Source organism: Mugil cephalus, chromosome 13 (assembly GCF_022458985.1).
Source record: "Mugil cephalus isolate CIBA_MC_2020 chromosome 13, CIBA_Mcephalus_1.1, whole genome shotgun sequence".
Taxonomy (NCBI): Eukaryota; Metazoa; Chordata; class Actinopteri; order Mugiliformes; family Mugilidae; genus Mugil; species Mugil cephalus.
Window position 1 is genome coordinate 21303325 of NC_061782.1, and position 519177 is coordinate 21822501.

The 519177-nt window shown below is 41.1% G+C and overlaps 13 protein-coding genes across 27 annotated transcripts; 5 read left to right on the plus strand and 8 right to left on the minus strand.

Annotated features, from left to right (window-relative positions):
* Positions 1-462: 462 nt before the first annotated feature.
* LOC125018806 (sprouty-related, EVH1 domain-containing protein 2-like) lies at positions 463-24924 on the plus strand. The gene is made up of 6 exons (XM_047603172.1): positions 463-1062; positions 13176-13356; positions 13433-13601; positions 14188-14252; positions 20506-20664; positions 20889-24924. Exons 1-6 carry the CDS (start codon positions 1037-1039, stop codon positions 21678-21680), a joined length of 1392 nt encoding a protein of 463 aa, XP_047459128.1. The 5' UTR covers positions 463-1036; the 3' UTR covers positions 21681-24924.
* A 2409-nt stretch (positions 24925-27333) lies between these two features.
* Positions 27334-41564, minus strand: LOC125018671 (actin-related protein 2). 2 transcript variants are annotated; one of them, XM_047602735.1, is made up of 10 exons: positions 41406-41564; positions 39217-39327; positions 38695-38709; positions 37205-37420; positions 36855-36927; positions 36079-36215; positions 35499-35648; positions 32654-32799; positions 32120-32252; positions 27334-28923 (listed from the first exon to the last, which is right to left on the minus strand). In XM_047602735.1, exons 1-10 carry the CDS (start codon positions 41451-41453, stop codon positions 28753-28755), a joined length of 1200 nt encoding a protein of 399 aa, XP_047458691.1. In that variant the 5' UTR covers positions 41454-41564; the 3' UTR covers positions 27334-28752. The 2 variants fall into 2 exon arrangements, with proteins under 2 accessions (XP_047458691.1, XP_047458692.1); XM_047602736.1 differs by lacking the exon at positions 38695-38709.
* A 3132-nt stretch (positions 41565-44696) lies between these two features.
* On the minus strand, positions 44697-51108 carry aftphb (aftiphilin b). The gene is made up of 7 exons (XM_047604050.1): positions 50969-51108; positions 48335-49704; positions 48008-48174; positions 47726-47852; positions 47065-47121; positions 46737-46859; positions 44697-46664 (listed from the first exon to the last, which is right to left on the minus strand). Exons 2-7 carry the CDS (start codon positions 49667-49669, stop codon positions 46560-46562), a joined length of 1914 nt encoding a protein of 637 aa, XP_047460006.1. The 5' UTR covers positions 49670-49704; positions 50969-51108; the 3' UTR covers positions 44697-46559.
* Positions 51109-57552: 6444 nt separating this feature from the next.
* LOC125018845 (galectin-related protein-like) lies at positions 57553-65474 on the minus strand. 2 transcript variants are annotated; one of them, XM_047603238.1, is made up of 5 exons: positions 64902-65474; positions 64285-64368; positions 64118-64206; positions 63182-63368; positions 57553-59246 (listed from the first exon to the last, which is right to left on the minus strand). In XM_047603238.1, exons 1-5 carry the CDS (start codon positions 64932-64934, stop codon positions 59103-59105), a joined length of 537 nt encoding a protein of 178 aa, XP_047459194.1. In that variant the 5' UTR covers positions 64935-65474; the 3' UTR covers positions 57553-59102. The 2 variants fall into 2 exon arrangements, with proteins under 2 accessions (XP_047459194.1, XP_047459193.1); XM_047603237.1 differs by having other exon boundaries at positions 64285-64377; positions 64902-65473.
* Positions 65475-67624: 2150 nt separating this feature from the next.
* abch1 (ATP-binding cassette, sub-family H, member 1) lies at positions 67625-95488 on the plus strand. 3 transcript variants are annotated; one of them, XM_047603861.1, is made up of 21 exons: positions 67625-67715; positions 68252-68371; positions 71360-71508; positions 73199-73358; positions 74463-74617; positions 76207-76314; positions 76874-76967; positions 80265-80339; positions 80546-80726; positions 81548-81644; positions 81733-81901; positions 82682-82782; positions 84792-84862; positions 85207-85256; positions 85373-85429; positions 85582-85652; positions 86493-86581; positions 87639-87742; positions 89565-89724; positions 90753-90857; positions 92628-95488. In XM_047603861.1, exons 2-21 carry the CDS (start codon positions 68300-68302, stop codon positions 92732-92734), a joined length of 2175 nt encoding a protein of 724 aa, XP_047459817.1. In that variant the 5' UTR covers positions 67625-67715; positions 68252-68299; the 3' UTR covers positions 92735-95488. The 3 variants fall into 3 exon arrangements, with proteins under 3 accessions (XP_047459817.1, XP_047459818.1, XP_047459819.1); XM_047603862.1 differs by lacking the exons at positions 67625-67715; positions 68252-68371 and adding an exon at positions 68492-68909; XM_047603863.1 differs by lacking the exons at positions 67625-67715; positions 68252-68371 and adding an exon at positions 69343-69483.
* Positions 95489-107239: 11751 nt separating this feature from the next.
* Positions 107240-143140, plus strand: peli1b (pellino E3 ubiquitin protein ligase 1b). Its single transcript, XM_047603269.1, has 7 exons — positions 107240-107624; positions 125975-126273; positions 132957-133086; positions 134196-134297; positions 135612-135809; positions 135897-136085; positions 140003-143140. Exons 2-7 carry the CDS (start codon positions 126191-126193, stop codon positions 140579-140581), a joined length of 1281 nt encoding a protein of 426 aa, XP_047459225.1. The 5' UTR covers positions 107240-107624; positions 125975-126190; the 3' UTR covers positions 140582-143140.
* A 2905-nt stretch (positions 143141-146045) lies between these two features.
* ugp2b (UDP-glucose pyrophosphorylase 2b) lies at positions 146046-174836 on the minus strand. Of its 3 annotated transcripts, none has more exons than XM_047604075.1 (10): positions 174113-174836; positions 170402-170529; positions 168622-168729; positions 158546-158731; positions 156000-156133; positions 151911-152208; positions 151601-151798; positions 148830-149072; positions 148636-148740; positions 146046-147883 (listed from the first exon to the last, which is right to left on the minus strand). In XM_047604075.1, exons 2-10 carry the CDS (start codon positions 170498-170500, stop codon positions 147776-147778), a joined length of 1479 nt encoding a protein of 492 aa, XP_047460031.1. In that variant the 5' UTR covers positions 170501-170529; positions 174113-174836; the 3' UTR covers positions 146046-147775. The 3 variants fall into 3 exon arrangements, with proteins under 3 accessions (XP_047460031.1, XP_047460032.1, XP_047460030.1); XM_047604076.1 differs by lacking the exon at positions 174113-174836 and adding an exon at positions 173745-174094; XM_047604074.1 differs by lacking the exon at positions 174113-174836 and adding an exon at positions 173287-173692.
* A 159-nt stretch (positions 174837-174995) lies between these two features.
* On the minus strand, positions 174996-180684 carry mdh1ab (malate dehydrogenase 1Ab, NAD (soluble)). Its single transcript, XM_047604077.1, has 9 exons — positions 180594-180684; positions 180025-180123; positions 179567-179663; positions 177878-178053; positions 177358-177480; positions 177075-177251; positions 176220-176333; positions 175649-175738; positions 174996-175502 (listed from the first exon to the last, which is right to left on the minus strand). The coding sequence occupies exons 1-9, from the start codon at positions 180594-180596 to the stop codon at positions 175380-175382; spliced, it is 1002 nt and encodes a 333-aa protein (XP_047460033.1). The 5' UTR covers positions 180597-180684; the 3' UTR covers positions 174996-175379.
* An 8-nt stretch (positions 180685-180692) lies between these two features.
* On the plus strand, positions 180693-252582 carry LOC125019337 (WD repeat containing planar cell polarity effector). 3 transcript variants are annotated; one of them, XM_047604072.1, is made up of 19 exons: positions 180693-180718; positions 181206-181323; positions 200717-200801; positions 203038-203082; positions 205751-205801; positions 207149-207219; positions 208104-208163; positions 208953-209067; positions 215271-215407; positions 218499-218690; positions 226437-227040; positions 230201-230389; positions 231053-231176; positions 232200-232263; positions 240040-240133; positions 246158-246263; positions 250014-250105; positions 251181-251212; positions 252103-252580. In XM_047604072.1, the coding sequence occupies exons 3-19, from the start codon at positions 200741-200743 to the stop codon at positions 252151-252153; spliced, it is 2088 nt and encodes a 695-aa protein (XP_047460028.1). In that variant the 5' UTR covers positions 180693-180718; positions 181206-181323; positions 200717-200740; the 3' UTR covers positions 252154-252580. The 3 variants fall into 3 exon arrangements, with proteins under 3 accessions (XP_047460028.1, XP_047460029.1, XP_047460027.1); XM_047604073.1 differs by lacking the exon at positions 180693-180718 and having other exon boundaries at positions 180758-181323; positions 246161-246263; positions 252103-252582; XM_047604071.1 differs by lacking the exon at positions 180693-180718 and having other exon boundaries at positions 180761-181323.
* Positions 252583-259997: 7415 nt separating this feature from the next.
* On the minus strand, positions 259998-266174 carry otx1 (orthodenticle homeobox 1). Its single transcript, XM_047602414.1, has 4 exons — positions 265704-266174; positions 263609-263798; positions 263175-263326; positions 259998-261824 (listed from the first exon to the last, which is right to left on the minus strand). The coding sequence occupies exons 2-4, from the start codon at positions 263703-263705 to the stop codon at positions 261078-261080; spliced, it is 996 nt and encodes a 331-aa protein (XP_047458370.1). The 5' UTR covers positions 263706-263798; positions 265704-266174; the 3' UTR covers positions 259998-261077.
* A 3234-nt stretch (positions 266175-269408) lies between these two features.
* ehbp1 (EH domain binding protein 1) lies at positions 269409-395280 on the minus strand. 6 transcript variants are annotated; one of them, XM_047602409.1, is made up of 26 exons: positions 394864-395280; positions 393821-394273; positions 379488-379545; positions 379295-379390; positions 375585-375638; positions 359186-359367; positions 358014-358153; positions 356582-356701; positions 355149-355286; positions 354131-354398; positions 352027-352270; positions 337659-337837; positions 337020-337068; positions 330389-331195; positions 328779-328820; positions 328460-328606; positions 311860-312010; positions 308550-308801; positions 306119-306273; positions 301758-301896; positions 301190-301266; positions 299102-299225; positions 278307-278406; positions 277238-277311; positions 270723-270837; positions 269409-270437 (listed from the first exon to the last, which is right to left on the minus strand). In XM_047602409.1, exons 2-26 carry the CDS (start codon positions 393922-393924, stop codon positions 270347-270349), a joined length of 3906 nt encoding a protein of 1301 aa, XP_047458365.1. In that variant the 5' UTR covers positions 393925-394273; positions 394864-395280; the 3' UTR covers positions 269409-270346. The 6 variants fall into 6 exon arrangements, with proteins under 6 accessions (XP_047458365.1, XP_047458366.1, XP_047458364.1 ...); XM_047602410.1 differs by having other exon boundaries at positions 299102-299222; positions 354131-354401; XM_047602408.1 differs by having other exon boundaries at positions 354131-354401.
* Positions 395281-417474: 22194 nt separating this feature from the next.
* Positions 417475-437296, minus strand: b3gnt2b (UDP-GlcNAc:betaGal beta-1,3-N-acetylglucosaminyltransferase 2b). 2 transcript variants are annotated; one of them, XM_047603225.1, is made up of 3 exons: positions 437045-437296; positions 425763-425917; positions 417475-421300 (listed from the first exon to the last, which is right to left on the minus strand). In XM_047603225.1, the coding sequence occupies exon 3, from the start codon at positions 421273-421275 to the stop codon at positions 420082-420084; it is 1194 nt and encodes a 397-aa protein (XP_047459181.1). In that variant the 5' UTR covers positions 421276-421300; positions 425763-425917; positions 437045-437296; the 3' UTR covers positions 417475-420081. The 2 variants fall into 2 exon arrangements, with proteins under 2 accessions (XP_047459181.1, XP_047459180.1); XM_047603224.1 differs by having other exon boundaries at positions 437040-437294.
* Positions 437297-463681: 26385 nt separating this feature from the next.
* LOC125018962 (protein FAM161A-like) lies at positions 463682-468163 on the plus strand. Its single transcript, XM_047603429.1, has 4 exons — positions 463682-463897; positions 465185-465453; positions 466950-467099; positions 467188-468163. Exons 1-4 carry the CDS (start codon positions 463799-463801, stop codon positions 467777-467779), a joined length of 1110 nt encoding a protein of 369 aa, XP_047459385.1. The 5' UTR covers positions 463682-463798; the 3' UTR covers positions 467780-468163.
* Positions 468164-519177: the final 51014 nt, after the last annotated feature.

Consider the following 519177-nt stretch of genomic DNA (forward strand, 5'->3'; position numbering starts at 1 on the left):
GCAGTTGGAGTTTATGTGGATCGAATGTTGCTTTTTTGTTGCTCTTCAATCCTAAATTACTGGTCAATTTTTTCAAATGGGTAAAAAAAAAAAAAAAAAAGTCCTGGCCACAAACTTTATATCTGTGCATGCCACAGGCTGTAGAAACCGGATAAATAGTCTATAATGCTTTTATAGAGGCACGTTAGGCGACATCACACTCTTGTTATTCATTCCCTATGGAATATCGTTAATGCCCCAATAGAAACGTGTAGGATTTCCACATGAGAACAAAGGTGACATATCCGGATTTGAAATCAAGGATCCGGGGAAAGGAAAGGTGGGGGGTTGCATTTATCAAGGGCCCCTACGCCATCGTGGGCCCTCCACCAAAATGTAGACCGACGTCACCGCTTCCGCCCTGCACCCCCCCCCTCTCCCTCCCTCCTTCTCTCTTGCTCGCTCTCTCTCTCTCTCCCTCCACCCTCCCTCCCCCGGCGTCGTTGGAACAGTTCGGCCGCCTGCAATCCAACATGGAGTAGATAGAGATGGGGCTCTAGCGGGGCCACCCCTCGGTAACAACAGCGACGACGCGCTTTTTACGCACAACTGGAACCGGAGTCGTCGGTGAAAACATGCGCCTTAGGACTTAAAAACGGAGCGTGTGCGTTGTGTGTCCGTGTGTGTGCGTGAGTGAGTGTGTGTGTTTGGGGAGGAGGGGGGGTGAGAGAGAGAGAAGATTCGGCTACTAAATTGTCCGTGTAGGCTACGTTATCTTCTGAAGGTGATGGGGGTATTGTAGTTATAGAAAAGGGAGACGTCCGCGATCCAGAAGAAAAATATTGGCTCCTTCGGGTGGGAGAGGAAGAGGGAAAATTGAGGAAAAAGAAGACGGAGGCGCAGCCAGTCGAAGGCAAGCCAAAGAGCCGACACTCGCACAAAGGCGCAGGGGGGATTTATGCGGAATTGGAGACGGAATCGGAGGAGCCGCGGTGAAAGAATGACGAGCGAAAAGTATGCAACCGCCGCGGTCCATTACCTGAGGTGAAACGAGAAAATGATAGAAGAAACACACCCAAACGAGTGAGTACTATGCCTTAAAGATTTCTCTGTCCGCCTGTCTCATTTTTCGCTTTCCCCTGTGCCTACAAGTTGGAGGTGATTGGGGCAACTTGGTGGAATGTGCAGCCTTAAACTCTCCCTGCAAAGCTGCTCTTCGCGTAGCCTGTGTTTGGGATTATTTTAATGTTATCCACTTGATTAGATTTGGTGTTTGATGCTGCTGTGAAGCGATGCATTGACAGTGCTGTAGAAGAGGGGCTTTTTCGGGCCCCCACCTTGGTGTAGACTTGAGAAGGCAAGAGAGAGAAAGACGAGGAGTGGGAGGAGGAGGAGGGGAATAAGCGTGGGTGGATCGGAAACATTTTCTGAAAGGATCTGAAGCGAGAGAGCAGGCCCTGTTGCAGCGTAACTTAGAAACTCAAACACGCCCAGAAGTTACACCTTTTATAAATACACAAACAGCAGCAGCGAGCGCACGCACCTTTTGTTGCCGACAAAAGCGAGAAGAAAAAAGAAACCCGAAGGCGTTCGCGGAGGCATTTTCGCCTCGTTATTCGGTCACGTCTGTGTGTTTGCTTCCAACCGAAGGGGGAAGTCTCACAGGATATGAGATATCCGATATGCCTCATCCGCCATCTCTTTCTCAATCGCCCTCATTTGCATAGCCTACCGCGCTCCATTCATAAAAAAAAAGAAATACCGATCGTAAACGACGGCTTGCCCTGAGAAAAATACGCGTCTGTTTCTCAGCGACTCGTTTCTCGTATGATCGCGTCTACGCGTCTCTGTCTGACCGGGGGCCGTGGATCGAGTTTTTGCGTCTGTAGCTTGTACGAAGCGGCTCGGCGTGTAGGCCCACAGACCTGTTTATATGGCACCCGTGGGCCTGTGTGGAAGCGCTCGAAGCTTCTAATTTGTCTTATCGTGAGGACGGATCTGAAATGGTTTAACATCAGTAAGACAGAGGAGCGCAAACATGAGTAGACTTGTAAAAGAAACACGTGAGGTTATAATGTTATTTGGTGGTTTCAGGACGAGCCGTTGCCACTACGTGCACGCCATTTAAATGTCTGGCTCCCCGTTTGTATTTTTATAACTCCATTACAGCAGTCGGCTCCTCTGGTCTCTGTCAGTCTACAGGGGGCTGTGCTCGGTGGGAATGCCTGCCTTGCAGATCTGTCCGCGGAGGTGGAAGGGCGAAGGGCACCGGAGGGGATGTTTGCGCTGCGGTGGCGTGACGCCGGCTCATTCATAAAAGCCCTCTAACCTTCAGCGCGTCCCCATTCATGCCTGCTGGCCGCACTCTGCTCTCAGAAGCCATGCGTCGGTCCCACTGTTGTTTAAACAGAGCCGGTACACGGCGACTGGAGCTACCCCCGGTCTGGTCGACCAGAATCACTCCTACTAAAGCCACAGGAGCGGTTCCCACATTCACCCCTGCTCCTACTTGCGTCTTTATCTTTATGGCCTTCTTCTGAGTCATGTTTCTGATAAACCGTTTTCTTTTCTAATGGCGTGATGTGCACACTCTGGACCCCGCCCACGAAGCTCTCAAAAGACCCACGGTTGATTGACTTTCACTTAGCAAAAGAAGCCTCACCTTGTGTTCTGATCAAATATTTGGCAGGATATTTGTGAAAAATAAGTTGATAAATAAGTTTGGTAACCATCAAACAGCCGCACTCGAAAACATACGTAGGAGGATAAAGGTGAATTTTGTAGCATGTGTAAAAGCTTAATAGGAAAATGTGTTGCATCTTTTGTGTTGATTACCACCCATATTAAGTTTAGTCATTTTCCACAAACCTTTGGTTAATATAATGCTAAAAGACACTTTTAAGACTCAAAAGCATTCATTTGGTCTGTTACATCCTGTCTCCGTTACACTTGGCTAGTCCTGACGGGTTTTGCATTGACCTGCATTACTGTTGAAGTCTCTTTAACTGCAGTGAAGTAGTCGTTCAGTTTACAACATTTTTTTTGCACACTAGAGCCCGTTTTTGATACCACGCATGCAGAAGAGTTCATCGGCCTTATTACTGGAAGGAAATACCCTGTGTGCCGTTATCAGACAGTCCTTATCAAGAATAAAACCAGCTCTAGGATTAAGGCAGGGCGAGGAAATAAAAGGCACACCTTTATACCTTTTGTGCCATGTTCGGTGGCAGTGTAGTACTAACCCTCTGACTTCTTCGTACGTTCACTGCATGTCTTAGAGTTTGGATTTCTTGGATTGAGTCACACGCCCACGTTTAAGACCTCATCTGTTCTGTGGAAGGCTGATTTGATTCCACCATCGGGGTGCGACGTGCTTATGCCTGTTTTGTTGGCTACGTGTCCCGAACTAGGACGCAGCTAGCCACTGGACGATGTGCTTTTCCACTCTTGTCACTTATCCCTTCCACAAAAGCCCCCCCCCCCCCCCCCTCCTCCTCCTCCACGGAGCGCTGCAGCACGGGGAAAGGATGTATCGATCTGGTGTGAGCTGTTGCAGGGTCAACGCGTGCTCGGTCGGTATCGGGCAGGAGAGATGCCCGGTGACATTCAGCTAAGGTCAACGTAGCATCGAAATATAATCCATCCCCCGGATAAAAAAGCGCTCATCGACTGGCAAACGCAGCAGCGAGGAGTTAGCAGGTCTGCATGTTCCCTCGGCAGGACTGTTCTGTTCCTCACACATGCATCATTATACGTTAGCAGCATTTGATATTGAGGCCGTAATGAACCTGACGGCTGCGAAATTTCAAGGCAGTGACAAAACTCGTCCCCGAAATGATGCTGAGCTAGCATAATGACCAGGAGCCTCTTATGTATGTTTATGTAGAAAGTCAATCTAATCTGTACCTTTACTGTTGTGTAAGCACACTGAAAGAAGTGGGGGAAAAATGACTGTGTCCGTTTAAAAGAGATGAATAAACCTGCCTAAAAATTACAGGAGACAGTCATACCAGTGTTTCCACATGGTTGACTGATATCTCACATCACATATATATAAATAATATATAAGTATTTCTCTACCAACAGTTGCCTGTAGTATGGATTCAGAACCATCCATTCACAAAATGACACAGCATTCCTTCTGACAGTGTTAGAGATGTACATATTAGTTGAGGCTGCTCTTTTTTCCTCTCATCTGGTCTCCCATTTTGCGATTTACTCCATTTCCCACAATGCAGCACACAGCCGGAGGCCCTCAGTGTGCTGTACTCAAGGGTTAGTTGCGCGTTTATGTGGGAAGATTGATCCCTGGAAAAGTAAAACCGTGTCTGAGCCGTGTCTGGTGCCTGAGATCGGACGCTCCACTGTAATCGCACCGAAAGACAGATGGCTCCCGTTCATAAACGCAACAACGTATGGGAAGATGGAGGCATGGGGGCCATATTTAGCAGCGTAGCGTATCTTTTTGTGCTGCGTTTTAGGTCAAACGATCACATGTCAAACAGAAAAAGGCCCAAACATGTCGGTGACCACAAATAAGAAAGAAGTACAACATTGCCGGTATTGTTGTAATCACAGCAGCTGTCTTTCAGAGCGTATATAGCATCTAGAGAAATATAAATAGATGTGGATGCACAGTCAATTAGCGCTACATGATTTTAGAAGCATGTCCACAGATGAACTTCCTTTGCAGACCCTTGGCATTTTTCCCCCTCTCTCTGTCTCTGTACTCCCCCTCTCCACTCACAAACAGGCACATCATGTGGAACAGATCCTTTTTCACAGTGTTTCCTGTGTTTTACAGAGCAGCTCATCACTGGTTGCTATCCGGAGCCTTTATATAATGGCCTGGGCTGTTTATATCGGGAGACCAAACAATGGGCCCGGATTGTTTGCCTGTTTTTTTACTAATCTCTGCTCATCAGCTGACTGGATGACCAAGATTATAATAGCTTGAGTTTTCATTCACTTCACTGTGTGTGTTTTTCCCTCGTCACACCATGCATACAACGATCGGCTCGGGCTGGATACTGAAAACTCGTCGACGAACGAACTCTGTGAACTTTGATTTCTTCAGTAACCACATAATGATTTAGCTTAAATCAATACATGTGTTTTGCATACAAGAAGTGCACGCGCATCGGTACACTAATAATACCATGCTGTGTTATTACAGGTGGTTATTCTTTTAGATCCGTCTGAAAAGAAATGAGGAGTTATCAAGCAGGTAGATTTTATAATTTAGATTTTCTTCCATATTGTCAGCTTTCACATATTGGAATTAAGGAGGACGCAATTGAAAGTTCATGGAGTTTGTTTTTTATATACCCGCTTAACACCGTCATAAACAAGTGTAGCCAAACACTGCCAGAGCGTAGGCTAACTGTAGCATCAACTCACGTTGTCTGTGTTTGGACCACAACGTTGCACCTGAATACCTAAGTACAAAAACTACAGCCAACGTCAGCACCTGCGTGGGAGGACACAATTTTCCATACCAGCATATGGCAGTCGTCTGTACACGTCATTCAAAATTTAAATCTGTAAATGGCAGGAATAGACGGGACTTCATTAATTTCAGCATGAATATCTTTCACACCAGCTCAGCTGGTCACCCGATAAAGTCCGCACAAATTATTTCCCACTGGAAGGGTTTCAGACCAACTTTCTTCTTCAAAAAAGGCAGGGGAGTTGGTTTGACTTCTGGGTTAGGGTCACGAATGAGTGGCCATCAGTTTGGTGCCTCCTCCTGTCCTGGTTTATCAGGTTCATTTAATTATATGCAACTTCAAATCATGAAGAATTATCACAAATGCATTTAGTCGAAACATAGATTCTCAATAATTTGTGTTAATGTTAATGTAGTAGTGTTCCCACAAACACATTACAGAAAGACTGCGGGCTGTTTAAAAGTAGCCACGTGTAGCATCTTGAAACACTGCAGTCCATCATGTGTAGCGGTGAAATGTATCAACATATTTAGACAAGGAAAGCCCTGAGAGAACAGGCTTCCTAGTGTTCAATATGCAAATAATTTTCAGTTGGTTTGGTGCCCTGAAGCTGGACCACAGGCCGCCCAATTACAAGATAAACCATTAACATTTGACAGTTCATGTAAACGAAGGCTACCTGATCACATATGACATGTTTGACACGCGGCCATCGTAGATGGAGAGGGGGATTAGAAAGCCCTCCCTCCGTCACTTCCAGTTGATCCAGAGCTGTAAGTCTATCAAAGCATAAGAGGATGTGAGGCATTATAGAGGGTCTTGATTGGTTTTTCATTCGCCTCGAAGAGGTTTAGTACCAATCAGCTTAATTTCAGCAAAGTTCACGTTTCGGTGAAGGGGCTGCGAAGTTACTTTGGCTTCTTGAGTAACATTGCACTATTCCAGTTTTGTTGTCCATGTGTGAGCCTTCACTTTATTTATAGCATTCGCCTTTGATTGATGGACATTTTCCTCTACGGTGTAATCTTGAGGACGCTTCCAAGCCACATTTGTTTTCCTGCCCCCGAAGCATTTAATAATCATCCATAGGTCTGACCTCACATTCTGATTGGTTACTGGAGTGTGGGATGTTATGCGTTAACACACCTCTGCGCGTTAGTGACCTCTCTCATGTCAACTGACACACTTGCAGTCTTTCACACCAGCAGCAGCAGCACGAGTCTGCTGCCCAAACATGTGAGCGTTCCACATAACTACAGCTGATTGACAGAAAGCCGATCGAACTTCCCCTCAGGAGCCTCCACCGTCAATAGTTGTGAATGAACTCTCTTCACCCCGCCTCTCCCTCGCTCCCCCCCTCCTGGTCTTTAAACGAGCTGGAAAGAACAACATTGTTGGTTAATTCTCACCACAGTATGCACTGCACCAGCTTACGTTTGTATGTTTTATGTGTTTGTTTTCAGCTTCACAATCGGGAGCGACTTTTTTTTTATATACTTTTTTGCCCTCTCTTTTTTGTCAGCTCCTCCTTCTCGTTCCTCCTCTACAACCGATTCAAAGCGGACGTTAACAAGATCTCCATAAAAGCTTCTAAGATCATAACACACATGGAATATTAAATGCCTCTCCTCCTCAAATCCAAAGGTTTTGCTCTTCTCTTTCAACTGCGTTTAAAAGAAGGAAGTTATTTCTTACTATTTAACCATCAATAAAAGTGCAGACTGACGGCAGACGCCCTTCCAAACGCGGCCTGCCCTAAACCGAGGCATTGCATGTGCTTACTAAGAGCAACAGTGAAAGAACACAGCGGTGTCAAATTAACTGTGATGCGGAATAGAGAGAATCAGCAAATGCTCAATCTTTTAATCAACCGCTTGTTCCCTGCACAGAGAGTGTCGGCTCATGCTGCGAAACTCTGTCAGCGTTCGGCGCATCAGAAACCAATAATGAAATGATCGTGGTTGTGGAGGGTCCCTCAGTCACTTCCTGGTTGCGGGGCAGACAGAGCATGTGCCGTGTGTTGAGACATACAGTATATAGAAGTGGGTGTGCGTCTTTTGTCGACGAGGCCAAGGTGTGGCCAGCCATTCCTTATCAGAGGAAGTATGGCCAGCCTTATCGTGTATGGCTGGGCTGCCCTCGCTGGCCCTTTTATCTGTCACACATGAGCTGGATTCCAGACCTGATAGTCAGCCCGCTTCCCAGCGCTCTTTACTGTTTTATTGCAATATTATTCCGCACAGACTACCTCTGTGTACAGCTTAACAGTGCAAGCTCTGAAAGTATGCATTTAAAAAGTCCACTTATAATTTACTGGGGGGTTGACAGTAAATACAGGCAGGATGTGGAATAAATCCAAAAAAGGACAAATAACAATGACTGTGCACTAGCACGAGCACAGGTGTGTCCTCCACCCACAGCTCATTTCCTCATTATGATCACTTGTTTACAAGGTGTGGACCGGGCATAGAAATAAAAAGTATAGAATGAGCACACAAAACAAGACGACCTGCATGACAGAATGATTTGTTCCTCATTTTCAAAGCGGAGGATTTGAGCTAATGCAGCAAACGAACGTTTAATTCCTCTCCAATTTTCTTGGATTTCTTTGACATTACAGCCAAGATAAATAAATATTCCACATGGTCCTTTTGCCTTATACTTAGAACTTTGTCCATGGGATATTCAGCTTTATCCTGCCTTATCTGAACCACATGGACACAATGCCACTGGATAATTGCGAGGTATCTGGAGGCGTGTGATAGGGCTTTATGTCATAGTTTTTTTTATGACAATGCCACAAACAACTATGAAGCCCTACTATATTGTTGTGTTTTACTTAACTACTCTTCCACTCTAGTTTTGTTTGAAACAAAGCACTAAAACCGTCTGTGCTGTGCCCGAGAGGAGCCAACAATAAAATGGACCATGGTCATTGATGTTAAGATGAATGAATCACCCTTAGGATTCCTGAAGAGCAGCATGGGTGTCATCCGCCGCCACCTTACTCCGTGCCAGTTAAGAATGGGCAAAGAGGTGGCGCGTGACTGGAGCGGAAACAGAAAATTGAGGCTAAGGCTAAGTCTTGAATTAGCCACGGAGACCAAAACCAGGCCCCGGACATGTTTATTTCCTGCCGTAAAGTTGGGCATTTCAATATGGAGTCATTGAGGATCAACTCAGGAGCCAGCACCACAACGGCATGTTAGGAACTGTAATTTTTGTCACTGGGTTTTTTTTTTTGTTTTTGTTTTTTTAAATCTGCTACTGATCATAGTGATAGGTATTTTTCTCTGGGCCTTGGTGGAGCCCAAAAGAGAGCTAATACTCAGTTTTCTGTTTATAGCATATTTTCCACTAATTCAAATGGCAAAAGAAAGTCAGATTCAACTAGCATAAGATGTTCATGCACACTTTCCTCCCGTGGAAAATGTACACCGGTGTTCTGTATGTGAACATGGCCTTAGAGCACCCGCGTTCCAGCTACTCTCTTTTATGTCTGTGGGTTAAAGAGAAGCTAACGGCTGCTGCAGTCTTAGTGAAACTGTTGGCATGTTTGCATACAAGCTTGTTGAAAGTGTTGCCGTGAATGATTGGCACGATACGCGCTGTACTTGCAAGTCAAACAAAAGCGACCGGCCCACAGCTGCAGTATACTGCCACCCTTACGAAGCAGAAGTCAGACACGCCCTGCACCTTTGACCCGACGGCTCGTATTAAATGAGACGAGGCACGAATCGCCTGCCCTCTGCTTATCGGCGAGGTGTTGATTTCACCCCCATCTCCCTCCTAAGCCGAGTCATGACTCAGCTCTCTGACCCAGCCCCGGGCATCCCTTTCCCACCTAAAAGAGACGTTGGAAAGTGCGTGCAGCAGGCGATGTCATGGAGTCTGAGCAAATGATCACGGTAAACAACTTGGAGCTCTTTACCTTCAAACGAAACAATAGGGTTGTCTAATATTTGACTAAAAAGTGTGTGTGAGGTGAAGATTGTGTACAGTATGTGAGGTTGACGTCACAGTCCCTTTTTCAGCAACCGTACCTCGTGCAACATTCGTGTGGTCAAAATTAGATTCACAGTTCCCAAATGTGTGTGTGTGTGTGTATTTGCGCATGAATGTGTGGTCACTCCCGAGTGTATTAAAGTAGCACATTGCTATTGGTTGTGGCCGTCTGTGTGTTCCAACCACAGATTACAGGGCCTGTCGGCAGACGGGGCTCTAAACATGGGTCAGAAGACAGCCCAAAATGTGACAAGTTCATCCCAGAGAGCTGATAGCTGGTATCGTGTGTCTTAAAGCACATGTGCTTATTTAGCACAGAATCTGGTGTTATTTCTGTATGTGGGTGGCCTGGATGTGTGGTTCTGTATGTGAATGTGTCATACATGTGCTTGAGTCATTCTGAACCGCTGTGGTACTTTTAAAATAAAACTTTCAGAGCTGCTGGGAAGGCAGAAATAATCCAACTGGACTGAAATAACACAGAAACTGTAATAAATATGCCGGAGCATCTAGCCTTCATTTAAGATATTATCTTGTGTTTAAGCTAGCGCGATTGCTGTGTCATTCAAAGAACTCCATATTCACCAGTACAAAGCGTTAGCTGGTCTACAACCCTGCTCAGAATCAATATTTATTCAGTTGTTTCAATCACACAAAGACATTTGAAGCAAAGAGAAACTACAACCATAGTGGAAACAAACTGTAGCGAAAGTGAAATTAAGAGGCCTGCGCCCCATATTCTCCCCAGAAATGTTACTACACATCGTGACCGTTGACACCCAACTGCGATGGGACATAAATACATGTCCCCAGACAAGCACAGAACTGTGTCCCTCCCTGTGCCTCCTGTGTCTACTCTGACATCTTTTCTGCGCCGCCGTATTCCATTCAAAGCAACTTGTTCAACACGTATTGGCTCCGACTCCGACAGGAGCAGCCAGTGCAAGTGCTGCTTAATTACAGAGAGATGCCGACTCGACAGCAACGGGCCGCTCGTGACGGCTGCAACGTGAGCTCTGCGTGGATTGGACCCTCACGTAAAAAAACAAAACAAACTTAAGCCGGAAAAGCTAGCAACTGCACAGAACATCATTGGAATTAACTAGTAATTTTAAACAATCAAAACGCACTGACTTTTAGGAGTAAGGATACTGAATCCTTAGTGTCTCAATTTAGTGTCCAAACCTTTAATCTCTGAATGGAAAAGTCTGATTAGATAGTGAAGTGTGCTTTCCGCAAAAGCAGAACCCATTGTGGGTGAATCTGTGGTTGCTTTTTCTGTTTGGACTGTTTGTCTGCTGTCACCCAGTACGTCGATCTGTCATTCAGTCGCTTTTATGAATGTGTGTGGGTGGGAGCTGGTGAACCAGTTTTGCCACCTGTGTGTGTGTGTGTGTGTACGTGTGTGTGTGCGCCTGTGTGTGTGTGTGTGTACATCAAATCCTTGGGACTGTCTGTAAACTAATTATATAACAACACCTCTCTCATTCACTCCCACACAACCTCCCTCCCTCCACCTCTCTCTATTTCATGTTTCTCTCTCTCTCTCTCTCTCTCTCTCCCCCTCACACACACAAACATGGCAGCGTCGATGGAATACACAGAAGTACATCCTGTTATTGTCAGATCATTCATGTGGATTGCGACCGTGCTCATTGTGTCCCTGTGAGGGTGGTGGCTGTCACGCTAATGCTTGAGAATGCCTTGTATTTTACCATTCAGCCTCCAGCGCATTGTCCCCTTTTTGTCGTGTATTGTTTGGTGCTGCTATATAGACTAAACTGTAGCTGTATTATCTGTCAGCTTGCGTGATGCGTGTCTGACCACGGCTCCAATGCACAGTCGTCTCGTCTGAACGACGTGCAGATGAGCCTCTGCTCACCAGTTAATGTAGTGCTGCGTCATACATGAGTAACTCCTTGAACCCGAGCAGGGCAGAATATTTAGGATGACACTGCAATTGTTACATGAGAATTTGAATATTTTTAAATAATATTTTCCTAGGATTGTTTTTTTTGTCCGTGACGCCGATGTATCGGCTTAATGAGCCCGGAAAGTGTGATTTAATATGAAAGCGGTCAGAATTAGTTTGAAAAAAGCCAAGTTAGGTTCCATCAACAATCCAAAATCTACATTGTAAGATTCAAAAATGTCTAAATTAGTCCTTATAGTCATTGATCTCAGTTCCTTATTTCTGTCATTTATTCATAGCTTATTTGATTTTTTTTAAAATGACTAATTTCCCCATTCATGTGGTCACGATAAGGGTCTTCTAAGATTAGAGCAACTGTGGCGACGCATACAGGAAGAGAGAAATGTTCTTTAAAATGATGTTGTCAAAACAAAATGGTCTCTTTCTTTTTTCCTACAAGTAATCTTCAGGACCCATTGAGGAAAATACATACAGTCCATAAAGTTGGAATAAAATAGTTTGTGAAATGACTGCGGCGATGTGATTTATTCTTGATCGATAAAACTTTATTGATCCGTCTCTTCCAAACATAACTGATGTGTGATATAAGAACAAAAAGAGGGATGTGTCTGAAAATAAATTCATTCCAACCTTCATTAATAGTGTATTTATTATAGGCTGTAATAGTGAATTGTGTCTTGTCTTGATTAGTTAAATTAGAAGATCAGAGCCCTGTCATTAACTACACACACTGTCCCTGATGGTTAATATTTGTAATAAATTCTCATATTAACAGATATTAACGCTTTAAAACTCTAGAGCGAGAGTAGCCTGGCCTTTCTGCTCATGTAATGGTCGCCTCGTCTCGAGGAAGTTTTTAGAAGAATGTAACGGCGAGCTTCATATACATGAGAGTTTGTGTGTTTTCATGCTGACTTATCCCGGTGCAACACCTCCCACTTCAGCACAGTGAGGACCAGGCAAAGTCGTGACTTGCGACGCCCTCAGACAGTCTGCCAGAGTGTGAATCCAGCTCTATAATAAACTGCTGTGGCATTAACTCACACTGAAGTTTAGAGGATGCTCAGTTTTAACATGTAGAAGTTGCGCAGAACGTTAGCCCCTGCCTGAGGAAGTTTTTTTTTTAAATGTCTGAATAGTTTTTACGTTGTTGAGATTATCACCGTTATTGCATTGCATGAATTTCACACAAGTTAACATTCTTTTCAGTTTGCACACCTGATATCATCTTATCATGTCTTTGGTTTTACTACAGAAGGAAGTGGTTGTTCCCCCGAGACGTTCTGATGATGACTTCCGATAGATTTGTTTTAAGATCAAGTCAAAAAAAATGTTCAATTCATGAAGTGTAAGCCACCTTCAGGTTAGAATGCACTCGAGGTGAAGAGATGAAAGACTATTGATATAAAGTATGTTGAAGTTGTGTTACTTGGAAAACCAGGTGCAACATTTACGCATTCTAGTGACTCATTCTAAAACACAACAACACTTTTGTTACACTTACAACACTTACGAGATTTTATTGCTGGTTCTAATAGACGTGGTACAATGATGTGATTTTATATACATAAATTTGCACAAATGGTATCTTTAGCTTTTAAAAAAATAAGTTTTTACATCTTTTTACACATTGAGAGCTTTATATTCTAAAACATGCGGCTCTCCATCAATTGGAGATTGCCTAAAATATTTAAATGGTACATTTTGGAGTTTTATTGTTGGTCTTCTCACACACGCGGTTTGAAACTGTTCCGACTCTTTATTGCAGCCGTCGTTCTAATAACTCCCCTGTCTTCCTTCCCGTCCAGTGACAGCTACATCGTGCGTGTGAAAGCGGTGGTGATGACGCGGGACGACTCGAGCGGTGGCTGGTTGGCTCAGGATGGGGGAGCTCTGAGCAGGGTGGGGGTGTGCCGCCTCGTGCCAACGGAGTTGGCGCCCAGCAACTCGCAGTTCCTCATCCGTGGCGAGCGGCTTCGGGACAAACAGGTAAAGCACAAACATTAGGAAAAGCATGAAGAAAAAAAAAACGGGGATCAAAAATGACAGTCGTTGTTTTACTCAGGTGATCCTGGATTGTCCGCTGAGGAAGAATCTGGTGTACACCATAGCGACGCCCACGTTTCACCATTGGAAAGTGGAGGACAGGAGGTGCGGCCTGTCCTTTCAGAGTCCAGCAGACGCCAGAGCTTTCGACAGGGGGGTACGGAAAGCGATAGAGGACCTGGCTGAAGGTGTGTCATTATTATTCCTGCGCCACTGTTCATGTCTTTCCATGTGTTGTTGGAGGGGTTATAGAAATGTCACACATAAACGCAAGGGCGTCCAATTAATTCATGAATGAGATACTCGGTAGTAGGTGCTGAGGAGTCTGGAACGTAACCCAATCCACGGGTATAACCGGTTAGTCCTGGTTTGCGGATTCTTGAAGTAGATTTTCAAATAGTATAAAGTTTTGATAGGGAACAGGATAGGACCTTGAAGTAAGATATTGTTAGCCCAATAGCATAACTGACCGTAACAGTATCAATATCACTAAAAATGTGCTTGCTAGAAATTGTGTTTTTCTGCTTTTCCAAAAAACACAATTGACTTGGGCACTTGTGTTATTAGGCCAACGACACGTATAGTGCCTTATAGTTCTAAAGGGTTGCACAGTTGCTGTGCGGGTACAACTTGAAAAACGACACCTGTCACATGTAAAGTGATGATTTCTACACCAACTGCACCAGAAAGGATGACTTGAGGTGTGCTTGACCGGGAGCGGTGATTACAGGTGGTTCAGAGAGCTAAATGTGACTCCCGTTTCCCCCTCTACAGGCTCCACAACGTCCTCTACAGCACTCCAGAATGAGGGCGAGCTGGGTGACGACGACGTCTTCACTGTAAGCTCCCTACATTCATTCACTGTGAAACTACGTCTTGTTTGTTTACATCAACAGTGGCTTCCTCCCCATTCAGTGTGATTGAGGAAAACATCTACTGACGAGATAACACTGGGTTTTTTGACAGTGCACGTAATTGATCAGGATTTTTTTTAAGCTCCTCCTCCTGTGACATCCAGGTAGATCATTAAAGTTTTATCGTAAAAAAAAAAGTGGCAAACTCTCGATTATAAATTTTACATGGTTGCGACACAGTGGAAAGCAAAAAGCAGAACCAACTTCCTTCCACGTCCCCAGCTCACACCTAGGGATGACTGTTTCATATCAACTCTCGATGGGCTCCATTGGGATGTTATTTGAAGGCTCAGTTAATAGGTGATGACTATGAAACGCCTTCGCGCAGCAAAAACAGCCGTGCCTTAAAAAAAAACACAAGGGGCCATAACGAGTGATTCATGAGTATTAAGGCTTTCCAGTAGTTCATATCTCTGTGAGTTACGATTGAACTGTTTTAGAGACTTTGTCACAATCACGATTAGCTAAACTGTAGAAAATCTGAGTGCAGCAGCAAAGTGTGCATTTCTGCTAGATTACTTAACAAAGTGCATGCCGTATTTCTGAGCATTACAAAAAAGATAAAATACTTGCTGCTGCAGTGATAACTTTCTGGAGTTGTGAAGTCCTGTCTGTGTGCTGTAAACTGTTGTGCAGTGTTTTGGTATCTGATAAGCCTTTAAACACACTCAAACTGGACTTCCTGGATCCGATTTCATGTCTATCCAGTACTTTAAACAACACGCCCCTTCTGCCGCAGCCTCCAGCGTAGTTTTAACGCGGGCCTTCGTTTTTGCTCTCAATGTTTTGTTGACTGCTGCAGCCCTGTCCTGGCAGTCAAACTGCATCTAAACACCCTCAGGATTCATCATTGAAATGGAATTGCCCTGGAGCGACATTGATCTACTTTCCTGCTATTCCATCTGTGTCCAAAACAGACTTACAAAAAGTATCAGCTCGGGACTGCTCCTAGGACGCCTGCCGTTGCGTATACCTGCCGCAGTACATGAAATGCACGTCTCTACCTCGCGTTAGCATAGAGAACCCCCTCCTCCCCCCTGCTCTGTAATCTGACACCAAGACCAGCAGGCAGGGTCACCAGGTCACTTCCTGTATCCCACCAGCTCCCTCTCTCCTGGTGACCCCCACTCAACACACACTCCCCCACCTTCTTTTGGTTGAAAAGGAGAGCAGCCACCAAACTAGCAGCTAGCAGCTGTTTCCCAGCTTAGTGCAGGGCCGGTGATTTACGAGAGGAAGTGCCTCGTGGTTCATCTTTGACTCGAGCTGTCTGTAAGGGCCAAGACTAATAGGTTCTCTGCTGGGAGTGTACAGCCACCACAGAGACGCATACAAACACATGAGGGGGAGCAGAGGAGAGGGAGGGGGGCCCACGGCACAGCACTGTCAGAGGGTGGAGCAATCCCTGAAATAGAGCAGCGGGTTTTCAGGAACATAGAGGCTTTCAGGACAACAAATCCAAACCAATTTCTGGCTATTGTTGCTTAAAAAAATTCACATGCCGTTCAGTTAAAACTCCTCAAAGCATCAAAACAAAATAGCCTCGGTATTTCCATTTCCCTTGCAGCCCAATATAAACTTTTTCAAGCACAACGCTCACCCTGTTCGCGCTGTGAGTCCTTCTCACACCAACAAAGACAGACTGAGGACAGATTGGGCATTGCCTCATGTCTGCCTTTTGAAATTTGCACTTCAACACGCCACAAGATTACAGCTAACAGCCAGCGGACATATGCGTACAGAGCAGTTACCAGCGCGTTGTCTGCGCCTGTGCACTGTTTAAATGTATACAGAACTTAATTAATATAGCCCACCAAAACAGCTCTGACGTTAATGACCGCGCCACTTTGATGGTTACAATGTGTAACTGTTTGGACAATTGATTCAGTTGTAGTTTCAATTGTGATTGGAGGCTGCAATTTGTGGTTAGTTGACTTCAGTACCATTGTGGGTAGGCTAAATAACAGAATTCACTCTGTGTGCGATGCGTCGCAGCAAATAGCCCGTCACAGACCTCTCTCAGATAGATCCCCTGTATAAGAGGAAGCCGGTTCCAACAAAGGAGCAAATCTGGTTTTGAGTTTTATATTTTTAAATGGCATTTATTTAAAAAAGCCCAGTACAATCTGTGCATGAGCTCAGCGAGCGGTCCGTAACGAGGTAAACGGAGGAAAAGCCGGGTCTTTCAACCTCAGATCGATATCGGGTTCAGTCGGACGTCATCATCATTAAACAACTGCCGTCACAGCATCTCAGTTTGCTTATATCTGGGCCATAAATTTGCACTTGAACACACCACCAGGCCACCTGGTCGTATGTTCTGCCCCTTGGAAATTAGTCATGTTACCAGCAGGAGGCTGGAGCCTGTGTTCTGGGAGGCTCGGACGCTAGGAAGAGCTACAAACTGTAGCGCAGTAGCAATGCCGGCCTCTCCCGAATCACGCTGATCACTTGGTCTACGCCTTATTCATTCTAGATGATCATGTTGTTGTGAAAATATTTGTGGATTTGAATTTTCAGATGAGAACAGAACTTCTGTCACTTCGTTTCTCTTCTCGTGCGCTGGTTCTCTAAGCTGATCCACCAATCACAGTGGTCTGTCCGACCGCCTCGTTCCTCTGCCAGTGCTGAATCAGCTGACAAGCTGTTGACAGAAGTCCGTCTGGTACCGGCGATGCAGGACACGCCGCAAAAAATAAGGCCTCAGACACCCATCTATGGCCCGACACGTGTAAACCGCCGACTGTGGACTCGGCGTGTCTTTAAAGATACAGACACTGTAAAGGTCAGCCGTGGTATTTTAAACTGTCAGCTTCAGCATCCTCCTTGATTTATGACTGAATACAGGTCTGAATTTACACTTTCCTTGACAACCTCTGCTTCGTCTGGGGTCCTGCTTTGGCATCGCTGCTTTCTTTTACCTGGCTATCCTAATTTCTCATCCACACGGTTTTGTGTAACCGTTTGGGGGGGAAAAAAATGCCACCCTTATTTTTAGCGTATGATGTCTTGAAAACAAACAGAGTGGCACAAGACTCTCAACAAGTCCCCCACCTTTCCTACTGAGACCTTTGAATAACCACCAGACAGAAAAATTTAACAGCTGTGACTCTAAAATTATAGGTTAATAGCGGCGTGATACATTGATGGGTTCAGCACCGCTTGTGTTCCTCTCAGCCTGTGTTAATGACCTTTCCTAAAGTTAGCGGCGGTGGCGGCAGAGTTTGCGAGGCAGGCAGTCGTGGACAGGGGGAAATGCTGCAGCAGATTTACAGCCTTTGGAGGGGACAGGGGAGGATGGCTGGAGGGGCTGGTGAAGGGGGGCAGAGAGACATCCAGGATGGACATACTTCCCTAAATTATTCCTCGTACACCAAACCTAAATTAACCCAACCCTTCCTCTGTCCCTCCCTTCAGCACGTCTCCGTTCTCCGTCTTTATTTTGGTTCATTCACAACAGGAGGGAGTGAACGCTATTGAGGCAATTCTGGGCTCATCCCAGGAGAGCGAGACAGGCCCGTTGAAGGATGAATCCTCCCGGGCTTTGACTTGGGACATGTTTTGTGTCAGAAAATAACTTGAAATGCCCTCTGTCCAGCCTTGGGCCGGAATATATAGAGAGAGGATGTCCCGAAATATAACCTCTCCCCCTCAACTCCTCCTTTGTCTCCCCGTCCTCTTGTGCAGTTTCGGCTCACTGCAGAAAGTCTGGTCTGTGTTTTGAATTAGTTGCAGCCATGGAGGCCAGAGTCGGACTGGTTTTAAAACCGTATTGGCTCCTCCCCTCCAATAATGGCTTCTCCAGGGGGGCGGGACCCGGAGTGGAGGCAGCATGTTATGTTATTTTTGGCCGGCTGCTCTGAGGGCTTTGTAAGAAAGCTGGGGGAAATTCTCAGCATGGCGGTATCCATGTGGGGAGCAGGATATAACGGGGAGAACTTCAGCAGACAGACAGACAGACACCAGATGTGGGTCATATAACTCTGGCAAATAAACTTTTGCATTGGTTTTAGGTTTGTTGGAGAGCCAGATGTTGGCTGAATTTTTAGAAACTTTTGGAAGGAGATCGGTAGAAATCCTGGGGCTGATACGTTACCTGCAAATGAACCATACTGCAACAAAAAAAATGCTGTGCTTAGACTGATTGTAGGTTGGACCGTGCTCAACATCTGGTTGATTGGCATTAGATTGCGAAAAGACATTTAAAGAAAACTCCTAATGACTTTGGTGATCCTCGGATTTTCCTTCGGAGTCGCCATGAGGTCGATGTTTGTGGTTTGGAGTGAAATGCCTAAACGTCTGCTGGATGGACACGAAATTTCATCTCAGAGCAATGACGTGAGTGATGCGAAGATGGATGAACCCTCTGTGACGTCACCTGTAGGATTCCTGCAGAGTTGTTTTGAAGCTCAGTGTGGCGTCTTGGAACTTCCATACGAGCTCTGGACGCCTCTGAACTCCTGGTGGATTCCAAAACATTCAAAGACGTGGAGTCGAGGCAGACAGCTAGGGCATCCATCTGTCACTTTAAGCACCATTGCTCTTCATTATGCGTAACGCATGCATTATGCTGTTGTCAGGAATGGAGAAATAAGCTTTAGAGATTAAACTGGTTTTATGTAACTGGCTTGTAAAGATGGACTCTCCTTCTGGAGTCGGCCTCAAGTGGCCATTCCAGGAACTACAAGTTGAGGTCCATGTTCCTCTTTAATTTACAAAAAACAAAGAAAGACCAACTTGACCCCCCCACAAAATGATTGGTTACTGATCGTGCTCCACTACAACAAGTGTCCAGGAGGTGCCACCATTTATAGCCAACCCCTCTAATCCACTCGTACAGCCACCCACCTCTGAGTGTCTCCAACAAGCACCGAAGAGAACTGGGAGCATTTGAGTAGCTGGATTCCAACTCATCTCATCTGTTTTGTGCTTGTCCAGTGTTTTTTTTTTTTTTTTTTTTTTCGCGATATGAAATCACATCAGCACAATGGGGGAAAAGGGAAGCGCAGAGATCTCACAGCTGTTGCAGACTGTTGGCAGAAGATGATCAAGGGGGAAAAAAATCTGCAATGGCTAAACAAGCTGTTGGGACAAACAATATAGTACTGAAAGATGAAAATGCAGAGAGCAAGCTTGTGCTCAGACACCCAATTAGAATTTTCTACTTATTAATAAAGTGTTCTCACAGAAAAACACCTGCACTCTAATCACTGTGCCGAGCACATCTAGACTGTATCCTCCATATCCATTCATATTACCATGATGACTTGATGAGACAAGAGGGGTCCTGGCCTGCCTGTCAGCTGACGTCCACCAGGGCTGACCCCCAGGTGTGCCTGTCTAAAATCCGTCTCTGCTGAGCGCTGCACGGCAGCGGCCTGACCGTCTTGTGTCTGGCCAAGGTTTGAGTTGGATTGGAGCCCTGACAGCCTTTAGCGGAAAGGGGACAGGATACTGTTCACACACACGCAGGGAGAAGGGAGAAGGAAAGGTGGAATGTGGAGAAAGTGCGATTGAGGGGAGGAAGACAGGTTGGGGAGAGGCCAAAGAAGGTGATGGTTTGGACGCTGTCTGCGCAGGAAAATAGAGGCCTCGTATCGAGCTGCGCCGCAGACTTTATCTCGAGCGAGAAAAATCCTTCCTATTACTGTGAAAGGATGTTTCCACTTTACAACCGACGGGTCATGTTTTGGGTTAAGTGTTCACAGGAAAGGTAAAGATGTCACTTTGGCGCTATAAAGAGGCCCAGTTAATACAGCCGAATGCTGAAACCATTTGACTATGTTTTGGGGGGTGGCGTTAAATTAAATTCTAATGTCATATACGGAGGTGCTCCCAATGTTTTGTCCATCACGCGTCGATGGGGCAGATGAAGACCGTAACAGTATCAATTCTCGAAAATGGAAGCTAGCAACGTAAGTGGCTAGTTCATTTCTAAATGTAGGTTCCTGCAGCGCCGATGTCCCAAAAAGTCACCCTCGCCCGTGGCCATCCAGACGTGCATCAAGAGGCTTGAAAAACATCGCTCGCGTTTCCTGTTTTTCCAATCAGTGCTTTTCCGACGCATCCTGTTTTTGTTTGTCCAATCATGGTGTCCTCTCGGCCTAGCTATTTGTTTGGCATGTCCAATCAGAAAGCAGCCTTTCAGTCCGCATCCTGTGTTTGTTTGTCCCCTCAGAACACCACAGACAGCTCATCCAACTCCTCCCAGAAACTGGAGAGCTCTCTGCAGCCGCTCGACTCCTCGCCCCTTCCGCAGAGACACAAGGGCATGCTGGGACATCGCCTCGACCTCCACGACCCCTACCGGCTCTCAGACCACTACTACTTGGACCAGGTGAGACGGGCACATCTGGTTGTACCACGCAGCCATGTCAAAAGAGTGAAGGATGAGGTTTACATATTTCCCCTGTTGATTACACTGAACATTTTTCTGGAGAGGTTTTTAAATTCGTTTTAAATGAAGCGTTTATTGTTCACCTGGAACATATGCGTTGATTGCTGCCAGCGGTGTTTGAGTTTCATTCTGTTTTTTTTGTTGTTTTTTTTTCTCCTCCTCAGCCGTTGTCTCGGATTCCCCGCCACGTCACCTTCGAGGATGAGGAAATCGTCCGCATCAACCCCCGGGAGCGCAGCTGGGAGCGAACCACAGAGCGCCACTATGGACGCCATTCGGACCGGCCCTGGCTCACCGGCTACGAGGACTACCGCCACGCCACCGTGCGGGACAAATTCATCCAAATGGACGAGTCCGAGTCCTACGTCCACTTCTCCAAGACGGAGGCGCAGAAGCACGACTACACCTACCCGCTGGCACCGCCCCTGTCGCCCTCAAACTCTGACCCCGCCCTCGGACCCTTGACCAGTAAGGGCCACGGCGGCGGCTCCTCCTTTCGCCACGGCTTCTCCCCCGTGGTCTCGTCCCAGCCCCGCTCCTTTCTCCCGAGCTCCTCCCCGTCCACCAACGGTGGGAAGGGGAGGAAGGACGACGGGATGGAGCGCGCACAGTGCGAGCACTGCGGCGAGGCCTTTTACGTCTCAGACAACCGGAGAGGGCGGTGCCAGGATGCTCCAGACCCCGTGCGGGCGTGCATCCGGCGGGTCAGCTGCATGTGGCTGGCAGACACCATGCTCTACCACTGCATGTCCGACCCCGAGGGGGACTACTCAGACCCCTGCTCCTGTGACGGGGGAGAGGGCAGCGGGGGAGGCCGGTGCGGCACGCGCTGGTTAGCTCTAATCGGCTTGTCTCTGGTGGCGCCCTGCCTCTGCCTCTACCCGCCTCTCCACACTTGCCACCGGGCGGGGCTGACATGCGGCTGCTGCGGAGGCCGACACAAGGCCCTGAGCTGAGCAGCTGTGCTTGGAGGCCTCTCAGAGGAACAAACCTATACCCAACGCAAGCACAGGGAAAGGGAAGGATGGGGAAACACACAGAAGGGACAAGTGGTCATGGCTGCTCACTCTCTTGCCTTGGTTTCTCTGGGTTTCTCTACAAATTCCAGACACTGAAATAAGCCAAAAAAAAAAAAGCTGTTGCATTTTCTGAACGGCCTGGGAAGATAAGCTCCCCCTTATGGCAGACAGTTCTCTCAGCTCTCCACGTGGCCATTTCATGCTCTGTTTCTAGTGAGAGAGCACTCTTTTTCAGGGGGCCTTTTTTTATAACTGACCTATATGTCATGTATCACATATGCAGGTACTTTATATTGTTATATTTGTACACTGACTCGGCGTCAAAGAACTTGAATTGTTTCTTGGTTCTGTTTTTTTTTTTCCTTCCTTCGATGTTAGCGTGGCCATTTTGTTTATATTCTATTCCAATATCAGGCCCGCTCAACTCCAGCTACAAGAGAAATCAGACACTACACATCTTTGCGCGTGTGTGCGAGTGTGCGTGCGTGGATGGTGTTTGTGCATGCTTACGATGCGCGCCGAGGCCTTCGTGTTGTCCGTGCTGCGGCTCATAGTAAAGCTCGTGTATATAGTCCACATAGCTCTCCGACTCCAACATCTTGTTTGTTCGCCGAAACAAACGCGGTACTCATCTTAATCTTTTTTTTTTTTTTTTCCCTGATATCCCAAAGATTCATGTTTTTATCCTATTTATTTTCTCACTGAATTGATCTACCAGCAGCAAAACGGGGTGCTGGGTCGTGATTCGCTCACAGAACGAGACGGTGCCTCAAGTCTCAAGCATCCGTCTCCCCGCTCCTTTCACGTGATTTCAAACAGTGCCTAGAAAAAAAAAAATTCAAAAATCACCTAAACCAGGAACCCTTCGAGTCTTAGAATCCCAGTCAGATTATTGGCTCCTTTTACGTCACATACACTTGAAGCAGCGTGAGATTTTAAGGCTCCGATCTTTGCGGAAACCTCTGCCAACATTCTGCGTCCCGCCGAGGACCGAAAAGCCTGACGGACACAGTTGAAATTGGTGCCTGCATTGCCTTAAAATATGGAGTCCTGCTCCCGACTTGACCCGTCCCCCTGAAGATGTCTGCTATAGTTAAAAGCGTGGTTACGGCTTCCCAAGCAATCAGCCCTCACCGTGTACTCTTTTAAACTATTTTTGTAATAAAAATGAAAAAGAACTCTTAAAAAGGTTCTGGTTAAGCGTAGTTCGCCTGCGACGTACAATCACCTCCCCCTCTTTGAGCTATCGCAGTTCTCCAGGACACACCGGTCACGTATGTGCGACAGTAAAAGCCCGACTAATGCTTTAATTCATCAGATTAGTTGAGATCTGTGTTCGGAATCATTTCAAACCTCCTCCTTAGAAGACTCATCGCATGGCCACAATGACACTGGACGTGTCAAAAATCATTTCTAAATGATAAATAAAATCAATCAAATCACAGCTAAGTCATCTTTTTTTCTACCAACATTCTAAATTATTTTTAATTTTAAGAAAATCCACCTAGTTAGATTTGAAACTTAACACTGCTGCACATGAAACTAGCGCAGATGGGGTTAGCTTAGCCTAGCATAAACACTGGAGACGCATTGGAGACAGCAAATCTGGCTCTGTCAAAATTTAATAAAACCCGCCCTTCAGCGGCTCTGAAGCTCGCTAGCAAAAATGTTCATATATTCCAGGTTTAAATTGTGCAAAAACCAAAGTGTAAAATGAAGAAGTTTTACTGAAGGTTGTGCGAGTCTCCGCTCATTATCCAAATGAGATGTAATCTTTAAATTATTGAAGCCGTTTCATTTTGAACAGACCCAGGCTTGCCTTTACCCCCTGTCTGCGCTTGTTACGTGGAGCTGAATTTACCGAGAGCACCCCTCCAAACGTTTCCAAGTGCTCCTTTAAGGCCACACTATGTTGCTGAAGATCAACATGAGAGACGGCTCGCTGAAGCCACATGTGACCGGCGTGCGCTCCCCTCCTCAGTCCTACAGCATTTTTCTCCCTCCATGCCAGATTTGGTACATCATCACACGCACAAAGAGCAGAGTCAGATGCTTGACAACGGCGCGACTGAATAAAGAAACAGTTAAAGCCTGTTCATTCATGGTCGTGGTGGGCGTGCTGATGTGCAAACTCGGGCGGTGGAGTAAAAACACACTGTCCTACCTGCCTGCCTGCCTGCCTGCCTGCCTGCCTGCCCGCGTCTGCTGCTTTCAGGTGAGAAACGGCAGGCGGGTGGCCGGTCACACTCTCACAGTTGACAGCACAACACTAAAACTGCTTAGGTGCTTTAAGCTTAGGTAATGGCGGCGTCGGGGATGTGACCAGGAACAAGCTTTTTTAAAAATAAAACAAAGCAGGACGTCAGAAGGATCCCACTGGAAAAGATCGGGAGTGTGAAAAACATCTGAAATCCTGGAGACAAACAAACCATCCCTGATTGTTCTGCCAAGGAAATGTCACTTACTGTAGTTGAACTACAGAATGCCTGAGGATGTCCTTTTTCCTTCCCTGGTTGTATCTGTTTCATACATCCTGTCCTGTGTACCAGTTTGTACGTCCTTGGTGTGTGTGTGTGTGTGTTTATGACCACATCCCTTCCACATGCCCTCTCCTGCTCCTTGATCCAAAGCTACTGGGATCATCTGAATATGCCATCACATATTGACACCTTTCCAGTAGAATCGGATCCTTTTGACGATCTATCAGGGACGGGGCCAATCAGATCGGAAAGAGAGTGTGTTTGTACATGTGTGTGTGTGAGCGTGGCGTTTAATCTTCTATCTCCGTCTCGTCCGGTGTTTGTCTTCTCACATGTCAGAGCCATTAACAAGTGCCTGAACGCATCCTCTTTATCTCCTCGTGTATTTAAATTGAAAGATTAAAGACTCCCTGTATTGAATTAGACCCAATTTTTTTTTTAATGCTTAGTATTTTTACCTCTGTAAAAAAAGAGCAAAAATTATATTATATATATCAAGTGTATGTTGTACATTTTTATTTCTATTTTGTTTTTTAAAATAACTGTTTCTAACATGTACGATGGATGTAGCTCTTGCTTTCGAGAAGGAACAGGAAGTACTTTGTAGATACCGAAGGGGTGGCCAGGTCTGTGAGAAAACTAAAGTGAAATGTGTGTCTTACCTTCCGCCTCCAATAAAATGAAAGAAAACAGTGAAACCACACGCCAGTCCGCTGTTTAATTTTAGTCTCGCTTTGAACGCACTTCCCCATATCTACAGTCGAGAGAGAGAGAGAAAAAAAAGAGAGGCCCATGTGTTGTTTTATGTGTGTGTAATTAACTACAGCTTTTCTTCCCGCACGCTTTATCGCTCGCCTCCATGTTCCTCCCCGTTTTGGTACCGGTGTATGAAATCAAAGATCAGCTCATTAAAGGAACGGCACACGAATTAAAGTAGAATCATTCACAACAAATTAATATGCAGGAGAAAAATTAAGTAAAAATGTGTGTCTCTGTGAACTAAAGGCCAGAGGCCTTCGTCGGACACGCTAGCATGTTTGTGTCCAGCAAGAGTTATATTAGCTTCGGTTGCAGTAGTTTTACTCGAAGTTCAAGTGGATACAATGCCAGTAAGGCTCATCATCCGAGGAACATCCAACTTTTGAACTTTTGCTTGACTATACAACAATATAGGCAGAAGGATTCTGAAAAGATTTAATTTTGGGACCAGCACGTCCCGATTCCAGTGATTTCGCTAGACGCCGGCCTTTAACACGTAGTTTAAAGTGGCTGCACAGTTGGTTGCAGAGTTTTGCGTGCAGAAACCGGAGTAAGACAAAGAAAAATGGCTTCGCGAGGTCTTTCCTTTGTCACAGTGCTTCACCAAAAACCCAGCACACCCCGTCTTATTCTCTTCAAGATGTCTTTTTTTTTCCCCGGCCGCCTCCCTCCTCAGCGGGAACATGTGATAGCCATCGAGGACGTCGAGCTGTTTCACTCAGGATGTCTCTGGAAAAGCATGTGGGCGATAATGATGGAGCGCGAGAGAGGGGAGGGTGGGGGGGGGTGGGGGGGGGGAGAGGAGAAGAGAAGGAAGGTCCCCGAGGGCTTTTGGGGGCCTGCTAAGCAGCTCAACTGCTGCAAACAGCATCGCAGTCCACATGTGCAAACATTTAAGATATCTGCTCGTGTAATGGGGTCAGAGTGGCCCCTCTCTGGGTGCACGGAGCGCCAGCGCTCACTTCCCACTGCAGTTTACAGGAATGGGTGGCCCGGCCTCATGTCCAAAGATAGGCAGGAGTTTGACTTTTTCCTCCTAATGAAGATGGATTTTACTCTACGTTTTATCCAGCGGGCTTTACTTTCACAACGTTTCAACGTGCCGCGTTTGTCCCATCAGGTCTAAACTGACCCGCGCTGAACTTAGAAGTTTGCAAGGAAGGGGGATAATTGCTTCAGCATACTTTTTAAGTTGACTCGAGTTTAAAACCCTGCACCTGAAGCAAACCACATAAGTCCAGCGAGGGGGAAACATCTCTCTACTCCCACCCTGTGGAAAATGTTTTATCGAGTCAGACTTTGTTCAAAAGCAACCACGAACTAGGCTATTCTGTTACAACTAAAGGCTTTTTTTATGTCATACAAGTCCTTCAAACATCAAGTTGAATGTACTGAAGCACCCAAGGTGAGTACTGAAAGCAAAGAATGGCTCCTATTAGTATTGAATTCCTGGATTCCGCTGTTAGAGGAATAAAAGCAAAGTAAATTGCAAATGAAAGGGGTTTATAACTTTACAGAGTAAGAAACTATATTGAAAATCTTATAAATAACTATAAGTCTGAATAATCGCTCCACAAGTTAAGTGTGTGCTATTGCACTAATGGTTAATTTGTTGCTGTGCCACATGGAACTCTAAGAGCTTTTATATTGGCAGACTTGCAATAAAAGTGGAGATGTTCAAATTTTCTCCGCAGAAATGAATCTTGAGAAAGCAGTTCTTTGATGAGATGGTAGATATACCATGACTTGGGTGACTGAGAGACCTCACAGGCAGTTCTTTCATGACTTAAGAGCTCAAGATAAAATATGTGAAATTCTCACACTCTACTCTGAATATATAATCTGAATCCGTTGCACAGCTAAATACAGTTGTGTTTGCTGGAAAAGGCATTAAAGAAAGAACGACAACCTAGCAGTCCGTCAAAACTGCCCTGAACGTCTTTACGCGACGCCTCAAATCGTGCTCTGGTCGAGAGGAAACTTCAAACGATGCTTCGGAGGTAACAGTTCAGGGCTGAGAGGGAAGTGGCGAGAGTCGAGGGATTAAAATGGAACCAGGCCGGAAGAGTCTGGGTGAGGATCTTTATTTCAGGCACGGAAAGAGAGCCTCTTCCTCTGGTGGCGCCAGACCTCTGCTGCCACTGTTCCATTTCCTCTTCCCCCTTCTGGCCTGTGTGCAGACTCCTCAGCCACCTACACTACGTGTCTCCATCTCCTATCATCCCATCTAACCTGACCTCCAGCTGCAGCCAGTCATTCTGCAACTAGGAGTTTGTTCAAGTCACCAAGTGTTGAGCAGAAAAAGTGAAAAAAGAAAATAATAATAAAATGAAGCTGCTGGACAAACATCCTTATAAATCACTTTTTCTTTATTTAAATCAGCGTTAGGCAGTTATGCTATGAACAACACAGGAAATTAAAACAAAACAGTGACAAAAAAAGAAAGACGTTAAAACATGAGATCCAGTTAACGTTAACTGCACTTGGCACTGGATAGACGTTCATGGAAAAGAGGAAAAAAATATACACATTTATCATTACTCAAAATAGAAGTGCCTCCAGTAATCGTTAAGGTCGATCGTTGGGAGTTCAAGACTGGAGTACTTAAACATGATCCTGACAGCATGTCAACTTTGATAAGATTTTATTAACCCGGTTTTAGCGACGCTCTGATTCAAATAGAACTCATCCAGAACCTGCGACTGCCTCCGTGCTTTGGAGGATCTGAAGGAACGTGACACGCGAGGTACTTACAGCGCCGCCGCAGTTTGAAATACTGCCACAGCTGCTCCCACCCATTCATTCAGCTTGAGATTTACATCCAGAGAGGAGGCAGAGGCAAGGCTGTTTGATGAGGAACAAATAGTTACCCCCCCCCCACTCCAACAAAGAAAATCACGGCCTCACCACCCACTAACCCCAAAGTACCGTCACACACCCGATGTCAAGCTCAGGGGCTTTATTTTGTGTATTTGTCCCTTTATAAATCAACCGTTAATTCTTCATAACAAAAAGAGAATGGAGGAAGTTCTGTTACAACAATACACTCCATTTACAATAGTAATAGTGCACAGCAACAAAAAGGGAAAGGAAAAAAAAAAACTAAAGATATAAACTCAAAAAAGCAAGAAGTAATCCCTCTCCCAGAAAAGAAAAGTCATGATATTGTTTATAAAAACCGACATAAAAATGTGATCAGTTCTCGCTCGCCTGGAACAGATGCTGAAAGCGGCCCGAGGCTGTTTGTGGTGGACCCTGATTGTGACATTTCAGACGCTAAGTTTCTTATTTGCATCATATTATCGCCTCTAGAGGTTTAACAAGGGAGAAAAACTAGACTTTCCACCTCAGCTTTGGGTTTTACCTGTCAAATTTACTTGAAACCCATTTGCAGATTGTGAGGCTTTAACCTGCTCCACTAGTGAAAACTCCTAATAGTGTGGCAGCATTAACCCTTCAAGCCGTAGTAAAAGCCAAGTAGAGATTTTGGTGGAAATCTACAAGTGGTTCTAAGGGCTAGCGAGGAACAAGTGTGAGCCAATCCCAAACCAGGAGAGAAGAGAGAGGCAGAGAGGAAAAGGAGAGGAGAAGAGCGGGGAGGTGACGGCTCGATTCTCGGATGTTAGAGCAGAATCAAGAGCCGAAACAGAGAAGAAGAAGGATAAATAGATATATACTCTGCGATGTGGGCGAGAATGTTAAGTGTGTGTTGTGTATATGCGTGTGTGTGTGTGTGTGTGTGTGTGTTGTGTTCTTGTCCGTCCAGTGCTTTATCTGACGGTGACTCCGAGTTTTTCCAGCACGCGGACTCCTTTCTCCTGGTACTCCTCCCGGGTCAGCCAGAAGTTGTCCTTGTCCTTCATGATGTCGGCCAGCACGGCTCCACCCAGGAACACCATGTGCTTTCGCCTGGGAGGATCCTCAATCCGGATCTTAAATTTCTGCAGGACAAAGGAGAGAAGTACAATAAGTTGGCGATGCTTCTAAAAAAGGAGATTTGCATCCACATTCAACCCAAAGGCCTAAAAGAGATTTGAGACTGGTTCACATCAAGTTAAATGAAAGGTGATTAACAGTTCCCATTAATGAGTTAGCACAGAGATATTTGCATGTTTCCTGTAAAAACAGGAAGCTAAGGAAGCCACACTTGTCTCAAAAAGAATACACTCTGCTCTGATTGGTCCGTTCCACCTATCTGAGCAGGCACTGCCCACCGCTCCTCTCCAGCTCTACAAGGGAGTTAATCAACATACGTTCTTGTCTGTGCTTTTGTTGTTGTCAAACGTCATCAGTCGCTGTACAAGTACTGTTCTGACTCAAAGTACGCATCCGACCAAGTCATAGACCGGAAAACAAAGAGTGGACACCCAGTCAGCTCCTCAAAAGTGAAGCCAAAGCATGCGGCCCTCCCCCTGGTGGCTGGCAGCCGTATAGGTTATAAGCTCCACCCTGGGCCAAACTGAAACATCGCAAATACATTTTTATTTCAACAACACGTTTAGTCATTTTAAGTGGTTAATACAATGCTGTGGTCAAGCTGCCATTTTGATACATGGATCAAATGAGTCCAAATGCCTGGACTCTACTCGGAAGTTTGGACCCAGAATGCATTTCACGGGGGTCATCAAGTATGTTGCTGTTCCAGTTGCAGAATGACCCAAGTGGAAGTGATGGCATTGATAAACTCCATCTGTCATAAGATCGGCCATCGAAACCTCAGGAAGCATCTCATTTCAAAAGTGCAAGATGAGTCATGAATATTTTTTTCAAAATGTTATCTATGAAATGACAAACACTTAAATGCCATTTAACATGCAGAACTAGGTTTTCATTGACATGTAGAAATACATTAAGCATTTAATTTGATATCATATAGAAACATATCGAAACCCAATGAGACCAATGAACTAGAAGCATCATGCCATCATGTCAATATTTTCAGCTGTTCCTGCAATATAAATTGATTTTTCCTAAACACTTTACCATAATGAGACAAAGCAGTTCATAGCTTAAGTAGGTAGCAGTAGTGACAACGTTTATCGACGATAGCTCAGATCCCACTGACTGAAAGATCAAAAACGACACAGAATGTCTATATCTACGCTCGCTTGCTTGTTCTTAGCTTCATGATCGTTAAGGTGTTCAAATAACAGATGTTGATTCAACTGTGTTTTCATTTTGGAGGCTTTTAACTGTGGCTCAGTTGATTAATGAGCACTGTCCTCATCCAATAAAAAATAGAATGTAATGCGTTTTAATAAAACATTTTGCCGGAAGAACCAAATTAAACTCGTGCTTTTCAACATCTGCAGATATGCCGCTAATGTTGGTACATTCAAATCCAAATTAGTTCATTCCTGCCAAAGCAAACTGCCATACTTTCAGCGCCTGAAGCAGTGTGGCTGATGTAGCCTTATCAAGAACACATCACAAAAGAAGCTGTGAACACAATAATGACAAACTATTATTATGTTATAAAACTGGTATAGTTGCAATTTTTAAAATCCAGCAGATAGTAACAGTGTTAACATATATTAAGAGTCATTTTTTAACAAAATTTTTAAACGAATTTAAACGCAATATTTTAATTTCCTGTGATCTGTTTTGGTCTGTGCAGATTGGGGAAATGTGTGTAGAAACTGTCTGCTACGTCTGGAATCGACACCAATGAGAGCTGTGAGACTGAACTCAGACAATAAACTTTGTCATAAGACAAAAACAATCAGCTGAAAGACACCACAACTCTCGAGAGCCAGGGGCAAACTGCAGAGTCAGGTGATTATTCTCTGCGGGTTTGTCACAACGGGCAACACATTACATAGTCATCTGACCCTCTGTTAATCTACAACACTGATTAATGCAACTTTAAAGAGTGTCTCAACGGGAGCCGTGGTCATGTCAGATACACTACTCTGTCCAGTGATGACACATTTTTAAGACGGAAAAACTACAAAACAAACCACTCCTTCAGCCGAGTCTGTGTCCAAACACTCATATTTTCACCAAATAGGGTGAAGGATGCAGTACGTTGCTCACGTGACTAAACCTCTAAATGTAGTAACAAACAAACAAATGAAGGTGCTGGCGATAAATTTTGTGTGTGTGTGTGTGTGTTGTGGAGGGGGTTATTTAGCCACATTTCTGCAGAAAATTGTTAGTGAGTGTTTTAAGAGTTTTAATGTATTTTTTGATGCTTCTGCAAACATCCTGTCAGCTACTTCTCCACTTAACATCAACTCAAAAGCCTAGAGAGTGGAGTTCTTGGTATAAACCTATCTGGAGTCTTGCACACGTTTGTGTAACTTTTCATTAAGGATATTGGAGGATGCACTATACTAAAGATGTTTCCATTCCAAAGCAATATAAACCATTTGAGAGAACGGAGGCCGGCTGCAGTTGCGGGCAGAAACGCACATAATGACTTAGAATTAAACCTATGAGTCATCTACGGGGCTTTGTTTACAAGATGGCTCGGTGGAATATGTGTCTATGGGATGCTGACGTGAAAGCATACCATAGTAATATTTTTACAGAAAAAATATTTATGGCTTTGAACACAACTCTGCTTTTTTTGTCTTTTTTTTCTAATTTAAACGTTACCTTTAACTCAAATCAATGTCTGTAGGCCTCTGGCACTACCTGGTGGTGGGTTGCGTGCACTGCAGCCGAGTGACCAGTAAACTCAGAAGTGGCTGAACAGTAGCTGCGTGCAATTCAAGGTCTTAATTTATTTTACCTTGGCCTCCAAGTGTAAGGAGACACTGTCAGATGTTGCAGTTTACTCACTAAAGGTAGTTCACTGCTTTCTCGCATGTGGGGAAAACCACACTCAGACAAACTTAAACAAACCCAGAGGATCAGCTGGAAATATTAATTCACACAAACTGAGAGGCTGGGCGCAACAGAGCCAGACCTCAGCTAATCTGAATGCACCAGCAGCCTCCTACAACAACAGCCCCCTTTTTTAGATCACACTGGCTGCAGAGCAAACAAGTTCTAAATTAGGCTAAAATTAATGGCCTGGTTTTTCACAGTCACACTGTCAACCACATCTGAGCAGTTTTAGCTTGGAGTCAATAACACTCGCCACATTATAGTCAGTTATAGAAGGGGCAATAAGGGTTTGAGTTTTCTCACCGAAAGCTTCTCCACATCTCCCTTGAGCACACGCTCCAGGTACAGCTGCTTGAGTTCCCTCTCTAGTCGAGACGGCAGGCCTGGATACATGGTGGACCCTCCTGACAACACGATGTGTTTGTAGAACTCAGGCCTGAGGACAGGGACACAGAAAAGGGGTTAGCAGGAAGAGACCAACCACTGGTGGAAAGAGAAGCCTCCTAAAATAATACACGTAATGACCATGTCAGGTCAGAAAAGTTGAAAATTCACTTCCAAGGTGTGCTTTTATTCTGTATTAGCAGCTGAAGATTTGTAATGACTTACTACACTAACATTTTTAAACTTTCCATACATAATAAAACATTAAGCTTAAACTCCTCTGTTGCTTCACTGTTCAGCCGACACCACAAAAATACTAAAATGTCTGCATGTGTATTCATGCTGTTAATGCTACAGCGGAAATACTGAGTCACTCTGGGAAGTATTTAATGATGTGTCTGGCGATCTTTATTGACAGTGCAGTGTATATGTGTGCAGTTTTGTTGGCCTCACCTGGTGTCTATGTCAGCCGCTTGGATGGTGTTGAAGAGAAGCTCGGCCACTCCGACGCCCTCCACGTTGATGAGGTGGGGTTGGAACAGAGCCTCGGGGGCCTCAAACCGCTCTCCGCCCACCTTGATCACACGACCATCTGGCAGCTGGAGATGAAAAGAGAAAGGAAACAAGAAAGTATGACACCACTGTAGAGGATTTAATATTAGAGGGCACTCCGGGGTGTAAATCCTGACTGTAAGGATCAAGAATGATGACTGAAAATTATAACTTTTAAATATAGCTTTATGAAGAACAATTTCGTTTAATGCTGTGGGGTATAAAGATCATCCACCACTCATGATCCAGCATAGCAGGTTAAAGCACAGAGAGCGTAGCCTCCAAACTGAAAGTGTGTGACTATAAAAGGGCTTCATTCAGCAGAGGGCAGTGGGAGGAAGCTGAGCCCAGCCACCGCCGCAAAGTGGCTGCACAGGAAATGATGTAACGCACAGTTCAGGGCCCTTCGGCCACAGTTACATTGCCCTCCTTGTTTCAGCACACTTGTGCACACAAAACGATACTTACACATACATGTTCACGCATCTATACACCTACACGCACACTTGCCTACACTAACCCAAACACACATGGTCACAGTGAGCTCTGAGACACAACATGTGCTCGGCAGGGCGTGCAGTTACACAGACTGCAGGGCCGACGTTTAGATTCTGTGGTTCCCTCTGCGGGGAAAAGGACCTCGGAAAGAAAAGCAAGTCTGGTGGAGGAGCACTGCACCCCCATATGTTGGAGTCCCAGTGAAAACAGTTAGTCAGCAGCACAGCCCTGTCCTGTCCTGTCCTAAAAGAGGCAAACACAGCCACTGACAGACATGTGATAGTCTACTTGGCTCAGTGCTGAAACAGATTTAGTTACCCCATAATTTTGGTTACTTTACAATAATGCCACCTTTGAATAACAAATCTGTTGGGAGGTATCCATACTACAATGATGCCATTTTTAAGATGAAATATGAAACATGGGCACGTGTGGCATGCATGAACCCTATTTACAAATAAAAAAATTTGACTCAAAAATGACTCATAATCACTCAACATTATGACAGGATAAGTGAATAACGTTGACTGTCTTGTTGCAGTTCAATGTTATGCTGGAAAACCTCTGGACCTGATTCATGTGGATGTTACTTAGACATGTATGACCTACCTAGGCCAGACTAAGCACCCCCACCCCCATAACAATGATACTGCTTGATGGCAGCAGCCATCCCCAGCAGGATACAGCCTGACACAGACACATACGCAAGAACAGTTCAGGAACAAACCAAAAAATCACGAAGAACAACACAAGGCGTTGACCTGGCCTCCAAATAGAGGGTATGCATGTCTCGTCACAGCCAGCGAAGTCTCCGTGGTTACGGCCGATGAGTGGCAAAAACTGACAGTTAAGCATGGCATTAGTTTATATCATAGACTTTAATAGTCTATGATATTGTAAACTGTAAAATTAATTTAAAAAAAAAGGTGAAAAGCTGTTGTGCAATTGACTGCACCAACAGATTTGAAAAGCAGTCAGATATATTTTTACAGATTCTCCGACTCCCAAAGAAAAGACAAGTAAATGGATCATTGCATTAGAAGAAACAACTGGAATCCAGGCACAGAAGCCTAGTGTTGAGGTTTTCTATTAGTGGCAGGTAATATTAATTTATGCCGTATTTTTTGAAGAAGTTATACCTTATTTGTTAAGTTTCATTCTGGAGGGCTGTCAGAATATTTGTGATCACTCCTCATCATCCTTTTAATGCTACAGTATTGTCTGGCTAACGTTACTTCTCAGTAAAGCTCTTAGCGGTAGCATCTTTTATTTAGCTACATTTATCATACTAAATAAACTAACTGAAACTGAGGCTAATCCACTTTTCCAAACCCATACTAGTTTGTATGGATCATCGAGTCCAATTGTCCTTAATTTGATCTGACAATCCACATTTTTCCTGGTCAAGCTGCATTTACTGATACATTTCACCATGTTTTTGCCAGAGAGTCTATTCTCTATATTTCAAAACAATTAGGTATCTGTGGGATGATCCACAGATACCCCTCAACCCATGGGACCCAAAGACCTCCAAAACAACATTCTGTGCCCAGACTTCACAGGACACCCACAGAAGGCCCACATCCATTCTCTGATGAGTCATAACTGTTCTGGGGGGACCTACACAATATTAGGAAGGTAGTCATAATGTTATGCCTGATCGGTGTAATATGGCTACTGCGTTTTGTTTTGAAAATCATTAATGCACATTTGTTTTTCAAAGACTACAACATCCTCTTCATATTCAGCCTGTGTCCTGACTAGTTTGTCTCTAATATATTCTGATTATTTTTGGATTAAAGCATATTTAGTAAATAGGTCAAATGAGAACAGTAAAAAGGTAGACACCATATGCCCCAGGAAAAACATGACTGACCAGTGCAAAAATTATTATATGTTGTTATATCTTGATGCCACCAGAGTGAACAGTACACACACTGTCCAGATGAGGGCAGCAGCTCAATCTTAAGGTCATCTCTATGTTGGTTACCACATTAACTACCACTAACTAACACCAGGTTGTAGACTTGTAGAATTTCTTGAAGACATTTTGCAACTCATCCGAGTAGCTTCTTCAGTCCCAGAACTGAAGAAGCTACTCGGATGAGTTGCCTTTATTCAGCGCCTTTTGGATTACCATGACCTGGATGACTGAGAACCTTCACAGACACACCAGCAGATGATCAACTGTCTGGCTCGATTCTTTCATTTTCCACTTTAAAAATGGTAGAAATGCACATGTGCCTACCGTATATGATTCCACCAGCACGGTGGTCTCCAGCGCCAGCTTCTGCTCCTGCTCGATGTTGTAGCCCACGTAGCATAGCTTCTCCTTCATCATACGTACCGTCTCAAAGTCTGCAGAGTGGTTGAAGGCGTAACCCCTCAACAACAACAACTGCAGGAGATGGAAATAGGGACAAGACATCAGAAATCACGGTTTGGTTGGACAACATTTTACTTATTGTGAAGAACTATCTGTACTTCCAGTGGCATTAAGACCCAGTGACATTCAAAGAAGATGTCAATTTTTACTTCCTAACAAGATCGAACTCCAACAAATTTCTGTTATCAAATGAAATAATGCATTTAATGCCATATTTTGGAAGTAGGATGGTATGTCATTGCAGCATGGAATCACGGTAATAATGTTAGATTTGTACGGCTTAGACTGTCTATATGTAAATGCATCTGAGCTTGGATGACACGTTGTTATTCTCCTATACTCTTTTCGTTGTACGGACCGAACGACAATAACGTTCTCTTGAATATCAAAATCCTGAATCTTCACAAATATCTCTCTGATACTGCTTTGAGAGACTGAATACCTTGATGAGGTAGCGGGTGATGTCCCTTCCTGCTATGTCCAGGCGTCTCGTCAGATGGGGCAGGCTGAAGCCCTCGTACACTGGACAAATGTGTGTCACACCATCACCTGAGTCCACCACCACACCAGTGAGGAGGCCTGAAACAAAAAAACACACACACAAAGCAGTTAATTATCTACAATTATATCAAGCCAGGTGCGTTTGTGTCTGATAGCTTTGTAGCCTAGGTAAACACACCAAACCCGGAAAGAAAACACATCTAGTGTAAGAGCTAACTACTAATAACTGCTCACTGGATGAGAATGAACCCGAGGACAAAATGGTAGAGCTCGTGTACTGCTGTGTGTTCATCTGATCCTGCTTGAAGCACCGCACATTAGAGGGGTCTAACACATCAGCTGATGTCAGGATGTGATATGTCTGCTACCAGGATAACGTGACCGTCTAGACACTGTGGCACAAATATTATGATGTCTGGTATTTAAATCTTTGACAAACGATTTGACGAAGGTGTGGTGGTTAAATACTGCCACACAAGTTTATTTCAACTATTAAAATGAACCCGCCATCTTTTTTTAGAGCTACAGGGCCGTGACTGAGGTGTTGGGTGACGACTGAAACAGTAATAAAGCAACCACTAATAAGAGACCACTTTGAAACTTTTTAGCGTTCTATCAGAGCAAAGTTATTCGTGGTTGAGTGGTCTGAGGAAAGACCTAAAATAAATAATCTGGTGTGAAAACTGTGGAACTCCATAGCTGCGGTGCTGCTCTTACCTTGGGCATACAGTGTCAGCACAGCCTGAATGGCAATGTAGACTCCTCCAAACTGGTAGTTCTCAAACATAACCTATAGCAGAAGTCAGGAAGTACAATGTTTTTCAGGGTGGCTGGCAACACATGTATAAAATTATCTTTTTAACATAAAGCAGAAGTAAAACAATGAAATAATTTCACAGAGGATGAAACACAGTGGCACTTCTGCTATGATTCAAATACATTTCTACGAATGGCAGCTTGATTCTAGTTCCAAAAAAATAATACTTCATCCATTATCTCTTCATAGATCAAATGAGAATAGCGTACTAATAGTTTAACCTTCCAAAAAGTGACGGCAAAAAGTGTACCTCGATAATTTTCTCACGGTTCTTGGTGGGGTTCATGGGGGGCTCGGTGAGCAGGATCTTGCAGTTGCGGGAGTCGATGTTGAGCTTCTCTGGGCCGAAGGTGTAGTCCCACAGGTGCTTCATGTCGTCCCAGTTCCTGACGATGCCATTCTCCATGGGGTAGTTGACCTCCAGCATGGAGCGCAGCTCGCTGGCCTCGTCCCCCACCATCAAGTCCTAGAAGAAGGGGTCAAGTGTCAACAAAGATAAATATTCAGAAGCAGGACAGCATAGCCCTCCATTTTGTGAAGCCCAGTTGGATGATTCAGTCTCACTGGTGGTAAGGATGAGTAGCAGTGTTGGTTTGGGTAATGAATTCTGTCATTCAAGTTATATCAACTGGCCTCTGTGGCCCACCTATCAACTCAAATAAATCTCATCTTCAACATGAACCATCTGTCAGATAACAGATGCATTCACGTTCTACAGTTTAAAACTCAGTTACCCAGCATGCAAAACAAGACATTATTTTCCATGCATCTACACCTGGAAACACTTCCCTTAAGCTACAGTAAACCACTTGTTTTAGTCCCATTCAACTATCTGCGTGCAAGGCAGCCTGGCAATGTAAACAACTGCTGGGTTAGAGCTCAGTGTTAGGCACACAGTCAAGCATCTCATGTTCCACTTGGAGACATCAAAAGCCTACTGAAGGCTGCCATTTTATGGGTTCATCCTGTGCGCTTTGGCATTAACAAAGTACCAGTCACAGGCATCGCCTCCATGTGGTCTCAATGAAAAAAAAAAAAAAGAAAACAGAAAAACAGATGTGCTTCCGTCCAACTCACAGCTGTCTGCCATGCATCCTAGAGTACAGATACTTCTTCTGCACTTGGAAATAGGTGAAACACTTGCTGATTAGTGAAGAAAATGCACTTAACTGGACATTACGTAATTAAATTTTTCCGTTTCCTGCTTCACAATGGCAGGGTGGATAGAGCTGTAATGCATACAGATGCTTAAAATTTGTCATTTGACCTGAGGCGTTCCAGCTGCAGCTGACATTTTAAGTTCTTTTTAGTTGAAAACTGCAGCAAGATTGGTGGGAGTGTAGCTGACAGGATGCACCGACGAGATCAGAGACTCTGAAAATGGAACCGTTCCAAAATCTCTTTTAGCACTCCATCGATAACAGCTGGCCTATGATTCATCGCCGCTATTTCTGTTCACACTTATAGTCTGCAAAGAGGAGTGCATTAACACAAGGTGCTATCTATCTTATTCCCTGGCACTCATTTGGTCAACAACACTTAAAATCGACACCAAAAACAAAAACCAGCCAACAAGTTCAGATGTAGAAGAATGGGATCGGAGTGAGTAAAAAAACGGAGATATTGCGCAAAAAAAAAAAAATGTTAAACAAAGAAAGCTTAATTTTCTGTTGAGATCATAACATAACACAACTCTCCGGAGCAGGCAAGAACAGGAGGCACACACCAACCTGAACTTACCATTTTCTGTGCATTCTACTTCACCGTGAGGGAACAAAACATGGAGGAAGAGGAAGGCAGATACAAAACAAGATGAATAAGCAAAAAAATTGTAAAGGACAGGAGAGAGAGAGAGACTGGTGTCATGCTAAAATAATGTGAAACGATAAGACGTTTAGACCTGATGTTTACCTAAATTATAGGATCAAGTCAATATTTCCAGGATTAAATTTATATGTATATGTTAAATATATTAAACATAATACGTTAATATTTACTAAATATAGATCAATATATTCAGATTTAAATTTATATGTAATTTATTTTACAGTGAATTTAAACCATTTGAGAAATAGATTTTTTTTGCTTACATGAGAACTGTTTTGTTGTTTAGTCATATGAAATTTCATATCTTGATTTTGCGCTCTTGATTGAAGCTTTTATTTTTTTCTTATCACCGGCTTCCTGACCAGACACGCCCTTGGAACCGAGATTTTCTGGTCAAACAAAAACAATAATTTCAGGACTACCGTGTATCCGTACCTTAATCTCAATGTTCCCCACTTTGGCAGTTGAGCGAATGATGGGCCTCCCAACAAGTGCAGGGAAGATGTGCTCGGGGAAGTTGGAGCCTGCATAGCCGCACTTGACAAACTACGAGAGAGAGAGATGAGAAAAGCAGAGGAAGTGATTAAGAAATACGGTTAAGTGCTAATGACATAAAAGTACACCACACAGCAAGACACAATCTGTCAACAGTGCACTGAACTGAACTGACGACCACATCTATTTATAAAACATTCATGGAGAAAATTATATATATATATTAAAAAAATCATAATATGGTACCTCACTGCTTTTCACATTTTCAAACATGACATCAATAATACCAGCAATACTTTTGAATTAAAGCATTGGAGGACACTTATTACCATTAGCTAGCTATGTATTTAGATTCAGGCCAAGCATACAGCTAAACTCTGATATCTGCAGAACTAGAAAAATAGTACCTGAGCTGCATCGTTTGATTTAAAAAAAAAAAATAAATAAAATGAAACAGGTTATTTTAAAATACCTTTAAAGCCACAATTTCAAAGCTGCAATTATCACCTTTTACATTTCCCTGTTGCAACACACATCTTTATAGATGTGACGCAAAGAGATGTACATCTGCATGCACATTTTTGTGCAAACAATGTTTGCAGGACTTTTACAAAAAGGATAAACATCATAGATAAGTTAACTTTTTGAACTGGTATGGACGGATCCGAATTGAACTGAAAATCCGACATGTAACAAGGATTAGGCCCAATTTTGAGAGTAAAACCACAACTGGAGAAGGTGCTCCTTGATTAATGTTGTTGCAGAACCAGTTAGCTTTTTTTCAAAAACAAACATTTCATGGCCGTCTTTTTTTTCTGGTTTCGCAGGTTTATGTGCTTGCAGATACTCAAAGCCAAAAAGTCCTGATTTTAAAAATGACTGTGGTGTGAAACAGCATGCATCAGAGCTCTGAAAATATGTTGCTGAAATATATATATATGTGTCTGTGGTTGAGACTTCTCTCACTTCCTCTTGACTTTGCAGTTCAACCATAGCACAAAGCAGTTTTTTTTCTGCCTTCACTCAGAGCTCAAAAAAAGCCTTATTAGTCAGTGACGCGCTGAGACAACATCCTCCTTAACTGCTGAACTTAACTGTCCAGATAAGGAAGTCCCTTCATTTTAAGAGTTACCCGTGTGTGTAATGAGAAAATTAGCGCATCAACAAAGACCAGTTTAAAGCATTTTTTTTAATGGACCGCACATTAATTGCTTGTTAGTGTCGGAAAACGCCATATTATACTTAAATTAAGCAGCCAGAGAACGAAAAATCACAACAATGTTTTATTATTTGTGCAGATTTTGTTTTTTGGCTGCTGGTTATTTCCCAGTCTGTTTAAGGGTCCGTTTCTTAAAGTATCTCATTACACACCTACCTACGACTTCCTAGTGATACTTCCTGGGTGTTTAGCAACCCATTAAAACCCCATATTCAATCGGTTATTATAAAGGCAAGTTAAGCGTTAACACGTGCGGGAAAATATATCTAGTGTAGCCTTGCAAGTTCCTTTCTAATCCCTGATTATGTACATTTTATGAACGAAGTTTATTCTAGGTGCTAAACGAGAAAACATAAAGGTGGTTCCTCTATTCACCTGGCACGGCCTGGCTCGCTTAGCGGACAACCAATGCTAGAGTCTGGCTAAGGCCTTGAACTGCAAGCCAGTTGAACAGCAGAAATAACGAATCTGCAAATTCCGTGTGGTTTCCTGAACAGTTCGCTGAAATGACTGACGCAGCCTCCAGACAGTGGAAACCAGACAGCCAGCTGTTACATGCTAACTGGAAAGCTAGCTAGCAGCGTTAGCTTACTAACCGTTGGTTGCAAATGAGACGTTATTAATTTGCTTTAATTTGAGGGCCTGGGCGGACAAGAGAGTCTTAGCTATACATTCAGCTTTTATCTTGACACCCACAACAAGTTTTCGTGCTGTTTCCGTGTCGGGTCTGGATGAATGAAAATTAGCCTGCTAAGTAGCTAGCAGGCTACACACCCAGTTATCGCTAGCTAGCTCGCGAGCCTGGACGCTGACAGCACCACTTCCTGTTTCAGCAAATCGTTCGACATAACGGCACAGTTTAAAACACTCCACGACCTCCGAGCATTCAGAGCCAAGACGGTAACCTTACCCCGGTCCCATTGTCACAGACCACCACTTTCCTTCCCTGGCTGTCCATTATGTAAAAAGCCCAGTTGCCGCTGAACCTCCCTCAACTTTCTTCGGCGAGCCGGAAGGAAGACACACCAACCCGGTGGAGAGGAGGAAGGGAAGGGTGCTCATCCGGTGTGTAGCAGAGCTGCTCAAATGACAGTCACTCCCTCCTACATGCACACATCTCCCACATAAAGCACCTTTGCATTTTATATAATTACATCGATTGTTGCATTTGTAGACTTTTCAGATCACAGGCCTGTGTGCATGAAACATTTAGGCTAAATTAAGCTATCGGTGTCAAAGGAAATGAACGAGCAGTCTGATATATAATTTCATATTTGCATGTATCTCTTCTCTCTAACATGTAATAAATCATGGATGACTCAGCCACTGACTCAGGATGGACAAATAAATTAATGAAGCCTAACTCATTAGGCATTCAATAGGAGACAGGTTAAAAAGTAAGTATTTCAGCGTCACTGCGAATGAAATAAAAAATCTTTACTGTTGTCACTATTATCGTTCAAATACACAAAATGATTTGAATTTCAAATGAAGAATAACAAGGCAGAAGAGGAAGAGGACAAAGAAAGGACAGTGAGAATGTAGAAGATGGAGAGGAGGAATAGAAATAGAAAGAGGAAGAGGAGGGGAATGAAGAAAATGAAGAAGAAAAGTGTGTGTGAGGACAACAATGAGAAGAAGTGAAGTAAGGGGAAGATTAGGAAAGAAGAAGGAGAGAAAGACAACAAGGATGGGGTAATTAAGAAAGAGCAGGAAGAAGAGGACACAGAGGAGGAAGAAGAACATGACAACGAAGAAGAAAAGGGGTAGAGGAGGAAGAAGAAGACAAGAAGGAAGGAAGCAAAGATGGAGGATGACGAGTAGGAGGAAGAAGAAGAGGATGAGGAAACAGAAGAGGGGAGGAGGAGGAAGAAGAATAGCAGATGACAAGGAAGAAAACAAAAGGAAGAGGATGAGGAGATCTTTCTCTTCCTCCTCTCCTTTGTCCTCCGCTTGGATGGAGATGAGGGGGCAAGGAGATGAAAAGGAGGAGAAAGAAAAAGAAGAGGATGTGGGATGTGAAAGAGGAAGATTAGAAAGATTAGAAAAAAAGATAAAGAAAAGCATTTTAAATCCCAAAATTAATACTCAAATAGGAATCTTCAGTGGCTGACGGGCTATCAGATAAAAAGAGATCTGACTTTATTTTTATAAAATGTCATATGTCGTACATCCTCTAGAGGTCAGACAAACGTGTACAGGCCTTATCAGACCAGTCAGGAAGTAGTCTACCTTCCCTCCATCTATCAATTACATCAAAGATAAACGGACGGTTTTTATGATAAAAATAAATACATCAGCGTTTGCTGTAATAGTTTCTACAGCGAATAAAGGTGTAAAGTTTCAGTTTAAAACAGGTTCAATGACAGCACTGCAATTCAATAATAATTCAGGTTAAGGCAGACAATAGCCAGCAGGTGGGGTAGTTATACCAAAGGATTGATGATCAACCTCTTGTATCCTTGAGGCCTTTTAAACCTGTGTACATTCTCAGTCAGTGTCTATTATGTCTTGTAGTTTTTACTTCACTAACAAATTCAAACAGCCCAGATTATTCTGGAAAAAAAATGATTGTCATCTGCACGGACTGGAAGGAAAAACGATCGACTCCAGGTGCTATGTAAGTGTCAGATTAAGCCTTCAGTTTAAATGTGCGTTGCGATCACACATCAGTGGAGATCTGCATGCTGTTTGGGTACGAGGACACTTCGAAACATGAGGACCTTGGCCTGCATGAAGGACAGGTTAGGAAGTCCAGCGATCACACTGTCAGCCTCTGCACTCAGCTCTTCGTCCTGATGAGGCCTCCTGTTGGACGTCAAACACAAAGCAAGTTTTTAAAAATAAGACAAACAAGGCAATAAAATAAGATGGAGGTGAAGCTGACCTCACTGAAAGGCTTGTCTTCTCTACAGTGGACATCAATCGATTCAAGGTGTCCTCTAGGCTGCTGCTGTTCATGCTGCTTTCCAGTTTGCTGACAGTCAACTCATACAGCTCACGGTCAACACCTTTTCATGAGATTAGGTATAGTAGAAAAGACAATGAAGGGAACAGCGCTTCAAGAGGAGCTCTGTCACAGCAAACCTAAAGAAGAAGTTCAGTTCTGTGGTCTCACATGCTGACCTGGTGGAGGACTATCACATCGGCTGCTGCTGCTGCTGCTCGATGTGCTCTCATCCACAGGACCAAAATAATCCAGGTTGAGAGCAGAGCAGCCTGGCAGGGGGAGAGAAGGGATGAGCCATTTCTTATTTGTCATCTACTTGTGTTTGCTGAGAGGAAGGGTTCGAAATTTCATGTTCACATTCACAGGCCACTCAATCATGAACTAGCTCTTAGCATACAGTCAGTAACAGCACTTTTTTTCTACACTGACCTGACACAAATATATAAAAAGTCCTGATGAGGAACTTCTTCCCGAACATTTACTGCCCTCTCTTAAGCACAACAGACATTTATCACAGGGGGCATTTTGGTTCAGAGCTGTCAAAATCTGAGTGTGATATCGACAGTGGTTTTTAGTTGGATGGACAGATTGATTCAAGGTGGAGTCCTGTTTCTTCCAGTTAAAAGTCTTATCAAAGTCTAGTCTTTGAAGATGTGTTTATGTTGTCTCATCTTGACCACTGTAATGCCCTGCATGCTGATGTTAGCCAGGCTTCTCTCTATCACACTATGCACAATACCAGGAGCTTGTAAAGGGTTAACAGATGGTAGCCATTATTACTTCCTGCGTTTTCTGTTGTGGAAAAAAATATCTACATATGTATATACAATGCTAATAATTTAACAGAATTCCTTTTGAATGAGCACAAGACAGTGTAAACTACTTGAATTACTTAAAGAATATCAAACAAAATAATTGGCATTCAAGTGGTAACACAAGCTGTAAGTCATAAGAGATCATCGCTGCTAGGCAACACTTGTTGCCTAGGAGCCACTGAGGCTAACATTTAGCAAGATAACAAGTGGGGAAACTAAGACACAAGCAAGACATAGATGTTCTTCTTTTTCTTTTAACCTTTTTCAAACCTGTGAGCTTTTAGGCCAATTAATTCATGCAGCTCACGCTGGAACAACAAAAGACTTGAGGAATATCCAAGCAGGCGCTGGAGTTGTTTGAATATTCCATCTCTGCATTGAACCACAGCAGAGCAGAGTGATGAAAACACGAGGGAAGAGAAGCCAAACCAAGAAGAAAGGATCGACCCATTTATTTCAGTATTTACAAGGAGTCCTTAATGCAGTGCACCGATTCTCAATTTGAGCAGTAGATCGGAAGAAATAAATAAAAACAGTCTTTTGCTTGACAAATTATAGATCCAAATATAATTTCACCATTTGAAACAAACAAACAAACAAACAAAAATATTAGAAAATGATTGCTAGCAAAAAGGCACAACTCATTATGAACAGTTGTATCTGGATTTACAGAAATGCTGTAGAAACACCTGGAAAATGGTGATTATTTTCTGAAAATTAGGTGCTTTGGATCAAACACTCAGTCCTAACAAGTCTGCTCATATTTTATAGGATGAGAGAACATGAGGTTGATAATAAAAACAAATGAAAAGGAAGAGCAAACACAACTGCAAAACGTTAATTTAGATGCGGAAGAAAATAATAATGCAAAGAAATGGAGCAAACAATAAGCATCTATCTATAAATATATAAAGTACTCATGTACTAGTGGCTGATTGGGCAGTTAAATTGAACATTGAACATTTTTTTTCTCATTTTATCACTATACCTTTGTCTTGGGTTGTGGATGTGAATATATGAAGAGTAAAACTAAGAATATAAACCAGGGTAAAAGGGCTTCTTAACCAAGGAGTGTGGCTGTGCTCAATTTTATCATTGTTCATTTTGCCTACACCAGCGGACTCAACTCAGCAAAAGTTTTATTTAGATATTAGAGCAGATATTTAGAAATCAAGTTTCTCAGCTGCCATGTCCATTCTTAGATACATACATGTGTATATATCTGCTAGCTCAAGAGCAAAGTTTAATCTTGCATGCTTCACAATCATTTCTGGGAATTTCACGCAATGTTTTTTCTCTTTTCGCATTTTCCTTATATGGAAAAAACTTGCGTTTGTTAGCATAACTTAGTGCTACCTTCTTTAAATGCATGCAGCAGCAAACGACTGCCCTTAAACGCAAACTGGTGCAGATTGTTTTGTGATTTGGTTTAGATTCCCTCTCTAAATAAACTTATATTACCACACACGCAATAACCCTGTTATAAGTGGTGTTCACCATACCACACACTTGCTCACTCAGTCTATTCTGCTTCTTGTCAAATTAAAATTGCGAAATTTCCAGAGCAAAGAATTACACTTTTCAAATATATATGAACAAATAAATATATTTGTCAAAGAGTTAAAGACAAATAAAGTCAGAAAATGTGGCATATTATCAGATTTAGTGTGTAATAAAGTCAAAAGTCACAGAAGAGTGTTCAACCTCTGCAGAGGCCACAAAAAATGAAAATAAAAATAATCCCTGAATAAACATATCCATCAAAACTCTGCGCACACGTTAGAGCCTTGCTCACCAACGTGTTTGATAGAGTAGGACAAACAAGGGAAGTGTTTAGTGTGGTGTTAATTTAGCATTTAAGTTCTTGTAATGTAGTTTAAAAAAATAACTTCAGGACCATTAAGCAGCATTTCTAGATGAACATCCTGAACTTTCGTCATCTCAAATGGGATCGATAAATACTGAGATAAATTCCTTCTGGTAAAGATGAGGTAAAGACACCACAGAAGGCGAAAAAGAGGGAAAGGGGGGCAACACAGTGCTTCCCGTGTGATGGTTTTGAAACAATTCAGAGAAATTCATATTTTTACTGTTTGTATGACCATCTGTATTACTTTGAAACTCCAGTTTTGAGACTGTTGACAACAACAGAACGTTGTGGTCATCGTTAGCAAAAGAGGGGAAACACAGGGAGGATTCAAAGAAGCAGCACATGGCCTGGAGGAGGCAAAGGGTCCAGAGGAAACTCTCAAAAGTTTTTGGCTTATTAACAGAAGCCATGAATGGGATGGTTGGTAGTCTACTTCCATCCCCAGAAGTGGGGGGCTCGGCGAGGGGACGTACCGTCCTGAGAGCTGCTAAGGCCACGGCTGACCCACCCCAGCTGGCTGGAAGGTAGCTCCTCCTTCAAAGAACACAAATAGCGTTAGATGTGCCCTGCTATTGCTTAAATGGGTCATCAACCAGTCTGGTGTACCTGCGCTGAAAGTGTTGAGGGATCAGGTGTGTCCAGAGGCGTTGCAGGTGCTTGTGTTGTGACCGCTGAATGTCTTGGAGAACACACAGCTGGCACAGAGTCTTTGGTGGGCTCAAGCATTCCCTGGAAAAGATATGAATGTAAAGTTGCGTGCAAGCAGTGGAAAGACTGAATAAAGATTTTACAGAGCAACAGTGCTTCGTATAGAGGTGATAAAATGTAGCACGTCTTTAAGCTACATTCATGCAATCAAGACAGGTTGTCTGGTCATCGATCACACACCACTAAGTGTCATTGATTTACTTCACATTTCCTACAGGTAGCTCACCAGGTCGGATGCAAAAGCAGGCACGGTCACAGGCTGCTTCTTCTTGCCTACAAACACCTTCAGAAGGAAAGAAAGTAAACACTAATTAATTGTATATTTGCAGGATGGTGAAGTTTCAGTTACAGTGAATACAACAGTATTGTTGTATTGGCGTGCTATGTTTACATGGACACTTGGAAAAGTCTCATGTAACCACCTCAATCAGAACAGACTGGTGCAATTGGAGGGAATTGTCAACACTTGATCTGATCGTTTCCCTCCAGTTCTTTATGCTTATGTTTGCACCACGTGGGGTAAACACCAGGTGATGTGACGAGTTCCCGAGAGGGACAGACATATTGAGGTAGCAGAAATACCAGTTGTTCAAACAAGTGCTTTAAAAGATGAACAGATACGGACCTGCCGACACATTTTACCCTGGGCATGCAGATAAAAGTTCCATTGTGCTTTATGTTTTGGGGTATGCAAACACAAACTGTACATCTTGAGTGTCCATGATGTTTGAGTGTCCATATAAACGGCTGTAATCTCAACTTGGGTTGTAAAATTTGTAATCTAAGAATCATTTCAGTCGGGTTGAAGAAACACCGTCTGTGTAAACAGTTCAGTTTCACCTTGGCAAACCAGTTACTGGTATAAATGACACTGAGGCCCAACTCACAATGTTCCTTGTGTTTACGCCAAGGCACCTGAGCAGAGTCCTGTTAGTATAAGATCCCCCCCACTGAAACTGGAGCCCAACTGCACTGTGAATGTCCTGCTGTGGCCAGAACAACCCCTGCTGAATCCTGGGAGAGGGTTAGAACATTAAAAAGCAGAGTAATGATATATTTAGATGTGCTATACAGACAGGTTAAATCACAATTTGTGGTATAAAATCAATTTATGTCTCAATAATAGTTTAGGGAAAATGCTAACTCCTAATTCGGGAGCGTATCCTCACCACTGAGCACCGTTGGGTCCTGGTATCGCCTCTTTGGTCTCAGGGAGATGGCAGGGCTGAAGCAAAGCACAGAGACTGAGCAGCTCCTCCTCACCTTCCACAGCTGGGACCTCCACCTCTGGGAATGTGGCCAACAGGAGCTGCTGGACACGGCAGGACAGGGAAGCCTGGGTAGAAAACAGAGATAGATGTTTATGTTCAGAATGAAAACCTTTCGACAGACTTATAGCTTTTGCTGTAGTTTAACTGCCAGGGAACATCTTAAAATGTATTTGGGAAAAGTATAAAAATAAAAATTGCCGTCAACAGCAATAGCAACACTCCTACCTGACAGCTGTTCTTCCTGCTACCTCCATTTTCATATTCCTCCTCCTCCGTACCCCCATCACGCTGCAGGCTGCTGACTGGCTCTCTGAACTGTGTCCAAGTTCTTCCTTCCTCATGTGCACTCTGGTCCTTGAACTCCGCCCATGATCCTTCTCCATCCTCCTGGGTGGGTGCTGAGCAGAAGTCTGCGAAGCTGTCGCTCGGTGGGAGGTTTCCTAGACTCTGCACGGCTGCATCAGCTGTTTGTTCTTGGTCCCTGCGACGCTCAGGAGAACTGTCAGCGAAGTCAGCAAACCTGTCTTCAGTCGGGTTGGAGGTAGAGGAGGTTCCCTGAGTCGCATATTGGTTACAATGAACGCTCTTCTCTGGCTCAGACTGGCTGGGGTTTACCATACTGCTGTTAACACATGAGTCAGAATATCTGTAGGGTCCCACTTTCTCATCCTCATCATCAGTCCGGTCCCATTCGCTCTCATTGTCTTGAGAAGCAAGGGATGAAACATTTGGCTCCAGGTCTGCAGAGACACCCTCAAATGACAAATCATCACAGAGAGATGCCAGGTCCTCTGAAGCGAGCTCATACGTACTTCTATCTCGATCTTCTGTCTCATCATCCTTAGAGGTTTGCAGAGGATTAAAACTCCATTCCCTCCGAGCATCTTTGCCTCGCTCCTCCTCACCAGATGGAAAATCCAAAGCTGCTGCAGCTTCCTGAGTCTCATAGTTGTCCTGATGTGGTTGCACAAGTGCTGCATCTCGTTTCTCACAGTGCTTGACCTTAGTGTGGACATTTTCACAACGGGGTCTGGGCTCAGATTCCATAATAACTTCCTGTCCGGAATCACAGATTTGTTCATTCAAGCTGGTGTTTGTCCCTCTAGCGTTTCCGCCCCACTGCTCTGTGTTGCCCATGGGAGACAAACCACAGCACCAGGGGTGTGCTGTCTGCTCGGTGAACACAGTGAAATCAGCAAACCCCGTTTCCTCCTGCGGAGAGGAAGCCCCCACTATAGAAGCACTATGTGCTTGAGTGTCATGGCCTCTTTCAGCATATCCATTTGTGAGGCGCGAACAAGGTTCTGCATCACAGTCCTGGCCTTCCTGAACCTTTCTCGACTCCAACTTCAAAGTGGATGTAGGTTGGGCTCGTTCAACCGGGTCTTTTACGCGACATGGCTCAGTAGCATCAGCAAAGCCGAGAGGGGAGCAAGGCTTCTCAACAGAAAATCCCCCGAAATCTCCAAACTCGTCGTCCTCCAATCCCACTTCCCCATCGGTGTCATCGTCCAGTGGAGGTGGGGAGGAGGAGTGCAAGGGAATGATGTCTGGCTCCATGGCTTCTCCTAGCAGCACCTGAAGGCCTCATGTACCTGGTGGACAAACATTAAAAGAATGAGATGAGGACGACTGTAAACAACAACGTTCTGGGGCTCATTTTGGTGCAGTAAAGATGATAATCACAAGGTTGTCGGCCTTTTCTAGAAACAGCAGGATGAATTTAGTTTCTAGTCTGTCACAGGAGATATATGTATGTGCGTACATACATTTCATACATTACTTTAAATGTTCTGGCACTGGATTTACTCTCTTAACAATCTGCATGCAGTTTTAAGGCCTCAGTGATGAAATAGATTGAAGGCCAATGGCCAAACTTGTGTGTAGTACTGAAGATGAACTAAGGAGATAGAAACTTCGATACGATACATATAAGTGAAATAATTAATCAGTAAACAATTGTTGGACAAATAACTTGTAAATAACTAGATGTCCTAACTGATTAACCTTTACTCCAAAACTATAGTTTGTTCTGCACAATGGATAAAAGAAAAAAAAAATAAATCCGTATTTAATGACTTCAATATGTTAAAGCCCATGCAACTACCCTCCAGTACCTTGGTTTTATTTTCATGTTTAACAGGTTAAATTCCCCTGAAATTAAAGCATGGCAGATGATTTCCTCTTTGCAGACTGTGCTAAAAATGAGGAACTTACACAGTGACCATCTTTATTCATCTACAACACAGCCTCATTATTTTACATACCCTATGTTTTGTGTGTCCCAATGATATTTAGCAGATGTGTCAACACTTTAATGAATACTCTGACAGTCCTGCTGTTCTTGAAGTGGAAAAAAGTGGCCCCCAGTCAGTAAACCGATACAGGAAACATTATCCGCAGCTCTGTGCTACTTAGATAAGCAGTTCAAGTCCGGATCGCGGATTAGCGTCTGAATTAACACAAACACACACACCCGAACTGCTCTGACCGCCATATCTCTACACAGCAGGTACATTTCACTTCATTTTTTTTGGTAAATTTGTAGTCCGTTAAGAGAAAACGACGACACACATCCTGCCATTTCCCCCCAGCCTCTTCATCCCGGACGGACAGGTGTCATGAGCAGCTGAAGTAAACAGAAGCTAATTATTGTGAGGAGCTTCAAATACACACATGAAGAGAAGCTACAGCAAATTAACAAACACCGGTATGTTGTTACCAACACAACAACTGATTAGCTTATAACAGCTAGCTAGAGTAGCTGCAGTCTAACGCTACCCGTCCGCCACAAGCAACCAAAACACCGCTATGCTACTTAAATGTAGCTAACTAACAACAATAAGCCTATTTATTTACCAACGGGGGATCACTTGGCTCGTCTGTCAGCCTTCTTCTCCATCACCTCCGCCCCGCACCATTCTTCCATAGGTATTTACAAAGGCAGCTCGAAAAGTGATGACCTCTCACTGTGCTCCCACAAAACGGTGTAGGAAATACACAAAGTCCGTGGTGCAAAAAAATATATCTGTAACGCAACGCCACTTTATAATAGACGATCTTCGTTCACGTCCAACATGTTTGAGATTATTATCACCCCCTGTTGGTGAGATTCGGCCTTACACTTGATATTGTTTGAGATTATGAACAAATGACTACATTTATTTAGGATTAAACAACCATTAATGATATTGATAATAATATAGTAATAATAATAATATTGAAACACACGTAGGCATTAATTAGTCAAAAAAGTGAAATGAAACTATGATTCTATTTGAATTAATTCTAAAAGTGAAGACGTAAATATACACATAAATATGTAAATAAATGCAATGTATAATGAGCTAACTAATTAATACACAGAAAAAATGAAAGGTAAACAAACCAGTTAAGGAGAAGTATAGAATAAAAACAGGAATATTTATTTGTCAAATGCTTTAACTTCAAAACGCACAGCGCCCTCTGCTGTGCCAGATGGCCCTGGTTGTTGCAGAAACACTAAAATGAACTGAGGTCAAGTTTTGAATAAATACAAGTGATTTATTTTAATATTCACTATATATTATTCGATATGTTTTTATACCGATTATGGAAACATTAGTTGCCAGCAATCACGACAAATATCAGTGTTAAGAAATCATTTTACAAAATAGTTTTTTTTTTGGTAGTTTCAGTGCTTGTTTCTTTAAGTGAAGGAAGAACTGATAAACTGTATGACAGAAAACATAAAAAATTAAAAGCTAAACAGAAACTTTACCTTGGAATAACAGCCATGTGCCAGTTACAAGTAGGATCGCTGAAAGTTTTACAAACTATTTTATGTTAAGTTTATTATGCTTGTCTAGCGCAAGAAAAAAACTTCAGGCATGGTTTCACATATTTTTGGCAGTCTAAAAACTTCTTGTCTGCCTGTTAAAATAAATCGTCAGTTTCATCCTGGCTGAAATGTTCCTTCCCATGTCATACAGTAAGACAGACTATAAATAGTGTGTATCTTCTACATTCACTTGCCAATTTACTAGTGAAAACTAATGTATTCAAATATCCTGGTGGAAAAGCATCAGAAAGGTGGAGGAGGTGGAAACACTGTGGAGGGTAAAGTACAACTTCTGCTTGGACACCCCTGAAACACAAGTATTATTGCGTTAGCTCAAATTGTCCATCCAGTGAGTGATGGACGATTTGACAGGACTGCACACCAGGCAATGGGCAGACATTGACATGGAGCGTCTAGCATCTGCCAACATGTGCAAATGTCCATTCGAACACAGAGGTGCTGTCTTTATTCATTAAAGCCTCTCCTACAAAGATATTACAAGAAGTAAGTGGAACCGCTGTGGAGGGTAACGTAGTAAATGCAACTCCTGCTTGGACACCCCTGAAACACAAATAACATTGTGTTATCTAGCAGTTAGCATTAGCATTAACATGTAACAATAATCCCCTAAATAATGATTAACTGAACTGAACGTAATTTCAGTCACGTTTATTCTAACACATAATGTTTTCTAGGCTGACACTGATGATGCAATACATATTAATCTGACCTGATAAGTGTGCGCGTTGTTGTTAGTGCTTTTCATTTTTCAATATTGGGGCCACAAAATACAGCAGGACGACATTTTCATGGTTGAAAGTGACAGTGTTCGCCTCAAGCTTCCCTCTGTTTGGCCTCCAGCTAACGCCACAGTGACGTAGGCCATGAAGGGGTCTATTCTGCTGCCGAAAGAAATGCAAATGCAGAACCAATATAGTTTTACAGGCAAAGTGTTGGATTGAACTCCTGTAAGGCTTCTTCCTGGTGTGAGTGTGCAGGCGCTCTGCTTGGTCTCCTTTATTTACATGTGCAGCAGCAGGCTCTGACAGATGGCAGTTCCTTCTGTTTCATCATGGAGTTGTTTCTCACAGCTGGGACAAGTGGACTCCAGTGTTTCATGTGCAGGAAATTGAAACAGCTAATGAGTCTCCATGCTGGGACACATCAGCTGCATCTCTTAAACATGAGAACATTTACCCAAGATGTGGAAGGATAGAAATATGTCAGGCGTTTCCTCTTCGATTCATCTTTCATTCTTCTTCTTTTTTTTTTTTTTTTTTTTTTACACTATTATATACATTGTGTAGTAATACTGTAGTTGTCAGTTGTTAGATACAAAAACATTGATTAAATACCTCAAATCTTGAATGTAAAATTTCTAGTTATTTTCTTCTACTCTGCTCTTTAGATTTTCTTACTTGAATTGTATTTTTCTTTGGAAACTCTCTCCATGTGTGAATGTTTGCCTTTGATAAGCATTTGACTGAGTGTTGCAACTAAAAATTCTTATTGTGAATTTGAAGCCTTACGAACTCTCAGTGAATCGGACTCGATACAGGCTGTGGACAAAACTGCATCAAAATACGTTATACGCTGATCCGCCACAACATTAAAACCACCGATAAGAGAAGTAAATGACACCGACTGTCTTGTGACTGAGAAACCTTTGGACCTGACATTTGTGTGGGTGTTACTTAGACGTGTAGCACCCACCCAGTGACACTCCTTGATCACAGCAGCCAGCCCTGGTAGGATGCAGCTTGACACAGACACACACATTTAGAACAACTCAACAAAACATGAAGAACAGCACAAGGATGGCCTCCAAATTCACTAGATCCTGATCAAGTATCTGTGGGATGATCCCCAGAGGCCCCTCCCCTCAACCCATAGGACCCAAAGGCCCCCACTAACAAGACACCCTCAGAACACCCATGTCCATTCTCTGCCTACACAATATTAGGAAGGTGGTCATAATCTTATGCCTGATTGGTGTAAAGTTAACCTCCCGCCTTGTGTAGAACAAAACACGACAGACAACCCACGTTTTTGGGTCCAACTCTGAGCGCCTTCCATTTCTTCAGCCAATTCCCCAAATAATATTTCTAATATCAGTCATCTTTGTAGCCACTCGGTGTTTAGAGACAGTCACACTGAACACGAGGAGGTTCCAAGATGAGAAGTTTATTGGTTTGCAAAGTAGCTGTTTTTACAAAAGCACAATGAAAAAAAAAAAAAAAAAAAAAAAAGCTGGGGGAATGTACCGTGGTTCCTGTGCACATTCTCTTCTCAAAGGGTCAGCTTTGATTCATTTGTGAATTCGTCATCCCGTAGGTACACTGCTCCACTGAGAAACAGCAGATCAAACAGCCAACATGAAGCTTGGCGAGATGAAAAGTACTCAGCATTCGTAACTCCCTGGAAACAGTCGTATGACAATGAGGGTTCACCTTGTTTTGCAGTTAAAAGAATCAGTTCGAGCCAGTACGTCTTTTTATAAACTTCCTCAAATCGTACAGTAAATTCTGTAATATCTGTACACCTCAGAAACCTCACGTTCGTCACTGTAAACTTTTCATATGCCTCATTTAAACAGCAGAAATGTTAGCAATACAGTACTTATCCTCACCACGTACAACCCTGCTGGTTACACTGTAATAAATAGAAACGTTAACCACACAACACGTCAGCAACAGATCAGCGTAGCTCTACTCTTTAATAATAGAGGCGCTCTCAACAGCCGTATAGCACTTTTTAGAAAGTTCATCTTGAAAGGTGGGGGTGGATTAGATTGAGTAGATATGTTACATCACACATTCTTGCTTTGTGTCTCATAAATGTTCAAATCCTGTGCTTCATCATCGATTTAAGGACTTAAATTCAATTCTTAGACAAAGTAAGAGTAGACAGGATTAAAGAAAAACTTGTTGGAATGATGAAGAAAAGGAGAAATCAACATGCTTGACTGAAACGAAAATTGGCAACATACCTGTAGTCTGTCACAAACATAGCCGGGTGCTGGCTTACATGCTCAATGAAAAGCTTTCTGCTTGGTAATGTAAAAAAAAAGCCCCCCGAAGGCCGCGTTCACAAATATGTACATCCAAAGTCCAGAATCAGGGTAACATACAGACCCAGGTAAAACAATAAGGTTTCAATTATGTAAAGGAAGGAAGGGTCCGAACGTAGATCCTTAATGAGTGGGGCAAACATGAACAAACATTTCCACCTGGGTTTTTATGATCACATTACAATCAAGAAGAGAAGGACATTCAATCTTATTTTTAAAGGGTTGCAGAACAGTTGATGTTCTTTAAATTACATGGGATCATCAGGAGATTAGGAGCTGGGACGTGTTGCTTACGTCAGAAAGAATACAATTTACACGATCAGCCATAACATTATGACTTCTGTAGTGAATAACACCGACTATCCTATGATGGAGCCTTTGGATGGGATAAATGGGACTGCAATACATTGGCAAATATGACTGGCATGTGGAAGGATTTCAACTTTGACAAGGGCCAAACTGTGATGACTAGACAATGTCTCCAAAAGTGCAGCTCTTGTGGGGCGTAGCGGTCAGAATCTACCATAAGTGGTCAGACGAGGGACAAGTGCGGTCAATCAGTGCTGGCCCGTCAGTGCATCACTGCCACAGTAGAAACGTGAGCAAGGCAGCCTGGTCTGATGAATCGCATTTTCTTTTACATCACATGAATGGCCAAGCTGGGGTCTCTCATCTGGGGAAAATATGGCACTTGGACGCAAGACCCACTTGCAGTTTCCAATGTTCAGATGGTGGTACTCTCAAAGTAACATCCACATAAATCCCACTAAATCCCAGGGTACATCGTAATGAGATCATCCGTGTTAGTCACGTCACAGGGAGGATGTTTTGTGGCTGATCGTGGGTATGTTGTACCAAAAATGCTTTTTAAACTGTAATACTGGTAGCTGGACACCATTTTTAAGTGTAAGTGAACCAAACAGGTAAGATCAAGTACCTCCACGGTCCCAAAAACTCAGAGCTTAACACACCTGGTCACGCATCCACACAAATAGCCCCCTTTAGTTGCAGCCCTTTAATTCAGGAAGCCTTGTACTTGTTGGTCTCCCTCCCCCGTGATTCCCGCTGAGGAACCAAAAACACGAACCCGTATCCCACTTTAACGCACATCTACAGCCCGACATGGATTATATTAACATGTTGTAACAAATGCTCACCTGTTAATAGAAAGAACACAAGAGATAAAACAGTATCCAACAACACACCCGTCAACACAGTTACACATTGTTTGTACATTTTTTTTTTCTGCTGTAATACTGGAGTAATGATGCATCACACTGGCTTGTGTCCCTGGAAATGCAGTTCTCAGTGCTGTATCTGTCCAAAATAAACAAGGAAGACCCGACTGACCGACCAGGAAAAAACAAGTTCTGCTCCAGAGCAGTCTTTCACAGATCAGCGATGTTATTGCTTCGTGAAAGGAACTAATAAAAAGTAGTGCATGCAGGTAAAGAAAGCATCCTGTCTGCACTTTGACAGATGATGCATACTGAGCTCAGAGAGAAAGCCTCATTAACAATATGTGAGTGGAGGAAGGAATGCTTCAATTACCAAGTGCCCTGAAGTTAAGACGTTGCTGCACAGACGGCGTTTTACTCCACAGCAGCAGGACAGGGAAACTGGGAAAACTCCTCATCAGCTTTTAAACACGGAATACTTAAGTGCAAAAGATTTAATGCTAATTCTGTGCAGCTTTATGCAAGAGCTACCCTCACTTCTTCATTTGCCTTCATTTTCACTGACGCAGCATTAAGAGAACGCGCGGTTCTGCAGAAATAAACATAACCTGCCGAAATCAGCTGCTTTCCCGTTTGTTACACTTTATTATGGTTGTGAAAATTGATCATGGTGACAATTTATACTTAGTTTACTAAGTGAATTGCTACAGTAAGCAAATGAAACTGCAACTTTTAGAAACGATAAACTAGCAAGTATAACTGCAAGATAATGCATTAATGTAGAAATTTATGAAAACACGAAATGGATTTTTCACAACCTGGCAACCAAAAAAGTTGCTCCATATTAACCGGTGTATAAAGTATGAGCAAATGACTTATTACCAGAGAGTAGTACCCTGAACTGTATGCAACTTTTTTTTTTTCTTTTTTAAACTTGAACCTTGCAGAAACACCCTCAATGCCGATACTGGAAGAAGAGGACGTGAAGAGGAGTAACCAGAGCACTTTGAGACATAATACTTATAGTGTGTATTATTGTAACTTGCTTTCTGGCTCAGTGAAGGAACAGACTTCCTGTGGTGAGTGCAATGGTCATAAAGACAAAACCATGCAATTCATAAAAACCTGCGAACTAACTGCTCCGTAATGTAAATCTGCCTCCGGGTAGACGAGATGCAGATGTGGAATGATTAAAATATCTTTAAAAAAAAAAAAAAAGCTACATGTAAGACGTATAACAGCACCAGCCATACCAGCTAAAAACATTAAGAAAATTATTCTGTGCATCACTATATCTCCTATGCTACTATAGAAACTTGAACACTATACATTCAAAATACCACCAGGATGGTGCTTCCACGATGACAGTCTAATGTGAAGGTGATAAAGGTTGTGGATTTTAATGTAATCACAAGACTTTCTTCTAAATATGAGCTGAAGAGTGTTTTTTCTCAAGAGTACAACTTGCATATTGTGTCAGCGTACATTACTAATGAGGTTTGCATGAACTAAAAAAAAGTGGATTAAAAGCCATTTCTCAACTGTGTTCTCCCCCTCCAGGAGAACGGCTGCAGAGAACACGCTAGAAACAAGTGCCAACTACCGACACACACAGTCTGCACCGCGGCACGCTGCATCTCGTCAGGATTTAATCCTCGTTTCTGGGTATTTAGGTCGGTGAGGTTGCAGCACGTAACCATGACAACTGGAGCAAACCCAAGGGAGAGGACGGGGAGCGCCGCTGGAGTTGGAGGTACCTCAGTACAAAAAAATATTCCAGTAATCTGCGTTAAGTACTGAGTAAAAGCTAATGACATATCACTGTAACAGATAGAAGACTTGGTCTGAATCCTATTAGGTTTTTGCAATGAACTCTTCTGGTCCACAACATTTGTGTTGCAGGATTTTCTCCACAAGAAATGAGAGGCCGCAAGTAGAGTTGAGAAGCATTTTGATTTAGATGGTGTACAGTGTCACCTGCGTGTGAGTGTAGTGAGTATTGTCTAAACTTCTCCAGAAAGAACGTTTAGCTTGAATAAAGTTGCAAAGATTTGTGGATGAGAATAAAAGGTCACTGAAAATAGTATTCCCTAATATAATATATAGTAGAGGAAGGGGTGACACTTTTCTTTGTCAGATAGATCTGGGACAAGGTCCGCACATAATAGATGTGTACGTCGTGGGCTGAGCTGTTTAATTAAAATGCGTGAAGAACAAGCAGTGTTTTGTATGCGAATTGATAAAGGCTCAAACACTGCTCGGTTCAGCTGGAGAATTCTACGGCACATTTGTCACAGTTGTCAGGTGAAAAGCCTCTTTTAGCCCAATTGAGATGAATTTTCCAGTTTATCCAAACTATTTAACAACATCTTTACACGCTTAACAATGCACTGTACTGACCGTTTAGTTTCACTTAAAGAACTGAATCGGTCAATGATTTTTTTTATTTCTCCAATCATTAGCGACAGTTTGTTTTCATATCAGCCATTATATTATTTTGCCTGACTAACTATTATTAGTTTCTTGACTTAACAGAACCAGAAACACCTGCTTCTCTGCATCTGGGTCCCCACAGAACTCAACATAAAGAAATAATGATCCCTGATCTGACAAAAGTGGGGCTACAGTGAAAAAAAAAAAAAAATGGAGCACATTCACCCACAAACAAACATCATATCAGATCCTGGTCAAACAATAGGAAGAGGAAATAAGTGAAGCGGAGATACTCTAACATGTCACTGACGGACTCTCTTTTCTTTTTCCAGTTGCTATGTTTCAGCAGTGTTGATGGGTCATGGATGTTGACGTAACAAGTGCACGTTTGTGTGTGTATGCGTGTGTGTGTGTGTCTGTGTGTGTGTGTGGTCATCTGTCATCAAGTCCTTGCTTCACACACGACTTGCAGAAGGGGAAGATTCGGGGAGGTTAACCTAGCTTGGTGATCTGTAGGTCTCCTTCTATCCGTACTGTGTCGATAGAGGGCAAAGATTTTACTTTGTGATAAAAGTCAAAGAGCTGGTGTCCGTCCACGAATATCCGGAACCTCTGATGCTCGCAGTGGATCTCAATCTGAGGAGAGAAACGGAGAAAAAGACAGGGAGGAAGAACAGAAAGAGGAATCATCAATGATGTAAGTTGAGGAATAGGTTTCAAGGCTTCAGGCTACCCCCCTTTACCTAAACTAGACTTATCCGGATTGTGGTTTGTGTCCATCTCATAACTGGATGTCCAATATTCACTTTACTTTAGGCTCAATTTTGGTCTCCAACAAATCCTCAGGAAAAATTATCTTTATTCGCTAAAGGTTCAGGTACTTTCTAACTTTTCTCCAGCATTTATCAGGTATTTTCTGAAAGCAGCTACATCTGGAATGCTTACAGTGAGAATATGCATTAAAGCTGCGTGATGTTTCACCAAAACAAGGAGCAACAAAATTTTCTCTAAATAGGTCCAAACTACTGTCTGGACTAGGGGTTTTAGGTCTGACATAAACCAAATGGAAAATTAGGTTAAAACTGTGGTAGTAACAAATCACCATTCAACACTTCCAAAAAAAATATAGCACAAACCAGACTACATTGAGTACACTCTGGAAAAGGCTGCAACAACAATAAACACTGGATGGATGACCAGATCTTTTCTGTAGTAGAGAACACAGAAGATATAAAGTACCCTCTTGACACAATCCTATGCATACTAACGCAAAGCACAAGTGATCTAGAAAAATACAAGAGAAGAAAAGTCTAAATGAAGTTTTGTTAATTCAACATCAAATGGGGACTCGGATCAGCTGACACAACCAAAAACCTTCATCTGGATATATCCCTAGTCTTGGCCTTAGTATACACATGTGTTCACGTCTTCTTTGCATCAGCACACAGGCCCTCGGCAAACCCTTGGTCCAAATAAAACAAACTTGTAGGTGTGATCAGCAGCAAGTAGCAGAAATGAGGCGTCCCGCTCTGAAACCACAGCACATCATGTGTCTGTCCACATGCCTCCGAATTCATGAGGCGTCTTGAAACAATCAGCATGACGGCCTTAATCTCCAGCCCCCAGCTTTTCAAAGTCATGACTGCTCGGTCACACTTTGACCACAAACAATGGCACTTTATCAGACAGCCGACATTTAAACGCTACGAACAGGAAACACCTCCAAAAATAAATTACATTAATTTCAGTTTCGGATCAATTAAGGATTGCCTCTCTTGGTCCATGTTTCCTTTTGGAATGAAACGTATATTTTTAGTTCAATGCCATGTGTTTTATTCATGACCACATTAAAAATTATTAGAGCGGAATATGACATTAGAGAGCCAACAGCTCCTCGGGTCTTATGACAATTACTCATCATACATATGTTCTGCTGCTCAATCCCCCCCCTACGCCCCGCCTCATCCAGTACATAAACAGCTGATGCAGCCCATCATGCAGTAAATAGGCCACTACGCACGCACACACACGCACACACTACGGGATGTATTTACATTGGACAGATATGATGAAGCATGGGAGGCATTTCCTGTTTGTTTCCAGTTTTTACTCTGGGCGGATATTTGCAACACTATTATTGGGAAGTGTGATCCACTCATTCAGACTGCTTGTTGTGTTATTGTCACAAATTGAAAGGGACAATGCCACACACCAAAATAAATACTCCAAAGTTTTAGCTGATAGCCGACGTCCCAAATGTTGCATTACTGCTTGGAGTGGCAAGTGTTCGAGCTTGCACATTTTCTATTTGTTTCTGAAGAACATGCATGCAAGCAGAAAAAGAAACTCTGCCCACTCTGCAAGCAAGGCGCAGTCCCCCCATACCTGGCAGAACCGGGCCTCATAGCTTTCCTCCAGTCGGGTGCAAGAAGGGTTGTGAGAGTAGGGACAAACACAGTCCCCTGAAAGACCCCTGACCTGAAAATGCTAGGTGCAGAAGGAGCCAGTAATATTATGCTTCCGTCATCACCGGGACAGGGCAACTATGGCAACTATGGGAATTGAATTTACTCTTGTTACAGTACTGTCGTCTGTAGAGTCAAATCAGGACATTGCGCCTGATGAGTAAAATGCTATCACATCCAATAGGAATAGTAATCAATAAAGAGGCACAGAAAACACAGTTCAAGCTGGTAAACGATACATTTTCAGATAATTAGATTCCGCTATTGCGTCTGTTGTAAAGGATATTGAATTAAATAACTTTGAAAGGACAGACATTAAGGTTTATGTTGGTATTTGTGGAGAAGCACACATTACACAATTTGTTGCACTATCAAATTGCATGCAGCAGTATTTTTCCTCATTGCATCAGTTGAAACATGTCCCATAAGCCATATGCCATGCCTGGATACACCGGGCTAACGCTAAATAAAACGGACGGTTCTGCCAGCTCTAGAGCTTCAAATCTGCCAGTAATTTCACAGAACACGTTTTTTTCAACCTCTGCTTCATTGACAACACTGAATCCATTCAATAGAAGATGACCGAGACAGACTCACATTTACCTCCATGTTTTGCTTCTAAATCAAACAGATTAAGTGCCTATGATACACTGCCAACAAAAAAAAAAAAAAAAAGTTGTCGCATGGATTTAACTAAGCAAATAGGTACGAGCCTCCTATTGCATAATTACTGCATGGGAGATTATCTTTTATTACTATTTAACCCCAACGGATGCAACGAGTAGCTTCTCATTTCTTAAACAACAACGTAGAAAGGCACACCCCATGGTCGTGGAAAAGCCGTTAGCTTGTCTGAGAAGGGTCAAATCATTGGCTACATCAAGCAGAGAAAACATCTAAGAAGATCAAAGCAGAAACTACTAAAATCAGGATAAGAACTGTCCAACGCAACATTATAAACTGTACCATCGTGATAGGTGTATCAGGGTAAGAAGAGAGGCCGATCATAGACAGTGTCTACTGTATACAGCCTGTGGGGGCAGTGCTATGATTTGGGGTTGCTGCAGTTGCTCAGGTCCAGGTTCAGCAACATTATGCCCAAAGAAAGAGGTCAGCGGACTACCTGAATATACTGAACGACCAGGTCATTACATCAATGGATTTTTTCTTCCCCGATGGCACGGCCATTTTCCAAGATAACAATGTCAGGATTCATGGGGCTCAAACTGTGAAAGCCTAGTTCAGGGAGAATAAGATGTCATTTTCACACATGGATTGTCCACCACAGAGTCCAGACCTGACCCCAATGAGAATCTTTGGAATGTGCTTGAGATGGCTTTGATCAGTGGTCAGAATCTTCCATCATCAAGATCTCGGTGAAACATGAATGCAACACTGGATGGAAATAAATCTTGTGACCCTTTTGTTTTGTGGCGACATTTTTTTTTTTTTTTGGCCAGACAGTGTATTTCCCTATTGAACGGGTGATCAAAAGATTACAACACCCCTCTCAATCTGATTGTAAATTTCTCCAGGCTAGGCCAGGATCGCTGCGTCCATCTCATGACTGCAGCTCCAATATTCCCTCTTATTTTTGCTGTTTTGGCCTCCACAAAATCCACAGGAAAATATCTTGCTAGCTGGTAAATGTTCACCAGTTGCCAGAGTTGCTACTAGGGTGGAAATGCATTAAAGCTGCATCATCAAAAACAATGAGCTGCAAGACGCAAAAGCTCCATAGACCCGAAGGAACATTTTTAACTTTACAAACCAACTCCTACAACAAGATTAGATTAGAATCAGTCTAAGCTACAGACTCGGTATCTGCTGTGTACGTTTTATCTTTTGGAAGTTTTAACATGCTTGCGTGTTGTCAATAAAGTAGAGGAAAGAAAACGTTCCGGTCTGCTCCGATTGAGGTCACATGAGGCGTTTTTGTGCAATAATTCTAACTATGAGTGGAATACTGGTGCCCGTGTGAACAGAACAAGTGGAACTATGAAAACAATGTTTTTCATTAGGAGCCAAAAGAAACTGTCACTGACAGGAAGGCAGCCAGCCTCAGCAGATATGTGAATAGATTATGAAAGCAAAATGTGTCTTTACCCTAAAAGGCTGGTCGGGGATGAAGGGGAAGTAGGCGGTGGATGCCTCCTCCTCTGTCCACTTGCCAGAGATGCGGGCATTGCGCAGAAACTGGCGGTCGTTGAAGCGAGCGGTGAGCTTCAGGGCCACGTCATACGGAAGCTCCTCCTTCTCCGAATCGCGGCCGCAGGTCAGGCTGACGTCAAAACTGAGCGAGGGGGGGGGGGGAAACACGAAGGGTCAGGGGGGCAGCATGGGGTGACATCAGATATACGAGTTCAGCTGCTAATCTGGGGATAAATCAGATTCTTAATTCTGCTGCTGCTGTGTAATGAGCAAACCAATTGTGTGTTAATTATGCATAATCCCTGCTGCTGGTTTTGTTTGCCCACCCTCCCCTGCAGCTGTGCAGCTCATACACAAGCATCTTTGTGCAAGGCCGAAGCCATCGTTACAGTAACACATTTCCGGAGATGCAACAAAGGAAAGCAGTTGTGTGTGTTTTTGAGCCTCGGAGCAGATCTGTCAGCCGGGACACTCGCTTGAACTTTGCCATTATTACTCTGCCAGCAGCAGCTTCTGAACAAGATGAGGTCACGGAGAGTTTTCTTCCAAGTTTTGACACAAGTTTCCATGCAGGGGAAGGACACACCCAAACAAATCTGCTTCACTGGGTTCTCTTTTATGTATTCCCCCTTTTTTTCCTCTCCCAGCTGGTGAGGGGAACGCCCTGTCTCTGCATACATAAGGAGTCACCATTCTCCCTGGCTGCCCACGCATTACTCTGTGCATCCTGGAGTGGCTGTGCAAGTCTGACAGGCCCCTAAACAACAAAAGCCTATCTCTAAAGTCTCTTATCATGCATGTGGCTAAATTGAGTTTTAAATGTGCTAAGATAAAGCCCGGCCCTAGATAAGGAGTGTGTGTGTTTGCGTGCTTCGTAAGGTGTTATCTTACCTTTCCGGCTCCAGATCGACAATGCCCATCACTATGATCTTCTTCCCTGGCCGCATGCCGCCCCGGATGCGCCCGCTGAACGGCACAGTCTATGCAAAACACAATGAATATATTACGCGCAGCTCGGAGCGAGTCTCAAACGGGGAGATCATAAAGGCATGTCGTACCAGGAGACGTGATAGATCCTCCTTGTCAGGTGAGATGAGGCCGGGGTTCCCCAGCGAGTCGTTCAGGTTGTCATCTTCTACGGTCTTCAACACCAGTGACAAAAGACACAGGAAGCAAACTATAATGTATCGCTCTGTCAGGTAGGATATAAATGAACCTGGAGGAGGTTTAACGTGGCCAGTGTGAGTCGGGCCTTTCATTTAACACATACAGTGTGGCCTTACATGCGACTTGAAACAATGACGAGGTGGCAGACCTGTCATGTTACCATTGACCCGGTCTGTGGGCGGTGTAAATCAGCCTTTAAATTTGCTCCATCTTACACTGCGATACAAATACGCACATACAGAGCACCGGCTGCGCGGCCTAGGTGAGCACACGCCGCCGAAACATCTCAGTGTATTGGATTTCCTATTTCCTTCCCGGCCAACAGATGAAAGAGGAGTCGTCTTGCGCTCTGAAGGCGCTGCGCAGGGCGCTCCGTATTTACAATAAGTGGCGGATAATCGACATAACGGTGCAGTTAAATCAAGCCCACACACCGTTACGCACGGACGGTAAACGCCAAAACATCTGAAACCCGCCACGTTCTCCAACCTGATTCAAAAATACTCACTATTCCGTCCTTCTCCGCTGCCTGCACCGCCATCTTGAGCAGAATAGCATAGGATGCTTATTATCGGAGCAGAGGCAGCCCAGCCGGGGAGCGTGGTGTGTGTCAGCGTCGTGGCACTGACTCAGGAGGATATTCCTGTTCCTGCTCCTATTCCTGGGTCCCCGCGACTGACCTGGCCTCGCAGAGAGCAGAGTCATCTAGCAGGACATCCCTCCGCTCCACTGTCCGTGTGAAATGGGTGGATATCTGCTGACGTATGCTTCATAATAATTACAACCTAAAAGCTTAATCCCCGTCTGTTGGAGAGGGCTAATCAGACAGATTTTCCGCAACCCTTCACCCAATTAGGCAACGCGGCCTTTAGGGCTGTTTGGGGGTTTTATTTCTAAACGGGAACGACATTCCTGGTTGGTTTAAGAGAGCCAGACTATTGCAGTCGTGTGTCCTTTAATCAGTTTGACTGTGGCACGGAGAGGCTCTGGTCTCATTGATCAGAGCGCGCACACTCCAATACTTTTAAATGATTTGACAATACTGCGGGGCGACTGTGAGATAAAAATAGACCAGGTATTTGCAGGACTGCATCGTTAGTAGCTTTTCGCTGAATGGGCTGGACAATTTCACTACCTCCCTTTCACTGACGTTTGCACGCCCTCTCTGTCTGTGTTCATTCCTGTGCATGGAAGCCTCCCCCATCCTTCTCTCTCCCTTCCTCCCCCACGCGCCTCGCTCTCTTTCTGGTCGTTTCTGGTTGAGTTTAACTGGTCCATTCTGCCCCTTTGTGGATTTTTACGCACATTACAAGCCTAGGAAACCTAATCAAAATGCATGTTTTTGTTTTGTTTTTAATAAGCTGATGCATAATTAAAATCGAAAGCTCTCTGACTCTCTTTAATTCTCCAAGTGACATTAAGGCGTCATGTGCCTTTTGAAAAATCTTGACTTAATTTGTGTCATTTGTGTCCTTTCATTACCAAAGAAAACAATACAGTACAATAGTTTCTTATATCAATACTTTTGCCCTGTTCATGACCCAATGAGACTCTCATCATAATAACAGCACGCACAACCAATTGAATAGCAAAGTGTTATGCCTACATTTGAAAATGTTGTGCTGTATAGAGGTCACGTCTAAATTAGTTTTGAAGAGGGCAAAAAGGACAAAAACTCCGAAACACCCAGGTGTGTCATGCAGCAATCAAAGATCCACTGAAAAGCTATTAAAATAAAGAAAGAATAGTTGGGTTCTGCAGTCACAGTCAAATATCTGAAGACACTGTAGTGGACATCACTAGTGTCTGCTTTTTAATGTTGATTGTGTTATACATGCAAAAGCAGCACCTCTCTTCTACCCTCGTCTCTCTCACTATGTTTCTCTATGGTCATGAACTCAGTATCTCTCTATATTTTGCTGTGTATAGTTGGAGCTGCACTTTTAGTATCTGTGTGCTAGTCATAGAGTAGAGCTGTGTGTTTCTGATTTGTGGATCATGGATCTTTGTGTTTCTCACCTGACGTCCTGTCCCCAGTAACGTGCCTGGTGTCCTTTGCTTAGTTGTTATCACAGACAACAGACCTGCTTAAGGTACCTTATATATTTAGACATGGTGGTCAAGACTAATGCAACTATCATCACTGACATAGCTTCATGTCTCTATGCTCCTGTTTATTCTTTGGAAGCACACATCACTTAGCATAAGAGAGCTAGCTCCAAACTTGACACTCACTGACCCCTGGTCAACCCAGCTAACATGTCAGTCATGGGAGAATAATAGAATACCCAATCTAGACAAAATTCAATTCTTAAATACAATTCGAGTATTATTTACATTTAGATTTTCTCTAAAGCAAATACAGTGCAAAGATATTTACCTTTGGTTTCCAGCTTTGAAGACACCAGCTAGTGGCCGTTAGTGTTTGTTATAAAAATTAGACTCACATTGTGTGATCACTAAGCTGCTCTGTAATTAATTGATGCTAGTTCTGTCCATCCTCTCTATCCATCATCAGTCTCATGTGTATCATACATCACAATTTTGTAATTTAATTATGAATTATTACAAGTATCTGGTCCACCTCTGGGAACATCATTCTTCTCCACGGCTCCAGTCACAGCCCCAGCCACCGGATTTGCACTTTATAACTCTTTTAAATTGTGCATATTGTTCTTGGCTTCAGGACTAAAACAAGAACTGATTACTCTCTGTTTGTTATATTGCACTAATCAGCTCTCCGTGACTGGTCTGAATTTCTCTGGATCTTATCTGTGCATAGTCTCTTACGCATCTCAAGGCAGCAGACGCTGAAAGAATTTTAGAGAGGCTGGCCAAAATGTTTTTTTTTTTTAATTATTGTTTGTTAATTTGCAGGGCTGTGCTTATCTGTTTTTCTGATTATATGTAGAGGGGCAAAGAAGATTTAAGCTTGATCTGTTCATTGATTAAGGCACTCCACAAAAAAGATTAGAAAGAGCATAAACTCATAAACAGGAGACTTAATATGACAGATGTACAATAAGAAAAAAAAACGACACTGATTGGGCCTTAGGGACACTTTTACCCAGTACGTTTTGTACTGCTGTAGTTTCAACTCAAGGAAATAAGTGTTCTGTTTTGTCTTTGTCTTGTACTTCATCTTGTGGTGATTTTGGGAACTGCATCATCATCACAAATGAAAATTTGTTTTTTACATGGAGCTATATGTATATATTGTTTTATTTGCAGAGTCAGAGAACCAGTGTCATATACGCCTGGGAGGGAAGGCTGAGCTGGTTTTCTCAGGATGAACCTTCATTTCCATCGGTGACTGAGAAAGGTAAGGGAACAAGACCCCTGTCAACAGACACACAATACACAATACTTAAGGCCCTTTGCTAAATGAGATGGCTGCAGGGTATCAGTCACTCCTCCAAACAGGTTGTTTACAAGTAGGAACACAGACTATACACTGGACCACGTTATTTTGAATCACAGAAACATTTACGGGGAATTACAATACTATAAGGATAACTCCTCCTGTATCCAAACATTGTACATCCCGTTACTTTGCAGTTTCTGCAAAATCAAGATGCATGAGATCACGCGGTAAACTGATATTTTGCAGAGGACAATCAGTGTTGCAGCTACAAGTCGTATTTGTAGCACCTTCACTCAGCCGCTGCTTACAGTGGCAATAATCTGGCAATAATTTGTGGATGAAGGGATCATTAAATACTATATTCTCTAAACGCAGTCGTTGCACTGGTTGATCATTACTAAAACAGAGCAAACAGATCGCCCCACTTTGGGTATAAAAAAGTCCCACAGCGCATCCTTCCCTTCCTCCCTCTCTCCCCTCTCTCTATCCTGCAGAGACCCAGCCGGCTGCGTGGTCCGCCCTCCTCCTCCTCCTCTGCTGCCATGGCCGCTGAGGCTGCCAGTCGAAATGATGCTACCACCGGACCAACAGACTGCACCGAGATGGAGGAGCGGGTAAGAGGATTTTTGGTAGTTTGTGACGCTATCTTTGTCGATGGGGGGAGGGGTGGGGGGCGTACCAGAGCCGAGGCAGTACCCGGGCAGCAGGCCTTGGCACGCTGCTGCAGCGAGATGGAGAGAAACTCTGGTGCATGCACGTTTTTTTTTTATACCGGCAGAGGGGTTTCATTTTAGTTTTCATGACGCACCACGGAGCTAGGTTTTTATGTTAATATTGGGAGGGAGGTATAGGGGAGGAGAGAGGTTGCGCCGCGCACAGTAGGTAAACCGTATTCCTGCTGCAGCGCGCACATCCTGCGCTGATGCGAAAGGGAGAAGTGAAAGTGCAGCAGCTGGTCGCACGGTGGAAGTAGGCTGCTGAGGCTCAGCTTATAAATAGCCCGACATCGGCCTCTCTTTAAACAATTTGCGCTCGACAAATGAGCCTCGCCGGCCTGCTCGCCGCTGACTCCGGAGAGATTTGAGCGCGCCTGTCGAGCCCGTTTTCTTCCACTTGGTGGTGACGCAAGCTGGCAACAACTTGGCAGGCAAGGTAGGAATTATTTCTGTTCAACAGAGCAGAACAGAGCAGGGCTGAATATAAGAAAAAAAAAATCGAGGTCGTTATCGGAGTGAAGTGTCCATCCAGAAGAGAATGCTCAGCCCCAGCATTGTGGCGTTTTCTCTAATTGTAAGCCTGCCCATCAATCCAGCTGGTGTGAAGAGTAGCACTGCAACAGGAATAAAACTTTATTTGGATGTAGGAATCAGGCATTTAAAAGATCAGACATCACAATGGTGAGACATCAACTCTGTGCACTTATGCTACAGGGTTTCATTTTAGGACTTAAAACAGCGTTTATTTGCAGTAACTACAGACCTCCAGAATATGAAACCTGTCGTAGTTTTTGAAGGAGAGAGAGAGAATGTGATAGGTGGATATTATCCTGAGGAAAAGCTGCCTACTGGCTGGTGAACTCAACCAGTTCTTCCACTTTGCATTTACGTGGCTGAGATGTTTTTGTCAGCTGAGGTTCACATGCTCTTTAGCCGTTGTCATTAGTTTGTCAACTCATCCATCAGGTGTCCTTCATCCTCGCCACTTCTGAGCTTTGTCGTCTCTCAGGGTGAGTTCTTTTTCACTATAATGCTGCCTTATCCTCCATCAGTGCCATCCATGAGTGCTGAAGTAGCTCTATCTATTTCGTGCATTATCTCAGATGTGGGCGATAAATGTTATCTGGGTTTAAAAGGTCAGATTTTAAAGTGGTCAAAACCTCCAGTCACCGCAGCGCAGTAGTTCATATACACTAGAAGATGTCTGCAGATGTAGGTTATACGGCCAAAGGTGAGGCCGACCAAATGCACCAGATTACACAACTGCAGCCCCCTTAATCTCTTTTCTGGAAAACGAGAGATTCTGGATTAAAGGAGTTGGAAAGCCGTGAAAGAAGGCTGTTATTGGAGATTATCGGCCTCGGTTGGATTGTTTTACACACACGCTTTGTCTGCTGGAGCTGGCCCACGATGCAAAGAAACCAGGAATATCAGTGTGTTTTCTCTGTGGGTCGTTCTGTCAGATTCTTCTCTGAGTTTTGGGCTAGAGGGCAAAGTAGTTTCTCTCCCTGCTCGCATACTTTAAATAAAGACTGATCCGGTCGCCTCCTTGAGCTGTCTGGTGACTGACTTAGTAAGAAGAATGGTTTGCATTTTCTTTCAGCCACTTCAAATAAAGCCCTTTTATATCAGCGCCACTCCCGTTCAAAGAAATACAAACTTCAGCAGGAGAGGAAAGTCAGCTGTTATTATTCTAGTCATGTGATTCCTCCCTGTTTAGGTGTGTTTAATTCTAAGATACTAGAATAAACTGAAATATACTTCGTGATATTTTTCCTGATATTTCTGAGGATAACATCAATGAGGAAACCCCAAAAGTCTAATTTTTTAATAAACAATACATCATAAACCATCAAGATGTGAAGCACCTAAACTCAAGAAACAAGAGCAGATAGTGTTGAGTCTTGAATCATAGAATCCATTTGGTGGTGGGTCCCACAAGCATTGATAAAAAAAGAAGCTAAGAAGGCACATTCTTAACTAAAAGTTAAATTTTGGGATCATTTTCAGTCTTTCTTAGTAAATCTAATGTATATGTTGTTTCTGTTTATTCTACACTCGGACCAGTAAATCATATTATTGATGTAAAATGTTTAATTAGAAACAGTAGCTGTCACTAATGTTGACCACAGTAAAAAGCAAAACATTTCAACAATACATGCATTAAAATAAAATCGCTCCGGCAACAAAAACAAACACACACTAAAAGATGTCAATAATGTGCATTTCAGGAAAGCCTTTTTTTTCCCTTCTTTTTACAACTGGCTGAAACATTTGCATATGTGTGGCTTTGCTGAGTAAGAAAAAGCCAAAAAAAGAAAGAGGAAGTCTTTTTTTTTCTAATGATGAAACTACTTGAGGGACAGAAACAAACATCAGCAAGTTCAGCACAGTAGTTTAAGTTTATTTTAAGATCAGCACAATGAAAATCATATCCTCACACTACTGGCATCAAATGATAGAAACTCTGATTCACTACTTAAAAAGTGAAAAAAAAAGAAAAGAAAGTCATGAATGAATATCTTTAATTGCATTACTGACAATTTTGTCATTAAATAACTGATGTTTCCTCATAGAAAATCCGTAGGAAGAGGAAGAGTGTGTCATTGCGTCACAGAATTTATATAGAAATTTGAGTAGAAGAAATCATCTTTACTTTTGCCCGAGACTTGCAAAAGAGGAAAACGTCAGACCTTAAAAGCAGAAAAAAATCTAATATTTATAGTGATGGGATATGGCCCCTTCTTAATGCACCTGCCCATGTCACGATATGTGAAATATATTAAATAATGGAGGGCCTAATCTCATGAGCTCTTCCGTCCTCCTATGTCGGGAATAAGACACTCACCGGCACTTATATTTGATGAAGTGTCTTTTCTCTTCCAGCTGAAGGAGGGGAACATGAAGGCAGATTTGGAGGCAACTCTGCCTGCTGGACAGGAGGACTCCGCCATCCAGTGCCGTGATGTATGCCGGTCATACGGCAAACTGAAGGTCCTCAGCAACCTGAACCTGACTGTACCACAGGGACACATGTGAGTGGATCGACAATGGCTTAATTCTGACTGTTGGTGTTTGACATTTTGGCCTTCAGCAGTAATTTTTAACCAACTTAATGTAGAAAAAGACAAATTCAAGGTAATGTAGGGATGTTATAACATAAAACATCCAGAAAAGACATTTTAAAGCGTCCCACCCCATGTACCATTAACAGATACAAGGACTAGGCTTGTCCAATAAATCCACTTTGTTTGGCCTCTAAATGCTGAAACAGGAAAGAGCATCTTAAAGAGGCATTGCAAAGAAATCTATGGAGTCTGAGTCTGTCAGTGCCTAGAAGAACTTATGTCCCTAATGACCGCCTAATGTTTTGCATGTAAATGTCTGTCTTCTGTCATTTCTCCGCCTGTAGGTGATTCATAGTATGCCAATTTTCTCACACATACCTAAATTCCTTTAGTGTCACATGAGACGAGAAAGACTGGGACCAATAAACAAACAAAAACCTAGGACCTTGAATCAGAACCACATTTCTGCTCGTATTACAGTTCATCCTAGTGCACAGAAACTACACTGAAAGAATAAATGAATAAATACAGGCACGCTGTCAAAGTCAACAGGCTTTCTCAGTCTTGTAGCAGGCAGTGAAGGTGCTAAATGACGTCCTTATGTCTGCAGACATAATGGCGGTGTTACTAAAACATGGTAACGCATGCCACAGAATAAAAAATACAAAGGAAAAGACTACATTCCTTGTAATTACAAAGGGGTGAGAGCTTACAGGCAAGGCTTCATCACACTCCTTTTTGAATGTGTCATTCATATCTTTTTTTTCTGTGTTTTGTTGTTTACTTTCTCAGGTTTTCATTTATGTATTGTGCGCAAAATTCTTGGTTAGTAATTGAGAAGTCTTGTATTGATTCTATATTTGGAATGAAAAAAAAATAACCCTCTCAATTTTATAGTGTGGACGCTTTGGAAGAAATATTTCTAACTTGCTAAAGTATCTTCTTCTGCTATTCATGTATTTCTTGGAAGTGGAATTTGAGTAATTTAGCTTAGCTCCCCCTTCTTCCAGTCTTTTTGCTAAACTAAGCTAATCTAAGCTATGCTAATTGTTTACAGGTTGTTACAGGTTTCTAACCCCTGTAACAGATGTTTGGCTTTGTAAACTTATATCATTCAAAAACATACTAGATACTACATACCTATTCAAATACATTAGCAAACAGTTGCTTTGTGCACAATTAGCTTACTCCTTTCAGCTGTGTTTTTGTTCTCAGCAAACTCCCGAACAAAATATTTGTTTCTGCAGCAGCTAATTGCACCACTGTAATTACTAGCGAGACTTTAGGTGGTGCACTTTTTTTTAAAAAAACAAATATTTTAAGAAAGAAAAATGATTGTTTTTCCACAGCTTCTCGAATGTAGCACTGTAAGGTGTGTTATGATTTTTTTTTTGCTTGACAATAATTTGCACAGATGAACAGCAAGTCAATTTTAAAGTCATTGTTGGGTTTCTTCTCCTCTGGTTGTCTTAGTTAATTCTGAAGATGGCCTTTAGCTCCTTCTATGGTTCACAGCATGTCAAACATAATCAGCTAGTTTACTTTCTGTTGACTTACAATGATGCATTTTTGTGGCTGGAATTGTACATCCAGAAACCTGACTGACAAACCCTGTAATTGCCAGATTACGTGAAATATTTTTGATTGTGTGTTGCAGTTATGGCCTTTTGGGCCCCAGTGGATGTGGGAAGACCACACTTCTGAAATGCATCGTGGGAACCCTGAAAATTTCTCGGGGGCGCATCACCGTGTTGGGGAAACCACCAGCGTTTCCTGGTCACAACGTCCCTGGAAGGATGGTCGGATACATGCCACAGGTAAAAAAAAACAAAAAAAACACACTCACTTTAAAAGGTGTGCGCTGCACTTATTTATACCTAAGTATTTCATCTTAATGGTAGCTTTTCAAAACCCCGTACATTCCCACTCGGAGTCTTTGGAACGACTCGTCCTATGGGTCTGCATGTTCTCGTACACATCAGGGAGCTACTCCTCAAAGGCAGAAACATTATAATAAGTGCCTTCCTCTGGGGCTTCTGTAATTTAGCCTCTGTTGTACTGAACGACCTGTAACTGCGCTTGGCTCATTACTGTCACACATGATATCTGATGAGGTTGATAACACACATGGCATGTGTCCTCCCACGTGCTACCCTGAGCATCACATTGCGCCCCTGCAGGAAGTGATCTGTGACCCTGAGACAAAGGCCCAGGACACCTTAGATGTGCTGCTGCTGTCTGAGACATGCATTCTCCCAGGACTCAAGCAAAATAGCTATCAGTATACAGTATGCCTTGGGTTATTAGTTGTGCAGAAAATCTATCTATAAACCATTATTTAATCTCTTTATCCCTCAAGATTAAAGGTTTTCTGAAATAATCCAGACTTCAGTCCGTCTAGTATTGTGCTAAGGAAATCAGTGGTATTTGTATTGAAGCGTTTCAGTGGGTGACAGTGCTGTTTGGCTGATTAGACATTATCAGGCAGTATGCTTTTGTGTATTTAATTGATTTTATAGCAAGATATTAATGAGAGAGATGTGATAAGAAAATAGCTGGGTATAGGACCAAATACTGTTTGCACCAATTAAAGGATTTGCATGATTGTAATGTGTGTTTGGGGCGAGTTATCAGATTAATTCATCTATACAGTTATGCTGTTATTAGGTTGTTTGTGATTACTGTTCCAGATTTAGGGTTTATTTTAATTCCTTCATCCGCTAGAGACACCGAGGTCCTATGAATCTGATATCTTATGTTACTGAAGTATCATGAGTTTGTGAGAATGAATATATCAAAATCATACAGAGACTATAGTGTGCTGGAGCAGATGCTCTTAAAGTCTTTGAAGGGAAAAATGTTGTGTCTCTAAACAATTGAACTACAACCATTTAACAGAACGTTGTTCGTGTGTTTCACAGGAACTGGCACTTTACAATGAGTTCACCATCAGTGACACCTTGACTTTCTTTGGCCGAATCCATGGCCTGACATCGAAGGAAACCCTGGCTCGTATGGACTTCCTCGTTGACTTCCTGGATCTACCTCAGAAACACAGTCTGGTCCGAAACCTTAGGTAAAAACCACCAATAGTACTAAAAGCAAGATTAAAAAATGGAGCTGGCTTTACCCAGAAACAGTTCAAGAACATGATACTGTGAGCATGACTGTAAACCTAGAGTGGCATGCTTCAAAGATATTAGATCCGGGCACGTTGACCTGATGTTTTATATCTCTAGATACAGCCAGTTTATGGAGTCAGGTTAATGTGTATTTACAGCCATCTACGGCTCGACTTTGATCCCTCAATTCTGCGCACATACAGAGGACATCTCTGTCTCCATTATGTCATAAACTCAGTGTCCATTTGATAATGAGACAAACAAACGTCACATAAAGATAGCTCAGTTATTGTTATGTCTCTATCAGTTGCCAGATTGGACAACAAAAAGCCTCATTGAAATTTTCTAGGGAATTTCTACTTTTTCAATGCAATAGGAAAACTAAAGGTTTGCTCCTCCACTATTTTGGAGTGATGAACTTGAATAGAAGTTACAAATTCAATGTTGCATTTGGCCAAACTGTAGTAAAAGTATCTCCAAATTTTATGAGCTCCCAAAAAGAAGTGGTCAATCAGGCAACAGTGGTCAGTAAGTCATTGAAAATATCCATAACCACTTAATTTAAGGGAACATGTATAGTTGTATGGTTTGCAGTTCATAGGCTGTTAAGATGCTTCTCTTATCTTATGCCAACGAGATGTATACTCAAGTAAATTAAAAGTTAACAAGTAAGAATTTCAGTTTTATCAGAGTCTGTCATTCTACATTCAGCCTCCCCTCAAAGTCCGAGCCTGAACCTGAACGGAAGCTCGGCCTCCAACATGTCTTTTTTTGTGTGTTTGTCCAGCTGAACATGTGTTATCATCTATGGAGCCTTGTTTGCTGCCAGCTCTCTATCACTGGGATTCAAAAACTCTAACCATAGAAGGAAACAAGTATTTCTGTAGAAGTTATTTAAAAAAAATAAAAGTAAACATAACGCCATTCTTTTAATATCAACTGTAATATGAGACGTTGTCGCAATCTCTCAGCCACAGACTGAGGCTGATTACTGTACTTGATGGCCCTCTCTCATATCCTACAGTTATTTCATTAGGAGTAAAAATCGTCTCTTGTTGCGGCTCCCAACTCTTTACACAGACCCTTCTATTCTCTCTCTAGAATAGAAAAGAATGTCTTCATTGAAACTCCCTTGAATCTCAAACCAGCATTTATTAGCAGTATATATGCTGGTCTTCATATTCATAACTCAACACAACACACAACATGAAAACTATTTCTGGAACTAACAAACTAACAATGTTTACTCCTGATTTCTCATATCATTCTTTCCTTCCTCTGTAATACAGAGAAGAAAATCATTTTGCCTCCAACCTGCTTCAGGCACTGTTGTTTACCTTTGTGTTGTCGGGCAGGTTAGTCTTGCAGGTTTTGTCTTTGCAGCTTTTGGCTCCCACCTCCTCCCTCTGGAAGGACTGGCATGCATGCATGGTGGATTACTAGTAAAAAAAAAAAAAGATTAGGAATTCAGAAGTTGCAGAAGGTTCACCCTTTGTCACACTTTTTTTTTGTTTATTTTGTTTTTTAACTGTGTGTGTTACAGTGGAGGTCAGAGGCGCAGGGTGTCTCTCGGAGCGGCTCTGCTGCAGAATCCGGAGCTGCTCATCCTAGACGAACCGACAGTCGGTGTGGACCCTGTGCTCAGGGCTAAGTATGAAACACTCATCAAAATCCAATCAGTATCTGTCAAAATCTGTGTTTCTGTTGAATAATCTAAAAAATAGCAAACCAAGTTCAACACGTAAGCTGTAAACATCTTACTAAATAATCTAAAACTCTTTCATAAAATAATATGGATATATAAATTATTTATATTTCCTGACTGTAGTAGCCATAAAAATCACATTAGCTGCTTTTCACAGTCATTCAAGTATATTTTATGTAGCAGTTTTGTATTCGGGCACTGGACTGTAATCCTTTCTTTAACCAGTTAAATTGATCAATCAACAAGCAAATCTCCAGAAGAACTATTTTAAGTCCTAATATATTTATATTACATCTATATATTTCTGACTGTAGTCTTATCCTGATATGTAATTTAGTTATCATAAAGCCTCTTCAGATTAGACGAATGGCAGCAAAACCACTGCTGGTGAAGCTGTGAGTTGCAAATTGAGGAAAACTCAAATCAGTGAGCAGGTCAAGTATTGTATGTATGTATGTATGTATGTATGTATGTATGTAATTAGTTTCTTCTGTCATCCTTCCAGGATCTGGCAGCATCTAGTGGAGATCGTGAAGACGGGAAAAGTGTCAGTCATCATCACTACACACTACATAGAGGAGGCCAGGCAAGCCAATGTGGTGAGATCATGTATATGTGAACACAGGACCCACATACATGTCCATAAACATCAAATTAAGCAACACATGCATGCACAGCATTCATGAATACGGTCAGGACAAAGCACCACATTCACTCTCCTCACATAAAAACAATGAGTCTATTGATACTTACTCTGTTAGCATCTTTGATGAACTTTTGTCTTAATAAGCTTTGACAGGACGATCAAATTTAGTTAGGCACAGAGTTAGTACAGAAAATTGCACAGGCCCTTCTTTCCACTAATGTCTACATTTTTTTTACATAAACGGGTGCCCTCATCTAATAAATCTAATAAAAAGATCACATTAATCTGCCTGTGAATATGGTCAAATGCAAATACAATGCAGCTAAAACTTCTTGCACATTTGTTCATCACCACTAACATTAGCCGCATAGTGCAAGGTCCGGGTGTCAGCCTCAGCCATATGCCAGCCTTGTATTCTTAAGTCTATGTAACATGATATACACTATGCAAATATATTCTGTTGTGGGCGGCCTTGTAGTTTATGTACATAGTCTGAGCTTCGCCCTGCTAGTATACAAATCTGTGTACTGCTAAGATAAACTGAAAAGAAGAAGGAGGACACATAAATTATGTAATCCAAAAGAACAAAACCCTTTAGCCCCATTTGTGTTACTTTCTGAACTTGTTGGACTCAGTGTAAATCCACTCATTTGGTGGGTTCATTCACTGTTTAACTAATAATCTTCTTTGCATATAAAGTCCATAAATCTGTATTAGAGTCCGAAGTTTGTACTGTAAATTAGCCACATCCGTTTTCCCTTGGTTTAAAGGGATACTCATGTGGGAGTAAGATGAGAATTTACTTCACATAAAGACAGGAAGATAGCATGATGATATCAATTCACACAAAAACAAATAAAATAAACACAGCAATATTAAACTAAACATGAAGCTGACGGTGAACTACAGTATGCTAACTGACTGTTAGCTCCCACTAAATTAAGCACTAAGCGTACATTAACCAAGGCTAACTGACCATTAGCTTGCACCGAGTTTAGCTCCAGAATAACACCAAGCTAAGTTAACTGACCATTAGGTTACGTGAAGCTAAGCACATGTACACAAAACTAATTTAATTTACTATTAACTTACACTAAACATTAAGTTTAGGGTTAGCTTCAGCAACCCTTAGCTTAGCCTAGGGTAAGCAGTAACCACAGCTAATGTTGCTGAAAACTGACTTTTAGGGTGAAGATAACTAGTCCTTAAAGCATGTTCTCTTGTAACTCATGGTTTTAAAGTATATTTAAAATTATTGTTTGCCACAATATTAAATGTAGTCTATAGCAATAAGCTGCATATTAAAAGAGGTGTCAAGTATACTTCCTTTGTAGTAGAGTTGTAGTATGGGTTTCATAGTCTCTGTGTTTGTAATTCATCTCAGGAAATATGCAGAAGTGGAACAAATCATTATCTAATTGTATCTGAAGCTCCTCCTTTCCCATCTCATTGGTCAGTGAAGTAAACACACCTACTTGTTTCTTTAAGAAACGCTAGTGTTTATTGTGTAGCTGGTCTTACAGCTACCTCTAAACTACATCCACCTACTTTGTATTTGTTAATCCGTGTATATCAGAGACTCTACACCTGAAATTAGTTCATAAAAACTATGGAAACTGTGCAGATATCAATATTTCCGGGGTATTAAATAGACATTTTAGACCTTGTATTGTATTGATAAGTTTTAGAGAGCTACCTGCTGAAAGAATTTCATAATAAGTCTAGGTTTCAGTGGAAAACTTATTGTCACATGATGTCTAAGAAGGTTTTTCATCCTGCTAAGAGTCCAGAAAATACTTACTACTACAGACTACTAACTTTGAATGTCCCACAATGCTTAAACCTCTATGTGAACCTGTTAATCAGATCCCTAATGTCAGCAAGTCAATAGTAATCAGTTTGCACGTGCGTGCATGTGTGTGTGCTTTAACGCTGGAATCGTAGCTTGTGAAACTGCATAACTTAAGCTTTTTTTCAAGCTATGCAAAACAAGACCCGAGGTCATTCCAGTCTGCGTGCAGACCCAAAAATCTAGAGAGTCTTAGCTACATCTGGTCATACAGATTAAGGAGAAGGAGGCACATTTGTTGATTTATTTTGGTTTCTTTGTGTGTGTTGCACTGTGACAGAAGTACTGTATGTCCGATGAAGTAGCACGCAGTACAACACAGTGCATTAACAAACTGCTAAGGAATGAGCTTTGCTCGGCCATGTCAACACACCGCCGCAGTTTTATCAGTCTTGCACCGTCTGGTACAATATGCAGACTTTGATTACATAGCAACATAGCTTTCGTTTATGCTGTGTAGCATCAACAAAAGCAGGCCAAGAAGAAGTCACTATTTCATGTTGTGTAGCTAGCTTAAACCTGTGGAGTCCTCATATGATAAACTGAGGTTCAGACCAACAGCAAGAAACATTTACAACTGATATGTAATACTGTCCACGTATTCAGGATGTTTACAATTACATAAATTAACTTTAGAGAAGCAAAATCAGAAGCCTGTATTATGATCCATTTAATACTTGGAAATACTTGAAAATATTTAGAGCAAGAAATGCAGAATTGAAAATGTCTGACTTCCTGCTTTGGGAATCTGAATTTAAGCTGCGGTAAACATTTCAGGAACCTTTTGGTAATATCAGTTGTATACATTACAGGCCAAAAGTTTGGAAGCAACTTCAAATCTGTACATCAAAGATCATAGTTTCATTGGTATAATTTGCATCAAAATAAAACACGATTATTATATAAAGAGTAATTTATCAGAAGACATTTTTGCTATAATTATCAGGTATTTGAGTTTTTCTTTCTTCGTAGTAAACTCCTTTGGCTTTAACAACAGCATGACATCTATGAGGTATTCATTTACCGAGGGATATTTGTATGCAGACTCTCAAAAGCCAAAGAGTTAAAATGAATAATGCTGTGATTGAGAACCGCAACTGGGATTTTTTTTTTTTTTGCACTGACGTTGTGACTCTTGCAAATCCTCTCGACCCTAAAACTAAGCCCTTCTTTTCTTTTGCTGACATTTATCCAGAAATGTTCTGGTAACATTAATATACATCCCAAAATACATAGAACTCATGCTGGTTTTTAAGAAAGTTATTGTGAACAGAAACCTGAAGTTGCTTCCAAACATTTGGCCTGTAGTGTATATGTGTTTAGGTGTCTGTGTGTCTCAAACGTGAGAACTGTGATGTTTTTCAAAATACAATCTCGAATGAATAACATTTGTTTCTTAAGGTCGGTCTCATGCGAAATGGCCGTTTGCTGGCTGAAGGTCCTCCAGAGGCAGTCATGAAGCAACACAGTGCAACGGTGAGTATTGTTTAAACTCCCAGTGGGCTCTGTGGGAACCTTCAGAGCCTGAATGTTATTAAGCGAGACCAAGTGGTGTTCCTTATTTAGCAGCTAAATGCTATGAATTACTATGTCAAACTGTAGTTGCAGTGTTATAAATGTGTACTACATATTGTGTAAACTAAAATGGTGTGCATCTTCTGATTTTACGTTATCTTTTGCAGACGCTGGAGCACGCCTTCTTGCAGCTGTGTGAGACGTCAGATCAGATCGGCTCTAAACGGGGGTCCAGTCCGCAGGGTGGACCGTTAGAGAACAGCCAGTCATTTGAGAGTGGGCGGGATGAGAGTCAGCCCATTCTTGCGGTTGGACCAGCAGCTGCAGATGAAGCCCCCAAATACACAGGTAGTATCATGACTTTGAAACGACTGCTTTGAAATCTGTGTGAGTTTTCATAGGGGTGTAGCTGTCCTCAGCTTGGATTTTGCCAAGGACCGTTATTGATGCAATCGGCACATTTCTTTAAAATGAACTTAGAAAAGGATGTGTGAAGGTAGCATTTAAATTGATGACAATGGCACCTCATTCTGTGCTATACTGTGTACTGCATGTAAGTGTCTTTGGCTGCTCAGGCGCTGATAAAGATTAAAGGAGCGTTTGAAGCGTCACTCGCGCAGCTGGAGCTTCCTCCAACTGACATTCACACCCACATCACTCTGCAGCTGTGCGGAAGAGACGTGATTCTTATCTCTCAAGCCTTCTTGTTTTATCGTGCACCCATCAAGTTCCGCCTTTTACACTGTAAAGCCTCAAATCTCTTGTGGCCGACTGGAGGCGTTTTACTCCACTCTCAAGTGTGTGTTGTTGAGTGCAGGTAGGGTAAAACAGGATTTTGAGAGCAGAGTGAAAATGGCTTTGTAGATATTAGTAGTCATGGATGGTAACAGGGTCACTGGAGCCTTTTTACTCCTCGTGTCCACAACCAGTTCCTTTGTTTGTGGTTCCTACTTCAGCAGAGTCATCAGAAAACTTCTGAAGGTGGCAGTTGGTGTAGATGGTGATACACGGTTAGGTTTGCAATGAGAGCCAGATAGATAGTGAGCTGAATCACACTACAGAGCTCGTGAAGTGTAGAGGAGAGTCGATAATTTACCCTGTCATGTTGTCAATATAATTTGGTACAGTTTAATGAGTATATTAATTGTGTGTTTGTGTGTTGTGTTCAGCGGACTGGAAGGTGCGAGCCCGACACATTCTGCCTAAGTGGAGAAACATCGCCGCCTTGATGATCAAGACACTGGTGCGGATGAAGAGGATGCCCGGGTGCGTTGTAGTTTAACAGTGTTTAACATCTACCAAATAACATCAGCGTCTGTGTTTGTGACTGTTACCGTCTCCTCTTTGTTCGCAGCTCACTGTGTTTCCAGTTCTTGCTGCCCGTCATCCAGGTCTCTCTGATCTGTTTGTGCGTCGGTGGAGACCCGAAGGGGATCCAGGTTGCTGTGGTGAACAACGAGACGTCCCCCTCCTCTTACAGCCAAGCGCTGCTGTCCTTCCTGGATAACTCCAGTGTAAACCAGGTATTAATTTGGCCCAGAGAGACATTCATGTAGTTAACGCTCACATGTTCACATGTTTACCGCAGCTCTCAGAGTCAATGAGGATCTGAAAATGTTCACGTTGTGTGCGTCTGTTGGCAGATTCAGATTTATTTCCTGTTGCTGTTTTATTATTTGTATGTGATTCCTCGTGTTTGTATTGTTTGTGCATTTTCCCTCACCGCTCAGAGTGATTGTTGCAGCAAATGTTTCAGTCTAGAAAAGAAGTGACAGGCTTTTCTCTCGGTTGTTAAAAATTAGCCCGGCCAAATTAGAACAACTTCTGTTCCGCTACGGTTCACAGCAGAACAAACATTGAGACTTCCTTTTTCTAGTAAACCAGCAAAAGCAAATGCACATTCAACATAACTGTACTGTGAGAAAAATTATCTGAGGTATTTGGTAGACTACCAACTGCTGCAGCACTCATTCTCATTCTCATCGTCTATAACTGCTTGTCCTCTGGACAGGTCTCCAGTCTATCACAGGGCTAACACAGAGAGACAGACAACCATTCACACTCACACCTACGGCCAATTTAAGACCACCAATGAACCTAACAAGCATGTCTTTGGATGTTTTGTTGTCATGCTGTTGAATAAACTGATGATGGATAAGACTCTGATCTATGCCATACAGTAAGGTTCTGTAATCTCAGGTGTCTTGAGCAAAGGATCACTGAGCTCTGGCGCAGAATATGGTCAGCCAGCTTTCAGTTAGCACAATAAAATCTAAATATATTGTGTTCTTCATTTTCCACAGGTGCCCCTGTCCCATGCGGAGGCTTTTGAGGGGATCTATAATGGAGAGTACTGGGGGGTCATCGGCTTTGGCAAGAACTTCACCAGCTACCTGACTAAACGGTGAGAGAAACACCACCATAAATGATCAGACACGATGGACCCGCATCGGTTAGCACAAAATAAGATAAGGCAAGATGATCCATTATTTATTCCACAGTGAGGAAATTTGCAGCATTGCAACAGCAGACCGTTTAAGGACGGTGCACACGGGAGATAAAAAAGAAATAAGAAGGCATTAATGTGGTGCTAGATAAAGTGGTGCAGCCAGCAAGATGAGTTCAGAATGTCCCTAGCCGCACTGGAATGAGACATGTGGCTGTATACATGAACTGTAAATAAGTCTCACTTCTCTTTGTGTATTTGGAGCCTGACACGTCTCAACTAGTCTGAATATTTGACCTTTACCGCACGTTTCCCCCTCCCCACCCAGGGCTTACTCTTCCTTCCTCATTCGGCTCGCTGTAATACCTCTAATACTCTCTTTTTAATCATGTCACTGCACGGATTGATGCTCGCAATGTTTGTGAACCTGTAGCCCTGTCCTGTTTACAGAAAGGTTCGCAAACAAGTGCGTCAAAGGGATTTTCAGTGCAGCCACAGTAAAGCAGGCTGGCACTGTTAGTAAAAAAAAACAAAAAACAAAACACCATGTGACGCATAGGCAGCGTTTCAGCTGCAGAGACAAACACATCACACAAAGAGACATGGTGAACACTTGTAACCTCACTGCGCCCACACACACTAACGACTTCTTTTAAACCATATATTATACAATACTTGTATCAGAAATGTTTTCCAGTATATCTGCTTGCAGCAACATTTCTCCGTCCTGTATAACATGTATTACGTGATTTACCGCTTAGGAATTATACGTGGATGCTATATCACTGAAGCATTGTCTAGTTGTCTGAGGCTGAAATGTAAAACTTGTTTCTTTCTCCATCTTGGATCAGTTATTTTCAGTCCCTTTTGTTCTCCCTCTCTGCGTCTTTGACGCACAAACAATGGCTCAGAATTCATACCGCGCCAGACTCACACCTGAGAGCTGCCATCATGTGAGCGTGAGTCAGTCCTGTTAGGTATAGGCAATGAGCTGTTTTTTTTTAGGTGTGAATCACGGCATGTGTGCGATTCCTGGCTCGACCGTCCTGTCATTCCTGTCCCTAACACACTTGGACAGGTTGTGTCTTAGCTCCGACCAATCAAGCGCTCCCCAGTCTCACTGAATCATGTGCTGCTCATGTGACAGACCTGCTGGAGATAAACAAAAGGTGTCTTCTTTTACCTGTTACCGGTCATGTGAAAATAATCTGAACTGCTCAATCATGGTATTATTTTTGGAAAATTACTGTCTGGAATAGGCGCGATGGACAAGGGGCTAACTATCAGATATGTCAAGTAGAATCATAACAGAAAGAAATGACAAAATAGAGTAATAGAAATGATGAGAAAAGTCAAGTGATTAACATGCAAATGACCAGCATTTATGATAATTAGAGAACTCCAAAAAGAGTTCATATCTTTGAAAAATGAGCGCACACGTCAAACCGGTTAGTGCGGTTAAAGCTCCTTTAGAAATTAGAGAACTAAGGGCACAAATACTTGCAAAAGGACAATTTGACACTAATGTACACACAGAAATAAAAACAGTAGAAGTTGTAAAGAACTGTTCTGAAAGAGGCCACATTCTCAGTGGTTAACGGAACTGAGAATGAGAACCGCAACTTCTACAATAACACTGGCCTTCAAGTGAATGCTGCAAAGACAAAACTTAGGGGAGCAAGAAAAGAAACACTCAAAAGTTTGTCCTCTTGACAAAGGTGCATGCCTAATAACGCCTTCAACAACACTGTGGGTGGTGCTGTACTTGTGTCCGAGGAATAATTAGCCTGAGTGACATTCCATGTTTTAACTGGTGGAACCAGACTGTGGTCAAAGACGTTGCATAACTGCGTTCCCTGAGGTCAAACGCTTGTGAAATGATTCATATCTTTTAATCAAGGTATTGTCATGTAAAATATTTGTGTTTTTAGTCAAGAAAACTGACTTAATTAGAGGAATTTTTACAGGATGCTGCAGCGGCAGGTTCCCAAAGATGTGATCGATGGAGGATCGATGCACGTCTGGCTGGACCTGACGAGTAAGATCTGCACTCACTGTTTTTGATAATTACTGTCGATTAATTGACATTATATTATAAACATGTTTTGGATGTGCCTTATATTATTTCTGTTTCATTATATATATTTTATTTATATATATTTAATCTTATTTTATTTTATCTTTCTTGTGGTTTTTAAGAGTGTTACTTGTATTTGCAACAAAGCTACTGTGACCAAGTAATTTCCCTCGTGGATCATTTAAGTCTGTCTAAGTCTAAGTAAGATACATGTAACATGAACTAAAGTATAAAAAGGGAATCAGATATCTTAAAGGTAAAATAGTCATTGACAATGTTATTTATTTTTTGTTTTTTTTCCCTAGATCGACAAATAGCTATAATGCTCCAGAAGAAACTACACGAGGCCTTTCAGGTAAAAATGTCATTACAGAGAACATATACACTGTGTACATCTTCTAATATACATTACACAACACAAAACACTCTGAACTAAATAGTAATAACTATGTGTGGTCCTCTGTCCTGCAGGCTTTTGTGGATTATAAAATGGGTAGTATGTCGTACCTCGTGGCCTTTCCAATAAAGGTAGGAAACCAAAGAAAAAATATTGTTGTTTTGTGGACATGTTTGCTAATCTTAAAGAAGACACAGTTTTATAACCCATGAATACTTTATATGCAGCTGTCTTGTAAACCGTTTAATAAAATGTGGATAAATCTGTTATGGTCATCTTCCAGTTTGAGGAGCCGATCTATGGCAGCCAGAACACAGACTTCACTACATTTGTGACACCTGGAGCTGTGCTCAGGTCAGTACAACGTGACTGTGTCTGTGCTGGTTTAAAGAATGGTTTCAATGCTTTGTGTTCACTTAGAGTGCTGCCCAAATGTTTTTGCACCCTTAAGAATTTTCTGCATAGAAATGACTCAGAGCATCAGTGGATTTTCACATCAGTCTTAAAGTAATATTACAAGTTAGCTTTTATGGAGTTTCATCTTTCATGAAGTTTTCAGTCAATCAGTGCGTTTACATGCAGAGGTTAATCGAGCTATGAGCTATGTGGTTTTGTTCACTGCCCCAATTTGCTAAAAAAAAAAAAAAAGGAATTTGTTACAGTCTGATCGTCACAAAACATTTGTGTCCTATTGCACGACTAAAGGAGCCTCAAATGAGTTGTTCTGGCTCATAACACTGGAAACTGTTACAAAACCATCTCTGAAGACTTGTGAGTCTACAAATCTAGGCAGATTGAGAAGATGGCTGTTAAGTGACTGTCCGTGTTTGGCCCTGTTTTTGCTGCATCTGAGCCAGGACAGCTTGGCATCACTGATGGACCAATAAATTCTGAATTATACGAGCAAATTCTAAAACAAAATATGAGGCCATCTGTCCGTGAGCTGAATTTCAAGGGAAACTATGTTGTGTAGCAAGTCAAGGAGCCCAAGCACACAAGTCGTTCTACAAAAGAACGGTCAACGAACAGAACAAAAAAAATGAATGTTTTGCAATGGCCTGGTATAAGTCCTGATCACAATCCAATAGAAATATTGTGTAAGGACCTTAAAGTAGTTCATGTGAGGAAACCCACCAACATGTCAGAACTCTGTGGCTCTGTACTGAGGATGTTAACCTGCCATTTATCCTTCAGTATCACCTTCTACCTGGCAGTGGGTCTGACGGCGCTCTCCTTTGTCCTGGAGAGGAAAGAGGGACTTTTGGACAGATGCTGGGTCGCAGGTGAGAGGTCAAAGCTGTCTCACAGTTCCATGAAATGCACTGCACAAAGAAAGTTAGGAGGCGGCTAACTATAATTTAATATAATATAATATAATACAATATAATATAATATAATATAATATAATATAATATAATATAATATAATATAATATAATATAATATAATATAATACTTTTTTAAATTTAATTTAGATTTTAATCCTGACTAAATCATTAAGTGTAATTTGAGACATGGCCAGCAGAGGGAGGAACACTATCACTGCTGAAAGTGAAGATGATGTTTATCAGGTATCAAAGTCCAGATAAACGTGCATTGTTTTTATTTTTACCCCTGTAAGTGATTGAGAACTTAAAAGCTCTCTGTAAATTTCAATTAATTATTAATGATGTATTAAAATATGTTATAGACTGAGTTTATTTTAGAAGGAGCAGGAAGGTGATTAATGATTTAAACCGTACGTTAAAATTCTGTCATCATTAGGAGTTGATGTACATCGTCCTTTCATGTGCTGAACCCATGAGTGCAAAGTGACCTTTGTTAAAAGAAATTCTTGTGTCTGAAATAGAAAGGAAATGACCCAAATGTGGTCTAATGCTGCTGTATTGCTAATGGCATGGAGCCCATCCTGAATCAGTTCTAACAAAATATATATACTTTTAAGGCACAAAACTCTGTTACCACAGCAACAACATGAAAATGATAGTCTCTTACTTTCCAATCATCTGTAGTTGCACACACTTGTAGAACCCTCTGTGCTGCACACCATGTTAACCACAAACCAACAAATTCTTGGTTTTCATTAGACAGAAAAGTTGGTAAGTCATAACATTTAAACAGTGAAAAATAGAACGTGTTGAATGGTGTTTCTATGATGTATAAGATCACCAGTTGTAAGAAAAACATAAAAAAACACTTAGAAACTAAAACCCATCAAATTTCCTTTGGCAAACTATGCAAACAACTATGCTAGCGCTAAAAGCACAAGTATAAATGTGATTTCTGTGCACGTTTCCTTGTGAAAAATGCAACTTAAGCTGACAGTGTTCCCCGTGACCAGGTGTGAGCTCTCTGGAGACGATGCTGGCTCACCTCTTCTCTCAGCTGTTCGTCATCAGCGTTCAGATCATCTTGTTGCTCCTCTTCATACTGCTCGTCTTCAAGGTTGGTGCTGCACTGGCAAACTCGCTGCAGATGCGCAAACACACACGCACACAGATGAAACTGTTAATTGCAGAAAATTGGATCCACTGGGTAGAAAGGAACAGCAGGGGGAAATATAGAACAAATAATTAAACAACCACTTGGGGACGGGAGAATAGTTTCCTATAAAAAGGACTGTTGATTGTTTCCTGTAATATTTATAAGATTGTTCTAAACTGAAAACTGCCTCTGAAAGGTCGCTTCTTTCCTAGTAGAGTTTCCTGTTGCAGTTGAAGGTTAATGTTTCACCAACCAAGCAGGCCTTTTACCCAGTTAATTAACATTTTTACCTCATCATCAAACGTCTGTACTTGCTTGCAGCAGATTAGAAATGCACAGCTTTCATTAACCCTTATTCTCCAAGATCGACACATTTATATCCATAAAAAAATTAATGCAAAGCCCCCCCCTCAGAGACAATGGTGTGAATCCTCTCATGTGACTCCACCAGACTGCGAAGGTCAAGCAGGTCAGATTTGCTGTGAGAACAACAAACCACGCACATGTCTGTTGATTTCCATAGATAATCAATACAAGGCGAAGGCCCCGCAGACATAAGCAGACAGATATTGTGTGCGTCCGTGCAGGCACATGCTTTCATGGGTGTGTGCTCTCGTCTCTGTGTGTCGGTGTTAATTAAGGTGCCGAAGTCCAAAGAGACCACCACTCCATAAATCACTTCCCGCGTTGGCAGTATCCAGGGATCACTGTGGGATCGCCACGACAACAGCCCTTGATTGCTGTGGCAACCGAGTGGTCATGTGGCCTCTGGGTGCAGGTCTATTTTTGCACGTTGTCAGGGGAGACGGATAGTGTCTGAACACACCAAGGAGTGCGCCCACACACACACACACACACACACACACACACACAGACACGTCCCAGTCAAGTTCAGAGAGTTATCACCTTAAATCATCTGAGCTTGCACACTTTTCTCTGTTTTTATAAGATGTTGAATAGCTTCTGCTCTCTGCGTTTATTCTGTTTTCACAAACTTTATCGCTAGTGACGTTTCTTTCCATTTCATGTGGTGTTCGTGTGGTGCAGATCAATGCAGCGCATCAGAGAGTGGCTGTGCCTCTGCTGGTCTTTACCTCTTTATCTCTTTCTCCACTTTGCGTGATCTCGTCTTCTCGTCACGCTCCTTATATTAGTTCTCTGGTGATTTAGTGGCGCTGTCAGACTCAGCGCAACTTGTTCAGTAAACATTTCTGAGCCTCAACTAATGGCTTAAATTTAATGCTCACATTTAATTAAACATTTCATGGACATTGTTTAATTAAACATTTCATTGGAATGACAGTGACAAAGTAAAGTAAAATAAATTATACATGGATACAGTGTGAAGAGTATTTTTAGGTTCATTTCAACATAAAGTGAAATGAGCTGAGGTCTCGTATGAGCCACATAAGACAAACACAACTTTTCACTTATGCATTTGAAGGCTCAAAGGCCTGTGCTCATTTGAATTAACAACCGTGCAGATTCATATCAGGTCAAACTAACATGCCACACAACTATTTTCTTTTATTTGTCAGCCTTTAGGGAAATATCTGAACTAGATTCAATACATAAATCACGAGGGGGAGTGTTCAAAGTGACCATTTATTTTAAGATACTGTACTTGCACTGGATCCACATTTACAAATTTTTAACATTTTACATGCATATTTTTTTATTTCTGATGATATATAGATCACTTTGTTCTCCGCTGCAGCCGTGTGTCTTTCTCTAGGTCGTTATCGTACCTCACCCCTTTGTCTTTCTCTCCCTCTCTCTGCAGATGCCTAATGAAGGCTCCTTGGTGCTGGTCATAATCCTGATCGTGCTGCAGGGCGTCACCGGCATCTCGTTCGGCCTCGTCATCTCCTCCGCAATCGACGACGAGCAGAGCGCCAACCAGGCCGCCCTGGGCATCTTCTACCCCAACCTCATCATCAGTGGTAAGCAGCGGGTGAAAAAAGAAACCTGTGTGAGTGTAAACTGTCTTGAAAAGCGCAGTAGGTGTCTGATTACTGGACCATTATTGAACCGGTAAAAGCTGGTTAGAAACTCTTTGATGCCGCAAACTGTGTAAGCCTAATTTAAAACTGAGAATTGGGTAGTTAGTGTTGTCACCGTTGAGTGGGTGGTCTTGGTGTTTGTTAATCCTCTGATACACCACGTTATCATACGTAAAGAGTCAAAAAGAAGACAGTGAAATCACTTCCTTCCTCTCTAGCTCTCTCTCATGTTTTATGCTTCTTTAACCGTAAAGGTTTCTAGTTCTACAGTTCACATAAACAAACAAATAATAAAGGTTACACAACATCAATAAAACAACACAAGACATGACAAGTTAAATATTAATGACAGATCATAAAATAATAAAAGTAAATACATTTCAATAAACATCCCAGACAGGGAGGAGGAGAGTCAAAGGGAAGGGGTGAAGGGGAGAGGTGAGAGATGCGAGGAGTAGAAGGAAATGGATGAGAGGGGTACCCATGCAAAGTCAGGATGGGGTCATGTCTCAGAAACCATCAGTTCCTTGTTGTTTCCTGTAATGAGGGAAGATAAAGAGGAAGCACAGAACACAGAAGGATGCAGAGGGTTGATTGAGAACAGAGAGATAATGGTTAGGTGGTTAGATACCTTTATATTATAATAAACTTAATTTAGTTTCCTGGTAATTTTCTTGAAAATCTTGGAAACTGCAGCAAAGCAAGTCTTGCCACAAGGTCTGTTGATCAACTATTTTGTCTGGAGCGTAAATCATGTCACACAGTCTTCTACAAACTTGAACTTTTAAGCCAAAAGCTGAAATCTGAATCTGTGACGTGCTGATGACGACCATGCGAACGCTCCACAACGGCTAATAAATGAACCACGAAGTGACCCTATTTTCTCATGTGCTGCAAAAAATAAACAAGAGAATAACAGCAGGCGTATGCGACATCTGACACTGTGTCTTCTCTGTCCTGGGATGCAGGTATCATCTGGCCCGTGGAGTGTATCCCGTATCCTCTCCGCTACCTTAGCCTGGCTCTTCCTCAGACCTACGCCTCAGAAGCCCTTCGCTGTATCATGTATAGAGGTACGTTGTGCCGCAGTTTCAAAATGTCACAAGCTGCTGCGTGAGGGTCAAATGGTTACGTTATACACAGCACAGCCAGCCGTCTAAATCATTAATCAGTTCTGGCTCCTGTGCAACTCGTCTTCTTGGAATGTAAGGTGTAGTGGTTTCGCTCGGTCTCCCGATCTTTTCTCCTTATTTTGACCTTATTGCCTCTGAACAATAAGACGTGACGGCAGCCTGAGCTCCCTCCGTGTTACATGATACGGCTCAGGAAGTCAGGCAGGCCATTTCCTGTTAGAGGACCTTAATGGAAGACGAGACGATTTGGAGGATTAACTGAAACTTTTCTTTTTCTTCTTTTTTTGTTATCCTAATACATTATTCAGTGCATTTATATGCACAGCTTAATTGAGTTATGCTCAAAATTCCTGACTACAGTCCTTGTCCCACTTTACATGCAGCAGACAAAAATCAAATAACTGACGGGAACATGTCCTCCTCCTACACACTAGGTGGCGATATATGTCTTGTCAGCGGGTTAATACAGCTCCCTTTCCAGTTGACCTATTACATCATATAATAAACAAGAGTCGTTCATGCGGCAGATCGGCTTTTCAAACAACAACAAGATGTATAATAGTACCACTTTTTAATGGGCACACTAATCAGGTGCAGATGAGATACTCGCTATTTGTTTATCCTATCTTCTGCGATTTGCTTTCTTGGATATTTTTCCAAGAAAAAGCGATTGTCCAGTTAAAAATGTGATTAAGCATACACATGCCCCAGAAAATTTCCAATCACATTATCTGGGGGCCTTAATCAGATAAGGAGAACTCCAAGTCTATAGCGCTTAATTTGTCCAGTTAAAGTCGGATTGAGGCAGTAATTAGTTTTTTTTTTTTGTAAATGTAAACATAACTGAATGATTGGCAAATTTTCGTTCAACTTCTTGCAAACAGTTGGATTCATGTACAACTGAAGTCAGACTTTTAGCCAAATTAATTTGTATGAAATGTCATGAGTAGAGAGCAAGACTTATTTCATCTTTTAATTCTGTTGTAACATCTCTGAGTCAGGTTTGCAGACCATCTTTTTCAGTTCCACCCAGTCGATCCATATAATCTTTCTTCTTCATGATGCTCTCTATTTTCTGTGTGCACCAGTCCCTCCTGCAGCGCAAACATGCTGCCACCCCCGTGCTTCATGGCTGGGATGATTTTTCCTCCATTGTCATCATGGTCAATGGTTGTTTCATCAGACCAAAGGGCATTCCTCCAGAAAGAAGGATCTTTTAGCCCACGTGTTGCCTCAAACCGTATTCTGTCTTTTTTTATGGCTGTTTTGAAGCTGGTGCTTCTTCCCTGCTGAGCAGCCATTTAGGTTATGTTTCTTCAAATGTCTTCACAAGGTCCATCGGGGACTGGGATCAGTCTGGGATTGATTTGTACATTTCGTTATCTTTTCCATTCTGAGCGGTATGTTGGTTTGTTAACAGTCTTAAAGTGCACATTGGTCGCTTTAATTTGAACATATTCACAGTCAAATTGTAGGGAAGGTGTAGGAGTTACAACCATTTTTAAACAGTTTCCTATCGTAACAGTGGACAAATGAATCTTTTTAATTATTTGTCCAGAATTCTTTGCAGATGATGACTCCCTGAAGTCTGAACCCCATGTACATTCACCAATTAATGAGTTTCCTCCTTTGTTTTGTTACTTTTCCAGACCCTAACTGCAGCTGTATCAGTTCTTCCTGTGTCTAAGTAACTTTAAATCTTCCCACCAGGCTGGGGTCTTTCTCGGATGATGGTGTGGCGAGGCTTTGCCGTCACCCTCGGCTGGAACACTTTCTTCCTCATCCTTGCGACGGTCATCTTAAAGCTGAGGACGTGACCGACGTGACGGAGCTGTGAAGCCTAGAAGCTATCGACTCGACCAGGCCTTCTGTCTGTGGACAGGGGCAAGAGGAAAAAAAGAAGGGCAGCCCTGTGGTTTAAGGACTGAAATAAGTCTCCCTTCTTCAAATGATCTCACACACATTTACAAATACCCAGATCTACAGTTCCCAGCAGCTGCCTGATCCTGCGACAGTTGCTTTGGTCTGTTCAAGCTGCTGCACATAGAAATACACACAACATGCACAACAGTAGATTAATTGTTATTGTCTTAAAGTTTGTTCCACTTCTATCTGCAGCTTCTTGAATCTCTCTGAATGGCCATGTACCAACTCAGGGTCATTTTTTAACATTTCCATTTTCCCTAAGTCTAATTCTAATTGAGAAGGTTTTTGTTTTACTTTTATTTGGGAGAAAAATAATAGGAATCACAGTGAAAATACTCACTGTAAGTGTAGGACATTTGTTTATGTCCGCATAGTATTTTCATTATAGATGAAGTGTACACTGAAAAAGAAAAGCACAAGGAAGGATTTTGAAAGAAATGTGAAAAGGAGGAGATAGATTATTGTGTAACGTCGTGGGAACGTAGATTTAAAGCGCTGATTTCTTCATGTTCCCAGGAAACTCACAGATTCAGACGACGCTGTCTTCTACAGGCGGCCGAGTTGTAACAGGAAGTGGTGTCTGTGGTCTGTGTTTCATCTGTGTTACCGGGTGCTCAAAAGCAAACCACCATGTCAGCGTTGATGCATTGTTTTCAGTTCAAGCCTCTAAATGAATCTGTAAATTATTTTGTTTTGTGCCTACACTCCTGTGGGAGGAGATTGGTGAAGGGAAAGGCAAATTTTGGTACTGTTCTATCTTTTTTTTTATTATTATTATTATTAAACTCTACTTTGCTGGACAGAGTGGAGGCTGTTGGACAGATTTCTCCTCACAGGTCAGGTGTGGTGTGTTCTTCAAGCTGTCTGCATCCATGCAATTATATTTTTGAAACTGCTCCAACTTTATACTTTGTTTTTGAGTCTTCTTTCAACAGTAATACAGAATAAAATGAGTAATACCATTTTGGCCTCAACATGTCGTCTGTAATTTAAAATTTAAAACAACTCTTTAATATGCTTTTTTATTATTATTTTTAATTTTAAAAACTGTTAAAAATAAAGGACGGCATGATGGAAAAAATAACATATCCAGGACCACGTACATTCTGCCTTTAAAGGAACAGTTGGATCTGTTAATAAAACTAAATATGGAGCAACAGGCAGCAGTTAGCTTAGCTTAGCATAAATACTGAAAATGGGCAGAGAAGTATTTAGATTTAACAAATTTTCGCTTCATATTCATTAGTTTTAAATCACGAGAGTGCTACTTAAAGATAATTTGTTAAACTATTTCTTTAAAAGTGAAAAACACTGACAGATCTACAGTGAAAAAGCACCAGACCAGCATCACATATTGTGCCAATCCAAGATTTCGAAATGTTTACATCTATCGATCAGTCACAATATAATTTATATCTAAACACCAGCATGAGTTGTGTCCAGATGTGTTGTGAATGTCTCCTCTCTTGTATCCGTGATGCTGCTTATAACTGGTAATGCAAGTTCAGTTGTTAATACGAGAGGATAAACATTTAATCTAAATGACTCTGATTGGTTTGTGTTGGATTATGCTCTAATGCTATGAATATATGTAAAGATAGCTGTGTGTAGAGTTTATTGCAATGTAAATCTGCTCGTCAGCTCTGCTGTATGTACATCACATTTTAAGGGACATTGATGTTCTTGTCAGAAAAAGGGGGAGAGTAGGCATCTTTATCTTATAGAAACAGCTTTCAGATGACACAAACATGCTTGTACATGGGACTTTATTTTGCCAAATTTGAGGATACTCAAACTCTGTATTAGTTCGTATTTTGTCAGAAAGCTGAAGATGAATCCCACATCTTGGTGGGATTACCTCTGTGCCTCACTTGACAGATATAGCTTCACAAAATAACTTTAAAGAGATGGACCGTGCTGAGGATGCTATGAGGATGTTATTAGAAAATTTCGTGAGGATGCAATATATATTTTTTTGTGTAAGATTGGTGATTTTTTTTTGTTCAGACTTGCTCTGTAACCTTACGTGTGGTCTTCACATACCCAGATTCCAACTGGAAAAACTGAACAACTAAATGCGTGTATTTTTATTTTGGAAGATTTACATGAACTGCAAGTATCCAGCTGATGATTTTTTGGGTTCTTATTAAACAACCGCCCTTGCGTTTTATGCTAATTAGCGTATATTAGCATGCTAACACCTAACCTGCTAACCTCACAGAGGTGCTAGCGTACTACAAAGGTTTGTTGCCAATTTTTTAATAAATGCTTATATTGCTAGTGGGAGGCTATCGCTTCCATGTCACAAAATTCCTTGATATAAAATTGCATGTTTTGTTAATTAATCTTAATCAACTTTGGTTATTTCTCAGCATGTCCATGATTTTTTGTTTGCATTAAAATTTTGCAACATTTGAATAGGTTTTTGAGTATTGCAGTTCATGTAAACAGTGTTGTGAAAGTTTGTGCGGCCAGTCTGGTTCTCTCCGGTCCATACTCAAGTCGACTACCTCTGCTGTCTCTCCCCAAAGAGCATGTAAAGAATTTACTCTCCGGTGTTGTGACATGTGGACACTGTGATCGCACACATGCCTCGATGAAGTTCTCTTCATTTACTCTGAAACAATAAACTTGGCTGAAAAATCCTCCCTTTGTCTCGTCTTCTGAATTTCGGAGCCGTGCCAGATTTCTCTCAATGCCAAAAGTGTATAGGGTGGTTACAAAAACACCCGAGGCCATGCTTGACTGATTTATTCACTTACATCATGCATGCTTGCGTCACTGTGTTGCCCGTTACCATGGCGATGATTATATGACCCCACCCCCCGCTGCCAACTGTTAGAACGAGGATCCTCACCTGGCTGCTTAACTGTTTGAACATGTGCTTTTATAATGCTCAGGAAATCAGGATCGTAGATGTGTTTAAACAGTCACATTGTGTTGAGTCACTTATTTTTTGCAGAACTTGTTCAAGGAAACGAATCCCAGTCAGTGTGAATTCTCAGCTGGGTGTGGCTCATGGGGTATTTTTCAGGTTTCCTAAAAATAATGATTCTGCACGCGCATGCATGTGTGGGTTTTCAAACTGACTACACACATAACCTCAGACGAGCAGCTTTGGAGGGTTAAGTTCCTTCTTCAAGAAAAAGTCTACTATGGAGGTGATATGAACTGCCGCTGCTCTAGCCACTAGCCCTTAAGCAAAGTGATGCAAGGAAGTATCTGAAAAAGAACAACTGGACTTTTGGGGTTTCTGGGAGATGTTTCATCTAAGTATCTTCTTCAGTTGTACCCACTGCATTTGGGTCTTTGCCTGAGTATGTTTCAATAAATGAATAAATCTCCCTTATTTGATACCACAGTGGGGTTTGTGCATTTGTTCATTTGCTTTCCTCAGGGACACTTGAGGCACACGACCATGGATGCTGGGGAACTTGAACCAGTACTGAGGCGGGGTAACATTGAGTATGTTTCATGGGTAACACTAACGATTAGCCTGCGTGTGCTTTTGTGGGTTTACAATCCGGATGCATCCTGTTCTTAATTGAATCATTTAAATGTAAATTAAATTATGTGTGTTTTATGTGCAACGGGTTGAAGCCTTTACTTGGGAGTAAAATGTCATGGAATCTGTTATTTCTGGTCAAGTGGCTGAATTGCAACCAAAAAAAAACAAACAAAAAAAAAAACACGTGAACAAAAAGTTTTGTCCAATTTTTCTACATCTGCATTACATTGCAACTGAAGTTGTACATTTCAGTTTCAACATGAGCGGCAAACGTTAACTTACTGATGGCTAAAGCACATTCAAACTAAGCTATATGTATTAACACAAAATAAAGCTTTTGCATCACAAACTAAAACATTTACTGTATGTTACACAACTGACCAACTTAAAGGTCCTTAAATCAGGGGCCTACAATGTTTTTCAAGCCAAATACCTTAAAACTGATGGAGAGATTAAGTAGGGAACCCATACCTACTATATGTTTTATATACTCCGCCTAGTGCTATTTATAAATTATCACTTTGCATTCAGTATCAAGCTATCCCTTAACCCTTTGCTAAAATATGTTGGATTAATGCGTATTTAAAGAAATTTAAATTTGTGGGAGAAAATTCATAAAAATGTCTAATCATCCAAAGATTTTGCGCGGACCTCTTATGGGTCACGGACCAACCGTTGAAACTGGTGTCTTAAACTCCTCAGAGAAAAGTGAATTTTCCATTTTTCAAGATTGTATGATACAGTCAAAAATGAACATTCAGCAGTTTGTTTTTCTTTTGCTCGCACTTTCCCAATTTTTGCAGTCAAATGTTAAATGATAAGACTGCACTTTAACACGGACAGGCTGTCATGGTGTTCAAAACACAAAAATCCAGAGTGCATTAGTCCATCTCTCAACACTTTCCAACTTGTCTGTCCTGTCTGTTGCTTAATACGACCACAGTAAACATTCCTCAAACTGGAGTAAGAGTTACATTTGTGTGAGATTTAATTTGAATTTCAGAAAGTTTGTATCAATTTGACTCCATTTAAATGTTTTTAAATGGGATTGTAATGTTAAAGCCCCTGAACACATTACTTTAAATTAGAAAAAAAAAAAAAAAAATAGAACCCTAACCCTAATGAAGGAACCTGATCTCTGGCTCAGAGGTTAAAAGTTTTGCAGAATTTCAGATTTTGTGGACTTTAAAGTAAAAAGTACTGTTGTTTCATACTACTCATACATTTCTTTGTGCATTCTAATAGCAGGTGTCTCAAATTACTTTTCCTATGTGGACAGTAAAGAGTGAAGAGATTACAGATGGCTGCAAGTGAGTTATCAACCTTAATCTAAACTCCTTTGAGACCTATGTTAGCTCACAAACTTCTCATATCCCCACCATTAGCATTTCAGACAGGACTCCCAGCAGCACAACCCGAGCTGAAAACACTCTATGAGAAGCAACATATTTCCCTCAAGAAATGCCTCTGGTTATCTATAAAATGTGCCTGTGTGTTCATGGGAGTGTACTGAGTGTCAAAAGTCCCTGGGCAGTTTTCTTTTGTTGTGTGTGATCATCTTCTGTGACTCAGAGTCTAAAGTTTCAGCAAGGCCACGCACCTCATAATCCGACCACTGGAGAACAGATAACGACCTTTATGACAGGCCTCTATTAAAACGCTCCTTTGGTTCAGTTTGAAATTGGAGCCTGGTTGTCTGTTCACAGCCAATTACACTAGTGGTGTACTCTGTGACAACACTACACCTAATTACGGTCAATGACTTTGTAATTACACGCAGTGACACCCAAAGTTCTGCGGGACTACTGCACATTCACACTACCTGCAGCTCAGCCACAGTACGCGCACAGCACATATATGATGCAATATGGACAGAATGTGCAGAGAGCGCTGATGAAACTGATCCAGATGCTGCAGTGTTTAATTAAAGGAGAATCCTGGGGTTAAACCCAATTTACAGCCGTCCACATCTGGTTCGCATCACCCCTAATCATTTCGAAGGACGTCATGTGATTATATTTACAAAAATGTTCCGTTCTTTATTCTTCTCGAAAGAATTATGAAGTCGTTTACCTCAGCTTGAAATTAAGGTTCGCTCCAAATTGACTGCTGTCCCGGCTACCAAGAAAGAAACTTCACATGCTAGTGGTACATGTGGCAGTAAAAGTTATGATGTACAGTTTCTTCAGAGGGATGATTTCATCCACTAAACTGGGACATGACCAACACACCCTGAGCAGATGAAGCCAAAAGAAAGCTTTTATCGCATAAAACTGACATTTTTAGCACTGAAGAGATACTATTTAAGGCAGCCTCTTCCTCTGTGTGGATGCATTATCTACATACAGATACCAAGTAGATACAGTACATGTATTATCAATGTACTGTGCAGTATTACAGTGACTATAAAACAGTGGATTAAGGGCATCATCTGGAGATCTAAACAGTCTGTCCTTTATATTTTAAACAGATGTAAAGTAGATGAAAATCTTTTAAACAGAAGCAAAGATTTCAGAATGACAACCAGCATTTTGTTCACTGTATCTGTTTGCTATGATCTTGAAATGCTATATTTCTATCATCATCGCTGAGACTGCTCTCTGAAGGTTCGACTGGCAGCGTTTGATCTCTGCTGGACCAGCAGGAGGCCAGATCTGAAATGTCATTATCATACTGTAGGGGTCCCTAGGCAGCTCAAGTTTAGACTGAAGTGCACATCTGGTTTCACAAATGTACATTGTGATGCAGGGACTGCACCGTTAGGACTGGACAAGAACTTGTGCAAAGTAAAATAAATTTCAAATCTCATCTGAGTGTTCAGTTAATATATCTCACAACAACATGATCATCTGGAATGAATGAACTGCAGACCAGTTGATCAGTGTTGTCTGGTCTGACAAGTCTCGATTTCACCTGAGACATCTGGATGACAGGGTCAGAATTTGCTGTAAACTACATGAAAGCATGGATCCATCCTGCCTTGTATCAACGGTTCAGGCTGGTGGTGGTGGTGTAATGGTGTGGGGGATATTTTGTTTGGACCCCTTAGTACAAACTGAGCATGGTTTAAATGCCCCAGCCTACCTGAGTATTGTTGCTGACCATGTCCATCCCTTTATGACCACAATGGACCATCTTCTGACGGCTACTTCCAGCAGGATAATGCACCATGTCACAAAGCTCATATCATCTCAAACTGGTTTCTGGAACATGACAATGAGTTGGCTGGACTCCAATGGCCTCCACAGTCACCAGATCTAAAAACAAGGTCAACTAGCCTTGTAGATTTATTTGAAAACATTGCACCATTCATCCAAGTAGTTTCTTCAGTTCATCAGAAGCCTACAGGTCATTAGTGGACACTAGTCATACCAGTTTCCTAATGGGCAACACCCACAGTTGTTCCTACTTAAATCCCTAAGTACCCGCCAGTCGTTTAGAACTGCAGAAGCTACTTGGATTAAACAAGATACTCCAACTGCCCTTGTTTCAGCTTTTCTTGGATATACATTGTCCTGGATGACTGAGAAGCTTCTCATACTTTTTGTTTTTGCTAGTTCCTTAGTGACCGCTTAGTGTGGTCACATCGTCATGGTCGCCAGTTTTTGCAGACGGTTTCACATCCAGTTGACCGATTTTGAATTTTATTTTGCATGTAAATATACAGCTGGGTGGGTGAACAAACTTTTGGCTGGTATGGAATCATTTTGGAGTTGTTTCTAAAATCTTTTTAAAGTTGGTTTCTAAAGAGCACAGAATCTCCACAGGCCTCTCAGTTGACAACATGATTTCCTGAAATGGCTTCGTAGTAGCTAGATATGGTTGAACGCAGTAGTTGCTGGATGATTGATATGCTTAGACTGCGTTGTCTGAGTGGTTGTCTTAGTACTTATCAAAATATTTATCTAATATTTTATGTGAGCTTGGGCTTTATTTTTAACAGCTTTTGGGCTGGTGACCATTGACAGTATTTGGCAACGCTGATGGTCATTTTAAGATTTATGGAACAATGCGGAGCTATGGTCACCAGCCCTGTTAATTACTGTAACTCTAATACGCTATAGCTTGTTATTAATTCGTTAATCGTGATGTGCCCTTGTGTGGCTACATAACTGTGGCGTTTGAAGCTAAAAGCCAACAGCCTTATAAAGACTTTGTCGTGTGAAAGCAGAGCTTTTGACCCGCTGCTGGCATGACATGAATAATTCGGGGGATCTTCAAATGAGCAGGCTGCACACTGTGAGAAACATTTAAAGGAATGTTCTTATTCAGATAGTGTCAAAACACAAACCTGTGATTGAAGAGCCAGAGAGGTCGACTTAAAAGTGTTGCACTTGTTACTGAAAATGTTTGATCTGCTGTCGGCATTAAAGTAACTCAAATGTCCTCAAAGTCAGGAGGAATCATCCTCAGGGCACCATGACTATGGACACAGGCAAGTTGTCTACTAAAAAACTGCCATGATTAAAAAATATATTGAATAAGTTAGAGTCACTTCAGTAATTTCTTGTACATACTGTCTCATCTCAACATCACAAACTGCTGAGGAGGAAAAACGCCTTGCTTAGCTATCCGTCTCTTGTCTTGGCAGGCTTATCTCTTAAAACTGCTCATACCCAGTTTACAATTCCCCGTCGATGCACTCGACGGCAAGATGCCGTACGTGGCCTGTATCTGCACGATGGGTGCAGGCGGGTTCTGGCATTTTGAAATCTTATCAGGAAAGAGGCCATCTCTGCTCCACTTGTTTGCAGCGTGATTAAGCTACAACCGTTACCAAGCGAGGGGTTAGCTTCATTTACTGCAAAACAACATCTGGAGTGAATTAGAGAACATACAGCAACATATGTCAGGGAGACGTAATACAGAGCTCGATCACACTCACAAATGTTGCTGTGTAGTTATAATATTTGGGTCTTCAGTGGGACAAAAGTGCGTGTGCCAAATCCACAGTGCATCCTTTCACAATATGAGCATTAGTTTGAACAGTTCATCAAATATACTCACACAAAACAATTTCGCAGCCTGCCAGTTAAAATGTACTTGAAATGCCTGCGCACACACTCACACACAAGTTTGATTCATTTGGTCCAGTCATCCAGTGTGGCTGGTTTGTGATATGCTAAACATTCTGTAAACATTATCCTGTGCATGGTTACCGTCGCCATGGCAGCATGACAACAGTGCTTAGCTCGGCCCCTCAAACACGGGACAGTAGTGTTATTTAATATTTGGCTACGCATGAGCACAGCATGTTTCTATCACATAATCCTGTCACACAAGCGAAGACTTCTCTGTGCGCAGACGTCCTGAATCCCTCGTGCGAGTGAATGCAGCCCAGCTGTTGCTATGTTTTGGTCTTATCGCACAACAACAACAAAGCATAAAATGCTCCCTGAGAACAGGCTGCCCTCAGTAAAATCACACACACACACACACACACACACACACACACACACACACACACACACACACACGCACACACACACACACACACACACACACACACACACTTTTTGTCCGCTGTCAGCATCACATGAGCAGATGGTTTAGCTCAGATTTAGGACACATACATCATATTAAGGAAACATATCAGGTTAAGTAAATCACTGCAAAAACGGATCTGTTTTGTGTGGCTGTAACTGAGGAGATGGATGCAGGAATTAATTACATTAATTATTTTGAGCTTAATGTTTTTCAGAAAAGGGAGCAGTTCAGAGGCTGAGGAGCAGGGTCAGCGTTCAATCTCTTTCAAAACACAGGAACTGCAGTAACCCGGTCACTTAAAAATGATTATCTTTTATTAATCTCTCATGGATGTTGAACCTGCACTGGAGGCAAAAAGCTCAAAATCAGTTTTAACACTGGGATAGCAAATTGTTGCTAATGCTAACTTTTAATGTTAACTTTTTGCATCCGCTGCAGGCAAAATTCAAGTTTAGGAAACATTCGATACTATTAATTTTCATTTATCTTAAAGCCTAAATTTGTCACTTTTGTAATTTAATTGTGTGGTTAAGACTTCTTTTAAACTGTTTTACTTATTTGCCATGTCTTGCAATGTGGCACCGTACAACATTTCACAAAAATTAAAATAAACTAAAACAAATATATAATAACAGTTAATGCATGGTATTGTGATTGGTTTTACGTGTATATGAAACAAAGGTTGACACTTTAGCTGCATGTTTTCCAAGTGGACATGAATACTTTGGGATTAAAAGTGCATGCAAATTGTAAAGAAGTGCACATTAGGAAATTTAAACTTCTGTATTCATTAAATGCATTCCTGACAATGCATTTAAAAATGGCTCCTGTTTTCATGCTTGCATTAATTGTAAATGCTTTTTTATTCTCAATTTAATTTGCATGACAGTATTTTCTACCTCTATGTCTTCTAACAGCACATGTTTTATGAATGCTCATATAAAGACATATAAATATAACATAAAGATTGTGGAGTTATTTCAAGATAGCATGATATAAACGTTGCAGATAACATCAAGAGTATTGGTGTGGTGTGAAAACACACATAGTGGCAGGATCCACCGTGTACCTGAGAATTGTGATCAGACCACATGTGTCTCGACATTTTTCATGATTTCCTGAAGCTTCACATAGACATGCAGTCCATTGGCTCTTGGAAAGAGAAGCACTTGTCAAAACATCCATCAGGAGCGAAGCACGCTGGCTGCAGCGCATTCACCAGTGGAATCAAAGGAAGGTGTGTCTGCTGCTTCCAACCCTGGAAACGTCCAGGAGATGTGTTGGCGTTGTAACCGTGGCAACGTAAACAGGAGGGCTCAAACACAGATTAAAAAGTGCGCAAAGATTATGCAAGGTGTGTGCATAGGGGAGAGTGTGTGTGTGTGTGTGTGTGTGTGTGTGTGTGTGTGTGTGCATGTTTTCAGGGACACACACAGTTACTTATGTTTCTTATGTCATAAAGGCAAAGTCTTCTTTCAGTCTCTGCCTTGAAAACCACTTCAACCTGCAACGCCCACAGCTTACTTCTGGCATCCAGTGCAGCAGCAGGCGTGTATTTTATTAACAAACGTAAGTGTGTGTGTTTTACGGCGTCTCAGCAAAGTAAAAATAAGCATGCTTGTGTGTGAGAGTTGTGTGATTACCACGAGAGAAGCTCTGTTTAATCTGTCCTTGGCCTCCCCTGATTTTTCCACTCAGGTCGTCTTTCTCTTAAGCCAAGCGTTTTTGTGTATACATACACATAAATGCAATGTCAAAAACTGTCATCTGGTAAAACTGAATGTCAAGGAGACATATATATATACACACAGCTGGATGTGAATGTTCGTTCAACATCTGGGACATATTGAAGTCTTTAAAGAAAAACAATCTGTTTCATGTGTATTTTTCCAACAGGTGTCCATTTTTAAGTTTTCCACTTCTTGTTCTAGCATCGTAATTACAACATGCAACACTTATTGTTGGTCTTTTATTAGATATTGACTGACTGTATTAAATTCTGGATTTATTATTATTATTATTATTATTTTTTCAAATTGAATTGCTCTGTGAGCTGCTGTACAACATCAGAGTCATGCCTGCATGTGTGATGTGTTTCCCTTACTACTATTGTTGGTCGTATATCAGTCCGAACTGTATTTAGCATTGACCAAAAGCACTGAAGTATTTGTGTTGTTTGTTTATTGCATGTTTTTAATTTGAAAGTGACTATGTGAGCGACATGAAGTAAACATGGGACATGCAGCAGACGTGTCTGTCTGTATTTAAACACTTGGTTAGAATATAGATATGTTGAAAATAATAATAATAATAATTATAATAAGCTCAATGACATGTGAGCCACGATCATAATTGATTAAATTTATGTCTTAATGCAGATCAACTCATTCTAGACCATTTCTGTTACTAGACTGAGTATATTAAATCTACTTATTAGATTCAACTCGTGTTGCCATGTGATGTCTTTGTAATTTTCAATTAAATTTCATATACAGTATATAGCAATTACAATTGTGTCTCTTTGCACAACCCTGAGCTGGAAGTCCTCAGAGCAAGCACGAAGTTGATGGTGGTGAAAAAAAAAAAAAAAACCTTGACGGACAGAAAAAAGAGGGAGGTGGTAGAAGAGACGGGAGGGCAGTTAAGTTTCAAGGTGGAGCACGTACGCGTAATACAAACAAAGGTGCATGATACTCATAGGAGATGCACAAAGAACCAGCATTTTAAGTATTAATTCTAGAAAAAACTTAGTGGGTACATTCTGTGTTCATAAAGCTTCCGATATAAGAATAAACAAGAGCACACAAACATAAAACTATTTCTATGATGATAGTTATTACTACAGATGAGTTACCTGGATGATTCACATGAATATATGAATGCAGTATTGGGTAGTTGGGGAGGAATGCAGTGTGCAGTAACTTGCAGCTTAGCAGCTTAACTTGCAGCTTAGCAAATCAGTTGTATTTCTTCTTAAATCATATGAATGTATGTACTGTATATTTTATCAAACTTCCTGCCGTTAGCACGAATGCTGCTTCTTTCTCTAAACGCTGCCATATCTACAGAGACTTTATCATAAAATATCCATACATTTCATCTGGATCTGTAGTTTTATCTAGATATGTATGTTGTATAATTGTATTTATTATACAGTTACTGTTTGCACTGTTTGGAATTTTCTATTAGTTAAGGTGTGCAACAGAACATTTCAGTAATTTCATTATTTGTACCGAAAACAAATTAAATGATGTCACACAAACAGTTCTGCAAACTATCTTAGATTTCATTCCCCTGAGTTGGTCAGACATTGTATGTTTTATTCTGTTTTGTTGGTTTCTAAAACAAAAGCTTAATTTCTAGAAAACGCCCACACACCTGCATATTGACGCATGAAGAGACAGGGGTGGAGGAAGAGGAGAAATAGGGCATGAAGCATTCTGGAGATATAGATAAACATGGAAATGGGAGTAACACAGACAGTTGGTTATACAAGTATCATTTCATTCCACCCAGGCCGAACCTTTAAACACTTGTATTATGAGTCTTATCAAAAGGTATTTTTACATTATAATATTCTACTTTGCAAAAGGAAAGGGTGTAAAAGATATTCGCGATATAGTGACAGCTGAATTGAGATGCAAACTGCAACACTGATTAGATGTAACTAACAAAAGTATGCAAAGACATCTCTCGATTTACCCTATTTTTCCTTCTTTATCTCATCTACATTATATTAGATATACGATATACTTGTATTTTTGCATTATTTTAATATATATACGTATAGTACTGTGCAAACAATTTAGTTAGGTGTGGATAAAATGCTGTAGACTAAGAATGCTTTTGAAAATATAAATAAAGATTGTTTCTTTTTCTCAATTTCCAAAATGTAAAGTGAGCAAACAAAAGAAAACTCTAAGTGCCATCAATAGTTGGTGTTACTACCCTTTGCCTTCAAACCAGCATCAGTCCTTATAGTTACACTAGCACAAAGTCAGGGATTTTGTGGGATCGTAGACGCAGTGGTTGGCTAAGGAAACTTGATGAAAAACACTTATTTCCCTTCAAAACTGGATGAAGTCCAGCAGTGCCATCAGCTCAGAACTGGCAGAAACTTGTGGGACCCAGGTACTCCCATCTACTGGCTGAAGAAGTCTGGCCAGAAATGGTCTTCATGGAAGAGTTAGAGCCAAAATTCCATCCCTCCGACACGGAAACAAGGCCAAGAGACTCAACTGTGCACAAACACTGGAACTGGGGTGCAGAAAAATGGCAGCAGATGCTCTGGATTGATGAGTCAAAATCTGAAATATTTGGCTGTAGCAAGCGCTGCAATAATGAGTGTCTGCAGTCTACAGTGAAGCATGGTGGAGGTTCCTCACAAGTTTGTGGCTGCATTTCTACAAATAGAGTTGGGATTTAGTCAGGATCAATGGTGTCCTAAATGCTGAGAAATACACGCAGATACTTTTCCACCATGCAATTCCATCAGGGAGGTGTATGATTGATTAAATTTATTTGCGGCATGATGAAGACCCCAATCATACAGCCAAGGCCATTAAGTTACTGAATAAAGAAGAACATGATCTCAACATCATGGAGTGTGTCTGGGATTGCATGAAGAGACATAAGGATTTGAGGGAGCCTACATCCACAGAAGATCTGTGGTTGGTTCTCCAAGATGTTTGGAACAACCTACCAGCTGAGTTCCTTCAAAAACTGTGTGCAAGTAGAAGAACTGATGCTGTCTGGAAGGCAAAGATTGGTCACACCAAATTTCTCTTCTGTTCATTCACTGCATTTTGTTAATTAATGAAAATAAATTATTCCATTTTACTTCCATTTTTTAAAAGCATTTTTAGTTTACACCATTTTTTTCACTTGCCTAAAACTTTTGCACAGTACTGTATATTCTCAAACATCTGTATCATCATCATTCTACATGTTTGCTGTAGTCAGATGTATTTATCTTTGATAGATTCTGCTCAAGGTTTCTTCATGTTAAAGGAGAGTTTTTCCTTGCCACTTTTGTCATCTTCGCTGCTCTGGAGGGTTTCAGGACAAATTTTGTAAAGTGTCTTGGAACAATTGTTATTCACGCTATATAAATACAATTCAAATTTAACTGAATTTTAACCTCTTTATTTAATTATGTATTATATGTATTGTTGAATTTTATTTTTGTATTTGTTGTCATTATTATCATTAATTGACTTCTATTAAAAATGTATGCAAGTAAGATAAATAGTGGTAGTAGTAGTACTACTATTACTCCGAGCACGCTAGTTTCGTTTTGGCTTGGGAAAAACACCAGGTCCCAGAATCCTTTGCGGTGACGTCGCCGTGTTTTCAGTCCCCTCCTACGGCGCATGCTCAGACTCAGACTCAGAGAGCGAAGGGCTGAGTGGCGCTAGTGTGTTTACGTTGAGATGCTCACAACAAAGGACAGCGCACCGCGGAGAGGCTGTCATCTAAAATAAAACACCGTGGCTGTTTTCTCATACGGCAAGCAGTTGTAAAGTCCAGCAGGGTTGAGAACACATAACACAAACCCTTCGCTGGCTTCCATTTTATTTTTACGTGGTACGGTTTAATCATGTTTTGCGGGGTAAACCATCGGAGAAATTAAGAATTCCGTTTTTTTTCCTTTTTCTTTTCTTCTTTTTTTTGCCGGTTGGACGTTAGCTAGTCTGCTAGCCCCAGCAAGTTGGAGTGAAAAAGCTAAGCAGCTCACATCGTCCGCAGGTTTGGGACAATAACAGGATTTCATAATTTATATCGCAGTGAGTACACGTTTACTAGCCACCTGACTTTGCTTTGAAATGAAAATAGTGGCAGCAACATTTACTGTTATTAGGCTAACTGCTCTAACTGTCACCTGCTTTGTCCTGGCTCTGAGACAATGGACATTTAGTAACGCGACTTTACCCCATTTAATTTTTGTCAGTCAGCAGGTAAGTCACGATGAGTGCTGCAGCAGCAAAGATCTTTGTCAAGGGTTTTTCCTTCTCTTTTCGCACACATACTCACGCACCTGTTTTGGTTGTGTTTATCTGAGTAGAAATCAGCAGCTCTGCAAAGATAAAGCTTGGTGGCTTGTCTGTATCTTTGTGTCACAGACGCAGGTATTAGTTTACATCGCATCCCGTCTGCATGCTGACCTGTCACATGCAGGAAGGGGGGCTCGGGAGTGGGAAAGGGAACATTGCCTGATAAGGAATTAAGCAAATGCACGGACAATAGCCATTAGTGAAGCTTTGATTGCAAGTTAATGTGTTCCACCACCACCTCCTCCCCCTCTTCCTTTCTCTTTCTCCCGTCTAATTTCTCCTCTTCCTTTCTTATCCTCTTGCTGTCTTAGTTAATAAGAGATGATGTGATAAATTCTCCATGTTGGAAGAGACAAACATCGTTTCCCGCCTCGTTTCCACTGTCTCTGTGGCCACTTTATTTACCAGCTTAACTGCTGCCGTTTGTATTAAAACACAAATGACAGTCAGATATTAATAATACTACTGCACATCAACTTTTTAAACTTTTCTCTGCTATTTTGTGTCTGTTCTGTAGGTTACACACATAACAAAACAGTCAAGGATGCAGTTGTCATTTGACAATGACTATACTTTTCAGCACAGTGACACAGTTTCCAGCATTTGCCAGGACTCCAGTTTTTTTTTTCATTTTATTTAAAAAAAAAAGCAGAGTAACAAGATAGTAGCACAATAGTTGCATAAACAAAACTTATAGAGAACATACTGTATATATGGTGTTCTGTTGCAATCAGTGTTCTGCAATATTGTGTAGGGGACTTCCTTTAATAGTCAGATCAATAACAGTGATCAAATAAATCTGTATTTGGTGTAGAGAACTTTTCTTGTGCAGATTATTGCACTATCTGCATCCTCACCGTCCTATTAATGGCAGAAACTGTTAATGTCGAGCCCTCGGGTGCCGGTGTTGGTCGTGTAGGGTGTGTTGCCTACATGCTTGTGTGTGAATGCTCTCCGGTGTGGTGTGGTTTAGAGTCTCAATTTCAGGGAGGAAATCCAAGCCGATGGTGTCAGACGGGAGCGCGGAGAGAGCTCTGATGTCTTAATGGAAGCTCAGTGCTGCCTGTATCCTTAGTAACTCAGTCTATGGGGACACAGAGAGGCCTCCCAGTCTCGGGTCTGGTTTGGACCGGACAGAAAAATAAATCAATTAGCATTGGATATTTTTATTTCAATTACAGATTAAGTGCGCTCTTGTTTAGTGTCAGCAAGAATTATTATCCAGCGGGGCCATGAAAATATTTTAACAGAATTACAAATGTGCTTACTATCAGTTAAATAAATGCGGCTTTGCAAGTTTTGGGATGAACGTATGCTTAATCGATGTTGTAGCTGTTGCAATGTTGATTTGTTTTAATCGAGCTACCCTTCATAAATTGCACAAACTGGTGAGACTATTTACAACTTCTGAAGCCCCTGTCATGGTCAAAATAATTTGTGTTAAAATGTTAACATTACAGAACAAATTATACAAAGTTTTGTTTGTGTAATAACTTTTAAAAGTTAAAAAGTGCTGTTTTTTTTTAAGTGACGTTGTAAAGAACTTTTAGTAAGTTGAAGCAAATTTTACATTTTCTATTTTGTGAATCAGTGTGTTCAGCTTTTCATCGTGGCGTTACATTACATTGTTGTATTTGTGCATTTAGCAGCCAAAGTGTGAAGAGGGATGACAGGACTATAGCCTTGAGTCAAGCTGAGAAAGTAAAAGTAAATCAAATAATGCGTTAAATGCCAGTGAACATTTAGTGGTTCATTTCTTGATGTTCATTCAATATGTTGAGACGTTTAGAGACCCCTTTAAACCTCAGTGATACAGTGAATTGATCAAGAGAGAAGCCTTTTGTGTTGGCAGTTATCGCTCCATGTGCACGTGCCTGCGGTGTGCAGCTTGACTGGGGAGGGCCGACGAGCTCCGAGAGTGTAATTGTCAGTGCAGCTGAGCAGCAGCTTTCCTCCCTGCTGTGTGTGAGAAGCTTGGCACACTCCTCTCGGCCCGGCTTACTCTCCACTGGGCTGGTAAACAGGCTGAAGTTTGTGCAGGCAGATTATGTCTGTCATGGAAAGTGGGTCAGACAGTGGGCATGATTTTATGGCCTTGTTTCTGCAAGGTAGGGAATTAAAGAGGAGGGGGTGCATTAAACCAACAGTGTATTTTCCATAGTGTTGCTTTAGGCAGTCTGCAGTTCCCATGGACAGGACAGTTCCCATGCTCTGGATTTTGTCAGTCATTGTTAGGTCCTTGTAGATTTGCAGGCACAGGCACCGTATAAGATATGCCCACTTTGTTGTTCAGTATATGCTTACCTGTTTATTAGGTACACTAGTGAAAATGAATGCATTTTAATATAACAGTCGTGCACTACATCTTAGCTTCATGAATAACAGAAAGAGCTGCTGATTTAACTGTGTTTTCAATTTGGAGGCTGTGGTTTGCAGAGCTTTTAAATTGCATTGTGTTGTAGCGACACATGATTCTATTATTTTGACAACCCCATTTTAGTCAGTGGGCTAGGGCAACAGAAACACGTTAGTGTTTAATTCAATCCGGTTTAAAAGCAGCACAAACTACATCCTCCGGAATGATCATCCAGTAAAATTACCCCATTTATGACGCTGTTTTTCGACAACAGGACTGTTATATTAGAATGCATTTGTTCTTACCAGTGTAGCTAATGCTTTGGCATTGGCAAGAGTATGTAGATCAATGATTTAGTCTATAAAAATCTTAGGAAAAACATTCGAGGGCAAATCTCAAAAACAGCTTTAACTTTGCAAAAGATAGACAGACAGACAGACAGACAGACAGATAGATGGCACGAGCCACGGAAGCCACAAAGCTTGAATTTATCTGTTATCCACCATGTTGAAATAAACAGGTATTGTTCCTTAGGGATAGGATTTGTTGGTCCAGTTATATTTTTAGCTGGTTCAGCCTCGTCTTTCCCACGTTTTTTACTACTGAGACAAACACGCCTGTTTTCTACACTTTGCATTGACTTTGGATGTGACCAGGCTGCCGAAGGTTTATCTTGTTCTTTCTGAACTCACCACAAATCAATCAAATTCACAGTAAGCATTTTGACATGTGCAAGTGCAAGTTTAACCTGGAGAACCTGCACTGTCTTACGGCCGTTGTGTTTCAAGGTATTATGGCTTGTTAGTATTTCAATACAAACAATGCTTTTTGTTTATAGTCTAAAAAACGTTCACCATCCCTGACATGAATCAGTCTTAAGCACACAATTTTAAAATAACCTTCACACCTTAGTGCAAGTTTAGATTCTGCCTTATTTATTGGCTAAAATGCTATACAGGTTGGCTTTGTTCATTTACATAGCAATAGAGATTACCCATATAATATGCTTTTGGGAGCTTATTAGGTTTTTGATCATATCGTCTAAGAATAATAAAATTATTCCTGTAGGTCACCACACATGTTACCATATAAATTATGTAAAATCAGGTTGCGGGGAAAACAGTTTATTGTAAATCCCATGAATTATGGATGATTACGGTTCCTAGAGCTTAATAGCTGTAACACATATTGTGAAAGGATTGTATTATGGACAGGTAGTGTACCAGTAGAGTGTCTACCTTCTTCAAAACACCACCTGCCTTAAACAGAAAAGGTATTTTCCTTAATTAATGGAGCTATTTAATTTTTTTTTTTTTTAGTAATTTTGCATAAGGGTGGAATATGGTCAAAAGTCACTCAGTTTGTCTTTCACACTTTGTTTATATGAAAGTACCTGAGTCAGAAGAGCGAGACAACAGTGTAACATAGTCAGGCTGTCCAGCTCCTTTCAAAAAGCCGTTGAGCCTTTTTTTTTTTTTTTTTTTTTTTTTTTTTTAACTTTTAACGGCGCAACGGCTGAATTCATGAATAGAATAATTATTTGTAAACTTGGGTGGAGTTCAGGGAAAAAAAAAACTGGTACATGCTGACTCAAAGAGTGCTGAAAGGTGTTGGTGAAAGACCTTTTCATAAAAAATAATTTTAATTAAATGTAGAAATAAAAAAATATAAATTTTAACCTCTCTGTCTGCACTGGTAAAAATAGAAAGAAGACCAATGTGGCTTGATGAAAAAGAAGAAAGATGACTACTTTGGGCAAATATAGCCACACATTCCCCTGAATAGATTTATAGTAGAACAGGACCTCTTGGCAGTAATTTCTTTAAAGATACGTCCCAGCTCCTCCAAATGTAGACCAAATCTATTAAATGGAAGATGCTGTCCTTTTCCTACTTTGAACGCAGCCTGTTTGTCACCTCAGAATATTATCTTACCCTTTTCACCTCTTTGTTTCAACTGTATGTTTGATGAAGTGCACAACACCTCTCTGCCCAGACACAAACCTCAGCCAGTAGCTAAACTGCACCACTTTCCGTTTATATCATCAGAATTCTTCACTTTCATGAGCAGAAAATAAAAGTACTCTTGAGGTTTTGCATAAAACATGAAAGAAGGTTTGTGAGTGTCAAGATACAATCTCTGTGGTTTCCTTTCTGTGTAGCTTGTTCGAACAGGCGACTGTAGCTGAAAATACTGATATAATATGGAACCTTATACATACACACACACACACATGAGATGTGATGATTTCAAATGTACATGGGAGCCATACACGAGAACCCTGTAATTATCAACCCCCCTCTGATCATGCTTGATCACCATTTCCTGCTTCACTTTCCAACCTTCCTGTCTCAAATGGGCTTGTGTACATCATTACCACACACATAGACGCACACAAACGGATCAGTGTGTTACTTGTGGATGTTGTAGCCTCCCCAGGGAGCACTGCTGTTTCTGTAAATGCAGAGAAAGCCTGGACAATAATTGTTGAAAGTCCATTGAACAATCAGTCTCTCAGTCTTTGTACTTGACAAAGCAAATGCTACTTAGATATGAAGCACAGATGGTAATTCTGAGAGTAAATTAAATGCATAATTTATAAAACTGAAGCAAGCAGAAGTCTGGGGTGGACGTAATGTCAAAACCCCAAGCTAACTCCACTGAAGCTTGAATGTTAGCCACACTATGCACTAGCTCGTTTCATTTGGCTGGACAAGAGGCTAATGATTACAAACTATGACCAGGTGCAGCACAATTAGGCCTACATTTACCCCCTGGAGCAAGGCAATGTTCACCAGTTCCCCAAAAAAAACTTTCCCACTCATTTTGTCTTCCGTAGTAGTGACTGTTAGTAGAGAAATATTGACATCTCACTGCTCCGAGAACTAAGGCCTTTACATGGAAATATTCTGATGTAAGAGTCCTGCGTCTTAAAAGTAAACTTGAAATACCTAAACATGCACAGACAGTTGAGGTCCACACTAAAAACAAATGCATTCCCATATAACAATCCTGCACTAAATCTTAGCTTCATGAACGTTCTGGTATTCAGCATTTGTTTAAAATAACTGAGAGAGCTGTTGATTTAACTGTTCGTTTTGGAAGCTGTGGTTTGTACTACAATTGAATTGTTGTACTGTACCAACACACCAACACTTGCTATGCAAATAACAGAAACATTGTAGTGTTTAATTCAATACAGAAAACTAGATCCTCCACAATGATTATACAGTTGAATCACAACCTTTCTGTCGCTCTTTCAACTTAAACTGAACATTATAACAGTCATGAAGGAGAATAAGTGCAGTACTGTTATATTAGAATGCATTAGTTATCACTAGTGTACCTAATGTTATGGAAAATGAGTGTGTATCTAAAAGGTTTCAGAATTCCATGCAAAGACAGTACATACTCCAAAGTTTAGAGTCGCCTGCAATGCTGTTGTTAAACCATTCAAGGCAATAAAAGTGAGTTAATGCTAATTTTTAGCAGCTCACACCTGAAATTGAAATTCTCTCCTCAACAATAAGCAAACTTTAACAGTAAACACAAAATAAAGAAAATAGTGCTAAAAAATAAATTCTCATATCAGTAAATAATATTAATTATTGATCAAACAGCTGGAATCAGACCATTTTTAACATGTATACATCTCTGGATTACTAAAGATTTTAGTTTGACAGTGTTTTACATACAGCATTATAAACTAGTTTCCGAATGTCCTAAATACTAGTTGTGTCATTTTCCACTGAGCGCTCATGAATCGTTTAAGTCAGTTCTGCTGTTGCACGCTCCTAAGAAGGTCACATTGTGTGCTTTGTAGATGACACTTGGCTCTCTGTGTTACTGATGTTGTGGGACATAAATCTGTTTACACATCCTAGGGACTGATATTCCTTTTTTCAGGCAAAAGCCAAGAAGACATAACACCCTCGAATTGGACGAGTAAACCCCCCCCCACCCCCAAAAAAAGTGAACACAAAGAAATGTCAAGAAAACCAACCAAGTGTATCCTCTTTGGCACGCACAAGAATGGAAATAAAAAGTGAAATAAAGACTGAATAGCAGATACACAATGATTGCACATAAATATGAGATAATTATAAACAAAAAGGACAAGCAGCAACTTAGCTGAGTCACTGACTAGATAGGGGCAAATTCAGTTCTGTTAAATTTATATGTTGATACCAAAAACAACAAGTACTGTCACAGTATGCTTCACTGTGGACTCAAAGGACATCATAAAGCACACCTTTCACACAAATAAGGGGAAGGAACAAACTCAGAGTAGCCATAAGGTCAATAATTAAATGTTATGCTGAAGACGTAAGTCAGTGTAATTTAACAGTGTGTTTACATGTCTAGTCTACATACATCATGTCTCTTGCACCACTGCACACTGTTTGGATCAGTGTCTGATTGTCTGTTTCGCACAGTCACTTAGGTGCTTATATTGTGTGTCTGCATCTGTTATTGTGTCATTTTTGTGCTAGGGTTTGTACATTGTAGCACGTCCACCAACAAGGCTGTTTGTTGTCTCGGTTTATACACCGGTCTGCCCTCTACCCACTGAATCATTAATGAGGCCGTAATTCGAACACCAGCCCTCCTATTTCTCCCCACTGCCTCCTGTCATCGGTAAACCTCCTCCCAGGAAAACAAGTAGGCCTCTCTGTTAAAGCATAGACCTGCACTGGAAACTGAAACCATTACCCAATGGATCCTTCTGTCCCAGTCACCATGTGGTTGTTGGGACAAAACTAAATACTGAATGAAACATATGACAGAAAAATATCTTCTTATCAAATAGGATTTGTTTTCGGACTGTTGGTGGGAGGACCAGTAACATGGACTGCAGAGGAGAGAAATTGGACGTGCATTCTGTGCCTGCAGGAACAGAAATAACTCTTCAGAGCTACAGAGAAGAGCTACTATTAGATCATAGAGCTGGTTTCTTCTGAATTATACTGATCAGTTGTCTCCAGTTCATGTTGTCATGAAAATATTTGCGCATTTGAATGTTCAGATTAGATGAAGATGTAAAACGAGAAGAGCCTTCAATCTGTGCTTTGAATAACGTTGTTTTGTTTACTGTTGTCTCTTCTGGTTCTTGTTTCATGCTCTGGTCCTCTGAACTGAACATCCAATTGTTCTGCTGCCGATTCAAAACGCTGAAGTGGCTGAAAAGACAGCTTTAGTGGTCCGACTAGTTAGAACAGTGCAGGAAAGCAAAAAAACATCTGACCACAGATTTGGTGTGTCTCAGCCCAAAGGGAGAAAATAAGGAAGAGTTAAAGACATTGAACACACCTAAATGATAACAATGGTTAAAGTACAGTGGTCATCACAGTGCTCATCAGTCTTACCCTGAATAGAGACTTTCTGGAAATGTCTCATGAATAGTTTAGTGTCTACAAATTGGAGGCACTCATGGAAAGTTAATTCCTTCCGCGCACCAGACACAATAGGGTTTACTGTTTAATTTAATGCAGCCCAAGTTAGATTTTGGGGAGTCTGATTCATACGGATATTACAAACAGAAAAAAAAATAAAATCAGGAACCACTGCTGTTTTTAATTAGTCTTCCTAAGCTGCTTTTTATTTATATACTGTATTGTGGAAAGAGGGAAACATTTGGATGACATGACAGTTTAGTATGACTCAGATTCACCTCTTCGCAGAGAAGTGGCCACTTGGCATGGTTTCTAGTCGACCCAAGCTGTCTGATCCTTGGACAGTTCATCAGTCCAGTGGCCTCAGCATCATAGATTCAGGCAGTAGACTCCCTCGGAGGCTCCAGAGCAACTGGTAGTTTGTTATGATGAGTTAATTTAATTCTCTGCAGGAATTTGCCGCCAAAGGGTCTAATTCCAGTCTGCTTTTTTTTTGAGAGGCGGGAGGGGGTGTGAGTAGCTCTGTCATGCACCAGAAAAGTCTTGTCCTGGGAAAAGAATCTTGTCTTGGGTGCACTAAGCATACTTTTGAAATTAGAAATGTGTATTTTTCTTAATTGTATTGGAACCTCGGTTGACGTGTAATGTTCACAGTTCAAATTGGACCAGGGTTGTGGTGTATGTTGACTTTTCAGCAGCACGTCTTCATGAGTTGGTTTTGGCTTTTGATGCCATCTTCACTAGCCTCACATCTGCTTTCAACAACACGGCCCGGGTTTACATTCCTCACCTTGTTTCTAATGTTCAAGTCCTTTTCCTGACCCCCACCACATATTTCATGCCTGGCTGTTCATAGCTGATGAGTGTGAGTATTGTTGTGGCAACGCTTCCTCTGGTCAAGTGCTTGGCATCCGACCCAAGTGGATTATCTTAATCGGCCTTGTTGCAGACTACTCCATTTTTCCATTATTGTCACAGCTATGGAAGATCCTCTTAAAAGTAGCTCAGTGTGGCTTAATATTGGCTCACTCTGGTGTCTGTGTAGACTCACTGTGTTAGAGGTTTATAAGGTCTCTGGTGTAAGCTAATGGTTACTTCGAAGATCCCAGTACCACATAGTGTGGATAGCTCCTAATATGTTTCCATAAAAAGGGAGGTAATTTGACCTACCTCACATAAAAATGACACATGGGCTGAAGGTAATTATTTTTTTATTTGCAATGTTAGAAAGCATGTGCTCTCTTTTCATTTTGGGAAAGGACAGTTTTCATTATCCATTATTGTAAGTCTATTGTCCAATCACATCTTCATTTGTGATTTGTGGCAGACTGTCTTGTTGAAAGTTCTGCTTAAATTACACAATTCGGGCAAATGAAATCAGATCCAGTGATGACAGATACATATTTAGATGTAATCAAGTCATGTAGGCACAATTAGATGCTGTAGAAGTAAATATGATGACTATTTATGAGAGAAATGTTGTACTTTATGCTTGTTACTTAATAGATTCAAAAGAATGATTCAAAATATATTCAGTAACTTCAGAAATACCTTTAAAGGTAATCTATTTATCTATTGATCATTTATGGAAAATTGATTGCTATTTTTAAATGAAACATCTGAGTACTTCTACCACCACTGGATTGACTACTGCAAATTTGAACCTTTCTTTTGTCTTGCAGAGGAGGTTTATGTGAGTGAATTTCTTGTGAAGTGCATTACTCAGGTTGAATCTCCAGCGGTGTGTGCTGTCTTGAACATGGGTCTCCTGTGATTGTGTTGGAGTTCAGTGGGGTTTCATCCATCATGGTGCAAATACTGGACCACACACATGCACACAGAGACACACAAGAGAGAGCCTCCAGGGACCAGTGAACACGAGACTTGTGTGTCTGTTGGTGAGTGGGCAGGGAATTGGGACTTCCTGTGTGCATCGACACACTGACTCTGTAAATCACTTTGGAGCAGGTTGAGATGAAGGCATGCCTATGGTCAGACAAACACGTTTCCCTACTCTTGTGCAGTCTATTGTGTGGGTTTAGCTTTAGAATGATCAGTGAATGTATATTTAAATGACGCATGCATTCACACATTATATATTACACTCAGCAGCACATGTGAGAGGCTGACACTGTGTTATCTGTGTCCATACATCCAGCTGAGCTTCTGGGGGCGTAATTCACGCTACATTAATTTACTGTAACGCTACTTTTCCTGTCATAAGGTCTTCTGCTGGCTTATAGTCTCTTCAGGATGGAAATTATTTTTATGTGCCAGGGTTTATTTTGAGACAGAAGAGGTGGTGTTGTTGGAAGAGAGTTTGATCATTTCCTGTTGAAGTCAGGATGGACAGTTACCATTTACAAAAAAAAAAAAAGACGATTATGCTGGTTGCATATCTTTACATTCAGTAGAAGAAGAAACAATAGATGAACCCCGATTGTGTAATGTAGACCATGGAAAGTGAGGCATGAATGAGACCTAAAATTAGAGCCTCAACATTCCTGATTTTGTCAATGTCCCAGGTGACTGGGATAGACTTCTCTCGCTCCTTCCTCTCTTTTCATGTTCTGGACGTTGCTGCCAGCTGTTCATGTCCAGTGGTCGGTCGAGTCCAAACAACAACTAGCTAGAATGAAACACTCAAAAGCTGGAAAATAAATAAATATATATATATATATATATATTAATCTGCCGTCAGGTTTGCCAGCTCTCCCCCTCATTCTCCTCCTCCTCCTCTTCACAGATCAGTTTCCGAGTCATCCAGCGTCTAATCTTCTCTGTGTGGAAACCAATCCATCTCCACTGACCCAAACGTGCAATTGTGCACACTGGACACCAGACAGAGGGTGTCTGAAAACGACTTCATATCCGTACAACACACATAAATTCATTTTAATTTGCAGTGTATTAAAATCCCTGTTGGTGGACGCACACCGTCTCCAATGCTCAAACGGAAATCTCCAAAATGCTTAACCATAATTTGTGGGGTTAACACACAATTTGACTTGTTATTCAGTGTTGTTAGGGTAAAACAGTTTTTAAGACCAACACCGCTAACAAGGATGAGGTTTATGGTCAGAGCCTGCAGTCTTCTTTTTTTCCTATAATCGTTAAATCCTCGAGCATGATGTGCTGCATAATGCTCCAGTTTAGTCACCATTTGGAAAAACAATGAAAGACATTCCAAGAAGCTGTAGGAAACCTTTCATCTTATGCCTTTTTACTTCTATCAAGCCCATAAACAGATGACTAATATCCAAGTCCATATGGCTTTTTTTATTTTGTACGATTTCTCTGTTTTTACCCTGCAGGCTCCACCAAACCTTACTTTACATTTGGTTGTGATCTGTTGTGTGGTTTAGTGTCATGCTAAACAACGCTTTGACCTGATGCTGCAGGGATTAAGAAGCTAACAGTTCATTTGGACTGAAGTGGTATATAACAATAACACTCATATACTGGTTGAAAGTTAGAACATTCAGATCTGGAATGATCTGGGATCCTCATCTTCAAGAAACCATATTCCAGCTACCAATTTGAGTTTTTGTCTATGAGCTGGCTAACTAGTTGGCTCTTCCACCGAGCAGCTGATTTTTGTCACAGGAAGTTGAGGTTTCTGATTTTAGACATTGACGTGGCTTTGGCCTCACCCCTATGGAGAAAAGTAGTTGTTATCAAACAGAATGCTATTTTCTTTTGCCACACTTAATGGGAGAATATGGGCTAATTGTAGGCGTATAACTCCACCCTCTAAGTTCATTTTGGAGCCTCTAACTGAGGTTACTTTGTAGTAGTTCAGGAGTCTTATGTTATGATGCTAAAATAACCCGTCGCTCATAGAGGGCTATACCGTCACCCCTCACTGATTGAAGGTCTCAATAGATGGAGTTTGGCTCTAAAATGTAGACAAACGTTAATTTTACACTATAAAGCACTGAGTTACTTTGTAATTTTTTCATGTATTGTCATGTGTTTCTCATTATTTGGACATCATATGGAACACGTATGCATTTCTGTAGATGTTTTTCTACGTACTCCTGAGCAACAGCAGGGTTTGATCTTTCCAGCAATCACCTCTTGTCCTTGAAGGCTCATTCCTCAAGGCCGTGAACACATGGATATGGCTTTTCTCTTCCTCTGAGCAGAAAGACTCACCCTGCTTTCCAAACAGGACGCGGGTTAAGTGGGCTGGAGTTCCTCTCGCAGTGGGAATTTGACAAAGAAAGCTTTTGTTAGAGGAGGCGAGGTCAGTCAGATTCTTAGCAGCATGAGGTAGATCAGCTGAGCACGCTTTCTCTTATACCATCTTTTGTTTTCTCTGAACTTTGCGTTGGACCTCTTAAACACCTACCCATGGATTTGTAGAGGATGTGAAGACTCCTATTTTGAGAAACATTGCCACTGCTTCTAAAAATGTTTGTGTTTGGTATCAGTAAGTGTTTAAGTGTTATTAAACTTTTGCTATAGTGTTACTTTTTTTTACTGTAGCTTTGGTTAACAACCTAGAAATAGAAACCTGACCTCAGAGTCAGAAAAAGGTGGTGTGGGTGGGAACTGGTGTGTTATGACATTTCCATAAACCTCTACCTTTACCACCAAAGCATTCAATTCTACTGGAAAAGGAGGCAGTTTTGTTTGTTATTTCCTGCTCATTTTATACCATATTTTTACCAGTATTTATACTGGTAAAAATACCAGTTTAATTACTTTTGTTCACCATCATCCAGAGTGTGGTCAGACATAAAAAGTCACTGTCGCTGTTAGCATTCAGCATTGCTCTACAGGTTACTTTTAGCCACAGCAGGTGGATGAAGGTTGAAAAATAGTGTAGCGTAAAGGGAGATTCAGTACACATCTTGTTTTTTGGTCAGAGTTTTTGCTTTGCTTCTGTTGTCTATTTTTTGACCTTCCACAGAAGGTGGGACACTGACATATAGTAAACCATGACTGTGAGGTAACTCCTTTTCCCGCAGAGTCCAACTATCTGCAGTGAGAGCGAATATTTTCATGAAATGACAAACCCCCACACCTCGGACCACTGAAACACCTGCAGATTATTTGCAACTCCTTCTCTACCCTTGTTGTTTTTTGTATCTCTCTAAACCAGTGGTAAGATGGAAAGTGTCAGCGAGGGATTGTTGCTCTTGGATGGATGCCTGATTTGCCTGCTCAGCTATCCTACTTTAAGACAGTGCTCCAAATTATTATATACTATATAGTAACATGGGATGATAATATTTAGCAACAAACATGATCCAAAGCTTAAACAAAGGCAGCTTTTAACAAAAGAAGCTACTTGGATGAAGTTAGTAGTCTAGTTGACTTTGTTTCAGATTTATTTTTTAAACAGTTTTCACAGAGACAAGATTAACTTGTATTTTGTCCTCTACTCACATTTGTTAGTTAAGCCAGCATCATCTCACAGGTGTGCTACATGTACAGTGTTAATGCTAGTGGGCAGCATGAAATCCTGTTTTGCTCATTATTGTTTAAGACAAAATGGCATGAATGACATTCACACTACTACAGTACAATATAACAGGTGATCGCGTATGCACGCAATGGTAAGATGTTGAAGCTGCCCTCATCTAGTCAGCCATTTATTATAAAGGGAACAAAATGTCAGGGGACGCACAGATGAAAAGACTGAAGAGGAGGTATGGGTGCAGAGAGACTTTCTGTTTTTGGAAAATTGTTGTGTTTGAAGAACACGTGATGCTGCTGCTCAGCATGAAACAGCTGGGGAGCTCAAAGCCTCTCACTTGAACGTCACTCAAAGGTGTGAGATGCCTGAAAGCCTCGGCGTTGGAGGATGTGGGGAGAGGAAGTAATGCTAGGATGATGAGGTGTGTGATGACCTTCTTCATGAAGGGCTCTGACAAAGATCACAGCGGCCACAAAGTTGTGAGATGATGCTTATTGCGTCCTCCTTTAGATTTCTCACTTGTACACACATGCACGCATTAACACAACAGTTCATCCACTTTCAGCCCACATCGTATTGATGTCTAGTTTTTAGCCCAGCAGGGAGAATATCAGCAGCTCTTTAAGCGTCATACTGAAACACAGAATTTAGTTAATACATGTCACCCGCAGGTTTCTAAACACTTTCTGGAGGCAGCTCGTTAATGTAATGTGCTGACTTGTGATTTAACGGCCTTTCGTGAAGAGAGATATGACACAACTCATGCAACATCGATGCCTTTTTTTTTTTTTTTTTTTTTTTTGAGTTCCATTAAATTTTGCAGGAAATAGAAGGCGTGTTTTGGAATGAAATGGAAGGAATTTGGTGACTTGAAACCAGATTAAAAAATTGGTCTGGCGATCAGAGGCCAGATCCAGTGTTGTCTTTTCACATAACAAGACCACTTTACCATAAAGAAAGACACCTATCATCTCTATCATCTTATCACAGCCTCTACCAGGCATCTGTGATTATTTATGGTAAGCTGAAGGGTGACACACTTTCAGAATCAACAGGCATGGCAAAGTGAAAACATTGTGAAAACAAAAGTGTGTGTTTCTCGACTGGTAGGTCAGGAACCAGAAATGGGTCAGAAGATACTCTTAACAGGGTCACGGACAAAGAGGAACTCAGAGGGGGAACTATGGTGTTAACTAATCTGCCAAGTCTAGGGCACCGCGGGTCCTGATACACAATAACCACTGGCCTTAAGCTATTGGTTCGTGTGACAAGAGATCGCACACCTGACACCTATATAACATCTGTAAACAGCCAACACAAGAATGGTCAGGGAAACAGATATACAGAGTAAAAACAGAGTAACTGGAAGCCAAAAGTGGTACGTGCTCACTTCAACATTGTGGCAGCTAAATTTGTGTACGAACTGGTCACAATATCCACACGGGGACAGAAAACAAGGACCTCCTACATGGTGAAACATCGTCATGTCTTCCTGGTAAAGTGAGTTATCAGATGAATCAACAGTGGCCTTTTCAAGCACTGCACAACTTTTAGGTCAACACGAAAGCCCGTGCATGTGAGATGAATGTGACATTGCGGAATGATGCAGGCTCTGTTTGTCTGATAATGGCTGTTTGGACTCTTTGACACGTTGCACCGTGGCTAAGTTGGTGATGCATTCAAAAGAGGAAGTGCAGCTGTTGCCCTGCTTCCGTGCTAACATCGAGAAGCGTGTGTGCGTACAGTTGTTTGTCATGTGTCGAGCTCAGTGGGAATGGCAGGTGTCATGCGTGCCTGCTTGCAGTAAAGTTTTATGAAGGCTTTTGTAAGTGTGAGGTTGCTGTTGTTGCTGTCAGCAGCACGCTGTTGAAATTCGTGACCTCGGCCAGTAAAGTCAGGCTCACCAAGCCCTGGCCCTTTTGTTGTAGCGCTGTGTGTCTCGGTAGCTAAGCAGCAGTTGGCACCCGGCCACACCGAGCTCTGTGTCATGCAGGGCTGCTGAGGCTAAGAACAAAGTCAGACACACGCTTACAAAATTAAACACACACCCATACAACACATGTGTACAAGGGGTTAAACAGTTTCCTCCTTTTTCTGGTCGTCAGGCAGACATGTAGATCATGGCCTGTTTCCCAATCTCATCCAAATGCGTGAACTATCTACAGAGTTAAAACCAAAAATAAAAAATAAAATAAATGAGCAACAATCTTAATAGTTGATTAAGTCTTTCAAGTTAAAACATTTGGTATTATAAGGTTGCTGTTTTCCCTTTTTCTGTTTCATGTCATTGTTGAGCACAAAAATGCACTTTTTTGCACCTTTTTCATTTTCCCTTCATGGCTGTTTTAATGTTTCTGACGCTGTGGAAATAGCGTCAGAAACATAGTAATTCAACTGTACGATCATTAGCCCACTGACTGTTTAATGTCCAGATAATAAAAATAACACATCACCTCGGTACATAATTATTTTAAACTCATACTGAATACCCTGAAGTCAATATTTTTGTAGAGGACTGTTACATCAGAATGTGTTTTTTTCACTAGTGTCCCCAATGAACTAGTAAGTGTGTGTATTTGCCAAAATTTGGTAGTTCAACTGATAATGATAATATTTGTTGGGTGTAGCCAACATTTCCCACAGTCACGACTATAAAATTGCGATTAGGGAAAATAGAAATTTTTAGACAAATGTTGTTGATTTAAAGTTTGAAGTCTAAATCATTCAGAGTATATCTAGTGTTCCAGCATGAACATTACATGTTGTGTGACTGAGCGGGGTACAAAGAAGGTGTGAGACGTGTTTGTGGAGACTGAGCGATATATCTGAATTCTGGACGCGTGTTCAATAACCAGATGTGTTTTTCTTTGGTCTTTAGTGTCTGGATCTGTTAGTAAAAATCAATTCTTGGCAAATCTTAGACAACAGTTCCCTCAACACTACTGACCCCGCGTTCATCTGAGCATGTGTGCGTACAGCGAGGATTTTACATGTTGGAGGACATTCTCTGAGTGCTCTGATAATGCTGCAAGTGTGCCTGAGTAGGGTTAGTGGGATTAACCCCCTCTATCAGGGGAGCAGGTGGGGCTCAGGCTTACATTGAGATTCACAGTAGTATCTCCTGTCAGAAGGAGCAGGAAAGATTCACAGCCTCCTTAAGACGCCTGAATGAGCTGCCAAGCTCCTGTGTTAACTTAAATGTGTTGAACCCTGGTGTGATTTCTGTAAGTGCTACCTCCACCCTCCCTGGATTTTGAATCTGATAGTAGTTCACAACTGCAGTAATTCTTCAGCTGGTGATACACTGAAAGTAGCTCTATTTTTATCAGTTTGTTAACAGCACATCACACTTGGGAGCAAAAAGTGTGAGTCTGTGAAACAGTTTGTATGAGCTGGAAGTGCTCTTGGCGACTTTAAGACGGGCCTAAATAACTTGTTCGGATTAGAGCCCTCCAAAAAGGAAATTTGTTACAGGTGTCACAAGTGTCATACAAGTGCCAATAATTATCCATCTCCTGTCCAACTTCCTCTCCTGGGGATTCATAAATGCCTTTCTTATCGCACTTGTATTTTCCTAGATAACATATGCAATGTGCAACTGTATTGAGTCCAATAAAAAGAGCTGTCAAAGTTCTCTTTGTGCCAAGCCACATCCATGCAGTTACTGATACACAGAGTGTCTTGTCCAGTTCAGATCCATCTTAGACATCTGACATTTTATCTGAAATTTTTACATGAAAGACCTCCACATGAACGTCACACCTTCGATCTGGTGGGAGCCTCCTGCTGTCCCTAAGAGTGCTGAGGAACAACACCAGCCCCTTCATCCTCACTCATCATCAAAACACTTAACATCCTATACTTTATTCATGTGTGGTTCAGCGTTCCCGTAGCAGAGTGGTTTCCGGGGAATTGTATGAGAAATATTCTGCTTCACATGAGGAGGTTTTCCTGGAAGAGAACTGGTGAAGTTGATGTGTGGAAAGATAGCTTAATTAGCTTTCTTCTCTTCAAGAATGGTCATGACTTAAACGTTTACCCACGATGATCTGTTTGGGGTTTCTCAAACAGGAAGTTCGTCCTCTCCTTTCATCCCACGCATTCTTTTTCTCAGACATGTTCTCTTTCTGTTCTCCTTTTATGTAATTATCTGTGCATTTGGTAGGCTGTGTTTAAAGGATGACTTCAAGGGATGAGTATTAATTCTTATTTAAAGCCCATGAGGCTTATAGAGATAATATTGTGTCTTCATTTTTTGTTCTCACTATTACTAAGTGTCCTAGGTCCTATCCCTCCCCATCTAGGCCCCTGACCCACTAGTAACTTCCATGAATAACATTTCCACGCTTTTAGGAAAGGTTTGTTTTTTGGTACAGGATGAAAATAAATCTGGAGGTTTGAATGCTTATCACAGACCAGTACTGTCTACAGTCATCAAGAAGGCAATTATTTCCTGTTTTTGTGATATTACAACACTGTGGTATATAGTAGAAATGCCGCATTTGTGTTACCTTTGATTTGAACAACATAAAAGCATTCTGGACGACGTTTAATTTTGTTGAGCTTCTGTTCTTCGGTCATCACACCTGAGTTAAAGCACCCAGTCATTCTTAAGATTAAGATTGGCTGTATTTTTCCATGCAGCACTGTTGTCTGACCTTTATCATAAAATGTCTACTGCCTGGACTAAAACTGGGCTAATGCGGCCTGACATTAGGTCACATCTAGAATTCAGTGGAGCAACATCAAGAGATGGTTCCACCCGAAAATAGCATGATTTCTGTTGTCATTGGTCATGTCATGAAATTTAATTATCAACTTGAGTTTAATGTTAATGAAGAAATTACATGTGCATCCTTTAAGGCTAGCTTGAGTAAACACACTCATTTTTGTCTTGCTTTGTCAGGACAAGTGGAGCTGCGAGAGACGGGCACATGAAGCATGAAAGGGTGGAGCTGAGGCTCAGCTGACCCTACCCCTTCCTTCTCCTCCTTTCCCCCGTGCACCATTCGATCAGCACCGCCCCCTCCCTTCCCCTCTTTCCCCTTCCTGCCTCCCGTCACCTCGTTGGATTTCATCCGTCGTTCGTCCCCCCTCCTCAGACCTCCATCAGCCGTGCCCAATGTATTCCCCGGAGCAGGAAAACATCTCCACCACCTCCTCCACCAAAGTGCCAGTGAAGTATGGAGAGCTCATTGTGTTGGGGTAAGCAAAAACAAATAAGAGATGCCCACCATTACACCCATTCACACGCCTATGCGTTTGATTTACTGTTTCATATCTGCATCAGTAAATATCCTGAATTACAAGTATATGAAAAACATACATAAAGTGTGAGATAGTCACTTGAAGGGTTTGTAGGCTGAGGTGGTCAAATTCAAATAATACTTACTGTTACGGATGTTTAAACTGATAAACCAAGCAAACCCAGATTAAATCAGCTGTGCAGAATTTTTATCTCCCCCTTCTGGCATTAAAGCAATTACAAAATCACTGTTGACACAAGTGTCTTTCAGCACTTTCCAGTGAGGAAAAGCAATGCTGGCTGTAGAGTGTGTTTATTAATTGTTTTCTTACTTGTCGTATTCAAATTTATGTTCGATATTGATTCATGAAATCTCATCATTGATATCCTGTTCCCTCGTTAGATATCTCAAAACTGGTTTTGCACACCACATCTTGTGAAACCCACTGACTGTTTACTATGGACCAACCTATCACGATGTCACCCATTGGATTCTGAACCTCGAAAATGGAGCCCAAAGTGGGCAGAGCCTGCTGTTGCCATGTTGAATAAGCTTTACTCTGCCCACACTCGGATACTCCAAATATGGGCATTGAGGCTAAAGCAGCCTGGACGTTGAGATCCACCCACCCGACTCTCCGCTACCTGTTAGCTCAGGCTACTGCCTATCACTCAAAGCAGGAATGCCCTTAATTATGCAGAACTTTAAACCTTAATAAAAAATAAACTTACCTCCTTGTACAGTTGAATAGTCAAACTATTGAGACCAAAATCACTTTTTGTCCCGGGCTGTAAACATAAATAATGTAATAATGCTGTAAAGTTGGGCTTTTTAACATGGGGGGCGATGGGGATTTACTCCCTTTTGGAGACAGCTTCAAGAGGAGGTTTAGTCCATGTGTGATGGAGATTCAAAACATGACAGAAGTAAAATTGTTTTAAAACTGAAATATCTCTAAATGAACTGATCTTGAATCAAATCAGAATTGAAACGATTCAGGTAATAGGTGGCGTTTCACCAATTCGGAGCAGCTTATACAGTTGTTTGACATGTGACCTCAGATTTACGTTTACGTCACTGTCAGCAACTCTGGGCCCTTCCACTAAGGTCACCATGCTGATAGTGGCCACTAAGCATGGGGAGAACCCAGATTGAGCAACAGTGTGGTGAAACAACTGTTCTGTTGTTTGCTAAGGTTGATGCACATTAAAGGCAGGAAACACAAATGCTAGCAAGTACATGTAGATGTAACATTTTAAATTAACAATAAAATAGTTTGCTATATATTTGATATATAATGAAGGTAGGGTGTTTGTTGGTTGGACCTTTGATGGCTACACACAAATATGTAATTTATGGTTGTTTACAAGAGAGCTCTGACAAACAGTGAAACCTAAATAACACAGATACAGAAACAGACCGAACACAAAAGTGCACACAATTTTGTGTTGTTTTTTAACCATAGCTTAAGAACAATGGAATTCTACAGTGAGCGTTTAAAAGGTCCTTCGAATTGTGGACCTGTACCTTTTGTAACATCTTCTAACAATCTTGGTGGACAAAAGCCTGTGGACGATTCAGTTGAAAAGCTGATAAAAAGAACTAAAACCGTTTGGGAAAGCACTATAAACAGTAGGGATATTTTTGTCCAGCTGTACGGGGTCATGCACTGACAATACACAGAGCTAGAACTGAGCATTTTTGGAAGATGAGATTAACCCCATTGCTTGATTCATCATAAGACGAGATCCGTTTTGGACGACAGCAGCAGCAGCAGCAGCAGCAGCAGCAGCAGCGGATACTCATCTTAAACACCTCCTCTTTCCGCTGACGATGTGTTAGATGATGTGTTTAGAACCAAGTCCACATAGTCAGCTGTAGGAAAAACCCTCCACTCCACCCTGCATCTCCAACATAGAAGACATATAAGTACACACAAATGTTCTCCAATAACAACTAAGAGTCAAGGACCTCTTCTATTTTTCTGTCTCCTGTTTATTCCCCAAAGGGCTATTTTGCGTCCCAGCCCGCTCCACAGAGGAATGCAGATGCTGGAAAGACTTGTTACATGCTCGCATATACACAGTTGTGCACATACACGTTTGTCATGTCTCACATAGACACACTCAGATGGTTTCACAGCTGACTCACAGTTTGTTGTTGTGGGTTGTGCTAGAGCGATATTGTCAGGGAGATGACCGTGGAAATTTTCCTTAGTGGAAAAAAAAGCCAGTGAGCAGTAAACGCTGTTCCATGCCTTTACAAGGGAGAACCTCAGTTTTCCGTTTTGCTCTGCTTTTTCCACTCCTAGTTTCTGATTCTAGGTCAGGCCACCCCATTTTAATAAGTCAACACGGGGAACTCTTTGTTCCATGATATGAGTAGTCACGCCCTGCAAAGTGAGGCTGCTCTTTAAACTTTTGAAGTCACTAAAACTAGATGTTTTGATAGTGGCCACCTAACCTTGATATCAGCACCCCAGTCTATCCTTTTGACCCCTCTCAGGGAAGTGAATACATCACCTGGACAGCCTGTTTGCTTCCATTAACCTCTACTGCTTGCTATATAAACACTTCAAGGCAGTGAAACCACAGGATGCTCCTTTTTTCCAACACAGCCTCTCTGTAAGGACAGACACTGATAGGTGGTTTAGACTTCTGCATTAAGTTGACACAGAAGCTACAGCAACAGCACAGAGCATACGCAGACCCTAGCGCTGTATCTGATGTGCACCTCCCCAGAAATATAACTACGCGTCATGGCAACGCAGACCACAAGAGCTGTGATTTGTTTGCTAGGTGGTAGCATGTTTCAGCTTTAGCTTTTCCAGCTGCTTCTCCATCTCTGCAGTCTAAGAATTGATAGTTTTGGATCAATGGAGATCGAGGAAAGGTTAAATGTGGAGGTTCAGCGATACAGACATTTGCGTTTGGTGAGGTTTCAGTCATCATTGTTGAACGCGAAGCAAGACGTGGAAACAAAAATTAAACTGACTGGCAGAAAAGACACAACGGTGACTAGTGTTTGGTTAGCATTGTTATAGAGCGAGCCAGATTAGCGCACATGTATAAATTGCTCGCACCAGTGAGTTTCGGTGTCTAGGTCTTGCAGTACTCTAAAGAGCCTTGAGAACACAGTCTTGAAGGGCGCAGGCATTGATATTTGTTGTTACTACTTCCCCTGGAGATTCATAAAGGCCTATCTTATATATTCGTATTCTCCTTGATCAAGTGTGCATGGTGCATCTGTATTATGTCCAGCCAATGACACCAATTTTGACACCAATTAAAGACCCTCTATGGGGACCATGTATGCCTTCTATTTTTTCATCTGCATGTCAGCAAAGAAAAGTGAGACAAGTGGCAGTGGAAGAAATTTGTGTCATTTGGCTCGCATGTTGCATGCATCTTTGTGCACAGACACTTATTAAAACATTTCTTCGAAGAGAAGCAAGACTCAAATAGTTGGAAACAAGTGAAGAAGAAGAAAAGCACAAATTGGTTAAAAAATGCATCGCTTTCAATGCCATATCAAACTGTTGAATTCTAAGCACTGCAACCAACACTTCTATGCTCATGTTAACCATGACTTGTGATGGTAAATTACTCTCGATGCATAAATTAGCACGATGGATCAACACTTATTGTCTTATCATGACACTTAAATTTGCCAAATTCAGATCTTAGTATTTCTTATGGTAGGTTTTATTTAGCTAGGTGGTTGTTTGCAATTAAAAAATTAATAAATAAATAAAATGCAGAAAATACTGTGACAGTCAGTACAAAATATTTTTATGGTTTCTGCTTGGAAATACCCAAAAGGCCTTACTGGAATCCTAGTCCGTTTGTGACTCCTTTGTAACCAAGAACAGACTCACATGCCCAAATACCAATGGATGAACCCGTCATCCTGTAGCATCGTGTCGTGTCTGACATCCTCACTAACCCCAGTCCAACATTACCATGTTTGAAGCCCTGTAATGCTAATGGCCTAATCCAGAGGAATGCAGTAGCGTCTCCGGGGACAGTCTGTTTACCGATGCTGGACATCCATGTGGAGTTTTTTAAACAGCAGTGACGTCACTGGATGCACTGCAGTCCCTCCATATTCACCTCTATCTGTGCATGCAGTAGGTCTTCAAACTTGCTTTGAGTATAGTTATTGTGTCCGAAGACATGAATTTTATGTGTGGGTTGAATCCTCACATATGCCATTAACTTTAACTGCAAATGATCATTTCTCTGGCAGATTTCTAATCACAGAGGTTATTCAGTTTGACACGATATGTTTTACCCTTTATAGGGCACTATAAATACTTGAAATTCCAACCCCAGCGTTTTATTGTTGGGCCTCACAAGACTTTCTTACTTTTGTTTCAAAACTTCTAATTTTCATGGAGAAAATCATGATGAATGAATTTACCATATATGGTTTCTAGCTGATTTAGGCACTTGTCAATGTAGCTACACATTGTCACAATAGACAACATTAGGCCACTTCTTCATGCAACATAGTGAAGCAGTTAAGCTCAGTGTTCATGCAAAGGTGGACCTTGAAGAGAATGTTTCCTTGATCTCATCTGATTGGCTGAATGAAAACCACATGCTTCTAGACCTCACTGAGAGGAACAAGGATGCAATTTAAAATGTGTACTGAAGTTACCATATATGGTTCCTTGCCCCATAAAGGGTTAAGCAGCATCTGACTCTTGTAATGTTAACACATGTAAACAGAGACGCAGAGTGACTCAGCCTTTAGCAATAATTATTCACGCAGCCCGCCCTTGTGCCTTCATAGGTTTACCGTATACGTCGTAACTGTATACTAATCTTTAGTTTACTTGCATTTGGAGGGAGCACACACACATACAAGCCCCATACTCATACCCCATACATAATCCTAACTATGTCAACTTAGACTACCAGTCACTTTCTCATTGAATGAGAAGGTGTGTCCAAACCTTTGACAATGTAGGTGTAACCTTTCCTCTTAAACCAAGTCTTAACTGGTTTTAACCCTAGAGATTTTGTGAGGCCCTGAAAAATGGCCCCGCAAGTTCAACATGTCCTCATAACGCTAGTATCCCACAGGAGTTTGACCCAACAGCTTAATAAAAACAAGAACACACACACTTTGCTGGTTGATAGTTGTTGAAAATGAAGAATACTGTTTATGTCATTTGCTTTTTCCTAACTCTGCTTTTTCCTGTCTCACTGTTTGAACAACCTGTTTATGCACCCACTCATGGACCCACACTAGCTTGTTGCTAACCTGCTGACCTTTGGCCTTTTGTTTTGAGAGTATTTAGATGTATGTATGTGCACGCACAGCGAGCACCGCTACCCTGAGAACCTGGTTTTGAACTTGCAGCAACACTTTGGTCTTTCTCCAGCAGACTGCCCTTCCCTCTCTGGATACGGGCTAAACTTCACCATGGTTACGCTCTTGCCATGGTTACCCTTCCCAAACGTTGCTGTGACTCTGTTCCCTCTCCATGGTTACTCATAAACCCTCCCAGCGTTGATCTGCTCTCTCTGGGAAACATTGCGCTGCAGGCTGGGCGTCCTTACAACCTGTCTGTGCTGTCTTTACTGAACTCAGTACAGTGGGTGGGTTTGTTTCAGGAGTCTGATTGGTCAAACACACGGTCCAAACGTGCATAAAGAACATGAGTACTCTGCTGTACCACTTATAGACATTACACATGTCTGCAGTTAAAATTGACCCCTTATTCCCTTGTGTCTTTTTTGGTATTATTATTAAGTTTGTCATCGTGGAAATCTTCTCTAGGTTCTTGGAGGAGTCAAGCAGTGTTGTTCTTTTTTATTTTATCTGTTTTACTTCTTTTTTTTAAAGAACAAGACCAGAAACTTTAACGATTAAAAATAACTGTGCAGAGAGTTATCACACTGCGTACAGTTACAGTATACCTGCGAGGGGTTCATAACTTCTGTGGCTTCTGACTGTCATAACAATGTTGAAGTAGCAAGCGGTGTTTATAAAGCTGCAGCACTGCTTGCAGGAATAACACTTCTGCGCTGCTGACAGCTTATCTGAAACATGTGTGCGCAACACAGAACGAAACATCTGTATATTCAGAGAAAGACACACCCAGCGAGCCTCTACCTGGAAACTCAAAGAGCAGCTACGGTCTCACAAACACACCGTTGATAACTGGGAAGAGATGATGAATGTCTTCTAAATGCTTTCTCACTTTAGTTTATTAAGCGGAGACACGCACACACACTCTCAGAGACACAACACAAGCACAGTCACAGCGCTGCTGAGAGCCACAGAGACTCCATTCTGTCGCAGGCAACGCCTCTGTTTATTCTCCTTTCCTCGGCCATGTATCAGGCTAAATGAGTCTCTGTGTGTTTATTTTCTCAGCCTTTCTGGGGTTATGTTTGGAGGGCTTTGTTGTTTCTGAGGACATGATGTGCTTTTGTAAAACTGCATGTATAAAAAGTATAGGCTGCTGTTTGTGCATATGTGTCGTCTCAGGGGCCTGGAGGGACAGCCTTTTCCACTGTGACAGTTTTTCCAGTGTACTATAGAGCGGGCCTCACAATAATACCCAATTGTTTTGTGTGCGCATGAATGTGGTTGTTTATGTTTGTGTTTTTGTGTGTTTATGTGCAGGTACAATGGCTCTCTGCCCAACGGGGACCGAGGCCGGCGTAAAAGCCGCTTTGCACTTTGTAAGAGACCGAAAGCAAACGGAGTGAAACCCAGCACAGTTCACATAGCCTGCTCTCCACAAGCAGCCAAGGTAACACGCACACTCACACTCACACTCACACACACACACACACACACACACATAATCATACGCATACAGAAACATAAAAAACATGCAGCGTCTTACAGACAGCTGAGTAATCATCAAATCTTACACAGGTTCAGGCCTTTTTATTTCTCGTGGTGATCTATCCTTCAAGTTTCTTCTAGCTTGATGGAATAATGGTGTTACATACACCCATGAAACGTTGAGTAATAGAAAATAAGCTACATTTTTCTTAAGAATGTCTCTTTGTAGGTGTGTGATTGTGTTGTCTGACAACATCAAATAAAACACACCCAGATCAGTGGTTTTGCCCGTCTCTGCCCCGCCAAGGCCTTTGTTAAGCACAGCTTTGTTGTTGTGTGATACGCAGTATAACACCACGAGCAAGACAGAAAAAGGAAAACGCTCACTAAATCCTCCCGAGTTAGCAAAAGCAGAAAGACCAGCAGGTACAAAGCTTTGTCGAGGTTTTAAAAGGCATTTGAACGTTGTGTTTTTTTGTTTTTTTCGTTTTGTTTTACACCAAATTTAACTGGAACACTCAGTTTTTATATGAGAAACAACCATGAACGGACCAGTTGAAAGTAACTGAGCGTTCTCTCGCAAAATCCCCGGAAGCCCGTGTTCATGTGTTTCCATCATCAGTTACAGCACTGCCCAGAAATCCTCTAAAACCTGTTAAATGATCAGGAAATTGTAAGGTGTGCTTTTTTGGTTTCACATCTGTTCCTAATGCACTCTCTGCAGACACACACTTTTACTTTCTCTCACTCTGTCACACACACACACAGACTGAGACTTTATGTGTGGTAATTTGAAAAGTCTGGAAGAGTGATTGTATTCTTCTGTCTTGTGGGTGGTCCTGACTGACCGAAGAGATGTTAGGTCCAGTTAGTGAGTACATAGCTGGAGTCTTCACCCACCCACCCTCCGTGTGTTCTTTAAGGAGCACTGAGCAGATGTCAGGTGTTTTTGCTATAAAACATGTCTGGGCTCAATCTACTTGTGAATTTAAAAGGTTTGCTCTCTCTCTCTCTCTCTCTCTCTGTACCTTCTCTGTCACCACCTGTCCCCTATTCCTTCTGTCTCAACAGGCCATAAGCAACAAAGACCAGCACAGCATCTCTTACACTCTGTCTCGAGCCCAGACGGTGGTGGTGGAGTACACCCATGACAGCAATACAGACATGTTCCAGGTAACTAGCCCAGACCTTTAGAATCAATTTACAGTCCTTAGTTTTTCCACTTCATTGCTCTGCTTACACGTAGATCTTAAATAGAGATTGGTAAAGACCTTTAATAAGGGCAGAGGTTTTTAAATTGTAAGGGCTGTGACGCACCAACCCAGATGTTTTCTGAGGTCGTGCTGTGGTTTAATATCCGTGGCTCTAGCTCTGGTGTTTCCCGCAACATTGGCACTTGTCGGACTTCTGACAAGAACAAGTCGGTGAGACAGTTTACTCTGATTGGCTGTTAAGCTAAGGGACTAAAACAAGAGAAGAAAATAACAACGAACAAACAATGAAGTTCAAAGGTCACAAAATAAGTCTTCTCATTTTCCATCATCATCTCAACTGAACGCAAACACGTATTGACAACAACATGATATGGGTTTGTAGCCTCTCAGCTAATAGTAGTTCTTCCCTTTTAAATGACGAATACAGACTATTGCCACCTGCTGGTATAAAGAGTTATTTCCTTCCATTGTGGTACAGAACTTGCCAGCTGGGCACTGGCTGCAGTCTTTGCAGATCGTTCACAGTTTGGTCCAGACACAGGTGACGTGGGGTGGTGTCACAGTTTTGTTGCTGGTTGTGCTTTCATGTCGGTTTGGTTTGAATAAAAAATAAATAAATAAATTAATAATCTATTTAGAAAGGAGAAAAAAGTATGTGACTGTCATCAATTTTTCCTCTGCGTTAAAATATTCCAGTGACGTAAGCATGTTATACACATATTATATAGTAAGAGAATAGTTCAGCCCACGGCAGCGTCATATTTCCAGTGTACATCCTTAAAGCACACAGATTATGGCAGCAGTTCTACCCAACCTTAGTTACATCACATCATTACATGATCATCATCCTCTTTTGGGATTGTGAAATCTCTGTTTCTTTCAGATCAATTTAAAACCCACGACGCTGGTTATTACTAAACTTGGAAAGTCCAGTTACATACTGTTCCTAAATTATAACTCACGGTACTTGTCATCAAATGTAAAGACATCATTAACTATTGAAATGGACTGATTTTACTGAACACCAAGTCATAAAACAAATGCACATGTAATGTCAAAAATGTAATATCAGCGATGAATCATTCATTTGAGTCAGACGGGGATAAAAAGCTTTGATTCACACAGACTTGTTTGTCAGGGTATGTTACGGTAGTGATGGTGCCACTAATTCCACTACTTACATGTTCTCGAACATTTCTTGTTGTACCAGCTTGTTAAGAAGCTGTTTCCATAATCAATACATTTTTTTACTACATTTTTCTCTTTTCACCAGATTGGTCGGTCCACAGAGAGTCCGATAGACTTCGTAGTGACAGACACGGTGGCTGGTAGCCAGAGTAATGCCGACACACAGTCGGTTCAGAGCACCATCTCTCGCTTCGCCTGCCGCATCATGTGCCAGCGCACGCCACCTTACACTGCTCGCATCTATGCCGCAGGCTTCGACTCCTCCAAGAACATCTTCCTTGGGGTGAGTAGTGCTTCATCCCTGGCTTCAGGCACACATTTGAATTATTTTTGTCTGTATCACATCTTTTCATATTTATGTTTACCTCAGGAGAAAGCTGCTAAGTGGAAGACGTCTGATGGACAAATGGACGGGCTAACCACTAACGGCGTGCTGGTGATGCACCCGCGCAATGGCTTCACCCAGGACTCCAAACCGGGAGTCTGGAGGGAGATCTCTGTCTGTGGCAATGTCTTCACGTTGCGGGAAACCCGCTCGGCGCAGCAGCGAGGAAAGATGGTGAGAAAACGTGGTCTTTAGCTCTTTTGATTTGGGCTCTTTTGCCTCTTTGACTTTTTTAGTTGCTCAGTGCTCCATCAGCTAGTCATCATCTCTCTTGCTGCTGAAAAGGGAATATGCATCAGCAATCATGTTCAGAAAGCAGCGAGAGCATTGACTGAATATAAGGATGGACAAACCCTCTGTGATGTCAACAGATTCCTGAGAAATTAATTTCAAACTCAATATAGTGATTCCAGTGGTCGCCATCTTGCTGAGGACTGGAGCTGGGCCTGACAGGTGGCGACTAAAAGTGGCCCTGTTCTTTTTTATGCATAATTTAAAGTGTTGATATAATTTAAACAATATGTATAGTAACCACTTTAAAATGTTAGTATAAGAGCGTGTTGGTTCGCTAGCCTCCTGATTTCTGTCTGCTGCAGTTTTCAATTAAAGTGAAAATTTGCAAATCATTTTTTTTCTTCAATATTTCTCTCTCATCCATTCCGTCACACCTTTTCACACTACTACACCACAACTTTGGCCTTTAGGCAGCAGGAGTCCAGTCTGAGCTTAATGCCAGCAGGAGGTTACTGTGGTGCCATCTTCATGGCAACAGGTCCGTCTGTCAAAGCTGTTTGTAACCAGACCGTGTAAGAGATCCTCCAGCTGACGTCACAGTCTCTCAGCCAATCAGAGACCTCCTGTTGTCTCATCGACCCCCTGAAGCTTTTATCTGATTGGATTTAGGATGCCGGTTTAATTAGGTCTTTGTTTTTTTTTCTCCCTCTCTCGCTCCATGTTTCTGTACACAACGCACACATCATCAACTGTGAGCACACAGTCAGCAGTTGCGATATTATTATCTGCTGTCCCACCTGTTCTCAAGTCTCTCCACTACAGCACAAATTAACCGTCTTTTCCTTATCTCCAAGCGCCCTGTGCATCATCCACTTCTATAAACCACTCATTATTTCATAGCTGATTGACTGTGTAGATTGTCAGCCGTGGGAAAGCACATATTTCTATTAGGTATGGTGAGAGAACATTGTAGGGTTTCATTTTCAGTCAGGAGTGGGTACCACTGTGATAATATTTGAGGTTTTTGACTACAATTTAAAGGATCTCTAGTCAGTCAAGCAAATCTTTTTAAAGTTTACAGTTAAAGTAGATTCAGTTTACCAGTTAATTAGATACACTAGTAAAAACAAATGCATTCAGATAAAGCTGATCGTTTCCTGCCCAAAAGCTGTTTGAAAATACCCAAAATATTAGCTTGATATTGTGATTAGTACTTTGACCACCCAGACTGCTTGCAGTAGGTTAGTCTACTGTAATAAAACAGTGCAGTTTCACAGAAATCATTCAGCAACTGCAACAGCCAACAACCAGAAGTACGCACATCTGGCTACTACAAAGCCATTTGATGAGGTCACGTAGTCCCCTGATAGAAGATAAAAAACAAAAAGCTCAAGCAATGTACATTCAGTGCCTGTGAACCAGCATTAAAAAAAGTTTTCCCCAAATTTAATTCACCTTTCCAGCTGTATTTTTTAACTGTACAATAAAATACTGAACTACCTGATCACGTAACACTGAATTCAAATATAACAGTCTAAATCTAAATTTTATCTTTGTGAAAGTTAGTATTCAGCATTTGTTTCAAATGCAGGACAATAAATAGAAATAGTAATGTTTAGTTTAATAAGGATTTACGATGAAGGTAACAAAAGGAAACACGAAGAAAATCAAACAGGATTACAGAACAGAAAATGTGTAAAAGTTGATCTCAGAAAGACAGAAAATGCTCCTAAGTCAACACCACGACAGCCACTGACCCTAAAACACCTGGAGGCGCTGCGGCAAGAGATCAGCGCGGGCCGCCCACAGTGTTTTCTTTTTGGAAAATGATCCAAAATGATCATATAGTTCAGTTGCCACCTTTAAACTGAACATTAGGACAGTGACTGTCTATATACGTTCCATCTGATATTTGTCCTGGATTGAGAAAACGTTTTTAGTTACTGATCCATTCGTTTTAAAAATGCCTGGTTCATGCTGCTCACATTCTACAGTATATATAACGGGGCCATTAATGTGGATAAATCTTAATTCACGAAAAGAGATAAAAAGTTTTTTCAAGTTGTTTTGTTGAAACTGTTGAAGGTGTTTAATAAACACATTAAGTGCATCTTTTTTCAGTCTGTTTGCTCACGCAAAAGGAAACAAGATTAATATAGATTAAAAATGAATGATATTTAATCGTGATTAATCGAAATTAATTTACAGCAACCCAGTGATTAATTGATTAAAATTAATCGTTTGACAACACTACTTAAAATATTTCACAAATGTAAGATTTTTGTTTCAGAGGATTTGCGCTTTCAAATATAAAACTGTAATCACCGGTTATTGTGCAGTAATGACATGTCGGACACCTTGCCAGCGGGGCAGCTGATTGCCCATTTTCAGATCGACACAAGGTTTAAACCAACATAATTTCAATTATCTTACAGTCACTCTCTCTCTCTCTCTCTCTCTCTCTGGCACACACACAGTGGCATTCAGTGAACCTGCTGTGGAGCCTTTTGTGAAGGATAATGAAAAGAGTGCAGTTTCTGAGCTCCTGCCGCGTTTAATACAAGCTTTTGTGCTGATAAATAATCTGCTTCAGTGTAATTAAATAAAACGTTGTGGTGAGAGCTTGTCAGTGTTTACATGGACTGAATCCAACCGGAGGACTCAGATCTTTAAGTCTCATATGAGTGTGAAAACATATCAAGTGACATCTCAAGCGAGCTGCCAAGCTCTTACCCGGTTTGGCTGAGCATCTTTTTGACCAACAACAGAAAAACTGGGGTGAATGTGTGTGATGCTGCCTCACTGACAAATAGATACTAGGAAGTTACAAAAGAGTGAAATGTCAGCCAGAAATGAGTTCACCGCAAAACGCTGGGGAGCTGCCCCTGACCTCACCTCTTTTATTAAAAATAGTCTGTTGTATGTTTTAGATCTTTCCCTAAATTTCCTCTGTGTTTTCCCCACCCTGTTGTCCTTGGGTTATCTAAACACGGAGTTTCCCACCAACTCGACCCAAGTGCTTCCTCAAGCGGTTTACTAAAATTTCCAGCAACTTCCTGTCTCACCCCTCCACACACACACACACACACACACACACACACTTTCCTCGTGTCGTCTTGCTTCCAGCTGTCAGTCTGTTTGTGTTACACTGCCACCTGCTGTGCCCAGACCAGAAGTGCAAACCTCAAAGTTATTTCTGTCTATCATGGAGTCTGCCCCAGCATGCACATGGTGAGACATATAATCATTTAGTAATAATATTTAGTATCATTAGACTTGGGCATTCACTGTCTCCAGAGGCCAGACCCTAACAACTTGGTCATCATCTAATTCCTTATTAGCTTTGATTCTGTAACTTCCAATTCATTTAGAGATATTCCAACAGCTTTGCTTCAAGGTAAATCTGATGTTGTCATTGGTTGTAGAGATTAGTGGCATATCCAGTCAACTTTCAGGCCTGACAGTGTTCTCAGTGTTGCAGCTTGTGTTTTTGATCTCCCTCACACGTGGACTAATCTCTGCGATAGGTCACGTTTTTGTTTAGATTTCTAATGAGAGGATGCAAGGAATAGCGGTTATTTAAAAAAAATCAATGCAAGCATTTAATGAATCAGTATCGCATCTGTCAAATCATGATCGGTTTGAATCGGAAAATTGTCACAAATAAATTAGTTAACACTAAGATTGAAAAACTTTAGCAGTTCATTCAAAGCCATTTGTTTTGAGTCTCATAAAAACTGATGAGCTCAATGTTTGTGAAGATCCAGCCTCTGATTGTGACTGTGATATCGTCTGGATCTTACTTGCTGTTTTATTATTTCGAGGTATGACGTGCTGTCTCTTTGTCTTTGCTCCAGGTGGAGACTGAGTCTCAGGAGCTCGTCGACGGCTCTCTCATTGACCTGTGCGGCGCGACCCTGTTGTGGCGCACTGCTGAAGGCCTGGCCCGCACTCCCACCCTCAAGCACCTGGAGGCGCTGCGGCAGGAGATCAACGCGGCCCGCCCGCAGTGCCCCGTGGGCTTCAACACGCTGGCCTTCCCCTCCATGCGTCGCAAGGACACGCCGGACGAAAAGCAGCCGTGGGTTTACCTCCAGTGCGGCCACGTGCACGGGTACCACAACTGGGGCAACCACCGCGAGGAGAGGGAAGGCCGGGAGGGCCGCAGCAGGGAGTGCCCCATGTGCCGGGCTAAGGGGCCGTACGTGCCCCTGTGGCTGGGCTGCGAGTCGGGCTTTTACGTGGATGCGGCGCCGCCCACTCATGCCTTTAACCCCTGCGGCCACGTTTGCTCAGAGAAGACAGCGGCGTTCTGGAGTCAGATCCCGCTGCCGCACGGCACACACACCTTCCACGCCGCCTGTCCCTTCTGTGCTCACCAGCTGACTGGGGAGCACGGCTACGTCAGACTCATCTTCCAGGGACCCCTTGACTAGCAGGAGAAACCCCCCCCCCAGCATCCTTTTGGAGGAGGCGGGGCGAGGAGGTTTCATCTGGACGCTGACTCAAAACAGGGACCTGCTCAGATTTATTTTCCTCCCCCCTGCGGTTAAGATATGAACTTTTTCTCCTTCTCATTTTTAAGTGACCTTTGTATTGCTTTTTCATGAATGACGACAAAGATTTCTATATTTTCATGTGAAACCAGAGAAATGAAAACCAAACTAAGAACACTGCTGGGTAAACTTTTCTGCGTTTCCCGAAAAAGAACTTTCACAACAGTATTTATCTAAATTACTAACATGCCGCAGCGCAAACCTACGGTTTTTATTCATGTTTATTGTTGCAATATACATCTGTGTACATCTCTTAGAGCTAATTTAAACAAAGATGTTTATTTATGTCCCAGAACCCACTGCTCCATACTATATATGTCAGCTATGCCTGAAACTATTTAGCATCTTAATTTGAAAGTTCAGTATATTGTTAATCAGATGTAATGTCTTCTGAGGGTTTTCTTTCTCTTTATCCTCGTTCGCCCTCTCAGATCTGTTTGTTGTATTTATACACCCCGTCCCGACGTGTGCGCTCACATTGTGTGTTGACCCTTGAGTTATTCTTCCCTCTCATTACTCACATTCAAAGCAATAGATTTGGAACAGAAACCTCCTGAAGCATTATGGGAGTCTTTGCTGAGACAGCCTGAACGACTGCTCCCTCCCTTTAACGTCAGAGTGAAGCGTCTCTGTTAGCCACGACAATGCAGCCATGTAGCTAATGTCACACATCATGCAGACACACACACACTAACCAGACCTGATCAAACTCTTGAACTCATTTTTTGGTACAGTTATCAGTCACTTATTGGTTAATTCTGCTTTATCACTGTGATGCACAGTCACAGACAGACTGATACGGTAACAGTATTGTGATCAGCAGTGATCTATTTACAAATCCTTTTGTTGTGTGCCCCCTATATTAGGCTGATGCACGATGGGTTTTTATTTGAAAATCACAAATTCAGACAATAATTTAAAAGGATTGAAAGTGTTCAGATCAATTCAGGAAGTCCCGTTCACCTGATACAAGACAAGCAAGCGACAAAACACACACACACACACACAAATCTGTAGCTGTTTGACTCAGGTTTGACTCACACAGACACACTGACCACTTTAAATTATCTTTATGGATGTGTGTGTGTGTGTGTGCGTGTGTGTGCTCTCACCAGGGCTTCACATTGGCCAGTTCATTTCGTACACTAGTGAATTCAATAGAAATCTTATTGCGTTTTGTTTGTCAGCATTAGTTTCAAGTGACTTTGACAGCTGTGTTTTTATTTCAGAGGCTGTGGTTTGTAGTACTGTTGAATTCTGTTGTACCAGCGCATGTTTCTATTATTTTTGGCAAACCCATTTTATTGAGTGGGTTTGGCTAAATATCAGAAACTACATCCTGCAAAAATGGTCATCCCATTGAATTACACGTTTCTGATGCTGAAGATTTAATGTAGGACTGTTACATCAGAATGTGTTCTCGCTAGTGTACCTAATGTTTTGGCAAGTGCGTGTTGATGTCTTGGCTGTTTAGGGCCAACAAGCTCAAAATATCAAGGCTGTCCTCATTTTAGTTTCTGAAGCAAAATTTACAAGATTAGATTATTTACAATTACCATTTTAGTAGATTAATTATTCAATATTTACAATTCGAACCTTCCTGTATTGTTCACTTGGAGTTTAGTCTGTGAACATGACACCGTTTGAAGGTGGTCCCAGCTAACGACACGTTACTCTAGATTAAAAGATTAGGTTTAGAGTTACTAAAGAAGCTAGAATTTACTAAGAATTTAGGAGTAAATGGTGACACTTAGTCAGTCTGCGGAGGAAAACCATGCCATTTGATCAGTCTGATACTTTGAGCTTTGAAAGCACAGATCCTCCCGCTGCATACACAACACATTCGACACTACTAACGAGACTCGAACTGTAGAAACCTGTGAAGCAGCTTTACTGACCAGAGTCTCAGGTCTGCATGAGCTCTGAACGCGGTCCTATCTGCAGGTATAAGTTGTGTGTGTTTGTGTGTGATTGTAATTTATGCATCACGATGATTGTATGTTTGTGTGTGTGTTCATCTGTCCACGTAGTAGCTTTCCTCCAGACTGCAACACACTAACTCACCTCAGGGAGAAAACATTGACCTGTGTCTCGTCTACACAAACACCAACAACTCACAATAAAAAAAGAGAAGAAATATCTTCTGGACTTTTGGGTATTTGCCTCAACTACACCCAGTCTTGTGTTGGTTTCATTTCATGGACTCTGTGGATAAAGTGTGCGATTAAGGGCTTCCCTCTGTGTCCACCCCAATTTTTACGCGATCACACACACACACACGCATACAAGTCTGTCTGTCCGTCCGTCCATCCCACTGTCCTCTGCTCTCCACGCTCTCCTATCTCGAGAGTACTTGTGCTTGTAAAAGGCAAAGAGCAAAGAATGTTTCCAGCAAAACACTTTTTTGTAACAACTTTAAACAATAAAGTGTAAAAGTGACACGTTTTGTGGCGTGTTGAGTGTTACTCTTTTATTTACATCACCAACATCATGTTTACATTTAAAGAAGTGGATGTACCGCCTGGTTGCAGGTTTCTGTTAGTTACACTGAGATTATTTCTAGAAGTATTTCTATAGCTTCCCATCTGACGTATGCAGCACGACATTTAACTAGTCGAATAAATCTTTTTTGCGACATATGAAGCCGCAGACAGAAATGAAAACCTTCTGTGGAGAAGGTGAAGTCTGATTCACATACTGATGGTCAGTTTCTTGCTGTGACTCATAACCAACAACGCTCAGATGCTTTGAGCTCAAACGCAACATGTAAAACTGATAATAAATAATTAAAATAGACGCAGTTCACTCATGTCATTTAATATTTATTAGAGGCAGACAGTGAAGTATCATTAAGAGTCGGGAGAAGCAGTAGGGTAGAGGTAGGTGACTCTGGTACGTCCCGTCGATGTCAGGTTGCAGAGTGTGACCAGAGGAGGGAACATCAGGACAGTCTGTGACGTGGACGACTGCATCACCGGAGTCTGCAACGGTGCCACAATGCTTCCTGACCAGTGGTGTATCGTCCTTAAATTCAGAAAAAGAGACTCACCAGTCCACTTATATTTATCAAGCTTCTTTAATGTACACTCTTGAAAATGCATTTGGCTGGGGACAAAGCAGGTATTATGTTCGGTTATTCTTTTGTCTTTCAATCTATGAAATTTGGTGGAATGAGCAATTTGCACATTTACCCACAGAAATATTCTCTCACCACCAGCACCAGGTCAAATCTTCCCCCTCGTTTCCTTCTCTTTTTGCCCTGTAAAGAACAAACAGCTGACTTTTTCTTTGTTTTCACCATGAGGTAAACGTGTTAGTTCTCCTAAATGTATTTGAAGATTTGAAGATGTGAACTTTGGTTCACGTACCCATGGTTCCATCGACCATGTTTACACATTGTGTAAAATCTAGAACCAATGAAAAGACACAACTCAGTCACATCCCACAGACGCAAAAAGTCAGAGCTTATGCAGGACTTTAATCCGGTGTATGATCAACTATCTTTAGCGTAAAGAACAACAGTGAGTCCTGGAAGTGATGGCACGGCCCCCACAGAGCTCTGATCTCAACATCAAGTGTGTCTGGGATCACATGAAGAGACACAAGTCTGTACACTGAAGATTAATGACCTTTGCTGTGTGTTTGGGCTCTTTGTCATGCTGCAGAATAAATTTGGGGCCAATCATACATCTCCGTCTCTGACGATGGACAAGTATCTGCGTGTATTTCTCAGCATTGAGGGCACCATTAATCCTGACCAAATCCACAACTGTTTGCAGAAATGCAGCCCCAAACCTCCAGCATGCGTCACAGTTGCCTGCAGACACTCATTGTTGTACCTCTCTCCAGCCCATCAGTGAACAAACCGCCTTCTGCTACAGCAAAATATTTACAAGTTTGACTCAGTCCAGAGCACCTGCTGCCATGTTTCTTCTCTCCAGTTCCCAGGTTTTCGTGCAGAGCTCTGGGTTCTTGGCTTTGTTTCCATGTCAGAGGGATGATCCACTTCTGGCCAGACTTCTCCAGAGAGTAGATGGGTGTACCAGCTCACTGTGAGCTGATGGCACTGCTGGACATCTTTTATATGTTTTTCATCTGCTGCACTAAGTTTCCTTAGTTGACCACTGCATCTACGATCCTCACTGTTGCCTGTTTCTTATGCTTTTTCAAAAGAGCTTGAAAGGCACATCTTGAAACATCTGTCTGCTTTGAAATATTTGTCTGGCAGAGACCTTACTGCTTTAATACCTTGTGCCTTGTTGCTGTGCTCATTGACATGAAACTGTCTTCCAAAACCTCACCTTGGTGGCAGAGTTTTTAATGTTCCTCACCCAGCTTTAAGGCCCCTACACAGCTGTTTTTTTTTGTTTCAGTTAGTGACTGTGTTTCAACCTACATGAGACACTGATGAGCGTTAGCACCTGTTTGGTATAACTGGTTGATCATACACCAGACTACAAACCTGCTAAGTCCCTGACTTTGTATAAGTGCACCTATAAGAATTGATGCTGGTCTGATGGCAAAGGGTAATAACACCAAATATTGATGTGATTGAGATTTGTCTTTTGTCCACTCAATTTGCATTTTATAAACTGATAGAAACACATAAAAGTTATTTCTATTTCTGAAGGCATCCTTAGTTAACAGCATTTGTTTTTAAGGTGTGACTACCAGGTGGGTGGCTCTCTTTCAGGTAGTAGACCTGTCTAACACACTGTCTCTCATCAGCCACATCCTGAGTATACCACGAGCTCATGAGGAGTGAGCTCCTGAACAGTCCTTCAGAGTTTTACCTCTGCACTTTGAAAGCCAAAGATTCCCTCAGTGCTGCAAGGAGTAACACGAAGGACACCTGAAAAAACAAGTAACGCAGGGAGGTAGAGTTTATGAGAAATTCAAAACTGCTTATTTGAATAATCAAAGTTCACAAGTGTTTTTTTAATATTCATTTCTTTTTTCTATTTTCTATTTCTATGGTTCACACAGCAAGAACAGTTATGCACTTCAAAATTTACATTAAGACGGCCCACCCCACGGATCCTCGAGCCTGCGGGGGTCATGGCTCAGCTATATTCTTTTTCCATGTTGCTTCCATGTTGCTTTTGCAAACTAGCAGTTATTGGCCTGCTAACACTTGAAGGTGACATTTTAGCACTGGTACTGTGAAGTAATTAGCTCAAATTTTCTTCCTATTATGTGAATTAATAAAATAGAAATCTTTTAAAATACAGATTATGTGTTACAGCTAAATCTACCTGTCACAATAGTCATCTTTTTTTTCAGATTCCCATTATGACACTGACACTGATGATATGGGTGAATAATAACAACAGACGACACAAGCTCAGTATTTCATATTGCACTTTATTCAGCTCTGAGGATTCAGAACTGGGCCGAGACCTCATAACCATCACAGATCAACACTTATTGCTTTCAGGCTCACGGCCCGCACGAGTCGGACCCATCTCAAGCATTCTCACACCGAAGCATCGCGCGCATCTTTTCAAGAATGACCGTGTGTTTGTGTGTAAACAGGAAATACTGCACGTCCTGTCTGGCTTAATGTGGGGGGGACAGCTCTGGGTGACGGACATGAGGAGGCAACAGGAGACGTGGGACACTTTCAGGTGTGAGCAAACATACTGGATTCGAACAAATGTAATGCACAGCTTTTTTGTTTTTTCCCCATTTCATCGACGCCACACAGACAAATAAAGGTCTTCACTTGTGAATGATATAGTAACATATAATTCATAATGGTCGCACCTGGATATGAATCCTTACAGTTATCACCCGGTAAAAGCACAAAAAAAAGTCACAAGGACAAGATTTGGGTAACATGTTGTCTTCTATGGCACAAGGCTGGTTACTCTGGACGCTGGAGGTGCGAATACACAGGAAGTATGTTCTCTCACAGTTTTAAACATTTATCACCAGTGACATCAATTCAGGCTCCATTTTCCACTTAATATTTTAGAATTTTTTAACATAGTTTAGCAAAAAGGAAGGAAAGTCAGATTTCCCACTAAATACAGAACAATGTGTGCTTCTGTCCACTACCATTAACACCAATACTGAGATTATGCTAATTCTCTAGCTGGGTGCCACCAAAGGCCATCTGGAAATACGGCCTCTGTGTTTCTTTGAATCCGTTTTGTCAGCTGCAGTGAAGTGGAGCTGAAGCTTAAGCTTCTGTTCACTTAGCCTGGAGACTGGGCGTTTACTGTGGACGTTCTCCCTTCAGTGCTGATGTTGCTCTGTGTCTGTGGTAGCTGTTAAATCTGGAAAGGTGATACTGCGTCAGGTTTTTTTTTTTCCTGTTTTTTTTTTTTTTGCTTTTTCTGCTGCTGCCGTCTATGTGATCAAAATCAAAGCAATCAAGAAGGTTTTGCTCAGGTACTCTCATAAATGTGGGGCAGGGAGGACATATCTCATATACCCCCACTAATAAATGAGTGACCTGTGCATGGATATATTCAATAACTATGATATAGCGCAACATATCTCAGTTTGTGGAATGTGGAATCATGTTAAGTCCTGAAGCGACGTCTTAACAAGCTTAAAATAAACTTCTCCTTAACTTCCAGGACTTTACATTTCTGTTTATATTCTATGTGATTGCATTAGCAGTGCTGAAAGTGCACAAAAACTGAATCGTTCTTGACGTGTGGCCCCATTTAGTCCCTACTGTTAATATGATTATTATTGTTATTGTCTCCCATCTATTTAAGAGTCTAATTTGGTTTTAGTTTCTGGACAAACTCACTACATAAAATTTATAAAAATCAGATTATTTGTTTTCCTCTTAGCAATGACAAACTATCAATACTTTAAAAGGTTATATGATGAACTGCCTGCAGGGGGCAGTGTATGTCAGCTACATTGACCAAGTAAACTACTGTATGCCATGACAGCTAGACTGCAGAATAGCACTGCACATAATGCAATCACACACAGCCTTCGGGGGGAAATCTACTTCCTGTCACAATCTGTTGGTGTCGGGTAAACGTGCCAAATGGGTCACATGACTGGGATAGAGCCAACTTGGTCACATGACAAGGGTGGAAAAAGGCCTCAGTGGTCCAGGATCCGGAGGTTGCCGGATACGATTTTGTTCTCCAGCATGGATCCTGCCGGGATGTCAATCCGATCTCCGTGGTTGGCGATGATGATGACGGTGCCCTGGAAGGAGAAAGAATATTTATTGTTAGATTATCAAAGACAGGAACGTGACTAGAAAACCTTTAATTTCTGAGAGCTGGCAGCCACCAGAAACAGATACTTTTAAAGGTTGTATAAAAGTACATGCCTGTCACGTTAAGGAATAAGGACACGTCATGCATACAGTGCGTTTACAGTCTTTTTAACATCCTCAATGTATTTCGAACATCTTAAAGCATCGCTGTGGGCAACACAATAAATAACGTAGTGGTTGTTCTGGTTTACCAATAGAAGAGATGCAGGGAGCAATTCCTAATTTATTTTTTCAGTGTCCTTTTTAGGCCATGAATGGGCCTACCGCTTTATCAGAACCATGAACAGCTGTTTGTCGTGTGTGTGTTACGACTTGGGGAACTGATACACATTTTGGAACAAGCTGTGAAGTCTTCTTAACTAAAACAGGCGTCACAACACACGTCACATGGACAGTGACAGAAAGATCTCCAGTAGACATTGGTCAACGCTGAAGATAGAGCTAACTGAACTCCCTCATGTGGTTCCTTTTTCATTAGCATGATTGCCTCAATAATTAACCATAATGCTGCTTAATGCTTTTTTTTTTTTTAAATGATAGAATCACACACAATGTACTTATATTAAAAATAATAATGTTTTTCTGTGTGAATTTGAGGCCATAAATTAATGGAAAATAGAATTTAGTTTAACAATGGTTTTAGGAAACCATCCTCAAAAATGTAAGCGCGGCTGTTTACCTTGAGCGACACATTTTTCCCAAAGGTGACGTCTCCGGACACCGTCAGGTGGTCGAGCTCCAACATGTCGGGGATGCTCTCGAAACGGGTCAGGTACTCCTGCACCTGGACACGGACGGACATAAGAGGAAATGAGTGAACAACCCACAACCTTCGGGTTCTATTTCAGGATCCTTGAGATGTATTCTAATTACCTTGGTGAAGGAGCTGCCCAGTTTGACGTGTGGCGTTGTCGGGAACTCTCTCTTGGGGCTCATGGTGAGAGAGCCGGCATCCAGGCTGTACAGGTTGGACATGACCAGCAGCAGGTCCGACGTGGTCTTGACGGGCAGGAAGCGGCTGCGAGGGACATTGATTCCCAAGGCGTTGTCGAAGCACTTGATAGCCGCGCCGACCGCCGTCTCTAGCTGGATGACGTTCTGCCCGCCGTCAAGCGTCTGGTAAAAAAGGAACAGACAGTGTTGTTTTCAGCCACACAGAGAAGAACATTAATACTCTGATTCAGGTCATCAACAGGAAGTTACTGCCATCTCCTTATCTCTCTTAAACCAGTAATGAGCCACAAGCCAATGCTTGAGATCTCTGTATCCAAATAAACACTTGCTGCTACCAAAAGAATAAGGTCAAATGGGACCCTGGAACCTCCAAATGTGGTCAGACATCAGTTCAGGCAAAAGCCGTCCACTTGTGATCGGATCACCCAGGACGGACGTTAATGCAAGGTGTGAACGGGACCAAAAACGCTGTTACAAAGTCATGTGTATTACGCAGCAGTTTCCAGTACACAAGCTATATTAACAAAAACATCTGTTGATGCCAATACTTTCGTTGTGGGTCTGTTAACACTGCCTCTAGTCACGCCTGGAGAGAGTTTTATCGTTCATTAAACTCGCTTCATACTTCATCAGCGGATCTGATGGATAAGAGCAAGAGCTAGGTGCAACACAAAAATGAGGATCATTTCTGAACATGGTAGCATTTATGTCACATTTCTGAAAGAGTTCAATATAAAATTAGACTCTGAAAGGTTTTGGTGATGCAACATGTACTGATATAACCACCTCAGCGATGTATCTAACAGAAGATCTTGTGTAACTTTCTCTGCTTCACTTATCTTAAGTGCCTCTCCGAGTGCACAGTTTAACATGTATGAGGCTGTGAGAGCGGCCGACCCCTTTAAAAGTGAACTCTTACTGCTGCTCTTTCACCGTGGAGGCACCACGCAGCTCTGCACAGTTATAGCCAGTTATGTAACACTCGGTTCTGCCACAGCGGATGGAAAATTACCTCTATATGTAAGGGAGCAATAATCTGAATGGGATTCGGCAGTGAATTTGTTACCCTGGCTGCAGATTCGTGCACGCTGAGGAGGTGTTTCTCCTCTCTGTGCACAACCAAAACAAACTGGAGCCCACGCAGGACAGGCCAGCCACCACAGACAAACTGCATCGGTTTATTCAGATGCTGAAAGTCGATGGAGGGAACGCGGAGGAGAGCAAATATGTCTTGTTTTTTTTTTTCTGATATGATTTATTCAGGAATGATGGTCTCTGTGGGGGAGAGCAGCACCGATCTCTCCCTGCTCCACTTTACGCTGCTAACGCAACAGCACGGGTGGGGCTACAGGAGTCAGATGATACCATTCTGCACACGGTCATCCTGGTGTGCAGTCAGCAGAATATCACAAGGACATCCATTAGTCATTTCCCTTTGTCGGCCTCCACAATTTATCTGAAGGGAAGGAAGGAAGGCTCGTTGTCTTGTGCTGACTGACATTGTCTTATACTTGGAACATAAAATTACACAGCTTCTAGGCTTTGAGGGATTTAAACAGGAAATGTAATGTTGCTACGGATCACATTTGTTTGCAAATGCAAATACTCTTTACTAGTGCAGGGAATTTGCAACTCTTGAGGTTTGTGGTTACAACATGGGAAGTGATGCACGCAAAATGCCTGGTGTACAAGTGGTTCCATTAGCCTTAAGAAGTAGACCAGAGTTACTGGTCTGGCAACTGATGGCAGAGAGAGGCTGTTAAAGTTATTAGGCCAATGACTGGTTAACTGAATGAAGGAAACACATGACAGGATGAGACCACTGGGAACATCAACAATTTCCTTAGACATAAAAAGTTGATATGAAAAAAATTACAATATAGTAACATAACGTCTATCTCCAACAAGAACCACAAGAGAGTATTGTTCATATGGAGTTGTAAATAAAATACCATAGCCAACTTCCCTGCCTACGATCTTTTCAGTTAAAAAGTCTGGAGTCTCTCTTTAAGGAAGTGATTATGTTCTGGCAAAGATCTGCCAGGTCAATTAAATCAAGTGGGTGGGCTTGAAAACTGTAACTAAATGACTCTTGGTTGTATGACTATCTATGTCTCTACATTAGTTGAAACGTACCCAATAGTGAAATACAGTGAAAACGTTGTGTTACGGGACTCATATTCTGATGAGTCAACCAAATATCCAGTCAGTAAAACGTGTGCACACACTTGATCTCTGCAAGGTTCAATCCCACTCTTCGATTGCTTGAACTCTTCTTCGTACATTAAGAATATGGTTTTAAATTTTTTTGGTTGATTTATGGATGTCTGCTTATTAACTAAATGTTATTATATGTCTGCATGAGGACACATTTTGTTGCAACTCCAGCCGTCGAACACTAGGGCTTTTCATTCACCGCCTCATTGGTGGGCTGCAGCTGCTGACTGTGTCTGTGAGCGGCTCGTTACCACTAATCCTTCACTAATCATCCTCGACTCATCTCAACCCGCAGCGATCGTTTACATTAACATTCGCCACACTTCTGAAACTTCATTTTTATTTCCATTATAAGGAGGGAAAAAACAATGCGAAGGAAAACCTTAGTTCTATTGTCCCCCACTGAAAAACAGCTGGATGGCTTGATTAATTCCCTGCATTTTAAGGGGACTCATTTTCTCCTGTTCACTCACCTTGGGGTTGACGATGATCTCCATGTCCATCGCCTTCTGCTCCTGCAGCCTCTTGATAGCAGCCAAGGAGATCCACAGGTTGTTGGTGTTGAAGATCTTGAACTTTGAGACCGATTTGAATTCGTCCACATGGGCTTTGGGGACCTGGGCGATCTCCAGCAGTCGCAACTTTCCTTCATATTGGATTAACGTGCCACCCTGGAAATCACAGTCATCGGCATGAAGATGTAAAGAACTGCGCAATGACTCACATGCATAAACAAACTCCTCCTCCTCCTCCTCCTCCTCCTCCTCCTCCCAGTCCTCCTACCTTGACGTCAGCGCGCGTCTTGTCTGTCACCTCCATGACAAACTCGCAGCGTTTGCCGTTGGGCTGGCTGACCAGGTGGTGCAGGATGTGCAGGTCGACCGTGGCGCCCAGATTGTCGATGTTGGACACAAAGATGTACTCCTTGCCCTGAGCGATCAGCTGGTCCAACAGGCCCGAGTTGTAGAAGCTGGCGTAGATGTCGCCGTGGCCGGGAGGGTACCAGCCTTCTGTGTTCTGCCCACTCATGCTCAGGATTGTGGACACGGGGAGCAGAGACTCTTTGTTGATGCGAGGATACCTGGACGGAGGGAAAAAAAGTCACAGTGAGATCTGCAACTGTGTTTTGATTATTACATTTAACATTCAGCTGAACTGTGACCTCTAGGGGTCCGTGGAGGTACTGCAGGGGGAAATCTTTGGTTGGTGAGACATTTTTTATACATATATATATTTTTTCCACCCAAAGTTTTCCCAGACGCATGCTACAATATCAGCAGATGAGAACAGGTGCAACAGAACAGTACAGCTCGCTCAAATCAGCCAACTACTGAGACCAAAATTGCTTGGTGATTCATTGTCCCCACTACTTTTAGGTATTTTCTTTACCTGTCAATACACCAGTTAGATATGTTTATGTTTACGGCAGCTGCACGGCCCCCCTACTGTTGCACATGTTGAAATAAGAAAATTAATATTTGAACCTGTGTATTATTTGAATAGCTCAATATCAAATGCAACATGATAATGTATATTTCTAAATAGCACTAGGTTGAGGTTAATATAGAACACATATAGTAGGTAGGGGGTCCCTACTTAATCTCTCCATCAGTTTGGGGTCCTTGACCTAAAAAACGTTAAAGGCCCATGCAGTAAAGGTCATCAGAGTTTAGCTTAATTTAATTTAAAAGGCTAAAATGTTTTAGTGACAGATCTTAAGACCGCGTCGTAAAGTGATGCCTAGTCATATCCTCGTCCACATCCCTTCTCAGAGAGGGTTTTTTCAATATGACATGGATGGCTTCCTTTAAAATGTTAACGTTGTTTCAAAGGAGTGTCTTTTGTGCTTCAATTGTGCTTTACAAAACAGCAAGTCCTCATGAGCTGTCATCTTTTGGCCACTGGGGAGCAGCACAACTAACTGAAATAAAGAGGACGTGACACCAAAACAATGAGCTGAAAGACACAAGACTTTCAACATAAACTTTTTTTTTAATTTTTTTTTTTACCTCCAATAACTGAATCTATTAGTTTGAGGAATGTTGCAGCTTTAAAGCACATTTCAAACTTGTTTAGTCTGGAATCTGATAAAAAAAATAATTGTAAGATGAATAAAAATGATTCATAGCTCATAGTTTGAAACTGCTAACACAATATGGTTTTAATGAGTTTCCGTATTTATTAACCTTTTATATAAATTCCGACATATCACATATTTCATTTTTGAAATGTCCACTTTGTTCATTAAGGACATATAAGGACATGTTTATGTACCTGCACTGTGACAGGAATAAGTAAACACAAAAAAACATACATACATACACATATATATATTTGTTTTTTCCAAAGCATCATGCAAACTGCCACGTCTATTTCCTCTTTTCATGTCACTGCCAAGTATTCAAACAACCTCTGGAAGTCCACTTTTTAGGCTTTTCCAGGAAGGCATTTGAGGGAAACGAGCCAGAGAGTCCAAGCCATCCACATCTGTGCACATCCGACTGATCAAAGAAGGATCTGCGTCAGGTCGAGTTAACAAACCTCACGGTGAGGAGCGGCTCTGAAGCGTGTGATGGCTGTGTTTTTGGCAGTTTGAGGATATTTCAGAGGGAGCAGATGAGCCGGTCAGGTGAGAGGAAGCTGCAGAGTGGAGGATTAAACCTAGCCGGCCGCTCTGGAAGACGTTTCTGGTGAGTTGCTTTGATATGAGCTCATAGACTTCAAACCTTTCACGCAACCTCAGACGCAAATCTGAGAACATTTTGTTACCTTAACAAGAATGTTCCTCCTCCCTCGCCTCCAAAGTATCCAAAGATTATAAAAGAATCTCTTGGACTGAGTGGTTAAAACATGCTGATAACATGTGCAGATTTTTATGTTCACCTTGTGTTCTCTCTCCTTTTGGAGCAGAAATTCAAGGAGATACTAATGAATTCAACTCAAAAGGTTAAAGGTCCACTGCCATTGTAGGATTTAGAGGAATCTAGAGGTGAGACAGCAAATTGGTTTCCCCTCACCTCATATTCGGTGTCCACTAAAAGCTTAAAAAACTTGAAAGATCCTCTCTAAAGTCGAGGTTCTGGGCTACTGTAGAAACGTGGAGGAGAAACATGGTGGATGATGTGTGAGGTACAGTTGTGAAGGGCTCATTCTAAGTTAACAAAAACACAGTGTTTCTTATTTTCAGGAGGTTACGCACAATTAAAGACGTAATTTTTTTTGCAAACAGATAAATCTCGTGGTCAGACCTTTATCTAGTGCGTTTACTTTTCTGTGCCTGTGGACAGTTTTTCCTTGCTGAGCTGCAGCAGAAGGACATGAACACAAAGAGAGAATTTAAAAAAAAGAAACAGCTGCAGTCCAGGTGTGGGTGTGGGAGTTGTTGCCTCAGTGTCTCAGAAAAAAATAAAATAAAATAAAACAAAACACAAAACCACTATTATAAATGGTCACTGTAATTAATTAATTAGTAATAAGAGTCCTTGTTATTATTTTGTCATTGTAGCTGTTAATTAAGTAAATAGTAAATACATCTTAGCATGAATTAACAATTCTCTGCGCGTGGATGAAAAAAAAAGGAACAATCAGCATGTGGTTAATTATTGATGCGATCATGCTGACGTAAGGAGCTGCTTGGTGTTAAGTGAGGTATTTTCTGAACGACAAGTATCTTTATTTACCTTTATTTACTTTTCTGTCACTCCTTCAAACAGCCTAGCAGCGAATTTCCATAGTGTCTGGAAGCTTCCAGGGTTCAATAATAGGAGCTTTGTCCAGGTCTCTAAAATAGCTAATGCTAGGGTGGAGATAGGTGACAGACAGATAAGTAATCAATAGGTTCAATAAGGCTGGTGACTTCAGAGTGAGTCATAAAACATGTTCTAAGACATTAATCTCCTGATGTAGCTGTGCGTGGTTCCTACGCGGTGGTTGGTAGAGACTTAGAGACTGTTCCCAATGACCACATCTTCACTGCTGCAATTTGATTGTTCAATTTAACTTCAAAGATCCAGCTAAATATTAACTATGCATTGTCAATACTCTTGCCTGTCAGCGACTTAGACCCTCAGTAATCATCCATTTAGCATATCAACAGGAAACAAAAGCACCTTCGTCCCTCACCTTACTGGCTTCACTGTTAATTACACAGAAGAGGTTGGCTAGTGGCAGGATTTACATTAACAATGAAGCTGACTTGATTGCCTCCTAGATAAGTTTAGAGGAATAATAATAATAACAACTACTCTGAATGCGTTTTATCTTCTCTGTGCTTTGGCACCTGACCAGAAAGTTCCATTTAGCTAAAAAATAATTAACCTGGCCGAAGAACAATGCGGATATGTCTGGTGCAAAATGCAAATAGTTTCAGATGAATTCAGTTAGCGTTTTATGAAGTGCTGTCACGACCTCGGGTCCTCTTTCTTCTCCTATTGATTGACGTTTAAATTATTCACCCGCTTCTCTCCGAGCAATAAATCCTCGACCCGCTGTCCCAGAATGCTTTGTGCTCCACTCTTCGAGGCGCACAGAACATACAGACGGTCTAAATAATTCAAGGGAATCACTGAAAAGCAAGTTTCACTTGAGTGACAAACTGCTGACACCGAGGCATTAAATATTAACATCTTTTCCGTACATTACATGACATTTCCTGTCTGGAAGCTGCTGGAGGAAGCTGCGTTCGTTCAGGAGGTTCAACGCTGCTAACTGGTGGTGGAAATGTCTGAGAATCTGCCTGGCCCGTTGCACATGTTCATTTCTTTCTTTTTTCCCTTATCTGACAGGTAAATGATCTCTGACAGGTTTATTTAACCATATCAGGAAGTACTGTTTGTACTTCTTGCTCAACAGGAACGTTGTGATATTTATTACCTGCTCTGGTTGAAGGTGTGTATCTTGACCCGGTGGTGTGTGTACTTCTGCAGGATTTTCTTTGTGTCTTCGTCAGTGTTGAAGGAGTTCATGAGGACCAGGGGCACGTCTGTGTTGTAAGTCTTGTTCAGGTGCTGTGGGGCGTTCGAAAACAGGGAGCAACATTTAGCATCATTGATCCAGCAGAGAGTGACTGAGCAGCAGCAACAGACAGACTTGGAAATGCGGTCGTTGAAGGAGTGTTGAAGACGTCCCTAATAAACTCCCCACCTGTCTTTTAAAAGCTGAAGATGTGGATGAAACAACTTCAAGTAAACTCAAACAAGTCTACCACTTTTTTGTAGGCGTAAGCACATGATTTAGACGACAGACAATATTCACATTCACATTTAAATGTAATTTTCCATCTTTGCCCTGAAGCAGAGTGGAAAACTTACAACAAATAACAGGTTCTTGTCGAGAACCATCTGGCAGAGCCATGAATCTGAACAATCTCATTCAAAAGATCATTTCCTTTATCCATTTCTGCTCAGAGACAATTTATTTCTGCATTGCTGTCAGATAGGGGCCCTGCAAGGAATGTTTCTTAATCGTGTTAACAATGACCAGGTAAATATAAAATAAAATACTACAACGCACTAAACAAGCTATAAAATTCTTTGAAAAGGGAATGACTTTACACTGCATGACCTGACCTCAGGATGAAATAATGATGACTAAGATGAGGCAAAATGAATGTGGGGAGAGGAGGAGGCGCAGTTATGAATCGCTGTCGAGAAGCCGTAAAGACATAAGGAAATTGTTAAAGACACGAATTTCCAGCCAGTGGCAGAAAGAAGCGAATGGTGGGACTTCTCTAAACTCAAATGGCCCTCAAGTCGCCCTTTTTACCATAAATGAGCGAGGATGGGTGTTGGCTGCCCATGAACGTTAAGCAATACTTTCCTCCACCTTTAAGATGTTCTCCTCCTCGGCCTCACTTACATCATAATCCACTGCACATAACTCCGTCACTAAATCAACTTTATAATACAAAGCTGTCTCCACTGTGTCATGATTAAGATTTAGCTGGAAAAATACAGAATCTTCCCTGTAATTCAAATATATTGAAGTGGCAGATTATTACCGCTGTAGTCGTTGACTGATTGCAGATTATTTTCTTATGTTCACACACAAAGAATTCCAACATATGTCTTGTTTTGTCTTTCAATCAGCTCTTCAAAAATCAGATATTAGTTTATTATTGCACAAGAAACACTGAAAATATTCACATCTATGTACCAAAAAAAACCAAAAAACACGGACAGCTTTTAACCTGCATATTAAACAGCCACATTTCAACTACACTCCTCCATGCTTTCTTAATTTAACCGACTTAGAGGAAAGCAGTAAATCTCCAGCAGCCAGGTGGCGCCCTTCCAGTGAGATTTTTGTTAAGCCCCTTCTGCTCTCAGCGAGAGTGTCTGGTCCAAAACAAACATGCGGCTGAGACAGGGGCGTTCTCACAGAGGAGACCTGTTTAAGGGGGTCGGCGTGTGTGTGGGATCCATTTTCCCTCTTTCAATAGGCCGATTCAGTCGGCAGGTAATCTGACCAGACCTGGGCAGGAAATGGGAGAGCAGTGACTCCGGCACAGAGACAGCAGTGTGCTGGGAGGAGAGAGGCGTCCCATGAGGCCATTACGAAACACACACACACACACACACATGTTACACAGACGCACGGCTCTCCATATAAACTCGGTTACAGAGTTTTATAAACGCCAACATCATTACTTGTGGTAGACGTCAGTTTGAGGCCTAAAACTATTCTCCCAAAAAGCTGCTTGATTACTGTTTATTCGCAGTGAACGCCATCGAGTCCAAGACAAACGTCTCTAAGGGGACAATAGAGTATATTTAAGTTATTTAACTATGGTTTAGCTGAACTACCACACTAGGAAGAGAGTATACGGAAGAGAATAAGTTACACCCACTGCTTGCCTCCAGCACATAGCCCTCTCTGTTTCTTTGCCAATCCCACAAACCTGCCCGCCCGCACTCCAACAGATCGTCTTTCACTATAGCTTCCCCCAGATATCACACGCCACTTCTTTTAAGACGATCAGCTCTTTAAATAAAAACTACAAGTCTACATAAAGTAACAGTGGCTTGTTACTGGTGGAGGAGAACGGCCTCGCGGCACTCCCCTCTTTTAAATTAGTGAAGATAAATATATCATGAATCAATGATATGCAGAGGGCATGGCTTTATTGCAAATACATCAGTTCCTGTTCTATTCTGAGATCATGCACACAATGCGTTCACTGGTGTGGCAGTTACGCACCGCTGAGTGAGGCAACACCTAACGCCTTGTTGCCGCATGTGATTCGAAAGAGTGTGATATATAAGGGATGGATCTACAGGCTAAGTGCTAAACCTTGTGTTCAAAAACAGCACAGAAAGTGTCACGGCTAACTAAACACACGTGTGTGTTTATTTATTTTATTTATTTATTATTTTTTTTGTTAAATGAAGCTGCAGCAGCGGGTGAAGTGGTTCTTATACCTCTATCTGCTGCACAGTGAGGTCCAGGAAGGTGTTCTCGTTGCGGACGCTGATCAGGCTCTTGGGGCCCTTACATCCCATGCTGGTGCCCAGGCCTCCATTCAGCTTCACCACCACCAGTTTGTTCAAGCTGTCGGCCACGTTGTCCGGCAGGCCGCGAGCAGCGATCTTATCGTAGGGCTGGATCTGTGGGAGAACAGAGACAGAGGGAGACAGCCGGGGGGGTCAGAGGAGCAGCAGGCGTACGTATGAAGGGTCTTTAAAAGCAGTGGGACTTTATTGCTCTAGTAAATGTTCACACTAATTTGTCTCAGGAGTAATGTGGCACGTTTGGTTTTCTCCTGCTTTTCTACATTCTTGCAGGTAAACTGGTATCGGTGTACGTTTAAGAGATGCAGAACAGGGACTATTTTGAGCGCGGGCTGATTAATTATCAACAGAGCGAGGCCGGTGATGCAGAAAAGTCATGAAACGTTCATTTGATCGTCAGCAAAGTGCTTCTGGTAAAACAAGAAAATACGCGAGACTCGCTTTTTGGCACGTTTTTACAAGATGGCAGTAATTATGACGGCTAAATAGTCAACAGCACTCAGCTCTTCTGTTGACTTATTGGAAAACAGTGTGTGTAACTCCGCATTACTGGATCAATACTGCAGCTCCCACATCAGCATATTCACACATCATGTATTGACTTCTTTCATTCTCTCCCAGGATGAAGCATGAACGGAGGATGTGGAAATCTATTAACGCTCTGCCAACCTGGTAAGACTGGTTTGGAGAAATTCACAGCAGTGACATGTAAAGACTGGGGGAGGGGGGAGGGGCTGTTTCTCCTCAGGTTCCAACCAGCTTGAATGAATTTCATTCTTCCACCCGGAATCTAAAATCAAGTTAGAAAGAAAAACTGGCTAGCGCGCGGAGGCATCCAGGGACACCAAATTCCAACCAGATGTTACGACAGATTTCTGAAATTTTGGATGCGCCAGTGTCTCTGCGCAGCCTTGAGACATTACAAATATGTTGGCTTTTTCATTTATATTCTCTCGCCAACCACTTACAACATATTTATAAATGGATTAATTACACAATACAGCCTCAGTCATGGACAGAACTAGAGCAAGCACAATGAACCCATCTTAATATCTGAACCCCATTTCTCACAAATATCAACCCAGCACCCAATTACACCAGATCAAAACTAATAGCCCTAACTAACTAAACATCCTCACAGAATACATTTCCTTGGAAAAACTCTCAGCCGCTCTCCAAGACCAAACTCATTATTTTGAAGCAACCTGGACCCCCCAGAGCCTTACATTTACTCTCCGTCACCCCATGCTCTCAACCTGACTAGTGTTGTCTTAAAAACAGTAACGTTCCTATTATCATTTATTTATTTTTTCTACGCTTCTTTTTCAATTGTATATTAGTTTTTTTTCCATTCTACAAAAGGTTTTGAGCATAAACCACACACTCAAGCAACAGTATTGTTTCTATCATACCAACCCCTACTCCTGTCTCATTTGTGTTTTATTACTGTGTTTTTTTTTTCCGCCTGTTTAGTTGTATTACTATCACTGTCTTGTTTCAACACATCCTAGACCTCAGCTTCAACACAACGAAATGTGTTGGCCTTCATCCTGAGACGCCAATCAGCGATCAGCAGACCTCCTGGTGGAAACAGACGGCCTCTCCTCTTGTGTTAATACCCCTGACTTGCCCCACATGGAGGGTGGGGTTACAAATACAACACTGCAACACCTCAACACTGCTGCTGTTCCCTCACTGCCCTTCGTGGTGGACAAATTTCTGGCTTCATTATGGAAAGCTGTAAAATGTGTTGTACACAACAGTGTCAACTGATCAAATCCCTGCTGGCGTTAAAACGGAAGGAAAAAGAGGAATCCGGCGTGAGATGAGTGAGATGTTGTTCAGTTGATATCCCCATCTTATCCCTGTACCCCCGCAAGGAAACAGCTTCCTCATCAAGATACTCATTTCCCTCCCTGGACAATACAAACCGGAACAGGTTTTCTCCTTGACTCTTGTTTGCATGCCAAACTAATTCTGTGTTTGTTCAGACACTTCTTTAGTTTGACTGGAGAGCTTCAGGACTCAACATGTGAAAGTAATCCACAGCTACACTTTAGGATGTTAAAAAAAAAAGATGTGTACCTCCTGGTTCTCACACACATCATAAACCACTGCAAAAAAACAGCAACAACAGTAAAGTAAACCGAAAATTTAAAGTTCACTATCTCATGACGAAGATTTAGACTTAGTAGAAGGATGAATCTTTATTTACTTATTTGTTTATTTCTTTATGTGATCACAGCACTGAAGTTCAAATACATTAGTGTGACTTAAGCACTTAAACACTTGCTTAATGGAGCTATGCTCGAAATTTGACTTTCTGAATGTGGTCCTTGTCCCAGTTTACATGCAACACAGAAAATTGAATAATTGACGGGAACATGTCCTCCTCCTCCCCACTAGGTGGCGATACGTGTCTTTTCAGCGGGTTAATACCATGTTAATACGGCCCGCTTTCCCGGTTGACCTATTACGTCATATAATAAACAAGAGTCGTTCATGTGGAAGACCGGCATTTCAAACATCAACGAGATCGATAATCTTGTGTGCGCGCTACTTATTGTATATGCTATCCCTCAGACGGCTCTTCTACCGGCTCTGTCTACCTTCTTCTTCTGTGCCCGGCTTTCTTGGATGTTTTTGTTCCGGGCTCATATGCCAGCACAGCGGTTGTAGAGCTTGCGCACAGGCGTTGTCCAGTTAAAGTCTGATTAAGGTGTATACATGCAGGGGAAAATCGATTTCCAATCACATCAGCTGGGTGTCTTAATCAGATAAGAACAACTACGACGTTAGTCGGAGTAATGCGTTTACATGCACGTAAATTGTCCTGTTAAAGTGAGATTAAGGCAATATTTAGTTTTTTCACACACATGTAAACATACTGACTGATTGAATCTTGATTCCTCATTTCATTAATGGCTCAAAATGGTCAGGAAACAAAAAGGATACTTAGTTACAATATAGTTTACTTTAGTTTGTATTGTAAAGACCTACTATTGTCTTCTCTGACTGAAGAGCTTTCGATTTTAACAATTGAAAGAAATCCACAGCAAACAAGAACCACCCTTGGATTACGGACGCTAACACAGATACACGTTAGCAGGCTTTGAAACATTTAACAACTAAATCACGGTTTGCACAACCTGTTAATCAGTATTGGGAGAGGAGGGAAAACATCTGGAAAGTACACTGTCATCGCTAAAGTGTATTGGGAGCACAAGATTCATGTTAGTATGCATAATGAAATATTTAATTTGCTGTCTTCTTGGCTACAGTGGCTAGAAAGACTGTATCCTGGATGTGTCACTGGTTGGAGGATTACGTGTCTTCTGACACAGAGTGCATACTGGATTTTCTCTAATACAGAGTTTTCCCACGGAGCCTGCCTCTTACAAAGACATGAGATACTCAAGAATTGAATAGTAAAATAAAATTTGAGGTAGTTCAGATAGGTAGTTTTCCTCAAGGTTCTATACTTGGCCCACTATTACTTTTTACATTAACAGTATTGTCACACCATTGCAGATAGATAATGTCCTTTTTTAAGTAGATGATACAATCTTCTCAAACTCTAATCTAGAGTTTGCCCTAAAGTTCTTTGGACATCTTTACTCTTCATGGGAAGCCACCAGCAAAGGATGTCTGTGAATTTTCTCGGTAGTCCATGTAATTGTATATCCAAAAAAACATGTTTCCTTACAGAAAAAAAATACTTGGATGAGTGGTGAAATGTCTTCAAGAAACTCTAAGTCCAGCTTCAAAATGTTTTTTGAAACAAGCGGAGCTGGAATCATCCAAATCCTCAAAAAAATATATATTTTTTATGTTTTTATATATGTATGAAAATAGCTCATGTAATAGTAGACTAGTTGTCACTGGGAAAGAACTGTTCATCTGATCCCAGGAGTGTTAAACCATTCAAAAACAGTAAGATTTGTGGATTTAATAAAATCACCAAAAGATTTTTGGTGTAATGTGAGCAATCATAATCAGAAAAATAATTTGAAAAACTGCCTTACTATCCTCTTAGGAGTCACACATACTACTGAATATTTCCATCAAATATTTTTGGTATTCATACTTTTTATGTCCTCTCCCACTGAGTTTCTTTTTCTATTAGAATAAAAACTAACCACTGCTGTTACTGTCCAGAACCACAAACCAAAGAAAAACGCAGTATCGCAACAATTCACAAAACTGTCCTCATATCACCTCTTACATACCACACACACGGTGTGACTTCTTCCAGCTGTCAGTGCTGCATGCCGTAAATCTTTCTGCAGGACCGGTCTGACATTCCAACATTGACATTTTTTTCTTTTTTCTTACGGCCCACAAACGATCTTGAAGACGAGTTTCAAATGCTCAGTACCATGGAGGAGAACAGCAGAATTGTTTTCTCATTGAGACCGAAAAGTTTCACACGTGTTTGTTGTGCACACAGACTGTCAAAACTAACACATATGACCATATGGTCTGTTTTAATAATCCAACAGGCATGACAATAAAAACTAACAAAACGCTATTTTGAGATTTTCTCTCTATAGGTGGAAAACAATTACATTAAGTAGGGACCCCCTACCTACTATATGTGTTTTATATTAAACTTGGCCTTACTGCTATTTATAATTATACATTATTATTGTCATTTTGCATTCAATGTTAAGCTATCGCTTATCCCTTTACTAAAATATGTTCGATTCGTTTTAATGTGTATTTAAAGAAATTTAAATCTGTGGGGGAAAATTAAAAAATAGATAAAAAATGTCAAATCATGGGGCAGTGTTTAGCTCACTGAGTAGAGCACCCGCCCCACGTGTTGGAGCTACAGTCCTTCCTTCAGGCCGCCCTGGTTTCCTGCATGTAGTTACCCCCTCTCTGTCTCCCATTTCCTGTCTATCTTCACTGCATTTTCCATTAAAGGTTAAAAAGCCCAAAAGATATGTATAAAAAAAATAAATAAAAAAGTCCAATCAACTGAAGATTTTGTGACCCCCCCTGCAGGACCTCCGCGGACCCCTTAGGGGTCATGGACCCTCTGTTGAAGACCTATGACTTAAAGGAGCAGTGGGTATAATTTAACAAATGACACTTCACCTTTTCCATACGTTTTAGGAAAGTGTTTGACCGACCATCACTGTGCGTTCTTGTGTTATTGCAGACTGCTGAAACAGCATCAGTTCCTGGCCAAGTACGGTTCCAACAAGTATGCATCTGACAAAGTTCAGTCCAAGGTAGCTTGTTATGTCCGAACTACTAAGTCACAAGTTTATGCACTTGTAGAAACATGCAATAACATGCCAGTGCACTTAAACACGAAGGACAATAATGTAAAAAATAAAATGAATAAAGTAAAAATTGTGATGGATATTTTTCAGTATTTTTCCATTCTGATTAATAAAGAAAGGACTAGCACATTTAGATTTAGGTCATTGTTGTCACAGCTAATCTTCACTACGTTGCAGTCTTACACATCTTAAGACAAACTGATCTCATGTTCTCTCATTTTCTTTACACTCACTCACTTCATCTCATATCTTCAGTTTCCCCCATCTCTCTCTGTTTCTACTCCACTCTGTTTGATACTTGCCTCTCTAGCTTTTCTCACCCTAACTCTAATCACCTCCCTGCCTCCGTCTCCTATTTTCAACAGAAAGTCTCTTCTTTTCACACGTCATTCATCTGTTCTTGATCTTCTCTCCATCTTTAATCTTCTCTATCTCTTTTTCCAGCAGTACAAAAATAGGGAAAGAGGAAATGACGGGCCGGTGTGCGTCAGTAATGTAGTAAGACAAATACCTAAGAACGAAATCTAAGACTAACGTCAAGAAACCATCTAGTTGAACCTGTGTGATCACTATATGCTAACAGGTAACACACAAGTACATATTTGGGCTGCAGAGTGTCCAATCAGGAAATGCAGGCTTGGAAAATATCCTTCATTCAGACACCGTATTCTGTTTTCTGTTTTCTGTATTCTTATTTTATTGTATCCAACATACTGAAGCAAAATAAATAAACTTCAATGCCAGTGGCCACAAGCATGCTGTACTCAAATCAACAGCATCTATAACACATATCTATAAATGTTGTTAACATAACTAATATAAGGACTGGTACACTAAAACCCCACTTTCTAATAAGGTCTCATATATACAGGCCTCATTAGTTGTAGCCACCTTGTTTATTAATATCTAATGAATCATTCATGAATTGCAATAAGTTTACATAGGAGTGTTTCCATTGACTAATATCAAAACAGATGGATCCAAATAGCAGAAATTATTTGAATTTCCATCAGTGGTCACTCTTGTGGCACTTCATTTTAAACACTGTGATGAATAAATGCAGCTGTTCAATATGGGTGAAAAACACTTAAAGAAATGTTGCAAAAGACCATTAAATCGTTTTCCTGATTTGTTTGTGTGACAGCTAATAGTCAATTAAGATACTTCTACCAATTCAGACCTCTATAAATCCTTAAAGTGACCCACAGTCAGCTCAAACACTACACGGGTAGAACAAACACAAATATCATCTCATACCGTCTGTTCAAAGAGACAATATATTTGATACAAGTGTTCAAACTAAAGCCGCAGGACACTGAGACAAATCAATGCCAGTTGGATAAAATGAAAACAACTGGCATCAAATCTCAAAGCTCTGACAGTGAAGAGACAAGAAACAAATCGTTTCCAACATCTTTTTAACACTTTCAGAAGAGCGGAGACCACAGAGGTTTAAATGTGCAATGACCCTGGTCTCCACATGTCCAGTGACAGGACAGCTGTGTGCTTTTGTCTCACAAAAAAACTGTTCATTTTTGTATACGTGTACACAAGCTATGCTACACTTTATATGGTCCAAAGTTTTGCCACTGCATTTTCGTGCAATCTTACCACTGCAGTGTTTCTGTTATTAGTCATACTTTCCACCATCCCAACGAATAAAAAATACATGAGAATAAACATCTCCCCTTTAAGAAGACAGGATTTACTTCACAGTGACTCAGCACGCCTGATTTGGACATGTTCTGACTCAATTAACGTGACAAATGCAAGTGCCTTCGCATTAAACACTCTAATTTGTTTCATATGGAGTCACCACAACGGAACAAGAAACAAAGTCTACAAACCAATGCTGTATTTCAGCTACTCTGGCTGTTCATCTTTACTGCTCTAAAGCGCTCAGCTACAGCTCTGACTGACACAAAACGCCATGTTCGGACTTCAAAGATATCTCTTGGGATCAGCTCGAACCGGAGAGGTTTGCACTCTTCAGACTCTGTCAAACCTTTGTCATTCCTTGCAGCTCACACAAAGCAGCGTCCGGGTGACTGGAAGAGTCCTGAGAGATGAGGAATGTGGTTTCAAAGGCAAACTGGCGACTCTACCCTGTGACTCACTTTATAAGGCGAGCGACACGCTGGAGGGGGTCTGCTAAGTAGTGACTGCTGAAGTGTTCGTATGGGGCATTTAAAGGCCATGTGATCACATTGCAATCAACTTCAAAAAGAGAAACTTAGCCCAGTTTTAACTGAAAGTACTCTGACTGGGTAGTATTTTAGATTATGCCTTCATGGGTCTGTTCACACCATAAGATCTGATCTGGGCAATCTGAATCTGAACACCCCACCCCGGACGTACTGAGATTGCATTTAATAACTCTGGCCACATTCAGAAGTGATATGGGTCGCATTTGTCTGCATTGCTCTGGTAGTGTGAATGCAGTGGGTCCCGAGTCACATTAAAGACCAATACTCAAGAGACGTGCTCCCGGAATTTGCCTCATTCATTCAGAAAAAAACACAAGATTGTTATAAATGATCGCCTGGACAAGGAAAAGCAGCGTAAGTGATGTTTGCTCATTAGTAATCAGAGCTTTTTAAAATAGTCCGTTCTTGTACCAAAAAGTAATTACATCTAAGTAAGAAGTTACCAATTAAAGAGTTTAATATGAGTAAATGAGTGTGATTCAGTTCATTCTTGATGCTGTCATGTTGCTGTATAAGTCACGTGTGTGGTTACATATTTCCTCAGTCACTGGAGTCTTTATTTGCCTTTATTACCAGTGAGTGTATGCCTCATGGCTGGTATGCATATGTGGATGTATAGGATTAGTTGTTTCTGACTGGCCTGAAGTCATGTGACCATACGTCTGTGCCAACTTTGTAGGAGCTCCACTGACCACATGCACAGCACGTGTTCATATATATGACGCAGTGTGTTTGAAGCCGAAATGTGTCAGTCTAATAAAATTGTTAAACATATACAGTAGGAGTATTAAACTGGGATCAGACATCACAAAATGCCTGCCTTGTTCACCGTAACTGTTATTTCATCTTGGTGTGATAAGTATTCTCTGAAGCATATCAGTTAGAGTCAGGTGTAATATTATTGTGTTCACGGTAGCAGAGATGAGAAGGAGATCGTGACAAACTGGAGCCTTATTAAAGGCCAGAGGGAGGACGTTCAAAGGCGTATTTAGGAGAAGAGTGACAGATACACGTGTGTGTGGAACTTCCCAGGAAGGACTTAAGATAATTACATAATTGTACAATACACAATGCACAAAGACCAGTTTGATGAGTTTTAAAACAATGATTTAAAGAAAGTATGTATCTGTCTGTGTATTACGAAACTATAAGTGTATACTTTTATGAGCGACAGAAGAAAATGTACAACTCAACTTTTTGCAAAACAAATAGTAAAAGCGTCTTGAATTACATGAAAGTAAAAGTGAAAGAATTAGAAAAATAAAAACCTGATGGATGAGTTTTGAGTTCCGTTTCGTTCAAGTAACACCTAAAAACAATAGCTAAGTAACTAATAAACCACCATAAGGCATCTGATCAGGGCATCTCCAGTTCAAACTGTAACCACATGCATCAACAGATATGAGTCAGAGTTTATGACATCCATCTCTTATCACTGTGACAGGTTGCACTGGAAGTTACACTTTGCATTTACACTGAAACCAGGACGGACGTCCTCCTGTGGAATCATGATGTAAGGTGTACTTCCAGTTTGCACAAGGTGTGAATTTAAGTCTTCCGACAAAGTTAATATTGTCTGTTCTGTCACAGGAGAGCGGCATGGGTTGTTCTCGCGTGATTTAAAACTAAGAGCGGCGAAGCACAGTGTTTCATGAGAGGTGCAGTTGAACATCACTGCATTTTTCAAACTGAACAAGACAGTTTGGTGTTGTCTTGTTTGATGCTCGCGGTGCCTCACCTTCAGCTGGAAGCCGGGTGCCGTTTCATGACTGACAGCTCCACATAATGATTGATAGGTGCTGGGACGTGGATGTGATCGTCTGAAACACACCACTGATTCAAGGTGACAAGCTGCATTTGGCTGCTTTCACGATCAATCTGTGGCCACTCACAACGGCGAATATGAAGTTATTCAAAGGTCAGATAGGACCTGCTCGTGATGAAAAACGTTTGTGTAACGCCTCTACATTTGTTGGGTAAAGTCTGAGCGGGTGAAGATTGTGATTGTTGGTATCTCAGTAACTAGGTTTATTACTTTCTGGGTTAGGCAGTGTTTATCATCGCGTGAAAAAAAATGTATGTGTGTTTTTAAACTTGCAAAACCTTTGCAATGGAACAGCAGACGTTTATCTCACAACCGCTGAGAAAAACAAAGTTAATCTCGCAGCAATAACTTAAAATCTAAGTAAAAAATCAACACCTACGCAGCATACGTGCAGTATTTTGCATCTGATAAGCCCCCGCGTTAATTACTCTAAACTGACCTCCTGGATCGTATTTTACGTACTCACCTGTACCCGTAGCAGCACAAACTATCTCAACTGGATGTTAAAAGCTTCCTGCTGTATTTGTCATTGCTTCTGTTGAGTATTTTAAACTGTAGCTGCTCATAGGGCCTGAGGTGCACGCAAAGCTAACACAGCGTCTTATTTCGCTGTTGTATCTCCTCAAACGGAAGCGCACACAGACACACGCACAAACTTACAGAGTCTTCTGGAGGTCTCTTTATCTTGATCCACTCCACTGACGGCCCCTTCACCTGCAGAAACCTATGGAAGAGATTCGTGAATCCCTCGAAGTCTTTCTTGGACACCTGAAAAAGAAAGAAAGAAAAATGAAAAAGAAAGAAATGATTTTAAATTACGCATACAGCTTTGCTAAACCACAATAGTTCACCTGATTTTTAATTGCTTCTCAAATTGCCTCAGTTATGTAGGAGGTTTCTGTGCAAATAATACCACAAAAGCTGGACCTTGACAAGTGGTTGCGTTTAAACTGGTTTCCTGGAAAGTCTTGAAAGACAGTTTTAAGCGTAAAAGTTGGATGTGGTCACCTGGAGTTTCTCTGAGAGATGAGAGGTGAAGATGAACTAGCCACTGAACTGATGCCTTCGACTAATGGCACCAACATATTTTAAATAGTAATACAAGGCGGTCAATGACAATTATTGTTCCATTGTTCTAACTGGTTATATGTGATATGATGATGAAGATGAGGCCGACGCCTAAGTAGCAGAAACTACAGTTCCAGAAATGGCCACTTGAGGGTCTTTACAGCTGATGTTTACGGTCTGGCAGAAAAAACTACTTTGTTCTCAATTCTCCATTCAAGATAACTGTACAGAGGCGAATTTTGAAATAACTCCCTTGTTTTAATCGTATTAAGCCTTAAAGTTATGCATAACGAAGGACGGACGCCTTTAAAGATCACACTAAAACTCCACCTTGTTCTAGATCTGGTAGAGTCAGGTAGTGTCAAGATAGCGATGGCCAGGGTTCAGCAAACTTATGACGACTTTATTGTATGTTACCAGTGATATATAGTGTAGGTGTGACGTTACTGGGCAGTACAATCATATAACAAAACCATATCTAGTTCACAGTGGCTCGTTACTTTTGATAGACTTTCGACATTATTTGTCCCAGAAGTTGATAAAAAAAAAAACATAGAAGACTATAAATAAGGTTTACAAAAAAGGCAAAACAGTTATGGTCATTTATGGTCTTGAAAATGTTAATAAATGATGAATAAGAATTGTGTAGCAACTTAGTCCTGGAAATATAAATAACCACGTCAGTGAATTTTCACTATTCTGAACATTGAGATTTGTTTAGTTTTTTTTTTTTTTGTTTCATTCTGTCTTTTCTGTCTGAAAGAGGCTACTACCAGGCCCTTCCAGCTTTGTGTCAAGGTTTAGGACTGCTTAACAACGAATGAAACTCAAAGACAAAATATCAGCTGAGTGTTATTGCTGCATTTCAGCGCAGTGGTTCTCAACCGGTCTGGCTTCGGGGTCCACCATCACCCCTTAATGACAAGCTGCGACCCAAATCAAAGAAAGCTGTTGAGAAGCTGAAAATGGGCTGCCACCCACCAGTTGAGAATCACGGTTTTAGGAGATAGTTTGGGTTTTACTCTTTAATAATTTGCTGCTGTGGGCTCAGAAGAGTCCACAGCTACCGTCAGAGATCGTTTTGAGCAACAAGGACAAATAAATGTTCTCAGCTGGGGCGGGACGTCTCCAATGACGCATATTATGATGATTAAAAACTGACATAATGGGCGAATGTTTGCTTAAAACACTTGTCTACTTTGTTATGCGTGTGTTTGCATGTAGGTGAAACCCTCTTTGGCACCGGCCTTCAGTATGTGTCACTTTTGTGTTTTCCCAGAACTGGTTGCGACCCCGTCACCCTCTAAATCACAACCAGATGGTCAGTGAGACACAGGGAAAGGGGGGTGGGGGGTGGGGGTGGTCAGAGTACCTCTCTCTCGGCCCCCGTGGAGGTGCTCAGCAGCTTCTCCAGCTCAGCGTGCATGGAGCTCTCCAGCTGTTGGCGCATCATTTCCTGGAACTGAGCCATCCCTTTGGCGGCCACTCCTTTACTCAGACCTGGACGGGAGAGATGGTGGAAGGTGGTTGGACATTGTTTTACATTGCTGCACACTTGAACTCTGACCTATTCTGGATCCTTGTCAGCCACTGAGCGAAACTATAAAGCTTTTTTTAATTTATTTATTAATTTCTAAAAATGATAGAAAATTTGTCCCAAAACATACACAATACAGTACAATTGGCAACAAATGATTGTGGGCCCTTAAATGTTAAGAATTAGTCTCAGTTTATTTAAAATGGAATGTTTTGTGGGTTTAATCAGTTGTTGAGGCAAAACAAGATGATGGATAATCTCACTTCACTGATTCCTGATAGTGATGAATCCATAACTAATGATCAAACTTTACCCTAACCCTGATCCTTTTCATGTGAAAATGAACATCTGTTACATTCAAACTCCTGTTAAATGGGTTTACTCAACAGCAGCCAGTGAATCTCTTTGCTCTTTGTGGTATACCAGAGTTTTAAATATGGTGTCTGTAGGGAAATTAGTGCACTGGTGCATTGGTTCCAATTTGTTTTACGTTAACCAACGACGACTGGTTGCAAGAGCAACTGGAGCAACTGTGTAAGCAGAGATTGAGTACGACAAAAAGGCACAAGTTACGAACGTAACCAAAGCCCTGTTCAGACATGTTATTAACATGTGTCCTGAGTGATCTGCTCATTAGTGGATGTCTCATAAAAAAACACCTGAGGTGCGTTGAGGACACATTTGAGATCTGACCACTCAGACCACATTTAACCACCTCCTCAACTGATGTCTTCTTGTGCAAGGGTCATTTTGGCTCATTCATACAGAACGAACACCCATCCACACAAGGAAAAGCATTGCAGGTTATGTCTATTCATTACTACCTCAACTATACATTTTAACAAGAATTATCAAATGAAAGTACTACATATATGTATACTAAATGTAATTCCATCAAAAAAAGTTAGCATGTTTCCTCAGTAATGACAGTATCTTCATTTACGTTTACTACTGGGGATTATATTTTGTCTGCTTCAAACTGTGCCGTGTTGAGATTACTGTGCGTGTGGAATATTCTTCCGGAGTTATAATCTGAGTTTTGGGCAGGTTTATGAAATAACTACAGCCGGGAAAAAGATAAATACATCTCTAATAATTTAACATTAGAGTGTACTTTTGGTGAGTAAGAGAGACTTTACCACTAGTTCCGAAATATGTATCTCTACTTCATGGTGCATACAAAACAAATAGTTGTTCATGGTTCTGAAACAGCGCCAGGTTGAGATCCATTATAGAGATATAGCACCTGTTATAGTATTGTACTGCGCCCCAGATGAGGTCAGTGTTGATTTACACAGAAATCAACAATGATATCAGATCTCAAGTGGCAGATTGCATGTGGAGAAGTGTTGCTAAGGTGCATATTATAGGTGCTATGAGGTAATAGTTCAGCAGTTGCACAGCTGAACTAACATCACCAAAAAAGACCAATTAGATGGCTATAAAGAACTGATTTACATATAATTACTGCTGTGAACACAGTATATTCTGATCCCAATTATGTTTTTATGGTCAACTAATGGAAGTGGTTTTGGCCAAGATCTGAAATCATCCTTTTCTCTCTGTGAACATTTAAAATGCCCATAAATAAAAAAAATGCTTTAATTGAAATGAATTTAAATATGAGAAACATCACATCTTTAAGATTCCTGACAGGTGCCATTCAGCATCTTTGGCTAAGGTGCTGTTCTAACCTTAGGGCATAATTATCCACAATCTCTGGCATCAAGTCGAGAGTGACAAGTAATCTTTCCTGTACGCTACGTAGAGATATGACTTCGATCGCAGTGGACTGGCCACAGCAGGAGAAGTGAGCAGTGTTTCCAAGGATTCCCATTCCCCGATCAGACTGGTTTATGTGGAAAAAGAAACTTTCACTTTTTGTCAGGAGCCAGGAAGGAGATAAATACCAGTTGCTTTGTGTAACTAAGGTGAGCTTGTAATAGAGCTGTAGTTCATGTGTCAACAAAGTAAAAGTACAAATGAACAAATGAACAGTTTAATTGATTAAGTAACTACTAAACTTAACTGCCATGTCTGTGTTTTGTTTAAAGGACCTAAATGCAACATGTGTACCAGAAAAATATGTCATCATCTGCAATCATCACATTGACTGGAACCATTCTAAAAATGAATAAACGCAGCTGGACTTGCTTGAGTTGTTCAGAAGATGTTTCATCACTTGGATGAGTAATGAACGTCTTCAAGGAAACTCAACAAACTTGCCCTTGTCTTAGTTTTGCTTTCAGAGATACCAACACCTGGATGACTGATAATCTTCACAGACAGGTACACCTCGGAAGGATGGGAAGTGAGGGGGCATGCAAGAGGAAATGTCCAGATAGAAAAATAAAAGTGCAGCTGAAGACTTGTGAAGAAGAGAATAAACTTTCAACAGAAGTCCAGCTGATTGATTGAGCAATTACTGCTACTGTGTGAAACATAACGATAAGAAAACCATTTCCATGAAGGCAGTGAATATGATAACACATGAGTGATAGTGACATTCACTTTGAGGGTTAAATTTTAAGTCTCTCCTTCTGGATTTATTGATAGAAAGCTTGGATTGCAGTTTTCATACATGAACGGAAAGGTGCGACAGATTGTTATATTAAATAAAAAATAATAACAATATGTGGTCCTTAAAACGCATCTAGAGTTCAAATTGGTATTAAAACATGCTTGAGTGATGGTAAAATGCCCTCCGCAACGTCACTTACCTTCAACATAAAGTGCCATGTTTAAAACAACGAGCAGTTCAGCAATAAATAACCAGACGAATCCAAAATCTGAGCTTCAACTGAAATAATCCAGACAGCAATCACCGTGAAAACCGAAATGTCACAAAAGTTTCCTTGAGATATCCTACTAGCCAGCTTCTCATTCATTCAGAGGTGTACATTCACGGACGAAGCTCTGGAGGGTTGTACATCCTGACAGCTCACAAATACAAATACAAGGAAACACATTCATTTACGATCACATCTATCTCTCTGGACAGCTGCCAACTGTCGTTCCTGAACATGGACTCGTTTTAGTAAAGATCTTCTAGTGCTCGCAGCGGCTGCCTCTCGTCTTTCCAGCCCCCAGTACTGTAAACCACGTCACAAATCCTGGCTCCCAACCTCTGGTCACACTTTTCCATCGCCTCGCCCCCTGCTTTCTTCATTTTTATTACCTTATTGCCACACAGTATGGGATTCTCGCCTCTTTTTCCCCCCTCCGAGACACCCCCTGAATCATTAAACGGAGAGATGATCACTGGTGACGGGGAACTTCAGCAGATGCGGAAATGAATGAAGGCTTTAGGCGCTGCCAAACATTAACGCTGCATTTTGGTGCAATGAAGGGACGGAAACTCAAATTAACGACGGTTCCTTGAACATGGCACTGAAGAAAACGACCCTTTTTCTCGGTAAATGTCAAAAACTGGAATCTAAAGATGCAGAGCCTCAACTGCAGCCGATAGGGGAGCGACTTCAGGATAATACAGATGCTTCGAATAATAGTAATAAAAATGCCGTAGATATGAAATAACTTTCTTACTGTGTGACTGTAGGATGCTCTCGGAAGAAAAGTCGATGGCCTGGACTTGCGGTCTGAAGGACCTCAGCGATCCCGCAGGAGAGACAAACGGGGTACACTAGTATAACGTTTTTTGTTTGTTTGATTTTTAACACGATGTCACATTTAAGCGGTCGCTCGTCTTTGCAGAACAAACAGTATAAATTGTTAAAAGAGAAGAACTTAAAAGGGTGATCGGGTAGTTTGAAGATATTTTACGCTACAATACCATTCCAGTCGGGGGGCGAATGGGAACGTTGCAAAGAGGGTCACAGCCAATGGGAGAGCGGTTTGCTCGTGACGTAGATTTCGGCGACCAATGGAAATTTGCCACGTACGGTATGCGCTTCTGACAGTTCCGGGTTGTAACAATGAAATGTTGTAAATAAAATAAAAACAAGTCATGCTTTATCACGGACCTTTGTACTTGTGAGTTACCTTCTAAGTACCGGTTAATATTTTAAAATGTCTTCACGTTATACAGCGTAAACGAGCTGGGCCGCTTTCAAGATTCCACTGGATACACCAGATTTTCCCCAATTAACGTTGGACCAGGGAATCATGTTTCGTGGATTTGGCTCCCTTAAACGTTTATCAACAATGGCATATTGTAAATTTAATTACTTGCAGATGTTACATAATTATTCCTGAAGCTATCAGAAAATGAGGAAATACTGCCCCCATCGGGTAACACTGTGCCAGTTCAAGTGTCTCACTCGGGGCTGGACACTGCAGGTAAATACATATTTCTGCAAGACATAATTGTATCATATTATTCTATCACAGGGTTGATACAAAAGAACATTCACACTCAAAGTCCCTTGACCTCAAATGCACATCAATTCACAGTAAAAGGAAACTTATTATTATTTTTATTTTATTGTTTCAGCTTTGACGCTATCCATCCAGTGTTTGAGGACTTGGTGCATCACTGACTATATGTAACAACCACCCATTCATCGACCCCCCCCACAGGAAATGATATTGGAAAATAGCTGGTAACAGAAGTGGTGGACTTTCAGTGTAAACTGTATACTTATGGGGGAGGTATGCTTGCAAGGTTCTGATCTGCGGCATTTCAATGCACAAGTTAAATTCCACCTTAACACTCATAAACACTGACTCAATTCTCTCTTACACATACAGTAATGCAGGGTAACTCAAGGGCTTTTGAAGTGCTTTATCACAGGCGTGCGTCTGGAGTTTTGGTGCTGTCTAAGTGCTGGTGTGGTGGCCCAGCAGAGTCTAGTCATTCTCCCAGGAACGACACAGCTGTGTCTCTTTCCTCTTTCAGCTCCGCAGCTGTGGCTTCCATCTTTGATCGGGAAAAGTCGTTGATGGCTAGACCGTCCACAATCTTCCAGGTCTTGTTCTGAGGGAAAAGTGCACCTTCCTCAGTTTTGTATTATGATGCATACAGTTACTAAAATACTTTCAAAAAATAAAAGTCTCCACTGCTATACTGACAATGTTGTGAATGCTGATGGAGGAGTGAAAGTGAGGTTAAATGAGTCTCACCTGAATCTGGACAGGGAATGAGTAGATGAGGTCTTCTGGGACTCCATAAGAGTTGCCAGAGGAGTAAACACCCATAGAGATGAACTCGCCCTAAAAAACACAGGACAAACTGGTCTAAATATATCTCATCAGGGTCGAGGTTAAAAATAAAAACTATTCATCAGAGATCAAAGTAAGATGAATTTCTTCTGCTACAATGAAGGTCAGAAATTATAAACAAGGACAAAATGTACCATTATGTTATTATCTCACTTGTAAGCCGCAAATTCCTGGGGTCATACAGAGAAGTATATTTAGATTCACGACTAAACCACAGGAATGTGTTTTATCACTCTGTAATTTTCTGAGTATTGCATTTAATTACTGAAAGATACAAAAAATAAGTTGACTTGAGGTCTCTGAACATTGAAAAATATGTTAAAATTCCTTGAATATTTTCAACAAGCCCCAGACATCTAATTTAAATTGCTTGGTGCAATGATAGCACAAAAATGTGTTTCAACGTGTTTTTAACATCAGCTTTAGGATATTGCATTTTCTTTACTGTAAAATAACTGTACATGGTGTTTACCTCTGGGGTGCCTGACCAGATGTCCCTCATGTGGTCACAGATGGCCTTGGCTGCTGACATGGCACTGGACAGCTTCCTGGCCTTGATGACGGCAGCGCCTCTCTGCTGCACTGTCTGCAGGATAAGAGCACGGGCCATTGAAAAGGCAGTCAATGTGATGAGAGGAACTGAGATTAACTGAGACACAGATTAAATGCATTGTACAGCTAGTTTTGGTTTTGCATGTTAAAATTGTAGGTTCAGTCGGGGATACTGAAAAAATTCTTAATCATTTTCTGAGGTCCATGACCATGAACAATGATATTATTCATTCATTAAAAAACAGCCTGAAATACTAATGCTGATAAACGCCGGTGTTTTTTGCGACTAATAAATGATTATTATGCACAGTTGGGACTAGTCAGAGCCAAACCAGTACGAATCAGAGCATGAGAAGAGAAATAAACACGACTAAAAAAAACAAAAAAAAAAACAGGGCAACAAAGTTCAGAGACACAGAAGGTTGTCCTCAATTTACCTCTCCACCTTATCAAAAAGATTTGCCTTCTTTGCCTTTCACCTAAAAGCAGCTGTTCTGGTACTGAGACTTATTTTCTTTCCTGGACGTCCAGACTGTCTGAAGCTAGTGGTTCATTGAAGTCTTTGTGTTGTGTTAAAGTGCGACTTTTTGGTCCAGACACAGACAATGTAAGGTGATGTCACACTCGGCCTCTCATACTCTGATGTCGGTAGTCCTTTGTTGCTAGTTTTTTGTGTTTCTTTCTTTACATTTCACTATTCAACTATGCATCCATTCCATTATACTCTACTATACTATAGCCACTTGCCACAATGTTTATCTTGCCTCAAACTTACAGAAATAAAATCGCCTTTGAGCCAAGCATCATCCTTGACTGCGTCAAAGCAGGCAAGCTCACTTCCAGACATGTTGACCATGCAGTGGTGCACATCTGGGTACTGGGTGGAGGAGTGGTTGCCCCAGATGATGACATTCTTCACATGAGTTGCAGGAACACTGCAGCGCATCGCCACCTACAGGACAGACAATACACTTAGGTTTCATAATTGGCTCAGAAGAAGAAATGAAAGTCTAATGATTTTGCTGCTGCAAATCTGAACACAACTTAAAGGAATTCACCTGGGAGCGAGCCCTGTTATGGTCCAGACGGGTGAGGCAGGAGAAGTTCTCTTTGGGGATGGAGGGAGCAGACTTGGCTGCAATCAGACAGTTGGTGTTGGCAGGGTTTCCCACGACCAGAACCTGAAAAATACGCCACACATTAAAACACATTCTCAGTGACTCATTAGTGGTAACCATGGGCAAACGATTTAATTTAACAGATTAATTACAACTCACCCCACCCAGTTTTTAAGCATATGACAGTATAGATTTTATATTTTATTCTCAGCAGACTGAAGCAATTCTGTTGTTAAAAATGCGAAATGAAGGAAAAAACATATCTGTAAACAGCTCCAAACAAGCCAGAGCAACTACAATAACTTTCTTTGAATATATACGGAATTTATTTAATAGCGGCAGTGATAATCCAAACTTACTTGCTATTACAAGGGATTTTTAACAGAAATCTCGAGCAGAAAATTACATAAAAAATTAAACAACCTATTGCATGTAGAAAATCTGATCTGCATGTCAATACCTTCACTGTCTTCTTGGCATACTTCTCCAGGGCGGTACCCTGGCTCTTGAAGATGGCCACGTTGGCCTTGAGCAGGTCCTTCCTCTCCATGCCCTCCTTCCTGGGCATAGATCCCACCAAGATGGCAGCATCCAGGTCCTTGAAGGCAACCTCTTCCTTGTCAGTGGGCACAATCTCTGCACAAAGGAGAAAACAAATTACTTTTGTGTTTTTATACCTTGTTCCGTCACAGTTTTCACCATTTACATCTTAACAATAAAAAGATAGTTTCCCTGTTATGGCTATAATTTTGCTTACTTTACCAGACTGATTTTGGTCTCAGATTTTTTGATTAATAACAACATCACTTACACAGATTAACACATTTGGTACGATCTCCGATTGGTCCCATTTTGACTATTTCACTCAAATCTAGTAGGCTGATAGTAGGTAGTAGGTTATGTGCTAGATGGTCATTAATGTACTCAGGTCAAAACTGGCTGATCATACAACATGTGCTCTCATGGAACAAAACTATTAATTCCCTAAAACGGCTCCAGTAAAATAGCATGCCTTTTACTATTTGAGTTGGCATCTTAAACATTTTGAAACCAAACTGTTTGTTTTGTCATTTCCAAATTATATACTGTTGCGAGAAAGCACACTACATGTATCCCCTATGTGCCCACTGCCCAGTATTGTACTTTGCCAGACACCTCTCAGTGCATGATGCGCTGTCTTCTACAGTCGGTTAATACAGGGGCCTCTCATAGCCCCCGTCAAAACAAAGCAAAGGACAACACCACGTCAAAGGAAAAATTCCAGGTCACAATGGAGATGGCGCATAATGGCGCCTCACGACTGATGTTGTAACTGGTCATGGCGGCAGTGACAATGGTGACACCCACAGAAAATAACTAGTAGAACCAGAGTCCATATTTATCAAGTGTCTCAGAAAAGAAAAACTAGCTCAAACTCACGATTTGCCAAAAAAAAGAAAAAAAAGAAAAAAAAGGCGTTTTTAAACTAACGAAAATGTATCTGTGTCCTCCACAGTTGCATAGTAGAGTTGCAAAGCTATCTAATGTTGTCTATAAACTCCAGGCAGCAGGTGAACACTAGTCTGGGAATATATAAAAAAGAAATAAAATAAATGAATTCAGTGTTGATTTTAAATAAAGATAATATTCTTCAGTGCTGGCACCAAATATTGTACTGTGATGTTGTGGCCATACAGTTCTATACCTGGTCATTTATGGTCATATTAAAGAAGACAACTGATAAAATAAACACAAATTAAATACTGCTGAATTAGGGTCTGAAAGTGCAGAAAGGGCATGCATATAGCCGGGAAAGTATATATGAAGCAGACTGTCTTTGACTTTAGAATTCAGAATTTAACAAAACTGAAGAGGCATTAATGTAGTTTGTAATTAATATTGTTTATCATAGTGCATTTGTAGACACTTTTATTAGCTTGCACACATATGCCATCATTAAAAAGAAATACAAAACACAGCTTTTATGAAGCAGCTTCAACAATAATGCTTCCATTTAATAGAAAATACAATTTTTATGTTTCAGTGTGTCCAACTAGGTTCTATATGAACATCCGATTTCAAAGTAAATGCTACATTTTCAACGAAAAATTATTATATTTGATACCAGTGTTATTATATCAATCACTTCATCACACAGTTCAGTGATTACCTCTCAGAAGCGGGAGAGCGCAATCCTGCAGCTCCATGACAACACCTTCCAGGACTGGCAACATGGGGGTGATGTCCAAAAGGATCAAGATGATTGGCTGCCAGAAGAACGAACGATAATGGTAAGACAAATGACAGACGTTGAGCTGAATTTGAAGTTGTCAGTGGAACAGGGTGTGAAGGCCTAAGCTGCACTGACTACGGCTTGTGCCAAATGGATCAAGTGGCTTTACAGTTGGCCTAAGACTCTTGGCACATTTCACTGACCTCAAGGACAACCCTGACTGCTCCAAGGCCACAGGGATGAGCAGCTGCAATCTGATCAATTCCCGCAGGGTCAACATCTGTTTTGTGTCACCCCACCCCTCAGATATCAGACTTGTGGCTCTCAGTATCCCACACATGTCTTGTGACTAAGCCTAATAAGAAAAGAAAGTTGAGACAAAGCCTTTCTTGTACCTGATCTTTGCCGAAGACATCTCCCTTGGCAATGCTGAACAACAAGGAATAGGCAATCTGCCCAGCAGCGCCGGTCACCAGAACTCTAATAGGCTCAGCCTGCAAGACACAAGGCAAAGGACTGTTAGAGCTAGAAGCACCGATTTCAAAGTGACACTTGAATTCTCCCAATACACGTGTGCTAGGTGTCAATTCTTGACAACAGGATTTACTAAAGCAGGAGGTCAGTTCAAAAATAGACCCCGTGCTTTCCATTACATAACAAAGCCAGGATATACTTAGATTATCAAGTTCATCGCCATCTTTACTCAACAGCATTTATTCAAGCTAGCTGAGTAAGATAGCTAAGTAGAAGTTAATTACTAAAGCGTTACACAAATAAAACAGTAGGAAGTAAATATAATAAACTTAAAAGTCGTCGCTTTGGCGGTTGTGCCGCGAGGCACACACAAAATGTCGTTAAAATTATTATCCGCTTAAGAAACTTCGCATAACTTTGTGGACTTAATATTATTATTTAGAAACTTACAATAACATGAATAATGGCTGTATTTGCACGCTCTACTCACCATTTTTACACGACAGTCAGGATCGCTCACTCTCCCACTTCTCGCTAAAGCCGGAGGTCACTCCTATTTAAGTCCTCAGCAGATCACGACACTTGTAACAGTCATACGGCACAACGAGCATGCAGGTAACTGTAGTTTAAAGCCATCATGTAGTACACTATTGAATCAAATTTCCACAATGTAGTCAAGTAATTATCGAACGAGACATCGTTGTCGGACAAACTACACTTAAGTATTCTGTAAAAACGTTTTTTATATACAAATTATCGCCTATTAATGAACTAGCTGGTTAGCACAGCGACGATAATGAGCTAACAGGTTAGCATAGTTTTAGTAGTCATAGTAACGCTTGTTGCTTAGCGACTTGGCTGCGGCAGTAGAGAGCGGTTAGCTAGCTAGTCACATACTTTGCCTTAGCTACTCGTTAGAAAGATACACAGAATTCGTTTTAAGTGAAATAAACCTGATTAAATAAAAACGTTTTCTTTCTGACAAATGTCTTGTTAAGTTCGGATAATGCTAGTTAATTACCTGGAGCGACCAACTTTAGCTGCGTTCACATGCCAACCTCAAACGGACTGAAGTAAACTTGTTAAATGTAATTATTTACAGGGTAACCCGTGTGCTGGGCTTGCAGTTTCTGCTAACGTTTCCCTGATGCACGCTGAAGAATCGCAGCTAAATCGGGAGCACGGAAACTTTTGCTGACTTCGACAGTGAGATAATCAAGGTAAGTTATAACATCTATCTATTTCCTCTGCTTCCTCCTCCCTGTCTCCCTCTGTGAATGTTGTAGTGCAAAACGGTATAATGTTTCTTCAAGTCTAGCAGTTGAACGCAAGCTTTATGCTTTTCTTGATTTTGACGTGGACCTCCCTCTGTTTCCCTCTAAAGTTCATAATTTTTTTCTTAATGTCAAAATACCACACAGTCCTTAAACTGGGTTTGCATGTGCCACAAAAAGATTTTGATGTGTCCTCAAAGCGGTCTCGTCTTGTGTTGTTCTTCAACAACTGAGCTGTAAAGTGTTTCCTTCTGCTATCATGTTTTCAGTTGAGAGGACCCCTGTAGTGGCCCAGTGCTAGATGAGCGTGGCCATCAATATTTCATAGCCTCATTACAGGCTCATTACTTGACTTGAACAAAAAGCACATGAGATGGTGTTACACCTGGCTGGCATCTGACCGTAATCTGTTTCACACCAGGTTAGCTTGGCTGCATCTCTGTGTGCTCTCTCTTGTGTGACAGGTTTTCATATTGCAGTTATTATTGTTTTATTTTTAGGATTGTATGAAGATGACTAACATTTTCCTCCTTCCTAATGATCCAGAGCTGTCCAAAACTGGCCTTGCTTTTTGTGTCTCCAGCTGCCAGTGACGGGCTTACACGTTCATGTCCTTTCTCAAAAGGCTCTGTGTTTGATGGCCTGATTCAGAGCTGTTTGAAGCAGCTGCTGCAGCCTGGCAGTGTTTCCCCCTGCTCCAGTTACGTTGTTTTACCCCTCTGCGTGGCATGTACTCGCCACGCAAGTACATGCCTCTCATGTCTGCCATAAGTGTTGGTGTGGGGCAAACAGGTGCTCACAGCTATCTATGGCATTATTATTTAGGCAGCAAGTGAACATTTTGTGCTCAAACTTAACGTGTTAGAAGCTGTAAAAATGGTTGACTTTGACAAAGGGGCAGATTTTGATGACTTGTAGGGTGGATCAGATCGACTTCAAAACTACAGCTGCTGTTGGGTGTCAGTGGTCTGCAGTAATCAGTAAAATCAGTGAACTGGCATGGGTCATGGGTGACCAAGGCTCATTGATTTATGTGGGGAGCACAGGCTGGTCCATGTGGTCTGATCTAACAGACAAGCTATCATGGTTTTGATAGAAACGTGTCGGAACACACCGTGCATCCCAGTTGTTTTTGTGTGGAGCTACCAGAAACTGGTCTACTAAAGAAAGCCACTACAATGAAAGAAAGTCTGATGCTCTGATGAATCACATATTCCTCAGAGCGGGGGGATGGGCGTGGGGCGTTCTGATGGTCCACTCTGTCGAATGGACCACTCTTTGTGTAGAAAGTCCTGCCTGGTGCAGTTCCCATCCAGGTGGTGATGTTCCCACTAAAGATGCTCACTATGGTGCAGGTGTAAAAGTTACTGAACGCCTTGAGAGGGAGCTTGAAATCTCTGAGTTCCTGTCATCATGTGTCCGTGATGACAGATCCTGTGAGTCATCCCAGTTATCTGAAAGTGTCCATTCTTTCCATCTCAGGGATTTTCTCGTAAGGGAATTTCCTTCACCAGTGTCCACATGGGAGAGGGTCTTGTGCTCTCCGTTTGAGAGCGCAGTGGGCAGTCGGTTTCACGACTCAAAGTGTGCAAAAAAGTTGTTCAGAGAAGCATCGGCACTCACCAGGTGTGTGTGTGTGTTGCTTTGTAGTACATGATGATGTGTAGTCCATGCCACAGTCCCCCTGGAATCAGACTATTTCTCAGCTATTTCTATAATGAATGGTTGAGAAAACAGTACAAAATGAGCGATAAGAGGAGTAAATGTTTGCATTACATTCATCGATTAGAGATACAGTATGCTTGAAAAAATAATGTCCTAGTTGTGTAAATGGTAAACTTTACTAACACATGTGCCACATACACGCATGAAAAAAATCTAGTGTTATTATGTAGCATCTTGCTGGGTTGACTCCAAATGGACAAAAATCTATTAATTATGCTCAAATTTAAATAATTAATTCCTGAAAATAAAATTTAAATGAGGTTCCATAATAACACGTAAGACTGGACAGGAATATAAAGAAAGCTGCCATAAGACCTGAACAAAGTGGAGTATTATTAGCTGTGCTGTTGTAAAATGGTAAGGCTCTGGGAAAAGTTTTTGAATTAAACACTAGAATTAATTTGCAAACCAAATGTTCTAACTCTTTGAGAGATTGGTCCCGTGTTCTGCCCCTAAACTCAGAAACAATGCCACAGTCTACCAGAAGTGAGATTATGAAAGAAATATCACAGACAGACAGCGAGACTCAGGGAAGATTAAAAGACCACACTGACCTTGAGCCTAATCTTTAATTCAGACCTTTTGAAATAAAGATCCAATATAAAAATATTGATTGATATAGCTTTTAAAATGGCCTGGAATTCAGTTTTATCTTCATTACTGTATTAATATTGGAATTATTATGTTTTATTCTGTCATGCAATGACATTACAACAAGTCTCGGTTATTTTTCTTATACTCTGTGTTTTGAGTGTCATTTTCCTAATGTTGTTTGAAGCTTCTCCAGTTATTTCTGTAGATATTTATTTTTACCTTTCTTCATTACATGTGAACATTTATACATATTTTCTATATTATAGTATTCTAAAAGTGACATGATAAATCTGTGTCTTTTTTCTCTCTCTGATTTTATCTCTTCTGCACCTGTCCCAGCATGGTTATATATCAATACACAGAAGTTTATATAGTAATAAAAACTTGATTATACACTGTTTAGCCATAATATTATGACCACCTGCCTGATCACCAATAGAACCCTGACGCTGTTGAGGCATGTACTCCACTAGACCTCTGTGTGTGTGCTGTGCAATCTGAAGCCAAGATATTAGGAGCAGACGCTTTAAGTCCTGCAAGTTGCGAGGTGGGGTGGAGACTCCATAGATCTGACTTGTTTGTCTAGCACATTCTACACTGAAGATTTGGAGGCCAAGTCAACACCTTTAATTTGTTACTGTCGTCCACCAATCATTACTGAACTATTGTTGCTTTGTGACAGGGTGATTTATCCCTCTGAAAGACTGAAAGAGAACACTGCCATCACAGAGTACCGTTTCCATGATAAGGTGAACATGGCAGACACAATGGTTAGATGGTGTGTCAAAGTAATATCTACATGAATGGCAAAGCCTCCCACTGCCTCTGCCTTATTGTCTTCTTCTGAGTGGTCCGCAGCTGTGCCGCCCCTTACCCAACACTTCTCCATCAGAACTTCATGCATGAACTTTTTCAGCATTTGAACTACAGCAGTGGGTCTTCAGATTTGGATTCAGAGAACTAGACATGTCCCCGGGGGACAATTTAAAGAACATGTGAGCAGCATGGTGTGTAGAAGTACACTTTTATGGAAAAAACTAAACAAAAAAACAATACAAAGTATATACAAAAAATATGCAAATGTAAACAAAAATGACAGTGAAAAAAAAAATTGTAGGAATTGTTGTATTGTTGGAATTATAGCCAGTCTTTGGTCCCTGTGCACATTACTGTGTCTTGGCCATCCTTGACTCCGTTGCCAGTTTGTCCTTGGACCGCTTTTGATAGGTAGTGACTACTGGAGACCGGGAGCACCTCACAAGAGCGGCAGATTTATAGCTCCGATCCAGTTGTCTAGACATGACAATTTGGCTTGTGTCAGAGTCACTCAAATCTTTCTACATTTTTCCTGCTTCTTCTAACACTTTGAGAATAAAATATTAACTTTCTTTGTAATATATCCCATCCTGTGGTGCCATATAACAAAATAACCACCGTTCACCTGTTCACCTGTCATAATGTTGTGAGTGGTGTAGTTTCATTTGTTTGTTTTTGCGCTGTGGTACGGTATCTGTTTACTTGGCCTTAAATGTCAAACGTTCTACATCTGGAAGTACGTACTAAAACCCAAAACAACGCAAAGTTTTTATGAGTTTCCACGAAAATGTGAAAAAAAGAGGGGTGTTGTTTTGCTGTCACTGTTATTTGACAATGCAGAGACTGCTGTTTATTTTCCTTGGCGTTAATCTCCACAGTCACGTTGACATGAGAGGATTAGACCTACTTTGTCTTCGTAAAAAAGAAATCAGAGTGAAACTAAAAACAGCAGTGCCACACGCACGATAATATCTGGTGCCAGTTTTCATGCTGGCCTGATCCTCTCTGTGTGTGTGCTGTGAAAACAATCAGCATTTTGGGTGTTTTGTCCTGCCCATCAGGTGAACCCCTGGACCCCACAGAAGCCACGGGAGTAAGCAAAGTTCATGTAAATGTGCTCAGCGATACTTGAATTTTATGCACATACATGTCCACAGTATATACACCATACACGCACTCTCTGAGCCATGAAAATCTTGATAAGTGCATGAGAGCATGTCCTTCGTCCACTCCATCTTCTCTTCTTTGTGTTCCCTCATCCTTTCACCTCCCTCATCTCCACCCTCTCTGGCCTCTCCTCGTTTATCTCCTCTTGTTCTGCCCCTGCACTTGTCCCTGCAGAGTGCACCTGAGTGACCCTGCTACGTTTGCAGCTGGGAGGCAGATAGCCAGCACACCCACTGGCCTCGATGTTGCCCTCTTATCTGTCTTGCTAGACCAAATAGCCCTCACAGTGTGCCAGCAGACACGGTGAGACAGATGGTAGGATGCATTCACACAGTTTGCACGTAAACGGCACACAAATGCAGCCGATGATTACATCATTGTCACTGTTATGTCTCATCATGTTCAACTTCTGTTTTCGTGCACCATCGCTGTGTGGCATGTCTTGGCAGTGTCATGCCCCTGTCTGGGATTAGTTGATGAAGCTTTAGATCAGATGGCACAGATGATTCTTGCTCATTTTTAATCTGCACTGTAATGCAGACAGTAGCTGCGTTATTTAAAATGAACCCACATTACCTGCTCATGCCATTTTCTATCATTTGCAGTAACAATAATTGTGCACTTGGTGTCAGTATATGGCTGTGTTTCAAGGGTGTTGCTGGATTTGTGTGTAAGACATCAAGATGCACTTGTTGCTGCAACAGTCATTACGTTTGTAATAATAACAGTATTAATTATTATTATTATTATAGACCACTTTTAGACCTTTTTTTAAAGATAAAGTTATTAAGTACTTAAACTATAAACTATACTACTACTACTATAAAAAAAGATGCAAAATAAAATATTTGAAGGTGAATAATGACATTGTTGAAATAGTTCCAATAAATATCCGTCTTTATGAATAAGCCAAACAATATGTGTGAGATTTAAAAGAGGATGATGAGTTTGTCCTACTCACCTTAAGTCCCCAGTTGAGCCTCAAGTGAAGTTAGTAAATCTGCTATATGACAGGAATCTTCCTATCCAGATCTTTTAAAAACAATACAACGTCAATTCCCAAACACATAGGTAATCAGCAAAGGCTTTCAGGAGGATAATGCCACAAAATAATTCAGGAATTGTTTGAGGAGCACCAACGTCCCCAGATTTTAACCCAGTTCAGCATTTGTGGGATGTACTGGTGGACAGACAAGTCCACCAAGTTCATGGAAGCCACCATACAGCTCACAGAACTTAAAGGATCTGCTATTAGTGTCTTGGTGCCGGGTACCGCAGTACACATTCAGGGCTCTAGTGGAGGCTTTTTTCATTGGCAAAAGTGGGACACACATTTGGCAGGTGGTCATAATGTTAGGGCTTATTGGTGTACATAGCACTTGTAAAGCAGAAAAATGAAAGAGAGTGAAGGGACTATATATAAAACTTTGTAAAACAAGTGTAGCAAAACTATTAAGACTAAGAATTAAAAAAAAAACACATTTGCCACATATAAATCATTTTATTCTCATTTAAAAGCATTTCTATGATGATCAGACTGATGGTGAAGAGACAAAAAAAGAGGGAATGGTGCAGAAAAGGAAAGGGGAAAAAAAGGTTAGAAACCTATTACCGCCATTTAAGGTCCAAATCCTTGCCCAAGTATAGTTGAGTGTTGTAGGTTTGTACTGTGCCTATTGTAGCATTAATAATTCTCTTTGTCCATTGAAGATATTTTAGTGTCATTCTTTGTTTTATGTTTAAAACCACAGAGCTTGTAAATAAACCGTAGCTGAGCTGAGACATTATGAATTGGTTGCTTCTGGAAATAGCTGTTATTGTGTGGCTTTGGCACTTTTAGGACATGGCCTGGAGGCGTACGGATGTCTCCAGTCTGCCTTTATGTGCCTAACTCTCTCGCCATCTGTCCGTGATAGAAACTGGAGAAGGACTTTGTATCTAGCTTAGTGTTGGTTTGTGCTGAGGGGAAAAAAAGTAAAACAGCCCTCAATCAGAAAGAAGGCAAACACACTAACTAACGTCTTGGCACCGATGCAGAACTATTCAATTAAATCTCCTAATGTACACACACTGAGCCATCCTCTGAGGTGTGTCTCTTTCTCTGAGCAAGCCTCAACCACACTCTGCCTCTCTATCTCCCGCTTTCTTCCAGAGGTGTTTGCATAGGGAAATGGTCCGTGAAATGGGTTTGATGGAATCAAACTCTATATTAAGACAAATACATATTTCATAGCAATTGATGGATTGATTGACAGGGCTTCATTTCCTCAGTGTGTCATCGCCCAAGAAGATCTTTATCAGAAAGTGTAATACGAAGGATCATGGCTCAGCTTGTTTAAGGGTTGTGTTTTGACACTGAATTGTTTTTGGTGTAAGTATCTGGCTGTTTTCATACCTCCTCCAACAACTCCTCTCTTGACCGTGAACACAAGGGGGCACCAAACTGCCACATATTGATATTCTGTCCGAACTAAAAGGTCCCTGCTGTTGACAGCAACCAGCACACTCAGAACTCACTGAAGTATGACCAAAAATGCAGCAGCAACATTGTCCTGGATCCAGAGCCAGTTGATGTGGCAGCAGTTCATGTAGGACAGGCTGGAATGTGGTTCTTGTTTTTATCAATGCAGTTGTTGTTTTAGCATAACAAGGTTGACTGACAAACTCCCCCTGACCCATCCCAGCTAGTCCACTTGCACCACCTTTCATTAACTTCAAAACCCCAAATCCATCCAACTGGACTGGGGATGGCAACTCACTGCCGATGCTGGCGGTCACACCCCTCTGCACAGCCATAATGGGCCATGGCACAATCGGTGTGGGTGAGGGGGCACGTAACCATCAACATTCCCGGTCCTTCCAAGAGGCCGGTTGCCTGCAGGTTACCAACAACACCGCTTGTCCCTGTTTGTCTGCGCTCTCTAAAAAGGAAAGAATGTTTTTCCCCCACAACATGGCAGTGCGGGGATTAAGGTCCATTCTGAGTGGCCCCGGGTCGTGCAGATGTTAGCCAGGATAGCGAGCGTTGCCGTGCCGACAGTGAGCCGACGGGAACGTCCCGCCCCAGACGATGTTAAGCCTATGTACATGTATGGGAGAGAAGGGCGGGGGAAGGCGTGGGCCTGCGAGAGTGGCGGTGGGAAATGTGTCACAGTGGACGCACACGAATGCATCGGCACTGTCTCTGATCGTCTTTACATACACGAGAAAAGCCAAAGAGCTGCCACCCTCTGACTCGCTCATATTTGAATGCTTTTAGGACATTTTTGGACAAATTGTGTGATTTTCATAAAGGACATAAAAATCCTTTAGTGTCTACACTTGTTCATGGACTGGACGTCATTATTAAATTATTAATACTGGTTTCTAGTGCAGTTGCATATCATCTGTGAAAAAAAACTTGGTCATGTTTAATATGTTGTTCTCACAGCTAATCTTTCGAGTGTTTCTCACACATAGCTTTTAATGAAGATAGTGTAAATGTACGGATTGAAGTTTTTTTCTTTTTAAAGAAAAAAATGGGGCACAAGAAAGGAAAATCCTAAGTGGGTTGTATCTCAGACTGTTATTCCTGACAGTCAGCTGTGACTATTTTGCTAAACACTCCGAACTTTATTTGAATTGCAGGCGTGGGTTAAAGTTGTACGGTGGTTTGATGTGAAAGACGAGCTTGTTCTCTTTACGTCAGCCTGGTCTAACTGCAGGGTGAATGTGTAAAACACGGGGGCCCAGTGAAAGCCTCTGTGGTACTCACAACCGTCAGGCTCAATGGAAAGAGGATACAGGGTCTGACAAGATATGACTTGACCCAGCAGCACAGGCAGAGGCCCACTATTGTCCCGCATACACAACAGAAATCAGTGCAGAAGAATTTCCCATTCTCTGTGTGCGTTTGTGAGAAACAGACAGATGTATGTGCAAACCAAACACAGACGTTAACAGGTTTTGTGTTAAAGTCAGTGGGCACTGAGTTTGTGTGTATGTGTCAAGGGGTGTGGACTGTCCTGTTCACTTCTATAACGGCTGAACTCTCTCAGGACGTGTGTCGGACGGGCCAGGGCTGGTCGTACGCACGGCTGGACGTTTTGGCGCTCTGACAGATGGTGAAGGGCCAGATGTGTGTGCCTTTGTGCATGTTCATGGCTACAGTGGTTTTATTTTGTACTCCCATTCTGTTCATTTCACCCCTCCGCAGCAGCTCGACTGACCTCCTTACTGATCAGACTCCATGTTGACAGGAAGAACTTTTCTCAAATGCACATAATATATAGGAAGCTGTAGAGGGGACAACTTTAGAACGCCAGTGCCATGTACCTGTTATGACTTTTCACTTTTGGTTTAGCTGGTAAACTGATTTAGCTGATGGACGGAGGTCAGAAGAAAGAAGGAAACTTTTCTGGTTTCTTAAGAACAGGTGGTATATTCATGGGAAACTTTGTTACTGCTCTCTTATTGTGCCTGACATGCCTGCATGTCTAGGCTATTGCATATAGGCTACTTGATCGTGAGGTGGAAATGAATAAAAGAATTGTTCTACAATGAAAATCTTTTGTTTTTTATCTGAACCAATCTTTATAAAAAAAAGTTCTCTTTAATTAAACGGTGCTACAAACTTTGTTGAACATGGTGAATTTGATGTATCGATGACTTGAGGTCTCCAACAGATTACAGCTAACTGGGGTTACCAGTGTGCAAAGTTTGCCTTGTGCAAATGGAAATTAATGATTCATCCAGAGAAGTGATTTTCATTTAATGTTCTATTGATCGTTTTCGAGTAAATTATCGAACATTTGACAGACATCAAGAAATCAGATCCAGGTTACTGTATAGAAAATTTAGATTATTACAGCTGCTGGCATAGATATGATTTTAATCAGTACGTTATATTCTTCTACCTGAAAAAGCAGATGGAAAACATCATGGCCTATTTCAAATATCGTTGTAAATGTTTCTCTGACCCTACAGCGATGATAGGCAACTGCCAGGTAAAGAGAAGAAGAGCTGAGAGTAGATGTTAGAAAGGATTTATTTCACCTTCTAGACAGGAGTGAACTGCAGCTCAGGGAGAACAGAGATATGACACCAACGTCCATCTCTTGAGGTCACAGCAAAGAGAACAAACATCTTGGTCCGAGTGCCATCGACGTTCAACCACTCTGTGCCATGTCATCCTGTCAGAGAGACAGATAGGCAGAGGGAGGCACTGCCCGCTGAGAGGTGTCCGAGGTGTCATGGCCTCGTCTCCGGGGTGACAGACAGCGCGTGTGTGAGTGTGTGACGGGAAAATAAGACCGCTGAGAAGTCTAGGGGACATTCGCAGTGACCTTTCGCTTGCCAGGGTCTGTCTCTCTCTGTGCATCTGACAACAACTTTAAAGGACGTTGTCTTCCTGAGCCCTTGACAGGCGTGTTTATGGTTGTGTGTACTTGAAAGTGCACGTGCGGTTGTGTGCGTCAGGAAAGCTTTAACTAAGCCTTAAGTTTCTGTATCTGTGTCCACACTAAAAATAAAGCTGCAGCCTATTTTTGTTCTAAAATGTTAACCTTTTAATTCACGGTCTGTCCTGTATCACGGCGGTATGTACAGGAGGTGCACGTGTTGGAAGCAGCAATGCACGTATCTGACTAAAACAATTTATCTTTCGCTATCTATCTTTCACCATCCATCTTTCAAAAGCTCTCTCTTCTCTCTTTCACTGTCTATCGCTATGGGAATCCCCAACCCCATGACATCACGACGCGACACGACACAACATGACCACAGCACGGCAAGATGGCAGCGCCCAGGCTAAAAAACGTATAACGGCCAAACACAGTCGAGTATTTAGTCACTATAGAGTCAGATATTGCCTAGTGCTAGTGGAGACCAAAATCTGAGCTAAAACAGATCAGGATTATAATCAGCCTCCATCTAGAAAATTAAGTGTTGTTTTTGCCAACTTTGTGCTTCACAAATTGTTTCGAATACATTTGGTTTTGAAGTAATTTAAAGTTTAGTGTTGACATTAATATTTTTTTCATCTTATACTTTTTACAGTCATCATGACTCATATTGACAGTTTTGTTCCTTAAATGTTCCATTGGTAACAGAAAACTGACTTCCAGGTGTAAAATTATAGAAGACATTTGTGCACATTTTTAAATTTCATGTTGTGGTTGTGAGTTCGTGTGTGTGTTTACTGTTTATACGTGTGTTTGTGGTCAGGAGGCGAGGGGAAAACAACGGGGCACCAAACGGCTTTAGAAGAAGAAAATCCACCAACATAAACAAAACTGCGACACGCGTCACCTTCGATGTGACAGGGGACTGACACCGGAGAGGCGCACGGTCCCAGAGAATCTCCTTGAAGTCGGCCAGTAATTGTGCCACTTGTTTGGAAGTATTGTCTTTCCTGGCCCTAGGCTTTGCTTTAGGTCAGATGCACTCGGCTTTTAGTGAAGCACTCGCTTGGATTAGACCTATTAGCTGAACGGCGGTGAAGGACAATCCTGAAGTCTTGAAATGTTAAAACATTTTAATCAAGACGGAGCTAGGCCTCTCTCTGTTGCTGTTCCTTTTCCAACACTTTTTCCTGCTTAATCAAGACCACATTGTGCATTTTCCACCACACATTTCTTTTTCTTTTTCAGGCTTTCCCTACCGCACTGTCTAAGTCATTACTGGTGCTGTGTTTGTGTTTCTGCTCCAGGCGTTGAGTAAATACCTCTGCTTTCCCTCCATTTCCCACCTTCCTCCCTCCATTACCTCCTCCTAATGACGTTTACACATCTGCTTAGAAGAGCCTCCACTCATCTTTCTGCCTGTCCGTCGTCTTCTTTTGTTGCGCAGGGATACACAGGCAGAAAAATTACTTTTAACAATTACTTTTTCTATTATGTGGTTTCTGACTTGATAATTTCAATTAGAATGATCTCCCTCACCAAGAAAGAAAAAAAGTCACAAATCTATATATCAAAGAAAGGAAAAAGGTTTAACTTGATTGTAAATGTCCTAGCATTAATGTCCAGCAGTAACATTGATGTTATTTGGCCCACAAATCGATTGACTGAAAAATAATTCATAAAGATACTATCTGTTCTCTATTACAGATTTCTAAATGAGATTTATTTGATTTCTTTAGGTTACTTGAAATAACAATAGAGATAGTGGAAAAAAACTGATTATTAGGATAAAGATTCCTCTCTTGTTAGTACAAAAAGTGTATTAGATCTTGGAGAATCAACAAAAGAGAATGTAGGACAAGATGACTATACAACCAGATTTCAAAATTGCATATTATTTGAGATGTTCTGCTTTAGATTTGGTGTTGTAACTTCTCCTGTAAGAGACATTAAGAGTAAGGGTAATTATAAATGACTGTAAAATAAAACATCTTGGACTTGTAGACTGATGTTTGGATAAAAAGGCACTAGGAACAAAAACTCTAGGAAGTTATAATTCGCATTTATCACAGTTAAACAAAACAATTCAACATTTAGTTGAGAAAAATATTTGCATATCCAAAGTAACTGTTGTAGCCCTGCAAACTTAACTAAAGTGGATCTTGTGTAGTAGATGCATTCTTGGCTGATGACTTGTATCTATGTTGTAATCAAACCCTTCTCATAATTTAGCAATTTGTTTTTGGTGTCACTTATGGTGGAAAAAAAAAAAAATCCTGAACTTTTCAACTCCTCACCTCCCCATGCCCTCCAAACCTGAACTGGCGCTTCAAGTAATCTCCTAGTTTCTTCAGCATGCACTAGTACGCATGCACACGCACACGCACACACACACACACACACACACACACACACACACAGACACAGACACACACAGACACACACAGACATGCACGACAATGTGATTGCCCAGAAGTCACGTCAATCCGGATTCATTTTCCTAATGATTGACATGTTCTGCAAAACACACACACACACACACACACACACACACACACACACGCAGAGTGACTCTACCTGTCACCTCTCATGAATAGTATTACCTTTACCTCATTTTGTTCTGCCTGTCCTTCACCTCTATTCTTCCTCTGCTGACAGCTCAATGGGCTCCTGTGGGACTTTGTATGTGTGTGTGAATGAAAGGTTTTTCGACCTGCTGCCTGGCGCCACTTTGCCCACCCTCTGCTCTCCTCCGCCCAGCCCTCTTTCTTGTAATGGGACAGTTGAGAAGATACAACTGTACTTGCTCGTGATCGTGTGTGTGTGCATGGATAAGTGTGTACACCGCCGAAAGGCTTCACAGCACTTCCAGTCTGAAGTCTTAACTTCGTCCTCTCTGTATTTTTTCCTCAATGTGTTGAGTTCTGTAGCGCCTTAGGTCCTTGACAAAACCGCTGAAGGAGAACGACTGAAAGACAGGCAGACAGATGAGGCGGAGTAGAATAGGGCTTGACAAGAACATGACTGGAGCTCTAAGGCCCCGTCGTGGACACCTAGAGGCTACAATGTTTATTACACTAACAATGTAAAACAGCCAAGTCTCAGACATGGTTAAGAATGGAGATGATTTTGGCTACCTAGCTCCTACATTCATAAAAAATATCAACAGAAAAATGTGTGGACACAGCTGTCCCATGTCAGTTATTTTTGTGTCCATGAACAGAAGTATCACAAACAGAAACTCACATAACTGGGGTCTGTTAATGGCTTAAGAAGCTACTTGGCTGAACATTTCTTCAAAGAAACTCTGCAAGTCCAGTTGTCCTTGTAACAGAAACGATTAATATTTTCTCTGAAATATTCTCGTTTCTGTATTAGCTTGAAAGTGCATTACAACTATTTCTGAATTACTGTCAAGCTAATACGTTTGCACAAATCTCAAATCAGCCATTTTACAGATGTTTTGAAGCGTCTTAAAAGCCTCTGTTTGCCGTTAGTCGAGGTCTCTGCTGCTATTAAACAGCCAAGCGTGGCGAGCTACATTGTAGGTGAGTCGTGGTTGAAGTGTTGCTCAAGTGCTCGTTGACGTTGTGATTGATTGGTTGCCGCTTCACAGAGTCACTGGAGCGCTGAGTAAAGTAGCGTAACATGTAGCGCCAACGCTATGTAGCCTCTATTGAATGTTACTGGTAGCCATTCGCTTTTTTGAGACACCCTGTAAACGACACTAAGTAGGAATTGATGGTCTTAATAACTAACTAACTCCTGAATGGAGGAACAAAAAGAATTAAAACTTTCAAAACTCTGTTGCAATTTTAATATACATTCTGCCAGGTAGGAAAATAGATGCCAAATTTTATTATTTGTTGACTTTTCGATGTGTTTTTTTTTTTTTCAATTTGTAGGCAGCAACAATGGTCTGGTATTAGATTGTAATGCAAGAGATCAAAACTGATCTATTTAAACCCGAACTCCTCACCAGTCTTTTAGAACTACAAGTCTACAAGTCCAGCTGCCCTTGTTTTAGTTATTTTGGATATACTATGACCTGGATGATGGATAAGCTTCACAGACACATCAACACAGTCACGACAATGATTATATTGAGAATAATATGAACTATCAATATTTTCTCTACAATATTATGGTTTCCTTATTATCTTTACAGTATATTAGCAGGAGAGTTTGCACAAATCTCTTATCTGTTCTCTAGTCACAGCAGTATCATCATATCCATCAGACATCAGTGCTTTGATTCTTTGTTTTTGGCTTCTTTTATTTCTCATGATGTCACTGTTTTTTTTTTTTTGTTTTTTTTTTAAGATGCATGCTGGTTTCAGATATCGTCCACCTTTCTTTGCTCTGGACCCTTGAAGACTTGTCCCTCAAGGATTTACTGATGATAAGAACTAGAGTCTGTGTGCGTGGTTTCATGTGTATGTAAATGTGTGCATGTGTACATTTCCTCAGGTATCAAAAGATAGGAGCGTGTGCGCCGTACTGTATACCTCTTTCCATATGTGTGTGCTTGTGTGCTGTCCACATATCAGACATTTGATAGATTGGAGTGTATGCAACTTAGGACTGATCTGAGTGTGTTTGCTGAATGCACGAGTGTTCATGCAGTCTGACTGGGATTTGGCAGAAACTCCAAGGCACCTCAGATTGGAAAATATGCACTCATAACTCACATTTATTCACCGTCACCCTACCTATCTCACTCTGTCGATGTACCTTCTGCTCTGTATGTTCTTCGTGTTTGCCAACTTTCTTTCTGAGAGCCTAAACAAGACCAGGCAGTAGCTAAGAGTGTCTGCGAGAGATAAAACTTGAGGAAAAAAATTGGAAAATTTGAAACACCATTATTTGAGAGAGAGATGAAACAGTAACGAGTAAATACTAAGAAAATCAGACACTTAAATATTGAAATTATTGAGGAGCTTTGGAAAAATGGAGGGAATGTTTGCAGACAAGGTCAGACAACTTAATGCATTTCTAATAGGAGGTATCTCAAAAAAAAACATGGGAGACAAGAAAAAGGGAAAATAAGCATAAAAGACAAGGCACACGAAGGTAGAGACAGGATAAGCCCAGGTTCGAGAGAAAAAAAAGGTATGGGGAAGGAAAATGTCTCAAAGAGACAGGGTCTTTATTGTGTTTTTTTGGGGTGGTGGGTAGAGTAGTGAGGCAAGACCATCAACTCTTTAACCCTGTAATTTATCACATCATTCTGCTTGCAGTGATGGAGCCATTGCTCCTGCTGTCAGGAAGAAACATTGGTTAAAAAACTGTTCATAAAGTGCCTGAAACAAACCAGAAAGAGAAAATAAATTACATTAATGTCTACACATTACTGTATGCAAAAAGAATTGCTAATGCTAGCATTCAAAATATTTATTGGCTATACGCTACAAGGCCGTAGTTTAGGTTTATGGCAGACCTAAAACAAACAAACAACAAAAGATCGGGCTTGGTTGAAACCTAATCAATTAAATGCCTGAATCAACCTTGATACTGATCCAGATATTGATCAGAACATCTGTATGTGTTCTAATGTCCAGTTTATGTTGAAACAGCATCGGAAATATTCAACTGTGTGATCATTTCAGAGGATGTAGTGCTGCTAAACTGTATTCAGATAAACCTCAAAGTGTTTCGATTTAGCCTAGCCCACTGACTAAAATTGGGTTGTCAAAATAATAGAAATGTGTCAGTACACAATACAATTCAGTACACAGATGAACTCTGACATCTTTCTCAGTTATATGAAACAACTGTTGAAAACCATAGCCATAGTGCAGAATTGTGCAGTTTACTGTACACCCATATACTCTATCTGAATAATGTCTCCCTGTGCATACACTGTGTTTGAATTGTGAGCAAGGAGTGAGATGTCACAGGTATACAGTCAAGGTATCTCAGAAAGGCTTACACCGCTTCGTTCTTCTTCTCTCACACCAAGAAAACCGGTCTCAAATAAATATTTACTCTAAGTTCCTACTTTCTATCGCTGTCTCATATATACACACACACACACAAACATGTCCAAGTGCACTCTTACAAAGGCACTTTCTGTTGCTCTTTACGAGCACACACACATTCAGTAACCACCCAGAGGGGACAGTGAAAGAAGAGCAGAGAAAGAGATGCAGAGAGCAGACAAGGTCGTAGTTCCTGTGGACTGTCTTTGAAAGGGGAGTCGCATGTTTTCCCTCCCCTCCTTTGATGTTAAACCAGTCTCTTTACCAGTGTAAAGACAGGATACAATAACCTAGACCCCCTCCCACCCCTAACCCAGCCCTCTGTACACTGACCGTACACCCCCACAAAGCTCTGCGGGGGGACAGGTAACCCACAGCAACCCCAGCCAGAAATCAGAATGAGTGTGGCAGCTGTCCAGGACCTGAGCAGCGTGCTGGGTGTGTGTTTGTATATCAGGGTTGTGTGTGTGTGTGTGTGTGTGTGTGTTCGTGTGTGTGTGTCTAATATTCACTTTAGGAAATATCTTCTCACATTTAGCCATCAGCATTTCAAAATATATAAATCAAATCAAAATCCAGTATAGACATAATATATATTTAATATTTTATGATCTCATTGTGTACATTGTTTGATGTGGTTATTTCAGTAAAGTGTCATTGAGGAGATTCTCCTGCTTGTTTAGTTGACACTAGTTTTGCCAAAAGTTTGTTGGATGAGAATATAATTCACAATCATCTATGCACAACATCAAAACCACCAACCTGTGAAGTGGAAAAACATTGATGATCTCATTCCGATAAGATGTTTTTCTGGGAAACTTGGGTCCTGGCATTTATGTGGATGTCACTTTGATATGTACCACCACCTGAACATTGTTCAACACCAAGCACAGCACTTTCAGACAGACAGAACTTTCTACATTTCTGCATAAAAATTACTCAAAACATCAGCAGATTTTCACATTCTTTCAAGTCTTGAAAGTAGACAAAATTCCAGACAAATTAAACTGAAATATTATGCTTGTATATTTGTTTATTCAAGAAAATTAATTATTTGTATAAATCTATGAGTTCTGTAAATATATGGTGGGATAACCATTGCAACTGCACTAGAATGTCAGCATGAATGCAGCATGAATAATCATCTATGCCAGACATAGCTAGAGCCATTTGTAGGGTTAGATGCAACTGATGGCATCAAGGCTGGACATAGTGGAACACGACATTGGGTTCAATCCCAGTTTTTTTATGCCCAGCTCATTGGGTCCGGTAGTAGTAGAAAAACTTGTTGTAACTTCAGGTGTTAGATATGAAAACTCAGTGGAAATGGAACTAGACCTAAAATCCTATTGAAATTTGTGAGATTATAGTTGTTCACTTTCACTTTTTATTCTATTTTTATTTGTCTTTGTTTGTAAGTTCAATGTGACTGTCCTGTCAGATTTTACTCTGATCTTTGTGAAGTCCTCCCTCAGAGGGGAAATTAACGCCATTCGACCGAACAACTGCTCAGTGTGCTGCTATGAGAACACACGTGCAGACCTTTCTATGTATTAAGATAGTACAGGTAGAAGAAAACCTTTAAATGCTCTAAATACGGGCTAATGGGCACATGATTCCTCTTTGCTGCCTGCTCAGACACATACATGGCCATAGTGCTCTCAGACACAGTCTCAGTCCGTCAACCTTCTTCTTTCTTGTATTGTTAAATAAATTCCCTGAGACCCTGACAGCTCCTCAGAACAACAACTTTTATGCTAACCAGATGTTCAATAACTAAAAGCAGGCTGGCCGAAATGAGGTTTTCTATCCCAGAGGGCCGAAAAAGCTGGTTAGAAGGGGATGAAAGAATCCTCTTATGTCAGTAAACTCTTTACTCACTCACTGCCATAGCATGCTTGCCCCACCGTTTCCATGGTGCCCAATGTTATCTAGGTTTATTTTTGTTTGGAGTTGTGGTTTTGGGGGTTGAGTGGCAAAATGAGTCCCCTCTCAGCATTAACAAGAGGATAGAGAGACTGCTACACCTTTCCTTGTACTGTACAGAGATCTATGTGCCTTGTTTGTTGGAATAGTAGTAGTAGTACCTCAATCAGCCATAACGTAATTTGCTTATTATGTATTAGGATTAGGTTTGTTCTCCAAACTCAGCAGATCAACCCAATTAAGCATCTGTGGGATGTTGTGAACAAACAAATTCCACGAAGGCCCCACTTAACACCACTTAAAAAGGCTGTTACAATTATCCTGGTGTGACAAAATCAAAGCATGTAAAATAGGTTAGCCAAAGGTAAGGCTTGCTCTGTCAACTGCTGTGGCCCGATCACGTTTTGTCGGAGTTCAGCTGCATCCAGTTTTTAATGTCACGGAGGCAATTTCTGAAACCACCTAGGTTTCCCACCTTTTATGAATTAACAGGCAGGTACATCTGAATATAATCAGCATAAAAATTGAACCACAATCTCTAATCTTAACTCAAGATAACCTAAAGAGAATGGTACACCAAGACTGAGCTACTTAAACTATTAAACAATTGAATGGAAGAGAACAGACTTTGACTTTATGTGGATTAGTAGCAATTATAGTGCCATTCGTATTGGTAACATTATTTGTAATAGCATCAATTTAGCTAAGCTGCAGTTTTTTTTTTCAGTAATAATGTACAGGACATTTAAAAAACTTTACTCTTAAAATTATAATAGGCTACAGATTTACACATTTTCTTTTGCACACAAAGATATTTGGGTTGTATTTTGTGTAACCTACAGAACTAACTGTGATATTGCTGGATTTTTCTTGTATTAGTAGTAACTGCTATTAGCAAGTGATGGTGATAGAAGCTGCTGATATATTTTATTCAGTCCACAGTGGAATTTTTTATTTTATCAAAGAAAACATCAATACGGAGTTCGACAATGCACAGTCGGGATGCCGTTCACAGAGAGGTAACATCTTAACCCTCCAGGAGTAGACGTTAACTGACTGGAGAATGAAATGTGTAATAAAGGAAGAAGAACAGCAGCATGTTGTGGGTTCATTCACTCATATGTGGAATGCAGCCTGTATTGTTTGAGCTGTCAGCTCCGGAGTGTGTGTCCATCACTCCTGACCTGTTATGTGTGAATGAAGGTGGAACATCTCTGGCCCTGACCTCTTCTCAGTGTCAGTCTAAGTTCATGTTTGTTGTGCGTGTTTTTTTTCTTTGGTGCATTTTTACCTGTCGAGTAACCACTTACTAGTAATACAGATGCTACAAAGAAGTATCACGTTGCAGCTCATTTGTCTTATTTGCTCTAAATACTGACCTTAATCAATATTACTACAGCTGAATCACCAAGGCAACATGATAAACAGGCTGAAAAAGCCAGCGACTAGGGTTTGATTAGTGCCAACGGTATATACATGCAGAACTAAGGGCCCCAGACTCACTTTGGCTTGATGAATCACAGCCTCAAGACATTTAACCCAAGAACCAAAACTTTTGCATCATAAATGTGCAGAATAAATCTGTTTCCACGTAGTCACTGACCGTCTTGTGCTTGACAGCGTGTTCCTACATGCGTGCTTTCCTTGACCCTTTAACATAAATATGTCTGTCAAGATATTTATCTGTGCTCGTACTTGGTCTGCCCTGTGCCTTCTTTCTCTCACCTACTTGCCCCCCCACCCCTGCAGACTTGGGTTACACTCCTCCGACTGATGGCGTTCTGCCTGGCTGAGCTGCACTTGTGGTCGACCAAGAGCTCACTCCAAGTTAAAGGTACCACTTATCACCATGTTCGATCTACCTCCCACTCACAAATTGTCTCCTCTCGCTCCATCTTTCTGTCACCACTCACTTTGTTTTCACACCTTCTGCAGGAATCCAAGCTTCTCAGCCGTCATCAGTTGTCACCTTGTCTGTTTTCACTTTCTCATGCTTTCTATGTCTGTTAATTTACTTGAGTTAATACTCGAGACTCCTCATTGTTTTTACCACTTCTACTTGTAATTTGGATTTTACATCATTTAAAGTGTAGAACCATAACATGAACACGTCAGTTTGCTTGTGAATGCACCACATTTAAGTTAAGGATAAACGAACTTAAGAAAGTTTAACTAAAACTAATCAAAGACCTGAAAGTGTTTTCAGCGTCATGAATGCTTTGATAGATGTTAACTACCAATCACTGTTTCCTGGTCTAACTTTTGTGGTACTTTTCTGTGTGGTTCCCCGTTCGCCACCTATCAGTCCATCTCTTCTGTCAGAGGGAAATGCTCTGTTTCTCCATTTTCTTGTTTTCTCCTCCCTTCTATTCTGTCTTGTCTTTCACAGTCTGCTGAGCTTCAGACAAAGATAGTGTCTCTCTGAGGTTGTCTGTGCGTGTGTGTATATGCATGTGGGCGTATGTGTGTACACAGAGGTAGAAGAGGGTGTATATCCTGGGTGACGGTGACATATCCTTATTTGTTTGTTTTTTTCTGTGTGTGCGTGAGTGTGTGTGTGTATGTCTTCTGCTATCTCAGTAAAAAGTGTATGGATACATCGGAGGGAAGAGACCTGGTCGCTGAGGTGTGACGTGCCCTATCACCACCTTCCTTATAATCATATACATCCACCTCAAAAACTAAAATATAGATCCATAAAATCAGCATCTGCAGTGCAACTACATGTCCTTCTACTGCTGCATAATGAGACATTCACAAAAATAATTTTGCTTAACAGAGTGATCTCGCTCACCATTGCACAATAATTGTATGAAAAGCCAGTGACAGGGTAAACACATTGTAAAAACTAGGGCCACAGCATGAAGTTGGTCTTAAGCATTTTTCATTGAGAACAAATTCTACGAAAGACCAAAAAAAAATCAATGATAACATATAACAAAGACCTGGGTACTGGAGTTCTAGCAAAGGTTACACAACACAAGCACATTGTGTATTTGTTAAAAACAGAAATGCCTCATTAGGGGTAAATTACTTTTTAATTGTTTTAGAGGACAGATCTATGGTGCAAAGACATAAAATACTGGGCCACATAAAAAAAAGTTGTTTGGAATTATTATTAGCTCAGAGGCTAGGAAGCTAGGAAGAGCTAGAAACCATAGCACAGAGTCAGCCTCTCTGGCTTCATGTGGATGAGTTAGTCTAGGATTTATAAGCAGCATTTCTAAACAAATACTTGTCAATAGGAATATAGCCTGTTGATTTTAAACTTTTAATAGGAATCTGTCCAAATATATTTTAGAACAGAATACTAATAATCTCTCTAAAAACACTGCTTGGTGTCGATCTAGTTTTATACAAATGGTTTAGGTTTTGTGTGAGTATTTCATTGCAGCCTGTTTATTACTTAATTTGTAGAGCAGTGCGTGCATCTATATCCCTGCAGAGTGTATGTGTGTTTGTGTCTGCCATCAGCTCTCCTGTTGAATTAGTGTGACCTGGCCTCAGCAGCAGCAGCAGCAGCAGCAGCAGCAGCAGAGGCAGCAACAGTAGCAGGGCGATAAAGAAACGATGTGTTGTGCGAATCCGAGACTGGCTGCTTATGGTTTTGGGCCTGCAGGAATAACACTCACAAAAAAAGTCTCAGCTCAGCAGTTTATGTGTGTGTTAGTATCCATGTGTATTTGTGCGCGTGTGTCCTCTTGCTGTGTGTATGTCGGTCATATGTTTCTGTAGCTGTCCACAGACTCTGTATCTGCTTTTAAATGTATATGTTGTAATCAGATTGGTCCCTCAGGTGGGATGGGTTAAGGCACACTCCTGTCTTTATTAATACCCCTCAGTTCCCCCTTCTATTCTGGCTCGGACTCCCCCTGCCCAGCCTTCCACTTCCTCCTCCTCTTCCCTCACAGGGTCTTATCTAAACTGTGGTGCTGGCAGACGGGACAGGCCACTGGCTGATAGCGATTGTTTATCCCACGGTGCGAAATTGCTGATCTGTCTTCTGCTTTTCCCTGACAGCTAGATGTTCATCTCTCTCTCTCTCTCTTTCTCCCTCTCTTGCCCCACAGATACAGATATTGGCACCTATCAGTACTACGATAAAGGAGAGCCAGGTAAATAGTGTTTATATTGGATGTCTGTTTGTGTTTAAGATAAGTTGTCTTGTTTTTTGAACGTATGTGATTTCCTTATATATGAAGAAGGGCTTTCTGCCGGCTCCTCACACACAGATTATTGGCCCAGCGTATTTCGTTGTTTTACACCCGTTGCCCACACAGAGGCTATTAGTATGAAGGATTTACACCCTAAAACCTTATATACACATGCACATACCGCACACACACATATACGTTATTAGGCCTCCGTGGTTCTATCTCTTACCCTCCCTGTGTTCCTGTTGACCTGGGGTCCTGCCACACAGCGATAGGAAAACTAAACTGTTGACTTTCTCCTAGATCACATAGCAAGAGGCCCCATGCAGTCCAGCCTCATATTGCCTAAGGCAAGGAGGCTTTCCTTACCATCAGGAAGTGCTTAAATCACTCCCCTAACTGTCCTAGCAGCCTAGGGATGGGATTCCTTATCCTTCACTTTTTCCCACTTTTTTTCCCCCTGTGTATTTATTTTTTTTAAAAGTAATCTTACTATCAGTTAAAATTTGCAGAGTGACCTGAGTGCAGCTTCTAATATTTGTTCTTTTTTAACCCTTGATATAATTTAAACAGTTGTGTAAAAGTTCTCCCCTGTACGTTGTCATAAATGACAAAAATATGCTATAGAGACAAAACAATTTTTGTTCAAGTCCTAATCATTATTTCTACTGTAAATATAACATGTTAACGTGGAGGTCTGTGGTAATTGAACCACATTTGAAACCAGCATCTACTGGCCATTCGAGGAACTGCAGTTTTAGACAACGTTAGGTCAAATTCTTTTTTTTATAGGGATATAACGATACACTCAACTCACGATTCGATACAATTTCCGATACTGGATTAACGATATGATTTTTTTTGTAACAGAATGAGCTTGTAGACAAATTATGATTGAAAAAGATTCCTTTAATTATTTCTCAGACAAAAAACACATGGAACTTCAAAACACAAACTATGCAATGACTGCATATTATAAAAACATATATATTTAGATACATAAAAACTACAAATTCGATTTTCTCTTTGACAAATTAAAGAGAATCCTTTTTTAATCTAGCGACGTATGACGCGATCAAGTGAACTCAACGCCCTCTGCTGTTTAAAAAAGGCATCACGATTCATTTTTCATCTCCGCTGATTTGAATCATCGCACATTTGTATTGATTTTTAACTGTCTTGTGATGCATTGTTACATCCATATTTTATGTTACCACTTCGTTACAAGTAGACTTAATGTCTGGATTCTATATCAATTGCAGTACATACCTCAAACAAATATGACCAAACTACACATGCAAACATTTTACAGCAGCTGCTTTTATTTTCTTTCAAAAATAAAAAAAGTTAATGTCTTGAGTAATTGACATTTAAACCTGTATTCACTTTATTTCCAACACAAATGAGACTATGCTCCAGCCCAGTGTTTTCTGTCATTTTGAATATGTCTTTGTTTCTTGTCCTGAGAAATATTTGGTTATTATGCAACCGTACACTCCTCCAGCTTCTCGACTCTGTCTGATAAATTCTGCCTCTTTTTCACCATCTGCATGTTTTCCTTTGTTCTGTGAAATATATTTCTGCCTTTCTGTCATGGATTTCCTTCTCTTTGTCTTATTTTTTTCTTTCACATGTATATTTAGTTCTTTCTCATTTTGTGTACAGTGAGTCCCCCTGTCTCGTCCCCTTCTCTCTCATCATGGGGTTCTCTCCCGTCTCTCATCTGAGAAGCTGCCTTCTTCTCTTCTTTCATTCCAATCTTCAGTGGAGAGACGATGCTCTTGCTGCAAATCCTTTCATTTGGAGGATTACTAAAGTGTGGCTTGATATCAGAGTGGAGGGAAGAGGGGGGGGTGAGGGGGAGGGGGAGACGGAGCAGGGGAGCAGAATCACAATCCAAAAGTATCACAACATTTTCACACAGCAGTGTAATGATAGCTCAGGTCATGATTCAATTACACGTACAACAGATTATTTATTAGATCGAGTGACTGAGTGTGAGAGTACATTTAAAAACGATATAGTACCTTAATATTTAACTTCTCATCATGGAAAGATCCATGATCCCTTCATCCGATATGTGTAGCTGTGTGTTGATCAGTTTTTACTAATTGATGTGGAAATCTTGGATGTTGTTAAACTCTGGAACAAAACCATGTGTTCATACATTACCCCATCAGTCATACTAGGAGTCTGTGAACATTTTCTACTACTGTTTGCTGAATGGTTGAATGTTACCTGCACCTGTCTCCACTAGAGGGAGACCCAGGCTCATTGGAGCGGCTCCGGGGGTCCACGGGAGCCAAAATCCTCCCAGCCCCTCTTCTTTCAGCCTCAGAGCAGGTGCCCATGTCTGGGCCTGTCTGGCCCTTCACCCCCTTATCTGATTAATACTACTAATCCTAGAGGCGTTCCTGCCTGCCAGAGAGGCCGGTCACCAGACTGGCCACTTTCTTGCTCAGGGCGGCCAGGCCATGAGACACGGTTATGGGTTGCACTTTGCCAACATGGCCCGCAGGAGCTAAGGGGATGTTTAAGCTCCAGATTAGTTCATACAGACAGACTAAACTCATATATGCTGTGATGTTTTCCAAACTGTCCCCTCATATGTCCTCTTTGTATATCCTAGCCATTTCCCTGGAGCATCACTACTACAACGAGAAACTCCACTTCTGTGAAGGTAAGTTTCCTACAGACAAAAAACGTATTCCTCATATCCACTCATTTGTGGGACCCTTATCATCTCAGCAGTGGACAACCATCTTCCAGGAATCAGCCACACCCCAGCCGGTCAATTGTCCCATTTCCTCCATTCGTTCCTTGCCTCCTTCTCTTCCCCTCACACTCCTCTTTGCTTTTCACCCAGTAGTGGAATACAAACACTCTTATCAGGAGACGAACACTCACCCCCCTGCCCTCCCCTCCCTCATCTTTCTCCTGACCCCCCCCCCCATCCACCCTCCACACCCTTATTTGCATGCATCTGTTTACCTCCTCTTCCCACTCGTTCTTAATAGAGACTCCTTAATGGATCGTTTCTGTAAAGATGAAAAGGGAGACTGCAAAATAAACAGATGAACAGTGATTGCACCGCACTGAACCCCCCTCCCCCCGTTTTTTTCTCCCACTGAACTTTATGTGTATGTGTGGGCAGAAGCAGACGCACAAAATCAATTAGCTGTTTTTTCCATATGCCTCCTTCCCTCTGTTTAACCACTAGAGATGGAGGGCTGGGAAATTAAAATGAAGGGGCCTCGGCGTGCTACGTGGCGAGATATGTGCTGCAAACTGTGAGGTTGCATTTGGGAGATAACTGAACGTGAGAGTGCCGAAAGTCCTCGCCGATTAAATATTTGCTTCTCCTCAAAGACCGGTTTGTGTGTTTTTGAAGGGACATTTTGCTTTCAGTAGAATATTTTGCTCTTAAAATAGAAATGTAAACAAGTTACATAGCTGCTGGGAATATGAGTTAGCAATTCTTGTTTCATGGAATATGGAGATATGAATGTCTGCATTTTTTCCGCGTTTAAGGTTTTGTGCTATCATTTCTCAAGATGATAAAATGCCATCAGTGTCCTATTCTTAAGAAATATGTTAAAGTTTGATCAGTTCTTTAAACTCTAAATAACCTGCTAATAAACTGCTCAGAAGGTTTATTTTATTTTCATGTGAACTGTATTGTGTCATTGTTTTCTTGTTTGCTATGCATTTTAAACTGAAAATGGAAGCTGTACAGTAGTGGTGGTTCATATTGTTTTGCCTATAGTATAAAATTATAATTAATCCTCATTTAATTTTGATCACCTGCCTCATCTACCCCGACCTCTGACCTTTAGTCCATCTGACCTTTATTCCTCATGTCATCTCTTTGTGATTCTCTCTCAACCAAGATATAAGGTTTAGGCCTTTCTGTTTATTGGTGCCACATTTTGCAAGTCCCCTGGGTCCCTTTCTAAAAAAAAATATATCTTTCTCCTATGTCAGTGTTTAAAAGTTCTCATTTTTCTTCTGTTTTTTTCTTCCGTAGCTCGAGGCTATTCATGGACCCCCAGGAACCGCCGTCCAGAGAAGCTACGTGATTCGCTGAAGGAATTAGAGGTGCCCGCCTCCTCCGTTTAGTCCCCCCACCACCACCATCATCCCTCCTGGCAGCCCCCCCTCCCCCCTTCCGCCTTCTTCCTCCCTCTAGGGATGTTTCTGAGTTTTCCCTTTCCGAAACGGCCGATTGATTAACAAATAGGGGCATTCTCTCTCCTTTCTCCCTCACCCTTCACTCTCCCCGTCCTTCCCGTTTGTTCTCCTCTCTCCCTCTCCCTCTCCCTCTCCTCTCTCATCACCTCTCTTTCGGCCGAGCTCTGTCATCGAGGGGGATATTTGAGGGGATCAGGGGGCTGCACGCTGCCCCCTCGTCCCTTCTCTTCCTCGCTCCCTCCTACTCTTCCTCCCTCCATTCCTCATTGACTCCCCCCTCTTCCCCTCCATACTTGTGGCAGTACAGACCTAGCTTTGTTTGCTGGAACCTGTCACACACACACACTCCCCACCCGATCCACCTCCCACCCTTCACCCGTAACCATTGTCTGAAACTAGAAACACCCCTCAGCAGCTCACCTCCACACCCCACCTTCCTCCTCCGTCTCCTCCTCCTCCTCCTCCTCCGTCCCTCTCTCCTCCCATCCAATCACCCCAGCTGGGTTAGGAATGTGGCAGGAATGACTGACACACACACACACACACACACACACACACTCAGTAGTTGTTACCTGCATCCTTTATTCCACCCCTCCATGAGCAGGAACCGTTGCCGTGACCACCTGTGGTTGCAAGTGTCTGGTACTGTGTGCTACCAAGATAATTCACGCGGCTACGAGTGCCGTTGGAAAGTTGAATTGTCACACCAATGTTCAGCAGATCCATTTTTCTGTCCGTGCCGAGTGGCTCACCTTTGTCTCTTTGTCTCTGTTTTTTCTCCACTCACTCAGGAACTGTTGCAGACCAACACCTGCATTCACACCAGATGGAGAAACAAGCACTGCTGCCAGGTACACACCCTCCTCAGCCTAACACCTACTGTGTTTAAGCAGACGGGCGCACACACACACACTTCTCAGACACTTTTTTTGTGGTGAACGTCCACTGGTCCGCTCAGGCCAGGCCTCAAATTGGAGAGCTTCACTGCACAATAGCAGGAAGCCGTTTTAAGCCAACATCTCAAATATATATACACTAATTATGAGCCTGCTGTTTTGAATGTGCTCTACTTTTGATGAATATTTTAATACAGAATATTGCTCCATAGCAACTTTTCTTTAACTATACAAGACCTCAGAGATAATTGAACAGGAGAAGTCTGATAATAATTTAGACGTTGAACTGTGTTTTCATGTCAAGGTCATGTTGGTTTAATCTGTAGGCCATTGTCATAAATCACAAAAGAATAATTGTATTCAGTCATTTTTTTGTAGATGTGACAATCTCAGTGTTTTGGTATGCTTTTTTTTTTTCTTTCTTTCTGAATTGTAGCTTTAAATATTATTTTTCCCTGCGGGCATGTTTGAAGATACATAAAAATACTCTCCTTTGAATAAAAGTTTCTGCCTGATGTGGGTTTTTCCATAAAAGGCTCAGTTACCTGCCTATAAATCCTTCAAACAACTTTCATGCTGCCTCTCACATTAAAACAAAATGAATCTCTGAAGATGAAAATGTTTAAAATTTCTAAATCTGGACTAGTGGACCAGTTCTGTTTATAAAACATTCAATAGAAACAACACATCACAGTGTAAGAGGACTTGAAATACTGTAAGAGTGCTGTTTTTTGTATCCTGCAGGTGATGCTGAGCAGTGGAGCACTGGTGACTTTGACCCTAAATGGACCTCAACTGGAAGACGTGTGTGTAGACCGTACGTTAGTGGGCCGAGTACCAGCCAGCACAGTTACTGATGGTTAGTTACACACATACTCATGTTTGTGCTTCTATCTGTGAGGACACACATTAACACCATTCGTTTTTGAACACTGACTTAACTCTTATTTCAGGTTCAGTTTAAGCTTCAAAATGATTTTCGCAAATTCTAAATGATAATGACCAAGTCTTTTTAGAATTCCTTTTAGATTATTATTAACTCTCAGGCAGGCACAAAATGTATGTACCAGCTTGACATTGGCTATTGTCAAGAGTGTGTTCAACTTTTTGCTCCAAACACAGACAACTTGAGGTGACGTCACAGTCAGTCTTTGTGATTGCTTGATGGTTTGTTGTGTCCATCACTTCTTTGTCTTCTCATATCTTCTCATAGATAGAATAGCAGCTCTTTCTGTTTCCTCTTTTGAATGACAATAGAGTTATTTATAATAATAATATAATACTGTAATACATTTTATTTATAAGCGCTTTTCATGCTACTCAAAGACACATATTTTACAAAAATCATAAAACAGAGCAAGTATTTCCTTTGAGGGAGGCAAAGAATGTTCTGCATGTGGCGTCTGACCATTAGCTGAAGTCTTTATGGTGTGTTCAAGTGTCACTCTGCCGTTCAGACACAGGTGATGCTGAAGTTAGCCTTTGTTGCTGGTAGTTCTTTGATGTGGTCCCATTCCTAAAGGCACATTCATGAAGGGGTTTATTTCATAGTATGCAGTGTATATTAGAGGCCATTCTATGCTGTAGTTTTTGTTACTTTGGTGGTGTTGGTGCTAATTAGTTCTGTTGCAACCACCACGCTCATTATTGCAGTGAAGAAAGCACTCCCCTGCATTGTTCTGGTTTTTGCATTCACTGAGAGAAATTATATTTCACGTTTGACTTAAATATTACACAGGTTTACTGTGCTTTAAGCACATTTAAGGCCTGGCCACCAATCTCTGCCCCTAGCAACAAACACACAAACAAATAAGACATATACATTCAGTTTTACTTAAAAGCTGTCGGCGCCGACTGTGTGCTTACACCTGCTGACCCCACATGCAGCCCGCTCTCCTCTCCACTTTGTCACGCAAACCTGCTCACTCACGCGCCGACTCACAAACATAACAGGTGCCACAGGTGAGAGAGGCGACTCTGCTAGCTAATTGCGGGCAAATCCTTTTGTGCTGTGTGTGTCCAGGGGCCTTCCCTTAAGAGCATCCATCAGTGTTTTTCCTCCATCGCGTGTTACTCCAGGGAGTACCGCCCCCCTCGCGCTGCGCTACCTCGCTCTGCAGACCTGGCAGGAGAGAATAAGAGGCTGTGGACACCGGCCCAAATCTGCTAATTATTTCTTTCTTTCTGTATCAATTATTTGTTCATAACACCGCCCTCCCCACTTCCGCCTGGGGTCTCCAGACACTTGATAAAGCCCCCATAGTGCACAGACTACACACATACAGTCAAATACACACTTGTACTCACACGTATACATATGTAATTGCAGATTTTTTTTTTTTTTTTATACAGACCAACAAACACGTACTGTATGTCCACTCACATTTACAGACTGCCTAGTACATAGTGAAGTACACACAGGTACACATAAACCCACTCACCTCCCGCTGTGCCCCATTCAAAGCCTCAGAGGCACTAATTATTAGAGTAATGGTTGTGAGAGGGTGGGTTCCGGGGATTGTGTGTGTGTGTGTTTAGGGGGGTGTAGCAGGTTAGAGGTTCTCACATCTGCCACTTGTTAAATTAGCCAGAGACAATTAGAGCACAGGGCCAGACCAGATCACCACATCTAACACATTTGCAACGTACAATTACTGAAACAGTTTACAATTACAGTCAAGTTGTGGCTGGTGTGTGTTGTGACATATGCTCTTCTTTATATGTGCTGCATATATTTTTAGATTTAAGTTACAATATCAAATCAGTCTAGAAAATATTTAATTTTTATTGTCACTTAATGTGTAGATTATTTTCTTACCCTTTCCTGTACCAAAGCCAACCCACATCTGTTATTGAAACACAACCAGTTCACTAAGGAGGCTGCTGAGTTACTACTATGGATTTGTTGGGTTCTATTTAGCATCAGATTTATCAGAGATGAGTTTGAGAATTTTAACGACGGGACCATTAACATCGGGGTCTATTGATTAATTGGTTGTATTCCAATTTACAGTTTTGGTGAGGAGGAGGGAAATCTGTGGGATAGAATAGAAGTCCACTGTGATACAGGCTTCAGCCCTGTTTGAATGTAAGTGGCCTGCTTCAAGTACATATATTCACATCTAGCATTCTCCACATACGTCTCAAACCACCACTTGAGTTCCAATCTCATTTTTGTGCTGCGTATGTGGATAAACACTGGCGTATGCCTGTCTCAATATGAGGATAGGATAGGATACTAATTTTGGAAAGAAATCAGCTGTTAAGTCTCAAGTCTCACTTGCTGAAAGTGCAAACGTCAATAATTTTTATCTCTGTCCCCAATAATAGATCTGCATGAAGCTCATATTATTACTATAACCCTGCAAATATCCAGAGTAATGTCATTGGTAAAGTGTTTGAAACAGTGAAAGAAAAAATCCCTGCTAATGAAGTTAAATAAAGATCCCAGTCATTATTCAAAAATGCATAACTTAACATGGCTACATTGTAATACATACTTGTTTATTTAGTTGATTAACAGCTACAAGGACAAAATATACTAAACTGCTCTCATTCTTCTTAGAGACTGCCTTTGTCTCTTCAGTAATTCAAAATGGCATTTTTTTTTTTTTTTTTTTCTGAATGAATGAGACAAAATTACTACTTACACAAGAGGATGTCAGTTGCGTAGTGGTCTGGATGACTTGCACTTTGAATTGGTCACTTGCAGTCAGACCACTCACAGATGTTTATAGAATATCTGAAAATATAAAAAAAATTCTTTGACAAAAGTGTCTGATCTATGGAGTCTGAAGTTGTTAATTCTGACTTACACCCTTCAAGCTGTCGTAAGGTTTTTTTTCACCTCCAGAGCCAAATGTGCTTGTTTTATCTAGCCAACCGTTCATACCAGCGTATTATCATATAATAGAAAGACTCTATAATAGAACATCCTCATGTTTGAAAAACCGCAACCATAAAATATTTTACTCATTTGCTTAAAAAATGACTGAAACGATTTCTCAATTATAAAGAAATGGTGGCTCATTCGCTTTCTTTCCTCAAGCAATTAATTTGCTAAACATTGCAGCTCTAGTCAAATCTTAAATTAAACTGTAAGCCACTGTGTAATGACAGCCAGTTCATTTTCATTGTCTGAATATGATTTGACAACTTTCTTAAGCAAAAATAAAAAAAAAAGTATCTGAATACAGAAGAGAATAATCCATTTTTTCTGATTCAACTGAATCTGTGTATGTTTTTGTGTGTTTGTGCCAAGAGGCTGCCAGGTCTGTGACAAAGCGAGGCTTACTGCTCCGTTTAAACTTTTCATCCTGAATACCAGGTGCCACAGTCTTTCTACCATGAGCTCTGATTGCATCACACAGAGCAGCAGATTACGAATGTTTTACACCATCAAAGTATTACCGGCTTCCTTTGGACGGTGGCGGGCCAAGCTGCACATATGCTCCACGATTAAGCATCCTTAAGTGATTTTTTTCATAGGCAGTTTCATTTACCCGTGTTTAAATGTGCTTTGGTTAAGCCCATTGGCCTCTTATGTCAACATGCTGCTGAGGAGATGGCATTAAATGGATTTAGAGGACTGTGTGTGTAGTTTTTTTTGTCTGTGTGTATGTGGCGAGACCATGTGTGCTCTTTAACATGCTGTAGCTTATGCATGTGGGTGTAAATGCATTTGTACATGTGTTGTAAATGTGGATGCCTATAACATGGTTGCAGGCTTGCATGTTTGAATTTACTGTACGTATGTGCCTAAGGGGAGTAGATATGAATGTGTACGTGTGCGTTGTGATTGTTTCGACTGTGTGCATGTGTGTCGGGGAGCGTTTAAGGATGGGTCATGAAGGTCTGGACCTTAATGCCAAATGAGCCACCTGCTCCCAGATTGGGCCTGGTTTCATATCCCCTCCTTCATTTGGAAATGAATAGGATTAATCTTAATCCCGTTTATAGACACCCATAGAGATCAATACTAAACTGCATTTAACTTGATTTGTCTGTAATCTATTACAAAGACGCTTACTATTGCATTAAATGTAGTTTCAGAAGGCATGGTTAATGGCTGCTTTTTTTTTTTTTGGTTTAAGCCTTGAACCAGTTTCCGATTGCTTTATAATTCTGACTTCAACGTAGGGACAGATTCAACTGACCTGATTTAAGATGTTACTTTTTCCTGTATTTTCCAAATGCTGTTGCTCTTGCTCTTCCCTCATGAAATATTTGCATATTAATTTAAAATTTTCACACAACAGGATGATTTGAAGTGTAATCATACCAGTACCCGCACAGTTATAAATACACACGCATGCCACGGTTAATTGCCAGTTAGATTTCTAAATCTCGGGGTGCAGCCTTACTCGTTCAACTCAAAGCAGCATATCTGAGAGACATGTGTAACAACGACCCCCCCACCCTCCTCCTTTCCATTTAATTGGTTTCATAAACAGATTAATTTGAAGGAGAGGGGGGCTTAATTGCTAATCAGCGTTTCCATGCAGCTCCTGAAGAGTTGAACAGGATCAAGTGTGTTCTTCTACCACAAAAAGGCCTCAGAGCTTTCAGTGCTCTGACAGGAGGGAAGGATATGGAAAGAATATTGAAGGCATGGGAGAGGAGGAGGAGGAGGAGGAGAAAAGGATGTAGGAAGGCGGAAAGAGGGAAGCAGTGAAGTAGGTGTGAAGGAAAGAGTGAGAAAGAAGTAGTGAGCGAGGAGAGTGGGAATAAAGACAGAATGCGAGATTAGGAATGTCCCCATTAGAGAGATCCAACCTCTGACCACATGTGGAGGTGGTCTGGAACGCACACATTAGTCCACCTTTTCAACAGGGGTGACTTTGGACAGATAGAGTTTTGCCTCATTTCATAAATGATCACCTGAAAAGGAAAAAGCCTCATAAGTGATGTCTGTTCATTAGTAATGAGAGCCTTTTAAAATAAGAAGAATTAGTTAATTATATTTTGTAATAGGAGTGATTCTGCCATTATGAAAAAACATATGTAGGCATTTTCTTCCATTTTTTCCCCTTTTCAGTCACAGCTACTTACAGCACAGCGGTTCTCTGTGTTCAAGTTCTAATCTGAGCTTTGTGCAGGATTGTAAATAATGTCATGTTGCACACACAACGAACAGCCGTTAGCGGTTCACAAAACTGAGATCAGATCTAAAGAGCTGGCTGGGGAAGCGTTTTCTAATAGCAGGTGTGAACACAAAGTGGCTTCTTCGCTCTTAAGTGACTGTCTATCTGCCTGTCTTTCTTGAAACTCACATGACTGGGGTCTAGAAGATACTCATCTGCAATCTTGTTTGTTTGTGGCCAATTAATGTTACTCTTATGAGTTATTAATCTCCAGAAACTCCAGATGAGTCGTAAAGACATGAAGGGAGGTAAAACCTTTTGGGGTCGAAAGTGGCTTGTGTTTCCGGTCACCTCCCCTGTTTAGAGATTTGTTTTTCAATTTGACATTGACGGCTTCCTTTACTCCTCTTTGAAACCATTAGCTAAAATGTGGAAGGTGTTGCTCAGTATTGCGTCCCTAGTCCTTCAGCTCTAGGTGGACTTAAGTCCTGACCTAAGGTATCGGCATACACTGGCAAACTCCAGCATCCATTTACATGGATATGAATCACCCTTGAGAGGTGTGTTCATGTAGACTCTTCTCGTGCACGCAAAAAGCAAGACACAACACCTTTTGAAGGCAGCAGGACTCATAAATGTCCAGCCTCCTATGGATGCAGCGATGCAACGATGGATCCAAAAAAAACTCTGACTTCAAATCCAGATTTAAACCTTAAAACTTCTGCTGTTTTCCTTTTATTTTTTCCATTATACTTTTATCACGTAGTTGTTTTGTGCATGGCTGTTTCTGTGTGGTCACTGTGGGTGCTTTGAAAGGCAACCACAAATAGTCCTATATCTTAATTTATATTTATAATATATTTTTAACTCAAAGTCAAGACTTTTAATCAGTGTATGATAATTGGCTTGGCAAGAAGATAGTGAACTCTTCTGAACTTGTTTTTCGATGGTGATGTTAAGTGCGGTTTGTCGTTCCCAGCGGTGCTGAGCGATAGGCTGATTCTGCTGTCCTTCCTGGAGCAGAGCCAAGTGGCTGCAGTCTACCTGAACAGGAAGAACCAGGGCTCCCCGGAGACTGGCAGGCGAACAGACAAACTCTCACCCTCTGAAATCAAGGTACAGCCGAGCGCATTGATAGAGTGCATGAGTAATATGTGTGTCTGTTTAGGCTGTTTGACAGTGAAGCTCAAAGAAGGAGGAAATTAAAAGAAAAATTGGGAACACACCCTTTGAGTATCACTGTCCAATTTCTGTCTTCAGCCAACGTGGTGGTCAACATTTTACAACAGTTTCACTTTTTTTTTTTCTTAAGCGAATCGACTCCTTGAAACCAGGAATACTGTAGGTGCTTTACAGAAACTGCATTTAAAAAAAAAAAATCTATGAACTATTATTGCAAAATACCTTTAAATGTCAGTTTAAGTCAGTACTTAGCAGCCTTCAATGTCCTTGCTATGTAATGGACCTTGTCCCTAAAAAACAAACAAAAAAAACCAAAACCAAAATACAAAACAAATCTAGTTTGAAAAGTGAAATCTAGAATTCTCTAGTGAGAATTACCTTTACATTACCTTTCTAATAAAATGCATCTTAGTGGCTAGCAGTCTTTTGTGTAATTATACAAGATGGCTTGATGTTACTGGTCGGCATTTAGCTTGTAAGCTACCTACTGCCAGAGATGTCTTCTGTCCATTTGTAAATATGAAGTGATTGGCTTTTATCCATGTCTCTGCATCTGACAGACCAGCACAACTTCCATATCCCTCTTCTTGCTGTTCTTACTGCTCTGTACTTCTAAAGAATACAGATGGCTCCACTCCATCCCAGTCACCCCACTAACAGGATGTGGTGGTTGATGCTGTTTCCTTACAGTTTGGGGAGCTCTGTGTTTGCCTCATGCAGTATCACAGTCAACTCCCATTCGCCTCAGACTTGACATTAGTTGAACTTTGAGCCACCAAAGTTTTCTTTTCCCCACAAATCATCACTTTAAGTCACTTAATGTTATTGAAATTTCCACATAGCTTCTAGTCTCTTCCTATATATATACACCTTCAGTCTGAACGTATGTAGGTTCATTTTAATTATCAGGTGAATACAGGCGTTTGGTTCCAGTGTTCCCACATTGCCTCTAACTTTCTATGTCGACTTCCTGTTCCTGTCTATTAATCTCTCATACATGTATGTATTGAGCTCAGTGTGATCTGGGGGTGTTTCCGTAGGTGTTGGTAATAGGTCTGATTCTGTGCGGCCCTGTTCTACCCACAAAACAAAACTACACTGTGTCCTCCTCCTCTAGCCGGCTAACCGCTAACCCTGGCATTATCACATTACTGCCAGACCCTTTTGTCAAGGTGTGTGTGGGTGTGTGTGCGCGCGTGCACGTCGGTGAGTGTAAAAGCAATCGTCCCTGCCTTGCGTCTGTCTCCAGAAGCAGAGTCCTGATAAGACACCCCCTCCTCCCCCCAATCGCAACCACCACTCCATATTGTACACCCCGCGTGCCTCTGTCAATGCATGTGCACACGCATGCATGCAACCAGCGACGTACACACATGTGCACACACTATCCTTCCCCCACAACAAACACGCACACACACACACACACACACACGCACACACACACACATTGCCCTGGTCCAGTGGGCTAAGCTGGAGAAGGGAGAGTAGGGGGCGTTGAGGGGGGGCTAAACTAATCCGGCCCACAGAAAGTGGTTTTTGATTATTGCTGACCAGCAAACGCCAGCAGAAAAAAAAACTAGAAGAGCGAAGAGATGGGTAGGGACGGAGGAGGGTGGGGGTGGTAGAGATAGAGTGTGTTATTAACCCAGTGATTTTCTGATTTTTTCTTCTTCTTCTTTTCCATTTCTAATCTGTCAGTGATCTCCCGTTCAGCTGTTCGAGGCATCTCTTTGTTCCCTCTATCGTCAGATGTACTTCCATCATTTTCAGGCGTATTTTGTGTCCAAAGCAAATTTCACCCCCAAGGGGGCAAGGAGGGCAGACATGGACCAGTGAATCTCAAATCTGCTCCACTTGTACAGTGCAGCTTGTCGATTTGCTCATGTCTGCATGTTCCTGAGCTTTTAAAAAAATGTTTTTTTGGAACTGAGACATGTTTTTATTAATTAATTTCTAAAGAGACATTCCTGCATTGCTGCTACTTTTTAATTTTATTATTTTGGTGTTACAACTGACTGCTTCTTTCCTCTTTATTTTGGCGCAACCTGTCATTGATCTATCACACAAAATCCAATTATTTCACCCTCGTTTTTTAATACATCCGTTTTGTCCTTCATTCATTCATTAATTCAGACATGTTTTATTCTTCTACTCCCATTTCCCTAAAGCTGTAGTGCATAAAAGCAGCCGTCACCTCTCTTCCCTTCTTTCCGAACCCAAACACTCAGCTTCTTCTTCATTATCGCCCTTTTATTCTTCTCTGTTTCCTCCGTCACCTCTATCCTCCCTCTATCTGTCAGGTCCTAGCCACTCTTCTACACCGGGACAGAGGTCATGGGTGTGTGTGGCGATGTGTGCGTGAGTGTGCCTGGAGATAAAGAGTGTGTGAAAGGCCTCTATGAATATTAGGCCGGTGTGTGTGTAGAGGGAATGAGCTGTAGTGTACATGAATGGCAGGGTCACAGTTTCCGACCTGCAATTTTACCTGTTTTCAAAGTGTATTGTATAGAGCACTGTTTGTTTAACGGTGTATGCGTGCTCCAGCGCGTGTATACACTTAATATAGCTGTGCCTTTTACATCCGTACACATGCACACGCATACATACATGCACATATTCATGTATGTGTGTGTCTGTGTGAGTGTGTAACCCCCCCAAGCGCCACGAGAGCTCATTACTGTGCGTCTCTTTGTTGTGGCCCATAGAGCGTGGCGGACCTTCCCAAAAATATGCACATCACTAAAACAACAAGCCCGACAGAACAAAACACACACAGACATTAATAATGGAAGATAAAAAAACAACCTTAGACATCAACAAAAACATGATTGTGAAGAGGGAAAGACGGGAGAGATCTGGGGCTACAGACTTGGAAGAGCCCTCCGGTGTCGACAAAGGTCAGGAAGGTGAATCCTAATAGGTGAATCACTAACATATGCCGAAAACTTCTCCATGAGATGCGTTTTAATTCTTCACTTTCACTGACCTTTTTCTCAGTGCATTTTCTGCCTCTTTCTGTGTCTAGGTGGTGTGCGTGGAGGTGAGTGGGCGGGGTCGCAGGCTGCAAAGACACGTGGGTCTCAACCGACTCCAGGATGTGGCGCTCTGCTGGTGGAACCTGGACGAGACCGAGGAAGAGCTTTGGCCCTGGACTCCGACAAACACCCAGAGAAACAACCTGGCCCTGATCAGCTGCTCTCCCACTGAAGGACTCAGGGTACAAACACACATATACACTGGTCAGCCATAACATTAAAACCACCAACTGGGAAAGGGAATAACATTTATGATCTTGTTACGATGTAAAGTTCTTCTGGGAAACCTTAGTCTTGGTGTTTATATGGATGCTATTTTTAGGGCTGCAACAAGTAATGTTTTCCTCAATTGATTAACCTGTCAATTATTTTTTTGATTAGTCGACTAATCTGCCAGCCACTATTTGCTGAATAGTCGATAAATCTTTTGTTAATGAGTAAACAAAACATTTCCTTATAAATTGTATAATGGTGAAATATTTGAACACTATATTTATGAATGAAGAACCTGTTTTAAACTTCAAATTAATTGTAATATTTATCAGTTAAGTTTTATAGGTCTGTATGTGCAGAAATAGTCTGCTTACAATTTGTGAATGCACTGGAAAGTAGCGCTGCCATGCTAACAATTAGCACTGCGCATCTGTTCTTGAGTCTCTAAGGACACAATAACAATTCCCTGGCTCTGACCAACAATCAACCATCACACTAATTTCCTCGTAATAATTCAGATATTTTGCAGCTCAACTACAGTTGGGAGTGGTTATAATTTTAGTAAGTGTGCAACCAATTTGTCGTCATACTATTGTCCTCTGCAGGATAAAAGAATTCAAAGACTGCGAGGGCCATCCATGGCCTTGCACCAGTTCACTGCTTTCTAGTTGATCTGTGGTATGTTGTTACATTCACCTGTAGCATGAGCTGATTATTGAGTTTAAGGATAAGACTTAGCTGCTCTGACAGTTCTTCAAAGTGAAAGTCATCTGATTGGAATCCCTCAAGGCCCAGACGTGAGAATCCAATGACAACGACTACTGATGTCACCTCACACTGCATGTGCCTGGGCCACAAAGTTGAACACACCACAAATTCTACGCAGACTTTAGACATGTAGCCGAAAGTTCTAACGTTTCAGAAGAGATTGCTTTTGTATCATGTTCCAAACTTCTTAAAATAAAATTAAAAATTTAAGAATTTTAAAACGATAAACAAATCAGTGATACAGTTTAAAATAGCACGTATCCATCAAAAGAGGCCTACTAGAGTGATGCCCATTGTATTTGGGCTTTCTCTGCCTTTCTAACATTTAGTAATTTAGTAGTGAACCATTTCTGGATAAATCTAACTTTCATGATAGATTTATGTAGATTTTTAGGAACTTATAAAGAATGGTCCTAAATGCACAAGGAAAGAAATCGCATGACTGGTTGTGCCATAAATGATTTACTTTAAAGGTGTTTTAATATTTGTTATTTGAAGCCTTGAAGTCTCCAACACAAATAACAACTCAACTATTTATTTCCTTATTTTTTACACACAGACACACACCAGACACATAGTGAAAAATGCCACAAAGCTGCTGATTTGAGTTGAGACCTGAGTTGTCATGGATGGGATTGGGGACGGTGTGTTAGTCACCTCAAGGGTGGTACCTCTATGTTGCACCTCCATGCATCACCATATGAAATAAGCGGGAGAGCTAAGCCGTGGTACAGCGTGAAGGAGAACGCCCACACATTCACACAGGCTGAAACACACATCTTCATGGCCTCTAGCAAAACCCTACCCATGACCCGATTCTGTGTCAAAGATTGGCCTTGTGCCGAAAGCAGATGAAAGATCCCAAATTACCGAACCGGGCTTAACTCTACTCCTTGTACCGTGCTCCACTCCTTGTGCTGAATGCTTTGCATACACTTACCAAGGTACTGAAAGCGTATGCAAAGCATTCAGCACACCAGAGGAGAAGGGAGAGTCTGCGACAGGAAGGAAAGAAGAGCGTTACCAATTGCATGCTAGGGAAACAAATTTACGCACGAAAGAATGAGGGAGGGATTGGAGGGGGGCATGAATATTGAAATAATCAAAGCAGATGCTGTTTGCTGCTTTTTCTGCTTCTTGTTTTTGGAACGCTCTCCACATTTATCACACTCCTTCACCTAGTTTATTCTGTCTTTCTGCTTCAACACCCCCACCCCTCCCTTCCCTCATCTCCTTCCTTCCTTCCTTCCTTCCTCCTCGCTTCAAGAACATTAAAGTCTCTTCGCGGGGCTGCGGCATTGCGCTCTAATGAAAGCGTTTGTTGTCATTTTTCAGATGCGCGGTGTGAAATTAAGCGAGCAGTTTATGTAAGAGCCGTAGCGGGAATCAAACACCGGGCACACATCGGGCGACGCCAGCTACTTCAATCACTTCAAGCTCATATATATGTTCCTTTTGTTCAGTTCGCTATCTGCCGCACTAAGCCAATTTTCTAGCCAGTCTCTCGGCATTTAAAAAAGTCTGATTTCTTTCCCTATGTGGTCTTAATTCGTACCCCCCCCTCTCCTTCTTCTCATGCTGATAAGTGGAGCCACCACACATAGTGGGGGGGTTGGATGGGAGAGGAAAACATACACAGTTCGTTTTATGCAGCCGGTTAACATTTTTAATGATGCTTCCTTCATGCTTCCCTCGTCAAACCCCCTCCTAAACAAACACATACACAAACCATTTCCTGGAATTTAATAATCTTAATGAAAGATTTTTTTTTTTTTCCATTTTAAGTCTTTTTTTTTGTGGTTGTTTTTGTCTGTTTACTTTTTTGTTTTTTAAACCCTATGACTATCCTGTTATCTGTCGCCAGGCAGTCTGTAGTTGTTTGATCTGCGTTTGAGTGATTTCTGCTGTCTTTTTAATTATTAGTAAGAATAGAATGAGAATATATAGTTGCACAGCAATTAAATAATCTGTAATCTGGTCTCTGTTTGTTCCTCTGGCACGCTGTGATTAAGAGTATTTGTGAAGCTGAATTAATGGTATGAAATGGCTAAATTTACTTCTAAAAACATATAAAAAGATGCAGAGAATTAAAGCAGCAGAAAACGACATTTCACTGGCACGAAATAATTCGGACCATGACCATAATTCGGGTCGGGTGCTGAATCCAAAGTGAAGAATTTCCACCGCGCTCCACCGCTTTGCTCGTACAGTTTTAGTCTAATGTCCCTTCTCTTCTGCGTTTATGTTCATCTTCGGCACTTAAAGGATATTTTGGTTTGTGATCCTGCCGGGTCTGTGCATATTCTCACATCAGTATTTCAGCTCTAACCCTAATTCACATACCTAAAACTTACTAGTCCCACTCAGTATCTCCCCTCCTCCCTCACCCCTCATCCCTCGACTCTCCCCCAAGTCCCTCCATCTCTCTCTATCCGTCTCTCTCCCTGTCTTTCTCTGCTCTGTGAGCTGGAAAATTGGCTTCAAAAGACCACTGCTGTGAACAAGGGCCAGCCACACAGTTGGGCCCGTCCGCTTTATCTTTCACGCCATGGAGGGGGAAAAAAGGTGCCGATGAGAGAGAGAGAGAGGAGAAGAATGGAGAAGAATAGTTTTGACCAGTCACTGAAACCAATAACCAGGAGAAAGCTACTTACTAGAGGTCTCTCTCTCTCTCTCTCTTTCTCTTTCTGTCTGTCTCCCTCCCTGTCTCCACTCTCTTTGCATCTCTCTCTCCATGTCTCCACTCCATTTCTGTCTCTTTATTCTTTTCCATTTCCACTCATTCTCATCATCTTTTGTGCATATTTTTGTCTGTCCTCGTCTCTTTCTCTCTCCTGCACATCCTTTCACTTACTTCTTCCTCTCTTGACCTTAATCATCATTTTCTGTTTTATATAGAATGCTATACGTTCCAACGCCACAATGTTCTCTGAAGAGGCAAAAATAATCTTTGCTTTTACAAATGTATTACATTCACTCACATACAGAAGTCCTTTCTTTACACTTCCTTTTAAAACTTGCTGTTGTGTTTCGCATTCGAATTGTATTGATTCATAAAGCATAAATATCCATTTGTGCGTCTGTGGTCAAACTAGTTAGTACTTCCTAAAAGTCAGGCAATTGTCAACTGAGAATGCAGTCAGTTTGTCAGCTGCAGGGAAACTGTCCAATTGTTTGTTCACACTCACAAACCTATTGTAATACAACAGTCCTGCACTAAATTCTAGCCTTATGAATGTTGTGTTGTTCAGCGTTTGTTTAAAATACCAGAGCGCTGTTGATTGATTTGTGTTTTCGTTTTGGAGCCTGTGGTTTGTAGTACTAATGAAATGTCTTGTGTTGTACCAACACATGCTGCTACCACAAACTGCATCCTCATCATCTGAATCATCCAAAACAATCATCCAGTTGAATTACCATCTTTGTGATTGTGTTTCAGCAGAAACTGCACATTACAACACATAAAGGCTATAATAATAATGCCAATAATTATTATTAGATGCACTGCAGATCACTCCTGTATCTCATTTCACTGGCAAGTGAGTGTTTAAAACCTTGCAGGTCTTGTATCTGCTTTAATCTCCTAATAGATTGTGTTGCCTTCAGGGGAACGACCTTAATGAAGTCAAAATGCCACTATGCTGTAAACTTTTGTATTTAAGTTGGGTGTTTTCTGCATTAAATGTCTATTATAGCAAAATGATGACACCCATTAATATGTTGTACTCAAAGTGGATGTGGGTGAGGTTGGTTGTGGGAAACAAGTTCATAGTTAACATCTTTGTCAAGTACAACCCTCCTGTCAGCTCGAGCTCCATGCACGCATGTCTAACTCAAGAGACAACTAAGACCTGCACGTAATCTTCAAAGTACTTCAAAGTCTTTTGTAAAGTAAAATAAAAGTGTTATATCGGATGGAGATGGTGATCAGTTTAAAATATTTTCAAGACTGGCTCATCTTATTATACTGGAGCTATGAACTGGATCTGGTGAATATTGGTCGTATGTTACATATAACAGAAATTTATGAACACATTTAAATGTTATTAAAAGATATTAAACGTACCTCAAAGTATCCTGGAAGCCAGCGAGTGCTGGTCAGAAATAATTATAACATTAATGTGTCAGTCTAGCTATACATCTGACAACAAATCAGTGCTCCGGTCAGTTGTGCTTTCCACCGAGTACATCCAGGATTTTATTTTTGCTTTAGTATGAAAAATCCACCTGTTTCTGTAAAATGAAGTGAAAACACAAGCTATAGCCTGATGTTACTGCCAAATAATCTTCAGTTGTGTACATGCATCAAATGTGCAGTCTGAATTCAAAGTTTTCGTGCATGTTGTGTCTACCCTCCTGGAAATATTGGCTGTTGCAGGTTGAACCTATCCATGCAGTATTTGCTCGTTTCTCTCAACTTTTGCTGAGTCTGCCCCCCTTTTCCTTTCTTTGGAGGGTTCACCTGTCAGAGGACACAGAGCTGAATCAGCTGCACCTCATCCCCCTGATGATGCCATGGTGGCATGCTGGCACAGCAGGCACTAGTAACCGGGCATGGGATGAAAAGCTGAGAGGATGAGTTGTGGTTGGGGTGGTCAGGGTTGGTGGTAGTGAAGTAGGTCTTGTGATTCTTGTGGCAGCTTTCTGCGCGATGGACTCGAGGCATCCTTGCCTGCTACATGTTGGTCTGCTGGTTTATTTAAATGCATGCGCCACCTTGTCCCCGTGGAAATGTTGCTTTCCAGAGAACTGCACCTTCCCAAGGATGCACCACCTTTCACATGAATCGAGCCCTCTTGCCTGCTGCCTCAAATAAACACACTCATTCACACACAGCACCCACCCCCTGGGGAGCCGCAGGAGCTAGCCCTGGGGGATTATAGAGAGGGAAAAAAGCTTTCAGGAGGACAGTCATCTGCTTCTCTCCTGCTGCAGACTATGGGCAGGCAAAAAAAAAAAAAAAGAAAAGAAAAAAAAAGAAAAAGAAAAACGCCTTCCTCCTGCTAAGTCCCTTTTTGGCAATGCCTGCCAAAAAACTGGGCCGAGCAGCTTTGCGAAAGGAAAGGAAGGCAGGCAGGCAGCCGATCCCTCTTTCTGTCTACATGGCGAAAAGAAATGGGCTCATTTAGCCAAAGCTGCCACGGTCAATGCGGGGCTCTGATAGAGGCTTTGGTAAGGTGAAATCCCTCCTAAAAAGCTCTGTTAGCTGCTGATGGACTGTTGTTTATTGCAGGCTGTTGTGTACTGTCATCCACCCACAGATCCTGGTACCTTGTGGGTGTTTTATCGACACTACCACCCGTGACACTGCCTGTCTCCTTCAATGTCAACGCTTGTTAGCTTAGCAGCACCATTGTGCCCACTCCCACCAACTGGTTGTGAGCCATGAGCACATAATAAACGTTCTGGATTTGACCATTGGTCAAATTATTCCGAGGTTCCTTTGTGTATCATAAAAAGGTTTCTTGTCTAGTGTTGAGCTGTTGGCTTCTCACACAGGTAAACAGAAGAGGTTGTTTATCACCAGGTGCATGCTCGGGGAGAAGACGTTGTTGACCTTGAGTTAAAATGGAGCCCTTATCATTAGCTGTCGTGATTGACAGCCGTGTGTTTATGAGCAACATGGAAGGCTCTATTTCTTTCATCTCCAGGGGGTTTGGGGCTGCTGCCATGGTATGACTCATTTCTCTGTCTATGTCTTTCCCTCACATGTTCTCGCTCGCTCGTTTCTTTGTCTCTGTCCTTATTCTTCTCTTCTTCAAAAACAGGTTTGTTCACTAATGGTATTGGCTCAAGTCGGCAAGTAACACTCCAAAACAAAATTACACGTCGACTGCTTAATGACACTTCACTTACTGAGTCTGTGAATCCACCTTTCTAAACACTCCAAAAGCAAGAAGAGGATTTGGTACACAAACACAACATATTCTATCAACAGACTTCCTTTAAACTAAAGAAATCATTTTTAATTCCTAGGTGCTATTTGCAGGAGACTAATTTTACTTGGGGACTTCTAGGAATAACTGTGACAAATCCGGCACAAATCTGCATCGTTATGATTTGGCCACGTGTTGAATTTTTTTTAAAGAGTTTGGTTTCTGTTTGCATTTTTTTCCCTGCCACTTTTCACCAAAGAATTAAGAAGGCTGTGTTACAAATCAAATTAAGGACAGCTGTTTCAGTGCAAAGTCAAGTCTTTGCTGCACAGCATGCAGACAAGGATATATTCACAGAAAAAAAAAAATATATATATATATCAAAAATATATTTGTCCTTCTCAAAACCATGAGAAGGACAAAATTGCAGAATATTGTGAGATGGATGACGTGCGTGGCAGCATATTAAGATGTGTTGGATTTTATTTAGTTATGCATTATTGTTTTCATCACATTGGTAAAAATTAAACAGGTTTAGATACTGTCAGTAAGGTTGTTATTTCTTCAGTCTCATCACATCATGTTTTATTTTTAAAAATGCATTTTTACCATTAATCGCAATCTGCAAAGTACTAAAGTTGTCAGAAAATATCAAAGACATACCAGCATATTTAAATAACAAGAAACGCAGAAGTAGGGGGTCATTTGTAAATCACATGATGTCCCGAGGTGATACTAATCCCATGTGAATATGGCTATAGAATGATATTTGTTAAGCAGGTATTCAGTCATAACCCAAAACATACTAATAAATGTTTTTTAAAATAAGTCAAGGAGATCAGAAAGGGGATTGCCAAAGTCGCTGAGTTCTCCTTTTTCCTCAGTGGTGGACCAACTTATCAACACTGCCGTTCTTAGAGCCACTTTAAACATCTGAGTTGTGGATCTTCTCCTTCTACCACAAGAAGAAGGAATAGTTTACACAGGATATTTCACTGTAGATCAAAGTCATAGGTGCTCATCAGCTAAACTAACTTCTCTGAACTTGTCCTCTCTTCTTTACTCCCCTAGGTCATTAGCTCTGTCCGGACTGAAAGCAACCTCCTGGACTGTCGCTTCAGCCAACTCCAGCCCTACCAGATCCTATCAGTGGAGTTACCTGCAGTACCCCAAGGATTCAGAGAGGGGTCCTGGGCTGAAACCTGCGCGTACGAATGTGCCCGAGGTCGCCTGCACCGCCTATCCGTTACCCGCATCCCGCTACCGTCACATCCCGTCTCCTGTGCTCGTCACCCCTCAGAGACCACACTTCTCCTGGGCTTAAATGACTCTTCTTTAGTCCTTTACGACCAGCGACGGGGGGTGTCTCTCTTGGCCCCCTGCCCCGTGCCACCCTCCCTCCTCTCTTGGCACCCTGCTGGGGCTGTTGTCATCGTAGGGGGAGGACAGGAGGAACTGATGTGCTTTGATGTGGGCTTGGCACCTGTACGATTGGCACTGGTAGCGGAGGAGGTTACTTCAGCTGCCACGTTACGACTAACTCAGCACCTGCGCTGCTCCGGAGGCCTGGAGGGGCTGCAATGGGCGAACGGCTTGGATGGAGGCCCAGAGGGGACTGATATGTTGACACTTGCCTTTCATGGGGGACCACTAGCAGCCTTAAGATTCAGACTAGGTAGGTAATGACATCAGTAATTTCAGTGGAAAGTACGGATGATGAAATATTTGTTGAATAGAAACAATCAAGTTGTTATTAATTGCAAATAAACAAAACATTTGATGAACTCAAATTTTCGGTTGGTGCGTCCAAACCGTCCCGACACTGACAAATAACTGGCACCAAAGGCTGGCTGTGCCTCATGTTCCCTGTGTCTGTGCCAAAAAGTTGCAAAAAGTTGTACACACTGCAAACACTATAAATAATGGCCAACTGATATATTTTCTGCACCTGTGTTCATACCAGCAGGTTGCAGTAGCCTGTATTCGTCGTTCATAATCGGTGGATTGTTTTCCATTTGTACCGCTACTAATTGCGTGTTTCAAAAAATAAAGGCCTCATCCTAATGAAAGCGCCCTCCTCCCCTCAGAGACTCTCCCTCTGGTTTGGATGTGACATCGCGTCTGAACCCAGCGGAGTAAATATGGCCGCCTAACGGGTCGTCCTAGTACCTCTTCACTGCTGAAGGAAGTTAATTTGTTGACGGGCGGGAAGGTTAGCTGGAGTCACGCTCTCAGAGGTCATTCAATAATTGCCCCGGGGCACGAGCCCCCCGGGTGCATTCTGGGATGCATTTTTCCGATAAATCGTTTACAGTGGCTGCGCTGTCCCTCGGGGCCTCCAGATAAAGTTTGCCAATCAAAATATTTTCTGAAGCAGCCGCCACCTTACCCTCTAACACACACACACATAAACACACATTCAGCATCTTTAATTGTGACTTTGGAAAGAAGATGTGACAGTGGCACGCAACTCTCTGCTGAAGTTTGAAAGCGGGGGTGTGGGGATGGAGGGAGGAAGGTAGAGGATGTGTGCGTGTGCGTTTGACTGTGTGTATTCAACTGTGTTTGTGTGCACAGGGAAAGGGGAGGGTGTCTTCCAACAATAGCTTCCCCTCCTCTGATCGTCTGCCAAGGTTTTGATGAAGAAAGTCACTGCACGTCTTTTCTCCATGATAATTCTCTCCCCCCCCCCCACACGTGTGTGTATTCTTCTATTTCTGTGCTTCTATGCACACACACACACTCACTCACACAAACTCACTCACACACACACACACACACACACTCTAACTCATTTGTTTGTTTGCTCGTGCTCCTTCTCTGTATTGACTTGTTTCATAAGGCCCACTACATGACAGAAGGAGTGAGTCGGGAGGCGGTGAGGAAGAAAGACTTGGCCCAACTCCAAGTCCTCTCTTTTCCATAGGAGGCAGCCCTCCCTGGTGCCCCCCCCCAACACCCACCCCCCTGCCTGCGCCGAGTTATCTCATCTGGGCACACGTTGGCCGTGGCTGGGTCTGCACTGGTACAGGCTGTAGAGGAACAGACCAGGGAATGTGCTGCACGGCACGCAAGGAAAATAGTCGTTTTTTTGTGGCGGTGGGAAATGTAGCGAAATATTATTCTGTCTTCTGGTGTCGTCTTCCAGACGAGGTATCATCTCAATTACCAGTCTTGAAAATTTGAAAATTATAATTCTATATTACATCTTCATTTATTGCTCAGACAGTGTCTTGAACACTATTTTTATGTTATGTTAAAAGAGTCCTCTTTCTTTGTTGGTGCTTCTTCATGCTGCTGTTGACAGTGTCCTGTTCAGTGTCGTCTAGTGTCTGACACAGTTGACGTTAAACTCAGCTGGTTAAATAACTTAGCGTAGACAGGTGCAGGGGAGAAGTGACGTTATCCTTAATACTACAATGACCAATTGTTTCTGCTCAGAGGAGACGCCCAACTTAAGGACCCCTACACATAGTTACACATACAGTACCTATAAAAACAAACGTAAGCCACTCAGCTGATGTATTAGCCACATTAGCGCGCTCTTTAGGGGATTTGGAGGTTTGCTAATTGTCAGCTTGTCATTTTAATTGCTCTAGCCCCCCTTACCACACACACACACTCACACACATATACCACAAACACACACACACAGATACACACAAGTTCTTCAGTTAATTAGAGTCAGTAGTGACTTTGCCTGCTTGTTGTAGCCTGTTCCAATGATGGCACCACTGTCAGTGTTCACCTGCTCTGTGCATAACTCTGACACTATCCAAGTCTACATTTTGTACAGTAGTCACAACTATTTGGCATCAGTATTGGCATTTTACTGTAAAATAAAGCAGTTCCAAATAAAAGAAACTTGTTTTAGTTAGGACAAATATGGCAAGAATTTTTTAAGCGTCTGGTTTGTCTCTGCTCTTCCGGTGCCAGTGACACACTCATCAGCTCTTTTAAGTTTAGATGGACAATATTTCTTCAACCTGGTTTAAGTCATTCTGATTAAACTTTATACCTACCCTGTTTCTTAGATGCTGAATAAATTGTTCCTATAAAATGTTTAAAAGCCCCAAAACATCAGTCAGAAAATAACTTATTTTGACATGTGCAAAGTGGTTCTTCCTATTGTTGAGATTCATGTTTGTTATTTCCACAATAAGTTAAAGGAAATATATTTTAACTCCATTACAACATATTATGACACAGACTACAAAGGGATTATGCCCTATTCCAGTCAGAACGGGACACCTCTACTACCAGTACAAAATATGACTGCTCACATGCAAAAACAAACAAAACCAAGCATCAACTACAGCAATTCTCAAAAAATCTCAAATTAAAGATACTGGAACAATAGGAGTTACAATGTGCAAGATGTTTTTGAATTCAAACACACACATTAGGAACATTAAAGATAAGAAGACACACTCTGCTCTGTATTTTCTTTGTATCTATGAATAGATCGTGATGAGGAGAAGCTTGTTTTTATTGTGCACTTGCACACACCGTCTGACACACACCAAGGATTGAACAGGTTTCCCAGACAATTGATTGTCAAGTCGGTGTCAGTCTAGTGCCGCCTCAGAGTTGAAACTAATCCACTGGGCACTCAATTAACTTAAGTAAGTGCTCCAGGTTATGCTTATGTTCAATAAAGCACCATGGCTCCTTACTGTATAAAGGCCTTGGGAGAATTTAAATTAATTTGATAACCTTGCTCTTCTACATCTCACCCAGTGTACAAAAATAAACAAAAAGAAATAAACCCTGGAATGACATATGATGATTTTGCGTGATTTTGCATTTAATATTGGACTGTGTTATTGTTTCAGGAGCTCTAACGGGGGGCCAGATGGGTCCAGTGGAGCTGCTGCAGCAGAGACTGCGTTGTGGTCAGGTCAAAGAGGCGCTGGGAATTCTGGAGGCCATGGACTGGAGGACCATGGGGGACGAGTGCTACCGAGGTCTGAGCTCGGTCGCCAACCACCTGCTGAGGCTGGAGCTGAACGCGGAGAGAGAGGGTGGGTGTCTGGGCACACACACTTTAGGGTTAAGAAGGTTTTTATTGGCAAATTAGGCGCTCACTGTCACTGTCACAGTTTTTCCAGTTCGGAATTAAAACATTATTTACTATCAGAATCCCATACAGTGTACTTATTTAATTTTATTTTATTTTTTCACTCATCTTATTTTTATTTGATGTGTTAATTCCTGTTTAGATTTATTTCTCTTTTGGCGAGTTTACCGCTACAAAACAGAATCTTTTAAAAGGCTACACATTACAGTGTTTCCTGTTTTCTTTTCAGGTGACCATTTATTTAGTGATTGTGTGTGTGTGTGTGTGTGTGTGTGTGTGTGTGTGTGTGTGTGTGTGTGTGTGTTTTTCCTGAAAAATTAGGCACAACTGTCCTGACACACATCATCCTGTTCAAAGAGTGGCCTTTAATGTGACCCAGGATGCATTGTTTGTTCACACTGAGTAATGAGGTCAATGGTCAGAGATCAATGAGTCAGATAATTAAGTAATTTAAATGACATTAATACAAGGTCTGAATTGGGCCTAATATGCAGAGGATCGACAGATTTAACAGAAAGTGCTGGTTCTTTCCACACATGCTGCTGCTAAAACCTTGTAATTGCTGTTTGTATTTATTAGTATTGTTGTGTTTCTGCTCTGTGTGCAGCCCAGCTAGAAGCAGTTTTAGGTGTGTTCTACGCCCCTCCCGCCCCTCTCTCCGATACAGTGATACTGGAGTACAGGGAGCCAATCAGCAAGTACGCCCGCCGCCTTTTTCACCACCTCCTCAGGTAACACCACCCTCTCCGTGTTACTGCCGTGGTCTTAATTTGATGCACTGAGAGAGAACATTGCTTTGTGTCCTCCAGAGGGTCAGGGTCAGTGAGGATTAAAAATATCTATACAAATCTGTAATATAAAGTATAAAATCAACAAAAACACCGCTTACGGTCATGTAGCTCATGGAACAGACTATTTTTAAGGCATTACCGTAACAATTTGTACAGATTTTCGACACAGGGTAGAGGATCCGAATAAGTAGCACTGTCCAAAAGGCATTTTCAGAAAATGACATCCATTGAATAAACAATTTACCACTGCTTACTATCGCTATTTTAGAAAATTCGAAAAAGGAAATGGCTTCTGAATGTCATCCCGCACATGCACACGCATATATACACACACACACACACACACACTGGTGCAGCTTTGAGTCATTCACGAGGCAAAGCACCACACATGCACCTGTTTAGACTGTTGTTTCATTTTCCCTTCTGCCATGAGAGCCTTTTGAAATGCCTGTTTGACTGAAATAGACCCTGTTGTTCCCACACACCGCTGCTCGCTGCTCTCCATCCTGCAATTACCTTCCCTTCCTTTCCCCTTTCTCTCTCCCTCTCTCTCTTTCTTTTTCCTCCTCTGTACCGGAGCTGGAGCGTTGTTTGGCATCCCTCCTCCTCTCCGCTCTTATCACCTACCTGCATTCTTTTTCTCTCCATCAACATCAAATGAAGGACTCCCTCCGCCCCCACGCCTCCTCTTTTCGCTCTTGTTTGTTTGTTTTATGTTGGCTGTAGACAGGGAAAGTTGAGGTGTTTTGCGTCGGGAGATACAGCTCTTTCTCTCCCGGCTTTAATTCTAGATAATAGGAAAAGAGCTTTCAGTTCAATTACTGTCAACTACTGTATGCGCAGGTGTACAGGCATGTCTACGGATTGAGGTGTGAGTCTGTGTTCAAACCAAGCAAGCCAGAAATGTGTCCACAAACTTCTATAAAATTTCATCTAAATCACGATCCTCTATTTTCTCTGTAGACATCAACGCTTCGAGAAGGCCTTCCTCCTCGCCGTAGATTTAGAAGCTAGAGATTTATTCATGGTAAGTAAAAAAATATATTTTCTCTCTTGTAACAAAAAACATCTTAGCGTTGCAGTAAAATTCTGGAAGGAGTGTTTTTAATTCTGTCCATCGTCTAAATAATCTAACCAGCTGCCATAATGAAGGAACCCTCCTTTAGGATTTAAATATAACGGGTCTGGAAAATACTTTATACTCTCTGTGTTTTAGATTCATTTTTATATGAATAAAAACACTTCTGCCCTTCATCATACACAGTGTCCCTTCTTCTTAGTTCATACAACGGTGCCTCACTTCTCCAGCACTCCCACTGACTGCATCAGTCACAGAACACTTTCCAAATCTTTAAGCTTTTATTTAACTTATTTCTTGTGCATCTTGTTTTTTAAATTTCATTCTTTTTAGGTATAACATTTCTTTTTATTAATTTATTGTTGAGACTTGAAAAGTAAGAATTTCTTTATGTGGGATAGCTGCTATTTTTACTGGTTGCTATGCTATGCTATGCTATGCTATGCTATTAGGCTTTTTTTAAATTTGGTTGATTTGTGAAAGAATAAATCTGCCAAGAATCCAAAATATATTAGGATAAAATGTTACAATACTCACAATGTACTCACAATGTTATAATAGAGTATTTGTATGCAGAAACACAACCTTAAAATGTTGGAAATACAACTACAACACAGTAAAGTTACTTGTAAATTAACGTCTTCTCTTCGCAAATTTTAAATGATCAACAGCCATTAACGAGAGGCTGGTTTCTCAGCATGTTGCAAAAAAAATTTAAACAAAGTTATGGTATTACAGGAAAATTGTTTAATTTGTCAGTCAATAAACTATAAGGCCTCCAGAGGTTTAAAAAATATAGCATTTTCTGTTCGGATTTAACCTATTTTAATTGTCCATTCACTGTTCCACTTTGATTTGCACATGACTTGTAACACGTACAAGTGTGTCTGTGTGTGCTGCATGTCAGAGAAGCAGGTGTGATCTCAGTGTGGGCCCCTATCTTTTCACAACCTCCATGGCCTCGGCTCGGCCTTTTCCTCTCATCTTCCCTCTAACTTGTTCTTTCTTTCAGTCCACGCTGAAATGCTCCTCCATGTGTTTGACCCCTTTTTCCATGGGGCCCCCCTTTTACTTTATGCTTCACCAACACCCTCGAGACACACACACACACACACACACACACACACGCACACACTCAATCACACTGATAGCACTGGTTCTAATTCCCTCCCCACTAAGTAGTGCTGCTGGGAAGCCGAATTGAAAGGTGGAGTCGAGCCTGTGAACCTTGAAAGAGTGGGAAGGAGAGAGGGGGCAGAGAGGACAGGAAGGTGGTGGTGTAGATGGAAAGCTAAATGACATATAAAAAAAATGTGTGATAGAAGAAAAAATGTCCTGCTTTGTTACTTTGGAAGTGATGAGTAAAGTTTTGTCTTGTGTAACCGACTTACGAAGAGGCTATACTCGAGCTAGTTTGTTGCCATCGTTCTGTAATTACGGCACCTCTACTCAGCCATGTTGTGTTACTCTGTGGACTTAGCGATTAGATTAGAACTGAGCGGTTCATGTTGGAGATGTAGCTAATGAATGTTACAGGAAACTATTACTTTTACTGAAATCACTGCAACACACAAACGAGAGAAGAAGTCTGAGCAGAGAGTGTGTAGGAAGCAGAAGGAGGGTGAATTTTCCGTGCTCGTCCGGCTGCTGAGAGACAAGGGGACGTATTTCAGACTACAACTAGAGATCTCCTGATTACATTTTTTTTGTCCCTGAGCTGATCCCAGAGATTTAATATTGAGTACTGGCCTATACCACTCCTATGGATTCTCTTGAATCATATGTGCAGCATGCGGCTTTATTAAGTACATTGAAAAGGCTGTCAAAGTTAATTCAGAGTGGAGATGGTAGCTCGTAGGTGGTGAATCAGGTTGGTAGTATTGAATGTCAGTGTCCTACTGCCACCTGAAATTGAAATATTAAATTCTTATTTTCCTTCTTCTTCTTCGTTGTTTGGCATTAAAACACCATTAAAACAGAAGAACATTTTTACACAACGGTGACTCGGTCTTGGTTTATGGCAGACCTAAATAAATAACTACAAAAGATACAACTTGGCTGAAGATTGATCTGATTGTTTTAAAAATGACTGGATCACCTTGATACAAATCGCCCGACTCCCAATACTAATAATCCAAAAGGCTTCTTGAGCTCTGAGTGTTTTCTTTTTTGGATATTTCAAGTCTAGTTTTCTGTCCACAAATCCTCTTCCAAGTAATGGGAACTGAAGAGCTTGCATGAGAGGCGAAACATCTTCGACAAACCTCAAAGCAATCCAGTTGCCTTTTTTATTTATTTATTTTTTATTTTTTTAGCTTTTTTAGCCAAATATCATGACTGACTTTAGGCTGCTCACTTTGCTGGATGTCATATCCAGTCTGTTCACTGTCACCTATTCAGTAAAGGCACAACTACAGTAGAAATCACCTAAAAGGTTGTCATAAATCTCTCTCCAGATAGGCAGCCAATTCACTCTTTCATTTGGTCCTAAAGCTACACCTGGCATCTTAGCAATTCAAACTGCAGTGTGGTTGCATATCTGCCCAAACTCTTTTCAGGCTTAAGTCTTTGTCTCTGTAGATGTACAACAAAGTAAATGCTCAGTCACAGTGAGCTTTTTCAAGCACTTTCTTGCCTCAGTGACCAAGAGAGCAGCAGCTCATCATCTGAAAAGAGCCGACGAGAGAAGAGCAAGAAAAAAGAGGACGCTGACATTTCACCCCTCACTCTGTCCTTGTGTCTAATTAGGTCGTGTTGTTGCTTTAACCTGCTGGTTGGCTGATTGAGTTGAGGTGGAGGGGGTTAATGAGGGCAACCCCCCACCTTCGCCGAACTCTTTCTAACTTGTAAACCTGATCAATAACGCACTGTCGACTTGTTAAAGTGCACACACTCGAACAACATGCACACACTTCTAGAAATGCTCAGCATGATGCACCCCCCTCCCTTAACTCCAGACCCCCACCCCTTTCCAGCTCCATTGTTTCCCAGCTAACAATAGAGGCCCTCCAGAAAAACCCTTTTGTTCAAATGAAACACTTTAGTGTTGGGCTAAATTGAGGAGGAGGAGGAAACGGTGGTAGGAGGGGGTTTGGTGGGGGTGGAGGTTGGAGGGATGTATGAAAAGTTAGTAGTAGGGGGTTACTGAGTCGTTTGCATTTTTTTTTCTCATAACTGGCGCTGTTCTGTAGCTCCCTAATTAGCCTTTGATAATGAGTTGATAATGTAACCAATTAGGTCATTCGTCAAGCCGACGACAAGTTTTTTTCATCCCTCCCCCTTCTTTTTCTTCTTCCTGGGTCTTTGGCTCTTGATGTAGCTTGTTAATTAAATCAAATTGTGTGATAGCCGAATCTGATGCCGGCTCTTTTGTTCCCCAATGAGGGGTTGTACTGTTTCTTGTTAGATACACTCGCAATAAGGCAAGCTGTTGGGTTCACCCCCTATCTGCTGCTCCTATCTGACGCCAGGCTTGGCAGTGCTGCAGTAAGCTCATTGTTGTCGCTGAGATGAGTAATTAGTGCTGTTAAAATGTTAAGTCCTTAACACCTTTCTGATAGAATTCAAACACAAGACTTCTGGATAACAGGTGTCAGAAGACTAGCATAAAACAAATGTGCTCATGTCCAAGCATTATTACAACTTGGATTTTTTTTTTTTTTCACGGTGTATTTGACACTCTACAACCTTTCAGTAAATAAAAAAAATCAAAATGCAGTTTCCTTATTAGTGTGGGAGGAATTTACTGCTGTATGTAATGAGACAAAAACAAAAGGCAGTGTCATACTCTACTCATTCATTAATTCTCGAATATTGATATTTCTTTTATAAGTGATAAATGATCTTTTTGAGCCATTGCACACAGGTATATGACATGTTCTTATTGTAACTATAATTCATGGCTTTCTGAGTCAAATAAACTGCACGGAGAATTTGACGTTTACTTTAGAGTTTGCAGTATGAACAAATGCAAAATGAATTATGTATAATACCATAAATATATGCAGGTTTAGGGCTGTTTGGTAGGTTCCTGAAATGAGGGATTGATAATATTTTTTCTAAAAACAAATCCATGTCGGCTGAAATTACATCCCTTAATGTATTATTTATTTCTTTATCTCCGCCCTGACGTTAGTTATTTTAGAGACCTGTACAAAGCTCAGATCATGACTCTGATGACGTTTGTACTCACCCTAACTTAATTCCAAGCGGCTCCTTACACATCAACATGATGGCATTAATATTTAAGCACACACCTATACATTTTTCAATAACAGAAAAACACACGGTTTAGTCCTATGACATCATTTCAATTGTTAATAGTTTAGATTTATTTATTATTTGGTTATTTGTCATTACTCACGGCCAGTCATGTACAATGCTTTTTTACTTTGCATGTGTATTTTTTAAGGAAAAACAACAACACCTGAATTGACTAAGTGGTTCAGTATGACTAAGGACACATTGGGTCTTCACACTATTAATAAGTACTACGGAATATGTGACTCAGACCACCTCCAAATGTGGTCAGAGATCTGATCAACTCTGTACATCTGGGTCTCTGTGTAAACGGTTCCCTATCTTTTTTTTTCTTTTTTTACAAATCTTTTTTTCTGAATGACTGGCACTGGGAGCCACCATGACTAAAGAGGAAACATTGTGACGCATGGTTGCATTCCATGCAAATCAACACATTTATTTACTCAACGTCACCGGAGTTATATTGCAAGTAGAACAAGAGATAAATCTCTACAGGCAGAATCAGACCTAATAGATATCTGTTTGCAGTGCACTCAGGTCATTTTTGTGTCATTACCTCTGTACCTCGTACAGTTGTTTCCTGTTGTGTGGAAAATATTGAAATGCATTGTTGAAAATGCACTGGTGGACATGGTCACCACAAATAATAAAAAAAAAAATAGCTAGAAAATGCATTGAAAATTGCAGAATAATTAAACTAAAATGTCCTTCAGTCTGTGTGCATGTAAATTTCTTTTATCACCTAAAATAAATGCAGTTCACACTGTATTCTCATATATGTGCCTCCCCTCACTCCTGTTTGACAGGAATCCACAGCCAACGCCATCAGACTGCAAACACACAGACATGAGCTGGTCTGTTAATGTGCTGTAAGCGCTGCAGTGTGCCAGTTAAACTAATCCCTCATTTATTTGGAGGTAACCCAAATATCAGTCAATATCGGGCTCTTAGTGTCCGCCACCTCCCTCCCCTCTACTCCCCAAAAATGGCCCACTAAAATGCCCCTCTTTATCAGAGCGGTTAGCTGGCTCACTGCAACCCCTAAAGCTCTTATATAAATAAGATTAGTGTCGCGTTTGAGCGTTGGGGAATAAGAGGTGTAATATCTGATGGTTTTATATGCAGTATTATTGTTATCCCTTCTTAGTCGGGTTGATACTCCTCTCTCTCTTTCTCTCTCTCCAGTCCTCTCTCACATTTGTTCAGTCTCATGTTCTTTCTCTGGGTCTCTTTCTCCACATTCAGACACTATTATGAGGAGCTAAGCTGGAATAAAGCGCCCCGGCATCAAATGTTCATATTGTTCTGTTCTGTCTGTCACACACAATCTCTCTCCTTGTTGTGAATTTGCCTTCCTCTCGTCTTTTATGTCTTGTTCCTCCTCTGTGTCTTTCTGTAGTCCCCTCTCTTCTTCTTTATCAATCACTCACTCGCCCTCTCCCGTATTTCACTGCACTCCACTCTTCTTCTCCTCCTCCTTACCGCTTTAATCTTCTGCTGCTCTGTTTGTTATCAATTAAGACACCTCACTCATATCTAATTGAGGGGCCGTGTTCTTGTTCACAGGGGCTGAATTAGCCACCTTGGTCCTGGGAGCCGATTTAAGGTCTTTTGAGGCCATTTTGTTGTCGGCCATTTTCACATTTTCTCCTAACTCTTCGCCACAGAGGGCAGGCACCACACTATAATTACCCAATCTGTTCCCATTCATACACTTCAATTTCAGCACCTCTCTCTCTCTCTCATTCTCTTTTACTCTCTCTCTCTCTCTGTCAGACTCAATCTCTCTCTGCCCCCCACCTCTTTTGGAGACGAGCACCCCCCCTGTTTTTTCCTCCGGGGGTACAAAAGCAGGGTTACAATATGGGGGTATTAGGGCCGGGTGCAGGCTCAGCTGGGGGCTGGCTTTAGCCAACTGAGGGTTATCCATGGCGAGCCCTGAGTCACGGCAGTGATGTCTTGTGATGTCGCTGAGGCGGAAGACTTTCCTTAACACGCTGTAGCCTTTGATGGGCCCTCAGGCCCTGCTCTCAGCCCAGGGAAACCCTGCGACCCTGAGTAACACCTCCTTGGGTGCCAGGATGAGGGTTTGATTTCCTCTTAGTTCAATTTGCACATTGGGCCCTTTCAGTACCGTCCTGCTTCCTAGTCGGAGCGACACATTCTCACTGAGCCGCCTTTACAGCCGTCACAGGTTGAGAAACGGGGCCGTCATCAAGACTGATGTTGGAGGATTCACACTACCAACCGTTTTACTCAAGTCCATTTTAAATTAGGGTGGAAGGGAACAAATCAGACTCTAAACATTTAACTTTCCATATTGAGTGTATGAAAGTGAAAATCTTTCGGTTTTAAATTTGAATTTAACTTCCCCCCAATTCTCTATTCACCAACTAACTACTGTGTATAGACTTTACAGAAAATGAACTCTTAGATGTTGCTTTTGTTGTCAGTGAACAGAAAAATCACACCAACTTTGTATCTCTGAAAGGCCAAGGAACTGTAGTTTAAGAGTTCACAACCACATCAACAAAACAACCAACCACAGAAAGAAAATAACCAAATGCAAGAAATCTCAGGGTCACCAAACACAGCCTGACGTCAGTCAAATAACTTTACAGTCACTCACTGTCAAACAACCAGAGACATTTTTACGAACCTATAATATGAATATATACCTGTTTCTCTCCGGTGGTAATCACACTTCCGTGTTGCATTGTGGGTGAATATCTCGGTCAACGGCACGCCAAAAATATCAAGCATTATTTCTTTTTTACTATTTTTAGTATTTTTCTTAAGCAAATTAAGTAGATGATGAATTAAGCTAAGCCTTGCTTGTGAGGAAGAGCATCTTAAAACGGGAACAAATGTCTGCTGCAGTGTGCTTATTAATGAATATATGGCATCCTCGAGCTTTAATTCAGCCACCCTCAGACATCATTTAGTCATATTATCTCTCCTTATGGCTGTGTGAGACTCAAACAGAGAGATACAGAGGATACACGCTGTTTCCAATATTGTCGCAGGCTGATAGAATAATATGCTCGGCTGGATATGTTTCTCTATAAAGAGAGAATACCAGGGCTTCTGAAAGGTGAACAGTCCCTCGCCTCCCCACTTTTGAAATGTGACAGATAACATCCTTCCTAGTTCAAAACCAGAAAGACGACGGTGTGTGTGTGTGTGTGTCTGAGTGTGTGTGTGGGTGTGGGTGTGGAGCGCAAGCAGGCTGATTTCAAAGTTTTTTGAGGAACCAGCATTTCATCCAAACCGGTGCTCTTTCTGATGTCAGGCTTCAAACGGCTCATTTTTTTCTGTCATTTCATCTGTTTCTTCCTTCTCCCGCCAAAATACCGCTCTCCCACCCCTCCAAAAAAAAAAAAAAAAAAAACCTATTGTCATCTGAGCCTAGATTCATTTTAGATTAACGTTCACGTTTCTTTCTCTCTTGCATTACCTTCAAAGGACCTCCATTATGTTGCCAGTGATAAGGGCGAGGTGGTGCTCGCGGACGTGGCCAAGAGGAAAGCTAATGAAATCGAGGCCCAGGCCGTCGCAGGTAAGAAAATAATCATTGCGTGTGTGCAACCAAAAAGACACCAAATGCAATTCGTTATTTTCCCCTCACATCTGAAACGGGAGGCCTGATAACCTCAGCAACTACCCACTTTTCTCACATCTAATGGTGGTATTTTCTCAGGCTCTAACCTTCGTTTAATAGCACTGAGGAGGATTAAATCAGATCATGTTTGACAGAAATATCCATGTAAAACTTGCATAACGTGTTGGTTTAACTATAGTATTGATTCAGAAAGCGAGATAATTCGACACATTTTCCTACAATTAAGCATGAAGTGACTTCAACCTTTTCATAATCTCAATATCTGTGCTTCCAGGAGGGAAAATTAAGGGTTCACCTCGCAATTTTTTGATTCAGATTCTTCAAGATTAACTGTGCTTTTCCCCAAAACTGAATAAATAATGTAAATTAAATTAAAGTAAAACGCTAATAAACTTCATCACATCAAAGTTGTTGTTTTTTATTTTGAGAAACCAGCGAAGGCCCATTTTTTTTCAGACTGTTCTGCTGCCCTTTGACAAACACTCCCGAAAGCACATACCAGAGGGGATCAAGCCGAGTTCCTGATTACACACACACCCACAAACACACACACACACACACGCACAGTCCTTACCAAGGCTTCAAGGGCCAACGGGTGAGCAGAAAACATTCACATCTGTGAGGGAACTAGATGAACATGTCGAATGAGTCCTTCATTGGTGCTTAAAACACACCAGAAGGCAGTTTATGCGTGTGAATATGTGTGTATTTGTAGGTGTGTGTGTGTGTGTACTCAAAGACAACCAAATGAAGCCAGAGAAGTATTTAACTCCACTGTATAAGGTCAAACCCCTGAGGCTGAAGCGTCTGTGTGTTTGTCTACGAATGAAAATGAGCGTTTGTGTAACTGCGTGCTGTATTTTTTTTTTTATTATCATTCCTAATGTGATGCACACTGCTCCTCATAAGCCTCTTAATTATGTCCTCGATGATTTACCTCCATCACCTGCAGCATGTCCTATCCTTGGACAACAGCTCTGCAGAGGAAGAAGGAGGTAAGGGACACAGGAGAGGAAGAAAAAAAGAGGAATGACAGCAGGGAAAGAGGGAAGGATGGGTGGAAAGAAGGTGTAAATGATTAAAGATTTTAAATAAGTGAACCAAACAAAGAAATATATTAAAATGAATCAATGCACCATTATTGAGCGCCCTTCTTTTAATTTCTTGGTCCCATCTCTTAACTTCTGCTCGCAGTTGAAGGCTATTGGAAACAAAGTCTGTTTATGCTCTATTGCAGACATTAGATTAAAAAAGACGATCTCTGGTGATATCTGACAACCTGTTCAATTAGACTATTATGTCCAACACTGTGAATATTTTCAGGAGCTCTGGTTCTTTATTTAATGTGTCATTAGATTATGAGAACAGACAAGAAGAAACTGATTCTCTCGCTCTCATGGCGCCTGGAGCCTGTGTAGGTGGGACATGTTAAATGTTCCTGGTCTGTAGCGATCGGTACCCGTTTAAAATTGAAAGTAAAAGAGGTGCATGGGCATGTGAGCATCAGAACAGAACCACAGAGCAGTGGAAGAAGCCTGGACCACGTGGATGGACGGGTCCACACAAACAGCTTAATGCCACCAGGATATTAGGGACACCCTTCTTGCCATTGCCATAGATGTGCATTTGTTCTGCAGCAATGTGCAGGTGGTGGTACGAATCAAAGTGTCCACATAAATGTCAGGACCCAGGTTTCTTAGGAGAACACTACGTGGTAATAAACATATCAGTGTTATTCACTTCACAGGTTGCTGGTTTTGGCTGATGTATTTTGTCTGGAAGCTAAGTTATAAGTACACCACTTACAAATATAATATACTGTCTTATAGTTATGCTGACTATATTGAAGTATTAAAACATAATTTGGACGTACTGATTAGCGCTGAGATATTTCAGTTTGAAAATAATTTTACAAAAATTTTTCTTGAAAACACTCTTATGAGACCACAGAAAGATTTCTAATGAAAGGCTGCAGGCAACCAGTCAGGAGATTTTATGAATCTTTCAAATCCAGATTGATTTGAATTGAACATTTTTAAAACTCTGCTCTAACGCTGATGGAGTTCTTTAATATTTTGATCCAATACTTAAATTCGCTGAAACACACACTGGAGGATACTTACGCCGTGTGTCGGTGTCTATGAGTACATTTGAGTGTGTACATCCATGTGTGCATTCTGCACATTTGTGTGTCAGTGTTCGGACAGAGCCTTTTAACAGGGCAGAAAAGCCAGGTCATGAATAATGTGCGGCTTGCTTCAAGCAGAGAGCTCTAGTGAACAAGTGTCTCGTTTTACAGACACACACACGCACCTACACAGCCTCTGGCATGGTCGTCACACACCCTCACATCAGCAGCACACACGTGTTCATGAAAAAGGGGCTGCGCCAATTTGAAGTTTAGTGTGGGGTGAGGTGCCAACACAAATAGTATTTGTTCTCTGATAAATATTTGTTCTTGGTCGATCATGTTGTGCCGATGCAAATGTGTAATGTTTAGAAGACAGAATTCAGTCCAAACCCGCAGCCGTTGCTGCATGCGCGCATAAAATTGGGAGTCCACGTGTGAGTCCCTCTGCAAACAAAGCCTTTCACATGCGTTGCAGACACATGTTCCCACGGTGCAGCTAATGTCCTGAACTGTCAGAAATTCAGGTTGAACACACACAAGGGGCTAAAATTAGTTTGTTCTCAGTTGTAGTCACACAGTGCAGATCAAGTTCAGCCTGGCCCTCTGAGACATACTGTACATGGTTGTGTAAATATGTGTACTGTTGGGCGTGAACCAAGGAGCAGTTCATGATAGACATTACACAAATGGTCCATTTTTGGTAAACAGCTGTTAAAGAGAAATTTGAAAGCACACGGTATTGGTCATTTAAAGCAGACAATGAAATCCGACCCCGAATTTGATGCAAAAGTATTTTTTTACCACGATACTGGGTTTGATTTTCCTGCAGTTTCATACTATTTCAAGTCCAGAATAATAGACTAATAACAACAGTACTGCTGATAGTTGACCTGCTTCTCTCTTGTCAACACTACCACTGAATAGCTGAATTATTCCTCATTTATCCCACATTACGACCATTCTACTTTACCCATGGTAATGCCTCTACTTTCTGCTTTTGCACTAGGTGCTACACTTATTAGCTGATGTTTGTATTGCAAAATGGCCCTGTTTAAAGGCTCATATAAGCTTCTCTGAGAGAGACTTTTGAGTCTCTTTTATGCTTTTACTCGTATATCATCTGCTTTTATTTCCTGTTCTGTTACAAACCCACCTCCAGACAAGAGTTGGCGTAAAACACAATTCACTTTACAGGCGTGCATGTTGGCTCCACTGTTAACCATAACACCCTTCCCTAAGAGTTACTTGCATTTTCTGTGAAGCCTAATTCCAGCTTAAATCAGAGGTGGAGGAGTTTAGATACACGTGGGAGCTCTGAGTAGAGACTCTGAAAAGAGCCTGTGGAGGCCAACTGTCCTAAGGAAAGAAGGAAAGCACCCTGGAGAGATTATGTATCCTGTTGCTGGTTCAACCTGCACATCCCTAATGTGTGTATATGGCAGAAGATGGACTGAAGAATGGGAAAAAAAAATGTCTTTTTGCCCTTACACAGAGATTTCCACACTTTTGCAACTGGACATTTCTACGGCGAAACACAAATTCATCTCATCACAGTTACTCTTTTGTCCATCGCTACATAAAGCCCAAACGATGTGATTGGCTCAGCAGATCTTTGCCGGACAATTATTTGTTTTCAGAGAGTCCAGACTTTCCAACCCTAATCACAAACATTTTGTAGCCGCGGGAAGTTGGTCTGTCTCTCTGGGTAACAAAGAACTCATCCACTGACCAGTTCTTTTGGAGGTGAAGGGAGTAAAAGCCTTGATCAAGAGACAAAAAAGCAGTGATCACACAGAAAATTTTCCTTTGTATTGGTACATGCAAACAGTATGAATTAAAATGTTCACTCAGGGCATTTACATATTCTTTAAGTGGATTTAGTTTGACAGATGAATAAAATTATCTTTGTGTTTGGCATTTAAACACACATAGAGAGACAAAAGATGTAGCTTAACTTGGGAAGAGAACATGAATAGACAAATTTGTTGTTATTATGGAATATTAAACTCGAGACTGTACTTCTGTTTATTTGTCTGTGAATGTGAGATCTCCCAACTATCATCTCTTGGCTGGATTTAGCCTTTAAACCGTTCCCGTGAGTTAAACCATAAATTAAACCACTTTTTTACTGCACTTACCTAACTGAAAAGACAGGAAATAAAAAGGCGGGAGTAAAAACCGCTCGTCTAGGCCTTTGCCACCCTGAGATATTTCATTTCATTTTAAAATAAAAAGTACAAAGGGGGTGATTTGCATTTGAAAGAATAAACACTGGAAAGACCGACACATCTCATGCTATTGTTTGGCTGATTTTTCACTTGTTTTCTTAAAATAAAAATGACTCAATACCGAAGCGAGTGGCTGTTTGAGGTGGATGTCAGTCTTAGGCTTGGAATCAAATTTCTATGCATTTCTCCTCATATTTCTGTGTAGCTGTTGTAAATCCAGATGAACAGAGATTCTGCTGTCGCTTGTACGCACAATAGAGAACACACATTTCAGCTTAGAAATGGTCCCTTTTATAACGGCATTGGAAATCGCTTATAGCTGTCTGGCTGACAAGTGTGCTGATTTGGATAGATACGGCATTGTGAGAGGCAGAGTAGCGAACAAGTGCGAGGGAAGCTCTCTTTCTCTTCCTCTCTATCTCTTTTCCCTTTGAGTAGCGTTTTGCCAAGAGGAGAAGCCAAGTTGGTTTTCCCGATCATTCTGTCTCCCCCTTACAAAGGCTGATGTGACTGTGGGGCCTTTCAATGGGAAGAGAGACAAGAGCTTTATCTGAAGATCCACTTCTCCTCCTCCTCTGCCTCTTTTCTTGGTCGTTTTGGTGAAAGCCTGTTAGCTCCGGTATGTGTTGGAACAGAACGTGGTGTTTGTTTGTTTCTGTTCTGCGCTCTGTTGGCTGCCTCGCTCACTCATCCTCCATTACTGTTTGACTTCTTGTCTCAATTCAGAAACTTTAGCAAAGGAAACAAGCAGGTCAAGGTGTGATGGAGGAGATTGTTCTTCAAGACTTTGAAATATATTAGAGATTAGACAAAATATCTGCACATTATTCTAAAAGGTGCCAATAATGCAATAGAGAAAAGTAACAGACTTAAGCTTGGAATACTCCACATCATCAAAGAATTTATGTGTGTGTGCTGGTGTGTCAGCATCAGTCTGTAATTATACTGCTAAAATGCTTATCGGCTGTGGTGGTTCTATGCTGCTATGTTGACTTTCTTTTTCTACTTCTAAATAATAGTGGCTTATATTTTAGTTGGAATGGCGTGTGCAGCCGCTGACCCAATTAAAGCAGAAGGGAGAACGGGGAATTCTCTTTGCTTGTCCGTCTGTTTTCAATTCAGTTTTATTAATGTAGCATTAATAACGGTACAAACCTTTACAGAACCCAGGATCTGAAACCTCCAGGGCAAGAACTAAGAAAGTGAGCAGAACTCGTCTCATATGGGGCGACACATCTGCATGAGGGCAACCAGGTGGAGACAGAAAAAATGAGGGAAGAGACGAGAGTAGGAGGAGAAAGGACCAGGAGGAACAAGATGTTGCATCTAATCATGATACAAACGAGTGAAAGATATATCTGATGTATGTTACATGATTATTGAATGTGAGAGGTTAGAGAGTTATGGATTCAGATGGAAATGGTTAAGTAATGAAGACTTTACTGCTAAAACTACTGCTTTACAGAGACCATAAGTAGAAACAGTGCCACCACGTCAGTCATTCTTTTTCTCCATTTTCCATTAAATAAATTAAAACTCTTTCTAATCCTTGTCTTCGTGTGTGTGTGTGTGTGTGTGTGTGTGTGTGTGTTTGTATCCTAGAAGATCTTCTCAGAGGCCGAAACAATGTGCACGGATCCAGCTTCAGCGACCAACGAACAGAGTGTAACCAAAGTGCCACTTCGCACCTGAACACCTGCACAAGACAGTGAGTCAACTGTACTGTGTGTGTGTGTGTGTGTGTGTGTGTGTGTGTGTGTGTGTGTGTGTGTGTGTGTGTGTTTTCACGTTACTGTACACTTTATACCTGCAGTAATAGAGTTATGGTAAAAGGTTGTGTGAACACGCCACTGACATTTTAAGTTTAAACATTTACTTATTTACATATCCGGCAGCTAAGGTTTGTTTGTCGTGAAGTAAGTTCAGTATCAGCTTTCTTCTACCTGTGTTTTTGCCAACTCCTGAAAAAGTATAGCACTTAGATTATAAATCCACTATGTTCCCTCACTATTTTGTAACCTTTTCTGTCCTTTTTGTCCCTGAGAAATGACACTTTTGTAACATTGCCACTAACATATAACAGGTTCTATTACTGTTTATGCTCCTCATTTGAAATCGTTTGGAGCATGAACCATGATAACATCAGTAGTCATGATCATATTTTAAAGGGTGTTGATTACAGTGGTTCTGCTCACACCTGATAGAAACCAGTTCTCGCAATAGCAGCAAGCTTTCAAGAATCCTGAAAGAAACAGGTTCAAGAACCAGAAAGGATTTGGTGGAAACGAGTTAATAGTCTTTTTATGTGACTTATTTTCCACATTGTGAGTCTCTGACCATTAATGATTAAGTCTGTGGAGGTTCCCTGTCATCCATGTTATCATTATAGAATATCCAAAAGAACAAAGCTGAAACTCGCATAATCAATGCAAAGACTTTCAGGCTATGGCTCAGTCATTTGGTCAAAGATCCTCTCTTACAGTTAACATAAAATAGTCTCTGCGGTAGAGGGCAGATGTGAGTATCACTGATGTCTCTGCACATTGACGTGTCTGCAGGTCTTATTGGTAGTGACGTGGCTGTAATCAGTGCTTTTATTGTAGTAACTTGGCAAATGACAACATATGAAGGGACATCAGTGGTCCAGTTTTAGATGTGCACCACCCATAAACACCTGAACGCCCCACCACTCATTTAGAACTGAAGAAACTTTTTAGATGATGGTGAAAAAAACTCAAAAACAAATTCAGTCGCCATTTTTTGAATTTACCAAAACCATACATTTGTGTATCCAACAGAAAAAACGCTACAGACGCTCCCACATGTTATCATTTGCCAAGTTTTTATTATGAAAGCATAGATTATAGCCACACTAAATAAAAAGTCATCTCACCACAAATAAGGGCTCCAGACACATTACTGTGCAGAGGCTTCAGTGGTACTGGTGCATGTCCTCTCCCGCAGCGACTCGCCATTGTTTTTATAAGAATTGAATGAGAGCATCTTTGGCCAAATGACCCAGCGACAGCCTGAAAGCCTTCGCATTGACATTTCAAATGTCAAAACCACATCAGTTCCGGGTCTTACGCTTCCAGCGATGTCGGGGTTGAACCCAGGGAGCAACGTTTAAAAACACCACTCGAGTCCGTTTTCACCACGGTTCAGTCTCCGACCAAACCCACTGTTTCAGAGTGATTGTTCAACACAATCGTCTACATGAATGACGTGTCGAAGGAGTGTGACTAAAGACACATTGAAAGCTCACACACACAAATATAGCCATCCACGTCTCTATTATTGTGGTTGGGGGGAAAGTGACGGTGGGGCATTGCTTGTCATACCCCAACTAACATATTGGAGTATTTATATGGGATTTGTGTGCATTAGATAAAAAGGCGCGCTTGTTCTTTTCATCCTCATAGGCTTTTCATGGCTGTTTGACTGTAACACTGATGACTCTCTGCACTCCCCCACCTCCAACCCCTCCACTCTGCGTTAAGCCCCCTCCATCCATCCCAAATCCCTTCCTATCGGCCAATTTAAACAAGCTGGGTCCAGAGAGAGAGAGAGAGAGGGTAAGAGACAGAGATGCTGTGTCCTAAGCTCTTTTTAAAAACAGTAAAAGGAACGAGAGGAGGGAAAAAAAGATTGCTAAAGAGGGTTAGGGCGATTTGGCAGCCAAAAGCCCGGTCGTACTACCTCAGGTCTTCTCCTGCACCGCTGACAAAGGCTAAGAAAGCAGATCCCCCAAACCTCCCCAAAGATAATGGCCGCAGAGAGGAAGAGACAAAGCCTCTGCCTTTTTTATTGCACAATTCCCCCCTCCTTTAGAACAATTTTTATATCGAACCCCCTCTTTGTAATCTGGTCTCCGATGAAGTTTCATTGTTTCTCATGTGAAGCCAATGCCAGCTTAGCCGAGATGGAGTAGGGGAGGCATTATAGCGCGGGCGTTTTCCCGTTTGGCTCGCTGAGAAAAGAGCAGAGGAAGAGAGGGAGGGCCAGGCACAATGGCAGTTTGGTGGCTCCTCGCAGATTCGCGCATTCCCCAAATCCGACTCTGTTCGACGAGAAGTGAGAGAGAGAACAAGACGGGAATCTGGGAAGCGTCCCAACGTTCCTTTGATGGCTGCTGGCCTCTCTCGCTCATCACGTAGTCCTCTGCTTGTGGACTACAGAGGATGGGGGCTGTTTTCTTTTTTCTCCAAGCCAAAGTTAATTTGATGCTAGTCAAGACAACAGGGCGCAACTATATATTTTAATTCAATTGTCTGTTATAATTTTTATTTAGTTTAAATTCACATCCAGAATCTTTTAGCAAAGGTAAAGACTACAGCAGCACTTGTAGTATTATTATTAGGCTTTCATCAGGGTCATGATTGTTTATTAAAACAACACAATGAACAACAATGAGGTTACCTATCTTTAAAAGTTTCCTACTAAATCAGTGTAATGACCACTGATTAGTAATCAGTTATTTGCATATACAAAACTATGCCACAGTTACCACAAAAGACAAAAATATTTGCAGCTCCTTGATGGGGATCGTGGAACGTAGACAAGTCATAAAAAAAATGAATTGAAACACCAGCAACTGTTAACATGGAGAGTTAAAGAGAGAAAGAGTATCGAATGCTGTAGTATTCTGGTTGTTGATTAAAGAGGAAACACTTTAGGTTTTGTTGCATAGAAAACTATCAAAGAAAGTGTACTTTATTTACTTGTAACCATTTGAGGTGGGAAATATACAGAAGTGTTGACAAACAGAGCCTGGGACGTCCCCCAGCACACGTCAGCTACAATGAGATGAACGACAGGTAAACCGGGATTTAGGCCAAAATCTCTGTTCACAATAACCCCAATACAACACAGAGTGGTGTATCATGTATGTGTGCCCACTATGTCCATGCGCTGTTAAAATGTACTCATGGTAAATGACATCTCTTAAAACCAAAGTAGAAACTAGATGCATCAGTTAGTTTTAATTTTAATGTACAATTGTTACACTTCAAATAATCTTATGAGCCAAGTCATTGCAGTGATATATGGGATTTACAGAACTAGATGTATAATATTAGCAGTTGGTTCTTGTGGTCATCATGTTAGAAGCTTTTGGTCAGTGAAGACCTGAGCAATTACTAGACAGGAGAGAAAAAGGCCCAGTTGGTGCTCCCAATCTGGCAGTGGTTTTAGGAAGGGACATCAAATGGTGACATGTGTAGAACAAATCTGATCGAACAACTTCACAAACTCTAAAGAAACAGTTTCTGGTGCTGGTTCTGTGGGGACGCTTCAGAGTCTGTTTCAGACAAAACAGAGTAAAAAGTGTTGGTGGTTACAGTGTTTTAGCTCACCTCATTATCATCTATTCTGTGCTGTGTTTTATGAACTGTCCTCACCTTTTATGTCTTATACAAATGTGTCATTCAGCTCTCTCTTTTCTCTTTTACTTGTTAAGTGCTGATGGAAGAGTCAATCAAATGAGACCACGAGGGGAGACCATAGAGGTGACCGTCAGCCCAGATGTGCTCAGGACTCTAAGGCAAACAGGTGTGTCAACAGAAGCTAAAGAATCACGTGATTATCAGAAAGCAACAGTTAACTTGGAGATTACTGACCAGTCTTTAAAGAAATGTGGCGGTGAAGACTTTTCATGTGTAGTTGAAGATATGTCTGTGAACTAAGCTGAAGGACAATTGGCCTTGTAGAGTCTGGGGTTTAAACTGAAACAACCTCAACTCCCCCCCTGTCTTTTAGAAAAACTACTTTATATCTATATCTTTGTTTAATTTAGTGTTTCTTGTCCACATTTCATGACAAAACACGGTGTCCAGTTTCAGAACAAACCATATGTTGTTTACTTTTTTCACTTTAAATAAACTCAGCCTCCATGTTACTGTTAATTCTCCAAAACTGCCTGCAAGGCAACAAATGTGTTCTCTGCTAAACAGCTGATAGAGAGAGTCAGCCCATTACAATAAGTCACAGCTAATAATGTTCAGCTTGTCAGTTTCATGGCTGCGTTTTAAGCCCTGCAGCAATTCTCCGGCGACATTCAGCCTGTTTTATTCTCTAAACGTAGCCTGAGTGCTCTGCTCTCTCTGTCTCAGATGTCTGAGATGACTAACTGGTCATTTAGGAAAAGCACCCATTAAGAAAACATCACTTCGTCTTTTTTTTTCTTTGCTTCCTCTTCTCCTCTTTCCTGCTCTCTCCATTTTAATAATTCCATTTTTCAGGTGATTAGCAATTGTCTTCTCACCAAATCGCTCTGTCATTTCATAATCCAGACTGTAGGCTATTGGAGGGAATTTGCATCCCCGTTTTAAATATCTGTATAAGCACGCCGGGGTTTTAATGTCAATCATAACCTTATTAACGCAAGGCTCAGAGTCACAGAGATCACCATGAGTGACAACGCTTTACATGTGTTAAAAACACAGACGTGTCCAACCTACTGAGTGAGCATGTAACCTGTTCACGCATTCAGCCGCGTGTGTTTATGAGCTGTAGGGCTGACGCTTGTGCGTGCGTGCGTGTGTGTGTGTGTGTGATTATGCACGTGTAAAGTTAGTGTCACGGCTGGTTTACATGATCGTCTAACCTCAAACATTTTGTTGTGCAGGAAGCAGAGGAGGCGACACAGATGGAGGGAATGTAAGTTGACTGACTCAAATGAAAAACAAATTTAGAACTGACTGTCAATAGTCTGTTAATGTAAATGCAATATTATAAAACTATACAACAAAATGCTTCACAAAATGTGTTTATTTGGATACAGTTTACTCTCCAATGTTTAACAATTAAAAAAATGATATATTTAAAAACATACTATACACACATTTAAGGCCAATACTTAGGCACTGAATTCTTCTTTTCTTTTAATGCATTCCATTAAAACTGATGATATATATATATATGTATACACACACACACGCCCTAGATACACACACACACCCTATGAAATAAACCCACAAAATAAACATTAGCAGCCTTTTAAATGTGTTTTAATGGTAGAGCAGTGGTTGAGTTAGTGAGAACAGTTAATAAAGACCTAATAAAGTGTTTATATAGTCAGTAGTTTCTGAATGTAATAACACGTCCGCTTGCAGCTACATAATAAAATGTTAAAATGTGGCTTATGAAAGAAAAGTGAGGTCAGAGTCTCACTGTTACCTCAGCTCTTTTTACACAAATGAACCACCTATAAACTGTGATGACAAGTCAGAAGTAAACTAAAGCTCCGTGTTGTATTATTGCATGCAGTGATTTATTGATTAGATAAGACATTTAATTTGCTGCTTCTCCAATATGAGGAATCACTGCTGTTTTTTCATTCATGTGATAACGGATGAAATATCTTTTTGTTTTGAACTGTTGATCTGTTGAGCAAAACAAGTAATTTAACAACATCACTTTGTTCTTTTCAGAACAGATGATTGATTAATTTAGAAATGAATCGTGGGATTAATTGACTCTAACTCCACGTGTTGTCTTTTATATTTTTATATTATTTAGGTTTATAAATGCTCTTTATTCTCTCACAGGATGATGAAGACCCCGGGACGCTTCGGGTGGTTCATTTAGGAATGGTTTGAAAGCACTAACGAACACGAGATAAGTCTTTATTAATCCCAACGGGAGACTGGAGAAAGGCATCTCACCAATAACAAGCTCACACAAAGTAGTACCTGAGATATTATCTGTAGGATCTGAAGGATCTAAGGATGTTATTGTACACACTCTGCTGAAAAGCACTGTTTTCTGAACCAAAAGCCTTTATTTTGTCAGACCTGTCATATTATATCTGTCAATTTAAACCAATTCAGGTTATTTTCTGTCTAAACCTGAAAAAGAAAACAGTTACACCAGGTTCATCCTTTAAAAACATGACAGAAAATGTTTTTAAACCGTGCCATTAATCAGCCTGAAAAAAATAAAGACTTCTATTATACTTCCATCATAGCTGATATTGGATGTTGCAGGCTTCCTCTGCATGTGTGAGTACTACGTGTGTGTGTGTGTGTGTGTGTGTGTGTGTGTGTGTGTGTGTGTGTGTGTGTGTGTGTGTGTGTGTGTGTGTGTGTGTGTGTGTTGGCTGAGATTACGGGCCACAGTTTTATTCATGAACAGGAGCCAACCAGCGACTTTAAAGCATCGCGCGGAGCCCCTTTCCTGAACAGCAGCCATAGTCGTGTCAGAGCTGTCGACGCGCTGCGCTCACCGACTAATCTGACAGCGCCGCGCGAGCCCTAATCCCTCACTGTATCGTAATCTATTTACTTTGCATTCTAAGAGGATTTCCACCAAAAAATATACAAGAAGCGATGTTGGAAATGGACAGAAGATCAGCGAGGATGCTTTTCTGCTCATTTTTTTGCCGTTGTTGTTGTTTTGTTAGCTTTTAAAAAAATATTATTGTATGTTTTTTGGGGAGTCAATCCCCTGCGAGAGGGATGGGTGAAAGGAATTACATTTCTGACTGATACTAATACTTCTCTTATGTAAACATCAAAATGTTATGTTTCCCTTCTGATGATACAGTCACACTGCAGAGGCTGCCGCAGATAAGTGGCATCTGTCGTTGCCTTTAGTGAATCTCTTGACACGTTCATAATTTACAAACCAAGGCTGCATTATCTCTCGATTGTTTGACTTGACAGCTCGAATAAAAGCTGCAAAATTGCTTAACAGGCGAGCACGAGTTCCTCCCATCCCTCGGATGGCCTACACAGTCGCCTATTTGACATGCAAACAGTGAAATCTCACAACACAAATGAAATTTCATAATACAGAAAACAAAGTAGGAGACCAAATGCTCTCCTCAGTTACCCTTTAAGCAATTATGTCAGCTTTGTGAAATCCTAAATAGTTATGCTTCATTTAAAATGTGGCCAGCAGCTTTATTGTAGAACACCGCCTCACACTCAAATCTTTGCCATCCAAGATGACTCGCAGAGATAGGCTTATTAGTGGTATTAACATACTGCGCGGCGCGCTGGAGCTGTGAAACGGCCTTGTTAACATTTGGAATTGAATCAAGCCTCCAGCACTTGCTATTATCCAGGTTATCTGCCTTTTTTTCTTTTTTCTTTTTCCCCCCCTCTCTCCTCTGTGCAACAGCTGTGCAGTGTTTCAGCCGAGGCCTTATCACATCTAATGATGGCTCTGATTGGACTGATCCCGTTCTCCCCTCAGGGCCGAGGTCGTATGATTTACAGTTTTGTTTCTGGCCTCCATGAGTCAAATCCCTAAAACATATTTGACGAATGTGTCTGGACCATTAAAGCCATCAAAGAGACAAATTTACTCACAAATGAGGGTTTTTTGTGGAAGGATTTAATTCCCCGGAAAAATTACAGAATAGTGTTTTGAGTCAGTGAATGAGATGTACTTTGCATAAGGAGCACACTGCGATAATTTCAACAAGGAACTGACTTAATTATAGTGTATAGCGCATCTGTATTTAACGTCTTAAAGACAAAATATATATATATTCTTCATCTTAAGCCTGATGTCCTCCTTCTTTAATAATGCTTCTTAACATTGATTTTTCAGACTGATACTTTCTAATTCTGACCAATTTGATGAGAATTTCTAATGGAGTTTGGTACCTACTACTAGAGACGCAAAACCTAATTAAATACTACATTTTAGCCGGCTGTTTATTATACTTGTACATACAGTCATCTATACATGGAAAAATGCTATTTTTTAAAAAATATAAATAACATAGAACAAACAAACTTCACATTTATTTTTCTCTATATTTGCTCCACATATTTAGAGATGTAACAAAGCTACATTTTGTTACTTTATGTCCATTTTATGGCAAATGTAAGTGGTAAAACTTCAATAATCTTTTGCAATATTGATCTTTGTTCTTACAGACACAGCAGTGAGCTCTGTGGAATCACAAATACATTTCGTGTACTCTGATTTATTGTGTTTATAAAAGGGAATTATTGTCCTTACTAAGGTAAACGTCTGTGATGATTTCTGTTTAAAGGTCAAAGGTCACACACAGGGTATAGAATTTCAATTATTTTCATTTGGTGTTTAGTACAAATTTGTCACTGAAGAATTTATTGAAAAAGGAAATGAGACGATAACTCGTCAGACAGCAATCTGTTGACACATGGAGACGACCTCCTTAGAGGGAAACACCGAAGTCTGCAGGCCAAAAGGCCTCCATTAAGCTGTCCCAGGTCTAGAGGGCTGCAGGGGAAAAGACAAGTTTTGACTTGGGACGAGGGTCTGCGGCATCCTTTCCAGATGAGATAATACTCTTCAAATACCTTTCTAATCCCTCCCTCTTTTCTGTGATGCAACTGGTTTGCGAGGAAGTTGGGTTCTGAAAAAGAAAAAAAAAAGCAACAATCATCTTCAAGTCAGAAATGAAGAGAGTAAACAGAGACAAAGTCAGCACTGGGCTGCTTCCACCAGTCTAATCTTGTCTGATTTCCCATCAGATACTTCAAAGACAGAAAGAAAGAAGGAAGGAAGTGTTTGACTGCACCACTGACCTCAGAGCAGCTGGAGGAAAAGCTCTGATCATTCAATTTACTACTGTTAAAGAACGACACCGAGGTTTGAGGGTGTTTGGATCGCAAACACCTGCAACATTTTAGCATGCAGTGTTAGTGATTTGCATTTAATGTTAGCTCTTTAGAATTATGTTTACAAATGCTAGCTACTACTACAGTTGTGGCAGTTGGGCCAAACACTAGATAAATAGCTAGTACATTTTGTAATGACTTTCCAGAATCAATGAGGTTGATTTTCAACCATTTTGACATTTTCAAGAATCCATGTTTTTATTCATTTATTCATTCATTCATTCATTCAATCATTTGTTCCTACCAGGATTAAATGGTTCCCTTATTTCTCTGATATTACATTTGTACATTACTTTGGTTTTAACAGGGACTAATGATATTCTTAGCCATAGACATGAATTGTGTTTAATGCTAAGGCATATTAGCATGCTAACAAGCTTAGCTAATGTAGTGAGTAGCCTATGGTAAAAACAATACATATTCAAGGTGGGTTCTTTGTGGTCACTATTATTGAGTCAAATCTGAGGCCGAACAAACAGGGCACCGTTTTAGCCTTTTTGTTGGGAGCATGTTAGCTACTAAGTGTAGCATTTAGCACAATGTCTTCTCTAGTTGCTAGCATAACTGTGGAGTTGTTTCATTTGAAAGTATAGAAATGAATGATTTCTTTTGTATACACAAACATCAACATCAGCCCTAAGTTGTAACACTGTTGCTAGGCTACTGTTGCCCTCTAGAGACAACAAGCTAACCAGCGGCTAACTTAGTGTAGGAAATGCAAAAGTGTAATATCTATATAAATAAATTACAGATCATTAACCCACCATCTACTGTGTTTCCAAAAACTAACTTTCCGAAAATTCCAAGTTCCGAGTTCCAAGGTTGTAAACACCACAAGAGGGGGCATGCGGTGTTTAGTTGTGAACAAGGTAAACGTAAAGACATTTGTGGGTAACACAAGTTCTTGATTTTGTTAAATGTCTTAATTTTAATTTCTTAATTTGTTAAATTATCCCAATGGCCTCATTTTTTCATTGTGCCTTACACTTTCACTACAGTAAGTGGACCGCTAACTTGCTAAACCGTTAGCCTTGAACGATAACAGCAGGGTCCTCATGATTTATGGCTGATGCTACCACTTGATCAACAAACATTTTGTGTACATGACTTCTCATGTTGTATGGTAGTTTGTGGGTAGCATAGCTAAACTTCAGCATTCACACACAGTAACTTCAGCTAACTTAGCTCAGTTTCTTTAAGTAGCTAAATATTCTTCCTTTCACGTTTTTAAATATTTCAGACAGTCAAACCTGGTGTAGGTGTTTAATACCCCACTCAGCTACGACTTTAAGCCAACAAAGTGACCAGAGCTGTCTACCTGGCATTAAGAGAGGTGACCAAATCCTCTCAACATGTATCGGGTAACTGGCATACTCCTTGTACACACTGTGTCCTCTGCTCATCTAAACCTGCAGCATCCAAACCTATGAGGAATTTCATGAATGCTCTCAGCGCCTTGTGCCATAGGGGTGACTAAGCTGCTTTCACTCCACCGGCTCGGCTGTCCTGGCCGCCTGGACTTAGCTGTGAAATCCCCGCATAGTAGGAACCACTGGAACTCTCACCTTGTTTGAGTTCAGATGACAAATTCAAGTTGTTGCTGTGGCTTCATTGGTTTTTCAGACCGGAAAACATTAGACAGAAAAAAAAAAAAAAACTGCCAGTGTTATGCGTCTAGACCTCAACTGAACAAGATGTAAGGGAAGGAAACCGAGGCCTTGCCTGACAAAGCGGAGAAACTGGAGACGGCGGCCTGGACTACACCCATGTCGGTGTACAGTTGACCTCAGATTAACCTCTCAGGTAAATATAATCCTCCTCTCACTCCTCATACCAGCCTATGAACACACCAGGATGCCAAGGTCTGGCGACAGTCGACAGCCAATGAAAGACAAGCGTGAGTGTTGTTTTTTTCCTGTCCTGCATGGAAATAGAAGACAAGAAAACAGGCCCAGCATGCAGGCTGCTATCAGCGCATCTCCTGGTCCTTCGAATCTCTCTCTCTCCCTCACACACGGCGACTTATCGAGGCCTGTGAGGTCTCACAAACCAAACACTGGAGGATCAGTCCGGTTTCTGTCTTTATCTTTTCTGTCTGTCTCTCTCTCTCTCTCTGTTTCTCTCACTTTCCTAGATACGAATCACAGCCACTCATGCAAAAGCGGTCCAGCGTGGTTCCAGTTCATTTCCTGGGCAAAGTGTGAGCTAAATGTCAACAGTTTCCAGTCCACCCACATTCAGACACGTTCGCCGCAGCCGTTGAGAGGCCAAAAGGTCAAAACGGTTGACAACAGGCGACGTGGTGCAATCGATCGACCCATTGAACAGAGTAGGAAGGCATCAGACCCTCAGCTCAGGTTTAAACACCACTGATCACACCCCGGTTCAATAATGCCCTGCTCTAAAGAATTAAGTATCACATATCACTCAATTAAGATGGACTGTACTCGGATTCTGCTGGACGACAAACTGCTGCAGATTTCACTGTAAAACCTTCAGATTCCTGAGTTGTCGCTGTCAACGTTTTTGGCGCCCGGTCACGTCCATTCAGTCATTTATTGTCCTCAAAATGTCTTCCATGCTTAAGTTCACCTCGAATCCTCCAAAGAAGGTGAAAACAATGGGAGGAATAAGACGATATGGACTGAATTACTCATCGAAGGTGATTTTGATTCCCGTAGCAGTGTTTAGAATATGATTATGTGGATTTTCTTCTTACGTCATTGATTTGAAACTACATATATATATATATATATATTTTTTTTTAATATTTTACCTTTTTGAAAAAGGATTGGTGACTGTTTCTACAAATACGATGTAGACGTGTTAGAACTGAATCAGAAGCCCACTTTGGTAAAAGTCAGTTTGACATGTCGTGGCAAAAATGCATAAAAGAAATCAACAAATTACAAAATACAGCCAAAGAGAATATTACATTTATTACTTTTCCCCTCGCCTGCCACAACATGTAATTCTTCATTGCAACGTTAATTTAGGCTCTTTTGTTCTGCTTAATATAGATTATACATTATAACATTTGAAAGCAGTTCTGTGGAAGTTTGGGGAAATATTCTCTAAATATTCAGATTTTATGTCAAAGTAACACCAAAACCAAGAATGAAATGATCAGAGTAGATACTGATATTTTTCCTGTTTCATCTCTATTTGAATATATTTTTAGTATTTTTTTACACTGGCAGTGTGAACAAGGCCATAACTTATCTGCTCCTATATTTGTTCCCGGTTATGTTCGTTCTCTAATGATAGAAACGTGTTTCTTTGAATTTCCCATACTTTCTTTTCCGCCTTGTTTTCTTATGCAGCTGTCTCATAATAGCAGATCTTTTGTCAGAAACGCGTACTTGTTGTTTGAAGGTGAGCAGCTGCCTCGTGAGAGACCTGTGGCTCCCTCCTCAAACAGTCGCCTAAGATTGGTCGCAAATGTTTGTTTGATGCAAATCCGAACAAATCCGCCGCTGTTGGTGGACACTCGCTGCGCTGTTTGCGCGTCGTGGCGCAAACATGTTTAATGTCCCGGTCGGCAGATATTTATTCAGCTGCTGCGAGATTCATTTACATAAAGAGAGAGCGGGACAAAAAACAGGGCGGCCGACTGCTGGAACAGACCGAGGAGATACTGAAATATGTATCGATCACATTAATCACATCCGTCCCCGCAGATTTAAAACTTGTTGCGCTTTGAAGTTTAGATAAACTTTCTCCTCAAATCGTTTTAGATTGAAGACGTACACAACATCTAATCTATCTAAATCTGTCTAAATAATCTTCTACATCAAACATTAATAATAACAATATGTGGTTTGTTGTCCTTTAAATCAAAGGACATTGGAGGTGTCAGAAATACGACAAATATATTTTATAAATGAGTTCTTGCAAATTTGTGATCAATTAAGTCAGGTTTGCTAGCTTCGAAAATCTTTGTTAAATAATATAAATTATGTCTTTTTGTTTTTTTCATTTTATAGGCAAAAGCCAAACAAATGAGACTGATTTCAAAACAGGCCACTAAGCTACAGTCAGACACATATCACGCAGTAATAACTTCTTAACATGCTCTTCCCTTTTTAAAGAAAAAAAAATCCCATTTGTCGTAATTAAAAACATTCAAAGAAGCCTGCACAACCTGCTACTTTCTTTGGCTGTTGTTTTATTGGGGCAAATCATTTACATGATTCCCGTTGTCGTGTCTTACGCAGTTGCGGCCTTCGCTCCTGAAACACACACACACATGGAAAAAAAAAACAACCTTGCCGAAGAACTAACGCGATATTTTTTCCTCTTCTTTTTTTGTAATGCGTTTGTGCCCGCAAGGATTTAACGCATTAAACACACACTTAACATGTGACCCCCTAACCTGGCCCCACCTACGCAATTACCGCATCAGAGGCAGAGAAATTCCTGCAGGTTATTTTTGGAGAAACCAACTCAGGGCGCAGGGAGTAATTATCACGCCATTACAGCGCTGCATTCAATTACGCCTCGATCAAATGTCTCCCGGCTTAATATTATTTATTTATTTATTTATTTATTTTAAGTTTTAAAAAGACACGCCGTCTCCCCAAAGCAGGGAGAAATGTTGGTATTTCAATTTGAGACAGAGACAGAGAGGATTAAACGCCGCAGCTCTCTAAAATGGGAACCTACATGCGTTCACGGCTTGTTTTTAATTATGGACTAATTTGCATTTACCCCCGTGATAATTAGAGGAAGAAGAAAACAAAAACAAGCTTTTAAATAAAAGTGTGACTAGTTCAAATGTCGGGAATCAAAACTTGAGACACGAATCCACTGAGGGAAATACATATGACTTAAACGGATCTTTATTGGATGAACATGTATGTGAGGGTGGGTCGCCTTTAAAAGATACATTCAACATCTCACTGTCATTTTTGGAGCCACATTTCCTCTCCCAAAAATTAAAATAATAATAATAATAAAAAAAAATAATAAAAAATGCTTTGACTCCAAATATCAAGCCAAGTGCTGCGGTTCAAACATGTCAAATATCACGACAACGCCCAAGAGAGGAGGTCTGCTTTGAAAATGTAGAGGCTACAGTAATAGGTTTAATAATAATCTGGAAAGGTTCTGCAGCTGCATTTGAGATTTAGAGCGTCCCAAATTGCCAAAACATTTATTTCATTTTTTTTTTCAATCTGAGTAAAACAATGGATATAAAAGCTGATGGCCAATTTTGTTCTCTTTGGAATATTTGGAAAGATTTACATACTATTTTTTTTTATTTCTTTTCATTTCTTTTCTCTTTTTACTCCCAAAGTGGTAATAAACAATTTCAATTTCAAAAAAAAAAGGAAAAAAAAGAGAGAACTAAACATGGTCACTGTAACTGACCCAAATACATATTTACATATTTCAGCTCCTTGGTGCAGCTGACTAAAAATCTCTGTCATCCTAAAATAACAAATTTCAAGAAATAAAAACTATACAGGATTTGATTGGGTCGGAGGTAAGAGGGCACTGCAGGCAGTTCCTGTTGGTGCACTAGAGGGGAAAGTATATTCCTCCCGTCCAGAGAGCTGGTGGTCAAAGGAGTTTGGTTGAAATGACTTTACTTTTTTTTTTCTTTTTTGAAAAACAGTTTTGTTATGCTCATCCAAAGAAGGGTGTGTCTTTAAAAACTCCTGACGTTCTCTCTTCAGGATAGTTTTTTTTTTCTTTTTTCTCTCATTTTTAAAGACATTTCAGGGGAGGAAGAAAGAGTTGCGGAGCATTCCTGCTGCTATCTTGTTATTATATGGTTCATAAACTCTTTGTGTCTTTAAAAAAACAAAACAAAAAAAAAAAACAATAAGCTAATCTGGAAATAAAAAGAAGAGGGAGCAGACGAGCAGGGAGGGAAAAGGGAGGAATAAAAAGCTTGATCACAAGACTTGGAACCTCCAGGAGGCCTGGTCTTTGTAGTCCAAGCAGTCCGTGGTGTTAAAGTTGAGCTTCCACGAGGAGGCTGCAGTCTGCTCTTTGTAATCCAGGCAGTCGGAGGAGTTGAAGGCCAGGCTGGAGCCGCCGTAGGCCTGGTGGTGGTGATGGTGGTGGTGGCCTGATGACTGGCTGATGTGGTGGTGTGGGTGGCCCGACATGGACGAGGCCGTCATGGGGCTGAGCTGGTGGGGGTGGTGGTGGGAGTGCATTGGGGCCAGGTAGGAGCCGCAATCCACGCCGCTGAAGTAGGAGCTGGAGGGGGCGGGGTAGCCCTGGCCGTAGCCGGGCGTCTGGTTATAGGACATGGGGTAGGAGGTGGCTGCAGCGGCGGAGCCTGACATTGAACGCTGCATGCAGGAGGCATTAGACGGGGGTCCAGGCTCTGGGAGCGGGGCCACGGCAGGAGCGGGGGCGTTTCCAGGGGAGATAGCTGGGCTCCAGATGGAGGAGACGGTGCTGATGGAGGTAGACGTGCTGCTGAGCGCGGCCGGGCCTGTGTGATTGGTGGACGAGGACGAAGAGGAGGAAGAGCCCGTGCTGGAGACGGCAGGAGGCGTGAACTGGCCGCTGCTCTCAGACCCGGTGCTCTCCCGGGCCGGAGAAGACTTCTTCTTGGGCGGCCTGGCTTTGGCACTGCTGCCGCTCTGCTGTTGCTGGCGACACTTGGCCCTCCGGTTCTTGAACCACACCTACAGCAGAAGACCAGGCAGGAGTTAGCAACACATCAACAGCCTTGGCACGTCAAGAAAAAAAAAAAAAAAAAAAGATAAATAAAACGCTCCTGAGCCGTGCTGAGGGGACATTATGGAGGAAAATTGGGGGTTATTAGCCATCAAGGTTCATTTCCACCCTGGCCTCTTGGCTGGGACCAGCCAAGGGTCTAATTTCATACCTGGTAGACGGCTCTAAGATAACAAGCTATTGGGTTTCACCACACAGTAGGGTAACTCTAGAGCACCGAGAGGGTAGAGCATTTTGTTTCACACACACATTCTGAAAATAACTCAAATCGTGTGAGAGAGGCCTGCCTTGGTTTCCCCTAATGCCTTTCAAGACCATTATTTGTACATCATTGTGGTTTAGCAGTAAAATGTTTGTAGAGTATTTGGCCTCCTCAGAATAGATCCTGTACACACTGTCTTTGAGATCAAATTACTTTCAGCTGGGCTGCATCTCATTGAAGAAAAGAATAATGTGAATCTGATGAAAAATAAGCCATCGGTCAGAAATTTAATTTGTTTACATCGATACAATGTTATTATGAAATAAAGTGGTGTAGGGGCGACTGAAGTGGATGTATTAGCCAGTGAACTGAGATAAACTGAAAACAATAAGGCATGCTAAAAGGAGATTGCAGAAAGAAAAAAAACACAAAAAAAAAACACATGACATTTGAACGCAACCATCCACTTAAAAATGCCACTTCTCAGCGGTTTAAATATTAGCAACATACAGCCTCCCATTAACTAATAAATTACTTTCCATTAACTAATAAATTAATCACTTAAATTGTAATTAGAAATAAAGTCTTTACCGTTATAAATTAGATTCTGGTCATGGTCCCTTTTAAATGGGCTCAAACGGGTCAAAAACTACACGAGTTTACGGTATTAATTGATCCAAGATTTGCTTAAATTTATTCACAGACCAATTATTCTAATCAATTTAATACTAACATATGTAAAGAAAAAACACATGAAACAAAATATACGTATTAAGCGTCAGATTAATTTATACCAGCTAACACTGACCGTTAATTAACGTAAAGCATGACGTCATTAGCAGTGGACGGGAAAATTTTATCCAAACAAAAATTATTTAAAAATAAAAATGCCTGCTCTCCAGATAATAGTCGTTAACCACACACACACACACACTTATATATTGATTAACTGAATAAATAAAGTCTTTTTTGTAGCAAATTTAATTAGCAAAGTTCAAACACGATAATGGCCTTTTGTAAACAAACGCGTCTATGACATACTTATTGACGGTCCCAAGTTAGCGCGTTTTTTGTTTTTTGTTTTTTGTTTTTTTACCTGGACCCTGGACTCGGGCAGGTTGATTTTCAGCGCCACCTCCTCTCGCATGAAGATGTCCGGGTACCGCGTCTTGGCGAACAGAGCCTCCAGGACGTCGAGCTGGGAGCGGGTGAAGGTGGTCCGCTCCCGGCGCTGCTTCCTGGGAGTCGCTGCGGAGACGAAGAGGAACCATAGAAAGAACAAAAGTCAATACAAAGACAGTCTAATAAAAAATACACATCGCCTTTGAACGTTTAGCTTGTTGAAAGTAGTTTTTATCGTAAATTAAAAACAAACTTTGTGCACCTGAACACAGATAATATTATTCATTTTGGGCCATTTCCTTCACTTTTTACTGCTGCTACTTTTCTGGTTCAGTCCGTGTGCAGGTGCCTCTATCCACGGCGTATTAATAGTTTTCCCAGGTGTGTGTGTGTGTGTGTGTCTCGTACCTGGGTAGCCCACTGAGGGGTGCAGCAGGTCCATGGCAGCGCCGCTCAGCCCCAGGCCGTTGACGCCATAGGGGGGCTGTTTGAGGTAGGACATCATGCTACAGGCGGTCACTGCTCCACCCAGCTCAGGCCAGTGGTTCGGTTTCCCCCGATGCTGCAGCTTGACGGGACCGGGGACCGATTTAAGTCACTGTACCCACAGAGAGAGAGAGAGAGAGAGAAAATATTAGAAATAACTCAAAAAGGATTTGTCTTGGAAAAGGGAAGAGGGGAATGTTTATTTCATTCAGTCGTATCATTGAAAATATAAGTAACAAACTCCTGCCTGTTCAACCCGCCACATTTCTATTTTTGACTATAATATATATATATATATATAGTAGTGAATTGCAATATTTTTTGTAAAGCTTAAAAGAAGATAGAAAAGTGTTAAATCATACATATTGTGAAGTGGTTCAGTACAAACGCACACAAAGTCCCTTCAGGGATAATAGCAGCATTTTGGAGAAAGTATAAATAAAACCAACTCATAGAGCCAATGAGGGGTTAATTAAACCTGCAAGATTTTCTTCTACAAAGTTCAATTTATCCACACATAAAACCTGGCAGCAAACAGCCGGGAAACTTGTTAAATATATTTAAACAAATCACAGATTGCCTGCGTTTATTTATAACCCCTGAACTTTTGACGTCTGTCTCAGAACTTGTTGCGAAATATTCAGCAAATATTATATGAACTCGGTGCAGTTTTTCTTTTTAAATTCATGTGCAAAGGCCAAAGTGGTTTGATGAATAAAGTCTAATTTACACCTCCTCCCCGCCTCTGTTGAGATTTTCCAAATGCAATAAAAGTCTCTAGATAAAACACTAGTGTGTGTTTGCACCTGGATACACACACACACACGCGCGCATATAAAGATGGATTATGGATCGTCTGTAAAAATAAATCACAGCTGAAGTCTTGGTTTGTTTCAACTCGTCACACTTACTGTGTTTTGACTGAAACCTGAATTAAGATCCACCACATATTCAAACAATGTGTCCGTTTGAGTTGTTCTTTTTTTAAGGTAGAAAAACATATTTATTTTAACAACTGTTCATATTCCCATCAGTATTCCACTTTCTTTTAAATCTGTAGAGGAAGCCAACCAAACTTAATAGAAAAAAATAATAATAATTAATTTTCATTTTTGAATTTAAACACTTTAAAGTAAAACACTTCATTGTAAAATTAGAATTTGTACGAAGCACAGCTGTGTTTTTATTTATATTTCGTCTTTTGGGAATGACTTTCCACTTTATTTAATCTACAGTTACAGTCTCTTTATTTAATCTCACCACGCACGGATGAATTCAACTGAACACTTGGAGGAAACGAAACACGTTTATCTAAATATTTAGCAGCTTCTTATTAAACCGAGTTTGAATTTCACTCCCCATGAGCCGAACCACCCAAACGCCCTGAAGTTTAAAGAGTGTGAATTAAATTAGCGAGATTATTTTAACAATGAGCTCCTAACTGACCAAACCAAACCCCGACCAAACCAAACGTGTATTCCAGCTGCGCTCTGAAAGCGCATTTCCAGCTCCGCCAGGCCGGAGTGAAAGGACGAGATCTCGGTGCAAATGAACTCAATTAGAATTTAGATTAGACCTCCGGGGAGAGAGCGTTTCAGAAGGGCTCTTATCAGCAAAATAAATTAACAAAAAAAAAAAAAAAAAAAAACCTCAAAACACGCCTCTCCAATTATCTACTAAGTGCTCCAAACGCTTTAATGGCCAATTGCTCTCGATAAAAACTCGCAAGAATGAAATGGAATAGAAATATGAAAATTATCTACTCTGGAGGAAGTTGGCTCAATTCATCCGGTTCAAGATGAAGTCCTCTGCGCTGCGGATTAATTGATATCCGCGCTAAAAGAAACCGCAAGAACCGGCAGAGGTGCAAATTGAAACCACGAACAATTTAAAGAAAAATGTTTGCAGCCGCTTGGGGAAAGTTTTTAGCATTTTAGCTGAAGCTCTGGAAATGCGCACAAACCTCGAGCGTTAAATAAGGAGACAGACCGGGAGGAACACAATCAAGAAACTTTACCTTGTTCTTCTCCTTCACTTCTCGTCCAGAGCTCTCGGGCCACAGCGGGAGAGTAAAAAAATATCCAGCAGTAGGGAAAGTCTGCGGGGCACAAAACTCGACGAGCGGCCGCAGACTTGCTCAAAAACAAACAAGAGTGCGTAAAGTGAGCGGCAGCATCACGGAGAGACGCGCAGGCAGGTCGGCAGCATACGGGCGTCACCGCGTCCTCGGTGCGGTTCCCGGCGTTTTTACAGCCAAATAAATCAAACTCATTTGCTTTCAAGGGGCTTGTCGTTGTCTGTCAGAGTGTTAAGGTGATTTCTAATGGAGACGGATGGAGATTGATCACCTTCTCTCCGCCCCGCGCCTCTATGAGCGGAGGATCACCTGCGGATCCGCCTCCTGCAGCCAATCGAGACGCAAACATCCGTCTGACGGACGGCACAGGCGACCTATAGGCGCACAGAGGCCCCTGGAAGAGCCCACTCCCACTCACCACCACAGCCACTACCGCCACCCCTTCCCCTCCTCCTCCCCATCCACCTCCTCCTCTCGCTCCCAGTCCCGAGACCAGAAGAGCCACAACAGAGGAGCGGTTTAAAAAGATGGAAATGTTTCACAGGCCTGCAGCAGAGAGAGCTGGAGAGGGCGCAGGCCCGCGCGCTGCTGTGAATTTACAGGATATTCACATGTTGTTGTTTTTTTTTTTTATTTATTTATCTGGAAAGAAGCTGGGAGCATGTTTGGAGGGAACAGACTCTTCCCCCATCTGAAAAATCTAATTTAAACTGCACAATCGTAGAAATGACACAGAAATAAAAATCAAGGAAGACAGAGAGCTGCAGGGAACCCGTTTATTTCACGAAAGGCCGAGAAGCCTCCGCAGCTTTTATTTCTGTTCTTTTGGATCCAAAACGTGGGAAATAAAACCGTGATAAAAGGGAGGAAGTTAAATTTATCCATTTTGATTTTTATTGTGATACACCCCTCCCTCCGCTTTTCTCTCGCTCCGCGCGCACACACACCCGTCTCATGAATATTAATGAGGTTTAATCCCCATTTAGAATTACATTTGAGGATGGTTGACGTAAAGTTTAATAGGGATAGACCTCCAACTCAGCGCGGAGCTAAAGAAGAAGAAGAAGAAAAATCAGCCGCGGTCACTGAATCAAATCCTGCACCAATCCAACACAAAACAAACTGAATATTTTTTCTTTTTAAATGTTTTTTTTTTCTTTTTTTTAGGGAGGGGCTCTCGGTATCAGTGAGGGTCGTGGATCTCTGCAAAGGCCTCAGTTGAAAGCGAGCTAATGTTCAGAGAAAGAGAGAGAGAAAGAGAGAGCGAGGGAGAGGAGGGATGGAAATTACATTTATATGTGTGAAGAGGAGGAGGGGAATCAAAGTGGAGGCCGATGGGACTTAAAAGTCATCGACGAGAGCACTTTGACAGAGAAACTTGGACATCAATAGAAATAAATAAAGAAGTAAAAAGGGAACAAAGTCACGTTGGAGGCCTGTAGAGATGCAACTCTGAGGCACCTGAACGCGTCTCACTGCACAAGGTTTTACGCACGAAATCAGACAAAAGTACGAGCGATTAAAACGAGAAGAGGCGTCTTAAGGTGTCGTTTATTTTTAAAGGAGGGAGGCTGGTTGATTTACGTTGTTATTCATTTTATTCCCACCACACATGAAGTCCGAGCAGTCTGACCGAAATAGCAGCAGCAGCAGCAGCATCAGACATCCTCTCCTCTGCACAAACACAGTCACACAGTCTGCGTTAAATTATGCAAAAAGGCCATTCAACAAATATGACCCTCAAACACAAAAGAGACGCGTTATTCTGACATGTCTCTGCATTTCTTGTTTTTTTTTTTAACTCCCTCCCTCCCTCTCTCTGTGCCGATGTAAGACCCCGAGATAAACCCCTGAACAAGTATCAAGTTATCAAGTTGCACCAACCTTTTGTAATAAGAGTATTTTGTCTAATCCCAAATTGCAGTTGAATTTTCTTAATGCTGAGCTGGTAAAGCCTGGGATTAGGCGGCGAGAAGAGGAGGGGGAAAAGTTTTGTCCCTTCAGCCGGCAGGATTGGAAGCGGGGATCTGCGGGGATGTTGTCGGTGCTTATTAAAACGATGATGCATAAAACACAGTGTTGCAGGAGCCCCGGCGCTGCACGCAGAGACCCGGGCTCCCTCAGGTGCGGGGCTTTTTTTTTTTTCCTGGACGGCGGCGGAGAGAAGGAAGTAACGCAGAGGCCGAGCAGCGCTCAGCACCTGTGAGGTGAGGCCAGGAGACTTCAAAGCTCAGGAGATAATCCATTCAGCTGAAGGATCCTCAGCGGCACAGCAGCGCCGAGGCACCGCCGCTTTTTACGCAGCGCGTTATTCGCAGGAAGAAAAAAAAAAAAAAAAACAAGAGGAGGAAACTGACTCTACAAATATTTTTCACTCCTTCTGCTTCAGCTGGAACATTAAAGAAAGATGCTGCAGAGGTAAGCCGGGACCGCTTCAGCCCTTTTACGCTTCCTGAATTCTGACAAACGCACAGACATAAACGTTAAAAATATTAAATGAAGAACCTGAAATGTTTTATTTAATTATCAGGCCTTCGGGTTGTTACTACAGCGGGACTCGTTAAGACGAATAATTTATCGGAGCTGATTTTTAAAAACTGATTTTAACAAGTATCAAAACTTTTGAACACATTCAGGAGTTAAAGTTCATTTTGGCTCATGATCAGTCCGGACAGAAAGAAACCAATTACAACACCAAAATATTTTAACTATTTATGTGGAGTTTTTATCAACATAAGCCATTTTATTTAAGTTTAACACACACTTATCTTCAGAGTCCTTTTGGCGCTTTGCTTTTTTTTTTTTTAAAATCCCAGATTTTATAAAAGGAAACTGAAGCAAAGCTCCATAGGGGACGTGAAGTGCGTAACGTGCACGTTCAGTCGGTCCCAAGCGGAGAAGAAACGAATCAGCAAATTAATTTGGAAAGTATCGGGGTATGAGGCCGGGGAGGACGTCCGCTGTCACAACCTATTTCACTGCTTTAATCGGGGATGGGAGGCACGGCCCGAGTGGAGGCTCCAGCCACGGACACTTGACCCGGTCTCATTTTTTTTAATATAAATAAGTCTGTGAATTAGTTTGTGACGAATTCAAGAATGGGAAATACACACACATATATATATCTATTTTTCGAGATTTGAGAATGAACAGTCGTCTTTCCCTCTCAACCCTCCTTGCTGCGGGTGACCGAGCCTCTCCAGATCTGCCCCCGCGTCACCGGAGCGCACGAAGCGGCCCAAATAGAGAGGGAGAGAGAAACATCTGCTCGGTACAAAGTGATTTCTCTAATCTTCCTCGGAGGAACCTGCTCGCACCGACCTCCAGCAACAACAAAAAAAAAAAAAACCCAGAAAAGCCAATTTTAATTTATAAACGCACTCAAGTCGCTGGGGAATTTGAACAGAGCGCCGAATAATAAGCGGCGCTGAACGCGTTGATAGGCGTGCATATATTTCAATAACTTTTATATGAGAAAAGAATTAATAAAAACAAAGAGTATGACTTAGATCGCGAGGTAAAATACATCAAGAAAATATTAAATCACATTAATAACAGATTAAAACTCATCGTTAAAATATAAAATTAATTCTAATATGATTTAAATTTCCACCCGTACGACAAGAACACGCCACACGCCGCCTGTGGAGTATGAAATCATAAGGACTTTATTACTGAAGACTTGGGTTATGACAGTGGAATAAATAATCAGATAAATGTTCACACGTTAAAGGAACAGCTGCACCAGATGTGGAGCTCTAAAAGAGATGCACTGGAAGCATATTTCTCTTAGACAATAAATAGAAATCAAAAGATGTGACGGGAGGTTCACTTCCAAGCAGCTTAAAGGACAAACGGCAATAAATAATATATATATTTGTTGTTTCTGACTGCATGAATCCTGACAAAAAGAAAAAAAATTGGGAGGGTGTTGGTCTGAAAATATACAACACAGTGTTTTTTTTTGTTGTCGTTGTTGTTTTTTTTCTTAAACGTGATCTTTTGGTAAACTGCTTTCAAGCCAAGACATTAAAAAAAGCAATAGGAAAGTTTATGAACGTTCCTCAGTTAAGATATTTTACAAGTAAAAAGTGAAATCATTAAAAGAAACAGAGTCAAGTAATGAAGTAGCTTGAAAAGACTGACATTATGACGACTCTTTAAACAGAAAACATCGGCCTCTTCTTCTCCTCAACTGATGAAAAGTAAAATCCCCCTTTGAACCCGTTGTGCCTCAGGCTGAATCCACGTCCAGAGAGGAGGCTGTGCTGCAGCTTCATTACATACAAATATTATCATCCCTCCTGGTTTTATTTTACATACAGGTACCGTTCTGGATATAAAGTAGAGTTTAAAATAAAAACAAAGTGGGACAGACTGAGTCAGCCCGTATAAAGTTGGTGAAAAGGTGTCATCTCTGTGGTTAATCTGAACAAAACAGAAACCACATCAGGATTCAAATAACCGGTGTCTAAAAACCACTATCAAATAATAATAATAATAATAATAATAATAATTATAATAATCGTTAGCATGATGCTGATACATTTCGTTTATCGGCTACATTTGTTGTTTCCTGACAATCATTGAAGGACACATTTCTCTTCTTTCTTGGCCATCTTGCCTTTGTTCTGCTCCAGAGTTCTCTCCAGGTGCTCGTCCTCCTCCTCGGCCCTGCACACAACAGAGGTCAAAAGGTCAGATGTGGGTTTTTTGTGTGTGTGTGTGTGTTTGTGAGTACAGACACAGGTAACGCAGCTGGTGCCATGACAACCATCACCGTGCCACCTGTAGAGTGGCATGGTGCCAGGGGCTGAGCTCTGACCTTTCACCTGCCTGGCACCCTGAGGACGGATGCTGCCGCCAATCTGGAAGAGACCCTGACCTGTGCAGGACGACTGTAACAGCGGCTGGGGATCTATTTCCACAGAGACTCAACCGCTACTGTAGGTGACTTACTGTTTCTCCTGAGCGTCCAGGTCTCTGACCAGAGCGTCTCTCTTGTTGACCAGTATGACCAGCTCATCCAGCAGCAGCTGCTCTCGTCTCTTCTGGGCTTCGGTCTTCTGCCAGTCTGAAACGACACCGGATCATCAGACACTTTTTATTTCATAGGAGGAAAAGTTTGACTTTGTTCCTGATGTGGCTTTTTGAAGAGGCTGATACCCTCCTGGAATAGGAACGGTTTTAAAAAGCTTTATGAGTATCTGGATGTGGCTTCACTTGTTAGCAGACCATCGTGTGTAACTGGTTCACATGAAGGACGACCAGGCTGTGGGTTTAATGCTTCAGCAGCTTCTCAAACAGCTTCAGATGATTCAGAGCTGGATGGAGACACTTGAGTTAAAGTTCATCTTGTCTTTAACCAGCTGGACTGTAACGAGGTGCAGAGCAGCTCCGTGTCTGCAGCGCTGTGGAAATGTGACGTGTAAACACTCTGTCAGGTTGTGTTTGCACAGTGATGATGCGTTGACCCGAGCAAACACCCTTGAAGTATAATGTCATGTTAATGGATGAATTGTCGTGATGCACACAGAGAGATATGAGGAAGAACCTTAATCCACAGGAGTCCCACTAGAATTAAGAAAAGCAACAGCCCTTTAAGGCTCAGAAGTTTGATTATGTTTATGTTCGCACTTTACTTAAGATTAAAATCACCTCCATTCAGTCGTCATTGTCTAAAACCTTTCATAGAAACTTCGGAATAAATACTAACACCTGAACATCACCTCAAACTGTTTCCTTAGCTCCGCCATGAACAAACAAACAAACAAGCAGGTGAGCCCCTGAGCCTCGTCTCTTGGTTCTCAGGGTCTTTGCAGGAAGGGGCCCCACAGGGCCCCACAGGGTCCAGGTGGGACCCTGATCCAAATCCCTCAGCCTCTCCCTGGATGAGGGGGGCTGCCCACAGGAGAGCACTCGCTCCCCCTGGGGCTCAAATATCCGCCTGGCGCCCTCGGCTCCACATTCACCCAACACCAGGGCAGCGCCCCCCCCTCCCTTCCGTCACCCCAAAACTCACCCCTATTAACAATAACATCATTACAACATTTGCGCAGAGTTTAAGCGACAACTCTGCGACGAGCAAAGTGCGCGTTAAACTAATGCGGTAATTATTAGAAAGTGCAGCTTCAATCTTAAAGTCGCCTCTGAAGGGAAACGCGTTCAGATACGCGGCTCAGTCCCGCTGTCCCACGGATTAAAGGAGGCAGGAAAACTGCAGCTACTCCTCGGCTCAGTGTGAGAACGGATCCCCTCTGAAAAACCCTCCACCGTTCTATATTAAAGAGGGGGAAAAAAAAAAACAGCGGAGCCACATGCAACTTCTGTGGCGCGTAGGCAACTTCACCCCTCTATCAATATTTAACTGGCTATTGATTGGAGAATAAAAGGAGTGTTGTAAAATGTCAGTCCCAAAATAAGTGTGGCTTTATTAAAAATAAATATTTCCCCCTCCTCATTGAGTCAAATTGCGGCGGTGAGGCTGTGTGTGTGAGTCACGCTGGGCTCAGTGTGTTTGTCCTGAAAGGTCTGTGCTCCGTTCATTGGCCCCGCTCGTCACTTTGAAGTCAACCACAGAGCGAAATGAACACAGTCCCAATATTTGGCTCTCTACGTTCCCTTCTTTCTCCCTTGTTCTTTCTCTCTCCCCCTCTCTCTCTTGGGGAAGCAAATTTACTCTCCTCTGGTTTTGTGTGGACTTGACAAATAGTTTTAAAAGTGCCAAATATGTCCAAACCTGCATCTGGAGAGTTTTTGTGTTTATTTTAAACTAACAATTTAAGAATCCGAGTCAGACTTCCAGGAGGAAAAGTGGATGAGTCATCAGCTTTAGGTAATTGTGAGACAGGAATGTGTGCAGCCATATCCGCCATAACTCCCACAATCCTCTGTGACAAGGCCGGCCCACAGGAGGAGGGCTCAGAGGAGGAGAGAGGGGGGGAAAAACTCCTCACAAAAACACAGAGGAATTAAAAAAAATCTTCAGAACACTTCTCGGCCAAAAAGCCAAAGTCCTGGTCAACCCTGGGAGGGGAGGGTGGGGGGCTGGCGGGTGAAGGGGGGGGGGGAGCACACTGCTGTCAATCACATGTCGCAGAGTCCCGCCCCCCTCATTAGGAAGGTAAACAATAAAAAGAGCCGATGAGAGACGTGACCAGGCAACACCAGAGCAGGCAGGCTGGGTAACCAGAGATGCAGGAACAAACAAAACACCCTGCAGCCACTCAGACCCCCCCCCCCCCCAACCCCACCCTCCACGTAAGCCCCGCCTCCCCCGAGAGAGAGAGACAGAGAGAGAGAGGTCAAAGACTTGAAGGAGTGTGTACAACTCACATGGTGGGTATTCAGATAGCCCTCACCATGCATGGTAACCATGTGAGTCTGCACAAGGCACACAAGAATGCGCTGGTTCAAATCCCCATGAACGCCCCCCCCACACACACACCCCCACCTCCACTCCCTCCTCTCTCTCCAACTCTAAATTTATTCAAGAGAGCAAACTGGTCCAAAGCCTCCTCCTCTGTGAGTGAGGGCCGACCGTCCCGCACGCATCTCTCATTTTGCATTTCACACAAAACACCGTGGTCACGTGTCAGAGGATCCAAACCACGGCTTCATCAGTTGGGAGAGAAATGTTCTCCCCAGACTCCAGACACCCACAAAACCGCAAAAATAAAAACTCGCTCTCCTTCATTTCTTTGTTGTTGTGTTTTTTTTTCCCTCGTCCCCTTCGCTCGGCTCGCTCCACCTCTTGTTCTTGTGCAAAAGGCCCCTGAAAGCTGGTTTTGGCCAAAGTCCAAGTGGAATCAAGAGACAAAAAAGTGTCAGCACGGGAGAGCGAAGTTGAAAGGAGGGGGAACAGACGACTGATAAATGGAAAAAATGAAAAATAAGACATCGATATTTTGTGAGATTACATGAAGGTTTTCAAAACTGGAAGACAGATACTGGCTAATAAACTTCTAGATTAAAGGAAAGAGCCCAAATGATTATTTTACCCAAATAAGATGAATTATAAGAGATGATTATAACAATAAATCAAACGTCTGACCACTATCAGTTTATCCTCCGTACACTGTCCTGAAGCTGAAAATACACCAACTACTATATTCAGCTATTTGAAGAAATTCCTTAGCATTTTTTTTGATATTGTGATCTGATGATTTAAATGTTCTGAGAAGTCAAGACCAATAGAAGAAAACATGTCTGACCTACAGCCTGAATCACATAGAGCATTACAGTTTGACTGATGGAAGCAGGCGTATGCAAGCAGGACTTTTCAGAATAAGAGTGGATCACTTCTGTTGATTTCAGCATCTGTTCTTCCAGATGTGACAATAAGCAGCATGTAACATCACGTTAGCTTCACCACAGGACGTACGTTTTCCTGGAGGATACACCAAGTTATAGCTGCCGGAGATGATGAGAATATGTGATGCACTTAAACTTTGTGTTACCACAATGAAGATCTGTCTAAAGACCACCCTCACTGTCGCAAATAATTAAATAACAACGCTAATTTCCTGAATTCTCTAAAACTCCCAACAACTTCTGGAACGCAGGTCCTCATTATTGGACGCTACAGTCAACTCGCCACCCTGAAAGAGTCGTCGACATCATCAAAAGTTGCTCATGTGATAGGATTGCATAGTGCACCTAATCAATCAGGGTCTGTAGCACGCCGCCCCGATGTGTTACAAAGCCCAAATAGATTTACAAATGATGTGTGCGTGCGTGTGTTTGTGTGTGTCGGGGGTGTGGAGAGGGATAAGCTCCTGCATAGGATTACATATTGATTTTAAACATATAAAAAAGCTTATCATATCAAACCGTAACAGGAAAAAACTCTGGGACCCGGCTATGCATAAATCCCTTTTAGATGGCGAGAGGGCGTCCACTTTAAAACATGCACGCACACACGCGCACGCACACAGCCTCTTGAAGGCAGCCAAGACACAGCTTTGTGTGTGTGCATACATAGGTGTGAATCGGTAAGCAGATAAAGAGGGCATAGTGGATCAATTTTGTGGCAGGGAGATGAGAGCGTGGCATACAGATGGCATTTTCCTGCCTGGCATCACACCAAGGCGCTACAAGGAGGTGGTTATCACCGAGCACGCTCATAAGCTACAGCAACACCGGCCGTAAAGTCTCAACCCTTCCCCGACTGTTTTATTTCACAACTGCTTATTTATGCATATATTGCATATTTAATCGTGAAGTCCAGAGGTTTAAAGTATGTAGGAAAAGAATCATAAATGCTCCCTAGAATTATTGTTGTAGTGGGATTATACTTGTTTGTTAATGTTGTTGAGGTGAAGCAAAAAATAACTCCAGCAATATAATCAGTGCTGAAAATCTGCCTCTTAGTTTCTTCTTGTTTTTATCCCTATAACAAAAATCTCAGCTCAAAAGTGGTGGTCAGGATCTTTTAACTCTTTGAAAATTCTAAGAGAAGTTTAGAAGGATTTTTCCTTTAGCAGAATATCAGCTTCAAAGTCCCCTGAATATAACGTCACTGCTCTCTCCTCTGGTCTGTAGCACTGATACAGACTGTGTGGAACAGATTAGTTTATAATCTCTTGCTTTTAACTTTCACCTCAATTTTATTTTTTTACATTTTTAGAGAAGGTATTTTTAAGATTTAGTAATTTGTAGATGTCTGCTGGAACTAGAGAGCACATCTGCACATATTTTAAGAACTTTTGACTCTCACTGGGACATAAATGAAGTGTTTTAGTCAGTCAGCTGTGCAGCACACTGATGTGGACCGTCTGTAAGGGCCGACAGAGGGGAAGAGAGGTGTGTTTGTGTCAGTGCAGGTATATATTTTTCTCAGCAGGGTGTGTGTGTGTGTCAAGTGTATCTTATAGTGATGTGTGTTTTTTTTTTCTTCTGCTCTGACTCTCGGTGCATCTCTCTCTCTCTGTGTCATCGACTGGCCAACCAAATCAGCAATTACTCGCACGCCCGACCATCGCTCAATGGACCTGCCCAAGCACCAAATAAGTGCTGCGGAGATGTGTGCCAAAGTCACACACATACACAGAGAAATGACAACACACCTGTGAGATGTAAACACACAGATGCAGGCAAACAGAGACCAACAGATCCCACAAACACACACAGCTCTCCTCCCAGCAGCTCAGAACTATCTGTGGCTGCTACAGAAAGGTAGAGCCTGTGAATGTTAAGTGCCTCCCTTAGGGAGGAAAATAAGGCCGGCTGATAAGTTAGTCAGCTGCAAATCCAACAAGTCCACATGAAGGCAGAGAGGACCACGGTGACATGACACACACCACCTCTCCACCTCAGCTCACACACTATCTCTGCTCCCTCACTTCCACACACAAGCACACACACACACACACACACAAGGGAGAAGGCAGACACATCATACAAACCTGATATATATAGAAATGTGCACACACAGTTACCGACAATGACACGCATGGACGCAAGCACACACTCAGGCACATGAACCAGAAAAAAAAGTGAAATCCTCCCGTTTGACACGAGCAGCAGACACAAGCAGCTCGATAAATATAAATAAAGAAAGTGTCCGGAGAAGACAGAGGAAATCAACGTGGATGCAGGCAGTGTGGCAATGGCTGCAGCTCCTGCTTGGATACGCATGTCTGCTCCCCCCTCATCCCCTCTCTGACGATTCCACCTCCTTTCCTGCTAATTACAATTGATTTATTATGGACCAGGTAGCTTATCAGGTGCCCGGCGAAATTACAATGGGTGTCCGAAGGCTGTGAGGAAAAGGAGGGGGGGAGGGTTTGGGGGACAGGGTGTGTGGTGGTCAATGTCGAATAGCAAAATCAATTAGCATTGATTGGCAAAAGGTTCATTTTGCCAGAGAGGACGCAGTCGAAGGGGATTAAACTTCCCTGGCCCTCTGACAACTTTGATACAACACAATGGCTGCTTTTCTGGCTGCGGTGTAGTTAATGAGCTTTCAATAATATAACTGCATTTTTTGATCCTGTCTCTATGCAGCTGCGGCTAGATTTCAAATCAGGGATCCGTTAGTCGGGTCTGGCTAGGAAACAGATAGCATTGATCAAGTATCAGGGAGTGAAATCCCTCACAAGCTCGCCTCTTAATCCTCATCAAGAAGCCGACGCAGAATTGAAATCATCCTGCTTCAGACTCTGGATGAACGCTGGTCAAAATACAACAACCAGACAAAATGTGTCTTATTAAAGCTACAGGTGATGGAAGATGAATCACTCAAACTTTTCCATAGCATTAGCTTTACCCTCTCTTTACAACCAGGAAACGGGAAATAAGCTCAGTGGATTGCAGTTTGTTTCTTCTAGCAGCCATTTTGGCAAAATAAATTTGGGAAGACTTTTCACTCCAACAAGAAGATGAAAAAGAGATTTTACGTCACTGTTGCAACTGTAAGGTCGTCTAAATGCGTCTAACAGATTCCTCGTGGTGTGTGTGTTTGTGTGTCGTACCCTCAATGGCCAGCATGGCTCTCAGCTCTCTGTTGAGCAGTTCGAAACGTCTCTCCAGATCATGCTCTTTCTCCCTGTGGCAAGACAGACAGAAAGAGAGAAAAAATACACACAGACAGACACAGACACACACACACAACAAAGTTCATCAATATGTTAATGACTAAATCATTAAGTACTTAAAGAAACCTGCAATAAACATCGATTCAGCTACTCGCCTGAACCTTCTCTGGCTTCGCATTAATCTACTGCACATAACTGATACTCATAGTGCACTCACACAGCCCTGGGTGAGTGTGTGTGTTTGCGTGAGGGGGTACAGAAAAAGGGAATATAAGGAAAGGTGCAGAGGATGAATTGAAAACAGAATGAAGGAGAAATATATAAAGAAATAAATGCCGTGTGTATGTGTGGCCCTGCATGTATGTAGCTTGTGTGTGCGTATGCAGCTCAAATTGAATTCTTTCCTCTTTCAGCCATATTAAAAAATGAGCTAATTCGGCCCCTAATAGAATTTGTCCTTCACAGGCGCCTTTTCTCTTTGCCTCCACAAAGGGAGAACAGAAAGGGCTAATAATCAGCCCTTCTGTCAATTGGCCACTTTAAAAGGCTCCCCTTTCCCACGATATAATGTGATTATGAATACTTCAATCTCTCCTCCACTTGCACACTTAGAAATCCGCAAGGAGAAGAAAGGCGGCGTGCATGTGTGTGTGTGTCTGTGTGTGTCTTCACCTGTCGCAGCTGACCACATACAAAGAGACAAGAGATAGAGTAACGATCGCCACATTTCTATTGATTTCATATCCCGTCTACATGTAAATCAATGAGCGGATAGACAGAGGGGGGTGAATGGAGTGGCAAGTATACTCCAGGCTTGTGCAGCTAGTTTGATGTTATGCATGAAAAGTGCTGTTTGCAGGTTTTTAACGTGGGAAAAATTTACAAAACCAAGCTGGTGTTAATGGAGATGTTTCCACTAATGTTAACTAGTTTAGTTTGACTGTAAAATGAAATCCTTATCTGCAAAGAAAGATGAAGAAAGATGCAGAGGCAAATGTGTACATACAGCAGAGAGAGCTGGTTCTGTCTTCTAATGAGGGCGTTCTTCTTGTTGACCAACATGAACCACTCCTGCATCATGGCCTCCTCCTCCTCCTTGTTGTTTCCTACATAAACACACAAATAAAAGAAAAGTTACAGAAGAAAAATATGCGACAGAAAACTGCAGACGCTAACTAAACCAGATATGCATGTGAATTTATACACTACTTGCTTAAGCATTCATATATTTCAGCCTATGCCTGAAATATACGATGTCAATATGGCTCCAACCAGGGCAGGATTAACTTGTCGATTACCAGTGAATGTCTTTATAGGGTGGAGCCTTTCACTGTAGGGCAATGTATATCCCACTAATCATTTAGTGGGCCTTCAGAAAGACAAAACAAACAAACACAGAAAAACAACCCGAGCCTCTGAGACTCTCTGCCGCTACCGTAACACCTAGACAAGAACGAGAGCAAGCGAGGTTCAGATGGACAGCTAATGTAAACTTTGCCCACGCCTAGGGCTACAGCTCTGTCCTCTAACTACAGGAGAAGATGGGTTACATATAGAAAGATTCAAATGTTCAGGTAACATCTAATATAACGAACTAGAACACGCGATCACTCCCAAATCTATTTTTATATATATTTATATGTATAAAAAATAAAGCTGTCTAAGCTTTCTGATCTTAAAACCATTTTTATAGCCTACGTGTGAATGGTTTGGTGAACAGCAGCAAAAACATTTAGATTATAACCTATTAAACACAACTGTAACAGGTTCGACAGTGGTTAAATTATTATCCTCACAATGTGCATGAACTGCTGTAAAATAACCGTAGAATATCATCAAAATCAAAAATCTGTCCCTGTTTCAGTGTTCACCTTTTAATTACCACCTCACATATCACAGAAAATTACACGCATTTTGTCCATTTGAAAAGAAAAAAAAAATCGCTTGGATATGAGCTTTGCCGCGCGGTGAGGTCAGCTCAAAAGCAATGACAGCATTAATCCGACACTCAAGAAGAAAGAATGATGAAAACAGAGGACGACAGATGAAACATCATCTTGGGGCTTATGTTATTATCACTTGCAGTTTTTTTTCCTTTCTTAAGAGGGAGCTGCATTAGCTGCGAGGTTACAAGTATCATAACAAAGGAGATTTATTATAACATCTATTAATTAAGACCTGGTTGAACTGAAAAATAGAAGAATTTATGATTTTTTTGTTATATTGAGATGTGGCTTTCACCTGTGCAGCATTTGTTTAGAAGGTTCTTGTGACTTAATTATTAACACCTTCAACGTAATACTGTGCACTGAGAACCATACGAGTCTGTTTCTCTCTTTGTCAGACACAGTGTTCATCACAGAGCAGAGGGAGTATTGGTCCACTGCGTCATTGATGACAAAAGGCAGACGTGTGTATGTGTGCACGGACACCGGTGAGTGTGTGGATATTTGTGATACTCTGAGCCAGCAGATGTATGTAATTTCATTTAGGAGGAGGTAGCGGGGAGGAAGGGAAGAGAAAAAAAAATACAAGCGAATGAAAGAAAGCTTTGGGATTTAGCGGAATCGGAGGCTCGTGGATTACTGTAGTCAACTTTGAAATGGACGACACTCGGAGGGGGATAAAGCCTGCGCTGACAGGTCATTGTGCTGCCTCGAAGTCAAATAAAACAAGCAAATAATAATGGCAAATATTAAGCTCCTGTGACATTGTGGCGAGGCGGCCTGGAAGACGAGGGGGGATTATAAAGCTATATCCCCCACCGCTAGCCAGCCAGCAGCTACCAGCCAACCACCAGCCGCATTTTATGAAAGAGGGAGGGGAGGTGAAGGGCGGAGAGAAAGGAAAGAAGGAGAGGGAGGTCAGAGGAAAGGTAGGATAAAGGAGAAGAGGGAGGGCAAAAAAAAGGAGGCAAGATAGGCAGAGATGATGGGGGCAGAGGGGAAAATGGTAAAAGTGAAAGCAAAATAGGATGACTGGAGGAGGGAGCAGGTGAGCGAGGGGATGGAGTGACAGAGGCGGCACAAGTGGTGCAGGACACTCGACAGCTGCTCAGCATCCACCTCCCTTCAGTCAACCTCTCCAGGGTTGAACTCTGACCTTCAGATGCTACCTGACTCTTAAAGAGACAGAGGAGCGCCTGACTGAACAGAGTTTATAGATTTTATTGAGCTCTTTGGGTAAAGTGTTTTCATTACTGCATATATTATAATAAACACATATAATATATATAATATATAAGTAACGTCTGTTTCACTTTTGTAGTACTGTGCCAAGTGCATAAATTAAAAATCTAATGCAGAGTTGGGGGTTTCACTCCTATTGGGACAAAGACAAAAAATGGGACCTTTTCTTAAACTGGATTCAGTAGCTGTACTGTAATGAGAGCCTTCCTAAAATGGCATATGTTACCAGTGACAACAACAGAGAAAACATTGTGTTGTGTGAAGACAAATGGTGTAAATATCCCTGGCAAGCAGCTCTGACACTGTGTCTGTGAATCCAGCCTTGGCTCTGAGATGCTGTGGATCCATGCTGGCTCTCAGGGGGCCATCTTGGATCAAAGCATCTGGCGGGTTTAGCAGGTTGCATTCTGGGTCTTGCTGCTTGCTTTACACGCCACTTCTCTGTGCTTCAACACAGAGCAGGGCAGAGCAGACACAGGCCACTGAGACTGAAGCGATAAATTTGGCATTGGTACAATGTTTGATCAAGACATCAAAGGGTAAGTGAAACATGTCTGATGGAGATACACTGGATTTCCCTACCTACAGGAAACTTTATCGTCATTAATACTGTTACCTCAGCTATCAACGTGGCTGTGCTGGTGAGAAACACAGAAGATACAATCATCTCAGACACACACACACACAGCTGAGATACAACTGATAGACATATCCCAACAACCCCTCTATCTGATTGCCTGTCTCGCTCTTCTCTTGTTTCACTCTCTGTCTCACAAACACAACCAGGATACAATGACACGAACTGAGAGGAGGGAGACTCTGTCCCTGGGGCATGAAGAAAAGACTGGTTAGCACAGGCCGCTGTTCGTTTGTGTGCTTAACATATGAGAGCAGGTATGCAAGAGAAATAAATGAATAAAATAAAGGAAATAGAAAAGCCTAAAAGACAGAGTGAGCCTCTATAGCCAAATAAGATTAAGATAGTCATCTTGGCCACTGTTCCATTCAGTGTAGATAGGAATAATGAAACCCACCCTGAGGTGGTCAAACTGCTGCTGCTGCTGCTGCAGTTTTGAATTAAATGTGTAACATGCTCAAGCTCAGCAAGGATTAGAGTTAGCCAGTGAATATTAATTGATTTGTCAACATTTTGGAATATACAGAACAGGTAAATATCCACCGCTTACAGATACAGTTTAATAGCTTCAAAGGTTGTATTCTCCTGTGCTCCACCAGTAAAGTCGATAACGTTATTAAATTCTGTTTATTTTAGTTCATGCTCTGTGTCCAAAGTAATATCTTCACATTGCTTTATTTGTCTGCTATTTTCAGGTTTTCAGTTTTAGGATTCATTCTTAAAATGCCTGAAATGATTAATTTCATGTAATTTAACTTTAAATTAAACTGACAAAATTGTAGAGGTCAACAGTTTGTCCTTCAAGTTGTAGTGCACCTGATGGCATCATTGATCTGTTTAAATCTTATGAAATAGAGCAGCAGAATAAGAAGGAAAGAAACTTAATTCACAGAAGAAGTGAGTTTGGATAAGAGAGAAAAAAATGAACAAGACAGAAAGAGAAACACATTAAACGCTATGATCACAGCACGTTCATCTCATTTCTTATTCCACCATTTTGTCATTTAATCCAATAGCTGTTAATCCAATTTGTCTATCGGACATGTAAAAAGGCGGCGAGGAGGAGGAGAAAGAAGAGGAGGAGGAGGAGGGAAAGGGAGGAGATAGAGCTGAACTTCTCTTCTGTGTTCCAAGTCACTTTCTCAATTGCAGTTTATTTAGGGCCGCGCTGCACTTGTGTGTCTCCCATCGCTCTCTCTGTCCGACCGTCAAGCCCGCCTGATAACAGCGGGGATCAGCAAAGATGAAAGCCAAAGACACATGAAAGGAAATGAGAAAAGAAGGAATAAAAAGAACAGGATGAACATTGTTTCCTGTGATTAGGTAAGAGCTCGTTAAAAGGCTGTCACTGCAGCGATGTGAATATGCATGACAGGGGCCGGACTAATCAGAGAGGTCTGTGGCGAGGACCGGGGGGTGGGAGGGTTGTGTGTAAGTAGGCAACTTAAGACTTGATTTAATTAATGTGAGTAGAGGAGGGTCTTGTTAGGAAGGAGACAGGGAGAGACGGAGAGCAAGCAAGAAAGGTTAAGGAGCTCTGAAACTCAGCTTTGCCCATAAAACATGATGTATAACATTTGGAGCTTGAGGAGATGTTTAATAACTTAACCCTCTTTCTTCCTTTTATTCTAAAATGCAGGATCACGTTTGAGTTAAGACTGTTTTTCAGTGTACATCAAGTGAAGCTGTTGCAACATTACAACACTTCATACGTGGAAGAATCAGGCTAGTCCTCTCTATGTTGAACATGTGATTTCTCCAGCGCTCTCTTATTCTATTCTGCTCTCTACTGGAGTGCTGCTGAGGGCTATTTTTCCAGGGGAGTCTTGTACGAGGCCTTTTTAGCTGTCCTCAATGGCACAATGGTCCTAGCGTATAGATGGATTCCTGCTTTATTGAACCTGTGTATAATGTCTGCTGAATGGGACACATTAACCGATTCACACTCACCTCTTCCCCTTCCTCCCCCCGGATGGAAAAAGGAGAAAAGTAAAATACAAAATAAAAGAAAAGGGGAGGAAAAAAAACTCCTCTCACACTGAGGCACAATAAGTGCCTTTTCCACTAGTGTCATTTGTCAACCACTGCTTGCTTTGCAACTTACAAAAGAGGTGGAGGTAGGGAAGAGAGCAGGGAAAGCAGGAGTGGGCTGTGACGGAGAGTTTTGGAGGCATAAATTTGATTTTTTCCATAATCATAAATGGGGCTCTATAATTATTTGTTTCTAGTTATGCCAACACTGTTGGTCGTGCTTTCTGTCAGAGGGCACACAAACTGCACAGACCTGTGAATTAAGCATGTAATCACATACTAAAATCATTTTTGTTTTGATCATAAACAACCACTATATGAATGATATAGAATAGTTGGGTAGAATAGGGTGCCAATTTAAAACACATATGTAATGGACCTCTATGTTTCTATCCGTCCAGGAAACTCATCGCCTAATATCTGTTGTACATGGGGAGACATACGTAGAAGGAATGGATGGAAACAATCAGATCAAATGTTTACACATTATTAGGTGCAAATATTTTTTCCAAGAAACTGATTGTTAAAGGTCAGCACCACTCCTCTCAATCGATCAATTTCTTCCGATCACGTCAGTCTGTTAACACGAGATGTCAACACCAAGCATTTTAATTCTGACTGAGTGATTATTCTGTTTACTAGAAGCAACAGGGTTTGAAAGAAATGAACACCTGCTGATGTGCAACCTATTAATTTAATAAAGGTAACGTTTGACAAAAAGGTTCACCTGCCACAGCGGCCAATCAAGAGGAATTGCTTGTGCTAAAATGTATTTATGCTGAACATGATAAGACTGATGGCAGGAATGGCTGGCACAAGGTCCCAGTCGATCAGTTTTAAAATAAAACTCTATATCCTATTCAGTTTAAAACTAATTGAAAATAAACTTTACAACGAACGTTTAAAAAAAGAATTGTCTGTTAAATGTAACTCTATAATAGTATCTAATAATATTATCTCAGAGCCAAAACTTTTAGCGGTTATTATAGAGTCCTGATAATGAGCGGAGTTTTACGGGATTGTCAAAGCCTTTTTTAATGAGCAGGACGGTGTACGTATTCAGTCTCTACAATGGCTCTGTGAAGGTTCAAACAAACGATAGGTTTGTCTTGCTAACACGTCCCCTCCTTGCATCCTTCTCTGTCTTAAACAAACCCTTGCTCTCGTCTGCTGACTCCTCTGCGTACACAGAAGCACACACACCACTGGGCAAACACATTTGACCTCAGAGCTTACAGTAGACCAACCTCCAGACACCCCTCATTCCTCCACCTCAGGGGTTAAGGAGGGGTAGGCGCTCAGGCAAACAACAGAGTTCACATAATGGATTGACTCTGGAGATCAAATGTTCATATTAAGAAGCTTCAGTTTGTACATATACACACATGCTGAGGCCCACAATTTCGACTGCTTATTCAAGGGATGAAGAGTGAATTTACACAAGAAAAGTAATTTAAGCAGTTTTCTCTCCCCGAGTTCTTCCTCTCTTTGATTTTAACACTATGGTTTTATTAAGTGTTTCGGGAAAACTAATATTATTTTAAATAGGAGCAAAGACGTTGTCAGATTAAAAGGAAAAACTAAACACCACTCCTAGGGCATTTTCCTATTTGTCTAGGTGAACCAGCAAAGCCATGACAATCACAGATACACTCCTCCTCCTGAACATTGCTTCCCCTTCCTCCCCCAGCTCCATCAAATTGTGTTTTTGCTACAAATCAATAAACATTATCAGAGAGTGGCAGACTATGGGCTGGTGGAGGCAGCCTCTGTCTGTTAAAGCCCAGACCGCCCTGTCTCTATCACAGCCTGGGTGAGAAGGCCAGGAGGAAACAGAAAGATTCACAAGAAAGAAAGGCGGACACACAACCACACAAATACAACCTACAGTCAACATAAGGTGGAGGCAGAATACACAAAACAGAGAAACAATCAAACAGAGTCACACACTAGACCAAGTATTTGTTGCAGAGTATAACCCTACTGAGAGTGAGTTCTCTCATTCATTCAGACGGAAACAGCAGCAGTAAAATTGTTTAACAATAATACAGCATAGGCTGTTTTGAGCATGACACTCAACGACAATAAAAAAAAATTAAAAGAAATTCAGAAAAAAAAGTCTTTAAGACTCCCTAACCCATTAGGTCGCTGTATCTCCGCTCTGCTTTGTCAGCTTTAGCTTTAGTGTCAGAAATCCCTGAACTCTGCGACGCTCCACACAAACCATTTAACTGAGCTCTAAATAAGATGATTTTCAACCTGTCCCCACTTAGCTTGGGGCTGGAAAAGGAAAATCAAGGGGCCTGCCATACACCATTTCTCAATTACCTTTCTCATCATTGTCACCCGTGTTCATTACTACTATTATCATCTTTCCCTTTCTGTTGCACCCCCACTTTAGGCTAGCTTAGGCCGCTGTGGCTGACGTGCTGGATGAAGAGAGCGTCAGAATGGAGAGCTTTTTACAAGGCCACACCACTTCAGGTAATTAATATAGCGAGAGGGGGCAGATGAGAGGAGACGGAGAATATGTGAGTGTATGTACGCCTGTGTGTGTTTTTGCTGAAATGCCTGATTGGGGAGCTCACCTGCCGATACCCCCTAAAAGGTATTTCATTAACGAGCCTTTTACCATACAAGCAGAGCAACAAAGCCCCAGTTACGCCTGTCTCCACTCCAGCTCGACAGGGCCCTCCAGGACGTCTGTAGCTGTGTGTGGGAAGAGTAAAGACGAGTGGAGGAGCAGAGAGGAGAGGCGAGGAGAGGCTATCCCCGTTCATAATCTCATGACAAAAGGCAAAAAGGCATCATCCTATTACCAGCGTGATCTTCACCAGCTCCTGCTAGCTCCTTTCCACAGGGGGCTCCCTTTTATTATTAAGGTGAGTGGGTGATAGGGAGCAGGAAAGGCGCCCGGCGCCTCCCTATTAGCCCTAGGACAAGGATAGGAATGAAGGGGGAGAGAAGAGAGGAGAGACCCCATGCTAGGGTTCTACTTGGAGTCTTTTTCTATTTTCAGAATGAGAACCTTTGCTTAGACCTTTGGGGGGTGGCTTCTATTAGGCGTCAGTGCTACAACACAAAGTGGGAGAGATTCTCAAATCAAGCACCTCAATAGAAGTGGTGATGATCAGTGGGAAAACATCCTCAGCTACACCTGTTGAAACTCATTTGTATTTGATTCACGGTACTCCTCAGCTCCACTATAACAGTTAACATGTCATGGATCAGTCATTAAAGGAATATGTAGTTTAAACATTGTGAAAACTGCACAACTAGCTCTTCATTCAACTTCTAATCAGACTGTGTCTTCAAAAAAGTCCTGGACATGACGAGCCAAAAGCATAAACATTACTTTATACATTTTCAGTCGTGCTGTTTTTAGTTTGAGCTCAGTTATAGAATTACAGTAATGCACTGTGGGTATCTACCAGAACTGTGAGTGAGGAAAAGGACTGAGCGAGAGAAAGAGATTAGTCTGTTTTTCTGCTCAAGTGTTTTGTCTTCTGCTCAGTGGGGGTGCTTGCTTCTAGCCTCAGGTTACACAGGGGAATTGTGGGAAATTAAAGTAGCCTGAGCAGTGTTTGACAATGACAATGATGCCAAGCTTGGTGTTAAAATGTGCTGAAGGAGAGGTGAAGAGGATTAATAAGACACCTTCATAAAAATATTTTTGAATGAAGTTCATCTTCTTTTGTTTGTGTACACGATCACTTTAAAGACCCTGGAAAGTTGGTGGGCTGGATCAACTTTTGACTGTCACACTGTTTGCTTGTACCTGATGTAGAAGTTTGAGATATTGGTAACAAAGATTGCAGCATTTGATGTTTAGATACCATTATTGAGTCTTTTGTAAAGGATACAATATAACTGTTAACATCCATTATGGCATTTGTTGAGAGGCATATGTTACATAATTTGTTGTTCTGATTGGTTGCAGGACTTTCCAACTGCTCAGATTTATTTTTGTCTTTGTATCGATTGAATCATGCCACGTAATAAAATTCCAAATGGCGTATTATCGGACTCATATTCTAATAAGAATTGAGTCTGGACAGCTGCAGCTATATTAGCCAACAAATTCATAGATGAGATATTTATGACCAAATTGTGTCCAAGTAAAAGCATAATTATGCCATATCTGGCTAAGATGGTACACTACCCAAGGCATTACAGTTATACTGTGTTAATTTGGAAAAACAGTCATAGTGAGCTATACATTAAATACAAATGCTCTTACATAATTATTATTATTATTTTTTAAATGAGATAATCATTCATCTTCTGTTTTTATTGTTGACATTTTTGTGTCTTAATGTAAACAGCGTTATCATGTGATCTTGTTGCTTCATGATGAGATGACACAAATAGCACCGATGAATCACTCATTCTCACATTTACATTCCCATCTGAAAAAGTTAAAAATAAATTGTATTAATTTAGAGACAAGTGCGAGGGACCTTTAGTCGACTCCATCGACTGAGATACGCACATGTGCGCGCGCACACTCTCATCATCATCGTCCTCCTTTCTCCTCTGTAGCCCAGTAAAAAGCCTGTGATGACCTGGGTGTGTAGCTTATTAACCTCTCCATCAGTTCTTATCAGCCACTGAATAGCCCAGTCATCTGCCTCTCCTCCTGAATCCTATGGTGGAAATATTTCTCCTCACGTCAGGGCTATAATTTGGTCCACACACAAATCATTTAAGGTACACACGCTGCACACACACGCGCGTACGCACACGGAGAACATAAAAGGGGATCAGTGGAAACATTTTGTCAACCTCGGTCCTGGTGAGCTTCCAAGACTGGCGTGGACCAGATGTTACTGAAATTATCAACAATTGGGGGAAACAACAGAAGGGGTGTACATGGTGTGTGTGTGCGTGTGTGTGTGTGTGCGTGCATTGGTCTGGTTGCATGCATGAATGTGTGCGTGTGTGTGTGAGGGCCCAGAATAAATTAATGGCTGATTTCTCCCCTTGCTTTGATGGCATTAAGAGCCCTCCTCTCCTCAATGTGCTGCGTTAAATGCTTTTCTCTCCTTCTCTCTTTCCGTCCGTCTCTCCCTTCTTTTTTTGACAAGCAGGGCCACCCAGCTGAAAGCAACTGATGCAAAACGCCGGAGTAATCTCCCCCTCCATCCACCACCACCACCCCTCCTGCTATCTTTAGTCTTTGACACAGTAGCCATTATCTGTGGGATTTAGTTAAACCAAACCTTCATGTATTTGTTAGGCCCCGGGTTCGTTTTCTCTTCTGACTGCTCTGCTTGAGAGTAGCCAGGAGTGGAGGTGGAGGTGGGGTTACGTCATCAGTCAGCTTGGTGGAGACTCGTGAAGAAGGGGCCTACAATGCCATCTAGCTGGTTCCAGCCCAGTAAGTGACATAAAAGCTAAAATTTATAACCTTATTTTAAACGCTTTAAAAACACTAAAGAGAGAGACGCGTTGTCAAGGAAATTAAGAGCCACAACACAATAATTTTACTTCGCTTTAGCTTATTTAACACTTCTTTGGTCTTTGGGCCTGTGGAATAGTGAATAGCGAATTTTCAAGTATAATAGGGCTGGGTAGAAATTAAAAGATAAAACACAACAATGTCACTTTACTTAAATTTGACAGTGGATGTAGTAAAATGCACCAACAAACCGAGAAAAACATGGCTTGTTTGTTGACTTTTATATTATATATTACATGCTGTATACTTGAAATCACCATAAAAAAAAGGCTGATAAATTAACAGTTTTTGTTTTCCTACGAACCTAAATCTAAATACTCTTGTCCCATTCATCAACGACAATTATTGCAATTAGATGTATGACCAAAAAAGTATTATATAAAAATAAATGTGATACATTTATCATAATATATTACAGAGCAAGCATATTACCGAGGTGACTTTCTTCTATCAATTCATTTCTGTGAAATGATGCTAAAACACAGACGTGTCCCTCCCTGCCACATGTAGCTGCAGAGCTAAAAATGCTGTAATGGAATCACTGTTGAAACTCGCCACATAAGCCACGGCTCGGTGGGGCTAAACTAAGGTTAAGCCAGGTGGTTTAGCTGCCTTAGTATGTGTTTACACACACACTGAGGTGTGAACCATTCAGGGAGCTTAGAGTGGGTGGAGAAACACGAGTTGATTTAGTGCTAGTGTAAACCTTGGTACCTGTTGGTGGTGTTAATTGGGACAGCTTAACACCAACAGCATAAATCTGTAGGGATTTGGATGTGGAATCGCCATGCTCTAGGAGAATGTACAATACAGCTGGATATCAAGGTTTTTGGGGGATGACTGAAATGAATTTAACAGCAGGTAATAAATGTCAGGTCAGACTCATAATGTTTATTCTCTTTAACCAGATGCAAATTTTATATTAGCTTGTGCTTCTTATGTGACAACAAAATTTGAAAAATGACATATTTTACAAATTGTATGTTATTTTAAGATAACGTACAGAAATGTGCAGTGTTACTGCAGCAGAGGGGATAGAATCATAACAGTGTCTGTACAAACAATTAAGCATGTACAAAAATATAAAGAGTACAATAGGTACCAGTAAGTATTAAGTAGGTTTAATAGTAGATAACAACAGAAACAGTTTAGTTTAATTAATACCACAAACCATTAGTGGTAACAACCTAAATAGGCAATGATTTACAAATAACAGACAGAAGTGCTGCCATTTACACTGAAAACGAATGCGTAAAAATGTAACAATGCTGTACTTAAGGTTATGGCATTTAGTGTTTGTCTGTTGTTGTTTTGTAGCATATTTTGGAGGTTGTGGCTTGTAGGACAAACTCATGTCAGTCAGTGGGCAAGGCCGGAAATAAAAAAAAACAAAAAAAAAACAGAACTAGTTTTCTATGAAATTAAATCCAGTTTAACGATGGGCTGGTTGAAGTACCACCTTTCTAACGCTGTTTCAACATGAATTAAATATTGTAACAATCTTGAACTGACTTTAGTGCAGGATTATTATAATAAAATAAATAGTTTTCACTCATGTAGACTATCTAACGAACTGACAAGTGAGGGTATGTTGAGCCAATCATAAGGCTGCTATGTTTAAATGTAAAGAGACGAGAAATTTCTGAATGAAAAAGTGTGATGGACAGAGTAGTGATAAACCCCAGAGGAGGACCCCTCCACCCCCGCCCAGTCTGCTGACAGACTGAAATCTTTTTAGCATAAGTGGCTCCGCCTGCCCTATTAGCAAAGAGAGCGAGGAGGGTGTGTGTGGGGTTGTGTGTGTGTGTGGTGGGGGGGCTCAACCCCCCCTGGGGTAGATGTTAGAACAAATTTGAGGGGTGTCATATTACACGCCTTGTGACAAGAGGCCGAGAGGAGGTGAACGATGAATTTACTTAATGAATTAATCTGCGGCCCAGTAATGGCTCTGCTAACAACATTAGTCATCCTTCTTACATCTCTGGGCTGCGATTTGTCTGCTTCCTCCCTCATCTCTTGCTGTTACACAATCATTTCATTTCACCCAGTCCTCCTTCATTTTTTACACCCTGCCCATATCATTCCTCTTTACCCTCTTTACTGCGCGATTAAATCGATTTATTTCATTTGAAAACATTCATCATAGCTTCAAACTCTTTCTACCGAAGAATGAGGTCTGTAGCCTGGTTGAATATACACAATTAATTTCCATTGTTCCTAATGCGTTTGTAAATGTGACAAATAAATCCCCAATGTGGAAAAGCATTACATCACAAGTGACACCAACACCAGGCTGCTCATGCCTCTGGCCCTGGCTTGAGCTTTGATTCAATACACAGATGCAAAATTGCAGTGTTTAAATAGATATTTAAATGGAAATGTATTGGGAAAGACAGCTGTTGGTATTTGTAGCCTGGAGTGCTCATTACAATGGGAAATGGGGAGGAGTGTGTGTGTGGAGGGGGTGATGACAACAGTAGCATGGCGAGCAGCTGTGTTAGCAAGTGAATGGTGTAATTACTGGCCAAACCTCTGTCATTAACCTGAATTGTTGAGTGCCACCACAGCCGTTATCATAAGAAAGCCTTGATTAATTGACTGCAGGTTGAAATTCAATTATGTGCCTGGGTTGCAGTTTGTAAATTAAAAAATAACTACCATGATGACAAGAAAAAAAATGCAAACATAAACAGTCAATCTCAGCTACTTAAAAATATTCCCTGTAGTTGAAAGAAAGTTGACATTATTACAGAAAAAAATACAAAAAAAAAAATTGTAGAAAAAAAGTGAAAGATGTTTTAAAAGCTATGGCAGAGAATAACTCAATAAATAAAAGTGATTTAACTGGTCGTGTGGATCGCTGTGCTGCTAAAAAGTGTGATTTGTGTTGTGTTAGTTCTCTGGGTGTGTGTATTCTAGATTCACTTGTCTGTGACGATGTGTTTGGCAGCGACCAGCGCGGGTTGGACTGGCTGCTGCATGGGGTCTCCGGCAGAGAGGCGGTTGATGAAAGCGTTGGCGGGATGCTCCAATAAAGAGCAGATTATCATAAGCGGCCATTGTCCACCTCCCGATTCTCTCCAACACCCTCCTCCCCTTCTTCCCCACTTACTCACCCCTCGGCTGAAAATGTTAATCGGCACTATCGTTCGCAGGCCGAAGAAAGCCGAGCATACCTTCTGTTTCAAAAGAGAACCGGTGCAAAAATAAACAAAGCAGCAGGAGAAGGTAGTGTAGAAAGAGGAGAAGCAGCAAACAATAATTCACAAATAAATCAACAACTTCTTTTGGCTGTGGCTAGCAGCTACACCCCTTCCCCTCCCTCCTAACTAACTCCCTCCCTCCCGTTGACTCCATCCACCCAGCTCGTTTTATCTGAAGATTCTCAGACAATGCCTAGAGGATCCCATTCCCTAATCTTCCTAAAAATCCCCCTTTCATCCCCACTGTTAAAGAATGTATGAAAGGCTGACACCGAGCAGGAGAAAAGGGGAAAAAAAAGGAAAAAGAAAAGAGGAGCGGTGCACATCTGGGAGTGAGGGTGGTGTCACTGTGCCGGACTATGAGGGTGGAAGGAGGGGGGAGGAAAAAGCACAGGGGAGGCAGGAGCTCCGCACTGGTCGCCTGTGCATAGTCCTTGCAAGTTGACTAATTAAATTGTTTTGCTGCTCAAACATTCAAATGGCCGAGGAGATTAAGGGCATGAGCGGGAATGGGACTGTGTGTGTGTGCGTGCGTGCAAGGGGGGTTAATCTGTGTTCTGACCCAGTTGAACCTTTGAGACACACACACACACACACACACACACACACACACACACACACACACACACACACACACACACACACACACACACACACACATTTTATCCCAAAAAAAGAGCTCAAATCCTTTGTTTTGTCCCCTCAAAGGCAAGAAAAAGGCAATGGGTTTTAAAGGAGTGATCCCCAGATTTCTTTTCTTCCCCATAGGGAGGAATGGTGCATTTGCTCCTGAAGTGAATCCAAGATGACCACAAACACATTCCACTGTGGTCTAATACAAAACCATTCGATTGAAAGTGAGTGCTCTTTTCGTAACCCTGACAACAACAACAGGAAAATGACCAAAGGCTTCAAAAAAGAAGTACATCTTCTCTTGGCTCTGTCTATCTCAGTAGCCATGAGCTTAGCTTACGAATTGGGTCTGTGATTATGGATAAACAATAGTCGCAATCTCTCTGCTCGACAGTTTCAATCAGAATTCACACAGTGGACAAGCCTGCAGCGTAGCCTGTGTTTATTTTGGGGGATTCAAAGGAGAGTCGTATGTGAAACGTAATGTTATTTGACTCACTTTTGAATTGAAGAACTTTTCCCCACAGAGCAAAAGCAAAAATGCCAACATCGAAACTGCTCTCCTGCCATCTTTCAGTCTGTGAACTGTGGAGCGTATTATAGTCACTATAGTCACAAACACTTTTTGTTCTCTCAGTGCAGAAAGATTAGACTGGTTATCCCATTAATGTTGTTAAAATGCCATTCTTGTGTCTTTAAGCTCTCGTATAGGAGGTCAAGATGAGTCGTCCTACTCTTACAAGGCAGGCATGGATGTAATCTGCCCAAAGTTTCAATAATTAATGTTAAGCTTCTTCAGCAATACGTTTGTTAAAGAACTGGCCCTGATAATATACTTAAAGCTGCACATGTTGTTTGTGTTGCAGCAACAAGGCAGAGCTTGACATGCAGTTGTGAGAGAGTGTGTATGTGTGAGAGAGAGAGTGAGTCCGTACGACACTCACCCAGCCAAATTTAATCTTTATCCAAACTATAAAATGATGCTGTCACAATGCTGGATTAGGATTAGGGACATGGGAAAAAGAGTGAGAGACTGACTCACTGGATGCTGAAGAAATATAAACATAACACACACTCGGTCGCAACTATGTCTGCACACCATCAGCATTAGCACTGGGCTCACTGCTTTCAAAGAAGGAAAAAAAAAAATCACCTCTACATATTACAAATATTTCCAAAATTGTGGAACACATTCAATGGAAAATTGATTTCGACTACACTGAAAACAAAACAATTAGAGGAACACAAATGATTCCTGCAGGCCATTGTTGGACCGATGGGATTTAGAGCCACAGGTTGACATTTAAACTGTTCACGTACCGCAATCCTCCACACAATCACAAATTGAAGCCCTTTCCAGTGTGAAGGCAGTGACAGTCCGTTCTGTCCCTCACTCAGATACTGAGGGGGATAGGCCGCATGTGTAAAGTACATTAAGCTTTCACTGGATTCCTCCTCGTGCCATTCTTCTCTCGTCGACTCGCAGACACAAAGGCAGATTAAAGGAGCGCACGCCATAAAAACCCTGTGTCAATCTTATCAGCTTCGAGTGCAATTTTTAAACATATGTTAATCTGGGAGAGCTAAAACTCATTCTCATCCTCTCCCTGCTTGTTTATCTCTTATCAAACGCGCAGTAGGTGAGGGGCAGCTTTGCAGTGCAGCTAAGTGCCATTATTTGGATAATTGCGTCCATTGTTGCAGGTTATATAGCTTTATGAAATGGGAGGTGTGAGTAAATAGGTGCAGGGGCCAGGTAGGGGGTGGCTGAGATATATTCAAACAGGGGCCGGGGGATTTTCTGCAAAGGCTACATGATGCATTTGAATACCTCTTCATGGCAAAAGCTGAATTTTCAATGAGTGTTTGATATGTTTTTCTGTGTAACAATGCCTTTAGAAAATTACAATGCCAAGGTCAGAAGCATTACAAGTGTCCACAGAAACACATGGTATCGTAATAGAAAATGAAACGCTAATAATGATTCCATTAAAAGTGAAAGCTTTCAAATCCGTCAAGGCTGTGTAGCATTTTTAGTGCATTGTCTAAAAAGGTTGTTGGATACTTCAACAGTAAAGACAGTGGATACCATATAATAATATTCCAATAAATAGGATCGATTCAAGTGGACTAATATTCTTCTCATATAATCAATAAACCATATAAATGTTTGGTCTGGTGGAGGAGGTGAAACACTCTCTTAATGTTACATGTGTGAAGGACAGTGCTCCCAGTGGTGCAAGAATAACAAGTTCATTAGTCGAGGGGGGGCGCCACAGGAATTCAAATTCCCCCCCGACCCAATCCTGACCTCTGATTGGCTGGCTGCTTCGACTTGGCGAGACTCATTAGAGGCCAGCAGTAATTAAGAGTTGTTAGAAAGTGAATTCTCCAACCGCAGATTAGAAAATTAAACTATTTACTGATTACATATTAATAGAAGACAACAATGGCGCTTGCCATAAGCTTGGAAGGCAACCAAGGAATAAATCTGTGTACTTAATTACCATAAACAATGGGGGCATAGAAATGGAGTTTTATGCACACTCCCTCCTGTAATGTGTCTGATATCAGAAGACACTTGACAATTCTTGTTCAATTATCTCTATTATTTAATGTGCTGTGAACTGCCTCTGAGTAAATAAATTAACCACCCCAATTACTTTGGATTCATCTGGGGAGGGCCGCTGCGTAATAGAAAATGCAGCAGAAAGCTGCATTGTGCCCAAACCAGGGGAGAGGAGGCGGGGAGAAGAGGAGATGTGTGGAAAAGGAGAGAGACAGGGAGAGAATGGATGAGAGGACGAATGGAGAAATTGAGATTCACAGGGATAAAAAGGAACTGAGAAAATAAGAAGTGATGCAGGGAGGTTTGTGAAGAAGAGAGAAAAAAGACAAAAAGAGAAAGGAGAGTACTGAAAGAAAAAAGCACAAAAAACTGACAAGATAAATTAGCACAAAAAGAGGGATAATTAAAAAATAAAGATTATTATAGACGTTATTCCTTGTGTCAAATGCTACATGTGATCTATGAGAACAAACTCTACAGAAAAAAGGGTGAAAAAAAATCAAAGGAAGAGTGAATGACAAAGCAAAAGCATGTGATATCAAAGAAAGCATATTGTGGACCAGCAGAGCACAGTGGATCTTCCCAGGCTTTCAGCTGGTGGAGCAGAGAGATGAACAATCAGTCATGGGTCAGTCGGCCTGTCTGTTCACATCTGCCCGTCAGTCGAGCTACACTGCGCGCTACCACAGCTCCACAGCACACTGAGCTCACCCAAACTTACCTCCAGAGGTCTGAATCATATGACCGTATGCAATGCTATGATTACTCTGCACATGTATCCTGCTTAGAAGTCTGGATATAAAACTACACTCACACACAGATGGATGACTAAAAGTCAACATTTATACAATAACTTACATTTCCTCTAATTCTAAACCACTGCAAACCTTAAAATAAAAATAAAAACTCATGAAGGGGTTTGAGAATTTTTCAATACATGAAGAGTAGATTTTATTGCCTCTCAGTATCTTTCTAATGTCCAGCCTTCAGAGAACCTCTATTTTGGGGTTCTGACCCACATTATCCAACTCAGTTGCTTATTATCTAATCTTTTTCTGAGATCACAATTGAACTCCCGAAAAAATTAAAATACTGAAATGTTGTGATAGTACTTATTTCCCAGAAACTTTCTTTACTAAAAGTTCAGGTTCGAGTCTGCAGATGTTTAGTGTGCCGTAAATGGTTTCAGTGTGGATATCTGACATCTGAAATTAACGCTGACGGTAGAGTGGTGAGAGAGGTTGTATTTAAGTGTTTCTGTTTTAACAAATGAGTTTTTAGAAGGTGATGACAGCCCAGCTTACAGAAATAAAAGCAGATTTCACAGGGGCTGGAAAGAAAAGTCGACCATAAAGGTGTCAAGGTGTTTTCACGGCGTCAAAGTTGTTCCTTCTAAGTCGTGATCCTTGTCATTTGATGAGAGGTGATCTAGTATTTATGCCAAAGTGGTGCCAGTACAAACAAGCATGGTAACAGACACTGTGTCCAGAGCTACGGTGTCTTAAGTTTGGAAAGTACATGTCTTTAAGCACTTGAGGATTGTGTCACTAGGATCCCAGGACCTGATATGGGTCATTTAGAGTTGGATTACATTGTGTAGAGATGGAACGGAGGGAACTGATAGACACTGGTGGCAGATATCAGGTATTGGGTCACACACGTGAATAATGAGTGAGTGCTAGGAGACAAAATGTATTGTGCACTTGGGTACCAACTGGTACAATGAGTAAAGCATTGAACTGTGCCTGAAAGTTGAAACAGTAAGCCGTTACATAAAGGTGATTATGTCTCATCTCTTACAAGGCTGACTTCCTCAGAAGTATTATCAATATCTGTGAAAATGCTCAGCAAGATTTGATATTCTCTGTGGTGTGTAATTGTGATTCAGTCAGAGCAAACAAGTAGACTGTGGAAGTAAAATAACTTCTGGACTATCTACCAAGCTGTATCCGCTGAATAAAAAATATCAACATTTGGCTGGCAGCTGCTGGTATATTCTTGGCAATGTTAAAAGTTGAGGCACCAGTGAGATGTGATGGATCAATAGTGGATACTTTGCTCACAGCCAATCAGCCACGACTTCAGTCTGAGTTCTGAGAAAAATATCTATCATCTATGACAGCATATAGAAAGGTGACCTGAGTTGCTGAGGTGATAAAGGTTACTTTAGTGACCACCTGTCACTGGTGCATCTCAGCCTGACGCCTCCAGACTCTGGCCTACAGGTACAATCCATAACCTATTGGTTGGGTCTTTGGGACAAGTGCTGCAAAACGAGATATGGAAAAAGGAATGCACTTTCAGGAAGTGAGCAAGGTGCTCATGATCATGTCGGAAGTTTTTCCTCCAATGCAATGTCAACCTTGGCTCCAATTTGAGGATTTTTAATGACCATGGCCTCACGTCTAAGCACCTTTTAAACGCTTGACAAATGCTGTCAATGTCAAGATGTCATATACAAATATATCCAAATATCTACTGTGGTTCAGTCTGTAGTGGGTGACTACTGAAAACCACCTCTTGATTTCATTCCTCACTTCTGTTATAAGGAGGCGAAAGCAACCACGATGAATTTCTCTTCCAGATATCAATTTATTATTTTGTCCTCGCTTGCCTGTTGTCACCCTCTTCCTTTTCTAGTGAATCATATTTTCAGGAGGGGACTGCAGGTGTGTGTATATATATTTATATACCGATATAAAGAGAAATCATTATGGCTGAAGGTGTTTGAAAGTAAATAACTCGGCGTCTTGCTGGCTAGGGCTGCTTTAACAGTGGGTGAAGGAGAAGAAGGAAAAACAGCCCTTCAGATTGACACAATGGCATGTGCTCCGACAGGGGGAGAGGGCACAGAGGCAGGAAGAGAGGCGAGAAAAGGAGGAAAGTGAACATAACAAACAGAGGAGAGATAGCCTCGATATCAGGACCCAAATGGGATGGGGAAGGTGAGCGCAAATCCCTGCGCCCCAGTTTCCTTTTCTAAAGCCCCCTTCTACTACCCTCCCCTGTGTTGGCTTTTTAGGATTTTGGGGTTTAAATCCGCCAAGTTAGGCGCTGATATATCAGAGAGAGCATGAGAGCTGCCGCTAAATAACTACAGCAAATACTGTACAGACACTTTCAGAACATTTGCAAACATCAAAATTTTACAGTTCCTGGAACCATGTTTTTTCCAGCAGCATTCTTGGGTGAGGAATGGGATGGTTTAGTATCATAAATGGGATGCTATTCTCCAATTTCAGTTAGGGACTTAACGGAGCCAAGGCCCCTCTTTTGGCTCGGCACACTGTCTCATGTCTTAACAAGGCTTTACCCCCGGCCAAATCTTAAATAAAAACCTTCCGAATCCGGATCTGTATGCCAAACCACATTGCACTTTGCATGCGCGGGTGTGTAAGCATTTGTGTGTGTCTGACGTGGATTTGTGAACTGTGTCAGTGCTCATGTTGTGTTGCCTTTTTTTTTCTTTGCCATTTCTTTGCCTCTCCCTCTCTCCTTCCTTTAACTCACCCCCGTCTTTCCTTATACAGCATATCAATGAAGGCCAGATATGTACTAGGGGATGGAGGGTGTGCGTGCGTGTGTGTAGCCGTGCATGGCTGAGCGCACTGTTCAATAGTGTGGATGCTGGCTGGCTGGGGCCGCGGCTGGCAAACGGCTGCAGCGGAGACTTCGGCTGGGGCTCCGCTATCGCACCCAGTTATCGTTTCCCCCATGAAGGGCTCCCTTATCACCCCAGCCCAGAGAGGTCTCCCTTCTTCTCCCATCCCCGACACCCCCCCTCCTCCTTTCCTCCACACCCACCCATCCCCTCCCTTCTCCACCTACTCCTCCTCCCTCACCCCCCATCCCCTCCTTTCATATCCACCCAGCGCTCCATCGCGCAACATTCAACCAAGAGGGAGGGAAAAGGGGGGAGGCTTCAAAGATTCTCTCTCTCTCTCACACACACACACACACACACAAACACACACATAAACACACACAAACTCCCCGAGTGTACGCTGATGTGTGTGTGCGTGCGTGCGTACGCTCAATTTGCCAAAACAGTTTTTCCAGTGTAATTGGGCTTGGGGTACCTGTGTCCATGAGATAGCGCAGCCTCTTCTCCACGCGAGCTGCTCGGGCGTCTATGTGCCTCTGCTCGCTCTCCAGTGCAGACAGCTCCCCAACCACATACTGACTGGTGTCTTTGAACGCCTTCTGTCAACAGAGAGAGAGCGAGAGAGAGAGAGGGAGAGAGAGAGAGAATAGTTATTGAGAGAAAAGGAGGAGTAGTGAGATATAGCATTAAACAGACAGAAAATAAAATTGACGGAGGGATAAGACAGAATGAGAGAGGTCAGAGAGATGAAGTAACGAGGGTGGTTAAAAATAAAACAGGTGACAGAAATGAAAAGAAGAAACAAAGTGGGAGTGAAAAATGTTTAAAAATGTACGTCCACAAATCGTCCTTATATAAAACAACAGACGACTTCACCAGAAAACAGCGACAACTGTTGCTGCCTCTTGTTTACTCTGAGCTCTCTTCTGAATTCCTCTCAGACATGTTGAAAGTCCCATCACAGCTTTCTCACAGTGAGGGTTTATTTGTACCAGACACTCGGTAATGCACATTTTAAGTAGTTTATAAATCAGTTCATATTAATGGTCAACAACCGATTAACCGCAAAAATAACAACTGATATCTGCTTTCTACAGCTCAGTCCAAGTAATTTAGGTATCCATAATCATTACCATAACCTTCCTAACAGTTTCACCCCAAACTATCCAATTTTAGCATTGAGTACTAAAATCAGAATCTACACTCAAGGTGATCTGAATAATCATTTGCTGGTATGTCCCATGATCATTTTGTTGATACCAAAACCATCATATATTATGAAATGTGGGACGTCAGAAAAAAATCTATGAAAAATATTAAGCCCCGTTTTCTTTAAATGTGTGGAGGAACAGGACTTATTAACAAACTTTCATTTTGTTTATTTGTAAAATGATATTACAGATGGATTTGTTACCGATACTGAAATTTTTGCAGTGTAGTCTTTACCCACCTGTAGGTTAAATATCTCGACAGTCGCTTAAAATAAACTACAATTCAGCTCAGCACACATACACCCACCACCCCATCAATGTACGTAGTCAGACACCCATCACTCTATAGCCATAGGCGCTTAATGCACACTCCATTTCTGACCCCTCTTCACCTCTGTCTCTTGGCTGTTTGCTATTCTTCAGAGAAACTCGTCTGAGTGAAGAAAATGTTTATTCAAATTCACCACTGAGGATGCATCCGAAGAAATATCTCCATTTTATTGCTGATGCACTTCATTTTTCTTAATGGGAAGGAGAACTAGTGAGCAGGAGAGAAAGTTTTTTTTTTTTTTTTCATTCCACCCAGGCCAGCACTTTTTTCTGTACTCTTTCCAGCATGTGTGCATCTGTGCGGCTCTGTGCACGTGTGATTTGTGCAAGAGCGTGTGTGTGTGTGTGTGTGTGTGTGTGCTGATTCCCTAGAGCCTCTGTTCCCTCCTCCTCCTTGCGTGCTCTTGCTCTATCACCATATTTTTCCTTGGCAAATCAATTTTACACATGATCAGCCCACTCCCCTTGCCGCGCTCAGCCCAGCCGTAATTAAGAGGAGGGAAATTACCATATATATTATATTAATGCAAACATCATTCAGCAGGTAATTCTTGGCTGATCGGGATAATGGAAAGGTTGAACGCCCATTAACCCTGGGGCCCAGGCACTGGGAGGAGGGTGGGGTGTGTGTGTGGATGGGACCGGGGTGGAGGGTGTAGGGTCGAGGGTAGGAGAGGGCTGCTTGGGAAGAGAGATTCACCCCATGGTCTCCAGTGGCACACGCGCTCACACACACACACAAGCTGAAATAATAGCATTCTTACACTCTTTGTATGCACAGGATGAAGAGACAGTGTGAAGTGTGTGTATGTGTGTGTACTCGCAGGCACACAACTTCTGTGCAAAGACACACCTCTAAATGGAGCAGCTGATATTCACCATTGTTTGAATTAAAATGGCAGGGCTGTTAGATCAGTACTTAGATGTTTCTATGGCAATGTGAGGACAGTCGAGGAAACATCAATGTGTTTGAGGCCAAGGACTTTAGGAGTACAACTTAAATTTTCTAAAAAGGCACAAACCTCCTCTTCGAATGGTCTGCGGATGTCGATCTCAGTTGGTGAACCTCTGTCGTCCTCAGCCTTCTGTCTTTTCACCTCTGGAGGAATGAACGTAAAGATGGGCAGACATTCACATAAGTTAAGGAACTTAGTTGATGTCTGAGCAAAAATTGTTCCGTAATAACAGATTTAAAACAAGTTTTATAGTCGCTCTTTTTACTCTTATAAAGAAACCCAACAATCCTCATTGTTAGTATACATTTGTTTGAGTTAAGCACAGTAGCTGCGCTTCAAAGTAAATATTTCTTACTTTCTTTATTACTTCACAGATGCCGGATTCAACTGTTATGATTGATTTGCATGTTACTCATATCCTGGATTATGTATTTACATTTAAATGTTAAATTTGTATTTCAATATCATAAATGAATGCAGGCTTTTATAGATCTGTGTTTGTGGACACCGTTGACAGTTAACTGCCTCTGTGTGAACTGGATGTAGTGCTGCAGGGGGAAAACACACCTGCCTGGGTAAATAAAGCCAAGTATGCATTGTACTGTAGGTGTGTGTGTGTTGTATTGTCACTGACCCGGTCTGTTCTCCACATACTGACTGAAGGACTTCAGCTGTGTTTTCCTGACCGCAGAATCCTTGTTGAAGATGACTGGGCTTCGCAACCTTTCCGTGGCTCTGCGCAGTCGCTCCGCTCGCAGCTCTTCAGCGTTATTCTGTCAGACACACAGAAAGTATTGTTTACCGTCAACACTAAGTGTCATAGTAGCTGGAAATGAAAGCTGATTCATTATATGTTGCTTAACCTGCTGTAAACAAATGTAACTGTAAAGTAAGAGGGAAAAAAGAAACTAATGACAGAATACAACTTCAAGAAGTAGAAGTAGAAAAACTAAAAAAAACAAAAACAAAAGTAGAGCAGTTTGTTAAACTTCAAATTATTTACTTAAAAACAACAATGTGATCAATTAGTCTGATCCCTCTCCACATATCGTCTATTATTCTGTCAGACTCCACCAGCCACTTAGAACTGCTCTCAAGCTTTTATTAGGCAGCCGCTTCAGGATTTCACAGCCACTGTGGCCACACTCAAAATTAGTGCACGTATAAGCCTGGTACGCAAACACACCTACTGACAGGCCATGAGATAAATCTGCTGGAAGTTGCTATGATAGCTACATTGTGATTTGTGTGTGTTAACCCCTCTCAAAACACACACGCAACCAAACACACACACTCATTCGTTCCCTCCCTCACTCATGAGAGAGACAAAAAGGAGGCAATTAACTTGACTTTCAACAAAACCTCGAGCCAGAAAATATATTCAGATTATGCAAAAACGCAAAAAAAAAACCCTATTGTTTTCAAAGTGAACATGTGTTAAAAAGCTACATGCTCACGTCTTTCACTATCAAAAACGGCATGCGGAAATGCTTTATTACCAAGCCTCCGAATATGCCAAGCCGAGTGGAAAAGAAACCGACTCGGGCTAAGATTGACGCTGTGGCAACGTTAATAAGATGGCGAAACGTGTAATAAAGTCGACAATTAGGGCAAACATGTTCCACTGCTTGAGACGGAGGGAGATAGTCAAGCAGTGTGTGCAGAGAGAGGGCAGCTAATAGAGACAGTGTGGGTGGGAAACAGGGTGTAGACGGGGAGTTGTTAGTTTAGCTTCAGATTATTGACTTTCAAAAACAATGTCAGCAATTAGTCTGCCCTCACTTTGTTTTGTCTATTAGTCTGTCAGCTTCCACCAGCCACTTAAAACCTTATGTCAAGTCAAATTTAGGCAAATTTATGTATGAAGTGCTATATACAAAAAGGCCAATTAAATGTTTTAAAATGGAAGGCCAGAGCTTGGATGTGTGAAAATGCCACTTGGATGTGTGTGTGTATTAAGGGGAAGCAACAATGCAATCCCGAAGAGCAAAGAGTACGCTTAAACTTATGATTGCTGGAAGAGTGAAGAAGAATAAACTGTTGTAAACACAATGTAAGTAACCTCTGACTTTCTATCTAAAACTCTCCATCTTGTAATAAAAAGAAACAACGTCAAAGTTGTATCTGGATTAAACCAACATCCTTCACACTAACTTTAAGATGGTAACTTTGAATCTGTCATGTCAATTGCATGGATTTGTATTTTTACACATAATAAAAATACAAAGTGAAAAATACAAGAAAAGGGAGGAAAAAAAAGCTAAATAATACTGTTAATGGTGACACAACATCTGATTATATGGTTTGTTTGTGAGGCTACTTTCCTTTTTTCAATAATTTACCCAACATCCTTTAAGGCATACTGTAACACTTTCCATAACTGTATACTACCATTTTCATCCTATCAATAGGAAGTAGAAAGGCTGATGGAAACTCTGTTCCTTGTAAATTCATGATGTGTTTACCAAACAGATATGAAGTAATGTACAAAATACAGACAGACAGAATTTCTCCCCTTGTTTTTCTAAAGATAACTTAATTTGATCTAATTCCAAGTATTTCTATGTCCAATTCATTGGGTTTGTGTGTGTGTGTGTAGTGGTTTAACCATATGATCTAAAAGGGTGCAGAAACATTTTAGTGCAACTAAAAGCTTAAGCCACCCACTCATAGTTTCATGAGTATTTGCTTAAAGAAACATGAAACAATCACTGACAATTGGATGTCAACATGATTCCTATCCTTGTCATATTTTTTACCCCAAAAATATTTTTAAGAAGACCAAATACTATATATAGATATTGATAGAAAATTGTTTATTTGGTTTATTGTTAAACTCCACAACAGAGCCACTCTTTAAAAGTTCAACCGAACTGTTTAAACAAATTAACCTTTGTTCATCTCTAACCACATAACCTCACCCTCTCTCAATCACTCAGTCATACATAGTGGGCAAGGTAATTATTTAATCTGATTTTGTTTGCTTCTATTCAAACCTCTCCACCACCATGGGCAAAAGCTGTCAAAGGACATCAGAGACAAAATTGTAGCCTGCACAAGACTGGAATGGGCTGCAAGACCGTAAGCAAGAAGCTTGGTGAGAAAGTGACCACTGTTGGTGGGATAATCCGAAAATGGAAGAAACATATTTTGCCTCGTGGGATAAGGATGATTATAAGGAAGGTGAAGGATCAGCTTAGAACTACATGGGAGGAGCTTGTAAATGATGTCAAGGCAGCTGGGACCACAGTTTCCAGAAGGACCATCAGTAACACAGTTCACTGTAATGGATTTCAGATCCTGCAGCGACTGCAAGGTCCCCCTGCTCAAGAAGGTCCATGTACGGGCCCATCTGAAGTTTACAAATGAACATCTGAATGACTCAGAGAAGGCCTGGGAGAAGATGATGTGGTCAGACGAGACCAAAATTTAAACTTACAAACTTCACCAGGGGATCAAATAATTATTTCCCCAGTGTATACACAAACACACAGAGCACACCGGCCCACTTGGCAACCCCTCTGCCCCCTCTTTACGCTCTGGGACAAGCAGATATTGAGGTACACCCTCCCTGCCTCCTCCTTACTTTCGCTCCCTCTCCCTCTGTATCTCTTATCGCTGCCATCATCACGGTGGTAGTGGTGATTCAGTGCTTTCGTTGCATGGGAGTCTGTAAATGTGCAATGCAGGGGGCTGCGTGACTAATGTTGCAGTCTGCTGAGCGTCGCATGCCCTTATCGTGGGCTACCGAGACTGCGCATACACACAATCACTAATGAGAGGGAGAGTGTGTGTGAGTGCGTGTGATGTTCCTGCAGGTCGTTCCACCCGCCTGAAGGACTTTTTGAGGCTCAATCCTCTTGGGACAAGACAACTGATCAGTTTTTTTTTTTAAAAGACAGAAGAGAGACGGAGAAGGTTATATGGAGAAGGACGCGTTTTTGGCACAAAGCGATAATAAAAATGTAACTTTTAGTAATGTTGTGTTGTATAGACTTACACTTGTTGCAAACTCACATTTATGCTTACAAAGAACACAAATAACAACACAATTACAAATTAATAACATATGTTCCAGCTAGCCATTGGCTGTAGTCTTTGTGGTGTGTTCAACTTTCAGTCCAGACACACGCAATGTGAGGCGATGTCACGGTTGATCTTCATGAATTGGTTTGACTTTATCTTTACAAACTGATTAAGATGCATTTCTAATATTAAGATGCTAAAGTTCACTTTAGTAAGCAAAAACAACAGGCGTAACACAAGCAGAGCTAAATGTTTCCACTGGGTAAAGTGTTCAGGTTTGGTTTAGGTGTCAACCAAATGTTGATTCTACTTCAGCGAGGGTCAAGTGGGAAAACGCACACATACACGCTTCTTTGGCCATAAAGGACTAAGCCTTTTAGGCTTTGAACACAAGAGGGTGTTTATGTGAATCAATGATCAAAGACACCCTGTGTCGCCATAAGCACACAGGGTTTCACTTGTACTGACAGCTACACACGCGCACACATACACTCACACTCACCTTATCCCACTTGACATTCAAAATCAATTAAACAGATGTTCAGACTGGCCAACTGCGTTGTTGACTCAATATTCACATCAGAAGATATAGACACAAGCAGCAGTAACAACCCCTCCTTCCCCACCTATCCACACACAACTGTCTGAAAAGGTCATGGTCAATAGATGAGACCGCTGCATGTTATGTAGAGCATTGTGATGTCTGAGAGCACGTTTGTGTGAGGCATGTCTTTCTAAGGGATAAACTTTAGTCTTACATGAAGTGCTCTAACTGACTGACGTGTACAAAGGGTCAGTCGGCCGACAATAAGGGTCAATCGGACCTAATTGATTGAACTCTTCGATGGCGTGCCGAGAAAGGGAGGAGAGACAGAAAAAAGAGAGAGAGGGAGACACACAGAGATGAAAGTAAGGAAAGGTGAGAATAAAAAGATACACAGTGGGTGTTTTTGGCGAGTATGCACGCACCTCCAGTCCTTCTGCAGGGCTGAGCGGGGAGGTAGAGGAAGCAGTCGGTGAGGATGAGGAGGAGGTGGAGGATGGGGATGAAGGTGAAGTCACTCCTCTTGGACTGACCTCCACCAGCTTCTTCAGCTTCAGATCCACATGCTTACTGTTTGTACCTGAAGAGAGGAAGAGACACAAAATGAATACAAGGGAAAAGGGAACTTGCAGCATACACTACCACAACAACACTTACAAATTAAAAATAAATAAATAAAGAGAAAAAGTGAGACAACTTAGTTTGCATTAAGGTTTGCACACACCTGAGCAAAGCCACTGATAAAGAACATATACACACAAACAGTCGAGTGGGAAGATACATACAGCTCATATACTGTATATGATGTGTGAGAAAGATAAAAATCTGGACAGAGGCAGTCCTGTTTGTATTACAGAGTGCTGTTGAGGTAGTGTGTACATTACTGGGGCTATCACCATGGTAACCACGGGGCAAGATGGAGGTATAGACGTGCAGAGGAAGCGTGTCTCATTTCTTGTCCGTAAGAGTTCATAGTATTCAGTCTCTCCCTACTGATATCGGCAATGCTAAAATAATGTCTGTTCTTCTTCTTTTCGTCAGTTCTGATTTCTTTTGTCTGCCCGAATTTGGTTTCTTTTCTTCCTCCTTTCCATCCTTCCTTCTTTCTCTCTCTCTTTCACTGTCTACGAGCCTGCCAGTAGCTGTGTACAGCTTTATTTTCCAGGGACTGGTAACCACAGCTCCCCTGCCAGGCCAGACCACTGCACTGAAGAAGATGAAAGAACAGGAGGGCAACCGTTTCATGTGTCACCTCCCCGCTTGACACGCGCACACACACACACACACACACACACACACACACACACACACACACACACACACACACACACACAATGATGCATGTAGACATACGCCAAACACAGACACATGCTCTCTGTCACATATGTGCCATATACTGTGCAGAGCAGATAATACTGGGTGGATGACAAGAGCTGCCAGAAAATTATGACAGAACCTAATATTTATGGGAAAATATTAACAATCAGCTAGTTCAGTTTTACAATCACCACCACAGAATCATTCTACATAGAAATTACCACTAACAAAGAAAAACACCTATAAAAAAAATAAATAAATAGTGCTGCGATACCATGCTTCAAAGCTGGAGGAAGCGTTTGTCTGTTTTCATGTTTGTTTCTTCTACTTTCTCGCCTATCTCACATCGACAGGAAATTAAAGAAGAAAATAAATTAAATAGAAAATAAACTAATTAGTTTTCCTCTGAAGATTTGGACGAATGCTTTACTGAAGTTTGTACTTTTGTCTGAGGAGCACTTTTGAGAGTTTATTTATCTACTACTACTTAGTTACTTATGAAAAATACAGAAAAGTTGTTCCAACGTGAAAAGTCCATTGGCGTTAATTCATGAAAACACAAGGAAAGATGAAGAGCAGGTGTTTGTGTGAGTGACTGGATGGCACAAGAGTGTATAAGTAAATGAATAAGTGAATAAGCTTTGATGATTATAGCACTCGGTTCAAATTTTGATGAGGGCAGTTTGGACAAGATTTACACAAGTCACAGATAAATCACAGACTTGTGTAAATGCTTGCACTGCACCGAAAAGGTCTGCTTAATAGGTGGAGCAGAAACATTCACAAACACACAACAAAAACACTCCTAAAAGCATCAGTAGCATGTTTAGCTCCACCTAGCCAGGAGAAAAGGTTGTTCTTGTTTGCAAAATCTCAGTTTACGTGTCCGTGTAAGTTTAAACTTTTGTAGGTTTCTTGGAGATCTCCCTTCAGGATTTTTGTTTTTATATATCCATCAGTCATTTGGCCAAATGGACAATTCAAAGACTATGATATGTAGAATCAATCAATCAATCAGACAAAATCTGTGCAATATTGGACAATCCCTCTCACCCTCTGCCCGATGAGCTGTGGCTGATGGGCAGCTCATTCAGCCAGAGGATCATCCCACCCTGGAGCAGAACTGAACACTTCAGACGCTCCTTTGTGCCCAGTGCCATCAGACTGTACAACAACACACAGCTCTGACCTCACTGAGCCCATGTGTAGCATACTTACACTGTCACTTTATCCACAACTGCTGTCACTTTGTGTTCTGTACTTTTTGTTGCTTGTTACCTGTTGTCCTGTTTAATGTTGTTGTCCTATTTAATTTCTTTAATTCCTTCATTTCTTTCTGGTCACTGTTGTACTGCTGTAACATTTGAATTTCCCCAATGGGGATCAATAAAGTTCTATCTTATCTTCTCTTAATTTAGAGAAATGCGATGAAGGAATATGCAGGGAACACGTAAAAGAAAGCCCAGGCAGGTTAAGGAGTTAATGACAAAAAGCACAGTGAAACATGCACGAGCACACAGCGTCAGACAGATTTTTTACCCTGAGAGGTTAATTCAGAGCTGGGGTTAGTAAACTCCATGAGTCCCTGGGTGCTGAAGGTGGAAGTGGTTGGAAGAGCGTCCAGTGGCTGTGGGTTAGTAACCAGCGCAGATGCGGCTGCACCAATAGCATCATCTTCTCCACCATCAAAATGAAACTGTTCTTTCTCAACCCTGCCTTCTTCCTCATCTTCAGCCCTGTCACCATCAAAACCATCCTCCCCGTGATGAGTTCTCACTCTGTCCGAAAAATCTGCAGGTTTGAAGTTAGATAGAAGGAAAATGGACAGAAGGAAAACATATGAGAAAAGAAGCCAGAAAGAATTAGAAGAAAAGGAATAGTGAGGTGAGCATGCAAAGAAAGGATTTGAGCAGTAGAAACAGGAAAAGGTTTGATTAGTTTGTCACTGTAAGAGTAGTTTGTGGTAAAAAAATAAAAAATAAAAAAATGTTCCCATAATCCCCCATAATACAACTCTCATCCTTTCCAGCCATCTCTCAGGTAGTACAACAGTAAACTCATTACAATTATCTGTTTGCAATTACATTTTGTATGTTGACAACTTTTACACTGTGTCTTTGTGTTTCTGCTGTATGTGTAACTAATTAAGAAATCTTGCCAACAGTACAAACACAAACACAGATAAAACAGAGATAATCACTGTACCATCTAACTAAACCGATGGTAAGAAAAGGCAGCAAAATCCAACTGGCTGACACGCAGTGACTTTGATTGCATCTGTCTGTGTAGTGTAATGTGCAGGGGCACTAAAATATCCAACACACAGAGTGAAAATGAGATCTCTGTTTAATTTCCCTCATTCAAAGATCTGTTGCATGCTTTTCTTGTTCCAAATAAAAGACGCAGGGCATACAAAACCCACAAAAACATGAAAGCACATATTCCATTAAATCTCCTGAGGGCTGCAATAGAAACAACAGTGTCTGCACATTAGGAACAAAACAGCAAAAAAAAAAAAAGAGGAAACTCAAATGGAGACCTAGCAGCTCAAGCTGCATGGATAACCCACCACGGATTAAAAGAAAGTAATCATAAACAATGTCAGACATTGCAAGCTCCCTCCTCTGCTATTTACTACTTGGTGGGGAGAGAGACGAAGAACAAAGAGAGAAGGAGAGGGAGTCAAAATAACAGTACTGCCTGTTATATTTTCTTCTTTTTTTTTCTAATTTGCTAGCTGCGATGTGGAGCGTGCTAGCAAGCGCCATTGCTGCGTGGCTGGCAGAGGCCTAATTAATGGGAGGCCATGGTGATGGAGTTTGGAAAGTTTCTTTGCGGGCAGACTCTTGGAGGGGGCGGCCTGGGCTGCATTTAAAGGACTGTGAATGGTGCTAAGGGGGTAGGGAGAGGGAGAGAGAGGCAGAGAGGGAGAGAGGGAGAGTGAGGGGGCTAGGATTAGCCGTTCTGCTCGGCAGGCCTTGTGTATCACAGCCCACAGCATTTCTTTTCCTCACCTCCTCCTCCCTTGTTCCGTTCTTTCCTTCAACTCCATTTTTAATGAGATCAACAATTAGTCCAATTCAGGAAAGCTGAAAGCGCAAATAAATCAAGTGCTCCCTTTCCTCTGCTTCGATGTCTTTCTCCCGTTGTTCGACACAACATGTCGCTGAACGCCCTTCTTCTTGTCTAGGGCTTATTAGTTTGTGAAATCTTTGCTCTTTTTTTTTTTTTTTTTTCATCTTAAAGTTACAAATCATTTCCTGGCTTCAGGTTACAGAGTTTCAATAATCAGTTGATGGACAGAAAAAGTGTTTCATAGTGTGATAATCAGTAAATAATTTGGGGAATTTTCCATTTATTCATCTGTGCTTCACACCAAGAAGCTTATTTTTCACAGTTACACAATCTATTTGATTAATTGCTCTGTTTCACTCTTCGTCTTCACTCTTCCTCTTTTTATTTGCATGCAATGCACCTGATACCCCGAAGAGAACAACTAAAAGAGAGGTGTAATGTAGAGGAATTTGAAAAGGATGACAAGAGAGGTCTAATAATGGTCATTATGGTAATAACGCCAATTTCGGGGAAATGGAAAGCAGTGGGAAATGCGCACAGGGAGTGTTTGCTGCCTCTGCAAGATGTTATTAGAAGTGTTCTGAGCATAATTTGGCCGCACAATGTGTTGTGTTGATTAACAATTACTAGGCGAACAAGACAATGTAGGAGTCACAGGGTAAACTACTTTTCTGAATGTAAGGGTAGTGCTTTTTAGACCCGCGGCTGTTGTCAAATGACATTTTGTTTTTCTCTGAGGATTAGGCAGAACCCCTTTAGAGAGCATAATGGAAATGTTGGCATGCGTGGGGGAGGAAAGTGAGCGTATGGCAAAAACGTGCTACTGTGACTTTTCCTTTGTGTTAGAGTCCATGAGCATTAATGTGCGTGTGTGTTTTAATATGAAGACCGTTAACGCAGATAAATGAAATGTATTGTAGCACTATATGTTTATATTTGTTGTTGCTCTCTTGTGCGCCTAAGTCAGATTAAAGTTCTGCACCAGGTCTAAAGCTTGATGTGCACAAGATCAACCATAGACCACAGACCATGACAGTTGTGATTTGTTTGTATCATTTCTTCATCCATGTCTGTCAGCACAGAAAATTCTGCTTCCTTCTGCAGCAACTTTGGCATATTCAATCAATTTTAGTAAAATAGTTCAACATCTATCAGTTTCAACTCTAACACAATCAGCTCAGTTTCACACAACTTCATTGTTGTTATGTGCTGCCAATTGTCACAAGTGGCGTAATAACAGAATGATTCAATCAGTGCGTTTACATGCACGTGAAAAAAACAAATTATTGCCTTAATCGGACTATAACAGGAGAACTTAAGTGCAGTCCGATTAAAATCAGAGTTCTCATTGTCAGATAGACACACCCAGATAATGCGATTGAATCAGAGTTTTTTTAATTGGATAATGCTTGTGCGCATGCCCCGCCACCACTGTGCTGGCGTGTGACCCCGGAACAAAAACGTCCAAGAAAGCCGATCACAGAAGAAGAGGAATGGAGCCGTCTGAGGGATAGCGCGGATCGTACCTGCATCAGAAGTAGCGTGAACATTACGTACAAAATTAAAAATGTACTATTATCCGTCTGGTTGTTGTGTAGTGCTGCATATAAACTGGGACAAGGACTGTAGTGAGAAAGTGGAATTTTGAGCACAGCTCGATTAAGTATGTAAACGCACTGAATCACAACTGCACACAAGTATAAATGGTTACAACACTGTGTAGATTGTTGAGGGAGTAAAAAGTAAGTGTGACAGTGTTCAGGGGTGTACTGACCTCCAGCAGAACCCGCCTTGCTGCTCTTGCCTCTCTCAGTGGTAGATGTGTCCAGGAGGCTCATGTCAGACATCTTGACTCCAGACCGAGCCTCCGCTATCAGCTGTCTGGCTCGCTCCCTCAGTTGTCTCCGTCGCTCTGCATCTTGCTCCTGTACACAGGAATAAAAGAATTTGAGTGACTCCCATGCAGATAAAAGTGAAACATGTGGAAGAATAAAATCCCAAATCTTACATAAAGTGCTAAAACACCAGTTTGTTTTTCTCATTGATTAAATTCATCTTATTACATTACAGCAACTGTATAAAAAAAGTTCACATGATGTATCCACTCATAAAACATAATAAATATAAGTTTTGTTATCTGAATGGATGTTTGTGTGTCACTGCATCAGGGAGTTAGGAGCATACAGACAGGCACACACACATCATCTTGGCACTGAACAGATTCAGTATTGAGCCGTCACCATCAGAGCAATGGCAGAAATGCCATTTTCAGGTCGATCCAATCTGATCATGCCGATAGCACAGGCCACCACACACACTCGCAGGGCAAACCGCGAAAAAACTTGATGAAGTCAATTGACAAGCACTTAACTGATGACGACCCCAGCAAGCGCACACACTCACTGCACAGGCCCCGACAACACAGAACAGACAGGAAGAAATAAACAGATATCCAGGACAGGTCATTTAAAATGAAGACTGTCACATGTGATTTCCAGAAAGAGAAACACAGAGAGAATAAAAAGAACAAACAGTTCAAAGCTGCTCATGAGAGAATGCTGATTCAGAAGGACTTGGTATTTTTTATTTTAAGGCTTTTTTTTTTTTTTGAAGAAGTACTCAATCAATTCTAGTTTCAACAAAGGTGAAACAAACGCCTGTATGATTTAATCCTCTTCGGCTACACCCACAGAAGTTATAAGACATAAACAAAACCGAATGTTGCATGCACAAACTCGTCTTACACGACTCAACACACACAAACGCATGAGCACTGTAAACCTGCACCCCCTCTCCGAAAACATACACAACCACAGCGGCCCAAGGGAGAGTGAAGCTGCATTTCTCTGTCACTGCTCTCCCTCCCTGTGGTTTCCTGTTAATCAGGCTTCTCCATATTGAGGCAGGGGTTTTAGGGCTGGCCTATTGAAGCCGCCCATTTATCCATTAACAAAACAAGCAGCGCCCGCTAATGAGCTACATCTCTCCATTTCCATGTCAATTGTTTGTTTGTAGCTATTGTTTGGTCAGGACAATGGGGCTGTATTGTAAATGACAGCAACCCTAATGCACTCTGTGTATTTGTGTGTGGGAGAGAGGGAGAGCCCAGGGGGACGCCCAAGGGGAGATGGGAACACACCTTAGAGAGAAACTGATTAAAAAAAAAAGGGAGAGAGAGAGAGAGAGAGAGAGAGGGGGCAAGAACGAGACAGAAAGAGAGATAAAGAGTGAGGACGAGAGAGGAGGAATGAGTGTTGATACTTCCAGCAGAAGAGAATGTCAACAAAAGGATAATTTAAGAATTATAACTTGAAAGACAAATAGAAAATGAAGATGTAATTACAGTTAAAAGGTGTTAAAACAAAAAACTAAATACAGAAGCTACTGGACACCGAATTTCCCTTGAGATAAATAAAGTGTCCATCCATCTTCCTAAAACAACAATGTCTCTCCATGGCTGAAAACACACGGACTAAGTTAACGTCAAGGATCACATGACATGTACCAAGACTCGGTTTCAGGTGACTTTTACTGTGAGTAAAAAGAAAATCGGATAATAGAAGAGATGGAAAACTGTTGATATACAGAACTCTACACACTAAGTACAAGATTTAGAATTCATAAAAGAAATGCAGACACATTTAGTTGTTCTACAATTTAAAATGCATCTGAAGCTTTGTTATTTCAGTATAATCGGTGAGTAAATTTGTGTTTAAATTATGTAAATAGGAAACCAGAGAGGAAAAGTTGTTTCAGACCAACACTGAGCTGCACGTTGGTACCAGAGTCAGGGTTCTGGGCTCTGGGATTTGTTTCAGTTTCAAAACTATTTTAAGTAGTTATGAAAGATTTTCACAAGATTAATGTTGTCATTGGTTCTAGAGATTTGTGGCATTTCCACAATGTTTTACATCCAGTTGGAACATCTTGTATATGACTTTGCTTGTGTCCAGCTCTTCTCTGTCATCGTACATTTTAACAGCAACCAGCTTTCAGGCTTGACTGTGGGCTGTAACGTCTTTTGTACATTCCTCACATGTGGACTACTCTGGTTGCTCACATGTGGACTACTCTTGTCGTGTGGGACTGCAGCAAGATTTCTAATGGAAGAATGGTGTGAATTTTAAAAGAAACTGATCAGAGGATTTTATGAATTGATGCTTGATCTTTTAAATCAAGATCAATTTGAAACGGAAAAATGATTTTTAAAACCCAGCAGTAGTTTGTACTAGTTTGGACAACCCACATCCCCCTACCCCTAGACCAAACTTGGACGCTGCCCGTTTTTATGACACATTTTGGACTTCCTGCTCGCCACCTGAACGCTGTGTACGAGCAGCAGGCTAGCAGCCTGAATTCTCAAGGACTTAACTCACGCGCTGTTCCCGGCATTTGAGCAGCTGCCATCTGGTCACAGGTTCCGCTGTCCGGCCTGTAAGACCCAGAGGAGGAGAGCAACCTTTGTTCCCAGTGTTATTCTCCCCCTGAACTCTAAGAAGTCTAAGACAGTTACAATAACTAAAGTCTTCTTGTACAATATTCTAGTGCAATATCACATGTCCTAATGTGCAATATTACAATATTACAATGTCACTTTAACTACAATGTCACTTCAATCACATCGTCACTTTTAATTTTATCCTTGCCTCACTTTATTTATTTGCCATACTTTATCAGTTTGTTTGTTATTTTTTTTTTTACTTATTGCCCTTTATATTATTTTCCTCAATTCATGTCACTCTTCTGTTACTGGCAGCCGCCCTGCCATTGTACATAATACGCTGTTTTTTGCCCACCCACTTTTGTGATTTTATTCTTTTTGTGATTTTATTCTCTTGCTCTTATTTTAATGTACTTATTTTAATGTAGCTTTTGGTTTTAATAATTAGTGGACACAATTATCAGGTTAATCTGTGACTTCTTGGTAACTACACTGCAGACTGGAGTCGCTATTAAAGCAGAGCAACAGTCGTCTCATGGATGGGTCTGTTACATGTTAAGTTGATGTGTGCGGTATGCATGTCTAGTGTCTGAAAGTGGGATAACTTATTTAAAAAAGAGAACAGTAAAAAATAAAAAAGATCAGAGTTGGTTTGGGTTATAAAATAGACGAAGAAACTTATGGGAATGATCCTTATTGAATGGATGATATTTTAGTTTGGATAACAAGTGCAGGACAATCTTACAGTGGCTTAGGAGGTTGGTCGGTGTTACACTGAATGGTTGCCAAGATCTTGTCTCTTTTGATGTAAGAAATGTTTGTGAAACGTTCGGCAAATTGTCTTGAGGTTTACTAATCATAGACTGAAATTCCTAAAAAAAAGGCACGAAGAGAAATAAATGTGTATTGCCTCCATACTAATACTTGCTACATTTTGTTCCACTATTTTTTTCTTTCCATCCTTATTTGCTTCCTTTTTACAATGTTTCAGAAGCAGGCATCCCTCTGCTTTAATAAATGTAATATGATAAACAGTAATGTCACTGAAGGCCCTCTGGCCATGGACCAGTTCTGATACCCAATCTGGCCTTTACAGATATGGCTACAACTACCAGTTTAAGTGTGCATGTGTGTGTTGTATATACTTATAGCTCAGGCCCCAGCACACTCCCAAAATGCCCACTGCATTATTATTGTTAGCCATTTTGGGGGCAGGAAATGAGAAATTGGTTTCGCCTAACCAGAGGCTGGGATTAACACTATAGAAAAATGCATCTTACTACTGCCTAGCTCCGCCAGCTACAGGACCACCATTCAAATATACTGTATTAGGATGTGTTACAAGGAGGGGAAGATAGTCTTTTTACTGTGTAAAGGACAATGCGCTATAAAATCGATTTTGTGGTTAACTTTGCTTGGGTGCATATGTCGTTTTTAAAATGTTTGCATTGGTAACTGTAAAGAATTAGAGAACCAACAAAGGTAACTGAATGGACAGCTTGAGCATAAACAAAGGTTTATGTCATTGTATAAACCAAAACAAAAAACGTCTAATGTACTTTGCAAGTGCACAAAAATGAAGAAAATCATGTACACAAGCAGTTGGACAATGCAAAGAATGTCCTTTAATATGATCTGAAAAAGAAAGTTTAGTCACCGTACTGATTCATTTTTTTTTTTACATCATGAAAACCTCAAAGTCAGTCGTTTTCAACCAGAACCATAAGACCTGTTTTGGTTCACTTTAAAATCTAGCTGGCTAATTCGTAGGGCTGGGTATTGGGAAATGACTCATTTCAATAGCGATATATTTGTGTCCAAACTATTTTACTAAAACTGTCATTGCTGGTTCGAGAGATTTATGAAATTTCCACAATATTTTACCTCTAGTTTTACATCATGGTTATGGCTGTGTTTTTGCGAGGCTCTTCACTGTCATCACACTTTTTAAATCCAATCAGTTTAGAGGCCTGAAGGTGCTCTCACAGTAGTAGCTTCTGTCATGTCTTGGATCTCGTTGTCGTCTTGTGAGATTTGATGCGTAGAACCAGTCTCACAAAACCACAGTGACATTTCAAGATGAAAATGAAGTGTATTATATATATATATATATAAAAATCTAAGGATTTTATGAATCGATATTGAATCATTAAAATCAAGATCGATTTTAATCCGAAAATGGACCCATGCCGCTTCGTAAACCATACCTCTTTGAGAGTTTGCCAGGTTGTTAACTGACAAACCCATTTGAGAAATGCTGAAGAGTGTATTATTCATCAGTAACAAACAAAAAAGCAAGGTCTGTATTTCAAAGGTTATATTAATGATTTTATTTAAGGAAAAGACTAGAATTCACCAGAATGTGACATAGGAGGTGAGCAGTGAGCTAATGCAAGTTCTGGATCAAACTGTTGAATCAAACATCGTAACATTGACTAGATCCTCTTGATGGTTTTGTGAAGTTCAAATGTGTGTGTGCGTATAAATGCAGGCTAAAGAGGCTTTTCTGAGATGGAAGTATGGAAGGTCAAGGAAACATGGTTGCGAACCAGTGCTCTAAATGATGCAGAAGCGGGTGGGCCATTTTTGGGTACTTCGAAATTCCAACTGGCATACCGACACACCGAGACAGACGTCTGTCACTCAGGTGTTACCAGCGCTTTCATTCCGATTACATGTCATTGTTCTCAAGAAACGCGATATACCACAACGTTTTTTAATTCATAGAGTGGTTGACCAAGTGGAGTTTAAATGCCACCTAGTGGACATAGAGATAAAACAAAGTGATTATTTCCTCCTTGGAAAGCGGCAACAGACACAAACACACCCGCATTGCTTAAATCTGGAAAGACAAGACAACAAGTTATAAAAAAAAAAGGCAGAAAGCACAAACCAAGAAGCCACGTCATGAAATGATCAAAGCCAGGATGAAAAAACAAGTGGTCAGTGGGCAGCACAGCTTTAAGAATGGAAACTCAGGAGGAAAGGAGACTTTTCTTTTATAAATGGCGACAGCAAGAACAATCATGCACTGTGTCTCCCATTGACCGCTGGGAACCTCTAGGGGAATGGAGGCTAAACGGTTGAGTGCGAGGCAGAGACAGAGGGTTCCTCTGTGGGCTTGGCGTCGGGTGAGGACCCTCTCCACTCTGGAAGCTCTTTCTGAGCAGGGGGAGCAGGTTGTCGCCTTGGTTGCTCTTTTCTGGGCAAGCAGAAAGAGGGAGGGAGGGTACGCACCACTGGTCATGCACAGAGACCTGGCGTGGGCACAGAGTGATGCCACACACACATAGGGATGCACACACAATCACTATCTAAAAGGGTTTGCCAACCTCCCAGATAGCCAGCCAGTCTGGCAGCCAGTCATGCAGCTCCAGACATTTGTCATGACAGGCTAATTCACAGTCAAGAGGTGCTTTAGGTCTCTATCTTGTCCAGGCACACACACACACACACACACGCACACACATGCAAAACACAACACGCACACCAGACCTAACCAGTTACATAGCTGCGTAATCACACACTCGTCCACAATGTTTCAAATACCAGAGTGATAGTTCAGACCAAAAGATACCAAACAAGCTGTATTTAAAAGCTTGAACGGACCAATGATATCTCCAGCAGAGAAACATCCAGGATTGTGAAGAAAAATTGAGATAGTGTCTTCTGATACACTAAAAATTGCAGACTTGGCTATACAGAACTGGTAAACAGGAAGCAATGGGGTTCATGGGTAATGTTGTCTGCAATTTGAAAAACTAAGGCTTCAGAGTAGCCCATTTATCTGTGTACTGTAATTATACTGCAAGAACATAAGCATATTTAAAAAAACCTTACATTTTCCAAATTTAGAAATCTATCAATTTTTGCTCATATTTAGGTAAAGACAGAGAACGGGAGGAAAAGGGAGTGTGAGAGAGAGGGTGAAGGAGGGAGAGAGAGGGGAGCTTATCGGCTGGCTCCAGACGGAGTGCGCGGATCAATGGGCATGCAAGGCCCACAGCGATCAATGCATTTGATAAAGAATTAAAGAAGAGCCACTGTACATGGCTATCAAAGAACCAGGACACGGCCTAATTATGATTCGACGGGTGCGTGCCCATGATAGGGGTCTCTGTGTGCGTCTATGTGTCTGTTACATGTACAGAAATATAAATCTGCAAGGTGTCGGCATGGAAGTGGTGTCGAAGTGCAGGCTGCGTGGCTCAGCGGATGCATGACAGAAATGTCCAGAAGTGCAGTGTAAATGCATGCATGTATGAGGAGTCAGATTTTAGTGTGAATATATGGTTGGACAGTGTGCGTGTTTCCAGGCATGTTGCTATACTTGCAATGTATATGTGCTAATGTAGAGCTCTCTCTATGAGTCCAGTTGCCTTTGTTTAGCATTTTGTATGTATCCCTGAACAACACATTACTTTCACATAGGAGCGTTTAATTATGCTGTTTTGTAGTATTTCTATTTCATCTGTGTACTATAACATCTTCTGTGCATTTTAATTCAGTTTTGTTTCTTTTAATGGGAAATTACCTAAAGCTATCACTGTTTTGAGCCATATTATTTTTCCATGTTATATACATATTATTTTGACATAGATGCAACAGCACATCAGTGTGCATGTTAAAAACCAAACACTTCAAAAACCGTATTTATGGCTAGAGATATAAGATTTAAGATATAAGAATGGTGATTGTGTTTGTAAGAGCTGAATGTATGTGAAAGAAGGTGTGCGAGTTAAATCAAGCTGATATTTTTTGAGCAAATAAATTTGTGTATATTTGACTTCTGAAGTTCTGTTTAACTGTGGTTTCACGGTTGGACAGTAAGCATATACTTTGTGTACTTAACAAAGGGCACTGTAGGTACAGTAGGACAGGTAGAACAGGTAGAGTAGATCACACACACACACACTCACAAGAGTTAGAGGAACCCGTCACTCTGACAAACGAGTAAGATGGGAAGGTTTTGCCCTTTAAATAGACAGGATAATTACTGGGAAGAGGAACAGAAAGAGGTAAAGAGAGCGAGAGAAGACGAGAGAGAGAAAGAAAGAGATAGAGAACATGAGCTGTGCTTATGCCCCGCCCCCTTTGAACACTTCACTTTTGCAGTTATGGCCTTTTTAGTGCCACTGTGAATTACTGTGAGTTCCTGCCCCTGAGGAGGTCACTGGAAACATTATGGTGAAGTATAGTGAGGTATAGTGAAATATTGATCAGCCATAACATTATGACCACACATAAAGGTCTCCCTTTTCCCACCAAAACAGCCTTGACACATCGAGGCATGGACTACAACAGAGCTCTGAAAGTGTGTTGCAGTATCTGGAACCCAGACATAAGCAGCAGATCCTAGATGCTGGATTGGAGAGCGATCTACAGTGGGGAATTTGGAATGTGTTCAAGTCAACACCTTGAACTCGTGTTCATCGAACAATTCCTTAACCGTTTTTGCTTTGTGGCAGGACGCTTTGTCCAACTGGAAGAGGCCACAGCCCTTAAGGGAATATTGTTTCCATGAAAGGGTCTACATGGTCTGCACTTGTTGGTTGTAGGTAGTACATGAATGACAGGACACAGAACATTGCTCCAAGTATCACACCACATCCACCAGCTTGCCTTTGTCCCATAGTGCATCCTGGAGATGCACATGTACCAAGTCATCCAGATGATGTAAAAGAAAACAGTCATCAGAGCAGATCAGCTTTGACCGTTTCATGTTCCATTCTAATGCTCATATGTCAGTGGTAGGCAGACAAAACAAACTGGGATGCATTCTGTGTTTGGACTTCATTCTTTCTTTCTTTGGGCAACAGTAGTTTGTTGGATGGGACCATGCAGACAAACCTTCACTGGTAACGGGCGACATTGGTCGTACTGGTCACTCCGAACAGGAAACACCTCATGGGAGCTGCAGTTTTCATTAAATCCTTACGCTTATCCATTATTCTCCACTTAGTTCTAACATCATTGTATGTGGTCTGCATTTTGTTTTTAATTGACTGAAATATCTGGAACTTGTTTCAAATGTAACACGCTTGGTCTTGTTGTATGTTCTCGTATAATGACAATAAATGTAATTTTGAAGACAAATGTTCACTTGCTGCCTCAGAAAAGCTCAAAAAATAATGAAGGACTTATTGCATCCTGGTAACAAACTTAGGCAAACGATACAAGTTGATGAAAACTACAACAAACAGAAAAATAGTTTCTGACAGGTATTTCAACAGGTATTAATGTATTAAATGCTGCTAAACAATTACTTCACATATCTTAAGGGACTGACCAGTAACTGGAATGAAGATGTCTGTGTGTGTTTGTCTTAAATGTCTTTGCATATAAATTACATGATATTTTATTGCCTTTTATTGTTTTTCAATACTTTTGCATTGAATGGACTGTACTTAGTTTATGTTGCAATGACAATTCTACAATGACAATGACTATTCCATTTTGATGCCCACGTACAAAGATATTGTTTTCTATTTTCCACCCACTGACAGAAGCCAGGATAAGTAGATAATCAGTGTTATTCACAACATCTGTCAGTGGCCATTATGTTATTGATACTGTATAAGTCCACTGATAACAAGAAATATCAGTACAAAAACGCTAATACGCATCATATGAAAATGGATGCTCACTGCTGAAAATGTGTTTTAACAATGCTGATGTTTAAATGAGTATTTGAACCTTTAAATGGGCAAGAGAAGCTCAAAGTTTTCTTATTTCCTTACTGTATCATTTTTGCTCTGCACAAAACCACTAGGAAAACCAACATTTACAACGTTACATTGCGTGCTGACAAATATCACCATTGCAATGATTCTACCTGGCAAAGCAATGTTAAACATTCTCTCATCTTCACCATCATGTATTTTACTCAGAAAGTGGCTTTAAAACACACAAAAGGGAAAGAAAGAGACCTCATGAAAACATCTGACACTTCCACTTGGTCAAACGTGAACAAAATAACCCGACAAAGAGAAAAAAAGGAGAGGTATGTAAGTGTGTGTGAATTACAGCTTTCTTCTCTGATGGCTTGATCAGCTCTTGTGATGCAATTCAGAGAGCTGTATTTCTCTTGCTCATTAACACACACACACACGCGCGCACACACACATGCACGCACACTAAAACACAATTTACAGACTGCCTTTGATCTCCACTCCAGCCAATTCAGCCATGACACATACCAACACACTCCAAGACAAGCACACACACATAGTCCAAAGAAACTCCCCACTGAACTATTTAGTTTCATTAGGGGCAGATTCTTCAAAAAGAGAAAGAGAGAGTGCAAGAGAAAGGAGGAGGAGGGGAGTTGAGAAAGGGGAGAAGAGACAAAAATTGAGAACTGGGAGAAGAAAGGGACGGCAGCCACGTTAAAATGAGACCTAGAGAAAAACTATTACTGCTGGGAGAAAGTTGAAAAGGAAAGTGGAAAGAAGGAGGAGGGGAGGAAAAGATGACAAAAAGGATTGAGGACAAGGCCATATTTGCATTTTCAAAATAGACCTTTTTTCCCTGTATTTGCTGCATAGGTAGCCTTTTCAATGGTCCATCCAATGAGACTAAGATTGCGTTTAGGATATTTGCTGAAGCATTAATTGTAGAATAAAGTGACATCGCTGCCAGTTTCAGCTAAAAAAAAGAAAAGTCACTTTTTACATTCGGTTAATGAGAACATTTATGACCCTGGTGGTATATTGACAAAAACATACTGAAGAGCTGCACAAAATGTATAAGAGCCAGAGGAACTATGTTTCATGAAGGCAAATTAAACTGTCTGTTTTTACTGGACCCCAGATTTTTTCTGTTGGTCTTATATCCAGAGACGCATCATTTTAGAAAAAACAAACAAACATTTATACATAACCAATTATTTGAACAGAAGAGATACTCTTGTGTTTTAATTAGTTAAAAGTAACATTTGAATAATGAATCTGAAATGTAGTTCTAGACATTAGAACACAAGTATGACCTACTACTACTACAATTTAGAATTTGGAGATGTGGTCCAGGTGATAACTTGAATAAAATCAATGATGAGATGAAAAATAAAGAAGTGGGATAAAATAAAGACAGAAAAGAAATGAAGAGCATACAAAAGAAAGAAAGAAAGAAAGAATTGGGGCATAGAGAAGTCAATTCAAGATCAGAGGAGCGACATCACCCACAGGTCACAACAGCAGACACCCAGGAGTCCCCTCCATGGCTGTGGGCGGGGGGCAGCGACACAGGGGAAGGGGGAGAAAGAGGTGGGTGGAGTGCTAGTCGGCAAAAATCAAACGGGACCCAATTATAGGAATCACAACGAGTCAGTGAGCAGGGGAACTCTTCTACCTGGAAAACACCAAGGCATTCCAAAGCATTTGCACAAGCTTTCCACCGCATACCACAACGCACACACGCGCGCTTAAAAAATGCTTGGACATAAACACATGCACAAATATTTTACAGTTTTCACAGAGAAATACACACAGTTGAACGGGCTAGTGTGTCCACATGCACACTCTTCTCCCAAACCTAGTGTGGATCCTGATAATTAGCCTGGCCAGGCCGGTGTGAAATTACTGTTCTCATCTGCTAATGGATGAGAAGACCTGAAGCGAACACAGACACACACACAAAGAGTCACACACCCACTTCTCTATTAAAATAATAAGAGTGGGACAGACTAAAGAGCGACGGAACAACTAAAGCAAAAACTAGGACGTCGGCACACAGGACTGAATAAATAAAATCGAGTCCCAGCCCTTGATATTTTTAGAAAGCTCATTAATCACATATCTGTCTGTTGTACGGGTAGGGGGTGCTGACATTACAACATTACAAGACATGTGGACTACTGACTACCGATACGTTGGGAAGGCCACCTATGAAGAGGGTACACAACAGTGAGTAGTAGTGCTTGCCTATCAAAGGCCACAGAGAGAAAAGAGACGAATGAGATGTGGCAGACAGTAAAATAAATAAAATGAAGTGACTGGAAAAAAATCAGGTTAGAAATAATAATAATGATAATAAAAAATGAAACATGAGGTATGAAAGCGGGACAGAATAAGAGAAAGTGACAGAGAGGACAGGGAGAAAGTGAAAAGTGAACCTGTGACCTTAGATGAAAGGACCAGTCACTGTGGGCTACAATTAGGGATGGCAGGAGGGAGAGCATAGGTCAGGAGAACAGGGCTATAGGACACACACACACACACACACACACACACACACACACACACACACACACACACACACACACACACACACACACACACACACACACACACACTCTCCACCAGCATCCAACACATTGTTCAGCGTCGAGCTACATTCCTGTTGTCACTGCAGCTGTAAATGTGTTGTAGTTTAAACTAATCCATCCGTTCACATTTTACATTGCGATTCCCCTGATCTGTTAAAGACCAGAGAGAAATAAACAGGTGGAATAAACTGAAATCATGTGCAAAACACATCATGTCCATAAGGAAAATACAGGAGTGTAGCACAACAAAGAGGAGTGAAGGGATAAAGTCTCCAGTGGGGAGCTTTCACATGAGGGAAACCACAGGTCCACAATGTGAGAGTTTATAATACAATTGTATAGGAAGACTCAAAAGATTTTTCAGTTAGCAAACACTTACTAAAGTCATTTAGATTTAATTTAAGATTTCATTTGTGCTGTAAATTGCACAAGGAAACGATTTCTGAATTTGAATCAAAAATGGTCAAACAGTTGCTCAGTTTAAGTGACAGGGGATGAAAATATTTGCCTGTAAAAGGACCAGACTTTGTTGGTGTGTTTATCAACCAGACAGATTGAGTAGAGTTTTGGAAGAGAAGTTTGGTATTTACTAATTTCTGTGTGAAGAGATGAATGTACGCAAAATACTCACTGATCAATACAACTACTATTTATAAAAGTATGTAGCCGAGCAGTGATGCAGAAAAGGTTGTTGTACGCCTTCAGGGTGTAGCAACGTGCAGTAGCAATGTGCAATGTCAGGACATAAGTGCCCGATCAAAATATGTTGTTCATATACACAAGATCAGTACATGAACCACGGAACAAAAACAAACTTCACAACCCAAACTCACTGCTGATGTTCCATTTTCATATTAATGATTTATTGGAATTCATCTTTCAGGAAAAACTATGACCAATCTAAACTGGAAGCCAGACCAACTTTCACACCCACATGTTTTTGAGAAAGTTGGTCTCAAAACCCTCTGTTGGGATTTGATTATGCCCCATCAAACATCTACTGGACCAATCTAATAGTTTGGGCAGGGTTTTATGCTGTGATAAACAGAAGAGCCACACACATCATTTGAGCGCTGTACAATTGAGTTCTTTTACAACAACATGGCTCTGATTGGTTAGTATCTCATTGCAGAGGTGTTTTCTTTCTCTGCATCAGTTGAAACACGCTCCATAATGAAATCAAAACAGGCACGTTACTAGACTCATATTGTGGTAAGAATTGAGTCTGGCTACACCTGATCATTACCAATCACAAAACTGTTTGCACGCTTCTAGTGTTGAAGACATTTGTCTCATCTGCCCTTTGAACGTAAACATAATCAAGGACAACTACAAAAATGGAAAAATGCATATCCATTAGTCTCTGAATGAGAAATAATAAACCCTAGATAAGAGTGTCACTTATCTCCACTAAGGAGGACGCTCTGCAGCTTTGACTAAGGCAACTTTTAAGTTAATAGATAAAATTCTATACCCACGTCTGACAGATTTGTCATCTGTGCTTTGAATGCCACACCCCTAAAAACAGCAAATATACCCCCCCTCCCCCATTAGCCACTTCCCTGGAAGAATGAAGCCTGCTTTAATTTAATTAAATTATACCTTATGCATGCTAAACCGCAAAGCACCTACTTAGACAGATGGAGAGTTAAATGGGAAAGGCTTGGGCCTCTTGAGCTGATAACATGGACACACACACGCTCATGCTAATCAAAACAAGACATCAAGTAATCTAATCTGAATCACTAACAATTATCAGCACATTGGCCTCGAGGCCAGTCGTATTCCTTTGATCAATGTTTTCTATTAAAAAAAGTGTAAACAATTCAATATCTCCCTCGCACACCTCCTCCTTTTCTTCCGTCCCTTATGCATAGAGCTGTGTGTGTGTGTGTAGGGGTTATTAACCAATTGTCCTTGGAAATGAGTGAGGAAATCAGGAGGGGAGGCAGAGAGAAAGAGTGGCAGGGGGCGGGGGCTGGCTACTTTAAGGAGCTAATCTAAGTGAAGTCAGCCATCTTGCCGGACAACAAGGGACAGAAGAGGACCTTTTTTGTCGCTAAGGAAGTATATAGGCACTGCAGTAGCTTTGAAAAACTCTTTTAATTTGCTTTCTTCCTCTGAAGACTTTTAACGTCACTAGTCCTTGGAAGGTCCTCATTTATTTCCTCAGATTATGCCGAAATGGTTATTCCTGTGGCGGGCACACAAACATCAACATTTTCATGCCTGCACACAGACACATACACACTTTAAGAACATCTAATTCAAGGGCATATTTCCCTTTAAGGATTCAGACAGCAAATGCAGGAGCATGCGGCTGCTGCCTTTTAGATATTTCATTACCAAAAGGTATTTATTTCATTTTACCCTCAAATCCCTTGTCGTCACAATTCTCACAAGACCACATGTTTTTCTTAGCCCCCTTTCCTTTCTCTGAAACATTTGGAAATGTGTCTGAGGATTTGACCACTGTGCTTTCCCAGGGTAACTCCTGGTTCATCAGTGTGCCCCCTCCTCCTAGTATATTATGCTCAGTGGAGCGTGCTCAGTTCAGAGCTGGCAATTTCACTCGTGTCTTCTCTAGTCTAGTTTGCTTCGGTACAGCGACTCCCACCCCCGAGCCCCCTTTTACCATGAATGTACTTTTGCTGACAGGTGTTTGTGTACAGCATTTACTCAGTGTTCAGGGGAAAGTGAGGGGGCAGCAAATTTGGTTGGGATGTCAGGAAAATTGTGCGGAGTCCAGATGACCAAAGAGAGAATGAAATGTTTCTAGTGAGAAGAGGGAGCGAAGCAGTCCATCCACATTTGAGTTTTTCTTACTGACGTGCTCAGGTCCTAACGTTCAGCAGTCCATAAGAGACTATCTGCGGGAGTTAATAAGGAAAGCTGTTTCATGAAGTGTTCACCAAAGTGGGCTTATAGAAGATGAGACAGTTTGGACAGGCTTTCCAGCATGTTGGAAGTGTAGTGAGCAGAACATAGAGAACTGTGGAACTGACAGCAGTGTTGAAAAAGATGGTGGTCATTTTATTAGCCATCAGTACTTTCAAACCAAACCAAATTTTTATTTTTTTTTGTTGCATTTTGCCTTTTGCTATAAATGTGTGACATTCAGCAAAAGAGGCAGCAACCTCCGAGTCTGAGCATTGAAGCCCCTGTTGGAAGTACAAAAAGCTGCAGTTCATCAAGTGGCCACTTGATGCTGGCTTCAAAATGTTAAAACGCCCAACTTTACAACATTATTAGACATTTACAGGCTGGTACAAAAAACTGGTTTGGTCTCAATAGTTTATTTCACTATTCATGACTACTGTATAGGGGGTGGGGGAGTAGCTGAAGTTAACTATCTATTAGCCTGCTAAAGAATTAATCTTAGGCTGACCTTTGAGCGAGGCTCCTGTTTGTTTAACGGGAGGCTAACGGGAGCTTGTAACAGTTATCAAAGAGTTATCAAACGGCACTGAAGTCAAAAGGTAATTAATAATTAATAATACTTTTGAATAAAATGTGTCAGTTTGGGAAATACTGGTCCACAACATAAAGTAGTTAACATTTGTTGACTTTACATGTTCCATATGATCAATGTTAGTAATGGCAGCAATGTTAATGAAAGACTTGGTCCAGTTTGATATAAAGTGTTCCGCTGACCCAGTGAACAAAAACATCGAAGAAAGCCAATCGCAGAAGAAGACGGTAAACACAGCCGGTACAAGAACCGTCTGAGCGATAACGCATATCTTACCGGTACCATAAGTAGAAGATTAAAAGAGCTGTACTATTATCCATCTGGGTGTTATGTAAAATGCCGGTCTGCCGCATGAAAGACTCCTGTTTATTATATGACACAATAAGTCAACCGGAAAACGGACCGTATTACCGTGGTATTCCTGCTAAAAAAAAAAGACATATATCGCCACCTAGTGTATAGGAGGCGGATATGTTCCCGTCAGTTAATCGGTTTCCTTCGTTACATGTAAACTGAAACAAGGACTGTAGTCAGAAAGTCGAATTTTGAGCATAGCTCGACTAAGCTCTGCATTTAAACGCACTGATTGAAGTTAGACAGCGATGTAAACTTAGACGATGGAGGAACCAAAATCAGAATATTTGTAATAATATTATGTACACATACACATTCTGAATGACCTATTCGTCTGTGTGGTGTTTCTTTAGGTGATCCTGGTGTGAGATGAAGAACTGGACTTCTCATCTAGCCAGAAAGTCTTTTTTTTTTAAATTAAAGACTTAATGATGACTATATTTAAAACTATAGAGAGTTGGGTGGGCGTGTCTCAACATCAAGGCTGCCTTAGGTCCGGCCCAACACGACGCAGGCCCATATTTGGAGTATCCGAGTGTGGGTGGAGTAAAGCACAACCAATATGAGACCACTGGCTCCGACCACTCGGGGCTTAATTTCAAATTTCAGAATCCAAGAGGCGCCGTCATGATGGGCTTGTTCATAGTTTATAGAGACAATGGGCAGACACAGATTCAGCTGTTAAACAGCTTTGTAGCTCCTGTGGTATAATGCACGCTCACATTCATCAATTGGGTCACACCCTGAACTCCAAGTGTCTAACAGTGACTAACAGCGTCTTCAAGTGTTAATGTGACAACAAAGGTTTCAGAACTACACATACACAAATCACTTTAACTTACATCACAGACGCCCGTAGCTCTGTTTGGCACAGAGGTGGCTGAGTTGGGGACATTCTTGTTGCCGGTTTTCATTGCAGCATCTCTGCGGGCCTGCTCCAGGAGGAGCCTGGCTCTCTCCTTCAACTCCTCCTGACGAGAGAGCACCTTCTAAAACGGTGCATGAAAATGAGATCAGATTACAACAGATCTACAACTGGGTAATGTTCACACACAGTACATGGAAGAAGTAAATCTGTGAGAGTATGGCAGGAAATATTTGACTGCAGAAATATTTGTAAATATTGTTCTACTAAGTTTAGAATACTTCACATTTACTTACCTTCTCAGTTGGGGGACTTGATACAGGGGCAGGTGTTGACTCCTTTCGAAGAGAATACAACATAGTGCTTAGTCAAATACTGGAAAACATACTGAAATCATAACACTCACTCTTCTTATTGCAGGTGAGCACCAGTCATATAGAACTGAAGCAACCACTTGGACGATTGGTCAAATATATCCAGATGTCTTTGTTTCAGATATACCTTGACCTGGATGACTGACAGCTTCCACAACAATACTGGTTATATCAGCATTTTCTTCCACCTGAGACGCAATTCTTCTCAAATTAATTAACCGATGTAATCTATTAATGTTGCGAACAAATGGTGTTCTCTTTACCTACAATCGCACTCTGTCACACAGATGTCATACATTTCTCTTTTGCAGTCAGCTAGTGAAAGTAGAAGAGGATTAAAATATGCTGTCCCTAATGTAGGCAGAGGGTATATTCCTTACGATAGACTCTTTGAGACTTAAGGCAGTCTACAAGTCTTGCCCAGTGGTGTGGGGAGGATAACAGCTCAGAAAAGAAAGCAAAACACACACCTAGCTTGACGTTTTATCTGCAAGGTTATGAGCAGGTCTAAACAGGGCAAATCAAGCTTTAATATTTGGTTTAGACAGAAGAATATCCTTAACGAGCTGTTTATAAAACTGAAACCTGTCTATCACTTTCAATGACTTAAATCAATTCTGAATTTAGAAAAGGATGAATGCTGCTAACTAGATAACATAAGATCGAGTGTCATAACCCTCCTGCTGATTCCCGCCTGCCCCGTGACCTTTCGACTTGTAAACAAGAAGCGGTAATCTGGGGTTAACCAACGGAGGCAGCAATGTATTCAGTTTGTGTGTGTGTGTGTGTGTGTGTGTGTGTGTATGAGCGATTGGGCACACATACAGGTGTGTGTCAGGGTGAGATGATGTGCGCTCCGCGCAAAGCATCGCCACGCCTGAGCAGTCACGGCACCTACTGCCATCAACTGCAGGGATGAGAAATATAATGAAAAATATAATGAAATGTCAAAGCAGGGGGTTCTCCGGGGTGCCTTCCATAGTCACCACATGTTAAGGGCCTGGCCCTGGATGCGTCTGGTTCTCAGCAATGAGACAGGTGACGACAACATCTAATGCAGAACGGGAGCATTTCGGTACGGTCATCTCAGCAAAGGCATCAACGAGGTCGGGATTTGAAGCTTAGCGAGCGCCAGCAGGGAATGAATGTTCACCACATTCTCTGTTTTATGTCAGATGTAGCTGTGAAAGTTTCAATCAAAGCCAGGCTTCAGGGATAAAAGCCTCAACAATCCATTTAGGGGTTGGGCGGGTTTGTGCAGGCAAATGCTGTCAGAATCTTAATTGCTGATTTAAAAAGCAAGAATTAGTCCACATCATACAGATGCTTCAGAGGTACATCATTTGTAATTGGATGCATGACAGTTAATTGAAGCTCTTACAAACTATTTGGGCTAATTCTGTAGTCACTGGTCTGTTTCTACATATTGACAAAACAGGACTATATATATATATATATATATATATATATATATATGTGTGTGTATATGATTAATAAAAAAAAGGATATTGTGTTGGTTTATGGATATCTACCTGTTTGACGACCGTATCTGTGTGGTTGACTGGAGGGGAGCTGGCGTCTGAGGCAGGTTCAGAGTCTGAGTGACGCAGACTGGCCCTCTTCTTCTTGATGAGGTCAGCATCCCTATTATAGGAGAAGCCCAGTTTCTGGTGCGGTGGTGAGGAGGCCCCTCTTCTGGTGGGTGATGCTGGTTCGATACCTCCATCCCGTCTATTGCCTCCCACCTCATCTTTGTGTTGTCTATCCCTCTCCATCTCTCTCTCCACTCTCTGTGGTAACTCGCTAAGGTCTAAAGTATTGGCTTTGAGGAGATTACCCCTTTCCTCAGAGCCTGATGGTGTCATGTGGGTCGAGTTTGTTGCTGTTGCTGCTAATACTGAACGCGGTGATGGGACAGGAGATGAAGACTGCAAAGGCCCCGCTGACTGCAAGCTGTCCGATATGGCTCCTACTTCTGCCTTCCAAGCTGGCTCCGTCACCTCCCTCTCAGGAGCTTCAGCACCATTAGATTCAGTGACACCACCATCAGATGAAGCAGGCTGAGTGTCAGCCTGGCGTTGCTGCACGTCGTTCAGTTCAGCGTAGAATTTGTCCTGGCCTATCGAGGCATTTGTATCTGTTTCAAAGTCACCCACTTTGTAGGTGCTGCGGTTGCTGTTGGCCTCTATTTGCACCACGTTGAGCTCTTCGCCGGAGAAATGAGCCCGGATCTGGTACAGGTAGGTCATTACCGTTAGCTTGTCAGGAATGGCCAGCAACACCATGTCGGATGGTTCCAGGAGACGAGAGATACCCAGGCTCGCAAAGCCATCGTATGCCTGCCAAAACAAGTACACAAGTAAACAAACACTCAGATTGTACACCACATACCCACTGTCACGTTACAAGTGCTGCCAAGCTACGAAACTGGGAGTTTAGTGTTGAGTATTCCACATCACAACAAGGAGTGAGAGGGCTGGAGGACCGACAATAGTTTATGACACACGAGAGTTCTGGTTTCTTTAGGGATGTTTCTGATGCATGATCTTAGGTTTGTGTGCGTTGGAGACACCTTTGGCATGACTGCTGACAGGTCATGTCAGGGATGGTTGTCCCCGATAAGAGACGCAGATACCCCAAGACAGAGCGCTTAATCCCAAATAGAGTGTGTGTGTGTGTGTGTCCTTATCGCTCCCCTACATCAACATGCCCACGCTCTCCGTCACGCGTGTAATTGGTCTGATTAGAGTCTGATGAGAAAATACAGGTGTGATTATCAAGCGACACACGAAAAACCAATCCCCCATCACAAGATAGACTGAGACAGAGAGACAGAGGGAGAAGGGATGAAAACCATTATCGCAGCCAATGACAGGTAAATAAATAGATTAACAGCACACACACACACACAACATCCATTCCTGCGTGTACACACACACACACACACACAACATCCATTCCTGCGTGCGTGCTTACACACACACACACACACACACACACACACACACACACACACACACACACACACACACACACACACACACACACACACACACACACACACACACACACACACACACACACACACACACACCTCCTCATCCATCTCTCAGGTATCACAGCTTGTATCTGGCCTGCTTGATAGTGTTGATCTAATTCCAACCTGTTGCAGCAGTCGTTTGTTTCACTGCCTCTGTAGATCTCCCCAGTCTATCAATCTCTCTCTCTTTCACTCAGTCTCTCACACTTCCTTCCTGCCTTGGGTCGAGTCATTCCTCTTCTCTGACTGTCTCTGTCTGTCTATTGACCATGTATGCTTTTTCATTAAGCCCTTACTTTGCATTGATTCATTATATTTGGAAGCTCTCTGTCATCTGTAATCAATGGCTTGGCTCCTAAGGAACTGATGTTACACATTTACATTACTTTAAAGTTCTTTGTTCTGTGTTTGTGTGCAATCACTCCTTGTCTGCTACATATTGAACAATAATGCATTACATATAATTTATTGGAACAATAAATATATTATTAAGAGACTTATTCAGTGTTGACCTAATTAGGAAATGTGTAATTTGTATTTTTCATTTATTAGCAAACATAATGTTGACTAAGTTCACTAGTTAAATATAAAAACCTACATGGCTTCATATGCATTTGATACTTTTCATGTTCGGGTTCAGGCTTTTTTCACATTTCTGGAAGCAGTAATCATGTTAATTGGGAAAAAGACAGAAACTTTGCAATGCTTTGATGAATTCCATTTAAACCAACGTATTTGCCTTTATGGCAGGAATATTTAAATTAACAAGAATTGTACAGCCATTGGGTTTACAGTGTGTAGGCTACTGTTGGATAAAAGTCCAACAAAGCAAATGCTTTTCCTTTTAAACTTACAGGCCCCTACACTCTAGCTACAGTGTATGAAAAAGGAATCCTGTGTAGTGAAGTTATTTCTCCAATTGTATTTGTTTCATTAAAAGAAAGAAAGAACTGGAGACAGAGAAAAGAAAGAATGTAGAATACAAAAGTGATGTTTCTCAATTTACAATCAATTATGATGGCTTTTGTTGTAATCTTTTTTTTTTACTCTCACCTGTTTCGTCCCCTTCTATTGAGGGAAACATAACAAAGGGTTGAACATCTATATCCGAACAGGGAAGTGAGGTCTATATGTGTGTTTCTGCTTGCAAAGACAAAGCAATAAGAAAAGAACTGACGGTGGGAAAAAAGAGAAGGGAGAACAGAGAGGAGTTTGCCTTTACAGCCGGCCTGTTTAAGTTCCCCCTCCTTCCCCTGACAGAAAGGGAGTATGAAAGAAAAAGAGGGAAGAAAGAAAAAGAATATGACGAATAAGAGGGCCTGATTGGGTTTCTAACACGTATTCAAGGGAGCAAAGTGTGCTTGCATTGTTCCCCTCTCACCCAGGGTAGGCTGTGAAAGACAGGGACAAGTTTGCTGCTCAATGGGGACAGAATGAAAGAATGAGAGAGAGAGAAAAGAGCGAGAGTGGGAGAAAGTGAGAGCTACGTGAGGAGGAGGGAGGGGGGAGGCTCTGGAGGTGGGTTTTGTTTCAGGGTCGATGTTAGTCTTGACATGTGCTACAGTCTTTTTGACCTCAGTGTCATGCTTTATTCTTCCTGTATGTTGTCTTATGGCCTGACAACCGCTGATCATGCCACACTGAGACAATGATGAGCGACGAGAAAAGACCTGTTATTACCCAGTTTGTAGAACTGAAGTACAGTATGTCCACTGTAGTAAAAGGGTATGTTTGGCTGAAAAGGTGTGGGAAGGTGCAGTCAACACAGGACAGGAATGATTCAGTAACAACTTGAGGTAAGACATAAATTGTCAGTTTAAATATATGTTACAGTGGATGCTAGCTAATGTTAACGTAGGGGATGAGCATGTTTACTGTTGTTTGACAGCAATGTCAGCTGTTGTTTCTCTGAGTTACTGTGAAACATAATCATCCAGCTTTTCCATCCTTAACTATCAAACATGTTTGATATCAATTGCAGCTCAATAAAACTTCAAGTGTATCAGGTAGTGTGGATTTCTCTGCCAACTGTCAGGAGGGGTAAAAATAGGGATGAATCATTCTGGTATATCAGCCTGGTATAAACTGTAGCTTCAAACAAGAATGATCAAGCACCATTTCAGCTGCAGATTTAGTTCATGTGTATGATGTGCATGATAATTTTAATTGTATCCTTCATGTCCAAAACTTTAGCAGCATTTCACATAAAAAAAAAAAAAAATCTGTGTTCCACAAACAATCAGAGTGACATTAAGAAAACGTCCAAGAAGAAAATATCTAGTTTTCTCACTTTCCATCATCCAGGTGACAAAGCTCTGGGTCTGGACTAAATGTCACCATCGCCTGCCCCGGGCCGCTGCTCCCTACTCCCACCTCCACTGCCTCTCAGTGACTGACAGCTATCTATCGCTGTCAATCATCAGCACCTCCTCCCCTCCGCCCAACCCCTAACGGTTGTGCTCAGGGCGATTTAGCCTGGTGCTTGGTGCTGCGCTATCAGATGGCATGACAAATTACTTCTCCTTGGCCTCATTACACACACACATAACAGCACACTGACAAAACCAAACAAGACCGAGAGGCAAGCGAACTTTGAATTCCTAAAAAAAAAGAGATGATTGTGTGTGCTGTTGCATACACAATCATCCACGGACTGATATACGTACACGTATCCTTTGACAATGGATCTTTTTCAGGAGTGCAAATGTTCTAAATATTCACTTCTTGTCCTTTTTTTTCTACCCTCCCCCGATATTGATTGTCCTTATCTGTCATAATTCAGCACAGCCCGGGCTCATTGCAATCACTCTTCACAGATAGACTGAGAGAGGAGGAGGAGGGGGTATGTCTATCAACTAGCCATGAAAAGCACAGATAGTTGTCGTTTCTACACATTTCCATTTCTGCTGTTCATTCAATAAATTCTATACATGCCCTATACAATACTGTGGATGGGGAAACAAGTCTTTTCATCAACCTTTTTTTTTGGATTCCTCTTAAAACGTTCTATGACTGTCTATCCTCCTCCTCACATTTTGCTTCAATTCTTTTTTTAGCTTCCTCTTTGGGGTCCTTAATCTAGCGCACTAAGCTGTCTCCAACCATGCCTGGTGTGCGTTTTCTCTTGTCTTTCAGGAGTCACCATGGACGCTTTTTTCATGTTTAACATCTTTAGGCTGCTACATGACACCGCACAAGTCATTATCCCTCCTGCTTCTATCTCACTGGCTTTTGTAATCACAGCCACAATGTTTCATAATATATGACATATTACATTGCTACTGTTCAAGTTCAGATTTTAAAACTACATTCTCTGTGCTGCACACTTCTCCTGTCTGACTTATTAGAACATAGGATACAATAGTCAGGCCACTACATTCAGTGTGTCTTGATTGATAATTCAATAAAAATGATTTCAGTGAGTGATAACTTTACAAATCTGGACGTTTTACTCGTGGACTGGGTTCTGACACCTAAACAATTATAATAATATAATAACATTATATAGTGCTTCTGTAAAAATCTGGGATAATTTCAATTGGTAAACTGGTAAAAGAAATGAATTTCATCTAAATAGAAATATGTACTTCACGTTGAAATAATGACATTTTGTGCTTTGATGTCTTAAATTGAGACTGCGTTTAATAGCTAATACTACATTTCCCAGGATGCTTGCACACATACAGAATAGATATATATATATACATATTCTTGATAGCTACATCAAGAGATGGCATCTGCATTTCCTCAATGCATCGCAAAGAAAAGTGGGCTTGCTTGACCAAATATACAGCATCACCTGGTGTAGATCTCCACAGAGAGGCTGGTTGCAGTATGCCAGGTACAGTGCTGCAGCTATTCACCAGCTATCACCTTCTACGGCATATTCTCATATTACTTATATCTAACCAATTTCTTCAGGGCTACTTGAGCACCTGGAGGGGGGTGAGGGGCAGTTAGCAGATATGGGATTGGGTCTCTACCTCTCCCTCCACTGTGGTTATTGTCAACAGGGTAGCATTCATGCCTAACAGGGCCACCAGAGGTTATCGCTGAGCCAGAGTGTGTATGAGGAGAGGAAATCAAGCTGCAGGAACCTGACGCATATCGTTCTGTGTAGCCCTCGAGGCCAAAGAGGGAACATCTCTGTGTGTGTGTGTGTGTGTAAAGGTGTGCCAGTGTGTGTGTAGTTAGGAGGGAAAAAGAAGCAGTGTGCATTTGTGTGTTTTGCAAGTGTGTACAGAAATAGAAAATGTGCACGCAGAAGCCAGAGGGACGCAGGAAAAGGGGTGATCGTTGCGAGGGTGCACCTTCAACACTGAATGAGCAGATATGATGACACAGGGCAAGAAGGAAAGGAGGTGTGTGTACATTTGATTTTTTAACACACAAACTATATTGATGTGTATAAATAAGTAATATAGCTACATTTTCTGTAAGTTTAATTTTTATACAACCTGCAAATAAGCCAAATTGTCTTGAAACTGAAACATCTCTAAATGAATGGATATTTAACCGATTTAGGACCTTGAAAATCAGAAACTAATTCATTCACAAAATCAGTATCAGTATTGGTATAAAGCCATACTATGAAACGAGCTGTATCAGTTGCTCCTATTGGTCATTGCCCCAACTCATTGCTACAACTCACTGAATACCATAAACATTCATTGATCTTTTAACTCCTAAGTCATACAAGGCTATTTCATACATACTGAGAAGCAAGACGTTCTCGCTTTTAGGGCTGGGAGAACAAAACGATGTCCCGGTCTCATGTCGTAAGAGGCTAAAATAATTTTTTTTTTTTTCTTGTTTGCAGTCATAGCAGCAAAAACAAATTTCTCGCTTCTCATTGATTACGTAACAAGCTTTAGGACACACACACATCTCAGCAGGAGGAAACATCTTATTAACACTGACATTTTACATTCTGGTTGTATGTGACAATGTCTACAAGCATTTGCTTGACTTCATGTGTGTTTCCACTTACCCTCTTCAAAACCACACACACACACACACACACACACACACTATATCCAGGGATTAATGGTAGATCTCTAAATGGAGATGTGGATAGGAGGGAGCTAAGTGGTGTGAAGGGCCCAGCGGTGGCTGCCTCTTACCTTTTTGTTGTTTTCTTTAATATCCTGAGGATTGAGCGACTTGTAGTCTCTGAAAGAACAGTAGGGAGGGTCAGAGAGGAGGCAGGCAGAAAAGGAGGAGAGAACAGCAGAGACAGAAACACAGTGAGGAAAGAGGTGTTTTTAAATATGCGTCACATGTAATGGTATTAGAACTGTAACATGCAATTTCATAGAAGTGCAATCAACAGAACTAATAGAGTGGAAAATTTGTGAAAATAACACACCAGAGTGCAAAACCACACAAGTATAAACACACACCTACACAGAGTACGGTTGTGATAAATTATCTTCATGTCTGCTCTTTTGATGGGGCTGCAGGTTTTCCATATGCTTTTGAGTGTGTGCACTAAACACACACACTGAATACTTAAAAGAATTGTAATTACTTACACAAGAACAACAAGATTAAGTATTGGCAGCAGATGTGCAACTCTGTGGTTAAATATGAAAATGACAGATTGAGTGCATGCATAAATGCATCACTCTTATTAATCAAACACACGACGTCAGATCTGTCACTTTTACTCGACACAGTTTATTTCTCAACTCTTTTGTTTGCTAGTCTTCGCAGCTCTTGCTCTGTTAGTCTTAAAGTGTGAGCGTGTGCAGGTTTCATACATTATGTCCGGTCTGAAATGGTGCAGCAGGGCGCAGAAGGCCAGCCCGTTCCTCCAGGAGGTGGTGAAGTTGGTGATCTTCACCCCGCGGTAGTTCTTGGTGACCTCGCGGCACCAGGCCAGCAGGGACTGGCTGGCATTGGGTTTCCCTCCCAGGACGGGGCTCGGGACGGGGCTGGGCTGCAGGCGGAGAGGGGAGGAAGAAGAGGAGGAGGAGGATGAGGCAGGTGACATAGGGAAAGACTGGACAAGGGTTTTTATTTATTTATTTATTTAACTATACTGCATTTTGAAATTTATCAATGCAACATTTTTACATTCACTACATATTTTTGGTCTTGAAAAATGAATGATATTTTTTTTTCTTTACCCTTCAAAAAGTGTGAAAAATAAATTGTCAAGGTTATATTCTCCCTCCACACCTAAACCCCCTTCACTACTTACTTCTAATAAAGTGTTTTACTTAGCAACCACCAACCATCCAATTAGCATACCACGCTGCCATATAACGAGTCTGCATGCATGCGGACACACACACACACCATAATGAAGGAACGCTCAGAAAGCAGCATATGACCGTGAGTAATGTAAACATCTTATTAATTAGCTCTGCCTTTGAAGTCTTATCTTGGTTGAAAGCTTTCACCATTAGGAGCCTTTCCTCTCCCAGACTCCAAATCCCACAAATCCTTGGTGGTGTGGAGACACTGGTCTTCTTCTGACAGCCAGCAGAACCAATGCTATTCTGATTATTCAGCTGGCTATTCACTAATCTGGTTATGGAGGGGCTGATACGGGCTAATTCTCTCAGATCGTTTTGTAGAGAAATGGCATAAAAATCTCAGAGATTTGATTCATTAGAGGACGGTGATCAAAAAAGCTGGAATGGGTTCAAAATTCAAGTGCACAATTAGTCTAATAATACTGATTTTATTAATTACATAACATTTAAGAAGGGTGTCAAGTTTTATCAAGCTTTATTTGAATTTTAATAAAAATACAATTAAACGTAACTAACAGGTTCTGCCCTGATATCACTGCGAACACATTCATCTTTCACGTCTCTTCTGTTTTGATTGTGTGCTTTCTCGAATAATCCTGACATAAATGACAGCTGCAATAAGCAGGACACGCTTTTCTCAGAGCCAGCTGATGATTACAATCGCTAAACAAAAAGTCAAAGCACAAACTTTATTTAACCTTTAGCTGGGACAAGTGAAGCAAAGAGACGGTCCTAACAGCTCATATTGACCACCGTAACTAGTTCACCCAGTTTTAAGACACACAGTGGAGGCCCGGAGCTTTCTGCAGTTTGACTACATGCTCATAAAGCTTGTGGTGGCCAACCAACCCCCTCTGTTGGCAGTTTTCTGCAACTGCAAGATCAGGTAAAACAGATGGGAGTCGAGACTTAAAACAAACTGGGCAGACAGAGAAGGACTTGATTAATCCTTTGACAGGAAAAAAAAAAGACAATTTTGCAAAAGGTTTTGATGTGAGGGGAAAAAATAAACTACACTGGGCAAGAAAATTAAAAACGTATGGAAAAGATAACGTAGAGAAAAGCAACCAGAATTCAGAATTTTCACGATTGTCTGATCTGAACAGAGATCGTCAAACCCTGCCCTTGCTAATCTCAAGATTTTTTAAACATTAAAATCTGATTTTATATTTTTTTAATATCAACAGGCAGAAACAAATTGATGATAAAAAAAACAATGCGAGCCAAATAGCAGCAGTCTCTAAGCACCTGGATGTCTCTTGCTCATCTATTGTTGCAGTTTAACCTATGACCACAAGCCTGGAGCCCGCTGAGGTGCCACAAGGGCCAAAACAGATGAAAGAGACCGGAGGCCATCTCTAATAGTAACTCCTAACCTTTGTAACCAGTGTGTATGTGTGTGAGTCACGCAGGCCCCTACGGCAGTCTCAGTACAGGGGAGACGGTAGCGGGAGCCTGAGGGGCAGACACTTGACATTTCCGGCTCATCTTTGAAAGAGGGCCTTAACCTTTCCCCACAGCTTCTTCAGACACGTTTTAGGAGGCCTCAACAATGCCTCTGTGCCACTCAAACAAATGGAAGAAAAAAGAAGAGGAAAAGAAGGCGATAGAAAGTCAGAAAGTCAATAACAATCAAAACACAATTGCGATTACAGTATGTGATTATGGAGAATGCTCGCTGTAATCGAGGATTTTTCTTCCATAACCCCATCATTGATTAGTCTCGTCACCTTATGTAAACGACTTAATGACAAACCTAATAAAGTAGTTTAGGCACTTGTCTTCAGCCAGGTTTTTGTGTGTTTCAGTAAAATGTGAGTGCGTGTGTGGGTTTGTAGCGTGGAGTGGTCTTCCTGCAGGCCTTCCCCTTCTGCTTTTTTCAAGTGACGGTTGAAAGTAGCTGTCTAATTTGAGCGCTCTAATTACCTGGGATTAGAGACCAGGTGCTATTAAAGCAATTAGACACACAGCACACTCCAGCGCCGCAGACTGTGTACCCTAGCCAGCGGAAAAAACACACACACACACATGCATGCACATACACACCCACCTGCGTAACACAGCGAGTGGGAAAATGTCTTTAAGGCTCACTTTCTCATACCAATCCACCTATCCGCATCAGCCAAAGACTAAACAATGAATGTGAATGCTAGTTTAGTTAATTGTATAAGGAACAGGATTGTGTTAGCAATAAATGGCACCTAAATGAGGGCCTAAATAAAAGTAACAATGATGATGAGATGCGAACCAAGGTTCGTCATTTTCTCAATGTCTCCCAGACTATCCCATTATGCTCTTTCTGATAGAGGTTCACAAATGCATCTAGCCACTTAACCCTTCATATTCATCAAATATTGAACAAACAGCATATCAACTTTTACAGGGGCTGTCTGCATTTCCTTAAGACACAAACACGGGAGGAGTAAAATTTTCATGAGGAGCAGAAATGCACCCTGACTTATCAAACAGTTTGCTGTCTCGCCTAGAGGAAGGTGTGCATGTATTTTGTATGTGTGTGTCTTTTATCGGTTTGTGTGAATGTCACTGGATATGTGTGTGTGTGCGTGTGTGTGTGTATAACACTGACACAGCCATGTAGCTAGCTCGGCTCGAGGGTAGGATTAGCGGAGAGCATTGCCTCCCTGGGCCCACAAACATTCCATATTAAAAAATGAAAAGGCAACCTTCATTACTATCATTGGCACATAACCTCCCCTCATCCTCCTCCTCTGCTACTATTATACACAGCCCTAACAGCCTGGGCAGGAAATACAAGCCACTGACAAGAGATTCCATTATTCCTGATGCCTCAGTGTCAACAACATACATCTGACGGGGCAAAGAAAGGGGGAAAAAAATGGAAGAAGGGAAAAGGATGTTAGAGAGAAAGAAGGGGGGGTTAAGCTCACTACAATGCCTGAATGACAAGATAGGAGGAAACCTGGGAATGGAAGCGTCCAGGTTCCTGTTGGTGCCGGTGTCAGGAGGATTTTTTTTTTTTTTTTTTTTGGTGTCAGAAATGTGATTTTGGGAGTGTGTAATATGATCTGAGATCTGGAATCACGGATGAAGCTGCTGAACAATGATACAGAAAATAAGAAAACCGTCACAGGTTGATGCCGGGTCTTAAGCCAAAGAACAATCCTGTAGCGAGGTTGGAAATGGTCACCTTTGCTTAGATTCGGGAAATATTTATTTTACTCTATAGAAGTAAATTTAAAACAAAAAGCAACCTGGCAAACATAACTTGGCAGAAAATATACACTGAGCAGCCAGTTCATTGGGTGATAACAAATATGTTCAATTTAAAACAGCATCAGAAAAGTGGTAACTCAACTGTATGATCATCAGAATCAGAATCAGAATTACTTTATTAATGCTAAGGGGAAATTACTATTTGTTACAGCAGCTCCTACTCAACGTGAACCAGTGTACGGAACAAAGAACGAAACAGGCAATAAGAATATGTAAGAAAATTCTTATTGCCTACATTGCTCTTTATTTTGGAGGATGTACTTCGTGGTGCTGTTTAACTGTGTTGATTACTAAGGTATTTCTGTTATTTAACCTAGTCCATTGGCTAAAATGGGGATACTTAAAATACAGAATACTCTGTTGGTATAAGACAAAACAATTCAACTACAGACCACAGAATGAAAACACAGCTGAATTAACATCTCTCTCAGTTACTTGAAACTGAAGCCAATATTTAGTGCTTGACTGTTATATTAGAATGTATTCATTTTTCTAAGTATGCCTGATGAACTGGCCAATAACTATACGTCTCCAAAACAGTGGAAGGTACATCAAGTTCACACCTATGGCAATATTTCAGATTTTTACAAACTTTTTCTAGCTAGTTTCCAAGTATACGCTGGTATAATGACATTTAATTGATAACCGCATGGAAGTCTTAATTTTCTCAGATCAAACTCAGGAATTCAACAACTCTGGTATGTGTTAGGAATTCTGAATATTTTATAATGGATACTTCAGGATAATTGCCAATGATAAAAACCTACATGAAATCCTCCACCGGCTACCCAAATGTAAACTATGTGGCTTCAGGCCAAATTAAAGGACCGAAGAGTGAGTAAAGTATTAAAACTGGCATTTCTGTGTCATAAAAAAAGATACAAGTCAAACGCTTTAAGTGGCAGCTTTGTCTCTCACTCCAGGGCAAAACGCTTCAATGGAAACTTAACTGTCCACAACCCAATGACATAAACCCACAACTCTGTGGAGAGAAAAGAGCTTCCGTGTCTTTCCAATCTCACTTTCGAGGCTTCAAAGCAGTGTCAGAGTGTCAGATTTGAGGAGGTGTTGAATCTCATACTCTTTAAAACTTGTAATCCGCTCAAGAAGCCTACGGCAAAAAAAAAGTCCAAGCTCACATACACACACACGCATAAACACACACCTACCTCACATCTACAGTGTTCAATCCCATACTTTATAGTGTATATGCATGCACTCTGAATAGCTTAATGTATAGATAACCACATTTTAGACAAGGCAGTCAAACACACTTGAAAAATATTAATACCTGTTCACATTTAAGAGAACAGCTTTAGACCACTTAAGTGGCCTGTCCATTTTCCAAAACTCTGATCTGATTGGCTGGCCTCCAACCACCAACACGCTCGATTATTTAATTACAACCGTAATCAAAACAAGCAATTTGTTTAATCTGAGCTTTCTATATCAGACGCCTTCGCATTAGAACGACCACCTTGCATCTTACCCATGAAATTATGCTCCGGATTTCAACGTCGCCTACATGAGAGCAGCAGGGAGGGAGCAAAGTCCAATCAAAAGTTCAATTATGTAAATGGAGATGTGGAGTGCATGGAACAATAAGGGAAAACGGGGGAGAGAGAGAGGGAGGACAAAAGGCAGGAACAGGAGAGGAGAGCGAATGTAGCGTGGAAAATAATACACATTAACATACAAAGGAAATATCGCATTACTGTTGTAATCGCACTGGGGGTGGGGGTGGGGGTGGGGGGGGTCCTTCCAGAGAGAGTCGTGAGAGAAAGCGTGTGCGTGCAAGTGTGACTGTGCATCTAGACTGTTAGGTTAAGTCAGGCTTTATGTGTGTGTGAACAGGTGTAAAGAGTTTTATAAGTGAAAGCTCACAGGGAGGCTGAACTTGCTACTTTTGATCAAGGCATCCCGCTTCTATGCCACGTAGTCAGACTGTAACTGTTTTTTAAACAAATCTTTGCACCATGGCTTCATGTGGTATCAAAAAGTAGAAAAATATGCAAATAAATTCACGATGACAGTGATGGGGGGGCTGCTAGTGATTCACTTCGGAGCAGATATGCTTCCTATCTAGCAGTCAACTTGCAGGCCAAGACTGAGGGCCTTTCGGCAGTTGGCTACTGAGATGTAAAATGCAAAAATCTGAAAAAGCGGTTTCCTTTTCCAGGAACATTTTGCTTCCAAGGCCTATTTTGCTCGAAAGGCATGCAAAGCAGCAAAAAAAAAAAAAAAAAAGCAGAACAGGAGAGGACAGACAAGGCTTTGAAATTGAAATAAAAACCATTCAGTAAAAAAAAAAAAAAAAACATCATAGAATAACACAGTTTGGAGGAGACAGCAGACAAAGGAGTGAATGTGCCAGCTTGCAGTGTGCCCACCCGCCCGCTCGCTCGCCTGACGTGTAACACAGGGGCATAATGCGGTGTAAGCGCTGGCTTTAGCTTGTCATGGAAACGGCAGTAGCATTACCCACACTCACGCCTCTGCAAATTAGCTTTGGCTGTAGGGAAAAAGACACGCAGGGTGGGTAGGTTTGAGATTCAGTGTGCGCGGTGAGGATGGTGTGCGGTGGGGATTGATGGTACGGATGCTGGGATACAGATACGGGCAAAACAAGAACATCACTGAAAAAAAAAAAAGAAAAATCATGGACTCCTTTTACCATTTGTTCTCCACTAGTAAGACTAGTAGTAGAGGATATTTCAGAAGACTTTCAGATTGAATAAAAATGACACTATCACTATTTCAGGGGAGAATTTTAAGATTCAGATTTGTTCAGATTAACAGTTTGTGTATGTAATGACAAAGATTACTCCCCAGAACCAGATTATGATTTTAATGATTTTATCATGTTTTTTTCTGTTAAGAATAACAAAAATTAATCCAAAGGCCACCCACAACTCTGGTCTTCTTCCTCCTCCTCCGCATCTTCCTCAGATAAACAAATAAGCTTTGGGAGAAGGAAGACGGGGGGAGGAGGGGCTGCCTTATAAATCTATACCGTATTAATCTCCTTTAACTGCCATCTTCAACAAACAAATTAGTGGTGCAATGGATTCAGAGATCAGCTGTGCTGATAGCACTGCCATTTATCAATTAATCTAAGCCTGGGCAGGGAAAACTCATTAAGGAGGCCACTTTAGGAATTATGTTCTGCAGGTAAAAGGCTATGTGAGTGCGTGTATGAGGTGTGTGTGTGTGTGTGTGTGTGTGTGAGAGGAGGGGGGTGGATCTTACCACAGCAGTTACTCAACCCCCGCACCACAGACTGCCATTGTCCAGCGCAGCGTGGGCTCCAAAGTGATGAGAGGGGTGATAGCACAGCCAATTAAAATGAACATAATTACAAAGTCACCCCTTTGACTCCTGATCAGAATACACATGCATCAACACGCACATACTAACTGAGGCAGGGGGCGGTGGGGGGAGAGCTACACAGAGAAAGAGGAGGAGGAGTATTGAAAGAAAATGCAGAAAAGGTGTGAAGACAAATCAATAAAGAAAGTAGAAAGAAAGTTTGGAGAACATACAGCACCAACTGATCTTAAAGTGCCAATCATCTAAGTGCGCTCCATTTCAAACTAATTCTCTTTTTAAGTGTGTAGGACGTTGGTCACGACTTTTCATTATTCTTTATGTATTACTTTAGGGACACATGGGGATTTTGATCCGCTGATACGGTGAGAAAATTTACCAGAGTCTAGGATTCATTCTTCTGAATGTCTGAAATAAAACACACTGAACAAGCAATGGACCGAATACTGGGGCTGTGATCTTAAAATATGAAGAATTTAGAATAAGTTATGCCTTTTGTTGGACCTGTCTTTAAGGTGAAAAAACATGGGTGCCAAACCTGTATAACACTTGGATTAAAGTGGCCATAACTGCAGAGCTAGTCATCATTAGCTACCACCTGTGCTCAGCCACACCATGCAAACCACCAAGAAGCCACTGTGAGTGTAAAAACTCTGACTGCATTATGACCAAGGTGACTGCATGATCAAACCATGCTGAGGTCATACGAGCACCTAAAACAGAGCTCAAATAAAACATTAAAGTTTGATGCCACTCTGTGATCTTTCAGTTAAGCACTGATAATGCCACTTAGCATTTCCTGTAGCACATACCTGCATACCATAACAGTGAAAGGAGGGGGGTGCAGGAAAGAAGAAATTAAAGCCTTATCATTTGAACGCTCCTTTCTTTGAACAGAGTGCACATGTGCACGCAAGCATGTGTGCACGCACGCACGCAGTGTAAAACACAAATCACTGACTAATTCATAAGACACTTCCAAGCTCTTTTTTTTTAAATGAAAGAACGGTTGGTTTAATTCAATTACAATGTAGCAAGGACCACTTAAAGATGACGGGAAGTAGGTTTGGTATGACTAAGTGAGTGCGCTTCTAAGAATGCGCGGGGGGTCTCAGACCCTCTGGAGGTCCAAGGAGTTTTCAAGTGCATGGACTTCTATCTCCTCACCCGAAGCCCCCTTAAACCTCACCCCAAAACCCTGGATCTTTTTGGGTTTAAGCCCACACACACCTGGAGGACTGGGACAGATTAAGACCAGATTAAGATAAAGTTACCCCTTCTTCGGCCGCTATGTCATTCAAACCCCTGGCCACTGCGCAGGACACACAAGACAAAAAGGTTCGGTTCATTCACATACGCACACACACACACAGGCATGCACACACAAAGGACTTTCTGGTCATCCTCATAAGCCCTATTAGTCTGCTATAGAGCCTCTCATAGCAGACATCAATCATGGAGGGATTAGTCAATTCCCTCTCTAAATGAGTGGCGAGGGAAACTTCCCTTCAACTCTAGAGCAGGTTCCTTTCTTTCAAAGATTACACAGCGATTTGTTTTCATTTTGTTCCATCTTCATCGTTTTCTGTTTGACTTGCTTTTCATTTCTCTCTCTCTTGCTCTGCGTCTCCCTCGTTCTCTCCTGCTTGCAGCTTGTGAGGTAATCCTTGGCAGATAAAACTAAGGAGGACTTACCAAAGGCAGATTACAAGCGGCGCTTTGCGGAAGGCCCTTTTACACCAGTCGGCGCGGGTATTGAGGAGAGTGAGCTCTTCGCAGTGCTTAACTTGTGAACTCGACATGCACCCAACAGAGGAAGAGGTGGAAAAATGATAGCTGCATTACAGTAACTGGATCAAAATATATCCCTCCCAACACACACAAGAAAGCACATTACTACACACCACACAAACACGCTTGTCTTTTTATGGCCACGGCGCATAAAACTGAAATTGGAAAAGTGGCTGAAGACATTTTAATCTTTGGTTTTCATTTTCAAAAGATTATTCAAAATATCATCAATGTCTGGGGCCTCATGAGACATTAGAAACATGGCTCTATTTTTTATTTTTATTTATTTATTTTTTTTGTCTTCCCAGGTTTATTTCTACATACACCAACTTATCCAAATACTCCCTTACACTTTTTTTTTTTACACTGGAGACCAGACTCAAACAGTTGAGATTGTTCAGTAGTTAGTAACGTCTTATACCTTTCTATTAACCTGATGACAGCGATGCCCTGCAGCTTGAAACAACAACAGGAAACCCAATGATTGGACCTAAACTGCATGAGAGAAGAAACTGGGTCTCTTCTCTCCCACAAGATCTAATGACAGGCCACTCAGAGACTGCAAATAAGAGTTGGGGAGGGGTCTACACTGGGAAAAGGCAGACATTGAGAGGTAATGATTTAGCCTTACTCCTCTGAAGGATTATTCTCCTAATATTACAGCTTATGGAAAGGCCAGTGTGGCCAAGGGGAGCCACTGAGGCTTCAATGCTTTGGTCTAAGGAACAGAGCGCAATGCCCATTTCGATGCTAATACTGATGCCAAGTTCTGAAATTTAAGAGACACAACACTGCCCTGATCTTCTACTATAACCCAACAACATAGACAAGCTATCAATTAAATGTTCATTCAGAACAATTAACCTTAATCAGGGTAGATTAAATGCTGTCAACGTTGTTAAATGTTGGTCACCAGTGTTCCAGGCTGTGGTCGTCTAGTCATGGACTGTGTTTACTTGTGGTAAATGTTTGGGAAACACGTTTGCATCATGTGTCAGTCACTAGCATTGCCTAGAAGAGGGCATGGTAATGGTAAAGCTGAGATTACTCAGGTACCTGTCTTCATAGTCTGTTTTTTGGGGTTTTCATAACTACAGCGTAATGAATTTGATCAGTCGCTGTTATTCTTCTCTTGAATGTACATGGCCGAAGTGATTTCTCAGCTCAGGACAAAGCAATCAATTAAACATAGCTTCTCCATCATTTGCTTTTAAATGTAGGTGACAGTATTAAAATAATTTAAGTTCTACCCTTACATAGAACTATTATACTAATAATAATTTGATACACACACACACACACACACACACACACACACACACACACACACACACACACACACACACACACACACACACACACACACACACACACACACACACACACACAGCTCATATGCCTTACGTCCTTTATGCCTTTCACCTGAGACCCTTTGTTTAAATCTGTGTTGAACTTATCAGAGAATATGAAATAACTCTGGACCGGATATAATGATAACAAGACGAGAAACCTTGGACAGGCAAAGATCAGAAGACAAGAGATGACTGTCCTTGTCTCTTGGGCTCCCCTCTGTCCACCAAAAACATGCCTCAGTCGTCACGGTAACCTCAGAAACACTCCACAGTACGGATGCGGTCCTCTCCTACAGCGAACCTCGGTGAAAGCTAATTAAGAAATATCGCAGCCTTCTGCGAACTCAATTAAATAATGTTAATTTATTCTAATTTCAATTTGGAGGTAGTCTGAACTGAGGGAGGGGCTGAGAAAACAATGTCTAGGAGACGAGTGAAAGCTCCGGCCTCTGCCTCCCCTCGGCACAGGAGCTCTCACAACCTGCACAACTCTATTTAATTTGAACCTTTTGATTAACATTAGTAATCACAGAAGCCCTTCAAACTGGAGAGGAGAAAAAAACATGTTCAGATGTTCACTTCTGGAAGAATAAAGAGAGAAAAGTGCTAAGGACACAATGTAAGACTGCTGTTAACATTAATATTTTACCTTAGTATTATCGGTGTAGTATGAGGAACACATGGGATTAGAGGAGATCAGCTGTAGGTATTTAGTAGTAACCTGTCTCTTAAGTAATCAACACTTCAAGAAGTAGTTCAAGCCACCCAGTGACAGCTGAGAATCCCTCACTGTTTCCAAAATTCTTTGAGAAATTTTAATATAGAAGTTTTTTGTTCAAACTTTTGCCCATAGACATATGCCAACTTACAACTATTCTTTATATGAAAATAAGGCAAATAATTCATGAAGCGGAAACCTGATGAAAATCCAAAGATCAGAGCATCTAAGTGTAGAGCGGTCTGACTACGGAATAGAGATGGAGATAAAACAAAGGGAGGAGCAGGGGATCACTGAATTACCGAGAAGGGAGAAATCAGCCCGAGGAAAAAGAGATGGACTGAATCAGACCAGACAAGAGCTCACAGCCTGCCCAACAGGAACTCCCTCTGTTCATTTAAATTAATCCCACAGACGTTTCCATTCCTCCAGCTTCTCCACAGACGCTAAACTTAAACTTGATGCATCTGAGGTTCTATATCTCCCCGAGAGGAAAAGGACGTATTGACATGGGACACATGAAGTGTCATTTTCACCAACTTGGAAGCAGATGTCAGATACTAACAAAAAATGACCAAAAGAGGCTTAGTTACATTAAGTATACTCAAAGATGAAAATGGCATTTTGTGCTCAGTGGTGACAATTATTAAAGAAGCACACTTGTGGCACTAGTTATTTATTTATTTATTTGAGTTAAGGTAAAGGCACATATTACCATTACAACCACACCAGCGAGACCCAGAGCAAGGGCGTTAAGCTCATCTTTCTTTAGTGAAGCCACCTTTAACAAACCAGATAGACTAGCGATAACAGTAGTGTTTTGACCATGCACCAGGGCAACTGAGATGGCTTATTAAGAAAAGTATTTCATTTTTTTGGATATCTTCTTTATTGATTATGTGCCAGATTAAGCTGCTACCTCCCATCTGCTAACAAGGAAGAAAACAAAGGGTTTTTACCTCCATATATGGTCCCATAGGTCCCCATGTCCCCCATGCATTTGAATGGTTTCTATAAATTTCCAGCACTGAACGCTTGTTCCTCTGGCAAAAATCCAGCACGTCAAACTTTTGTTAGAGCTTAATGTAAATCCAATCCATATGTATAATACCTGTGTATAGATTAAGTGTATGCATGCCATCTGTCCTGTAGATGTCCCAATTTTCCACAGGCTGGCATTGAAGTGGGCGTTTTTAATGCAATGACAAGGAGGATAACACTAAATTCAAGGTGAAGTCACACGCTAAATCTGCTCAAGTTAATTCATACCTGAAAAAGATCAGAGTTAACTCAAGATATGATACTATTCATTTTTAGTAAAAATGAGGACTAGATTTACATACACTACCGCTCAAAAGTTTTTGACACACCTTCTCATTGAAGGTGTGTTGAGTGCAACAGGACATATAAGCTTGTTCCATTGCTACTCTTTGGTTTCCTTTACAACAAATAAACGTCTGTGTAAAGTGTTAATGTGATGAAGAAAAAAAATCATTTAAAAAAGCCTCCACATAATTCAAAAATACATCTGAAACACCTCAGGGCAGGTTGTATATATCAATTTGTATTCATATACTGAGATAAAGTTGAGCTGTCTGCGTGTGCTTTATCTAAGTTTCCCTACATATGAATAGCTGGTAAAAAAAAAAAAAAACTTATTTAAGTATACACATCTTGAGATTCCTTATATGGGAAAGGAAGAGGTCAGTGTGCTTTGAGTGAAGGTTAGAACCACCCCAGTATATATTCACTGAACTGAGCCCTAGGCACAATAGTAACTATACGGCCAGACACATGGATGCATACAAGCCGGAGCACAAATTTACACTCTCTACACGTTCATAGTGTGATGATGTGTTGGTTTCGTCTTGGCCTCTCATAGTGGGAATGTCTCCTCTTAATCCTCTCTGACTTCATACATTCAAAGGTCATCTCACAGCCCATGTGTAGGCTGTGGCATGTGCGTGTGTCATGCCGCTTGGTGTGAATAAGAAAGAGAAACCTATTCACACTAGCTGTATATGTCAACAAACCCTGTAGGCCTATCCTTGTTTACTGTGAACATCCTATCTCTTTTTCTACAATTCCCTGGCCATCTTCCTTCTCTGCTCTCACGATTCTCCTGTCCTCTACCCTTCACTATCTTCCACATATTCTCCTTCATTGCACCCTCCTCTTCAATCTCCTCTCACAATTCATTCTCTAGAAACCTCCCTCCACCCCTCCGTTCCTCCCTCCACGCCAAGTTCCAGAGGCAGGGGCATCTCTTGGCAAAGTGTGGCCCACCACAGGCCACTGGCTTTGGGTAATTAAAGTGGTTTAGGCCCCCTCACCCACAGTCACAGGCAACTGCAGCTGGGTGATAAAGGCACTGTGCCATAATTACATGGACGGCCAGCATCACCGCCCAGCTACACTAAAACAGTCAGCTAGCCAGTTGCATGGGAAGGAGGGAGCTGTGTGTGTCTGTGCGTGTATAAGTAACTGTACTGTGTTTGCTTGTGTGTGTGTGCGTGCACGCAGGGGGTCAACACCCCCTTGTGATCGCTCTGCTGTAGTTAAGCCCCCTGTGTTTAAGCCCCACACAGGCTCATTGAGCCCCTACACACACACACAATTTTAACCTCCACCCATCCCCACACCCCCAGCCAATCATTCCCCACCAGTGGTCTGACTCCTGCCGTGAGTGTGTGTGACCATCAGCCATTTAATTAGACCCAGCCATGATTTACCTAATTTAAATAAATAAATAAACATATGAAAACACCCCAATAAACAAATACCTATATTCAAATGAGGAGCTGGAGACTTTCATGAGCATAAAGAATGGGACAGAAGATGGAATTGTGCAGGCGGAAAAAACCTAATGTAGGGGCCACTGGACGTGGACACGCCACCAACTACACACACGCGCGCGCACACACACACACACACGCGCACACACACACACACACACACACACACACACACACACACACACACACACACACACACACACACACACACACACACACACACACACACACACACACAGAAGCTCTTACATCAACACGTGCTGCAATAAAATCAGCCTGTAGGGTCTAAAAGTGTCAAAGTCTGCCATTTTAGGATTCAAGGTTACATTACAGGTACTTATACACTACTAGTCAAAAGTTTGGACACAAAAAAAACAACACTGCATTTGTGTAATTCATAGATTTAAAAAAAAAAGAAAAAAAATAGGCTTTGATTGGCTTGTGTTTTAACAGAGGTTACTGAAAAAACTAGTGAAAGAAAATCTCCTAACAGCTTATACCACAGAGCAGAGACCATTAGTCCAAGTTTTATTTAAGCCATTATTACAAAACTTGCCATGTCATCACTGACATCTGTGTCTGTCGCAGGTGTAAATCAAGGTTATTATACTCTAGTGATGCTTGCATACCTTAGGGGAAGAAGAAGCCAGCTCTCTCCCCATTACTGCAGACACTGGGCTGGGCCCAGCGGGCTGCAATCTCTCCCTGTCTGGGCCAGAACCGGGTTTGGGAGTTGGTAGACTGGGGCTGACACCAGGGCTGGTACTTGGGGGTGCAGGAGCCCTCCTCTTCTGGTTGCCCGCGTCAAGAGCAGGGCCACTAACTGGAGGCTGTGCAGGGCTCGATGTCTTTGGCTCATAGAAAGGATTGGACCTGAAAGGAGAGATGGCGCACAACAAGACAAACAGAAAAAGCATGAATTATTGAACTGATATTGTAGCTATATGCACAGATAGTAAAGTGTGTAAATTCAAAATCAAAGTTGTACAATGCTTTTTTCCTCAAAGATCAACAGGTAATCAAACCAAAAGGGTCAACACAAAAATACAGTTGTATTCTATTATTTCATTCATTTGATTAGTTTCAAGAGGGGGCCAAATGACATATTTCTGGTTTTATGCGTAACTTATAAAATAAGCTTATATAAAACAACACAACAGAAGAAATTTCATAAATCTCCATTAGTGAAATTAAAAATGTCTTGCGAAGATTATTAAGATTTTAAAGACTATTTGAGTTTATCCATTTTTGGCCCCAACTACAATCTGATTACTTAACATGTGGAAATTGCTGGATGGAAACAACAACTTGCTGCAATACAATGAAGAGCACACACAAGTGGTAAATTAATAGAAGGCGCAGGTGCACTGAGGTCAGGACTGTGTGACCTCATATCCTCACTGCCCCTGCCCAGGGTGAACTACTGACAGACAGGCAGGGTCCCGAAGACATACACAGACACACACACATACCAGAGCGTTATCAATATACAGGCATGCTTGTGGCTCTGAAAGCAGGGGCACAGCTTTGAGACATTCACTCAACATGCAACAAGCAATCCTAAACAAACAAGTGAATTGGATGGGTGGAGGGGACAAAACTAGCTGACTGGGTATCTCTGTGAAAGAGAAGGCTAGAAGTGCCTATCTAACCAAGAAGCAATAGAGGAGGTTGAAAAATAAGGGAAGAAAAGAAAAGCAGGCAGGCAGGCCTATAGTGAAGCTTTAACAGACCAGCTCGGCTAAAAGACATGTGAAAGGACTCCAGTCAAAACACTGTGCTGCCCTTTTGAACTTTCTATTCTGCAGAAGCACTGGTCCTGATGTTAAGAGACAGAGGAAAAGAAACACACCAGTCAATAACCTGTCTGTCTTTTAGACAGCAGAGAGGTCTAAAACATACGGGTATCTGTGTGACAGCTTCACTCAACAGCCAAAATCAAGGGGTTTACATTTACAATTTAGGCACAGCCACATTTGGAGGTGTGGAAACACCTTTCCAGAAGTATTTCTAAAGTAGGATTTCTTTACTTGCCTAGTATCTTGAACTTGCCCTCTCTTCACTTGAGTTCGTTTAATTTGCCAAGGCACTAAAGGGACTAAAATGTAATGTTTACGTTTTTTTAAAAAAGACAAGAAATTTAAAATTTTCTTGTTTATGAATTAACTAGGAATTCCTCACTAAAGTGAACTTGCAGCACACATTTGTTGAAATGATGTAGAACAAGAGAGGGAAAGAGGAAGACGGAAACATGATGAAATGGGAGTGAAGTGAAATAAAAACGAGCAGAGTCTGTGGAGGAAGCTAAAGAGAATGTCAAAGAGGGAAAGTATGGGGCAACAAGTTGATAGGAGGGAGGGGAAGAATGAAGGAGGAGGGAGACAAGGTTAAAGAATGCAGTTAAACAACAGAGCCCTTGTTCCCGTTGAAAGAGCTGCCTCGTCACTTTGCCCTGCTTTTTTTTGGGGGGGGGGGGGCTGTGGCTACAAGTACCCCTCTATAAGGAGGGGTCTTACAGGACTTGCTCTGCCAACAGCAACCAAGCTTGGAAGTCTGGAGCCTAACACAGTGATTCTAGTATAAGCTAATCATGTTAGAAAGCTATATATCCAATGGAAGTCAAAGTGCATGTATTTTAATACAACAGGACAGAAAACCTGTCTTATTAAGGAAAAAAAAAAGAACAAAACAAAATTGAGGGCACGGTTCAATATTTCATAATCAAACTCTTACTCGTCAAGCTCGTCGTCTTCGTTGTGTGAAGTGTCAGCGTACAAGTACTTGCTCATGTCCACAGGCCGTACACCTTTTCTCTGTCTGGGTTTAGGGGGCCCTGGGTCTGGCTGCATGGGGTCTGTGTCTTGGTCAGGCTCATCGAAGGGGTTCCCTGGGGGTGTGTGCGTCTCCGCTTCATCCGGCTCATTGAATGGATTTGAGTCGTCTTGGTCGTAGAAGGAATTGTCTTCAACCCGCTGCCGTGGTACCGGCTGGGCAGGAGGCTCTGCTTGAGAAGAGAGAATATACATGACAAACTAGACTTGGCAAGAGATTGGAAAGCTCGTCATCTCACTATATCACAGAGCTAGACAGCAGGGAGGAAAGTTTAGTCCTGGGAATGTGATGCCATTTAACTTCTCATACATGCGAGTCATCTGGATGGTTTTATTTAGCTAGTTTCACACACACACATATTAAATAACTTGGAAAGACTTTCATTTTCCAGCACACTTGGTTATTTGTTGCAGCCTTAACTTGAATTCCTGCATTTCTTCACACCCAAAAACACATCCACTAATGTAAAGTTTCAATATTAGTTTAGTAAGACCAGAAATCTCTTCAGACAAGAAATGTGTCTGTGTAAAAAACATGTCCTATACAATTTTAGCTCCGTTTCCAAGATCAGTTCACAGACAACTTAAACAAGCAACAAAGTAGGAGCTTTATGTGCAAGGGAGCATGTCGCTCAAAAACAAATAATATAAACTAACACACCTGGCTGCTCAGGTGGTCATACAAAAATATTGGTTTAGCTGTCTGAGAGAAAGCATTAAAGCCTGCTATAGTTACGCATGGTTACACACTTTCATGGTGTGTGCACATCCAAACATTAAGCCTGCATCCTGCTGGAATTCCCAAAAACGACACTTATTGTAGCAACAACTAAAAAGATTAAAGACTAAAGACAGTCAAAAGTGCTGTTAAATTAGACTGAAAACATTTTCTTCAGAGGCTGCCAGACAACTGCACATACCTTCCTCATCAGGATCTTCAAATGGGTTGTGGTGGTTTGGATGAAGGTCGTCATCAGGCTCATCGAAGGGGTTGGCGCTCATGGCAGGAGTTGTGTCCTGATCCTCGTCTTCCAGGAAGTTGAGCTTGTTAATCAGCTCTGTTATCACACAGTCCAACAAAAAGTCATTTAAATAAACAAACTACAGAGTCAAATGGCTCTAGAACAACACATTTCCCAAAATGCAATGAACAGACTTTCACAAACCAAAATGAACCAAAATCTGCACTTTGGAGTGAACCATAAGTAGAGAGATCATTCAGCTCTGCCGGGGAGCAGTGCTTAAACTTGTCTGTGTTCCTTGTGTTCCAGCCTTCTTCTGTGCATGTACGACAGTGGCATTCTGGGAAAATTTGTGCGGTATGGAGGGTTACTGTGGGAGACACTGAAGAAAGCGTGGTGTTGCTATGGAGATCCTGGCTGCAGAGGCTAAGACTTGTCTGCTTTATCTTCATCATACTCACTGTAGCTCAATCGCGTGCTGCCAGGGTGTGGGTCAGTTTGAAAAGTGTGTAAATGTGTCTGAGGTAGATGCCAAGAAGTGCTGCTGAGAGCAGCGTGAGAACCTGAACAAGGAAAAGGGAGCTGTGCGTATGTGTCCCCTTGGTCTATATGTGGTGTGCCTATGTGAAGTGGTGGTGGCTGATAAGAGGAGAAGCACTTTGCCTTGCCTCTTAGTGACTTCATCCATAGCCCCATCTTAGGGCAAGTGCACATGCACAAATGTGTATTTATGTCTGTTACATTTTTACGTGCTGCCAGCCCACTCCCATCACTAAAGTTTGGTTTTGTTACCTATTATTGCTACAACTTCATGAATTGCATTGAAATGCCACAGCCTCATTTCCTCACTGCTTCACACCTTAATTACACAACATTAATCTACCTCAACTTGACTGTCGAACATATTAATATGTCTCACCAGGCTTGTGACAATACTACAGATTTGAAACTCACTTCCCAATTGAGAATAAAAGGACTTTTTATTTTGAAAACAATGCCACACAGCTCTTATCCTTCCTGTTAATTTGTAAAGGAAGATTAGAATATATTCACTTGGTTCACTACCAATTGCAGTAAAAGAATAGGGAAGGTCACAGTGTCAAAAAAACAGAAACAATAGGAACCAAAACAACGAACAGCGACTGATGTGTCCCAACACCATGTACAGCACATCACCACATGAACCGAGATAAACTTTAATACCACGACCACAACACGTTCACAATACCAATGTCAAGAAGGATCAAAGAATGGGGGGTCAAGGCACAGAGAGAGAGAGGAAAGGAAAGTTAAAGATAAATATATAGATAGAAATGGTGGTAATGGGTGGTAAGGTAGAGATGACACAATGTTTACAGGATGAGGGAGGTGAAAGAAAGGTGGAAAAAGACCTTGGGAGGAAGCAGCAGGCTTAGCTGTTGCTTTGTATGTTCGCTTGGGAACACCACCACCATCATCATCATCATCATCCCCATGTAAGCAGCTGAGGGCATTCAACTGGTTTACTATCTCTGTAAACGACAGGTCCATGACAGGAAGGGAGGGAGGAAGAATAGCAGTGAGCACGGCAAAATAACTCACCCCATTCAGAACATTCTCGCACACAACAATCCGTATACACAGAGTTGAAAAGGGTACAGTTGTAGGCTTTGGCTATTGTCTGTAGTATTAATGCTAAACTGTGTAACGTGCAAATGTGCTTAGTTCTGAATTTTGTACTATGTGCTTTTGTTAATAGCATCACTTGTGTATACACTAGAAAGTTAGTGCAAGTTAGTCAGTGCAGACAGGCAACAGCAAAGGCATACAAACAGTTAAAGGCTAAAGAATGGAGTATGTCCACTCTAAAATAACATTTTAAATAACCTTTCATAACTGGTAGCATTAAACTGGTCTAATCTAACACTTGTGCTAACACACACACACCCATGCACACATGTTGAGCTTTCACATTGCACAGAAAAGACAAAAGAGAACATGTGTTTTCCAGGGTGTGAGTTGGTTCGCCTCGTGTTAGTGTTGCTTGAGCAGCTTGCTGGCTTGTTCCGTAGGTAGCATTCAAGGAGAAATACGATAGTAGGGAGTTTTGGCAGCCAGGCAAGACCTTTGATTCAGAGATGCGTGCTAGTAAAGCATTGCTGTAGGCGCTCAATGCATATACATATAAATGAGATGAAGCGCGGGGAAGGGAAAAGAAAGGAGAGAAAGCATGAAGCTTAACATGAAGAGGTGGCGATTTGAAAAGTTGGATTAAGCAAAACAGGAAGGAGGAGAGCCCATACATTAGAGCATGGAATGAATCCTCAACATGTATGTACAGAGGGAGCGAAGCCACCATCAGTGTACAGGTCCAAGGAGGAGGAGAAAGCAAGAAAAAAGCTAAATAACAAGCATGTGGAAAATGAATTAAAGTCAAAGCAATGGAAAACACCCTGAAGCTGATAAAACACGGTAAACGCAGCTCATGAATTTATAAATACCTGCTTAAGTGTGGAAGGGTACACATACCAATGCAGGAAGGGAGGGAAAAAGAAATGCAATAAAAGAAGCAAAGTTGATGCCCCATATGAAGCCTTGGTCCTGTTTATTCTGGCTTGTTCAGGAAGGATGGTGAGGTAAAATGATAAAGGGAAAATCATCTGCATGTGTTGAAATGTTTATTTGTAAGCTGCAAAACCTGTAAAGTAGACTGATTCATTATGAACTGAGGTCTGACTGCTGGTAAAGACTTATCACCACTGCGACGTGTGATAGTAAGGACATATATCTGATACAAAATCTGTCATTTATCAAAGAAATTAAAAGTACTTTTTCAGCTTTTACCTGTGATCTTTGCAGCCTTCTCCTCCTGGTTAACCCTGTTCTCCTCGTCCTCTTCGTTCTCCTCCTCAAAGTCGTCCAGGTTACCAATGTCGGCCTGTTTCATGCTCATCAGGCTGGCCAGGCTTTGCATGTCCTCATCACTAGACCATAAAACACACACGCACGCACGCACACACACACACACACGCGCACACTCAGTAAGCACAGAAACTCAGCAAAAGTACTTCAAAACTATCACAGATCAAAAATGGAGAGAGACAATAATGCATAAATAGATGAATGAATAAATGAAAAGAAATGCATCGGTGCTGTATGTTCAACGTGTCTCAGAGAAGACGGAGAAACACACAAAATGCAACCTACAGCTCGTACCAAGACAGCTACCAACAGATCACACATAAGGATTACAGCAGCTCTCCATCCGCCTCTTCCCTTTTCCATATTTTTCACTCATTTCTCTCACTTCAGACCTCCATCTCTACACCTTACTATTATAAACACATTCAACTTCCCTCCTCGAATTTTAAGCTTTTGACTCTGGCCCTACTCAACCTCTGCCGCTCACTGATTCATCAGTTTCTACATTATTTCTTGTATTTTATGTGGCTCTCCCGTAGCCCCCTCGGCGCCGCCGCTCCATCATAATCGCTGTATTCTTCTCTCTGTTCTTTGTGTTTGGTGTTTCCCAGACCCACGGGCTCATTTGAACTGGTGTGATGGAGTTTGTTTGTGTATGGTCGACATCATTCCCCGAAGGGTTAACAAGGGTTACGCGCCATCGACCCGCCATGCGAGCCACAACAAAGGCCTCGCTGCTCTCTCTCTCTCTGTGTGTGTCTGTTTGTGTGGGGGGTCTTTAAATGAAAGTTGCTGCTATCATATTCGAATGAATTACAAACGACAAATGCTGTGATTGAGAGTGCGGGCCCTCAAATGCTATATAATGTGAAAGTGAATGATAATACTGAGTGAGTGACAGTTTGTTCCTGCAAATTAAACCGACCGATTCAGTAAATAAATGTGACAACATTTCAAAATTATATATGGTACCTAAAAGACAGTGCTGTTTGTCTGACATACTGTACATCATATAGATTTGCAAAACCTCTGTTTTTTTTTTTTTTGTTTTGTTTTTTTCAAACTCACAGACAATGAAGATGACCAAGACTTACGTGGCCTTTCCCTCCCGGAGGAAGATGCAGGAGAGGGAGAACTGCAGCGTGGCTGACACCACCTTTTTTGACAAGGGCTTAAACTTGAGTTTGACATCTGTCTGCGTGGGCATCGGACTGGCATACTGCTTCATGTTTATACTGCTGGTGGCCAAGGCCTTCCTTCGGCCTGATGGAGACTCCTGTAGATTGAGAGAGATAGATGAATATTACATTATATATTCTGATTATAGATCCAACATGAACATGGTATTGAGAATATCAAAGGAAAAACCAAGAAAAAAAAAGATGGAAATTATTTTTTAAGAGTGCATATTATGGAAAACATTATTCTGTTTTGTAGTGCATTATATGGTCATAATTTTATTACAAGATACAAAAGATGAATCATTCTTGTCACCATTTGCGATGACTGGTGTGATCACAAAAATGGGGTGTATAAGGACAGTGTTCGTTGGAAAATTCAGAACAAGCTAAAAGTGTTTTCATCGTGCGTTCGTCATGGTTGTAAAATCCTTCCTGACATTTCCTACCAAAGGTCCAAGCAGAAGTCATTTCTACTTCTTTTTAGAGATGTGCTCCGGGCCAGGGGCTAGCAGTCAAATTGGAATTTGGGAATATGCCAGAGACCAGGTGATAAGAATTATAGAATCAGTGACATGGTCCTGTGCGTGTATGGCTAGAGGACTGTGTGTCTGCTAGATATGGGAACTAAACAGTTGGGGTTGTTCCAGCTTTTTGTCTGCCCTCCAACAAAAACTGATGGTTTTGTCTGCTGTAAGTCTGGCTGGTGAAGCACCATGCTGTCACTGAATACCAGTCTGGTTCACCTCCATGCTGTGTTGATACCGATGCACCTCTTCTCCGTTTTGCCTTCTCTCTTTTAACTGATTCTGTATTATGACGGGGAAACTGTCCTTATTTTCTTGTGACCATTTGCATGGAAGCAGGGACTGATGCTGGTGCTGTTGGTACTAAAACCAATGTGAGGATCTCATATGGCGCTTACATGTCCCTTCAGAGGACCATGTGAGATGAAGGCAGCAGGCAGGGGGACAACATAAACGCTGTCTTTAAAATGTCTTTCTTTGTCCCTATTTAACTGCAGGGATGTCTTAAAAAAACTACATCTATCTATATGCACACAAACACACACTTCTGGTTTTATGCCACAAAAAATACCATCTTGTCTCAGTTGTGAATCGAGCCCCGAGGATTCATCCTCTCATGTGCACAATACCGAACAAAGCGGGGCAGCTAGCTCTCTTTCACACTACACCAGTCTGAGAGCACATATACATATACGCTCCGGCGTGTACGCTAGATAAAGCGATAGAAGCTCTTTACATTGCCTGTTTCGTGATTTCTACACACACAAAAACATACACACACCTCAGAAGCTTTGGCTCTGGGAAAACTCAATCTCAGCCTTATCGCTGAGGACCGCAGGGTTTTCATTCATACATACACACAGAAACACACACAGACATACACACACAGACTTTGTATCAGTAGCAAAGCTTTGGGTAATAGAGTGAGAAACTATGTACGGTACAAATAGAAATTCCAAGTCTATAGGTCGGCCATTTGACTCACAATTCGTAATTGTGTGTGTAATTTTCAAGCAATGAAAAAAATGTCCTTTCTTGTGGTTGTATACTGTGAAGAAATGTATACAGTGAACAGTGCAAGTAGCAACTTCCTGTCCTGAAATCTCATGTGAATTCTAATTATTGAACTGTTATTCAGCTTATATTGAAACAGCCTCAGAAAAGTGGCCATTTAACCGACAATAATTTTGGACCACGTAGGTTGTGGTGCTGTACTGAATTTAACGTATTCCTCTTATTTAAATAACACCACAGAAATCAGCACCACAATGACTTTCTCATCAATAAGAGGCCTGGAAATATTAAATAAGTAATTTATAACTCATTTTAAGTGTCTCTTTTAAGTAGATGCTGCAGGCTTAAGAACTCACGTAGTTACTACGAGAGCAGAAATTTGGAAACATCTTTGCGTGAGGCATTAAACATACACCATCTCCTGCAAAAATGATCAGTATCTCTGATATTTTTTCCATTCTTTCGTCTGCTGCTGACATTCAACAGTACATCTCATCTAGTTGTCCATTTCTTCCATCTTTCTCCATCTTCCCTACCTCTTCGCCTTGCCAATAATTAAATAAAAACCTTCAGAAGAAACCAGCCGACTGACTAGAGAGGACACTTGACATTTCGTGCTGACATTTGAGCCTTCTTGCTTTGGCTGGGTAACATAACGGCGCATCATCAGCACACCTACGCCGAATATCCAGAAGCAGCCCATCAGGAGAGGAAGATGGCAAAAAAAAAAAAGAAACGAAAAACTCTCTCTCCACCACTTATCTTTCTGCAGATTACACCCTGGCTATTATACTAAGCTAATAGCGCATGTAGATACTTTATGAATGAATTTGCCGAATGCACCAAACACTTAAGAAGAGGGGATTAAGCAAAAAGGAGGATGGGGAGGAAGGGGGGAGTTGGGGTGTCTTGGAAAATAGGAAATACTTAAGAATATGCAAATACACCGGCGAAAGAATGGAATAACCGATTTGAGTAGTAGCAGCAAACAATGGAAATCTGCTCTATTTCCCTGGATGTTACTTGTCAATCAGTGTGTGCATTTGAGACAAGGTGGTGGGGGGGACTGGGATTAGGGCGACTAGGAGGTCGTAACAATGTATAAAATGAAAGGGAGGGACAATACAGAAGTTTAATTTATTACAGGAAGGATAGGACTATCAATAAGCACCCCTTTTCTGAGCCAAGAGAATGACTAAATACCTCAGTGTGAGTGAGTGAGTGAGTGAGTGAGTGAGTGAGTGAGTGCACAGCAGGAGGCAGGAAAAGAAAGACAGGGAAAGAAAGAAGATAGAAAAAGGAGGAGGGTGATGGCTGTATGCTGCCCCCTAGTTGCACTGCTCTACAACTGCAGCATCTCATTAAAGAGCACCAGTCAGATCTGACAGTTTTGTACCATACTCACACAAAACCAGTAGCACTAAAACAAATAAGAGCAACCAACCCTGCCTCAGTTTGCTCTTGGGCGCCTCATTTTTTTTTTTTTTTTTCCACAAATGACTTCCTTTCAAGAAGAGGTGTATTTGTGCCGGAGTGGATTTGAGCACCAGTCCTGCCCCTCTCCCTTGGTGCCAGCTGGCCCTGCATCGATCCACAGATGCTCCCCTGGTGGGGGGGCAGGGGTCAGGGCAGGAGGGTGCCCGGGGGTCCTGCTGAATCTCCCTGCCCCAAAATGCCAATGGGACGGGCCGGAGAAGGGAGGGGTGGGGACTCTTTTGTTGCTGAGAGATGGATTAATTAGGCTGAGTGCTAAAAGAACCGGGCTTCTTTGTTTAGACCTGGTCTGAGACAGAGACACTGACAGTTGGGTAGTGTTAGCACATGATTAAAAAGGAAATAAGTGTCCAGAACACACACACACACCAATCAGCTAATGGCTTTTTAACACAGGTCACCAGTCACATCATTTCAAATGTTCCCTTTTGATCCATATACCTCTTTTATTTATACATTAATTGTGAAACTATTAATGTACCCAAACGTGTGGTGTCATTGAGGTCCCTACAAATAGAAATATTGGAATACTTTGTACTAGCAGTCCTGTTGCACTTCATTATTGGCAGTTTTTGTTGCGCAATAGAGTTGTCAATAACTGTAAGGTGTGTGGTGATGTTTAGTATGTTGTTGAGGAAGATAGGAGATAAAAACACAGCTCTGGTTTTACAGCAACGACGAGAAGTGATGAATCACTGGTTCCACATCAAGCAGATGATTATCTGACTTAAGCCTGCAACCGTACAACAAAACAAACCTGAACTGGGGTAAAAAGGACAATTTGAGGTCAACTACACTGCGACTACAGACAGCACATCAGAAAAATCATATTTGATTAATTTTACCAAGAAATGTCACACAATGATAGTTTATAGGCCTATATTGTATTTTTCTCGCCCTCTAATCTTCGCTTCCTTTCTTGTTATTAAATGCAAAGCTATGTGAAGCAAAAATACACATGGTTCAGAAACAATAAAGCCAAACTCAATTTATCCTATAGAAAAACCCTGAGGTAGCAACGATTAGCCCTTCGCCCCGACGCCCAAAATCAGCTGGCTCTGTCTGAATTCAGCAGTCAGCAGATTGGAGGTGGAGGTGCGGTTGGGGGTGCAGTGCTATTCCTCTCGCCTCAAGGTCACAGTTATTGGAAATGGAGACATCCAATGTGCTCACATCTCTCTTTGAATTCGCACACAATGGAGTGATTCCTCTGTGTCAATTTGGCCTCCCCTGATAACTGATAAGGCAGCCCTTTTTACATACCACCTATGAATGCAGCATTATAGGCGTTATACACACACACACACACACACACACAGGAAGATTAAGACCAATTTATTCATCTGCTACTATTATATGTGAGGATTTATTTTTTTCCCCAAGCAGTGTGTATGTGTGTGTATTTTAAAGGCAACAATAGCCATAAAAGGCATGCAATACTATCACTTTGGTGATGTCAATTACAATAACAATGGTTTTAATAATAGAATGAACTGTGCAAATGGCTTTCATGTGTATTGTCTGGACACACAAAATGAGTCTCTCTGTACCACACCACAGGATTTCTTCACACTACAACCCCATTATGGACTGTATTACACCCCACCCACAAATAAATGGGAAGACCTTGCACTGACCACCATGACGTTGTCCTGGTGCCGCAGACAACAAAAAAATATAAGCAATAAATTCACAGTCACTTTGGAGAAAGTGTAAGTAGAAAGTGAGAAGGAGAACGATTAGTCACAACAAGAGCAGGATTAGGCTTGTTTTAAAGGAAAGGATGGCAGATTATAGCACAGTGTGTGCCGCCATGATCATGGTTTAGAATGACAGCTCCAGACACCGACTCCTTTTCGTCCAATACCAAGAAACTAAATATGGGACAGACAAGCATACAGCTACTGCCAAGTACAGGAACACTCAGTACAGGACTCCACTCGTGAGACAAGACACGCAGACTCAATGGTAATTGTCATGGTAATCGTAAGCAACAACTGGAGACAGGAACTTCCGGTCTGGTTTCTTCTTCTGGTTTAGGTTTAATGAAAGAATATCGTTTGACAATCAGTGCTGCTGATTTCATTGAAGAGATATCAGAAAAAGATGTATAGGAGAACAATTATATTGAGTTTATGTGACACAGAGTGGGTGCTATGGACACTGGTGAGCAGAGCCAAGCTGTGTTGAGCAGACAAATGGAGAGTGATGGTACAAATTAAGGAGTAGAGTCACTATAATTAACAGTGATTGTTTTTTAAACAGGGGAAAAATCAATCTATCTGATCAGCAAATGACAGGTAAACCCAATACACATTCAATTCACATACCCAATTCATCGGGTACACTAGTGAGAATAATAGTGACTAATGTAACAGACCTTGACTAAATCTTGGCTTCATGAAGGTTTTCAGCTTTTGTGTAAAATAACTGAGTAGTTGATTCAACTTTCATTGGAGGCCACTAATTGAATTGACACATTTCTACATAGCTATTGAAATATAGCTATGTAGACATAGTGACTATCATCTCTACCCAACTGAAGAAAATAAAGTATAAGAAAACAGACGGGCACTGTATTTTTCAACAGTCCAAGGTGTGTATCCTTTTAACTGCTGGTCGATTTCAGCAATCGTCAATGTTCCACTGAAATCGGTCACTTTCATTCAACCTTTCTAATTAGTGTCACTCACAATTCATAGCGAGCAAAAATGCTTAGATGGACACTAGGCTAGCATCTCACGTCTTCTTTTTCTCCCTTCATTTCCGTCCCTCCTGCAGCCTCTCTCTCTCGCTTTCGTCTTATCAGTGTGTCCAGGGTGCCCTCCTCTTTTCGACTCTCCGGGTCTTTCTTTTGGGTGGCCCTCAGTGCCCCCCCACACATACACACACTCAGACCCAGAGCATGTACTTCAGACAGGGGGCTAATGGGAAAATAAATTACCAGCAGGCAAAAGCCCTGGCTCTGCACTTCTGCTGGAGAGAGAAAGGGACATGGGGTGTGTGGAAAGAAAGGGAGGGTGGTCAAGAATTGGAAAGAGAGAGAGAGAAGACGAGAGAAGAAGAGGGTGGAGAAGACGAGAGAGGAAGACAGAGAGGTGGCTAGCAATGAGACTGGCATAAAGTCAAGAAGGGGGAAAGAGATGGAGAAAATGAGGGAGATGGTGGAAGGGGAAAGAAAAGCGCAATGATGGGGGTTGAGTAAAAGAGAGAAAGATAGGTTGACAGGATTAGCTACAGTTCATTCCCGGTCTATGAAGTGCCTGCTCATCACTTTTCCTGCCATTTTAACCATCTCTGACCATCACAGGGGCCTAAAATGACCAATAACATCAGCACACACACACAGTGACTGAGCCAATACCTCCAGCTGCTGTATCTGGGATTGATTACTCCATGTGCATGAAGCAGCAGTTCAGATATCAGGTTAGAAGATTCACCGTGGTAGTACACATCAGGATGGAGGGTATGCTGAGGTCGCTACACAAACCTGTATGAGGTCTGTCAGATTTAAGAGCGATCCAACAGTGAGAGATAGGTGAGGTGTCCATCTTTGTTTGAGTCTATGTGAACTCACAGATTCACATTGGGAAAAGTCGAGGAAATATGACCGACAGGGACAAGTTCAAACTGTGTTATAATCATAGAGCAGTTGGGAAACCAGTTTGAGAACCAGAAAGAAAAGATGCCTGCTAAGAAATCTGCACATAATAAAATGATGTGGGATAAATTCCCATGAATATAAACATGTTCCGAACTAAGTATTATATTGATTGATGGACGAAACTCCCCGGTTTTGTTTTAGTTTCACTACCAGGATAAGAGAGGATACTAAGAAGCTCAACGTGTTGGTTGATAAAACTGAATGGAACCTACGTAGCTCACAGATATCAACTCGTGATTTCCAGGTAAACACAAGACAGGAATTTTTCTGGCAATCATTTTCACCCAATTCTCACTTTAAGGCTCTGTTTGTTTTCGCCATTTTTGGCAAGCAGCTGAGATCTGACAGAGCTATGATAGGGCCCTAATCCAGAGCAAAGCTGATTTGCTTAAGGGGGAGGGGTTAAGATGGCCTGTGACAAGAAACAATTGCCCCAAGTGAGAGTCTGCCTCTCTCCCACCCAGCTCCATGACAAAGGTGTACTCTCCATGCTAAGTGACAAATCTGGGGAGACAAAGAGCATTAGCAGGGTGATGCTCTGCTTCAGTGCCTCTGATTGTGGCCAACTCAAAGAGAATCTAATATGGATTTTAAAAAAGGAGAGGGAGAGATTAGAATGAAAGAGAAACAATGAACACCTTCTACCAAGGGGGAATTAGTGGAGGGATTGGATAAGGAGCTAGTGTGTCTTCGTGTGTGTGTTTGTGTGTGCGTGTGTGCATGTGTGAGCGCTTGTTCTTTGAAATTCCTTTTACACGAAAGAACAATAGGGTTCCCAAATTCTGTTTATGTGCTTTTACATGTGAGATCCTCTCATATTCTCAACATGGAGATGACACATTCGTGTGCGTCTATAAAGCAGGAGAGTAACCTCCAATTTACAAATCCATTGATAACTCAAAACCGATAAGAATGAAAGGGGTTAAGGGTCACCATACTGTCTCCTAGGAGTCTACTCCAGTTACTTGACAGAGTCCTTCAACACATTTCCTCAACACCCCTGGGTGTACGCCTTTGCTGCAAGCCCCCTAGAATTCTTGACCCCAACTCGTCTGGGTGCGGCACACAGAAAACAGATTTATATCCCAAACAGAGCATGTTTAGGGATCAGTCTAACTGTCAGTGGCTGGCTTAGCATGGGCATCAGAGCACATCACAAGACCCTATTCATTGCCACTTAGCAGAACAGTCGCCTCAGTTTGCCAGAAACTCTGTGTCTCACGTATACAAACACTCACGCATACTCACTGCGAGAGGATTTTGGAAAGATAATGTCAAAGATAATGCGCACTTTTAGCCAAAGTTCATGAAAAATATGTGCGTGTTCTCACAAATTCTATCACTACTGCTACACACGTCACAGGTATGGGCCAAGCCAACAACCCGCCCACTCCGGCCCAGTGGTTCAAGCTTGTGGATAAACAGCAGGATTTGCAGGGGCCAGTGTTTAACAGGCCACACAGGCCTGTCTCCATCGCGAGCAGCCATCTTAAGTCGCACAGAGGAAAAATAAATAACCAAGAGAGATGGAGATAATAACTGTTCCGCTGTCGTTGGCCAATTGCGGCTCACGTCCCACCAGAACGGCCTGACCACCCATCATCACCATTTAACACATGACACCAAAACAAGGTGAGATGAGGATGAAGACAAGGAGGAAAAGTCGGATTAGAGTGACCGGGGAAGGGCAGGTGATGGCATGTGAAGTCACGAAGTGATAGAGGACAAACTCAGAGATAACTGATAAGTGAGGGTGTGGCAGCCAATAATGTACGACCAAGAACCTCTGATGAGATGAACTGGGATTTATGTCAACGTTTGTCTATGTACAAATCTAACTCTCTGTTCATGACACTGTTGCTGGTCAACGCTCAATTTACACCAGCGCTTGGAAAAAAAACAGGCACCTACGTGTACCTAGCCAGTTTGCAGGTTAGCAGCTGAATGGCTGTGTGAGTGTTTGTGTGTGTGTGTGTGTGTGCGTGTGTGTGTGTGTGTGTGCGTGTGTGTGTGTGTGCGTACGTTTATGAGTGCTTGTGTGAGTTGGTGTGTGTCTTCTGGGTCAGCCTGGGGACAGGAGGCAGTAACTAGAGGAGGTACAGCTTGTTTTTTTTCAGGTTGGCACAAGCCTGTACATAGTGAGCTGGCAGCCTCTGTAGGGCCGGGAAAGGCCTGGTACAACAGTGATCATCATACTGGAACAGAAGTGAGGTTACCTGGAGTAGTCCTGGCCTTGACATCTGTTTTTTTGATGTATTTGCTTTTACTTTTATTGCTCTTTCAATGTAGTAAAGGTGTCTGGATTGTTTTTGTTGCATTTTATACACCTTCATTTTATATTTGATTCAAGTTAGTAAAGACTACCACTGACAGGGATGATGTAACACACAGGGAACAGAGATGGATGGAAGTCAGCTCCATTGTCCTGGTTGCTGCCACCTAACAGTGATGAATAAATCTGTTTTGGCGAACTAATGTCTCACCTTATTCACCTTATTTATGTTATAGCGCCTTTTCCCTCTGTGTGTAAAGTGCATTTCATACATCATTCACTAATGTTTTACCAAAATATTGAAAGCATTGTCTAAATAGTTTGATCCGCAGTTTATAACATCAACATCTTGAGTCACAACACACGTTAACTTGGGCTGTGAAGGCCACACAGGTAGGACATTTCCCAGGTGACACTCACGTTTTGATGTTTATTTTGAGGTCAAACGTCACACTGTGTGAGGCAAAACAAAAACCTGTTTGCGGTGGTTTACTCTGCATGTGTGTGTATGTGCTATAAATGTATCTATACGTGTCTGTGTGGGACCGGATACAAGTGTGTCTGTGAGAGGCATTACAAGTTTTATGTGTACACACACTGTGAGCGTGTGTGTGTGTATGCCTACGTGTGTGAATGAAAGAGAGACATTGTGTGCACGAGACGGTGTACATGTGTACATATGAGTGTCAGTGTTTGCTGCAGAGTCTGGTGACATCTGCCACGTTGTTGGCTGGGAGCAGAGCGCAGCGGGCTGCAGGAGCCTCAGACTAAGGAGATGAAAGCCGAGGTCACAACCTGGACCAGTGGGACAAGACACACTCACAAACACAGAGTCAGGCATGCAAGCCTGGACAACACACACAACGGCTGTGTTCACATGTATGCAAGATACACACGGCAAACATATGTCTCTCGCACACACACACACACACACAGCGTGTGGGGCGCACAAGGACGAAAGGCGGAAGAATAAACAAGGCAAGGATAAAACGGCATAGCAGACAAAACAATACAAGGAGAGACTAAATGCAAGGCTACATGAACACAGAGTGAAAAACATGACGGAAGCACAGAAGCAGAAGCTCCACATCGTCAGGGGCAACAGTTTAATCAGTTTAATTAACAAACACACGCGTGTATGCGTGTAAGCAAAAACAGACACACACACAAAGATAGAAGATATGGTGCGTGCCAGCCAAGAGGGTGCCAAAAGCTGTGTGGGTGCCTGTGTGTCTGAGCCTGTGTACGTATGAATAGATGTGTCAAGGTACTGGTGTGAAAAGGGATCCATTTCAGTACCGATATGCATTGATTATTTTTTCATTTAGAGAATTAAATATTGAATGTATAATGAAAAGCACCATGACTAAAATTCATGGAGCTCAAGCCGTACCTTGAGGTTTTTGTTTTCAGAATAAAAGTCCAAATAAGAAAGATTTTTAGTTTACGGTGATGGAAAAGGAGAGTAAAGCAGCAGGTTAAAATGCTGGACTCAATCGACTACATGGATTCTGTTCTCATTTTCTGAAATAAAAGAAAAAAAAAAAACAGTCTCACACTTGCTCAGACACACAACAGCATGACACCTGCACAGAGATGTAGTTACAAACACCCACACAAACCTCATGGCAATGGCAGCAGTTAGTCAGCAGACCAGCCTTGTGACAGGGTGGTGTGGTGTGGATTAGGGGCCTAGTAAGCCTATTAGGGTGACAGGACGGGTGACAGGACAGACCACCCGGCCTCCACAGCCACCTACAACCCACACACACCATAACCGACTCGATACACACCCGAACTTAGAGCTCCTCAGGACCAATATTCATACACAGACAAAAAGCAGAAACAGATACATGGACTCTGTGCCCTGTTGATGATGTGGCTGGGAGCTTGATTGTGTCAAATCATTTCCTCTATATTGTTACAGAACGTGTTCTTCTTTCCCCTACAAAAATGTTGATGTGCTTCAATGCATTGCAATAATACATTTTTGATGCCCGCTGGCAGAAACTGGCAGCATTTAGAGATGTAATAGCCATGTGTGTGCGTCTGCAGTGCGCTGTGTGTGCGCCTGCATGGGGAGGGGTCTAGGCGTGGGGGGTAATCACAAGCATCTGTCCTCTCTCCTCATGGCGATTAATTAGATTAAATTAATTTGGAAAGCATGTGTGAATGTGTGATCCCATAATAAGGGCCTGCCACCCTCTTACTAGAACACACACACACAAATTATTGTGTACATCCTTCCTGGTTTAAAGAATATTTGAAATTAGCATTGTGAGCACATACAAACAAATCAAGCGGACACGCATCCTCCTCTTTCTAATACAATAAAAGAGGCCCTTTGAGTTCTCCAAACTATTTAAGAAATGGGAAATGAGCAAAGGTGAAAACTTTGGAGACACACGCGTGCACACGAGCGCAAATTAATCCCAATTTGTCGGCCGCGGCACGGGAGAAACTTTTGGGATTTCATACTTCATACCAGCTTTTGTCACCTTTGCGTGAATAGCCGAGGGCTGAAATAATTGTGTTTTTCTTCCCCGAGGCCCAGTCAGCGCTCACAAGCCACTGGCCTACGTAATGTGTTCCAGACAGAGAGAGGGAGGGGGGAGGCTGTATACACACCATGTGTACGAAACAGAGAAAGGGTGTGTGTTTAAAGAAGCGTGTGTGTGTGTGTGTGTAAAGGTAATGGAGGTAGGTTGTGTGCGTTTTGTGTATGAGCTGTTGGGTGTCACGGTTTTTTCCACCGTGTGTGTCAGTATGTGACTGTGTGAGTGGGCATAAGTGGGGGGTATGTGGCGTGGAAATGGCCTTAATTGAGTTGGATGTGGTCCACAATAGACAGGACGTCTCGTCGGAGAGGGATGCGACAGAGAGAAAAAGATATGAAGAGAAGGGAGGAGAGGAGAAGCCAGTACCAATATGGGCAAATGGGTGAAACATCATCATAAGCCATGATAAATATATTAAGTCAAACACTGGCATGGAAACACTGCGTTAAAGTTTGCTTTATGTGTAGAGTTCACATAGTCTTTCCATGCATGTAAAAAGGTTATATTAAAATAAAACTAAGCAAACCACCACACGTAGAAAGGATTAACATTTGGCATGTTCATTTTAACCCTATAGACACCAAATTGTTTGGAAGGTTTGAAATATTATTTCAAAAAGTAGTTTGTTCTTAAAGTGGCAATTTCCAAATCAATATTTATAATGTACATGCAGCAGACAGGGCAGATATGTGTGTTGATTGGACAGAGCTGCCACAGATGTGGGTGCATCCTTCCTCTGTGGGTGACACTGATGTAATGCGAGTGAAAAAGGTGAAGTGTGACTTGGAGGGAGAGGGATGGGGGAGGAGTGGGGAGAGTGGGTCTTGGAGTGTGTATCACTGTATTTTCAATGTATTCAAACATGATAGCTTCTCACTTTGAATACAACAGTTGCGTGTGTGTGTGTGTGTGTGTGTGGTTTTTAAATCCTTCCACAAAGCTTTGAAGATGAGGGAAGTTGGTCTTCCATCTCCAGCTTTGGTTGATATGCAAACGCAAAGAGAATACGCACAGATATAAATACACATATTACACCCCCCCCCCCAACCACCACCACATGCACATACACACACACACAAAAGAGCCTGTCAGCACAATGCCTTCAAATATAGCCGTCCAATCTTTTGACTCTCAATTTGCCCACCTTTTTGATAATACGAGCCTGTTTGAAAAAGGGTGAAAGGCAAGGGTAGCATGCAATTTAGAGATACTACTGTGTAGCCATTTGCAGCCTTCCACCTCTCTCCCTCTCGCCATTGCTTTCTCTTCTTTGCTCTCTCTCTCTCCATCTTTTGATTATGCGACTTGCCTTGGCAGACGAACAAATAGAGGAGAGAAAAAGGTAGTGTTTGACACTGCCATTTTCAATGACAAAATACAATCTAGCCAGGGCCAGTAAATCGACAGGGAGGGATTAGCCTAGCGCAAGGTTGGGCCCCCAGATTAAGACGAAGCCAGAACGCGAGGATCTTGAATTTCATCATCTTCGGCGCTCAGGCACAATGGCGTATTCTTCCCCTTTCTCCTCAACCGTCTGATGAGGGGTCAGGAGAACTCACCTTTCCTCTCCTTCTGTTCCTCCACCTCAGAGCAACATTCACTACTGTATTCATTCATGTGACTTTGCATTAGCTTAGATACCCGACAGGTGGAGGAGGTTCGACCAGTGTGGATGGATAACGTTATGACTTCCACACACGTGTCAACACAAGCATGAAGCCACTTTACCTGGTGACACACACATACAAACAGGTGACATAAAGGGAGGAGCCAACAGATTTAATCACCAGCCTTTGAATATGGGTCTTCACAGATCTGGGTGCAGACTGCCCTCTAGTGGCCAATTTACATCATTAATTTCTGCTCATCAGGTATTGGTGAGACATTAAAGACCAACTGTTCTGTTAAAGAATTATTTTAGGAATGTAAAAAGTCACAAAAAGACAACTTCTAATTGAGTTAATAAATATTACAAATAGCAGCTTTACTGACTGATACTACAATTCACTTAAATACATATTGTACAGTATGTGAAGTGTGAACATTATTAATATTCCACTATCAAGTAGAGCAAAATGCCATCTCAACCTGAAATTTTTGATTGAACTAACCAGACAGAATTAATAAGTAAACTGAAACATTTGGTGGCGGTGCAAACAGATTTGCACCGCCACCAAATGTTTGCTTCACTTGTGTTAAGCCTTTTTGTCCTTTTTGACCATTTCAATAAGGTTAAAGAATGAAACTATGTAATTATACCAAGCGTCATTAGAAATTAGAAACGACTGTGATAGCATTATATTTAAAAGGTTAACACAAGTACCAAGCTAACAGGGATACAAGTATGTTTTTTGGCTTCTCTATAAAAGCTGCTAATATGTGTGTATTTTTTGGGAAGACCTCCTTATTTAGGGCAGCATCAACCAAGATCCCTGTACATCTGAGTGAAGGTGTAAGGTTGCTTTCTCCCTCCCTCATTTCTTTCCTCTTCTGTTCTCTCCATTCCTGCTGTCAGGAGACTGCTGTGGCTTTGATCTTTCAATCATTAGTCAGGTATGCAGAGACACCGGCAAAACCACAAATTTCTTTTTCCTTTTTTTTTATCCCTTTCTTGCTCCCTTTTTGCACTCTCCCACGCTCTGGCCAGAGATCACTGGCTGACCTGCTTGTCATCTCAGCTCTCTATCAAAGAGAAAAAGGCAGTGCAGTGTCTGCCATCTTTCCTTTAAGCTTGATGTGCACAGAAAGTGACAGTGTCGATGCACTCAGCCAGCTCTCCTGTTATTTTTTTTTTTGCCAGTAAGAGTCTCAGAGGTCTGCCCTTGTTGACCACTAATGATGCATCCTCTGTCTAAAGTCACACATCAGGGCATGTGGAAGTCTGTTTGACGCTGGCTGTATTAAAAGATGTATTTGTTCCTCTTCCACAACTTTACACACTACTGGGTTAGAAGATGAAAAGATCAATCTCTTAAAACTGTTTTCCATCAGAAATCAAATTTTATGTATACTGCAATTAATATACAATAAGTTCAATATCTTGTTAAAAATTCCACAAAAAATAAAGTAAGTCTATCTTTTGTCAAATGGTGAATGATATGTTATGATAATCATATCCTATGAACTTCTTTTAAATTAAATCTTGGACACTACTATTTGTGATCGTAAAAAATAAATGATTCAAAGCTGCCACACTAAAATTCCATGTCAGTGATTGTCAGTGTATAGCTCCACTGCTACACTGACCTCTTTTTCAGAGTACAAACCGATTCTAATACACACAATACTTGGTATATTTGGAGTTATGGATACATCACAGCAGAACTACATTTTAGTTTTTTGATCAAAGACTTCCTTTGCCAATGTTTACAAGCAGAAGGATCTGATGTACCTCATTAAAAAGGTGTCAGTGGGATCATTTTGGTCAAGTTGTGAGGTTTTAAAGTCATTGCGGATGTGCACACAGACATTAAATTGTGATTGCTGCTCAACAATACACATGTGTTGAGCTGTGACCAATCACAAGCAAGCACTGAGGGTTCCCTACATGAGTCATTGTATTAGTCACGCAAACAAAGCAGAGGACAGAACCTGGCACTGTGTCTACATGTTCAGTCTACATGTCTACATGTTTTGATAGGTCAGTAACTTCAAGTAGCACAAAAGATGATTTGTTATCAGCTTGGCCTGATCCATCAGTTAACTATGATCAGAAACAGAAATTATGCTGGACTAAATGACTAAAGTCACACTTAAAAGCACAACACAAAAGCATCAAAGTAGCACTAGATAGACAACAAATCTGAAGATTCATTATTTGTCTTGTCAATTAAATCAATCAGTGATGGCACCAAAATTGAGTAAAGCAACAGTCACTACACAACCTTGTCCACCTCTCTATTTAGGCTACATACAGTGACAGCTTGCTGCATCTCAGACTCAACCAGTAACCTGCACAGGTTCTTTTGATTTCATTTGAACATGTATTGTTCAATTTGCTCAAACTAACATGATCAAATGGTCTGTGCCACAGAGAATATTTACCATATGTTCCAAAGACAAAAAGCTCAACATCTAAACACAAAGGCCTTAGTTGTTGAGTGTGTCTGTATTTTTAAGTACACCATGTCACATAACTGGGCACAGGGGACGCATGGAAAATGTCTTTCAGTTTCCTGGCACATCACTAGTGTGTGTTTAAATATCCTCCACTTCTCTCTCACTTTGCTTCAGTTGCCTACATTCTAATCTCAAACTAATCATCCTGCGCCATATAATTCTGTCTTCTCAACCTTCCTTATGTTACAATGTTTTACTTTTGTTAGTATTGTCTGAGCTGCACTGGAGGAATTGCCAGCAAAAAGGTAAGCAGCTGAATTTTGGTAAAGCACACAGGACACTGTGCCAAGCAGTCATGCATTTGCTATCAACAAATGCAAGAGCTTTAATCTAAAGGCTAAACTCCACAGTTGGAGAAGGATGTAATAGCATAAAATGACCACATGGTGGCAGAACTTTCACACAAAATGTAAATATTGTGCTGTCAGAAAATAACTAAGAATAAAGAGAATAAGGGTTCTGTCTTATTATTGAATGCACAATCACAAGTCTTTACACATGACAGCCCAAGTGATCTCAAGCTAGTTAGCCCAAGATTCCTACAACTGAGTTAAAAAATACAAAAAAGCCAGTGCACTAATACTCCTAGAGAAGGATATAAAAAATAACATCTAGAAATAGATGAAAAGACAGAAGTTGACAAAAGACAGACATATTTAGTACTCACATTTTCAATGACAAACGTCCATTCTTTGTCCTCAAACTCTTCTGCATGGGGGTCCTGTAAATACAAAGTAAACCATTTTCTGTTTTGGTTATAAGACTTTCAGGACAGCACTGCAACACAGAAAACACACAGTTAATCAGTGAAAGCTCAGCTGCTCTTGTAACACTCCATTTTTTCTTTATACACCCATTGATCTATCTGCTTATTCTTTACTTGCATTCTGTATTTGTACTTCAACTGCATTGCATTACACAGATAATGTACTCTATCTAGGCTGATCTAAAATAAATCCGCTTGTTTGATTATAATCCATCCTTCTATATAATGAAGAGATGTCACTTTCTCAGTTTATGAGTCAATCTGGTTGCCAATACACTATAGCATATGTACTATAAACATCTGTGTTGTCTCTCTTCCTGTCTTTCCTCCATGTCAAGTACTGAGGTGATAGGAGGAGACATTAATGGAACCAAGATGACAGCATAATGGCAAACAGTGCTGGCTTACTGCGCCCTTCACTGCACACCAGGTCACACAGAAGCACACACATAGGATCATTTTCAAACAAAAAAAAAGCATACACCCAAACTGGATCATTGTATACCGGTGTTAGATCCATGCCATCGCTGTTCACATAATCACATGCAGCCCAGCTCTGCTAAAGCCGGGTAGCCACTCAGCACAGTGCCAAGTCCACCATCCTCTAAACTCTAATCTCAGACTTGAACTGCAGAAACATGTGAGAAGCATCTCATGTGCCTCAATCGCAGACCCCAGCGATGCAACTATTGATCCATGTCAGAGATGCATCCAACAGAGAGGCAGATTGTGAAGTAGAGCTGGTTGCTGCAGAGTGACAGACACATTCCAGTATGGGCTAAAAGACAAATAAATCCATGGTAATCAACCAGCTACTTTGAAATACACATACTAACACCTATACAATTACTCAGAGTTTTATTAAATAAAAGGTTAGTTTATCAGAGAAGCAGTTACACACCAAAATGATGTATTTTAATGTCATTTAAGCCTCTATGTCCTTTTGTTGTAAACAAAGTCTACACTACGACTATGATGTATAACTTTCACTGTCACTCTTCTGTCCATTGTTGCCCTAAGTATTTGACTTGCCACCAGATCTTTGCCAGGGCATAATCAACTTAGCCTGGAGGCATTTTCTTCTCTGTGGCGGTTGAAAGATGCCCCATAATAAAATCCAAATGGCATGTTACTGGACTCATATTGTGATATGAATTAAGTGTGGCTGTGCCAGGCTATAATCAACTTAACTCCTAACTAACTTACTCCACAAACATTTTGTGGGCGGGGGATGTTCGGGCTGGCTTCCAGACAAGGCTCTTATATTTCCCAACTGGAATGTGTTATTGTAGTGATTATTGCCGATGTTATTTCTTAATATTCTGCCGTTACAGACAAGATAAATCAACATATAATCACCATAGCCTATAATCTGTTTGTTGTAGCCAGAGTATGTAGTACACATTCACTGATAGCCTTTTTGTCTGACTGTTCTTGTCACACACCTCTGGAAATCAATATTCTTGCAGTCTGGCACAACAGGCAAACACAACGCCCACATGGACACAAACAGACGGCAAGCGAAATAACTTCCACCTGCCCTGACTTTGTAAATGTTCCACTATTTCACAACCGCATAAACGTCTTCTAAAAACCAACAGAGCATGGCATTGTCAGGCATCACTGCTGCATGCAGTATTTCAGTGCTGCTGGCAAACATCAGCTGCAGATGACAGTGAAATATTGTTGTCAATATGTTTCAACATTAACAGAGATCTTCACAGGTAACGTACTTGCAACTGATTTCCTGGTTTCCGAATGGATCCTGGACTAACTCACAAACCGACCTTTTTTTACGAGAGCCTCAAACTGTGTGTCTGCCCTGCTCACCAACAACACAGGTTCCCCCTTTAGGGACTGTCCTGACCCCCTTTCTTTTCACCCTGTACACAGCGGACTTCAGATACAACACTGACGGCTGTGTACTATAGAAGTTCTCGGACAGAGAACTCGGTGGACTGGTGTCAGCAAACCCACCTCCTGATCAACACTGGCAAAACCAAGGAGATGGTGGTGGATTTTCACAGATGCTGTTCCACAGCTCCACAATGAACATTTGTAATGTGTGCAATACTATTACACCTCATGGTTCAAAACTTTTGCCATTCAATGTGTACTGTGTACAACTCTGGGTAATAATCGACAATCATTATCTGTGCAATTCAATACTTTTGTATATATGCCAATACTTGCATTTTTTTTTCCTATTTTATCTTATTATTTATCTTTTATGCTGTGTACTCTTTCTCTTTCTGTCTCTTTGTATGCTGTTGCAAACTGCAATTTCACCACTGTGGGACAAACATGTCTTCTAACTCTAATTCGGATGGGCTGGGCTTTTTTTTTTTATTTTATTTTATTTAAAAGAGGGACAATGCACTGTTTTCATATTCAGTCAGTGCGTTGCAGCAATATCCAAAGTGTAACCTGTTAGGCACTAGACGAAGATTAATCATTCAGACATAATTCTGACATAAAATGGGCATATGACAGAAATAGACAGAAAATGCTGCATCAAAGGTTGCAACTATTATTTTACTTTAACAGTGGTCAGTGTGTCCCTTATATATGCACGAAATGACTCAAATGCAAAAAAGTTCAAACTTTTCAACTCTAACAAATGCTATGAGATACACTTGTCAGAGTTGAAAAGCAATGTATCTCATAGGTATCACAGGCTACATGATAGAGTTCACCCACTCTCCTGCCTACACCACTGTAGCCTTTTTTAATTAAGTTCACATAACCTGTACACTATATTCACAAAAGGATGAACGAAGTCAAATATTAAACATAAATCACGCTGATATTGTTGTCACCTTAGATACAACAAGTTGATAAGCTGGTGGTTGGGGAAGGATTTGTTTTCTAGTGGTTTAAAATTTCTAAATCTTCTATCCAGCTCCAAAAACCTTATCAACTACACAGGCTTTGTTATTTGCTCTGGGCTTTTGTCCAGTGAGTTAACTGCACCTTCAGTGGCTTTGCTTTGTGTCTCGTTACAAAAACAGCTTTATTACTTCCTCTGGGACAGGAAGTAGAAGTGAAAAGAGACACCAACATGTACAGTGGTGCTACACATGCATAAGCCTAGTAAACGCTGCCAGTGCTCATGAAAACAGATATCACTGTGTCTTTTTACAGATGTCTGAAGATAAAGTCTCAGATTTATGTGACTATGACACCTGCCTGGTATTATGAATTCACATAAAGAATTATAGGGCCCTTCTGTATCAAGTGTGTTGGGATTCATACGTTGTTGTTACGAAGTTATCAACGTGCACACCTGTGAATAAAAAGTAAAAAGCAACCACCACCTTCACAACACAGTGTATACAGTATGTAGTGTAGGTATTTGTGGAGGGAGGTCTGGCTAAGGCAGTGAAGGAGGTAGTAACAAGACACTGAGCTCTGAGCAGGCCTGTCAGCACAGGGGCCCGGCATGTTTAAGTAAGCCAGGCACTGTGACAGATACTGTCCATGTAAGTGTGTCTTTTAAAGACATAACAGTATAATGATGTTCTACCAACATCCAGATAAAAAAATAAATAAATCAAAAAGTGATCATCCTTAAAGGTCTAATCTACACTGTTGAAACAGCTGTAACCTACCTTAAAAAGAGTGACTGTTATCTCAATGTTCTCTGGTACTGGCCACACCACAACTCCTCTGTAGGGGTTCTTGATGCCGGGCTGCCAGCTGTGTGCCTGCGGGACAGAAGAAGAGAAAAGAGAAACACTTATATTTTGAAATGAGAATTATTTGCTTCTGCACTTGTTTCAAAACGCATCAACACATACAAACCTTAGAGGATTTCCGACGACTTCTACGTGTCCAAACCACCACCAGTTTGTCTGGTTGCCTGTGAGGCAGAAGAGAAAATGAAGATGAATAAAAGGCAAAAGGATTTATTCATCAAAGTAAATATCTCTAGTCTGTGCATACATCAGCCTAAATATTTAAAGACTGCGTAAAGGTTTAAATCCTTGATAAGCCTTCTACGACACACATACACACACACCTGCACAGTCACTCATGGTATGAATAAACCATGATGAGACAACTACACCCTGGCTTTGTCTCTTTGGACTGCGGCACACACAAGACGCGCAAGACACACACTCGTGCTGAAACACAGTAGGCGTACATACATAGATGCACCAAGTTAATGTGCCATGAAAATAAACAAATGAAAAAAAAAAACGAAAGGACGCTAAGAGTTTCGATAGTCTGATCCAGTACAGCTCAGACTCACTCTAAACTGACGGGAAACAAGACAATCAAAAATCAATTACATGAAAATATCAGTGAATAGTCAGAAGACTATGAGGGGAAATCTCTGAAGTACAAAATACCTACTATGATATTTGACATGAAGCATTAAAAAAGTTGACAAAGTGACACACAAAATACAGAAATACAGGCTGCTAACCAAGACACACACAGACTCTGGGTAAAGTGTCTTGGGACCATTTGAATTTAAGCTATATCAGTAAAGAGTGTATTTCACTTCACACAGCAGTCAGGCTTGGGCTTCTGTACCAATATGTAATGAGAATGAGTAAAAATAATACTGCTGAGGCAAACATTAAGAAATCCTATTGATAAACTACAACATCTTAAAAATAATCTTGATATTGCTGCATCACCATAAGTCCTTGCTTAGTTTGATTTTAAACAACTGTCAAGCCCGACTTTAGTCATAGACAACTGTCAGTCAGACTGTGCCAATAAGAGAAGACTCCAGGTTGAAGCTCCTCTCTTGCACTGTTGAGTATAAAACTCAAAGCCCATGAGAATCCAGATCCTGCATTAAAGCTTGTTGATTGATCCTCAGGCAGATTCAACAACACCTCCCTGTGAGGAACCACATCACTGACACTACTGCATCATACTATGCTGATACTACTATTATATATATTCATATCATTACATAACTGTTTCTATGTAATTAAACTACTGGACACCATATTTCACCACGGGATACATAAATTATATATCTAAACTGATTTATAGTGCTAACGGTATTAGCATTATAAATCCAGTTGTCAATGTCAGCACTGTGCATCTTACAGAGAATGTAGACAAAGTTTAGACAAAGACTTTTTTCAAAGGTGACAAAAATACTAAAATTAAATCCGTCGGTCATGTAGAAGCACATTCAAATGGAAGTCAACATGGTTAACAATTGATGTGCAAAGAACAACAGCAAAACTCCCACTCTAGGAACAGAATGACAAACAGTGTGACAGAGAAGACACGAGAGACAAAAAGAAGAGCAAACGAGAGAGGGAAGTAAAAAGGAGGAGGGAGGGAGAACGACAGATAACAATTTCAGCCTTGAGGAGAGGCCTCACATAGAGAAGCTTTTGTCCAACAACACATGCCATATCAGAGCGCATGCAGATGCACACAAATGTCCCCCTCTGTTTTCTCCCCTTTATACAGTATTTGCTGTGCTATGAGAAAAATGTAAACCCTTTTGCCTGCAGGCTAAGTGACTTCTACACACGTTTTGGCATTATTCTCTCTTGTGTTTAGCACCAACCCCAGGGCTACATGAACCCTTTCTGCGTGGAACAGGAACAACTAAGCCACCAGAGAGGAATGCAACAATAGGAGAAAATTAGGAGATGAAGATGGTCCTGGAAATAATAAGTTTTAATTGTGCCCTCAATCGTGACAGTCAGAGATGAAGTACACCAATGTGTGTGTATTTCTTAATACTGAATGCTAATATATTTTTGCAGTCATGTGTCTTTTAATGAATGTACTTTACAGCATTATGTGAATGAAAATACAAAGGATTGTGTAAGAGAAATAAAATGGAAGAGCCACAAATATTATTGATGCAGAGGTTTAAAAGATATACAAAAACTGATGAAGAAGAGAAAGCTGGAATGATGGAGAAAGAATTTGAGGCTGTGTGTGTGGGCAGGAAAGAGATGGCAGATAAGAGTAAAAGTGGGTCAGTGGGCACAGCAGGGGCTGAGGAGAAAGTCCTCAGAGACTGACAGAAATCCCAGATAAACCCTTCTACATTTATATTTAAGGCATATAGCTGCTGCTCTCATCCAGACAAAACCTGCAATTAGTGAACATGAAGGTGTTTAATACTGCAGCAACACAACAGTCCATCACTCTGCAGGTACTGTGTAGTATATGTACAACATGCACTGGTTTAATCAGCATAACCTGCCAGCTACATTAATATATGAGTCAATTTCTCCTTCTACAATCTAAACACAGTCAACTGCACGCTGCAACAGTTTATATCTGTGAGCGCAAATACACAAATCTTAAGCAAAACACTACCCTCTCTGTATGATGGCTTGTAGCTCCTCTTAGCTTCCTAGCTCAAAAGTTATAGTAGTAAACAAGAATAGTTCTTGATAACAGGATCCACAACTCAGTCTAAATCCTGTGTGGGGAAATAACAGACTGATTAAAAGTAAATTGTAACAGGGCAAGTGGATGCTGCAGAGCTACACTAGATTTTTTGTGAATACAAAAGGATGTCAGAAAGAAGTCAGAAAAACATGTTTGTAATGTATCCACAATGTTAATATTTATCAGGGTTGGGACCACGTTTCGAGTCGTAACATGTCACAGTGCCCTTTTCACCAATTTTTCATCTTAGGCCTTTAAAGGTGCTGCTTATCTTTTTATTGTATTTTCATTATATTACTATATATTTCACTTTATTTTTAATAAGGCAAGTATGTTTTCCTGATTATATTTCACATATTGTTTTTTAAAAAAGCTTTGTACTTATAAAAGTGTGTTTTATAAATGTTATTTTAGCTATCTGAGTTCTTCCTTTACTTGAATGGCACATGTTTTAAATCATATACCTTCTGCGGTACCACATATTTTTAGTTCGAAAATGCTCAAGTTCAAGTCTTGTGACTCAAGTCAACATTTGTACTTTTAGAGCTCAACAGATGGATGTTATGACAAAAATGGAACAATCCCAGCATTTAACCCATAAGATAGTACAGTTTGAGCTGCTTAAAACAGAGACACTGAAAACAGGCTGCTCATCAGGAAATTGTTTGGATGCATAAATGTGCTTGTGGTGAAACAATTAAGGCTCTGTGCACATGTCAATTAGACTGAGTGGTAGGATGTGAAGGGTGTGTCCAGAAGTTGTGGTTGTTGATCTTTACTGTAACCAGGAAGAAGCAACCACTCAACATTTGATATGGCAATCACCAGACCAACATTATATGCACACACACTGACTGTGTACACTAGCACCAGCTACACACACTGTCTCAGTTTAGTGGAGTGATAGGCAATAAAATATAGTGATAAACACAGCGAGTGTCATTTATTTTTAAAAACACAATACTGACTCGGGCAGATTGTAAGAGAGAAAGCTATCCACTAAATAATAATTTCCATGTTTATCCTTAGCTAAATGAAAATGAACAAGCTGTATTTCAGGCAATATAAGCTGAAAAAAGGGAAGAGAAGTGAGAGAGTGAGAGAGTGAGAGTAAGATAGAGAGGCAGGAAACAGAAAATGGATACCGCATCATCATAAATGCTGACATTGCCCAGCAAAGGAAGGGCTTTGATGTCTCCCAACAGACAACATGTCTATGTGCCAGTCACTTGCATTAAGAGAGAGGAAAAAGTAGATTTATTTGGTTTTTAAAGCTGAAACATCACAGACTACAGAACTGGAATGCATAATCAAAACCCCTTTCCTACAAAAAATGCAACCTAAACTGCTTCACAGAAATAAAAATATAAAACATTACATCAAGAAGCAAAATCAAGGACCCCTACAGCCCCACCCCATGCAGACACATATAAACATCCTCACACATACACAGACCCAAACACACGTCCACACTCACACCAATATACACAATAAAAGTTGTTGGGACATTGCAGGACTCTGAGGCTTGAGGCCAGGAGGACACTACCTTTGGGGGGGTTGTCCACGCCAAAGGGGGGCCCAGCCCTTTGACCAACTGCGGCAGAGCGGCGGACCCCACACATAGGTGTGGAACATCCAACCACCCAGGCTGAAGGGACTTATTAAACCACTGCACACGGCTATATAATCTCTCACACTAACACCACAGACTGTCTCACAGTCATGCGTGAAAGCTTTTGTCTTACAGGACACTGTATAATCAGACAGACGACAGCAATATGACACTTCCAAAAAATAAAGATGCAGAATGCAACTGTGAGACTTAAAGCGGTGCACAAACAGTTCTGCTTACTAAGATCAGATGTACTAGTGAAAATGAATGAATTCCAATGTGTCCTGCACTAAATCCTCCATCCAGCACACAATCATTTTGGAGGATGTACTTTGTGGTGCTGTTAGACATGATTAAACACTGAAGTGTTTCTACTATTTAGCTTAGCCCACTGACTGAAATGGGTTTGTCAAAATAATAGAAACATGCGTCAATGAAACACAGTGTAACTGAATGGTACAAACCATAGCCACCAAAATGAAAACACAGTTGAATCAACAGCTTAGTTATTTTAAACAAAAGCTAATATTCCTAACCTTCTTGAAGAACAGATGCAGTGCTGGTATATTAGAATGCATCTGTATCAACTGTTTCCGTTTTGTACCTAATGAACTGGCAGAGTGTATATAATCTTGCATTCAACCATTTATTCACTTTAATAATGCACATTCCACTGAGATTATGCAGCAGGAATTCATACATATTTCATGTCAAATATCTTTATTATATATCTCCACCCTTCATTAATAATCCAACAGTGAGGAAGTTTATATCCAACTTAAAAGATTTTATATTTGCATTTGTATTCTGTTTCATATGCAGAAGAGTGTATTTTATGTGCCTTGCAAGAACACAAGCTGAATGCACTGAACAGTGGGATCTAAACTTTGACTTTTACTCTACTGGAGAGTCTCTCATTAACCAAGATGATGATGATAATGATAAGACAGCCCAAGGTTACTACAATAAGAACTGCTAGAGAAGTTTGATTATTCCTGATATGGTTAGTGGGTATAAAATCTCTATGATTGTTATATTTGGCAGCATTTTCCTGACTTCTGATTACTTAAACAGCTGAAACAACTGCTCAGATATCACACAGTAAAAGCCCTTCATGAAACCCTTAGCAAAAGAATGTATTTTTCATACCTGACCTACTTGGCAGTTTGTGATTCGGCATCAAGAGGATGGCTGGGAGCGATGAAGAGACAAATGACACATAAAAGAGGAAGAAAGAAAGCAACAGACTGCTTTCACTCTGCTGTAATGTCTGTGAGACTGTGGCCTTGGCTATCAAAACACATGTAGCAGTGTAAACACAATCTGTGTCACTGTCACACTCCAGTTGTTCACTAAACCTAGCACACACAACATACACAACACAGCTAGGAAATATAATCATTTGAGTATGTTCAACTGCTTTAATTTAATTTCTGGATTTTTCCTGTTGTTCATATAGAAAGGCTCAAGATGTATTTTATGAATCCTGGAGACCCCAGGATTTGCTGTATGTTTCCAGAACTTAAATTAAATGTGCATGTCTGTATCACTGCTGTGAGTTCCTCTACACTTAGCAGCCCCTTGACCTCAACGTGGCAAGTCAGACATTAGTCTTTGGAGGGAGAGCAACAGACTAATCAGCTTGATTCTGGCTGAATGTGTAATCTCTATAATTATTGTTACTGCAGCCTTACAACGTTTTACAGAATAAAACAAGGAACAAGCATTGACATTTTTTACCGGTCACATTGGCCCATCAACTGTTTGATGAAGGCTAACATCAATATAGTATCAAATACAGAGTAGAGTCAGAATTGGGACAGTGCAATATACATCTGTAAGCCTAATTTATCCCATTGAGGGCTTGAAGACTTGAATGAAGATTACCTGTGAAGCAGCTGCCCTTTATATCCAGTCTGGTTTGTTTCAAGACAGAAGCTGTCCATCGAAAGCAAGCACAGATATGTGAAGACGGCCGCATTCGAGACTTTAGGTGCAGAGAAAAACCAGTGGATTTCAGGTTTGACCAATTATTGGTCTACCATTACTGAGAAGAAGAGAGACTAAGTGAGAGCAAGTTACATGAAGTAAAGCCAGCAGGTTGGACGGATAAATGAAAATCAGAGGCTCCATCTCTCCCCGTCAGGGACAGAGGTCAAGTAAGAGTTACTTAAATCCTACCCGTTGAAAAGGCATGTGAGAAGCAGAGAAGAGGGAACTGTCACAAAAAGAGGATTTAAAGCAGAGATCGACAGCCAGGAGAAAAGAAATGTTCAGTTTGCTGACAGGACTGTAAGGACTTCAGTAAATGGTAAGACATCGGAGCTGGTGAGAGATAAAACTGAAATTGAGAGATAAAACTGAAAAAAAAAAAAAAAAAGAAGAAATTGACCAGCTGCGCTAACGAACTAAATCAGTGACAAACAATGAAGGTCCAAGAGCTAGCTAAACAAAGACATGTACAAATTGGGAATGGTATGTATTTTTGGTGCGGTGTCTTTGGTTGACTGGCTCATCTCCAATGTGTTTTCATTCCCTCTTTATCACTACCACTAAATTTCTGCAATGCTGGGGGAGGGTATTCATAACAAGAAGTTGATCTCTGAGGCTCTGAGAAGGTGAGCTCAAAGCAAAACAAATACAACAAAACAACCCAGTAATAATGAGTGATGAGATCACATCCAGCATGGAGATGACAATGATCTATGTGGTTCTCTAATGAATAAAGCCCTGCCTGACAAACATACAGCAAACATACAGATTTGAACAAACCAGGGAACTAAGCTATCAACATGATATGGGTTGATAAAAAAAAACAAAAAAAAAACAAGTATCAAGATCAATTTTGTCATTCTGGTGAAAACAATAAAAATCATGATAAAAATATTAGAATTCCAGCTATGTTTCTGATGCAATCTCTCACAACATTCTGTCTTAAGATCTCTAAGATAGGCATGCTACAATAATATATTGTGTGGACGATATATTGTCACACAAATTATTATCGTCAACATTATTTTGAGACATTGTTTTTCACTAATATGGCATAATAATGCAAGTAGACCCTTTCAAAAGCAATAAACTTTTATTTCCCACGAGTATTTAACAATGTAATTGGAATGTGAAGGACTTTTAAATATCCTAAATAAATAAAATAAACAAAAATAAAATGGGCTCTCAGTAAAGGGCTGCATTTCTTTTGTAATGTAGTCCTCCACTCTCTGTGAGCATACACCATTTTGCACTGTTTCGTTTATATTTACTTTGTCGACCGAACGCCTCAGTGAGTGTTGACTGTCAGGACGAAGGCTCCTCCTCCAGCTGCAGAGGCTTTTTTCGATGTCTTTACTTTCAAACTAATACGACATACTGGCTCATCTGTTTTAATGGGTTCATGGATGACCTGCTTGGAGACAGGTCACCCAAACTGTCCAAAGAAATCAGGGATATCTGGTCGTCCTAATTTACCGGAGGATCTGGGTGCTTTCTCCAGACTTATTTGCTGGCTTTTGTTGTACTCCAGCTTGTGATTGTACTTCAGGGAGTGGAATCAATGTGTTACTTCAACTCAACTTAAAGGTACATGCAGAGATAGTACATGGTTGTGTTTAGGAGTAAAATAAATAAGAATTTCATATGAAGCTACCTTTCAGTAAGGTAAATAAGGTAATAAGGGCCCACTCACAATAGGCAATCATGCCATGTCCAAACACGCTTGCCCCCTAAAGTCTGGATTCTATGGCTAGTGTGAGTGCGACCAGTAAACAACCATCAGTCCCTCAATCCAGATATTGGCGAGGGCTGACTATGTTGAAGACAGTTTATAAAGAACAGTAAGTCATTGCAGCCATGTAGTCGGGTTCGCTCTCCATCACGCTGCTGTAACCCGTACAAACAACAGTCAGTTTATGATGACGTCGTGCCTTTCTGATGTCGTATATCAACGTGATGCCGTATGGGTCGTTCGTGCTTTGGCACAGTACAAAACAATTGGCCCTAGTGTGGGTGCACAGTAAGAATCACCCCTCCTTGACCAGCTGGCTAACCACCGTGGGGAGTGACTAACACAGTAGGAATCACAATCATCGTGTGCCAAGGACCGACAGCAGAGAAACAAACAGCCTTGCTGAGGACAGTAATGTCTACATCTTAAGGCATTGAGAAGATGAGCCGTTACTCATCTGCTGACTGATGCCAATTACTCATCAAACTTATTTTCTATTTTGTCTGCAGATGAAAATAATACAATCATTTAACTGGTTCTTTCAAAATTTGTTGATTTTGGTTTAAAAGATCTATAACAGTGGTTCCCAAACTGGGGCCCGTGCCCAACCAAGGGGAGAGCCAGAGATCACATGCGTCAAAACTTGTCTGATCTGAGCTCACCATCAGTTTTCACCTGTTTCACCAGTCACCAGTTTTTAAGCTGTTTGTGTCTCCCTACATGTACGATGCAGGCCTTGGAAGTATTCTGGCACCATGTCGGATCTCCGGCATATGGCGTTTGTTCAACATAAAGAAAAAAATGTTGATGTGGGACATTATCAGGTTAGGGCAGTCAACGGAGTTCATCTACCAACGGAATGAGAGTAACGCATCTTTCCCTCTCCAAACTAACATCACTAGCCAGTCAGAAGTGGGTTGGCAGTGGAGCTCCAGCTGCAGCTGATGCTGCGTTCAAGACAACTTGGTGAAAAAATGAGCTCTGAGTTGTCAAACTCAGGAATTACTGCTGGACTTAAAAATAGTAAAAATAACAATAATGAATTTAGGTTGGGAACCACTGATCTATAAGATCAGATGTGTCCAAAATGTAATCAGTAAAAATAAGTGTTCTGCAGTTGTAGCGACAGGAAATATTTCATATCCAATAACTGCAGCAGGTTGCTTTTCCTAAATTCCACAAATACAGTTCGTATAACAGAATTTTCAAGTTGTACAATGACATAGTTGTAGTTGTGGCGCTCTGTCATTGAGACACACATACAGTAAAAACCAGCCTGCAGATGCTGCAGCACCACTCTGCAGGCTGATAAATGATGAGCAGTCTCAAGGGACTTGTGTGTTTCTCTGCCTGACAGCAGCAAAGCCAAACACACCAGCAGAGTTTTCATCACATTTAACACCCCATTGACTGCTCCACAACCCTGCAATGTTTCATGTCTTTCCGTGTGTGTGTGCGGGTGTGTGTGGGAGGAGTGTGTAAATGCCTGTTTGTGTCCATAATTGCAGCACTGAACAACTGCACTTGGGTAAGTTCCACTGCAAGGCAGTTAAAGTGACATTACTGAAATAAAAAAAACTAAATAGAAAGTGGTGAGGGGAGGCAGAGAGAGGGCAGATCTAGTAATCAAAAAAAAAGGAAAGTGGAAAGAAGAAATGATAAAAGAAAATGACAGAACAGCATTAATGGTGGTCTGAGACAGTCCAGATCAGTGTAAGAAAATAATTACAGAATCACAAGAGGAGATCAAGAGCTGCAAGCTGTAGTGCGAGGACAAAACCACTGTTAGTGATGAGCAAGCACCCAAATGACAACAACTCAAGCATCAACTAATGTATACAAAAGGCAAAAATATGGCATTTCAATGGGATCATTTCAGTGTATATTTTCAAAAACATTTAAAGAAAAAGCAGGGATGAGGCCACACAGGTATTAAGTCACTGAATGCTGAGAAAGAGAACGATTGTCTCCAAAAACTCATATGCAGCGATAATCTGACAGCTATAGTAAGATCAAAAATTCCTGCAGAAGAGGAATGAGTGCTCTGTACTATTATCTGGCAATAAAACCAAACTCCGCTGCCAAACCTTTACTCAGGAATCTGTCAAGGCCTTTGAATTTGAATAGAATGGAGAGCCACGTCAGACAAGTTGGCAGGAAGATGCTTTTCTGGCAGAGACATGATGGACGCTTGCCATGGCACTCAACAGAAGACAACATGTCACAGCCTGACACACGCTGGTCACTTCCACTGAAATAGTTACCCATCAGTCAACTGTCAGCCCTGATGCTTGAACTGGGAAACTCATTCGCAGTTTGGCATTTAGCAACGCGTCTAATTAAGAAATTCAAGGACATAGTCTGTTTTGCTCATGAACAAATTAAAAAAAACAAAACAGATTGATTCAAGTACAACCATTGGCAGTAGTGAAAAACAATATAATTTTAAGTATCTTGGCAATGTGCAGCTTAGAAATACCTAATATTCCGTAGCAAGAAAATTATACAATGAGTATGAGCTTGAAAAGTTATGTTTGTGTGAGGACACTCAACAGGACCATTGAACTCCCTAAGTGGGTTTCACTTGCCTGATAAGCATGTGTGCGTTTAGTGTTTAGTTCCTAAATCTCTTTGAAATGACTGGCATTGTGTATGTCTTCAAGGTATCTGCACAGTCTTTGATTAATATACAATCTCTCTCTCTTCTGAACCCACACTGTCTTGTCATGTGGTTGTAAGGAAAGCAGTCACACTTCCATCAGGCAGACAGAAAGAGTTAATCACAAGTGCCTCTGCTGATCCTGGCAAACCATCACCGCCACATATTTGCTATGCTTGTCAATACATATTTGAACCAAGAGAAGTGATGTCTTCTATGAACTGCATTTTATCACAGAGGTTGACTAAAACACATTATTGCTAAAAAAAAATACAAACGTAAGTGCATTTAGGCTAAATTGTACACATATTTAACAGGACAAAAATGTTTTTATTTGGTAAATTGCAAAAAATATATATATATCTAGAGTTATAGGCCAACAAGTGCAAACATTGAAAAACTAAATAAATAAAAAGAATGAATGTATGCACGGAATACGAGTCCCTGATGCTTATAAGGATTACACATATACAATTTAATGATACCTTTAAGAAACTGCACACCAATTCAGTTGACATCAGTGAAATATCTACACAAAACTAACTTAACCATGAAACCTGGCAGGGACAGGCTGTATCAAAATGAAAGCCCATATGATTCACTTGACTTCCAGACCTGCATACTGTATATTGTAACCATTCTGTCTAAAAGCACAGGCAAAGCTCAAACCAGCTTGCTTTTTTTTTTCCAATTTATCCTTCTTGTAAATTCAATCTCATATGGACTAGGAGCTAGCCAGACACATGACCGTGCTATAAATTGCAGCTGGTCCACATACGTTAACTATTGAGTTTATGAGATAGTCCAGACTCAAAAAGAAAGCTACTTTTGTGAGTGTGCTTTTTTCAGACATCATGTATTGTGTACACATTGGTTCATACAATGTAGCTCTAGATTAATCAGTTGAGCCCCATCAACAAGAGGAAGTGCATTCTATTTAACACCTTCGAGTACACAGGATGACATTTTAATACTTTGTTATAACTTGTACTTCCATAATTTGTTTGTTTGTCTGACACTGAACTTTCCTCTCATCAATGTCTCATTGGATGCTTGTTAAATGTAGATGTTTCATTAGGTAATGATAGCTCAGCTAATGATAATTACAGAGCCAGTCAACCAGTCAGGTACAGCCAGCCAGGTCACACAAGCTGATCAGAGATCTTGTGACAACACAAGCTATTCTAATCACACACTGATTTTTTTATTGCAAGTTTAACAAAATTATAGATGGCAGATATCAGAGAAATGCACCAGGTTAACACAAGCAACCAAGTGAAAGCATAATATACATAGGAAATATAATCACTAAAGCAGAATACAGGAAAATGCAGAAAAGAAAACACTTAACTACAACACAGACTAACTACATAGAAGTCGATTTGTGAATTTCTGTTCATGTCAGTTTAAAACACGAATGACCACAAAAGCATAAAATACTATTCCCTTTTCATCAAAGCTGTTCTAAAAAGATATGCTGTAACACTGAATGGTGCTTCATTTCACTGGCAGACAAAAACACTGAACTCATTAATTTTTTAATGGTAAGTCAGAATTGATTCTTGAGTGTGTAATGGTTGTGTGAGTGAAATGCAAACTCCCTGATCTGCACAGATCAGTCGACAAGAGCAACAAGAGCTTTAAAACTGCACTATATTACAGGAAACTCCCCACATCACCACTGTCCTGCTGATAACAGGATGGCAAAAATGTTAAGCACATTACCTCAAGAAAAAAGATCTTATGCTTTTGACAGTGAGATGCTCCAACTCTTTTGTAAATGTGTTAGCGAATTGGCTTACAAGTTACAAGATCTAAGATGCATTTTGTTGGAACATTAAGAAAGAGTCACGTACCATAACATTTATATTGACCAAATTACAATGTTCATATGATGTACTGTCATATGACAAGATGCGTCAAGTGGCTGATCACCTAAGGCACAGGAATCGGACATAAAGAACCACACACGCTTGAACCTCTTATCTATAGATTGTTTTAAGTGTTATCCAAAAGCATTGAGTCTTTAGAGATCCCTCTACTGAGCCTTTGAGTGTCAGCCAAGCGTTAAAAAATGCTTTTAAATTTCACACAATGTACATTCAAAGCCCCCACACTTTTTTTGTATGGTCTATTTTGTGCTCCAACACAAAATAAGAATACAGCCTTTCTTCCTGTTATTGATTCCAGATATTAAAAGCCGTGGGTTTTCAAAAATTACTTCTGAAGGCTTTGGTATTTGAGTACAATTTGAGCTCTAGGGACTGTTTCCAGTTTGCATAGATGGAAAATATTCACTGGAACAATAACATACCGTACTGATGAAGTCCAAGGAGTGCCAAAACAGAGCACCAACGCTTACTCGCACAGAAATATTCACTCGAAGACATGAAGATAGGTGAAATGTTCAGCCACAAATTGGATGTGAAGACTGACACATGACACACTGGAAGTCATTTAAGTACTATTTTATGTCGGAAAATCTGAGCACTTTCAGCCTAGGAGGGTTGTTAAATTCAAATTTTAGGCCTGTATAAATCACTATAATCCTGAAACAACTGTAGATAAGAACATCATATTGTTATGTAGACTTGATTGTGATATTTGAGAACGTTAAAGAACCAGTACTAATTGCAAACACAGAATACTAGTGCATATATGCAGAGCCCACCCACCCTTTGCTCTGGGAAGAGATGTACATTTTTCTCATTCCATTCTCCAACACGTTAACATCTGTCCCAGGTCGAAGCTGAGTTAGTCACGCCTCAGGCAGGCAATTCAGGAATCTGTATCTGCAGGCAACATCTTTACAAGCCTCGGGTTTTCCCTCATTACAGGACATACGAGTGCCGGCACAAATGAAGCATATATCCACCTACAGTACCACTCTATTTCATCTTCACCTCTGAGAACACACACGGTAGCTCCATACGCTTAAATGTACTTAATTTCATTCGTTCATTTGATACTTACTTCTACATGGAGGTTGTTGCAATAAGAAAAAATAATAAATAAATAAATAAACCACTAAAACCTAATGGGAATGTTGATAGACTGTGTCATTTCGAAGAGCATATAAAGCTTGTGAGTGGATGAAGTGAAGAAAATGAGAAGATAGTGGCTTGTGTCACACACACAAGTCAGCAAAACCGATTCGTCTAGATACAATGACATTTTGGATGAACAGTATTGGCACAAATAATTTGTGATCAATGGGAGAGCTGACATGATTTTTCAGTCTTAGCTGCTCTTATTTTTAGTAGCTTAACATAAATGACTATAAAATTAAGCTTGTCAAATGATTATATTATCTACACGCTGTCCATTCATGCACACTAGGGCAAGATCCCAATTAAAATGAATAACAGCTCCAAAATCTTCTCAGTGTTCCCACTTCCTGGAGGTCAGGAGATCAGCTGGTGGGTTTAGAAATTTGCTCAAGAACATATAAAGACAGTGAACGCAGCTCGAACCAGCCCATCCAGTTAAATGGAAATCTCTTTGGCTGTCAGCCTTCTTACTTAAGACTTGAACCAAACAAATTCAACACACACGCAGACAAAAACATAGCAATTTAACAAGGGAGCAGGGCCCCTCCCAGCATACAGGCATGCCTGCACACCAAGAAGACTGTGTGTGAATTATGGCCACCAGGAACCAGCTCAGCATTCCAGCACAGACAGAGACGCACACAGATTTCATATGGCTTCAATGACAGCACTATGGTTGCATGTTATTACCAAAAAACTCACCATTTCTTAGTGCATTCCACCATCAGTTCCTGATAGGAAGCCACGAACTGGAATTTGGAGGCATGCTTCCCCACACGTTGCAGTCTCTTCCAAACCGAGGCCATGTTTCTTTGGGTAGTTTCTGTGTGCCTATCCCGTCCTGAACTTCCTTCTTTGGGCTTCCTTCGCACGAATTTACGCTAATGTTTATATGTATCTGAGCATATCCAGCCCGCATAAAGACATGGTTAATGTTTCACCGGAAAACAAAGACAAGGTTACACATCCAGTCTTGACGGAGGATCTTTAAAAATTGCGCGATAAATCCAAGTGAAGGGGTATATAATCTCTGCAGTAGTCGAGGTCTGATTTGAGGGCGCGCATGATGCTAAAAAGAAAAACACTCCATAATTTCGATGTGCATGAAGACATATCCACTGGATATAAATATCATATTTTCATCTTGTGATCCTCCTGAAAAAAAGACAAAAAAAAGGATACAGTAAGTTGAGCAGCAACCAGACTATACGCCCTGGTATTATAAAGTAAACAACGCCAAGTATCTCCACTCAACGTTCCCCGACACAGAGATGCTGTGTCCGGGTAGCAGCTGCTCCGTTGGCGTTGACTGGAGCTCTGCAGATGTTACAACAAACCAGTTTATCGACATCGCCATCATTTAAACTCCCGGTGGTGTGTAAAAATGTAACAACAACCCCGGCACTCCTGCTGCCAACACGGCATGCTAGGAGGGCTATTTACTGGCGTGGCAATCCAGCTTGGGATGTTTGACCATAAGATATGATTTTTTTTTATGGAAAGAGGAGCAGTGACATCACACTAAAACAAATCGCCTTGTTCACCCAATCAACTAACGCTACTCTGAGAGACAATGCTCGAATCTGGGGCGCTTACACATTTTGTAAAGAGTGGATATTTGGTGGAATGCCTCTGAATCCAGGGAATAGCCCGAGCCGTTGGGCGCCGCTAACCGGAGTGATTAGGCTACCGGGCTAACGAATTAATGTACAAAACTAGGTTAACGGTGGCTGAGTGACACTCACCTTACAGTACTATCCGACACCGTGTCAGTCAAGTAGCTTTATCAGCAGATATGAAAAACTGTCTGAAACGACCCAGCAGCTGGAAAAGCGTAGCCCGTTTGCTGGCTAATTATCTCCTTCTTTCCAGCAGCAGCAGCAGCAGCAGCGGCGGCGGCGGCAGCCATACAGCTAGCTAGCCCTGCTAGCCATCACAACACGGCACGAGCGGAAACCGTTGCTCGGCTCGCCAGTTGAGACACTGGCTCCACAGGTAAGACCAACCTCCGAGACTCAGGACCGAGCCTCACAGCACATTTATTTTGCGGCCGTCCCGCAGCTGAGTCCAACAAAAGTATTCCAACCGCTGCTCGGGGGTCCCACAGCAAAGTAGTAGTCCGATAGTTGCTGGTAGTTTGACCGATTTGCTCCTCTGGAGTACGCAAAGTTATCCAACGGTCACAAACATATCCGTTTGAAATTGCTAAAATAAAACGGTTATTGGCCGTAATTTTTTGAATAGCGGGCATAGCTTTGCGGATGATTGTGCTGTTTCATAACGTAGTGATTTTAAAATAAATATATGTTTTTGTTTTGTACAAATAGCAAATATAAGCTACAAAACATGCCTGTTCCTCTTCGTTAACTATTACTTTGAAGTCTGATCAATGTACTTCCGGTCTAGTTTTCTGTTGCCTTGGTTACTTTGAGTGCAGCCTCTCCATCATTTCTTCTCCTGCCTGGACGAGTAAAGACCGAAGAAACGCCTCCGGGAATCAGCCATTGGTGGGATTTTTATGCCATTTAGAGATTGTTTACTGATTCATGAGCCATTTCTGTGTTGTTTGGATGACACTGCTCAAATCCAGACACATTTAATCCTTAACAGTGAATGTAGGTTTGCTAAATGCTCGAGAGCTCTGCGTTCATCAGCAGGCTGCATAGTGTATATTGGTTCAAATATCTATTGGTTGCTGATTAAAATGAGTCAACTTTGACCTTAAATATGTGTTTAAGGGAGGATATACTTGAATCAAACAGGAGACGAAAACAATAGACTCTACACAGTATCATTGCTCGTCCCCTCAGGTTTGTACTAATGGAGATGAGACTTCCATTTCCTGATCCTGTCACATTAACCCTCTACTCCTTCCATGCCCAGGGATCTTTTTCACATGTTTACAGGGGGGGAAAAACACCACCCATCCATCAGAAATCAATACCCCCCTCTTCTTCATCCTTCACGCCCACTTGTTAACCAGGGACTTGTAAATGCAGAGCAGGAGATGCAGGAAGAAGGGGCCCAGCCCTGTTCAGGGAAATGCAATATGAGGCAGATTAATTTAATCTCAGAAAAGATATGGGCATAATAACAGGAAATTGATATCTTATCCTTTTATATGCTCCTCAGGGTTATGAGTTGGATGCAAGATGTTGGATTTATTTTTATATTTCTTTTGAAAGGGTCTGTAAATATTTGAGTGCAGACACAATAAAGGAAAGCTCACCAGTTCAAATGTATTTGTGCTTAAAACATAGTTATAAGTCTTAATATGATGGCTTGTATTTTATTTTATTTTTTTAAATAAATAGTACATAACATACCTTTTTGTATGCCCTCCATCTTAAACATGAGACAAGACAGGACTTCATTGATTCCCATGGGGAAATTAATATTATGAATAAAGACAAACTCCAATAGGAGGATTGCTCTTGAAACCAAGTATTGCACCAAAATTACATGAGTGTGGATACTGTACTTGAGAGAATAAAAAAAGCAATGACACAAGTCAATGTTTTAAATCAGCTTTCATGATTTGCTAACTGAGAACAATTTGGGGTTTAGGGTCAGAACTGATTTGACAGCAGGGGGCCTGCTGATCCTGCCGCTCCATGTCGCCTGTTTACATTTTACCCTGGCAGATTACAGGGAGTCTCCCTCCATGCGTCAAGGAATGCTTTGATGTGACAAATGACCCGGTGCTAAATGACGCTTTGTGTGTCTGCCTGCATGTCGGCGAAGGCCCCATTTCATAAATAACACAGGGGGAGCTGCTGGTGTGTGTGAAAGAATGAATGTGTTACAGGAGGCCAATGGTGAAGATCAAGTAGAGTCGAGTCTGTGTCACCCTGCTGTGTCACCCTGCTTCCTTTTTACATTCCTAGAAACAAAGATATGGTAATTTTCATCAAACTATGATGTTTATTATCAATTTTATGCTGTTTTAATGGTTTAATTATTGGTGAAAACAGACAAGGGAGATACTCATAATCTCACAGTAGAAACCATTTCATCCCTTAATCACTGGAACAAGCACTGCACCAGGGAATCATTGCATATGCAAATAGCTTTTTAAAAACAGTGGTTGCAAAAAAAAATGAAAAGCTGCTGGTAATTTCTGCTGCTCATGCACTAGTGCAGTACATTTTTGCACCTCATTTGTGTGTTTATTTTGCATGTGTCCATAAAAGAGGCTCTGGTTTATGTGATGAGCGCCTGCTGCCACACTGCTCACCGTAACATATTTTCTACTTTCCAAAAGCACATTGCAGTCCTGCCCTCGCAGGTCGTTCACCCAGACGGAATTTATCAGCAGTGTGTTTCTTATTGTGGGCTTTGTATTGATTGTGCTCACAGTGGTTTTGTCTTCAGCCAACTATGCAGGAAGGGAGCGAGTGTAAGTTTCACACCTAACTTCTCTTTCTATTCTCAATTCTCTGTTTCTCAATCGCCAGCCACCTACAGCCTTTGTGTTTCTCTGTCGTCTGTTGAGAGCCAGCACTTCAAGCGAAAGAGTCTCTGGAGTTTTGTGTTCGACCACTTGAACAGAGCTGTTAACAAAGCAGAGTTCTTTAGATACCAGCCAAGTGACTGTGAGCCACTCCAGTGGAGCACAGATAACCAAAGGTATCAGTACTGTTGATAGGTGGGATGAAGAGAAAATAGAAAAGCTGGAGCCTTATAGTTCAATGTGTGAATATATTGTGATCAAGGTACTTTAAAAGAATACTTTAACCTGCTTCTTTGGGATTCTAAAAGGGGACATGAAACATGCATGTTTTGTAAGGGAGCGTACCTATGTTCCCGGGGTCCTATGTTCCCCAGGTCCCTAACCCTGTCCCTAACCCTTACCCTTTTTTTAAAAAATGGGTCTTATGTTCACCGGTCACATACAAAGCGAGGAACATAGGACTCGGGGAACATAGGGAGGATCCCTTTCGTAATTGGTAGTGCAAAATTCCTGAGATGGAATCAGATTTTTCTTAAGATTCGAGAACTTTATTTTGTCATAACATCAACGGAGGTGACTCATCAGTAAAGAGCCTTTTGTGATGTTTTTGTGATGTTTTGAGAGATGTTACTGTCTACAATTGGTTTCACTGGCTCCTGAAGACAGTGAAGCATTTCTTAAAAAAAGTGGAATAAATGATCATTTGGAAATGGAACAAAACAAACTTGAAAGAAAAGCCTCTTTTTAGTCCAATTGCATACACATTATTGATACAACATAGGAATCAAGCAGTAGCACCATTACGGGTGGAGGAAGTCGCTGAGCTGTTGGTTTGTGAAGAAGCTGGAGTCAGTGTGGCTGTTGTACAGTGTCCCCTTTCATTTTTTAAGATGTGCCTCATATTGTGCTTGATTTAAAGGCCAAGAGTCACTCAGTGCATTTTTAATCTGGTCCTTGTCCCAGTTTAGATGCAACGCAAAAAATTGAATAAATCTGATTAAGGCAATAGTTTGTTTTTATCACGTGCATGTAAATGTGCTGACTGATGGTGGGACATGATGCATCAGTGTTCTAGTATTCGGAATCGTGAAGAAAATGTACATTTTCCAACCAGCCAAACCCCAAAATGAAACACAAATGCAACAACACCAAGAAGCTTAAACCACCATATCACGTCTTCCTCCTTCTTTCAGTACTTGGCTCCCTGTAGAAATGTGAGTGATGTGCACTCAGAGCAAGATAAACATCTTCTGTTTTGAACTGTGCCGTCCTGACTCATTGCAGAATGTGTGATCTGAATCAGTTACTCGCCGCTCGGTTACAGGAAGCCTCTATGTTTTCAGAGGCATGACTGGTTCACAGATGGAAGAAGGGCGTGGAAATTTCCCTTGGATCGCTGCTACCAGAGCCACAACTGGGTTAAATTACGGATGTGATTTAGGAGTGATGTGACAGATTTGACAATGCAAACTGAATCACAACCATCGTCTCTCTCTCTGTGCCCATTTACCTGTTTGCTACCTCCTTAGAAAATTTTATATGTGGGATCTTTGAGCTGCTGTTTGCAACAACAACAACAACAAAAAAAAACAATATGAGACTACTTTATTTTGGAACATTTGTGGGTTAGACTTATGAGTGTCTGGTATGCACCACCCCCACCTGCACATACTGAACTAATTTGTCACACAAAAACTCCAACAAAATCCAACATAAAATCCACATTTTATAAATGAAAATAATAGATTAGTTAAACCCTGGAACCTCCAATGCTATATGTATTGCGCTGAAAATATACTTCGCATTTCTCAGACCAGCATTTAGTCAAGAGGCCCATATGGTCAAAATATGCCTCACATCAAGGATAAAACATCGACTTTTTGGTGTCACTCTGCTTTTGAAACCACAAACATGAATGTGTAAATTCACCAAAGACGAGGTACAAAGACCCGTTTCTCTCTCAACAACATACAAGAATGCAAAGCAACCACAAGGCATGTTGCATTTGAGGAAGGGACACAGGTGCAATCATAAAAATATGCCAATACACCCGCCATTTACTGAACGCTGCAAGCTCACACCTGCTCTCTCAGGGCTGCCAAAATGCATTCTGGAAACCAAAGGTAATTTCTCAACAGGCGCTGGAGTCAGGTGAAGTTAAATAGTTATTACAAAATACTTCATCAATAATTTACTTCTGGCGCAAATAGAAAATCTCAAACTGATGGTATTTAGCAAAAACCAGACAAGGCAGTGGAAAACATTTTATTGCTATGACTGCCTATCAGACAGTCAGTCCATTATATTTCATGGATGCATTACTGTCGATCACAAAAGCCTTTGTGGTCAATCATGCTCTGATATATCACTGAAATTAGAATGAAATGAATCTATTTTCCTTTTTCTTTTTTTTTTTTGAGGTAAGGGTTTACAGGAAAAAGCAAATTACCCCTTTAATACTCATCTGAACGGTCATCAGATCAGTGCCTGCCTGAAATTAAACCCCATATTTGACCAGGGAGCCTGTGGACTGTGCACAGACTGCACAGTGATCCCCAGTTTAAAGGATCACTTTTCCCCTCGAGAAACATGGTGCAGATTACATTTGGCCTGCGAGCTGCTGATAGTGAAAGCAATACATCACATTTCCATTTTATGCTGACTGTGAGAACAGTTCAGAGCAGGGCAACACAGTGGACAGTAGAGCTCGACAATGGCTACAAAATAAATGTTTACTCAAGCTGTCATAATCTGAAATCCCTCCATCTGCTGAGTGCAGCGGGTCTGAATGATTTCAATGGCCTGCAGTGAGGAACTCAGTGTGTTTATTTACACCGATCAGCCACAATATTAACACCACTGACTGGACGAGTACCACATGTACCACGCACCTAGACCAGACACCCCCACCGCATAGCAATGACATCCCTTCATGGCAGCAGCCATCCCCAGCAGCATGCAACCAGACACACACTGCATTTACATGCACGTGAATTATTGCCTTAATCGGACTATAACAGGAGAACTTAAGTGCATGTAAACACGTTACTTAAAATCGGAGTTCTCATTGTCCGATTGAGACACCCAGATAATGCGATTGGAATCAGAGTTTTCATCGGATAATGCGTGTGCGCATGTTCCACCACCGCTGCGCTGGCGTGTGACCCCGGAATAAACGCGTCCAAGAAAGCCGGGCGTAGAAGAAGAAGAAGAGAAACGGAGCCGTCTGAGGGATAGTGCGGATCTTACCTCCATCGGAAGTAGCGTGAACATTACGTATAAGATTAAAAAATGTACTATTATCCGTCTGGTTGTTTTTGTTTGAAATGCTGGTCTGCGCATGAACGACTCTTGTTTATTATATCACGTAATAGGTCACCCGGAAATCGGGTCGTATTAACGTGGTATTAACCCGCTGAAAGACACGTATCGCCACCTAGTGTGGAGGAGGAGAACAGTTATTCGATTTTCTTGCGCTGCATGTAAACTGGGACAAGGACGGTAGAAAGTCGGATTTTGAGCATAGCTCGATTAAGCTCTGCATGTAAACGCACTGACAGACACAAACAACTCAAAACAACAACAACAACAAACAAACAAACAAAAAAACATGAAGAACAGCACAAGGTGTTGTCCTGGCCTCCAAATTCACAAGATCCCAAACTGATCAAGTATCTGTGGGATGATCCACAGAGGACCCTCCCATCAAAGGCCCCAACTAACAACAATCTGTTACCAGAGACCACAGGACACCCACACAGAAGGCCCATGTCCATTCTCTGATGAGTCACAACTGTTTTGGAGGTCATGGTATTATGTCTGATTGGCGTTAATTAAAAGTAGACAGTAGAAAGAAAAAAAAAACATTTTGAGTCTGCAAAAAAAAAGCTATTGGCTCACCCATCTTAGCAACGTTTAGGTTCAAGTGTTCACAGTTTTTCTACAAAAATCCTGGAAATGTGGGAGAAATGGATAAAATATTAATTTAATTGCATGAATGCACAGCTGTGTGAGGGCGGAATGAACATCCATGTTCTACTGAGCTCAAAAGAAAAAAGAGACAGAAAGGGGACGACCTATCCGGTCGGCACTAAATCAGCTCACTGCTGCGAGATCATTAGCGAACAAGCGTCGAGCCAGTATCAGCTCACTAAATGAACAGTGACAGTCCAGCAGACAAGTCACTCTCCAGTTACTCTCCCCAAGAGAGCACCCTCCACTTTCATTCACACAACTTGAACAAAGACTAAATTAGTCCCTAGATGGTTGTCTTGGGGCTTTTTTGGAGCCCAATCAGGCGCTCAGAGCAGAATGACTTCCTTGTGAGCTGCACCACCCTAGATTAGACACTTCCACAAGCCTTTTTAATAGCTTGTTAATTAGCAGCAGAGTAGCTGGATGAAGCCATTAAGGAATTCAATGCCAGGAGTAATTAAACAACACCCCAGGGCTTGTTTCATATGCTGAAATCAATGCAGCAGCTTCTTTTTGGTGTTTTCTTATTGGTTTTTCCTTCTTGTAGAGCACACAGCAAATTATCCATTACCATACAGTACTAGAGGCCCAATTTCATGACACTTGGTGTGCTGTTTTAAGCAACCACTCAGTCTAGTGGTGTGGTTCTGGTCCTCCCATCTTTCTACCACTTTGGTTCAGGCCAAATTATCTCAATTCTCTTTGATGAACTGGCACAACATTTAATAATGATTGTCCTCATAGGATGAATGCTAATGACCTTTCCTCTAGTGTCAATAACCAGCGATATTTGTGACATCCAATTAATAATAACAGGGATCAATTTGATGATGCATCAACATGTGTCCTGGGAAATCTGATCATAAGTGACCAGCTTAAAGTACAGGTGTGCACATGACCAGGATGTTGTGAATGCATTTGAGTGCATTCCTTTGGTTGTGTGAACATACTGCACATCCTGAGTATCACTAAAGACCACCTACTTTGAGTAGACCCCATGATAAACATTAACATCTTAACATTCTCATGGTGCACATTTAAGTCAGCTGATAACAGCAACTTGTGCCAGCAATATTTAAGGGTGTACAAATCATAGTCTTATTACTGTTCATGAGCAACTCTGTTTATGTAAAACCGTAGTGAAATATGACCCGATAGTAGTGATATATGTGGTAAAACCGCTTGCATTAGTTTTTCCTTTAGCATGGAAAAACAGTTTCAAATAAGAATCTGGATAATTAGCATGAGCAGTGGCAGTTGGGAAGTTTAAAAAAACAACAATAAATGCCTACAAGATATATTTATATGTGCAAATTTACACTCTAATAAGACACTTGAATAAAACTACAAAGCATCACTGTTATTCCTCCACTTAAATTGACTTGTTCCTGTGTCATAGGCTAAGCTAAGATTTTAGGTCCAGCAGCTTTAAGCTTTCTGACAAATAACATCAGCTATTAGAGGTTAATCTGAAAATGCGTCCGGATGTGAAGTCCTAGAGGGCGATACTACAAGGCTTCGGGGCTTGTTAATGGCCTTTTTGTTTTGAAAAAAGGTGACCGTGAACATGCTCTTTGTGTTGAAAGAGGACGAAGGGTCACATGCATTCGCATACCAGCTTGTGAGGGCCTTTTGATTGTAATTGTCCAGGGAGGGGGAGAGTGGGCTATTGATACGAGGTTGTGAAGGAAGAGGAAGCATTACCCCCCTCACTTCCACCACCCAGTTTTCTGCAGATACTGATATGAGTTGGCCTGTTTCCAGTCGCCAGGACACTCATCTTGCATTTCCTCAATGTATACTGCATGCAGACCATGAAAGGCCCAGCGCAATGTCCAGTAATTAACCCCTTGACTCAGTTTATTTTGTAGCTCTGACTTAAGTTGAGTTAAGTTCTTTTGGAGGTGAAGCAGAGTTTGCGCTACAGAGACTGCCATTTAAAACACAGCAACAGAGAAACACAAGACTCAGATGTCGGTTGTGTTGATTGGATGTCGGGCTTGGAGCAGGTGGCTGTGAATTCCCTGCCCTCTTGTTGAATCAAGCTCAATATTAGACTCCTGTTTAATGTTTTTACTCCCTCCAGGCAGTTTGACTGAGGAAGCTGCACAAAGGAAGAACTAAAAGAGAGGAAAAGGGCACATTTTCACCATGACAAGACAACTTCTGCCTGCACAATATTTTCTGTAAAGCATTATTGTAGAATAAAGAAAGCCAGTGATGTTTAACGATTAGCTGAGGGAGTGGGGGGGCAAATTGAGTTTGAGCTGCAAGTCAAATGAAAGAAAAAGTAATACGTACATTACCCAGGAGAGAGGTAAAGAATCCCCCTTTCCCTCATTTCACAACAGTTGTGAAATATGACAGCGGAGTTTTGAGGAAGAGTTGCTTCCTAAGGTCACAAATTCACTGCTTCAGGCGGTTTCACTTCCTGAATATATTCCAGAAGTTGTTTTTTCTGCCATGCACCTCTTCTCCCACATCTCAGATGTAACGATGTGGATGAGCTGCAGTGATCTTAACAGGTACATGATACCTTTGTTTGTAGTTGTTGTAAGAGTATCATCTGGGAAAATGAAAGACTCTACCTGAGAGGTTGTTATGACGACTGTAACTATAACCTGGCATTTTTAAGCATTGCATTTCATTTATTTTATTGTTTTTCCTTGTATGTCTGGATGTTTGCACCAAGGCTAAAATTGTTAACAATTGTTACCCTTAAAAACAACCCCTAACCTTAACCGTAACCCTAACATAAAAATATATACGGTGATATCATGACATATTTAACCTACATCGATCAGCTTGCATTCAAAAGACTGGACATTTCCAGTAGATGCATGGGGACAACGTTGGAAATGGACAATATAAACAACGAAATGATGCGAAACGATACGAAAGACTCACTTATATATTGTGGAAAAATTACACCATGTTTAAAAGAAAAGTAGATGGAGAATGGGGACTGGGTATAAAAGGGGGATGCTCAGACCTTTTTCTTCAGTTGTCTCCCAAGAGCAGGGTCATCTGCTTCTTGTCTTGTCTTGTCTTCTCTTACATGCTGATAAAACCCTGGACCCTCTGCCACCCTACGGAACCTTTTTTTGAATGCTCTGTGGATTGTTTGAAAAAGCTTCAGACACATGGGGTGAAAACTTAACAAAATGCCCCATCAGCTGCAATTAGATAGAGAAAACTGTCATCAAATCATACGTTCTAAAATCTTGAGTTGAAATGTTTAAATGTTACGTTTTGCCTGAGCTCCAATCACAAACCAATTAGTCCTCTATACAAACTGATTTGCTGCTCTTTCGGTTTAGTGTTTTATACACAATCTGGTTATTGTTGCACAAAAGATAAGATAGTACCGACCTGACCTTCAGTCTGTAAAACAGCATTTGATGAGTCAGCAGTTCTTTTAATAACACCTGGCAGGCTCGTTTAATGTGGCTCGTGAAACGCAGCTCTGTTGTGCTCAATCTGCAAAACAGAAAGAAGTTGCTGAACCTCTGCAAAAAATCTTTCGCTACGCTTGGAGATTGGCAGCATAATTGATCTGTTCTGGAGTTTATTATCGGGAGTTTTTCACCCTGGCTGTCCAAACATATTGAGAGCAGGAGAGGGGCGTGGAAGCCGCGATAACTTTGGCAGCACACAGACCAAAAACAAAGAATTCAAATAAAGTAGGACGAGGAGAGAAGGTAAACTATTGACTCAACTGTGCTAATATATTTGAGGAAGATTAAACTGAGAAAAGATAAAACTGATAAAAAACTGATTGTTGAGGACTCACTGTGTCGTTCCCTTTTTCCACCATCAGAAACTATTAACTCATAAAATTTCCTTTGATGAGGTTTAAAATGAAAAGCAGAAGAATGGACAGTACCTGGATGTGAAGAAACAAACAAGGGCCTCATGTTCCTCTTGGTTTATCTCCAGTGCGCAGCCGATCTCGCTGGCCCACTCATTGCTTGCAGGTGTAATAACACGGCCTAATCCAGGGCTGGGGTTTGAAGTTTGGCAGCTCGCAGAGAAGATATTTCTCTTCTGGAAAACAGCAACTCAGCTGTGGGCCTGCAGACTTAAGTAATTCCAGGCAGCTCGGGTTGTAAAAATGTCTGCTTTCTCTTTCGGCCACAGTAAAGACAGACATCAGGCTATCAGATATGAGTCGAGAGCACCATTCCCGTCCAGGTTTATTATTTTTTGGCATTTGCGCTGCAGTAAATCATGTCAAGTGTCCTCATTTAGAGCTGAAGCCACAGGGTTTTGCATGTGATCCGAGGCACACTTCGTAGTCTAATATTATCAGAGTGCATGTTTAAAATCTGTGTTGTGCAAATTTAAGAGGAACAAGGAATTTCTCTCCTCCACTGTAAGTCAAAAGTCAGAGGTCAAATTTAAGGGTTTGGTTTCTTGTTTCAAAACTTTTTTGCGGTGCAATCTGATTCCAAATTAGTATATCCAATAATAATAACTGCACTTTGGGTACTTTCCCTCTTTCTTTCACTATGTATATCTTCTTTTCTGGTGTGCACTGAAAAAGAAGTAAAGTCTGCCAATCAGGAAAAGTAAATATGCAATAAGCAAAGTAACTCAGACATGAAGAATTGTATAGCGACTCAAATCAGATAACCATATAACCATTTAACTCCTGTAAAGTGAACTGAGGGAAATTTGAACCAGATGGCAGTTGACTTTGGGTCACAGTGTGGATTCACTTCACATCTGGGTTCCCAGGCCCAAGATGGACAGATGTTTTTATTTAATATAACACTCCTACAGTGATGTTTTTGACAAATAAGCTCCATGATCCGGTTTCTTGTGGATAATAAGGTGAAAGAGCTTGAATTCAAAGTAGTTTGTAATCTCATATTTGTTCATGTTATAGCTAATGCACAGTGTTTCAGAAGCAAACTGGGCCCAAGCAGGACCACAGAGACATTCTGTTACCGCTGACCCTTAATCACCGCGAATGAGCCAGAGTGGAACAGAACTGCTGCAGATTTTGAGCTAAATATGCCACAAAAATGATAGAACTTTCTGTCTGGGGAAGATGATCGCTCTGTTATAGACATGGCTCATTAGTTTGGGCAGGCGGAGTCGCTGCAGCCTTCTGAGCTTCCTCCTATGTGTGTGTGTGCGTAATCCTGTTTGTAGCTAGTGCAGTTGGCTTTGTTGTCTTACTGCGCATTTAACTTAAACCTTTTAAACCGGCAACCAAGACTTCTCCTTGATTTCCTTCGCAAATCAATCACTCAGTGTGCCGCAAATAACAACATAATTACGCTCGGCAAACAGCGGCCTGCTGGGTAACTCGATCAGAATAATTTGATTCATTACTTTTCCAAACAGGCCGTTCAGCTGTAAGTGAATTTGAGGCAATTTAGTCAACGCGACTAACAGGCAGCTGATGCAAAAATTGAGACAAAGCTGCCTCAGTGTCATTCTGTGGTAGATAGACTTGGATTGTGGGCTCCTGATCAAACTCATTCATTTGAATCCCTTCTATTTAATCCTCTTTAAAGTTCGTGTTTAAGTGCAGTCTAACAATTATTATATATATATATACTCACATACAAAATATACACATAAATACTTGGAGGTATTTACAGTTGTGGGCTACCTGTTTGTCTTTTGAGTGCATATGTTATGCATAAATGATAAAGCTGTATGATATGGTAAGTACGAACCATACAAGTCCTACCTAATCTTTTGATGTATTTGTCAAACTTTAGTTGAGTTCCAAGACTCCTGCACTGTCTCTAGTTCATTCTCTCTGATACTTAATTTAAAAGTGTTGAGGGACTCCTAATGGAGGAGCACGCAGATAGACAGGGCTTTCGAATGTTCAGTCAGCCAGTTCATAATTGTGCGTCTGTGATGCATCCTGGCAGAATGAACAATATCGAGACTTAATAGGGACAACAACAGATATGCATGGCTGGGCCACGGTGGCATTTAAAAGTCATTTTCCACAAGTCTGGCTTTCACCATTCACATCCACCGAGACACACTTCACCTTTTCAGATTCATGCACTCTGGACATAAATTCTGACCATGCGAGGTTTAGACTTTTTAACCCCATCCATGTGCTAAGGTAAATTCTGCAAAATGAAAACTGCAACTCAGGCAGGATATACCATCCTAATAACAATCAGATGATAATGAACCTATTACAAAATGCAACTCTATCAAATCTAATGCAACAAGAATGGAGAAAGACAAATGTTAGACCTGTTGTAGGTATTATTGTACCAGGCGGCCTCCTCATTCTCTGTGAAAACCTTTAAAAAATTGTGGCAATTTATGCTTTAATAACCGATTCAGTCTGGTCCAAGCGCTGCTGTTTACCGGCGGGAGATAGAAGAAAGTTAGATACACACTACAGCAAACCGATCAAACTATTCACTGTGAAACTTTGTGTATATATATGTCTATATATATCTTATTTTAGATGAGTGTCTAGAGGCTTTCTGAAGTCTGAAGTGTGTAAAACTGAAATCAAACACCCAAGTGTGATCCTCAGAGATCCAAGATGAAAGACGTGGGAGGAGGGCGGGAACACACCAGGGACACGGCCGTGAAGTTTAAGGCTGAACTCAATGTTCCAAGTTTGGGATGCGGTGCCGTCACTTGCCTTCACGACAGCGTAAAATCCACATGTGCTTTTGTTAAGGGAGATGAAACAGAACTGAACTGAAACACTACCCGGAGCTGAACATGCAGTGTGTTTGTTTGCTCTGACACGGCGAGAGGACTGTTTGACACACATGGAGCTGCATGTTGAGAAAGTGATGCTTCACCACCCTGCAGGTCAGCTCGCAAGGAGGGGAAATGAAAGAAGGGAGGACAGGGGAGGGAAAATAAACAGAACAAAAATGAAAGCAGAAACTCGGACGATCTGGAAGGAAAGATAAGGGTCAAGAGGAGAAGAGAATAAAATGAGGCAGATTGAGGGAGCTGTGCTGACAGACTTAAATAAATTAAGTTGGAAATGACTCACAGTTTAAGTTTTGAGTTTCAGTAAATTAGAAGATTGAAATGTCTCTAATTATCAGTAATACTGGCAGGTTCAGACTGGAAATGAAAGACACTGTGATAAGCAGGAATCCATGAAAGGTTTTCACAAACTTGCAAGAATATATATATTATCCCCATGCAACAATATCCAAAATAGTTTGTTAATTTACAAATGGGTTTTGTTTGTTTGTTTGTTTTATACACCCACTTATTATACTTCTCCATTAATTTATGCAAGACAATTAATCATTTGTACATATACGGCACATAAAACTGGTCTTTGTCTTAAAAATGTTTGTTCGCAATCCATCTGATGTCGATTTGTGGATTACAAACCCTTCAGAGGTGGTTTTGTAACTGTTTCCAGCCTGATGTTGGACTGGATGAACAAGGTTTTTTACCGAGCTCCTCAGAAAGCTCTTTTGTTCGTGCCATCAGACACTTCCACAAACATGTGTTGTGAAGATGAGACTGTAACAAATCCCAGATTTTTGAACTAGACATTGAACAATACCTGAGTCTCATTACATCGGCTAGAAAACATTCTGAACTGAGGTGCACTTATCTTTGCACGTAAATGATACGTAAACATGGCTCATTTTCCTGAATGAACAAATACACAGGTGTAATATTTCTGCTTCATTCGTTTGACCCGGTTCTCTTTGTCTACTTTCAGGTCTAGTGAAAAAAACACTTGTGTTTTGTGCAGAAATGTAGAAGATTCTGTAGCACTGTATATATTATTACTCTAGAAGCAAAAACAGAACAGAAAGTAAAGTAAAAAGATCACTTGTGAGGTTGTATGTAATTGTGTAAGGAACCTGGAAGTTGCATATGCTGATATTTAAAGTAAAAAATCCCAAACACATCAAGGCATTTTTATTTAAATACGGTCTCAGGAAAGTACCTTCCATCTCTTGTTTAAAGCTGCATTTCTGAAGACTCTATACAGAAATTGATTTATTACAGATTTATTCCAGTGTTTAGATTTCTGTAGTGATTTAAGTTTAAATAGGTAGCTGCTGGATTCAAAGATAACTCCCACTGTTTTTTATAAAAGCTGCTTTCCTGGTGGATGGGTCAAAAATGTTTTCCTAGATTCCATTTTTACTGTAGGCTTCAGCTCAGATAAAAACAAACCTTTTCTATGTGCTCGAGAGGTTTTTTACAAACATCTCAACAGATACAAAAGAGTTAAAAAAACAGCATTACTTGCACTTGGAGGAGTCCTCTCAGCAGTTTTACAAATATCTCTTTTATAATGGATCTGCAATACTGTGAATGATCACTGGAACTCCAGCCGTATCCAGCTTCAATTTATCCGTGGCAGCAGCAATCAGCTGGACTCTGCAAACACTAATGTTTCTAATTTTCCTGATACCGGAGTGGCCACAGCTACATATTTGGAGATGGTTTGAATAAGACATGATTTGTTGCATGTGTTTGGAAAGTCTAAAAAACAAAAATCCCCATAGTATCAAGCCAAAAAAACACTTATTCGCTTTCTCGTTATTCCTGTTGGCTTTTTGAACAAATTTGTCTCCAACAAGACAACTTTCGATATTATTTGAGTCTCCATAACTCGAGAGAGCATGAGGAGGAGGGGGAGGTGCAGTAGAAGTGGGTGAGGCTGCATAGGGTCCTTTATAACACAGCTGAGGTTCATTCGAGGTCACACACTCTGTAACACGTCACGTGCTTCCGGAGAAGATCATGACTCCTGGATCACGAGAGCGTGTTCTCAGTTTAAATATTAATGAAACTAAAATATGCAGCACCGATCTTGAGCTACACGCGCATTAATAGGAAAAAGATTTTCCTCTCGTGGAGCCAGCAGGGTGGAGTCATGTCAAAAGCCCTCTGTTAGTCTGCACACGGTGCTGCAGCGACTCTCTGAATTGCAGTCTTTGCATTAGAGTATTCACTTCTTCCAGGAGTCAGGGTGACGACTGTCCTGTGCTACGACTCTGTAGGGGAACTGCAGTCGTACCTTTATTTCTGTCCTCACACTTTCTCGCGGCTTGCCTATAATGACTGCTTCTGATCATTACTCCCTTTCCTTCCCCTCATTTTTCTTTCCACGTGCATTTTCCACCCGGCGCTCTGTTCTCTCGCTCTTTCTCTCTTTCCCCTCATCATTTTCCCTCTCCCTAAAGGATGCGAAGAATTAGAGCACAACTTCCTGCCTCAGAAACACAGGCCCAGGGAAGGTGTGAGCTGCGCGCTCGTTAAAACCCGAGGATGGATGATCAGTCATAACTCCCCCCGCCTCCAGGACGCAATTTCAACACCCTTGTTGAAGAAAATTGCCCTCCTTTCTCTGGTGGTGGGAGGAAGAAAACACTGGAAACCTGGGTAGGATGAGGAGACTTTGACTGATAGATTCTGCAGCTGTTTCAAACATATTTGAAGGTAATAGGCAATGACATGTACGAAAGAGTATTAGGGCCAGGCAAAAAAAAAAGAAAAAAGAAAAAGTCAGACCAAAAAAAAAAGTCAGGCAAAAAAAAAAAAAAAAGAGCCAAAAGAGCGAGAATTTCCTTTATACTGAAGCCAATTCTGAAATATAGATTAATCAAGTCATTTGTAGAGGCAGCCATGGCCATCGACTACAGCTAGTAGTTTAATATTTTCTCTGTTTATTTATTTTTATGCCTGGCCCTTTTTTGCTTGTGCTGTTTCTTGTTTTTTGCCTGGATTTTTTTTCTTGTGCTGGATTTTTTTGTTTGTGCTGGACTTTTTTTTTTTTTTTTTTACCTGGCTTTTTTTGTTTTTTTTTGACTGGCCCTACTACTCCTTCGTGGACATGACCGGCTGTTTGCGATGGTCAGGAAATCTGGAAACTCCCTGGGTCAGCTGATTACAGACACAGGAAGCTGCTGAGCTTCAGTTGTGGTGTGTGCAAGTGAGTGTCTGTACCAATCCCCAAGAGAAATGTTGCTTGAAACAGTTTCTAGCTTAAAAAAATGACACAATCAGAGAAGCAGGGGTGAAGCAGAGCAGTAAAGCTGTGAGCAGATGAACGAGCAGAAACCATTTCATAAACCTCCATAAAGCTGAGCACCACATTCGGGTGATTCTGTTGACCCTTTGACTTCGTCATGTTGCACACTGGCATACATCTCGTGATATTTCTAAAGCACCTTCAGAGAATCTGAGCAAACTTGAGAACAACGATGAACAGTTTAGAGTTCAGAGGTCAAGGATTAAAAACTTTTTTTTTTTTTTGGCCATGACTCAAGATTCCCTACACTAATAATGACGTATATCTAAAACAAAACTAAGATCCAGTATAGGATTAAAACCATGGAGACATTCAGGCTGTGAGTCTGGAGAACTTCTTATCATAGAAAAAGAAGAGTCCGCCCAGGTTACTATCAACATCCTCTACTGCAGCTGTCAACATCCTAGTCACATGAGTGTGAGGTACAACACCAAATATCCTAATAATAAACTATACTCATCACTCCATCAGTCATTTACAACTGAAGAACTCAATTTGAAACATCTTTAAAACCCCTCGAATAAATCCAGTTAGCTACCATGACCTTAATGACTGAGAATCTTCACAGACATAACTGTGACAAATGTCTAATAGGGGGGAAAAAAAACACTCAATTCAAACCAGAAAAGGCTGTTTTAATGAGTGAGTCAGGGGACCTCAAGGTACCTAACGAAAGAAAGGGTGCTGAAAAGGTGCCCGGCCATGAAGAGCCTTAAATGTAATAAGTAATAACCTAAAATCAATTTTAAAACAGCCCAGGGTGTAAAGTTGTGACGTTGACGAATAAACCGACTCCATTTACTGGTTCTTTAAAACAAATGAACAAACACGAGGGGGAGTTGTGAGTTGTTCTTCTTTATTTATTTATTTATTTAGCTACCGCTCCTACTCTGCTTTGCGACAGAGATGGTGGAGCGGTGGACCTGGATTTCATTCTCAGTCAGCACAAAGGTGTTAATACATAAAATAAAGCATCTGTCTATCCAGAATATAAAGATAGACTCATCCCACCGAGAGAATATGTATTGGTGGCATATGTAAGTTTGAATGATTCTGATCCAAATCTTGTCACAGTGCTTATATCGAGGATAAAAAACATTTCCCCACAGGCTGGCATCTTAAAAATAAATATCAAAATGAGTCAGTCGTTTGAACAGCTCTTTGAAAGGAGCAGCTCCACAACATCCGGCTCCTTTCAAAGAGCCATAAATCCCATCTCTACAAGGGAGAGCTGTTAGAAAGATTGATATGATCCCTTTCCCTCGCTGACCACTGGGGGCAATAGACTACAGCAAAAGATGCAGTGTTCCCAAACATGCAGTACATAACACTTTTAGCCCCGAAAACATAAACAAATCTTCTCATTTTCCTCCAGAAATGAGAGAATCTGTCCCTTGTTTCTATTTTCTAGGAGTTTTGAATCACTTATTGAGTTTACAGTATGTGAAGAGAGTATTTACCACGAGTGGATAAAACTGCAAACAGATTGCGGAGGCAGTGGGAGGCAGCATGGAGGAGCTGGAAGCATTTTCACACCGCCTTCAAGTGTGGCCATTTGGAACGGGCCTAAATAACGTTGCCCCTGGGACGTCATTGAAACCCTACTCGTTGGGGAAGTACTGAAGTGGTGCATTCAGTTCAATAAGTTTGTGCTTGCAAGGCTAGGTTGCCTATAGTCATACATACATGAAGAAATAAAACAAGGACACGTATTTTCCCCAAACATGAACAAAAAAAAAAAAGAAAAGGAAGAGCTTTGTCTGGTAGAAAGTGGGTCCTTTTCCAGGGTGTTCTCTGGTGTTTGGTGGCATTTAAACATCAACGTTTCCTGCGTTTGGTGATTTAGCTGGAAAGCAGAGATTTGGATCAGAGTAGTGACTCACTCCCTCCGTGTCCCACCATCCTTCACCAAGCAAAACCTCCTTGCTAACTGTGACCGACTCTTTCCTGCATTTCACTTGTTCCAGTCTGCAAGAAGGAAGGAATTTTTTCTTTAAGGACAAGGATTGTGACGTGCACAACGCGCAAAGATGCAGAGTCACCATCTGCACTGCTAAACTTCCTGATCTAATTTCAGAAAATATGAAAAGTCAAGAAAGTGTCCTCTTTGAATGTTTTGTTTGCCGGATTTATGAAAGTGCACCTGGATTAATTTCAAAGTCTAAAAGGTGATTAAAGTCGCCAGCATCTCTAGTCTGATATCGGCTTGGGATATGAGTCGAGGCTTTCTGCTGCCCCTACCAGCTCTAAATATGTTCAGTACATGTGAGAAGAACTACCTGCGCTTGTGGTCGATGGTGAGCGATAGTCCCTGCTGATCGAGCCCCAGGGAGGTTACGTTAATTTTCAAAGACAGATGAGGAAGCGAAACCTCCGGGAAGTTCAAGGAACAGATCAGCTCATCAGCGGCAGGGAGAAAAATCACTGCTCCCATCAGTTTCCGAGAACTTCACCTCCAGTTTATCATCGCGGCTTCCTGGCAGCGCGCTGATGATGTCAAGCATGAGTCAGGATGCAGTCGGCTTTCCTCCGTTCTGACTTGAACACCTTCGGAAGCCAGAGAGTTATCCAATCAGATCAGGAGGCTGATAGAGAAGAAGAAATGGAAAATGGTTTGATATGCTTTATAGTTAATGTCATTCCTGGAGGCTAATGGAGGCTAACGTGTAATTTCACCTCAGAAAATTAGTTTACTTTGGATTTTTGGGCCGGATCTTTTATGGAGACATATTGAGGCATATTTTCATTCATTTTCCAGTATTATTTAAGACCGACCTGGCTCTTCCATCCAGATTCATTTAATATAGGTAGTGAAGACCTAACCACTCCAATGGTTCACAGTACATTTTAGAATTTAAAAGAAAATCATGGCGGTGTACTTGGCTGTGTATCATATCATGATACCATATTCATAAGCTTAAAGTTTTACCTTAGAAAGTTAGTTTAGTTCTCAAATATTTGCTCTCAGCTTATTTCAAGTCCAAAACTTGTGTCACATTGTTAATACACACCTGGAATTTTGCTGTTTCACCATGTGTTTTATGTGTGTTTTGAAATAAAGTACAGTTTTCCGCAGTCAATAAAATGCTGCCTGTAAGTTTATGGGCTTATGGAGTTTTTTTTTTTTTAATCAAGGAAGTGATTATAACACATTACGTATATGAGTGCAGTTAGAATGAGAGGGGGGAAAAAGCCCAATGAGGCAAGAAGGCCTTCAGGCTCTCTGCAACTTGGATCCGGATTGAGCTCAACATTAAATTCTCAGTCTGCTGGAAAACAAAGTGGAAAACTGCTCCGTGGTCGGAATGAGTCAGCTGTCGCACTGAAAGCAGCTTTCAAATAATTCTGGGTTTACACAGCAGCCAGTGCCAGATGGGTGGGGTTTACTCGGCATCCAGGAGCCACGGAAGGTGCCATCACTTACAGACACACAGATAATCGGTCAGTCTTCTGTTAGCAGCTGCGTGCAGGATGTGCAGCCCGGCTGGGACGTGTGTGAATGAGACCAATAGAAAGTGTCGAGGTAGAGTTTCACACAGAAAAGTTTACCCTATGCATTTGGATGAATGTGCAGTGACGTTATTAACAAACCTTAAGATTCATGTAAAAGTCAGTTTGTTTGGAAATCCGCAGGAGCTGTTGCACAGATATATGTTCTTTTTGTTTCTGAAAATGTCTGTTAGCTTGTCCCCTGCAGCCACAGTAGACACATTAATAGAAACATTAATGGACACATTCATAGGAGAAACACCAACTGGAATTCAGATTTAAATCTAAAATTTAAAGCCTCTACTATGACCATGGAAAATCCCACATAACAAGTTACTGAAAGACTGAAAAATCCCACTACTAATGCACATTTGTAACATGAAGAACAGCACAAGATGTTGACCTGGCCTCCAAATTCACTAGATCCCAAACTGATCAAGCATCTGTGGGATGGTCCACAGAGGCCCCTCCCCTCAACCCAGAGGTGCTCTTTTGTCTTTGTCAGTTTCATGTTCACATTCACATTTATGATTTCTAAGCTCCTATTTCTAGACTTATTGCCATAAACGCAAACATGACTTGGTTCAGGATCTTAAAAACAGTGTGAGGGAAAATCTTCTCCTTTACAGCAGCTTCCTGTATTCAAACAGGAAACAAACAGGGGCTACACCTCTGTTACTGAGACTCTACAGGTGCTGAAATCTTCCAAAGGATGAATCCTTGCAAACAGGACGCGATCTGCACTCTAAAGGGAAAAGGAAGCTGTTTAACGTATTTATAGACCTTCGGCCTTGAAAAGGCTATCACAGTGTTTCAAGGATGCTTCATACTTGCTCCACACGTGAGGCAGCTGACCCATTACATTAAATACAGCGCGTGATCTACTCTGATTAACCAATGACTTGTTGTGGAATTAAATATGTTCTGAAGTAACAGGTTACTTTTTGTTAATGAGTCTCCAAAGATGCAGGGGCAAAGTTATTTTTGGACTGTTTTCTGGTGAAGACCAAGGTCAAAAAGCCCAAAAACAATCTGTCTGTCTTTACCTTAGAAGGTCCACTGATTATCTGCAGAAAACCCACACAAGGTACAGTATATTCCTCAGTTTGCACTCCCACACCTGCACCATATGGTTGTCATGACAACTGTTTCCCCTCATGCTGCAATGTATTACATACATTCCACAGTGATTTAACTTTAATGTCTGTTGTTTCTCGTTGTACGGTTAATACGTGAAAAAAATGCAGCAAAAACTGAACAGTCAATAAAATGATCAAAATCAAAATATGAACAAACTTTCTTCCGTCATGTAGTCTGCTTTAAGTACAGATGCATTTATTTCTTAAATTCATTTTTTTTTGTTAACTTTTTTGGTCACCATTACTAATTAAAATGCACATGCACAAAATCCTGCTTTTCATCATCAGGTCACTATCAGCCCCAAATCCGTGAGGATTCGTGCACAGTCTTTAAAACGTTGAGTCCATCTACGGGTTTAACAGTTTAAGTAAGTGAAGCATTAAGAAGTTTACCAGCTAAACCAAATGCCCTGAGAAAATGAGGCTTCACATCCTGTTTCAAGTGTCTGACTCGTAATCTTAATTTAAATTCTTGCTTTGAACCATCATGCCACACTGCAGAGTGAACTGCATGCGCCAGCGTTGTGCACTGCTGCCCCCTGCTGGTGACGGCCTCCTACTTTATTTTAAGAATGTGAAAGGTCGGATCACCACATTCCCAGTGGCCACAGTCAACTCAATGCATGTAAACTGAAATCGTGGTATAGTAAATTATAAGTGAAATAATCTTGTAAGTGAAATAATAAACTACTTTAATGACTACAAAATCATCATGTGAAGGAAATTTTATTTTATCTATATCACTATTTTAATCTATATTTTATTAGTTTTTAAATAAATTCGGTTTCACTTTTATGTTTACTACAGTGGCTTCAGTGGGTCAGGGCTCCTCCATGGGTCACCAGAAACTTCTACTAGCTGAACGGTACCATCTGCTTTTAGTTGGTTGGTTTTAAGATGAAAATAACAAATACTTAAAGCTGCATTTTAACACATACTGTAATTACATAATCATAAAGCATATGGAAGCCAGCCCAAACGTCCCCGCCCACAATTTCTTTTTTGGCATACAGTCTGGAATCTCTCTCTGTTGGGAACTGAGTACGATCCGGGCAAACATCTGGTGGTCCAACTAAATAGTTAATGTGATGGTGGACAGAAGAATAAGAGTGATGTAGCCATACACCTCGTCTGAGCGCCTGACGAGCCCAAGTTATCGGTTGAAACTCATCGTAAATTAAATTTAAATGCTAGCAGACTCATACTCTAACAAGAATTATAAAAGGCAAAATTATGGTTGCACAAAAGACTTGAAAATGCACAGAACAGTGTGTACAAAAACAACAAAATATAACTTTATTGAAATAATCAAGTCATTCTCTTGAAGCGATCATGCCAAACATAACAGACAGACCCTTTTTGCACGTACAGTACATACAAACATCAGGCACAGATTGGTAATCATGACTAGTTCAGGAGCAGAACAACAAGATAAAGACAGGGGTTTAAAAAAACATGTTGTCGGGGGGTTGATGAAGCCAAATTCAAGATTCTATCAGGAGTCTGAAAAACTTGACATCAATTTTTTTTTTTTTTTTTTTTTTTTTTAAAAAAAGAACTAGACCATTATTGCATTTAGCTGAATAAGTTACAGGGAATTCAATTAAAAGACACACATCCTGGCCAATAAGAACACATAAACACACAGCTAAGTCGTGCATTCATCAAAAGAAAACATTGAAGCAGTGACGTTAAATTCGAACGGAGAGCAGAAGGTAAATTCAGAGCGAGCAAATACCTATGCAGCCAATCATCCAAATGTAATAATTATAAAAAAATAGGTGATCATGACTTTAATTAACAAATATGTAAACATTTTCAAGTAGCCACAAACTGTGTGTAGCGAGTCGAGAATGTAATCTATTACTGGTATGTGAGTAGTGAGACACCACAGTGAAACACACACGACCCGGTGACCAACCTTAAATATTTTAAATGAAGGAAGAAGCTCTCCTTGGTCCATTTATATCCTTTTATTTAGCGTTTGTTACCCTACATGGAGACAGATGAATTCCGACAGTGATATACAGTGACAAGAAAATTCTAAATGTAAATTGAAATTCTACTGTGATTGTCTGATCTGCTTTATTTGTCTTATTTGTGAGGCAAAATCCAAATATTTGTCACCAATGTAGGCTAAAAGCCACCAAAGAAAGTATGTTCAAAAAAACAAAAACAGGAGAATCTAAAGAAACTGGTTCAATAAATAAGACGGAAGAGTTTGGGTCCTGCCACTGTAGGTGTGTGCAAAGCTCAGACGAGCTAGAGTTCTTCATCCTGCCCAGCAGGGGGAGCTCTAACAGAGACGTGGCAACATCACCCTGCTCTCAAAGTTAAACCAGGGTCAGGGTCGATTCTACAGCTGTTTACTCTCAGTACTCACCTCCTGCAGCACGTCCGATGAGGACAAATACTGTCAAAACCCCTCAAATCACTGTATTGGCCCTACACCTGGAAAACACACACATTCTCACAACATTCGTCTGACCTTTCCTATCACGGTTTAAAGACCAACAACGTGTCACCGTGTCCAGCATACAGCAGAAAAGGAACTTTATGTAACATGGGTGCAAAGTAAATAGTGCAGCACGTGGCTCGTAAAGTGAGTTGACAGCATTTATGCTAAAGCCTAAACAGAAGCGAGCTGAGCAGTGATTTTTAAATAAAACACAAGTCATCCATCTTTTTTTTTTTTTTGGCCAACATCAACACACAGGCCTTCAACTGAATTCATGTTTTTATTACCCAGAATTAACTACGGCCTTGCAGTGATGGTGCACATGAGGTCAAGTAATGGAAGCTCAGACATTTTAAATCACTGACGGCAGCGTTTGACGACATCCGTCGCTTCCATGCAACCACTCAAGCTAAAGCAAGTATTTCACACTGACACTCTACTCGTGCAGCGTGAGATCACATGTATCTCTAGAAATGCACTTAAAGCTTTACATGAGCATTTTGTGTAAAGCGAGACCCTGAAGTGGAATTAGACAGCATTTGGATTTCTCCATCCATGTCAAACCAAGCTCAGACCTGCTGAGCTGTACAGAAGCCTGTTGTCACTCCACCAAACTCCCATTTCAAACATCTACAATAATTTGACGAGCGGCCTGTGAGATAGGAAGCAGGGAACCGAAGTAGCATTAACAATGATACAAAAAATGAACAAAACACAAGTCTGTGTGAGGAAAAAACTGGATCAGTTTGAGTCGGAGTGAGTCACAAGTAAATACTTAAGGGAGTGTGGATGGAAATAGCAGCACAAACCAAGCCTCCAGCTAGCAGGATGTGTTCATCCAGAACTTCTTCTAAAGCTTGCAGCTACAGCCAGCTACATGCAGGAACCACTGATTTCACCAAGAATCAACCCTTTCGTTCGAGTGTGAAATATTCGGATACCTGAGGGCGCTGAAAACTATCACTCAGTGACCTAACACAGCTTCTTATACCTTGATCAAGAAACCGGGAGAATCCCAGATGGGCATTTCCCTGGTCTCAGTCTTATTTAATACAGCATCGAGACGCTCCGTCATGGAGCTGACACACAGTGTTAAAGCATTACAAAGGCTGTATAAATAGTTGTGATATAAATATATGCACTCACACAAAGACACATTCACTTTGGGTGAAGCTTGTTTTACAGTGAAGCAGTGTTATTAGCTTGTCTCTGGAAGTTTGACTTCAAGTCAAAATACTATTTTTGAAAACGACTTGTCCTTCCTCATTTTCAGGCCACAATCCATCCGTTGCTTTGAGCTGGGGCTCCAAGTGACCATCACAATGATATCTTAACTTAAAGCTGCCACCATTTAGGTCATGAGTCCATTCAAGTTAAAAGTATTTGTCACTTTGGCCCTTTGCCATGTCCAACCTGCTGCCCTCACTGGCAGGTCAAGTCAGGGCTACTGAGCCAGGCCCAGATCTGGATCATCTCCTGTGGCGTCCTCGGGTGAACTAGTATTAAGCTCTTGTAGGCACAGGGGTTTGACCTGTACTTCTCCTCTATGTTAAAGGTCCTGAAGCCTTTGTGCTTCTCAGGGGCCAGCCCGATCTTCCGAAGACACATGCCAGTGTAGACGTCATCTATGGGATAGAGCACCACCTGTTGTGACGCGTTGTGCAGGCGAGCAGCGATGTCACCAGAGTAAAGGTATCCACCTCCTCCTGCGTACGGTGGGTACATCCCGACATACATGCTCTCGGGGATGAAGTATTTAACCCTCTTGTCTCTGTGTGGCCCCGCGTTGGTGATCACGTCACCCACAAAAAGGTCCCGGGCCTGGGGCTCCGAGAGGCCCTTAAGGAAATCCAGGATGCGGTAGGTGTTGACGAAGACGTCATCGTCACCTTTGAAGATGAAACGAGCACCGGAGCAACGGTTCTGGATCCATTCCAGGAACAGAACTTCTTTGACAGTCAAGTTGAAGAATGAATCCCGGAAATTCCACTGGATGAGGTCTTTATGGCGGGCATTCTCATGGCTCAGCATCTCAGACAGGTCTGGGTGGTGGTCCCCAGGCGTAGCGTTCCCAAGAAGGAAAATGGTCACCACAGTCTGATTGGCTATAACACCAGCACGTCCCCAAGACTGACGGATGGCCTGTCGGCGGTCAAAGTGTGGCGCCAGGGATTTGACAGCCAGAAGCAGGAATGGGGGCTCCTTACAGATATCAGTCTGGTCCTTCATGATTGGGTAGGAGCGACAGTGCATGTAAAGGAGGAAGTCCTTGAAGCGGCCCGGTAAGGAATTGTAGTCTTTCACCTGGGTTGTAACCCTGTAGTTAGGCAAGCAGGGGTCAGAGGCCAAACTGGTGTCATTGAGCCAGTCAGGCATGTCAGCACCGCTGCTGTTAGCAGTCAGGATGGGGTTGTTCTGAAGGTCCAGAATCTGCTGCTGGCGGTTATAGTACGCCAGGAAAGGAGCCAGTTTGTGCCAGAAGGGCTTGGAAGGGATTTGGACCTTGTGATTTCCATTTTTGTCTTGGTTGCTGTGTCGGGAGATGAGGATGAAAATGAAGAAGTTAACCATCATCACTGTCACCACAAACTTGAACCTCATCCGTAGCAGCGCCATGACAGAGTCCTGCACACGTCACCACCTGAGGAGACAAAGAAACAGAAACGAAGAGGTTAAAGATCAGCCGCCACTCAGCTGATAATGTGTGGTAATGATGGGAAACAAGTAAAACCATTCTACAGATTGATATCCTCAGTCCTGGAAATGCCAAAATGTCAAACAACCATGACGGTGATGATGTAAAAACATTTAAGCATAAACCATGCAATAAATGTTTGCTTATAAGCAACAATTAGTGCTTTAGGAGGGCTATCACAATAGGCACCCCTTCTCAGGTTTACCCTCTGGCATATTGGGATTTCTTGGAGCCTGTCGTTGGCTCGAATTCACAAAGTTACAAGGAGAACGATTTTGATGATGACGCAGTTGTACACATGCCAGCAGCTGAATGAATTCCAATGTGATATAGTCACCATTCCTTAAGTGGTTACCTACTGTTATAGTAAAAGAGACGGTCTTGATCTTTCCCACCGAAATGAGCTGCTAATAGAACATCATAAACTACATAACCCTCCGTGTAATATTTTAGGCCTTAATGTTGTCTCAAGGAAACTATTAAAATGTAGGATTCAGGATTTGTTGTTGCTTTGGTGCTGTCTTTGTATTAGTGTACTTGGCCTATTCTATTTTATTTTAACTTTTGGTATTGCTCTCTTACTACCACCTTGTGAAGCATTCATCTTGCACAAATTACAAATTTCTGTTTTGCCACTAGGCAATCGCCACTAAACTAGAAAAGGACGAAGACAGTTTGGTGCTACGGGAACGTAGGGACGTGGTTTTGATTAATAGCAGACCGAAAACAAACTACTATAAAAGATTCGACTTGGCTGAAACCAACACAGAGCCCGGATTAGCACTGATACTGACTGGGAAATCCCTAATTAATACTCTTACATAGCATTTCAACTTCACAAAATGGTGTGTAGTTTTTCAAGTTATTTCACCCCCACACTCCCTAAAATATGAAAGATATTTCAAGTCCAGCAAGGCGGGTGAGAACAAGAATTCTTGTTTCTGCAGAAACATTTCATATAGAACTGAAAGAGGAAGAGTTTTTAAACAATGACACTGCAAGTATGACTTCTTGGCTTGCTGTCCTAAACAAGAAGGTTTAGGACTTGCTGTCCTAAAAAAGAAGGCCTTCATCCTAAACCGGATGTTATGTGAAATCCTCCCATTGAATCTCGAACTTCAGTCATGAGTTCAGTGAGGAAAATCTGTTCACACATGTTCTGTGTCTACGGTCAGTATAGGCTTCATTTCTTCATTCTCTTCGTCACTTATGCCCTCTGTTAGGAAGGCGGTGGTTCCCAGCAGGGCATAAACTGGTTATTCCACTTAATCTCTGGCATTGTGTGCATCCATGGGAACAAGTGTCTCTGTGGCAATGGATAGGACGGATCAATACAAGAGAAAATGATCCACTGAGGATTACAACATTAACCGTCAGGGTAACTTGTGTGAATACCGCCATCTGTTTTTGTTTGTCGTCCCCGCCGGCATGTTGTTTACTTAAGTGAAATAATGTCACACTGGAGGACAATTTCACAGAAGCCAAATATTTGAAGACTTTTGATGTGGTCCTATTTATCCAGTGTCAACTGAAACCAAACAGAAATGAGGACAACATGCGAGTCCGGACAAGACAAAACAGTCTTTCAGGAGGTTTGACCGTGCTTCAGGTTTCAGCTTTGGCCTGCTCACACGTCCCTCTCCTCAGTGATAACATTGTCAACACAATATTGTGGCTCTCTAAAAATCAATGCACCCGTCTTCATCCCATTACTTTCTGGGCCTCTCCTTCTCGATCAGTTTTTACCCCATTTATGTGCTTGTGCATCTGCTTGAACCCTGGTTTTCATCACGTTGTTGATAACTGATCAAATAATCACAAAAATCAACATATGTTTATATATGTGACAGGAAACAGAGGAGAGGTGGACCAGAGAAAGACAAAGCTACAGCTAATTGTGAGACTGCAAGCTTCAGTGTACATATCCAATAAAAAGAACGTCCTGAGACAAATAAAACTGATAAATGGATGATGATAAAAACAAAAGGCAGAAATATTTTGCTTTGAAACAAAGCCAGCAGGCCAGAGGGTGAGCTCTTAAAGCAAGAAAGCCTGAGCATCTGGGAGATATCAGTGGTCATTTAGAAGAAATACTTCCTTTCGGGGGTTTTTCCAGTTAGAAAAATACTGTAGAAGACTATAGCTGTGCACGCCAGCTTTTTAAAAAAAATTCATTTATTGATTGTCCATGGGGAAATTGCTTATCTGCACTCATTTAGAGCTTTGGTTCTTGCTCAAGGGCGTTGGAGGAACGTAAAGATACAAACACCGTCAGCACACACACCCTTCAAGTTTAAAAATACACTAGAAAACATGATGATAAAGCATATGATGTAACTGCAACTACACCGTTGACAAATTGACAGGAAATCAGACTGCGGTTACTGTGGGGTTACGAAGAAAGCTTAAAAGGTAGAGAGAAACTTAACATGGAAAGACAGAGCTACAGATGGTATGATATAGAATGTGCATGAGAAGTGAGAATAAAACTGTGGTAATGTGACCAAGCTCTGCCTGACATGTCAAATGGATCAGTGGGTCGACCCTCTGCACGGCTGCCTGTGTCCGCTCTGCCTCTGTATCGTGTTGCTCTCTCAGCCTCCTAGCAACGGCTCTGCGCTCATGTTTGCTCTGACTTTCCTTCTCTGTGTGCCTTGTTCGCTCCACCCTTTTCCTCTTCCCGTCTCCTCCTTTTCTCTTGAATTTTGCCCCAACATGATGAATGTTTATATCCCGACAGATAAAACGGGATAATTACGCCTCATTCTGGTAGAACCTTTGTCTTATATTGTCAGTACAGACAAGCACAGGCTCTCTCCAGTCTCCTCCTCTCTTTCCCGTTTTCTTGTTGATAATTGAGATTTCCTGTCCTCTGCATCCCATGCAAACAGACAGACTTCTGGGAAGTGAGTGGGTGGAGGAGGGTGGACAAAAGGGTGCTTCAGTTGATGATCAGTGGTCTGATCAGTGGATCAGACATCGACACCGTTTGCTAGTTTTATCCATCCCACACCTCAGAGCAGATATATGATTTAAAGAGCCCTCTTCACAATAAGTGTTTTCCCACCATTAGTCTATGATGCATTTTGCACCACCTTCGTGCAGGAGACGAAACAACTAATATGACTGTGTGAGGATGAGTTCAAGCTTTAGTTAATATCTCGGATCCTGTGTAGTGTGAAAAAAAATGCAAGAAGATTGTGCACAAAGCTAAAGCACTGCAGATGTTTAGATTGTTATGTATTTCATCTGTTCAAATTCCCTCTGCTGCACAGACTAATTGTTACAGGAGGAGCGTGCCGTTGTCCTCGTCACGGACTACATGAAGAGACGGAAAATGCGGCGACAGACTCTGTGCTGTTTATAGGGTGATCGTAGAGACAGTTCAATTTAGATAAGCATGAGGTTAACCAATGGACAGAAGTCTTTGCTTATTTAATGGTATTATATATATATACGAAGAGATGCAGAGTGCACACACAGTTCCCTAAGTAAAGATATATGATGTAGTAAGCAGCCACACAGAAAGTGCCAAATCATTTGGTTATATTTGGTAATGATACAGAGTGCTTGTACATGAATAAATAAAAGGAGAAAGAAGGACTGGCTTGTCTTTCTCACGCATTCGTATTGGAAGGACAAGTTTGACGAGTAAATGAGATGTCCTATAATTATAAATGATCATATATGTGGAAAAGATGATGAGCGGAGATAGTGTTTTACTTATCTCCACTCACTCATAGGGTTCTTTTCCAAGATCAAACCGTTCCGACTTTGTCTAAATCTACAAAAGGTGTAATCCACACATGTGCTTTGTTGGTTATGTAAATAAAAGACTTTTAAACATTGAATTCAAGCTCATGATTACAGAAAATTATCCTCTGATTGAATAAATGTTTCCCCTGATATTTTGTCTACCCCAATTAAAACAATTCATGCACCCTTCACTTTCCAGCCACGAATTTAGTTAAGGACCTCATTTTGCTGCTTACTTTTTCGTTTTGCCTGAAGCTTAATTTCCAGTCTGTCAATAACATTTAGCCTATGGTGACACAGCACAAACAGGTCTGTTGCACTCTGATTAGATCTACTACACAATACCGAGCTGTGTTTGTAGTCTCCACCTGATCGTATATTCAGTCAGGTGGAGCCTCTCGCTCATGTGGGGGATGGGTGTGAGACACCAGAGAAAATGGCAGGTTAAAGGTTGTCTGTTTTTGAGTTAATGGCTCTGTGTTTTCTTTTCTTTTTTTGTGACATGTGTGTCATGGACTCAAGTGACTGTGTAAGCACATAAAAATTTACAACATGTTCAGAGTACATTTGGTGCAGACTTACTAAAAAAAGAAAAAAGAAAAAAAAGTGCAACCTAATCACATTCTGTAGGTGTAGTATTGCACAACCTTACCTGTGCAGGTGAATGGGCCTCCTCAGCTTGTGTTGCTTTGGTGTCTCCTCTTGGCTCCCTTACCCCATGCTTATCTCCGCCCTCTGGGGAACAGCAGCCAATGGGGACTGATGAAGGGAGGAGCGGTGGAAAGAAACGGACTCGGAGGAGTGAACCTGAAAAACAGATAAAACCACGGGCATGTCAACAGCTGTGTGTGTGTGTGTATGTGTGTGTGGTGGGGCTTTTTTATAATGTCATTATGAAACATGTTTCAAGAGGACAAAAACAGAGTGATAGACGGACCCTTATCATGCTATCTATCGCTTACCCACGATGGGTGTGTGCATAGAGGATTACTGCCCTGACTATAACTGCATACCGATATAAAGCTTTTATGCCGATATAATAATTTAAAACGCTGCTACTGATCATTTAAATCAACGGTTACCACAATCATTGATAATAGCTGAGGAAAACTTTGCCTTTTTGTCTAAACTGTGGAAAAGTAGGTTTCTCAGATAGATCAAACTCACTAGACTGCTTAAAAACATCCTGACTGACAGGAAAACACATACACTGTGAGGAGATTAAAGAAAACAATACAACTGAGCAACTGGTGATAAAAGCAATCTCAAGCAGCAGCTCTAATGTACCAATTTGTAAATAAACACAAACTCTTGTTCTCTTTGTGTTGAATTTAAAACACGATCAGAAGATTGTTGCTGGGAAAAGTTGCTGGTAATATACACGCGTGTGGATGAGCGTGAACGTGAGGGAGGAAGAGCAACAGACACAGCAGAAGACGGAAGACAGCGAAGAAGAAAGTCTAAAGACCAGCCTCTACTGTGCAGGCACACAAACATCCTGACTGACAGGAAAGACCATACAGGCTAAGGTGAAATAAAACCAATACTGAAGAAAAAAAAAAGAAAAGAAAAAAAAAACAGTACTACACCAGAAGAGTCCAAAAACCACCTCCCTGTGAAGAAACAAGACTGTGCTGCCACTACTGTATATTCTTCACTTAAATATCTTTCATATCTGAATTTCTCACAGGATAAATCTAATCTAAACCAGGCTTGTTTAGGCCTAATAGTTGTTTTCTGAGATTTTCACTGGCTTACTGATATTTGTGCTCTTCCATGTAATTTTCCCTCCTACTGCTTAGAGTTCTCAAGTCTCATGCAGACACGTTGCAGCGTGTATGACCGCTCTGCTCCACTTCCATTAGTTCAGGGGAATTAGGGATCTCATATGTCGGGACATCTTGGAATTACACTACTTTGCTGTTTTCTTTGATCAGAATGTCATTACTACAAATTGGATGTGAGCTAATAACGGATAACCTGACATTTCCTGTAGACAGACTCCAGTCAAGATGAACTTCTTCAGACCTCATTCTTGAATCTATCTACATTGTGCCGCTATCCAAGTCAGAGTGGCAAAATACATCCCGGATTTAAATGACGACAACATTTAATGACACAGGTGGGAAGAGACAGGAGAAAGACTTTGTACTACCAGACACAGAGACGGCTGGAACGCCTCGGTCAAGGAATGGATTTGAAATCTTGTCATCTCGCATTAAAATATTACGCCTAAAAAAAGAACAGGCCCCAATTCAGGCAGAACAAACAAACCGACAGCCGCCATCAGCGAGTGAAAAAATGAATGAATAATGACACCGTCACAGGGTATGTGAAACAAGAAGGATCTGAAATACCGTTTGTTTGGATCGGTGGATAAACTTGTGACTTTCAAACATGAGCAGGTTGCCTCAATCTTCAGCTCTTAGCAACGACACAGGACACAGACGAGGGGAAACTCCTTTTATCCACACAGTGTCCTTTGGTAAATCATTAAGCATCTGGCTGTGCCGTTTAAATGTGAGATGTTAGCAGATGCACCAGGTTGTACCACCTTTCATCGTTCCACATTAACAAACAACCTGAGCCTAGATTACCGTCATGTGAGGACGACTAAATACTCTGATGTCGAAAGACGTTTGAGCAGTTAATCAGCGATGGAGTGTCTCCCTTTGCGCCACTTCCTTTACTGCTCTGCGTTCGGCCTTCTTGATCAACTTTTCACCTTTCCTGTCTTTGTTCCAAGGGGTTCTGTTAGCTTGCAGTTACTGGATAATGCCAAAGAAATCAGATTTAACACATCCAAGGAACAATAATGAAGACTGTCTCTACCCTTAAGGAGGCGGTTTAAGGCTTTCAAAGTTCTACTCTATTAAGCGAGAGTTTTTCCTTTGTTCAAATTTTTAATGTTTGCGAGTAAAGACATCAAAACACATGCTTTACACAAAATACAACAAGATATTTGAAGACAGAGCCTTGCCCTGATAGGTTTATATTGTAAATGTCAGTCGCAGGACTGTCTTGCTTTCTCTACTATTTTTCTTCCAGTCGATAGCTCCGATTTCTACGAAAAGAATTGCACATTTTCCCACTTTCTCAACGATCTACTTCATCATTGGCCCATGTATTACTAAAGACCCAAGGAAGTGCAGTTATATAAATGAAATGCGCTTTTCACCAACTTCAAGCTCCACTGGGACCTCTTATAGCAATAATTAACTGATCAAAACCATCAAAAGGTGTGCACGGTGTGCGCCTCCGATCATTTGTGTTGCGTGGCCCTGCTGCAGGGTTTGTATAACGGCTCCAGATAAAAGCTTCAGTTAAACCACAGCAGCGTTTGACTGGGAATGAAATTGAGCAGCAAGGTCAAGTTAACTGCCGCCTCTTTTTGCAGATATAAATCAACACTGATAAGCGCAATCTACATCTGTATGTAAAACGTTAACACCTGCAATAAGAGAAAATTCAACGGGGAGCATTCTTTTCACGAACCATGGTCTGGTTAGCCCACAGGGTCACTGCAGCTACAAATGCTCACAGAGTAAGTGTGTCAAAGAGGTCACCAGAACAGAGCATGTAATGCTGAAGCTAGCTGATAGTGCCGACTGCTCTGTTCGAGCAGATAAAGTCCACCTCTGAAGCCACATCATTAAAGCGACATGGGAGGAAGAATGCAGATAGGGGACGTCTAACCAACCAGTTGGAGGGTGGCAACACAAATGCGTGACTTCTCGGTAACACTGACATGTCAGAAAGCGTCTGCTCATAGTTAACACTTTGCACAGAGGAGGAGGAGGAGCCAGTGGTAGTATAGTGGTTAAACACCTAAACACCATCGTGTGGGTGTTTCCTCTAGCAACAAGTCTTAACTGGGGCAGCATATCAAGATCAGACTGGTCAGAGTGCTCAGAGGAGCAGAAGAGGAGGTCGTATCACCGCCGACACAACAGATCAGTACATCGAATGACAGAAAATGTCTTCAGTCAATCAAGACAGTTGTCTTAGACAAGTCTACACTGAATATTAGTCGCACAAAAAAGACAGTCAACAACTGGATGGTGTTTTTTTTTATGTTTTTTTTTTTTCAGATGCATTTTTTAGATAATGGTTCTGAATAATGAATAATAAAAATAAGTGTTAGTTGCAGCCTTAAACAGAAACATAGGTTGACCCCGACATTATTCTCTCCTCTGTGTACATCAGTGCAACTAAAAAGGGATGTTATGTGACCAAAATTAAAAGACAGTTCTCATTTTTTATCTTTTCTCTACTTCTCATTGACTTTCATGTGAGAGTAAAACATACAAAGACAGAAACACGTGAGACACCCAAACCGTACTAAAAATGTATCTGTATAAAACGCTGGCAAATATTTTGTATAAATAATCAGTCATCCAAGTACTCCCTTGGTTTGTTTGTGTAACCCTTGGTTACACAAGCAAAGCAGAAATGCTACTGAAGACTTTCATTCAGAAGATTAATGCAAGTCACCAGCAAGGATTATAGAGGTTTCTCTATTCTGGTTCATGCCTTTTTTTTTTTTTCAGTTTTCAATCTGTTGCATGCAGTCCCGCACGTGTGTACGTTGTAACCTCCCACATATATTTCTGAGAACTAATTGACACAAGTCAGAAGATTGTAAGTGGACGTTACAGCGCAAGGGAATGTTGGTCTACTGGTGACATGGTGCGAAGAGAGGAGCACCATAAATAGCCTGAGGACTGCGACTGAGAGAGGGGCCGTTGGAGCTGGAGTCTCCCCATCAAATATCGACGGTCAACAACAGCGTTCAGCTTGGGCTAAGGCTCCCAGTTTAAAGTCTCCACAGATAAGTGGTTTATGGCGACCTAATGCATTTTGTCCATTTAGCTTGTGGTCCATTAAATAATATATGACCACACTAACGATGCTCTATAACAAGAAAACAACAACAAAATTAAGAAAAATCAAACCTCTGAGCTGTTCTTTTCTCGCAAAATGTGATTAAAGTGACATGCTCCTAAAGGAGTGTTCCTAGCAAAAATTCTTTTACAAAATGTTGGTGAGAGGAAAAAATAAGAACACGCATTGGCAGACGCACACACACTTAAAATAGAAAGGAATTTCTCATTATCAACAAATACTTGCCACTCTGGCTCCACATACTAAAGGTCACCTCTCTGTATGCCGTGACTTGTTCTCTCACACTCAACATAATCTAAACTTAAAGACGGAACGGCTACAGGGACAAACACGGCCACTGGCGATGCTCGGCTAATGGTGTACGCAAACATCACGCCATGTACAAGTCTTAGTTATACCACAGAGCAAAAAAATATCAAAAGAAATTCAATAAGCGGTGTTTTAAAATCATTGAGCACTGTCTTTACGGTCAGTATTATGAAGAACTATCATTGGTTTGGGTCAACACAAACAAAACTCTGTTTGCCTCAGACGTGATTCTAGATCGAGGGGATATTTTAGCTAGATAATAGATATTCATGCTGTGTTTTACATTTCTTATTTAATATTATTTATACACGCATCTTATGTGTGTATGCGGCACGAGTCAGAGTACTCCAGGCAGCAGAAGAGACTGTATCATTTCATTTTCATGGCTTTGAAAAGCTGAAAATGGATTGCGATTAATTTGAAGTAGAAGTCTAATAGGTCCAACCACAGATCTGGTTCACCTCCTGAATAACGAATAATGTCCGGCTCTTTAGCCGCTAAAAGCTTCTGACTAACTTCCGTCTGTGCTGGAAAAGCAGCGAGATATGGTTGATGGCTTAAAGAAAGGTATGCCAAGAACAATGGTCTAAGAGAGACTACGGAGGTCAGCAAGCAAACCCTTAACAGAAAAGAAGCGACTACTTTGAGAAATTTTAAAAGTGCTTTACTCCTGCTGTATGTTCCACAGCAGTCTTTAATTATATGGGTTAATAATTGAGTGACAAAAAGCCTCCGCGGCAGCTGTGTGTCGATGTGGTCATTTCATGGAAAAAGAGCAAATGGCAACTAATGACAGCAGCTATTACAGGAAGGCAAAGACATTACCAGAGATTCACAGTCTGAGAGCATAAGAGGACCACAGGAAAACATCGAGGAAATGTTCTCCAAGGAGAAGAACACACAGACACAGAGGTTCTGTTTACAACAATAATGCAACCACTGTTAATGCAATAAGGAAGTCAACAGTCTCATTAAGCTGTAGAGAATTTTGACAACACCCCCGGCAAATCACATTTACGCAAATGAAACATGAACTGCAAGAAGCCACAGAGAAAAATAAAAGCTGGTCCTGTGGCAGTTACGTACTGAACTTCTGTTTTCAAATTCACCCTCCTTTGGTTTTCTTGATAAACATTTTCTGAAGTCACTGTTTTATGCCATCGCACAGCGTGAACGTGAGCATGGCCACACACACCTCAGCTTCTTGCGTGATACAGTGACGTGCACATGACCACGTCAAAACAGGACACGGACGCACTTTAATGGTGCACTGTGTCTTTGTGGATGCTCTTAATGTCAAATATGATCAAAATCTATGGATATAATCAGATTATGGTTTTTCCATGAGCATTCCTCTGTGTCTGTGGGTAATAAGGTCAAAGAGAAAGTTACAAATGATGAAGCCAAAGGAGAAAACTGTGTATGCTCACAAATAATCAAGTCTCAACCTTGAATAACCCTCGCAACATCCGACATTTGATATATGACCTGAAACGCACCGGAAAACACAAAGTCTGGTAGCTCCTGTGCAAACAGAGAACATGTTTGTCTTGCATTACATTTGTATTACAACTTCTAAATTTCTTAAAGAATATGTGAACATCCTCAGGAAGTGAGGGCAGCAGGAGGGTACATGGCAGGAAGGAAGGCTGCAGACAATGGAGCAAACTGGCTTTTCAGTCTACCACTTTACAAGGATACAAATTCTGGAAATCAAGAAGTACATGCTTTTAAGGATTCAATGTGATTGTTGTTTTGTCTTATTGCCACATTTCACTAAAACACCATACTAGTAAAGTTACTGGATGACAAGTCACACACATCCTGTTGCCCAAGACCGTACCGGCCTCACCAACCAGGACATTTGCCAAACAGTTAACTGGAAAGACGGACAGGATGAGAGGTTCAACAGCTTAAATTTCCTACAGAACAAGCTGACATACTAAAAAAACACCTTGTTCAGTCAACCCGTTACTTCAAAAATCCCCAAATAAAGACTCCCGTAAGGGAATTCAACTAACAATGCATGACAGACAACAATAAAATACACTAAACGCACTCTCAAGTTTCAGGTTCTCAAATGGCACCGTTTGCTTTTCTGTACGTTTGCTACGATGGATATCAGCTCAGTTGGGCTCATACTTTTACATTTTAAAGATTAAAGGCTTAATAGACTTATATATGATGTTGTCTGAATATACTCCAGTTCATTTTATATATAAAAAAACAAAGGTTAAACAAAGGCAACTGGAATAATTGTCTTGAAAATGTTTCACACTTCAACCAAGCAGAAAAAAAAATAAAAAATCCACAAGTCTTTGATTGGGATAATCACCAATTTAAATAACTGTTGGTTGCAGCTTTGAAAGTACCTGAATGTTACACAGAAAGTCAAGAGTACTCCGTAGTAACTTGCAGCAAATGCAGGGCAACAAAAAACGCATCAGAACACTGCATTTACAGTACGTCCATTGTTAAGTGTGGTGCTTATCATACTGACATATCGTTTATCATACAGTTATGTCAGCAATACATGGATATGGACATTTCAGTATCACTTCCTGCAGAACCAGTAACATTGGCTCCACCTTTGGTTACAGGTTGTTAACTTCCCCATAGTATGAAAAAAATAATTCTGCAAAACTGTAGTCCTACAGGAGACAGTATTTTCATTCAGGCGAATGTTAGGACATTGATTTTCTCATTATGCTCATATGTTGTCATTCATTTTGTCAAGATTGCTCTCCTCAGTGACTGCTTGTTCCAGTGTTTACGGAAGTCTAATATCTCTACGCTTAATTTTCCCTCATCAACTGTTCCTACTCCCAGAGCTAATCCACTATCAAGGTACATTTTTTTCCCCCCACTCATCCTGGAAGTGGACGGCTACTGCACAACACTGAGTCAGACTGGCTCCTGTTGCATTAAATAAACTCCTCCGCTTTAGAGGGAAAAGACGCTGCAAAAAGCATGGAGTGGAGATAGCTGTGCAAGCTAAGCAGAGCACCACCGTATACCAGGAACGTTTCTGTTGATGCCTGTGTCGAAGAAGTTTCCCCCAGAGATGTTTCTATATGCTAGATTTAGATTACCTCCACAAACAATGTGTGTCATGGTCCCACGGCCTGAACACACTTTGGTCTTTGTCCACTCAGTGAGCTGGACTGCAAGATACCACTGACAAAGGCTCTGTGAGTGCGCCAGCCCTTACCGGCAGCACTGGCGTCAGTTTATCCCCCCCACATTTGCCATTAATTCTAAAGACTTTTAGTCCACCGATGTATTAGCTAAGAGCTACTGCTGATTGCAATATGGCAGCAAAATTATGGATCAGTTGCGTCTATGCGGCAGCATATCTCGGTAAGCCGTTTTTAATGGATCCTAGGAAAGGGTGGCAGCTAAGCACTAACAGTAGCAGCTGCTGCCGACTTGGTAAATGCATGCTGGGATTGAAATTGCGTAATGTGAATACGTCAGTGATTTAATTTTTTTTTTTTTTACACATGAATTCAAGAAAGATCGGTCAATCAGCAACTTCAGCTTTTTGTTTCACCTTATGAAAAAGTTAAATTAAAGTCAACCTAAGAGTGCCATCGTTCAGCCGTCACCGTAGGTCTGCATAGCAGTGATCAAAGAGACCTCTAACCAAAAACCCAGCAAACCTTTGCAAGAAAAGATTATGGATACTTCAGTTGCAATTTCACAGAAAACAATGACGCAAAACATACTAAAGTATTGCAACAATTTCCTGTCAACTAGATTTCCCAACATGGATACTAAATAATCTGTATATCCCTACTCGCAGCAAACAAAGGCTTTGTAAACAGCATCTATAACCATAATAATTAATGCGCGTTGAGTCACGTAAGCACATCAACTGCAAGTGTAATTTCAAACACTGATGCTTGGAAAGCGATAGCACAGAGCCCTGATCAAGTGAGAAATGAGGCTTCATACTGATCTTGATTTTGCAGATCCAATTATCAGTTCTAATTCTTTTCAAATATATGCCATTTCCTGCATCCTGTTTCGACACCCAACTGTAGTCTTGAGCGGTTGCACAATTGGGCAATGAGATTGAGACCTGCGAGGCAGATCCAAAACATGATAGAAGCTACAGCTGTGAGAGCAATATCAGGCCTGAAAGCTGATTAGATTTAAAACGTAAGACAACAGAGAGGAGTGTGTAGACATACTGAAGATGTGCCAACTTGAGGAACAATATTGTAGAAATGCCACAAATCTCCGGAAACAAATGACAACATCAGTTTTAGATTTAATTTTTTTTAGAAAATCTAATCAAACTAAGAAGACATAAGTTTCGTTTTAGCGGAACCTGTGTAGTAATACATCCAGGACATGAGTAATTTGGCTCCGCAGGAAGTCTGGAAGCAGTGGAGGACTAGTTTCAAACTGTACAGACTCATCTAGAAACTGAAATCAGCCAACATGGTGTACCATCCAACTAGCACATGTAGACCACGCATCTTTGGGGACGTTGTACTTTTATTAAGGCAGCTGTAAAAAACTGAAATCCAAGCTATGTGCTAAATTTCTAGCTAAACTATATGATGTACATGCACACAGAATTTTCTTCATCTGATTCCAGATTACGTGATTAAATAATACTCTTCTCATTTAGTCGTCATATTGCTAATTGAGACTAGTTTGAATACATATGGTTGATACAAACAAAACAAAAGACAACTTTGTGTTTGTAGGTATGTTAGGCGAGCTTGTTACAAGTAGTATGTGCGGCCCTGGAATATAAATGGAGAAAATATTGGCAGAAATGTATACTAGTACTATTAAGAGAATGTGTAACAGTCTGTCTAAACAGGACACATTTCTGAGGCTTTAGTACAGACCTAATGGGATATTCCCATAATTAGCAGCACCCTTGAGTATACGCAGGTTACCTATTTGAGATGTGCTCAAATCACTGACCTCGAAATGAAGGGAATACTTGTCAAAAGCCAGATAATTAAATCAGGAAGGATCTCTAAATGTTTAAAGGCAAAATTCCACACTTGAAGAAATTCATTTTATAAGTAGAGCTTTCAAATGTTCATTAGAAATTGTGTTTTCAACTAGCAATGGCTCTGTGCTTTCACACACATCCACCCAGTGAATGGTCAACCTTATTTATGGTTTGTGTTCTTAAATTGTTCTTGGAAGAAAGGCAGAGCTTCAAGTAGATCATTTCCTCATCTTTACGACCATTAATGGTGCTGGGAAACAGTTAATGAGGAATGGCTCACGAGGCGAGGTAAAAATATGAGAATGGGCGGAGAATTCTTTAATTTATTTATTTATTTTATCAGGTAGACAGGTAACACAGCTGATATAATTTTATCAGAAGGTCAGTCTGTCCTCTAGCACGAAATGTAGGCAGGTTTGCAGGCTATTGCTAACCAGAGGTCTGAAAACTGATAATATACTGTCGGTTTACGCAGTGCTCACTTTGTATTGAGTTCCATAACAATGACCTTTGACTTGACCATATTAGTGCTGTACTAAAACGGAGAAAAAGCAACTGCACGGCAACAGATGGCATTGGCTTCATAAAACTGTAAAGTAAATGTATGTATGTGTCTACCATAGCAACCTGACTGTCAACTGTTCTCTGACTAAGCATCAAACATGCTCAGTTATAAAATCACAAAAACACAAAGGAACAGATGTCATTTTAATTTCCTTTCCTTTTCACAGACATGACTTTCATTATATAGTTCTGTGTTGGGCTTCATGTACTACCAGTAACCTGTCAAACTAGAAAGAAGGCAAATAAAGATCAGCCTTGTTACAGTCCTGGGATATGATGGACTCATCATCAGCGATAACACTTGGAAAAGAAGTCTACAAAATACAGATTTCACAGGGGAGAAGAATAGAGGAAACTACCACAAAAAACTATGTCAAGCGGAGTTTTTTCCCCTCTGTGTCTGGTAATAGCCTCGTTTTTATTCCCCAGGAAGAAAGAAAGGTACCCTTGACTTAACTGGACGAAGGACACTCATCCAAAGTGTGGTTTGGACGTTTCTGTCTAAACATAACAGAGCTGCAAAGCCCAGAAGCGAAACTCGCATCTGCGCAGAAACCCTGGAAAAAGTTGCTCATGTGATCAAAAACTTTAATCTTAGAGGGGATATAAGGTACCAGAGAGGAGAAGGAAGGGAGCTGTAAGCCAAGTCTGGATTAGTCCAGGTTTGTTTAGGTACAAAGAAAACATGTTTCCTCATTAAGTACTCTATTTACAAAACATGTACAATTTCTGTGTCTCTAAGGTTTTAACAGTATGTTCCTTTTTGCTGTGATGATGCATGAGTTGCATCTGTGATTCATTTGTCAACCATGTCTACACGGATGGCTTGTTCAGTGTTTTTCCCTTAAAAGGTGGAAATAACTATTGTCGCCTTCAAAGCGTTCATTTGAGAATGTTTGTAGCAAAATACATCAATTAATTGATAAATTTAGTGTCGTTATTCTAGCAATAGGCCTCGCGCAATTTCAATAAGGCAGTAAGGTAAATGGAAAGGTTCTAAAATGGACTTTTAAAGTATTGTATTTGGAGTCGGGAGGATTATTTTGAACTTTTTTTTGTTCCTTTTCGGAGTTTTATTGTCTTTATAGTGAGAACACACCGACTAATTCCCTCTATAATGTCCTGTTTTGCTCATATTTAATATAACTTTCAAACCCCTTCCTTGCTTACCTTACTTGTGTGGCAGCTGTTGTTGTTCGTACTCTTACTCTTAGACTCCTCCGGGGCCGCTTCACTCGGTCTCAGCCCCCCTTCTCGAGCGCAAAGTCACGCGAGTAATGGCGGAAAGGTAAAACGAATCCATGCGTCCCCCTCGTTTCGTTTGTCGTCTTTTCGCCGTGAGTTACTCCTCTTTTCTCGTTCTCTATCAGCCGACGATTGCGACTTTCTTCTTTGAGCGGTTTCTACGGAGGCTGCCTCTCCGCCTGCCTCCACTGGGGCGGGGCGACCAAACACCTCCCTACCTCCTCCTTCTCCTTCTCCTCTAGTCTATACCAACACGCGCTCTCTCCTACAAACATTTAGAACGTGTGCTATGGAAATACGATCAAGGTGTGTTCATTCAAACAAACATAACTGGTTTGGTGGATCGAGCTGCTTAGATATAAGCATTTCTAAATGTATTCTTATTTACGTGATATTTAACTACACGTTTTTATTCAGTTTTTGTTTCTGGTCTTTACCATTCCTGCTGAAATCAAACTGAAGAAATTATCTTAAAACCTTTTCCAACCTTTTCTTTTCTCCTTGCGCATGCACTTTCTGTTGTGTTTATATCTGTGTACCATTTCCACATTTACTGTAGTCAAATTATACAGTTTTTCTTCAGCTGCCAGGTTGCAGATTTTCATATTGCTTTGTTTTTGCGCACAATAAGGACATTACCTTTAAATTTCTTAGCACATGTATATAAATGCAGATATGCTAATACTGGTATATCACCCTGGAAATTTCCTGTGGTGGATCAATCAAGGTTTATCTTATGTTGTCTTGTCTTATATCTGCCTGTTATAGAAAATCTATGATGCATGTGAGTAAAGTATTCAAAATATGTGGGTTTGTTTTTTCTTTGTAGTTCATTCACTATCTTCAGGGCTTCCACATCTATTATGTTGTCCCAAAGACCATAGGTCGCAGGGGGCTGGAGTTTATCCCAGCTGGCTGGGTGAGAGGAATGGTACACCCTGCACAGTTCACCATCCATCCCAGGATTAATACAAAGCCAAACAACCATTCATACTTGCATGCACATGACACACAGGAGGAGATACAAATGTCCTATTTCACATACACAGATAAATCCTAACGTTATGCCGTAACGTCAGTGAAGGTTGTCAGTCACCCTGGCCATGTTATATCAAAAAACAAACAAAAAAAAAACAAACAGCTGAAACTATTTATCTCATTATCATGGCACCTGTCAGTGGGTGGGATATATTAGGCAGCGAGTGGACATTCGTCCTACAATGGACGCGTGAGTCTGATATCTAGTCTGATAAACCACATTTTTTGGGTGCATGTGAAGATGTAAGGAACATATGACAAACCGTTGCTGTGTGGTTATGCTTTGTCTGCACATTTGTGCGTAGGTGACTATGTGCGAGAGATGGGGTTTGATGAGAGGGTTTGGTGTAACTTGTTTTATCCGCAGACTGAGAGCTGTCTCGTGTTTTGTCACACAAAATATCACCACGTGTTAACATGTTAGTTCTTACACTAAATACTTTAACCAACATAACTTGTCCTTAGCACAGATGAATGAGGTTCCCAGACAGCATTTGGGTGTTGGACGCGCGTGTGTGTGTGTGTGTGTGATGGGCGTGGAGTCTCCAGACAGCAGGGGGCCAGTCCCCAGGCTGTCGTCTCCTAATGACAGGGCCCGGGACATAGGGGGTCTGTTGTGTGGGGGACTGGAGGCTTTATATCCTTCTGTGTAACAGATCCACAGCTGGTACCCGTATGGAAACAATGGACATTCAGACTGCACTCATACATAATCATCTTGCGGCTCACATGCAGTGATACCACACAAACACACTTCCTGAAGTCTAGAAGTGGTGCTTCTTCAAGATGAGAATTTCCTATTTGTGAGTTCTGTCTGCTGGCCTGTAAAGTGAAAGAGGTCAAGTGTGTGCAGTAAACTGGCAGTAAACCCCAAAAGAAATTATCATAACAAATAACATGCAGTATAGTTGCTGTTCCTGTATTATTATTATTTTTTTTTCATCAATTCACCAGTCCTGTAGTTACACATCTTTGAACTACTCAAACGAGCATGTGAACATTCATTTCCTGGTCGTGAGTCTCGCATTTAAAGAGCTACTGAGAACATGTAAATGCCAGTTTAATTTGCATCAGACCTGATATAGATTAACATATTCCCAGTAGCTTCTTTGTTACCTGAACAAAAATTTGCAAAATACACAAACAGATGTATGAATCTGCTTCTGAAAATGAAATGCTGCGCAGGTTTTAGAAAATCACAGAGGCCTTCAAAAAACAAAATATATATGTGATGCATCTGTAAAGATGACATGTTCCGGAGGACATAACATGTTGTAAATATCAGAACATGCAAGATCTACCTTTCAACTGAAACGGCTAATAGAAAAACATGAGTATCTGTTACGCCGAATGAATCAGTATGAATATGTTAAGCAAAGAAACATTTACACCGAATGCCATTTTCTACAGAAAATGATTTAGTTCTGCAAAAATGCAATTAAAATTCAAAGTGAATTCCTCATTTTTCTTGCAGATCATTGTTGTGCATGGGTTAAGGTTAATTGGGCAAAGGTTAATTTCCTCATATACATTAGAGCCCTCCACCAACCACTGTGTCATCAGAACAGGCCACAGGACAGTGTAGGGTGACCACGGAGCACCGGGTGTGAAGGAGCCCGTACAGAGCCAGGACTCAGGTGTCTCCTCCGTCTGTGTCCCAGAGTCTCAGGTGGTCAGTGAGGCGTTGTGTGCGGTGTATGTGATCACCCAAGGGTGTCTGCTGGTCACATGCTGGCACTTGTAGCTACCGCTTGCCACCCAGCGGCCCGTGTATCATGTTTAATCAAAGTCGAGATGAACACGCTGCTGATGGAGATGAACAACCGAACTAACCAAATAACCTACGTTATGTTTTTAGGATGTATTTGTTTACTCACTGTGATTCTGCTAACAGTAGTGGCTGTCAGGAGGACTTGGAGCTCAGTCTGGGTTGGTTGTTGAGTTCAAGAAGCATTTGTCTGTATATTTAATGAGTACTTGCTTCCAAATGATGTGGGTGATTAGAGCCTCCAGCTCCAGGTAACCGAGTTCAGCTGACTGCCAAGGCTAGACACACTCATGCACTCACCACATACCACAATACCAAAACGCACTGACAATTTGATTAAAACGAGTGCACACAAAGTTGTGTTTTTATCTTTGAAAGGGCTGTCTAACTCCTTACCATAACCTTAACCTTCTAAACTATTGCCTACTACTAAATTGTTTCCACATATGACCAAACCGTAGCCCCAGCCCTACCCCTAATTCTAACTGTAACATACATCCTAAAAACAAGTCTTAACCACGTTTAACCCTCAAAACAAAATGGTCCCACAAGATCATATTATATCAAGGTATTTCATAAGAAACTGCTGCTCACAACTCAACAATGACAACACCACCACTAGTAAAGCATTGACTGGGAAAGAGGAAGCCATGAAAAATGACGTTAAGTAACACCAGTGTTGTAATCACTGGTTGTGCTTTAACTGGTGAAATGGTCAGACTGACTCACAGACAATAAATAGATTCCCTTCAACACATAAACATGAACCTCTTATCAAGTTATTGCTTTAACCGTAAACTGAACTGACACTGACACACGTGTTCTTTGTCTGTTGACCTAGACAAATCAAATAATAAATTAATTAAATCAAGGGATAGATTAACCTGAGTTATTAAACATCGCTAAAAAAAAAAAAAAGCTACTCATTATGAATAGGACAAAGAGTTGAGTTAACGTACTGCTGAGCTAATGTGTGTCTGACTGTTCTCAGCATAGTGTGTGCGTTGGCAGCAGAAGTATCTGTATTTACAAAATAAAAGTGCTATGGTGACGACAGGTGAAAACAACGTCAAATGTTAAATCTCATTTTGAACCCCTAACACACATGGATAAATGGTGGAGGAAACATATTGTGGTTTGTACTTTTTGTGGCCGAATGCTGAGAAGTTGCAGCCAGCACTGAAGTTGTGACACCAATCCGTCACATGACTTCATAACGTCACTTCCTGAGGAAGAGTGCAAAATGCATTTGCTGAGGAATGAGGCATGTGTTGAGCATGCGCTATTTGAAAGAAAATATTAGAGAAACATTACCTTGAAGCAAAATGAAACACATTGTCTACACGTGTTCTGTAGCAATTCTTACATCCACAGTGACAAATTTATAGATTAGATGGATTTTCTACTTTTATTTAGTTTCAAAATGCACCTTTTCAAAAGTTTATTTATTTATTTAGTTTTATTTTACAAGGACATACAATACCACATTTAAGCTGTGACACTTAGCAGGTAGCGTTATGTGGTTTTTCTCTGAAAATAACTGCTTCATGCAGCCTAAAGTGATGCTATCAGGGCTGCGAAAGTTGTGGCAGAGCTCCTGAGGTTGAAACTAGCTATACATTTCAGTAAAAGTGTTCTAATTTTTGACTAGTGTTGACTAGTGTTTCATACCATGTCTAGACTGTTTTTGTATTAATTGAATTTGCAAACACAGGAAGCTTCATATCACATATGGCAACAAACAGTTTATTTAAACCACAACAAATCAGTGTAAAACGACTTTGGGGAATTCAGAGTTATGATGGGGAATTCCTAGTAGGTCTCTGGTCTAGAGAGACATTGTTCTTCTGGGTCATTATAGGAGGAGTTAACTCTTCTTCACCCACAAACACTAACATAAACTCAGACAAGTATAGACACTTCCTGTAACTGCTACATAAAGCATACACAGAGAGCAACATGGAGGACTGGAGGGAAACAAAAAGAGTTGTGTGCGCAACGGGTCACAGTCATGGGAAAATAGTGGTGGAAGCTGAGTGATGAACGCCACAAGCTGTCACACTCACTTGATCAGGCCTGCGGGCATGCAAAATTAGAAATTCTAGTGTTAATGATTCACAGTCACGCCTCAGACTGTGTGAATATACACAGCACAGACAGGCCTGAGATATGATGAGTACTCTCGGCGAGATCAGACTACTGATGTTTGGTGGACAAATCACGCCACTGGCACAGTCCCTACTGATGTTTACCAAAATTTTCCACCATGCACAGATGTAACAGTGAAGGGCTTGGTTTCTGTTTACATTTGCAGGTCATCACTCGGCTTATGAAATGGCACAACCCTGTTGCCATTTGCTACTGTACAGCAGCAATGTCACATCATGCGTCTGCAAGTCTGTTGTGGAGTGTATGGTCACACAAAGTTAAAAGTGAACAAGAAGGAGCTGTGGGGTGGTCGTAGTGATTAGAGAAGGGACTTTGGGATCGTAAGGTCAGGCAGCCGACAGTGTACACTCTGCTGTGGGAACAAATGGATGGGTCAAAGGCAGGCAAAGATATTTGTCATAAGAAATGGATAAAAAAAAAAAAAAAAATTTAATTGTGGCTACTTTTAGGCCAAGCGTAATTTTGTTGTCATGTGGAATTACATTTAAATACGTCAGATCTTGAGGCTGGAAAATAACATTTCGAAGCAATAAAGCTGAATATGTAACCGAATAAAGGAAGAAGAAAACATTTACAATCCTCAAATAAGGCCTGTGAATGATGTTAAACAATAAAGAGATAACTCAGTTTGCGTTGCGCGTCAGAATTCAGCCTCTATGGCCATAAATCTGCTGTGCTTGTCAGGAACTGAATTCCTGACAAGCGCAGGGCTACAGAGAAAGAACACAAGCTAATTGAATTGTACCTCCAAACGTTACAATTCAAATTCAATAATCATTAAAGCAACTTGTTGTTTTTTCGCTACAGTAACTGCTGGATATAAGGGACTGAAATTCTTTGTCATTTGTCTGTTCGAGGTTCCTCTTGGAGCAACAATAGCAGCTTTGTAGCTCTTTGCCCAGATCCTGGCAGTGATGTCCTTGGGTCCTGTGACTTTGAGTCCGTCTGTTCGCTCCTCTTGCACAATTCAAGCCCTCTTCTGCTCTGATTGATATGGGGAAATCTGAAGCCTGTGTGACCTTAGACCACACAGTAAACATATTGTTGATCAGACCATTCAATTAGACACGTGACAAACAGTGATCCACCAGTAATCCTCTGGTCAATCATTACAAGAAGCACACCCTTAAATGCAGTCTCCACTTTTCAATTTCCGTTTTAATTTGAATAATTTTTTTTTTTTTTTTTTTTTCAAAGAAGCGACATATGTAGGAACTGTGCCAGAGGCTAAGAAAAGACACTTGGGTCTTACATCTCCACAGTCAGGTTTAATGAGGTTAACTAAGTGTGTCAGTGTACTTTGGCTCTGTAGGTCTAGTGTTCCAGTAAGAGCAGATCTGTTCCAACAGATCTTTAAAAAAAAAAAAAAAAAATGCCGTGATTCCCCAGAACAGACTTTGCTCCAGTGACTGATCAGTTTGTGCAAGAAGGGAAGAAACTTCGACCTCACATAGCCTTGGCAAAACGTTACGACAGGTATAAATAGCAGCGGGGGATGCATCAGTGGGGATCAGAGGTTGAAGAGTTCACATGCAAAGGTCATAACACACAAAAATAATTACCTCATTAGCAGACTGACACTATTCCTTTAAATAAAACTGACAAAATGTTTTTTTTTTTGTTTTTTTAGTAAGAGCACGAGTCATAATGAGGCAGCCGTGTTGTGATAATGTTGGAAATGGTGAAATGACATCACATTTAAGGTGATTAAACAAGAAATAGCAGTACAGTATCAGTTAGTGCATATGCCGTTATTTTATTGGACATTTTGCTCAGCTGGAGCACATGATAGTGTGGAGATAACTATCCAAGGCCATAATATCTAGCAAAATCACACTCCCAGAGCTGGTTACACTGTTAATCATTAGCTATGAAGGTAGGTACTGTAGATAGTTAGAGAGAGCACTGTGGCTCTGCACAAAATGTTCTGCTTATCTGGTTTGAGACAACAGCAGCTATCGAATCTGTATAAAGAAACATTTCATTATCCTCTTATTGTGAATTCACTTCGAAAATATTTTTAGCATCAAATGTTTTTACCAGAAACCAACAAAAAAACAGTTTTGCTGGCTTCAGATGACTTTGACATTGAGTGTAAATATAAAACTACAAGTGAAAAAAGCAAAAACAAATCTGCTGATTGTATCTATAATGTTTGACCCAGAGGATCATGGGATGTGATCAGATGCCCTGATGTGAAGAACCTCACATGACTTTCGTTTCAAAATGCTGCATGTGTAAGTGTCTGTCTGACTTCCACCACCTCGTTTCTTTGAGCTGAGAGCACAGGATTTGGTCTGATGATGACAGAAAAAAGAAAGCAGAACTGAAAGTCAGTTAGTCAAGTTAGTGTTTAACATCCCGGAAGATGAATGAATCACTTAAAAACACAACATGCAAACGACCGTTCCAGCACATGCCTTTGTGTTTGTTTCACACAAGTGTTTAATGATATCCATAATTAGGCATTAGCTTTTGAAAACGTCTTGTTTGGTATTAAGTTTGCTCTTATTTGCTCTTTTACAGCTTCATCCAAAAGAAAAACCTACGTTTGTCGCAAGTATTGTTATTTAGCTTTCAAACTAAGGTAAAACTCAAAAAAATAACATCAACTAAACAAATACTTCTAGTTAAACAAAAGTGGAGTTAACGTGAGTTAAATCACAATCACAGTCATTCATGCTCAGAATCATTTGAAAAAGAAATAACAATTATTTAATGCAGTCCACATCCTCTCTGACTCATTGTGCTTTTGGTTCTCTCTCTGTAGTGTGACAGTACTGCGACATCTTCCCAAAAAGCCATGTTAAACTCCCTAATTCGCTTGCATTCAGTGACAGTGACTCACTGTTTTCAGGACCTTTGTTAATCCTGGCTATCATGGCAGCAGTACTGAAATGAGATCCCTCTGTAAATCTAACAGTGTGATGCTGATGCATGTTCTCATGTTACAGAAATGGACAAAGATGGAGAGATCAGAGGGGGGGAGGAAGTGATGCGTCATGTCACGTCTCACTGAGCTGAAGTTTGTCCAGCAAAAAGAATAGTTTAGACCTAGCTCAGCTGTGTAGTACATTACATTATCTCATCGCATCTCGTCTTCTACTACCACTCATCCTCACTAGGGCCGCAGGAAAACCCCAAAGGGATTTAGAATCCACAAATATCCTTTTTTTTGGATAGGAAAACAGGTGTGTGTATTTTCACCCCAGCTTCAGATGTTAAAGGTTTTTAGCATTTGCATGTTTGCACTGCATTCTGCTTTGTGTACTTGTAGATAAGAGGGAACTGTTTCCATGGAGATTTAATTATTCCTCGATGGTTAACGGAGGCTACTGTGTCAGCGTCAGGTGACAATTTGATGTCTCGTTGCAGAGAAGACAGACGTTCATCTCAGCTGTGCTGGAGCACTGTTGAGTTTTAACGCAGCTCAAACACAACAACACAGAAACAGGAAAGATGAGAAACTTTACTGTTATCGTACAAAAGCACAACGTAATTTCGTTTAGCAGCATCTCTTGTTTGTAGCAGCTACAATGTCACAAATAAAGGTAACATGAGTAACAAACATTAAAAATGTTTTTTAAATATTAAAAATGTTATAGGCAAATAGTCTGCCTGTAACAACAACAAAAAAAAAAATTTGTGCAAAGAACAGTTGTTTCAGTGACTTGTTTATTGGAGTGCAGCAGTCTCTTCGCAGCCATGGGGAAGAAGCTGTGTTTAAGTCTCTGTGCGGACTTGCATGACTCTGCGTCTTCCAGAGGGAAGCCTGGTAAAAAGAGACTGTCCTGGGTGGGTGCGGCCCCCCTGTATGGTGCCTCATGATTGCTGAACAGAAAAATATTTTGTTCAGTGAACTTGATGAGGGTATTGGAGCATTTAAAATTGGCCGCCACCCGTATGGATTTCTGTTGTGCAGTCGTGAAACTCAGTTTGGTGTTTCTAGCGTCTTTCTAGCATCTTTGTAGTCCCCTACTCCTCCTGCCTCTAGACTGATTAAAGGTGGCCACGCCCTTAATTATAGATAACTTTAAGCTATTATAGAATTTAAAAAGGAAATAAGCTGCAGAGATCAAAGCAGTTTTTGTTTGTTTCAGGTTGTATATATACTGCATGTATTCCAACTGTAATGCTGAACGTCTCAACATGGAGTTTTTCTGCACGCTTTTAGGCCCTGGGAGTTTCTGCTTGGTCAGATAAAGTGTTGTTGATGACGACCATGTCCTGTGGTTGTGGGGCAATCAGATCATGACTGCAATTTTAAATTGGGTTTGACTTCATCACTAAAAAGAGACCACAACATTTCTAAAGAGACAACAACATCCATTCTCTCAAGAACCGCAAACAGAACTCTCTGTTGTGTAAAACACAAGTGGCCCAGTGGCTTGTTGTTCAGGTTAAGGTTCAGAAGTTTGATATGGCTACACACATGGAAATGAGAACGTTTAGCAAAATCTGTCTAAAAGAGGCAGTCTGATCTCAGCAGATTTACAATTTTTTTATTTTTTTTGTGTTATACAGGCTACTCTAAAATCATTAAGATTTTAAATACCACTTTTATACAACGGTAGTATACACCAATCTAACACAACATTAAAACTACCAACAGGGGAAGTAAATCACATTAACCATCTTGTGACAGTTCAATGTTCTGCTGGGAAACGTTTGGACCTGGCATTCACTGGATGTTACTAGATACAAAGCTATGTAGTTACTACTACATAGCTGATTGGGCAACCCCACCCCCATAGCAATGACACACATTCCCTGCAAGAAAGGGAATTTCAAGAAAGCAAAAACTTCTTGTGTCAAATAAATAAATCTTATATTTTGTTCAGAGGCAAGAACTTTGTGCTTATTTTAAGAAAAACCCATTGGCAGATTTTTTTTTCTTAATACAAGATGATTTTGTTGAATATAAGAATATGTTGCTTTATAGAAATGCTGTTTTTGCAGTGTTGATGGCAGCAGCCATCCCCAGTAAAGTGAAGCCTGACACATGCACACACAGAAAACCAGTTTAGGAAAAACTCATGAAAAACAGCACAAGGCGTTGACCTGGCCTCCAAATTCACTAGATCACAAACTGATCAAGTGGACCCACATGCCCCCACTAACACACACCACAGGCCACCATCAGAAGGCAAATGTCCATTCTCTGATGAGTCACAGCTGTTTTGGAATATATCATGCAACAAAATGGAAAGCAAATAATTTCTTCCACTGAGCAGCTGCTTCTTTCTTTAGAGTGCACTTTAAGGAAACCAGTAAACAACTAAGTAAATCTCAACCTTTGCTGCTATTAGAGTTCCTCCACATGCAGGAAATTCCTCAGACACCACCTACCAAACCACCTACTGTAACCACCACACTGAGCATTGCTGTTTGAATCTGTGGTCTCCCCACTCTCCTGAAAGCTGAAATTATCCATGATGGGCCTTCTGCCATGGTTGTCACATATGTTTTTGGCATGCCATTCGGAGACAGAGAAAAGGAGAAAATTAGACAGATCATTTTCATATCTTGAAATGTGGAGCAGCCTCAAAAATGTGAGCTTTTGAGGGCGTGTTGTTCTCTTTGGTAAGTGAACCATTTAAAACCTGATATGTGTTATTGAATTTTCCATGCAAGGGAAGGACTGGGAGTGCTGATAGCTGATTGTACTCTATGTACTTGTCCTCTCTGTAATCATTGACAGCAAAAGAAGCAGTAAACAGGGTAACTGAAGAATCCAAATTTAATGCATGCAGACAAATATATTGTGTAGTCGAAACAAGACAAAGAGTCTGGTCGGAGTATGAGCACATTCGCATGTGTCTTTGTTCCTGCTGTCTGTGATACACAAACTCACAAGGGAATAACACAACACAGCAAACCAGCTACGCCCATTGCTCTTGAGACATCAGAGCTCAGGTGCAGTTACTGCCTACACAACACACTGGATCTGCTCTGCATCCCTAGTGTCTGTGTGTGAGGGAGAGAGAAAGCATCAGTGAAGTTTTCACATAACAAATGAAAGCTGGTAGGAATTTGCAGTCTTCAGTCTGTTTTTACTACCCACCACATGTCAGATATTTCTAAATGGTAAAGAAATCAGTCACTGGAAATAAAACACAAAAATTACAAAAAAAAACTTGTTTCTAGGCCACTGTGCAAACAAACGTGATGTAAGGGCAAGCCAAAAGCTCTGTGATGCTCCTTCTCGTCACCTGGACCAACAGTCAACTAATTTGCTTTATAGCTCTTAACAACATGTGTTACAAAAATAAAATGCAGAGAAAGGTAATAAAATACAATAAAAGAAAAAGAAAGTACCAATAAAGCATCAAAGGATGGTGTATGGCTATAAAATGTCATAAATCCATAACTCACCCAAATCTGTTGACAGACCAACGTAATGAGCCGAATCTAAGACATATGTTGCCTATAAAGCTGAGTGTTTAAAGGCCAGTCCTAACCCAGCACAGCTAACACCTGTCTTGACACCTGTGTGAACAGATATAACCCTTCTTATCAGCAGCTCACGATGGTCTGTATTTGTCAGTGGGGAAACGGGAAAAGCTACTGTTAACTGGGAGGCTGGTAAGAGCTTTACATTTTGGTCTTTCATGATGTCATGAAAGTATTTGTGTTTCAATGTCCAGATTAGACAAAGATGAAAATCATCTTCCAATTTTCCCCACCTCCATTTCTTTTCGTCCAGTCATAATAATCTCTCTGACTGACTCATGCCACTGCCTAGTCAACACCCTGAATTGTCTGAAAAGCTGCCAGCAGTGGTCCAACTAATCCCAATGCTGCAGGCCAGACAGGAAAAACTAGACACACGAGCTGACAGGCAACTCCATTGCTCTACACCTGATACAACATTTTGCCAAAAGTATTTGCTCACCTGCCTTTACAAGCATATGAACATAAGTGACCTCCCATTCTTAATCCATGGGATTTAATATGATGTCATCCTACCCAGCTATAACAGGTTTAACTCTTCTGGGAAGGCTTTCTTTGAGGTTTAGTAATGCGTTTATGGGAATTTTTGATCATTCTTCCTTAAAGACATTTTTGAGGTCAAACACTGATGTTGGACGAGAAAGGCCTGACTAACAAACTTCACTTTAATTCCTCCTAAAGGTAATCCAAAGGACTCTTTTGCAGGCCAGTCAAGTTTTTCCACACCAAACTCACTCTTCTATGTCTTTATGGACCTTGCTTTGTGCACTGGTGCACAGTCACGTTGGAACAGGAAGGGGTTCATCCCCAAACTGTTGCCACAAAGTTTGAGCATGGAATTGTCCAAAATCTCTTGGTATGCTGAAGCATTCAGAGTTCCTTTCACTAGAACTAAGGTGCCAAGACCAGCTCCTATAAAACAAAATAACCATAATCCCCGTTCACCAAACTTCACACTGGGCACAATGCAGTCAGACATGTACCGTTCTCCTAGCAACCACCAAAACCAGACTGGTCCGTCAGCTAACCAGATGGAGGAGTGTGATATATCACTCCAGGGAACGTCTCCACTGCTCTAGATTCCAGTGGTGGTGTGCTTTACACCACTGCTTCTGATGCTTTGCATTGGACTTGGTGATATATGGCTTGGACACAGCCTCTGGACCACGGAAACCCATTCCATGAAGCTTTCTACGCACTGTTCCTGAGCTAATCTGAAGGCCACATGAAGTTTGGAGGACTGTACTGATTGACTGATTGAGTTGGTGATCTCTGTGCACTTTGGACCTCAGCATCCTCTGACCCCACTCTATCAAAACCACTGATAGTTGACTGTGTAGTATTTAGTAGCGAGGAAATTTCATGACTAGACTTGTTGCACAGGTGGCTCCTATCACAGTACCATGCTGGAATTCACTGAGCTCCTGAGACCAACCCGTTCTTTCACAAACATTTGTAGAAGCAGTCTGCTGCCTCAGTTCTTGAGTTTATATTGTGGCCATGGAAGTTATTGGAACACCTGAATTCAGTTATTTGGATGGGTCAGTGAATACTTTTGGCAATATAGTGTATCTGAAATCAACACACACAACCTCTCTAGAATTCATTAACAAAGACTCCTGATGAAGAAGAATCCAGAGTTTGGAACTCAGGGTTGGGGCATTAACATCTCAGTCATCTCTGTCATCAAAGATGGAAGAGGAAGAAAAGAAAACAAAGGGATGTGGAGAGTGGGGGTTGAGAAATGAGGTAAATAGAGAGGGAGAGGGTAAAGACTTCCATACTTTCATACGTACACTTTCATATGTAACAATGGAATGACACGAGGAAAGGTCTTGGTTTCATAGTCCTTAAAAGTTCTTAAATTAAATCTTCCTTAAATACATTTTAAATGTGACAAAATATCCTCATCTCCTGGGTTTAATCTTGATCTGAATCTGCTGCATTTTCCCCAGTACAGAAAAGAAAAGCAGATCATTTTCCATCACTGTATTATTCTGAGCTTTTTATTCATTATAGTAAATTATGATGTTCAGCATTGAGAGAAAAAAATAATATTTTTAATTACACTTGGAAACATACTTTTAAGAAAAGTGTGCAAAGGGAGTGAAATGATCTTCCATCTCAACGGAAGTGCGTACACTTTAGTGTTTACATGACAGCTCAAAAGCAAACAGTGATGCAACATGACTCATCATTAATCACGGTCATCTCACATGACACTCTGAGCAATCTCAAAGAGATTTTCTTCATAAACACTAAGAGGAAGTCTTATTCTAAACATTGAAACATACTGAGGCTGAGACAACTGTTAGTCAAAACCATTATTTCTCATTCACAGTAAATGCTGCAAAAATAAAACCATTTACTGATTCAACACTGTGGTTAAGATTTGGTGAGGTTTGCCTATAAAATTGTCACTTGTGCTAAGATCAGTAATGCAGGAATTAACTGTGACTAAGTAGTTCATGAGCATTTTCTGAAGTCTTCTAAGGATAGATTTTTCCAGAAAGACTCTAGGGTTACAAGATTCTCCACCGGCATGTGATTTGGGATTCAAAGTAGCCTCACACTGTATTCACAGGAGAGTTATTGAAATTAGTCTCCACATTAGTCAAATGAGTCTGCTGTATATCAATAGACCAGTGACGAAGGCCTGAGGTTACCAGTTGCCATTGTTGTTTTTGCCATTTCTCAAACTACAATTAATACATCGGTAGTTACAGTGTTTTTTGCTTCCCAAAAGTGAAGCAGAACACAAACGCTGGTTTCCGTCATTCTATGTAGTTCTTAAACACAAGGTGACATCATGATGGTCACTGTGACTGACTCTCTCACAGAAATGAGTAAAGAGTAATCTGTGTTTGTTTGTGACTTCAGAGATGTACTCATTTGCAAATCAAATTAAACTTAGTAGTAGTAGCTGCAGCACAGAGTGAGAGCAAACAGGCTACATCAAACATCCAGTAAGTAGCACTACTCTGGCTCCTAAGGATGTCAAAATTGCAAGATGGCACCACCCGTATCCCCACATTCTTAGGAAGTAGAGACAATTCACGCATCTTTATATACACCCCGTGGTGACACTCTATACCAGTTGTTCTGGCTTTTTCTTTCAATTTCTTGAGTTATTCTCTTGTTTTCAACTAAAACATCCTTCAAAACCGGGTGGATGCCTGCAGATAAGAAATTATCCTTGTGTATGTTCAGCACTGATGATTTTTTTGAGGTGATTTCAGGAGTCATGACAAGAATGTGCTCTGCCAACAAACATATGGACAAAAGATAGTGACACATACTATTTGAAGAGTTGTGATGCCAAACAGATACTGGAGGAATTGCCAGCACTGAGGTTGTGATGGTTGTCATGAGAGCTAAGCAGAGTAGACAGATAAGTTCCCACAAAGCCAAATACAGTTATCAGCAGGTCCACATGTCCTCTGGGTGAACTCATGAAACGACATCAGTATCAAACATGAAACTGACCCGAGGGTTACAGTGCAGAAAGAAGCTGCATCCTGTTCAAACGTGCGACCTGACTCTGCAGCATGTAGGTTATGTTAGAGAGTCTCTTAATCGCCTTTCATAACACTGTGAAGGAAAATGCCTGTTTACTAATGTCTCACGCTCATGAGGTGCTGCCTGTCCTTGAATGTAATCTGGTCCCTGGAAAATCGATGGGTTCCAAGAAATTCTAGAAGCACATATGAATGTTTAACAAATTACTTCAAATTGGGGTTCAAGATGCAGTGCTCTACATACTCCACACTCTCACCTGGACGAGCGCGGTGGTTATGTTAGAGTGACGTTCTTTGACTTCTGTAGTGCATTTAACACAATTAGATGGGCAACTTAGATGGACAGGGGATGGACAACTTCCTTACCTTGTGGATTATAGACTACCTGAACAAGCGGCCGCAGTTTGTGAGGTTACAGAACTGGGTATCTGAGACAGTCATGAGCAACACGGAGCTCCTGTCACTGAGCTGTAGGAAGGAGCACTTCAGGATGTCATTCATCCCCACAGTCATCACAGTACACAGTGCTAACTGTTAGCAGGCTAATGGTTAATGGCTTGGGTCATTGCACTGTCTGCTGCGCATCTGCCTCTGCATCTGCATACAAGACACTTAATAGATACTTTATATAACATCACAGAGACACCTGAGACATTCTGGGACTGGGACACTTTAAAATGTCTATATATCTCATGTTTGTACATAAATGTTGTATATTCCAGGTAAATAGGACTAGACTGTAACGCTTACTTACTACCTTGTTCTTATTCTATTTTTTTAAGATTATTTTTTTTTATTTTATTTTATTTTTGACTCTTATTCTTATGTCTATGTCCGGTTCACATATGTTCTCTGTTATCTTGAGACTCTTGGACAAAACTATTTCCCTGTGGGGATAAATAAAGTGATCTTGAATCTTGAATCTTCAAACGACCTCAGGGTCACATTTGAATTCAGTTTAGTCTAGACCTCTCTGGTGTATTCCCATCAGTTTCAGTTTTGTTATATAGTCCTCTTGTATTACTCCTTCTAACTATTTTTTTCTGTACATTGTTTATTTCACCTGCCTTGTTTCCCAATTAGTTCTTTGTGTGTATATATATAGTTCTGCTTCTCCCTTTTCCTGTTTCTTTCCTTGTAGATCCTTGTTTGTTTTTTCCTTGCAGATTCTAGTTGTGTCCATGTATTTTCTATGTTTGGGATTCTTTTTGGATTCATAGGATACTTTCATTTGACTACTTTATATTACATTACCTTTTGATGAATGCAGCTTGGATTACAAAGCTTGACTGCAGCTCTTTTTATTCTTTCCTGCGAGTCAACTTGATTATTTCATCCTGCCTCGGCTCCTTGTGTGTCCTACGACTGTGGCCTTCTCCCTTTTTTGCACAAAATTTTATGAATTGATTAATTCCTGATTTGACGGGATGTAGATTTTATGGACTGATCTCATTAGTTATACGATGTATTAGCAGCATGACATCAGCACTGAGGAAGTTTTATTTGAAGTAATTTTCCGCAAAGAGGAAACTGGCAGGAAATTCAAAGATCCTCCCCTGAGTCCATTAGCTGAAGCATCTTTTCAAGATGGACTGGATTGCACGACCTTGATGAATGCTTACAGTAATTGTTTGCGATGTATCTAACCAACTGCATGGGAAATGGATACGAAAACAGTTTTGCAGCCAAAGCCACTGCACACAAGGGACTTTTTATTCTGGTAACTTGACGTTTTCTTTTACGACACGATGTTGACATTGTGGTATAAAATTGTCATAAATTCAAAAGGGTTGATGTTGGCATGGTGAGAATTTTCAGTCCCATAGCATAGTACAGTTTACATAACATAGCACATAGTCCATAGCATAAAACTTTCTTCTGATTATTTAGTGCTGAGTGAAACATATCAGCAACTATTAAAAGGACGATTGTGGAATATTGCTGAAGCTATTGGGGACTGTAAATGGTCCTCGGGGTGACTGACGTCACTAATGTCTGCAGCTCATCCTAACGTGTGCAACTAAGAAGGTATGCGTGGCAAACATTATGCCTGATTAGCCCTGTCGCTGTGATCATTCTAGCATGATGCTTCAGAGTAAACTCTTGTGCCACATCATCACTATTTTGAAAGCTGCCTACTGTTTTGCAGTGAAAATATTCATGAGGAATTAAGAGTTTAAAAAACAATCATCAAACTCTGTGGCTAAGGTTTGCAAGGTAAATTATTGTTGTGCTGAGTGGTTAGAGACACTCCTGGTGGACTGAGTGGTTTTAACTGCTCAACTTTTACCATAAAAATAAAAATGAACTGAACTTTTAAAAATAAAAGATGGTCTTCTACATTCGCCACAAATTCAGGTGCAAAACCAGTGACACCACAACATCTGCTGTAAGGGCTGGCACTGAGAAACTGCCGATAAGTGAGACTATGTGTCCCTCTATTGTGTGCATTGAGAAAACTTTAGAAGGTTTACTGAAACGTGTCTTGCATTATTCCTCAGGAAAGAAAAATCGAATAGTGGAGGAAACACCTCTTAGACCAACTTTACCAAGAAATAAAATCGAGATTACAGAAAATGTGTGTGTACAATTGTTCATGTGGTTACGCTTCATTGCTCATTTCCCTTTTTTGTCTTTTGTGTGCCTGTAACCGCCATTGACAGTTGAAACGCAAAACATAGAAGTAGCGAAGCTGCAGTTTGGTTTTTCTAAATAGTTTTGGTGAACTGTTTTTGCTTTAGTTTTATTTCATTTTTTACAGGTTGCTATCCACCTGAAAGCTGAACATGCGGTATAACTACTTAACATGAAAAAGCACACAGCATTTAGCTAGGTTATATAAGGATATAAGAAAGACAATACAAACTAAAGAAACAACTGAAGTTTATTCAAGAAGCCACTCATCCAAGTTGCTTATGGACTCATAGGGAGTTTGTGCTTAAATAGGAACAATGAATGATACTCTAACAACCATTTATTAGCCACAGACTCAGGACACAGGGTGAAACTTGTCGGGGACAGATAGAGCCCAACTCTCCACCGGCCCACTGAAGAGGCTACTTGAATAAGTGATGAGATTTGGGTCTTTAAGAAACTCAACGGGTCCAGCCGCCTTTGTTTTAGCTTGTTTTTTTCTGGATATACCATGACCTGGATGACTGAGAACCCTCTCAGATGTAATAATAGGTAGGTTTTGGGCTGCCACTCCATTGTCCCAAATGGATATATTGTCTACTTTATAAATGTTTGGCAGAAATTAAACTTTAAATTTATGCAATGTTCCCTCTTCATTTACTTACATATACATTGATCTTTACACATCTGCTGTAAATCTGGACGTGATACTTCATTATGACACAGAACATACATAAATAAATCTTGTACTTTGTCAGATATACCTCTCCATTGAAAGATCCATTGATTCCATTGCATCTTTATTTTTGTTTTCTTGTTTGTGTTGCCGGAAGGAGAGAGTTGGAGGAAGAGCAGCACAGCTGGTCTAATACATCCAGTCATATTCTTCCTGATGTCAGTAAACATAAGATGACACAAACCAGGCACTGCATACGGAACGTCACAGATTAATAACGGCCAGTTTGGTCGAGCCTCAGACTTTGTGGCTCTGCCAGAGATGCAGCGAGGAGCCAGGCAGTCTAATCACAACAGGAACAGAACAGCCAGGTTGTGTTTGAGAGATTAGAGGATGAGATGAGAGACAGGATCGCAGCGTGAAACACTGCTGGAGCAACATCAAGGTCCTTTTTGTCGAGAGCCACAAACACAACAGAGCTGCAGGCGGCGCACACGAACACACACACATGTGCACGTGCACACGTGCACACGCACACACACACACAGACACACACACACACACACACACACACACACACACACACACACACACACACACAGAGACACACACACACACACACACACACTGAGCTCAAGCACACATTCCGAAACATTTACTTCAAATTGGACCACTGCCTCTAATGGGTTGCTTCCTCCTCAGTAAAAGTCTCCAAGGCTCTTATCAACATTTTTGTGGGTGTGTCTGAATAGACTTTGCATCTGTGAAGGAGATACTGAGTTAGTCTTCACAGTATCAAAGCTCAAACAAACCACACAGTATCAAGAGAAGACTGTTGATTTCAAAAACGGTCGTCACTGGCGGCTCCTTTTGACATTAATGTGGCATGAGGCCATAAAGTTTATGTGGCATGCAAGGCATCAAAATCAGAATCAGAAATACTTTATTTATCCTTGTGGGGAAATGTGGGGTAACTATGTATTAAATAAGTATTTCTTTGTTTGAATTCATTCTGTCAGACTCCCAAGTTTAATTATAAACTAATAATTAATTAGTTTTAATAATAAACTAATTAATTTTGTTCATTTATGGTGAGTAGTTATTGAAATACAAACAAGTATCTAAATCACAGAAAAAAAGCATGTTTATTTGAGACTAGCGAAGTTAAAAGCTTGGAGGCCTTGGAAGGAATAGGGTAAATTCCTAAACTTTTGAACCTTAGCTGCTCTCTGTGGTTTGGAATGCATCGGCCAATCAAGTATGGAGATGAATTTGAGCAATGTAAACAAAAGCTGAGCAGAACAAACATTTATATGAAACGCTGTGAGGAGAAAGTATGAGTACAACCTGAGAGGACGAAATGTTTGTATGTGACTCCCACCTATTTCAGACCAGCTGATGAGATGCCCATAAAAGGCAACAGGAACTACCTTCCTTCTCTGCATCTTCTATATTTCTATTTTACAAATAGCCTGGTTTTGAGAATAGGAGAGGAGAATAGAGTTGTCTCAACAGTGCACCGTTTCACACATTATTACTACATTTAGCTATGTTTAGTTAAAACATGAATCTGTCAAGTATTTTCTGTCAAATAGTAGGGTAAAAGTCATACAGGTCATAGCGTGTTTTTGTTACTGTCACATTTCATGGCAAGGTGAGTGAGAAACAAAACTTTTCTGGTATAGCTATTATGTCAAGTTGGTTATGTGTGGAAAGCCTTAACATTTCAATAGCTTTGCACTGAACTCATTGCATGTACCGGCGTCTATTGTGGTGTTTTAAATTAGCATTTGATATTAGAATGATTTCATTGTTTTTTTCATTCGCACTTCTCCATTTTATTAACTTCTCATCCAGCTGTTTTCAAATGTGTCACAAGTCTCTTGTCACAAGAGTTCAAAGCTAATCTAACATATTTGTAAGTTTGCCTGGCAGACAGAAATAATCTGTACACAGCAAAATTTAAGGGCTTTCACGCTTAAAGTTGAAAATGATCCCAGAAGAAGTGAGCGCAAAGTTTGACTTATCTGAAGAGGCTGTGTCATGCTTTATTCAGGGTTTCTGTACAGCAGCATACTGCATACAGCACACATCTGCTCTGCTTCGGCAGGGGCTTTGTGAAAGCAGTAGTTGTTGCGGTTGGAAAGTATAAACCTGTAAATGTAGGTTAAGGACGATCTAACCTGCAACAGGAAAAGAAAAGGTCTGCAAACCTGCAGTTACATTAGAGCTACAACACGTTCTTTGCATCTCAAGGATCCATTTAGCTCCGGATTAAGACATTCAGTTCAGTGCAATTGAAAGATTCACTGCCAGTGAGCCTGTACATAGATCTATCTAACAAAAACTACAATCCTTCTGCAGCTTTCACAACAGTGTTCCTGTTGCCTAAACATACAGACAACACAGGGTTTTGAATCCTGATCTTCAGAAAAAAATAAATAAATCATGAGCTTTGTAGGTCCATCATTGGCCCAGACAACCTCCCTGAGCTCCTCCACAGGACATAAATGCTCTTCATTCACTCAAAAGCACAGACATTCTGTTAACATAATCCAAGTTACAATTAAGTGTTTCATCGCTAAATAATTCAGAAAACAACATACACTCACTGCCCACTTTATTAGGTACACCTTGCTAGTAAAAGGTTGGACCCCATTTTGTCTTCAGAACTGCCTTAATTCTTTGTGGCATACTTTCAACAAGGTGTTGGAAACAGAGATTTGGTCAGAGATTTTGGTCCATATTGACATGATAGCATCATGTGGAGGCCCTGGAGTACAGTGAACTCATTGTCATGTGCAAGGAACCATTTTGAAATGATATGAGCTTTGTGACATGGTGCATTATCCTGCTGGAAGTAGCCGTCAGAAGATGTCGCAGCTGAAATTGAGACTCGTCAGACCGGGCAACGTTTTTCCAATCTTCTATTGTCCAGTGTTGGTGAGCCTGTGTGAACTGTAGTCTCAGTTTCCTGTTCTTAGCTGACAGCAGTGGCACCCGGTGTGGTCTTCTGCTGCTGTAGCCCATCTTCTTCAAGGTCACTTTTCATAGAAAACAGATGCAAATGCAAATGCAAAAGATAAACAGAAAGTACTGCCTTACACCTGTTAACAGTGCTGTTTTGACATCAACAGGAAGACGTGTGAGTACCTGATTTATGTAAAGTGCATTAAATCTGTGGCTGTCTGCAGCCCTGCATTCTGTCGTCACCTCACATCTCATCTCCAGAGAATTCCTGGAATGCATTCACCTTCACAGATAAAAATGAATGAACTAAGCAATCATTTACCCCAAAGGACTCCAGAAAAATGTTGATAAAGTTTACAGTAAATGTTATTCTGAGTGTTCCCACTCTGACATGTTAGAAACCGAATACCTATAAATGGGGCCTCTAAGTACAGTCATTAGGCGCCTGAGATGTTGCCAGGAAGTGTGTGCTATAGGCCAAATGGATCTTGTATCTTACAGCATATTTCTCTTGGTGCAAAAGCATCCACAACAGCACAACAAGACACATAAACTCCAGTTTGAAGGTTCAAATCTGGCATGCAGAGCAAATGCGGACTGTGCAGGTCCTCATCAGATCTCATGACAGAGAGCAAACGCACTCGCAAATATGACAAATTCACAGCTGCGTTTGGAGCTGATTTTAGACTGAATCCCCTGCACACCAAGTTCAACAAAAAGGAACAAAACAATGACACAGGTTGTTTTGTTAAAACAGGAAAGGGCTTTCCCCAGACTGCTGCCACAGTTATAAGCACACTATTGTCTAAAACATGACTGAATAAAAAGCAACACCAGAATGACTTTAAAAAATACTGTTGTGCTGTATATATATCGACTATGTATTACATGTGATGATGTAATGACGTAGGTGCTATTGAGCTTCTAAGGGATCTTCAGACGAGGCTACTTCAAACTAGGATTGGGTGGAGAATGGATTCCAGGAGAGTTGGACAGGAAAACAACAAGTTACATCACACTTTTACGTGACCAAAAGTATGTAGACACCATTTTAATTTTACAGTCTATTATAGGTATCTGACAAAATATCTATTATGTTACACATTTCAACCCACTTTAATCTCATTTAGTCCTTGTTTGTCCCCATAATGGTTTAAAATACATTGAACAGACACCTCACACATTGCAGTCCATTACATCTCCTTTTAGGGCGGTAGCCATGTTTGTCTGCATCTCTAATTTAGACTGCAATCAGCCTCCCACTGAAAGACCTGGCTGTTAAACAGAAGTAGTTTGAGGAACGTATGAACAGGCCTTGTTGATGTGAGGGTGGAGTATTCCTCTCGAACACAACCGTGTTGTGAAGTGCTGCTGTGAAGTGGGCAGGTTAGCAGACAGGAGGGCCACTCCACGGCTGAACGTCCACGTCAGTGTTTGATCCACATCCTCCTGCGCCCACATGGATTTTGAGTACTTCACGAGAGAGTTTTAATGCAAAAAAGGTTTCCCCCGTATGTGTAAGGCAAGGTGAGATGAGGTGAGGGATGGGGAGGGGAGTTTCCTGCTAAACACAGGCCTCCACCAGAAAAGTCACGGGTGTGCTGCTTGATTTAAAACTGATGTAGCTGCAACAGTCCTGACGAAAGAAAAAGAGGTCTTTTAGTTCGCACGGATAGCAACAACCTTCGGAGACCCCCTATATTTTTGCATGCAGGACACAGAATGAATAATAATGAAGAATAATGAAAATATGAATTGAAAATGGCTAAAATGAAGTTTTGTGTCTTTTCTGACATGAGGTTTCCGTTTGTGTTACCACAATAGGAAGACAATTTACATTGAAAAAGTGAGAAAAAACAAAACTGTTAAAGCTAAATGGGCTTAGACTCAGGAAGATAAACTGCAACAAAATTCAGACAACAGGATATCCGTTGGAAGCTGCACAGCTGCAGGCAAATGGTTTGATCTTACCGTTGAGCTTCTAACTGTTTCAAAGAATTTCACAGAAAGCAGAAAAGAAAATAAGAAACTCTGTGAAAACACTGTTAACTAATATTAAGTTACAGGATAAAGAAAAAGCTGAGGCACTGCAGTCTATAAAAAAAATATCATAAGCTATACTCAATAAGAGTCGTAATATATTAGCAGCGTCACTGTGACAAGGGAAATGTGAGTTTTTGCATAATTTCAACTGTCCCCAAAGTTGTTTTTTTTTTTTTTTACATGTTTAGTGGTCTAGTAAACCACTGCTTGTAGCACAAATGCAGAGCAGAGCTGTGGCTTCGCTCTGATGACTGTTTACTCAACCCCACGCCAACTGAACACTGCCACCATTCATCCTATGCCAACACTTCACCGAGAAGGCCACTGGAAAACTGGACATGCACATGCACATGCCCACACACACGCACGCACACACACAGGAGAAAAGTTCAATATTTGCAATATACAGTGTGGTTTCAGACATACATTCTCACTTTAGAATTACATTAGGCTGGTAACCTGTGTGTTCTGTCTTTTCAAAATGAATGACCAGGGATCTCCAACAGGAATAACTTGATAAAGTTCAACTAGGTTTTAATGCAGCTGTAATCTCTCACACAAAGGGAAGTCTGTACCTGAGAGGATGTGAAAGAGACTCCTGTGAACTTTGAGAGCAAGTCGTTCCAAGAACGGCACAAGTGTATACAAACATGGGCCCTACCCCACTTCCAGAAACTACAGTGTGACAGTGAAACACTCCTAAACCCCCATAAAAACTATATTAACTTCAAGTTAAAACCAAACAATTCTGTGACACACTTTAAAAACCACGTCTGTTATAGCACCATTAAACCCTAGTGAGAGATGCTTGGAAATAAGCCCATACAATAGCCCATAGAAACCGTCTAAATTAATGAAGAAATAATGGAGCAATATCCTGTCTGTACACAGAACAACACATGAGTCTGTCACCTTTTGACCCAGAAAATAGCTGGCTTTGTATGAAAATCATCATTTCTGGACATTTCTTCCAATTTGGGTGGGAAACTTTCAAATTAAAGCAAAAAAAAACCCTGCATTTTAAACCCATAGCCACTGTATAACATTGTATAATTATCCTTATAAAAGAATAAAAACAAATATTGTCATTGTTTACATGATATGACAAAACTAAGAAAAAAATCTTTGAGAGCATGTTACATTCTTACATAAGACACTTCAAACACAGTCACAAACACAAACACAAACACAAACACAAACACCCTGTGCTTCCTGAAGTCAAGAAAGACTTCTTTAATTCTATCTGTGTTCAGAATCAGGTTACGAGGGAATGACTACAATGCAAGTTTGATGAAAAAGCTAAAATAATACAAACTGGGTCTGGACCTGAACTGTATATGTATGTATGAGACTATGATGGGTAAAATGGATTTGAATATAACATTACATTTGAAAGTAAATGAGCTTTAGTACGTTTTAAGTAGAAAACTGAATAGCTTTCAATTGCTTCGCGTCGTTATGGACACTAAAGTGAAAAGTACAAAACCGCCATCTTGTGGACAGTTAGTGGTACAGACTCGGATGGTTTTTTTGAAGTCATGACCTTGACACCAGTAAAGTAAGTCCAAGTAGAGGAAACATTTTGGAGACCATGTCCAAGCGTATAATTAATGTAGAGACTGGTAGACTGTGAGGTAAATTAAATTTCTTTTATTTATGTGATTTTCCACACCCTGTGATCTTACTAGGAAATATGTGCAGACAAAATAGTGGTAAGTTTATATTCTCTTTATACTCTCAGGATTTAGGCATTATGCCACCAAATTAGAGTAACCATGCAGAGAAACATTTACACTCAAACAAGGATGTACTGCTTTAAAGTACATCAAAGTACGTTTAAATAACATTATAGAAATATTTGTGTAACATTACTGTTAAGCAATGCTTCCTAACTTGGCAATATCAGATCACATGGATCAATGGACTGTAATAGTCACCTATTACAAACTTAGGTCATGGATGAATGGATGAAAAAGGAAGTGAATTTTAGCAGATTTAAGAAGTTTATGAGCTAAAAAAAAAAAAAGTTTTAGAACCATGTTGCTAAACCATTCCTTCAGTTTGACATATCATTCTGTCACTTGTTTTCCATCTCCTTCTTCATCCTCATAGCTCGCCTCTGCGCCTGGCTCTTAGGTAGACAGGCAGATGACCAAATGAGAAGAGACAGGAGACAGATGGGGAGAGTTGCTGGAGCACAAGGTGAAAACCTGTAACGACAGCGCAGAGAAACCGGAGTAAATGGATTAACACAGTTGGCCGTGGTAGGCTTCATCCCTCTTTTGCTTCACCTAACAAATCCTAAAACTCTCACAGCTGAACTGAAGCCAAACTTCACTTGATCTCAACCTGTGCGCTATTAGGCAGAAAATTCTGGGAGGTTTCCATGGGTAGTGCAGCGGTGCAAATAAACGAACATATAATCCCTTAAAAAAGGGCAAACTTTCAACACAATGAAATACTCTGAACTGCTGATTTAGACTGAAGCCCCTTTTCTGTCAATGACCGTGTGAGGTTTGTCCCACATCTCAAGTATGAAAACAAAAGCAGCTCTGCACACACAACTCTCAACAAGTAGCTAATAACAACATGAAAAGTTAATACATTTAAAATTACATACATTAACATCCAGGATCAGATTTCTCAGTCACTAAAACAATGAAAATCTTTCACTTTTAATGTGAAAACCCTCTGAACTCTGAACTATAGATTTGGAAATGACAGAATGCTTATGCTTTTTGGCATAAAGATGGAACTATGATTGGGACAACAGTACAGGAATTACTGCATGTCAGATTTTAAATTGTATTTATTCTGTAGTGTGCATCTCCTAGTGAGCATCAGCATAGAAGCTGCAGATAAACGCTAGTTGGTAAATCTAGTGCGACACATCTTAGTCCTTACCCTGTCATGCACATCAGGCCCGAGGAACAAAACAGTTCAAATTAAATAAAAAAATGGATAAATTACCAATAAATCTCTGTAGATGCTCTCATTGTACCTGCAGACTTGTTGCAATCTACAACAGGTGCAGGGTACCGTGGAAGACTTACACAAGTTTAAGAAAGCTAATCTGTAATTCTGATTGACACTGACATCTATCTTACTTTAAATAATAATGCCCATGAGTGAAAAGCCACCGGGCCACCTGGACCATCTGGTCAAACAGCACCAGTGAAGGCTGTACAGCCACAGCTCCTCCTGCTGGTAAGAGGATAAGACTCAGCCCGTGTTCGTGTGAGGGAGTTTAAGGATAATCTTTGGTGGCGTCCTGCTCTGACTTAACCGTGCTGTTTGCTTAGCAGGTCAGTGTGCAGACTGACGGAGAACGGAGGACACGCAGCAGCAGCTCTCCTCCTGCTCTGTTTGTGATCTTTCTGTTTTTTGGGGGAAAATAAGGAAGAAGACGGCAGCGATGTACCGGTCACCTGCTTTGGAGAGCAAGGAGTTAGTGGCTCTGTACGGAAGAGAAAGAGACCATTACTATGACAGAGATGAGGATTGTGTCAGTGAGGTGAGGATTTAAAGTTTCAGTATATCTCAGATGAAACTCTAACCGTGACAATCAACCTCGTACAACTCTCAGAAGAGACTCTCAAGATGGGGCTTATGGATCTTTGAAGGGAGCTGAATCTTGTGGATCAGATCCTTTTAAAGAGCTGTTCAAAAGACTGACTCTGTTTGATATTTATTTATTTCTACGGTGCTAGTCTGAGGGTTACTTATGTTATCCTCAAAGTGGCACTGTGATAGAGTAATATATATTAGACATCCCACCTATACATATTCTCTTGGTGGGATATCTGAGTCTGTCTATATATGAAATATAGATTGTAGATAGAAAGCTCCTTTATGTATCTCATGGGACATTTCGGTATATACCTCTGTGCTGACAGGTATTTGAAGCCAGGTCCATGGCTAAGCTCTCCACTATACCATCTCTATCACAAAGCAGGAGCTTTTTTGCACAACTCCCCGGTCACTAGATTCAGTTCGTCCATTTGTCCCACTCCTAACTGATGCAGGTTGATGCAGATGGTCTCTTCCTTACTAGATATTTCAATGATTTGTGAACATTATCAAATTTTAATTATTATTACTAAAGTAGCAGACTTTAATATATGAACAGGATACTGTTTACTCATAGTTTTATAGTTAAAGCACTGTTAAAGCATTAACAATGATAGTCAATGGCTAAAGGAGTTATTATCTACACATAACATATACTACATGTCTTAGACACAGTAATAGGAAAAATTACACAATGAAAGTTTCTTCAAAGGGGGAGAGAAATCCCCTCGTTAATTTTATACACCAGGGGCCGGATGTGGTTAAATGCAACCAGAGATGTTCTGCATGCACATTAAGTCAAGTGTTGGGGCTGCAAGAAGAACCACATACGGATTTCAAATAAAACTTCAAAAAAGAATGAAAGAAATAGAAGCTTGTCTATCTGTAATTTAGTACTATTTTGTGCATTATTGGGTTTAATTATACCATAATACCACTGTTGGCTTCATTTTTATAGGAACCATGTAAATATGTGGAAGAAAATAGCAACCTGTGAGGCATTTCAGGTGGACCATGAACACATCTCTCCTTTCTAGTCAACTATTATACGCTATGTAATTCGAAAAAGTAAAAATGCTATAGTACACTGCTTGAGGGTGCCTTTGCTTTTGAGTGCTGACAGTCACGATAAAAGGTTTAGTACAGTACAAAGGAATATTATACCCTCGCAGGACTATAACACTGCTAATAATGCATGACATTACGATGTTTACCCCTTCAAATCCTTCAGGAGTATGACCTGGATTCAGAGAGCAGCGAAGACGAAAAGGGTGGAAAAGGCATTCGCAGCTCTGTGTCCCTGGAGATCTACGGCCTGCAGAGGGAGGAGCATGTTTACTTCTCAAACCAAGAGTATTACAGGAGGCTGGAGGAGCTGAAGAGCACTCACCTGAGAAACATGGCTGACCTCGAACGAATGTACATCGGGCAGGAGTACGGAGTAGATAATGATGGAGGTGTGAAAAGAGGGAGAAACAAAGAGGCCAGGCAGTCACTCAGGTGGGATATGTCCTATGATTCATTATGAGCAGGGAGAAACAACTAAGTGTCACAACTGAAATTTATCACATTTATTTTTTGTAATGTTCAAAGATCCCAGTAATAATGATTTAAAGGTTGCTGATGTCTATCCCAGCTGTCAGGTCAGAGGCGGGGTACAAACTGGACAGATCACCAGTCTATCTCAGGGCTAACACAGAGACAAACAACCATTCACACTCACACTCACACCTACGACCATTTTAGAATCACTAGTCAACCTAACAAACATGTCTTTGAATGGTGGGAGGAAGCCAGAGTGGGGCTTACATTCATTAAAGTTAAATTAAATCATATTATTGCCGTCAGCTATTATGCTCAGTACAAAATCCCCAGAGCCAGCACTAAGGCAACAGTTGCAAGGAAATACTCAAACCCTGCTCTTAGAAAGAGACATACCTGCAGGTAGAAGTACAGAAATGTAAAATAGATATAGATGCAGCACGCAAACATGTCCAAGCAAGGGCACATAATATTAGGGTGATGTATGTTATCACCCAAAATCATGAGGAAATATACTATTAATGGCAATATTGAATCGGGAACCAACACAACTGCTGATTTGATTTGTTATCTGTGGTCAAGCAGGGGATCTTCCACAGATTTTCAATTGACGAAACAAATGAGGTTGTTTTTTTAATATATCACTGAGGATTGTAAAAAAAAAAACTCATACAACTCTCAGAAGAGACTCTCGAGATGGGGCTTATGGGTCTTTGAAGGGAGCTGAATCTTGTGGATTTATTTATTTTTTGCTATGTGCTCATTTAATGTGCGTCTAGACTACACAACGTGCAAAAGGTTTTTTGTGTGTATGTAACATTAGGAAGAAAACAAGACTATACTGTACATTATGCATTTGTGGAAGTATAGAAAGACACAATTAAAAATGGATGGAAGCCTGCAAAAAAAATAAATCTCTTCCTATAGTACCCATGATATTTTGGAGTCAAGGATGGTGTTTACTGTATTCTCCATAAAACTGTACATCTTTTGGTGATTTGTTTTATTCTTTACTTGTTGAAGTCCTCTTCAAAATCCCTGTCATAATGTTGTTTGTCTGCTGAAGAGCGGGGGATTTTCCGGGGGAAAATAGAGGCGTGCGTAGAGGTGGCCCCTGCTCTATGCACGCCTTTAATCTGATCTCTGGGTGGCACTATTGTGTTGTTTTAAAAACCCACCCCATCCATTGAGCAGTCATTTCATTGTAATCACCCAGGTAATGGTGCCATTTCTATTTAAAATGTCAACCAGAAAAGCATATATAGATTAAATATTGAAGGAGTTTCATATTTTTTGCAGTTGTTGTAGTTTAACTGATCAACCAAATGTAGGTCCAATTAATGTGTAATATGTTAATGAGGAGGGTGAAATGGTGTCGTTCTTGCTATTTGTACAGACAGTTGTACAGATTGTTGTCAGGAGCATTAACCACTCAAACACATATTTTGCACTAGTGGCCCTGGGAGGAAACTTGAGAGAATCAATTCCCAGGAGGAGCTTGACTTCCATGAAACCTCGAGTGGTTCTGACCAGTCAGAGCTGTGTGGAGAGGACAGCATGGAGGACCTGAGATGGGTGCCTAGCCAGGATCAAACCATTGAGAGGTGCGAAACTTGTTATTTTTGGAAATGAAGCTCAGATGAGATGGCAAATGGAATAACATATTCATATTATTCTCTATTTCCACTAAAGAGACATCCTGTTGAGTCCAGAACAGATGATGGGACAGAAGCATTTTAGATTCCAGACCAAGGCCTCCAGTCTGACACCCCAGGGAAGACTGTCCAGTCAAACTGGGGTCAGGATTCGTCCCAACTCCAAGGTCACTGTTCCCAAACCCTTCCAGATGATGCTGAGAGAGGAGGAGAGGAAGAGGCACAGGGTGCGGACACGTTCGGAGATCGAGCTGGAGAACACACTGCTGAAGCAGGAGCTGGAGGAGCTCCGGGAATGTCAGAAAAAGTTCCGGGCATCACCTGCCCCGGCCCACATACACCTTCCCCTCTATGAAATCATCAACCGCCAGTCCAATCAACGATCCAACCGAGGCAGAAGTAACAGCAACGCTGTTACTCAAAGGAACCAGGCGGCAGTCTCGCTGCAGCCTTTCCACTTCTTGGAACGAGAGCGACGGAAGAAGGAGGCAAAGATTGTGGCAGAGCTAGGGAACATTGGACAGAAAGGGGACCGGCGGGCCTTCAAGGCAAGACCCATGCCCAGCTCGGTGTACAGAACCAGACACAGAGAGGACAGTGAAGAGGGAGGCCACACAGGACCAAAGTGACCCGAGCTCTGACTAGAGCAGTGATATCCTTTTCCATGCCAGTTGTGAAGGACAGGGAGTGATCCTACATCAATCCACCCAAAGCCTACAACATCTGCTCACCCGCGAAGAGCCTCTCCTTAGTAACAAAAGTGACTACATTAATGTGTGACGGTCAGTGTTCAGAACTAAACGAAGGTATAATAGCAGAAATATCGTCTTCCGTGGTATATATATATATTACACTTAAAGTCAGTCATTGTGGTTTATAATATAGTGTCTTTTTTATCAGATGACAAAATCAACAAAGGGCTGAGTTCATTATGCTTTGTAGCAATGTCGTTTTCCTAATAAACTTGTTGTACTCTTGTGAAAACTAAAGCAGTGGAGTTTCATGTATGTCATCTCTCACCTCGTAAAGGGCTTGTGTTTGCCCATGAAAGCTCTGCAAAGGTCACTCAGGGACATGTCTTCGTCTGCGTGAGTCCTTGTCTGTGACACGTCCTTTGACACATTTCTGCACAGCATTAATGGCAGTCATTCACAGATAGATTGAGCTTTATTAATCCCAAACTGGGAAATTTTACACACAGTACACACACAGTACCTTTAATCTCAGTGTAAAGCTTAATATCTTAATATATATTTTTATATTGTCATATCTTGATGAGTATCACTTTGTTTGTAAGATTTATAGTTTCAACCATTGCATCAGTTTGAAAGCTGTACAATCTCTGCTCAGCACTAAATATGTAGTGACTACCTACAGAATACAGTGGGACATTTTTGCTGCCAAAGAGCTGGTGTAGACAACATGTTGTATTAAAAGAGATATTCAGAATACTATGAGGTTTACCGGAGATAATTTTGCTCCATAACTGCGCCATTCGGAAATAACAGGTGTCAACTTACAAGATAATGATGAGGGCGTATGCTATGTGACGCTTCTGAGATGACGCGGTCGTGTTTTAAGAGCAGGCGAGATCCCTTTCATTCAGTCGCTCAGCTGAGTTGCGGAGCTGGAAGTCTTCCGAACTGATAACTTCAAGACAAAAGCTCTCAATCAATCTCACGCTCGTCTGCAATAGTCTCCAAACTTGAAGCTCCAACTTTTTGACCGGCAGCTTTAAAGACATGCACAACAAGCGTGCCTTCCCTCTGGTCTCCGCCACCCTCTTGGTGATCGGTAAGTGATGAAACTCCGCTGTGTTTCATCAGCGCGTTGAATCATAGCCTCAAGTTTACGACGCAAATAAATCTCCGGTTCACCAACCAAGGCGAAGTTGGTTTGATATCGGATATTCGGATATTCGACAGATATTAAAAATAAGGAACGGTGTCTTTTTTTTTCAATACCTCCTAAGCCATGTGACCTAGTGACTCCAAAGCAATGTAGAATCGTTATCCTATGTAGTACCAATCACACACACCTTTTTTTTTCTTTTTTTTTTTTTTTTTTTACACCCATTGTATGCACGCTCTATTTTATATGTTTATTTTAACATAGGATAACTATTCTGCATTGGTTTGGAGTCAAAGAGACCATTCCTTATAGGAAATAATGGCTTTTCTTTTTAAAAAATCATATAAAATAGAGTGTGCATACAATGGGTGCAAAAAGGTGTGTGTGGTTGGTTAGATTAGACTACTGTTGATTTAGATGAGCGATCTGAGATGAGTCATTGCTTAAGAGCGTTTAAAAGCACTCGAACCCGTGAATACTACTGATTTCGTTCCTCGACAGGGCTTGCATCTATGTGTGTGCGCGCATCATAGCAAAGTGTGTGGTGTAGCTGTACGCGGAGCAGGCAGCCCGCGGAGAGGTAGTCTACACTTTGCGATGGCGCAACCAACAAAGACGGGAATGTTTGGGGAATACCACATCACAAGTTGCCCTTACAGAAGGCCTAGGCATTTTTTGTCAATGAAGTTATGTATGTATTTTTATTATGTTGCCACAGTGCTGCTACAGCTTTGTTCCACACAAGACATCCCCTGCTCTGGCGCGCAGGGTGGTAGCGGGACCATATACCGTGCTCATCTGAATGAGACCGACTGTCATTTCATGTGGAGCAACAGTTTAGTAAGTAACACAAGGCAGAATTGCTTACTTTATTATTTCCAAGTGTTTGTTTGTTTGTTTTAACATATGATGCATTTCTTGATATTGCACCGAAGCAATTTGAACCAATAATAAGTATAATAATAATGCTCTGGTTTTATATAGCGCCTTGTCATAGACACGCATTATTCATCCGCTCACACAGTCACACCTAGTGGTGGTGAACTACCTCAGTAGTTACAGTTGTGCCTAAGGCCTTATCTGAGATGAGACATCTATTACATAATGAGATACTTACACCTGCATTATCGTTACACCTGTATTTATCATCTCTGTAACAAGTCATTAGCTTGGTGCGACTCAGATCTTATGAAAGTCACTATTTTGGATGGTGAAGCTGACGTGATTTTATGGTTGATTTCAGGACTACACACTAGCAAATGACCTGGAGGATAAGGTGGATGAGGCGGTGATATCCCGCAACATCACCACCCTTGTGCTTAATACATGCTATCGCCACGTCACTCTCACTGTTGAGTGCACTAAAGAGGTATGTAATGCTGTACACTACCTATACCCTGAACAACACATGAAATAACATGCAGATGGTCCAAAATAGTGCTTGTTTACTAGAAAGTGAATTAAGTTGAAAAGCATTCAGCATTGCTCTTCCTTTCTTTCCGTTCAGGGGAAGAACATGATGAAGTACTTGATGAAGTACACCGCCAATTGCACCAGTAAGTAACTGTTTAATATGTCAAATGTATTTTATGTAATGTTTATTTTTTTGGACCCTAGTTAATTTCGAAGTAAAGTGTGTTTAACAGCACCACAACACACATCTTCTGATATGTATATCTTCTTTTCTTTTTAAGTCCCCTGCAGTGAACCTCCTCACAATCTCCCGTTGGCTAAAGGTAGGAAACAACTGCAAGAAGAAAATTATATTGTAGCTAAGTTGAAATATGAGTTTACAGAGGTGTGAAGAGGTTATCTAAAAGCCCTCAGACGTAGGCAGTGATTTGAGTGAAGGAAAATGTGCCCATGTGAATGAATTAATCTTTATTGACAGTTATAATAATAGTTTTATAGTTATATTTTATATATAACTGTAGTAATATGTTACAATAACAGAGCAGTGTTGAGCTTAGACATGAGGAAAGGCAGTAAGGCTGTTTGAGGTCAACAGAGACAGACTGTGCAAGTGATCTAGTGGTTAAAGAATGTGAATGACATGAGGAGGCATTTATCTTCACAAGTAGTACACAAGTTATGCAAACACTGGACATCAGAAGCAGAAGACTCACTGTAAAACTCTCTGTTTTCTATAGGGAATTGCCGCCACAAGTATTTGGTACCACTTTTCTGCATCGCTTTATTTGTTGTTGTGATCTTCGCAGTCACTTGGAGGTATTTCTAATCACAGTGATATGTAGAGTAAAATCACTCCCACTGCTTTGAATGAGCATGTTTTGAGTAACGCTCTGTTGTTGTGTTCATTTGTAAGAATCCTTAAGGAAGAAGCAAGAAGGAAGAACACAAGAACGCCGCGTGCCGTGGTCTGATGCACTGGGAGCAGTTATGGAAGTCATGTAAATATCTCACAGGTATTAGAGAAGGCTCAGGGGAAACTCCAGTTGTATATCTTTATCTGTTTCATAAAACAAAACAAAACAAAAAACGTTGTAGTGTTTAACTTAGTTTATAAAGTATATAGAAACTGCCCATGTAAATGTAGCCTCTGTATAGTGTTATCAGTGTGCAATGTGTGACAGATGAGATGCAGCCAGCTGTCTTTGAACTATAAGCTTCATTTTACACTGTCAGTATTTCTATGTAAGCTAATCAAAGTTATATGACTGGACACGGGATATTTATTATTATTATTATTATTATTAACTTTAGAAAGGTTGAGGGCTACATTTGGCCAGATTTGGTCTTAAAGTCAAACAGCATTTTCATTTCTAGCCTTATTAATTGTGGTATCACCAAGGCGTGCCTACCGCTAAGACTTATCCTGTCCCGTAACTTTTACAACGTACAGCCTGTTTCTGGTTTCCGTTATATCTGATAACTCTTCTCATCAGCATTAAGCTTGATCTTGCAGTTAAAGTTGGACACAGTATTTTCAAACCTAGAAGATAATTTCACTCGAATTGTTGCACGGATGGTCTTCAAGCTGTGGAAGTCTTGAAGACCAAGACCCAGTAGTAATGTAGTAGACCAACCCATGTCCAGTCAGAAACCCACGATTACTTTTTCTCCTTTAACCCGGACCTTTGTTGTTAGACATATAGATTGAAAGCTTAAAGTAGATTTGTGCTTCTGCCTCAGATCTTTAAGCCATTGCTCATAGGTACAATGTTGCCCATCACAGATCGTCACCAGAAGAATAGTTGATGATAATGACATTTCACCTCTACATAGATCTGACAAAGAAGCATCAATCTAGTTTGGCAATTTCAATGCTGCAGCATTACTGCAACTCCTGTGTGTTTTGCCAAACAAGATTATATATAAGCTTAAACACTTCTGATGCATATCTCACTTTATATTCCTAGTAAGCAATAACATGTTATATATAGACATTTATATTTATATCCTAGATTGTTTAATTAGTTTGATAATATATAGTGGTTAATAAACATATAAGTTAAATTGATTGTCAGTAAAACTAAACTACAGACTAAAATGTGTAAATATATATATATATATATATATATATATATATATATATATATATATATGATAGATACTTTCCTAGTATAACAGTCCAATAAATATATATTTATAATATATATTAATATATTTTGGAAGGAACTCCATATATAATATAGATATAATATATATTGTAAATAAAAATGACACATTGGTCCACTTTTCATTCATGCTGTTTTTATGTGTTCTATCTTCATCTGTTAAACACTCCCTCTTCATGACGTTTATTTTGTTTTACCAGTTCAACTATTTCACTGTATTAGAACCCTGTCTGTTGTTAAGGACCACATTAAACTATGTCTGTTTGATAGTGAGTGTTGTTTTCCTTTGCATTGTTATACAGTAAATGGTCTGTGCTCTATGAGACTGGCTGGGAGGTGTGTGAGCTGATGAGTCTCGTGACAGGAAGTGAGTGGGGTTCGGTTTGATACAGGACATGTTGAAGATTTTATTCCTAGATAACTGCTTGGTCATAGAGGGCTTAGCTTGGCGCCCTCTTTCTATAAATGTTATTATTGTCTGTGAAATGCTAGGTGATATCTGACATACCATTACTTTGAACAAACCTGTTTTTCACATGCCATTTCTTGACTGCACTTTCCATTCATAAAAACAACTCGTTGCTGTCTAGCATTTAAGAGGTTAAAACATGGGTCCCAGGGGAGAGGAGTGTATCACCAGTTCTTATCTATCTCTCTTTACGCATTTGTCATTTATTCTTTTGTCTGTGTCCTACTTTACACGAGGTTATAGTAGAGCATAGTATCTCTGTCTGGCTCACTGGCAGTTTTTTTTCTGGAGTAGATGTGAGCGTGTGCCTGAGTAGACTGACTGTAGTTAATCCATTTACTTAGTTCAGCCTGAGCCATCTTGTTTTGCGTATGTGTTGTATCAGATTATTACATTCACTCTGATAATTTTATACTGTACATGTTTCATGTACTGATTATTTATACTGAGTAGGCATAACATCATGACCACCCTCTTAATATTGTGTAGGTCCCTTGTGCTTCTAGAACAGTTATGACTCATCAGAGAATAAACATGGGTCTTCTGAGGGTGTCCTGTGGTGTCCGGTAACAGGATGTTGTTAGTGGGGGTCTTTGGGTCCTGTGGGTTGAGGGGAGGGACCTCTGGCCTCTGTGGATCATATCACAGATACTTGGTCAGTTTGGGATCTAGTGAATTTGGAGGCCAAGTCAACACCTTGTGCTCTTCTGTTGCTGTGTGTGTCTGTGTCAGGCTGCATCCTGACTGCTGACATCAAGGAGTGTCATTGCTATGGGTGGAGGTACGTGGTCTGGCTTACATGGGTGCTACACATCAGGACCAGAACAAGAAATGTGACTCACAAAATTAACTGACATGTTGTACAACATGCGGTAATCACCAGTCACCACCCTAACACTCACCAACAGTCAAGAAGTTTGAGTTTTGGAGTTTTAGTCTCAGTCTTTTGGATGAAAAAAAAACAACCACATTCCTACCAGATTTACAGTCTAACCTGGACTTTCCCATTGACGGAGATGCTGCTGTGGTGTATGTCACTGCTGTTGGGGGTGACCTTTTATCTTCAAATTAGCCTGAAGTTAGCAGCCCATTTGCACCAGGAGTTATGTGGAAAACTTTAAACATACTATGAAATTTATCACAAGCTGGTTTTCGAGTAACGTCATATGACAACAATGCCCACTCTCGTCTCATCAACGAAAACCCCCACACGTCTCTTCATGTTTTAGTTATCAAAACCTTTTAAATCAACTTTCTGCTCGTGTTTACAAGACACAAACTAAGTGCCTGAATGGGTCAGACTAAAGTACTGTACTGTAGTGTACAGTACTGCAAAGGGGAAGTAAGCAAACATTCACAGTACGGTACATTCCAAAGGTGCAGGGCAGTGTATCTTCAGCAGTTGTCATGTACTTTAATAAACATGATGGATAAAGTCCAAGATCAACCCTGTAGATAAACACAACTCCTCATATAAATGAGTGCACTGATCATCTCATTTGCATAGTACACTGAAGCTACACAGTACGACACATTAAATGTAAACTGAATAACACATGAAATTGTTTAGTGCACAGATAGAACCACAGAAGCCACGGTGTCACTGATAAATAGTGGTTGTTAATGATGAGAACATTACAAATGCACAAACTCAAAGCTAAATGCATTCATGTAGAAACATCAACATTCTCACCGCACTATTCCTCCTTTTAATTTCTTGGGGAAAGTTGTAGAAAAGTCTTACGCTGCTTAGACAATAGGGTGTAGGAAACACCTACCTTATTATATTGTAGCTAAGATATAATATGATAGGAGTTAAAATAATTAAAAGAGAATTAAAAAAAATCTGAGATACCAGGAGGATGTGGTGCATGTATGAATGAGAAGCGACGCTCTCAACTTCCTGTTGATCAAATGAATGACTAATGCGGTGATGAGATGTTGTTTTTCTGAAAGTACCTTTCATTCACAAATAATAACGTACTGCTGTCTACCATTGGCTTGCCTTTGGTAAAACACGTGCCACTCCTGTTCTTATGTAACACATTTTATTCTTCCTGTTTAAGAAAAGTAATCTGAAATGCAGCATTGCCAGGCATACGCTGTATATGGATTCTGATAAAAATTTAATCTGGTTATGCTTGGCTTGTAGAAATAAGAATCTACAGAATTTTAATCTCCATCAGCTGTGGCACACTGCAGACTTTCTACTTGCTGGACTGGATACACTTCACTCTTCCAGTGTCTCATGGCTTTTATTCAAAGAATACATTTGTGTGTCAGCTTTTTAGCATCTATGTGTAATAATCTCTGTGTAATAAACTCTTACAGCTACAGTGTGTTATTTAAACAGTTAAACAGTTTAAAGAGGTATGTTTCCCATCAAGCACAGCTGAGTTGGTGGAATTTCTAAGTCAGGTAAACTCTCAGACACCCTCTCTTTGACTGAGGAGGGACCTGTCCAGATTGGTATGACATTCTTTTTTATTGACTGCTAACAGTAAACTCCACTTAATGTGTATTTTATTCTTAGATAACTGCCTGGAGGGCTTAGCTTGGCACCTTCTTTCTATTAAATGTTATTCTTTTGTCTGTGAAAGGCTAGATGAAATCTGACATACCATTACGTTTAACAAACAGGAAGGCGTGGTGTATGCATGAATGAAAACACAATTCAATATTGTATCAGCATCCTGTTGTTTTTCACATGTAATTTTCTGACTGCACTTTCCATTCATAAAAACAACTTGTTGCTGTCCAGCATTTAAGAGTTTAAAACATGGGTCCCAGGGGAGAGGAGTGTATCACCAGTTCTTATCTATCTCTCTTTAAGCATTTGTCATTTATTCTTTTGTCTGTGTCCTACTTTACATGAGGTTACAGTAGAGCATAGTATCTCTGTCTGGCTCACTGGCAGTTTTTTTTTCTGGAGTAGATGTGAGCGTGTGCCTGAGTAGACTGACTGTAATTAATCCATTTACTTAGTTCAGCCTGAGCCATCTTGTTGTGCGTATGTGTTGTATCAGGTTATTACATTCACTCTATTATTCTTAGTTTGCAAGTTTTAGATATGTATATTGTGTTGTTATTTTTCACTCTGATAATTTTATACTGTACATGTTTCATGTACTGATTATTTATACTGAGTAGGCATAACATCATGACCACCCTCTTAATATTGTGTAGGTCCCTTGTGCTTCTAGATCAGTTATGACTCATCAGAGAATAAACATGGGTCTTCTGAGGGTGTCCTGTGGTGTCCAGTAACAGGATGTTGTTAGTGGGGGTCTTTGGGTCCTGTGGGTTGAGGGGAGGGACCTCTGGCCTCTGTGGATCATATCACAGATACTTGGTGTGTTTGGGAATTTTTTTTTTTTTATAGGAAGTAGGAAATTGGTGTGCAGTAATTCAGTAATTACATCAAGCTACTGGTGATTTCTGTGACTCCACATCGTTCACACCAGTCCATCACTTGTGAGGCTCACATGTTAACCCTGAGTCAGCTTTGTCACAGTTGACTGATCTAATTCTGAAAAGCTGCTCAGAACAGCATTGTTTCTGGCAGCCATTTTAGGTTTAATCTCAGTCTTTTGGACGAAAATGCTTTTAGTTTTAGTCACATTTCAGTCACTTCTATATTCGTTTTAGCCTAGTTTTAGTCAGGTTCAGTAAATGAATTAAATAAATTAATTTGGGTTAATAAGTATTGGAAATTGGAATTAAGGTTGACAGGTTGTGTCAAGTGTTGCAATTCACAAAACAACAGTTAACTTTAAGGCTTTTGTATAACCACATTCCTACCAGATTTACAGTCTAACCTGGACTTTCCCATTGACGGAGATGCTGCCGTGCTGTACATCACTGCTGTTGGGGGTGAAACCTTTTATCTTCAAATTTCGACATGTGTTTTTTTGTACTGTATCATACAAGAGTGTCACACAAAAGATGTGAAAATGGCAGATCTACAAGTTTAACACATCGCAGCACATTGTGAGCTTGTAGATTGTCAAGAATTTGAGAACATGCCCAAAATATGAGCAATGGATGAGGAACACATATGCTCAAGTTGACCTTGTCTGGCTAAACATGCTGCTAATGTACAGTACAACTTTAGCCTGAAGTAAGAAGCCCATTTGCACCAGGAGTTATGTGGAAAACTTTAAACATACTATGAAATTTATCACAAACTGATTGTCGAGTAACATGGTATGACAATAATGCCCACTCTCGTCTCATCAACGAAAACCCCCACACGTCACAACATACAAACTAAGTGACTGAATGGGTCAGACTAAAGTACTGTACTGTAGTGTACAGTACTGCAAAGGGGAAGTAAGCAAACATTCACAGTACGGTACATTCCAAAGGTGCAGTGTTACACAGCTACACAGTACGACACATTAAATGTAAACTGAATAACACATGAAATCATTTGGTGCACAGATAGAACCACAGAAGCCACAGTGCCACTGATAAAAAGTGGTTGTTTATGATGAGAACATTACAAATGCACAAACTCAAAGCTAAATACATTCATGTAGAAACATCAACATTTTCACTGCACTATTCCTCCTTTTAATTTCTTAGGGAAAGTTGTAGAAAAGAAGAAAAGAAACAACTACCTTATTATATTGTAGCTAAGATATAATATGACAGGAGTTAAAATAATTAAAAGAGAATTAAAAAAAGATCTGAGATACCAGGAGGATGTGGTGCATGTATGAATGAGAAGCGACACTCAACTTCCTATTGATCGAATGAATGACTAAGGCGGTGATGAGATTTTGTTTTTCTGAAAGTACCTTTCATTCACAAATAATAACTTACTGCTGTCTACCATTGGCTTGCCTTTGGTAAAACACGTACCACACCTGACCTTGAAGATCCATCTGAATTATACAATTCTGCATCAAGCGGTGATGAATTTGTGCCAGATTCCACTGGAAGTGACAGTGAAGAGAGTTGTGGAAGAAGATCATCTCAGGCTCTTTTTGATATAATGAATCACTCTGGCTCAATGGGATCTCCTGTTTGCGACAGCACCACACTAGACAACATGCCACTTGACATGGCATATATATATATATATATATATATTCGAACTTCTTCTTCTTCTTCAAATTGACGTCCCAGAGAGTTTGAGCCTGAGCCAGACCTGAGCCAGACAACCGACGTTACAGACATCACCCCTGTGGACGTCTCTGTACCTCCACAGGCACTGATTCAGTGTCAGTCTTTGCCTTGGAGGACAAACACGATAGAAGAGCAAAGGAAAAAATATTTGTGAGCAGTGTCGTAGAGAAGCTCATTTCTCAGGCCCTTAGAAAGTCCAGGATGACCTCTGCTACAAATTCCCCACAAGCCATCCACCAGCGGCTGTTCACCAAGATCTGGGATGAAGTTGAGACCCAGGGTCTTGACATCAACCCGGATAAACTGAAGGACATAGACAAGGTTATTTTCAATGACACCTGCAAACAGTTACGCTGCTCCAAATCATCTGTGTGGACTCGTATGGTCTCAGCGGATCCACCAACAGAAGATATCATCGTGACTTCCTAATTTCCCCATGTTGATAATTAAATCCTATCTCATTCTTGAGAAGAATCTGCTGCCATCTACCAAAATGATGAAGATGAAACGAGGGTGGACATTTCAGCAAGACATGGATCCAAAACACAGAGCCAAGGAAACTCTCAACTGGCTTCAGAGAAAGAAAATAAAGCTGTTAGAATGGCCCAGACAATCACCTGACTTGAATCCAATTGAAAATCTATGGAAGAACCAAAAATCACAGTTCACAGAAGAGGCCCATTTAACACTTCAAGATTTAAAGACTGTTTGTGTGGAAGAATGGGCTAAATAGTTTCTCCAAACAGGAGGCGTCTTGAAGCTGTCATTACCAACAAAGGCTTTTGTACGAAGTATTAAATATCCGTAAGCGTGTTCAAAACTTTTTCCCCGTGTCATTTCACATTATTACACATAATTTAATTTCTGAACATATTTGTTTTGGTTTCTTTCTATGTATGGATTACTTGGGTTGTTGCCAACACCTGGTGAAAATTGCAAGTCAAAGCTCTTTTAGAAATGTGTTTACTATGATATTTGTGATGTGTTCAATATATATTTTACCCACTGTATATATTTAAATGGATGGGTCAAGCCACAGGAACATAATATGCTATCAGTGATCAATACGATATCAATTATATTTTTAAGGTCAGAATGCACCAGAATGCAAGAGACTTCGAGGCTGCTATGAAAGTCAATATGAGTTTATTTAAAACAGAACAGCAGATTTGAGTTGGTTTAATCAGCTCAGAGCAGTTTGACCCGGAGGTAAGCGCGTGCGCCACAACTATAAAAAGCCGACGAGTCACCATGGCAATGTGGAAGAGGTTGGTCCATTCTTCACCAACCTCGAATTGGAAATCCTAATATGCTCATACGATGGGTTTTTAGAAAGAAGTGCAACACCGCTGCAGCTGCAAAAGAGAGAGAGACGGCGTGGGAGAACATCGCTGCTTGGGTCAATGTGTAAGTTCTAATGTAGCCCTTTGCAATCACAATAATATTACTGGGGGAAATTGCTTGAATCGTAGCCTATTCATTTATTTCATAGCTGCAATCCTGTGGTGGAGAAGCGCACTTGGCAGCAGCTTAAGATGAAATATAAAAACATTGTTCAAACAGGTCAGACCTCGGCATGGAGGGACCTCATTTTGATCATGTTTTACACTGTAAAGTAAATATTAAGTGGCTATTGGACTGCGCAGTTGTTTTATCCCCAACATAGTCTGTTTTCACACACATAAATGTCTCCTCATCTATATCATGTTCTGTTAAATAATTAATCCTGTTTAAAACTAACACAGATGTCTCCACATCTACAGAGGAGCTGATCTAAACCAGATTATTGGAAGGCCAGTGGCTGAGGGAATCCCTGGAGGGAGCTCATCCTCTGAGTCCACCCCCCAAGACACAAGTGCCTTTATAAAATGTAATAGGCCTACAGATATCTTTTTAAGTCTATTCATACAAATATTTATTTGTCTTTAAGGTCTTTTTTTTGTTTTGTCCCAACACATTCTGATGGTACCGCTCAAAAAGATAATTGTCTGGAAATGCTAAAATTTCTGCTTATGTCTGATAACCATCCCGATGAATATTTAATTCTCTGCGCAGTAATGCTGCACCTTCATCTGCGGGATCGTCGTCAAAAGGACATGCCATGCTCATGAAGAAAGTCACCTCCTGCTGTGCCCAATGGACTTCTGATATAGCTACTGACTCTGATTTTTTTTGATGATTTTTGACAGACGGCAGAACAAGGCTCCGCCAAAACTTGCCTGCTGACTGAATGAATGAAAGAGGAAAGGTGTGTGGCTGAAAGAGGGCAGAGACAGAGAGAAACTCAAGGTTCATTGAGAAAAACCTGACCAGATTAGGTTCATAGAGTCTGTAACTAAGGTAACTGGCTAGAGTTATCCCGCTTTCTCTGGTTTGAGTTACCTCCCTTTGTGAAACGGAAAACTCAGAGTTTCCCTCATTTCAAGGTTAATAAACTCAGAGTTTTCACTAAACCTGCTTTGTGATAACAAAGGAAGGGTAAGCAACAGTACATACATGGCAGGGCAGGCAGAATCAGTCAAACAAGCAGGCAAGGAACAGGCGAAAATCCAGATCCTACACCAAAGGCAACAATGGAAGTATTAAAACGGCTGTGTATGTGACCGGGGAACATAGGACCCTTTTTTAAAAAAATGGTTAGGGTTAGGGTTAGGGACCCGGGGAACACAGGACCCGGGGAATATACAGTACCGGTCAAAAGTTTTAGAACACCTTAATTTTTCCAGTTATTTATTGCAATTCAAGTCATGCAAGCCCAATGAATAGCTTGAAATGGTACAAAGGTAAGTACTGAACAGCCAGAGGAAAAAAAAAAAGGTTTGGTTACCCAAAACTGAAAAATAATGTACATTTCAGAATTATACAAACAGGCTTTTTTCAGGGAACATGAAGTGGGTTAACAATTTAAAGCTGTTATGCAGGAATGAAGCAATGAACCCCCTACAGAACCATGACAATTGTGGGCCACTGCATAAAGCTTATGTCTGTGAAGGGTCACAGTCATCCAGGTTATGGTATACTCCAAAAAACAAGCTGAAACCAGGGTAACCATACTTATAGAGTTTCTTGAAGACAGTTTGTCACTCACCCAAACAGCTTCTTCAGTTGTAAAGGATTGGTGGGGTGGTGGGGTTTTTATAGGAACATATGTGGGTATATGTGGTATTAATCCTGTTTACTTTCCATAATGACTGATACTCTAATGGCCAATCAGTGGCCCAAGACTTCAGTCTCAAGGAGTGAACAGGGATGAAACCTTTTAAGAACCGATAGAATAGTGTCAGAAGGGGTCAGGTGAGGTGGTTCAGGCAGGTTCTAGTGAGTGATGTCTCCCTCTTTTGATGTTTACTTGGCAGGGTTAACTGGGAGGCAACCTTAAGTGTGTGGGGTGTGATCTGTTGCCTTCTGATTTCTATCAGCCAGTAAAAGAGCTGGGGAGGCGTGTGAGCTGAGGAGTCTGGTGACAGGAAGTGGTGATGGTACATTTTAGCACATTTTAGAGTGTGCTGAAAAAAAATGAATGCTTGCCCTATTCCTTCAAGCTGTAACCTTATACCATTACCAGATTAATTTTAAATACCTTGGCATTATGTATGCATGTGCAGGCATTTTGCTAGTAGTGGAGGCTGGTTCGCGGCATGTGCTGACTGTGAATTCTTGAGATAGCAAGTGAGTCATACTCACAATGAGTAATTGACCTTTGATTTTCCTGCAGATTTTCCATAACAATCTTTCTGACCCTGAGGAAACTATTTCCTCGTTTGTACAGCTGATGCAGGGTTGGTGTTAACTCTTTATTACCTGTTGTCATGCTAACCATTGATGAGAACTGTGTCTTATGAGTGACCTGACTGACATGCAGTGGCTTGGTTTAATGTTTCAAACAGGGTCAAGACAGGAAGTTTGCAAAGCACTTCAGCTGCAAATGTGTGACAACCGATGACAACAAATCAAGGCTTCGGGAAAGAGTAAAATTAATGCGCTGCAGAGGATGACTCAACAAGAGAGAGAAAAAAAATGACTGTTTCCTTTTCCCAGCTAAAATTAATCTCAGTGGGCATTGGCATCACACATCTTACTGGTTATATTGTGAGGCTTTGTACTGTAAAACAATGTGCTTTTTGTCAACTCTAACTGACCAGAGTTGTTCAAAATGCAGCAGCGGAGTTTAATTGGCACACAGAGGTTTGTAACACAAGTCCCCAAAGCAACTGTTATTTTATCTTTTGTTCTAAAGACTACATTAAAATAAGCAGAAGTATAACACACACACACACACACACACACACACACACACACACACACACACACACACACACACACACAAGTGTAGGTTATATCCTCCCTACCTGTAAACATCGCCCGTATTTTTTTTTTTTTTTTTTTGGTAATAGATTATTCCTTGCTTTGTACATTATTTGCACCATTACCAGCATTACTACTTTCTCTATTGTGCATATTGGTGGTAGAATGCTTTTGTAGGCGTTTCCCTCAGACCTCAACATAGGATGACTACTGCAATGTAACACAGTAATGATGATTATGCATTTTTATGAGTTTAAAAGAGGAAACCCAGCTCCAGCAAGAACCTGATTTGCTATTTTTCCAGGAATGTGAAATATTTTTGCTCACAATAAATAGTCAGATAGTGGGAAAATGCAAAAGCTCAAATCTTATCCCTAGAAGAGACTTTCAACTGAGTAAACAAAAACTGTATTTAACAGCAATTGCACAATCAAGAGAAGCAATATGACCAGTTGAGTGATTTGACGCAGTTTGTGGAGAAGCCACCCTAGTAATCACCAATAGGATTATATGTTACTTCCTCCTATATGTGTGTTGCAAGGGGAGTCCCCTTGCTCTCACTCTCTCCCTCATTCCTGTCTTCTACCACACCCTCTAACCACCTGACTAATGGTAACGGCAGGCCGCCACTCGTGTGTGGTTTGTCATAAAAGGTAGGCCTCTTACCTGTCTTTGTTACAACTGTCACCTGTGTGTGTGTTAATGTCTCTCTGGTATCTTCACAGGCAGTGTTGGAAGTACAACCTTGTCACATGAGTGTGGCAGGCGTTTGTATTGTGTCACCACTGTTTGGTTTCTGTAACCTCCTTCCAAGCTATGCTGCTACTTTATCAGCATTTATTGTCACAGGAGGGAATAATATGTCCCATTTAATGTCTTATGTGGGTGATTTCAGTTAATTATAGGAACAAGGACTATGGTGATAGCTCCCCGTATGCATTATTACTATTATACTTGAGCAAAGGTAACATTGTTTAATGGCCTAGTAGTGGTTGCTTATCACATCAAGACCTTGGTTAATATTTTTGTTTCTTTTGTTCTATTAGGCAGAACTCCGCTGCCACTGCTGTTTAATGCTGTGTTTAATTTAGTTATTGTTCTTTTTTGCTTGTTTGTTTTTTTGGCTCTTCCATTTTGTTTCACGGGGGTCTGTAGTCAATATAAGTGGGGCCTCCTCTTTCAGTTACAGGACGATTGGGTTGCTGTGGTCCAGTGGGTGGTGGGTCATTTGGTGGAGTTTTTTTTTTTTTTTAATTATTATTCTTAGTCAAGTAAACCCTATTTTGAAATCCCCTTCCCCTTCAACTCAAAAAATCCCCTAATTCACACTGCAGAGTGTGAAGATCAAGCACACAAGTTTGAACTCACAAACACAAAACAATAAGAATGAGAGAAGCAGTCTTAAATCTTCTTAAATACATGAAAAATCATAGTATGTGTCGGTACATACTTCTTTTATAAAAAGCACTGAAATTTGATCTGCCATTTTTATGTTCAGGGTCACTCCAGTCAAGGCCGACAATGTCTGGATGAGAGGTTTGTGCTGCCCATGAAAACAGACCATATATGGGAAACTGTGAGTCTAACACCATGTTCACGATCAAGTGCAGCTGCCTGGGTGTGGTCACACAACATACTAAGACACCAAGTGGATATTAAGTCAATACCAGTTGACCTTGTTTTAGTATTGTCTTTAGATACCATAACCTGGATAACTGAAAGCCTTCAACAGATATATTAAGACACTTTTCTAATTCTTGGTCAGCCCAACTACATTATCTGATATTGTCTAGATGAGAGGCTCCCGTGTTGTAACAGTCCTTATATGGAGGAACTTCCTGTGAATCTAACTCAGAAGTAATGTGGTAACACTTGGGGGAAAAGTCTCTACTGAATATAGTATCAAAACAAAATCCCTGATTGCAAAACAAAACTGATGATTCTGAGTTTAGACCCTTAAAGGCTCGATGTGATGACTCACGGTTGTGTCTGGGCCTAGTGACCAAATGTACATGTACATGTGGAAAATGTGCACTCATTTCAACAGCGATAAGGAGCAGCCATGTGTGCAGCCTTATTTTAAATGTCAGAGAGGGAGTTCTTGTGGAAAAATAGCTACTGAGGGGGTTTACTACAAAGCTGTTTTGTGCAGCATATTTTATTTAAACAAAGAGCAGAGTACACGGAGCAAAACAAAACCAAAAAAAAAAAACTCTCTTTGTTATCTGCTTCTCATTTAGACACATGAACAGAACATAAAACTGACATTTTTTTCATCCAAAAAAATGTTTTTATAAAATGTGAAGACTGAGAGTTCACTGCAATGTCCTCTGGCATCAAGTTCCCGTAAATTAAAAGGACAAGTGTGGAAGATTACCGTAAAATTGTTTCTACAACACGTTTTCATTAGAAAGAGCTGATGACCGAAAAAAAAAACAAAAAACACTTCCCTCTAACTGATCTGCTTGCTTCCCGTTCGGCCAGAGTGTTTCATAGTGAAATAGACTAACAACAACAACAATCAACAACATGAGGAAGCCTTTGGAGGGTGTTGAGGGGAGGTCTGGTCTAGGTGGGTGGTGTGAATTATTACAACTGAATGACGTGTGCTGCCACTGTGTGCTTTGGTCTTCACATTCTGTAACCTGAAGACCAAAGCAAACAATTAACATTAAATAAAAAGCCTCCATACTCTGAGCCCGTGACCAGCCAGTATTTATATCCTCGGTAGACAGGAGCCAGGTGTCTCTTCTTTACCTTAATGACTCCCTGACTGTCAACACGTGCAGGAAGTGGCAAGGTGAGCCACTACTGGCAGAAAGGGAGGGGTCGTAACACAATTTGTCCCTTAATTGTGGAGCCATAAATCAAGAGTAACAGCAATGAGCAGACTCATAAGCTACCTGGGCGCTGCATTTAGATCTGTTGCTGCTAAATGTTTCCATCACCTGTTTTCTTATAATTTGTATACTGTTTTCTTTTGCAGTGTTCTTCATCTTAACAAATAGTGCATATCTACAAATAAAGACATTCACAGTCTTTCTCCCAATATATTGTCATGCCTTTAAAGATATCAGTTTAAGACGTATGAGTTTACTCTAATGATAGTGGCCCGGTTTCACAGACAAGGCTTATATCAAGCCAGGAGTAGGCCTAAGTCAGACTAGTAAAGCTAGGTCATTTAAATGGTTTACATGAGTGTGACTGATGTTTGTCTTAGTTAGTCCCAGACTGTGGAGTCTTGGAGTAAGCTTAAATGAGAACACCTTGTTAGCCTAAGTGGGAGCACAGCTTGTTAGCCGAATGGTGCTTATAAAAACCTGGAATGGATTTGAGGACAGCTTAGCTGGAGGGAATTTTGACACCAAACATCATCTATGTAATGTAATGGATAATAATACGCTGTGAAAATCAAATTTTCCTCACTTAACAAGAGTGTGAGTACTGAAGCCACCACAACCTACATTTTAGAACTGTTTTTGTTTTGTACAACAGGTTGAGTTTCCCATTTCATTTTTTTAGCACACTATTCATATGTATTGTATACAGCAAACACTATTAAAGCAAAACAAGCCACAATCAACACATTCATTGGTTAAATGTACCTTTTTTCTAGCTGAAGTGCTGCAATGTGAAAGCAGCTCTGAGCGCAATTCCTCGTTGGTTATTTTCTGCCACCACCACGGGCACACCTGGATCATTTTGCTCTTCAATTGTAGGGTCAGAGCCATTATGCTGCTTCAGGTAGTTGTGCAGCACAGCTGTAGCAATGATCACCTTGCAGCATCTTCTTGGCTCAAAATGAAGTGTATTGCGTAAACCCTGGGATCAATTTTTCCACACTACAAACATTCGATCGACCATCCCTCTAGTGCGAATATGAGCGCTGTTGTATCTTTGCTGCTCAGTTGTTGTGGGATGTGGCCAAGTTGCGAATAAATAGGAACTCCGAGCATATCCACTGTCACCAAGTAGTAGTCCACTATGTTGCCCTCTCTGAAACTGAGCACACAGTGAAGAGTTGTGGAAAATCCTTGAATCGTGTTGCTCTTTTCCAACGGGCAACAATGTGTGAAAACTCTAAATTGGGAGTGCATACAGCCTGAACATTGGTGGAAAACCAGTTCTTATGGTTCCTGTACTCCTCAGCACCAGAAGTTGATGGACACTTGATTTGAACATGACATCCATTTATACAGCCAATCATTCCTGGGAAGTTCCCATATTCGTAGAATCACACTTTATAGTTGGCTTGCTCAGCAGCATCAAGGAACTCAATGTACAGATTTCTCAGTTCACCAATGGCACTGCAGACATCGCACAAATCACCAGTTTCACAATGAAAGGTTCCAGATGCCAAGAATCTCAAAGTGATCAGAACTGGGAGAGAACTGGATACAGGCCTTCCTCTTTGAGACACTGAGGGAAGTATAGGCTTAAGCAAAGCAATTATCTCCAGTACATCTTCTTTGTACATACGAAAGTTATTTCATCAAACTGATTCAATGGATTATTCCTATCCACAAGTCTTTGTCTGGCTGGCCTCTGTAGTGAATATTGGTCTTCATTTAGATATTCCAAATACTCCATGCACCCAAACCATCTGTGCTCCCTTTCACAAACAGTACTAAGCTGAGTTTAAACCTGCCTCTTCACAGGATTAATATAAACTTCAATTAAGTCCTAGAGTAGCTCTAATCCACCCTCTTGCAATTTGCTTTTGTTTAATCCAGAACAGACTAAATCCTTGACTATTTTAGATAAGTCCGTGCAAGTGACTTAAAGTTAAGCCAGCTCAAAAAGCATTTTAGTCTGGGACTAGGCTTAAGCCTTGTCTGCGAAACCAGGCCATTATTGTGTGTTGTCCTGTCACAGCTCACCTCCTTCAAGCTTCAGGAACATAGGACAGTTAATAATGCCAAATGTCATTGTGTGACAATCTATTCAGTAGTTCCGCTCAATTGAGACCATTCACTGAGAACCAGAAACACACTAGAGAAATGCTCAATGGAAAGCCAAAGTAAGTGGGCTTGATTATTTGTCATTCCTATCCAGCACCGCTTGATTCATTTCAAACTTTAACTCATCAGCTACCTGGATGTGGTCACATGCAATGTACAGAAATAACACTAGAACTAGTGTTGCATATAGTCTGCATACAATGCTCTGGAAGTGGTGTCTGCATCAGCAACATCTTCTGTTGTTGCGGTTTTGTAATATGTTTCTGACACTAAATTAATGTTGATTCAGCTTCTTGCAGCTGCTCTTTCTGCTGAAGAAATCTAATGTAACTCATTGTTCTGTGCAACAGATATTGTAAGCATGTATTTTTGTGTTTTGTTGGAACACATTAAGTTTCATACACACAACTGAAAAGACCTGATTCTCCCATTTAGAATCAAACCAGTCTTAGCAGGCAACATCTGAATGACAGACTACTGTGCTGTACAGGAAACAGGCCATACTTGGAGAAACATTCCAGGAACCACACAGTCTCTGTGGTTATACGAAAGTTAAAGAAAAGATACTTGGAGGGCCTGATCAGGTGAAATCACAATTTTAATTAGAAGATACATGGAAGTGAACAAATAAAAGGTTTATTAACACCAGATGTACAACCAAGAAAAGACATGTGAGTCTTTTGTGACAGTCACTTGTGACATCCTTGTTTAAGGTGGAGGACAGTAGGCTGTGTGGAACTGCCTTTCTTAGAATAAGCAAGTCAGTATGGACTGCTGCATTCATGAGTGGCTGAGTGTGAGAATCAACACCTTTGGGCAGCGTACTCACATAAAACATGAAAATGACATCTTTTCATCTAAACCACATAAAACTTCATAATTTCTAAGTCTGCTTATTGAGTTTTGCAGTGAGTCATTAACTTTCCTTACTCAAATATGATGTTTTTACTGACTACAATTCTGTAGTACAGAATACTGACTGACTGTAACAAGGCTTTAAATGCATGTACTTTGACATTGCTAAAGGCAGCACTGAATCTAATCTCCCACCATCTAACAGCTGTAGTCAAAGGTCACACAATCCTATTTTTATTTTTAAGTGTTTCGACAGCGTCACCGTGAATGAAAGTGTTCGGACTGGATTATTACCTAATTTCAAAAAGTTTGATGAGCAGCTAGCGGCAGATCTGTCATTCCTTTGCATAAACATCTGTGCCAAATGTCACATGTTTTACTGAAAAAAAAAAACAAAAAAACAAACTCAATGGAATGCCAGAGTAACACGTGGCCTACTCCTCTGCATCAGTATGACACAGACCAACAACACTTTCACCTGACATTCACCTCCCAAGAAATGTAATTACATGTCACGGCGACACAGACTGCAGCCCTGTGCTTGCTCGACTTGGACATGAACTTTCTGCGAAAGTTTCAGTCGCCATTGTATGACCTATCTTTGGTGAAGCTAAGGTTTGTGTCAAAAGTGAAAAAGGACTATCTATGTAAACCGCACTTAAGAAGGCTGATGATTGATTATCTGATAACCACAAATGATTTTACAGAATTGTATTGCTATCCCGTCTGGACAGGAGTAAGAATGACTGTACCTCACCGCTAGAGCAGACAAGGCACTCATAAAAAGCAGCTTGTTTAGTTAGCCAAATTGAATAACTGCAGTCAGACCTTCTTGTGCGTGTGGCTGTATTGTATACAGTATTTGCTTGCATAACAGTAGTGTACAACCTCATTCACGGGAAAGAGCCTTAAAGACTGATGGAATTCCCACAGTCATCAATGAGTTGTTGTGTTGTTGTGTGTTTTTGTCAGCAACCTAGTAACAGTGAGCGCTGCCTGTCATGTTTACGGTAAATCATGTGACTTCTCGTAAGGAGATGAAGCAACATTACCGTGCTGACCAAGTGAAACAAAAGAGGACCGTAGACACCCGGCAGGGATTTGAAATGCCCTCAGGCAGAAAGATAAACAAAACAATGCTGTCACTGAGCCTTCAGAAAAACTTTATTTGTCCCCGGGGGCAATTTAACACGAAAGTTTCCTGCATACTGACGTGCAGAGACAGTGTGTGTGTCCAGTTTTAAAAATAAATTCTAGCTGCAAACTCAGAGTTTTAAGAACAGATGGGGTGTGTTCACTATTCTTGTAGGACGTGTTCAGCTGCATTTTTGAATTGAGATCACGGCAAGGTAATTTCTTTTTTTTGACATACTGTCACAGTAATGTAGTCTATTTATTTATTAATGCAGGGTTTAGTGTCTGATTTTGTATGAAATCAAAGTTGCTAAGCTATTGTGGACTGTTAATGACACCAGTTTCCTCCCTCAACCCACTGGACTCTTGAACACATTTAAACTGGACTGAACATCTAATTCCATCTAATTACACAATCTGCGTTCAATCATGTGCACACATCTCTGCATCCTTTACACACACTATGCTGCTAATGGAACGTTTACAATCATCGTCATTTTCAACTCATACTGATACTCAAACTCATACTGTTAGTCTGCTCATTAGTCGGAGCTACTGAAATATAGGCCACATATGGAAGGTCATGAATGGGCCACGACCTGAGACATGAAAACTGAAATAATAGAAAAAATTGCAAAGGCAAAAGTCATCTGGAATTTTACAGGGGAAATCAGCGCATGTGCCCCGGTAAAAAGTATGGTTCAATGGCTCTCGGCGGTCTCAGCACACAAGGACTCTAAAAACAAGGCTTGTACTGAAACTATCGCTGTGTTTTTTTTTTAGCCTGTTCTTACACTGTGGTTAATGCAGCCGCAACAGGAAAAAATAAGTAAATCCCCTTGGCCTCTGAAATACATAATCATTTGGCAGTTATCAAGTGTTACTAAATTATTAGTGTTTCAACTGTTAAATTCATTATTGTTTAAGTAAAACTATAATATGTACATGCAAAAACTAGTCAAATGGCACAAATCAGTCATTCAATATCTCGACTAATGTTATATTTTAATCTTGTAAAGAAGTTCTTGTTCGCATGTAAATTCAGAAGCCACCAACCATAAGGGGGTTGATTTCAAATCTTCAGGAAGATTCACCTCTCACGTTACTAGACTATAGCACAGTATGTATGTTTCATTATCTGCAACAATGTGGAACGTAAAACTCCACAGGCACAGAGCAAAGGAATTTATTATTTTCTCTGTGAGCTAAGTGATGTATTTAAGATGGTTATGGTTATCTGTTCACTATTAAGCTGAATAAATAGAGATAACCTTCAGCTGTAGTCGGTTTTATTAATTATCCATCTACTGAGCATTTTTCAAATAAAATTACAGCATACATTTTGATTTAGAAAGGTGAAATGTATGTTTGTTCAAGAATATTTGTGTTTGGAGTATCTAGGAATAATTGTGAGGTTATTCAACAACAACATGTATGTTTAAAGAAGGCAGAAAAACATGGCATTCAAGCAAGAAGTTATTCATTAGTCTCATAGTATTATCCTAATGAGGTGATCAAGAAGATCCAAGTTGGCAGATCTCTTGGCAAAACTTAAGAACCTTTGTTAAGTCAACAACAGCAAGCAAAAGTTGAGAAAACTCAAAAACCTCTTGCATCACGTTGCCTTGATATTTTACATTTTGTTCAGAAGTTTGGCTTAAGTGATACCCTGTCTTGATTGCTGTAGTAGCTCATGTGTCCCAGCCTCATTTGCCCATGCCAAATCTATTGAGCGATGCCTTATATGTCTTAAATAAGACTGCATACACATATTAGACTTATGTAACCACCTGCAGCCAGGACACATGTGGCTGGTATTTTACCAAAAATCATGTGACTTCTCTAGGAAAGAGACAGTTAATGTCTGTGTGAGTCATACACATACACACAAACACACACACACACACACACACACACACACACACACACACACATATATATACACTCCTGATAAAAATCTTAAGACTGGATACAAAGAGAGAGAGAGATTTAAAATAAAGGGAGCATGTAGTGAAATCAATGTTTGTGCTTTAAGGTTTAGTTACTGTAATACACACCTGTGAACCATGCATGTGGCATGACTTGCAAATAATGAGGTACCAAGACAATGTGGACGCAGAAGAGAAATTTGTTTTGGCAGACATTCAATAAAGAGATCTAAGAATTGGTTTACCCGTATGTGTTCAGACCTTGGTATTTGTAGAACATGTTCAGCCACATTTTTAAGTGAGCTTGTATTATAATATAACATAATATTTTGGGCATTTAGATTAATTAATATGTTTCTTTGATATGGATCTGCTGCTTGGTGATATCAGAGCACACGGAACATATAAAAAAGGCATAAAAAGAAAAGTATTACTCTTAATTAGCCCATGAAACTGCCATCCACTAGATGCCAGCAAAGCTTCAGCCTCTACGTCGTCGATGTTTACTCGGGATGAATGTTTTAACAAGAAAACGTGGCCTTCTGCTACTTATGGTTCTGAAATATTACTAAAATAAACACAAATAAACAAAAAATGCTACTCTGTTTTTAGTACAAGTGTGAGTCATATCCAGAAATTCTTTCTGTTTCTATGTTTCCCAAAATACACTGAACAGAAACGTGTTCCTCCATGTTCCCCTTGGTGGAGGCTTAGACTACAGTTCTAGTATGCAAATACCAGTCAATTCCCAGAGTGCACTTCATGAAAAATTTACCTCCATGGCCACGTTTTCTGCACTGAAAATACTTGACAGAATTCAGTGTGTCTTTGTAAATCTGTTGCTTAATGAAGTGAAGTGATACAGAGGCAGGAATAGAAGGTGGAGGAGATGAAAAAAAGCTGACTCATCATGACTGAGCCGTTTCTTAGACACTTTATTACAAAATAGTGTTGTTCATATTATATACAGATCGGTTTAAAGATTTAAAGGCCCATCTTTTAGACCACTCTAATGAACTGGGTTGTTTTGAGGCAATGTTAGAGACAGCATTTGTAATTTTCCATTCCAAAGAAGAGGAGAAGACATGAGGAGGAGAGCTGCTCACGGAAAGTCCCCTTGATCCAAAGTTCTGTATAGCAGCAAAACAGCCTCCTAACTAAGCTGGATCTACAGGGGAAGTTTTAAGATCCAAACACTGCTATACTGGGTGGGTCCCAAGGCCATTCAGCTCTAACTCACCCCCAACCAAAGATGGTACAATATTGCGCAGTCAATGAAAAGGAACATTTTAACCCCTTCTTTTCAGACCTGGCTGGCAGAAGTGACTAACTTACTGCATCTGGAGAGGATATGACACAGCATTTCTTTGACCTCTGCAGCCTTTGACAAAATGTAGCAACCCTGCTACACACATACTCAGGTCTCACTCAGTCAGGCCCAACTCAGGCCCTCATAGCTCAGCTGCTGAGACTCTAGTGTTGTAGCTGTTAGCTTTCAACTCTTATCATGAGGCACTGAGATGTTTAGTTCATAAACTTTACACCCTTCATTGTGTATACTTCACTTAACAGTGGCTGATTCTTGACTATAGCTGAGGGTAATGTGGCTTGAGGCATGAGTGGTATATCCCCATCCCAAGACAGAGAGCCAGGGAGAGAAGATGGACCAGCTGAATTTTTTTTTTTTTTTTTTTTTTTTTTGCACTGCCTTATTTTTTAATAAACCACCACCTCACTGTCTTGTCCAATACATTATATTTACAGTCTTAGCAACTATTTACCAGCTATTATAATTACCACTATACTATACATACAGAATGTCTTTCTATTTCTATCTCTCTATATATATTTTCCAGAGTGCTGTTATCATCATAGTGGCTTAAATAAACAACGTGTTATGCAGCATGTCTAACCGTGTGCAGTAATTTTCCATTCAAATTCAAAATGACTTCATGTGCACCTAGTGGCACGTGAAGGGTGGAGAGGGAGGGCAGAGCAAGATGTACCGTGCACCATGGAAAGTCCCCTTGCATCCAAAGAGAACTGTATAGCAACAGCAGCTTCACATGGGCCAGTCTCCAACTACAAGTCAGATAAAAAGGGGGCGTTTCAAGTCCAACATTAAAACTAGAGAGTGTTTGCCTGAAACTAAACTTTGAAAACAAAGTGCTCTGTTGGGGTAATATGACACTTTAGAAAAGCCAGAATGAGTTTGTGACGTGCAGTATTGGCACATGACAATGGAGGCATGGAGAGAGGGAGAGAGAGAGAGAGAAATAGCGCTGCTCAGTGCAGCGGGAAGTCCCTCCTCTCCCTTCCCCCCTCTCCCTTCTGTATTTATATTACCGTAATAAAACACGACACTATGAGATCTATAAGATTGTCTTGTTTATTGTCACTTCCACAATATGAAATGTGCTACACACACAGTATGCAAATAATTAAGTGATACCCTAACTGTACAGGGAAACTGTGAGTGGTTTTAAATTAACAATATAATGAATGGACATTGTAACAACTGTAAGTAGGTGAGCACGTTGTATTGTACAAGACAACTATGAATAAGAAATAGTGTGATGATTGTACAATGCTGTGCTAAAGTGTCACAGATGCCTACAGTGCACATTTGTAGGGTCATTTTCCTCAGGCAGATGGGTCTAAAATGAGTGGAGGAATAAAATAAATAAGTAGTCATTAGTACTCATTAATCAATAAATTGACAGAGAGCACACCACTCTCCCTGCACGGTGTAAACTTATTCAGCAGCTAATGTTGTTGAGAGTAGTGGATGTTAATGTGTAAAAAAGTGGCATGTTATCTCATACACACTCAGAGTCAGGAGATAAAGGAGAAGCACTTAGACAGCACCAAGTTTTGTCTGTCTTTGCACCTCCTGCTGTCTAACTGTAGTGCAGTAATTTTCCATTACACTTCAGTGGTAGCAGGTCAATGCGATAACCCAACATGCAACTGGAGTTTGGTCTAGGTGGGTGGTATATGTATGAGTAACATCCACATGAATGCCAGTGCGTCCAATCCAAACGTTTCCCAGGATTTTCACAAGATGGTCAATGTTATTTACATCCCGGATCAGTGGTTTCAGTGTTCAGTGTTGTGGTTGAGCCGTGTATGTTGCCCTCCAGTGATGGTAGATCACTGTGGCTCCAGGCTCAGCAATAAATAAATAAATGAAACACTGCTCAAAGTGATTTCACAATCTAGCTAATGCTGTTGATTTACTCATTGCAACTTGTTCTGCGAACATGTGACGCAGTTTGTCTGGAACCAAGTAGCACAGTTAAATTTTTACCTGCTTTCTGTTTAACACCCTCAGCTGTATCATACAGTAAGCAACATTCTCACCCTACAAAGAGACAAGGAAATACAAAAGGCACTTATGCACAGGACAAAATGAACAGAAGACTGACGCATTATCTCAGGCTGAGTCATTAAAGACAAGCAGCAATATGGAGGAGCACTTAGCCACCACCAAGTATTGTCTGTCTTTGCACCTCTTGCTGCTCAGTCTAACTGTGGTGCAGTAATTTTCCATTACACTTCAATGGTTAATGCGATAAACCAACATTCAACTGGAGTTTCCCAAAAGGGGAAGTGCACAGCTAGAGCCCAGGTCTTTCTTAAAAGAAAAAAAAGGGCCATCTGATTGTTCCTCTTCAAGATGTGGCATTATGTCATCACAGGTGATATGCAGATAACATTCCAGTTTCATAATCATCTGTCTTCTTTCGTCACCTCAGCCTCACCCAGCAAGTTTCAGGAACAGGACCACACCCCAACCACGGCACTTAAATACCCCGCCTCACCTTCTCCTCCTGTTTCATCTCGTATTCTGCACCCTCTCCCTCCCACCCCTTTTCTCTTTCTTTCTATCCTCTCTCCATAGGGTCCTAATGAGGGGGTCCATCGTGCCCGGGAGCCGCGGCAGATTCACTCACTAAGCTTCCCCACATCGCACTCACATCATTCCATCGTCATTTTCATACTCACCCATACTCATTCATCAATAAATCGTTAATCTGTAACTCTGTTTGGAAGTGTGGCCCTTGGTAGTGAAATTGACAGTAAAGCTAATGGCTCATACGCACTTCAGGGTCCATGGCAAGTAAAATTCTGCTCATGTACTTTGTATGTGTTGAATGATAGTCACAATTTTTCATAAAGACAAGAAATATCTCACGGAACCAGTTTGTTTGCTTCATCTATATTTAGTGTTTTGATGTCCAACCACTGTGATAATGTCAACTGCCGCCCCCATACAAACACGCACGCACACACACACTTTAATTTCAAGGTTGTAATATGTGGTAATGAGATAAATTTGTTTGAACTCCAGGTCAAGGTAATGAACTTGAGTAGCAGACTTCTTCGTTCCAGTAATGTAATAAATGTAATGGCTTATACTACAGAGCCACCTGAACTTCTTACCCACACTGTTTTAACATCCTATGACTCTGTAGTAGTGAACAAGCCCTGAGGTATTTTATTTCAACGGTTTAACCACCAGCACTCAGCCACTGAGAAATGTCACCACTAAGAAATCCTCAAGTGAAGCGCCCAAGGGCACACAGTTTAGTACATTTGACATTGGTGGGGACATAAAGGTTTTCCAAGGCAGCACTCCTTAAAGTTGGTAAATGATCATAGTCAAGAGAAAAAAAAAAAAAAAAAAAACGGTAATCAACATGTTGCATTCATATATAAGAAGAAACAGATACTTGACCAGTTTGTGATCTAGTGAATTTGGAGGCCAGGTCAACACCATATGCTGTTGTTCCTGTTTTTTGAGTTCTTCTTCTAAAGCGTATTTGTGTGTGTGTCTGTGTCAGGCTGCATTCTTTGGGGTTGTCTGCTGCCATCAAGGAGTTTCATTGCTATGGGGTGGGGGTGCCTGGTCTGGTCTAGGTGGGTGGTACATGTATGAGTAACATCCACATGAATGTCAGGTCCAAAAGTTTCCCAGCAGAACTCTGGATTTTCACAAGATGGTCAATGTTATTTACATCCCCTGTGAGTGGTTTCAATGTTCAATGTTGTGGTTGAGCCGTGTATGTTGCCCTCCAGGGATGGTAGATCACTGTGGCTCCAGGCTCAGCAATAAATAAATAAATGAAACACTGCTCAAAGTGATTTCACAATCTAGCTACTGCTGTTGATTTCCTCATTACAACTTGTTCTGGGAACATGTGACGCCGTTTGTCTGGAACCAAGTAACACAACTTAATTTTTACCCTAACCCTAACCCTAACACCCTCAGCTGTATCATGTAGTAAGCAACATTCTCACCCTACAAAGAGACAAGGAAATACAAAAGGCGTGTATGTACAGGACAAAATGAACGGCAGACGCATTATCTCAGGCTGAGTCATAAAAAAAGCAGAAATATGTGAAAGTGGCAGACTGACAGTGACAGGGAGAAAGGGGGGAGAGCTGCCGACTTTCAAAACTTTCACCTTTATTGGCAGTTTTGGTGCTTCTCATCACACATTCCTTTCTTCTTGTTAATGCATCAGACCCAGGCCATGGTTTCAGTGCATGGGTTCCTTGCTCCTGTAGAATTAGGAGAAACCTGCTGCTTTCATTTGGTCAGTCAGTCAACTTTTAGTGTTAATTGTTCAGCATGGCGACTGAAACACTGCAGATAATTCAGAAGTCTTACTTCTCATATCACAATTGTCCATTCAGTACTTGAAAACCTGAACTACTGGAAACATTTAGAGGTTCTGTCTCGTAAAATATCATTCCTGCACTTCTGTATGTCTGTGGTCAAGCCGTATAGTTTTTGGAACAGTTTATACACAGACAAGAAATATGTTGGCATAGAAGACATCTTTTAGCATGTGCTGACACACTTTCCACTTGTCCTTCCCACTGTAACTGCAGCCAAGAAACAAAAAACACACAGAGAGGAAATGATCTATTTCCACAGAGAATCCCTAAAACCACACAAGTCCAAACTAATTACCCATTCACTTACTAATATTCCCGCAGGAAGAACAACTCTGCTGATTAGGAGGATTAACGGGGTGTTGCTGTTTGTTGATGTCTTTACAAAAGACAAGATGGATATTCACAGTCAGCTTTCCCCAGCATGTTTTAATTTATTATAAATAAGGCCTCTCACCTCTGTCTGGATGTATTGTGACTGCTGCAAATAATAGAGCAAACTTTTAACAATGTATTTATACTGAGACATACTCCCATAATCTAAATGTTAGCAGAATATAAAAAGTTAGATGGCTATCTGATATGGAAAAAACACAACTGTGACAGGGTTCTTGTAATGAGCAAAGGGAGGGGGAGAGATAAAGGTTGCTGTTTGATGTAAACCTTGTGACACAGCCAGCGATCATTCTTTCTATTTTGATGGAGAAAACCAACCAAGCAGCGCACACAGAAACAATGACTGTGTGCTGTCAAGAATACCCTTGGAGAACAGCTGCTGCAGTTAACTTCCTTTAATCAAGCACATGTTAAGATGGCAGATTCTCCTCCAGGGTTACATTTTGTAAAGGCTTCATTCTCTGATAGCTGTTCCTATTTGTTTGTAGGTTTTTCATTCCACCCCGTACCCACACTAGGTACTCACTTCATTCCAGCCCTTGTCAAAAAAAAAAAAAAAAAAAAAAAAGCAAAAAAAAAAATACAGATTGGGGCAGATAGTAGGCTACAGTAATAAAGAACTCAAAACCAATCACCGAAGACAATCAGAGTTTGATGCAAACAGAGTTTATTCTCAGAGAAGAAATAAGCCAGAGTCTGTTCCTGTTTAGCCCCAACGTCTGCTGCAAGTTAAAGCCATATACTTCATATGCCTCAGTTGTTTTCACTTCATCTTTGGGGTTGTTTTTTTCCTTAACAGTACTTTGCATCAGTACACGGTCTGAAAAGAATCAGTCCTGTCCTCTCACCACAATGGTTTCAGGTTCTGTTGTCTGATACAGACTCACACCCAAACCTAAAACCTGTTGTAAAAATAAAATGAAGCAATAGGCAGGAAGAGAAAGTGGAGGAGATGCAAAACAGCTGACTCATCATGACTGAACCGTTTCTCAGACACTTTATTAATAGTATTGTTTGTCTTTGTATCTTATGGTCATCACCATAAAGACCCCTCTTTTAGACCACTCTGATGAACTGGGTTGTTTCAAGGCAACAGCGTTTCTAATTTTTCATTCAAACTCAGGTCAAACCCATGATCTCACTCTCCAAAGAATAAAGGTCAGGGAAAGCTGCAGAGTTAATGGCATGTAGTAGTGACAAGGCAGAGAGAAAGCAAATGAGGTAGGGTAGTGCTGCACAGTGCATCATGGAAAGTCCCCTTTCATCCATAGAGTAATGTATCGCAGCAAACAGTTTCACATGGGCCAGTCCTAGACTCTGTCAAAAAAGGGAAGTTTTAATCCAATATTAAAAGTAGAGTAGTGTTTTGTGAAAACTCTGACAGCAAAGTTCTCTATTGTACTAATATGAAACTTAAAGACAGTTTCCACATCAAGGCCTTGTGTATCATGAAAGACATTTGAGAGAGCAGTGGGGCGTGCTCAGTGCGCATCTTAGAAACTCCCCTAGCAGTCTAACCATATACTGTACAGAATACACCAACCAGGCATAGCATTATGACGGAGAAGTAAAACACTGGGAAACTTTTGTGATTCGCGTGGATGTTACTTAGATATGCACCCACCTACCAGACCAGGCACCCCCACCCCATAGCAATGACACTCCTTGATGGCAGCAGACATCCCTGCAGGGTGCAGTCTGACACAGGGACACTAGGGGTGGGTATTGGCAAGGACATCATGACACGATACGTATCACGCGACTTGAGTCACGATATGATGCGTATCACGATACTCGAGGTCATGATACAATATGGATCACGATACTTGAGTCACGATTATGATTACATTATGATATTGTGACATTGCAATATTCTACACAGTTCACTGAGAAATTTTTAAATACAGCTTAAAATATGACAAACTGACAAACTGAGTCAAACAATCAACACTAAACCATATTCAATTCAAATCCATTTACAGTTTATTGCATTTGTACAGAAAGTGGATCAAGTTTTTGCCGCAAAATACAGTTCACAGTTGCCTCCTTGAACAAACATGTGTTTCACTATTTGAACACACTGAACATATCTCACCTTCTACCACTGAACAGATGTGAAAATAAAATGCCTATGCTTACGTATTGCTTAAGTACTGTGTTATCCAGTGCAGTTTGCTTCAGATCAACAGGCTTTGGCCAGTGCTGCACTAATACCTCATGGTGTCTCATTAGATGTTTAGGAAGAACTAAAAAAAAATACATGAAGAATGGCACAAGGTGTTGACCTGGTTTCCAAACTCACTAGATCCCAAACTGATCAAATCTCAGTGGGATGATCCACAGAGGCCCCTCCCCTCAACCCCACAGGACCCCAAGGCCCCCACTAACAAATCCTGTTACCAGACACCGTCAGAAGGCCCATGTTTAGATATTAGGAAACAGGATACCACCTTTCATGAGATTGTCTCTGCTCCAATCTTTGGTCGACTCTGTGGAATTAAATAAACCACACAGACCTTTAAAGTGCGGGTAACAAAACTGATCAAAACCCCGATCAAAACATCAGGGGGAATTTGGGAAATTCTAATGGCCTCAGTGGACTCCGATACCTCACGTGGAAGCCACAGGAAAACGTAAACCGCAATGGGATAGGAGTACTTCCTTGTGAGTGTCTCAATTGTTTGCCCATATTTTGACGGCACTATACTCAGTAAACTGTCTACATTCTTGAATTATCTCACTGTACATCAACATTTTTAATGCTGTGACGTGCTGCCCCTGACTTCCTAACAGACAGTTCTAAGTAAACACTTCTAAGGACACACACTGAGGATTTCAGGTTGAGAAAAAATGTTAGTGACAATTTTGTGTGTATATTCTTGTGTGATATGTTCTTCTGTGAAATACTCACTGAAACGAATTCAAGTAAAAGTACCTTTAGAGCCACTGGAAATATGTTTCCAGGCTTTCACTGCCAACCACTCACATCTTCCTATTTAATTCACCACCTGTATTATCACCACTGACTTCAAAATTCAAACCTCATCTATTGTTTCATTGTGCTCGTGCTCACTGGATAAATGTGCACCTGTTTAAAGTCAATTTTACCGTTCAGTACAGTCACGCATATGAAGTGGATCTCATTTGAAAACATTAGATAAATTGGCCATGTGACATTCCTGCAATAATTACAAAAGTCAATACTTGTTTCAAACAAGATGAAGCAAGATTCTTCAGCCAATTGTCTTTGCTTGTCCATACGTCTGTGTGCAAGGAACTGCGTGCACTAGTACACTAAGTACTTGTGTGTGTTGCTGCGAATGTGTGCGAACCTTTTCAGGGATTCATAATGTGTGTTTGATCCCTGCTCTCTCACAGGGAAAGGAGGCATGTCAAAAGGAGAAAAGATGTGAGGAAGCTCGAACAGTTTCTGCTTCTGAAGGATGACTTCAGCTGTCAGACCTGTTGATCAAATTGACGCATCAGCTCAGAGAGTAACTGTGGCCTTTAGATGCAATATTTTTTTCTGATTGAGGATGTGCATCTGAAACTTGAAAGTAAGTAGTTGGCTTTCTCTAAAACTTTTGCAGATTTTTTTTAAGCGTATCAGTCGCGATGCTTCAGCCATATTTCCAAAGGGCTTTTTAAATTCACATTTAGTGTTGTCAAGTTAATTGCATATGACTCAGGCGGAAAACTATGCTCATTCTCGCTCATATCTGCTCTAATTTGTTGCTAATTGCAGCATTCTGTATCGATGGCACTCACCTGCTTTTTCATTTCGGCTGGTTCAAGTTGGGCTGCTCACATTCATTTACAGTCAGAGCAGCGCAGTGGCTCAATCCTTGTCTGTGCAGCTGCTTCAGACGTGATCGGAAAAGAGGAAGCTGCTGATTTAATCCTCCTGCTTAATTGTGAAAGCATGCATGTTTTAATATTGGCAAGGTGCAAACTGAGATTGTTCAGCTAGTACCAAAGCGTGACCAATTCCACGGTGCAGTTTTATGAGTCATGTATGGAACTGCCACCATTGGTTCATTTCACTTGTGGCGATTGGACCCTTTTCACATGACGTCACACAACTTCCGTTTTGGTGCGAAGCAGGGTATCCTCACGATCACTAACGATACCAAGGAAAATGGAGATGACACATACTGCAACAAGTGAAATATTACAGTCTCATTCTTATCTTTAGAAAATACACTGAATTTTGTTGAGCGCTGTCCTGCTTTTCCGCATCTTCAGTTGAAAGGGCACAAACCCTGCTTTGCTCCAAAAAGGAAGATGTCTGATGTCACTGTGAAAAGGGCCTATGACAGATGCAAAGAATTATGCTGTGTTGATTTTACTACTCTGCTGTGTCAGCTCAAAAGTACACAACATGACTCCTTCTACATAATGTTTGTTCAGTTGGCTGTGCGGCGAACAGATACACTGACTGGCCCTGTGTTGTGTTCCTTGTATTTCTCAAGTACAGTGTATTGTTTGCATCAAACAATATTAAAGAGCAACTGCAGATGCCAAAGCAAGCATGACTAATCTCTTAAGTCCAGGATTTGTCACTGGCATGAATTTGAGAGTCAGGGCAAAACACACAAAGTACTGTGAGCTCAAAAGATACAAGGTTCAGATGACTCTCCAAGCTGCGCTCAGAGAAAAGGGAAGTCATGGCTACTTCATATTATACTTAATCTGATTAAAATATTTCTGATCAGAGATTGCACTTTAAGTGTTCACATGGATGATAAATAAAATGACCCTTTTGTGGCATGTGCAAATTGAATTCATTCCCTTTAATGAGATGAACATGACAGGGAACGTACTGAAGGTTGCTGCTGCTCAAACACATCTTTTAACAACTTGTTTCTTTTATCCCCACCTTTCTTTGCCTCCTGGAAACTCAACAGATCCCCTGATATTACCCCACGTTGGGCAAACACAAACAAAGGAATTGTCAGATCAGTGTTTACATGGTTATTAGACACTAACATTTTCCCACTGCACAGGCCTGTCTGTTTTGATTGAGGTGGTTACATGTGATTGGAATGGATACATGATACATGTGAGAAAATTGTCTAGGGTTACCATGCCTGAACAGGTGAGACAGCATGCCTGAACAGGTGAGATGCATTGCCTGAGCTTTACAAGTAAGACCAGACAACAGGTGAAACTTGATGAACCTCCGCAGTAGAAAGTGCTGAGATTCACCATGCCTCAGCAGGTTTGAACACAATCACAGACACTAATTCACAAACTGCAGTCACTTGGACTGTGCCCATCACATGCAACTGGGTACTGGACTTTCTGAACAGACTTTCAGGATGGACAACATCACTTTGTCGCTCCACATAGTCACGCACAACTGGAGTTTTGGCACAGAACCAACAATCTCTGCATCAACATGAATAAAAGGGATGTGTTAGCTCATCCTGTTTACACAGTGTCGCAGGACTATGAGCTATGAGCCTCTGGGACTGGACAATAACAGTGATGACAGTGTCTGCCTATCCATCATGTACTTGACGGATTGCTGCATACTGATGGGCAAGATATTCCTCTTCACCCTGCTGAGTGGTATACATCAGCACCTCAGGGACATATGAACACGGCTGGAGCAGGACAAAAAATATCGTCCGGGGCATTTTGAGCCGAGACTAGCCCACCAGGCATTGATGGAAAGACAATGAGGCCTATGAATAAAAACAAACTTTCTTGTGACAATTCTTGTACACTGCCTATGTATACACAAGCATATATACTGGTGTATATGTACTTGTCTAATAAACTTAAGCCTACACATTCCTCCTCTTCTATTCAGCACTTGACTGTTTGGTCTAGTTAACCTTGTGAACAATGTACAACATATGATGGGATCCTGAAATTAGGACAGAGAGGAAGAGAGGTGACATGACCACTGCTGAATATTAAAATGAATTTGATGATGACAGCTTTAGTGATATTTTTACTAGCCTAATTATTTGGTTTTACATGAACCTTTATGCTCTGCTGAGCTTTAGCGGTTTGTGAGTAAAAAAAAAAAAAAAAAAAAAAAAAAAAAAAAAGACTTGGCATTTGGCATTTTAAGTCAATTAATAAACACTGAAATATTTAACTACCCAATAAAGACTGTGTTTAACTAACTAAATGAATAAAATCAAATTACTTAAGCACTAAGATCACTATCACTAGTGAAACATCACACAAACCCTGTCATGCTAGCTAGCATACACAGCTAGCTAATTGACTGTGTTAAGAGTGTTAAGAGTTTGCTAGCACAACGAAAATAAGCTATCAACCAGACTTGTTTCAGATCTAACCCAGGTAGACTGCAGTTCATCACTTCTTACCTGTATGTTATTTTGTATGATGCAACAGATTTTTTTATTTTATTTTCAAGAATGTGATAATTAAATTGGCTTACAGCACATAGGCACACACCACAGGCTGCCCCTCCCTGTCATCCTTGTTTGCCATAGTGGCAGAGTTGTTGCTGCAAGATTTGTCTCTACATGTTTAAACTACAGAAATAATCCCATCCCTCCTTATACAGGCCTACTCTATCTGATTCCTAACCTTAAAATAAGAGAAACCATAAATTAAGAGAAAAACTGCTTGTGTGTGTGTAATTACATAAGTACATTTACTCATAATCATACAGTACTTGGCTACAATCTTGGTACTTTAGTCACACTTGTTAATTTCGCTAATTTCGCTAGAAGAAGTGCCTCCGTTACGTTCTTCTTCTTCTACTTTTTGGGTTTTATTGGCAGTTGGCAAACAACTCTCTGGTGCATTACCGCCACAACCTGGTATGGAGTGTGGATCAGGATGTTAAATACTACTACCGAAAAACAAAAGAAAAAAAATAAATAAATCAAAAACATTTATCATTTAGTTAGACTAAGAAAACATAAGATGAATCCTTTCCTTTCTTTCTGTTCTCCAGTTTGTCTTGATTGATTGGCAGCAGAGGCCCTAGATGGAGGGGGTGGGGCATCAGCCCTCGGCTGTAATTGGTCCAATCCAGAATCAGAATCAATCCAATGGGCTGAGCTACCAGTTTTGTGTACCAATGGGCATCATGACTAATACAATTACTTTTAATACTAGTATCATTAGTGGGGAAAAAAAGCCCATTGGCCCAAAATCCAAATGATCAGTGTGCCCAATGGCCAGTCCAGTGGTGTCCATGACTAACAGCTGCTCTCACACTTTATTAACACATACATCACATTAACCTATCACTCCACCTACACAAAGAGGCAAGGAAAGACATTGGAATGTAAGACAACAGTTGTATCAGAGGATTATTCCAGTTTTTCTTGCATCTTATTTGGCTTTACCCTCTGTCTCCCCCTCTGGTGTGTATACGTAGTCGGCATGTATAAAAGATTCTCTGGCTTGTTTTCCTGTCTTCAGAGGAATCTGTTAACTCATGCCATTTATCTTGTTTAGTGTGGAAAAACACATTCAGAGAGAAGATGATCAATCAAAACGAACACAAAGTCATAATTTATTTCTGTGTTTCACAATGAGCGGTATGTTGTAGTTCGCTCGCTGTCAGTCCCACAGATGGAGAATTAACCTTGTCACCTTACACTGTCAGAATTTTTCTTTGTTCTCTCTGGTATTTGGTTTGGTCCTGCATTACAACATTACACAATATTAAAAGGATAAAATATGACTGAATGTGAAAGGAAAATCCCGGAGGTTTGGCAGATTTTTCAAATGTGTTGATGTGGAGGCAACAACATGTGCTTAATTGAAATGGACACTTTTATTCAGAGGAAAACTTCTCTCAATTTAAAATGAAAACAATATTTTGCCTTCTTTGCAAAACTTAGATAGGCACACAGACATCAAAGTGCTATCTTTCTTGTTATCTTTAACTCAGAAGTAGCTTAGTGTAGCATTAGGGCTGAAACAGTAAGATGCAGGGAGCATGGCTCTTTCTAACCTTTAAAGCATACTCATTAGCACACTGCTTTACACAGATTTAAATAAACCAAATGTAACCAGAAATATGTTAAAGAATACCCTTTCACCCCTATAGGCGGTCTTCCAGCATGGGTTCCCCACCAGAGACCCCAGCATGGAAACTTGAGCGCCCTGTGCAGTATTGCATTGGGGATTCTCCACTTCATTCAGGTGTCTCCCATTTCACTTCAACTCATCCCTGCTAGCATCTTCCACCCTCCTGTGCTGGCTTGTCCTGGTTACACCTTTGAACAGCTTGCACCTGTGGTAAAACCTGCATCTAATGATCTCGCACTCAGTGCCGGTTCCTGTGCTCCCATTTTTAGTGCCTCATCAGTCCAGCCTTTTCCAAACACTGGTAGGATGTCTTTATATCAGACACTTTTGTTACCTGCTGATAAGGCTTCCTGCTCTTCTTTATCTTCCTCATTTAGTTTCCACTACCTGAGGTTTTTGTTAAGCATTCCATCAGAGGGACCCATCCTCCTGAAGTACTCCTAGATCTTTGTAGTGTCATCCTGGATAGTCATTTTGACACTCACCAGTCCTGGGAGTGAAACTACAGATCTGTTGTGACTGAGCAACAAGAGAACATTATTCATCTTTTCTCCTCCTGTGTCTGAACATACTGATCAACTGATGCACTTTTTGTTTCCCTAAAAACAGGATTTGTTTAAATTTGGAACTATACTACAGAAAAGCAATGATATATATATTTTTGTCTTAATGTTAATGTCCCATGAGAGTAAAGCGCTAAACGATGGTTAGATCTCATGACTGCTGTCTTTCAGCCCGAGTGAATTTATTCCCACTAATTAGGACGTCAGTGTGATCAGGGTGTTAAATACGTGATAGTTTTAAATTGGGAATAATATCTTGTGTGAGACTGAGAATTGCTGAAGTGAAATATGCCCATATGGCACCTATCAAAATGAGGACAACGTGTTCACGCGTGACATTTCTCACTTGCTTAGTTTTTGTCAGCATGCATAGACAATGAGCTCTTTCTCCAAACAAGCCGATAAAACAGAGGAATTGTTCTGACGCAGCAGACTTTAAATCTTTGCTGAGTGTGCCTTTTCTCCTTCATATCTCTGAGTCTTGTTTTAAAGAACATTTTAGCTGAAAAAAAAACAAAAAAAAAAAACGAAACAGCCTCAGCAGTTGTCCACCATCCTCCTGCCTCTGATCTGCAACACTTTTGTGTTCTTATCAAACTCTCTTGCTGTTCAGGAAAGTATGTGGTCTTCTGAAGTGAGCTTGGTAAACACATAACCACACTAACTAACAACTAACCAAAAACTGTTGATCCAGATTTCAGAGTTTGAAAAGTGAAATAATTTAGTATTTGGATGTACGTAATGTTTAAAAAAAAAAAAAAAAAGTAGTTTTTATTATGCGCGATACTAGATCCTGTTGTCCTGTTGGATAATTAACAAAGATGACCTCATCACCTTCATCCGTATTCAGTCACATATCTCGTTTCATTTGTTGCCTTCAAATAGAACTTGAGTAACTTGTGGTTACAGAATAGGAAGTTGTTCTAGCCTTTGAAGGGGTAAAATCATCTGTATCGCTCCTAGACATCTGCTGGCATCTGTAAGTGTCCAAAGCTATGAGTTTAGCAAGCTAACGTAAATCATACACAGCTATAACAAAAGGATGAGTCCATTGGGAATAACAACATCCCCCCTCAGACATATTACAACAAAAACAAATTTAGATGTAAATCTAAATGGCTGTGTAAGTATCAGCCTCTGATCCCATTTCTGAAAGTGTCAGCAAACATCAACAGCATTTCCATTAATGAGGTTGTAAATGCCACTTTTCTTGTGAACACATGAACACGTCCCCATCTGAAGGCAGCTGTAATAACCGTTACAGTGACATTTTTCCCATATATCCCGTTCACAAGTGGCAAAAGCAAGCGAACATGAAAGGTGGAATGAGAAGAGGTCTCATTAGAATAAATAGAAACACATACAATGTGTGGGCATGCAGAACTTTTAAGCCATTCAGTTAAACCCTCCATGTACAAATGGTCTCATCGGTTGAGATGCTAAACTGTCGAAACGGTTTACAATGATTGCATGTCTTCTATTTTCCTGTAAAATTTGATCTTGTATATATTCTTATTCCCATTAAAATGAATTTAGAGTGTTTTAGGCTTGAATTAGCCTAAAATTAACATATATTGTGATTATCCTCAAAGATAAAAAAGAAACAAAAAAGAAACTCTGAAGCTATTTAAACTTTTTAACTGTTTAGCTCTTCACCCTAATCTTAAACCATAAAGTTCAGCGTTAGCCCGCTTTAAGTTTCTATGTTTTTGTCTTCCTGATGTTTTGTGCTGAGCATAGCAACACCAATAATAATGGCCTCAATTAAGCTAGAAAGGCTCTGTAGTGTTACCATTAGGTGATTTTTCTTTCTGAGACACTGGGTAGACTAAATAAGCCTGTAAATTACTTGCTGTGAAAGAACTTAATGATTCTACATGTTAATAGAGAGAAGTATTACAGAAAGACATTGATGCTGAATAATGGCCGATGCATTTAGTGCAACAATGCATTAAATGAAGGATGGGGGAAAACGAGGAGGCTGTTAAACGGACGTTTTCCTGTTAAAATAAAAGTGATTACCTCTTGACAAGGGGAGACTCCATTAATCCAGTAGGATGATGAGCATCCACATCAGAGCATGTCACGTATCTCAGGACTATTTTTTCTTCAGGTGCTTTGAAGTGTCAATAAAAGGACTTTGAGAAAAAGGTCTTTCTTGATATGTTGAAATCTGAAATCTGCTGAGATCTGTCACTGTCCAGCAGAGTTCAAGGCTCTGGAACACAGTGATCCATCACCGCCCCGGCTCTCTGGACACTTGGCTGTGACCTTGAGCCATAAACAGCATTACTGATGTGTTACAGCAAGTGAGACTGAATAATTATTTGGAGGAGGCCCGTCAGCACACGGCCTGACTTGCTTGCGAATAGATATAAATATGGATAGAGGGGTGTGATTTGAACACAGACACGGCTGCAAAAAGGATTATATGCAGAGTGAATAGCACCATGTGGGTGGTGATTGTGATGGAGCTGGAACATCAGCTTCAGAAGACCATGCTCTGATCCTCCTCGTTTGTCTTTAATGAATATGCACAATACGAGCGCTCACTACAACAAGATGTATTAAGGGAGAAAAAGTTTAAAGGGAGGTTTTGTGATGGTTAAATTAAGTGCAGACACGATGTCTGAACATGGACCTGAAAAGGTAAGGGACAGGTGATGGATTCATATGATTAGAAAGACAAGGAGCTCACAATAGGTAAACTAAAACAATTCTTTATCTGCCACTATATCACTAATTCTGCTGGAAATATAACAGAAGATGAAATGTTTTCCCCTCAACTTTATTGACAGCACTCAAAAACATTCAGTTAAAGAACATATGGACCTGCATTTTCAATGTTGAGACCATAGACTATACATAAATATGGTCAATGTGTCTCCACTTCCCTGCACTGATCAAACTGATGCTGTTTTCCTGCCAGACTCATATGCACTATTTAATAAAAACTGAGCTCTGCCCTACCTCCACAAATTACAAAGAAATGCTTCACATTTAATGAGTGGTTGGGATGGCAACTGGTAGTTATCATGATGTCACATCCTGTGTCTCATTGTATATGGCATTGTATTTAGAATTCTTTGGTTTCACCTCTTCATGTTCAGTACATATTCTGAAGGTGCAGCCACTGCAATATGACCAAGTGGATTAAAACAGTCATGGAGGAGAAATCCAACTTCTTGGCTGGGCTGCTGCTGACTTAAGAAATAAACCAGAAAACTCATGTGGGCTTAAATAGATTCATTTGCAATGCATTATTTATATTCCCCAGGTGACCGCAAACATTTTTTAAACGTAGCTTAATCTTTAATTCATGACTTGAAGAAATGTCTCTCGCTTCTTTATGGTTGAATATGTTGTTGTTCTGCAGAGTGCTGAATTGTTGTTCATATCAGGTCAGGACTAATGAAAAGGTCTTCACTTCCTTCTCTGTGTTATAAAGTGTTTTTTGTGTCTTTATGCACAGTTTCATGGTTAGAGGAGAAATGTTTTAAATGTCAGTCTGTGGAGTAAATCAAACATTAAGCAAGACATAATCTTTAGCTGTTAAAATAAATAGTTTCATGTTACATGGCCTTGTTGTCAGTTTGTTTCACAGAATAAAAAGTGAAATGAAAGTAAACTATGACTTCTACAAGTAGCTTTACATTGTAGAAAATGATCTCCTCCCACACTGCCTGCAGTACTAAGTGAAATAAGAGACCTGCGAAAGAACCGTAACCACATCCATGCATTTCCAACCCTTTAACCTTGTTATGCAAAACTTCAGTTAAAGTTTGAGAGCAGTTTTTTAAAAAAAAATGCTAAACCAATGAAATGTTATCTCTCTTTCACCATCAGTTGTTAATGAACGAAGAACGTACGTGATGTAGCCAAGTGATGCTCAAAAACGTGATCTGTTCAGAACTCCCACAAGTTGTCGGAGTCTTCTTATGTGGTTTAACAGCATGTATAAGAAAAAAAAACATGCCAACAGCAACATGTATGGGCAGTAGGAGGACGTGGGTCAAATAGCAATAAACTACATGTTTCAACTTGAAGAATAAACTACTCATGGAAAACTGCAACTACCTCATTTTAAAGAAAATGAAAAAAAAGCCTTTAACAGTGCAACAAATTGATCGCCTATGTGAATTCCTGTGCATGACCAAAACAACTCTTTATATTTATTCTCTTACAAGTACATATCACAAGTGTTCAACACACAAACAAACTCTGACAAAATAGCTGCACTGACACGCTGTATATACTGTATGTAGACTGTGGTTAAATAGTGGATGGAAGTCAGCTGAGTCAGGCGAGCTCAGGATCCTCATGAATGAACCACAACTAAATACTTAATTGACTTGCAACTGGTGAGGGTTTATGATGCTTTCACATGCGGTCCTATTTAACTTGTTCCCAAGAAAAATTAATATTTCTTTTCGTATTCGCAACTGGGAATCGGGAGTTGTGATATGTTTTAAGAAAGAGCGGAGGTGAATGATACATTGCTACATCGTTGTTCAGATTTTTCTTCTTAATTTTATCGCATGTCTGTGGAAAATGTTGATTATTCATAGCTATATGAAAGCAGAAAAAGATTCAAGCTTTGCTTTTTAACCGAGTTTTTAGTGTAACATTAAGAGTAATATTTGAATAAATGTATTCGGTTTAAACCCAGATCTCGAGTTTTATCCTTACTTATAATAACAAATATCATCAGCCTTACATGGCAGATGCACAGGTCCTCTGACAGGAAAAATAAATAAATCTCTAATCACAGACTAATGCTAATTTAGTATATTAAATGTAAGAAAACAGACATGAAACTGAATGCTTTTAAGAAACTAATATTTTTTTCATGTGAGACGCTCCAAATCTACTTTGTGGATGAAGGGAGCTTTGTGAACTCACCGAGATGGACTCAGACTCATCTTCACAGAGTCCGTGATTAAAAGCCGTCCTCTACAATTGTTATTATAGGACTGCAGATTAGTCGGCATCCTCTGGGTGTGTTCATTCATCAGAGACCAGCTCAGTATTGTGCTGTGAGAGAATTTGCATTAATCTCATAAATATTCCCAGCAGACTCATGTTCAGTTTGGGACGTTCAAGCTACAGCAGACAGTTGCTTTTTCAGACGGGGCCCTCCAATTAACCCTGAATAAAAAAACTCGGTAACACTTTCTATGAAGGTTGTATTTATAATGCCCTATAAATGCACTCATAATGTTTTATAAGGTGTCTATAAAGCATTATAATGGTCATTATTACCATCTATACATATTCACAAGTCCTTATAACCAACTTCATGATGCATTATGACAACTGGTTATGAATGATTATAATTTTAATCTGAATAGTGCATTATAAATATGTCAATATCTGCCTAGTCACTTGTTAGTTTTATGATGCATCATAACTACTTCGCTTTGCTAAATGTGCATAGTGATGCATAATGACTTTTGACTTCGCCTATAGTGCTTTATATCTGTAGTTATAAGTATATGTAATAAAGTTGTAATAATGTATACATCTCCCTACAGCACAGTTATAAACAGCTATGCAATATCATAAGTGCTATTTGTCAGCGCTAAGTAAAGTGACAAGAATATGACACTATTATTAACAGATATAAGTTACTATGAGTAATTAAAAGGTGCAGTGAACTAAGTCCTGAGTCTGGCATCTTTACCCCATATGCACAATGTTAATATCATAGGTGTTATTTGTCAGCTTTAGGTAAATTAGTGCAAATGAGGTGTTGTGGATATAAGACTATTATAAACAAATATGAGGCGCAATGAAATGAGAGCCTGGACAGTAAAGACAAAAGGAATACATTTAGTTCACTTTATTTTCATTTAAACCAACACACATAATCAGAATGATTATCAATGCTCTGAGCACATTGCACAAACACATGAAACAGGCCACAAAAGTGGCACGGCGTGGTCCTAGCGATGTGGCTCTTGAAAGTGCCTTTGGGTTGGTGAGGTGATTCAGGGTCAGAGGTCAGGAGATGGTTTGACAGCAACTACAAGAAGAACAGAGGCAAATCTTTAGTGCTCTAGCTGGGTTTGTTTTTATGCAGAAAGGTTTGATTGAAAACACATAAGCAGATCACGTTTTTTTGTTTAAAGCAGCCTAATGAGACATTATGTTGCCGCATATCATGCAGGCAGCGCAGATTACCCGCAGGTGGCTTAAGCTAGCTACACGAAAGTTACCAGACACGGCTAGTTTTAATTTACAAATTAGATCGTTTTCATATTCTTGCGTTTAATGATTGAAACCATTCGAAATCATTGCTTTATTACGTAAACGATGTGCTTCATATAAGCAAAGTAAGACATTAACTCACAAGACATTAGCAGGACAGAGAGACGACCTACCTGTCCTGGAGAGGACTCAGCGGAGAAAGGAAAGAAAAGCCGCTTTACGATTAGTACATACAGTCAATGCTTTACGACAGTGGGAGGAGCTGGGGACGGAGGTGGGTGGGGTCTGAGGTCAGGGGTCATGGACTAAAGAATGACATTTCTACAATAATAATAATATAAATAAAAACGATATTAAAATAATATCTGACGGCATTCAATAAAGGCGGATATTTCTAGCGATCCTGTATAAGCGACCGATACAACAAATAACCATTAATTTTTTTCGAATCTCAAAGTGCCGAATCCTGCAGCAAAATTGTCGTTACATTAAAAACCGAAATAAGATCATTACAAATCTAGTCTAAATGAAATAAAATCAAACCTCTTTATTGCGCAGTGTCACATTGACAGTCATCCTCATAGCACGAAATAACTTCCAATTGAAATACATCAGTTTGAAATTCGTTTCGAGCGGCATGAAAATTTGAGAAAAATCGGCAAACAATAGATTAATTTTCGTGACAGTTTCACATCCACTGTTAGACCGAGTTGGCATTTAACCGCTTGTTTATACAGGATCGCTAGAAATGTCCGCATTTATTGAATGACGTCAGATGTTATTTTAATATCGTTTTTATTTATATTATTATTATTGTAGAAATGTCATCTTTAGTCCATGACCCCTGACCCCTGACCCCACCCACCTCCCTCCTCAGCTCCTCCCACTATCGTAAAGCATTGACTGTATCGGAAAGCGGCTTTTCTTTCCTTTCTCCGCTGAGTCCTCTCCGGGACAGGTAGGTTGTCTCTCTGTCCTGCTAGTGTTTTGTGAGCTAATGTCTTACTTAGTTTACATGAAGCACATCGTTTACATATTAAAGCAATGATTTCGAATGGCTTCAATCATTAAACGCAAGAATATGAAAACGATCTAACTTGTGAGTTAAAACTAGCCGTGTCTGGTAACTTTCGTCTAGCTAGCTTAAGCCACCTACGTATAATCTGCGCTGCCTGCACGATATGCGGTAACACAATGTCTCATTAGGCTGCTTTAAACAAAAAAACGTGATCTACTTATGTGTTTTCAATCAAACCTGCATTAAAAACAAACCCAACTAGAGCACTAAAGATTTGCCCCTGTTCTTCTTGTAGTTGCTGTCAAACCATCTCCTGACCTCTGACCCTGAATCACCTCACCAACCCAAAGGCACTTTCAAGAGCCACATCTCTAGGACCACGCCGTGCCACTTTTGTGGCCTGTTTCATGTGTTTCATGTGTTTGTGTAATGTGCTCAGAGCATTGATAATCATTCTGATTATGTGTGTTGGTTTAAATGAAAATAAAGTGAACTAAATGCATTCCTTTTGTCTTTACTGTCCAGACTCTCATTTCATGCGCCTCATATTTGTTTATAATAGTCTTATATCCACAACACCTCATTTGCACTAATTTACCTAAAGCTGACAAATAACACCTATGATATTAACATTGTGCATATGGGGTAAAGATGCCAGACTCATGACTTAGTTCATTGCACCTTTTAATTACTCATAGTAACTTATATCTGTTAATAATAGTGTCATATTCTTGTCACTTTACTTAGCGCTGACAAATAGCACTTATGATATTGCATAGCTGTTTATAACTGTGTGCTGTAGGGAGATGTATACATTATTATAACTTTATTACATATACTTATAACAACAGATATAAAGCACTATAGGCGAAGTCAAAAGTCATTATGCATCACTATGCATATTTAGCAAAGCAAAGTAGTTATGATGCATCATAAAATGAACAAGTGACTAGGCAGATCTTGATATATTAATAATGCACTATTCAGATTAAAATTATAATCATTTATAACCAGTTGTCATAATGCATCATGAAGTTGGTTATGACGACTTGTGAATATGTATAGATGGTAATAATGACCATTATAATGCTTTATAGACACCTTATAAAACATTATGAGTGCATTTATAGGGCATTATAAATACAACCTTCATAGAAAGTGTTACCAAAAACTCATATTAAACTTAACGTGGTTTGAGAAAACAAAAATTTGAAGAAGCCAAACAAGACACGACACACAGTCCTAATAAACATAAATCAACACCGGCGGCACAATCTGCCACAACTTCTGGTGTAACAAATCCATAGTTCATAACTGAACAGACAGACACATAAGTGAAGTGCATGAAAACTAAGATTAAAATACATTCCTTTATATATAAGAGCTCAATCCTGGAAATGTTTGAAGTGGTTAGCAGTGCAAAATTGCATTAGAGTCAGACTAATCACATGCACTGAAGTATGATATCTTTAAAACAGGCTGCAGCAAAGATGTGAAAGATTCAATGTAAAACGTTTCCTTGGGAAAATGTTTTTGTTGTTTTGATCTTCAGAATTCAACAACTATCGAATTGTGTCAGTAGTTACTTGCAGTTTCAAATGATAAGGACTTTTTAGGAAAACACACTGTGACATTTTTGATACCACTATTTCATATGAAGACCGGAGGGAACTTGACTGTATAACACACCTTGATCACTGCAGACATTTTGACTTGTCACAGGAAGGACAGCACAGTGTGTCAGACCACATACTTATTTTAGTAGTTACACTTCCACATTATATTCAGTTTAATTCAATTCAGTTTTATTTATAAAGCGCATTTCATGCACAAGGCAGACTCAATGTGCTTTACAAGAGGTATACATAGTTACAACACAAACAGTTACATAAAAATCAGTTTGGAATCAATTGAAAGGTATAAGTGCAAGTAAACAATCATATGTATGCCATTTTCACCACATACAAACTCATACATGCGCACCAACTCACACAACCACACATGCACACACGCATGCACACAGCTCAGCAGAAAACTGTTGAAAAAAAAGATAGGTTTTTAATCTGTTTTTAAAGATGGCTACTGATGTGGCATGTCTAACTGTGTCAGGCAAGGTGTTTTTTGTGGGGCATATACACTAAAAGCTGCCTCCCCTTCTCTGGATCTGGTGCGAGGGATGAGTAAATTGTCACTGCCTGTTGACCGAAGTGTTGTTGCTGGGGTGTAAGTGATGAGCATATCTGTGATGTACTGAGGTGCAAGACCATGTAGTGCTTTATAACAAATTGTATGTTATGTACATGAGCTGCTTACTTGCATAGTCCATGTATTTCGACAGGATAGGATTTCAGTTTCAGCATGGCAAATTGTGCACTCAGTGGAACTGATGGTAGTGACATTTGACTGAATTAAGCCAATAAAAGTACTTGTATCATTCAACAATACAATGGTAATACAGTATCAGTTTAGGAGGCACTCTAAATTTAAGTCAGCATCTATTTCAACTCCTTTACTAAAAAATCATTTATTTCGACCTCCACTTACGGATCCAACTTTCCTAGCATGGCATAATAAAGGCCTGAAATGTTTTAAAGACTTTTACAAGGATGCTATTTTTCGCAGCTTTACAGATCTCTCAGGAGAATTTCATCTCCCACCTTCTCATCTTTTCCGATACTTTCAAATTAGACACTGCGCTAAAACTTTGTACTTTGAAATGGATATACATTTCTGTTGTAATGTGCATTACCTCCTAATAAAAATATGTAAAAAATAAATAAATAAAAATAAATGGTAATACAGTCACCAGCCACTTGGGTGTACTTAGGTACACCTTCCTAGTAAAAGGTTGGACCCCCTTTTGGCTTCAGAACTGCCTTAATTCTTGTTGGAAACATTCCTCAGAGATTTTGGTCTATATTGATATGACAGCATCACACCGTTGCTGCAGATTTGTCGACTGTACATCTATGATGCAAATCTTCCGTTCCACCACATCCCAAAGGTGATGGTCTGTTGGATTGAGATCTGGTGACTGTGGAGGACATTGGAGTACAGTGAAGTCATTGTCATGTTCCAGAAACCAGTTTGAGATGATATGAGCTTTGTGACATGGTGCATTATCCTGCTGGAAGTAGCCGTCAGAAGATGGTACACTGTGGTCATAAAGGGATGGACATGGTCAGCAACAATACTCAGGTAGGCTGTGGCATTTAAACCATGCTCAGTTTGTACTAAGGGGCTCAAAGTGTGCTAAGAAAATATCCCCCACACCATTACACCACCACCAGCGTGAACCGTTGATACAAGGCAGGATGTAGTCTCAGTTTCCTGTTCTTAGCTGACAGCAGTGGTACCCGGTGTGGTCTTCTGCTGCTGTAGCCCATCTTCTTCAAGGTTGGACGTGTTGTGCGTTCAGAGATGGTATTCTGCATTCCTTTGTTGTAACAAGTGGTTATTTGAGTTTCTGTTTGTGTGTAATAATAATCAAAGTGGCAAGTGAGTGTAGTTGAGAGAAGGGTACTCATAGTGTACTGCAAATGGCCATAGTTGTCAATATGAACACACACAAAATAACAAGCATAGAAGTACACAACTTCAGACACGGCGCTGATGTAATGCAAACATGTGCACATATTGGAGGCTCTCTTTCTTTGAGAAAAGGTTGTGGGATAAACAAAGCCTCCAGTAATGACAGCTTAAAGTCTTTAGTTTCACCGCTGCTGTGTCCCAGTCGACTTCTGGAGCCTCACAAAATGAGCCAAACTTAACTCCGAGGGGGTCTCGCATGAGCAGTCCGATGCGCGTGCTGCTGACCCCAGACGACTTCACTGTCAGCGTGCAAGCAGAGGCAGTCTACATGCTGTCAGCTGAGCTTTTGTTAACAGCGCTGAACAGCTGACACAAGTAGCAGCAGGATGTTGAATGTGACACAGTTATACAGAGCTATTTTACTAGCATCACCAAATGCTCCTTCTATTCCTTGGATGTGTTTCCTTAAGTAATTATGATGGATGCACAGGTGACACAGAGACAGGTCAGTGCTGTTGTTCATGTTCAGATGGTTGTTTTGTTTTGTTATGGTGCAGCAGTCCCATGAGATTCCTAATCACACTTGCGGGTTGTTAATTATCCAGACTGCATAACATTAGTACAAAACATCAGATCAGACATGTCTTCGCCCTAACAGTGCTCCCCAAGCATTTTAGGACTAAATCTACCCTAATCCTGGAAAAATATTTTTACCAGATTCTTACACAGCCTGGTTTGTTCAGGCCCGAGTCTCACGTAAAGAGCTACAGTTAAGCAAACATTGCCACTGACAAAACCTTCCATTTTTTCTCCCCCGATAAAGGACAAATAAGCCCAAAAACACACCAGCAGGCTTTACTTGAAGAAGAAAAATTGACTCACGCCATGGCAACGTAATGAGGCAGTTTTATTCAAGATACCTGTTGTCTTAAAAAGATTGACTATCCACTTCTTTCAGAATCTGATAATGTTATGATTTGTTTTTATATAGTGCTTCTCTACCTCTTGGTTCTCAAAGCAGCTTTTCAACAGTAACAAATTTGAGTGTTTGCTAACGCGAGCACACACACACATTCACACACCAATGCCGAGCACTAGGAGCAACTGGGGGTTTGGTGTCTTTCTCAAAAATGTTTCAGCACGTCCATGGATCCAAAGCACTAACCCGTTGGGCTGTTGTAGGTCTTTTTTCTGACTCTGCCTCCAGAGTCACAGCTGCTCTGCTCCCCCACTGGGCTTGCAGTGGCCGCACGAGAGTATTGTGGTGCATGGGCTTGATTATTTGATCAACCACATCTGTGAAGGTGAAATGAAAGAGTCACAACTCTCTGTCTGCTGCAGAAGCTGAGCACGTCTTTCCTGGCCCCTGTTTAGATTCTTAATTTAAATTGTGGAAATGGATTATTAATTTATTTTTCCAACACATTTCTATCAAGCTGGGTCATAACAGCCTAGATGTAAAATTCAGACCATGAATGCTCACGTTTGATCTTAGTTCCATTCTAAACTAATTTCAATAATGTGATTCATGACAGCATTCCTGCATAATCCATATGTATCCATGCACTTCAAATACTAGGTTTGAATCTTGTCACCTGAATTGTTTCCCCTCTTCGCGCTGCAGCATGTTACAAGTCCTCGAGTTGTTCTCCCTAATGAGGTGTTATTAGAGGCATGGACGTGTTGCTGACAACTACCCAGCCGCTGTCATCTGGATCGTCAGAGCCCCGTCGTGTGTGTGTGCAAAGGGTTAGACAGCGGGCGGTGTGGGATGCACAGTCACATATCAAAGCTTTGTGTCCTTGTGTTATTGTTTCTGCTCACAGAGAGGTGCTAGGTGGGCATTTGACGAGAATTAGCCTGACATCTACTGCACCTTCTCCAAGCAACACGCAGTAGAGTTATCCCTTATCTGCAGAGAAATGCATATTAATATGAGCCAGCAATGTCACACTGGTAAGAGAAGACCAGCAGCGACTTTCAGTGGGCCTCACAGGCAAAAATGTAAATGCATTGAAATTGCTGTTGTTTTGGCTTCATTTAACAGAGAAACAATTGATTTAATATATTTGTTGTCCAAATCTTAGATGCAATAAGGTCTCTGTCCTTACCATAGACTGTATAAATATAGGCAAAGTCTTGCCACTTCCTTGCATTAGGCAAACTGATGCTATTTTCCCAGGGATACGGGCAGCGCCACCTCGTGACTTTGGAGCCAGAATCTGGTCCAAAAGTGACGATGACCTGGCCACACGTCCTCCAGACTCACTCGGTCACACCCTCAAGGTCCCATGGGGGAACCGGTTGGTATGGCAACTGGTAGTCGCCATTATGTCACATCCTGTTTCTATAGTGTCAAATAACTAAAACCAAAAC

What these genes read in the sequence shown, in the direction of transcription:
- LOC125018806 (XM_047603172.1), top strand. Translation starts at nt 1,037, where the DNA reads ATGATAGAAGAAACACACCCAAACGA. An exon ending in AGCGGCTTCGGGACAAACAG is followed by an intron (nt 13,357 to 13,432) that starts GTAAAGCACAAA and finishes TGTTTTACTCAG; the next exon opens with GTGATCCTGGATTGTCCGCT. An exon ending in GATAGAGGACCTGGCTGAAG is followed by an intron (nt 13,602 to 14,187) that starts GTGTGTCATTAT and finishes CCCCCTCTACAG; the next exon opens with GCTCCACAACGTCCTCTACA.
- LOC125018671 (XM_047602735.1), bottom strand. Translation starts at nt 41,453, where the DNA reads ATGGACAGCCAGGGAAGGAAAGTGGTGGTCTGTGACAATGGGACCGGG. An exon ending in TCTGTGACAATGGGACCGGG is followed by an intron (nt 39,328 to 41,405) that starts GTAAGGTTACCG and finishes TCTCTCTCGTAG; the next exon opens with TTTGTCAAGTGCGGCTATGC. An exon ending in TGCTGGTGGAATCATATACG is followed by an intron (nt 32,800 to 35,498) that starts GTAGGCACATGT and finishes TTTCATCTCCAG; the next exon opens with CTGCCAGATGGTCGTGTGAT.
- aftphb (XM_047604050.1), bottom strand. Translation starts at nt 49,669, where the DNA reads ATGGAGCCAGACATCATTCCCTTGCACTCCTCCTCCCCACCTCCACTG. An exon ending in GGACCCAACGGTGCTCAGTG is followed by an intron (nt 47,853 to 48,007) that starts GTGAGGATACGC and finishes ACCCTCTCCCAG; the next exon opens with GATTCAGCAGGGGTTGTTCT. An exon ending in CTGCTTTTGCATCCGACCTG is followed by an intron (nt 46,860 to 47,064) that starts GTGAGCTACCTG and finishes TATCTTTTCCAG; the next exon opens with GGAATGCTTGAGCCCACCAA.
- LOC125018845 (XM_047603237.1), bottom strand. Translation starts at nt 64,934, where the DNA reads ATGGCGGTGCAGGCAGCGGAGAAGGACGGAATA. An exon ending in AGGATCTATCACGTCTCCTG is followed by an intron (nt 64,207 to 64,284) that starts GTACGACATGCC and finishes TGTTTTGCATAG; the next exon opens with ACTGTGCCGTTCAGCGGGCG. An exon ending in TCCCCGACCAGCCTTTTAGG is followed by an intron (nt 59,247 to 63,181) that starts GTAAAGACACAT and finishes TTCTCTCCTCAG; the next exon opens with ATTGAGATCCACTGCGAGCA.
- abch1 (XM_047603861.1), top strand. Translation starts at nt 68,300, where the DNA reads ATGGCCGCTGAGGCTGCCAGTCGAAATGATGCTACCACCGGACCAACA. An exon ending in ACTGTACCACAGGGACACAT is followed by an intron (nt 71,509 to 73,198) that starts GTGAGTGGATCG and finishes TGTGTGTTGCAG; the next exon opens with TTATGGCCTTTTGGGCCCCA. An exon ending in TGAAGCAACACAGTGCAACG is followed by an intron (nt 80,340 to 80,545) that starts GTGAGTATTGTT and finishes TATCTTTTGCAG; the next exon opens with ACGCTGGAGCACGCCTTCTT.
- peli1b (XM_047603269.1), top strand. Translation starts at nt 126,191, where the DNA reads ATGTATTCCCCGGAGCAGGAAAACATCTCCACCACCTCCTCCACCAAA. An exon ending in GCTCTCCACAAGCAGCCAAG is followed by an intron (nt 133,087 to 134,195) that starts GTAACACGCACA and finishes CTGTCTCAACAG; the next exon opens with GCCATAAGCAACAAAGACCA. An exon ending in CGCAGCAGCGAGGAAAGATG is followed by an intron (nt 136,086 to 140,002) that starts GTGAGAAAACGT and finishes TCTTTGCTCCAG; the next exon opens with GTGGAGACTGAGTCTCAGGA.
- ugp2b (XM_047604074.1), bottom strand. An exon ending in CCACGGGGGCCGAGAGAGAG is followed by an intron (nt 168,730 to 170,401) that starts GTACTCTGACCA and finishes TTTCTTTTTCAG; the next exon opens with GTGTCCAAGAAAGACTTCGA. An exon ending in GGAAAAATGTGTCGCTCAAG is followed by an intron (nt 147,884 to 148,635) that starts GTAAACAGCCGC and finishes TTCTCCTTCCAG; the next exon opens with GGCACCGTCATCATCATCGC.
- mdh1ab (XM_047604077.1), bottom strand. An exon ending in CGCTCTCCCGCTTCTGAGAG is followed by an intron (nt 178,054 to 179,566) that starts GTAATCACTGAA and finishes TCCTTTGTGCAG; the next exon opens with AGATTGTGCCCACTGACAAG. An exon ending in CATTCCCTGTCCAGATTCAG is followed by an intron (nt 175,503 to 175,648) that starts GTGAGACTCATT and finishes CTTTTCCCTCAG; the next exon opens with AACAAGACCTGGAAGATTGT.
- LOC125019337 (XM_047604072.1), top strand. Translation starts at nt 200,741, where the DNA reads ATGGCGTTCTGCCTGGCTGAGCTGCACTTGTGGTCGACCAAGAGCTCA. An exon ending in GAGCTCACTCCAAGTTAAAG is followed by an intron (nt 200,802 to 203,037) that starts GTACCACTTATC and finishes CTTGCCCCACAG; the next exon opens with ATACAGATATTGGCACCTAT. An exon ending in AGCCTTAAGATTCAGACTAG is followed by an intron (nt 227,041 to 230,200) that starts GTAGGTAATGAC and finishes TTATTGTTTCAG; the next exon opens with GAGCTCTAACGGGGGGCCAG.
- otx1 (XM_047602414.1), bottom strand. Translation starts at nt 263,705, where the DNA reads ATGATGTCCTACCTCAAACAGCCCCCCTATGGCGTCAACGGCCTGGGG. An exon ending in CCCCTCAGTGGGCTACCCAG is followed by an intron (nt 263,327 to 263,608) that starts GTACGAGACACA and finishes TCGTCTCCGCAG; the next exon opens with CGACTCCCAGGAAGCAGCGC. An exon ending in TGCCCGAGTCCAGGGTCCAG is followed by an intron (nt 261,825 to 263,174) that starts GTAAAAAAACAA and finishes CTTCTGCTGTAG; the next exon opens with GTGTGGTTCAAGAACCGGAG.
- ehbp1 (XM_047602408.1), bottom strand. Translation starts at nt 393,924, where the DNA reads ATGGCCTCGGTTTGGAAGAGACTGCAACGTGTGGGGAAGCATGCCTCC. An exon ending in GAGCTACGGGCGTCTGTGAT is followed by an intron (nt 312,011 to 328,459) that starts GTAAGTTAAAGT and finishes TCCTGTGTACAG; the next exon opens with GAGCAAGATGCAGAGCGACG. An exon ending in CTGGACGCTCAGGAGAAACA is followed by an intron (nt 270,438 to 270,722) that starts GTAAGTCACCTA and finishes TGTTGTGTGCAG; the next exon opens with GGCCGAGGAGGAGGACGAGC.
- b3gnt2b (XM_047603225.1), bottom strand. Translation starts at nt 421,275, where the DNA reads ATGGCGCTGCTACGGATGAGGTTCAAGTTTGTGGTGACAGTGATGATG.
- LOC125018962 (XM_047603429.1), top strand. Translation starts at nt 463,799, where the DNA reads ATGTACCGGTCACCTGCTTTGGAGAGCAAGGAGTTAGTGGCTCTGTAC. An exon ending in ATGAGGATTGTGTCAGTGAG is followed by an intron (nt 463,898 to 465,184) that starts GTGAGGATTTAA and finishes CAAATCCTTCAG; the next exon opens with GAGTATGACCTGGATTCAGA. An exon ending in CAGGATCAAACCATTGAGAG is followed by an intron (nt 467,100 to 467,187) that starts GTGCGAAACTTG and finishes TTTCCACTAAAG; the next exon opens with AGACATCCTGTTGAGTCCAG.